General features: G+C 39.4%; 5 protein-coding genes across 11 annotated transcripts in view; 3 read left to right on the forward strand and 2 right to left on the reverse strand.

The window, feature by feature from the left end:
* The window catches only part of XIAP (X-linked inhibitor of apoptosis), a 17,213-nt gene extending 4,021 nt beyond the window's left edge, over positions 1-13,192 (forward strand). For 3 of the 4 annotated variants that reach the window (XM_018914349.3, XM_018914352.3, XM_050974554.1), the window contains exons 3-8: positions 4,248-5,150; positions 6,872-6,971; positions 8,036-8,114; positions 8,709-8,742; positions 9,967-10,191; positions 11,703-13,192. In XM_018914349.3, the coding sequence (XP_018769894.3) occupies positions 4,280-5,150; positions 6,872-6,971; positions 8,036-8,114; positions 8,709-8,742; positions 9,967-10,191; positions 11,703-11,896 (1,503 nt within the window). In that variant the 5' untranslated portion in view covers positions 4,248-4,279 and the 3' untranslated portion in view covers positions 11,897-13,192. The remainder of the gene's footprint in view (positions 1-4,247; positions 5,151-6,871; positions 6,972-8,035; positions 8,115-8,708; positions 8,743-9,966; positions 10,192-11,702) is intronic. The other variant, XM_009090358.4, reaches the window with a different exon arrangement.
* An 8,985-nt stretch (positions 13,193-22,177) lies between these two features.
* Positions 22,178-25,457, reverse strand: LOC127059628 (collagen alpha-1(I) chain-like). Its single transcript, XM_050974584.1, has 3 exons — positions 24,877-25,457; positions 23,900-24,161; positions 22,178-23,821 (listed from the first exon to the last, which is right to left on the reverse strand). The coding sequence occupies exons 1-3, from the start codon at positions 25,455-25,457 to the stop codon at positions 22,178-22,180; spliced, it is 2,487 nt and encodes an 828-aa protein (XP_050830541.1).
* On the forward strand, positions 22,650-93,861 carry STAG2 (stromal antigen 2). Of its 4 annotated transcripts, none has more exons than XM_030228767.2 (34): positions 22,650-22,813; positions 56,924-57,068; positions 57,674-57,752; positions 58,861-59,022; positions 61,801-61,897; positions 63,133-63,209; positions 64,769-64,973; positions 67,225-67,376; positions 68,603-68,676; positions 68,792-68,915; positions 69,951-70,049; positions 70,145-70,224; positions 70,755-70,862; positions 71,706-71,817; positions 72,378-72,495; positions 73,196-73,299; positions 74,172-74,264; positions 74,459-74,548; positions 75,617-75,820; positions 77,348-77,418; positions 77,767-77,854; positions 77,957-78,037; positions 80,007-80,099; positions 82,426-82,600; positions 83,054-83,193; positions 84,305-84,406; positions 86,053-86,201; positions 86,745-86,873; positions 87,218-87,423; positions 87,822-88,011; positions 88,127-88,210; positions 88,998-89,124; positions 89,451-89,528; positions 91,945-93,861. In XM_030228767.2, the coding sequence occupies exons 2-34, from the start codon at positions 57,025-57,027 to the stop codon at positions 91,966-91,968; spliced, it is 3,759 nt and encodes a 1,252-aa protein (XP_030084627.1). In that variant the 5' UTR covers positions 22,650-22,813; positions 56,924-57,024; the 3' UTR covers positions 91,969-93,861. The 4 variants fall into 4 exon arrangements, with proteins under 4 accessions (XP_030084627.1, XP_030084626.1, XP_030084625.1 ...); XM_030228766.2 differs by lacking the exon at positions 91,945-93,861 and adding an exon at positions 90,072-90,483 and having other exon boundaries at positions 88,097-88,210; XM_030228765.2 differs by having other exon boundaries at positions 22,651-22,813; positions 88,097-88,210.
* A 42,981-nt stretch (positions 93,862-136,842) lies between these two features.
* Positions 136,843-150,682, forward strand: SH2D1A (SH2 domain containing 1A). Its single transcript, XM_009090351.4, has 5 exons — positions 136,843-137,131; positions 137,533-137,799; positions 147,007-147,070; positions 149,410-149,545; positions 149,905-150,682. Exons 2-5 carry the CDS (start codon positions 137,663-137,665, stop codon positions 149,943-149,945), a joined length of 378 nt encoding a protein of 125 aa, XP_009088599.3. The 5' UTR covers positions 136,843-137,131; positions 137,533-137,662; the 3' UTR covers positions 149,946-150,682.
* A 3,203-nt stretch (positions 150,683-153,885) lies between these two features.
* Positions 153,886-455,133, reverse strand: TENM1 (teneurin transmembrane protein 1). Its single transcript, XM_050974517.1, has 31 exons — positions 455,047-455,133; positions 381,192-381,470; positions 356,934-357,194; positions 308,771-309,011; positions 296,419-296,657; positions 286,408-286,560; positions 281,111-281,310; positions 279,493-279,703; positions 276,627-276,728; positions 275,384-275,578; positions 272,292-272,492; positions 253,257-253,442; positions 249,781-249,927; positions 238,451-238,667; positions 231,478-231,597; positions 229,453-229,714; positions 226,665-226,932; positions 220,865-221,008; positions 216,006-216,255; positions 215,106-215,126; positions 211,486-211,718; positions 201,677-201,831; positions 183,625-183,991; positions 181,345-181,855; positions 176,117-176,289; positions 173,611-173,846; positions 167,386-167,682; positions 162,899-163,286; positions 160,977-162,197; positions 160,341-160,483; positions 153,886-158,952 (listed from the first exon to the last, which is right to left on the reverse strand). Exons 2-31 carry the CDS (start codon positions 381,406-381,408, stop codon positions 158,194-158,196), a joined length of 8,118 nt encoding a protein of 2,705 aa, XP_050830474.1. The 5' UTR covers positions 381,409-381,470; positions 455,047-455,133; the 3' UTR covers positions 153,886-158,193.
* Between the last annotated feature and the right edge of the window lie 121,583 nt (positions 455,134-576,716).

Raw genomic sequence — 576,716 nt, forward strand, 5'->3', positions numbered from 1 at the left:
ATGGGAGGCTAAGTAGGACCTGTTGGAAGAACAGACAAATAAAGCTGAGCCGATAGGGTTATGTAAGCTTTGGCACTGAATCAGGAGGCATTCTGTAGATACACACCCTCTTTCTAAAATAAATCAAAAATATCTAAACAGAACTTTTTTTTAAAAAATGGCTCTTGACAATTAGATATAAATACACTGAAAATTTCAAACACTGTTTAAATATATCATGTTTGTGGTAATTTTAATCTTTATAAGTAGGTTTTCAGTTAGCAGCATGTACCTTCCTTGATCTAATTGCAGCTGAGCAAGCAGAAACTGAAGTTCATTGAAGTGACATATGCATAATCTGTGTGTCAGCTGGTGCAGTATGTTCTGTTTGATATTTACTTGGTGCACTACTCACATTTCAAAATTCAGTCAACAGTAAATACTAGCATGTACCCTTTGGTCAGGAACATGAGGCTGTGCAAGTAGATTTCTGACTTGGAGGTTACTGCCCTGCTAGTCATGTAAATGAATTAAAAATAACTCCTTATAATGCCAGTCTACTTTGGGGTTAAGGATGGAAATAATCACATCTAGTGAAATATACTTAAAAGGGAAAAGTGAGTTTTGTACATTTCCTTTGAAGCTTTTCAAATCTAGGTAATATGATCATGTTGTATTTTTGCAAAAAATCAATACCTCTCAGTATTTTCAAAGGTGAATTAAACATGTTTATTTTTCAGATCCATAATGTACAATTTTGCATTTTGAATAAGTTAACATTTTTGCTATATATTTTTGTCTCTACTTTTTCTTCTGAAATGTAATCAGTAGGCTATATTGATTGCTAATTCAGGTTGAAAGAGGGTGGTGTCTTGTGGCAAATAGCCTTCAGATGTTTAAAATCAGGATTAAGCTTGGCTTAGCTTCTGGAAGCCTTTCAGGCTAAAATAGACTTGTTTACTCACTGTATAAAAATATATTTAATGCTTCAATAATAGTTGAAATATATAAGTTTTATAAGAGACGATGATCTTTAACATTTCTGGAACTTCTTCCTTTAATTCACATGTGGTTAATTAAAACCTATGCAAAATGACTTTGTTAACTTCAGTATGCATAGAGTATACTCTGACCTCATGTTGGCTACTGGTATATATTGTAAAGTCTTGTGTGCCCATCTTAGGTGGCAGATTTTTGTGAGTTTATGTTTCTTAGCTGTAAACTATTAAAAAATTTACCCTCATTCATTTTTCTGCTACAGTTAATATCTGTCTGAGTGCTGTTATGGTGCCAGATATTGTTCTAGATCATTATTCCAACTAACTGGAGTTAGGCAGCTGCTAAAAAACATGTGCACAAGTAGTCTTCCTAAGCTAGCTGTAATTTTACACTTTGAGTAGTTGCTTTTAACAGTTGTTTGAAATAGAAATAATTGAACATGATACTTTATTTAAAGTAGTGCTAATGTTGTATATGAAACAGTACTTACACAGGCAATGAGTTTGCCTCAATGTTTGATAAAGATGTTTCTCATAGATGAAACTATAGTGAAATGTAAACCAGCCATGTTTCAAGGGGCTGTTGTAAGGGAAAGCTTCACGGTGTAGCTGGAACATTGTCAAACCTTGCCTCCTCCAGGGAGGGACTGGCCCTGCTTCTGTCATTGCAGGAGTTAGATGAGGCTTTTAGAATGATACTTGAACGTTTCTGCTCATTAAATTATGTTGATATAATGTGAAAAAGCTAGTTCATATTAAAGAACCGATCTGTTGTGATTGTACCTTGTGTGTCAGTTCTTATTGCTCTATTGGTATGTGCTTTTCATACTGTTTTGATTGTGAGGATTGACTCCAGAGAATCCAAATGTGGCAAATATTTTCATTATCACCATGGGGAAGACATAATTTCTTTTTTATTCACCATGTTAACAGAAGGATTTTTGAAGTATTCATGGCATTGTAGAAAAAACTAATGTATGTAAAACAAAAAATTAAAATGTAAAAAATTTAATAGGAAGATTTTTTTCACAGTTTCAGAACTCATTTCTATACAAATACAATAGAAATAGAGGTATACTGCTATTCATACAACAAAAGCCATATATGTTTGTTTTGGTTTTTTCAATGGACAGTTTGAGAAGCAGTCTTTGAAGGATGTGAGGTAGGCTTTGTGTTCTGGTAGAAAGTCTTTCAGGTACACAGATAAGGAAATTACTGTACAGCTAACTGGTTTTGAGTAATACCAATTCCTTCATGAATGCACTGTAGTAGTGATAGATGCTTAAGGTCACAAGATCTTTACAGGAACAGTTCTAGAGGCTTTAATGTAAGGTTTTATAAAGAACTAAACATTAGCAATAAACATAAAAGCTTTTAAGATTTCATTATTAAAAAAACAATTGTTTTCAATATATGTATGTATATAAAAAATACATGTTTTATGGCAACTTTCATATTACAAAATGTAATTACTGGTTTGGGTTTCTTTGCCCTTCAAAGTCGAAACAAACATATAGGTCAGATATGGAGGTCAGTCGATGCAATTTATTCAGATGCTATTTCTGAATTTGCTAAGCTAAAACAGAAAGCCACAGTATAATTTGTAGTGTTATTACATTAGTCATGAGCTGACAGACAGAAGGAATTAAGGCTGGTGCTCAGTGGTGTGTCCATTATTACATGAAGCACCCATGCCAGGTGTCTGACCTCACATTTTCTTCACCTGCTCATCGCCTAATTATCTTTGTCATCTTGGCAGAGGATGAAGCAATCCTGCAATACATAGGCATTTTAATTTCCTGCTCCCCTTTCTGAACCCTAAAAAAGGTTTTGTAGAAGCTAAATGTGGTGGTATAGAAGTAATCATTGTAGCATCTGCATTGATGTTACAGAATGCATAATTGATATTAATGCAGGTCTTGACGAAGCTATATTTTTGTGTGCTGATGTACCTTATACAGACTGGAAATAGATATATTTCAGGATTCTTACAGAAAATGGAGAAGAATGCTTGTTCAGTTAGGTACATACTCTATTCTTCCTTACATGCCTTTCTTTTTGCTAATTGCTGAACTATTACTGCTTTATGCTAAGAAGTTTATTTGGGCAGTCTCATAGTTTAATTTACCACTTCTAAGATGTGTATCAGCAATAGCCAAGACTTTTAAAGTTAATAGTATCACTGCACTTGTCTGGACAAGAGATGAATGACAGTAAAGTGCTTTGACTTCATCCATGTTGGGATGAAGGTGATGATTGTCAATTTGTGGTTCTTGCACAGGACCTTCTGTAGCCAAGTTGCTTTGTTTCATCCTCAGCAAAGATGGGGCTTGTTTGAGTGCTCTTAGCAGCCTTCTGGCACAGAAGGGACTTGAGGCAGAACTGGCAGTTGATACTCACCCTGGAAAAGTATAGGCAGGGGTAGGAATGTGTGACAAGTGCTAAGAAGAATGACATTCCTTCACGTAGGGAAGGGAGGAAAAGTTGAGGTGATGGCAGAGGCACAGGAATTTTTCTAGAGGGTGTAGGCAGAGTGTGGAAAAGTGGAAGCAGGATAATGGACATGAACACTAGTGCTGGGTATTCCCAACACACTGATTTTTAAAGCAATGCCCAGCACTTTGGTCAGTGAAATATCTGATAGTTTATTTCACAAGATATTTTGCTAAAATATAAATTGAGGTGTGTCTTTGCAATATAAGTAAAAAGGCTTTTTTCTTTTTTATGTGGTTTTACCAGTTGCTGCCCACCTGTAATGGGCAGGGATGTCATGGCCTTCATATGAGGATAATATATAGTTGTGTTTGAGAATTGAGCTCTAAAATCTTGCAACAATGGTCTGGCTCAGATCATTATTTGAAATTTAGTAACTTTGTATTTCAGGTTCAGAAGCCTTTTGGCAGGATCTTGGCCAGAACTTTTATTAAAGTGTTTTGTTGATTTCATTCTCGCAATCTTTCTTAAGAAGTAGCATATACTTTTGAAGCTATAAACCTGTGTGCTCTCCAGGTAAATGTTTATAGGCCTCTAAGATATCTTGATATTTCTGCTTTTCTTTACAAATTTTTTGTTATTCTGATTTTAATACCTTGGTGTTTGCTTCTATGTGGCAGGTAATGCAGGCAAGGGTGAAACGGGCGAGAAGAGGAGGAGTTGTTATTTTAATACATAAAGAATGATACTTGAATTTAGCCAGCTTCCAGGGTTGTATATGGGTATGATCTATCCTCTGCTCTGTCTGGGAAATTAAAACATATATTCTTTGTTTAGGAAACCTACAGGAGAGCCCTGCTTATGAAGAGATGACGTGTCATGTCCCCCAGAGCTCGGAAGCCTGTGCCTCTGCGGACGCTGACGGTGTCCAGGAATGGGCTCGGGAACGTGAGCGACAGGGAACTTTTCTTGGATTTCCACAGGACTGTCCCGTTTCTGTGCTGGCTCTAGCACAAGCTGGCTTTGTTTATACTGGAGAAGGTGACAAAGTGAAGTGCTTCAGTTGCCATACAACTGTTGAAGGATGGGTGCCTGGGGATTCTGCAGTTGAGAGACACAAACAGCTTGCCCCCAACTGCAAGTTTATTACTGAATCTGCTTTTTTGGAAAGCGACATGGATCCTGTTACCCAGAACTACCAGAATAGAACTGAAAATGGTACCAGCAATTCAGCCCTCCCATGTGCTCTGGATGACCCTGATGTGGAGGCAGATTACCTTTTGAGAACTAGGCAGGTTGTGGATATGTCAGATAGTTTATATCCTAAAAATCCTGCTATGTGCAGTGAAGAAACAAGATTAAAGTCTTTTCACAGCTGGCCCCTCAATGGCCAACTGACACCACAGGAATTAGCTAATGCTGGATTTTATTATACAGGTGTTGGTGACCAAGTGGCATGTTTTTGTTGTGGTGGAAAATTGAAGAACTGGGAACCTGGTGACAGAGCTTGGTCAGAACACAAGAGGCATTTTCCCAAATGCCTGTTTGTTCTGGGCCGGGATGTAGGAAATGTTTCAAGTGAATCTATTCCTTCTGAGCTTGGTATAAGTGGTCTGAACAATGCACAGCACCCAAGGAACCCCTCTATGGCAAAATATGGAAAACGTTTGCAAACATTTTTATCTTGGATATATCCTGTTGACAAGGAGCAACTTGCAGAAGCTGGGTTCTATAGCATAGGTAAGCCAGACCTTGAAATGACTAATACCTTTAACAAAAAAATTGTACATGAGGAAGTGTCTTGTTACAGAAAGAAACCCAATTTAATTTTTTTTTTAATGGAACAATGTGAGAAATGGATTTGTAGAGAAGAAATAACTGGCTTCTGATTGTGATAGCATGAATTATAACGTTGGTATTGTCTCACCCTTCTCATGAGACTGAAAATGGAATAAAAGTTTTTAAAACGCCTCTCAGTTGCCCCATCTCTGGGTCAGAAAAGGGCATTGCCTGACAAAACAATTTGCCAGAATCTCTTTACTCTATAATCTACTTTCAGTTCTTACGTAAAATTGCATACATTGTATCAAGTTTATTTACTAGCAAAGCGTGGACTTGATCATAAATTTATTCTTGGCAGTAAAACAACCAAGTAGTTTTTTTGCCTGTTAAACCTTTATAATACATCTTTCACAATGACAAATAATTGAGTTAATAATTTTTAAGAAACAAAGTGTTGTCCTCCAGACCTTAGGTGTAAGGAATGGGCCTGTGGCCTGAACAAAAGCCTGTGAACAAGACAATCCAGAATCCAGGTTGTGCCATTGTGCCTAGTTAATGTGAGTTTGCATAATCATGGCATGAGGACACCCAAAACCAGCAAATACCACTACTGCCTACTTTATGAAGACAGTGGTGCCAGTGGAAGAGCTTTTACTCTTAGACATGTAGTGTTTGATTTGGATAAGACACCATCTCTGTGCATTGGTTTCTAAATTACATGGAATTGCACAGTACCATTAAAGACCTTTGAAATTCCACAGTAATTTGAAATATTGAGAGATACTGTACGGGTGCAAAGTACTGCTCTTACTCAGTCACAAGGAAAAGGGGATTATCTGGGGTAATTTCTTGCTCTCATCTTAACTGACTTGTCTCTTAGTAAGTCTCAGAACTTTATAGTATAATTATGTTTATTTTACTTGTGGCCATAAATAAAATTTTTGCCATATTCCATTATAGGTTTAAGTTGGGCAATATTTGTACCCACTAGAACTATTTTATTGATTTCTCCTTTGGGTTCATGAAAGGATCAAAAGATCTGTATGGTGGAGTTGCACTAACTGGGCACCAGCTTATCAGACTGAGGGCTCTTCAGGTGACTTCTGTGAAATCTGTTCCCTGTAGCCTGAGAAGAATTTAACTCTATGTGGAAACACTATCCATAACTCCTCTCATTCCGATAAAAGCAATATTAAAGCAGTTTCTGGGCCAGTCTTGGATCACAGTAGGCACAGTGCTAGAACAGAGAGGATGTAGTTCTCAGCTGGTTTTGCTATTGCTGGTTAGGGCCTGTTGATCTTAATGGGAAATGGAGGTCCACAAAGCCATGTAAACATCTCTCATTCTTTGTGGCAGACATCTTCAGGCCTTGTTTACCATTGGATTGAGCTCCATGATAACAGAGTGTTTTCAGCTTTTGTTTTTTTATCTGTATAATTACTTACTAAAATAAAATTCAGGAAACTTGCTTCTCTTATTTTGTATTCCTTTAAGCTGAGTTCTCACCTGAACATTTGTTTCAAATCATGTTTGTTGTCCTCTGTTAAAAGGGAGTTATTTTCAATTAAAATTGTAAATCATTGAAAGAAATACTTATTTTCTTAATGTAACATTGTAGTTGAAAACTTGGTATTATGCCTGCACAAAGTATGCAACTTTATTCTTGTGTGTTTCCTCAGGTAATGGTGATCATGTTGTGTGTTTCCACTGTGGTGGAGGATTGCAGGAATGGAAGGAAAATGAAGACCCTTGGGACCAACATGCCAAATGGTTTCCTGGGTAAGGTACCCCTTAGGGCTTGCTTGGTGTGTGTCTGAGTCTTATTTACAGTATATTGTGTTTTAATGACAGAGCATACTAATAAAGGCTTGAGAAGGTTGATTACGGTTTAATACTGTTTAGATTTATGCAAATAATTTTGTCTTATTTGTAGCGTCATTAAAGGGAAGATATCTGTGTCTGTATGTTTGCTTTGTCAGCAAGAATTGTGTGGTTTTGTCAATATGTATCTGAGGGTTTTTGCTTGTTATCAAAGTGCTACATTGTAATGGTTGTTTTAATAGATTTGTATATGTAAAAGTTTGTAACTTATACAAGATACAAAATGACTAAACAGCTGCCATGGAGCAAACAAACCTGAAGTGGGTTAGTGGCAAGGAATATAAAACAAAGTTCTCTCTAATTTGAAAGGATTAAAGATTTCAGACACTAGTAATAGTAGTAGTAGTAGTAGCAGCAGCAGCAGAAGTAGTTTTTGAAAGACTGCCAAGATTGTCTAAATTCTGTTTTGAGGTTTTGCACATCAGCCTCAGTGGCAGGGTGTCAGTCTCACAGCAGCTGTCTGTTCCTGAAGGTGAAGTGACTGCTGGAGCTGGAGAACTCTTGCCAAGGAGTTATGGCATTCCCTAAGTCTTCTGGTAGGGAAGAGCTCTGCCCAGTGGCTAAGGCTGGCTGGAAAATCATGAAAGAAAGCATGGAAGGCACCTGTTTCACCAGTGACTGTTTGCTTTGATTGTGAAAGACTAAAAGAACCAGCTTTTTAACATAATGTTTGTTTTTAATTTTAGTGAGCCTTTATATTTACAGATCTGTCATGAGCTGTCATGGCCAACAACTATTAAGCTTTCTTTTTCACCAAAAATGTGGGAAAGATAAGTACTGCTTAAGTGTTTAAGATGTTCTTAGAAATATTACAGTGACATCACAGATGTTGACTAAACATTTAGAGATTTTAAAAGCAGGCAATCTGTATGATGTAGAAAATTTATCAAAGCTTTCATAGTTATGTAACAAATTTTTGCTGCTAATGCAGTTTTATTAAATCTAAATATTCTTATTTTTAGGTGCAGATTTGTGAGCAATGAAAAGGGGATAGAATTTATTAATAACGTTCACTTAAAAGATGGATGTAGGGATTCAACAGTAAGTTTCTTGCTTGTTAATAATTTTGTTAAAATAGAAAAAATAAACATAATTTTTAAATGAAGTTACCTTTTAATTATATGCCTATCATTTAATCCACCTGGTGCTACTTTCAGTGGCAGAAAGTGAAAGAATTGCAGTGTGTTTTGGCTCTGTCAATCAGAGTGTAGCCATCTCCCAGTTCTCCATAGCCTGGGTTATGGGTCACAGCCAGGGCACCTTGTTGGATATTGGATACTGAACAGGTGCCATTTGTTGTATAGCCTGGGAACCTAATGTTGATGACGAATAATAGCAGATACATTTTCTTTTCTTGTTGGTGGAACATTGTTAAGCTTGTGTTTAATCACTAAAATGTAAAACTGATAATGTTTTAGAATTCTTTTGTAGACTAAGAATTGTGTACATATGGTTATTGCAGAGATGGGTTAAAATTATAAGAAAATACTGATCATGTTGTTCAGAGCAGATTAAATAGCTTAAGTCATTAAAGTAACTTGAGATCAAATAGCTATTTTTTTATTTTGTAACTGTATGTATTTCCATCTACTTTCTCCAGAATTGTAATTTTGTTTCTTTATATTTCACTTTTAGACAGAAGCTGCTGAAGGGACAATAATTCCTAAAGGTATGTGTTTAAAACAAACAGCTTCCCCCTATTTTGGAATGTCCATATTTGAATGTATAGTGACAGGAATGGTTAATTTTAAAAATAACCCTATTACATTTCAAAATAAAGTACTACATGCAAAATGTTGGATGATACTCTTCCATTACTTCATTGCTTCTAAAGAACTGCAGAGTGTATTTTATTTCTCTTAGAGGAAATATATTTACAATTTGGTAAATATTGTAAGGATTGTGAACCATGGAAGAAGTTTGTATAGGACTGAGTCTTACAGCTAGTGAGTGTGCATCGAGTATGGAATTAGTAGTGCTGTGGGATGAATGCTAAATACTCAACAGAAACAGCCCTTCTTCACAGGGCAGGAAGAGTTGGTCTGTCCAGTGGCAAGGACCAGGAAGCTGAGCAGGCTGAAGTAGTTTATTATGTCTTCCAGAATTACACATTCCTGCAATGCTTTTCACAAATACCAAGCATTAAAAAGACAAAACAGCCAAAGGGGTAGGAGGAGGCCAGTCAAGCAGCTTCATCCCAGGGAATGGAGCTATTGATAGTAAGAGTGGCTACACAAAACCTGCTTAGAAATCTCTCCCATACTGCTCATTTATGAGAGTTAAAACAAAAGAACCTTTAAAAAAAAAAGTTTTTTTTTTAAAAATTAAAAATTCAAAAATTTTGCTAGTTGAACAATGTTGATAAGTAAAAGGAAGGGGAAGGTCCAATAGGCTGAATAATGGTTTCCCCAAGTAGTGTTGTGTCTTGCCATGGATAGACCTGCTTGCTTGTGGATGGTGCTGTGTTTTGGTTTTATAAATTCAAATTACATGTATGAAGTATTTTTCCTTCTCAGAACTGAATTAAAATTGACGTCATGTTACTTATCCATTGTGTCTTTTTGGATGAATGTCATTTAATATTCAGCTACAAAATTTGTAGTGGTAGTTATATGAGACATGTTATTTAATTTGAAGTAGTTGATTTTAACAGCAAATTTAGGAGGATTTCTATAATATAAATAGATGAGGAGAGACTGGGAAAGCTAGGATAGAAAAAACCTCAAATCTGCAGTCTTTACAATTAGCAAAATTCTCAAATTGGAAATATGGTTCCTTTGATTACATATTTGTTTGCAAATATGTGTCTTAGAGTACTGTAGTCAATACTGTCAGATCATCAGATTCATCCTTCTTAAAGTGTTTTTGTTTTGTTTTTAATTTCTTGTTTTAGATGGTCTCTTACAGAATCCTTTGGTACAAAGTGCCATAGCCATGGGTTTCAGTTTGTCTGAGATTAGGAACACCATGGAAAAGAGATTGCAGATGACTGGAGAAAGTCACACATCTGTTGAGGATCTGGTAGCAGACTTAAGTGCTCATAAAGAAAATACAAGGGATGAAGAACCAAATGAAATCCCAGTTGAGCAAGATGAGCTTATTCAGTTACAAAACCTCTGTGTGTACTTTCATATCAGTTCTTTAGTCTGTGAAATATTTTTTAATGTTAACTGTTTATTCTACCCTCTGATCCTAGTCTTACCTATGGTAAATTTACAGTTTTGTAAATTAAAGAGATTTGGTTTGAGACATTAAAAAAAAAACAAAAACCAAAAACAAACAAAAAAAACAAAAAAAAAAAAAAAAAAAAAACAAAACAAACAAAAAAAAAACCCAAAAAAAAAAAAAACACCACCAAACCTGAACAAACAGTGTGTTGAAATATTTGAGTGTAGCAGCATTTATAAATATCATCTCTAAAATAAGTAGTATTGGTATCCCACAGGTGTGTAACAGTGACAGTCTAGTGTCACTTCTGGGAAAGGTTGTATGTACTAACAAAAAAACCCAAAATTGTTGTGGCAATTATATTTAAAAATAAAAGCAAGAATATAGTTATGAGATGAACTACAGATGTGACAAAGTGAAATAGACTCAGGGACACGCTGTCCTATTCGGTGTATTCCATGTGAAAAAGTCACAGTGGGGGGCATTTATTTACAGTATGTCATTTTGCTTGGGGCAGAAGTATTTCTATTCTTGGCCAATAAGAACAAGTGTGCATCTAAATGATGTTTCTATTCAGTTATTTATGTTGCACCTTTGCTGGGACGTGCAAGTCATGCTCAGAAAGCCCTTGTGATGCACTCTGCAGACAGACCAAATGCAGGAGTTCTGATTCAGGAGACTTGTAGTTTAAGACAGGCATATGGGTGAATTCGTAGGGAGGGCAAAGACCACCTGCTTGGCTTGATAAGCTGAGATCTTACCAACCCACTCTTTTCAGTAAGATTTTTAATAGGGCATTGTGGGGGAAGAGGAACTTGCAGTGCAACTGGACCTTATTTTGGTGGTTGGCTGTGCAGAGCTTCCCCCAAGTGGCAGGGGAAGGTGTCTGAATTTTGTATTTTCAAATGGGGCATATTGGAGTAATAAAGAGCTCATGTATAATGCCAGATTGACTCTTTCTGTGTTACAGATTTTAAGCTTTTTTAAGTATAGGCATTTTGAAAATGGGGCAGGGAAGGAAGTCACATCCTCATTTTCTCATTGGGAAAACTCAGAAAAAGAAATAAAATCCAAATGACTTAAACAGTAACAACAAGCCTTTCTTTCACCTTTTGCTCAAATTTTGGGGAAATTTTGTCAGAGAGAGGTCTGTGAAAAGAATGGTTCCTGATTGAAATATGCATATCCTAAATTCTATAGGTATTTCAAGCTCTTACCAATACAAATAGATGTACTCCCTGCTTGCATTGGCCTGGGAGATGTAATGGGATAGAAGGGGAAATAAAAAAGAGGATTCCATGCTGCAGCTGGGATTCCTCTCTTGTAGTTCTTCTTGGTTCTTTTTAAGTAAATCATATGAAGAACACCTTGTCCTTGTGTGTAAAGAGAAAAAAAACAAAAAAAGAGAGATTCAATGGTAGTAAGTATGTTAACTTCTTTTTATGTGTCTTTTTTCCTTAGACCTCAGTACTGAAGAGAAGTTAAGACGTTTGCAGGAAGAAAAGCTCTGTAAAATCTGTATGGCTAAGGATGTGTCAGTTGTCTTCATTCCCTGTGGTCACCTAGTTGCCTGTAAGGAATGTGCTCAGTTACTTAATGAATGCCCTCTGTGTCGTACAGATATTATGAAAATACAGGAAATTTTTTTGTATTAGTGAAATACACAGCACTATGGATGCAAATGTTTCCTGTTTTATTACTTTAAAAATGTGTAACATAATGTAAAAAATGCAATTCGTTCCAGACTGTAACCATATGGCAGGGCATATAGATTTTTCTGCTGTCAAACTCTACACATTTTAACACTTTACAAATTATTTTCCTAAAGTGGATTTTTTGTATGTAAAAAGCAATATGTATGAAAGGCAAATATGTATATTTTGTAACTTCAGTTCATAGATATGTGAGAGCCCAAGTAATGTAAACCTTTATTTATGTGATCATTCACTTCACTTTGGTAGGACTCTGTATGACTGAAGTTTGTGCAAATAGAGTTTGTACAAAGAGCCTGTCCCTATATCAAATTTGTAAATAAGTTAATTCAAAATATAATTGTATACATGTATATTATACCTGAGATTTTAGCTTTTTAAAAATATTAGGTAGGATTGAAAATAATCTCTTTTGTTCTGTGACCTTGGTTGTAACATAATTCAGACAATACACATAAACCTGCTGATGTAACCTTATGGTTAACGTTTTAGGTTTATCTGTTTTAATTTAATTCCTGTCTCCCTATCTGTTTTTCTGGTTCAGATGTATAAATTACCTTCAGTAATCTGGTTTTGGACATCAGTTTTTTACAAAGTTCCATATTTATATAAAATGTACATTAATTTTATTGATTAAAAGGGAACTCTAGAAATTAAGGAGATTTTGTGTACCCTTTGCCCTTTGTGAGAGGAGGCTCATTTTAAATTTACCCCTTACACAAAAAGATGTTCAGTTTGACTTTTTCTTGTTTGGTTTGCACTGCTTCATAACTTACATTTTCATAGGAGAAGATTAAACTTTATCTCCTAGAAAATGCTTTTTTTAAATTCACTAGCAGTGTTAGAAATCTTTCATTTTTGTTCATGTCAGATTGCAGCATTTAAATTTAAAAGTTAAGAACTATTCTAATGAGAACCACCTTAAAATATTTAAAATATTTCTTCCTGGACTGATCCCCCCAATTCTGATTTTGAAAGTATGACAGCTTTGTATTTAAGTACAGCTGGTTTATGATCACTGCTTGATTATGTCACTTCCTTATTTTGTGGAACTACTGATATGTTCTGTGTATATATTTTTGAGTCTAAACACTAAGGTTTAGAATATAGAATATACAGAACATAGTTTTTCATGTTATTAAAGTTTTGAATACACAGAAATATATTATCTACCTTTTCTATTTTTTTAAATCTCTGCTGTGTAATGGAATGAATATTTAAAATAAAGTGCAACCCAGATGTTCCTTGTTCAGTGTATTTGATTCTCACATTAAAAAAAATAGCAGAATGCTTTCTGTTGCTTTTTGTTTGTAATTAAACTTATTAATTTAACCTGAGTGTTATTAAGGATAATGAATATATTTTAATCTGAGAGAAATAAAATCTATTGTTTCTATAAAGTTTGTTAATTACAAATCTAACACTAGTTTTGCTATTTTTTATGGTTGAATTTGGTCTTGGGAATAGATGATGACTAGAAATTCATGAAGAATTCAGTTTTGTTTTGCCTTTCTGTGCCTTCGTGAGGAGTTTAACGTTTCAGGTAATTCATGCATACAGGGATTTTTGGGACAGATATGGACTGGTAATCCTGACAGCCTTGTTCCTAGCTGCCATTCTTCCCTACAGGGAGGGTCTTCTGTCCATATCAAGGGGAATGGAAGGGGGTTGCTAGCGTTGAGCTGCTGTGCCTTGCCAGAAATAGCTTGTTTAGTTAAGGCTGCACCCCGTGTGCTGCTGACTTGTTCAAGCAGATGGTTGGTTACCTAAGCTTGACCTGAGTCATGTGAGAGAGGCTGGATCAGCTGGATCCAACTCACAGGCTGCAGAACCTGGCAGGCAGCTCAAAGTCCTGTCTGCAAAAGAGCTGGACCAAATTTAGCTTAAACTGTTGCAAAACTAAATCTCAGCAAGGAGGTGATTTGGGGTGTAAATGTAGTATGTAAATTGTCTGAGAAAAGCTGGGAAGTAGGTCACACACAGAACCTTCTTCACTGCAATGGAGAGCAAACACATTGTCCTACATTGCATGATTGCTTCATGGCAAAGCTTGTTAACTTTTAAAAGGTTTATATTTTTAGATACATATCCCTTACTGCAACTTTTTTCATTAATATTATAAAAGATACAGCTATGTAGCAATTCAAATTGTAATCACTTAGGGACATTAAAGGATTAAAAGCCTTTTAGTGAGATGTCAAAATAAAAATGACAAACTCTGTAGGTTTAGGGTTTTTTTTTAAAAAGCTATAATCGAAGTTCTATTCAGACTAAATGTGAAAAAATAATTAGCATAGTCATCAAATTCTGACAGCTTGAATTAGGAAGACTGTTTTTCAATTTATTCAGATTTTTAGTATCTTAAAGAAACAGAAGAAATTCCATGGCCTCTATTACTGGGCTGTGTGTTTAAAGAGACAGAAATGAAGAATGCAAATAAATGGAGTGGAAGCACAGGAGCTTTGAAAAGGAAGTTAGTAGCAGGACACAGATGCCCTGGAAGTTGATTGTTATGAGTTTCCTGGGAGCTGTGCAATATGTTCAAGGATCCGTATTCAGTAACTTTCTTCTGGTGGCTTCTGTATACTATCTTTCTTTGATGTTACTTCTAGTAGGTGATCTACTTGCTGCTCTGGTACATGAGAGATTTACAAGGGTTTTCAGTAAGGTCCTGGAAATGTGTTGCTTAGAAAGCACGGGAAGTGCATGGCTTATTTATAAACAGAAGGCTAAAATAAGGAAACCCAAAGAGTCAATGTTTTTGTTATGTGTGGAGCTTTTTCTCGCTGCCTTGAAACGTGGGGTCTGAAACACACAGACTCACTCAGCTGATTGCAGCAGCTTCTGCCTCTACAGCTTGGAGCTGTCTGGACTTTTTTAAAATTTGTTTTGAGACTTGATCTTAGGCTCATAATACAATAAAACCTTCTTAAATTATTATAGCTTGGGGATTCGTTGTTGGTTCGTTGGTAGGGTTTTTTGTTTTTGTTTTTTAATTAGAGTATTTAAATATTCATTTTAACATTGTCTGGTTAGTTTAGTTTTGACCACAGTTCTTTAGTGGAATTTTTTGTAAGCTGTATGTACAATCTGAAGCTACAGGACAAATAGTTTGTTGAAGTTTTCAAAGTGTTGCTGTTAATCACCATGGGTTTTAAAGTTACCTTTTCTATTTGTTTTTATTGTAATTAACAGAAATGTAAATACAATGGGTGGTTGGAATTGAGTTATCACTGGCTGGAGGTTAATGCAGGCACTGGAATATGGTGTTCATGTGAAACCAAGCTGAAGTGGTGTTCTGTAGGATGGAGCATTGCCAGGGCCACTGACCTTTGCTGCTGTGGTCTTCAGGAGCTGCTTGGAAGAGAATCTGCCTTACAAGGTGTGCAAGTTCAAGCACCTGATGTGTGAAGGTCAGCTCTCCATAGAGCAAAGAAGGAGCTGGAGGTTTTTCTGGCTTTTGCAGTGTTTTCCTGCAGCAGTGGGGATCTGAACAGTGAGTTGTTACACGATGCTCTTTGTTACCCTCTGTGTTGTGCACAACTAACTCCTGTCAGCAAGGCCAGATGCAGAGAAGGCTGGATAGGTGCTTCCAGTGCTGCCACTGAGCTTTCTCCTGTTGGTCTTGTGCTGGATTGGCCTCGTGGCTCATGGAGGGTGCTGGTCCTCTTCTCCTCAGGGTCAGATGGGAAGAGCCAGTCTACCCACATGCACCTCACTTCCTCATGGAGCTGAAGTATGAGTGAATACTCTCCCTCCTACCAGTTTTTTGTGTGGTTTATATGGATGAAGTTTTACTGAGTAGCTTGAAAACTTGATCAAGGAAATCTTTCCTCCCCCCTGCTCCTGCCATGACTTCATACTGATTCAGGCTGTTGAAAGTACCTCCTCATCTTGGCAAATGCCACTGTGTCATGTCACTGTGTCACGTCACTTCAAGAGCTCTACCGATGCTGCTGTACAGCAATTAATGTGCTGTAATTATAATGTGGCTTTCTGTGAGAAGGCAAAATGGCTTGTGATGATAAACAGCCTGTGTTGAAATTCAGATTATATCTTCAATTTTTTCTTAACCATGAATTCCTGTTAAGCAATAATGACAACATTACAGTAAATCTATTAAGTGTTAACTCAGAGAACATGGCTCTGTAACTAACTTTCCAAGAAACTTGCTGTTTCCTAGAACAGGAAAGAAGATGGTATATATTCATTTATGAATGATTTGGATAAACAAATCCCCAAGAAAAATCTGGGACAAAATGGTATTAATTATATTGTGAGTATGTAATATTTAAAGCTGATCAAAAACTATTTGGTTGCCTTTAGATAATTACTAATTTACAGTTTTATAGCCTGGATAGCTATTGTGTTAGCTAAGATAAATTTCTTGATAAGTAATAATTGCTAGAAATGTATTGGAGAGATACTGGAATTAGTTTTGCTCTCAGATGGAAAAATGGTGCTTACTATCAGAAAATGAAAAACACATTTACAGAGTCCCACTGTGAAAACATGTAGAAGAATCATTACAATAATTGCTGAAAAACCAGGTTTACTGTAAGTGCATATGGTCACCTTCAAATTTTGGGAAGTAAATTATTATAACCTTCAAAGATTACCAAGACAGCATTTAAATCTATTCATGTTTTTTAAAATTCAATTTATATGTCTTTTTGATTTTATATTGTTAGATCTTGCTATAAAACTCTTGACACAATTTCTCTTAGGTAACTTAATTTTGCAGTGTATGATGAGAGTCATCACTTAAGCCAAACAGTTCATCTTCTGAATACAAGCTTTTCCAAACTGGGTGTCAAGCCACAGGCATCTTTTCCTCAGAAGCTCCTGAGTCCAGGACTGGCTTTACCTCCCTGTCCTGCATAACTGACCCATGTGATGTTACTGGAGTCAGTATGGGAGCTCTGTCTGCAGGGTGCAAGCACCAGAAAAGTCACTCTTGCTTCAAATGGGTGTTTTGCAAAACAGATGTACCAAAAATAACAATTAGACATCTGCATCACAATTTAGGACTTTTATAACTTTGTCAACAGCTGCTTTCCTAAAGGTCTAACAGGCAATTTCTTTTAGGAAGATCCATGTTCCAGGTTGAAAGCTTCACTTCTGCTAGGCCCACAGTTGGAACCAGAGGTACAGGGAAGGGAGAAGTGGGAACTCCCTGGGGGACTGGGAGTGGGACTTGCTGTGCTCAGTGTTTATGGTGAGCATCCCAGGTGTGCCCTTTGCCACAGAGGGGAAAACACTTCCTTCACAGCTGCTGGCACTTTGCAGGACTGCTACTGTCACACTCGAGAAAGTTACAGTCTAAAAGAAGTATTTTTATCTTAACGGTTTTGAACATCTGTGCAACTCCCCAACATGTCATAAACTGTTGTTTTCCTTGCTACTTGTTATGCTTTGTGCCATTAACAAAAACCTTCAATCTCAGCTAATGACACCATGACACTTTGCTTTGCTTCCACCACCGTGTCAGAGTTGAGGCAACAGAAAAGGCCTTGAGCCCCAGACACTGGCAGTAGGAGAGTGACTTGTGAGAAACACAGTCTGAAAGAAACCTTGAAGTTGGTTGATGGTGAAAACTAAACCAAAGGAAACTTGTGGTAGGGACAGACATATATAGAAGATCTTGGGAATGTGGTAGGTCAGCCCCAGAAAACTGTACAAGTTGATCTGAAAGAGTTAATCTGTTCCTTGACCTTATCTGTCAGTAACAACCCCCCATTGCCTAGACTTCCCCTTTAGGGCCCTAAGTTCCAGCCTCAGTAATCTGTGGTGAAAAGATCAAGGTACATCATCCAAATCTTGTGTTTGCCTGCACATACAGAGGATTGCTGTCCCATATATTTGATAGGGGATTTTCTTCAGAGCTTAAACACAAAACTGTTTGACTTTGTTGCTCATAATTGTTTTGCTCTATGATCCTGGGCAGAAGTTGAGCTGAATAATGTTGTTTCTGTCTCACTTCCACTCTAATTTCACCTAACCACAAGCCAGCCTCTTTTCTCCCCTTTTTTAGGCAAGCCCTGGCTCCATGTCAGAGTCTCTGGAGAGAGGTCTGGAGCCCCATGAGCTCTGACCAGCTGAGAACTGCTTTGTGCTCCTAATGGGTTAGGTGCCCTACACGTCTGTATGATGCAGTATGATATAGTTTCACTGGGGTTTAGCTGTTTCTCAGCTAAAGCTGCTTCCCTTGCTTGGCATCAGTTGTGCTGTTTGGGCTACTTGACTTTATTTCAGTTCTTGGCAGCTTCCTATCCCAGCCCTTTTTCTGTCACACACTCTGTTCTTTCCTGCCTTTAAGGGGGCCTTGCCACTTACCTGGCTTATCCAGTTTGAAACATGTTTCTCTGGTTCCTGTGCTTCCTCCTCAGACTTTGTCACTGATGCTGTCACAGCCTGACTCGTAAAATGGACCTCGATTCATGGTCCCTCTGCCTGGACTTAGCTACAGAAGACAAAACGTCTTGCCTGTCTTCAAAAACTTCCCTACATGTGGAAACTGGAGCACATTGTATCCTGAATCCAAGAGAGGTGGCCTGATTGGTAACACTTGCTCCTGTACCTAGGGTGAGGTGATGCCTCAAGTGAAAGTGACTTGTCCTTACTGCAGCCAGGGGAAGGGCTTTTCACTATTTCCTACCAAAAACTGCTGTGGCCTTTACAGCAGTTTGCTGATGGAACTTTAGAAGCCAACTCAGGGATTTTTCTCTCAAAGAATAAGATATAGAAAGAGTACCTCACTCAAACAGAGGAGTCAGGGCTTTGGGTAACCAGTGGCACAGGGGGCTGAGTAAAGCTGCTGCTCATAATGCAAATGGCAGGAAGGCATCTGCAACTTAGTGTGATTCTATTCATTTTTAGAGCTGATGATGAAGGGGAGTTAAAATTTCCTTCCTTTGTAGTGGTATGGGACAACCTGTGATTCTGTGCTCCTTCAGAGAAGAGCAAACAGAAACTTGCTGAATCAAAGAAAATACAGAGTTGGGTGTTCTGAAAAGACCTGGTGAGAAATAGGGGCACACAAGGGAGACTTACATAAATGGAAAAAGGAAGAAATTATTCAGAAAGCATGGAAAGACCTAAGGAGCTACTGATGTACAATCTCCTGCAAATTATGGGAAAGTAACCCATTTTTTGGTCTTTATTTTTGTTTCTTATGTAATAGCTCATCTTCAAAAGGATTTAGAGCAGATTTCCCTGGAGTGACTAAGCCAGATTCAAAAATCTGGGAAAATATTTGACTGGGAAGACTGCTTTTTCCCTCTGTACCATCTCAACAGACAAAAGTATGGTCATGGCTTATTCGATACAGGCCATCAAAGCTACCACCTCACCTTGGGACAAATCCAGTATACAAATTCTGGTTTCTTTTTCCAATTCTCAATAGAAAAGTCTTTAAATAAATAAATAAATGATTGTAGGTGGTGGTGTGTTGTTGGTGGGGTTTTGTTGCTGTAGTTTGTTATTTTGGGGTTTTGTTGTTTGTTTTTGATTGGTTGTTTTGTTTTGTTTGTTTGGGTTTTTTAAACGAGGAAATGGAACTGCAGAGGGGCTTCCTATTCTTCAGGAGAAAGAAAAGGAAGAAGCATGAAAAGAAAAGGAAGCAGCATGAGCATGAATCTCCTGCCTGGGAAAATGAATCAGCTATCTGGCAGCTTGAGTTTATTCTGATCATCTCTCATGGTGAACCTCTGGCCATTAATTCAGACACAGAATTGGTATCTGCCCTCTCCCTGCTCAGTTTCCTGTGTCACTGATCATGAAGCTCTCTTTGGATCAAGCATAATAACAGTGCCTGTAAAGTCTTTGTTAAATCCTCTCTAAATTGGGCTCAATATCAGAAATGGTGGAATTTGAAGCACCTAAAGCGTAGCTTTTTTGAAAAAGGTGACGTAGTCCTGTGAAATACCTTCTCCTAGTTTTTCACAGAACTTCTTTTCTATCAGATAAAAATCCTTTCTAGACAGGTCAGAATTTAAAATATCTCTTTTTCTTTACAGTGCTTAGATAGCACTTATTTTTCTTTTATATTTTTCATTGCATTGGAAAGAGTACTAGTATGCTAAAACTATACAGAAACTTCAGGATGGTCTTGGTTTTTTTCCCAAAGTCTGAACTGATGGTAGAAGCCCACTCTGGACTGCTAGCTTAGAAAGAAGTGATGGGCTTGCAGAGGAACTGCTTTTATCATCTTCCCTGCTGTACCAACTGGAAGGCTCAGTCCCAGAAGCACAAGCTCTTGATGAGGAAAATGCAGGAGTCAGGCTCTTCAGAGAGCCAGTCTGGCCCCCTTAAAGGAGGAATCCTCACAGGGCTCAGTTGACTTAAGAAGTTCCTGATTTCTGGTCACTGGAGCAGAGCAGAAACTTTCCTAGCCTCACCACAGGGCTCAGCACCTTCACCTGTGCTGACTTCAGTGCTCTGCAGCTGTACTGGAGCAGCTCAGAGAAATGATCTGGGCTGGGGGGGTGGGAATCAAACCTTAGAGAAAAAATGTCCCTCTCCCCTTCTCCGATGAGGCAACAGCTTTGCTAAGACAGGGCTGAGCAAACAGCTGAATGAATCAACTGGGAGAGAGGAAATTGAACTGCAGAGTGTGAAATCCTCTTAGACAGGCTCTGTGACCAGGGCTGTGTAGGGCTGCTGCACCTGGAGCCTGGTCTCTAAAGCACTTCCATGTTTTGGCTCAAGCAGAAAAAAGCAAATTCTGTCCTGTGAGTCAGGGCACCCAGAAGTGTTATGGATCTGGGCTTCCAAGGCCTGAGTCAGCTTTGGGAATGGGCTGAGCTCTGCCATGGTATTGTCAGCACTTGCACACTCATTCCTTCAAAACCACACCTTAGAAACTATGTCATGTTCGCTTCACGTTAGCTGCACATTTACCTAAAACCTCTCAGCTGGGAGCCCGAGTGTGAACTGCAGTGCTTTTGGAATAGAACAAAATCCACGTGCTGTACATGTATTTCTTGTTCAGCTGACTGGAACTGCCTTGTGTTCCTGCCAGCTCCTGCAGTAAACTGCTATAGTCTTGCAAAGTTTTGGACTGGAGTTTTAATATGAGTTATCCCTATTGGATCTTAAGCAGAAGACACACTACTGGAATTCTGTGTGCAGGGAAAATGTTGTAGTTTAGAAGCTGACTTTGTATAGGAAAGGCACGAAAGGATCCAGCTCCTTTCCATGTATTCCTAAATGTTGTTTTATAACAATATAGATATTTTTTAAGGCTTGCATTAAGTGTGGTGGGCTTTTTTAAATACACAATTCTTCCACATTTTCCAGACACTATCAGATTAACATTAAAGATCATCAGCAGCACCTGTAGCTGTAATTGAAACCATGAACCTGGTTGTATGATTGGGCATTCAGGATGCTATTTTAAAGTGTTCCCTACAAGGCACTCTTTCTGCTTTGTTTTTTTTTTTTTGTTTCCCCTGACTTTGACAGAAGGTGCAGAACTATTCTGAAATATGTATTCAAGCTACAGAACATAATTTATTTTTGTAAGCCTGTCTCATGTACCGACAGATTGTATCTAGAATTCCTAGGTGTCATCAACTTATATTACACGTTTTCGGTTTTTTTAAAATTTTATTTTAAACACAGCTAATCTGATCACGGTTTCCATTGTAAGCCTTATTTTCTCTGCGGGATGCCTCATCTTAGTTTTGAAAAGACTGGAGCTGGTGGATACTCCTCTCTTAAATACCCTGCCTTTGTTAGGCAGGTGAGCCGAGTAACTCGGTTTATCGACTGTTTAGTTATGCTAACGCTGTCCCCAAAACTGTAAGTAGATAAACACGAGAGGGTGATTAGACCCTAATTACCAGGACAAAACTATTATTGTGCTGACTGATCTAAATATAATCGTACGTGGAAGTATTCAGCATGAGCAATGCACTTAGCATTACACAATACAGTGAAAAAAAAAAAAAAAAAGAAAGGCTTCAAAAATTGCATATCTGGTTACTTTAAGAATTCTGTACTGCTTTTATGGATATCTTTAGGTTCATATAATCCTCACGCACAGAGAAAAAAGGAATGCCACAAACGCTCGTTGAACTGGGAGCACACTGGGCGATGGGCAGAGGCAGAACGCGTTTCTGGAGAACGCTCCCGACCATCGGTGCCAGCAGCCTTGGCTGCTGTGCGCGCCCTGCAGTCCCCAAGATAAGGCACCCGGCACCCGTGAGGGCAACCGCGCGTTTATCTCCCGGGCCACGGGCTCCCTCCGGCACGGCTCCGCTTCCCGGCGGCACAGAGCGAGCAGAACCCTGCGGCATAAGCTCCACGGAGCACTTTCGTGCGGCCCAGCTTTGCCTCGGCCGGACAATTATATCCAAGTACTGCAGGGCTGCGCCTGCAGAGCCGGGGCCGGGGTGTGGCGGGGTGCGTCCCGCGGGCTGGCCCCGCGTCCGAGCGGCCGCTCCTTTTTAGGCCGCGCCGGGCCCCGCTGCCGATCCCAGCGCGGGCCCGCCCCGCCGCAGCTGCGCGCCCGCCCCGCGCATGCGCCGCACCTTGTTTACCCCGCTCGGCACGGCGCTGCCGCGGGCGGCCGGCAGGTGTCGCCCCACGCCCAGGAGAGCGGGCCCCGCTGGGCGGCCGCCAGGTGGCGCCTGCGCCCTCCATTCGCCCGCGAGCCGCCGAGCAGCGAACACCCCAAACAATCCCCAGCGCCGCCGCCAAATTAAATAACCCCGACCCGCCCGCGCCCCGCGCCCCCTCCGCGCCCATAGCCCGGCACAGGCCGGGACGGGCGCGCAGCCGGCGAGCCGCGCCGGGAATACGGGAGCGGAGCTGCGCGCCGGGGCCTCCTCGCTGCCTACGCCGACACTGGGCAAGGTAAGTTAGAAAATGGCGGCGAAGCTTCTGGAAGTTTGGCGGGGGGACACGGGATCGCGGTGCGCGGCGGCGATGAGAGGCCGGGCCGGGGCCCGCGGCGCCCGGGCCCGCACGGGGCGCCAGGCCGGCTGGCCGCGGGGACTGCGCGCAGCCAAGATGGAGGACGGCGGGGCCGAGCCGCGAAAACACTCCAGCCCCCCGCTTCCCCACCCCCCGTTCCCGGCGCGCCGCGGCGGGGAGGGGGGAGGCGAGCGGAGCGCGAGTGAGAGAGCGAGAGGGCGCCGAAAACGGCCCCCCTGCCCCCCCCCGGCCCCCTTCCTCCTCCCCAGAGCCGGCCGCGGGCAGGCCGGGCCCGGCGCTCGGCGAGCTAAAATGGAGAACCGCCTTTTCCTCCTCCTCCTCCCCCCTTCTGCCGAGCCGAGCAGGGGCTGCCGGCAAGATGGAGGACTCGGGCATTGTGTGCGTGGGGTGTGTGTGCGGGCGAGCCGGGCCGGGCCGGGCCGGGCCGCTCGGGTGGGCAAGCCAGGGGAATGGGGTCGGGGCCCGAGCCGCGCTCGGGAGGAGCGCTGGGCCGCGCAGAGAAAATGGTGGGGCGGCTGCCTGTGCCCCGGGGTCGAATGTCGGGGGAGGCCGCGGGCCGGGGACTCGCACCCCTGACAGCGCTCCCTTCCCCCTGCTCCCCACTGTCCAGCAGCCGAGTTCTTCCTTCCAGCCCGCTGCCGGCGGGTTCCCCGCGCAGGGAAGTGCCGAGGGATCGGGGTTTGTCTCCTCAGTCTCTCTTCCCAGAGCTGGGGAACTCTGGCCGCCCTTCCCCGGGATTGCATAGGAGGGCTGGCGGAAGCGGGGCTCCTTCGGCCCAAGTGAGGACGTAGGTAGGGACTGACCTGCACCTTCCCCCCCCGCCTCCATTCGCTGCCCCCCCGCCCCGGCGCCCAGCTCGGCGAAGGCCTTTGTGGGTCGAGTTTTCCCCTCCGAGTGACTTTGGCCGAGCTCCTCGGCTGCTGTCCGCTAAGAGGAAGAGTTGTGGCAGTTTCCGTTCGGCTTCCTTTATTTTTTTTTTTTTGTAAAGAAAGGGCGCTTGCCAACTTGTGCCGGGGACGCCCGATGCCGGGAGCCGCGTGTTGCTGGAACCCCGCTGGGCTCTCGCCGGCCCCGGTGGGGGAGGGGGGCAGGAGGAGGAGGAGGAGGAAGGAGAATGCTTCTTACTGGGGGGTTTTGGCGCCACTTTTGTTTTAGATAGTGCTCCTCTGCCCCCTCCTCCTCGGCACGCACTGAACTGAGCTGAACCCTGCCCAGGTAGGAAACGAGAGCTTTCCTGGTGTTTCTCTTTTCTGGGCGCTTATTTTCTCTACACGGATAAAAAAAGAAAAATAGATAGATAGATAGATAGATAGATAGATAGATAGATAGATAGATAGATAGATAGATAGATAGATATACGTGCATATATGTATATATAGTTGCTGCGGTTAGGGACGAAGGGATAGAATAGTGAACGGCCGCAGATGGCTGGGCTGGGAGGCCCTGTTTTCCGGGAATTCCTCTCCCTACCCGAGCGCATCCCTTGGTGCTGGGCGTGCTGGCCTTGGGGGCCCGCACCGCTGTGCTCCCGGCCGCGCTGCCTCCATGCCTTCCTCTGTTCTGGTAGCGTTGTATAATCCGTCTACCCCGTGGAAATCCGGGACCCACCGACCTCAATTTTTTTTTTCCCCACCCTCTCTCCTCGCCCCCGCGAGCGGGCGTGGAAGCGATCGGGCTCCTCTGTCGCTGCTTTTATTTATTTATTATACTGCCCGGGCCCGGCTCTGCTTTCTTGTGTTCCCACGGGATGCGGCGTTAGGAGGTGACACAAAGTTTCAATCCCCGCCGAGTCCGGTGTTCTAGTTACTGAGGGGGAGTGTGTGGTTGGTTGTTTAGTTTGGTATTGGATTTTCCCTTTTTTTGTTGTTTGTTTGGGGTTTTTTCCGTTTGTTTTATTTTTTTAATTACTTTTTGGCAGCCCGGGTAGCGCTGCTGCCCTCCCGCCTGCCCTGCCCGCGCTCGAAAGCTCTCCCGAGCCACACCCTGGCGTGTCCGGTCTCCCGAGGCGCCTCAGCCGCCGTTGTGACCCCGCGTTTTCCCTGCGCGCCCCGGGGCCGCCGCCCGGCGCGGTTGCGGGGGGGGCCGTGCCGGCGCGGCCCGGGCGGGCGGGCGGTTGCCGAAGTGCGTCACGGCGGCCCCGCCGGGCCTGCTCGCCGCGCCTCGGGCCGCGCCCGCCGCCCATTGGCCACCGCCGCGCGGGAGGCGGCCGCTTCCTCCGGGCCCGGCCGGGCCCCTCCGCTCGGCTCGGGGCGAGCGCGGTCGGCGCTGCTCGGGCTCCGCTCCCCATCCCGTTTGCGCGGCTCGCCGGGCTGCTGGGAGGGAACGGAGGAAACGCCTTTTGGATCGCTTGTCTGGAAGCCGTTGCACGACCTCTTCCGTGCTCTCTGGGAGTTTTGTTTAATCTTGTGTTAAATGACCGAGAATGAGGGTTCCTAGAGTTTCCTACGGCGAGGTGTTGTTCTCCAAGCATAAGTCTCCCTGTAAACTCTTGGCAGTTCCGTCTCGATTTGTGATTGATTACTTCTTTCGTTAGCCATTCGGAAAAACAACTTCTGTTTTTCATAGTCTCTTTTCTTTAAATCACTAGTCTATTTATTATTATTCCTGAAGTATTTATCTGGTGTTGAACTCTCCCAAGACTTACCCATGTGCAGGCTGGCTGAGTGTGTGCAGAAAAATAAATACCACGAGTGATTGTGCAATTGACCATCATTAATCTCTGTCATCTTGGTATCACTTGTTCATTATCCTCAACTCATAATTTTGTGGCTCTGTCTTCCTGGTGATCAGTCACAAACTCAGTACTACAGATCTGGTATAGGGTTCTTTATTGGGTAACATAGTTTGTTTTCTTTTATGGCACAATAACAGTTTCATTGCTAAATGAAACAGGGTGTGAGAAATACATTGCTTTTAGAATAAACATGAATATTTTTTGCTGCTGAAAGCCCTGGAGGTCAATGGGCTGGAATCCCCACACTGTTTTGCTTAATCAAAGACTAAAAAAGCTTCGAAGTTATACAAAGGACAAAAATATTGATTGAATCTCATCTCTGACAAATAGATCTTGCTGTGTAACTCATATGGCTCAGGTTGATCCTTCTTGACAAAACCAGTGACATTGTGTTGTCTGCAGGTGGGTTTTGTGCAACCTGTGACATGAACCCCTGACCCCTGAATTTCTGTTGCTGTTGTTTGTATTAAGTTAGCTGTGGTAAACTTGGTTGGCTGTTGTATAAGCCCAAAAAACCCACAGGCATGGAACTGGGAGATAGGAAAAACTTTAATTTTTCTGTGATGCTTTCTAGCCTTCAGATAACTTCCAAGTTATGTACTTAGGCCAGAGTTATGCTTTTGGAGTTTTTTCACACATTTACCATTTCAAGAAGATAATGCCAAATAAAGTCAGTAACCAATGAAAGGATTTGTTAAACTTGTATTTAAGAAGTTAAGGTAAAACTTATGTACAGCTCTCATCTTTTAGATATAAAGTCTTGATGTTTTGCACCTGAAAACAAATTGAGTTAGTATAAATCAAGGATTCTATGATATTTGATTATATCTTTAAAAAACTGGGTTCTGTGTTTGTTCTGAAATGACAAAAATTGCTATTTCATAGCTTACTAAAATACTTAGTTTAAAAATGCATTATGTTACTTGAATAGCATTCACTTTATAAATTGGAGTATTCAGTTAGCTGGTTGGTAATCTAACTCAAATTCCATAAATATATTACATTTGAACTTTACATGTTCAAGTCTTTCAACATTTGGATTGAAATAATTTCCACTTGGAAGGAGTGTAAATAGAATTGTCAGTTAAATACTCTCTAGGTTTATTTTGTCTTAGTATAACTTACCAATAGCAACTAAATTATAAAAAATAAAGTAATGTAGACAGATTCTCTTGAATATTACATGCTACTGCAGTCTCCTGTAGAAAATAGCTGCAGGCAACAAACCACTTGAAAGTTCCTGCTCTTGGTGGTGGGAGCAACCGTGTTAGACTTAACTAAGTCATGAAATAATGCTGGCACATCAAAGCTTTATGAACTTTTTAAAATTAGATTGCTCTTTGTCACTTATGGCTCAAATTTAGAATGATTCCAGAATCCTCGTTTGTCATTTTCATTTGTGGTCTTACTGTCTCAGTTGTTTTGCTGCAGGCAAATATTTTAGGAGAGATGAGCTTTTCTGAGATTTGTGTGCCAGTAAAAACAGGTTGTATGTTTTACAGAAACCTGAAATACTTCACTTGCTCATTTTCACCAAATGAATCCTGGAAAATAAGCAAATATTTCTGCCTGTTACTTGTGCTTGTTGGTTGTGGTACTGGAATTCTGTGTTTTCTCAGATGAGACAAGAGACAAGGTTTCCAACTTAGTGTGATCTCTGCCTACAGTGGCCATTTCTTCTCTGATTTGAAAACTTAGAAGAATATTGTAGGTGTGAATTTCCAAAATGGTACTGTTGGGTTTTGGTGGTGGATGTTGTTTTGTTTTGTGTTGTTTGTTTGTTTGTTCCTCCTTTTTCCTCTTTTCTTTTTTTCGATGTGCGTAATTAAGAAAACATACTATATAGAGGAATATGTTCTCGATTTGGTCTCTTGTCAGCAAGATGTGAGAATTTCCAAGAGCATCATCTGGTTCAGTACTTGTTTTGTCATGGAAAGAAGTGATTGATAGCAGCCAGCAACATACCAGTTTAATAGTCTTAAATAAAAGCTTTGCTCTCTTTCTCAGTATCACTTAAAACATTCATATTCTGAAAGCTTCATCTTATATATATATGAGGATCATTGACAAAGAAGAAGAGAGTGATAATCTAGTCCTTGGGAAACAGAGGTGAGCGGGAAATTGGAGTTTTAGGTTGGAAAAAAGCTTGCACACAGCAAATATATGGAGGAATGGAAAGAGCTTTTTTCCATCTGCATCACAAAAACTTTAATGGTGGCATAGCCAATATCTGTGGTTTAGATTCAGTGCCGTCCAGCGTTTTAGGTGAACTCCTCTTTAAACTCAGAGGCTAAGTACAAATGGCAGTTCCTCAAGGTCCCATAGTTCCTGGGTCGTTGGCACCGGTAGTCGTGCCGTGTGGGCTGCTCTGGGCCTCCTTTTGCCTCCTGCCGCTGCCGTCCTTTGGCTCCGCACAGAGGTGGAGCGGAATGGGGCTGCGGGCGGGTGAGACGCCTGGTTCGGAGGGGCAGCCCCTCCCGGCCGGCCGGGGCGCGGGGCGTGCCGAGCTCCCGGTGGGTGCGCGCGGTGCCTGCAGCGGCCGCCCCCGGTCCCCAGGGGGCGCCCCGGCGGCGGGGCCGCGGCTGCGCGGGCGGCGGGGCCCGCGCGGGGATGGCGCGCGGGGATGGCGCGCAGGGAGCCGGCAGGAGCGCCTTCGGTCCCCTCGGCAGTGTCACATCTGCGGAACTGCAGCTCTTGGGCGAGCGTTTATTCCGTCTAAAAGGCTGCTTTGAAGAGTAAACCAGCTAAGCTCTTCCATTCAGTGGACAGGTTTCGTGTTTGGAGATTAGTACAGTGACTTCAGTTGGCTTTTTATATTAGAAAAAAAATCTGCTTTCAAAAAGTTCTGCGTCCTTGTAGTTTGAGGGTAATAAGTCTTGGGATCTGATGTGACTTTTGATAAGGTCGAATATTTACTTAAGAATGCTATAGCAAAAACTCATTTTGAGAGTACAAGTTTAAAACTGTAGTTTTAGTCCTATGCTGTTTTAACTAGAATTTATTTTCCTTAAATATTCTCATTTTGAAGTTTATAAAAATCTGGTAAAGTTGGAAAATAGTTTTTTGTGAGAATAAATACAAAGTTAGGGAAATCTCTAAAGGTGACCCTCATTTAGGTCATCTCAAACAATTGTAGGACTGGTGTTGGTTTGTTGTAGTTGGGAAACATGTATCAAGAAGGATGTTTCAGTGTTCAAGGGGTATCAACACATAAACTGTGTTCTTTTTTTTCTTGATCCTGTCAGTTTGATGGGTGAGATCACTGAAACTAGACCAGAATCCTAGATTTGATGGGTTATGCCATTCCATTATTTCACAGAAAGCTTAATCAGTTTTTAGTATCTCTGTATTTCCAAGTTTTCCACTGTTTAATTTTCCTAGATCTGTGAAATCTTGGGTAGAGGGAAAGGGAAACCTTTCACAAACATTTTCTGAGATCTGGCACCTGATTTTGGAGATAGGAATGTTGGAAAATTTGATCCCCTAGGGGTACCCCTGTGGCTTTCATGCGGCACCTGGCTTTTCCTAGCCTTTACTGGCTACAGATTTCCATGGAGAAGTCCTGGACTAGTCTCTGTTTAAACTTGTTTATACCAATTTGAGTCAGAAATGAAGGACATGTAGGACCATACTTGTGTGCAGCTACCTCTTGTGTTATTAAAGGAAAATAAATCAGTGGTCTGATAGCTGCTTTGTCCAGGTATATGCTACGTTGTTGTCTATTCTGCACTTTTTTTGATTGTGTAGCTAGCTATGATTTCTGCCTTTGGAAGGCTTATTTTTGTAAAAGAATATGATCAGAAGAGGGAGTAGATGTAAGAAGATTGGCGTATATAGCAGGGTAGTTTGTGATCTGTGATTGAGAAGCTGATCACAATACCTACCCAAAAAAGTATCTGAGAACATGTGTTGGTTGGTTTTGGGTTTTTTGTGAAATTTTTTTCTGGTAGGTAGGTGAATGGTTTATTTTCTTATGGCTCTGAATTTAGTGGCTTACTAGTCCTGCCCTTGCACAACCTTTTCTGCATTTTACTTTTCTATGCTTTATTTCAATAAATGTTAGTTATTATATTAGAGCAAGGGAATATGGGTGACACTAGAAATCATTTTGTTTTCTGCTTCTGTATAGCTCTAGAGAGGAAAGTATTTTTGCATCTGTTCCCATTGTTCAAGGGTTGATAGAACAAGCTGATGACTTCTGCTTGTGTTCTGAAAAAGGTCTCAAATGGTGCCTGTTGCCATATAAAGAGTCTCTCTGCAGGGGTTTAGATTGATAAGAATTATAGCTGAAATTTCAGGGTTTCCTATTAACAAAATAATGAATCTGAATATACTGACATTTCAGAAAAGACGAAACATTCCTGAAACTACTTACTATTTTAAAAAGTAACAGCTTAGGTATGCATATTTTATTTAGTTGTGGTTGCATTCCAAATTTGGCTTTGGAGTTTCTGCAAAGGTTTGGTGAAATGCTGCCTAGCTTGTGGCCTGTGGGTGATGGGGAGGACACCTGAGCCCACCTGCAGGCTCCCCTCGGGTTTCTCCCTGCTGCAGTGGTACCTCAGTTCCAGTGAGTGCAGGCACTCTGTGGTGAACACTCCCCTGATGCTTCCTGGGAGGGTGTGTGCTCTACTTGGTGAGGTCACACAGCAAAGAGGAATTAATGCAGTTATTTTCCTATTGCTTAGGCCATGTGAACTGACTGCAAAGAGATGGGCATTGTTGATGGGGAGGTCATGTTACAGTTCTTGGTTATGGCTGAATGGAAGTTTTTTACTGAACGTAGCATTTCGGCCTCAGTTTTAAGACCTTCCTGGCAGCATCATATCTGGGGAAAAGAAAATTTACTTCTACTTTATTTACAAATAAAAGTAAGCTGTTCAAGCTAAGGCTTTTTTAGTCTTTCATGCTATTACTTACCTGTTATTCCTTTATTCCTTTTCATAGAACTTTTGGTTCATCTTTCAATAAGGATCAACTGAAAATTTGGACCATATCAAGTCTTAGTAAGCAGATAATAAGCAAGTGATATAATTGTTTGTGGGTTTTTTTTTTTTTTTTTTTTTTTTGGTCAGAGTGTAATTTTCCAGCAAGGAGATTTCATTTTAAGTAGAGTGTGTATGGAGTGAGGGTGTGAATATTGGAGGTCTTATTTTTTCATCTGTTATTTTTATTAATGTACTGTGGGTACTTGAATGTATAGATTACTGAAGTTACAAAAATCCCCAATGTAAGTCATAAATGTGAGGAACACAGCTTCGTATTTAATGTGTGCATTTGAGGTGTCTGGTTTTCTGACTGACCAACAGGAGTCCTGGAATAAGACATTTTTTATGATTATGGATGTAGTGGTGAACTAATTTAATTTGGGTAAGATGTCAGTGCATCCTGACCACTGGCCATTTCACTTCGGATTTTCTTAGAAACAGAGGACTGATTATTATGGTGTTTTTTCCAAGGAAGGAAACTGGGAAGGCTTGATCAAGCCTTTTTTTTCAAAGCAAGAATGACCAGTGGCTGCAGTCCATATATCATGTGGCAGAGCCGTGCTTGTGTCAGGGAAATAGAGAAGAGAGTTGATATATTTTGATTTAGGGTAAAGAATACCATTTTAATATATTTGAACAGGAAAGATATCATATTAATAATTTGAGATTAATAACATAAGAATTTGTAAAATCTGGCTGTTTTGTACTATTTAGGGATGGGAAAAGTATTCTTGCAGGGAAGTTCCAGTTTGGTGTGTGGCTATATACTATTTTTGTTATTTCTTATGTACCTGTTTGGACAACTCTATCCAAAATACTTTCTTTTAACACCACACGAACTAAAGTTTTGCATAATGAATGCACAGTTGCTTCCTAGAAGTAATGCCGCCATGAAAAAATTGTGTTCTTGGTCACAGAATTGCTTAGGTGGGAAAGGACCCCTGGAGGTCTGATCCAGCCTTCTCCTTAAATCTTGTCCTGTAAGGCCACTTGTCAAGTTTTGAATGTCTCAGAGGATGAAGTTTCCTCAGTGTCTCTGGCAATCTCTTAGGCTATTCCTATGGGAAGTTCCTTCTTTATTTCAGATTTTAAAGTTATCTTAAATTCCTGAGAAGATTCATGTTTTTCACCCCCAGTATATGTTTAGAAAGTATCCTTTGATGTGGGAGGCTTGGAACTATAATGTCCCAGTTTAGAGCTGGTGATGGTTTTTTGCTGGGAATTTTAGAAAAAGAGTCAGGTAAATGGCTACTGAATGGCTTTTTGGTACCTACTTTTCCCTCTTGTTCCACGTGCTATTTATCCTTCTTTTCTCTGTGTTCAGGCTTCACTTACCGTGTCTGACAAAGTCTTGCAAATCAAACTTCCTTTCCTAAGTATTTACCTGTTCACTTAAGTGCCATTCATACACTAATCAAAATGATTCTTCTTGCAGTTTTCATATTTAAGCAGTGATATTTTTATTCCCTCTCATAAGTATTATTTCTAGAGATCTACAGTTCATTTGAAACTATGGTAACCAGAAAGGAAAGATGCACAAGTATCTCTCTTGGATCTGTGGCATGGGTCTGTTGTTACTTGCCTAATAAACAATTGGCTAAAGAAAAGGTGAAACTGGCTTTTGCATGTTGATTTACCAAATGTAGAAATGTTTTAACAAGGCAAATGCTTCAATAACACTGGAAAATGTTAGGGTTTTCTTCCCCACTCAGTTACATTTATTTTCAATATTCTGTGTTTAAGCTGTTCTTGTTTTATTAAATGTGCTTCCCTTCAACTAGTTTTGATAAGTTCTGTTTTCAAAACTGATATATATTAGTATTTGATTAATTTAAAAATGTTTATCAATTAAAAGGTATTGCTGATGCAGTGACATATATATTATATTACCACTCTGCTATGAAACAAACCAGATTTTGTACACAGAGGAGCTGTGGCTTGACAGTTGAAATATAATAAAAAAAATCAGCTTTTAGGAATTTTATTTGTATTGCTGCATTGCATTGTCTGTGTTATACTGCTCAATTTCTATTTGGCAAAACAGTGATTTTATTAAAATTAGCTTAGAGCGTCAGAGCAGTACTTATTGCTAAACAGAAATTTTCAAAGGTGACAAGACAGAGTGTTTATATCAATATGATATAAAAATGTCAAAAACATTTTGAGACACTTTCATTTCAATAGCATTGGATAGAAGAAAATACAAAAAGTCATCCTCTTCATGTACAGTAGGTTACTCATTAAGATTCTTCCTATTCACCCCCAAACGCAGTAACAATCTTTGGAAAATTGAATTCCCAAGGGTTTTCCTTTTTGTGCCAAGAGGCTGTAAATTGCAAAGCATACCTTGCATTCAAAACTGGTTAGAGAAGTTTTGTTTACAAGAGAGGATTTATGCATTATTGCATAAGCCTACAGATGGGTTTAGTCTTCCCTGCTCTCCAGTGAAGGGAAGCATGGAAACATTCAAATGGTTCTTTTGGATGCAAGATTGATTCAATGTTCCTGGGAACTTGGGCATGAAGAAACTTACTGAAGTTTTTCAGTTCCTTTTCAATAAGCATTATTGGTTAGTGTGTAAGGAGTTAAGCATCCTAGGAGATGAAATGGGATTACTGTGATAAAGGAAAATATAGCAAGAAAGATAGGAAAGGTGGGAATGTGGAAGAAAATGGGGATGAATACTAGAGCCATTTCAAAAGTACTTTGAGTGTCCAGTTCTGTCATCTTCTCTTTTTATTCTGTTGTGGAATATGTTGGCATTGAGTTATTAGATATATACAGTACAAGTAAATGCTTTAATGTAAAATCTTAGTCTTAGAATACATTGCCTTGCCAGATGTGGAAAGGTGCAACTGTTTGTTTTGAATGTTTAATTTTTGAATTCCAACTATCAAACATTAAAGGCTTTTTGAATGGGATTTAGAGGGGAGAACTCAAACTGGCAATCTGTTGAAAACAATTTTTTCTGGGAGGGTAGTTGGTGGAGAGACTAGTTACTTCACTGATGTGACAGAGCAGAATTGAGCAGTAATGTAACTAAGTAATTTTTCAACATAACTTCATGTGCAGAGTTTCCTCTCTCATTCATAATATTCTTCCTTCCATACTTGTTCACTTCAGGCTACTGAAGATGAGCCTTCCCATTCACAGGGCAGTTCCAAGAGTAGGTGCTGCTGCTGGGGTGGTTCTGTCTCTGTGTCCTGATCACATGCTCTATTATTAGCCTTGTGCCTCTGTTTTATGGCCACTTGAACCCTACAGGAAAAGTATTTTTCTGTGGGTTAAATTCCTCTAAAGTCAAATGTGTCCTGCTTTTGCATGAAAGAGGATTTTGGAGCTTTTGGCCTGTAAGAATACAGAAATACTCAGTATTTCAGTAGTTGAAGTGTTTCGTCAGTTACCTTGCTCAGCAGTAGTAGCAATGTCTTCTGTTACTGTAGAGCCAGGAAAAGGAAACTTTATTCCTGCTGTCATCACTTTTCTACCTGGTCTTACTCATAAAAACCGTCAGGCTGGCATGCCAGTTCCAAAAGTAGCCCTCTAATCTCTGCAGTGATCTCCATTTTATCTTTTTTTTCTTCCCCTGAAATGTTGCAAAGTCTGTCATAGATCAATTAGAGCTCCACAAGGAAATTCAGGACTGTGGTTGATTTACATTAATTTATGCAGGCAGGAGGACGGTGTAGATTTTTCTCTGGTTTCAGTCTGTGTGCTGGTTAGAAGTTGTGCAGGTGTTACTGGGAATAAGATGGAAGGGGTAAGAGAAGATTTTTCTTGCATCTTTGGCATGGTTAATCAGATGTTGTTGTAAAAACCCTGCTAGACCTCCTCCTTCAGCTGGATGCTTCCCAGCCTGCTGTGGTTAGATCTTATTATGAGCCTTTGCACTCTTGAGTTTTCTGTGGTTCCTGGAAGCTGCAGTGCCAGTTCTATACATGAGGTCTGGCTTTGGCCTGTTTACAGAGGATGGACCATGCTATGCAATGATCTGCAGTCCCATCCCTCCTAGCTTTGGAGATTTTTGGGGCGTCCTGAGGCTACAGGTCTTATCTCTAAGAGTACCTGATAATTAAATCAGACATACCCTTTTTTAATCTTATAAAGTATTAATATTGTCCTTCAGAGATATTAAGAAATGCCTGAACATGCCATGTGCCTCTCCTCTTTACTTCACTTTTGGCACAATTTAGACCATTTTGTTTTCTTCCACTCTTGGAAGAAAGCTTGTAGAGTGTTTTTTGCAACATGGGATCCTAGCTAAAAAGGTACTGGCTTTTTTTACATGTTTGGGAAGAACTTTGCTCTTGAATGATCAGAAGCTATTACATTGTGATTTATTGCCTAATTCCTTGCCATTTTAGATTTTAAATCTGGAAAAACTAGTCTGCTCTAGACACTGATGTATTGAAAATAAGATTCTATAAGAAAATCAAACTGACACCTACATTGTAGGCTGACTTTGCTTTGTGAAGTTGTAATCTGATCGGGAATACTAGGCAACAAGAAAGTCATATTTACAAGATGTTTGGAGTTCTGCAGATCATTTCAGGTTGTACAGAGGATTATAGATATGTGGGTTGTTCAGCATGTGTTTATATAAGCTGTGTTGGAACAGGAGTTTCTTTTTTGGTGTTGGAATTTGTAGCAGGCAGTGGGCATTGCTTCTCCCCAGTTTTGCAGGTGCTCCTTAGAAGGACTGTTGTGAATATAGCTGCAATTGCCTGAGCTCTCTGTTTCTCCTTATTGCTGTTGAAATGTTTCTGTGGGACTTCCCTGCTTGGAAGCATGCCAGAATGAGTGTGTGGGAAGACTTAATACTGGCTACTTACATAGCATTTTGTATGTTCAAACTCTTCTGCAAATATTAACTAATCTTTATTTAATGTTTGAGCCTAATTTCTGTCAGTATGAATCAATAACAGGCAGTTATGACCCCTATTTTTTTGATGTCAAAAGAACAAAATAATAGTAAGAATAATCTTTATCATCTCATTAACATACCATTTTTTGTCACTGTACCCTTCTGGTTTCACGTGGTGTAGAAAAAAGTTACTAATGGAGTGCAGTGCTGCTCTTCAGGAGGTCTCTGCATTGTAGGATGCTGACTGTGGGAAGGAATCACATTGTGTTCATTTTGTGTGTGGTATTGCAAACTTTTCTGTGTTGCTTTTTGTTTCTGCAGTATTAAGGTTTATTTCTTTCAGTCTGGGGAGCTGTAGCATATTCATAACATGTAATGCTGTGAGAATAATGTTCATTCTGAGCTTGCTGCTTAAGAGCTGTCATTCATCTAAAAATGTATCGTTAGGTTGAAAATTCCTGTAAAAGTTACTTAGGTTTACACCCTACTTGTGTTTTGGCATTGTAAATGCCAGTTTTCAGTTAAGTGGTATTTATTAAATGGAACTGCTATGACAAATTCATTAAGCTGTTAGTGTTTTAATTACTGTAAGGTTCTTGCAGCACCAAACCTAAAGTTGCTGGGGATGTTTTTATAAGAGTCCCATATTTACTTTAAAAATTACTGTCACATTGTTTTTTGTTGATGCTGTTGATCAGCTCTCTAAATGACTACTGTGTTGTAGGGATGTATTTTGCTGTAGCAGTGTATAAAATATCAGCATATGGATTTATAATTAATAAAAATGTCCCTTCTGAGTGGCAGTTTTTGCAGATAGTTTGTTTTACATTATATTAGCCAGATTTTCTACAGCTTCTTATTATTTTGAAGAGATAATAAAATAGTTTTCTTCATGTAATTTACAACTGTAGTTTGCATGAAATGATAAATGTGTGTCTTTGCAATTTGGATTGGTTATGTTTTCATGTTAAGCATCCTTTTAAAATGTGGCCTCAGTTCTGGCTTAAGTGTTAAGATTTTGTCATTCCAGCTTTTGTTTTGTGAGTTAAACATGAAAGAGGTTTATGCAGTGAATTGCATGCTAGAAACAGCATGGATTAATAGGATGAAGTATTGAGGTCAGGGTCCTTAGTCCAGGTGTGGTAGTGTGCTAAACCAGCTCCTTTTCTGCACCCAACTGGCCTGGACACTCTTCCATTGTATTGGGTTCCATCTTGGAGACACTCAGTGAAGTGGTGGATTTGGTTTATTGGTCTTAAACTTTTAACAGAGAATTGAAAGAGAAATTCCCTAAATTAGTGTAAATTTTCTTTTCATTTGTTTTCATTTGTAATGGCATTATTTGTAGAAACTATACAGATCAATTAAGAAAATAATTAGAATTCGAGCTAGTTCTCATTACATACCCTTGGAGTATTGAACTACTCAGTGGTGAGTGCTGTCTGTGTTGGAATAAAGTTAGTCCTGGCTTTGCATGGACAAATGGTAGATTCTGATCATATCTGATGTGTTGAAGTAACTTTTATAATAGTAATGGATTGTAGAACCTAGATGAGACCACTCTCGGTTGTACTTGGTAAAATGAGATAGTGGTTCATTTTTCTGCAGGAATTAAATAATTTTCTATTTCTGTCATATTTCTGCTGCTTTCATTGGCATTTTATGTAGGCTTTAGGCAAAGGTGATCAAGTATCGGCTTATCAGAACATTGAATTTATTCAGACAGCACAAACCAGAGTGAGTTAAGAATTTTCATTACAGCATGTGGGGCCAGGCTTTTCTGTTTCATAGCTGGCTAGGTAACACTTGGTACAGGCACTTGGGTGTTGTACTAAATATTCCTCATAGTGCCATAGCCAGAGAGAGTAGGCTGGATTTGGAGCAGTATATGGCAACTTCTAAAGCAGTTGTAGCTAAAACAGTACAGACATCTCTGTTTGCTTTTGATGGAATTGGACAGTTGATTATGTCTGCCATAGTGTCTCACTGACTTTCAAAAGAGCTGTTTTGCACCAGCCACAGGACTCTTTTGTTGAGTAAGCTCAGCTTATTAAACTGTTGGGAAGCTAATTAATTTGAAAAGAAATTAATAGATTGTTGCTCAACAAAGATTATGACAAGTGCCCTTGACTATGAAGTATAGCCAGAAGTAATTGCAAGAAGGGGGCAGTGGGACAACTCTTTTTCCACTAGCAACCCATCTCTTTTATTGTATTATCAAGCTACTATGTTATTGCTTGTAGTTTTGTTCATTATTTAGCAAAAAGAGGACAGTTAATGCAATCTCTTCAAATGTTGGTATAAATGTTGAATCACTTAGTTGATAAGAGAAAGGAATAACAGAATAAAATTTGAAATAACTAGATTTTGGCCAAATTGTTACTGTTCAACAGCTTCCTTTTGTGCATGTCAGTGGCAAGTTGAAAAGGTGTAGAAAAGACTCTTTGGTGGCTTAATTTTGGAGTGAGATGGTTTTTGTTCAGGAAATGCTGTGCGGTAGCTTGGAACAGGCTGAGTGCTGGTCCCCTAAGTGCTGTTGCTTGTGGACTGTGTATGTTGACACTATAGGTGGGCATACCTGTTGTATCTCCTTGTATTGCATCATGGGGTACAGCATGAAATTCATAAGTTGTATTATTGTTGAACTTCCTAATAACTGTGAAGTATTACTAGACTACTAAACTGCTCTTCATTGAGAGCTTAATTAAAATAAAGACAAAAGATACTACAGAAAAGCCCAATTTTACATAGTGAATACTAATTTTACTTAATAAATACGGAATTATGTGGGAGGTAAATAGAGTCCATTTCATAATGGCAGAATATTAATGTTCTGATCATAATTTGGTAGCAGTTACTTTCCTGAAGTGATTCTTTAACCATGCCATTTTAATTTTTCCTCCTGCTCTCTCATTCCTGCCCCCAGATATTTAGATTTATGATTAGCATCTGTCATTTAACACTGTTAACTCCTCTGTCTTCTGGAATTCTCTGCAAGACACGGTAGTGCTGCCCTATTTAATTGCATTAATTTTTTTTTCTTGCATTGATGTTTGCTAATTCATCTTGTGAGGTAAATGGTCTTTGGAGTAACAAGTAGGAAGGGGGAGTTGTCAGTAATGGAGATGTAGGCTAATGGGTCCACATCAACCACAACCACTGTGGCATAAGAAACTCTACCAGGACCTTTTAAAAAAATCTGCTAAACCAGAGGAAGTGTAAGGGGCACCTTGGGGTTTTAGGGACCTGTTCATTGCTATGGAAGTAGACTTGATCACTTAATACCAGTTAGAGCAAAAGGCTGGGAAGGGAGAAATAAACTATTTTCCCTGATTTGGTCACTCATAATTCTATAGCTAGAGTGCAGTTTCCTTTCCTGTGCAGTGTTACAAAGGCTTTTTAGAATTATTAAAAAAAAAAAACCAAAATTTTTTGGCTTCTGTAGATAAGCCTACCTGTAAGATTGTGAAGGGCCACAATCTTCTTAGTCATGAATTCATGTTCATGAAGCAGTCCTTGAACTTAAATTTCATTTTGTTCTTATTGATGGAGAGGGTAAAAAGCAAACACTTTTAAAGCAACAGCTTTAGTTGAAATTATTTATTACTTTGCAATGAAAAGTACAGGATTGTACTCATTAATAAATGTTTGTAAGAAATTTTCTGGTCATAACAGTCTCCTTTTATTTTTTTTTTTTAAGTGCATACTGCTTCTAATCTAACTTGGGTGTATAATATTGTGTGCTACATAAACTGGGCTGTGAAAACCCAAGCTTAGAAAAGTGTTTGTTGGAGCCACAAATGAACAGGCAAGCAGGTGGATTGCTGAGCTCTTGAGGGAAGTGGGGTTGTTAGCATTAAGTCAGATGGGCACTGCAAAACTACGGGAAGAATTTAAATGGCAGATGTGAGCTTTGTGGTCTTGCTCTTTCCTTTATATGATCTTAGTGATGGAAGCTTGAAATTGAGGTGAGCTATAACATTTCAGTTGTTTAACTTTGGGGTAGCCTAAAACCCCCAAGTAGACTGACCGTAGTGGAGAGTCATGCAGCTCCTTATGCTTTGGCCAACCATGTTTAACTTTGTACAATGTACCTTGCTTAAAAGGACCATTGTAAAACTCGCATCCTGCTAAAAAATCCTCCAGTTTCTTGTCTGTAGCATTTATACTGCACTGGTGTCCAGCTGTGGAGGAAAAAAAATTGCATGCATTGGGTGCTTAGTGCTTTTTCACATAACAGAATAAAGCCTGTGAGATTCAGGAGGTAGCCACTAGAAAATTCCATAGTATTTTTTACAATTTTGTGCCTTAAATTAAAAATTAAAAATCTCGTCTTACAGCATTTATTAAGAACACTCCTGTTAATCTTTAGACTTTTCAGGGAGCAATACAAGATTGCCTTGTCTGAAGGGTAACTGTTATGTTAATGGCCTGTTTTAAGGACTGAGCTTATATAGTTAAAAAGCTGCCTTTTAAAAAGATAATGGTTACATATTTGCAAATATTTATGGGGGGCAATATTTTTGAATTTATACACTTTGTGTAAGTGGATTTCACTGACGATCATTCTCCTTGTGGCATTAGAACCACCAGTGAATCAGCTGATAGGTTACTGCCTGGGTTTGTAATTGGACTGCCCATATTCCATGCAATTGTAGGATTTTTAATTTGGGAATTGCAGAAGCCTTCCAGGAGTTCATAGCAGTTGTCACAGGTGAAAATGAGACTTAAAATTTTTGTGACAATGCCTGGTTCTTGATTTTCTTCTGATCAGTAAGAGATCATAAAGGTGCCTGTGATACAAGGATGGATAAATATGCATGCAAGTGTGAGTGCTGTCTGTATGCTAATGTTCAAGAAGGTTTTGAAGAACTAGATATCATCTGTTACAATGTCTTTTTTTCTTGCTCCTCACATGAAAATACAGTCAGCACTGAAGCAGCCATAGCAAAAAAAAAAAAAAAATTGTCTAGTAGTAGTGCTGGTTTGATATTTGTGGCTTTGAGCTGAGAAGGTAACCAAGTCATGTGGTTGTTCACTTTTTGTTCTCTCCCTGGCAGTCGGGGGGCATTGCTACCTGGGTGTGCATCCGTGTTATTGATGCTGCTTCAATCAACCACAAGCAGTTTCAAGAGAACATCTTGAAGACATATTGTTTCCTTGGGGATTTACTGCATTTGCAGCCTCACACCTCTGATCCTGCTGCTTACAGAATATGATTATCAGCCATTAGGGCTGAATATTTAAACATGGTCACTGCAAAGTACTTCCCTTCTCATCTCTGATTTTTTTTTTTTTTTTTATTCATCATTAAAGATCTCTCTCCAGTCTGTTTAGTTTTTGTGGACTTTTTCCATGTGATCATGTGATGTTTCTCCTGTATTCATTGTTCCAGTATGAGTTCTGTCTACTTCTTAATCTTGCTGACAGACATGCTGATAGATTTTTACAAAATGAATTTCTATACAAAATGCATTTTCTTCATTTTCCTGAGGAAGATAAAAGTTCTTTTTTCTAGTCACCAGTTAAGCTGTGCATGCTTTTATATTGTTTCTCCCCCCCTGACCCCCTGTTAGCCCTGTGTGCTCCAGAAAAGAAAAAAAATCACATAAATTGTTTAGGTTTTGCCATCATGTTGCCTATATGAGAACGGCTGAGAAGTAGTATGTCATTGCACATTAGAGACTGTGTGATATAGAGAACATCAAATGGTATTTTTACCTGGACAGTTTAAATTTTGTTTGTTTGTTTTGTTTTGTTTGTTCCAGCACACAATATGGTCATGCTTAGTTTACATTACACTATTGTGTGGGAGATGCACATGTTTTAAATCATGTAATTTATTAGTAAATAATAAATAAGATTTATTTAGTGTGTTATTTTAATGTAGATTTTGGGAATAGTAAGTATTAACACTTGTATTTTATCTTTTAATTTCAAAATAGAGAATTGTCATAGTGCATGTATCCTGATGTGTTAATTGGTGAGAGATGTGGTTTAAATAGCAGCCAGGGCACTTCTTTGTCTTCTCTCCCCTGCAAATATTAGCTGCCGTTGTGAACAAGAACATTGTTTTGGTGAAGGGGAAACATTTAATAGCATAATTTTATGTCAGTGCTTGAGGGTTGTAGATACTGCAGTCCAGCAAGTACTTGGAGATTCCTTGAGCTGGAAATTGCTGCATGTGTTGCTCCAAGGTTGTACCTTGTGAAGTGAAATGCTTGATGACGTAAAGTGAATTGCTTGATGAGCACTTTGTTTTCTTCAGAGTTATTGGAGGACATGAAAATATTTTGGTATCTGCTTCTGGAAATAGTGTTGGACAATTGTCTTTTCCTCTGCAAGTTGACGTTTTTCCTTCTGTTTAAATTAAGGGTATTAATTCTTGGGAGAGCCAGGTTGTTGATATTGTTAAAATTTTCAATTTATACTGTGCAGTGCTTAACATATCAATTAAAGCAACTTAAATTTTCTTCATTAAATGTTCTTTTTAGGGGCTTTAGGGGACTGTGATTGCCGTTCTAAAATGTGTATATTCAGGTTGGGTTGTAATGCAGAATACAACCCAATGTATTGGGTTGTAAATGATGTGATGTAAAGAATGATTAAATTTTCCTTGCAGCAGAATGTATCCTGGTAGTCTGTAATAATTACACAATTATTTTGCTTGGAAGGAAGAGATGTGTATTTGTGTATGGTACAGAGAGTCCTGAGGACATTCTGTTGGGCCTAAAAGGGTAAGGTATCCTTTGTGGATTGGATTTTTTGTAGTCATAAAATGCCAGAATTATTTGCTTAATTATGTCCTAGGTGTGAAGAGTTTTATGCATTTGTTTGTGAGAAAGCTGTGTGAACAACAGTTTTGATGGAGTACTATTTTTAGGTATTGCTACAAGAGTGAAAAGGCTTATTTAGAGCTTGTCACTGGTGGGATGTTTACTGTGTGTAAATTCAGTACTAATATTTGGTATCTAAATTTTAACACTTGCTATGCTGTCTTGTTTTTATTAACATACATGGATGTTAATTAGAGTTAATTGCCTTGGAGACCTATGCAGATTTCTGTAAATTGAATGATATCTCTGGGTCTTGCAAAAGCTTTTTTTCTCAGATGGTGTTTATGTGCTGCGATTTTCTTTTGCTGTTCAACAGCTGTGACTTCCCCATTCTCCTGCCTTAGTCTTTCAACTACTCCAGGTGTGTCCTTAGAACTTTTCTTACCAGTAAGCTAAGTTCAGGAGGAGCTAATTGCTGCTTGTTTGGGGCCATCATCAGTCTTCTCTGACCTTTTTAGAGGTTCGGTGCTGCTGTCTGACTCCCTTTCTGCTGGACTGTTGTTCTTACCTTTGTTCCTTCCCTGCAGCTAAGACTTGCACAAGAGGAATTTTATACTTTGTGGCCTAGCAGGTCTGTCTTGCTATGATCAGCTGCAATAAGTGCTTACATACCTTTCTGGTGGTTTTTTCCCTTCTGCCTTGTTTTCTTAGTGTACTGTGTATTACACCAGGATCTGCAGTTCTGGGATAGTTTTGCACTTAGCATACCGAGTCTTAAGTTAATTCACATAGTAATAAAATTTATGTTCTGTAATTAATTTTTTTGGCAGGCATCTGTTTCACAGTAATGAATTGGTAGCAGTTCCTAAAATGTCTGTTGACTGTCTAGAGAATTGTAGGAAAGTTGGCATTTAAAAATGTTTCTCATATCTGAAAGAAGTGGGCAGCTTTGTCTTAACCCATCTTTTCTCAGAAAAAGTTCAAAAACTTCCAACTGAAATCACTCTATCTAAATTTTAACAAACAGTACGTTGTTTTTCTCTTGGTCTCTGAATTTAAAGGATGGTCACTTTCCCTTAATCTCAAAACCACCCTGAAATAAAAAAATCATATACTAAGGATAGAGATAGTAGTTGTGTTTCTTGGGGAAAAAAAAAAACACACATAAAAAACCCAAACCTAAAATCTGCCAAAGAAAAGCCCAGTTTAACATTGTGTTATCTATTATCACTATTAACTGCAACACTCAACAGCAGCTGAAAACTGTGGCTCTGATTCTAGGTTCACTTTAGGTTGCTTGCAAGACTAAATTTGTATCATTTAATGATCTAGGATTTTCATACCCTAGGGCAAGATTATAGTAAGTGGAGGTCAAGCTGAACAACCGCCAACCTGATTTACACTCGGATAAAAATGTTCTTGTCTAACAATTAGATTGAATGATATTACCTCTTCTTAACTTCTGCTGGAAATTGTTTTATACTGTTTCAAGACCAAGGCAGTCAGATGCCAAGAAAGCATCCTCTGCATGGAATATTAGTCTTGTCTTTCAAGGTCATGGAATCACAGAGGATCCAGGTATATGCATCAATGGCCCGAGGCACCTGCATTGGGGGGTGGGGGGGAGGGAATAGGAAACTTACTGCAAACAGAATGTGATTTATATACATAAACTCTTAATGTTATGTCCATGTGAAAGCAACAGTCAATGATGCTGAAATACGGAGAAGGAAATCCTTGGAAAGATGTAACTTTTGGTTATTGACATTTGAGTCTTCCCAGACGTACCTGCTAAGTGTTTTTCTGTAAGGTTTATACAGTTACTTGTCCAGAGCAGGCGATTGACCAGTAACTGATATTTTGACACTCGTGTAATAGATCATGACCAAAACAATGAGAGTTTTTAAATATATGTTAGGTGAGCAATTAAACCGTGCTCTGAAACATTAGAAGTGATTACATGTAGCTAATTTGGGCAACCTAAAGGAGAGATGGTAAACACATTTCAGTTGGAGCATTGTGCTACTGTAACTAAACATTGTGTAGCTACTTTGTCAGGTGATACTAACTTCCAGTTGACTGCCTGTATAGGAATTCCATTTCTGTTGAAACAAGATATACTTGTAATCCTGATTAGTGGTACAACAGCATGAGAATCCTACACTGCTGATTTATTGCCACAGCAGTTCTAAACAGCAAGTGACTTTTTGAGTAAGAACACAAAGTTGGCAGTTTGCATTAGTAATGTAAAGAGATTAGTGTAGTGTAATAGTAGAACAAGCTCATTGTTCATCCAGTGTTTTTGAAATTGGTGCCTGGGGCATTAAAATGACTTGAAAAAATTTGCTGCTTGATGATACTGAAGCATATTAGGTTATTTTCTGTATAAAGGTATTTAAACATGCATGAATCCTAATCCAGTTACCTAATTTTGAATATCTTCCCTTTTCCCATAATGTATAGCCCAACCCTGTGTTGACAAACTGCATGTAATTAAGTTTTCTTTTGTAAGCAAATCATGGTTTCAGGAGCTGTGAAATTGTCGTAAGTAGTAAATGATTTCGCAGAATCTTACCTGGTTAAAAAGTTATTTGCCATTGGGTGTTATGATTTGATGTAACAATCCTGAGTGGTGATCACAGATTTCTGGTAGAAGTAATTGGAGAACCAAATCTGTTAGACATGACTAAGAGCAGAGCCTGCTGAGTTCAACACAGGAATAAAAAATAATTATATAATTGATGGTAACTAATTAAGTCAAAGAAACCCTGATCTTGAGTAGGTATCTAGGAGAACTGAATAACTTGATATGAGGGATTCAACAAGATTGAAATTCTATTTCAGAAAATTAAATATGTGTTTAGAGAAAATGTATTGACTTATTTCAGCATTGCATCAGTGCACAACATAAAATGGAGTAGAAAGATCAAAGCACTCTGCAAGAGGTATTACCTATTTTAAATAATCCCTCTTCTGCCCACCTGTTCAAAATACTTGGAATTTTAATTTTCTGAGAAATGTCAGAGAATGAGAGTTTAAAAACTCAATATGTAACAGTGTGTTGTGTTCTCAGTTGCTGAGTTACCTGTTTCTGATTTGAGTGTGGGGAGGTGGGGAGCAGGTATCTGGTACAAAACAGAGAAACCTATGCTAGGAGTAGGAATGCAGATAATTGCAAAACTACAGCAATTGTTGAGGAAGACATGGTGAGAGATACAGCACTTGCATTCTGGGCATTCTTGTTCTAATAATTAGAGGTAATAGCAAACTGATAAGGCAAATATTATCATAAACTAAAAACCACAAGAAGATGACACAGTTCAAAGAATAAATTAAAAGCAGAAACTATGGTGAATAAAGTATCTTTCCCTGCAGTTGTTGGACAACTATAGATTTGTTAGTTTTCCTCTGGTGACTTTCTCTGTGGCAGTTGACTTTTCCATCCCTCTGTCAGAGGTTACCTCCCATGCCATGGAAATCAGCAGGATGGATTTGTCAGCTCTTCAATCTTCTCTGTTTGCAAGTTCAGAATATTAGCTTTAATTGTCACTGCAGTTGAGTTGCCATTAATAGATCTGACTGTATGCCAGAGCACATGAAATGGTTTCATTAGTTTTTTTGAGTTGGGTTGGTGGGGTTTTTTGTTTTTTGGTGGTTTTTGTTTTGTTTTGTTTTTCCTTCTTTTTCAGTGGAATGGTAATTATCAGTCCAGTAAAGTTCTCCCCCCAAGCTCCTCCCCAAAAGCATCCTGTTAAGCATATTAGGAAAGGTTGGTCAGCAGTAATTGTGTCTGAATTTGCCACACAAAATCACGATTATGAAACTGCTGTACAAGCTTAGCTGTAGCTGATGTAAATTCAGTCAACACTGCAATGTAACCTTATTCTATCTTTTGTGCATACTTACCAATTAACATTTAGTGGGCAGAAATGGTTTTTGGTATTCTCTATGGTGAAGGAACTGGTAAAATATGATGGCTAAAAAAGGATGTTCTTGTGTGTGACATCAGCTAAAAACAACTGCTGGATTTCTTTCCTTATGCCCAAGATGGCATTTTTGTCTCAGCTGGAAGGAAGAAAAAAGAAAGCAATATTTAGCATGCGAGCCTTGTTCCATGTGCTGGAGGTAAGGGGATTGGTACCTCCAGGTGCTGCAAAAATGCTGCAGGTTTCAGGCACCTCCAGGAGCGTGGGGCAGTTGGGAATGGAGCTCGCTGGTGCTATAGGGTACACCCTGTTCCAGAATGCCTCTCTTGGAGTGGGGGAAGGGGGAGAAATCAAGAAATCATAGCACATGTAGCTTGTTTAAGAGACATCTGGCACTACTGCTCCTTTTTTTTTTTTTTTTTTTTTTTTTTTTTTTTTTTTTTTAAGAAAATACAGGAAAAAGGCTGAAAGTAAGTACCTTATCACAACAGCTTCTACTGTGTTGCTGAGTTGGTAAGTCTGATAGTTGTAGTTTTAATGTTTTCATTGTATTGAACATTGCTCAAATAAAATATTTACTACAAATTGGTGGTACTTGCTTAATGTCATCAGTGAATTTTCAACATAATAGAAATTTAGCTGTAGGGTATAACTATCTTTTGAAAGAGGAGGGAGCTCCTAGCTTTATTTACATGATGAATTTATTCAAAAGCAAACATGTAGGGGTATAGCTTTATGGATATTTTTTTTCTTTTAAGATTAAATGAAGAAACCAAAGGTTTAATTTCGATTGATTTAACTAGCTCTACTTGTTAAGTATTTTAGGTCTGTGTAGAATGGATGCTCCTGTGTAAAGGATAGTCCTGCACAGTAATAGAGGCACTTATGATGGAAATAACTCCAAAAGGAAAAATTTTACTACCCTTTTCCTCAGAATGTTTTACACACATCAAGACTTGCTCAATATTTGTCAGCTTACTTGGGAAAATGAGATTGCTCTCTAAAAAAACTGGGTTTAGTACTCTTTTTCATGTTAGCTTGCATCAAACAGGCCTGGATTGTTAGAGCACTCCCAGCTGGCTTAATTTTTTACCTGCCCCAAGTAAGCAATTACAGACTTGAAGTGCCAATATTTTTGCAATGTTCTTAAGACATATGCAGGTGGCCAGGCTGCTTTCCTCTGGATGTTCAGTGAATGTCAGTAGTTAGCTCTAGGTATCCATACATGAAGCTTCAGTGCCAGTCATCTCTCTCACAAAATTATTTTAAGAGGACTCTGTTTTAGGATGAATAAAGGAAAAGGAGAGAGTTGTGTTTAGACTTAATGGTGATAATATATATATTTTTTTTTGTCCAGTAATTAATTAATTAATGGGTTATGAAAATTTTTCATTGTGGATGTATTCAGTTCTCTAAATTGTATGCAGGAAAGCCTATACATCACAACTGCTGTTTTGTAAAAAATTGGTATTCAGTACTGCAGATCTCTGAACAAACCAATTGGGTTTTTAGCCCAAATGTTATGAGGGAGAACAAGAACAAAATGTTGGGTATTAAAAATGTTTAAGCTATGACTGAGGATGTATGGAGCACAGATGTTCTGAGGTTGGCAGAGATGCTGAGATAAGTTTTTAATGAAAAATAACAAGGTTTTTATCTTTATTTCTTCTGTTTTAGAAGCAAAGCCAACTCTTTCATACATGTGTAGTTTGCTTGAATTTTATTTTGTAAGGATGATTATTTAGTTTGATTGTTGAAAGAACCATAATCCACTTATGAAAGGCTTAGGTTTTAGCTTCATACTGCTTGGTTTGGATGTGGCACAATTTTTTTTTTTTTTTCTTAAGTACTCCTTTTTGTTTTTGGTGGCATAGATTTTCATTTGGGCCAGGGAAGGATGGACATGGATGGCAAGGTAATGGCAGTCTTTGGAGCTGCCCTTTGAATTAGTTTTCCAGTGCTGCTGTGAGACTCTGGGTGCAGTGGTGAGATGGGGCGGGTGGGAGAGCACCCAGCGCTGGGTGCAGAGCAGCCCTGGCCCTGCAGGGGCCCAGGGCAATGATGGCCTTGCTGTAGCCCAGGCCTGGTAGAACAAAAAGCTGGGCTGGTTGGGCAGAACAAAATTATAGTGAATGAAGTATCCTCTGCACCATTTTAAAATTTTTTGTTGGTGTTATTGTTGTTTTTTTTTTTAAATTAAAGGTCCAGGTAAGACTAACACCATTTGACTTGTGTCTATATTCTTTTCTGTTTATTTCTGTGGTGAATTTAGTATCTTTTAGTTACTGGCTGGGGCCAGTTCAAACATTTTGAATGGTGTAAAGCTTCAGCTAATAAACTGGTGAATCTGAGCTGACCAAACAGAACAGAGTTTGTCTTTTTGCCTACTGATCTTGGAAGGCTTGGGATCAACATGCAGGGGAGTACAGGGGGCTCTGCAAAGGACTATCCCAAGTGTGCTGTGACCTGGGCTGATACCAGCTGACTGGGAGATGAGCTTGAGTGATTTTACTTCCCACTCTTCAGTAGTTTTATTTTATAGCGTTTTCCCTTATTTCAGCCATCTAATACTGACTGTATCTTAGCAGCTGAAGCTATTGCAGTGTGCTCTTGTATAGTCCCTCCTCCAGAATTTTTAATCAAATGCAGTTGTTCTTAAAAATGCCCAAAGTTTTGGGCACAAACCCCTAGTGACCTGGACTTTTTTAAGAGGAAAATCTATATATATGGTAGGAGGGAAAGCAGTAGGGCTCCACTAAGTGAGGCAAGTTGCAGGCTTGTATTGATCAGTAGCAGAACAAAAACCAGAACTTGCTAGATGGGGAATGCCTTGTCAGTTGGAAAACCCTGCTTCCACTGTGTGTACTGAAGTAATTCCTTGCTGTTGGCTGTACATTTGAACAATGCTAATTCTGCTCAAGGATTTGCTGTGGAGCAGCTTACCTGCTTGCTGTGGACTATGCTTGGCTTCATCCCTAGCTTCTACAAGAGCAAAGATTTTGAGGAGATGTGCAAAGTACATTTTTGAAAAATCAGTATGTGAAGAGGCATATTGTTCTATTCTGTAGTTTAGTTTGGAAATTTATGGCGTTTAGGCAGCTGGAGGGTGTGCTTGCCTTGTATCATAAATGAACCAGTACTCCTTTTTTGACTTAAGTAGGCATATGTGGCTTTTCCCCCCATTTTCCCCCCCGATTTATTTATTTTTTTCAAGTCTTAGTTGTTATCTGACTTGGCTTTTATTCTTCCTAAGAGCCCAATTTTCCACACAGTCAGACTACAACATCTGGAAGCAATCTCTTCTTTGGCAAGGAAAGATGTGACAAACACAATGAGGTGTAACTTCTACTTTTGTTATCTTACCTTTGCGTTTTTTAAGACATCCAAACCCAAACCATTTAAAAGATATATGAGAATTTCAGGTGCATTTTAACAAAACTTGGGAATATTGTTGGGCAGGATCATTGCAGAGTAACACAGATATTTTCCCCTTTAATAAGCATAATAATTGCAATTACTGTACAGTTCAATAATCTTTCAGATATTGTAATGCATGTATTGAGTGTTTTAAAGCCACATTTTACTGGACACTGTGAATTACTACTTGCCACTATAAAAACCTCATAGGACTCAAGCAGTAACAGTGTACTTATGTTTCAAAATAGCGTTTAACTTCATTAAAGATATGGATGTTGTTAATGGTACTTTAATGAGCAATCCTATGACTGTGAAGCACTCACTGTAGCAAGGTCTTTTCCTTCTGTAATAGTTGTTCCCCATATTTAATAAAACTAGCAAAAATCAAAAAGTACTTTTAATGAGAAGAGGATTATTTAGTGGTGTAGTTGAGATTCACAGATTTATTTGGGTGGCACAAAGGTCCTTGTATATTATTCACTTTTCAAGTCTCTAAAATTGGGGTAAAGTCTCCAAGTTTTTCACTTTGAGTTTTAGCCTGACTTCTTTCATATGCCATTTAAATTTGTTTTTTCTTTAATTCTTCCTTCTTCCCCTCAATAAAGCCTGTTTAAGATTTTGCTTTCATAGCATTGAACTGTGAAAACAAATTTTGCTTTGTATTGACCAGTGTGTGCATTACCTCTGGGGCCTGTGTTTCCATGTTCTTGGCTGTTTCCTGGCTGGTTCTGGGGGTCCTCACATGCTCTCAGCTGCCTTCTGGCTGAGGGGTGGTGTGAGGTGGATGGTTCTGTAGGTACGGGTGCTGTCTGCTGTGTAATGAAAATGGAGGAAATGCATGTGGAAAAGGAGTAGGGAGAATGCTTTGAGGGGACAGCTGAGCCTGGGCAGGTGCCTGATGAACTCAGAGACAGTAGGTGCTGTCACAGGTGCTGTGTGTGTCCCAGGCGTGTGCTAATCTGCAGGGCTGCTCCTCCCTTGGCAGTGTGTGAGTGGGAGCCAGTGGGCAGTTGGGGTCTTGGTGCCTGCTCAGCCCCACAGAACTGCAGGCTTTTGGCAGTGGCTCCTCCCAAGAGAAGGGTGGGAATCCTGGCAGGAGCCATGCAGGGCCTGCAGTTTGCCATGTTGGTATAGGATGTCCTGTGTCACAGCAGAGCTCTGCTGCTGATGGTGATGCTCTGACCCTGGCAAAGCTCCTCACTAGCTGCGTTGTGAGGGTAGAGTTCAGCTGCCCATGCTGCATCCAGTGACTTGTGTGGCTGCAGGAGGAGTCGATTCAGTTGGTTGATCCAATGGAGGGCTGATCATGGGGGAAGGAAATGGTTTTGGTTTTATAATTTGCTTGCTGCTGGTCTGCCTGAGTGCCAGAATGAGCAGAAACTTTCCTGTGTGTTTTGAGAGAGGAAAGGAAAACCTACTGCTTGCAGTAGCCCACGGCATTGGAAAAGCATGTTCTGAGATGGCTCTTTCCCACTTATTCAGCAGACTTGTTGTATGAACTAAAGAGCAAATGCTATAAAAAATTAATAAAGAGCAGGCCAGGGGAAAAATTTTAGTGATGGCATAAAATCAACAACCATCATAACATGGCTTTTTAAAATTTTTTGAAAGATGGAGGGATGTATAGTCCCAAGTGGTGTGGAGGGGGTGTAACAGCTGGAATTTTAGGGACAAAAATGTAAAGAAAGAGACTGAAAAGATAAGAGCTGTGTGAATTCAGTCATTTAGGTTCTTTGTTGGCATGTTAACTGTTCAGTGGCTTTGGCACAGTGGACTGGTGCTGTGTATATTGACCATGTCTCTCTTGGTAAGCAAGGAAGAGTGTAGATTGATGGTCTCTAGTTCAGGTCTTTCTGTAAAGGAATTGCAAGTCTCATTTGTTAAGCAAACAGAGCAGAAATAACCACACAGATAAAGGTATTAATTGCATTATTGTTTTGTTTACTCTTGATTGCACTATCTTAATATGATCAAAACTGCTGATATGGTTATAACTAATATTAAAGTACACTTACATTACAGAATTACACTTCAAGTATGTTTTCTGTATTTTACTCAAATTGCGGAATTGCTTCAAAGCTTGTTGGCAGCTGACATACTAGGTTGTGTACTATTAGTAGAAATAACACACTCTTGAGGTCTGTAGAGAATGTCATGCACTTGCTCAAAATCTTGCTTAAAAGTCCACTTACAGCAATAGAAGCAAAAGGCATATGAAGGACCAGATTTGTCTCTTTTTTTTTTTTCTTTTTCCCCTGAATAACTAACCCCTTTTTATCAAACAAAAGGTTAGGCACATTCTAGTTTATCAGAAAAAGGGGTGAGGGATATAATGTAGTTGATATTGTCTTTCTCTTCTAAAATAGTTGAGGGAAAATACTGGATGTATTTCTGATCTTTTATTTAAATTTTACCTGACTAGCATTTTAACTGTTGTTGCTGCATAATTGGTCCTGAATCATCAGTGTCTCTCATTCATGGATAGGTAAATAATTCAGAGATGAACTTCAGCCATACTCTTCAGCATCATAGTTTGAGAAGTTTTAATTTTCTGAATTGAGGTTCTTGATTTTACAGGTGATTAATTGAATTACAGAGGAAAAAGTCAATACATCCCTGAGCAGCCTATTCTGCATAACCCAATCTTTGTCCTAGCCATGTAGCCATTTTTTAAAATTTGCATCTTTGCCTTCCCAACAAAATGATAAATGTCTTACTGATTTGCATTATAAAATTTCTAGGTGATAGGTGCCAAGGATCTGACAGCAACCAAAATAAACAGCCTGTGTAGAGAGCACTCCTCAACCAAAACCCATCTACCTGAAACCTTGCAGTGAGCTTGATCGATAACACTGGAGTTAATGCATTTACACAAGTGTATAAAACACAAATGTTTGGGACTGTTTTTGTGATTGTTTATATGTGTGTGTGTATACATATATAATTAGGTATATTCTTAGAGCAAACACTGCTCACTGAATTGCATTAATAGATCTGTGCATGTAATAGGAATTGTGGGAGGACAGGTAGCCCTCAGCAACTGCTGATGACAGCCTGTGTGTTGTTGTGTGAGTTGTGCTGGTGAGTTCTGTCCACTTTTGGCAGAGTCAACATTTGACCAGTGTATTTGAGTTAATCACAACCATAGCTAAATATTCATGTAATAGGGATAAATAGCCTTTAAGGTTTAAATCTGTTTTTCAGTGAATATGCTTTTGGAGTCTTGACAGTGTTTCGTGCTTGCCTCTTGCTTTTAACAGTCAAATTCTTTTAAGTAGGAACCCCTCCTACATTTATAGTTGGAAGCATGATGTATGATTACTATTGCTGGTCTGCTCCTGTTGTTCCAGTAGGTTTTTTAGTTCAGTAATGTTTTGTTAGCAAAGTTTTAAATAGCAAGGTACAATAAAGGGATACGTTATTTCTGCTTTTATAATGTTATCTGAAATCCTTCTGCTTGTTTTGAAAGCCAAGTACTGAGGCTAGTCATACTGCAGTAGCTGTATGCATTTTTGTCTTTTTAAGAGTCATTGGAGTCAAACACCTATGTGCCTTTATTTTAAAAAGATGAAGAGATCCTCTGGTGTCATAACAATCTAAATACAAATCTAAAGGAAATGTGCTACAATATTATTGCAATTTTAGGAATCTGTTATGAAGTTTATTGCAGAGAAATAACTAGGTCAACCTCTGGATGACCTGTCTTTTGGAGTTTCTTCAGTTAGCTTTAGGCTAGAGCTCCACCTTGTGATCCTTCAGCAGGATACATTTTCTTTTTATAGTTAATAATTTAATTATGATTTCGCAAAGTTCAATGCCTTTTAAAGTTTTCACAGGCTTGAGAGATTTCAGTATCTGCTTGGGAAAATTAAAGTTGGAATTCTGTGAACATGCCAAAAAAGAAACTCAGGAACTAATTTTTATGGTACTGTTTAGTTTATAGAGTTAACTTCCTAGAGTTCTTAAAACAGTTTGTTTATTAGAACTCATTGAAAAATAATGTAGACTTGCACTGTTTGGAATGACATCTGCAAGAATTCCACTTCTTTCTTTTCAGATTTCAGTGTGTTATATGAACTTTATATATTTAAAAAGTTTTGGTTGGAAAATCATTTGTATAAGAATCTTTCCTTATTGACTTCCTGAACCACATGTTTTGAATGAGTCATCCGGTGTGGGCATGAAGACGTGGCTGGCAGTAAGCTTGAATTCCCAGAAGGTGTTTAATGAGATGAAGGATCTTGGGGAATGACCAGTGTCACTCTTCTCCCATACCAGAACAAGAGAACATGACATAAATTTGGAAAGTAATAAATTCAAGGCAAGAATATGCCTTTTTGTAGTATGGAATTTGGCTGTGGGAGTTCTTGGATGGAAGACCCTCCATTGACTATTGAGTTCAAAAACTATTTGGAAATACTAGTGGGAAAAATAAGGTGTTGTGAAGGATAGGGACAACCTCTCTGGCCAGCAAAATCCATAGATTATTTCTGGATGCTAGGAAGGCATTCAGGGAAACTTTGCTATAAAGAAAATAGTGTTCTTCCTTGGGCAGCTTCTCTTGGCCACTGCCAGAGAGGGCTTACTGGGCTGGGTTGACCCTGCTGGCTGAGCATTCTGGATGTGTGTAAATCCTCTAAGATTATTCTGTAGTAGGACAAATGCGAGGGGGTTTTTGGTCATTGCTGGAACTTAAGCTTGACGCCTGAGATCTGTTACACTCTTGTACACCATTGCCAGGTGTTCCTCTCTAGCTTCTTTTTCCAGAATACCAGTATATAGTTGCACTTCTGAGGGCTAAGTTTGTTTTTCCTTCAAGAAAAACAAAAAATATGAATCTCAGTAGTTAATGCTTCAGCATCAGGCAAGAACTTGATATGTCTGTTCTGTTCCAGGAGGTGATTCTGACATGCTGTGTTTTCTCTGATGTTTTGTGGTCTGTACTAAGATGAACAGTTCTGACAAGAAGTTCAAGTTGCTGTAAATGGCAGACAGCTTTTGTTACTGATTTATTTGGCTTGTTTGATGTAGAGAATAAGTACTCTAATAATTTGCCCATTCTTTTTCATGGTTTTGGGGTTTTTTCTTTAATTTCTGTAATTATAAGAATTTATTTAGATTTTTGCAAAATTTTGTAGGATGGTATGTTTGGGTTTCATATAAGGAGCCAATTTGCTTGTAAGGATCCAGATTGTCACTTTAGTAGATGTCTTGCCTCTTAACATTGAAAAATGTAAACTAGAAGGAATCAAATACCAGCACATTGATAGACAGGTTGAACTTGAAACTGGTGGTTTTTGAAGTTTGCATCTCTGCTTTGCACTGGGACTGAATCGCAATCATGCCTCAAAAAGAACTTGTGTAGATGTTTCTTTCTTCTTCATTTTTATTTTTTCTGTTCCCCCTCTTCCTGTACAGCTGAGCAGGTGCCAACCCTGATGACCAAGTCATTAAAGTGTGTCCTTTTTTCCAAGTTTGAGTTGCCGATTGAAATAAAAGTAAATATTAAGAGATAAATATGCAAAGGATGCAAAGGAATTCCAAAGTGTAAAGCTTTTCGATATGTTATCTTCTGAGCAGGGCATTTCACAGATGGCCTAGATGGTATACTAGCACCTTGCCACCAAAGAAGGGAATTATACCCTTCCCACCCCTGCTGGTGGCTATGCAGTCTTGTGTTTCCCTTGCCTTGACTCTGGAAATCTGCTGTTGAACCAGTTTAACTTGAGAATCTCAGGGAAAAATACTTGAGTTGTATTTTGCCCATTTTAGTGGGGACTTTATTTGTGTGATACTGAATTGGCAGAGGCTACAATGGTGAGTGGCTGGGCAGTGGTTGCTACAGAGAGTGTGAATGGAGTGCATTGGTCATGTGCCCATGTGGTGCCTTTAGAGAAGGGAGGAATGCAGCGGCAGAGGGTGCTGCCATTCTGCAGCATGGTTTTTCTTGAATTTTTTTACCTTCTGCTGTGTTTTGGATGGAGTATGCTTTTGTAGTTGCAGACTGTCTTGAGACTGATCATCTTGAACCTCCTTGCCTTTGCCACTGTTTATTTCCACTGTGGTTCTCTACTTTAATGTAATTACGTAAAATGTGAAGAAAGAGAACTTATAAGTTCAGAGTTTATGGTTTCTCTCATCTCTCTAAATCTGGAAGCTACAGTGGCCCCTAGCATTCAGAATAAGCACTTGCAGGAGAAAACCTGTCCAGCCTCTCTGCCACACACTCAGTTGAAATGCAGTCTCTGGAGCAGAGCTACCAGACTTAGGGCAACATGTGCTTAGCATGCCAAAACTAAATCTTTCCCTCAAATACCTAATCACTCCAGAAAGCTATAGAGTCAGCAGTCTGACTCTGAAGGTCTTTCTCCTCGGTATTCTGTCTTTAAAATACATGAATGTCATACTGTGTAAAAGTTGACCTGGGGAGCCAAGTGACACAGAAAACTTAGTGGATGTCTAAAATTTGCTTTTGAAGTATCCAGGGAGATACTGGATACTGGATATTTTTTCCCCACTGATAACAGGAAAAATAAGAGAAAAACCTAAATTTATTATAATGAACGGTAGTATAATGAAGTTTAAAACAAGTATTTCACCATCTTTAGTTTTCTTGCTAAAACAATTGTGTTTCCAGTGTTTTCCTTTGTACTATGTGGATAGTATGTATTATCTTCCTTGATACTCATAAGAGTCTTGTCAAATGCTTCAAATGTTAAACCTGTTGTAAGACTGGTTTATCAACTCTGGAAGACACAGAGTTGTGAAGCAGCTGGTTATAGCAACTTGTTGTAAGAAATTATATTTATGGAAAATTATATGGAAGTTGGCAAGTTGGAGGTGCAAAGTTGCTATATATAATATCTTGAAGTATACACATATTGTGCTTCAAGTTCAACATCAAGTCTGGTTTTGGTTTGGTCAAATAGAACTAGAATTACCCTAGTGTGGTCAGTTCTGGGCTCTGCTACTTAGAGGTGTTAATGAAAACCATTCCAGTTTGCTTATCCTAATCAGAAAATGTGGGGTAGTTGGTGGTTTTTTTGTTTGGTTGGTTGGGTTTTTTGGGGTTGGCTATTTTTTTATTGTTACATTTTGTTTGGTTGAGCTTTTTACAGTATTTCTGTATTATTATCTTTCTGCAATACTTTTACCATTTGTGGAGTCACTTTGTAGTACGATCATGAGAGGACTCAAAATCTTTAAAAGAGGAAAAAGCTTGGTTGGAAACAGGATTGTGCAATTTATATCTTCTGTGTTTGCAACTCTATCCTTCCATATGTAGAATAATTTTGACTGTATTTTTTGATTTATTTCATTCTAGAAGTTGTCTGCTACAAAGGAAGAAAGAAAAGTAAGCTTGCACTTCAGACTGCTTTTTGAGTATCTTTCTAATACAGTGGTGTTCCAGAAGATGATAAAGAAATGATAGCAGCTCCAGAAATACCAACTGATTTTACTCTCCTTCAGTAAGTGTTTGAAAAATTTGTTGTTATGTTTGTAAATGTATTGTGTCTTTTTTGTGTTACGGTTTACTTTCTCTTCGAAACAAGGAAGCATAATAAAGGATGGTGTTCTATTTTTATTTTCCATTGAGATGTTGGTAAAAGCATTTTAAATTTTTTTATTGAGTATTAGTTCATCAGTAACTTAAATAAGTTTTTAATTTTTTTTTTTAACTCTGGGTTTAAATCAAGTAGTTGAAATATTTGCCCTTAACTGGGGTGAATCACTTAATATTTAAAATATGTAATTCCAAATGCTTTAGTGAAAGCCAAATCATTGGCTTCCCCCAGGCATCAGTTCCTTGGTGCTTTTGACATAATTTTACTAAGGCTTTTGTCTTCCCACAATTTTAAAGAAACTGACATTTGAGTTTCCAAGATTTAGAATTAGGTACAAATTACACTCTTGGATAGAGAAGTAAAGTGATTATTTTAAGCAGACCAAAATAATCCAGTTCATCCCCTTTGGTGTTGACTTCCTAGACTGAGAGCATACTGTGATTTTATATAGTATATTTAAGAATGTTTCTGATGAAATGTGTGAATGGTTTGTCTCTTTATCCTTGCAGGGAGTCTGAAACACACTTCTCTTCTGATACAGACTTTGAGGATATTGAAGGAAAAAACCAAAAACAAGGCAAAGGCAAAGTATGTTCACTCTTGAGGGATACTGAAACATTTCCACTGTTATAAATTGAAGAGTTTAGCACTTTCTTTGAAGTTGAATGAGCAAGAAGGAATATTGTCTGAAAATGCAAGTGTTCTGTGACGAGAGTTCATATTTGTATTTGTATGGAAGTGTTTCATCTTGACTGTTCCTGTGATATTTTCTTAGTGCTCTGAAGGCATAAGGGAGGCAGGGGAGGAGAGGATAAGCTTTGGTTTGATCAGTCTCTTGGCATATTTTCCATCCTATACTTAAATTCATCACGTATTCTGTGTCTTTTAGTTTGAAAAGTGAGCAGAACGATAATTCAGTTAAAAGTTTTTTTAACACGTTGCAGACAGGAGGTTACAGTCTTGGAGTGGGCGGTCTAAACCCAGTTCCCAGCCCTTCTCTCCCTTCCAGGGACAGTTGTCCTCCCCATGTGCCTTTCACAGGCTTCACAGCCACCACGTGTGGCTCCTTCCCTGCCGTGCTGGCCTGGGCTCTGACCCCTCACTGGGCACTCCTTGAGCCAGTGCAGAGCACCTGGTTGTGGAGAGGTGGTGATGGATTTTATACAGTGGTCATGTAATTTGTACTTAATGTTCTTTCTGCTTTCTGTGAGTCATATTTGATTTGGGAAATCACGAACCACCTGTCTGCTCTTCCTCCCCCCCCACTTGCCAGCTTATTTAAATGAAAAAACAAAAGGATAATGAATTGCAGAGGAGACTTTGTGATGTGTTAAGGAAATTGCCTCAGCTGTTTAAAAGGAAATATGTATAATCTGTTTTACTAGTTAAACACGACAAAGATCTGTGTTATACACTCACTAATCACATTTTTTTAGTTGCTTAAAGATTTTAAATGAGGGAAGAAGGAACCTGTAGAGTTCTTGCTGGTCTTTGTATCACTCAGGATCAGCTGTTCCCAACTTTTGAATTTTTATTTTATATATGCATATACATACACACACAGATACACTGACATTTAAAAAATAGGGTTGCTGAAAATCAAAGGCCTTGCCTGTATTTGTCATGGTATGGGTAGTGATTTCTTTTTTTAATACTTCATGATAATTAAATAAAACCTCTTGTGTGTGATTTGCAGACCTGTAAAAAAGGAAAAAAAGGACCAGCAGAGAAGGGAAAAAGTGGCAACGGAGGAGGGAAACCTGGTGGTCCAAATCGGATGAATGGACATCACCAACAGAATGGTGTGGAAAACATGATGCTCTTTGAAGTAGTTAAAATGGGCAAGAGTGCTATGCAGGTAAGACCTGGGATAGCTTTTTGGCTTGGATGTAGATACAGTTTAAATATAACAATATTTTCTTCTACATGCAGTTTAATCAAATGAAGTCTAAAGTAGTTTTCTTCCTTCAATTTTCTGGTTTTACTTATATATAAGAATCAAAATAAAGTGGTTTTGCTTTGTTGATGTTTGAATGAATTGATTTTTCATTTCTAAATGTTATTCACGAATAATCTCATATGAAATTAATAAATTCATACTACAATTCAAAATAAGTTTTTAGTATCCTGAATGAAGAAAGGTTATTTTAGATTGCATAGCTTTCAAGTCCTCCTTGTGTGGTGGTAACTAAATACAAATGTGGTTTAGACTTATTGTTGTCATAGAACTTAAGAAGAATCTGCAGTTTTTACATGCATCCAGAGCTTAGTTTATCTGAAAATAAATAAATCTGTTGCTTCTTTTCTCTCCTTCAAAGTAAAATCACTGGCTAAAACTTCCAGGCTCCTCTTTAAATTTCCTGACCCAAATTCCAGCCAATTACAGTGTAGCAATGTACTCTGGCCAAGTCAACTTAGGGTAGATTTAACCCCTTCAAGTATCTACATTAGGTACTCCCCCCCCGCACTGCATTTACTAACTGGATGGAAGTCAGACTATTAAGAAATACAGCACTGTCTTTGCTAGGTTTTTTTTTTTAATTCATATAGGTCACTGAAGTGTTTGCTTGGCTGTGAGTCTCCCAGTCGAGATAGGGTTAAAGTGTAATAAGTGTAAGCCTGTCAGCCATGAAGCTTTGCTGCTGACTCACTCATGTGACTCCTGGCTGTGTGGAAGAAAGACTATCTTTAGGACTGGAAATCTGGAGTTTGCAGCTCCTGTAATACACATGCAGAAAGCTGGGTTGCTGTGCAGTTCTCTCAAGGTTTACAGCCTCCTGCATTACAGCTGGGAACAAGAGCAAATTACTTGGATGTATTTGCACAGGGAAATTTTGATTCTCTCATCATTGGTTTTGTTCTATTTCAAAGCAGATGGAAAAGCAATATTTCTCTAACTGTTGCTCTGTGTGCAACTTGTTCAGCCAGTAATCAGTAATTGTATCTTCATGAATTTTTAACTGTTTAAAATTACATACAGTCAAAATATTTTGCTTTCCAAGGGTAAAATGGACCTTTGCCAGGTCTGACTACTCTGTTGAAATGGGAAATTGATACCTGAATCTTTGTCAATATTTTAAAACTAGGAAGAAAAAAAATTCTCAAATTATTTTTAAACTAAAGTCCATTTTTAAACTAAAGTCCATTTCAGCAGTCAGAGAACAAAGCTTTCTCCATGACCTTCAGAGTTTGTTTATCTGGGAAAATTTTGGTAATAATTTTAAGTTAACTATTTTATTTTAAATTCTATTCTGTACCTTCTGGATTAGTTGACAAGCTGCTGTTAAGTCATAGGTTGGACTCAATGACCTCAAAGGTCTTTTCCAACCTAATCCGTTCTCTGATCCTGTGAATTAATGTCTGTTCCTTGGCAAAAAGAGGTGGTTCATTCACTCACACAAAACGTTTCATGAAACAGCTGTTTTGCTGGTACTCCTTTAAATTGAATAGATTCTGAACACAGAAATAATGAAAATATTTGTTCCATTCCTATCATTCTTCAGTTCTTGCATGGTGGCCTTCTTTAGAAGCCAAATTTGTTTTTTCCATATTTCATTCTTTCCTTCAAGTCAGCCCACTCAGGTCCAGTTCGTAGGTTCTTTCCCTACTGGAAAGAGCATGACAGTTTCACTTTGAGTTTTTCATTTGTTTTGTTGTGCTGACTACAGTAGTGCATCACACTATAAACAAACTGAGATTCAGGGAAGAGGGATTTAGCTGTATCTCTGTTCAGAAGTTTTTCTTGATGGCTATGTTTTATTTGTCCTCAGCAGTATTGGCTGTGAGAGTAAGCACTGAGAATACAGACAGGAAGCCTTGGAGATGGTGCATAGTCCAGCTGTCTTTTGAAATTCTGAATTATTCCATCATTTAGGGAAGGGTACTAACATATTAAAAAAAGTCAAACATGAAAACTTGATACTACAGCGAGTCCCTTGTACCTGTGTTAATAAAATTGTGTGTCTGTGTTTTAAGACCTTGGCAGTAGATGGTTTGTACTCTACAAATGGATGGTTAAAACATAATTGCATGTAAATTTTGTTTTCTCAAAATGATTATCACAGGTTTAATTGCTTCACATTAAGGTCTTTTAATAAAACGTGCTGGTTCTTCTTTGGCTTAGTGACTACAGAGTAATTAATATCCATGGAGTGTAGGGCAGTGCTGTTCATCCTGTTGTGGCAAATGTGGATGAAGCAAAGTTCATCCAAGGGACACATGTTTTGGAGAATATAGACAGTTGTAGCTGTTGGAATTGAATGCACAAACAATATCTTCAGAGAAATATCGGTGTGGCAGAGTAGGGGAGGGTGTAAATAAAAGACCTGATTCTGTAAAAGACCCCAATTATTTTTTGCATTCTTCCTCCAAAAATGTTACTGTAGAAGGATACGGTATTTCTGTGCTTTATGTTCAGGTGTCAGTTTTGTACTGGTATATGTTTATAGAATAAAGTGAGTTCTTGAGAACATACAGCAGTAAAAGAACATTTAAGCATTTAGTTCTGTAGTAATCAAAAAAGAGAGTTCAAGTTATTTAAAGAGATGAAGAAGAATCCCTTACTTGAAAGCAGTTAAGTAACAATGTCGTCAATTTATGAAAACTGAGCAGTGCCTTTTTATTTATTTTCTTTCAGTCTGTAGTGGATGACTGGATAGAGTCATACAAACATGACCGAGATATAGCACTTCTTGATCTCATTAACTTCTTTATTCAGTGTTCAGGCTGCAAAGGTAAGAAACTGAATTGGTTACTCATCCATTTAAGTAATATTACAGCATGATTCTCAATCTTTGCTTTCATACTGCTGAGGCTGTAAGAGCGCTTCATCCCCAGAGCTAGTTTACATTTTCAGGTCCCTGGAGTTAAACAAGTATTTCTGAATGTGGGAGCAGGAGTTTTAGAAATCTTATACTGCCGTTTAAAGTGTTGAGTAAGCCTTTTGTATTTACAGCAGATAGAAATCACTACTTAACATGTGCTTCCTCTTCCTTTGTTCCTGCTCTTATTTCAGAAAATCATCTTTCCTAACACTGATAGTGTTGGGATTCTAATTTGGATGTACCTATGTTTTATCATTGATTAAGATTGCCTCATAGCTTTTGTAGACATGCTTATTTCAAAAGATACTATGGACAGCTTTGTGGTAGCCTGTCTACAGTAAGATTGTGTTTCCATTTTTTTTTTTCTTTATTTTTTGGTTTTTCTTTCCTCATTTCTGCATCCTCCATTCTTTTACCTCTAACCTCCTCTTGAAGAGAAAGTAGCTTGCCTTGCAGTGTCGCTATGCTTGATAGAGGAAGTCTGGATGTAATTTGTTCTGCTCAAGTGTTTCTCTGTCCTGATAAACTTTTAACGAGTGTAAATCACAAGAAAGCTAACAGTGTTCCTCAGAGGTTATCTGCACTTTAAAGAGTAGTGACCTTTTGATTTTTGTTACAAGATAAAGCTGCAGAATCTTTTAATGATTTTTGTGATGATCCTTGTCATGAATTTTGCAGTAAACTTTGGGAGGTCTAACAATTTGAGGCCGAGACAAATAGAAATTTCATGAAAGCATTCTGTTTATTATAGTGCAGAAGATAATAAATAGCAATACAGCTGTTAAAAATTGTCTTGCAGTATTTAGAATCCTGAGTCCCAAAAGGTCACTTCAGATGGTGTAGTGCTCATGGTACAGATGTCTGACACAAGTACCTTTGAGTTCTGATTGAGTGAATGAGTTAATTCTAGATGGGTGTGCACATGCACATGAACATGCTTCTTAAACCCCACATAAATAAATGGTGTTAAGTATTTGTTTTACATGAATGCTAGAAGAAAAAAAGTGAAATTTAATAAAAATATACATGTGTATTCAGTAGGTTAGGTACAAAAGGGTAATTTTGACATTGTAGCAGGAGGCATGTCATCTGCCATCTACAGCTTTCATACTAACAATGCTAATGACCTAATATCTAAATTGTAGGAGTTGTTACAGCAGAGATGTTCCGACATATGCAGAATTCTGAAATAATCCGGAAAATGACTGAAGAATTTGATGAGGTAATTTAATGAAGTGCTGGTTATTTATTCATTTTTTTCTTTTTACCTGTCCTAATTTTGCTGGATCACATTAATTTTAAGATATTTATTTCAAGAATATGGAGTTACAAAAATTACAGGACTTTTATGAATGAAAATGGTAAACTCTTATTTCACTGAATTTAAAAGACTAGGAAGTAAAGCTCTGCATATATGCAGCTTATTTTATTAATGGTTTGAGAAATCAATATTGACTTTCAGTTTTTATATAGTGGGAACTCCTACTTGGGTGGCACTGTGGGGGATGCCTCCCTATCTTGCTGTTTATATAAGGCCTTAAATTGTGTCTTTAAATGGTCGCTAAAATTATTTCTATGCATTCATTAATCTACAGTTTATGGGGATTTAAATTTGATTATTTTCCAGTTGAAGACTAGTGCTTTTCCTTTTATGGGGATTATGGGGTTTTTTCCCTTTAAATTGTCATTTTTCTGTTCCACAGACTGTTGGGGTAAATCAGATGTATTGGGGCTTTTTTCTGGTGGGTGGTGGGGTTCTTTTTGTTTTGTTTGTTTTTTGTAGTTTTTATTTTGGTTTGTTTGGCTTTTTTGTTTGTTTGTTTCATTTGGCTTTCATTTGTTTTTGATTTTCCTGGGTTTGAGTGGTGTTCCTTTCATCCTGTGTTCAGAGAACATAAATGTAGCTTTAAAACCTCCTCCCCAAATTTGTCTAGTACAGACACAATTCTCTTCACTGCCACCCCTCCAATAATTAAAGAAAATCCATAACTTTAACTGAGGAGAAAATGTAATATCCTTTTCTTTAAAGGAATTTTAGTGTTGCTTAAAACTACCTCAATGCATAAATAGATTTGATTACTTTAAGGTAATATTGTGTGAAATTTATAAAGCCACACCTGGGACTGTTGGTACATGGGTTTTTTTATCACTATGTCATGCTCACTCTTTCTTGTAATAGAATTCTAATGAGCAGCTCTCAGATTTCTAATCCCTTTTCATGGATGCTTTCTTTATTTTTCAACCTGTTTTGTTGTTCAGCCTCTTAAAGAAACCGTTCAGAGTGGCACTGACACAAATGATTCTTTATTTCTCCCTGTCATTTTACTGTTATTTGTAAGGGCTCCCATATCAGGAGAAGGCACACATTTGTTATATTTGAGGTGTTGAAGTAGGTAATTTTGACTTCAGGAAGTTTCAGTCTGTAATGTAAGCATTTCCCTGTAAACTTCCTTATGATCCTTACCTGTTCCTAAACTTGTCACCTTTTCGTGTGATGATTCTAGTGTAACAAAGCAGATTTGTAAGGCAAATAATCTTTTCCTTTTATTTTGTGTCAAACAGAAAAGAAGAACTAGTAGTTAGAATGTTGTCTTTGTGTTATAACAAGCCTCAGCTGCAAAGTATATTCATATTTATGGAATCACATTCTTCTGATGTATCATTTTTAATGCCTCTGAGATTTTGACTTTAAGTTGCACATATCTCTTCTTAATCTTTATTTAATGAAATAACTTTTAAAGTGTTTGAAAGAGTTTCCTGTTTCCTTTTCTGTTTTAATAGGATAGTGGAGATTATCCACTAACTATGGCTGGCCCCCAGTGGAAAAAGTTCAAATCCAGTTTTTGTGAGTTCATTGGAGTGCTCGTCCGACAGTGTCAGTATAGCATCATCTATGATGAGTATATGATGGATACTGTCATTTCCCTGCTCACGGGGCTCTCAGACTCACAAGTCAGAGCCTTTCGGCACACTAGCACACTGGCAGGTCAGTGAATTCTATTAATTTGGGTATTATTATTAATTATATTTATTTGGATATTGCTTACATTTAATTTAATTGTGTTGCATGGGGCAGAATTACTCTGATTGAACTTCTTGATATTCAGCATTCAACTTGTGTTTTATTTTGTGATACTGTTTTCTTCTTATGCAGCTTGTTTTGGGACAGCTTTTTGTCTTGGATTTTTGCTACTGAAAACATAGCACTACTTTAAAGTATTCTAGCTCTCTGGTATTGAATTTTTGTTACCTTTAGTAGAAAAGTAAATGAAACTTTTCAGTTGATTCTACTAGATTGTCTTTGATCCTAAATAAGGTATAGGTGTCTTTTAATCTCAAATGCAGTTGAACCTGTTCACGCTCTGCAATAAGTCAAACAGAAGGTGTAGTTTATGTTGGATGCAGTTTTTACTACAGATTTAAATTGTGCGAAATATTGAGGTTATGGCACCATGTAAAGTAGCATTTCCAGTCTTTACATTAGAAATAATTTAAAATAATTTTTTCATCAGTAATACAGTCTCTAAATTTCTTTGTTTTATGTAATTGACCTTTTAAATATTTTTTCCCCAATGCATTAAATTGTGAAGAAATCCTTTATGAGTTAAGTATAGAATGTTTCAAAGAAACATATTTGTGTGGACAAACGATGAGCTTCTTGGATAAGGGAGTCCTAAACTTGCACTGATTTACTGAGGAATGATTGTGAGTGGCCTTGTGTGGCTGTCAGCTTATGTGAGGTTATGGCAACAATTTTACTTTGAACGAGGTAAAATTAGGCTGAGTGTGAAACTGAGGTTTTGCCACACTGGAAGTAATTACTGTTAGCTTTCCTTGACCTGGCTGATTTACAGCTGGCTTCAGTCCTGTTATGTCAGTCCTTCTGTATCCTTGAGAGCCCTCTTGAATTTACATTAGCACACTGCACATGGGGCTGCTGATGTGTGACTTCTACCAGCCAGAGCATTTCTTATGGACAGAGGAACAAAACTTTTTATTTAAGGAGAGTTTACAGATTCTGCTGTATTATCAATTTTGACTGTTGTACTATATGACTTAATACAAATTCTATTCTAGGTCTTAAAAAGCAAGTTATTACCTTTGAGGTTTTTTTTTTGAATTGGAGTTGTGCCTGAATAAAAGTTGCAGAAATTGCCTTGTTGCATGTTTGTTTCTGTCAAAATATGTTTTTATAAGCCATGTGTTTTCATTTGTTCGCATCAGCAGTCAGTTCTGTTGCTTTGTGTGTTCATCTGAGTTTTACTGTTTGTATTGTTGAAGATTGTATTTTATATGGCAAAGAGTGCCAGCAGAATCCTTGTATCCATATTTAGTGGTACTTCTGTTAATTTCAGCTTCTGTGATTAACTCAGACTTGCTCTTTAATCTTGGAGATCACAGTGTGAGATGATATTTCAATATAACTGCATGTCTTTAAGCCTTTCTCATTAGCTTTATGCTGGTGATACATGCACAAGAATTTTCTGTGTCTGCTCTGCCAGTGCAAGCCCTTTTATGCCTTGTTACAGAAGCTCCCAAGGCAAGCAAGTATACAGTTGGTCACCTTCTAGTTTCTGAAAAAGAGGTATTTGCACTCTTTTAAAGAGGATTGATCTAAAAATAAAAGGACACAAATTCCCATGCAAGTGTGTTTTATATTTTACTTTTCTGGCTTGTAATTGGCTAATGTGCTTTCTCTGCTTCTGCTAATAAATGAATCTTTGGAAAACCTGCACCTTTTTAAAATTAAATTGAGAAAAAAAGACTGGTGTGAAGTGGTGGTGTTGGTTGTCTAAGACATTTCCTTTTGAAGAAAGAAGGTTCTTGTATATTTAAGACTGAATGGTGTCAGTCTAACTGACTGATAACAATTCTTCTAGTATTTCTTGGGCTAAGTTTGTTAATCTTACAGTCTACCTTCATTTTGGGAAGGAAATATATCCTGTATCTCTCAATTAAATACTAATAATGTACATATAATAAGAATAATGCTTACAGCGTTAAAGAAGTGACAAAAAAAGAACAGAATAGCAATATTGCATCTATTATCTTGATAAATAATGATGCAGTGCTTGGTAAAACATTGCATAAGTTTGTGTATCAAAAAAATTGCACTAAATATATTTTCATAGATGCAGAAAGGGTTGACCAGAAGAGGTGTCAAGATTTTTCTTTTAAGTTTTCTTAGATCAAGTAACCTTTTAAATAATCCTTATTCTTTTCACTTATTTTTGTAGCCATGAAACTGATGACTGCTTTAGTGAATGTGGCATTAAATCTAAGTATTAACATGGACAACACACAGCGGCAGTATGAAGCAGAACGAAATAAAATAATTGGGAAACGAGCTAATGATAGGCTGGAACTCTTACTGCAGAAGAGAAAGGAGGTTAGTGCAACTAAGTGTTCATAAATATAAATGTTCATAAATGGCCACTAATAATTAATCTTGTTCTGTAACTGGGTTTGTAGTTATCTGTCTCTCTAGCTCTTCAGGTTGTTCATGTTTAATGATTAAAAAACTTTGCACGGTGCTTCTTACTGTCTGGCTTTCTATAAAAAGAAGTGAATGTAGAGTCTTAAAAATAGCCGTGTTGAAGAGAGGTTAGTGAGAGAGACTGCAATCAGTAATAGATACAATTTTATTGTATTTCTTGAGGAGTTTCCTACACTGAGCTCAAATATAACAAAAATTAACACACATTGGCAGGTTTTGGCTTCTAGAGAAGGTCTCCATGATCTTATAGCAAAATACTGCTTTTATAATGTCAGTAGTGATCTCAGCAGAAAATGTATTTAAAGGCTATAGATAAGGCTTTTTTCATGTACAGAAAGCACTATCAAAGTTGAAAATGCAGTCTACTTCTGTTTTCTTTCTTTTGTGTAAGAGAGACTTGCTGATTCATTGCTGACAATGTTGTCTTGTTGAAAGCCCTAATTTAATCAGGTTTCAGTTTTTACTTTTGGGGCAATAGGTGGTTTGGTTTTTGTTTTTTGGTCTTTTTTGGGTGGTGGTGGTGATGTTTGTTTTCTTTTAGGTTTTTGTTTTTTAGACATTAGGAATAACTTCTTCATGATCAAAGGAAATCTCACCTTTGCTCTTCAGCATTTGTTCTGTTACCTGTTAAGGGCTTTTTTTCCTGACATTTGAGACAAACTAACAAGTTTGCCTTCTGATCATTTCCCAAAGATCTTGCAGTTGGAGACTGATCTCTTAACAGCCCATTCAATGTAATTTTGTTAGATATGTGTGCAGGGCCTGTCCTAGTGTGAGTAATACATAGATATGTAAAAAAGCAATGATGTTACTAGAAAATTAAATCAGGTTTTCTTACAAATTAAGAAAGACCTTTCAGAAACACAAGAAATCTCTGTTACACTTGAAGAACAGTTTTCCAGTGACCAGAATTACTAAAATTTGTATGGTGTGGTAGATACAATTTCTTAAATAATAGCTTATTGTACTGCGGAACAGATCTGTGAATATTTCTGAATCTGTGAAAGGATTTAATGGTCACACTTGTAAATGTTAACTTAGTTTGTCTAGCATCAGCATCATCTGATCTGACTGTAAAAGTGTTGCTCACTGCTTATGTACTCTCTACATTCTTTCAGCTTCAAGAAAATCAGGATGAAATAGAAAACATGATGAATGCAATATTTAAAGGTGTTTTTGTGCATAGATATCGGTAAGTTTCTCTCAGTAAGTAGTGTGCAAGCATCATTAATTCATTCTAGAAGCTTGGGGCAGGTTATTTCTAATTATTCATCTCTTTGAACTTCCTGCCCCATTTCTCTCCACAGAGATGCAATTGCTGAAATAAGAGCCATCTGCATTGAGGAGATTGGAATATGGATGAAAATGTACAGTGATGCCTTCCTCAATGACAGCTACTTAAAATACGTGGGGTGGACTATGCATGACAAGGTAAACTGCACAGAGCAAAAGGAGCAGAGCCAAGAAGCAGAACTCCTTGGTTTTAGTTATTGATCTTTCCAGACTAGGTTTGGATCTCTTAACTGTTTGAATTGATCACCTCTTTCTTTATCACTCAGAAGTACTGGCATTTCAAAATGCATATAAGCCAGACTTGAATGTTTTTAGAGAGTACATGTAGATTTTTTTAAAAGAAACTGTTATTTGCAGGCAAATGGTCTTTTCTGTTTATTTATTGCTGATGCAAACTTGTAGTTCATCATGCTTAGCTACTTCAAAGTAACACATCATCCCTATAGCCTGGCAGTGCTCTTGTTTTGCCAAGTTACGAAACTCTAGAATTCTCATCTAGCTGCAGAAATTATGGGAAAAGCCCCCTTTTGTGTTGGTTAGTGCCTTAAGCTGTTATTAACCAACTACCACCTAGAGACTATTCTCTGCTTGGAGTGGTCAGTATGGTTTACAAATACTCCCTGACTCATTACTGAGTCAGCACATTGCCTCAGTTCTTGCATCAGAAACTTCAAGCTGTTGAATGTTAGGTGAAAGAACTGAGGGATGCTCAGTCTTGCTGTGCTGTTCATGGGCTTGGTGTAAAAATCCAGTAATGTCTGGCAGTGGAGTGAAGTCATCTTTACCTTAGAACATGTTCTCTGCTGAAGCAGATCTTTCAAGAGGGATATTTCTCTCATTATCTACTTAGTAATTTTGATTGAACAAGGAATGGTCATCAATGATAGAAATATCTTGAGTGTTTAGAAAGAATGAAACAGATGTATTTTGATTTATGGAGATGGTAACCGCAGGAAGACCTTTGGGGGTTTTGTTAGTTTTTGTTGCTTCACTGCCTTGTTACAAGGTTATATTCTTATGTCATTAACGTGATTATTGGTACTGTATTGTGACAGCATTTAATCTTTGTTTTTGAATTAATTCTCACTGTGAAAGAAACTTGCCCTGTATGACATGAAGATCACATCGGTATCCTATATTTGACTTCTAATTCAGTTCTTAATTTTATTTTAGCAAGGAGAAGTAAGACTCAAATGCCTAACTGCTTTGCAAGGGCTTTACTATAATAAGGAGCTTAATTCCAAATTGGAACTCTTCACCAGTCGGTTCAAGGTTAGTGTTACTTCTTACTTTGAGTATATATGATTTTTTTTAAAGTTGCATTTCACTTCTTTTCTCTTCTGAAATATTTTCTTTTGTGTTCTTAGGATAGAATTGTGTCTATGACTCTTGACAAAGAATATGACGTTGCAGTCCAAGCAATAAAATTACTCACTCTTGTTTTACAGTAAGTACATATATATTTCCTCATCTGACATACAACAAATACAAAAATTTAAGTGTTGGCCTTGTGGGTGAGGCCAGTAGCATGACACTTCAGATAATCTGAAGGTTAAAGAAATGACTGTGCATTTTACACTCAAAGAAAATGGAATTCCAGAAGTAATCTGTCTAGAACAGTGTTACTGCTTATCTCCCACAGTTCAGTAGTGTAAGGGCTAGGGACTTTGAATTCAGCCTTGTAGTTAAAACCTACATGGAATGGTTGAAATGGAGAACATGGAATATATTGAACGTTACACAGTAGTTTAACTCTTGAGCATAACCTTCTAGCAACAGCTCATACTTCATCAGTGTGTTTTATTCAGGAAGACTTTGGAACTAAGATTGGAGTTTTAGGATGATAAATTGAAGGAAAAGGTTTAGGTTCTCATTCATTTCCATCTCCCTCATTAGAGTTCATACTTTGTTGACTCAGCCTTTTTGGTTTTTTCTTTCTTTCTTTCTTTCTTTCCCTCTTCCCATCCCTACCCCTAGGAGTAGTGAAGAAGTTCTGACTGCAGAAGACTGTGAAAATGTCTACCACCTGGTTTATTCAGCTCATCGGCCAGTAGCAGTTGCCGCAGGGGAATTTCTTTATAAAAAGTAAGACGGAGAAATTACAGTTAACTTCTTGGTCCTGTAGATTTGTGTGTATTCAGATGATGATTCTTATTAGATTTAATCAAGAAAATGAAAAAATCATAAAGTGGCCTTAAGAAAGAAGAGACAATGTAACATTACTGTATTTTCTGAACTGCTGTAGTTTTTCTAAATGGGAAATAGAAGTTTGGAAGGCTGCACTTTGAACGCTTGTTCCTTCAGGGAATATAATAAAAATGCTCCTATGTCTTCTCCTTTCCCATTCTTCCTGTGAAACGTCTTAAAATGCTTATGTAGTTTGGGTCCTAAAACTTGGGCTTGCATCATGAGTGTTTTCCCATTTGTAGTTCCTCCCCTGTGCCTGCCTCCTCCCCATTGTCCCATATGACCATTTCACAAAATATTTTTCATTTTAAAAATCCACTAAAAATCCAGCATGTCAAGTGTGTAGGAGAACAAATTAGAGTTTCCATCTAATATTTTTCCGACCTCCTTCCAATATTTCTTAGCTGCTTTAAAGTTTCCTGTAGGGAGGTTCAGAAAATAGCATTTGCTGAGGAGGAGCATAGGACCTCAAGCACCTGCAGTTATCACTGATGTTTGTAAAGCATTTTGTTGTAATTGTACATCCCACTGGAAACAGTCAGCGGCATATTAACTCAGCATATATAAAATGCATATATGGAATTGTTCAAATGATACTTGTCCCAAATTACTTCCTTTCAAAGTAAAATATGGAACGAAGCAGCAAGGTATTTAGTGTATAAAAACCCAGTATCTTGATGTGAATTGACTGTGGGGAAGACAATGAAGAAGAAACTTGTCAAGAAATAATTTTTCTTTCAGGCTTTTCAGCCGCAGAGATGCTGAAGATGATGGAATACTTAAAAGGAGGGGAAGACAAAGTCCAAATGCAAATCTTGTGAAGACATTAGTGTTTTTCTTTTTGGAAAGTGAAGTAAGTTGGGTTTCAGGGATGTCCTTGTTTTTGCTGTGTGGGGACAGTTTTGTGTTGTTCTAATTTTTGTCTGTTAAATTTTGTTGTTGTATTTTTTCCCACTCGTTGGTAAATAACCATGAATCTGTCCTGGTTTTCCTGTTGTTTGAGCAACCTGGGGATCAAAAGACTGTTTTGTATGGTGGTGTTTGTTTGAAGGATCTGTCAGTACAGAGTATTGAGACAGGCTCTGAGCGCTCCTCTGACAAACATGTGTAAGCATAAAGAAATTGTGAATTGTTAGATTTAAAAGGGGAGAGAGAAAAAAGCAAAAAACCCCACAATGCCTATCCATCTATCCCCAAGTTCCAACAGGTCTTGTAGCACTCCTTGTAGCTGTTGGTCTAGATTCATCTTTTTAAGTAAATTGGGGAAGAAAAATCTTCTGTTTAACCAGAGAGCTTGCAAAACTTGCTCTGTATTCTTGCCACAGGCAGGAGCCAAGCACGAGAAATACTCTGTATTCTAGTTTTGTAATAATCTTCATAGCTGATAAAGTACTTAATCTGTTCTTATTTTAGTTGCATGAACATGCTGCTTATCTTGTGGACAGCATGTGGGACTGTGCAACAGACCTCTTGAAGGACTGGGAATGTATGAACAGTCTTCTGCTGGAGGAGCCTCTCAATGGAGAAGAGCGTAAGAGATTTTTGTAGATCTTTTTTTGTATTGCTCTGCAGTTTTTGTTAGGCTTGAAATAAGGAAAAAAATGTTTACATCTATTTTCTGTGTTTCCATGACTACAAGAAGTCACTAGTACCAATTATGAAATGTGAGGAAGTGTAGAAAGAGCTCACTACCTGGTATGGAGGTGTTACACAAGAGCAATGGTTAGAAGAAAAGAGAAGGAATTAGCATGCAGTGTTGCCTTGGTGTTCCACAAGGTCAGGCTGCACTTTTAGCATAGAGAAACTAAGTTACTTGTGAAACTGGTTAATTTATTGTTAAAACTACTGTAAGGAAAGATACCATAATTTCTTTGACAGTAGACCCAAACAAAACCCCTGGTATAATTCTGTAATTCATAGGTCTTAGTAAATGGACCTCTGAAAAATAGAAAGAAATTAAAAGAGTTGTAAAACGTAGTGTTTATTCCATCTTGTCCTGTGACCCATCCAGTGGTATTCCCTCAATTTTTCTGGTGTTGTTTTTTAAGGTACTTACTTTCTATATCCCCTCTCTCACCGCTATCTCTGGAAATGAGAGCTGTTGGTCTACATGTCTGTCTTTTTGCCTTAAACAAAAAAGCTGGAAAAACCCCCAAAAACCCCAAGGTATCTCAATCCTTGTGGAAAATGAAAAATGAGTTGTGTGTTAACATCTGTTTCTTAAATTTCAGCTTTAACAGACAGGCAGGAAAGCGCACTGATTGAAATCATGCTCTGTACAATTCGGCAAGCGGCTGAATGTCATCCTCCAGTGGGAAGAGGAACGGGGAAAAGGGTAGGAAACAAAAAACTTCTCCTCTAGAGATGTGGGGATGGCTCAGTGGGGCCACTGTGGGAAGAAGAAACAGACTGTAGGCTGTTGCTGCTGAAGGGACTGAGATGGGAGATTCAGCTTTGGTCTCCACATCTGACTACCCTGGCTAGTTTGCTTTTTCTGGACTTGGGCATGTGCTTGCTACTGTTCAAACTACTGCATTTGTTTGTACTATTAAAGATAATAAAAATTGATTTTGTAAACAGTGTTGATTTGAAGGGAAGACTAGAATCAATGTTTGGGAAAAGCTAAAACTATTTTCAGTGGGAAAGAACAAAATGAGGGAAAGGAAAATACACCACATAGTCTCTTGAAAGAAGGCCAGTCCACCAGTTGGCTTTGCTGTGATGGTATGGAGTTTAGACAGCCTCTTCTGTGGCAACATTAAGCAGTTTTCTCTCAAGAGTGGTGCATATTTTGGTAAGAAGCCCATTTAAGAACAGGTTGAAAGTTTGTATGAAAATAGGATTGACAAGTTAATTGAGTAAATATTGTTAAAGATTGTAAGCTGAAGGGGTCCCCATTCTTACATTATCATTTTGGTCATGGTATTTTTGTTGCAGGAAGGGTAAACCTTTTGTTCTAGGTTATCACTTCTGTTTTCAAGATAATCTTAATAGTGTTAGGACTGACTTTTAATTGCATTTTTTGAATGATGAATGTTGGTTTTTTCCTTTTTTTTTTTTCCTTAATTGCGCATTTTCCTCCTGCTTTACATTGATCTATTACAGTCATTTTAGAGCTCCAGGTACCTAACCATCATTTCATTAACAATAACGAAATTTTGCACCAGAACTTTTAGCTGTAAAATCCTCACAATACCAATATTTTAGGTGCTGACAGCAAAGGAAAAGAAAACCCAGTTGGATGACAGGACAAAAATCACTGAGCTTTTTGCAGTGGCACTTCCTCAGTTGCTAGCAAAGGTGGGTTTAATTCTGTTTCTTGCTGATGGATGGTTGTTGAAATGTTTACAAGTATATTTCTGTAATTAATGATACAGCCTGCCATGAGTTTTATAATTTTTCTTACTAATCTTTGTTTATATTTACTTGTTCTATAATGAAGTATATTGTCCAAGACTTTATCAACTAAACTTTTTTCCTTGCCAATTTTACAGTATTCTGTAGATGCAGAAAAAGTCACCAACTTACTGCAGTTGCCACAATACTTTGATTTGGAAATTTATACAACGGGGCGATTAGAAAAGGTACAGTAACATCCACACATAAACATGACAGGAAAAGTCCCAGAATTTAGACTTTGTCACTGGAATTTCAATCACCATTTTAGGAGTGGTTTTTTTTGTGTAAAGGAGATTTTATTTATTGTAACCCTTACTGATGGTGTGACTTCAATTTCAGAGTTGTGACTGGCTGCTCTTCTTAGAGATACTGAAAATATGAGTCTTCTGAGGCCTGTCTGGCCAGCTTTAGCAGAAAGTCTTCCAGTTAAATGAACTTTAATTGAGAACATTTATTGCTGGGTTATGGTCATATTTGTGATAGCTGTCTGACAGATAAAGCTTGTAGAAACAGCTCAGTAAGTTCTCTTTTTCTGTCACTGAAACTAGAAAACCACCATCATCATTGCATGAAAAAGAGGAAGGATACCAGATCACAAATTATGTAGTTACTGCTCTCATTTTATCTGCTGTGATGATGAAGTTGAAGCTGTTCTCATCTGTGTCTCCTTCTCAGATGTGCTACTGCACTGTGAAGGAAGTAACTGGAAATATTAGAGTCAAAAAGTGATGAAGTGTGTAGTTGACAGCACAGCCAGCAGTGCTTGAGCAGCAGTGAGCATCTCAGGTCGAGGGGAGGAATATATGAGCAGCTGAAGTTGGCTTTAGTTGGTGGACAGTAGAGTGTTATGAAACTAAAACTTTAATTATAAAGCTTTTAAGGCACAAATAAATATGCATAAATGTTTATGTGAGTGGGAGGTAAATACTTCTGTGTTGTTCAGTTGTCATTGCAAATTCAAGTGTTAGATAAGACCATACCAACAATAGCAAACTTTTAATTACTTCTGTGATTTGATCTTTGACAAGCTCCAACTTAATTTTCAGTAAATAAACTTAATTTATCAGAAGCTTCACTGATTTTCTAGAACTTGTTTGTGTTCTGTATCATAGTTACAAAAGTAATAAACAGAACTTACCTTTTAATATTCTTAAAGGTTTATTAAAAATGCCTGTGTATATTTGCATGTGTGTGTGTATATATATATGAAAATAAAAATACATCTTTTCTTCTTTGGCTTGTCTTCCTTGTAGCATTTGGATGCCTTACTGCGACAAATTCGGGATATTGTGGAGAAGCACACAGATATAGATGTTTTGGAAGCCTGTTCAAAAACCTACCATGCTCTCTGTAATGAAGAATTCACAATCTTTAACAGGGTTGACATTGCAAGAAGTCAGTTAATAGATGAATTGGCAGACAAGTTTAATCGACTGCTTGAGGACTTCCTGCAAGAGGTATTTTAATGTGCAAAATCACCTTTTCCTGCCCTTGTAAATATTTTCAGTATTTTTTTCTGTCTTTCTCTGCAAGTCAGAGCTAGGGATGGGAGCTTCCCTCTGGTTTTCAAAACTCTTGAGTCAAGTGCAATAATACAACAGTGATAGCTGCTGTGACAGTTTGAACACTGACTGTTCTTGTAGTGAGTCTTTAATTTTGGTCTCCTTTTGACAAGAGTCCTTTGGGAATTTGAGATAAGTTTCAGATAAACAATTAAATACATAAACTTTTACTCTTAGCTTTTGAGGCTTACAGTTTTAGAGTTGTAGTATTGTAATTCCCCAAGGATTCTCCTCAGATGTACTACTGTTGCTAGTCTTGGCTGTGGTTGCATGTTGCTGTTGTTAAATATCAAAATCTCTAGAAAACACTCCCCCACCCTTCCTGAATGCAAGCAGATGCAGTTAGTAAATCAAAAATAACTTTGTTCCCACACTGTGTTGATCTGAGAAGTGAGAATCTTCTGATAGAGTATTTAACTTCACTATGTGGGATCTCTTGACATTCAGACAAAATTTGTTTCTCCTTTTCATCTGTGGTGAGCAGCATAGGAAGTGTCTTTTTGACAGCTTCATTCTTAACATTTCTTAGATGCATGTAGTTTATCAAGCTCTCCTTTTTTCTCTTGCTTTTTGTTGTGAATTAGAATTCCATTCTAGAAATCCTAAGCAAGAAATGTGCCCATTTGTTTCCCTTTGTGATGAAAAGAAAGAATGAGAGGTAGAATAAGGAAATGAGATGTCAGAAGTTGGCTTAGAGGAAAAAGGCAAATACTCTGATGGAAGTGTTGAAATCCTTAGTTCTTTGATAGGTTGAGCAACTATGGAATAGTAAAACTTGCATTATCTCTGCTAGACTAAGGAGGAGTTTCTTGAGCTCAGATAGTTTATCTTATGTACAAATAGATACTTTTTTGCCCCTTTGATTTTACTCTTTTTTCATTAAATGCGATTTTGTCAGAACTTACGGGAAGATTAGAGCAAACCATTCCCTTACCTCCCTCAAAGACTTTTTTCTGTGATTAAAGTAAGACTGAAGTACTGACCTGTGGCCCATCTAGTCCAGTGTCTTTTGTCTGACAGTGGCCTCTGCTGGATTCTTCAGAGAAAATAGAAGCACCTACATTATACATTGTATTTTGCTAGCCTAGGCTTTTCCCATTTCTTCTCCCTTCTCCTTCCTCCCCGCCCCCCTCCCCCTCTCTCTTCTTCAGCTGCTATTTTATAGAATCCTAGAATTGTCAAGGTTGGAAAAGACATTTAACATCATTGACTCCATCTCTAGATATGAACACCTGGCTGCCCTGTCTCTCTAACTCTCCTGAAAGCATACGTGACATGATAAATCATTTATCAATAATTTAGAATCAGGTCTGCACCCTCTCCTGCCCCCAGTTTGGGGGTGTGGGGGTTTGGTTTTACTAACTTCCCCAGTTCACTGAGACTACACTGCTTGAGATATCTCACTATATGATTATTAAATAGGGGGAGGAACCTGATGAAGATGATGCATATCAGGTCTTGTCAACACTGAAGAGAATCACTGCTTTTCACAAGTAAGTGGCTTCTGCGCATGTCTGTCAGGGTTTGTGGTGGGGGAAATTGTTTTTAATTCAGTATCAGGGTTTGTGATGAGGGGGCTGTTTGTTTTAAATATGATGCATTGTGCCTTTTAATGCAACTTCATGGGATTGTTTTGTTTTTTTTTTTTATTTTGTGTGTGTGTGTTGGTTTGGGTGGGGAGGTATTCAGTGGCTGGGGTTTTTCAACATTAATTTAAAAATTTAATTAATTATTTAATTAATTATTTTTGACCAGTTAAGCTTTTAGTAGTCATTAACCTCAAATTGTAGAAAAAAGTATTAGTTAAATAATACTTTTTGTTTCATTTCTAATGCTTCCAGTGCTCATGACCTATCAAGATGGGACTTGTTTGGCTGCAACTACAAGCTATTGAAAACTGGCATTGAAAATGGAGACATGCCAGAACAGGTCTGTAGTTAAAATGTATTCTTTAGACACAACAACAAATACCTTTTGTTGCTGTCTTTTATTGTCTTTGTCATCTAATGCTTTCTTTCCTTTTGATTTCAGATTGTAATTCATGCACTGCAGTGTACTCATTATGTAATCCTTTGGCAGCTAGCAAAAGTTACTGAAAGCAGTTCCACAAAGGTATGCCTTGTTCCAGTTGTATTAGTAAATAAACATTTGTACATAGTGCAGTGTCATCAAGTGGGAACTGTGATGGAATAATTAAAACTAGGAGTGTTCTTTATATTGATACCTACCTAAAACTGCTTTTTAAATAAGTTCTTCTGAATTAATAGTTTTAGTGGTCACATTATTTACTTCTACAAACCTAGTACTTCCTTTAATTGCTTTTATTATTTAAATGTCAGTATTAGGTTTAATGTGACTGAATTTTAAAATAATAGTAAATCAACATCATACCTATCAGCCACAGTACCAGTGCCAAGAAGGAGTAGAATGGAAGTTACCAAGCACAATATAGTTAGTCTTACTACTCTTAGGTAGTGGGTTTGGATTTGTTTGGAAACCTTGAAATATCAGTGACAAGTCAGTGAGATCTAAGAATTTGTATTATCATAGTATTCTTATTGCTCGGTATGTCACAATCCTGCTTTACCCTTCATCAGTCTTTTAAGTCTGTTGTTAAATAAAGATGTGAAAAGATGAAGTTAATCTTTTTCAGGGAATGATGAGAGGCCGTGTTCTGGTTCTATGTATAGTAATCTTGAAGGGCAAAGCTCTGGCAGATGTCATCTTTCCAATTTCACTTCTTGCAAAATCTTAGAGAAAGGATTAAGGTTTCCTATATCCAGCATTGCTTGAAGAGGTTGATTAGGTGGTTCACTGTGTGAATTGTCAAATGGAAAAAGGCTTTTTTCAAAAGACCTCTCTAGTTTAGAATGGAGTTTGTAAGTGCTGAAATATTTTAATTATTTATCAAAAATTAAAAAATGTAATCCCTGTAATCAAACATACTTTTTCTGCAGTTCCTGTGAGAAGAGTACCTTTTTACTAGAAGTCTATGCTGGAGTTGCACTTCATTATTGGAGTTACTGTTAAAACACCTTTCTTTATGCCAGAGGGAAGGCAAGGAAATTCTTCAGGCTTTTTAAACACTTTGATTATCATGCCTATAATTAATACAAGAAAAAAAAGTTACGACTGTCACAGTTTACTAGGGAGAAAACAAAGGGAACTCATGACATTAATAGTGTATGAGTAATTAATAATCCATTATTACAATACTCTTATTTTAATGTGAGGATACATACATTTTTCCTTTAATTTTTAAAATTTATTTTAGGATGTTGTAGTTTGAGCTTCTGGTAGATGCAGGAGTGGAAAATCATGCTATGTAACTTGTACTAATGATCTTATAACAGAGAACAGCTGTATCAGATTACTGTGGTTTTCCCCTATCCATTGAGACTTCTTTAGTCCAGTGAGTAATATAGTCTGAAGGTGTTATAGATGAATATGAACTTCACCACTGGCTGATTAATTTACCCATCTGTGTTTTAATGGTTTTTAACATTTCCAACCCTAAATACCTGATAAAAAGTGGCTGCACAGATTGTTGAGAGGTGGTGTAGTTGTGTGAAGGATTTGGAGGTTTTGTTACCTTATTCCTTAAAGGGTAAACAGCAGTCTTGAGGTTTTTGTAACTGTGATAAAAGCTTTATCACAAGCCTAATGGCAGCAGATGAGCTAAATACTGACAATTAGTTTAGAAATAAAGATTAACGTAGCTGTTTGCAGCAAAATGTAATTTGCAATACTTTCAGCAGGAATGAAAAGACTCTAATAGAAAAGTGGTCCCTTATTGAGACTTTCTGCTTTTATATAACAGGTTTTTTAGTTACTACTTTTTGTAATAAAATAACATGATTTTTATCCCAACTGCCGTATCTTCTGTGCTACACAAAATGACAAAATTAAGGAAATTGCTACTTGCTAATTTTATTTGTAATAGTGATTTTTAAAAATAATATAGTGGACTTGAATGTTACCACTAAGGTCTGTGGTGGAATGCTCTGTGGAAGTGAATGCACTGTATGGGACTATAAAATTGGAAAAGCAAAACTGTTACATGAAGTTATTCTTTTTAAAGGAGGATCTTCTACGTCTCAAGAAGCAGATGAGAGTGTTCTGTCAAATCTGTCAACACTACCTGACCAATGTAAATACTGCTGTTAAGGAACAGGTTAGTGGCTTTTGTTACTTAGAGTCTTCTCATACTGTACTTTCAGTGCAGCTGAAAAAGTTCCTCTTGCTAATATTTTTGGCACTTAGTGGGAACGTGATGTCCTGGCTGTTCAGGCTGAGTGCCCTTTGAGTGTCAGTGCACAGGTGCTTGTATGCTTGTCCTCCTCATGTACATAGGATTTCAGAATCCATTTAAACTTCTTTCTTTTGAGTAATTTTAGGCAGCATAATGTTTTATGCAAAGGAGCTTTTTGTTACTTTGAGTAACCACTCTGCAGGTGCACTGTGGAAACCTCTGGGTGTAAGGTGAGTGAGAGTTCCATTTCAAACCTCTTGCTTACCATGTGCTAATGACCCACATCTCCTGTGGAGCTGTGGGTTCATAGCCTCAAAACTGGCTAAGGACAGCAATTTAAAAGGTTTTTTTTAGTTCTGTCTTAGAATGCATGCAGGTGCAGCTTCTCTTCTCCTTCTCTGTTGCTTCATAACACATTATATTCCTCAGTTTTACAGAGTCCCAAGAATTTGGGCATCTCAAAAACAGGAGGAAAAAATGACTACTTTAGATGAGTGTGTATATGTTTATACATGCACAAAGTATTCACTGTAACATAGGAGAGTTTATTGTTGGGAAATGGGAATTTTTGGAGTCACCTTTAGGAACACTCTCACACTGCTCTGTTGGTAATAGTGTTGTTCAGAGATGCTGAAGCAATTGCTTGAAAGCCTCAGCAATGATGCATTGCTTGATGAGCAGTTTTATAGTTAGTCCCTCATACAGTTGCCCTTTGTGGGGAGAGTTTTAGCTCCTAAATGTTTCAGTTCCTGAGTAAGGAATGTGTGACAGTTCAGGCAGGAGACAGAAGTCCTGACTTTTTTGAAATGCTGGCATGAAGGTTTTGGGGGTAGTCCTTAGTTTTTGCTTCAGTTTCAAAAAGAATTGAGGCATTGGGAAACACTTGTCCTGAGTTCTGAGAAAAGCAGAGTTTAAAAAAAAAAAAAAAATTGAACTGTAGGGGCTGAGTCTCTTCAATCTGTGGGCAAATAGTTCTTTGTCCAGGACACTCATAGGATTTTGAGGTTCCAGTGAAGAGCACAGGTTACTGATAGCAGCAGAATTAATTCTAAGTAAATGCCTTTAACAATCTTTAAAATGCCAAGAGGAAAGAAAATGAAGTATGTCTCTACAGGGGAAGGACCAAATTATCTTCTAGGTAGACTGCTTAATTAAAGACATAGAAAGCCAGGAGCCTTTTTGCTGCTGAAGATAATAATAACCTGGTTAAAGTGGAAAATCTGGTCCACTGAGTCGCACAGCTGCAGCTTTTGAAACTCTTGCTAGAACAAGAATATTCCTGGAGCTTAATAGGCATGTTCTGTGTCAGAGAGCTGTCTAGTGTAATAGTCACAAGGTGTAGGGTGTGAATGTGCTAGTAACAAAAATTACTGAAGCTCTGAGTAGGTCTCTCTAAGAGGCTGTATGACTCTCAGATTCTGGTAAACACTAGAAACTGGAGCTGCCTAGTTACACAGGGTACCTGTCACACAGGTACAGTGTTCCACTTCCCTTCTCTAATCTCATGAAAGGACACAAAGGACTTCAGAGGAGCACATGTATTTTTTGTGACCAGGAATTAGTAATACTCACTTAGAGGAGTTAGAGAACAGACCTGTTCATGGAAGTACTTGGGAGATTAGAGCCAAAGAGAAGGTGCAGCACTAAGCAGTTTCTTGCCTTGGTCTGCTGGTTTGAAGAATGTCAGTCTCTGTGTCAGGTACTAAGACATTTGAACCTTCTGGATCAGTGGAGTACAGACATTTAAATCTCATATCAGATGTACAAGTTAGCCAGCAAAAGAAAAGGTTGGTTGCACTTTTGCATTTTTGGACATTAGGGTTTAAAGGGATTGAATAATCTCAGCTGTGACATGTTAAACAAACATGATTGAAACATTTTTAAGAAAAGTTAGCAAAAAGGAGATTGTACTATGGTCAGAGTCCACAAAGTTCTCTAGTGACCGAATGAAGTATCCATCAGGGAGAATTTGGGAGTTTCAGGCTTCTCATGTTTTAGTCTTGGAATATTTTCACATATAATTTGGCATCATCTGAGCAATATTTTTATTTGGAGACCTAGTCTTGATACAGGAACCTGCTGTGTGAAGCTATGCATATTTTGACTTTGGTTACCCTTTGTAGTTGTGTAGGACTTCAGTGGCCTGTGTATACTGTTGAGATCTTGAGTATTTTGTCAAGTGCAAATACATTATTCCAAACAAAATCCACTTTCCAAACAAGTATTTATTAAGGTTTCTTTTTAACAGGCTTTCACAATTCTGTGTGATGTGTTGATGATCTTCAGCCATCAGATTATGACAGGAGGACGTGACATGTTGGAGCCACTTGTTTACACTCCTGATTCTTCCTTGCAATCTGAACTACTCAGTTTTATTTTAGATCATGTCTTCATTGATCAGGATGATGATAATAATAGTGCAGGTTTGTACAAAACTTAAATTTCCTTTTTATTTTTTGTTTTCTAGCTAATATTTTTGTTTCTTTGTGCATTTCTGGGTTTTTGTGGTGCTGGTATTTTGTTGTTGGTTTTTTCCTTGTTTGCCTGGTTATTTTTTTGTTTTAATTTTGTTTTGTCATTGAGAGGTGTGTGTGTGCACAAAAGGTAAGTGTGGCTTTTAAATGGCAGCAGCTGGTTAAAGGATTTTCTGTATTGGGAATGTGTAGGATGATTGCAATAAAGGTTTGGTTTAATAGGCTCAAATATTTATCTCTGTATCAGGCTAACAGACATGTCAGTGGACAGTGAAGTGCATTGCCATCAGAACTGAGATCTGATTTTCTGAATCATGACCACTAGCCCATATTAGATTTATATATAAATATTTAAATATAGTCTTTAAACTTGACAGTTTTCCTGTTCTGAACTCTTTCTAGATGGACAGCAGGATGATGAAGCCAGCAAAATTGAAGCATTGCACAAAAGAAGAAACCTGCTTGCAGCTTTCTGTAAGCTCATTGTGTATACTGTGGTGGAAATGAACACAGCCGCAGATATTTTCAAGCAATATATGAAGGTAAATTTGAAGCTTAGTAGTGCTACTTCATAAAACTACTAGAATACAGTAGTTGGGGAATTTTTACCTATTACTTGTTTTTTTAGCTTGCAAGATAACAGGTTCAAAATGGGAAGAATTCAAAATTTAAGAGTTGCAGGCCCTTTTTTTGTATGTAGGGGGGAAAATTACCGAGATGAGATTTATAGTTCGTGTTGTGTGGGTAGAGGGGACCAAGAAGGGAAACTAATTATTTTAATGTTGTTTTTACTGGTTTTATTTTCTTATTCTGATTGATGGTGTGTTTTTAATTCACTTATTAGTTTGGTCGGCCTTTTGAGAATGTACTTCCCAAAATCAACTCCATAATGTCTAGTCTCATCCAATAGTTTAGTTTAAACTTTGTAGAAGAGAAGTAAAATTTGAGTCCACTCTCCCAATTAGCTTTATATTTGTTTCAATCTTACTTAAATATGAAAACCTCTCCTGGCTCATGGGATTCCCAGCTGCACACTAATAAGAGTTCTCATTTTGTGAACATGATAAAGCTTTGCTCCTTGGTGATTACCTTAAAATCTTAAAATTTCGGCAGCCTGCTTTTATCTGTCTTGAGTGCCCTACATATATTTTGATTCTCTGAAGAATTAATTGGGTCTTTCTTAAACCTGGACAGACAGCTGGCTTTGTTGGACAGATTATGCCTATGATGCTGTCTGTAAGTGCATCCTTTCAGCAAAGAAAATAAAACTTCCCACCAGAGTTCCAGGAGTTGGTAAAAAGATTAGATTCTAATTCTGTACCCTGGAGGGGTGAACACATGTCATTAACAAATATGGCACGGCCTTGAAGATAAATAGGTCATTCTGCCTCTAAAGTAATACTCACTGCAAGAATGAAAAGTGGGTTTATTCTGTTTGCATTTAGGGTTTTTTTTATTTATTATTCTGGAGGTGGTTTAGGGTGTAATTTTGATGTAAACATGAACATGTTGGGGTTTTTCCACTTTAGATATGTTTGATTTTTCTTTTTAAAAGAGCATATCCTAGATTTTGTTTTCAGAAGAATTCAGTAGTTGCAATGTTTTCAACTAACATTGGCAGTTAACCTTTTTTTGTTTGTTTGTTTTTCCTAGTATTACAACGACTATGGTGATATTATTAAAGAAACAATGAGTAAAACAAGACAGATAGACAAAATCCAGTGTGCTAAAACACTTATTCTTAGTTTGCAGCAGGTAAGAGTTTGCAATATTTTTATGCATGAAATTCCATACTGTAGATGATGTCCTGTTGTTTAGTAACTAGTTTGAGATATTGATGATGGAATTTTTATGGGCGGTAGGGATAAGTAGGTCTAAACTGAAACACATTTTCTGAAACTATGTGAAAAACTGCCAGAAGTCTTCTTATACCAAATATTGTACCACAAAAGATGCAGGAGAAGTCAGTAAATACAAAATGAATGTAACTCTATGAAACCTTCATAACTCTAAAACAATAGTTTAAGTATTCAGATATATGTTGTGAAATGGCCAGTTTACTTGTTTGTGAACAGATAAATACTTCCTGCCTGTGTGGTAGGTGGTTTGGGGTTTTTTTATGGGAGTTTTGTTCTGCTTTCGGTGTGTTATTTTGGTTTTGGGTTTTTTAAACTATTCTGAGAATTAATTTGAAGTTCTAGTTATTTCTTAATGTTTAGTAGAGACTTCATTAAAGAATGTTTTATTGTCAAATGTGTACTCTCTTCAGTAAAGTTTGTCTGGAAACTTGATGAATTCAGTTAAAGTTAGCATTTGATTAATCTGCTCGCATAAACCATCTGCATGGATTTTATTCACAGGCTCAGAACAGCAGAGACATATATCTCCAAAACACTGTAATCCAGCATAGATCACTGCTATTTTATGAAAGGAAAATCTACCCAAATATATTTTCTCTATCTCTGTTTTTTTGACTAAAGGTTATAAAGCTGCATAGGGACTGTGGGTCTGGATATTGAGCCTGGTGGAGGCCAAACAGGAATAGTCCTTATTAAAGTAAGGACTGGTTTATCAGTATGGATATTGCCAAAACAAGGGAGGATGAAGCTTTCCTTTTGATAGCAGCATGGCTCTTAAGTAGCTGGTGGAACTGCAGTGTAAAATATGTAACTAAGCACTCTTTGTTTCATTCTTTGTGATACGAAAGAGTGAAGGGTGTGTTAGACAAAATTAAGAAAATAGAAAAAATTATTATTGAAGTGAAATTACAGTTGAATTCAATAGGATTGAGAAAGGATTGATCAGAGAAAAGACTGAACTTCAGAGTATTAGGCTTTGACAACTATTGATAAGTACTTAAAAATCTCAGTGACAGAATTTCTGGTGTCCTTGGCAGTTTCCCTGAACATGTTTCCATTTTAGAGTTTCTTCTTTATACTTGTATTTTGAGAAGTTAAAAAAAAAAAAAAAAAAAAAAAAGGGTTGAAGGATTGGGAACTAGTAGTTAGAAGTATTTTAGTAAAGACCAGGTAAGGATCACCCCATTTATCTCTTCTTTGTTGGTGTATGTAATTAGGGAATCCTACTAATTTTTTGTATTCTCAACTTTAGAACACCTTGGTTTAGTGAAGCACTGAAATCTGTCATCCACTGTATCTACAGTGTGATGAGTACTTGGACAGTGCATTTCAGAGTTATCTCTGGGGTGCAAAATCTTCAAGAGTAGCTTTGACTTCACTGTCCAAAATGTCCATGTTTGTCTCTTGATGTTGTCAGACTAGGAGTGGGGGGAAAGTAGCTGTGAAACATACTTTTAAACTGAAACTCACCTCTGTGTGTATTGGTCCAAAGTTTGGCATAATCTTTTAATACACAAAAATTTCCCTTTTTATTCCATGCAGCTCTTCAATGAAATGATTCAAGAAAATGGTTATAATTTTGACAGATCATCACCAACATTCAGTGGCATAAAGGAACTTGCTCGACGTTTTGCTTTAACATTTGGATTGGATCAGTTGAAAACAAGAGAAGCTATTGCTATGTTACACAAGTAATTGTGTGCTTTGTATTATTACTTCCATTTCTGTAAAAACTTCTTCACTAACATAAGATAATCTTTTTAGTCTTTGAAAATGAGTTTGTTAATACTAAGTGCCTCAGCCCTAGAGATGATATAGCCCAAATATTAATTAGGGGGTGACTGCAGTTTTGTCTCTGACTATAACCTAAATGTTTAATGTTGTTGGTGTTCTCCAGCATCATTGTATAAGCGTATAAATTATGGCAGTGTCAATGGTATAATGAAAAAGCCTTTTTAATGTCTGATCCATAACAATAAGAACAGATCCACATCATTGTCAGTGGCGATCATGTTGGCCTCATGCAGAAAACCTGCAATGCAAGGTAGAAATTCCATGACACAAAGAGTGTGTCCAGATTAAAATAATAACTGGTGTTCACCTTTTTTGCTGGAATATGGAAACATCAAATTACTGCTTTCTTGACATAAAGGAAAGGGGTTTGGTTTGGTAGCTCACAGTGCTTTGAACTTCTGTTTGTTCTTTTTCTGATGTGATTTTTTGTTTGTTCTTAGGGATGGCATAGAATTTGCTTTTAAGGAGCCTAATCCACAAGGTGAGAGCCACCCACCATTAAATTTGGCATTTCTTGATATTCTCAGTGAGTTCTCCTCGAAACTTCTCAGACAAGACAAAAGAACAGTGTAAGTATTTTCTTAATATTCTTAGTATTTGTAATGATAACCACAAAAGATGTGCATCAGAATAAATATTTGTGTGTTGTATTAATCTAAAATGGAATCTTTGTCACATCAAGGTAAGTTTACACTTAATGTAGTCAAGTATACTCACGGAAGGTAAATTATGTTTATTGTTATTTTTCCTTTTATGGTGGATAAACAGAAATTGTCTTCCAGATTTGCTGTTGTCAGGCCTTTGTGTTAACTGGATGGAAACATTGGCTGATAATTTCAGTAGTTACTTATCTTGACACGGTAACATTTTGTTACAGATTTCTGCATCTCTGTATTTCTTGTTTCATTTAAAGGTATGTTTACTTGGAGAAGTTCATGACGTTTCAGATGTCTCTACGAAGAGAAGATGTGTGGCTTCCTCTCATGTCCTACCGAAACTCTTTATTAGCCGGTGGGGATGATGACACCATGTCAGTGATCAGCGGAATCAGTAGTCGAGGATCTACAGTAAGAAATAAGAAGACAAAGCCAGCAACAGGCAAGCGGAAAGTACCTGAAGGTAGAGCTTCTCTCATCTTAAAATTTGCTAGAATAGATGCTCATATAAACTGCACACATTGTTCCATATTTTTTAGTGTGATTGTATCGGTATGCCTTTATGTATTTTTTCAGAACAGGTAGCCTCTGATCATGTATGTGTCTTAGTGGGGAAAGTATTCATTTGATTCACAAAAGAAGATAAGGGCATTAAACAGCATTGAGTCATACAATAGAAAAGTATAGAAATGCTCCAGCGAGTGATTATAAATCCAGGCACTTTGAGGTACATGTAAGACTTTGTAGCAAAAAGTAAAGCAATTGATTCTCTGTATCATGCATTTAATTCGTGTTTCAGCATTCGCTTTTAGACTAGTTTGAAAAAAACTTCACAGATGTTCTTCCTGTGTTTGCTTCCAGCTGAAGAAAGCAGCAGTAGTGACAGTATGTGGCTGAACAGGGAGCAGTCAATGCACACACCAGTCATGATGCAGACACCTCAGCTCACCTCCACGATAATGAGGGAGCCTAAGAGATTGCGACCCGACGAGAACTACATGGGTGTCTATCCTATGCAGCCCGAGCACCACCAACCGCCGCTCGACTACAAGTACGTACACCAGTAGGTCTGCTTTGTGTTAGTGTCCAAACACAAAACCAGTACATGTTTAAAATAGAATAATGGTCTTTTTAAGCACGCAAGTAACGTGGATGTTGGCTCAAAGGCAACAGGAAGAAGCCGCGCGACAACAACAGGAGAGGGCAGCGATGAACTACGTCAAGCTGAGAAGCAACTTGCAACACGCCATGTGAGTGGAGTGAAATGCTTCTTCCCTGGGTCAGGGAGGGGAGGGTTTATAAATGCAGTGGTAACACCTGTATCTTTTAAGAGGGATACATCTTCTGAGTTTGAAAGTTCTCTGCTTTCTTAAGGACAGTGTGGTTCTGCAGAAGAAAATTGCACATTACAAACAAAAACCATGGGCATATGTATTGAGGAGCTTTACATCTTCCCCCTACTTTTGATTGTTTTATTTCCAGTACTTCATGTAACATTGTTTAAATGGTGGCTTTTTTTAAATACAGTGACGCCAATTAGTATAATTAGAATGACTCCTTAGTTTTCTCATAAGATATGATGTTTCATGTAGAATTTATGAGGAGAGAGGATGAAGGACTATGTGGGAGTATTTGTAGTGGTTTTACACATCCACTTCATTTCAAAGGGATTCTTCCTGGCCTTATCATAAGGCAGAAACAATTTTTCTTTAAGTGGCAAAACTTAAGCTCTCTCTCACTTGAGCATAAATTAGGTATGGAGGAGATCTGCTTACCAGTTCTCACACCATCTCAGAATCCCCATTTAGCAATGTACCAGTTGTCTGAACTGACCTTTGTTAGGCATTGTCTCATGATCTCGTAGTATCTTCTGGTTAAATACCAGCTTTCTTTAGTAGTAGTTGTGCATTCATTTCATTACTTCATTTCTGTTTTATGTAATGGAATCATCATTTGTTAGGAGTCTCTTACTGTGCATTAGCTTTTTAAGTAGAAGTTAACTGATTTAGTGCTAAACAGTATTGCTTTTCATTTCAGTCGACGTGGCACAAGTCTAATGGAAGATGATGAAGAGCCAATTGTTGAAGATGTGATGATGTCATCAGAAGGGCGGATTGAAGATCTTAATGAAGGCATGGATTTTGACACCATGGACATAGACCTAGTAAGAAATTTACTTCTCTTTTAGTGGTCTTGGGATTTGCATTTCTGCTTTTAAAGTAAGATATTTGAATTAAATTTTCTTTCTAATAAAAGAAAAATCATTCTGGTTGCTTTCTGCATTGGTAAAGGGCTGTGCTGTTGCCTGTATACAAGAGCCATCCGCTCCAGTTGCCTTACTGAAACAAGAACACTTCCTGTCCTAACTAATAACATTTATCCCTTGTGAATTTCTTCCCCTTGAGAGTTCAGCTTTGCTGACTACAGTGTAAAACCTCTATTTTTCTGGTGAAATTGCACTTAACCTGTTTGTTTGTTTGCTTTCTAAAGCCACCATCAAAGAACAGGAGAGAACGAACGGAACTAAAACCAGATTTCTTTGACCCCGCTTCAATCATGGATGAATCGGTAGGTTCACTTACATAAGGGGAAAGTAATGTAAATCAGTCTTAAGGTTGCCATACTCCCTTACTTCAGATTTTAAATGGAAAGAATGCATTCTTCAGGTTGTCATTGTTAGCTTATTTTGACAGACTGGTACAGTAATTCAGCTCCATACATTCTAGGATAGTCAGTGTTCCTTGCAATTTTATGGGATTTTTGTTCTTAATATCTGTATCTAGCTATGTAAAAGTTAAAAGCCTATGATTCTGAGCAGAAAACACATTTGTTATGGAAAAGACTGTAGCAGAGGCTGATAGCAAAGAGCATTAGAAAAATGAAGAAATGTGCATACACAGTATTAAAGGCAAGTTTTCTGTTGTGCTGAGCTTAGTTCAGTGACTCTGGTGTCATTACCAAATGTCAGCATTAGATGGTTTGCATTTTGTGGGTTTTTTTTTTTTAATTGGCATATTTACTTTTGTGCATAAGTAAGATAATGGAGAAAATAAGAGATAATACAGATATCTGTTTATAGAGATGAGAGGTATTTTTTCTTTCCATATAAAGTTTTAGGTCCAAAACATCCGAAGTCTGTAGTTTCTGCTTGCAGTTGCCCTTTTATCCGACTTGATAAATCTGCAGTCTCTAATCTCTTTTAAAAATCTGCATGAGGGATTCCTTCTGTCTTGAACCACTTGTAAAGTATGCAGCCATTTTTGACCTTGGGTAGCTGGTACAAAATTACACTGGAAATAACAAGCTGCAGCAAGCCAGCAGAGGACAGTACAACAAGGCTTCATGGGAATCTTGGACAGCTTGGTGGAATTTGGAAGATGGTTATGTATTTTTTTACAGTATTGTTGCAGCGTGAACCTGTTCTTGCTTATGGGAGAAGTCCTAAATACTGTTTTAATTGCAAATCCATATATTTTGTACCACTAGGGCTTTGCTTTAGTAATAATGAATCAGTTAGGCTGTGCGTCTGGCTGTTGTGTGTTCTTTACCTGAATTAACACCAAGAAAATATCTCGCCTGTTCTCTGACATTCTGTTTTACAATCGTTCTTTCCCTCCTCTTCTCGATTTTTCCTGGACTGATCTGTGAAGTACCAGTCACTTTTTAGTCTGACAATGCTGAAACCTTGGCCTTCTTCAGGTTGCATTTAATTGATTGGAGGACCCTTTTAGCTCTCCATCTCTAGCACTAGCTGTGGCCGCTGGAACGGGCTGAGGTTCCCGCCTGTGCCGGGCGCAGTGCGCGGGAGCGGCCGCGCGGGGGCAGCCGCCGGCAGCGCAGGGAGCGCGGGCGGGGCCGCTCCTCTGCGGAGCGGAGACACAGGCCAGGGCTAACGCGGCAAGCCAGAGCTCAGCATCATCGCATTAATGCAAAGAGTTCTCAGAGTAAAGTTAATTTGCTTTATTCATGTAATTTATTCAGAGGTCCCTTATTCTTGGAGCTGTTGCACTTGTTTTTAATAGGCGTAGACATTATAAAGCTGTTTAATTTATTGAGATGCACATGGTTTATGACTAGACTTCTAGTCGGATGTGCCCAGTTACTGCTGGCCCCAGAGGCAGTTCTGTCTGTGTGCTCTGTTATAGGAGGCACCCAAAGTGAATTTAGTTCAAAGAACAGTAAAAATTGGTTTGTAAACAGATAAATATGAACAGCATTGTTAAGGTTCAGGAATATTTGGTCTGTTTTGGCTCTTGCTGGTTTTATAAAGTCTTACAAAAGCTAGGGCAGCCACAAAATCTGAATATTCTGGGGTGGTTTTTTTTTGGCACATCAGTGGTCATACATACTTCCATTGACAGAAAGCTGTATAGCTTGTTCTCACATGGGAAGTGGAAACTGATTTTTTTTTTCTTTCCCTAGTTACACAGTCTCCTGAAGTACAGTTGCTTGATTTTACCTGATGATTGTTTAATTTTTCACTGTCTTCCTGACAGAGTGAATACATTTCCTAGGAAATGTTAAATTTGTGTCCTGGTTGGCTGATGTGGGATGGCCTGTGGTTTCTGTGATCACAGTCACAGCAGCAGCCAGTGTCTGGAGGGTTTTGTCCCAGGTTTAGTAGCTGGTAATAACACATTTGATTTCAGGTTAGTGCCAATAGAATGTCAAAGAAGTCTGAGTTAGGCACCTAACTAAAAGTTTTTCTGCAATTATTACCTAAAATAATTAAAACACAGGCTTTATTCCTATTGGATCTAGTTAATTTCAAGTGCGAGAAAAATATTTCTAATGAATGAGGAGCCCTTTTCATATTATTATCTAAATCAGGAGTGTGGTTAATCTGGTTTGAAAGAAAAATAAACTTAATAATGCCTTAACATATCTTGAAGTGTCTTAATCTTAAAATATATACTAATTGTTTTGTTATTTGTTAAATGTGTATTAGACTACAAATTGACACCATTTCTAACTTTTTTTTTAGGTTCTTGGGGTGTCAATGTTTTAATACCAGAGCAGCAAATAAATCAGTGGTGAAGTCATTTTCTAAGTGGAAGAGGAAGTTTTTCAATACAAAATTGTGGTAGATACAGTGAAATTCTGAACAGATTTTTCTCTAAGGAGAATGACATGCTTTCAAGATCAAGTGCATTGAAGGGGCAGTTTTGTTTGCCTGAAAGAAAAAAAGAAATGTAAAGGACAAGTAAACAATTGAGGATAAGCTACACTTTTTGTTGGGAAAAAAATTCAATATTTTATTTATGTGCTGTCAGTTTATTTCTGGATCATAAGAAGTATTCCCTCTGAGTTTTAATCTTAACAGTCTGAGAGGTGTTTGGTACAGATTTGAGCCCCTCTCTTTACATTTGCTGGCTATACTAAATAATCATGAGCTCTGCTGGATTGCTGTTCATGTCCATGAGCTGTAATAGTAGATGGATTGGTTTTCTCGCAGTGTAGAACGAACCAGAAGAGTTGTCAGTATTTTCAATTAAATGCAAACTTCAGCAACAGAAGGTTTGTATCAATTAATCATGGAAAAAAATACATAAAGCAGAATTTTAACCGCTTTTTCATCTAAACCACACTTTTTATTCCAAAAGCTTCATGTTAGCCTTCTCAGAAAGGTCCATAAGCTATAAGCTACCAGAACGTAACAGATTTCACTCTTGCTTGCCCATTACCAACCCTGAAAGTTTGCTTGTCCTTTAAGAAAAATGTAATGTTGTGAAATTCCTTCCAGTAGTGCCACTGTATTTTGTCTCCAAATAAAAGAAGCTTATTGTAGTATGTTTGCAGAAAAATTCTAAACAAAAATTATACAGCTTATTAGAGTGTGGGAATAGGGATCTAAATTTTAAATAAAATTATATATATATATAAATTGGTGCTGATTTTATAATTGCGCAGTTTGTTTAGTTTTTTCTTACTTTTAAATTCCAACTTAAAATTATGAGGTTTCAGAAATATATTGAAAGTTTAACAATGTTTAAAAATAGAAGAGCATGAGAATTCATGCTTTAAAAATGATTTTTAAATTTGTATTTTATATTGTTTTATCTATCTGTCTTTGCAAGCAGTCTTCAGGTTAAAGATACTTCTAACAGGTTACAGTACATTTCCTCTATATGTAAATTAGATTGGATAATAGAAACTCATAAACAACCCATAATATTCTTTGAAAGCTAAGCTTTAAATTTCATTTTGTGTCCATTCACAAATAAATTAAATTTGGTCTAAAACAGAAAGTGGATCTATGCCATTTTGACATTGACTCATTTTGCAAGGCTTAGGCAGCTAGACATCATTTTAAAGGAAATATTAACTTATATTACATATGTATATTTTTTGTCAGTTGTCTCTCAGTTCTTGAGGTATATTATTTTAATCATTCCATGCCTTAATACGCTTGCAATACAAGAATCTCCCCAAATGGGTGAATACAAAAAGGCTTCCTGTTTTTAGACTCAGAAATTAAACATTCGGCTGTGGTAGCCAAAAACCATAGATTATCTAAAGGATCATGATAAAATATAATTATTTTACTAGGTCATGGGGTAACAACAAAATGAAAACTAGATCTGCCTAACTCATTTTACATAAATAAATACTCTCATGTCTAAAAGTACTGCCTATATTGTTTTCCACACCACTGCATTTAATAGAACTGCTGAGAGGACTGTATATATGATTTTAAACTTAAGTTGATTTTTCTTACTCTTGAAGGAGTGTTTCTTTGTGAAAGCAGTTCTTACAGCTTTGTTTTCAACCAGCTAAAAATGTTTTATATATTTACCTTAACCTGTTGTCCTCCACATTCTATTGTCCTAATTGTACTGTTTTCTGATTTGTATTTATGTCTTGAGACAGTAACTTTTTGAATAAAAATAAACCTACAGTATGTTGTATGTTTGATCTTTTTAAATTGGGGTTATGGGAGGACAGTGAAGAAAGGGGTATGAGTAATGCAAATGTTATGTTTATAGAAATCAAAATCTTTTTCCATGTCTTTTAAGTGTTTGTCTCAGAGTTGGGATAATGTATGAAAAACTGCACTGTTTTATATTTGTAATAAATTGTACAAGTTTTTAAAATGTGAATAAAGCACTAATTGGGTAATAATTTAAAGCAGAAAAGTTAATGCAATCATGATTGTTTTAAATATGCTTTAATTTGAGATAAACTTGTTAAAAGAATTAGTGTAAATACAGAGTGAGCTTTTGAAGAGGTTAGTACCTGCAAATAAAATTTTTAAAATTTGTATAGAACTTTTACATGCCAAGAAAGCAGTGGTTAATTATTTTTGTGTTACGTTTTTTAAAGGTGTATTAATAACCTTTCTGTTGGTTTCTTTTTCCTAATAACTATTATCTGATTTTACTCAGAATGCTTTTGATTCTGACATTGGAGATGCTGTACATAGTCCAATGGAAATACCATTAAATGTGTATGCTACTTTTCATTCCATAAATTGATCATGCACCTGGTAAGCATTTTGAGCTTAACTGGCCAGACAGCAAGGGAATAAGGGGAAAACCCTAAACACCCCCTCCCATTCCCCTCTCCTCAACTACTGAGCACCTCTAGCTGGGAATTGAAAACTCCTTTCTGGTACAAGACTTTTTAAAGCAGTAATTTTAAGATCGTAGAGAAAGAAAAGTTTTAATCCATGCTAATGTAACCTTAAGAGTTTTGGGTAGGTTTTCATTTTAGTTATTATTATTGCTGATGTTCATTATTCCTGTCTCTAAATCCTGCTGTAAGTTCAATAGTATCTTGTGGAAAATTGTTTTAGTAAGTTCTAAGTTTATAATGCAAGAAAAATACCTTCACTATACAATGTAAAGTCTGTTCTAGTTAAACTGCTTTGGTTCAAAAGCCTGTAAATGAAAGAAATTGGAGTTTTGAAGAGAGAGATGAAAAAAATGTAGAAAAAAGCAAACTATAGAGAAAGTAAAGCGTGTCCTCTTGTTTACTAGGGGGGCCACAGGGAAGGTATTGACACAGAATGAATTTCAAAGGAATAGTTTCCACATATTCTGTAAAAAGTATTTCTTGATATTAAACAACCAAAGACAATATGTAAGACGTTAGTGATGGCTGTTGTTTGTTTGTTTGGTTTTTTCTCCTTTGGATGGTGTGATGTTGATTCCTGTAGCATGTTAGAGATCATAAATCTCCATCTTTATTCTCAATATAACTAAGAAAACACCTATTTAAAATCTGCCCCTCTGTTTCCCCCCTAATTTACCCATACACTTGTCCTTGTGTGGGATTTCAGGACAGCAATACAATTAACTTCCTTCACATACTGGATTTTTTGAGCTGCTTTGATTCACAACAATGCTTTGCTACTTTTTTACCTATAGATTTTATTGTTATTATAATTATAGCCTGATTAATATCAAGGACTTGTTAATTCTTTGAAGCATTTGTCAAAATTGTGAATTTGTGCTTCAGAATTCTTTTGACAAAACACAATTTGATTCTTTAAAAATATTTTCATTCCTACTTAACTGCTTTAATTTAATGTTCTTCAACTAATTTGTGATGCTGAAATGTAGCTTATGCCATTGCCTCATTTTTCATAATCCTCTGCAATTTCTTGGACTAAGATTCTTTAATTTCACTTCCAAAAGTGATCATATTTTTGATGGAGGTGGATGATGACACATACTTGGAAAACAAGGTAATTCAGGACAATACTGCTCTATAAAAATTCTGTTTTAAAAGTAACAATTCCCTGTGAATTGTGCCTGTCATTTTCCTCTGCTGTCGTTCTCTCCTGTATCCCTTCTTCATGTTGCTGTTCTTTCTTTAATCTATTTCTTTGATTAAATATCAATTTTCATATTTCTTAAAAGTTTTTACCAGTTAGATTTGGTACAGCTGTTGCAAATGGTGCCTTCCAGCTAGAGATTCAGTTGCTGCTTTTTGTTGTGGTTTTTTTTAGCTGCTGCCAGGTTTTATGGATGTAAATCATAGTGGCAGTACAGTGGGAAGAAGCTATAATTGTGCCCAGAAAAATGATCCAAAGCATGTTAAAGTGGCTGGGTGGCTGCCTGACAGAAAATGTCCCTGTCCTTCAGAGAATGTGTGTACAGTTCCATAATGTCATCATGCTTCCCAAACCTGACTGTGTAATTTCTGCTGAGCTTTTCTCAGCAGTTTTTTGATTGGAAAATAAGAGGAAAAGTCATCATGTTTTGTGTATATTAACTTTTTGTCGAAGAAAAAACTGCAGTTACCAGCTTTAAAAGTGGAAGTTGTGTTCAGCTGATAACAGCTTGAATTCTGCACTTTCAGAAAAGCTATTTAAAAGAACCTAATAAAATAAAATATAAAGGTAATAAAACCTCTGGAGGCCGAGAACATCTCAAATTAGGAAGGAGAGATGTGAAGCTGGTAGTTACTTGGTGAAAGCATTCAAGTAATACAGCAGGACCTGGGAAAATGGATTAATGAGCTTGCAGACAGTTCCCTGTTTGTTCAGGTGGGTAATGGCAGGTGGGAGATCCATGCACACAGCAGCAGCTTGTTCCCAGTCTGGTGGGCTGTGGGTACAGCTGGAATGATCCCTCAGAAATTTAGCTGGGATGATCTCCTTGTGCTCATCTGGCCCTTCTCTAGAATGCTCAGTCAGTGCCTTTACCCTTAGGCTTTTGTCCCTAAATCCCCTGTTCTGTCTGTAGGGCCTGGCTGTGGGACATTGGTGTGAGCCCTGTGCTGTGGTTCCTGCAGCTCCTGGGAGGGCTGGGCTGGCTCAGGGATTCAGCACCCCTCTGATCCCAAGCTGCCCAGCACTGGGGTTTCCATGCTGGAGAGCTGCAGCCCCCATGTCCTGGCAGGAGCTCCACATGACACCTGTTTGCCAGGCCATATTGCCATCAGGGCAGTTGGCTGCTGCTTTGTGAACAGCAGTTAAACCACAGCTCTTGAGCAACAAATGCACCCATCTCTTATTATTTTAACACACTCTTTTCACAGGCTTAAATTCTGTTTTCTTCTTTTCAAACTGCTGCACTCCACCAAAAGCAAAAAGCAAACCACATCCACTTGTTTTTCATATCATGCACAAAAGCACTAAAGATGTGGCGTATCTTATATTTAGCCTGCTCTTTATTGTTCATCTTAAAGCACTGAGCTGTCTTTTACACAACTGTTCTTACGTATCAACTGACAAAAGCTGTCTTTCCATTATTTCTGTTGCCAGTTTATAATCTTCTGAATCTTGAAAAGCAGATTTCTTGGGGTGTCTTTTTTTCAACTGAATTCTTCCATTACAGACAAGAATCAAAGTGCTCTGATACCTAGCGTGGATTAGGGAAGTGGCATTGTCAGTGAAAACAGTATCTTGTCAGTTCCATCCTGTTTGAGGGACTGATGGTGTTACAGTTTAAGGGCTTATTGTGTAAATGTTTGTAACTGGAGAAATCTACAGATTTGGGCTATCAGTCCTTTTCCTTGTTAGGGACCCTTTTATTCTTGCTCATATCAATAGCTTGTGTGTGGTGAAAGTAGCTTGTTGAAGTGCTGTGAAGTAAAAGAAGCACATGTTCTATTTAAAGCTGCTTTCATTACAAATTCTCTCTTTTATTTATTTTTTTAACCTTGCAATGCTTCATCTTCTATTTCAGACTGACTTTTAACTGCACAGTTAAAACTCACTTGGGTTGGATTTGTAGATCTGACAGAAAGAAAGGGTGCCCTGTAGAGCAGAGAGGCTGCCAATGATGCAATATCAGCTGTTTGTGTTGGCTTTTCCTGGGAATTGTGTCGAGTTAGCCAAAGAGAAATAGGCTGTTTGTGTTTGTTCTGGCACACTGCTGATTTGTCTCAGATTGTGACAGAGCTACAGATTTTGTGGATTTAGACAGTTTAGAAGCATTTTCTCTCCACATGCTGTTTCTGTAGTTAACAGTATTCAATACAGGCCACTTGATCCATTAGTAAAGTTCAAAATATATCTATGTCTTTTAGTTTTTTCTTAGTCCCTACTCACAAGGAAAGTCAAATTTCTTCTTTTTGAATTTGATTTGCTGTTCATCTCTCATTCATTTATAAGAAATGAATCATGTGTGGAGTGTTCCATGGAGCCAAACCACAGCACTCAGTGATGTATAATCAGAACTGGTAACTTGGCAGGGTGAGTCTTGTGGGTGGGTAACGACTGCTGTTGTACCAGCCACAAACATTCACACAATGACAGCTCCAGATCTCCTTCACACTGGCATAACTCACATCTGGAGAGCAAAGATGCTCTGACCAGTTGCCATGTTGGGCCCTGGCTGACAGCCTGGCCACCCTGTGGTTCCTCCTCAGGCTCTGCCTCCTGCATGGTATCAGACATGTGGGGTGCCCATCTTCTCTGAAATGGCAGTTAATTATTATTAATTATCATTCCTATTATCACCGAGCTGTCAGCTGCCTTCCCAGTCCTGTAACCCTGGGTCAGCCACCTTATGACTCCCCCAATTTAATTTTAAATTGCTTAATGTGGTCAGCCTGAGCCAGGAAATGCAGTCGTCTCACCTGCCTGCAGAGTGAGATAATTAATTTTTTTTCAGCAAAATGTTAGAAATAAGCCAACTTGATTTTGAGTCGAGGCTCTCAGGGTGTTGTGGTCTAGGAATAAAAGTACAGATCTGATGCATCAGCACACCCTTGATCCCTGAGTTGGTGGGGAAGAGGAGTGGGGACCCTCTTTCACCTGTGTGACATTGAATGAGAGGATTATTTTCTGAATTTCAGAACAATGGTTCTTGTGATGAGGGACTTTTCCCACACAATTTTAAGGTGAAGGAGGGTGCATATTACAGGAATTTGGACTGAATGAGCCATGTCTTGGCTCAGGTACACACCATTAAATAAACTGTTCGTTGGACAGCTGGTGATAAACAGCGCTGTTTTCAAAGGACAAGTCTGGCAATTACACAATGTAAAGCTCAAGTTAGTAGTACAGGCAGCCCAAATCAGTACATTTTATAAGGGATGCCTTGCAGCTTTTGCAAAGTCAAGTAATTAATTCTGTAATTCTAGAACCATAGCATTTAGGGAGAAAGTTCCCTGCATTTGTATGAGTCAGCTCTGGGTAGGTAATTTCTGGTAACTTATTAATTGAATTTGGCCTCTTTGATTTGTCCAGACAGTGGGTGTTCTTTGCATTATTTCTGTTTCTGATATTACTATCTTTGGTAGAGATTCAGGGTTTGTTTTTTTTTTCTGTCACTGTTCCAAAATACAGGAAGTTTTTCTACTTATCTTTGGTCCTTAATCATTGTATTTTTTAATAGATATAATTTTTGGACAACCAAGGCTTTTTAATGCTATTTCAATATAGTTCTTGACACCTAACAGATTACCAAGTGAAGATAACCTTCATACTGGCAGAAAACTTGGGACTTCTATCACAGCTCCTAGTCTCCAACCAGAAGAAGAAATAGCAACCAGATTGAGGAAAAGTTGCAGGTAATTTTTTATGGCATCCAAATGTTGTAAAAGCAACAAAATGTTTGTTACTGTATCCAAACCAGACATAATTTTTAGTGAGATTGTAGAGTTGTAGGATGGGAAAGGGGTTCTGTGCCTGTCCCAGTGCAGCCCCCTGTGCCTCAATTCCTGTCTCCATCACTTGCCCCAGCCAGGAGGAGCCTGACCCCCAGTGATGGGGCTGCCCCATGTCCAGCTGGCACAGCTTGGTCCCTGCTCTCTCCCAGCCTTCTTGGGGCTGGATTTGACCTGGCATCCTGCCATGCCTGGTTCACAGCTGTCTTCCTTCTGGAATAAGGTCTCTTGGAGGGCTGGGGATCTCCCCCCCCCCTTTTTTATTCCTCTATCACTGTTCCTGCAGATCTTCACAAACTGCATCTCTACAAGAACACACAAATAAGCAGAACTGGTTTTGTTACTTTGCAGTAACAAAAAAATCAATCCTTTTTTTTCAGAGCAGAGAAACCACAGCAGGGTGAAAATAAACACGGTTAACAAAACTTTCATAAAGAATAGTAGTGATGACGAGAGCAACCTTCTTAAAGAATACTTCCAGGGGTGTTGTGGTGAGAGCAGGGCTGAGGATTAATTCTCCACTGTGTTTTGTGTCTGGGGACTTCACCCCTCCCCTCTGTCACTGGGCCCTGGGAGCTGTGCCAGGACACTGGGAAGGGCTGTGGGTGCACAGGTCCCTGGAGCCTCTTTGCAGTTTGAAGGGCTGAGTGCTGTTCTGCCTGAGAGCAGCTCTGCAGGGTGCTCCAGCCTCCCCTCTGCAGGGGTGAGGGTTTACATCTGCATTAATGAACAAAATGGAAGTAGTTCAGGAGTCAGCAGGAATTAATTTATCAAAATGGGCTGAGTTCTTTGTCTTACAAAAATATTAATATGGAAGAAAAATATTAAATTACAGGAGCCTCTGAAATGAAGGACCTGACAGAGTAGAAAAATAAACCAGGAGATTCTAGCAAGGTTTCAATTTTCAGAGAAATTTAAGAGCTGATTGTACTTTTCAGTAGGGTCAGGATGTGCTTTACAGATGCTCTGGTTTAGATGTGTAATTGAAAATAGGTTTTAAGTGCTGGGATGTTGGTGTGGTGAGGATGGCTGTACCTCTCCCAGGAGCGGGGCTGGGTGAGTGATGCTGGGCTCCCTGGAGAAGGCTTCACCATTCTTCACTTGCCAGAAATTTGGGGAGGAGAGAATACTTTTTGTTCAGGCCTAAGTGCAGTGTAGATGTAGCTAAATTTACACTAGCACCCAGAATAGCCCAGAAGTGGATGTCGTGGTGCTTTGTGCTGCACAGATACTCTTCTATCACCTGTGTGGGTCCTGCAGTAGCTTGAGAGATGTGTGTTTGACCCCTGCAACAGCAGGGTTGTCTCCCTGGTGGTCTAGGGATGCATGGCCAGCAGAAGGGCTCCCTTAAGAGACTCCAGTTCCAGTATAAATTCCATATTCTCACTATGATGCCTCTGGGGAACTATCTGGGCTTGTTTCAAATCCACACTTCATTATGGATCAGTGGGGATGAATGCTGGGTGAGCTGGTTGTTCCATTTCCATCCCAGGGGCTGCTCCCTTTTCTCCTGTAGGTCCCTTCTCAAGAGAATAATTAAAATGAAAGTCCTCACCACGTGGTAATGGTCTCTAGCTGGGGCCTTATGAAGATGTTCTCTCTGAATCATCAGCAAAAAAAGATGTGTTTAAGCGTCTTCTGGATTGTGTTCTCTGCTGATATGTCTTACCATGTCCTCTCAGTGGCCCTCCAGCTAAAAAGAAAAATAAATTAAAAAGTCTTTAGTATGTTCAGCAGAAATTTGGGATGGCAGTTCCACAGAAGCCAGTCATTCAACTTTACATATTTTCCCTGCATTTTCTTTTTCTTTTAGTCTGTCTTCTGAATGAATTTGTCACGGTGGCAGAGTTTTTCAGTCTGGGAAATACTGATTATTTCCCCCTTTTGTGGCTGCCTGACCTAGGTGTAGGACAGATATCTGGCAGTGGTGTCTGGGAGCACCCACCTTGGCCTTGGGAGCCACAGACCCTGTGGATACCAGTAAAGCATAAAAGCAGTAACATGGGAAAGTACAGGGCTACTGCCAGGTAGCTGATGGTAGAGGATATACAGCAATGTCATTTCATTAATAGCCATTAATTTCATCAGTTCTTTTCAGCCTTGGGTATGAAATTGGCAGCCTGACCAGAGTGCTGTCCTTGACCTTTTATTGTCTTAAACATTTCTTCTCAAATTGTTCCAATTTCTTGACTTGTTCAACATTTGCACAATTGTCAAAAATGTTCTTGGCATAGGAAAAGAAAAAGAACCCCGCAATTTTTATTTAAAGTTTGAGTAGTTTTCAACTAGACTTTGACTAAGTATTCAGCTCCTGTGTGGATGTCAGGGCTGAGGTAATGCCAACTCCTGCACTAATTAGGACTAATCAGTGTCATTTAAAAAGGAATTTAGGATCTATCAAACTTGATATGCTTTCCATTAAATAATGAATGTTTCTGTCTCCACCCTCTCTATGGTAGTTGAAGTCTCCTTGGCTCTGTAGAGGGGTTTGTTTTAAGCCAGACTAAAATATTGCAGGTTCTTTTTTCCATCAGTGAGGCATTGTTTGAGTGATAAAATAAATGCTAGAGAAAGTGGGAGCAAAACCCTCTTCTTTCTTGAGGAAATGACCACACCACCTGGGATGACTTGGTTTTCTTTGCCTCCCTTTTGTGCTTTGTGTAACTGGATCCATTTTATTGCATCTCTTCATTGCCACTGTGCAGAGCATTATGGCCATGGAGCTGAGCTGGGGGCTTTGTGCTTCTCAGCAAGGAGGGGCTCTGGGCTGGGGAGCCCTGGAGGAGAGGCAGCAGTTCACTGGAGATGGACTGGGAGTGGCTGCTGAGCTGGGGCAGCGTGGCATGGGTGCCTTCCATCAGCAGGAGAGCCTCAGGTGGGAGGGTTTGAAACTGCTCCTGATTGCCCTCCTGGGAGCTGCAGGACAGTGTCCCCCCCTCGGAGGGCTCATGCTGGAGGTGCTTTGCAGAGGTGACTTCTCAACACCCCATGACATCAAATTCTTTGTGTGGAGCAGGGCTGTTCCCCCCAGCAGCACAGTGAAGGTTCTGCAGTGCTCTGGGTGCAGCAGAGATGGAGGGGGGTTTGAACTGTAACAAACACTTCTGTAACACTTCCTGGGCTGTTGGTGGGGCTGTACATCCTGTGTTGTCCTGTCTCAAGCTGTGTCTGGGTGGGAAGTGTGGATGTGAACAGCCAGAGACTCTGGGGACAGGGTGGGGTGCTGGCTCAGCAGGTGCTCAATTCCACAGTGAATTTTAGCAAAAACCTGATCCTCTCACTGGGACTGCTGGACAGAAGGCTGAGCTGTGGGAATGGCCAAGCTGTCTGATGGACACACATCTTCTCCAGTGCCAGGTTGGTGTCCAGATTTTCTCAAATCATTGCAGTATCTTTCAATAATGGTGAAGTCTGATTCCCTGCAACACTGTTGGAGGCCACATGGAGCCTCCCATCCAAATGGTCATTTCCTATAATTTCCTTCATTCTATCACAAGAGACCACCTTCTGCAACTTTTAAAAGTTCATGTGCAAATTAAAATCAGAATTCCACTTGAAAAGTTTCTACATACATCCAAGTAGCACAGCAGAAGACAGAAGCTGAAATTTCAGAGTATTAGGGCACATCCCTACAAAGAGCATCACACAGTGGTACTGAGGCTCTCCATAGGCAGGAGGAGATGCTACAGTCCTCTCACTGCCTTCCCAACTTCTGGGAGCCCACCTAGCTCAGAGGCAGGGTGTGCAGAGCTGCACAGCCTTGGGACAGCAGGGCAGGAAATGCCTTGGGGGAAGATGGGCAGTACCAGTTGGCTCCCTTCATTTAGGAGCCTTGGGACCCCCTTCTGCTGTTGCTGTGCCACACGGCGGAGCTCTGAGTTTGTCTTCCAGCCATACATGAGGAGAGCTATGGGTTCTACAGGGCATGCACCCAAAACCCAGGGTGAGAGAGAGGAGCTGTGACATCCTGGGGCGAGCTGAGGGCTGGCCTGTGCAGGTGGGATGGGCTGGAGTAATTGAGTTTTGGGGGACAGACTGAGAGGGGATAAGAGGAATGGGAATCAAATGATATGTAGGTTAGGAAATTAAAAAATATTGTAAGAGAGGGAAAACCAGGGAAATTTGTTAATACCAGTCAAGCTGGTTATTTGTTGGTTAGGTGGACCCACGCATGTCCTGGGAAAAGAAGCCATTAAGGAAAATGGACCTGCCAGAAGTGGAGAGAGATGTGATTGATGAGGAAGCTGCTGGTGCTGCTCTAAAAACCTGGGCTTTGAAGGAAACTTAAGTGTTGGGTGGAAAATCTGAAGTCACTAAAATGGAAAGGAAGTTGGGAAGCCACAGAAGGCAGAAAGCTCTGCATGAACCTGCTCGGTGATGCTGAGTTGGCAGAAGCCCTGCTCAGGTAGGTGAGGCAGGAAAGGCAGCTCCTTCCTGCACAGAATGGGCCCCTGTGGCAGGACAGCTTCCCCTGGCAGTGGGCTCTAATGCTCCTCACCCTTGGTCTCCTGCAGCTTTTTGAATCTTGTTCATCCCAAAATCGTGTCTGCAGCAGATGAATGAGAGACCCTGACTCGCTTCTTGTAGGTCTTGGATCAAACCCCAGGGGGTGAGAGAAAAACAGCTCCAAGGCCTGTGCTGGGCTCTGGCTCCTCTCCAGACCCCCAGCTCTGTGTGATCCACAGAGGAACACTCAGCCTTTCTCCATGCTGGAGAGGGCTTTGCTGGTGCTGCAGGATCTATGGGTACAGCCCCTCCTGTAAGGGAGCAGGTTCACTTGGAGTCCCTGTGCTCACAGAGCCATTCCAGGGAGGTCTCCAGGGGGTCCCTGGGCACTCTCATGGGGCAGTGGTTGCAGATGGCTCCAATTCCACAAGCACTCAGCTGTGGGCAAGAGCTGAGACCTGGGTGGAAACAAGAGCTCGTGGATTTCCAGTGTGCTGGGCAGCAGTGCCCTCCCTTTAGAGAAGTAAGTGAATGATTTAAAAACTGATTTAGTCAAACACCTCCAGTCCCTAGGTCAGGTCTCTCCAGCTGGGCACAATAGTGTTTCCTGTCCCTGACAGCCTCCAGCTCTGCCCCTGCTGGCTGAATGGCCATGAGTGCTGGACCCTGCTCCCTGTATGCCACAGGATTATTTAGGTTGGCAAAGATCTCTAAGATCATTTTGGGGTTTGACACTGGCCAAACACCAGGCATCCACAACAGCCACTCACTTGCCCTCCCCTCACAGCTGGGCAGAGGAAAGGGAAAAAATATTAAGTAAGGGTTCATAAATTGGTACAAGGACTGTGAGAAAAACACTCCAAGAGCAAAACAGGCTCAGCTTAGAGGTGCAAAGTGAATTTATTACTAACAAAATCAGAGGAGGATAATGAGAAGTAAAATAAGCCCTTAGAACACCTTTTCTTCTCCCAACCCCTCCCTCCTTCCCACTGACAGTGCAGGGGGACAGGGCTTGGGGGTTTGGTCAGCACATCCTGGTTTTCCACTGGAGCCTGGGTGTGAATACTCCCACCATCTTGGCATAGGACCCTGCTGGCTGGAGAGGAAGCCCACTGTATTCTGGGCTTGTGACAGAAGTCTGCAAAGGTTTTGTGACCTTTCTTCGTGGTTCAGGAAGGGGAAAGAAAAGAAAGTGGATTTTTTTTTTTTTTTTTTAATGCTTTATTCTTGCTCTGGGGTTCTGCAGCCTTTCAGGCACCTGAGTAAATGTTTGTTCTGATGAATGCTCACTCTGCATTGCTGTGGTCAGACTGAAGTGGTTTGTGCTGGGTCACTGATGAAAAATAGATATTTGCATTTCTGTTCCAAACTGTGTTCAAAGCAGCAGGCGTGAGCGATGGCACTCAGTGAGTGATTGCCTTGCATTGCTTGGCCTGTGACTCCTGCCTGTCTCCTGCTTTGATGCCAGATCTCCAAAAGGGCCCAGAACTCACCTGGGGATGGCTTTTAAACGTGCATCATCTAATTCAAGTACAAAGCAGATGAAGTCTTACAGATGTGATCAGTCACTCAGGTGCTGAAGTTAAAGCACTATCTCTCTGTAAATCCCAACACCTGTTAATCTTCAATCAGAGCTTCTGGCTGCTGTGTTTTCCCCCAGTTTATTTATTTTTAATATCTAGCTACTAGTGTGGCAGCACTTCACTCTTTAGTGCCAGGGGGAAAGCCTGTGCAGCCTTGCTGGCAAGAATGTCTGGGGAACCCAATGTGATTTGTGTGTGTGCAGGAGAATGACAGAATTGAAGTGTAAATAAGGGGTTGGGCTGTGTAAATCTGTGCTGCAGGAGGAGCTGCTTGGTGGTAAATCCCTGTGTCCCAGAGGGAGGAGGCAGCAGGAGCGTGTCTGGATGAGGAAGGAAGCAGTGAGCACACGACTCTCCCCCTGTCCCAGGTGAGACCTTGGCCCTTTGCAGCTGTGGGGTTTGTGCTGCCCCCATGGTGATCCCGGGGTGCTCCAGGACATGCTCCATGGCTGTGCTTGGTGCCCCTGGGACAGGGAAGGAAGGTTTCAGCAGGCTGGGGTTAGTGAGTTAACCCTGGATGGGGCCCAGAGCAATGGGCAGCACTGCTGGCACAGTCCTGTAGTCCCCTGAGATGGACTTTGTTTCCTGGCGCTGAAATTGCCCCCAGGAGCCCTGCAGTAGGAGCCCCTCTCCCCAGGAAAAGCACCTAAACCTCCTTGCAGCTCCCACTGAGCAGGCACTGGGTGGAAGGGTGGGCTCCTGCCCACCCCCAGCTCCCTCAATGGCTGTGTCTGGGGAGAAAGTTTTTAATCCAGAAGGAATTTTGCTTAGGGAAGAAAGGAGGCCAGCTGCAAAGAGGAGAGGTGAGGTGCTGGGCAGAGGTTTGGCCTCTGCCTCTGAGGGTGGTTTCCAGACAAAAGGTGTATTTATAGAACAGTCCAGAAATAGCAGTGTGATCTGTCTGTAAGACATCTGGGGGGGGCTCAGCCATTTAAAATATTTTAGGTGCAGAGCAACATCAGCTGCCATCAAAGCTTGCATGGAAGAGCAAGAAGTGTCTGGGAGCAGTGGCAGCAGCAGCTCTGAGCCTCTGCCCAGAACTGCACACCAGCTCTGCTGTATTTGCAGGCACTGAAGTCTAATATTAGGTCCTTTAACTTATTTATGTTTGGAGTGCAAGTATGATGGAGAGAAAAACAGTTAAACTTCTCTTAATCCCTTTATTTGTTCCCCCTCCTGCTCAAGCCTGGCTTTCCCAAGGCAGCTGCAGCTCAGCCCTTTCCTTCTCTCCTTCCACAGAAGGGGACAGAGGAAGGCAAGTCCCACACCCAGATGGAAAAAAAAAAAATCCAAAGTCTCTTTTGTTTATTTGTTAATGGTTTATGTGTGAAATGAAAATCCCCCCATCACCACCTCCTACCTGGTGTAACCAGCTTTTCCTTCTGGCAATGCCTGCTGCTGCTCTGCAAGGAACAGAGATGTTCTGCCCTGTCAAAGTGTGGCAAATGCAACCATCTTTCAGCAGTTTGGTGTTTCAGGGGCTGGAGGTTTTGCCCCATTGCATTTGTTGTGTTTCACAGGCTCACAGGAGAGGCAAATGCCAGAAATCAGAACCGAGCTATAAAACTCATTTAAAAATTATGAATAAGTAATAGTGACTAAATAATCCTGACCTAGAAGCAAGCTGTGCCCATCTCAGCCTGGGCACATCCCTCTGTTCCGAGCCAGACAAAGCAGGATTACTGGGCTGCATCCCAGGACAGAGCCAGCCTGACCCCTCCCTGTCTGACCGAGTGGAGTCACTCTTGGCATTCCAGGGATGCTCCAGCGAGGCAGTGAGGCAGGGCTGTGGGAGTGCCAGAGCTTCCATCTGCCTCTGATCACACCAGCAGGTGGGCTGAGATGGGAGGCTCCAACAGCAAGTCAGGGTGGTATTTCAGACAGCAACCTCACCCTATTTCCACCTCCATGTCCCCAGGCTGCTGGAAGTGTCCCGGGCTGTGTGTGGCTCTGCCTGTGGTGGCTGTGCCCCCTCCTTCCTTCTCCATGGAGCTCCCCTGCACGGGGTCAGTCATGGCCAAGGCTTTAGTTCAGCTCTAACAGGGCTTTGAGCTGGGCTTGTGCCTCTGTCTGGAAGGCAGAAATCCAGACATGGATCTTCCTGTGCCCCAGCTCCTTTTTCCCAGCTTTTGGCCTGGGTCAAGCAAGGCCACTGGGCCAGGGGTGGGAGCTCAGCCAGACTCAAGGCTGAGCCAGGGCTCCATTGTAAAGCCTCCATTGTGTCCCCTCATCTCCTCTTTAACGTTTATCCCCAGACTGCAGAGGCTGGAAATATTTCCAATCAATAAAATAGTTTGATGAGACCAATCAATAAAACACTATAAAAAGCAGTTAAAAATGGAGGAGAGACCCACTGGCTGTAAAGCACCAGTGCTCTGTGCAGGCTCTCCAGACACAGAGCAGGAACTGCTGGTGGTTTCCAAAATCCACCTTTCCTATGGGGTGAGGAAGAGGAGCAGCTGCTGGGATGGGCTCTGATGGCACAGTGGGGCACCCAGGCTCTCCTCTCAGACCCACACCCACTGGCAAAAGTTCCTGGTCACGGGTCTACAACAGATTGTGGAGAGGCTGACGGTCCCCAAAGCATCCCTGTGCTTCAGCACCTTCCTGCTGGTGGTGGCTGAGTGCACCTGAGGGGCTGCTTGGACATGAGGAAGGGATGCTGGGGTGTCAGGGCAGCAGCAGGGAGTGTGCTGCCAGCTGAGTCTGTGCTGGGGCCAGGCAGCAGGGCCAGCCTGGTGCCACTGTGAGCACTGAGAGCTGCAGCTAACCCAGGTGGTGTTCCATGACAAAAGCAGGAGGCTATTCAGGATCTGGCTGACCTTTCCATCCTTTTAATCTGGAGGAAGTGGTAAAGAAAACCTCAGAGGCCCAAAGCAGGGAAGATCAGAGTGCTTTGCAGAGCCTGTGTGATCACTAAAGCCACATACATTGTTTTTCTTTTGTTTAACTAAAGCCCAGGAAATGTAAACTGTGATGGTTCTGCAGGAGGAAGCTGTACCACAGATCACTTCCTTGGCAAAGGCAATTGCAGGTATTTATGTGGTTTTTGTGTAGTCTGCAGCTGTCAGTGTGACCACTGGGCACTGGCTGTCCCTGTGCCCTTCTCACACTGGACACCTGTGGTGCCAAGGAACAGGCACACCAAGGTTAAACCCCACAATGCTGTCTGCTCTTGGAGGATGGAGAGAATTTAATTCAGCAGCTCACAGCCAGGCACCACACAAGCCAGGGGGAGAGCTGGGTGAGAAGGGCTGAGGGAGAGAGATGGGAAGCTGAGGCTGTGGATTTGCAGGTGCTGGAATGGCAAATGGACAGGTTAAACAGAAAACCAAGCAGCTGCTGTGCTGTGCCTCAGCCTGGTGCTGAGGGCACCACAGTGAGCAGCAGCTTGGCTGGGGAGCCACTGACTGCACCCTCTGTGGTGTCCTGGGGCAGTCCAGCTCAGGAACTGCTGACTCCAGAGCAGCTCCCACACATCCCTCATTGTGTCAGCCACTTCTGCTGTGACTGATTTACCCAGGGACCAAATTTTGTCCAGCAAACCATCTGAACTTTGTGGAAGACTGATTCTTTCTTCCCTGTGGGGGTGGTGGGGCCCTGGCACAGGTTGCTCAGAGAAGCTGTGGCTGCCCAATCCCTGGAAGTGTTCCAGTTGGATGGGACCCTGAGGAACCTGGTCTGAAGGAAGACACCCCTGCCCATAGCAGGGGTTTGGAACAGGATGATGTCTGAAGTCTGTGATTCTATGGTAAGAACTGGGGCTGAGTTCTCCCAGGTGGGGTCACTTTTGTTATTAAGAAGTGCAGCAGCTGCTGCCCTTGTGAGACAAGCAGGGTTGGGCTGTGGGCTATCAGGAGTGGAGGAGATGGCTTCTCTGTCTTCCTTTATTCCCAGGGTCTTGTGCCAGGTGCCCAGAGCTGCTCAGACAGCAGCAGAGAGCCTGCAGAAGGCAGAACTGGAGCCAGCCTTTATTTCTGTGGGAATCACTGAGGTCTCTTGGCAGTGGAATGCCTCACCTTGCTCAGTGCTCCCAGTGGATTAAAGCTCCTGGTGTTAGCTGTGTATTTATGTTACCCTGGCAGAGCTAGCAGTGCTTGGCTCTATGGGAGCATTGTAAATCTGAGCCTTTCCCTGTCATCCACTCTCGTCTTGATTTTAGAGCACTTGGTGGTACCTGGAGTATTTAACAGCACCTGGCTCTGACTAATGGTTACAGAAGCATATAAGATAGAAAGATTAGCAGCTCAGCTGTCTGATTAATATGTAAATGTACCCAGATATGTGTGAGGGCTCTTAATGAAGTAGCTCACACTTCTGCCTCTGTATATCAAAGGTGATTGATGGGAAAGTACTTCAGGTGCCTGCTGGAAAGTGTAAAAGTTGTTTTTGCCTTCAAAAAATATCTGTAGACCTCGGGCTGAGATCTCCTAAGGGAGGAAAACCAACCCAGGCTGAGTTTAATCTCAACTAATCCAAATTGTTGGCCATGCTCCTGCAGTATCTGTAAATTCTCAGATAGGAATAATCCATCAGGATCTTGTATAACAATCCACACGGTGTCTTAAATAAACCTTCCCTTTGGCTGTAGCCTGCAGCTGACACCTCCTATAAATTATTGGATGATACTTTATGTGAAAGGCTGGAGGCTGAACTGAATGCTGTGGTGAAGGCAGGAGGCCCCAGCCCCATGGAAGAGGCTCCTGTGCTGCTGCTTCCACCCGGCTCACGTCACATCACAGCCCCAGCCCCAGAGCGACCCAGGGCAGCTGCGTGGATCAGGGGGATCAAATGAAAATCCTAAGGCATCAGTGGATTTGTGGAATGCAGGGGTTTCCCTGCTGGACAAGGAACACCCCCTGAGCTCTCAGCCCTGCACCCAGGGCAGGGGCTGTCACTCTCGGGGTGTCCCTGTCACCACTCTGTGCCCCTGGTGGGTTCCCTGAGATCACTGTCCTGACTCATGTCGGGCTTTCATCCAGCCCCTACAAACCACTGTGTACATTTCAAGATCACTCTGCAAAATAAAGCCCATTCTGCTGAAACTGGTGGTGGAGTGGAAATTTTGCAGTGGCAGTAAAAGCCGGGGTGATGCAGCGGGCGGAGCAGAGCGTGGTGCCTGCTGCTCGCTGCTGAGATCTCTCACAGATAAGGTGTGTTACAGCACCTGGCTGTCAGAGGAGTACAAAACATTCAAACCCTGTCACAGCTCTCTTTTGCTGCCTCTTTCTCACTCCTGCAGGTATCTGGGGGGCTCAGAGCACACACAGCTTCCACCTCCTCTCCAGGCTGTGGGGGAGCCCAGCCTGTCCCCCTGGAGTGAGCCCAGCAGGGCTGGGACCTGTCTCGTGTTGCTCTCCCTCACCTCAGGGTGTCTCAGAGCTGGCTGAGGCTGCAATTGCTTTGTCTAAAATTTTCCATGCCTCTAGCCAGGCTTTTTTTGGTGCAGATTTTAAATAGAGAAGGGATTGAAGCAGTGTGAAGTTTCCTTACAAAAGGTATTTGCTGATGTTCTCTCTGTGAGCAGAAATGTCATCACAGTCAGTGAGCAGGGGAAGAGGGAGTGAGTGACAGGGCAGAAAGGCAGCAGGTTGCAGTGCCACCAGCAACCACACAACCATGGCCACACACTTGCCATTCCCTGGTTTCAGCTCTGGGCAGGAGCATTTGGGACACAGGTCCCGTTCAGCACTCTTGCAGGAGAGCCCTGCAGAAGGTGTGAGGGCAGCAGGGTGACCCCTGACCCAGCCAGGGCAGGGCTGGCAGGGTGGGTGCCAGCCCCTGGCCACCATCTGGGCATTTCTCCATAAATAAACTCTTCTGCTGGCTCTGAAGGGTTTTTTCCTACCATCACATTTATTGGCAATCATTCACATAATTTTTCCCCTAGCTGCAGCAACCTGGGTGCACAGTCTGGCATTTTTAAGTGTAGCTTCTTATTTCCTTCCAGTTCCTCTGATGCAGGAGAATCCCCTCCCTGGAAGCACTGGCTCAGATAATGGTTTATTGTATTCCTGATGACAAATTGGTTTATGATAATTATTAGGCTGATGTTTAAAGCTTTCAGTGTAAATCAGTGCAATTAAAAAGAAAATAATACTCCATGATTCATACTGATAAAGATATTTGTCGATGGCTAATGTTTCACAAGAAAGTTTTCTATGAGGATTGTTCAGTCCCTGTGACACCAATGTCTGGGACTGTAACTGGGACTGTTTTCCCTCTGTTTCATGGGTCCCCAGCACCACCTGAAGTGCTGAGGGGCTGAGAGTTCCCTCTCCTCATTCTTCATGACAGCAGAAAGAGTTGGTGACTTCAGCATCTTGTTCCAGACTTCCATGATCCTTCTGCTGTGAGTTCCAAATCAATGACATTTGGTTGTGCTCCCTGGGAGTTGGGCTGTTCTTCAGCTGGAAGATATGTCAGAGGCTGAATTCACAATTTATGGCTTTAACACCTTCATGTAGGCATCTCCATGCCTACTATAGCAAGACTGTATTACAAAGGCTGCAGAGAAGACCACCACACCCTGAACAGGCCTTCTGGCTGAGGCCATGGACTGCCTGCTGATGGAGATAAGAAAGGAAACTCAGGTCTAAGGAGAAAAGAACACCTTCACAGAGGGATCAAACTTAGCACCTTTGGGGTGGAGACCTTGCTTTCCCTCTTTCCCTCTTTTGCTATTAAGTATATCAATATTTGACACCAACATCTAACCTCATTTAGCTTTAATGACATTTTTGGGTGTATTTTGAACCTTTCTGGGTCCAATTAATTTTATCCACAGAGGCTTAGCTTCCTTTAGTCTTCTTGTGTTAAACCTGTTCGTAACAAGATATTTAAGGGTACACAAAGTACAGAAGGGTCAAAAAGCTTTGATCTCCCAGGCAGACTGGGTGAAAACACAGGGAAATATCCAGCCCTCCTTTGACAGACTGAGGAAGGGGACTGGTCCATCACTCCCTCACACGATGAGCCACTGTCTGTAGCAGGTGGGAGACAGCCAGAGTGGGCTTTCATTCCTGCCCGAGCTGCCTTTGTGCCACCCCTCCCATTTTTGGGGCTGTCCCTCGCTGTCAGGCTCTGGGCTCCCCTGCCCTCTCCCACTCAGCCCCCAGCAGCAGCAGCAGGAGCTTCACTGGGCTGAGGGGAAGGACCATGGCTGGTGGGCTCAGGCTGTCCTGGAAGATTGGCAGTCTGGGTTCTGACTTTTGTGACAAAGTTATTAATAGATTTTTTACCCAATGGCTGTTTGGTGGGTTTGAAAAGTAAATATTCTCAGCGGAGAGTGAAATTTAGGAACTGCAGAAAATTGGGTCACTCCAGGGTCACTCCTGTACAAAATAATATTGTAGCTCACAGACCTAGTATATATCTATATGTACACATATATTTATATATATTAAAATATGTATATCATATATATTCACTTTGCTGTCATGCAGCCGGTCACTCATATATTAATAATTACTAACAAGACAGATCTGAGATCTGGGTGGAGAATATCCAAAGTTTCTGCTGATCAGTTCTGTTTTAAGGCTTCAAATCCTTTGATTCTACATTATAAAAACAGACCTAAAATTATTCCAGAGGCATCCAGTATTTCAAAGCCACGTTTCTCAGTGTGACAGTGCTTTAAAATTTGGCCGCTCTGCAGAGTCAGCCTGTGTACCTTGCTAAGGGACAGTGTCTCAGCACTGCAGAGTCCCAAAGCGACATCACGATGAGCTCAGCTTCACCCAGTAATTTGCATTCAGCTGTTTACAGCTCTATCTGGGTCTTTTGTGATAGATTTTTTTTCTTTTCCAATTCTAAACCAGTTGAAAGCCTTTTAATGGCAGTAAGCGTACAGCTGATCTGCCGTTTTCAAGTTGTAATTTCTGTTGTCTCACAGCAGCTTTAATTCCAGCCCCGAGGCAGGAGAAGGGCTCAGGGCAGCCAGGCTGATGAGCAGGAATGGATCTGAGCTGTTCAGTTCGGAGCAGCCAGCACAGGACCTGCAGGGAGCCCGAGCACCAGACAGCCCTGGGGCATGGCCAGCCCTGGCCCCTGCCCAGCGCCCCCCGAGCGGGGGAACCTCTGGGTGGGCAGGGCAGGAGGGCACCTGGAGAGGAGTGGGTGGGCAGGGCAGGAGGGCACCTGGAGAGGAGTAGGTGGGCAGGGCAGGAGGGCACCTGGAGAGGTTTAGGTGGGCAGGGCAGGAGGGCACCTGGAGAGGAGTGGGTGGGCAGGGCAGGAGGGCACCTGGAGAGGTTTAGGTGGGCAGGGCAGGAGAGCAGCTGGAGAGGTTTAAGTGGGCAGGGCAGGAGGGCACCTGGAGAGGGGTGGGTGGGCAGGGCAGGAGGGCACCTGGAGAGGAGTGGGTGGGCAGGGCAGGAGGGCACCTGGAGAGAAGTAGGTGGGCAGGGCAGGAGAGCAGCAGGAGAGGGCTGGGTGGGCAGGGCAGGAGGGCACCTGGAGAGGGCTGGGTGGGCAGGGCGGGAGGGCAGCAGGAGAGGGCTGGGTGGGCAGGGCAGGAGAGCAGCTGAGGCTCCGAGCCCCCACCAGCACTCTCAGGTGCAGATTTGCCATATCAACCTCTAGGCACAAACTCCATCACTTTTGAACTGGGTTTCACCCTGAGTGCAGCCTTGTTCTGGGGATCCTAAAGATTGTGTGTAGCATTGTGTAGAGTAAGAGAGAAAAACCCCAATTTTCAAACTCAAATTTCCCTTTTTGTGGGAGAGCATTGATTGTTTTTGTGCTACAAATTGCTTTTTGTTTTTAGGAAGAGTTTCTGACAGCCCTGCTTGCTCAAAACCATCTGGGACCACGAAGTTGTCACTCGTGGAGGGAGGATGACTGACTATAAACTCTCTGTGACTCCTAAAACCAGAGAAAAATTGTCAAGAAAGGCGCATTGCCATGAAACTGGCAAAGGTCTTTCAGGTGTTTTCAAGGGCAGCAGTGAAGCTGTACACAATGTGGCAGGGACATGAACCATCACACAATGTGTGTGTGTGTCAGAAGAGGTGTGCTGTGGTTTTCTTTGCCTTTTCCACTTCCTTTGTCCCTGGCCTTGCAAGTGGGACAAATGCTTCTCAAATGCTTCTGGGACAAATGCAAGTGGGACAAATTCTTCTGGGAGACTCTGGGGGAAGGGAAAGAAAAGACTAGGAAAGAAAGAGGCAGATAAAACGGGAAGCAGCAGGACGTGATGGATATATTTGCATATCATTTTGCATTCATGAGAACAATCATAACCCACTTATAGAATGATGACATCAAGCAAATGACAGATCAGCAAATCACTGTTAAGGCCTTTCATTTTGTTTCCAAAATAAGTTCTCTGCAGTTATTTTCCTTTTTAATCTAGGTCCATCCAATCTCTTTACTGGGATTTATGGACTGAAATTTGGGATAGCTTTGTTTTATCTGTCAGGTCAAAAATCAGACAAATAAACACAGCCTTGTTAAGTGGGACTGGAAACTGTGGGGTAAGGGATAATGATGAGAAATGTGCCTGAATGGGGGATGGGAGCATGGCCAGGCATTGGCAGCAGCATGGGGTGGGGCCAGTCTTTAATTATCCAGTTTAATCACACTGAGCCCGTGGCCCTGGGGGAAACCAGTCCCTGAACTCTTCTTTTCAAATATTTCCCTGCCTAGTTCTGGTTCCAAAACTTTTCTATATCTGAGAAAATGGGGCATCCTTTTATTATGAGAAGGAAAATTATACAAGAAGAGCTCAATAATTTCCAGAATTTATTGGGAAGAAAAGGCATTTATTTTGTCAGGTACCAGCTGAGCCCTGCAAAAAAGATCTTTTGCTAATGCAGAAAAGCCACTGATAATGCAGAAAAGGCACTTGATCCTTGCAGAAACGTTCAATAAATGTGTCATGTTTGGGGAAAACCACTTTCAGCTGTGGCCATACTGCAGGATGGAGTGTCCCACAGTGACCCTGAGTGAGCAGCACAGCACAGGCCACCAGTGGTCACTGGTACTGGCCACACAGCACAGCACAGGCCACCAGTGGTCACTGGTACTGGCCACACAGCTCTCAGAAGTGGTTGTAATGATTGTCAGTGGTGCTTGGGCCATCACAGATGGGCAGCAGTGAAAGCAAGCCTGGAAACCAGCTGAGGACAGCCCAGCTTAACACCAGACCTAGGTGTGGAACAGCACATGGAGGGTATGGCTGATGAAGGATGGGCACCTATTCCAAGTTATTCCATTCACTGCAGGGTTACAGAAAAGAACTTCATATCTTTTTAATGAGATTGCAAATTAGACTGCTAAAGGTAATAATGTTGCTGTAATTTTCAGAGATATTTGATTCTTCAAAACTGTTGATTAAGGAATTAGAATGATATAAAATTAATGTAGTACAAACTGAGTGTATTTCAAGGCAAGCCTCACAACACAGCTGCAAGCAGGGGAGCAAGGGAGCTTGTGTCTGCCAAGCTCTGGTGGGGCTCAGGTCTTGCTCTGTCACAGTTTAACACTTCTATCTGTGGTTTTGGGGAGAAAATGAAACAGTCACAGATGACATGAAATGAGAAGAAAGGTGAAGAATGAGGTAGAAAGTCAGGGAGGCCGAACATTTGGGCTTTCTAGCTTGGCACAAATAAAGAGTGTTGATTTGTTTGTTTTTAATAAGGTCAAGCATCAAGGCCTGCATCCTGGAAGTCAGGAGCCAGGCTGTGTGTTCAGGACAGGAACTGCTGCCCAGACAAGCAGGGAGCCAGAGAACAACTGAGAGATTATGGAGAATTAAAGCTCCTTTTTCCAGCACTGTATCTTGAAGCTCCTTTTTCCAGCACTGTATCTTGATTGTGGTGGGATAGAGGGAGGAATTTCAGCACTGGTAAGGAGACACTCTTGTTTTTGTGTTGGCTGGCACATGAAGATTTCTGAGATGGAATCTAGCAGGGTCTGAGACAGGGCTGGTGCAGGGGGCCTTTCTGACCTGATAATCTCTGAACTGAGCTGCATGGTTGAAATAATGCCTGGCGTGGGTGGGTGGAATATGTGCCACCTCAGCCCAGATGTGCCTTGTCCTCCTGGAGCCTCTTGCTGGAGCCAGGGGCTCACTCCCACCTCCTTGCTGAGGCTTTGTGTGCTCTGGACACACTGATGAGTACAGACACAGGGAAAGAGGCATTCAGGTGATACATTTTACACTTCCCCTTTGCTGCTGCCTTTTGCTCCTCTGTAGCTGCTTGGTGAGAGCCAGCTGTAGCCTTCAAGCTTTAGAAATATTTAAAAATCATCCCCTTTGCTCAGGGGAAAGGTGGCATAGCAAACAACTGCCACGTTCCCCGAGAGATCAATAACAGCCTGCAGGAAGCTAAATCGTCCTTTATTAATCTGATGAATTAGCCTGATACAGGGAGGAAGAGATCAACAGCATGGAAAATAAATGCATGCCCTGAGGCAAAGCTTGTCAGCTATGGAAATAGAAGTGTCTTTCGTTTTATCCATAACAAATAATGTTGAAAGTTAGGCTGGAAGACCAAAGTGACTTCTGAGATTTGTTAGTGCAATGTGGAAAGAGAAACTCACTTCTCTTTGAAAAGCAATTACACAATCACGCAGAGACAAGCAGTTTCCCTGCTGTGCTGCTGGATTAGAAAGCCTGAATATCTTCCTCCTTACACTTCAAGAGGGACTGATTCAGCCAAGTGCTTAGGTATATGTTTCAGCTCCAGAGTCATTCCAGGGAGCTCAGCTTTAGCCTTGAAGAATCAGGATCTAGGGAAAAAGACAAAATGAAATGGCATCAAATTTTATCTTCTGTTGAAGAAGGTAAAAGAGAGTTTTCATAATAAGAAACAAAGATCAGCACCCCTGACCAACTACCCTGGAGAGGCAGCCCTGGCCCTGGGTTTTCCCCTTGCCCCTATGGGAACAAGCTGCACACAGCCAAGTATCATTGCAATTTTCTCTCTGAAAATAGCATGATTCAGCCATTCCTTAGAAAATGTGATCAGGTTTTTGAAAGTCTCCACACTACCTTTGGTTGCATTGATTTGACCAAATCAGGGCTGGCTATTTTGAGTTTTCAAAGATTATTCAATTTCCCAGTATGGAGAGACTTCTGCTGTGACTTAGGGATATGGTTTGGTGGTGGACTTGTCAGTGTGGGTTAATGGTTGGACCCAATGATCTTTGGGTCCTTCCCAACCTAAATGATTCAATGACTTTATGATTTGTGCCTGTTTTCCTTCAGGGGCATGGTGCAGCATCACCCAACCATGCTCTGCCTGGGCCAGAGGAACCTGAACCCAGCAGCTCTGCAGAACTGGGGCAGGTTCTTGTGGCTGCTGGAGAGTTTCCTGCAGGTGCAGGAGCTTTTGAAGACCTGCTCATTTCCCAGTAAAACAAGCGTGAATGCTCATTCCGGAGCCAGGATGGTTGACATGTCACCTCTCATATCACACAGTGTTTTTGCAAGAGTGAGAATTTCAATGTTCATTTCAAAAGTCCACAATTCCTACTTAAACTGTCAGAAACTGCTTGAAGAAATTTCAAGTCAGGTTTAGGATTTGAGGGCAAATGGCTGTACATGTCAATGTGAATTGATAGACATGGCTCTAAAGTTGACATTGGGGGTGGTTTTTTGAAGGTGTGCTGTAGTAACTCTGGAAGGTCTCCAAGGAGAGACCACAAGGATCTTGGTGTATTTTCTTGGTGTAGAGTTAAGGGCTATATTTTCCCCACCAAACTGAATCAAAACCAAAAATACACTGAGGTGTCTAATTCAATCTTCACAACTTACTATTATTTTTTATAAGATAGAGAATTCAACTATACAAATAGTCCTTTACAGTTATTGGGTTCGTGCAAGCCACAAGGTGTTGCCAAAAAGCAAGAGGGGAATTCTGCAGGTGCAAAATCCAATTAAAAAGATAAACTACCTCCAGTGTCACTGCTTTGCTCATTTCCCATCCCTATGGGCAAATATGAATTTTTTCTGAACCTTTAATCTACAACACTGAATAAAGTTATGTAAATCTGGTGCAATGAAGAAGCTTTTAAGCTGTGGTAGGTATATCATGGTCCTCTCCCATTCTGTGAAATTGCTTTACAGCCAGGCCATAATCACAATGACAGACATGCTTGATTGAGTTTTGTCTCTCTGTTAATCTATGGAATAATTTTCAGGTGCAAATGAAGAGCTGTGTGTATCTGGGAAACTGGGGATGCACTGAAAAATAATCCTTTTAATACTGAGCATGGAGATTCCCTTGTGCTATTATAGGAGTGCATTTTAGGATTAGAGTCTTTGGAAGCTTCTCGTTATAACAGTAATTTATTTTTAGTGGTTTTTCCCCATAAAGTAATATTAGATATTAAAGAGCACATATTTCAGGTGATAGTGAAAAACTGAAGATTTAGGCAAGGTACTGTGAACACAAATGCATGAGAGATGGTGAAGATGACTCATTTCTCTAATGCACAGGGTGAAAGCTTAACTGAAAGGGTGAAAAGATGAGAGGCAGGGCACAAGGGGTGTTTTATTGTCAAATCCTGAGAAATGTCATTTCAGACTCTCAGGGGAATTCTGCCTGGGCTCTCCTGTTATAACTACAATTTGTTGTACGTGAAAGAAACCAGTGATGAGGGGAGGGGTGGTCTTTGGCAGTGGGATAAGGAGATGCTCCAGGCAGGGTGGACTTGCAATGGAATTGGTACCAAGGTAGCCAGGAAGGCTGGCTGTGCCCTTTCCTGGTAAGGATGAGCCAAGGAGAGCTACATCAAAGTGGGGGAATGTTACCTTGAGTCTACAATAACAGACTAGGTGGCACTCACCAGATCCCAAAGCAATGCATGAGGTTTAATCCACCTGGTGAAGACTGGAAGGGCTTTTCTCCTCTTTTTTTGCACAAGGGGATGCACACTGCTGCTGGAACCTTGTGTAGCCACACAAGCAGTCATCCTGTGCAGCCCTGGAGGGTTCACATTGCCACTGGAAAAGGAGATAAAAGCTCTTCTCATCTACATAGCTCCTCTCAGATATCAAGATGATTAAGCACACATATTTGTAAAAGGTGCCCCAGCATCTCTTATTATTGATGGCAGGGATGACTGGCAGCTGTGAGTCAAAGTGAAAAATCAAAAGACAAGGTGAGGCAGTGGAGAGATCACAACTCCCAGTCACCAGGGCTGTGCCATGGCTCTTGCTGAAGGACTGCTTCCCACCCAGAATGAAGGACCATGACAACAACCAGGTTGTGGATGGGGCAAAGAGGTCCTGGTTGCTCCTTGTCTAATCATTGTCATATGAGCTGTCCCCCTCTCCTGAGAAGGCTGTCCCTGGACAGGTGACAGTGTGGAGCAGGAGGCTGAAGCAAGGAGGGAGTCACTGGAGGGGACTTGGTCCTCCTTGTGCAGACCTGCTTGATTTTCCCGTTTCCCTTGGAGAAAGAAGAGGAAGAGCAGACCGAGTGAAACAAAGAGTTCCTTGACATATTGACTCATTTCCATGCCCAAACCTGTGTCCTCAGGCTCCCAGCTGACTCCCCTCACCTGCATTCAGTTAGGTGGGGAACCTAATGGGATGGTGAATACTGGGAGATCTGATCATATTTCTGTGAAAATCAGTGGCAAGCCTTCCCTGATGCCAGACCAGGCTTCTCTGAGGGAAATGCTTCTTGTGAACTAGGAAAGTTGGTGGGAGAAAAAACCCCAACTTAAAAATCCTTTGCGGTTATCAGCATTTAAAGTTAGCCATTCAGGGACATTTATCCAATGTAAGTGGAAAATTGTAACCTTTGCTGACAGCAGGAGGTGGCAGAGTGCTCCGGGTCCCGTGGGCTTGGACCCAGAGGGAGGTTTGTTCTTAGGTCTCATGTTGACTAAGTTCTCCTCTCTCATTCAGAAAGGGCAGCATTACTGTAAGGAGGGATATTGAGACAATCGTTGTCTTGGGCCCTTCAGAAGAATTGCCACATTTTACATTAAGGGCAACCTTCCTCACATAGCACATCTCTGCAATTAATTGTCTTGACACATGATTAGTACCTAGGGGCAAGGGCGGATCGTTCTGTTGATTGGGCAGGGATGCGTTATTAATTGGGTAAACTGGCTTATAGTCAAAGGACACAAACCAGTGGCTGCAGCTGCTGTCACCATGGATATTTGAAAGAGCACTGGAGATTTGTGTCAGGGCAATGCTCCTTTGCCATCCCAATATGATTAAGATTCTCCTGCTGCAACTGCTAAGAAATTAGTCTTTAAACCTGATCCCCTGCAACACCAGGTCAGCTGGTATTTACCGTGCTGCATCCTCTTAATTTCTCTTGTTTGTTTTCCCTCATTGCCCAGACATGGAATGTGGCAGACAGAAGAATGCAGGCAGCATCTCCCCAGCTGGCAGGGAGCAGTGTGGGGTTTTGTACTTAAAAAAGGAACTAACTGACCATGACTCATTCTGAAATGACGTGACGTCCATTTTAGAGTTTTAATACCATTTTTTCTGTCAAGAAGTCATTTTGAAAGGAAATAAGTTCATGAAGGATGTTACAAAATTTAGCAGAAGCAAATGTCAAAAAACTCAAAAATAATAATAATGATCATATAGTGTAATTTCTTCTCTCTGCATCCCATGTAGCTGAAGCAATTTTATAGCTGTTGTTACACTGTGCAGGATCTCCTCATAGTATTAATTGCCAGATGAGATAATACAGTTCAGGCCTTACATACTTCACTAAAATGACTCCTCAAGTTTTTCACTGCTGATTGCACACTGTTCATACCAATGAGGATGCTTTGGAGAGCAGATCTGGACTTACAGGAGGCAGCCACAGATGAGTAGGAATGGGGGCTCCTTCCACAGGTAAACTTGTACAGGAGAAGCTGCGAGTTGGAGGCCAAAGGAAAGTCCAGCAAAGGTGGGGGGAACATGTGAGATGTGATGAAGGTGGAACCAAATATCAAGGGTTTTTTTCAGGTTAATGCAAATAGCTGTGAGTTGTGCATTGCAACACCAGCAGCATCTCTGCTGGCAGGAGGCCGTTCCGTGCGCTGCATTTTATTCGTGTTTGTTCTCTTTGTTTCCAGCTCTGTGAGCTCTGAGGGGAGCAGTTGGTGCTTGCAGGCTTTCAGTACCTCTCCCACGAGCAGCTCCCATTCTCATTTCTAAACCTGTCCAGCATCCCTGCAGCTGGTGGCAGTGCCAGGTCTCTGGTGGTGCCCAGGGTGGGGAGGACACTCCTGCTCTCAGCCTTGGGGTGACCCTCCTGCCCCCAAGTCCTGCCCAGGTGCGTGACAAACTGCCTGCCTGTGTGCAGCTTCACACAATGCTGCCAGAATTCCTCATCTTGACAGCATCACCCTCTGCTCTCATTACTTTAGAAACAGAAATTGTCCATACCAACTTTTAAGAGTGACACCTGAAGGGAAATGCATGTTATGTTACACACTGTTATTAAGTGCCTCAGGCACCAGCAATCTTTTTTCCTGCCAGCATTGATTCATTAAGCAGCATACGGAAGTACAACAGTGACTGGTATTAGTTTATATCTCCCTTGCTAGCCAGACTCTAATTTGTCTTATTCATTTTTATTCCCAGTGTTTTGCATTGTTGTAATGAAGAACAAATAGCACAGGAGGAAAAGCATCTTCAGAGCTGTTGCTTTTTGGCTTGTGCATTTCTACTAGGCCCAAGTGGTTCATTGATAGGACTTTTATATATCGCAAATTCAAACAGAAAGACTTCTTGGTCTAAAAATTGTCTTGATTTAAATGGGATTTCAAATTGAGAATACATTTCTCAAGTTTAAGCACATTCAAGAGTTGCAGGCATTGTACCTGGTGCTGTACAGAGGTGTCCAGGGCCCTGGAAAGCTTATGTAGAAGCACAGGTGTGGTGGTGTTTGCAGGGGTCCCAGGGCGGGGGAAGAGATGAGAATCTTGACTCCATGTTTCAGAAGGCTGATTTATTATTTTATGATATATATTATATGAAAAGAAAATTATATATTAAAACTATACTAAAAGAAGAGGAGAAAGGATTTCATCAGGCTAGCAAGGAATAGAAAGCAATGAAAAACAAAAGCTCGTGACTCTCAGAGAGTCCGAGCCAGCTGACTGTGATTGGCCATTAATTAGAAACAACCAACATGGACCAATCAAAGATGCACCTGTTACATTCCACAGCAGCTGATAATCATTGTTTACATTTAGTTTCTGAGGCCTCTCAGCTTCCCAGGAGAAAAAATCCTAGCAAAAGGCTTTTTCATAAAATATGTCTGTGACACATAGGGAGGAGATGTAGATAAACCAGATAAAGACAACAGCCAAAAAAAGGCATAATGAGAAATGTTGAACATTGTACACTCTCTCCACAGGAGAAAACCTCTCAAACATCAAGAGCAGCCCAGTTTGGCTCAGCTGGAGCACGGTGGGCTGCACCAAGCTCCTGGGCTGCACCAGGCTCCTGAGCTGCCTCGAGCAGGACCTGCTAAAGGCTGCGGTTCCTTGGTTTTCACGGGGCCATGCAACACTTCACATTTACAGTTGACCACCTTTGTGTCAAACCTCATGGAAACAGAATTAAAAATAAACTAAGGCACTTGAGGTACCGAGCGAGGCGGGGGACTGCTCAGGGTATGTGGTGGAGACGGACTGGCACCCCAGAGCACAGGAAGGCTGAACAGCCAAAATGCTGCCTGGCCCTAGGTGGATTTTTACACCTTTCTGGACATTTTTCTCAGCCAGTTGTGCAGAATTTTCTTTGTTTCTGCCTTCTCCTCTCTGTTACACCTGTGGTGATTGAGCAGGAGGAGAAGTGACAAAAAGCTCATCCAAGCAGGAGCCCCAGTGCCTCAACCCTGCACACCTCCCACAGCATGAACACTTTCACAAACGCCTTTTTTATTTTAAAGCCACGTCCTGGGAAGCCCCGGGTTTGTTGCTGGGCTCTGTGGTGCTGCCCCAGGGCTCTCAGTGCCCTGTGCCAAGAGTGGCTGGGTGGTGGCAATGGCCCCTCTGCCCTCAGGGCTTGGACCCCATAACATTTCTTTCCTTGTCCTGTCAGAAATGACCCCCCTGCTCTCCATCTGCTCACATCCTGAATTTTTAAGTGTCTTCAGAGAGTAATGACTTCAGAGCAGCTCCTGAAAAGAACCCTGAGATTAACACTGTAACAGCAGTAGAAGTCATGCACTAACCTCTAATAAAGTTTAAGTGCCCTGTTAACCAAATACTTCATGTCTCAATTCAATTTAAACCCTAATATGAAATATTTGTTTTTTTGACGTGGACAAAAAATGTTTTCAACTGATGATGCAATTTGAAATTAATTTTTAAATTATTATATTAAGGTACACTAATGACAATGAAAAGATGTGTGGGTGCCTGGGGCAAGACCAGAGCAGACACATTCTTCAATATGAATTAATTTCTGTTATCACCTAATATGTAATCACACATCATGTGTTTTATTTGTTTTATTATTATTTATTATAATTTGCATGATATTAATATTTATTATTGTTCTGGCCCTCAGAAGAATCCCAGGGCTCTGGGGAGCAAAACAAGTTCTGTCAAACTCCTCATGTTCCAGCTGCAATGGGAGGGTGTGATCATATTGCTCCATGTAGGCAGAGGTGAGCCCTGCATCTGAATTTAAAGCATCACTGAAACAAAAACAGAGAGACAGTTCTGAGGACAGGTCAGAGCTTCTTGCAGTGACTCTGGTGCTCTGGGTGTGGACAACCTCCTGTTTTATTTATTTTTGTTGTAGGCAGTAATTTTGTGAGAGGCTTTCTAGGCAAAGCAAAGGTTGAACTTTTGAAGCAAATGCACACAGCATGACCTTTATGTCTCTTAGCCACTGTCAGGCTTCACTGAGTGCTCTGCACCCTGACATTCAGTAGGGCAATAAAGAAATGAAAAGTCCTTATGTAACCTTTATAAAAATAGTTGAAATGATAGTTTAATTTTTAATCTCCCACTATGGTGTTAAAATAAGCTCAATAAACTTCGGTGGTAAATTACATTCAGAAGGAATTAAATTTAAATAACATTATGGTTATGGTAGTCAGCAAATTATGTCCTAAACTGCTGCTTCAAGAAAAGAAAGACACATTTAGGGTGGGATTGTTGACCTTACCAATTTTTGGATAATACTTGGGCCACTATTAATTTTTTGGTAGTTGATCTGGAACCTGAGTTGCTTTTGTCTGGCACATGCTGCCAGGCAATCAAGAGGTTATTGTAGATTAGCACCTCTCAGCAGCCAGGCCAGATGAGTCTTGTGTATTTGAGATGCAGCATTGTGTTTCATCATCTTTAGAAAAGACCTGCACAAAAAATAGGATCAAAAAACCTGTTTGAAGTGAAGAAGAAGAGATTAAACAGAATCATGTTTTAAACAAGGTTATAAAGTTGTTTGATAGTGGAAATAATTTATTGGCCTTCATTTAAAGTGACATAGTTGCAGGGTGATCACTGCAGATCAGGCTATAAAATCAGGCTGAGCCTGTGGCTCTGAAGTACCTGTTGGAAAGTGCCATAGGCTCACCTATATGAACACGTGCTGGAAACAAGTGCTGTGTGATGACTGAAGCCTGTGTGTGAGATAAAAGTTAAGCAGAACTGTATGTACAAGACTGTGTCTCGCCTCTTACGTGGAAGGATCTGAAACTATTTCTCAAACACATATTTCTCAGAATTTTTTTACCTAAAATGCTCTCCTTTTGCAGTCTGTGGTGATACAGCAATCTTTTTCCATTTCCCTGGATGAAATTTTGAACTCTGTTCTGTCTAACTGCACTAAACATACTCAGGAAGGTAAGGGACATGTGCCCAGCACTGGTTTTGTTGGATATTAATTCATGAGAGATATCACTGTTCTACTTGTTCTCTTGCAAAATTAAACCCTCTCCCATGTACCAGCCTTTAATTGCTGGTAGTGCTTAGCTAGAGCTTGGAGAGGAACAATAAAATAATTTTTTTAGATAGGTAGGACGAGAGAAAACAACGGTTCCCGAGCTGTGCTCACTCTCTCCTGCCTCTGTCTGCTCAGCCTGGCTGCCTCTCTCCCAGTGGGACATGTGGCCTGTCAGGGGGCAGCACCAGGGAAGATGAACGCAGTGAAAAAATGCAGTATTGCCACCAGTTCAGACGGACCAGGAGCTATTATTGGAGGACTGACTTTATTTCTTACAGCTGTTGGGAGGTTTCTGTTCCTTTGAAGCTGAGGAGAGCACAGAGAAGGTGTGGGAGGTGATGTTCAGTGCAGGGAACAGGGACAGAGGAAAAGCAGTTTGCACTACCAGGAAAAATGTGCTGAAGGGAAGGAAACAAATCTTGCCTGTATGTGATAAAAAGATTGATACACATTATAGACTAGTGGGGGCTATTTTCTGGAGAAATGGTGATCTCTGCTAGCAAGTGAGTGGGATTGCAGTGCTAAAGACTCATTGCATTGCTCCCAATGCTGCTCTAGGCTTAGGTAATTTCACACTTTCTCACTTTCTCTATGAAGAAATAATCTGCTGAATGAGTTTTACTGTATAATTTTCAATGAATATAATTTAAATAGGTTTCAGTAAAACAGCTCTTTACCCCTTGAAGGAAACTGAGAAGTAGGAGGTCAAAAATTAGTGATCTAGTTTCATGTTATTAGATTTTCCCTAATCAAGGCAGGAGCAAATATACTGCATTAATAGAGCACCAACTGTGTAGAACAAATGGATTATGATTTTTTTTAATGGTGTTGCTATAAATACTTTGTCCCTACCTAGATTTGCCATTGGAAATAAAGTATGACATTTTAGCACATGTAAAGAAAGCACATAACCATATCTGCATAAGCTTTTAACTTTTTGTGACTGATTAGGAATATGGGGACTTTTAAAAAAGTCTTGGTTCTTTCTTCTTGAAAGTTAAGGCAGATAAGTGTGTTCCAGATGTTAATTGGAGTTTCAAACCTATGGTTATATTGTTGCTAGCTGGAATTTAATCAAACTGTGGGCATTTATATATCCTTATGAATTAAAGATGTGGCTTGTTGCAGGGGGTAAAACTGATAAGAAAGAAATGGGCTAAAAATGTGACTCTCCATTAAATTATCTGACCTCAAATATCTGGGAGTTAAGAGAAACATTTCCACTGGGTTATAGTCAGGACATGGCTTAGGAAAGGAAAAAGCATATTTTGTTTTTATTCAGTGACTGTCCCCTGTTTCTATGAAATGCAGCATGTTATCTAGAATTTACTCATTTCTTGTCATTTATTAGTTTTTCCTTTTTGTCACTCAGTATTTGCTCAGTAGTTTTTCAGTTAAAGTATGTACATGTTATCATAGAATATAGAAGTCAGGTTTACTTTGCTGAAATTTTTGTAAAAACAGAGGAGATTTTGTAGAAGTTATGAAAATGGAATGCCCTAAATTCTGCCAGGTTTATTCTATTGTCTCTTAGGAATTTTAGGTGAAAATATTTCAGGAAGAATAGTAAAGAAAGTGTTTCAACAACACAAGAAGGAAAGTATTTTATGAAGTATTTATGTAAAAAACTAATTAAATGAAACTAAAATCAGAATTGTATTTTACTTTAAAGTTTGCAATACAGTATCTGGGCAGGGGAAAACCCCTTCATATTTGGTGAGAAGCTCTCTAAGGTAGGAAAATAATTCAGGTCAGAGATTTCTGCCTGCTTTATCTGTCAAACAAGAGCAGGAAATTGAAGTCTAACACCTACATTTAGCAGCACAGAATGATGTGCCTTCTACAGCCCACAGGGCTGGCTCTGTTTCCGCACCTGGCACCAGTGTGGTCCCTGAGGGTCCCATTGCCCCTGGATTGCCCCAGACCAGCGGGCTGGGGTCTCCCTGGAGGGCTGGAGTCTCTCAGGGCAGGTCATTACAGCCTGGCACTCGAAGTTGTTCCTGAGCACATTCATTCTTCTGAATGCAAAGCCCTGATGGTTTTTTTTGGACAACTCTGAACGTGCTTATGAATAGTTCATAGTAAAAGCTTCCACGGAGAATATATAAAGCAATTAAATCTTAATGGCCTGATGTTTACATTTTTGGAACTACAGGTTGGAAAGCCTGAGTGCAAATTGTTCCGACACAGCTAATGTTTTTGCTGTGAGGGGATTTGTGATAAGCACTGGGCAAAAAGAATGTATCTAAACAATCTAGTCTCTCCTTTTTCCATACACATTTTCTTTGTACCTTTAGAAGTGAGGGTTTTCAGTGGTATTTTAGTGACAGTTCCCTCAGCAAAATGCCTGTCAGTTCCTGCAGATTTAAGGTCCCAGGGAGAGGGCAACGTAGGCTCACCCAGGCAGGGAGTCAGGATGAAAATGCTGTCCCCAAACACCATCAGGGTACTTAGACACCATTCTCATGCCAGCCATGATGACTACATACAAATAAAACAGGACTCAAACACTAAAAGTACTTTACAGTTGCTTTTAAGGAGCCAGTCCTGCAGGGGCAGCAGCCTCAGGGGAGATTTCTACCCAGGCTGGGACTTGGCACCCGCCTACATAGACCTGCTACCAGCCTTTCATGGGTATGTTATGCCAAGTCAAGCAATAGGTTTCAGCTCCAAATAAAACTTCCCCTTTCACATGAAGGAGGATGATATTTTTGGTGCTTTTAGCTTTTTCTGCTCCCTACTGGCCTTTGCTATCTCAAATTTTGTTTGAGGCCAAGAGATACATCAAGGGAGGCAAAGGTGAGGCTTTGACATGGAGGGCTCAGCCGTGCCTGGGACAAGGCTTCCCAGCCAGCAGGGCTGCCAAGGCATGCCAGCCAAGGGGAAGGGCTTCCTGCAGGCCCTTGCACAAAAGTGCTGGCTCTCAGAGGGGACCCTGAGAGTCTGGTACAGACTGAAAGCAGTGACCCAGAGACATGTGGATCCTCTGCATCACCCAGACTTCATCTGCTTAGCTTCTAACCTTTGAAAAACCCTCATCTGCCTCAGGGAATGGCCTTAAATACACAGAGCTGTGACAGTGATACAAGGAGTAAGAGTCTCTTGTGGCCTGTAAATGTTGTTGTCTCAGCCAGCTCAATTTCTTTTGCTCTTTTCTCTCAATGTATTTGAGTCTGCAATCAATAGGGAAATTAAAAGGACGAGGGTTTAGTCCACCCACAGACTTTCACTGCCCTGCCTGGGGATGCCAGATCTGCAGTGTTCTGCTAATCTGTGCTCGAATGCTGGGTAGTTCTTGCCTAGAAATTGCTGCTCTCCAAAAAACCCCACGCTTCCTGTTGTCTGTCAAGGGAAGTTTCACTGGCTCATGCTCTCAGTAGAAGCAGGGCAGCTCTGCTGTTGATTTCAATCAGAATGGGATTGGAACTACTGTCATCTTAGTATCTGTGTAGGTTATGTGCATATGGTATTGCCTGACACTGAGTCCAGTGCAAGGTTTCTGGCTTGGGCTGAAGCAAAATAACTCTACTGCAGTCTTTCCTCTTTCAGTGAGGAAAGATAACATTTAATGAGGGCATTTTTCAGGATCTGCCAGAAAAATAAAAGAAATTTAAGACACATGGCTATTTTAATATGCATAAGCTCCACATGCATGTGTATGTGTATACATGAACACATCAGTTCTGGGTTTTTTGGGTTTGGGTTTTTTTGTACAGAAATGTATTTTTTCTTATTGCTGAAGTCTGTGATGTAGGCCAGAAAAGTAAGCTGTGCCCAAAATACTAAGGCAAAACTTTCCAAGAACTATTTGTATAACCAGAATATGTTTGTGTTTTTTCCCTTATTGAGACTGTGTCTGATTTGGTGACAGCCCGGTGTGTGAAGCAAGCATGCCACGGCTATTGGGTGGTATCTACATAAAATACTCAGTGCAAGTATGTGTGTGTATTTCTCTGTGCTGAGACCAATAGAATATCACCACAGTAGCTTTTGAAAAAGTCATGAAATGAAAAATCGCAATGCAATGAGGGAATACCTGCTGGGCTGTACTGAACTGTCAGTTCAAACAGTTTAAACTTGGTTAATAAACAACCAAAATCTTAACACCTCCCATCCACATATTTTCCCTTTGTGCTATTACAGGTAGACTTATGATTGGAATCTCAAAATATTAGAAACTCTAGCTGGAACAGAAATGTGCACAGAGCATTTTTTTTTTTTTTTTTTTGCCATGAGTAATGCTTGGTTTCAGAGGAAGCGGTTTGTGCATCACCACAAATTGATAGTATGGGATGATGAGGTGAGAATCATCATAACAGAAACCTGGATTATACCATAAACTGCTCCCATTGGGATCAACTGGTACATTCTAAATCTGTAGTTATGAACCTTCAGCACAGTGTCATTTGCCTCAACCCACAGCAGGGTACTGGGGAGGAGAGACTTCATTACAGGCTAGAAGTTCCCAACAGGAAAGCAAGTCAGGATGTGCAGTCAGGGCAGAAGAGACTCCTCTGCTCCTTGTGTCTGGGCACTGTTGAAATAGATACCAGGTAAAATAAAAATACACAGAAGGACTGCAAAAACAGCTTTGCCTTGTCAATTTTCAGAGTGCACCAAAGCTTATTAGATAAAACCAAAACAAAATACTTGAGAGGTGACTTGATGCCAGGGAATAAACACTTACACAGGGGAAAAAATAGTGGGCGTCAAAGAGCTTTCTGACTTAGCTCTGAAAAGCGTAATGAGATCCAGTGGACAGAGTCTGGAGCCAGACACATTCAAATTGGAAACATGACCTACATTTTTAATGGTGAGTGTGCTTAGCCATTGGAACAAAGTACTCACAAAGTGGTGGATTCTCTCCTCTTGATGGCCTCAAATCAAGACTAGGTGCCTTACTGGGAGATAAGCTTTAGTCAAAAATAGTTATGCTTTAGTCAAACACATGTTACAGGGCTCGATATAGAGGTAATTGGGAAAATGTAATGGTCTGTGGCATCCAGGAGGTCAGTCCAGATGGTATAATGATCCCTTCTGGCCTCAAACTCAATGAATCTCAGAATGAATATAAATGCTATCATCTGGATCTGCATTTGAAATAATTGCAGGCAGAGATTAGACACGCAATTGCATATGGTTGAGAACTGATAAAAGTTTCCTCCCCTCCAGAAAAAAGGCCCTTATATATGCCTAATTACATGGTGCTGTTGTAATTCAGGTAAATATCTATTAGAAACTCAGATGCCATGTTAGCAAATTAACTTTAACTTCTGTGTGTGTGTGGTGTGGAGATCTAGTTTCTAAAGCTGAATATTCAACTGCAGACTTGCTTGCACAGGAATGTATCCAGGAAGAGCTCCTGTTTGGACTTCTGCTTCACCCTGAGAGTACCCTGATGTGATTTAGCCCTGTCAACTTTGAAGTTGGTTTAGCTAAATCATAAAGACATGGAGGTTCTGGGCTTCAAAGCAGCTGGGTGCCTAATGCTGATGAGTGCCTGCACATTGCTGAATTTTACGGGAAAGAGTTGTTGAAAGAGTAATAGCAATAGCAAAAACTGAAAAGGTTCAAGCTTCTCTGAGTAGATTTTCTTATGCTGATATTATCACAAACAGCATCTCTGCTTATCAATGCACATGCACCTGCAAAGTAGCTTGCTCTTGCATGGCTTCTGCAGAAAGAAGATATAAGAAATATTAACTGGCAAAAGAAACCGCATTAAAACACTGATGACTTTTAATATGAATTTCACCTATATTATGCAGCTTTCAATTTTAGTGTTATCTCACTCACAAAGCATACAAAACAACTACACAGGTAAGCAGTGAGGCAGAGGAAATAATATTGCTAAAGTTCAGTGAAACGTCGTCATTTATGGTATTGTGTGCATTTACCTGTGCTCAGAAGACAAATGTTGATGAGTTTCATTCATAAAGGTCATAACCTTTTGCATTCTCAGTTCCTCTCCACAATGAGTTCTGACCTATGGCACCAAACACCTAATTTCCAGGTGATAAGAAAGTTTGTTTTTTCAAGTTCTCAGCAGCATAAGGAAATTCTTACAATAGCTAATGTGAACCTTGAAGACTGAATATTCTGAGGTAATGAGGTTTTTCCCATGGCTATAAATTAAATTTAAAGGGGCAAAAGCCTGGATCTTTAACCACTCTCACAACTACCATGCTCACCATTAAATCATGTCCTCAAGTTCCGTGTCCACACATTTTTTGAACACTTCTAGGGATAGTGACTCCACCACTTCCCTGGGGAGTCTGTTCCAGTGCTTTACCATGCTTTCCAAGTAAAAAACTTCTCCTAATATCTAATTTAGTTCTCCTCTGGTGCAGCTTGAGGCCATTCCTCTCATCCTGTCACTTGTTACTGGGGGAAGAGACTGACCCTTACCTTCCATGACCCTCCTTTTGAGGAGCTGTAAGAGAGCAAGAGGGTCCCCTCCTTTCCTCCAGGCTAAACACAGGTTGGCCTTTCTCAATATGAACAATGTGTGTGTCCCAGAATATAATGGCCCTACATCCAAACCCTATTTATTATAACCAGCCTCCATTTCTGCCCCCTTTTTCCCAAGCAGCACACATAGAATATGATGACTAACATGGAGGCTGTATAAATACATGCTTACATGCTCACTGAATTTTAAGCCACAAATTCTTTGTATTCTCCTTCTGCACTGATGACCAGAACCTTGCAACTAATTACACATTTGCTAATTGTAGCCTGCTTTTCTCAACCTCTTTCATTTCAGCTCAAAAAGGAAATATGATAATGGTGACTCAGCAGATACTCTAAAATAACCAATGTTTTGCTGAATCTCAGCATTATTTTCTTATGTGAATAGAGAAAATCTCTCTGCAGATACTATTCTATACTATTCTGAATATTTTTTCAGATTACACTAAAAATGAAAGTGACATGGAATAGTGAAAATCATATTTAAAGTTAGCTGTGTTTTAATGTGGCATTTTACCAATTAGATATTATGTCAAAAACTTTACAAAAGCTCCTGATTTTGAAGGTGCTTTTTCTGTACTTCTACAGGCATGGCATTTATGGTAACACTGTTGTATCAGCAAAACTACCAGTGCAGGTATTTTGCTTTTTGTCTTGCTTTATAGCCCTTTATACAAGGCCTTCCTATAATGGTGCTGCAGTAGCATTAATTTCATAAAGGTCTCAAAGGTCATTCTTATTTTCAGTCAAATAACAATAACTGAGAATTTTAATGATGCTCTTGCATTAGTGTTATAATATTCAGAATTGTTATAAAATTCAACAATGTATGAAAATGTCATTGCTAGGGATGAATGAAGCAGCTCCTTTGAAAATTAAAATCAGCCCAAATCTTTCAAAAGATGTTAAAAAAAATCAGGTAATTTCATTTTCTCTCTCCCTTCTGCCACTTCTCAGGTACTTCTACAAGTTCCGGCACCTGAAATATCATCATAATTGATTTTTCTAGACAAAGGAAGTGCTTACAGTTAATTATCTAAACTTAAGTACAGCATTTGGTACAGTGCCATGTGGGAAATTATTACCTACAAGGGGAAGTAAAGACAGAAATCAAAAAGTGAATAAGAATGTGAGAGTAGGAGGAGATCAGTACTGAGGGAAGGTAGTAAGGCTTCTCAAACATCAGTCTTGGGCCTAGTAATATTTAACATTTTTAATTAATGATGATCCCATAAAAAAATAAGTGTGTGCTAATGGAATTTACCAGTGGCATAAGGGAGGCAGGCACTGTCACTGCAAAGACAAATAACACCCTCATTCAGGAAGAACTGAGTGACCTTCAGAGTAGGATAAATTAGACAAAATTCAGAAAGGTTTGACTGCCAGTTCATGCATCTGGGTTTTGTTAATCAGGTTTCTACTATCCCTGATTGCTCAGAGGTAAGAAAATACCAAGGAAGGGAAAACATAGGCCATACAAATCTGGGTATTTTTGCCAGGGTAATGAAACACCTGTAATGGTGTATGAGACAAGTGTTAGAAAATCAGCCAGGATGGTGCACACTATTCACAAATTATTTGCTTCAGTTTTGGGAAACTGTGGAAAAAGATGATTAGGGTGACCATGGAAAGGAGAGCCTGCAGTGCAGAGGAATTTGGCAAAACAAATGCTGAGGGAGGCCTCTATAAATACCACATGGGCATAAGCTCTAGGAAGAGAAAACATCTATTTAAACTGGAGGACAACATTGGCACAAGAACAAATGAGCATAAATTGGTCATGAATAAATTTAGGATAGGAACTGGAAGCAGGTTTCCAAACAACAGAATAGCAATGTTCTGCAATTGCTTTCCAGTGAGAACAGTGGAAACAACAACAACAAATCCCAAGCTACTTTTAAGATGGACTTAAATGAGTTTCTGAAGGGAATTATATGATGTGTTTGGCTAAGATAGCAGAGAAGTGGACTTGATGACCCAAGAGGTCTATGCAGTCCTATCTGTCTGAGCCTGTTTTTCATGACCAAATATTTCAGAGCACTTCCTTTCCTTCATGTATTTTTTAGATAAATTTTTTATAGGATTCTGCAGGGATTGCTAGCTGGACTGATTTAGGAAAGGAACAAAACAGTGGTGTCCAAAATATGCTGAATACTCTCCAAAGAAAACATGACAAGTTTGCACTGTCATACAGGGCAGTGCTTGGGTGCTTAAAGAAATCACCATTTTCTGTGGAAGGTGATGGGGACAGGAGCAGCATCCCTTTGAGCCTCAATTCTCTCTCATTTCCCTATGTTCCCAACCTGCTCCTCTATTTTGCCTTCTCAGCCCCATGTCACAGAAGCAGCAGTGTGAAATGGGATGGCAAACAATGCCTTAGATCTGCAAGATTAAATGGATGAAAGCTGGAGCAGTCGGTGTGAGTGTGACTGGATGCCAAACTGCATCCAGGGGCTTGTTTGGGGGCATTCCTCCAGCCTTGCTAGTGTGGTACAGAGCTGTGTTAGCATGTCATGGTTTATCTTCTTTCAGCCCAAGAAGCCCCTATATCCTTTGGTTTAGTTTATCCTGCTTGGTGCTGTTATGGTCTGGTTTTACAGTTATTAGAAAAGCCTCTGCCCGAATTAAGGTGCAAATGAGACCATAGGCCAAGGTCAATAGTATGGGACAGAGACAGAATAAAAAACAATATCACCACTCCATGGATCCCAACGATGTTCCGTTGATCCTCTCCAGCTGGTCTTCTTGGTGGTGAGGGTCCCCTGAAAAGCACAGAATCCAATGGAATAATATATGCTCAAGCCAGGTGGGAATGCCCAGGTACCTCACCCAGTGGGGTGGGGGGCAGTTTGGTGGTGTCTTGCAACAGACTCTGGATCTGTTCCATCACTTTGTGTCACCTGCAATGCTGTGGTGCAAAGCCTCAGGAAGGAGTCTGGGGAGCACTTTGGGGGGTCTTTGATGGATTATGACACCCTCTCAGCTGCCTCCCACGTGGATGTCCCATGCATGTGGCCTGTGGGGTTGGGGATTTCACAGCTGGGCCTATTTGTGTAAGGAAGGATGGATGTTCAGTGCCTCTGATCAGAGGTTACACCACACACAAAAAACCTCCTCCCCCCATCCTCAGTTGTGGGAAGGGCTGTGTAAACCTGGCCTCTGTAGGCTGTGGTCTTCCCCATCCCAAACATGGCCAGAGGTAATTCTCAGCACAGCTGCTGGGCTTGGATTTCTTGTGGATGCATCCTTCTCCCTCAGCCTGAGATAACTGAACAATAGTGTCCTCTTTATCTTATCTATGTGGCTTAACTCAGGGTCCAAAGTTCCAGTCAGGCATCTTCAGGGGGGGTGGAAGTAGCTTCTTTATACAGTTCTGACATTGTTGCTTCTTTATACAGTTTTTGCTGTAATGGGCAAAACTCCTTCATAACAATGTTTAAGGCATGAACCATTTCAGTTCCTGACAGGTGCCTCAGTGTTCCTGTCCCTTGTTCCCAAACACAGCATTTGTGTGATTTCTTAATAGCTGCAATTCCCCTAGTCAGTGAGGCTGTAAAGGGATTTGCATGGAAGCCTGGGGTTGAGATTCAGTATCTGGACTTTTATAGATTCTTAACCAGACTAGCAAAGTTGTGTGTTTACAGCTGTTTTACAGTAATGGATGCTTCTTCATCCTAGTGCTGGAGAATGTAGGTTGGCTGGGTAAGGTGCTGACTCCACGTTAGGAGAGGATCCCACAGTGAAAACTTTTATGATTTTTTAGTTGAAATCTGATGACTGGGACAATGAAATCTGCAGAATTAAATGATTCTGGCTGGTTTTCCTCTCCAGTTAATTACACACATACTTTTTCTGAAATCAGCTATTAATATTGAGAATAGATTAAGAAATGGGAAAGTTAGATGAAATCCCCAAGAGCACAGGTAGTTTGGAAAATGAGAAGAAACAGGCAGCAGCTTTACAGCTTGTTGCTGTCCACATTAATCAGATTTGCAGTAGGCAGCAGCTACTTTATGTGCAAATACTTTAACAACTGGTTTAAAAAACCTAGCAGGATGTCTGAGTCCCCAGGTTCACGTAAAGGGGATAATGAATACCTGCATAATGAGATAGAAAGGCCATAAACTCGGTGGTGGGAGTTTTCAGTCTCTCTTCAGCTGAGGTTTCTGCAGCTTTCTCAGCCTCTCAGTGCCAGCCAAGGAGGCAGTCACTTGCCAGGGTCTCCCTGTGGGGAAAGAGGCTCTTGGCCTCCAAATGCTGCAGCTTTGCCATCAGTGACTTTGTGCAGTGCCCCATATATGAGCTGGCCCTGTGACTCTCACAGCAGAAATTCTCATCCCTCAAAAGGAAAAATTAAAGCTAGTTTGAAAAAAATATTTCCAAGGAAAAACTATATTGAAGACCAAAATGTAAAGACATACACTGTGAAATGGTTGAGAAAAAACACTTAGATTGACTGAAGATTAAAAAGAGCAGCTATTATTTTTGCTATTTTTTAATTTCATTTCTGTTCCTGAACTGTGTATCTTCAAAGCTATTTTTTTATCTATCCTTAACTTCAACAAGGACACAGCATCTGTGAGCAGCTGGATGAGATTATTTAATTCTGTCCTGTCCTGCTAGTAAACTCAATTTAAAAGCAATCAATCATAACCACAACCCATACTTATTGCTATATTTTACTGACTTCTTGCTCACGTACCCAGGTGTGGGAAGGTGGCTCTTTGAGAGAGGGTGGCAGCCTCATGCCAGGGATGAATTTAGCCCTGAGCTTGCTGCAGCCCCATGCTGGCCATAACTGCAGAAACTGCTCAGTTTTTCCATGGGTGGAAATATTTGTGGGGCACATTAAAGTACATTGACAGCTTGTTTGCAAACAGCTGTGCATGTGCATGTGGGGGCATTTAATTGACAAATATACTGAGGAACTGTCTTCAGCCACAGCAGGTGAAGAGAAACGGCTCTTTCAGACGTGGCTCAGGATTTTGGATGCCAGCTCACACCCCGCATGAAGGCAGCATCGGCAGCGATGGCATCCAGGAAGATGTGAGCCTTGTATGTGCCAAGGCTGTTGTCTTGTAATGACCACCCCGACATTAACAGTGATTAAACAGCACCAAAGGCTTTGAGAACAACCCCTGGTGAGGTGAATCAGCCGGGGCTGTGTCTGTGGCACTGGAGCAGCTGGTGTGGAGCAGGCGCTGTGCTTGCACCTGCAGCCTGAGGTGAGTGCTCTGGTGGGACAGGTAGGTCAGCTGACCTCCTCTAGTCTCGTCCCTGGGGATTTTAAAAACAAGAGGTTTAAAAAAATTCCCTTCTTGGAGTAATAATCCCCTTGGGTTAACAGCAGAAGAGGGGAGTGCCTGGCACAGCCGCTGACAGCCGTGCCCGGGCCCTGCCCTCCCTGTCGCAGCCAGGGCAGCCGCTGCCCCCCCGGCCATCCTGTGCCTCAGTGCCATTCCTGCTGAGCAGGAGCCACATGGCCGAGAGCCGATGTGAAATGACACCTCTGCAGGAGAGCTGTGAGGGTGCGAAGATGTTATAGCCTACGTAAAAGGAAGACAGAAAGGGGCATAGGAAAAAAAACCCACAAAAATGCTGTGTTCGTTCCTCACTCTTCCCTCAGTGCTGTCTCACCCAGTGCAGAGGCTTCAGAAGTGTGAACACATCCTGTTTACATCTGCCACCAAGACGGGAGGCTGAGGGAGCACACGGCTGAGGCACGGGAGAGCAGCTGCAGCGGGACGGGCCCTGGCATGGACACACTGCCCGTCTACCACGGGGCCATCACCCGAGAGGCTGGGGAGAAGCTGCTGCTGGCGGCGGGCACGGACGGCAGCTACCTGCTGAGGGACAGCGAGACCATCCCGGGGGTCTACTGCCTCTGCGTGCTGTGAGAGCGGGCCGGGAGCGCGGGGCTGGCCAGGCTAGGAGTGGGCCGGGAGTGCGGGGCTGGTCGGGGCAGGAGCGGGCTGGGACTGCGGAGCTGGCCAGGCTAGGAGCGGGCCGGGAGCGCGGGGCTGGCTGGGCCAGGAGCGGGCCGGCAGTGCGGGGCTGGCCAGACTAGGAGTGGGCCGGGAGCGCAGGACCGCCAGGGCTGCTCAGGCGGCAGCTGACTGCCGACAGTCCCCTCCACAATACGGGGTGTCCTCGCAACAAAATATGTTCTAGTGTTAGCATCCTCTTAGGTGAGTGAGGCTTATGGCTCCTTCACCTTGACTTAAAATAGAGGGGTGCAGTAAGTGGTGAGGGGTCCCTTGCAAAGCAAAGAGGAGCAGGTTTTGCCTTGCAGAGCCCACGCTTCCCACAGACAAAAAGCCATAAAGAGAAAGCAGGCAGCTTTCTCTTTATGGCTTGGGAAGGATAAGCAAGGTGCCATGGAGAAATGCCAGGCGCCTTGGCTCAGGGTGATGTGTACTGCCTCTTTGTGCTGGATAACCCTCTTGCTTTCTGTCTGTGTTCTTCTGCTTCCCTAGTGCGCTCATGGGTGTGCTCAGCAGCATCCCCAGTGACCCTGTCATTGGGAAAGGTAACACTGAGCGCTGCCATCCACAATGTGCCTTTGTTCAGGATGCTCTCAGTCCCACAAGCTTGTGGCTTGTCCTCCAGGCCATGAGGCTTGGAGCAAACTGCCTGTAATGCACATGGAATACTGATGGTAACAAACCATCAATAATGTTTCATCAAATGGGGTGGAAAGGAGACATCTGATGGGATGGTCTGTCAGAGAGAGTAAAGGTTCCCCTGGGAGAGCTAGGGGACTTTCTATTCATAGGACCTCATTTTAATGAGGAAACTTAATTACCCTACTGTTGGCAAAATTCTTGGAAGTCCTGGTGATACTGTACCGTTGCATCAGAACAAAGATAACACTTGTGCCATACTTTAGACCCTTTTAAGTCCAGCATGAAATCAGCTAACAGAAGGAACTCAGGTACTTGGCAAAAAAACACAAGGGGAAGAAGGGACCTAAGTCCAGTTTTCCGCAAATCCCTTGAATACATTTCTGACAATATGTAATTAAGCCATGGCTGAGCATCATTATCTTCCTGTTATAGACCAGTAAATGGAGACATGCAAGATGGTTATAGACAATCCAAAAATACACAATACACTTCTCAGGGAAGGTCTTTGTGGCAGAGGATGTATTTTTTCTTCTCTCATGAAATCAGGTGAACCAAGTTAGGTGTTCCTGCTAACAAAAACCTTAACAGCCAGCTGAAAAATGGGAAATAAGAAGCATCTTGAGTTAAATGAAAATGGAAGAGACATACCAAGAGGTAAGGAGTGCTATGACTCCTGTGATGGGAATAGGCAATAAAAGCAGAATCTCTTTAAAATAACTATCAGAGGAAATGGGGATATACCACCCTTACACTCAGAAGTCATTCAGTGCAGGTGAAACACTAAGGCATTAGAGAAAGGGTCAGGAAGAGTGTTACAATGCTGAATAAGACAGAGAATACTAGAATGAGTCCACCATTAGTCTAAATCAGGATGTAGGTATGTAACAAGGTCTTTCAGTTGTACACTGTCAGCTGGGATTTTTTGTATATTGGTAGTAATTTATGCCCTTTGAAAGAAATTTCATTAATGAAATAAAATATAGAAAATGAAAATAGGAAGAAATTAAAGATTTTCTAGCTGTGAAGCTCTGCAATCTTTGGAGGAAAAGATACTTCAGTAAGAAACAGAGCAAATTGCTTCTAAAATTATGGGCCATTCATGTTTCCATGGTATGTTGCATTGAAACATATGTATGAAAAACAAAAGGGTGAAAGCAAAAAACCAAAAATTAATGGTGAGTGTTCTGCAAGCTCAGAACATAGATCCTTAATAGTTGTTCTATAAAGGAAATTTGAAGTAGCATCCTGGATAAATCCAGATAAAATTTAAATGAAAAATGTTGAGTATGAACTGATACAGAAAGAAAGGTGGCTGAAAAATGGTAGCATTAAGCCTTGGTTGCAATACTTCTTAATAGTCAATTCAAATAGTTACGTAAGAAATAGCAGACAGGGTAAACAGCATGTCACACACTAACTGTGGAGACAGTTTTTATACCAGGAAAGTATCCCACTCTGAGATAGCATTGACAGTTTGGAGAAATGTGGGCTATAAACTAGAGAAGTGCTTTGACAGGCAAAATTTGCCAAAGCAGAGCATTTTAGTGGAGAGTCTGGAGGAGAAGGAAAGGAAGGCATGAGAGATGGAGAAATGTATTAGGTGGAGAATGCTCAGCCTGGCTTTGGCAGAAGAAGCCAATGGGCATAACCTGTCCAAATTCCAGTCTGAACATCATGGGCAGAGGTGGAAGAGGTGACAAACATGTATGTGCAGGGCAGCTCTGGTAAAAACTGAGGGAAGTGTGCAGTTGCTGTTTTCATTCTGTAAGAAAAAGAAAATTAAAGAGTAAGTATTTTTCTGCTTTTAAAAATATTTCATTCTAAATAAATAATGGAAATGATTAGGAATAACAAAGTCATTTAGCAGTTTACATTATGGTTCAAAATCCATGCCGAAGATCGCTATAAGAATATATAGACATATGAAGATCAGACAAAGGATGAATTTACTAGAAGTAATGAAATGATCTTTGAAACATAGGAAATAAAGCTGGTCAGCCATTTGATATACTGCAATAAGTATCAGAGCTAAAAAATATTTTTCATGTTTCCAATGAAAATTTCTACCAGGAGTGTATATGTTTTATGCTGCTGGTAGTGTTTCTATTGTCCTTAGAAAACAAAAAGAGAAAAATAGTCTAGTTTTCCAAAATCAAGACATGTTCAATCTGTCTTCTTTTCCCTCTCCCTCCACTTCCCTGGGGAAGTAAAACAAACCAAAACAAACATAAAGTCCTGCAGCTTCCTGGTTCTAACCCTTTTTAGGGTTCCTTTTCCCATCACAGGGGAATTACAAGGCAGAGTTCTGATAAAGAGAAAAGAAATATTTATCAAAATAGCAATTAAGCATATATTTGGATGACAGTGGTGTCATCTACTTGAATTCACATTAGTGGTTGCTCTGCACTTCCAGCTCCAGGTACTGTAATTGTCAAGCCCTGTGATTTCACTGCACTGCTTATGCTCAATGTCTCCTTTTCCTAAGAAACTGCATAAATTTGTAATGCCACGATCACCACCACATCCTCCCCCTCGAGCACCTCCAAAAAGCCCTGACATATTTTGGCAGGCTTTGAGCCTCTTAAGGCACACAATGAAGACTGCAGTGTTCATGGTCAGGCTCATTCACCTTTTGCTTTTCCAATTAAAAAGCAGAGCCCTGACCTTTAAAAAGGAGAAGAGTCAAAGACTTCATGAATCCCTTGTGACTGACGCTGATTTTACAGGGCAAGCATAAAAGAGACAGGTAGTAGCATAAAACCTGACCTATAGAGGTGGGTAACTGCAGCAGGCAGGACCCTGTTGGAGCATTCATCTAGAAAACTCTCTGCTTTCTCTCTTCTTTGTTTCTCCTGAGCTACTGATTTATCTGCCTTGAATGCCACTTTCCACTTTCTGAAGCTGGGATGTGCACATGGTGTGCCTGAAAACCTTCAAAGTGACAATGAATATTTTCTTAGTGTGACTGCAGCAAAGCACAAAGGACCCACTTTCAAAAATATTTTAAGACTACAATTAAACTATGCATGGAAGAGTAGGAATGTTTTGATTTGCAATTGTATGCTCTGAGGCTCTTGCAAACAGAGGTGCTGATTTCAGATTTTGGAAAAGATTTTAATACCAGATGCTCCTGGGTCTTCATTGTATGAATATCATTATTGAATTGATAATACCTACTTTAAGGATGTTGTGAATATGTCAACAGACGTACACAATCCTTTCCTGGTAGTTTTTAGAGTTGCACTAAAAAGCAAGATTTTTGCTGTTCCTGAGAACTGGTCTAGAAGAAATGCATATGCTTTATAAAACATACACGTTTTACCCATAAACAAGTTAGACACTACACACAGTACACCAGGGCTTTAATATCAAGCCTGATTGTTCCAGGGAGCTTTCTTTACTGGTTTGGTTTCCTCTCTGCTCAATGCCCCGTTTGACATTTTTAGCACACTCAGAAATCCTCTGTGCTCACAGCTCCTAATGAAGTCAAGAGGGGACACGGGGCACACTAATTGTGACTACTTTGAGGAGCAGCCTCTTCAGCCCTGCCTGAAAAATGTATAAAGAAGATACCTGAGAGTGCCAGAAGCCCCTTGTTCCTTTACAGATATATGAGCACAGATGCAGAAGCAAGCAGCTCAGGCCTGAATTGGTAAAGATAAAGCATTTGTAGTTTGGGTTTTAAAATTCACATGCTTGAAAATACTGAGAATGTTAGTAGTTGTTTCAGATCTGTAAGTAAGACAAACACGACGTGCTTGTCAAACTGTATGTTCAGGTGATTTGTTTGAAACCAGCCGTTTGTGTACTGTGCTACATTAAATTTGTGGAGAATAATCAAAAGCTGGAATTGAAAGCTGTTCAGAGCTCTTGAAGCAGCAGTAATGGAAACAGGGATAGGCTGCAGTCCTATCAGATTTTACGTGTACTATTTTTTCTGTCACTGTAGCCACGGTGCACAAGTTCAAGGCAACGTGCTGAAACTTTCTGATGAGACAGATACATCAGTGTACAGTACAAAGGTGTAATACAGGATCACAAGCCAGCTTCTGCTTAGCATTTCCCTTGTTTCCTGTGTATTCGTTTTGATAGACATGGCAGAATAATTGCATTTTTTTGTAACACTGCACATAATCATCATCGTCATTTAAGACGTAATTTGAAACAAAAGAAGAAACCCCTCAGTGTTGCTGTTGCAAATATCACATGCTGTTTTCAGCTTTGAAAAAAGTCTTCTGTACCACAATGGTAAATTTTATTGAGGTGAGTATTTCAGGTGCCTGCTAACCAGAGTGAGTGTTGTCTTTGCTGAGCATAACTTGGCTAATGACCTTCACATATTCCAGTGATTTTTCTTGGAAATGTAGACAGCCTGAATAATGGAATTGATGAAACTTAGTGGGTGGCTAAGTTATTGGCCTGCCATAAGGTAATATCCTTCTGTTTAGCATCTCAGATTTGAATAAATTCTTACTTAATTTCTGAATTTCAAGAAATTCCTCTTTGAGGTATTCCTTTTGGCTGAAATGTGGCAAAGTTATAAGAAACTGACTCTGGGCAGTCTAATGCTCAGAACCAGTGTTTGTAGGCTACACCATGGTCTGGTTCTTAAACTGTTGTAAAGTGAAATCCCAAGGTAAGGCCAGGTTGTAAATGTACCAGGTAAGAAGAGGTGATTGACATAACACAATGGCATCTGAAGAGAAAGATACGCACAGAGGAAGAAATTGATGTAATTTATTTCTGACATGGCTTTCCCTTGTCTCTCTGTCTTTCTACCTTTTAATGTGTTCAATTTTGGGCTCAGAAATGAATAAAAATTAGTTTAATAAAATCTCCCAACTGAGATGCAAAGTGTTTGGAAATGATTTTAAAGTATACCATGCAGCTGAAATGTCATCATTAATTTTAATCTGCAGCATGCGTGTAATGTCCTCGGGCTGTTTCAATGGTGCAGAAGATTGTAATCATTCACCTGTTAATGTAAATGCAGCTTTAACAGGTCTGATCACAGCTAGAAAGGAGGAATGGAGAGGACAGGTAGACAGATGGTGTTTCAGTATGTCATCTGTGAACGATGCCTTGGTAACTCTTTGAGAGAAATTATCTGGCTATAAAGAATAAAAAAAAGCCTATAGAAAAAAGTCTATGTAAAGTATTCTTGTAATAGCAACTTTTTCTAGGTTTTTCTTTGACAAAGTTTTCCAAGGGAAAGTATTGAAACAGAGCTTGTGGTAGTGCAGTACCCAGCTGGTATAACATATCTTTCCCTGTGGAGACAAAAGAAAAGCGTGATGTCACAAAAATGTCATTAGTAGTGACCAAAACACTCTTTCATAAGTGCTCTCTGGTATTGTCCTTACAGCAATGGTTCTTTTCTGCTTCCCCTCACCAGCATTTTGGGGTTTTTGCCTATGATCAAAAAATTATAGAGCCTCATTCATCAAGATATTAATTCATGATTGTTCCTGTCCCCTGACAGGAGAGAGGAGCTTTAATGTTGTGAGTGAGGCTGTGTCTGTCCTTGGGGACAGGTGAAGGAATGGGGGAGCCCCTCAATGAATCTTTACCTGGGTGTCATGAACTGGTGCTCTTCCAAGATGTGCTGGTACTGAGAGTGCTCCCTGAGCTTGCACCACATACAGGAACATTGTGTCTCTCTAGGAGCTTTTTTTTCTGCCCTGAAGAGAGTAAAATGTAGAAAATTGAGCTGTCCTCTCATGTTAGCTGGAGTATTTCTCATTTTCTGAGACTTAAGCTTCAGTAAATGAACTTTTTCACCTGCTTTTTTCCAGTGTTACATGCTTTACTCTTTAGAAGGTAATGTCCTCTGCAATCTCAATTTTAATTTGTGTATTTAATTTTTCTTTCAAGAAAAACACCTTGATCTTCCTTCAGCCCACACTGATCTTTGTTCATGTGAGGTAGATTAAATCATGAAAATCTTTCTCATGGGAGGCTTTTGCCTGTGTAGCAGTAAACTTCACCCAAAATCATATCACTTGTAAATTGAAGGTAAAAAACTCTTTGAAGTGGTAATGAAGTAAGTTCCTGCTGCATGACATAAAGTTTTGATAAGATCACATTCATTGGGAGAGTACTTATCAGAAGAGCTGTAATTCATTTCGTGGGGACCAAGGTCCCAATGGAAAGTAGTTCAATGGGAAGATCTAGCCGTTCATCCTCTTAACAAAATGCACCTTGCTTCCTTTGTGCATTGCCTTTGAAGAGGCAGATGTGGATGTCCAGGTCATCTCCCATTTACAAAGTGTCTTGCTTTCCTGGTGGCTTCAGAGCCGATAACAGATGATAATGTTGTGTTTTTCAACTTAAGCACAGAAAAATCCCTCAGACCTTTCAGTCTTTCCTTCTCTGGGAAAAACATGAACATTTGCCAGGAAAGTGGAGGGCTCTCACTTGTCCCTCAAGAGGCTGTGATAACAATGTCATTCTCTTCCCATTCTCCACACTGTGCTCAAGGCATCCATCTTCTCAAATTCTTGTTCCTTTTTCAGAACCTCGTGGGCTTTTAGTCTGAACTATCCTTTGTGCTTTCCCTGTGCTCAGCTGAAATATATTACAGTGTGATATTTTGAAAAATGCAGGATAGCTGCATTGTGTCTCACCATACTTCAGTACTGAATATTATTTTATCTGACCTCTATTTTTCGATTCATTCTGCTTAGAAAACCTTTCTGGTTTAGTGCTGAGTGTCAACAGACAGCTCAGAGTCAGAACAGCACCACAGCCCCTCAACCTCTTCAACTCATGCAATCTCTTATGTAGAGAAAACAATGAAAGAAGCAACACATAGTGGCTTTCCAGATAACCATGCTGTTTGTGGGAAAATCAGATTTTAAGGGGACTGAATCAGTTGGGAAAACATTTCTTTTGGGAAAGCCAAGAATCACGCAGGTGTAGTAGAATCATAGAATCATAAAATTGCTTGGATTGGAAGGGACTTTAAACATCCCTAGTTCATCTAATCATCTAGTTCCAACTTGCCCTGACGTGGGCAGGGATGCCTCCCACTAGACCAGGTTGCTCATATCTTTATGCACAATGTAGTATTGAAAATAGAAGTCAAGAGAATGAGTTTTAGATGTGTAGAATCATACTGGTGGATTTGAGACTTGAAAAAAATCACTGTGTAAAAGGTTAAATACCCACTTCAAAGAGATGGAACAAAATGCCAGGACCTCTCTGATATTTTCAAGTATATTATGGCCAGTAAAATCCACATTTCAGTAACCATGCATTGGCTGGTGTTCTACATATTTAGGTGCAGCAAAGCTCCTTGTGATTTAAAAAAAACCTCCTCCTGCAGGCACAGCAGGTTGTTCATGTCTCTTCCCAAGGTCCAAATCCCTGGACTGCAGTTTGCTGGGGAAAAAAGAGAGGGAAACCAGTGATGGCTGTTTCCCTCCTTGGGTTTCCATGAAATGAGCCTGGCCAGCTGCTTTTCCTGTCTGTCTGGTGGCATACAGAAAGTCAGGGAAAAGGCTCTCTTGGTAGACATGAAGAGGTGGATGAAGCTGTGGTGGATTGTGAGGCTGTATCAGGCACATTCCCGTACTTGAGGAGAGGAGGGCAGTGTCTCAGCTGTGCACAGGGAGCTTGTCCCTGCAGCAGCCCAGATGGGAGAGAATGGCTTTGTGTCCTTCACCTCGGTGTCTAATCACAGTGGGACTCAAATGATGGGGGCAGAGCTCACAAATCACCTCAGGCATTTTGCTCCCACTTTTCTGGGTTGTAGCAGAGTGCCAGCTCTTAATAACTTCCTTCTAGGGCAAATTATACCAGCCACCACTTTGCAAAGGTTGCTGTAATGACTTTTAAACAGGAATTTGACACAGATCATGAGTAATTGCAATCATATGATGTCTGTGTCACTGATGGTTTCTCATATTTTGAAGTAACTGCTATAATGCCATGCATAACTGGAAAGAAATACAGTATATTTCTGCTTTCTTAAAAATAAGAATTGATGGTCAAATAGGGAATGGTCCTTTAAATTCTGCTGTGTAGTCATGTAAATCTATGTAGTGTGAAATAAAAGCATAGAATCATAGAGTATGCTGATTTAGAAGGGACCCATTGGGATCATTGAGTCCAACTCCTGGCACAGCACAGGACACCCAAGACTCACACCATGTGCCTGAGAGCATAGTCCATAGCTGCTTGAACTCGATACAGTCTTTCTTATCTGATACCATCTAAACTAATGTTGTACCCATGGAGCTCCTATTAATTGATTCTGAGTTAAATTTTTGGATATTAGTGTAGTAATCTACCATGTAAATCATTCACTGCATCTAGCCGGTGGGATTTTTAGCTACCTAGAGCCTTTAGATGTGAATTTATTTTTAAGGAAAAGTTGCAAATGAGATAACTCTCATATAACAGTGCAGTTCTTGTGAAAACTGTCAGGAGAAATTAATAATAAATATCTGGGTTTTTTTTTTCCCCCACAGGCATCAGGGTTATGTTTATACCTACAGAGTCTCCCAGACAGAAACTGGATCCTGGAGTGCTGAGGTGTGTACTTCTCCTTTCCCTTCTGAAAATTTCTACATCCTGTTTGATATAGATTATAGATTTAATGAAATATATTCAAATTATTCATGTTTCTGCCTAGTCTGATTTTCACTGATGGTAATCGATCTAGAGTGCATCCATCAGTAAGATGTCTTGGTGCCACTTCTGACAGTCTAGAACTCATAAATTAATTCTCTGTCTCATTTCAGCTGTTGCATAATGCAATAGTGCATCATTTTGCATCATTTTAAATGGCAAAAATATTGTGGTTTTATAATTTGACAAGCACAATCTGTTTCCTTCTATCCTATGTACCATCAGTGTCAGAATACTTAAGAAATAATTTTCGATGTACAGTGTTTTAATTCATCAATCCAGATTAATTCATCCTTAGTGCAAAATATAGCCAAAATTTGATACGAAATATATTTTCACCCATCTGACAAGAAACTGGTAATTTGGGTGCAGAAAAACATTACTCGTAATACAGACAACATTTAGGTTGATGAAGTTGGGATGTTAATCTCTATTTATTTTATGTTTTTTTTTTCCTTTGAATGTACTCTGTGTATTAATTCATAATTAGCTCTCTGTTTGTATGTTAATGAACATTTATTTCAAATATGATACAATTTCTAGATAGGCATAATTCCTTGGCCCTTGCTGTAGTAGAAGTGATTCTGAAACACAAAACTGATTCTTGGGTTACTCTGAACAGATCAGGGGCTGGAAATGACTGACATTACTGTGGAGTAGATAATTATCCATGTGACCCTTGGGAATAGTGCCCAGTAATTCTTTCTATAAGACATCAGGAGGTTGGTGTAAGAGTTAGGATTTGTTGTGCCCAAGACAGAAGTTTTTCAGGACAGGGTGAGGGTGACAGTGCACCCATCATGCCAGGGTAAGCACTGGCATCTGTGGAAAGATTCCAGGACTCCAAGGACCTCCACCTGTGGAGGGTAATTCCCTGACTGAGGCTGCAGCCTCCTTTGGCCCCAGATGACATCAGCATCTGCAGTGAGGTTTTTCTGGTGCTGTATAGATCTGCTACAATGTCTGGCCTGTGACCTCCACTGGCACTCTGTGTATGGCTTTTGGTCTTTCCCTGGCTGTATCTTAGGCAAACCTTACCTGAATTTCACATCAGATGTGTGCTGAAGGCCCAGGCTTCTCTGTACACCCTCTGCAGGAGAAGATCCCAGCTACAGATCCATGATGCCAACCCTTCCCTTAAGGAACAGAAGCCTTTAAGTAAATGTTGCTAAGACCATGCTGGCTTCAGCTGTTAGACACAGCAGCCTAGGTCCAACTGTTCCCCACAGAGTGTGCCTGCAAGGCAAAACTGACTCCAGAGGCAGCTGGTCCTTTCCGGCTTCTGCTTCCTTCCCTGTGGCTGGTTAATCTGAGCAGGCTCAGGTCACACCCATCTTTCAAGGATGAGGTAGGGAATTTAAACCAGTGCTGTGAAATCCCAGCCAGAGTGAAAATTCCAGCTGGTGCCAGGGAGGCTGGATTTAGCTCACAGCTGCTGGGTGAGAGCAGTGTCCCTTGTGGGACTATGCTGGCAAGACCTGTGCTTGTCCTCCCTTGACTTTGGTAAAGAGGAGTTATCACGAGAATGCCCTAAGGATTTAACACAAATGTTGAGTTTTTGATTAAAAGTTTTATTTAATATTGCTTGAAAAATTGCTAATACAGAGATATAGAAAGACTCTCACTTTTAATAAATAGGTAACATTTGGCTGCTGTCTTTGTACAAGAAGTAGACAGGAATACTCAATGAACACATAAGCCAACATTGAATACTCCAAGAAGGGTTTGCAAAGAGGCTGCGTCCTTGCTGGAATTTAGTGCTGTGAGGACTCCCTCTCTGTAGTAAGCCCAGGTTGCTCTCTAGGTTTTCTCCCTGGTGTTTCTAGGATGGAACTATCTTGCTGATACAGGCTAGAAGGTTATTGGTAAGGTGATTAAATCACTGGCTGCATTAAGTCAGGGTCAGAAGTAGCAAAGGGTCACTTGTAAGTCTGTCTAATTTGTGTGGCAGGTGAGTGTGGGTAATTAGTGTGGGTTGCTCTTGTAGTGATTAAGAAATTGTCCCTTTTCCACCTTTCTATCACCATGCTGCTGGGAACTGCTCAGAGTAGGAAGACTGGGATGCCTCGGGGAAAGCAGAGGGCAGTGTGCCTCATTGACTCACCTGGAACTGGCACATCATGGGGTTCACATCCGTGGCTGGCTCCTTCCCTGGGAGCTGGGTGCATTTCTGAGGACGAGGCCTGTGTGCCAGCACAGGGTACCCTGCACTCCTTCTCACCTCTCCCCCTCTGGCTTTGCAGACAGCGCCTGGGGTCCACCGGAGGCTCTTTCGGAAAGTGCACAACCTCATTTCAGCCTTCCAGAAACCCAACCAAGGCATTGTAACACCCCTGCAGAACCCAGTTGTCAACCACATGAAAGCCAACTACTCCCCAGGTACTGGTGGGGGGAAGGAACCTTGGCTGCAGCTGAGCACAGCCCTTCATGGTGGCAGGGATAGAGGGCTTAGACTTACTTGTATATTTGACCTGAGCTAGCCAGCAGAGTGACATTGCCAAAAATGTGCCCTAACTTTGCTATCCTGTAATTTGAAATGCTGTCACTCAGGTGCTCATTACAGACAGGGCCTGTCAATGTGATAAGAAAATGGATTTTGAATATGTATTCCTGAGTGCTAGGGCAGCAGTGGCTGCCTTCCCTCACCACCACCGTTGCCCATGAAAGTATGAGCCTTCTGGACTGTCCATTTTCTTACAGTGTTCATCTGTTCAAATATTTGTGATTATTTCTCTTAGGGAGGAATGAAGGCTATGACTTCCACCTGCAGCCATCATGAGGATGTCTCCCCAAGTGTGACATAACCACATCTTCCAGCATCTCCTCTAATCTATGCTTTAAAACAGAATGATTTATATGATAGTAAATACAACTCTGTGAGTTTTCTTGTAACATTTGCAGAAATGTGTATTTCAAAGAATTTATTGCTTAAGATGTAGAAGTTTAGATTTCAGAGTACTTTGAACTTAGGGTGGGATATTTTTTGTTTTTGTTTTTCCCAAGAGAGGATAAAAAAGCATGAACTGCTAAATCCTTTATGTCTTTTTTTCCCCCTTTGTACTGTCAAGTAAAAATATTTTTCCCTTCCAGATCAGTTCTTAATTAATAATTAGTTATTAATTTTACATTGCTTAACTTTAGATCCTGCTTTGCTTTGTTCTGGTTGGCATTTATGCAGAATTGGGCAAGTCCCCTTTTATAACCTTAGGAGAATTGTTTACATTAAAGTGTCCTTGCCTTGGATGGGCTGTGTGTTTGTCATTCATACAGTTCCTAAAGATATTCCAGATGTGATACCATGAGGATCCCCATGAACTGATTTCCCATCAAAGCAGTTGCTCTGCCCTCTAACAAAATCCATAGTTTTCACCAATGCCCAAGAACATAAGTAATGCATAGAGTAACCAAGAACACCCAATGAAGTGGAAAGCCTTGTTCTTTGTTTTTAGGTGTTCCCTGTACTTGAAACAAGCCATCCTTGCATACAAGTTAAAAAATAAATTATTTTGCAGCTTTTCTTTTCCTCTCTGTGTTTTTCCACGATGCTGCTGGGCTCCTGGGGAGACTTTTAAATCTAGAGGACTCATCAGCTGTGCAGGGCTAGGTGAGGCTACTGGAGAAGTCAGGGGATGTGCCTTTTGCACTTGGGCTGGAACAAGTGTGATGGCACTGGGCTAATGGACTGGCAGACAGTAGGAAACACTTTTGAACACTTTTTGTTTGGGTGTCCTATGGCCCCCTTGTTTGAGAAGATAGGGCTGTGTTTGGGGAGATAGGGCTGTGTTTGGGGAAATAGGGCTGTGTTGCACTGCTGTCCACAGTCCAGACTACCTCTAGGTGGGTTTTTGCCAGGTTGGTTTGTGTGAGTTCCTGTGGTCTCTGGGAGGGACCCTGGCTAGGGCCCGGCCTTGTTTGTGTGCAAGGGGGATGTATCTGGTCCAGATGGCTGGTTTGTGCTACCAATGGCCGTATACTTCAACAAAAAGAAATGGTCCTGACTACCAAAAGAATGTGAGTCTCACATGCTCCCTTCCCAAGCAGAAGACTAACAGCGATTACAAATGGTCTACAAAAATACATGTAATTATAGAAAAACAACCCTTAAACATTGTATAGGGTTGCTCTGGTTATGTTTTATGCCTATACTTGTCTCTTCTGCAGATCTTGGAAAGCTAAAAATATTTCCTAAGAGAGAAAGAGGCTTTTTTCAGAAATACCAGGCTACAGACTGAGGGAGAACATAACTGACTGAATTTCACCAGACACTGTCACCTGCAGTTTGGTGGCACAGCAAAAGGTCCCACACCTGCCTTGTTTTCACCTCACTAAAGGCAAGTTGGATGTGAACAATGACAGAACTAAGTGGGCTGCAAGTCCATGATTCAGCAAGGTGGATGCTCCAGGTAACATTTGATAAGGCTGAACCTTTTTACCCGCTCTGAATATGTGAGTGAGACAGTGTAAACAATAAAGGGTTTTCTATGAAGCTCAGGTTTCTTGTAAACCAGCAATAGGAATAAGTGCAGTGAATGAACAGCCCCGTCTTAACAGGGACTAGTGGGCAACAATGTTGCAAAGTTGTGGTTGAGGCATTTTCAGTTCATTACTCAGTTTCTGTCTAATTGAAGGCTAAATTTCATCTGCAGTGAACTGTCCCATCATATTTTACACTGCATGTACATGTGTTGCTCTGTGCCTTTTTTGTATGTGTACTTGTTGGCTGAAATTAGTCCTACCTCAGTACAGTGCCATACAGTGGCATACAGTGCCATACAGATCCAGCATGATTTTCTCTTTAGTAAAATATTTAAAAGCTGGGTTTTTTTATCATTACATAACTCACAAATGTACTGGCTGGTTTGCTGTCACTTGTGCACATTGAAGCTTTCCCTTCTCCTCCCTGCCTTAAAGGTTTCCCAGCCTGCTGCGAGCCTGCGGCATCTGGTCCCTGGCAGTTCCTCTCCAGCTTTGCAAACCATGCTTCCCCAGAGCCTGCTGAGCTGCTGGGTGCTGGCAATGTGTGTGTGCAGTCCCAGCCTTCCCAGGGAGCTCTTCTGCTTTCCAAATGCTGGGTCCAAACCCCTCGTTCACCTGGCCTCTCCTGGGAGCAGGAACAGGTGTGCCTGGAAGTCATCCCTGGCAGACGATTGCACAGTGTAGGGATGCATGCAGTGGGAAGAACTTTGCCCAGGGGCTGTTTCCTATTGAACTGTCCTATCTTGACTCGAGGCTGAGGCTGCCTGTGGAAAACCTGCAGCACACAAGCAGCAGCTGCTCACCCGCTTCGCGTGCAGTGAGCTGAGGATAACTGGTTTGACTGTGGTTGACTCTAGAAGTGCATTGTTCTTCTGAAAAATACATAAAATAGGCCAGAAGATGCCATTTCTGTTTAAAGCTCAGAATGTCGTTTCAGTTACTGGTGTAAATTATTAAGACAGAGGCTTGTATTGTTTCTTTTGGTTACCCAAGGGTCTGGAATTGCTATAGGCTTAAACAAGGTGGAAACAGAGAAAAGCTGGTGGTGCCTGTGAGACAAGAAGTAGATGCTTGGTAATGGGAACAGTAATTTGGAAATTATATTGATTTCCTACAATGACTTAGGTGTCAAGAGCTACAGATCCTTTTAGAGAGCAGCAGCTGCATTTTGCTGGTATGACTTCCCACATGATGTCAGTATCTCCTGCTGCTTCCCTCCCACCACCTCCTTCAGGCTGCAGCCCCACTGGGCACAGCCCCTCGCTGTTCCCTGTTCCCCTGCCATCCCTCCCACTCCTGTCCCCTCGCTGCCACAGCCCCAGCTCTGCAAGTGGCTTTGTAGCTCACCGTGGTGCCCCTGTTCTGGCCCCCTCCCAGCAGAGGCAATGCTGCTCCTCTGCAGCAGCTGAGGCTCCCTCAGCTCTGGCTTTGCCTTCACTAAGCCCTCCCCTGTCCCTGCCTATGGCTGTGACAGCCCTCCTGCAGCACTCAATCAATACAATATCCCAGGCTGGTTTTCTTCCCTTTTCTACTGGAGCACCCACCCCTCTGGAATCACTTCCTTCTCACCCACCCAGCACAGCCTCAGCCCTCCTGCTTGGTTCTTACCCAGCCCAGCTGCTCCATGGTTTTTCACCATGTAACCCTTTATTTAGCCTTATGCATTCCTTGTGCACCTCCATTCATGTGCTCCTTCTCTCTGCTGCATGTATTGAGGTTTTCATGTTTTATTTTCCTGGGCACATACTTTTGATAACACAGAATCATTCATCATCATCTATTTGAGGCAGCTCTAAAGAACATGCAGATACTTAAATTTTGCTACTCACTGCCAGCAACATTGACTTCACTCACACTGATATCAGGAGTGCAAAGGCATTTAGCAGAATGTTTTTTCTCTCTCACATTTGCTTTGATGAAATAGAATAACCTTTACACAGAAACTGGCTGGGATTTCACCTGCAGTGAAACCTGCAAAGTTATAAGCATGAACTTTGATTAATCAGAATTAAAATTAAATCTTGCTAAGCAACATCCTGCCCTCAACTTTTGAGTCAATCAATATTGGCTGAAGTCCTCATTTAGCTCTCTGGAAGTACCTTTTACTGATATGACCAGAATATCTAAAATACTGATGTAAACAAAGACAACATCACATGCCATAAGTTTGCACCTTTATTTTTTAAAAATGAAATAGTCAAAGTACTTTCTTTTTCAAATATCGACACATAATATATTAACTTTCAATATTTACAGTGTGTTGCTGGGATGTTCTTGTAGAAAATGCATGCTTCTGGTCTGAAACCCAGAGCAAAATGCATCAGACCATTTAACTGCAGCCATATAACATAAACCTGTACAGTATCCAGTCACTATTTCAGCACAGGAGTTAGAGCAGGAATAAAAAAATTGGGATCTATTGTTTCCTAGCAACGAGGCTGAGGCCATTATAACACAATTTCTGTAAGATCAGAACCTCTAACTGGTGTTAGACAGAAAGTGAAGATCTTGGCATACATTGTAAACATTTTTTACTGTTGATGAGAAAGCTAAAAAGGAACATTACTTTGACATATATTGTATGCTATGCTTCTCGTTCTTGTTTATTGACACTTCTGCCAGAAGAGTATGAAGATTTTAATGTTTTATCATGGTTCATACAAGTAAAATACTGTCAAGGACACAATCTGATATACTAACATTTATTAAAAGGCTAAAGTCCACCACGAGATCTAAGGAAAAACTGGAAATTGTCAAACACGTTTCCTTAGACAAATAATGGCAGGTGACAAATGCCCAGACAAATCCACAGCGAGTCCAACTCCACCATTCCCAGTTTCTGCCTGGAAGTGATTCCTCTGGCAGTCAGGGTGCTTTCAACTTGGTAACGTTTTGTATCAAGGAGAGGTTTCATAGCAGCCAGCGTTTGATGGAAAATCCCCTGGGGCTGTTGGTGCAGCCTGAGCCGGGTGTCACCCGAGTGTCACCGCGCCGGATCAGCCGCACCCGGCGAACGCCCGGACACACGGACACCCCCGGGCACTGCCTGTCTCCTTTGGCTCGACTGAACCTTGAGCTTCTCTGCCTTAAACCACTTTCCCTTCTGGAACAGCACCTTGGCTTCCAACAGCGCCCATGGCTCACCTTGGAGGAGCTGCTGCCCCTGGCCTAGCCCTGGGGGCTCCGTGGGGTGCAGGGTGGGACCCCAGAGCACGGCCAGGGCACGAGGCCACCTCTTGCCCAGTGCCCGGCTGAAGGATCAAACCAGAGAGCTCAAAGCAAAGAGCCAAGGTGTGTATACCCACTTGCACACTGACCAGTTCATATATATTTATTTGGCTATGTTCTACATAGATATCTATATATATATATTTATAACTTTGAAATGTTCTAGATTTACTAAATAAATATGAAAGCAAAGGAAATGTTACTTCTACACACTGTTTGTTTGGCGGTCATAAAAAATATAGCATGTATTTCTCATGGTAGGTACTTTGCTACAGGATAGTGTGCAATAGTGGGTTTTATTTATTTTTATTTTATACTTTATTTTCATAATTTTATTTTATTTCTCCCTCTTTCAGAGCCTTGTTTGCAGTTCGGAATGCTAGCATCAAATTATCTGATCTAAGTAACAGTAAAATTTCCATGCTATTTGTTTTTCTTTTTTCTCAATTGGGTCTCTAGGTTATAGTGCAAAATACAAAATTAAAAAGAAAAGAAAAGGAGAACTATATAAAAAAAAACCCAAACCCACTGAGAAATTGCTCTAACTACTCAGGAAAAAAAATGGAGACTGAAATATTCCCTGCCTCCATCTGAGGTTGTTCATGAACAAGATGGTCCAAAGCTATTTGTTCATGTAGTTCTCACAAATCACTGCTGGCTGGCCCATGTGGAGCTGTGATATGACTTCAATCTCCCATGCTTGCTCTTTCAGCAATAACTTGTTTCTTGAGCACTGTCATCTCAACACAACATTTATATTTAGTTTCCTAAATTTAAGAAACTTATAACGAAGGCATTTTTTTTGCTTTTGTAACTGGGCCGTGTAATGTCATGTGAGTCTTAATGAAACCATATTCTCATGAGAAATATTGTTCAAAATGCACCTTAGACGGCACCCAGGAAATGGGAAAATGCCAAATCTACTTTCAAAGACAAACTTTTAACACATTTAACTCTTTGACCTTTTGGCATAACATGAGAACAACAGTAATCAAGGCAGTATTAAAAACCACAGCTGTAGGTAATACAAAGTGCATTTCCTGCATATAATACAAATATAACTTTAAGAAACTAAAGGCACAAGCTAACTAAATATGTATTACATACTAGAAATGCACCGTTCAAGGTAACTCTAATAGCTCCAAATATTTGTTTATAATGGATTTTTAAAGCAGTTTGAAAATGATCCTCATCAGTGAATTGCAAAAAAGTATAATTGCTTAAAATATAAGTAAAATAGACTCTAATATTGACATCTTGGATCAGTGATAAAATACATCATCACATTTATGAATGCACTCTCTATATACAATTCATAAATTATTCTTCCATTGATTAAAAGTGTATTAGAGGCTCAAGGATTTGAAGGTCCATTTTTAGGCTGGTGTGGAGGTATTCAAATTCTCTGTGATTTGATGGAAAATTACAGAAATCTGAGCCGTCAAACTTGGATGTTGCCAGCTCCCTGTTCTGTACACTAGTTAATGATGAGCCTGATCACAATGTGTATGTGCAGATTTTGGTCCACAGGTCCCCCTGGCTGGGGAGAGAGGAGGATTTCAGGGGCCAGGCTCCCACTCAGCCTGATCCTGCACCCCCAAAGCTGCGCTGGCTCCCAGGGGAGCAAAAGGAATCTGGGAAGAGACAGTAATGGGCTGAGGCTGAGATCTGAGCTCAAACCCCGGGAGGGGCTCAGATCTCAGGTGCCAATTCAGGCTCATCTCTAACTTGGGTACAGTCTGCTCCACTTGCCCAAAAACAAAGGAAAAAAGAAAACTGGGGAGGAAAAAAGACAGAAAGATAAAGAATGCACTTTGTTGGCTTCTGTAAATATGAGCAGAAATTGTTTCAATACATTTACTATGTTTGTTCTGAAAGAAATGTGCAATAACTTCACTGTTACGGATACACAGGCTCTTTAACAAGACTTCTAGATCCCTCTGGAAAGCTGCTTGCCCATCTTCCCCTCCCTGTGTGCCCGGCCCACCTCCTGAAAAATCAGGTATTTAAAAATGACAAGCTGGAGGAAGGATCACCTACTCTGCTATGAAGTAACTGTGCCAGTAGTGCATGTTACCTTGGGAAATAAAAATTTCTGTCCATGCAATCTAATGCTTTTCTATGTGCTCTAGATATTGAGCTGAAAAGTGAAGAGTCATCCCCGAAATGTTCTATGTTTATCAACATATTTATTATCCACACTTGGGTTCATCAACTCCCAACCCACCAATGTTCAGACTTGAAAAAATGAGTACTACAACAGGATTATTAATCTGAGATAAAAAGAATGTGATGTCTAAACCCAACAACACTGCACCTTCCAAATCTGTGTGAAGACAGGTCCTGGCCCAGTGACTACGGACAGGACTGATGATGCACAGTCTGCCACTGCTCTGTGAGGGCTCCCAGCTGGGGTGTTCCCAAAGCACTGGGTTAAAGCCTAGCCTGGAGCACACATGCCAAGGGAGACTCTCCTGAAGACTGCAGTGCTCACTAAGCCCGCTTTAGCCACCCCATCTCTGGCTGAAGCCTGGCCAGCACGGTGCCACCAAGCAGACTGGCAGCTCTGTGTGTTCTGCCAGACCCCAGGATATCCCAGTGCCAAGCAAAACCCTGGGAGAGAGGCCTGACGTGCACGGGTGGACACAATGTGATGTTCAGCATGGAGCAGCTGGCAGGTGGCCATGGCCGAGCAAAGGCCATAGGAACATCCTTGTACGTACTGAATCCAACCCAAGTCAGATTTCCCAGGTTAGAAAATCCCTTAGCATTTACCTGTGAGGAATATGTGTGGGGTTGGTGAGCAGCTGCGAAGTTTCCGTACACAGTCTGGTTTCTGTATGAAATCCCTTGAATTTACGGGAGATCTCACTGGGATAAAAGACACCCAGTAAATAAGGGTTGCAGAATCAGGCTCTGTAACCATTTAAATAACTGGTGAATTATTAAATCAACAACAACAAAAAACTTGTGTTTCTTTAGGAGAAGGCAGAGCACGTGGCGCTCGCCCCTACCCCGCAGGGCTGTGCGGTGTCACCCTGGGCACCTCGCGCGCAGGTCGCGCCGCTCGGCTCGCAGGAACTCTGCTTCTGAAATTTTTGAATACTGCCACACAAGAACTAAAAATTGTCACTGTCATCTCTCAAAGAGTTAAACAAACGATATTAAAATACCATCTTCTGTCACATTTAAAGGCAGTTGGATATGTTTTTTCCTCTATATTTATATATACAGAGTTCTGATCTAGAAAAACCAATACAATAAACCATTTTACGTTTAAAAACAGGCAGTCTTTGGTGACGCAAAGGCAGAGATTTTCTTTGTTACCTTCTGCCTATTTCACTCTGTCTCATGAAGTGAATATTATTGGCACTGTCAGAAAGTTCGAGATACTGCTCCACAGATAAAACAAAATATCCATCGTAGCCTTGTACCCGCCCAGTGCTTAAAAGCTGCTGTTTCTCTCCATCTGTCCATGCCCGAATTCCTTCTTCCCCCTCCTGCAGCCGCCTCTGCTCCTTAGTCCAGGCCTGAGCCACGGCTCGCTGCCTGGCTACCTCCAGGACATGGTTCTTCTCCTCTTCCACCGTGGTTCCGTAGCGCACGTTGAAGCAGAGCGCGCCGTGCTGGAGCTGGATGTCGGCAAAGCGTCTAGTCCTGCCGTTGATCACCGACGTCATCTGCGACACCGTCACGTTGACGCCGTTCTCCAGGATGCGGCGGCCACCGGTGCTGCCAATCAGGGCCAAATCTTCTTCCAAAGAGCCCAGCTTGATGAAGTAATGGGTGTCCCGGCCCTCAATGGTGAAATGCAGATTCTCCAGATAATGAGCGTTGTTGAGGATGGCAGCAATGCGCCGGCTGTCCTCGTTAGCCACCCCAATAATGTCAGCTGTCACTATACCGTCCTTTATAGCGAATTTGATACCTTTTCCAAATACTGAAGGAACAGCTGCAAATCTCAGTTGCTTCACTCCTTCAGAACACTTGCCATCACTATACCTGGGTGTCATAGGAAGTTGGTCCAAGGATATGAAGTTCCGGAGTTGCTTTTGTAGCTCACATTGAATACCAAGGATAGTCTGGAAAAGAAAACATCAGTCAAGTTTGCAGGCAAGGTACCTCACCCTACTCATCTCTTAATTGCTTAGAATGGCTCTTCAATTTGTTTGGAAAGTATTGTGCACACCTACAGAACCTGGACATATGCACAGGCTTTTTAATTGCTTATGGTAGTGCTTTCTATCTCTTGGATTCCTTAATTTCTAGGAAACAAATGCAAACATATTTATCACTAATGCTATTTTTGTATTTGTTCTTTTTATTTTTCCTCCCCCTTGAACTGTTACTTTAATGGCTGTTTTTTCAGCCCTTAGCAGTTCAGGGAAACCTGAATTCAAAGCTATGCCCTTTCATGTGTCTCTGCTTAGTCTCTGTGTGTTTAATTACATCTTCTGTAGAACTGTGGTAATGACTTTTATAGCCCATTCTTTAAGGAAAGAGGTTGTGAAGGTCTTGAGATACTAGAACAATAGGCCAGTATATCACATCTGTCGATCTTGCTCCCCACAGAGGCTAGAAGAAACCTCACTCCAAGCCCCTCTTTGTCTTTTAACACTATCACTACATCTTTTGTGTGCCTTGGAAAAGCTTAACATCTCAGTGATAATTTTCCATGGACATGCTCCACATCTGGCACGAGCTCTGACCCTCCAGCCTTCTGCACTTGGTGAATGGCAACTGTCTTAAATGCTGGGAACATGAATATGAGCTCTCAAATGCTCTCTGCATCTCTTTCCTGACTACAACAGAGGAAAGGCATCTTTACAAAATCATGTTTCTTTGTTAACAGATGCTCATATGCAAAATGTGAATGCCTGCTCAGAATATCGGCAGTTGGTCCTGTTGCAGTCACATTGATTGCTGGACTCTGATAGCTGCTGTCTGGCTCTTTGTTACTGAAAACAAGCCCTGGAGTAAGGCTAAGATTTACAGACCCCTTACAAATCCATAGCAGCATTTCTGTTTCCTGCAATAATTATGCAGAGCTACTGACTTGTAAAGCTGTTTATACCCCCAGTGATTTTCCAGTGCTTGTGGCATCTTTGCTAACAAAGATGAAAATCTGCTGTTCTGGTTTTTTAATTCCACAAGATTTTCTGTGTTTTTTTTCAATATTCACAACAAATACTTTTACCCTTTTGTGTATTCTGTGCCTCAAATTTGGATATTTTCTCTATAAATAGCTGCAGATTTTCTTCACTGTGTTGCTAAAAGCTTCTCCTTGAACCTCTCCTTCACTATGATGCCAGTACATAATTGACAACATTAAAATTTCTAGCACTCTTAAACAATTTGCTTTGCCTATTACGTTAAAAGATATAGTCACAATATTTCCTTGGTATCCAATATTTTCTATTAAAACACCTTAATTTAGCATTAAAAGCAGCTGAGGAGAATGTTTGCTAACCTTTCCAGGATCCCACTCCTGGGTTTTTGTTTGAAGCTGTAGAAGTTCGTATGTTGTCCCCAAAGCTTCTATCTCTGGTTTTGGGAATCCAGGCAGCACGTTGTGCAACTGGAAACCAAACAGCTCTAGCCAACTTCCAATGTCTACAAAACAAGAAAAGGATGCTGGCAAAAAGGCTCATAAATCCTAGAAAAAGTGAGGGCAGTCTGCAGAAATTCCAGCTATGCAAAAATAATGATTTCACATCAATTTATGTTTCCTGCACTAGCTACAGCATTTATTGTAGCAAAGAAATTATTTGGTTACAAAGCATAGCTATTCTCAAATCAATAGTGTTCCTTCTATCTATTTGTAATAGAAAAAATTCAAATTAAGCTGCTTCCATTCTTCCCCTTATTTTAGCAATGAGAAAAGCAACAGAAGCAGCTATTAATTATTTTCTTGGTTACCATAAATGTTAGAGAAAACAGATCAAGCTCAGTAAGATGCAATCTATTAAATAAATTACTTGAATAGATTTAAGATTAGAGACTTTTTGTATGCAAAAGATTTCCAGAATGTTGAATCCATACCGCAATTCAAGAGGAAGTTTTATTTTTGCTAGAGACATTTTCATGAGAGACAGGATACTTTTACCTGTTGTATACTTAGCAACGTCTTGGATTTTGCCAACTGGGTAATTATTTTCAAACGAGTAGAGATTAAATGGTTGTGGGACAGCATTCAGGTGCTTCCATATACGGTGATTTGGTGTCGTCCACCGACCAGCAATGACGTCATAGTCCCGCTGCCCCAGATGAACTAGTTTAGTAAGAGGATCATAGAGTCCTCCATGAAAACCAATGATAACCTCAAAATCTGGATTAGTGTCCTGATAGATCTCTCCATAAGGGGTGTACAAAATTTCTTTTATGACTTGGCCTCGACTGCTAAACACAGCTAGAGGCGTCCCAGTGTTATCACAAGCAACATAATATTCTTCTCCACTGCTTAATTCCATTGCAATGAGATGACCTTGCAGATCATAATATAGGGATGTTATTTCTGAGCTAGTATGATTGTACAAGTGAGTAACTCTTATTGGGTTGGAGAGGTCAGCATAAAAGAACTGTAAGTGTTGTCCTAGGCTTGATTTGCTTGCAACTCGTCTTCCAAGACCATCATAACAGTATTGCACAGTCCAGCCAGACACTTTGTTATAGGCTTTGTTCAGCAAACCATTAGAGTTGTACTCAAAGATCTCATTGCCTCTTTGCCTGAGAAAACCATCTTCGTCCATTTTATATTGAATTTCCCCAAGCCTGGTAATGCGATCTCTCAAGTCGTATCTCAGAGGAGTGAGGCGCGCGCTGTTCCCGTGGCTCAGCAAGTTGATGTTGCCATTAAGGTCGTAGCTGTAGCGCCACTGGGTTTTATCATTCACAGACACAGTCTGGAGCTGACCATCAGCATCATATTCGTAAAAATACCTCGTTATATTGGCATCTACACCCACACGTATGTCACAGATCACCATGCGACCCATGTTATCATACTGGATGGTCATCCAGTAAGCAATAGACTTGAGAATTTCATACTGCACTTCTATCACCTGACCATTGGCACTGAAGATTTTGGTATGCTTCATCACAGTGGTGGTTATCACTTGGTTTAAATCGTAATTAATGACACTGAATTTTCCAAATTGTTCAGTCCTGCCAGAAACATCAACATAACGGTACAGGTCTATGGGAAGGGGCGTCTCGTTGATCATGGCCTGCATGCTCGTGACACGGAAGTTGTTATAGCTGTAGTCAAACCTGGCATTTACGAGCCCTTCCTCACTAAACCTGAAGATCTGGCGACCAATAAGTGGACCTGTCCAAAACAAACACAGGAAAGAGGAAACCCAAGAAAAAGAATTAATTATGCCCCTGGTTTACCCTACAGATCTAGGACAGACAGGATATGACCTCAGGTATGCCCTTTAGCCTTACTACTACTTAGCTGTCTCAGAAAATACCATTAACCAAGAATATGTTCTCTCACAAACCTTCATTAATGCTTGCTTTACAAATTATTTATATCTTATTAATATTTTTTAAAATTAATGCTGCTTTATTCATAATTATGATTTCTATTTACTTACAAGATAATTCTAAACTAAATTAATTTCACATGGTGATTCCCTTCCTCATGTAAGCAGTCCTTTTGAACTTATGTTATATTACGGTGTAAACAGGGAAATTGAAAATACAAACAATAAACCAACTTGATTTAGTATTTAGCAAATATCTGCACAGAGGAATAAAACCAACAAAACATCCTAAGAGCTATTCCATACCAAGTAATAAAAAGAAAACTGTATTTCAAGTGGGACAGCTATATTCACCTATGGACACAGACAGAGAGATATACACACATTTTTCTAGTGAAACATAAAATAAAAGAACTTGTAGACATAAAAATAATGGAATTTCATGCCAGGTAAGGGCAAGATCAGGGTGTTGCAAACAAAGAATGAGCGCCACATTTTAAGAAGCCAAAAACTTTAGCAAAGCAGTCACAGTTAGACAAACCTGTCTGCCTGTATCTGATGGTGCAGATGAACCCATCGTGCATTAAATGTATTGTTTTAATAACCCCAGAAGACTCCTCGTAGGTGAAGGTGACTTGTGTGGTGTCGTAGAGGATCTCGGAGAGCCGGGACTGTTTGGTGTACTTGTAGAGGACCCTGCGGCCCGTGCCGGGGTACAGGGTCTGCAGCAGCCGCCCGTCCCTGGCCAGGTCCTGGACGAAGGCGGCGCCGCTGTCCGGAGGGGTGTAGATGTTGCGGTAGTAGCCCACGGACAGCATGGTCTGCAGGGCGTGGCGCACCATGCTGGGCATCGTCACCGACTGCAGCGACTCCGACTGGTCGTACTCGAAGATGTAGCGCCGCTGGCTGTGCAGCAGGAGCATCACCGACTGCAACCAAACAGCAATGGCACGGTCAGGGGGCACCCAGCAATGGCTCAAGCTACTGAGCACCTGGAGCCTATGGAAATGCTGAAACAACCACTCACTCCTGTAGTTTGCTCTTATTTGTACAATTCCGAGTGAAGCTTTCAGCTCTAGGAGAGCTGGCCAGCAAGGTGGTACTAAACAGGAGGAGAAGCACAGTAAGTCTAGAGGTAAGGGCCTCTGAACTGGAAGGCAGATGTGGCTCTCAGTAGCATTTCAGCCTCATGCTGACTTGCTATGTTGCTTTGAAATATTTAGGGCATCCTCTCAGGAAGCAAAAACAGAGGGAACATCTTCCTCACACACAGGCAGAGCATCTGCACTGGCAGATGTGTCTAGAGGAGCTGGAAAGGGGAAATTTTGTGCATGTACAAGGTGTTTAGCTTTTATTGGCATTCCGTTTATCTCCAGCACAGACCTAGCCCTTTTCCTGTATATCTTCTTTTAAATACACATGGCCCCAGAGTTCATAATATCTCCATGCCTACAGATGGATGAAAATACTCTGCAGATTCTTTGGTGTGACTACTTCTATTGCTTATTTTAATGTTTACAAAGAATATAATTTCTGTACAGGTACTTGGTATTTGCCCTGTGTTGGTTAATTGTGGCTGATTAATGAAATCTTGTTTGCTTATCTGGCAGATGAATGTGCAAGCACAGCAGATTTTTTTCTATTGATAATTAAAGTTTGGGTTCTGTATGCCTTCTCACCCACCATGGAAATTCACAGTGTCCCAGAGCACAGGCTGGCTGGTGAACAGTCACTGTTGAAACAAAGGTATTAAAAACACAGATTGAAAACGTATGGGGAGCTCTGTCACCTTTGCCCAGCTGTAGCAAGTGGCTTGGCTGGACCAGAGCACTGCACATTCCTTGCCTTGTCTGAGTTGTGCTGGAACACCAAGCTCTTAACCCACAGCTCAAACCTACCAGGCACGTAAGCAAATTTGTCAGGCTTCTGCAGGACTGAGACATCATACAAAACAAAGCCTTACATGGAACAGCATGACTACTTTGTCATAGACTATTGGGGAAAGAAATCAGAAAAACAGGATCTTTCTAAGCTCAAAAATCTTCTCTGGGAAGGAAACACCTTTAAGATCAGCCCTGCAGTGTGTTAAGTAACACTGGCCCTGAGCCACTTTTCTCTGACAAATACACCAACTGCCCATTCAAAGGGCCAGAGATAGGCTCAGCCTTGGCCATCCTCTCTGCAACCCCAGCCCCCTGCCTGCCCAAGATGTGTCTCTTCCTGCCCCTGGCAGAAGACATCTGTCACCTGTACAGCAGCCAGAGAGCCCCAACATATGGCACTCCAGCTCACCCTCTGCCAACTGGTGACGGCAGACCTTCACACCGAGCCTTTTCTGATCGCTTTATTGCTGCTCCACCAACCCTTTCCAACATGCACCGTGTTTATTTTGTTTCCACCTTCAGTCAAGAGTCTCCAGTCTGCAGTAAACCACTGGCTGAACTCTCTCCTAGCACTGCTGAGACGCCTCTCTCTATATACTGCTCCCGTGCCTGTTTTTAAGCTGGCTGCTATTGACAGAGTATGAATAACAATATCAGAAACATCCCCAATATAACTTTAGTGCCCCTGTGTACCATTTTTACAGCACTTTGTAAAAGTGCTTTGGCTTTTTCACTATTGTCCAGGATAATAAAAAGATAGACAGTACAAGGGCTGGAGACAGAGTATCCTCTCAAGCGTATTAGAGGATACCATAAAGAGAAAAAAAAAATTAATTCCCAATTCATCCTAATAACATTACAGTAGATTTTTCAACTCTGCACAAATTGGGTTCTAATTGTTTTAAAGGATTTCAGAGGGTAGCTCATAAAACATCCAAAAATCTGTCATTTTATTAAAGCAACCAGAGCCTGGTCAACCACATAGTGATTGATGCCGTATGGTGGATCAGGACAAACAGCCAGTGGCCAATTACTGGGAGCTCTGCTGGGAACAGACAAATGCTGAACATCACCACTAGATGTCATTTCTGTCCAACAGACACACACAGACACTCATCTGGTTTGTCTGCCAGATTTTGAAAGCGAGTTTGGAGTATTTGCGAGATTTTATAACGGTTTGAACTAATTGAGGAAAGTGATCAAACAAGAGGAACTGAATCTCATCAGTAAGAATTATTTACAATGCTAATGTCGTAATGCTTTTAAAAATCTTATATATTTGAGCTAATTTTGTAAGGCACAGAGATTTTTGAAGGTGTACAATTAACTCATCTAGTGATAAAAATGAAGAATTAAATAACTGTGAATTGAAAGCGACCTATATAATTGATTTTTTTTTTTTAATGTAAGGAATTATTGGGTCTTACAAGGCTTCAGAAAACCTTTAGCAATCATTACATAATTAACACATTGAGTTATTGACTTTAATGGAGCCACAAAGTTATATTTCAATGTCTAATTCTGACAGTTCCTCATGGGTTTCTTTGGCACAAGAAACTACAGCCACGGAAGTACATTAAATAGCTGGGAGATTATTGTCCATGGTGTGAATGACTTCCCATAATTTTAATGACAAGTCACAGCATTACCAAAGCTGCTACCTGAACCAGTAAGCTTTTGCCACTGCTTCTACAAGATCAGGATTTGGCCTTTTGTGTAGAATTCTAGAATGACAGTGTTAAGTTATATGACTTTATTTATAAGCTCATCATAAACTAAGAACAAACAAAGTGGTTTGGAAAGATAAGAAGCATACATCTTCCCAAAATTACAGTCCATTAGGTCCAAAGAAAAAAACAAGAGATTCCTCCAAAAGGAATCTCACATTGCCCAAATATTTGAAAGCTGTAGGAAATGCCGTTTACTTGTAATTTGCTAAAGAGCATACAGACAAAAAAAGCCCTGACAAATTTATCTGGAACAAACTTCTGAAGCTCCTGGGGTTTGCCAATCTTGTTAACACATGCAAGAACCACACTGCATGCAGACAAGGAGGAATCACATTTCTATGCATTTTCCAGTCTTGATCATTTTTTTTCACTGGGTTAGGTATAAGTTTTTTGAGGATCTTAAATACATTCAAAATAAGTACAGCACAGTTTATCTTAAAAGTACACATCTGGAACTCTTTAATATACAAGTAACTTCAAAGTCACTGGATTTCCTGTGTGGATTTCCTTCTATCAGTGTTACCTCTTCTGCCCCACACCCCCCATAGCCTTCTCCTGTGCTTTACAGGTTCAGAGAAAATGTTCTGCTAACTCTGAATATATGGGACAGTCCAAGATGTTGCTATTTAAAAAACTTTGAATATGAGCTTGCACTGAGTTCTGAAAGCTTTAAAAATAGAGACTGCCTTTCTGGGTTTGAAAGACAAGACCAAACAAGATGTTACTACAGATGAAGATGGTCCTCCTTGGTTTGTACAATATTTATCTCCACATTTTGTGACCATTGCCTCTAGGCATACATGGAACTTAAAATATTCAGGGAATTTAGATGCAAAGTCACCACAAAAGCAGAGCAATAACTCATTTCATATCAGTATTTCCCCCCAAAATGGCCCCCATAAATACTGCAGTAAACTTTCTCCTCACAGGATCAATCCCTTGTTTAAAATACAGCACTGAATAGGTAAGCTTGTGCTCATGGGTTCCTAATTTTGGCTTGAAAGAACTGTTTGTGGGCAGAAAAAAGTTCTCTTTCAGGACTGTTATCTTTCTAACTGTTATCCAGAGTAGCAACATGATTTTCAGCAGTTAGGGTGTCCGTTGTTCACTTGAACTTGGACTGAGACTGGAAAGTTGTTTTGAGCTACCAATTAAACAAACCTGAGGTGCTGATAACTTTCTTCAGAACTAAACTGTGTCAGGTTTGAGCAGGTGACAGGTAGGTCTGAGCATATCCTGGGACATTTTTATCTAGTTATGCATTTCTATGCATTTTCCGTTTTAAAAGCCTTAAATACTCCTGCAAGAGGCGGCATTATAAACAAATACAATATAGTAAATAAATATAATAAATCCTTTTTTTTTTTTTTTTTTTTTTTTGCCTTGGTACAAACCCCCCTTTTAAAATAATTTACCTTTTCTAGATATGTGTAACTCCATATTTTACCATCTGCCCACGTTCTGGAGACGATGTTCCCACTTGCATCATACTCCATCTTCTCAGTCCAGGTTCCTCTTTGGATGTAGGTGACCAATCCAGAGTGGGAATAAGTGATATTGACCTCGTTGTACTTGCTGATGGGGGACCATAAAATGGGGCGTCCTGTCTGGTCGTACATGATTCGAAGAGTGAATTTCCGATGGTCATCATAAATCTTCCCCGTTCTGGTTACGTGGTCAAAGTCAATGGAGAGCAGGTTTCTGTTGTGGGTCTGAACACAGAGGTACAATATGGTGAGAACACAAGGCATCCTAAGTACAGCCAGCACAGACAGGTCTGTGTCAGCCCTAATCAAAGGGAGCAATGCTTTAACTTTGGGCCTTCCTGAAGACAAGAAAAGAGAAAAGATTCAGATGAGAAACAGAAAAATTGTTCCTTGCACTCAGTGCTAGTCTGTTTGGCATTGCAGGATGTTTCCAGGTGATAAATCCTCACCTCTGTTCTCAGCTTTTCCTGGATTTTTCTTCTTTCTTCTCAGCTGTGGATTAAATTCTTGATTACAGCCAAAGATGTGTAGTTAAATCCACAAACTAAGAAAGATCAACTTTCTCCCATCCTCTCTTGAGCTCTGTTAGCACTGACAGGTCAGCTGGTGCTCTGGGACAGCCCTTACAGCCCAGGTCACATCCTGGTGCTGCACACAGCTCCTGCAGACCCTGCTCACCAGTGTCCTCATGCTTCCTCACAAAGCCACCTCCCTCCCAGACTCCTGAGAGCCAGCAGCAGCCATGCCTGGTACTGGCCATGCTCCTTGCTGCTGCTCTCACACATCTGGGAGCAGCAGCTTGCTGTGTCTGACAGGTGGAACACAGCCCAGTGCTCAGTTTGAAATCAAGTTCAGAACTGAGTCAGATTCATGAAGACAAAATACACTTACCCACTGCTATCATCATCTTTACAGGATGGCATCTTTAAATCATTCAGTCACTGGGAAGTCTCTATTAAACACCATTTAAATCAGATATATAATTTAAGGAACCATAAAATATTGTTCATTGACATGTCTTTTTCAGATCAATGCTCAATGTGCTTGTTGCATTAATTCACCACATTTTATCTGATCACTCTGTTCCCATGAATAACTTCCTTACAGCACAGACAATGCAGGTGCCAGCACAGAGGGGGGCTCAGTGCTTGCTCCTCTCTGAGACCTGGAGGCACAGCCATGCAGTAAAGGGTTAATAAACCCTGGTAAATAATTCAAGATGTGATTAGAATGAACATTTCTTTTTCGTTCCTCTTTCTGTTTTTAGATACAAAATAATCTGAGAATCTAGACAAGCAGGTGTTCTTTCTTCAACTACCATTTCTGGAGTTATATACACACACACAAGTCTAACTTTAATAGTGTTCCTTTACAATAGCTGTAAAATACCTATATACCCCTGTAGACTGCTGTAACTATTACAATTTATGCTCTAATGATAGTTAAGGAGCCCAAGTAAAATGTGATGCTCAGTTCAACTACATTTGCTTGTATACAGACTGATGGCTTAGGTTTAATATATTTTTTAGCAAACTTCTTAAAATTGTGAAAAAAAATGCTCTTGGTGGAAAAACAACTGAAAAGCAGGCAGGAGGTGTACCCTGTGTCTTATTCATTTATGTTCCATGTACATGTTTAATGTTTTTATTGCTATTACTATCATTGTAGAATGCAGTTAGGAGAAAGAAGAGCCTTGAAAACAAATTGCTTGCAATCTGAATTTCAGAGACTATTCAAAAAATAAGAATGAAAACCAAACAGAGGCAGAATTAGCAGTGAAGTGGAAAGCAGAAGTAATTGAAAACTCACAGAGTTAAAATAAGGTTAAAATACTTTCCTTATATTGCACATTTTATGTCTCATTTGTTTACTTTCTTCTATTAAAGTGAAGTTTAACACCCTTCTCAAAGCAAGACAGGATCATAAATGGGTAGGAGGACTCATCTCAATGTTGCTATTGACAAGCTGATTTCAAATCCCAGTGGCTTCATGAGATGACTCCTTCAGATACATAAACCATAGCAAGGAGCCCCCTGAGAGAGGCTGGAACTTGTGTTCTGCCATGAGCCAGGGAAAACTGGTTTCTGAAAGCAATGCCAGGTAGGAATACCGGCTAATGAAAATAGGGAGAAAATTCAGCTGACTTCAGAAATGTCAGAAGTACATAAAAAGATATATTTATTCTTTATTTTTTAAACATTTGTTGACTCTACTTCCATTAGTTTTTAGCTAGAAATTTTGCAGTGTAAATATCACATAAATGTGCACTTGTTTTGATTTAATTTCCACCCTGCCTGATATGTAAGTCAGATGAGATAATTGCATTCTTTCCTTGTCTGTGTTTTGATTTGAGCCAATGCAAACTCATACACCCTGGCAGAGGACTTGGTCCCATCTTTAGAATTTGCTGTAAGACTGGTAAATAAAGGGAGATCATTTGCTAAGTGCAATAATGAACATGGCTGTCAAAGCCTGTGTCTGCAGGACTTTTGAACTGAGGCCAGTGAGTTACTTTTGTTGTTGTTATTAAAAAAAAAAAAAAAGAAAAAAGAAAAAAAAATTAAGACTGGCCAAGCATTCAATTTTCAATTTTGTAGACATCCAGTTATAAAGCCTGGACTGCATCCAATGCCACGTTCCTCAAGTTATGCAAAAGTCAGGAGGGAGCAGAGCTGCATTCTAATCAGTGTATTACTATGCATCATGCTCATCAGATTTAATAGCAGTCTTTGCTTCATTTTTAGAAGTCAATTAAAATAGCAGTTCAATTGATAAAAAAGAAGTCTTGCTAGATTAAGATTGATGCTAAAATGCCTGATTGTTCATAGATTTATTATTAATATAAAATGCATACATGCCCACAGACTGTTTTATATATGTTCAGGAAGTGCTGGGGCAAGCAGTTCTTCACTTGAAGGAAACTTGTGGTTAATTTCTGTTTCCCACATTGATTGAGACCGTGAGATAAAGTGAGATGACTGTTCCAGCATTTCAGTTAACTTACTTCTGTCCCATCTCCAGAGCAGGGAGTTCACGCCATGCAGAAATCCAGCCTTTTAAAACCCAGTATTTCCAGCATTTTTCAGAACAGGCTAACAGTGGCCTCTTTCCAAAACTGGAAATAACACTAATAGAGTCACATGCTTTCAAGATGGTTGCTAATTGCTATTAGAATTAAAAAAGTTAGGACCAGGCAGATAAGGAAAAGCTTTATTCTCTTTCTTCTATTCAAGTAGGTCATCCTTTATCTCATCCCCAGCTACCTGCCTTCTAATTTATACCTTTTAGCAGTCAAAGCCATTTGTTTCACTGATGGTATCAGGACTGATTTCTAAGTAACATCTTTATACCTCATTTCTATGCTATTTTTTTTCTCTCTTAGAAAACTCTTCCATTGTGCTGTTTTTTTTCTTTAACTGAGGGCTCCTGCAAGTCTGTTCATTTCCACTGAGAACTGCTCCAGTCCCCAGAGCTTTTCTTTACATGCATTTTCAGTTCTTTCTGTCCTACATTGCAAGCTTTCTAACACACTTCCTATTGTGCCAGGCATGGCATATTAAGTGTTTAAATACTTTATTTTAAAAATATAACTCACTAAAAGTTTTCAGAAGATCTGTCCAGAATCTCATCCAGCATAATGACTTTCAATGACACTATTTTTTTTCCCAGCAGTACTCAAGGATCTGTCCACAGCAAGCCCTAAATCCATTTCATTATTTGCTATACTGTTTCAAAGACACTATGGGATGGTACTTTTGTTCCTGCTGCGCTGCATTTCCTATAATCACCAAGAAAAGAGAGCTGTCTCTGGGTACATTCCTTTGCTCTACTGTTCCAGCTCCTTCCATCTCCACTGACTCTCCATTCCACCAGCACACCATGCAGGCATCTCAGTGCTAAAGATGAACTCCAGGATCCAGGTATTTCTGCTATTCTCCAAAGTCCTTGTTCATGGTCTCGCCAGCCTCAGCAGACCCTCTGTCCCTTTTCTCCTGTGCCTATTTACATGGTGTCTCCTTTGTGCAGAATACAATTGGACTTGATGATCTTAGAGGTCTTTTCAAACATAAATGATTCTATGATTCTAACATTTCTCCTCCTTTTCACTCTAAAATCCTCCTTTTAGAGGAACCTGTGCTATGCCAGCAGGTTCCCTGACAGCTCTCAGAACAACAGTCCTAGAGCTCAGCACAGCCAAGGGAGTCAGGACAGCCAGGACTGCAATACAGGCAGCTGGCTTGTCCTTCTGAGCAGGCAGGGACAATTCCCAAGTCCTCTTGATCTTGGGTAGGTGTAAAAAGACACAGCTTACAGAAATAAGAATGCAATGTTCAAGGGCTGTGTGGTTGGTGTATACTTTTAGAAGGACAAAGAGTAAAAGGCATCAGCACACTGATATTATTCTTATGCTTGTCTTTCACCTTCCATTCTCTCTCTGGATGGAAGAGAAGGGGGAGGAGGAGGAATACAGGAGTGGTTTTGTCCACCAACAGCTTAATCCAAAGGCAGGTCAATCAGCTGACCTCTGGATACCTTCAGTATTTCAATCTTTCAATTAATATCTTATGCCTCAGCCAGGATGCATTTAATCCTGACCAATTTGTGAATTTCCTTTTTTTTGTTTTTTGCCAGGCAGTGTTAAAGATCACATAGAAACAAGTGAAAATGCAAAAGAAACTGCAGTCAATTTCAACAATAGAAAATACAAACTGCATAATGGAGAAACTCTGCAAGATGAAGTAGTTGTATTAAACAGAATTGTGATGAACACCCAGAGCCTGGCAATGTAAGCAGAATAGATGACTGACTACATCCTTTCTGTTTACCATCTTTTTACATTAGATTCTTGTAGAAAAACGTGCCATACTGTTATTTAAGCACAAAGTCACACAGAAAGTCTCCAGTTGAAGAGGCAGCACGAGCCAAGCAAGCCACAGCTTGGATCCTGCCATCTTCACATGTTTGTCACAGTGCTAAGTTCAGCTACCTCCCCAGACAGGGCTATGAGGCCTCACACTAATTTAGAGAGGAAGGAGGCAGGAGGTGGGCAAGAGGAACTAAAAGAAGCTTTTGCCTGCTTGCAAGATCCTAAAAAGTAACTGTGACTGTCAAATCTGAACAATGCCCATTCAAACAGGGGTTTTACAGACAGTACCCAGTCTGGCCAGATCTTCCAAGTCTTGCATTTTTGATTGAGCAGTTCAAAACCAAACAGATGGCACACTTAAAAAAAATTCTATAGTATCTCATAATCAAAATGAGATGGTTTTGATTTTGGTGGTTTTGACAATCCAGGGATTTTAATAACCATCTCTATATTTTCAGAGCTAACAGGTGTACCTTCAGACATAATTCCTATCCAGAAAGGTTAGTCAATAACACAATATTTTTTAGGAAAAAATTCCCAGTTGTACTATTGGTACAGGCATTTTAAGTGGTATTCATGTGAAAACCAGAACGGATTTAATAAAAAACCTGTTTAGCAAAGTAGCAATCTCTTTGAGCCATGGTGTTATGTAATTAAATGCTAAATGTTGACCATCTGTCATTGTACTCACAGGTAAAAATAAACCAAAGATGCAATGTTAAAGCAAGTCTTTCTTGGAGCTGTGGTGTAACCCAGCCAGAGGGAGTTGGGGGTTTCAGAGCATGTGGCAGAGGGCAGAATTAATACACAGCCTGTCTGGATACACAGGGAGGCTCTACAACACTCTTGAGTCCAAGGAAAGACACCCAAAGTGTGTCCTGCAAGAGCCTCTGCCCCGGGCAGCAGCTGGCACCCCTCAGCTCTCCCAGAAGAAAAAGGGTTGATAGATCTGAGAGATGCAAAATGTGGCTCCAACTTTGCTGTGGTGCCAGAGTAACTATGCACTGTCCTTTGCTCACAGCTTCTTACAAAGCCATAATTAAGTTCTTAGTTGAAAAAGAATGGGAAGAAAAGAACTAATTATGTCTTGAGGTCAAATCTTACAATCAAAATCAAACAGAGATCAAACATCCCTGAGACTGTCGGAGGAGTTTGGTTTTGAAATTCATGGCTGGGGCCCACCACTGATACAAAATTTTCATTCTTATGAAGTGTAACATTTCAACATGATTTTACTTCCACGACTTTCAAAGGGAACGCTGCACTTACACAAGAGGAAGCCTTACCCTTAGCCTTCTCTCAAATGTAGAGATATTGCCTTTGGTCTGCTCCCTCCTTTGCCTCCATTCGATGAGATTTGAGTTATGCTCCCCAGGAAGGGAGATATTGCACTTCCCTAGCGTGGGGCTGACAACCCCTGCTAGAATGTGAGGTTCCGTGTTCAGCGTGATTTCCATCCCGCTGGCGAAGGTGACTCGCAGCGACCCATCCGGGCTGATCCGGTAGATGTTCTGTGTGTTGTCTGTCAGAAAACAATAACAATCAGGGAACAGACAGAAGTGCACATCTCCAGATTTAGAAACCAATTTTTAGGCACAACAGGGCTCAGTTTGTAACCCAGGGAGGTTACAGACAGCTGAGCCCCAAGCACAGTGTCAGCTGTGCAAGCTGTAACCTCCAGGCCTTCCCAAGTCTGAAGAACTTTTTATTACATTTGGCCTGATGATTGCCACTGTGAAGGTTTCCTGCAGCAGGAATAAAGAACTTTTGCTTTTAGCTTAAAGGTATGTAAAACCATAAGGTGAGTACTGACCACTGATACTGTGATGATCTTAGCATATTGCAGATCCCAACAGGAAAATGTACTGCTTGAACAACTGCAAGAGTATCTGAGGTCAAACAAGAAAGCTGGTTCCCATATATCCAGGATGACAGCCAGTCTCCCATTCTGTCCCTTTTCCCTGTGTCACTGTACAAAAGGCTCATCCCTCTTCCCCATCAGCAGCAGGACCCTGGGCTGAGGCACAGGGATGATGAGCCACAAGGCTGAAGCTTGGTGCAAGAGACCAACTGGGAAGTGACTGTGGCCAGAAAAATGAATGGATCAGCAGTGGTGGCACAGTGAGCAGCTCCAGAGGCTCAGGGCTGTGCCACAGAGGGCTGTTAAGGGAGCTGGGGTGACCCAGCACAGCCTCCCTCTGCTCCCCAAAACTACCAGAAATGTGTGGAGGGTCCAGAGCAGGTCTCCACTGAGAGTATATGAAGGCAGCAACACTGGAGCTCCTTTCCCTTGCCTGGGCAGTGTAATTCCTCCTCTGCAGGCAGAGCTGTGGCACACTGGCATCTGCTCAGGCTGGGATATGGAGGTTCCTGCAGCTCAGCTGCCAGGGGGAGCTCCAACACGAGCCTGAGTTTAGTGCTTACATACAAAACAAGTTTTACCCTTACAGTGAGACTGAACTCACTCCAGATAGGGAGTACCCAAAGCATCATTTTTTTTTAAGCCAGTCCACATGGAAGTAACTGAACTGGTCCAGCTCTTGAGATGTGAATACAAGAATAATAGTAAGGTATGCCAGAAAGTACAGATAACTGGATATAAGGATACCTCACCTGACTAGCTGCTCACAGGGTGCTTAGTGCACCCTGTGAGTTTTTCAGAGATAGGTAAACATGTAAATTATATGAATTTATGAGACAAATACAATATTAACTAGAGCTGTTAATTTCTGGCACTGCCTGTTGTGTGCAAGTGCTTTCCTGAGACAGACTTTGATAATTTAACAACTTTGAAGAGTTTCAGATTTAAGGACAGACAGATCAGGCAGCAGACAGTGCAGAGAGCAGATGGAGTCACTTGGACAAAGCTTAGCAGGAGACAGAACAATATAATTATTTCTATTTATGCAGTGCTGTCTCTACCACACAATAGTAAAGAGGAATGCATGGGTATCTTGTGAGGTGAGTTCTTCCTGGCTTCTTCTTATAGATCGAAACTTGAGAGAAAGAACTTCTGTGATGTGCTCAGTTACAAAGCTTTTCTATAGCAGACCTGGAAAGACATCAGAGACCTATTTCCCAGCACCTACTCTCTCAAAGCCTGAACAATACACTGACAACAAAAAAAACCAACAAGGACAAAAGATCTCAGATCAATTAAACTATGTAAGCCCAGAACTCTGGTGATAAAACTGCAAAATCTGCTGGAGGACACTGGCACACTTCTATTGGGCAGAAAGCAGGGTTTTTGAGATATATGATATTACCAGGGAAATACTGTGGTGTCTACAGGGGTTGAGTCAAAATCTAATCCCTGAGGTAGCCACGAGCAGAGGTGGGCCACGTTCTCCCCCTTCCTGCAAGTGCTGTCACCAGGTCACAGAGCTACCAGAAAGAATACACAGTATTGGCCAAAGAAGGCATTTCAGTGCTAAAATGTCAGTGGAACCTGTCATTCTTCTGGGAAGTATTTCTTAGAATAACAAAGTTCAGTGTTTTACAGGTTAGTGCAAGTCCTCCAAATACTGAGGCAGAAAGTAGCATGTAAAGCCTGGAGACATCAGACATTTCAACAATTAGGTTCTATCCATGGAATTCTTCTAGGAGAGGAAGAATTCACTTGTGACTTGTTTCTAACTGGCAGCCCAACAGAATTGTAGCTGCTGGTGCTGAAACAAGGAAGATACAAACAAACTAGCTCTAATGTGTTTTTTTTTTTTTTTTCTGGCTGACAGTGAAGAATGCAGCAATGTCTAGTGATTAGGAAAGAAATAACAGAAATGCTTTTATTACCTTGTTTTAAAGTATATATTGTAGAGGTAGCTGAGAAGTTTGTGGCTGTGATCACATTCTCCCTGTTTGAAGTATCAAGTTCCACTCGTGTCAGTTTTTCAACATCGCTGTGGAAGCTGCTGACTTCCCCTGTCGGGAAGGTTGCATTGGTCAGGTGGCCATCAGAGTCATACCTGCAAAATGATGTTAAAGAGCCATCAAAATACACCCCTGTTGTCATGCAGGTACTCCTAAGAGCAGAAATAATAGTGAAAGAAGTAGGAAGCGCTGTCAACAGTGTGCAGTAAGTAAAAAGGCAAGAATTGGTCCACTTAGTCACTCAAAATGCATTCAGTACCTAGTCTGAATTCCTGCTTGGGTTCTTTTTCAGTGGTGCTGGATCAGATACAAGTGGGAATGCTATGAGAGGCTACCTAGCTCACTCAGCCTCCGCAGAGGTTTCTGTGCTGCTCACGGCTGGCTGGGGCTAACCCCAGAGGGCTGCGATGCAGGAGCAAGGCCACTGGAGGTCACTCGGTGGCCAGGCATCCAACTCACCCCTGAAACGGCATTTTCCTACCCATAAGATTAAATAAAACCAGTTCTTACCTTCTGCAACACTTAAAAGCTGCCTTTTGTCACTGATGTGTGAAGCACATAATATGAGTGGTGAATGCAAAAAGGGGACCTAAAGCGTAACAACAGTGATAAAATTCGATTGAAATCTGCAGGAAATAAGTTGCCTACATGGCTTTTGCTCTTGTGTTTTGTTTCCCATGGGTCTACTTAAATCAGCAGGAGCTTCTCTCCTAGAATCTAGAGCACTACATTTCAGTTCACCTCAACTTCATCAGTGCTAAAGAAATTCTTGTAGCTCAAGGTACTTGATTGTGAATCAGGCCATGTTACCAAAAAGTCAATAATTAATTCCAGAGCTCTGGAACAGCATTTCTAACAGGTCATTTCAGTTCTATCAACATATTTCTTCTTTCTCATGGTTCACACAGAAACCAGCACAGAGCATTGCTTGGTGCTTGATATGGTTTCATAATAATGTTTCACATCTTAAAAATCTTATTGATGCTGACATGTTTTTATTCACCTAAGACAACTCACTGATATTGCAGAGTATTTGCATGAGCAAAACCAACTCATCTTCATAAAATAGAAACTTATTGTGCAGGTATGAAAGCATAATTAAGTTTTCATGTTTTATTAGCTGTCTCCTCTCACAGACCAAACCAGTACATCAGCTGGCAAACTGCACTGCTGCCAATGAAGCTCTTCCCATTCACATCAGCAAATGATCTGGCTTTGTTCTTCCCTTTCAGGTATTGGCATAATTTACCTAGGATCTTTAGGTGCCCCTAATTAGTCAGACAAAATCTATATGTCACAAGAAGTATTGGTGAAAAAATATCAGGATTTTTTTGTCTTCCCTCCAATTAAAAAAAAAAAAAAAAAATAGAGTTGCTATTCTTTTTCAAACAAACACTAGAGAATGAACTAGTGACCATCTTGTGGTTTTTTGACAAATAAGTTAAAATTAATCAAAAGTTAAATTAAAAATAATCTCTCTCATTTTCACCTCTCACTGCCCTTATATATATTGTGTGACTTATTTACATTCTCCCCTTATGCTGGTTCTGTGCCTGGGTGCCACAGGCAGGGACTAAAATTGACTCAGATCACTACTTTTCATCATTAGAAAACTCCACGAACATCAGACAGTTATATTTCATTTACTGCTTGATCAAACAGGTGTGACAGCCTGGTAGGTTATTTGGATTTGCTACTGCACCACACAAAATCCCCCAAACTGCATTTTTAAAGTGCAAATACAGCTGGTTTATTGCAATGTATTTATGTTCAAGACATGGGATCCATCTTCACTAAGGATCCAGTTTGGCTGCTGATAGTGCAGCTGCTGAAATACAAAACTCCCTGCCTAGCTGAAAATGGGATAAACTGCTCCTGGCTGGCTGGCCAGAGAGGTGCTGACTGATAATGAGACCCAGCACATGCCAGAGGTCTCTCTGGTCCCACTGACTTCAAGGAGGACATGCAGAACGGTGTCTCAGTATTGATTCCACACCATGATCATCTCAAGGGGTTTTTTTCCCTTCCAGATTGCTCCAAGAAACTCAGCCCTCTGAGGACAGGTTCTGTCACCTTCCACATGATGAACAGCAGCACACTGGGACTCAGCTCCTGCAATGTCCTACCCCTACTAATAGGGGTGGAATCATGACATATTTCTTAATGTTAATTTGGGGCTCAGTTATGCCACTGTTAATCATGTCAGTGACCATTTAATCATGCAAATAATTGCATTGATTTCAGTACTCACATGAGGAAGTGCTCACTAGTATTTGAAATGCACACATGGGGATATTGCTTCACAACCCATTTGCATTTCTATGTGTAGCACAGTTAAGAGTTATATCATTTCAAAGGGAAAGCAGTCTAATTAATTTTTTCAGAGAGAGTTGTTTCTTGCAGGTGTTTTCTTGTCCTTGATTTAATAGAGGACCAGTGCTTCCCCTCCCCTTTTACAGCTTTAATGACACAATATTAAAAGAAATCTAGATGACTTAAAATTGTACATTAGCTATAATTGTATGCAAGAGCTCTTTCAGCACTTCAATTCCATCAGATTAGAGTAGATGGATGACAAGTACTTTTGTAGGTGGTTTTCTACCTCTTCATAATTTCCCTCTGCGAGTGAATCTGACATAAAGGTAGATGTTCTGAGCAGGTCATTATCTTTGCTCATATTCCCAAGTATGTGTGATATGTGTTGTTAAACTAACTCGTCCCTATTTCAGCTTGGCAGTGCCACGGGTTGAACTTTTGGATGTGAATGCAAATCTAGTTTAAGCACCGAAGATGATTTCAAACAATTTGAAAGTTGCTCTTAGTTCCACTGCTACATTCTCATAGTGCTCACAAGCAATTCATATAAACCCTTCAAAAAATTCTAATTTTGAATCTGAAATTGGCTGTCAGTACAGAATGTGACTCCCTGGAAAACAGTACCTGGGTAAAAGATAACCAAGGCCATCACAGCCCATGACCTGTTCATGGCAGCAGGTGAGCAGCATCTCCTGAAAGCACAACAATTCAGCACAGAGGTGATTACAGCCCACTGTCTCTCTGACTGGAGAGGATCAAGTGACATTCTGCATTTTAGTCATTGAGGAATTTGTATTATGAAAATGACTTAATATATTGGATTGGATAGAAATATTAATGACTTGATTTTATTTAATTGAGATTATTTAATTTTGTTGCTGTTTTTGTAATGCTAAAGTTGTAATTCTGTTAATTTTCCCTGACTGATGTAGGCTGGCAGGAGTGTGTGGCCATGCAAAGCCTGGACAACTCAAAGCACTGGTGAGGACAGTGCTACCCAGACTGTAGTTAAAGCTGGGAAAGTATGTCAAACTGTTTAATTCAGCAAAATTTCTTTGTGTTAATCATAGACATCATATAAATCCTCCCAAGGCACAGGTATTTAATGAATAAACCTATACTACATACTGCAAGAGGCACCTGCAAGCAGGTAAAGTCCTTTAAAGGATCTTCCAGCACTTGAGCCCTACTTTAAAAGGAGGAACAAGCAATAGTATAGCAAGAGCAATAGTGTGAAATGGTTTATGCTCAATGTCAGTGGGACAGAGTAAGAATGCCAGGACTGAAAGGCACATGACTAAAAATAATCTGCTCTCCCATGCTCTAACAATCAAGGCCCTGCTACAAGGCCTGCTGTTCAGCATTTTAATAGACAAGGCTTGGAGTTACTGTAAAGGCTCTTTCAAAGTGTCATTGGTCCCTGCTCTGGACTGACATCATCATCAAGTGGGGATAAAAATGCCCAACTCTCAGCACTGAAATTATTAAAAAGAAGCATACATACATTTACAGCCAGTTCTGTTTATAAAAGGGGACTCTGATCAGTGTTTGAACAGCACCAGGGTACCAGAGAGCTTGTGTTGTTGCAAGAGAGTTGAAATTTCCATCAACAGATGTTTGGTAATGATAACTGAACCAGGAAGATCCTGTATGCTTTTGTTTTCCCAGGCACAGTAAAAAAGGCCCTCTCTAATGGCTTATACTTATGCCCACCCTATTAATTTAGTCTTTGGCAGAATAATAAAGAACAGGATGAAGAAATATCCTGTTGAATAAAAACCCTCACACACTAGGCGGCATTTTTGCTGCTTTTATTCTACTTTCATTTCAAGAAATTATTATTCTAAAAACCTGTAATGACAGGGACTCAACTGCCTCTCCAGGTGACTCAGGCAGTAACTCACATTTTATCAATGTGGTTTTTGTTCCAATCTCACCTAGATGGGTTTCATTTTAGTTTTTGACCACAAACTCCTATGCTCCACAGAAAATAGGCACTATTAGCCTCCTTAAGGACTCTGAACTAGGGACAGGATTTCCATCCAGCCCTTGTTGCATGCTCAAACAGGGATTATTACAATTAATTACAAATAATGAGAAATCCTGATACAAGGCACCTCTTTATAAATCAAAAATGAACTTTCTCTTGGGTTGTTCTTTTTCTGGGACCAGACTGGGATGTCCTGACTCCATCTTTAATTATCTTGTCTTGCTTTTTAGAAGTTCTGTCAATGGTCTTGTTTATGAAGCCTTTCCTACTCCCCTTACATACAGCCTTTTTGCTATTACATATCCTTTTGCTATTATTAAATATCTTCCTCCCCTGCTGGTAGAGACAAGCTCACTCTTGTCTTTGGATATTCCTTCCTCTGAGATTCTCAATTTCCTTTGCAACACCCCATTCTCTGATGAGTATGCTAATTTTCCACTTTTTGCCTTCTGCAGGAATTTTGCAAATTCCTGATTCATATCACAACTTGCCTGTACCACTTAAGCTACCAAAAAAAAAAATAATTCTCATGCTTTCATTTAAAGAAACAGATTCATAACAAGAAAGTGCAAATGAAGTGTAATTTCAGGCAATTTCTGCTGCACTTAACAGGCACTGTGCACAGAGATTTTACATATGACAGGTTTAGGCACCTAAGAAACAGCAGTGCTTCATTTTAAAAGCTTGTGCAGCAGCACTGCTTGTCCTGTCTCACACAGTGTTAGTAGCAGGGTGTCTTTTTAAATGGCTAGAACTGTCTAAGAAAGTTTTAGTGCTCATATACAAGTTTCAGTGCTCATAAAACAGGGCTCCTTGCACCAGGCATTTAACGCCGTGGACTTACTCATACACAGTCGTCCATCCGTTCTCATCGCTCTTGGTTGCTAAAAGCCCCGTGTTCCCAGGGTATGTCATCAGGGCCAGGTTGTAGCCTTGGGCATAGACCCTTTTGAGAACCCCATTGCTGCTTATGGTGAGCCAGTAGACCTGGCCCCCCGGCACCACCACCCAGAGGGGCAGCCCGCTGGTGTCCCTGCGGATGTGCACCGAGTTCCCGTTGCTGCTGGTGATGGTGGCCACGTCCCCGTCGCCGCTGTAGGAGAAGTTGTAGATGTAGTCCCTGGTGATGAGGTTGAGCGTGTGCAGGTGGGTGCCGTTGATGGTGAACTGGTAGAGCTCCTGGTCGGCGGGCGAGGCGATCTCGTACAGGCTGGAGTCGCTGAGGTGAGCCCTGTTGCGGCTCACGGCGCGGATGCGCACGTTGCCCAGGTCTGCCACGTACAGCGTGCCGTCGGGAGACACCGCCAGGGAGGAGGGGGCTTTCAGCTTGGCATCTTTGGCATACCCACCGTCACCTGCAGGAGAAAGGGTAATTTTAGCAATCTCTAATGCCCTTGTTAAGCTGATCCTCTAAGCCTGACACGCTGCTTCTCTGCAGTATCATTTACAGGTCAATAAAACAATATCCTCTTCCAACTAATTAAATCCCTATTATCTAAGGTTGGTGCAATTCTAAATTAGTCTCAGTGAAGACAACAGGAATATAAATTATCTAATTCACAGCATTTCTGCTGAGTCCCAAACCCTGCTGTTCGGGAAAGCTTTACTGCAGAATTGTGAAAGAAAAGACCGTGATACCTGAAGTTTCATTCCCTACTTACTGTCTGTTGGCATGTTGTTAAACTAGAATTGTGTTGTAAACAAAAAGAAAATAAAACTCAGTAATTCAGCTAAAATGACACTGAAAGAAAGATTAGTTTATACTTATTAAAAACTCAACACTGCAGGAAAACCAAATCAGAACAGTAGCAAAAAAGTGCCTTGAGAAACAATCCCTTTCAATATCTCTTGACAATTTACTTGATTTGTGTCACTTAAGGTTTCAAAAGGATTTTTCCATTATCATGGTCTGTATGTGTTTACATGAGCAGGATTTCCTGTAAATAGCAAGAAAGCATATTAAACCTCACTCTTAAGGAAAACCACATTACTGTGTGTATTGCTCTACTTCTCCTGACTGAGACATGAAATTCCTGAACTGTTTGAGCACACCCTATGCTTCCCTGGAAATGGAAAAATCAGTGGAACTTTCTGTCAAGCTGACCCTGCCTTTCACCAAAGCAGGCTGGCACAATCATTATATTTGCCACAGTTTTTTTCATTTTTCAGCACTGAGAGTAGTTTTCCTCAATAGGAATCCTCTCCAGGATTCTGTTCCTCACAGGTCTCCTGCAGCCACCACTAAAGCTGGCAGCACTTGGCAATGCACAGGAGCCTTTGATCATCATCACAATGCTGGGTCAGTAACCCACCTTCTGTGGAAGACCATTTGCATTTTTTCCTCTCTGTTCTTGACATACTTAATGTTTTCTTGTCAGTAATTAACCTTTTACTTGAAATGAGAGGCTTAAGAGTTATGATGACATTATTATGGAGCTGAACATGGCGGTTCTTAGAGATGACAAGATGGCACCATACTGCATCCCTCTGTATGGGAATGCTGCCCGTTGTCCCATTATGTTTTTATGAAAGAAAAGAGCCAGACTTTGTTTTGGTGCATGCAGGGGAGAGTGGCTGTGGTGCTGAGAATGTCCAGCAGTGCACTGCAGGGCTGGAACTAACTCCAGTTTAAAACACACAAGAAAAAGGAATTCTGCACACGTTTGCACCATTTTTCTGGTGGTGCAATATGACACGAGTGATGAGAAGGCATAAGCTGGTGTTTTGCAGTTGATATGAAACCCCTTGGTACTTGTCTTGCTGAGCAGGGCTGCCTGTTCCAGTAGCATTTAGGTACAATTTGGTACCACCTTCCACAGGGGCAAATGTAGCTTTGAGAAATGACACAGCAAGGCAGACCTGGAAGTAATTCTGAAGAGTGTTTAATCACTGTATCAAAAGAGAAAAAGCTAGGACCATCCTGAAGTTCCTCCAGTGGCAACGGAAGACTCACATCTCAGAAATGAACGGATTAAATTCCTGAAGATCTGCTGATAAGGTTTTGGGCTTTCCAAGGAAACTCAATCACTGCTTGTCTCTCCCTCCCCTTGTTACTTTGCTGAACTGCAGCTTTATCAGAGAACCCCAACAGATGACAGACAGGAAATAAAAAGCATCTCCTTACCTGAAAAGCAATCACAATTAGGATCAATCTTGCAGTCACAATCTGACGGGGCTCCAGCAATGAGGGAGATTTCCCCGTTGGTGGTGACCTGCTGGATGCGGTTGATTTTCCTCTCGTCGGTCTCGGCGATGTAGAGGACGCCGCTGTGGGACACGGCGATGGCCCTGGCGGACTCCAGGGTGGAGTGGATGGCCACCTTGCTCACCAGGAAATGGTCGATGCCGGGCACCTGGCAGTGGATGGGGCGCCCCGCGATGATCCGCACGCGCCGGCTCTCGGAGATCTGCAGGACGATGTTGTTGTCCAGGACATACAGGGAGTTGTCCAGAGGGTTCACTGTCAGGTCTGTTGGCCACTCCAACCTCACCTGGGAAATACATTAAGGGGAGAGCAGGGAAAAAAGGGAAGAAGAATGCTTAGGGCAGTTTTATTTAACCATCTCTGATCACAGCATCAAGAGGCCTGGCAGATTTTCTCAGCACTGATTCTCCAGTACCTTTAATTAGGTTTGGAACAAATTTCAACAAGCATACTCTTTTCTGAGGTCCCACTCCAGTGTGGAACAAAATTTGATTTGAAAAGTAATTTAGCACCTTCTGAGAGGTATTTGCACAAGTCCATTAAAGCGGGAACTTTATTACACCTATGCAGTCAAGCAAATAAAAACACACACTTCAAGTCATGCCACATCAGCCAGAAAATTTTTTAGGTCTGAATGTTATTGTTTCAAGGTTGCAGTCAATGCTTGCAGAGCAGAGAACAGAGAGAGGTTGTCAATGTCGTAACACTTTAATTGCCTGTTAGCACAAAAGGAAAATGACACACCAGAAGAGTAGGACACATTTCCGTGTTATTTACTAAGCAAGAAATGCTTGTAAGACTTATCTGCCACAAGAAATACAAGCTTAATTCTTTGTAGCAAAATAATACACCAATATTTCTTACTTTGTATGATAATACAGCCAAGCTTAATTATTTATAATGATTTTGCTTTGTGAATTCATTATTTCAGTCATGGACTAAGTACATTTGTCATACTTAAGGGTAGCTTTTTGCCTTTCTCCGTGCAGGTGAGAGTGCTGACCAAAGGAAGTTTCAAACCAAGCTGGAGGAAATAGCTGAAGAATAACCTCACTCATCTGATACCTTTTGCACTGTGATCTGGAGGAATTAAACATGCTTCAAATTAAAAGTGGGGCTCCCTGTCAACCTGAAAGGCAACCAGCACACAGGCTGCTGATTACAGCATGTGCTGGCCAGAGCTTCAAACCCCTTCTGCTGAGAAAGGCATTGCAGGATTGCTGAACTGGGAAACAACAACAGAGCAGGCTGGTCCCTCTCCCCAGCTCATGCCAGTGGAGGATTTGGACTCCAGGTTGTCTCTGGAAAGGTCAGAAAACAACTGAGCCCCTGAGATTGCAAGAGATCATATTTAAGTCTGTCTCAGGATGCTTTGCTTGTTATCCTTCATGAAGAGATGGCTGCTTTTATCTGAGTGGAATTTTTCTGGTCTAAATATTTCAATCATCAGAAGACAATAATTACCAGCCTAAAATGTAACTGCTTTATATGCTTTATCTGTCAGAGAAGCTTTTACTATTTCACTTATTCTCACTTTGATGCTGGTTTTGCTCATTTTTCCACGGTGCTAATTAAAAGCATTATGAATGCAGAGACTGCTGATGCTACCACAATGCTCAGCACTGAGGAATGCCATATGCTGGAGTGTGTGGCCATCACTGCCCACCTGCCTGCCTGGGGTCAGCTCAGCTACCAGGCTGGAGGCCAAGTCTCTCCCTTTCTCAAGCAGCAGTATTTCCTGAATAATCTCATTTCCAGAAGTGCACTGCTGGTTTGGAAAGTGATGCTTTAATAATGTGAGGGCACTGTGGCTGCTGTGCCTCATCCTGTGTGGGTACCACACCATTCAAAGGCTCACAGAGCAATCCCATTCCTGCTTGTGCCCAGGCCTTTTGACCAGGCATCATAACTGGCACTAAGACTAATGCTCTTGGGCTCAAGATTTCTTCTGAACCAGGTGGTGGATGCTTCCAAATGATGCTAAATGTGGTGAAGCAGTTGGAAACAGATTCCTCCCATAGCAGTGCTAATTTCTGTGCACGTGTGACTGCCTGGGTTCCACCCACTGCTCTGAGCCTGGTTTGCACACCACTGTCAGCTCTTGCTTCAGCTGAGAGCTCACTGGGACACCAAATAAAACTCTCCACTTAACAGAAAAATCTCTACATGGCTTTCTCCAAGAAGTTTGGAAAAAAACCCATTTGCAATGCACCTTTTAATGCAGAATAATTGCTTTTTCTACCAAAGTAGATGGATTAGTCTTAATGGCAAATAGACACCTTCAACTTTAGGGCCTCCACAGATGGCATTGCTGTAAAAATAATCTTTGATTATCTGCAACTAGATTATTCACAATTAAAAATCTGGTACAAAACCATCTATTTTACCATAATGACCTTGCCTAGCACCTGCCATGTTTTGATAGCTGGTTTTCTTTTTTGGACCAGCTACACTGCCTTCACGCAGCAAATAATGAGACTTCCTCCCACTGTGAAGGTATGTCTGGTGTCCTGCAGATAAACAGGGACTGGTTTGGGCCTAGAAAACTTTTTCTCTGGTTTATTTGAGGCAGATTTGGTTTACTGAAATAGAAGAAACTCTTATGCAGCTGCACATTTCACTCAAAGCAATGTGCCTAAAGCTTAACAGCTGTTAACTGCAAGCATATTTGCTTTCATACTGCTCACATCTGTAAAAATAGCTGCAGTGAGGTAAAAATAAATAAAATTTTAGTTGGAAACATCCAAACAATTTTTGTTACTACACCAGAACTGCTGCCCAGCTCTCTGCTCTGCAAAGCTAACTGAAGGTTATTCCTGCAGCTTCCCTGCTGCAGTTTAAAGCAGTCATGGATGCATCCATGGTTAAATTTCATCTGAAATACTGAAGGTAGCAAACACCTATCTGGAGACTGCAGCATAAAAACCAGCTGCTGCACACTGCAAGCTTATGCTGGTGAAACCGGAGGGGGAAAAAAGGTGAAATAGCCCAATTAAAATCAAACATACACAATAACACAAAGCACTGAGCAATCCTAATCTGAACAAGAATTTCAGAGATTTAGAAGAAATCTGCACTGTTCTTGTCAGGATTAGCCTTCAGGACATCTTAAAGTGGTGTAAGGTGGGATTGCTGCTGTCCCACTCCCTCCCTTCTCCCAGTGCAGTCCCCAGCAGCAAGGCCAGTTTATGTCTTCCTACAGAGAGCAGGCTCAGGACAGTCTGCTGGTAAAAAACTAATCACCTAAATCAGCTTAAGCTGAAGTGTAACTGCACCCTCAGGTTCCCTGTTACCTTGAAAAGTCACTGGTTGTTTACTTCTCGTTAAAGCAAGCTGCCCTCTGGCAGCTCCTGTGACCAAACCATCAGTTGTGCTTCACTCAAAGGTAATAAACATATTACAGAGAAGCACCTCGATTTCCATCTGATACCACTGTGCCTACTGCAAAGTTTTTCCAGACAAAACCTCAGTTAGAGTTAGAATAGTAAATCAGTTAATATAACTTTACATTTGGAGCAGTACTTCTCAAGTCTGTGTAATAAAGTCCTTTTCCAAATATGTATATATTTTTTGTAACTCAAAATTGGGCCAATTCCAAGCATTTTTTCTTATATTCAGTGGGACTCTTTTTTTATTAGAGCACTGACCAGAAATGGCATTGCTGATTATCCCATTATAAACAACCAGCCAGGGTTTGTTTATTCATCACAGACTGAAATTTTCAGGTGACAGTTCTGGCTTGGTTCAGGGGAGACTGAGTATATGCAATAGAAATCACTGACAAAACAAGTGAACCCTTGAGCAATGAGACTTTTTGCATGTAAGTATTAACATGTCAGCTTTTCTGGGAATTCAGCATTTAACTTTTAGCACAAAGACTCCAGCTACATCTAATAATGCATCTCTGGTTTGAGAAGTGCAAAATTAACACCCACCAGTCTGGCTTTCTAATGCATTTTTTCATGTCAAGTGTTCTGGAAAACACAAAGTGCACTGAGGTGGCTTTAGTTTCAATGAATTTTCACTGGGAGATCTCACCATGGGCTGCAGCACAGGCTGCAAAGGAATCTCTGCTCCAGCACCTGGAGCATCTCCTCCTCCTTCTTCACTGACCTGGGTGGCTGCAGAGCTGTTCCTCTCACATATTCCCACTCCCCTCTCTTGAGGAGGTTTTTTCTCCTTCTTAGACACATTATCCCCGAGGTGTTACCCCTGCTGCTAATGCCTTGGATCCACTGGGCATGGGGGCTTCTCACAGAAACCATCCCTGGGGCCCCCCTGCTAAAGCAAACCTTGCCACACAAACCCACTCCATCCCCCACAGAAAAGCCTGACAACTCAATTAAATAGCACCAGTTTTTTGCCCAATGGCCCTGCTAGGAGTCCACACATATACTCAACCATACATGCCTGTAGATGTACACATATCCATGGGTTAGTTTGTGAAGAACACTGCTTCCCTTTTGGTTTTGGACATAAGGATAAAACTTCCTGCACATTTTGCATGATGTTTGATGGCTGAGCCATTTTTGGTACTGTTTTAAACAAATCATATCAAACAATTTATACTGTTCATCTCAAAGTAAGACAAGCAAAGAGTGAAAAATTCATCCTTGTCTGCAAACGCCAGTTTCAAGAGCTTAACTGTTTGGTTGTGGGGGTAAATTTCACTGGGATAAGTTTCATTTATCATGGATTGAAAGAAGCTGCATAAATCCCTAGAAAGGCTTCACCATTGCTTTGATTCCTTGCCATGCATTGCTTGTTTATTTTGATTCAATTTCATGTAACAGCATGAAATTCATGCCAAAATTTTCCTGATAGTCCTGACTGATGGATTACTTCCTATCTGTGCTACTCAGCTTCAAGCACTTCTGTTTATGCTAGCTCTGCCTTCAGCTCTATGATATGCACTTGCAGACCTGCTCATGGCCTCTTCTGCATTTCTCTTTTGCTGCTAACTTCCTTTTTAAATTTCCTTCTATTTAAGAGTCATAGAATATCCTGACAGGGATGGGGCTGCATGTATCGAGTCCAACTCCTGACTCTGCAGAGCACAGCCCCAAAAATCAGACCATGTGCCTGAGGACATTATCCAAACACTCCTTGAACTCTCTCAGGCTTGGTGCTGTAACACTTCCCTGTTCTAGAGCCTGACCACCCTCTGGGTGAAGAACCTTTCCCTGATATCCAACCTCCCTCTCTCCTGACACAGCTTCATGCCATTCCCATGGGTCCTACTGATACTCACTCCAGATGTTGCTTCCAAACCCTTTTACTCACCACAATGTCCTTCTAAATAACATTTTTCTCTCTTCCTGCCTCAACCCTTCTTTCTCCTTCCTCCTGGGAGAGAAGTGGCTCCAAGGAAGGACTCCCACAGGCAGGCCATTAGGAGTGAGCTGGTAGTTTACAAGCTGAAGGAGACTGGTTCTGCTTCCCTGAACTCTTCACAGGATGTCTCACTACATATATTTCTCTCTATTTTTTTCCCACTGACAATCATAGATATTTTTTTCATCATTTTTCTGTTAGTTTGCTCTCACTCTGGGCTCTTCCTTTTGTTGACACTGACACTGTCAGCTCCCCTCATCAGCTTTGCTCTTTTCTTAATGGCACACAGAACACAATTTGGGTCCTGTGGTTTGACACTGGGGAACCCTTCCCTGTGCTGGCATTACAGCCTCATCCCACGCTGGAGGAGCCTTTGTGCCTCCTGCTTCTCATGCTGCATAGCATAAAATCCAGAATTTTACAGCTCAGCTGTAGCTATCCCTGCCCTAAACTTCACATATGTTGCTCTCTGCACTCACTGGTTCCCAGTGAAAAACCCAAATAAATGAGTTTTACAGCCTAATGGCTGCTGTTTTCTACCCTGGGCTGGGACAGCAGCTGTGGCACATTTAAAGATGCACCTCAGAGGTCTGAGGCCACCAGTTCTCCAGGATTTTGGCTCAGAGAATCTCCCTGCCAACCTGCTTTTGCTGTCAATTATTTCCAGCTGATGAGGGACCTGCTGCAGGAGTGTGAAGGAAAAGCACCACTTCAACAGTTTTCACTGCCTGTCTTTGCTTGCCACAAGACCTGCTGTGCTCTCATTTCCCAGCTCTCTTCTTGTTTCATAATTTCTTGTTATTTTTTACTGCTTCACAACTTCAAGGCTGTATCTGGGGTCTGGTAAATCGACAGGAAAAGTTGATTTCTATGGGGACAGTTTTCAAATCGTCCTCATTTAACAATGGAGGGAATATTATCCAGTGTCACATAAGTACACTGACTATAAAAATCAATGGGACTTAGATTGCTAAGCCATTTAAGTCTGCTTAAACATGGTACCCATGGTTTACACAGGCTATGAAAGGAACACTTTGTTCAATGCCCAGAAGGAATTTATGAAGTATTCAGAACAGACTGGTACCTCAGAGAGGAGGAATCTCAGACTCTTCAATTAAAATATCTCAAAATAGACCATGAATTTGAATCTAACCCAAACATGTCTCCAGTGCTGGAGTGGGAATAGATGTCCTCCAAACCTGCTGCTGCAGGTAATTTGCACAGCCAAAAGGAGGGAATGGGACCAGGTGGAAATCTAGCTAATAACAGGACTGGCTCCACTCTGCCTCACTTTGTAACTCACAGTTCCAGGTCCTGGGGCTTGTCAGACAAGATGGCACAAAATGGGCTTGCATAAATCTCGAGTTTTGGCTTCATCTCTCTGTTCTGGGCTCAGAAGTTCTGGATACAGAAAGCCAGTGTGCTGCCAATGCAGATAAGGGAAAGGAGTATCTGGAAAAGCTTTAATTGAGACAGTAATTAAGAGCTGTTTGAGAACAGTGAGGGGCTGGAGCTAGCATGTTATTGTGTCTTTTGTTTCCAATAACTGCTGAGGGTCATAAAAGCAACTGGCCTGAAAACTGAGAGGATGAAAGGATACATCAAATGAAATTTCCAAAACTGAAAAAGGCAAACCCCCTGCCTTTCAGCAACACCAGCCACTGTGAATATAGCACCTAAATACTCACTCTTTCCTGAATTCTGAATGAAACTCATAATGAAAATTTAAATTAAATTCTTGGACTAAAAGCTTCCTGCAGATTTGTGCCCAGGAAACTGCTTGCCTCTGCAGGATCTTGACCTCTGAAAGCAGCTCTGCTTCTCAGGGCAGAGCTCCTTTAACTCCAGGGATGGGCAGAAAGCTCCTTTAACTCTAGGGATGGACTGGGGGAAGAGAAGGATGAGGAGCTGCTGCCAGGAGGTTTCCAGTTGAAATGTGGGAGCCAAAACTGCTCCTCAGCCAGCTCAGGACTGTGAAACACATTCCCACAAGGATCAGAACAAATGCCAACTCCACAGCTTTCACAAGAAAATACAAACTCACTTCTGTGATTTAAGCCTTCCCTTAAGAGTTAAACTTACAAATACAACTTCTGCAAGGGAAAGAAAACAGGATGGGAAAAATAACTATCCTGAAATTCATCTTATGGCAGGGCATCTCCTATAGCAAATTCCTACCACGTTATGCAATTCAGCAGTAATAGCTTTTTAAAACCCATTGTAAGAGTGAACTAATTATTGACTAAATTTTAGCAGAGAGTTACACCAAAACAGCTACAGAAAAGTTTCATGATTATCTTTAAATTATACATTTTTTCCTCATAGATATAAAAATGGTAGGCAGAAAAACCAACAGAAGCAATTTGAGTTGTTACTTTTACAGAAATTAGCACCAAGATCAATTGTTATCACCAGATGATTTTCTGCAACTAATCTTTCACAAGTATTTACACAATAGGTCTCTCCACTGAGGAAAATGAACACAAACAAACTAGCTGTGGTGCTGAACAGAAAGCAAACACATACTGCTGTAAGACTTCAAAGAGCTAACAGAAAAAAAAAGGCACCTTGCATTTTGCAGAACAAACAAGACAACAGCATTCTGTGCAGCAACCCTTCAGTGTGAGCTTTTGTATTGATTAAATGCAAGAAAATGCACTGGAGAATGTTTGACTGAGTCTGAGACTGTAAGCAGGCACTCTGCTTTAAATTTCTGTCAGTTCAGGGCTTTGGTTACTGCTGTGATGCATATTTGGATATGCAAGTCAGACTGTGCCAGAACAGCTTACAAGGATAACGTTTAGGACTGAAGTTTTTTAAGCAAAATTCAGTAACTACCACTTGACTGAATAACATATCTCAAGCCTGTGGTAGATTAACTTGGACAGAGAAGGAGAGGCATTCTCTTTTCTTGCCTTCCAAAAAGGCTCTAGAAAAGAGATTTTAAAAGTGCACCTGAATATAGTTTCACAATGGGCTCCTAATCAGATCAACAAATAGTTTTTGATTTTCAGTCACTGAGTTCTAGAACGACATAGCATGGCTTCAGGCCTAGAAAGGCTCAAAGGGCTCCACAGAAAAAGCTCTAAAAGGCTTCCAGACTACTCTGGGAGAAAGATCCAGTGGCTCTCTAGCCATGCTCCAGAAGCCATGGGTTCCCCTATTCCCCTGCTCCATAACCTGCAGAAAGGCTGCATACCTTAAGAACTCCTAGATGCCTTCAGAATGACCCTCAACATCTCTAAATATTTGGATCTCAGGCTTCCAGCAGCTTCTAGACCCAGAATGCTAAAGGAATCCCTAGCAAGTGCTAGGTCTAGAAATGTCCTTTTAAAATCTCTTCCTTATTCCTTCAAACCAAATACAAAAAAAAATGAAGCAAATAGCATAAATCCTTCGGGCTGACTGAAAGCATAGAAAAAAAACTCACAATGAAATTAGTTCTTTAGGACTAGACTACTTATACAAGTTTCAACCATTTGAACTCTTCTGATTCCCTAAATTTTTGGCACACCTTTTCTGAGCCACCCAACACACTTATAGCTTACAGTTACAATAGCAAAAATCACATTGTTTTTATTGTCACTATTGATATGGACAAGAATTTTAATTCTGAAGTGGCAAGAAAAAAGGAATAAAAATGCAGTATATATGGATGGAGGACCTAAAAGGTTTTACATCCTATCATGACTTTGCCTGGTTCTCACTGGAGACAACTCCACACTGTTCAGTTTCCCATTTTGCTTTGAGCAGTTGATTGAATGGCTATTGAGTGATGTTCAGACATTTATGATTTCCTGCAATGTGACCTACATTGCTAAACTTTGTAAATTTATTCTCCAAGGCAGTGTATCATTTTGCATGCCACACTCATCCCAAAGGAAGCTATCAGCAGGAGATGAGGCCCAGTTTATAAAAGCTGAATGTCCTTCAGACATTTTTAACTAATTTGTTTGTAAATGTGCTATTGTCAGAGTAACATACTGTATAAAACATCTATCATTCTGTTTGCAGCTCTCTGTGACCTGAACTCCATCATGCACAGCTTTAACAACACCCTCTGTGTGGCACACTACAAATGGGTAGAACCCTTTTCTGTCCTGACATTTGCCATTTTTTTCCTCCCCTGACACAGTGTCTTTTCATTATTTTTTCCTTGGCGCAGCCAATGGAAGAAAAGATGCTGCAGCAAACATGGTATCATGGAGAGGTGAAATCAGGCATTCTTAGCTGTCACTGCCCAGGCTGCAGCTCCTGCCATGGTACTTACTCTGACCAAGCCAATGCAAGAGTTTCTATCCCTGCAGTGTGTGACATCTCTGCAGGACAGACAACCTCTGGTGCCTGCTGCTCTCAAACTCCAGACTTGTGACAACCCATTTGCTTGTCACTCCCCTGGCCCCCTCTCTAAAAAATATCTGTGCAACATTTCCAAATGGCCAAACCAGAATTCAGCATGCAATCTGAAAGGTTTGGAACAGAGACAGTAAAGACAGCTCCACACAGAGCTCAGTCATTATTGTTATAACACAAAAAACCTGTTACATCTGTGGGAGGTCCTTTGGCCCATAAATATGTGAAGGACTGCTTGGTGAGAGGAGGACAGCAACATGCACACAGTTCTAGTCCTGACAATCTTAAAAAACATGGCATATGTAGGAATTGCCTCCATCAAAATAGCTGTTTCTTAAATCACAGGCAAACCTTGCTGGTGGATGGGGATGAACCACTGGGTTAAAACAAAGGAGGGACATTGCCTGCTTGGCTTGGCTCTGCATGTTCCCTTCAACACCCACATTCTCTTCTCAGCAGACTGACTTGGGGCCTGGAGCCCAGGAGGGCAGGGACCAGCTTTCACTATCTGATGGTTATGGCAGCTCTGCAGTGTAGGGAGAAACCACATACCCCTGCATGTATACAGACATATATATGCATATATAGACAATAGATTAGGTGTCAGTATCTCCTTCATGCTTACATTTTGTCCATTATGTCTCTGTGACAGATGAAAAAAAGGCAGATGTAGTAACCAATGTATCTCAACACATTGCAGACTCCCACCAGTCTGACAAAGTTGTACTGAACATTTTCTGCAGTGGAATTCAACACAGCAGAGATAATAATTTTCTGCCAAAAATAACTGATCCACTTTACTCCATCATACTGAAACCATATTTAGATAAGAGAGATAATCAAAGGCTACTTGCACACATGGAATAAAAGGTGGAGCTTTGAGAGAAGTTGGTTACTCATGAAAGCCTGACAGGAGAGCCCAAAATAAGACAGGTTTCTCATCTGGGAACCCATTCCCCAGATGGCTTGGACAGAGTCAGGAGTTTGTGGAGCTGGGCTGTGTGACACAGGGGGGTGGGTGAGCTGGAGCAAGTCTGGGGGTGGCAAGGCAGCTGGGATGAGCTGGTGGAGGGTGATGTGCAATGGCAGGCAGCCTTTGGTGAGTGTGGAGGTTTCTTCTAGTTGGAAGGATGATCTGAGAGCACCTGGACTCAGGGCTGAGCTGCTTCCTTCTCACCAGGCATTCAATTCTTACAGAAGATTTTTCCTTCTTGCAGTTGCTTATTAGAAACAAATTTTTGAAAAAATAATTTAAACCTGTGTCTGTGTATCAGGAAGTAAGAGGGAGGTCGTGAGCAGAGGTCTCCTTCACTTCCCCATCAGGTGTCTAACACTGCCTCAACTGTCAGAGGAAAGGATGCAAGCACTGGAAGAGTTCATTAAAATGTACATAGTCTTTTAGTCATAATGGATTATTTATGGCAGAAAATTGAAATAAATTGCTGTTTTGCAGGTGCTCAATACAAACAGAATATTTGGGCTTTAAGGGAGAAATTGCAGTATGAATTCATCGGATGCTATCTTGTGTCTATAACTAATTTAAAATTCAGTGATAGAATAATTTGATTGGAATATAAATTAGTTCTGATGAAACCAGCCTGCCTTCTGTCTGATATTCAAAAAATGACATCGTACATCTCCAAGTTTGATTTATGAGCTCTCAGACTTTTTTTCACCTGGGGTTCTCATCCTATGAGCCTCTTTTCTCTCAGCTTCTGTTGAAGAGAGGCTACTTAGCTGATCCTGTACCCCTGGGAAAAGATATTTGCCCTAATACCTGAAGATCCTTTTTTAAAAAGGCTTTCAGCTTGGTTTTGCTTCGAAGTATGGATGCTAGTGACTGCTTGCTCCTGCATATGATATTATGGCTGGAATGATTTTGTATAGACTTACAGTTTCTGACGAGTAACTCTTAATTAATTGGAGGGACACCTCATTTTTGAAAAGGTTTGAAAATTCCTCAGTGAAGACCTGTTCTGGTCTATTTCTCAGAAGCACATACTTTCTTGTGAGATACAGCTGCTCCTTACTGCACACTCACCTCTCACTACCCTTTCAATTAAGCTTGGTGAAGTCCTGCTTCCACTGAAGTCAGTGGCAAAACAGTTGCTGACTTTGCTGGGGCCATGACTTCCACTCCAGCAAAGCCAGAGAAGAAAGAACATGAAATTAAGCAGTAGAGTAAAAAGAACCAGAGAACAGAAGACTTTATTTTGGAAAAAAAAAATAACAGCCTTGTGGGCTCCTTCTTCCAGCAAGACCCAGAAAAAATAACAGAGTTCTTTTCTAAAAAGAAAAAAGCTCTGAAAGTCTTCTGTAAGGGAAGACCACAAGTAAAATAAAAGGGTCTGTAAATTATTATTTCTGCTTTGTGTGCCTTTGTTCAGGAACTTGGAATATTTATGCTGCATTAATTACTCACAGCTAGAATAATGTATCAAAAGACCCAGGTAGAGAACTAAAAGGAAAGGAAGAACAGGAGCAGTTCTGCAATACTTTGCTACAGTGAAAACACAGTTGTCCCTTTCTGATGGCACAATGAGAATATTGTGCATCTAATATTAAAAGATGCCTTTTCTTCTTCCTGCTTTTCCGAGAATACAGCTAATAATGTCAGGTATGTAGAGAAATACCTAAAGGAATAGTGTGTGTTCTGACCCACAATACTAATTAATATAATCTTCCCAGTTGCTCTGCAATATTCTACTCTTAACCTGGATTAGAAGTACTTCAGCCTAGAATCAATTTGGCTTTGTGCTGGCAGCTCGCTTCCCCTGCTCTCACCCGGTCATCAGATCATATTTTTGTCTTTCACATTTTTCTTTCCTTCCTCCAAACGTACCCACTGAAAGTTCTGTTCAGGCTGTGCTTGCTCCGATGAGCAGACTCTCATTGCTGCTTTCAAGCGAGGTCACCATGTCCTGGGAGCTTTTTGTTCTGCTCAAAAGGCTTCCACAATGCCACTGAAGCATATTGTGCCTGTGCAGATGCTGCTGGGGAGCGCCTGCAGCACTTGTGACTGCGGGAGCAATGTCAGCGTTTGCATTTTTCAGATATAGAATACATTTTCGAGCAATTCTGCTCATCTTCATTCCTGCTTCCCAGCAGTCTGTCTCTCGCTTCACTATTTCAAGTAGGTCATCAACAGCATCCCTTATTACCCTCTCCCCTCTTCCCATCATTCAAAGCAGGCTGTCCAGGACACAACATTCCTGCCACGCATGGGGCCCCTTTAAACCCTGTTCTAGAATTCTGCCTTTTAATTTGACCTGTGCAAGCAAATTGCCTACGTAAGTAACACTGTCACATTTTTATAAGGGAGCAAAACATTTTGCAGTGTCACTGAAGTTTATGTGAGGCAACACAATATGGATGGTTCCCTCACGTGGAGAAGTGCTGAACAAAGGCTGATGAAGTGCAAATGTCAAGAAAAAGTCTTCAAACCAGACCTTTCATTTTGGAGCACGGCACTGACAGTTATTAACACCATCAATCAGGTCGGAGCTATTGCTTTGGCACAGACTCGTGCCTGGTGGGACTGACACAAGCACGAGAACAAGACCATGGTTACGGGCAAAGAAAAAGCTCTTGGGATTCATTTTCTGTTGACTTGCAAATGTTTGGACTCTGTATTTGCAGTGACTGTGCTCGAGATGGGTTTAAACAGCTCCCAAATAATACCTGCAGCCACTCACACTGATATAAATGACTTGTGGTTTGGAGCAGTGGAAATTCAGCCCACATATTTCTCATGGGAGGAAAGATACAGGATGAAATTGCAAGATGGTAGAAATATCTGCTAATTCTCTCCTCAGCTTTCACTGTAGCATTGGAGGCAGAACAGCACAGCTTATCACTCAAGATGAGCTGTAGTGTTTTTACTTTCCCACAAAAACTCCCACAACGTCAATATAACTTCCAAGAACACTGGATCTGATGAAGTCTGGTTTCCTAAGGACTTCTGTCGCATGGCTGACTGGCTTGGGAGTTTAATAAGATCCAAGCGCGAAATGAAGTTTTCCTGTGAATGGGGCATTTATTACATCCTGAGTAGAATCTCTGTAGTTTAATAAAAGAAAGCTTATGCTGCAATATTTCCTTTTGAAAGGGTACTTTAGGTTTCTGTCCTCCAGCTGGATTAATATTTTTATGGAACATGTAGGAATTTAATTGCTTTGAAGGTGGGTGTTTCTCTACAAATTTGTTTGAAATTGGCCCAAGCTTTTAATTTACTGTGAGGAGGAGAATACTGACAGACACAGACAGACAGACACATACCCCACACAATGTGCTCTCAGCTGCTATCAATAAACTAGCTAAAAAATATCAGTGTACCCTGAGGATGTGCAAACACAAAGAGAGTGTGTACATGTGAGATAAAAAACAATCTAGAGAGGCCTCTGGTCTAGACAAGGATCCAGCCCAAAGCCATCAGGCAGTGAAACTGAATGATGATCCCATCTCTTTTCTTTCTCTCTCCATCCAAGTCCCTTCCCTTGGCACTCCTGCTGTGGCTCATGACCATGTAGGTGTCTGCTGAGCTCCTGGCACCAACAGTGAGTGTTGAGCACATCCACATAGACATTCACATGCATGGCTCTGAAGAGCCATTTTTTTTGGGTTTGCTCTAATAACTAATGGAAGAACACTGAAATGATCTGTGCAGAGAAGAAAAGTCACACAAGTTCTGAACAGGATGAAACAGTACTGAGAATGCTGGCGTACCATACAAACAGTTCAACTGAGTGTCCCTTTCCTTCTAAATTCAGATTAAAAGCCCCCCAGTGAAGTATGAGATCAAAGGAATTAGAGCTTGGTCATTTATTTGCCACAACCTATAATCTATTCAGCCCCATCTGTCCTTTCTTCCCCTGGTTATGAATGCAGAATATTATGCTTAAGAAGGAGAAGGTGGTAAATAAACACATAATGATTACCAAGAATAATACCATGAAAACTGATATTGGAGCAAATGATTAAACCCTTTCATAATCAACTCATTTATTAAAGTGAATGCCTTAAAGCTAAAGCTTGTCATTTATGGTGATGTTTGCAATAGACAGTTACTCTACACATTTACTCCAAGAGTACATTTTTGTACTTCAGTAAATTAAGAAATACTGATTTTGGGCAAGTTGTTGGTTTTACTGTCAGAACAAATTTAGCTTTGAGAAATGATTTTATTAACCTATTTCGTAAGTCTCTCTAAATACACAATTTGTGAGCAACCCACATTCTCTTGATTTAAATGCCATTTGTAACTTAGCCAAAAACTAATTTAAGTGGAGATGGGCCAAATGCATTTTTCATTTATGTTTATGCCACTCTGGAATAAACTCAGCAGTCTTGCAAGGATATACACTTGTTTCTAAGTGACAATATCATTCTGTTATTCTCATTGATGTAATTCCAGATTAACATGCTTGACTTCAGGGGGGTGTGATTATTTCACAGGCTCTTCTGGTTATCAGCAACAGTTTTAAAAGAAGATGACTGAGCAAATTTGATACAGTTACTTTTCAGAACATGCATTCTCGGTATTTATTTCATGTCTATGATTTACTGTGTATGTGAAATACCTCAAAGGTGTGGATTTTGTGAAAAATTTCTATAAAGAGATTTACTTAAACCCCCTCAAAACAAATCCTCCAAACAAGAAATGCTTTGAAAAGCTTCATGTTGCAGTGTCCACATTTGACCTCACTTACCAGTGATAAATGTACAGAAAATTATATAGTATTGCTACCCTAAGAAAATGAGACTAGCCACTTTTTAGGGACAGGTTTATAAGCCATAATTTATTACGATTTTTAGAATATTTACTGTCATGAATTCACAATTTAATTGAAGACTATCTCAATTTAGGGGTAAGGTCATTTTTTAGTTTCCCAGAATACTGACAAAATTGAAAACTTTTGCAAAATGTGCAGCCATATTTTCTTGTAGCATGGAAACACCTGAAGTGCTCATGAAAAGAAAAAAGAAAAAGGGTTTATTCCTGCTTCTATGAAAAGGAGACTGCACCCCAGATGAATGAAGAATGATTTGCTCTATGACATCTTTTTTCTTACCTACGACTTTGTAGAAGCCCATCCTCCATGGCACTGAACTATGTTGCAGGGTGAGCTAAATGAAACTGGTTTCTTGCAAGTAGCCAACCTATGAAGAACTAGGATTTTAGGGCTACTTAAATCTGCTTTACAAATTTAGCACATTTGATTTCAGCTCCAAACGTTTACTTTTAAAATTCAGTTTTAATTTAACAAATAAATAATTTTATTTCTAATTTTGCCAGACACCCTGCTGAGACTTATTTGCTACCGGGTAAGCTGCATTTTTCAAAAGGAAATGGAAACAATTACAACTCCCTATTTGAGATGCAGTGAGACATTCTCTTACTGAGCAAAATCAGCAAAAATTTGAACACAAATACACAGCACATGTTACAAGAGGCAAATAAAGCAATTATTAGTACAGCCTGAGAGTGCAGATCCAGAAGGAGAAGGCAGGGAGCAGACGCTGCCCCTGGCACCCTTCCCTGACCTCAGAGATACCTGATCTGCTTAGGGGTGCCCCAGGCAGTTGTTAGATGCATCCAGGCAGTGAGTGCATGTGCTGCAGGCAGCTGTGGGCTCCAGGAAGCTCAGCTCCTGCCAGCTGGTGGGCAGCAGTGCAGCAGGAATGCTGCTGCCTGCCAGCTGCTGCTCAGCACCTGCAGGACAGGCTGGCCTCAAGGCCAGGGGCCAGAGCAAGAGCCAAGGTGCCCAGAAGCTGTTTAATCTTAAAACCATTACCAGGCTAATTTAAGTTTGGGTTTAGCACAACTAAGCCAGTTGACCCTGTACTGCTTTATATGGAATAATTACACATCAACTGGACCCAAGAGAATACAAAGGCCTGTCTGTCTTAGAACAGGGAGGCTGAGGGTTCTCTCCCCACATTTGCAAACACATAGAGTCCACTGAAACGCTGCACAAATAAAAGACAAAAATTTCAGCTCAACAAGAGGCAGTTCTTTCTGTTGGGTGTGGCAGAGCACTGGAACACCTGCCAGGGAGGACGTGGAGTCTCCCTCTCTGGGGACATCCAAACCCCCTGAATGCATTCCTGTGTCACCTGCCCCAGGTGACCCTGCCTTGGCAGTGGGGTTGGATTGGGTGATCTCCAGAGGTCACTTCCAACCATAAGAATTCTGTGATTTGGTGAAATGTGAAAGGGAACACAAACACTTCTTCCTGTTCTGATTCTAGTGAAAAAACCCCTCAGTACTTCTGCGACAGCAGCATTAGGTCCCTTTATTTGACCCCACTAACCAAAATATTGACCCCACGTTCTTCAGGTATGTGAATGAAAGACCACAGTCATTTGTTATTACTCCAAATCTACTTAGAAGCAAGCAACAAACTCTTACCATTGTAATGCATTGAATTTTAACTGTGATTCTCCAGTTGTGAAGGACAGAGGAAAGGGCAGGGAGAAAATGAAATGAAAAATTAACCTGATCCTGGTTATTAGCTGACACAGTCCATAATAGCTTAGTATGTCACTTGAATGCCTCAAGATTTTTTCAAGTACAGCTTCTCCCCTGTTTTGAAGCTGATTAATTCAATTATTTCTTGGCAAAGGCCAAGTCCTTCCTTGTGCTGTCTGTAGGTATTGCTCACTGACTAGCCAAGAGTACCATTTATGTTTCTCCATGATTATCCATACTTCTTTATTAGCATAAACTAGAGATGTGATAAGTTCTTTTATTTCTTTTACTATTCCTTATTTTTGCACTTGACATAAGAACTGAAAAGCATTTTGAGAAATGGAAATGCAATAGCTTTACCACAATATTGCTGCTGTGTAATTACTTATTCTAATGCTCCTCCATGACTTAGAAAAGATTTAGATGTAAACAGACTATCTATTTTTTTCCATTTACTAGTTCAAGCAAATCAGTCTGAATGCTGGACTAAAGGAAAGCACTTTAAACTTCTGATTACCTTCTTAAAAGATCAGAGTAGCAAGCAACTTTTTAAAGCAGTTTGTATTCTTTACATAAGAATGTATATGTATTCTCTATATATTCACAGGCCATCTCCTGGGAAAATAATCAGGTGTGGTTTTGTATTTATACACCTTAAAATAACCATGTGAGTGGAAGAACTACTCCATACTGTGCCATTCAAATTATCTGACTCATCCAGCATATTCCATACACAATCTTGGTACAAGCCAGTAAGTGATCTGTCTCTACAATGTGTATCAAAGTGACAACACATGAAAACGAGGTGTCTACCTGAGTGATGTCCATCCCAGAGTCACAGCTCAGTGGCTGGGTTGATGTGAGGCCATTTGAACCTATGATCGTTGTGATCACACCATTCTCATCAATTTTCCGTATCATTGTACCATCAACGAAGTAAATAAATCCGTGCTTATCTACAGTGATACCTGGATGAAGAGGAAGGGTAAAAGGAGTGTTAGTGCTGGCATTATCTTGATTTAAAAGTATCAGCTTAAAATGCTTCCTCTCTTCTTAGACTAAAAAAATCTGCTGATTTAAAAAAGTATAATTTTTTACCCCCACCCATTACTATTTGAGGCTTATACAAACTGTATGTGGAAAGTTCATACCCATCTATCAGATTAGCTTTGACTCAAAGAGAAAGAGGGAACATGTGAGGATGAAACAAAACAAAACAGCAGAGGCTTTGCTTTTAATGTAATTTTACATACACAGAACAAGGCTCTTCAACAACTTAATGTCTATCATGAAGTGGGCAATATTAGCTTTTCTAAAACGTTATCTTACTGTTGATTTGTTTCATTTTCATTTCACTTTCTTCATTCTTAAGCACAGACAATTTTTAAATTGCTGTAGTCTCTGAATGATGAGAGTGGCTGAGCTAGAAAGAACCCACAGGAGGCCAAACAGACCTGTTCTGACAGGGGCTGTACATAGAAGTGGTGCAGACCAGGTCTGCTCAGCAGGCAGAAGGAGCAGCTGTGCTGCAGGATGGATCCCAGTGCAGTGCTGCCCAAAATGATGGTCCTGCACTGGAACCAGGCTCAGGACAGTTGTGGTCACCAGCTGGGGCAGTTCTCCCACTCCTGGATCTGCAACAGCTCCTGCAGCACTGCACTGCAAGAGGGATGGAACTCCAATGCCAGGGATGGAACTCCAGTGCCAGGGCTCTGCACAGCAAAGGTCATGGTCCTCTGCATTTCAGTGGGGAAACTGAGGAATGGAAGGTTTGCTGCCTCCCACCACCTTATGCCACAACTCATGCCCAGCCCTGCTCTGCCCCAGTCTAACAGCTCCCCTGCAGTTCTTCCTGCATTCAATTGGAACTGTAAGTAAGATCTTATTTCCCTCAAATATTGAAAATATAACTAGAAGAGCACTTCTATTCATGGTAGACTTGTGAAATCCTTTCTACCAAAACCGCTCAATTTCTTGCTTTAAACTACTTCCGAATTTCCCATTTAAAGTTGCATAACTTTGCAATTACAGCAGCTGCTGTGCACAGCCAAGCTATTTTAATAATGAATTTATGTTCTGCTACACAGAAACGAAAGGCAGAGGACTTGAACAGATGGTCTGGACAGTGGCTTATGTGGTTCTTGATTTTTGTCCCCTGCATTTAGCACAACTGAAGGCTGCATGTCTTTTAAGTTTACAAAATACTTGTCTGCAGGCCAGTTTAGGATCCCATACAGCAATTCCACATGCCACTAAAAAAGAAAAATAGCCTCAAACTGAATTTCCTCAGCTTCTAACCCCAACTCCTTATACTTAAGGGTTTTTAATATACAGGAGCAGTTACAACTGGAAGAAAGGGAGATTAAGCAGTCTGGGTGGAAAAAGCAAGACCAGAAAACCCTGATGCAGAACATGCATCTCCCACAGGGCTGGGAAGAGGGGGTAATGGTGTTTCCAAGCCCCTAAACATATCTTTACCTGGCAGCTGGCAATGCCTGGGGAATGAGTTTGAGTAGCACACGTAACTGAGTGTAATATGTTTTCTCTTGCAGAGTTAACACCCGGGGCAGGCTCCCAGGACAAACTGCCCATGATGGTTCTGCGGTGCCTCTTCACCACAGGTGATGTTCAGGCACCTTGCAAAGGTCTGAGGGTATGATCACAACATTCTGAGGGTATCATCCATTAAAAATCCAAAAGCCACAGCAGGTACCTTTAGTGTGAAACACTCCCTACTGCGTCCAGTTCTCGGGTCATCAGCACAGTGTTGGGAGTCGAAACTAATTCTTTAAATTACCAATGCAATGTATGCATCTGGCTGTGAACTGCCCTCAGAGGAGGGTATTCACCATCCTGTCACCTCCTCCATCCAGGACAAAAAGTGCCCATGGACTGCTAAGTGCCCAAGGTACAGGGCTAGGCTACATTTCCTCATTATGTGAGATGGCTGAAGGTTTTGCAGGACAGATATCACCCAGGGAACTGAAATCATCTGGTGGGGGCTGGATGGGTCAGCTGGGTAAAACTGGAAGGTTATAAAAAGGCTGTAAGAGGAGCAGACAGTCTCAGAGCCTGACTCCCTGCCAGCCTGCGAGCTCATAAATCGTGACTCCTTGGTACTGGCTCCCTTAGAGGATCTTCAGTCTTTAATTAGAAAGTAACTGTACCTTTGGAAACTCCAGAATGATTGGCAAGCTCCTGGCTGTCATCTGCTCCTGAGAAGTCCAAACCTAAAAGGCTGAAGGTGAGCTGAGGTAAAGAGTGAGCCTGAGAAGCAGAGAGGTTTGCTTTGGTGTTGGGGTGACATGTGCATTCCAGCTTTGGGAAGGGAAGGGCCCTTGTAGCTCTGTCTCACTGATCCTGCCTCACGTAGTGACATTAGATGGGCTCTGATTTCCTTTCCAGCATGCTTCACAAGCTGAATGAGAAACCTGCTGTGGGTGGGAAGGGCAGCAATGGGCTGGGGCTGAGCCTGCCTTGCAGAGGGGAGGTGCTGCACGGTGAGCGAGGAGCTTTGCCTCTCAGCTGGATCAGATCCACAGCACAGACAAGGCAAGGCCAGGATCTGTCACCAGGGCAAGTGCATCTTCTGTTTTGCGCAATTTGCCTGAGAACAGATGGCTGTGTTGGCTGCAAACCATCCATTATATAAAAATCAAAAATTATGCTGCAATGAAATAAAGCTACTCAGCTGTGTTGTTGAATGGATTTCAAACACTGACTATATAAGAAAATCAAGGATCCTTTAATGTTTCTGGTGTTTCTAGCCCTCCAGCCACTGCAGAAATACAGCCTGCCTGCAAGGGAAGGACATATGCCCATGCAATGGCATAAATAAGCCCATATCTTCAGTATTTGCACTAAATTCCTGGTACTTCCTAATAAGCCAGTTTCTTCAAGTACCAGTGGCTGTTCAGCAAAGATCTACTGCTTCCAGAGCTTATGACTCTACAGTAAAACAACACAACTTTACCTACTTGAAAAAATTACTTATGCATTTAAGTCTTGTTGACAAATACCCTACATAAAGCATCCACTGGAAAACAATACAGATTGGTGGCTAAACTGTCCCAATTTATTCATTAGAGTTGGATTCATTAATGCTCCTGTCACATTTTACATGATGCTACATATAATCTGTACTCCAAGAGCTTATTTTAATCTTTTTCTGACGTACAGTGTAATGCAGAATCAAATCACACACAGCACAGCAATTGTGCTTTAATCACCAAGGAACTGGGGGAGGAAACATGCACATGCTGAGGGTAATGAATTGCACTTGAGTGCAAGTGGGAGCACTGCTCAACCCTTGAGTGAGGAAGAAAGGTAATTTTTTTTTTTCCCAGAGAAGGAGACGTACTTTGTATCAGGCTCTGGGTCTGATTCTGATTTCCTTTTTTTAAGGATCTTTTACACTAAATTCTATGCCCAAATGATGATGTCTTTGGGCACTAAAGGGACCTATGATCTATTGCACGTATGACAGACTTACCCTGCTTACATCCAGATTGCTCATTAAAAACTGATGGCTGGGTAAAGACAAAATAAATCTGTGCCAGGATTTAGTCTCATTGTTTGACTCAGAGCTGAGTATCAGTCTTGCTGAGTGAGATGCTCATGCTGCAGGACTGGTTTTGGTCATATTTTAGTCCTGGGAATGTCCTACATAGGGCTGAATTTTGTACCTGAATGTGAAACAGTAGTTTTTATGAAGATCTATCTCCAGTGGATTTACATGTAGACATTTTGGAGCAATATTTATAACACTCAGAGGTCTTTTAATCAGTACCATTTGAATTCTGTTAACTAACATTAAAAATTAACTGGCAGTAATGCTGTCAAATGTGGTGACCAAGTATTATTACTAGAAAGACTATGCAGAAAGTTTTCCTTCTTATAACTGTTTTTTCCAGCAAAGAATAATTAGTACAGGAGCTGGGTACACCCATGATAAACACAGAGGGATGCCTATAACCTCTCCTGTTATTTGCACTCCAGACTAGTTTTGGTTAAAGGGTTATTTCCCTTGACAGCTCTGCCGTAGGGCACATACATACACCATTATAAATGCAAATAGCACTCAGAAAGCAAACTGACTGCTTTTTGTGTAGTCATATCACATTTATCATGTGTATAAATTCAAAATACATATGATCATGCAGTCTAGAAATTTTGGCATTTCAGGAGTTAACCTTATAGTGGTAAAAATATGGATTAAAAGAAATATAGTAAATACCCTATTAAGACATTTTCTTTTTTACCCTGTATCATTTCCCACACTTGCACTCTAAGAGAAGCTTTTTTTGGGAACAAATCCTTTTCAAACATGTCAATAAAGAGTAGCTAGAATTATATGTGGCCCACTTCTAGAAATTCTACTTTACGCTTTTTGCTCAGCTGAAAAGTTACAAATGAGCATTCTATATTGAAAACTTCTAATTAAACTTCTGAAGAATTTTTAAAACAACATCTACAGCTACTAGTGAGGATGGATAAAAGAGAATGCCACCTTCTGCTGAAGAACAACTGTATTTAGAAGGAACTTGTGATTCTCATAAAACTTTTAATAGGAAGAAGTGAATCAAATTGGTTAATTACCATTTTATGGTGCTAAAAGGGCAAATTGCATGCCATCCATTTCTAAACTTCTAAATGTCTTCGGTGCTTTTAATTAAAGCTGCCATCCAGGAACTAAAGCAATTTTATGCAATTAGTTATTTATAGGTTACCATAATACACCACTCAAAATATGATTCAAGTGATTTGCAGTCTGTTGCCTTGTGATCTTTGTCATCCTTACTTCCTTACTGTCTCATCACTAGCTGCAAAATATTCAGTAGTTCTTTGTCAGTTGGAACACGACTTCAGTACTTGCACTTGAGTGCTGTTCTCTTTAGAGGCAGATCAGTAGACTTGGAGCAAACAGCGTTTTTAACTCCTGACTGTGAATGAAAATGTTCAGCTTCCAGCCTGAGACATGATGACTGGGGTCATCCTGCTGACATGGGTGAATAGAAAAGTGAATGATTTATGAATTCAGATGAATGTTGGATGAAATTTAGGAAAACACCTGCTATCCAAAAAGTTTACAATGTTCTGCAAGTTTCCCATACTTTGGAAATCATAGGTGTCTAAGGCTACTGAAAAGAAAAATAAGGAATAAATTTAAATGAATAAAAAAAGGCATGTGATTGGTGGGGTTTTTGCTGATTTTATGATGCATATATAACAATGACTTGAGGCTGAAAATTACTCTGGCTTGTCTATTTCTAACTTTATATACTGCTAACGAAAAATCTCACCCCATTCTACTTTCCTTTTTGAATTCTATGGAAAGGTTAAAAAGGTCTTAGGAATTTACAGAATAGCAAAGATTGCTGGAAAAATAGCATTAATCATTACCTTTGGCAAGTGTGTCTGTTGTCACAAAAGGCTGTAATAGGAATTTGGTTGTGCATCCTACTGAAAGTAAAAGGAATCTTCCAGCTGAACAGGAGCAGCCCCAAATGGGCTACTGCCACTTGACAAGAGCAAAGGTTTAGTTTGAGCAGCTCTTACAACTTCATTTCCTTCAGAATGTATTGCTAAGGATGAGGGGCAACAAGACTGATTATTTCAGGATGCAAGCTACTAGGATGAACACATCTTCCAAACCATGCTTTTTTAAAGCAATATCTCCTTAGTAAAGTAATTGCAAGCAAAATAGATAAAACTGCACTGCAGAACTGATTTTTTAGTTATGCTTCATTTGTGTTTTTATCTCATGGCCATTGGTCTGAGTGAAAGAGTTCTTTGCTACAGCTGTGGATAAGGTATTTTTGTGCACTGGATTTAGAACTTACTCCAACCTTCTCCATTGCCCTGGTGCTTTCTTTGAGGTCACTGCACCTGCAGTGAGGTCACTGCAGTGCATCCAAGTACTCTGCACTCAGTGGGCAGTCAGATTCCTCGAGGCACTGACATGGCTTGCACAGACAGGGTGTGCACCTAGTTCCAGACACTGCTCTGAACCCAGGAATAAAAAAGCAGACACTGCAGGATCTCAAATGTTTACATCTCTAAATTTAGTCCTTGGGTCTCCAAAAGGTGTAAATCACCCTGATGTTTAGGGTGCCATCACTGGAGCACCTACTGTTTTCACAGAAGTCACACAGCTTGCATTTCCAGCAGAGCTGTCCTGTGTGAGTGCTGCTCACAGACACAAGGCAATGGAAATCAGATGTTAATGGACACTTTTCTCACCCTGCTGCCTGGCAGAGACTGGAGCTCAGCAAGAATGTGGCAACCTGATTGTCTCAAACTCTCCCTGCCTCTGTCAATTATGCTTAGAAAGTCAAATCTATTTACAGGTCTAAAGCCCACTGATTTCAGAAGGGCAGGGTAGGTAAGTGTTTAATGGTGTTGATTCAAGAATTGTCTTTGCACAAGTCCCAGGTATTTCCACTCATTTTAGTGCCTCTCCCTGCTCCAATACTTGATGACTAATCTAGTTAAAATCAGAAGATGATCCTCAAGTACCTTATCATAAACACTAATCAGATTGTTTAAAAGATATAAAAAAAATCTCCAAACCCACCAAATGGAATTCCCCACCCCAAAATTAAAATTTGTTACTTGGTAAAGTTCAAGTGATTAATATCTTGTGTAGTTACTTCTTCATCTTCAATATCTTCTTGTGTAATAAATGTGTTCAGCTTGTCACAGATCTTATTTTATGTCCCCACCTTGTATCATTTCACATTCTGCTTAAGTACTTGGTCATCTATTACATGACTCATTAGTCTGAGATCTCTACAGAATTAAAGAAAGTTGCAGTAAAAATAATATATTGAAGTTCAAATTTCAACTACATCAGCCATGCATGTTTAAAAGCATCTTTCAAAGTCAGCTCAACATACAATAGTGCAAGATGAATTTTCACTAAGCCCCATCTCCAGTCCTTCACAGAGAATTGGGAACAGACTGAACAAAGCTCCATGTGTTTGCTACCTGTAAAATGAAACTGGTGGAAAGATGAAATCAGAATTGATTATTGTTTGTTATTTCATTGTATTTTCCTGTCTGGCATTTAATTCCTGGTCACTAGGTAAAGGCAGTCTTGCCAAATAAAGATAATGAGAAAATAAACATAGATGAAAGAAATAATGGAATAACAGTGTAGGACTCCTCTAAACCTCCCTGCATGTTCAAGGAACTAGAAAAATGGGTATGAGTTCAGAAAAGTTAAAGCACTTTTCAAAGCAACTTTCATCCAGAAAAGTAAGTAAGAAAGAAAAATTTGAATTTCCACCTATTAACATAGCTTTGAGGATGTTCCCAAACAGGATCAAGTTTCACAAGTGTTACTCAGTAGGTATTTCATATCAATTTTGCAAATGGAAAAACAGATAACCTCTCTAGATAACCTCTTATATGCTTACACAAGCAGCTAATAGCAAAAATTAGAGTCCAACTTTTAAGATATAACTAACCAAGGTCAAAAAACCCCTAAATGGAGTCCCTTTTTACATACTATCTTTCTATCAAGTAAGGGGGAAAATAATTTTTCATTTATAATGGGAAAAAGGAATACTCAGGACAAAAACAAAAAAGGCAAGCAAAGTTAAAAAGCTTGCAATATTCCTGTATTAGCTTAAGAAATAAATACAAATGATTCCCTTTATAATGCCAGTGATTATATTTAATAACTTGGCAATTACTCTGTCTGGGGCTATTGTTGCACTGTAAAAATCTCAGAGGTATAAACCCAGAAACAATTCATTTATTTCTGTGGTCAAATGCTATATTTCACTGTGTGTCTGTGTGTCCAAGGATTTTTAAAGGTGGTTAAGAAGCTTTTGTCAAAACTTCCTGCTTCCTACAGAAAACAGTGTTATTTATACTGTTTGAATGTAATTTCAATAGAAATATGACATCTTGTAACTTGACAGAGATTTCAAGAACAAGGAAAATAAGTGATCCAAAAGAATCTCTAAAACTGCAAAGGATGGGAGACACCTCTGTTTGTTAATAAAGATCCATGGGTACCAGGCAAACACTTCCTTTACCTTCCAGGGTTATTCACTCTTACAGTTCAGGGGAAAACAAGGACCTGTAGCTACTTGGCTGTCACAGTGCTACACTGATCCCACTGCTGGGGACCACGAGCTGATGCTGCATTTTGTTAGGGCCTGCACAAAAAGGGCATGTGGCTGTCCAGACTTGAGATTAAAATGAAAAACCTAACAAACTGGATCATTTAAAACTGATGTTATTTAGAGGAGATGCATAATCTAAAGCACCTGGGAGTCATTGCCTGCATTTGCCAACAAAAGAGTCATTGTCTGCTCACAATTTCTTTTCAATAATTGCTGGCTGCCTGAGAACTCCTGACTTGTGCTTTTATTCCTCCTCATTTCTTTATGACTAGAACCTTCTATTAAGGAAGTAAGTATGAGCAACTTTAAAGTAAACAGTGTATCACAACATTTTCATCAACATATTTCCCCGTTGAGAAAATAAGATGGAACAACTGATTGTATTGTAATTGGATATCATCAATTGAAATAAAACATTGATCACCTTCACAGAATCACACTTTCCTGATAAAGGATCTGAAAACCTTTGTTTCCTACTATTTTTAGAAGTGATTCATTACCTTAATTAGCTGCCTGAGATTAACATTTATTTGTACTTACCTCACACTTACCTTCTATCATTAAAGACATACTAAAGTCACTCTATAATTACAATGTGTCTCTTGCTAAACCTTAAAGCAGGATTATTTGCCTGTCTTAGAGGTATTTCTGCCTGGATGTACATTCTAATTTCCTACTGATGTACAGCCTTGCTCTGTGAGCTCAGGAAAGAGAATCAAAGCCCTTCCTTGGAGGCAGCGCAGCCCAGCCCACGCAGGGCTCAGCCTGGGAGCTGCTGAGCACCCTTTGTTCCAGGGATTGCCCTGGGAGCTGAGGGTGATCAGCTGCTTTAGAGCACCAAATCCACAGACTTTATCACAGTTCTAGTGCACACTGCAAGGGGATTAATTGTGGCTTTGGTGGGGATTCGAGGCTCCACACGCATTTTGCCCGTGACAGTACTGGATGTACTCTGGCAGGGAGGCTGCAGTAAAATGCTTATTTCATGTGCAGCAGGGGAGATGCTCATCTTTTGCAAAGTGTGTTAATAAGAAAGGACAAACTAAAGTTCCAAATAAACTCGATTTTGCTGGCTGATTTGAACAGCCCTGACTTACAGTGTATGAGTAAGCTCTGTTAACATTACAACACTCATCTGATGCATAGCATCTAAAAAATGGACTTTGAAACCATATAATTTGCTTAAGAGTTACATATAATTAAATGTTGCCACCTTGCAATTGAGAGGTAATGAAAGAGGAGTGTTGTCATGCAGGGAAGAGTAATCAGAGGATTCTAGCTGGAGCCTGCTGCCCATGCTGATCTCTCATAAAGGACTGGCTGTACTGCAGACATGAGTGAGCCTCATCAAGTGATTTGGCTTAACAGTTGGTTAAATCATTGCCACAGACACATTTTTGTACATCCACTTGCATCTGAGTTCCTAAACAATGACAGGAACACAGGTGACCAACCCTGAATCCCCCAGATCCAGACTTTTCTTACCTCTTGGGCTGTTGAGAGAGGCCTCGGCTGCCTTTCCCCCGTCCCCACAGTGACTCTGGTCGAAAGGCAGGCACTGATCACCTGTTCCTGCCACCACGTCTGCATTTTTGGCCAGATCCTTTGTTTCAGTGAGAGACTTGGCTTTGTAGACTTTCCTGGTGTTGGTATCTGATAAGTAAAGGGATTCTGACACTGGATCAACAGCCAGGTAATATTTATGGGCAGGACTTGTGCTGAAACAGAAGAGAAGAGCATCAAAGTCAACTTGTTTTCTTAGTACATCTCTGTGGCAGCACAACAATTGTACTCTACTATCTGAAGACATCAGCTCAGAGATCTGAAGAGGACAGAGGTGTAAGAGAGAGCAGCTCAAAGCATCACCAGTGTCCTGCTACAGAGCCTGACCAGTGAGTTTTGGGTCAGGGAGCTGGGCAGTTGGTCTGCCCATCAGTACCAAACCACTCAGGATGAAGCGAACTGGAGTGCCTTCAGCTTAGTTGTAATTATTACTACCAGAAGCAAGATCATTTTTCTATATCTGATACCTCCTAGTACTCTCGGCACTGAAAACAAATCTATGAGTTGCAGCAAAGTGAATCACAGGCTGTTCTGGATGGGCACAAATACCCACTCTTGGTTATTTTTATCTGTTTCTAAACCTTAGGAAATATGAAGGTGTGAAATATGGTGCCTTAATTCATGCAGACTCTATTGTCAGGAGCAAGGCAGAAGGCCAAGTACTGTCAGTGCAACCAGGGATGAATTAATGCACCATAATTCATGCACTGTCACTGCCTTATTGAGATTATAAAATGTTATTTAAAAAAATATTTACATATGTTAATTAAATGGTGGGGATCATAAATTCTAATCTGAAAACCGAGCTGCATCTTATTATCTAGTAAGACTAAGTTTCTTTTTCAGTGCAAAGTTAATTTCCAGTTAGAAGAAGTTTTTTAAGCACATGGCACACCATGTCCTGAGCCTGCAGTGGGGCCTAACTAAAAATCCAGACAGAGGGCCTTTAAATCACATATTTGGTTACTGACATGGTGGGAGAGAGGCACAGGCTGAGAGCTTAGGTGCTCAGAGAATATTTTTAACAACTACTGTGTTCCTCTAAGGGGGAGAAGGAGGTTTCTGAAAAGTGGCTGGGTTCTATATGCCCAGTTAGATTAAAGAAATTGCAAAAAATATCCCCCCCTTCTTATTTTTTTAGGAGCTATTTTATCAATATTGGTACAATTAACTAATACTTAAGATTGCTGCAACAAAGTTGTGAAGTGAGTTCCTCCTCTCACCTGGGCCAGTTCTGTTTGTGGTGGGTTTGACAATGCTCAGTGATATTCCCAGAGCTGGGGAGCAGATGTGAAACCCAGTCCTAGGAACCACAGGGAATGAGAGGGCAGTGGTATGATCAAAGATGAGTAAGAGGATGAGCTAAAAGCAACTAATGTCAAGGTATCACCACTATAAAATTTGTTTGTTGAAAATTTCAAGACTCATTTTTGCTCTCTGGATTGAGGTCAGGAGTGACTGGTCAGCCAAATGATGACTTTTATTTACAACATTTCTATGAAAAAAGTTGCAAGGAGAATTCTAGATTTTAAATAAACATGTTGTTCAGTATGCAGAAACTGCAGAGAACCAGGGGTCATTCTATATTCTCCTTGTAGACACATTTTCTGTCATCCTTGTCGTTAGAGTTAATAGACCAGCTGTTAGAAAACTCTTCATGTTTATGCTTAAAGCCTTGCATACTAAAATGCTTAAAGAGTACTAGTAAGAAATGGAACACAATTAGAAAAACATGCTACTTTTGCAGAAGATTGTAATCAGATATAAATCTGAGTTGATTTAAATTAGCATTTTGAAAACTATATGAAGTAAGGAGGATTTAAAATTAATCTTTGCAGTACTGTTCTCTACTAAATTTTTCTCTGTACTTTCCTCGAAGTTTAGTTTCAATTTTTAACCATTAAAAAGCTTTCCTATAGCTTATTAAAATCATGATGACAAGAAAAACAAATGGGATAAGGTGTTTGTAAACACCAAAAATAAGATCAGTGGCATTTTCTGTTTGCTGGTTGCCAAACTCTCCCTTTTTACATAGTATTGTCTTTTTTACATGGTAAAATGAACTCTTGGAGGCTAAAAGTTGTGTGGAGGAGCTGGATTTTGAAGCCTTTTCCTGCCCGGACTGTCAGGAACCATCTTTTACCTGCTGCTTCTACATGTTTCTTTGAGCATTCTATAACTTTTCACCATGACTATGACCTTGACAGCCTCAAGAGAATGGCACACAGTGGGATTGTTGGGTACTCCCCTATGACCTCAAAGACTACATTAACTTCAAGTGATTTCCTTTTATTTTCTACAAAATTTGCTTGGACAGAACAGTGACAGAGACATTATTATTGTAATTAATAGGGCTGGAGTACTTGAATATTGTCATAATTAATTAAGTTTAAAGATCATCTCAAGAAACTAGTACTAGTGAACAGCTATTAAAAAGAAAAAAGATCTACTTTATGAAAGAAACCTCTAAATGTAAAAGCTGATTTTTGTTTCTAATGCATTATAGAGAAATTTAGTTTACAAACACACTGCTCAGTTTAAAGCAAGTGGAAACAACCCTTCAGTTAAAAAATGGAACCCTGTACTTACCAACTAGGAATCATTCTTCCTTTTAAAGTTTTAATTGTAAAATATATGAGATGTGACATAATCTGGTAAATAATTTATAGTATTCAATAGCAGTCCTGTGGCTAAAGTGAGCAATTCCAACCAATACTCTCCTGCTGTAAATACAGCTCAGTCCACACTCTGCTCCCTACTATGCCACACAGTTACTGTTTTATACTCTACTATGCTGGTTTATTTATCTCATTTAAGTAGTGGAATGCTAAAAAGTTTATTTCTAAGGAGACAGAGTGCCTTGCTGCCTCTTTCTAGCATGCAACATCACTTCTGCAGCTGGACTGCTGGAACCAACTCCCTCCCCGTCTGTCGCACAAGCTGAATGTGCAATGCTGGTTCCTTTAAAGAAATCCCCAAATTGCAATGCTGAAACTCCAGCTGCAAAGGGGGAAAGCCACTTGCTTTGTCTTTAGCTGGAGCAGCAAGGACTGAGCTCTGACACAGCACCTTCAGTTCTGGGCTCTGCTGTGCACTCTGTAACTGGCAGGTTTTAAAGCTCATGGTACCCCAAACCTCTGAAGCACAGTCACTAAAGCACAGTGTGCTTCTGTAGCCTTTTAAACAATTTTTTTAGTAGCTAAAGCTCCTGTTTCCTTGGATGGCTATATCTGTGATCAGTCAAACACCATGTGAAATGGGTATGACAGCTATGAAATGTACACTCATGTTCAGGTTTAAACCTGTCCATCTCTTCTTGGTGATCAGCAAACTGATTTTTAGAGGGAGACTTTACTCCTTTAACTAGAACAAATCCAACTTTCTGAACTATAAAGAAAAGTGAAGTTGATTAACATTTGTATTTATTGTCAGTTATATTTATTAAATTCAGAGTGTTTCTCTATATCCTGACTTTTAAAAGGACTTTTGAAAGATTGTCTCCTTGAAGGTGGTTCACATACCAGTTATTACATTTTACTTACCTGTGTCTTGTGTCTCTATTCCTGGAAAGGCAGATAGGTTCAGGTTTAAAAGGAAAGAGAAAGACAAGGAATGTTAGTCCCTGACAACTGTGCTCTTTGCCTGACTGCTCACAGACATGCATCCCACTAACAAAATACTGTTTATCCTCTTACTTGGTATTTCTTTCTCTCAAAATGTTTCCTGTTTGAGGAAACTGCCCATGCATTGCCAAGTTAATTCTGAACAATCAGCACAAAGAATCATCACCAGCAATGTTAGCCAGGTGGATGTTAAATAAGAGAAATATATTAAGGTCCAAAATCTTTCCTGCCCTCCCCTGTGTCCCTCAAAGAGAAAGGGAGGCTGGGGTGATAATTACAGGGAGTCATTAAGGGCAGCCCAGGCTCAGCCTGTGGCATGTCTGTGATGCCAGGTTTGCTCCTGCCTGCTTAAACTGAGCCCCATCCTCTGCTCAAGAGAGGATTAATTGCATTAATTGTAAACATGGTAAGTCTATAGGCCCAGAGCTGTGACTTGACACAATACCCTGCATGTTTGCTGTGGAATTATGCAGCTTTCTTCAAAACTATGCATCATGGGATATTTTAACCACTGGAGAAAATGTATGGAAAACCTCACAGAAAGAAAAATCAGCTTTATTAATTCTGTAATTTGAAGAAATTCATTATGCAAGACCTATTTTACAGGCCACTTAAAACATCCTGTTTAACTGATGACTACAAGTAGGTGTTAAGTTTTCTGGTAAGCTGGTTTGATAGTTGATGGCACACAAGGCCACAAAGGAACTACATGTGGCTATTTCATCAAGTCCCAAGGGATCAAAGCTCACCCTAGTTTTCACAGGCATATCACAGCCAGGATTAGGCACACTGGTCAGGGAAAGCCAACTATTTTTTTACCTTAATTCTAAAATACCAATGGAATTTCCAGAGGGGAAGATCCGTCTGACATAATTGAAATCCCCAATATAGACACTCCCATCAGGCCCAGAAGCAAGTGCAACTGGGGCAAAGAGTTTGCTGTTGAGGGCAAGCCCATTGCAGTTGGAGCAAGAGACACTCCTCTGGTGCCCATTGCCCATCACAGTGGAGATGACTGGAGGCTGCTGGGAAATGAACATGTTTTCCCCATTTCCTTTGTGCACGATTCCTAAAGGGAGGGGAGGGAAGAAAACAGAAACAAAATAAATAAATGTGTGGCATTGAAACTATTCTGCAGTCTTGGATTACAAAATCCTCTAGAAAACCAGATTACTAAAATAGCAACAAATATCTGATATTTTAAAGACTGTCATAGGGTTCCACTAATCTTTTCCAATTTTGTTCATCCCAAGCTTCACTGTCACCATTTTGTTCAGCAGTGGCTAGTGGCTATTTTAAAGCCAATATCAGGAGGAAAACTCATGGTTGGTTAATGCTCTAACAAATTGACTGCTAATTGCAGTGCTATCTGATTTCTTGGGGATTACTGCTTTAATATTCATTTTATTCATAAATTTTTATTAGGTAGCAGAGGAATTTCTTAGGCAGTTTGAATATTTAATTAAAGGAGATTAATAGCAGGAGCACTATGCATTTTTCACAAAAGAGCACCGAGTGGCAGTACAAAATCAATATTCAAATTCAACTGTGAGTCCTTCATGGTATATAAAAATGGTGCCAAGTGCAGCAAAGCCAAGTTAAGAGTCAAGGAGCAATTGTGAAGCACCAGTGAGCATCTTCCCAGCAATATCCTACCTTCTGCCATAAAGGCTAGAACAGTTTATTCTAGCACTGCTCTGCAGCATACACTGTTTAAAGTCTTCCCAATTCCTAGGCTGGTGATACCAGAACTAGTACAAAGATGTATTTTCTCAAGCTGACAGCTACAGTGCTTATTTTAAGTAACAATGTGGTAATATATTTAAGAAGTATCTTTGAAATGACATGTTATTGCAAGAATTTGGCTACTGCAAACAGAAGATAGGTACTCTTCTAGATCCTAGTCCAAAATTTCTTATTTCCCTTGAAAGGCCCAGTGCTTCATCAGAACATTGGCTCTATTAAAGGAACAAACCCAAGGGAATTTACTTTCTGGAGGACTCGTGCTGGGAAATGAGAATATTCTAGACACTGCAGGAAGTACATGTTGAGACATGTCTGAGTTTTCCCAAAGTGCAGAAAATGTATTTATGTATCGTCTCTACCAGCTTCTATTTAAACTGTTTTTTGTGACTTTCAGATAAATCTGAAGATAAAATTCACCTTGGAAATTACTGAATGTTGCCACAGCTATTTTGAAGGGAATTATATTTTAAAAAAATAATTTATGAACAACAGAGGACAGAATGCACAGATTTCTTTCAAAGATGGCTTAAAAAAAAGCATCCTGGAAATATTCCAGTAAAATAAATGGCAATATTCTCTCTTATGCAGTGGATAAAAATACTATGAAATGAAGATGCTGCCCTTTGTCTGAAATTACAATGTTAAGGTAATCTTTCAACATCCTCTTGCAAATGCCACTAAATAATTAGGGCTCCAGAGAATATGTTTTGCTGTCAATAAATCTAAGTGTGTGCTTAATATCAGGCTTCCAAGCTGCTGCTTTAATTTCATTGATGCTCTGTTGCACTGGGGTTGAAATCACCTTAAAGCATAGAGTCCCTCTAAAACTACTCCTCCTTGCCCCACATAAATAAAAATGGAATCAGTCCACTTTCCCATTAAAAAAAAATATTAATTCAAATAACACCCTGAAAAATTGGTTAATAGCACATTGATTTGTATTCATGAGATACAGGTGTCTTTAAAAGACCTCAGTGTGGGAACTGATATTTATGGTATCTGTTTTCTTCTTGATTATGAGAAATGCCCCGATGATCTTCCAAACTGACAAAAACCTTGGCACCAGAAAGCACTAAACTCTAATCATGTCACAAATCAGAAGTGATCAAACCTCCAAATTGGTGAGGAAAAGAAAGTGGGAAAAGAGCAGAGGAGTATAGCTGAGAACAGGATGCGACTCTTTGTAAACTTAACAGCCAGACTGATGCAAAACTGCATACATTTAAAAAAACTCAGCTTCCAGGGACAGCCACATTGGAACAACATTTGATATTTCACAACAATTCTGCTGGAATCAGGCAGATTTTTTTTTTCTTTCTTTTTGTAAATCCTTACATCTGGCAGTAGAACACAGTTTTCACTTGCTAAGGTTTCTGCATGTCAATACATGTACCTCCACATTACTATGAATTGCAAGTCTGTAAAACTGCATCTATTTCTTGTAATTCAGTTTATTTTGTAACTTCTCAAAAATGAGCAGGCTTCCTGGGGAGGGAATGAAGAGTATCTACCCTGGCTCTGAGCAGGAATGTTATGCACAGTAGCAGACCTGCTGGGCAACCAGGATTAACAGCTGAAGTTAGATATAAGCTCTTCAGGACTGGTAAATCAAGCAAAGTGCTTCTACTTTTAGTTTGAAAATAAAATTGCAATTTGCAGTAGAGAATGTTATATTCCAATGATGTTTCTGTAGTTAATCCAGTGGCAGTGTTTCAAAATCATAAAAGTTTCATCCCTCTAAAAAGAGCAGTTCTTCATACATACAGAGGAGATGCTTTAATTAAAAAGTGAAAAATCTTAATAATATTCATACTCAAGCAGGCTACTCAATGCTTTTCATATCTGTCATGGAGGCATGGAGATAAGTCTAAAATACATAATTCTAGTTTGAATCATACTCTTGTCCTTATTTAAAGCCCATGTTATATATCTGAAATGGAAGTGCAGTTCACTTGTTTCTAGGTAAGACCAGAGAGCACTTGTTATTTTTATCCTTTTGGTTACCACAGTTCATTATTTTGTTTTGTTGCTCTAATATGAACCTACAGGCTGCTCTGGTAGGTGTGCACCAGCTTTGTTATAGTAATTGTTTTCCTGCCCTTAGCTGCTTTTCTAGCTGTAGTACAAGAGCCAGGTGTGGGTGCCCAAAGCCTGTAATAGTCCTGAGGAACCCCTGACCCCTGAGCCTGGCCTTTGCCACCTTGCTGGAGATGCTCTGACATGCAAACTGCAAACAGAAGAGACCCTGGCTTTCAAGTCAGATGTCCTTATGCCCTCTCCTTCCCTCCTGTGTCTGCAGGTGATGGGTAAAGGTGTTTGGCAGCTTTTCCTGCCTTCAGCCTTGATGGTGTCCAGCACAGCAGGAACAGGTGAGGAAGAGGAGCAGGTGCAGGAGCTGCACATTCCCCATCCAGGCAGTGGGCACAGCCCAGCTGATCTGAGAGGAGGAGGCTTGGGGCTAACAGCTCAGGGCTCTCTGGCATTGTCAGCCACACAGCTGAGCTGGGGACAGGAAGCAATTTGTCACCACACTCCCTGTGCTCAGGAGAGCAATGGCTAAGCCCAGCTTGGATTATAATTGTGTACTTTACAAAATCTCAGAACATGTTGGTGCCTACAGGGTGAACTGTAGCAGTAACCACTGCAGTTATCAGATAGTCATATAAATTAGAGTTACTGCCAGCAATTTAGTCTTGAAATTAAACTATGCAAGTGGTAAATTGGCACTAAGGAGCAGACTATGGGACTCACAGTTGGGGGCTCAGCTGACTGAGGTCAGATTTCTCTTTGTTAAATGTCAATAGCTGGCATTTAAAAGAGACAATCTATACAAACCAATAAGACAGGGAATGAAAGAACTGCTGTTTAAAATGTCAAACTATTTTAAATCAAAACAGAAATCCAGATAATTTACAAACTAAATCTGACCTTTTGTATTTGGAATATTTATACTGTAGCTGTGCATTCAGCAACAGAACTTGTAAAACTTGAGAGCCATACATCTGTGCATGCATCTTCATCAACAGAAATTTGCAGATGGGAATAGATTTTATTGGACTGACTCTCAGCTGGAGCAAATTGAGAGAACTTTCCTGAATCCAATACTCTGTTGACTTGTAAGTGCTAAAATATGACCTCAAGTTTCTCTTCTCCTGGACAAGATATCAATTTATTGGCACAACCATATATAGTTACCATAACTTATCTACAAGGATTATTTTAATAATTTAGTCTCCCTAGCTGCTGATCATAGATGGTAATAGAGGAAAAGAAACCTCCCCAGGTGTAAAATAAAAGCACTGGGAAAAAAATATTCAAGCCTCCATGCCTGAAGAATATCTCTGCAGGGTTAATGTTATGACACCAAATGGATTTACAGTGTTTTTTACTAATGCTTTGAAATGTGTTGGATTGCTTGTACTGAGGAGTGACTTACTGTGCTTCTCCACAGAATGGGCAGCCACAAAAACTGCACAGTGGGCTGGCAGTGTGGGATTGGAAGTGCTGCTCTGTGATCAAGCAGGGTTTGTCTGCCTGGGGCTGTGTTGCTACGAACTGGTGGCAGTCAGAGGATGAATCAGGGGGGTAGACACTTCTCTGGGAATGTAACACACTACAGACTGACCTGAAATGTGGCACTTCTATACCAGCTGGGTGAGAATGAACCCAAATTAGTTTGCCCTTTTCCCATCTGAATGACCACAATGTGTTAACAATTGCAAGAGTCAGTGATATTAATGTCTAAACCCTGGGAGCCAGAACATTCAAAATATCCTTTCAGATGGCATTTACAGTTCAGCTCTCAATACATGAGGGTGCACATTCAAAGAGGATTACACATTAGGAAGTGTAACACTTAAAACCTGAACAATTAATTCCTTTAAAATTTGTATTCTCCTTCTGCGTGGGCAGTTAATAAAGGAGGGACTTACCACTTTGTGGATTTAATACATGGTGTTTGTTTATGGACCAGCCTCCCAGATTTGAAGCATCCATTTCAAAGCCTTGAAGGATTACTGTTCTCTTCTCCCACAGAATAAAATCAGGACATGTTTCATATTCATATCCCACCGACACTGCAAACAAATAATTAAAGATCTCTCAGTCTACCTTTTCCTCTGTGAACTGCTAGGCACTTTTCCATTCCAGGTTTTGATACTCATCTGTCAAGTAATGAAGCCACTAATTTTCCTCTGTCTGATTGCTATTGTATGGTATTTTTTGAAAAAAGGGTTTTAAGAGATTATTATGTTATTACAGCTAGAGTTACTACTGCTTCAAAGCAGAAAATAATCTGTGGTATCAGTTATGGATTTCATAAGATTATAAATCTCCTCCAATGACTCCTGACTTGATTGTTTATTGCATTTCTGCTAATTACCTGAATAACAGCTTAAATAGAAAAGAATCCATGCTAAAACAAATTGGTTTTCATTTGTTTGCAGACAATAAAAATTATAGTTAGGCAGAAATGGATTGACAAGCTGAACATTTCCAGAATTACACATTTATCTTACCAGGCTTGCATATTACCAAAATACCCAATAAAACATCTTGAATTTCCCTAATGATGGTGGGTCTTGGGAACTAAAATTGATTAAAATCCTTTTCCTTTGGTTTCCATAAAACAAAACAAACATTCAAAATTTTTGAAATCTGTAACATAACAAACTATCAAAAAAATTATTTATGCCTAACTTTACTAGATTTCAGTGAAACCCATTAATAAAGGAAGAATAATTTTTTGACACCAAATTCCATAGTTTGTTTGACCTAGGAAATACTGAAATAGTTCAACCTTTCCAAAATAGAAATGTTTAAAAAAAGATTTTAAGATACAAAATGAAAAAAAATTAAACATTTAAAATAGTTTCTTTTCACTTTTTCTATGCAACAGCTTTATGTATACTTTACTTAAACCATAAATAGTTTTAATACCACCTAAATTCCATTACTGTATACAATCAGAATATTTTGACCAGCTCTAACAGGGAACACTTCTCTTGGTAAGATAAATGTTTTATGGCAAACTGAAAGCTGTTCCTTGCAGCAACAGATCTAGAGCTCCTTCACCACTTTAGCAGAAAGAACCTGATTTTGCAGCTGAACTCTCACTTGCAAAAAACACATTTTCTTAAGTACTGTAAATATGGTACATTTCAAACATTACAGGTTTCAGTTTGAGGGTCCAGCAGCCACTTTGTCCAATTCCTCTGTTACAGGAGCTCTTACAACCAGCACCAGCAAAGCTTCTGGGTGCCACGCTGAGCTGAGAGCCCCAGAAAGGGCAGGGAACTTCCAGAGCAGCCACATCCTGTGCTGGCATGAGTCAGAAGGGTTCAGTAACTGAGCACACCATTTTCCAGGTGTTAATGCAGACAGAAGACAAAGGGCAGATTTTTCCTCTGAAGCAACCTCACATCTGCCACCTACACATTAAAATCTTTCCTCCAGTCATGGGTTTAACATGTTCACTCCCAGGTCAGCTGTGTGTGCCCTTCAACACAGCCCCTCAGCCTGGCTCAGGGACCCTCAGGGACCCACAGGACCGTGCTGGGAGCTGGGCTAGGGAGGCACAACCACTCACAGAGCCTGGAATCTGGGCCCATGGATCCACTGGGGCAACTCTACCAGGGCTGGAGCTACCTCTGTAAACCTCAGTGTTCCCTGCCTACAGCTGATGTTTCTGAGCTGGCAAATACTCTCCAGGGGTCATACCACCCCCTTTCTTAGTTCACTGTTCCCTGCTCTCTGTGCACAGCTGTCATTTTGTCCTCTCTCATCAGTGAGAGACACATGGACCACACTCACTTTGTGTGTGTCTCCAACCAGGTTTCTATGTGAATTTACCCATATTTATCAAAGACACCTATGCTCTGTGCTCCAAAAATAAATATTTATGTGATCTTAGAGCAGGGTTTCCTGATCCATCTAACTGGAAGTCCTGGTGTTACACCCATGAAAACTTCCTATCAGTCATTTTGCATGCAAAGTAATCAAGGCAGAGCATAACACTGGTAAAGTCACTAGAATGATTACAGTGCCACATGAGAAGTATTTTGTTAGGCACAGGTTTTGAGAAAGTCAAGTTTGTAAGTGAAATTAAAATCTTGGTCGGCTTACCCTCATTGTGGTGTGTTACTTTCTGATCCAATTAGTTTACAGCACTTTTTTGGGGTGACTGAGATTTCACTGTATAAATGTGAACTTGAGCAACTAAAGCTTTAGATTTTAGGAGTCAGCAAGTAATGTTCTTTGTAGTCTCAAAATGGACTTCAAAATATCTACTGATCATCTGCATCACAACCCAATTTTTTTCATACAACTATTAAGAATAATCAGTGCCAGACCTACAGCTTAAGGGTTTAAGACATAGAAGACACAATTAACCAGGACAGTAACCTCAATTTCAACCTCCCCTGAAATATCTGTACTTCTCTGCATCCATCTTCTTTGAACAATGAACAGAATGTACTCAAGCACAGCAGCAGGTAGGGCTGCTGGAGAGCTCATGTGTCACGATATGACACAAAATGATGACACAGACACTGCTGCTCTCGAGGGGAACAAAAAAGAGCACCTTTATTTTCTGACTCCAACATTTATAGTTTTCCGAAGGTGACAGTGGATTGGAGGGTGACAGTGCCACCTCTCCAATGCCACTGGACAGACCAAGGGTCCATCAATTCTCTCCACCTCCATGAAAGAATGCAAAACATAGGTTATTTACAGAATTGTGTGTGAGAAAGTTTGTTGAGAGAATATAAACATCAGAAGGCTTACAAAGTTTTACAAAATCAGGGTGACACTCATGGATGCCCAACCCCAGGAGAGTCCATCCCTGCAGAGCCCTCAGGGCTGCTGTGTGGGATGCAGGGATTTGCATGAATCTGTATGGAGTTCACAGGAGCATTTACTGAGGATTGGACTGAAATCCTTTTCCTGTGTCAGATCACAAGGGGACACAGATTTTACCCCCAAACTTTTGTGTGTCAACATTCACATGATGCTTGTTTATTCAGAACAAAAAATGCTGCTTTGTCATCTCAGTTGTTACTCTGACAAAAAGGCCTCTTGTGAGGAGCTTGGGGACTGGACACATGCCAGCAAACATTTCTCCATCAAGCTTAAACACAACCATTTGCATGTGGAAATAAGCTCAGAAAGTCTTGTTTTCTGTAACTGGTTATGTAATCAGTGCTGTCAATAACCCCAAAGAAAAATATAGATGTTTATAGTATTTTGAAAACCAAAAGCAGATGGTTATGATACTGAGTTCTAGGACTTCAACCTGCTCCAACTTAATTTAATTAAAATGAAAACTGAACAGAATGCATTATTAAATATTGGTAATATACTGGCAGAAGAAATTATTTTGACAAAAATTCATATAATGCATGCAGATAAAGGTCCCTGAGTAACTACAGTGTGTCAAATTAAATAAAGCTTTATTGGAATCTAACAAAGCATGCGAGTAATGCACTTAAAATATCAAAAATTTTGCTTCTATTTTGAAAGAAGCATAATTAACCTAACTTTAAGGAAAAGAAAAAAAATTAAGCACCAATTAAATAATTTAATAGTTGTTACCCAGCACTATTGTGCAAGCTTTATTCATATTTAAACACATGAAGCTCATCTATTCTTAATTTGAGCTACTAACTGCAGTATCTTTTCATGAGATGCTATGTATTTGAATTAAAATGTTTTAAAGTCTGGATATGTACTGGACTTCCCAATCATGAGAGGACTCTTAGATGATGCAGTGGGAGCAGTGCAGTCAACTGCTCCCTCTCAAACATGAGACAGTGCCAGCCTCTGGACACAGGGCACACGTGGCTGTGCTGAGGAAAGCCCCAGGTGGCACCTGTGACCACCTGGCCCTGCCTGATCACCCATGGCAATGCCAAAGGGCAAGCTGGAATATTTTGTTATTTCTGGATTTGCACAAATATGTGCTAACAACTCACCTGATACCTTCCCTCGCTGCAAAACCCAAAGGAACTGGTATCAGCAATGGACAAGGCTGGATCTGCCCCCTGACAGGGTCTCTTGTATCTCAAGAGGCTGAGAAGGCACTGCTGCTCCTTGCCACAAACCCACCTGGGATGTTCAGAACCTTGGGGGCAGTGCCAGCACCTGACTGACCCCAGGAAAAAGTTGGGGGGATCAGTCTTCTGCAGATGTGAGCCAGAAGGGAAAGTTCAGTTTCACACAGGAGAGATGATGCAGCAGTTCTGCACATCTTGCACCCAAGGGTGGAGTTTGGACTCCTTTAGGCCCATGCAGTGTGTGAGCTACAGCTGGAATGAGAAGACCTGAGCTTCTGCATGAGCATTTATAGCAGATCAGGAAACTAATGAAGCCAAAAATGTATCACTTATTCCTTGGTTGCTTCAGTTTTCAGCTGAATTTGTTCCTGATCTGGCTCATTTGATGAGCAGATGAATGTGAGAGGTGGCCCATGGGTGAGGAGAGAAGGTGGGGCTGTCCCTGCAGGCAGCAGCTCGTGCTGTGTGGGGTCAAGGAGACAGCAGGACCACAGCTCTGGGAAAGCCTTCATCTGACCTTTTCCTTAGCAGATTGCACTGTAGCAATCACACTGCACAGCCTGGTCTCATCATGGACATCCCTGTCTGTCTATGCCTGCATCATTCTCAGGGAAGAAATGCCAAGGAAAATGCTAAAAAATGCTCCTTTTCCCCACTGCCTCCCCACAGAGCCACGTCCCAGACCACCTGTCTGGGAGCACACAGCAACACTGTCACACAGCAGAGCTGCACCCCGGGAGCTGCAGAGCCTGGCTGGCACCTTTTGCCTCTGCAAGGCCACTCTGCCTGCACGGACACCACAACAGGTCCTGAAGGAAGCTCCTGGCTGTCCCTCAGAACAGCATTTTCATTTGTGGAATCAAGGGTATTCCTTGAGAGGGTGCACAGCTCTGTCACCCCTGCTACTCTTGCCTGACAGCCTGATCTGCCAGTGCTGCTGCTTATTATTGCCCTAAAAAAAGGCAAACAGAACTGCTACCAAAGTGAATGGGGTTGATTCACAATACTAAGCTTTGCTTGTAAAGTAATTTTAATACAAAGCATCTATTAGTCCATTAAACAACATAACATCAAATTAAATTAAAAAATAGAAAGCCCTTAAAAAAAATCATGAAATTAATGAAAAAAAATGCTGGCTAAATTAAATGTATTTGCAGAGACAGCACTTTTGTAGCAATTCTCAGAATAGCCCGTGCTGCTTGCTAAACAAAGCCAATAAAACAGGATGATTTTTGGATAAACATCTTTAAAGAACAAATCAATTAATTTTAACTATTGGGGACATGAAATGTAGTAGGAAAAGAAGCCTAAAGTTAGAATTTTGCAAACCCTAAGCGGAAATGACATTTTAAATGTCACAGCCAAAAAATGACAGAAACAATGACACACCAAAGGTCATATTCAGAGTAACATTCAAAAACAGAGACAGCTGAATATAATGCCATTAGTACATAACCATTCTCTGAGGGAAAAAGGAATTTTCAAATTGATTAAATTAGAAAGATGACATTGGAAGAACAAGAAAATAAATGTTCTTGGGAAATCATACAAGTCACTTCAGTGACTTTAGCTAAAGAGGCATTTGATTTAAAAGAATGTAGGAGCAACTACAAAATTTATCTGCCATATTTTTCTAGCTTGATGTGAGTGCTTCTGCTTACATCAAGGTGATTCTACATACCCATTGCCTCAGCCAGACCAGAAACCTTCTGTCCATATATATCTGTCTTATTCCAGGCAAACGTGTACACCAAATTGGCTGCAGCAGGAAACCATTTCTGAAGGAGACGACCTTCAACAGCAACAATCAGATGGACTTTGGCCATTCCAGAGGGGATGGTTGTGTGTGTCAAAATAATGCGCAGCAAAGTTTTATACCCCGGTGTCCGACTGCTGAGATAGCTGAGCTTCACAAAACTTGAAGGGATTGCGATTTCCTCTTGGACCACCTTGGAAAAAAACACATCATTGTGTTTTTTATAGCCAAGAAAAACGCAAAATTGTAACAGTAAGACCAGCTAATTATTCTATGTTTCACAATTATGATGTGAACACAGCACCACTGAAACAACTGGGTTTATTTCAGCAATGCAGTAGCCAGGCACACGAGGAAATGGCCAACATCTGACACTGCTTGGTCAGCCTACTGGATGGCAGGCTGTCTGTCTGATAAAGAACCTCTTCCTCTGATGCTTTTCTCTCCTGGGGAGCAAACATTACATCTGTGCACATATCTTACATAGAAGCTGTACAGCTTTACCTTGTCTTTATTACTTGGTTTACTTAAGAAGCGCTCTTAACTGGAATACAGTAAACATTTTGTAAACATGCACACACCTTCTATCATATACATTGTAATGTTAAGATACTACCCTGCTTTGGAGACAATAACTTTAACTTGGGGAGTGTTAAGAAAGGAAAAAAACCTTCCTGCTAAACCATCTGTGCAGTTAGGCCAAGCTCCAGCAAGAAGCAGGCACGAAGTACAAAGGAGCAGCATTAGGAACCCAGCAAGATAACTGGGGACACACAGCAGCGAGGATGAAACAGCCTCAGCAAGAGTCATCTTGCTCACAGGTGAGTCCCCAGGGAGTGCAAGAGCACTCACATCCCAGGGCCCTGCTGTCAGTGCTGCTGTCTGAACCACCTGGATTAAAGCAAGCTCGGATATGCCCACGGCGGGGTGGTAGCAATTCCCACTGCAGTGGAGATGGGCCCTCAGCTACCAGGAGGACTGCAAAGGCTCTGAGCTTGTTAGGTGAACAAAGAAATTTGGCCTTGACCTTTTGAATGATGTGGGCCTTGGAGCTACTAAAAGGGATTTAGCTGCTGAGGGAAAAGAGCTGTTCTGGGACAGACTGTGAGGAAGAACAGGCAGGAGACAAGAACAACTTCTTGGGGGGGGCTACCACAGTCACTCAAAAGCCACCTGAAAACTGGACTGTGCTGAACAAGGTTAATGACGTCAGTGCATTCCTGTACTAATGAATAAACCTGTCACAATGTTAAATTCATCATGCTTGGAAAAAGACAAACTGTTTTGTTTATATTTTCCAGTTGTTATATTTTCCTTATTTAACAATAGATTACTTCGCTTTCAACCAATTTTATTTACACACTGCAACAGTATCACTGTCACAGCATTGCTGCAGTACAGCTGGAGGCCAGCCAGCACTTGTCAGTTCAACATATGAAATGTAGTGTTGCCAGGGAAATCCTGCTCCCTTTATTGTTCCTGATTTGCAGTGTTCCCCTTCTTTCCTGCTGACATCCCAGCTGCCCTCTCTGTCATACATCTGACATTCCTTTTCATTTTTTAATCAAAAAGTAGAAAGAAATATTAATGCATTAATACATGCTAATGTATCTCTGTCTCCTATTACTCTCAGTTAATTTTTGCTCAATTCCCAGAAGCATACAATGAAACTCAACACTGAGAAACCTAAATGACAAAAAAAAAAAAAAAAAAGAAAGAAAGAACTGGGGAGTGGTTTCTGAGTAGACTCCATCTTTGAGTACCCCACTGCTCAAAGAAGACCAAGGCACACCTCATGTGAAGCACTGTGACCCAGTTATGTTAATTTATGTTCATTAGTTTCACTTAGTACATTCTGAGAAGCAATGCTATGGCCACCAACTGGATGAAGCATGGTAACAGTTATGGAGGTGTTTAGACATAATTCAGTTCAAGCAGAGGTGTCTCACATACAGAATGAAGGAGCAACACTTTTATGAGGCTACAGGTACCCTCCAAAGTATCTTCCAGGCTTGCTTGGTGAAATTAAAAGAGAACCCAGAAGAGGTCATATCATTTAAAATCTAACTGCTCAAACAACATACTAAAAATCAAGGGCATTAATATGACCTGAGCTGTGTTTTGTTGTGTGCTTGACTCTCACAATGTCTTTTAAGTCCCAAGTAAAACAACAGTTAATTACAAGGTTAATTAGAAATTACTTTAAACACTTAAGGGAGAGTCAAGAAAAAATACATTGAAATTAAAAAAGAAGTCCTAAAAATCATGTTAAAATTGCTCTCTACCTTGGTAATAAGTAATTAAAGTAATAAAACCCGAGAATCTGACATAAAGCTGTGAATGGATGAAACACCCCTAGGAATGCTCAAAGCATCATGTCTCACACTGATATTTGGGAAGCTGTACTGCTCATCTCTAACTAGGAATGGTTTTGTGCTTCACTACCAACAAATCAGGATTTCAATAATAATTCATGTTAGCATTCCCCACTTTCTTCTACTTGAAGGTAAGAAATAAAGCACTTTTAAATATTAAAAAGTAAAGAAAGAACAAAGACAAAAGAATGTTGTTGAACAGTGCCAGACAGATGCCCATTGGTGCTATTCTGCCAGGTGAATGACATTACAGCAGTCACTGGCTCACTGTCTTTGAAGATTGTCTAAACCTGGTTCTGCAACAGAACAAACTGTTAATTTAAAAGTATTTTCATTACCTGCAGTTCTGGAATAACAGTTCCTCTTTCAGGACAGGACCCTCCAAATGCTGTCAAGGGGGAAGGGAGTACAATTGGATTTGGACTGATAAAACTACTGATGTCACACGATGGTGCGTCCGACTCTGTTCTTTGCATTACAACTTTGTCTACAATGATAAATCTATTCCAAGGCAACCAAAGTGTTCTTTTTTCAGATATGAAAGGAGATCTGTCAAAAACTAGAGTGACAGAGATTCCTCCAACAGCCACAAGGTCAAAACTGGAAAAGAGAAAACAAATAGTTTTATTTCTTTTTGGTTTTTTTTTTCATCACATTACCACACCTTTCAATGTGTCACAAAACCTTTACATTCTTTATTACAGCTCTTAATTTAGTGTGTGAAATCATTCCAGTGTACATTCCTTGCATCACCTTGGTATCCACAAAGAAGCTTTACCTGTGTGTGCTTTCTCCCTGTATGCATTAACACCAAGGCACAGAATTTCACTGTTACTTGGCTCTCTCCCCTCTATTTATCTACTAGCATCAATATCAACAAGCCATCTGTAACAGAAGTGGCAACCCAGTTGCTTTGGTTTACATGAAAAGACATTGCTATCCCAGAATCAGGATGCCACTCATCATCTATGCAGGAAGAGCATCCAGAATAAGGCTTAAAGCCTGTTAGGCCTTAGCTCTATTAACATAACCCTTTCCCTTCTTCTAAAAGCAGCAGGAGGAAAAGGTTGAGTACACTGAGCATATGACCTCCCTGCACAGGATATGAAATTTTGGGGAAGATGGTGATTAATTGCACTGAGAACTGAGTCAGCTCCTGAACACAAGGAGGGTGATCCTCTGGGAGCTCACTGTGAAGAACCTTTGGCACACCCGGGCTGCAAAACAGTGGGACATAGAAGGTATGATGTACAGTCTCAATTTCCAGAGTTTCTGACACCCACAGTCAGGCAACACAAGGTAATATGTAAATAGCTACTTCACTCTCTGTATTACTGAATGCATCTATTATGGAGGTTTTTGATGGTAACAAACTGTGATAAGAAGTCAGACTTAATTATGCATATCTCATCACATTTCCCAAATGACACCGATTACATTCACAGCAAAATACAGGTAGCATATTTTAATGCAACAACTTTATCCAGGCTAGCGTAAGGAGAAATGATAATTACTAACTTTCAGTAGTGTGATTTGAAAGTCAATAAACCCAGGTGAAATAAATATGCAAGCTCCTTACTTGTATAAATTGGCAAAGCCAAACAAAGAAAATAATTGTGGAAACAGTGACAAATTGCACCACTTCTTCCCTGCTGGAAGACAGCTTCAGATTTCTTGTAATTCACAACTGAGCCAAGGAAGATGAAGTCTTAAACTGCCCTTAAGAGCTTAATTGAAGTTCAGGAGCAAGTCATGACCCTATTGCAAATGGATGGACAGCCCTGGAGTGCAATATAGAATATATTGAAACCTCACCTGCTTTGAGAACTGAACTCAGACCTGGAAGGGTGGGGAAGAAGGGGAAGCCAGGGCTGGTTATGGAACAGCAACTTAACCATCTGTCTTTGGAAAAGTCTGCTCCCACTTTTCCTTGTATGCCTCAGGTGATCAACTAGAAGATTTGACTTCACTGACACCTCAATAAACTACTTGGATGAATCACACATAACATTAACAACAAAAAATGCAGGAAGATGGGATATTTCCTGGAAAACCTGACTTGTGAAAATATTGCAATGTCAAGAAGGTACTGTTACAGCAGACCTGGCACATTTTGACTCCAAGAGTTTGAATGTTACTGTAATTTTGTTGCAGTTCAGGTTTCCTTGCTTCTCTTTCTCTTTGGTCCCTTCACTACAAAGAGCTCCAACCAACTGTGCTCCCAGAGCAGGTGGCCAGATGCCATCCTCCAGCCACACTGTGAACTGGGATGCCTTTGGAAATTCTGCACATGAATCGAAGCTGGCAGATGGCCTTAACCACACAAACCTAAACCAGTGGAGGATAACACATGAAAGCCTGACCTTCCATCCTGTCGACTGATGGTGTACCCATACTCATTGTGGTGCAGGAAACTGACGTTCACTCCAACCAAAGGTGTTCCGTCGACTGCTACAACCTGGCCTCGGATGACACACGCCCGTCTGCAACAGGAAGAGTAGAAGGCAGCAAGTTACAAACATGGGGAGTGTGAGAGGGCCATTGATTTCAGAAACTGGGCTTTGGTCCCAGACAGACAGAACCACTCTGATATCAGGGACTGCTGATTTTTGGAAGACAAGTCATACAAGCCCAGAAGATTGATTTGAAAAAGCATTCCCTTGTGAGGACGACACACAGACTCTCATGAACTGTTGGTTTAGGGAGAATATGTTCATGTTTCCTCCCATATTTTAGGGTACTATTTGCTCTGCCACTGAATGGCACTGCAAAGGTTTCACTGATAGTGTGATTTAGCTTGCTGCAGCTCTGGGGAGGGATGGTTTGTGAAAGGAGAGAAGGAAACCTCATTCTCTGCTGCTCAGTATAGGGCACTGCTGTCTATGAGAGAAAAGCTGAACTAATGTGATAAGGCAGCAGTGAGATACACGGGCTTCACCGAACTTCAGAAAGTTATAAGGTAAATGCACAGGGTGCCTAATCAAGTGTAATATACATTCTTCTCAATCCCCCACCACGTGTGATGCTCTTCTGAATTCCCTCTGGGATGCACTGGACTTGCACCCACTTTCTACTTTATCCTCACATTCCAGTGAAGAGGGTGGAATATGGCAGCAGAAGACATCAAAGTCAATGGACAGGAAAGTGAACTCATTACTAAGTGTGTCTAATCAGAGGCTAACAGGATCACAGAGTCATGGAAAATGAGAGCTGAAAGGACATACAAGACTTTATCTTGTCCATGCCTTTGCCTCGGGTTAGATCAACTACGCCTACATCAGTCCAGACAGATGCTTGTCTAACTCTATAAGCTCACCAAGTTACCCATTCCAATGCCTCTGCACGAGTGCTCTACTCATGGTAAGTTCTTCCTACTGTCCAATTTGAACTTCCACTGTTGTCCTTTCAGACCATTGCTTTCACATTAGTCACAGAAATGGTGAAGAAATTATTCTTTTTCTTAGCTTTAGCCTTTTACCTATCTGAATAAAGAAACATACAGGAATCAGATCTCCTAAGGATGAGAAGAAAGACATAAAATATCCTTATGATGTAGATGACAACCCAGTGGGATTTTCTAGGGGCTTACACATCTACATTGCATGGAAATTCCTCCCAGTATTTTTGCCCTGGGCTGTCAGCTACACCACACCTCCACTGGCTGAATCAACCCAGATCTTTGAAACTCATGATACTACTGCAGCTATTTCCTGGAACTGCAGTTTGAGATAATGACGTGAACAGTGTAAGGAGAAGTCTTTTGGTAACATTAAGACTTTTAGGGTCAAAACCAATGCAATACTTATGAAGTGAACTGGCATTAATTACTCAATATAAATGACAAGCATAAATTTAGGCATTGTTATGTTTCTTTCTCAACTTGAGAATTTGTGGCAAACCTCAACAGACACATCCACTGTACAGTGAATATGTGATCTAAAGGAAAAAACTTAATAGCTCCTCAGACAAAAATTATGTAGGAGTCTACATATGAATTTTAAAAATATACCTAGAGAGATTAATTGACCATGATCCAATGAAATCATATGCAGAAACTGGAGAACATAAATTTCTGAAAACTTTGACATGCTTCTTAAGATCCCATTCTCCCAAGCCACTAACAGGACGCTGATTTATCACCATGATATCATCAAACCCATCTGACTATGACCTGAGAAAACACAACTGGTAAAAATTAACCTCTTTGCCACTCCAGCATTCACCACAGCTGCTAATAAGAATTCCATGCTCCCAGGCCATGAAAAGATGCTGATAAATCCTAGAGGAATGGGAGATGCTGCATTACTGCTAATATGCAAAACAAGAGTTCTGATTTATCACCTGTTTTGTTTCCTACATGAAGTAAATGGGTTGTGGCCCTATTTGAGGCCCAAAATCTGCTGCTCCACTGAAGGCAACTGAGCTCCTGTTTGTCTCAACAGACTGACTCAAAAGAACAGCCAGATCCAATTACTCTGATTTCTTAGAGCAGAAAATACTTGTTTATATTATTTTCCTGTATTTCTAACATCAGCAGATGCACATTTTATTTTCTAATACCTTTATAAATGCACTCCATATATTTACAACACAGGTGTGAGAGTGAGACCCCTGGGAGCAATCACTTTTAACTGCATTATTCTTGCACTCCTGTTTGTTCATTCCACACAGACCTGTCTTCTGACACTACTCTGTCCTCATATTTTATCCAGCACACAGATCTGTACGATAAAAGCTCATCAGAATCTCCATCCATGGTCTTTCTTTCCTTTACTCATCCACTTTACTTCCCATTATTCATAAATAATATTAAGAGACTTATCTTTCAACATGCTCCTTTTTTATTCATCATATTTTACAAGCCACGCATATTTAGGCTATGTGATAAAGACACATAAACCTCATTATTCTACATTTATCTGTACTGAATTGTCTTTCTAATCTCTTAGATTTTAAATGTCCTAAGCCTGCCTCTGTGCTCCTGCATTTGTCCTTATTATTTAATGTCTCTTTATGACCTACTCTGAGTTGAAGAGTCTTCTCTGGCCTCTTTTTGAATTACCAGAACCTACTAAATCTTTGACTAAGCATTTGAACAGAATTAGCTTTAATTCTGGCATTTACTGCAGCTATGAAAACATTTTTCAGTTACTTCACGACCAGCACGAGTCTCCAAGGCTCAGGAGGCAACCAAGAGCCCCAGCTTGCAGCCAGTTCTGCCCTGTTTGCAGTGCCCTGGCAGCTCACAGAGCAGACCCCATGTCCCAGGCATGCTGGCAGGCAGGTTCCCTGCAGCTCTGCTGCTCAGAGAACACCTCACTCAGTCCTGCCCTTGCAGAGCTTTTAGAGCCTGTTCCCTGCAGTGATGTCCCTTCACAGCCAGCTGCCACTTCACACTGCCTTGCTTCAACATCCATCCTCCTCCCAGATGAGCTGGAGGCCTTGCTACCACTCACTGCTTCTCTTCATTTGAGCAGAGAAACCTCTAAAGATCATGATGTCTCCTCAATGCACTGTACTTTCTGCCTCTAAGACTTAGTCCACACTCCTGTGACTGCCCTGCTTTGCTTTCTCACGGGGGTAACTCGTACTATCTGTCCAAGAGCCACCTATTTGTGATGATTGCATAAGCTCAGACCTAAGGCTTTCCAAGTTGTTTTAACTTGAAAGTCAGTGCAAAGATGTCTTTTCTAATTTGGTGAAGCTGGGCAAGAACATGCCCCTGATAAGCTGCCTTAGTGTTTTCAAATGCATTAAAAGTGTTCCCAGTCCCCTGGCAAGCTGTACTAAATCTGCAACTCCAGAGGGAGCAGTTGGCTTTTTGAGAGAAAGCTGAGATTCCCACGGGCCTAAAAGAAGTAGGATTCCTCTGTCAATGCTTCATGGGTCATTCCACGAGCAACTGAGGAACTCACTACTCTGTGGATCTCAGGTCTCTGCTGTCAGGCAGTTTGTCTGATATCTCTAATTTAAAATATGAACAGAAGTTTAAATTTCAGATGTATTCTTTCAGTACTTGTAAAGCATTTTATTTTTTTACCACCATTCTGCCTTGCTGCTATTTACCTGCTATTTTTTTCGTGTTAAGTTTCCAATAAGCACCTCAGGCTGAGCCATTAGGCTCAGATATGGAACTCTGTCAAGCAGCTTGTGAATTTGCAAGTGTCACATTACCAGAAGATGTCATTTACTGTATTACATTTCTGATTAAAATCTTCAGTGAGAGAAATGAAGCTGAAGACTAGTGAGGTACCTTCGTTTTTCCTGCTGACAATGTTGCTGTAAGCATCATTTGAAGGGTAATTAATTCAGTACCATACACTGGACCCTTTTTGTGGGCAATTTGCAGTGAGTCAAATAGCTTGCCAGCAGCATGCATTAAAACAACAACAACAAAAAAACCTCAGCAAAGAAACAACCTAAAAACCTTCCTGAGAAGTTGACAAAAACATTATAATCTGCTATGCCCTGCTACATGCAGTAGGTTTAAACCATATCTGATGTAAGCAAGTACATTTCCATTTACCCAGAATGTCTCTAATCTGCCTTTCAGCATGCCACAGTTTAAGTGGGAGTTTGTAAAAACCCAATGCATATGACACAGCTTTGACATAACAAAAAATAAAATGTTTTCCAAACATGTTGCCCCTTACCATTATTTTCGGTGCAATATTTAGCCATGGCTCTTGCAACATCCTGACTGTACTGTATGAGCCAAATGATGAAATATTAGACCTAAGCTAAAGTCCAAGATGCAAATGTAGAGGGACAGATGTCTCAGCAGCTGTCAGAACAACTAGTTTTACTATTTCAGACTATTTGGAAAATTCCAGGATATGGCAGAGACCAAACACTTCCAGTATGAAGGAGAGAGATAATCTTCAGCATTTTTGATAACTTTCCAAGATCTCATCAACATCATTTTGTCTCTAGTGAGATTCATGCAAACATCACCCATACCAGAGCTCCACTGACCTGTGGTGCAGTAAAACACTGCACAATGTCATTTGAATCACAAGACTGAAAACACTGGGTAGATGTCTCTTCCTTAATGCTCCTAATGGCCTCAGAGATTTCTTGTAAAGGGAAATGAAGAAAAAAAAAAAAAGGCAGATAGGGCTTTGCAAAATTGGAGTACTAGTGGGAATGGATGGCAGTGCTCTGAAATAAATACATAAATACATGCCACTGTTCCATCCAATCCTTCCCACATCTCATGCTGTACCACCAATGCTATAAAATCAGAGCCATTGCAGGCAGCCATGAGTTAATATCATCTGCCCAGACAGAACCTTTTCAGCAATAGCCCAAAGGAGATGAAAGCCCTGCAAGCATTCTTTCCAGATAAGCTGGGTCACAGATTTCTGATGTTTTTTACTGTAGCAGCAGTTGTCTTTCTATATTTTTTTCAGTAATCTTAATTCCCAGGAGAAGAACCGACACAAGATGACAGTCAGATTGGCAATGTCAGAGGAAGATTTCTGAACAGAAGCACCACAGTTTAGCTATTGCCTCTCCCAGAGACCCTGCTTATCTCTCATCCTTGAGTAAAATTCTGGCAGTTTTTAATAACATTTGACTTCTGGATGAACAATATTTCAACAGCCTGGAAGAACTCAAGGATCAAGCAAAGTGTGGACTGAGGAACCCTTTGGGGTGCCCAGTCCATTGCAGATTACTGCTGACAAACCTCAGGAAATGCTGCACAGCACGAGTCTCCAGGCACTGCCCTGACTCCAAAGATGCAGCCACCCCCATCTGAATCCCAATGATCTTCTCAAAAGAACTATGAATTTGTCTACAGTGGGATGAAATGGTATCTGGGGTGTCAGGATACACCAATGCCAGCAGAGTCCTACTCCTCAGTGGCAGGAAGTCAGAAGCCATGGTGAGGGTGGGCTGCTGCTTGCACATGGGACTTCACTGCTCTTCACTCTTCAAAGGCATGACAGGGAAGAGGGTAGAGAAATCAAATACTCAGAAACAGCTTTTAAATCCAAGTTAAATCCCATCAATGATAGCTTTAAAAGATCAATTCCTTATATCTATAAAAGCACGTTGATGGGATTATGTACAATCTGGCTGCTAACATTTGCAGTGCCACAGAACACTGCACAGGCAACTGAGCACTCACCTCCTCTCTGGAAACTCCCCACTGTGAGGCATTTTGATGAGGAAAATTTTTCAGTGGTGACTTTTGGTTTAAACTGCACAAAGAGCCAGCCTAGGACCCTGCCCCAAGTACAGTGGCCTCATTCATAAGTGCAACACTCCAAGAGACCCACCAGTGCCAAGTGGGTGCTCCTCATAAAGTTCATCTTCATGGCCTATTGTTCTACATATTTATAACATGCTGTTGCATTATTGATAGTGATTAAATGTTTAGGTATTTCAGATCAATAATGACTGTTTACAAATTTACTTTATTAAAAATTAATGCTGAAGAGAAAAGTGCACTGAATTTGTGTGCAGGATTGTGTTGAGGTTGTAAACTAAGTGCCGTGTAGAGTGAAAATAAAAAATTCTTATGTGCTTATTACTGGAACATGGTTTATCTAATGCACAGGCCTGGTTGACAGGGTAATAGTCAGGTGATGTGGAAGATTTGTGGATCTCTTTGTCAGCATGTAAGTTATAGCTTCCCAAGTGAACTGCAGCATAAAAACTTATGTGCCCCCTATTTCAAATGTTCAAGAAAATATGTGTTACCAGGTTTTCTGAGCAACTAAGTGCCCTTTTCCTACTGCACAGCCCCTTCCTGTTAAAGGGCAAAGCCAATCTCACAAACACTCAGGGATCACTCTATTCTTTGCAGGATAACCTGCAGCACAAACCAGTACACTCCACACTGCTTTATCAAGGTGTGGCAAAACCAAGGAAGATGTCTAGATTATATGTAAGTGACACACATTAAAGTCATTGCATTGTAAACACCAATCAAAGTGTACTGGGCAAAAAGGTGACTGAAAACAGCAGATGTGAATCCAACTTCTCCTTCTGCATCCTGCCATTATGTATGCACAGTGGGAAGGGCTGAACTTCTTCTGCAGATTTTACAAGTATGAGATAACTTACCTTCCACAACAGTCACTCTTGTGAATAGGAGCAGAAGAGTGTGTTGGTGGGACACTTCCACCAAGCAGACAGGCAGCAACAATAATCTGATAACCAACATTCTCAGCTGTTGGGACTTTAAAGTTTGCTGTCCTCCTAAGTATTTGATGAGCACTGGGAAAAAATTTTCAGCTATCCAGGTATCTCCATTTTTTCCTGGTTAAATAATTTAATTTAAGTTCTCAATATTCATAAAAGTCTTTAATTTAAAAGAAGACTCACCTGCTCTCAAAGGAGACATCTCCTGGGATTACATGAGTGCTTTCCTTCCCAATAAGGAACCTGATTCGATCATAGAAGAGCCTTGGAGGATGCTGAGTGAAGGGTGGCTGGCTGTGCTGGATAAGGTCAAGGGGATCAGGTGAACCCTGGCAGAGAGGACTTGAGAAACAATTGCTTTGCTGACAACAGTCAGGGTCTACACAGTCTGTCAAGCCATCTAAAATGGAAAGAATGGAAACTTCAGGAAATTGAGCAGTTCTGAGAATAAAGCAGCACATTTATTATCAGAGAGCACACGAGGGATTTAATCAATGTGAAAGCATGCTGATTATGACAGCCACATTCAATAAAGCATGCTTAGTCCAGGAGGGTTATTTGTCTCAATCATTAACACGGCACCACCTCACCAAATCCTCACTCAGTGAGAAAACAGAACCTATAACTAAGTGAAAAGGGAAGAGCAGGACAGTGTTCCCTGCAGACCAGGTAGAAGAAAGTCACTACACTTCACCTGCCAGTGCAATGTGACCCACCCTGTGCAGCTGCTCCCTCTAACAGCACTTCATTGTCAGCATTGCCTGGTCACCCCTGGTGGGACATGCACTCACTAACCAGTCCCCACAAATGAGCTCTGAAATTTTCCAAATTCCCCCAGGTGTCCCCACTGCAGTAAAAAAATGTATTTTTTATAGTTGTCCAGCTTCTGGTTTAAGCCCTATAATAGTTTTACAAGTGGTTTAGGATATTTATTTTTCATTTATTGATTGCAATACCAGAATGATCCAGAAAGGGCATGATTGTAACTACACTCCTGCAGCTGATACATGAATACACACCTAGATTCAGGCTCTATCCCAGTGACCAGACACTTACAGTCCTCTCTACAGATGTTTGCACCATGGAAGCAAATTTGGAAAGTGAAAATAAAGCTACCTCTCCTCTGTCCATTTTCAAGTGTGAAAAATAGAAGAAATATAAGATTTTTTTTCCCCGAAATGTACATTTCTTCATGAACAAACTTGCAGCAACATTTGTGGGTGAAATTACGTTACTTAAATATCTAAAGCTTATGATGAAAATTGAAACACTGATGTGCACCTAAATAAAACTTAAAATTGGGCTATTGACATTTGTTTCTATCAGCAGCTTAGATGTCCAAATTGGCTAAATTACACACTCAATCAGAAACAGATTTAATAGGAGATGGTAAAATATCCAACAATCTTCTTCAGCATCCACTTTATGACTTAGCAGCTGTGTTGCTTGCATTTAAAGCATGATAAAGGTGTTTTATCCTTCAAGAAAGACACAGGTTGGTCTGAATAAATGCAGAGTCATCACATCACTGTATGGATCTCCCTTGTGTTGAAATTGGAATGCTATAGGATCAACATACTGTCAGACATTTTCACTTCATGTTTTGACTTTCTATGTTCTGTTTGTATCAACACTTTCAAGTCCATCAAACTGCACCTCCTCTGGGCACACTGCACCTCAGGGGTGCTCTTGGAGGGAGCAGAGGAGCTCCTGCAGTTTTGTTGTTGACTTTAATGGGTGCAAGACCAATCCTCAGCCAAGCCTTCTGCTCTCTCAACAGAGCTCTGTGTGAATGCTCAGTAAATGGCAGCATAAAATATTCACTTTGAAAAGAAAGCAAAAGCCCTTCTACAGAACAAACACATATAATGAAATGGGCTTTTCTGGCATGTGAAAATCCTTGTCTGACCTTGAGCAAGATAACTGCTTGGCTAAGCAAAAAAAAAAAAATTAAAAAATATATCCTCTGCAACTGGGAAATCAGAGCAGGCTAGTTTTTGTGAAGATGAGCCAAGGGCAACTGTAGATAGCTAGCAACAATAATCTAGGACCCTCAGCTCCAGCAGAGCTGGCATGGCTACAGGTCAGTGTGTGCTTCCTACATTCCCCAAATGCTGGAGACAACAGGCCTTTGCCAGCAGCAGGAGAATAACTTTACAGGGCAATGTTGAGTTTATTGACTTTGAGTGTAGAAGTCACTTTATATTCAGGAAAGCCTAGGAAGCAACTGAAATCTGCTACAAGTCAGGAAACTGAAACAATAAGGGGCCTCCAGTCTAAACAAAAGCTCATGGGAAGGGATGGAGGAGTTCACAACATGAACCAGAGTAGTTTTCAGTGTGTTCTGATGGAAAAAAAAAATGTTTTGGGTTGAAAATTGAAGAGCATGCTTGGAACTGCAAGGGAAAAAACCCGTTTCATTTATTTTTTGTCCAAGGAATGAAGCTCTCTATATTCTTAATAGGGATTGAAAAGCATCAAGTTACAGATGCTTCTCAGCAGATCATCCAAGAGTACAAATATTAAAGAATTCTACAAGATCTGAAAATGTCATAAAGACATTGAAATTTCTTGCTGTGGTTTATAGTAGTGGCTCTGCCAGGGGAAGGGTTAAGGAAGTGACAAGTCTTGTTTGAGGAGTCAACAGATTTTTTGGAAGATGCCAATTTCTACAAGCTCACCACTGTCTGCCTGAGAAACTCGACAAACTTTGGTCTAGCAGATTTTGTGCTAGTCAGAAAAAAGGAGCACTTATTTCAGAATATCAGTATCCATATCCATGGGGAAGCTATTTTGGAGTAATTTATTCCCCACTAGCAATTCTGATTAATTTCTTCCTTGTCAACAAGCCATTAAATGTGGGAACTGAGCTGACCTGATTCTCTCATTTAAATAAGAAACAAAAGTGAAAGGTCTCAGAAATATTAGAACATGAAGGTCTGCCTAGGAAAGAAATAGCTACAAAAATAACACTTAACTATTTTGCTTTTTCTAATAGAGTCCTCATTTTCCTCTGCTTCAGTCAAGAGCTTACATACCTGGTGACCACAGTGCATTCAGGCTGGACACAAAGAGAAACCAAGGAAAGGGAAAGCAGTTTTCCACCTTCCAGTCAGACTCAATTTTCCTCTTTTCTTTGCAGTTTACTTGCCAGCAACATGACTGCCTTATAAACTCTTCCAGGTTGTGCTAATGGAGTTATTCTGGTTTGAATTACTTGCACCTGGTTTCATTTGCCTCTCCAGCCTCCCAGGGCTACAACAGGGAGGGTTTCCCATTAGGAGGGTGTGAAGTCCCAGAGCACAGCTGAACAAGTCATTTTGAGAGTGGTGTGTGTCCTAAGAGCACTACAAATGTATGAAATGCTGCATTCAGCAGGAACAGCTTACAGGCAACAAAGGCTACAAAGTCATCAGAGAAAGAAACTGCTCCCAAAATATCAGTATTAATGCAAAGGAGCAGTGGTCTAGGTCACACACCATCATTCATGGGCTCCTTTCCCCTCTCATGGTGGTTTTTTTTAAAAATATTTTGAGTGATCAGATGGGAATTTATTTCAATCTTCTCATAACCAGGCAGAATGAAAGAGAAGACACATGTTAGGCTCAGAGAAGATGCTTCATGGGCAGGAGGTGCAGAAGCAGCAGCTTCTCTGTGCACCATTACAATCATGTACTTGGCCCAGATTCCTGTGTATTTTAGGATAATTAACTACAATTATCTGAATAAAGAAATTCCAGCTTTTCTCCAAACAATCAACCAAAATTTAGAAGAGAAACTGACTTGCATAGAACTGAAAAATATTTTTATCATTTTGTGAAGAAGAAAAATAATAAAACACCTGTTTCAGGGCAAACAGGGAACTCCTAAGCCAAAACAAAACCTTTGTTCCACTTCAGGCTCATTGAAGACATTGGTTTTAAATTAAACAATTTAAAAGAAAAAAAGAAAAGTAAGAAAATCCAAATCTAAGACCTCAAAAGAAAACTCCCATAATTTAGCACAATATCCATCAAAATGAGCCAGGCAAACCAAGGTGGTACAGAATCACAAGCTACATATGGAGGGAGGTTGTGATAATGCAAATTGTATTAATAAGTGCCCATGAGGATAAAATGTTCAACAAGCCAATCCTATTTGAAATGAGATTTTTAATCCAGGAGAATAACCCAGAAAAAAAAAGGCATATAAATTGTGTTTATAAACTATATTGTCAAATTCATTCACTTGAAAATGCTACAAATACATTAGTCAGTTCTCAACCAGTGGTCACAATTTTAGTTAAATTTCTGTATCAGGAACCAACTATTAAAAAGCTCACTGTGTTAGCAAATCAGCAGGGTTTCTTTTAAATCTCAGGAGACAACAGCCAGGAGTATGAACAAACTACTACAAACAGCAAACACTGTAATTCATACAGCAGGAGATCCCTGTACACTGGAGTTTTTACTGTCAATTACCCCAAAGAGCATCACAGCATAGGTGCAGACTAAAATGTATTACAGATGTGTAAATGGTTTTGGTTTGCTATTAGCATTTTAAAATTTATTTTATACGAAAGACAGGCACATTCATAGTGCACTACAGACTTATATAATAAAGTGATTTACATTTTGATGTGTCTGAGATTATGGCTTCCCATCCTCCAGGTACCTTCTCTTGTATGCAAGGATAATGATGAACTGGGATTTTTGTTTTGAAAGTGAATTAGAAAATTAAAAGATGTTTAATATTACTGCTAAAACAGAATTTACAAAGATCAACTTCAAGACAGAAAGCATTTCATAGTACTCTTCAATAATTTAAACAACCTCAAAGAGAAGGCAGAGCATGCCAAAACAAGTTCCTCTGTTTTCAGTCACAGCACTCCCATCTGCATTGCAATAGATCACAGAACTAGGACAAGATTTTCCCATTCCTTTGCTGGGGAATAGATTTTTTTCAGGAAGCCTTCTATAAGGAATGATATTAATATTTACTGGGTCAGGATTGTGTGTCAATGGAATCACACAAAGTTTTCCATCAAACAAAATACATTTCCTTGCTTATACATTTTTATATATATATATATATTCCTTCTTCTATATGAAGGAAGGGATGTCACAAGTGTTGTGAAATTACTTCCTCAGCTATGCTTCTGCTGCAGTCATAGAAGGCTCATGTTGTGCTTGGAACAGCACATTTTCTGACATACACACTGAGCAGCAATCTCTCTTCTACAGGCATGGTCACCTTCAGCAGCCATAAAAATTGGCAATGGACCTGTGGCTATGGACCTACCTCTCCACTGGCTACCTTCCAGCAATATATATCTCTCTACTTTCTATGTCTGGAAAAATGCTGCACAGTGAGGGCATTTCGTATGTTTTGCATTTGAACTTTCCATGTGCTGCAGAATACTCGTGTTAAGTTATCATTAAAATAAAATAAAGTAAGAGTTGGAAACAAAAAAGGCATTTTGTCAGCTCTAAGTTGATTGCAAGAACATTGAACAAGTCATATATTCTGTGCCTGATACAAACACCTGTCACCTACTTTTCAAATCCCAGCATCTCTATTCTTCTCATCCACCCTTGTGTGCTTGCAATTCATGAGCACAAATATGGCAATATCAGAATAACTCACGTTCCTGAAAATGGATCTGTGTCCACAATTGGTACAAATTGTCTGGGTACAATTTCAGGAGCACCCAAGGACTGTAAAGGGGCACTGGTAAGGGGACAGAGGACAAAGTGGTGCACACCAGCAGTGGTGGCCTCCCCACCTCACCAACTTACACAGCAGCTTCTTTTCTATTAAACAACTGAGACACTTTATTAACTGGCTATGAAAATGAAAAATTCAATCAGACTCTACCTCCCATGTTGCTGATGTTAGTTTTTTTAATAAACCATCCACTATCATTAAGTTCTGGTGAGGAAAACACGGCTAGTTAGCAATAAAACTTCCAATTGCTCTTCTGCTGAAAAGTTCATTCAATGAGCAGAGCTCTCATCCTTTCAATCTTTTTTCACACATGCAGAAGATGTACTGAAATTAACTACCTGGTTAATGTAAATGAATAGATTTGAAGTTTTCTGGTCATGTCCAACCCAGAATACTACAAGAAGTGGTGTAGATGCTTATATGTCCATGAACACGTATGCAGACATGCTCACAAACACATCCCAGTGAGGTACTTGCTCAGTGACACGAAAGTCTAACCTCTAGATTAGATATGTTGGGCTTAGTTTTGGGCAGCACGATATAAAGCCATTAGAAAATGTGCCAAGCCATTAGGAGATGTCCAAAGCAGAGCTATGAAGATGGTGAAAGCCCTCTAGGGGAAGCCCTAAGAGGAACATCAGAGGTCACTTGGCTTGTTCCTGGAGGAGACTGAGGAAGACATTGTGGTCTTCAACATCTGCAGAGGGACAGGCACTGATCTCTCCTCTCTGGTGACCAGTGACAGGACTTGGGGGAACACCACGAAGCTGTGTCAGGAGAGGTTTAGGTTGGATATTAGGAAAAGTTTCTTCACCCAGAAGGTGGTAGGGCACTGGAACAGGCTCTCCTGGAAAGCCATCACAGCACAACACCTGACAGAGTTCACCAAGTGTTTGGATGACACTCTCAGATACATGGTGTAATTTTTGGGGCTGTTCTGTGCAGGGTCAGGAGCCACACCTGGATGATTCTTGGGGGTCTTGTTCAACTCAGGGTATTCTATAATTCTGTAAGTACCAATGACTTTCATTTTCGCTGCTGCAGAGCTACCCAGAGGGATGTGAGTGTGTCAGTGCACTCCTGCTCTGTCTACACTGATCCCAGTGAGTGCAAGCCAGAGATGGAGCTGTGAGATCTGTGTTCAGAACATTTTCACAGAAAGTAAAAAATGGGATTTAAGTGTCTCCTTAAATATTGCCTGTGCTGACTTTATTCACCACGGGCTCAGTTCAGTCTAATTAGTGTTGCCAGGAATCTAAGCAAACGAAATCAAAGAGTAACTTCAGAAGAGATGAAGCAGCAGCAGCAGCAACTGTCAAGAGTCTCTAATGCTTATTCATATGCATTAATTCAAAGTGCCCAAATTTTATCCATAATACATAGCAGGCAGCAGACAGTGAGGCTGTTAACTGGGAACGCTGGTGTTTATATAAGGGAACCCATCAGTGCAGCTATGGAAAGGCTGTGAGTGTTTTAGCCAGGGAGTACCAGCAGTGTTTGGCCTTCCACACTCGGGACAATACGAATTTATCAGGGTTTTCAGAAACTCTGAGTATCCCTAGAGAGTCCTCGCTGCTCAGCAACAATGAAAACCATTCCCATCAGTATTATTTATATTGGGTAATAATAGCATATTACTTATATATGGACTCAATATCTCTGTGATGGATGGGTTATTAAAACGCCAGTGGACGGGTCAGAAATACATCAATATTTTAGCAGCACTGGTTATCAACCCAAGGCTATGCTGAGTCATATATTTCCTTGTGCTTGGAAAAGCTTGGAGAATGCTACAATAACTGTCTGAAGTGACTGAAGGCATATTTGGAAAAGAATTCAAAGCTTGTAGTAAACTGCATTTTCCTTAAAAACAAACAGGCAAGATTGATTCATAAAAGACAAATGATAAAAGGAGAGGCAGGCAAATTTAAAAGAGAGATCTGTATCAAATAAACTAATGGGAGTGACAGGCTGCAACATTCAGCTTGAGACAAAGATCTGTTTGTGCAGCAGCTGGGTAAATATATATCCAAAAACCAGGCAAATTGTAGCTTGGCTACAACAGAGTGGGGTGTGACCCATGAGTGCCCCGTGTGTCCCACACCTCAGCAGTGTGTTCTGCCTCCTGCCCCAAGACACAGAGATCTTCTGGAGCTACTGGAGCTTCTGATGAATCTAAATTAGTGTCAGGACAAGAGGAAATGACCTGCTCAGATGAGCTGAATGGCTCATCTTATAAACTGAAATCCAGTCAGTTGTGACAGTGAAAGGAGGAAGATCAGGAATGGGGAATCACACTGAGGGAAGCCACAGTGAGGGAAAGGCCCCAGTGCAAAGGACACCTGCTTGACTCCTTGGCATTTTTTAATGGACATCACACTGCTAACAGACTGCAGAAGCACTCCATGAGAGCAAGTGCAAACCATGCCATGGTGCATCTGTTATAATGCTAAGACCTTTCCACTGATATTTGTAGTGATATTTGAACAGGTAAACATGCCCTTAAGCCTGTGAGCAGGAAAAAGCTAACAGAGAGTTATGAGCTGGAATGGGAAAGGCAGCTCTGGAACAGCCAGGGAACAAGTGCAGCAAATCCTAACGGGGCTCTAAAAGAACCTGCACTTTCCCTGCCCCCAGGAATTGTTCCACATGTGTTTTATCTTACCACCAGCAGTAACTGCACTGAGGGTGCTTCCGAGGCTGCAGGACCAGGATGCCTGTGAATATGCTTATTCCAGCTGTTCTTTATACAATTATATCAGTCCTTAAAAATGAATTCAAGACTTTCTCCCTCCTAAGGCTTTTGTTCTGTTAATACAGGGTAAACAACAACACCAACTCTTCCTCATGCCAATTAAATGACATTATTGAATCCTTATGGTTGGGACTAACCTGCTTTTTTTAGCCGTGTCTCTGAATGTAGTTTTGAATTATAAAAATCTCAGGTTTTCCACCCCTGAAAGTACCATGTGACAAATTACTTGAAAAAATAATTTGCAACTACACAAAATTATCTTTTTTCTTAAGTCCTAAAATTAGAGTTTGTTTGAAATGATAATTGCTGAACTTCACTACAGCATTGTTCTTTGGTGGTGACCTCCTCCTCATGAACTTGAAGCCCAACAGGACTGAGATATAAATGTTTGACTTAAACACAAATGGAATGATTAAGACCTTTGCTAGGTGAGAATTCCATGATCTGGCCTATAAAAGGGCACTTAATTATCTCTTGGGCTACATGTCACTGACTATGTCACATCCTAAGGCCTTAGGAATCTACCACCTGTCAGCTGTGTTTAACTCACCTGACTGCAAGCTTTTAACTCACCTGAGCTGCAGGTGAAAATGCTCATAATTTGCATTCTGATGACCCTCCTCCAGGTGTGTAGCTTGATGGATGAAAACTGACTATGCCACCATAATATTCCCATAGTCTAAGGCTCAATCTCCCAGCAAACATGACTTAAGAGGTAATGTCACACTTCCTTCCCAAATCCTGATTTTCCTGTTGTGTTGGTATACAAACCCTGAAACACACAGCTTCTGATTTCATCTAACACTGGTGTAACTCCAGTGACTTTAGGGGAATTTTTCTATATCATACTTATGCCAAATCAGGTCCTACAAACTTCATATGTATACATATAAAAAGAGAAGTGGTTATAATATGTAGATATAATTTTCTTTTCTTATAGGAAATTGTGAAGAAAACTTAATTACATTTAGCCCATCTGTAGTAGTCAGATTAATTAAATATTTCTCTCTGCACTTATCTCTAATTTTAATGTCAACAGAGCTGTCCTAGTCCATGTTATGTTCCCATTAAAAAAGGGAAAAGAAAATTGCTTTTAAAACCTGCAGTGAAATGATGTGAAGTGTCTGCCTTAAACTGGCATATTCAAGGAGATTTAGAGTTAAAAGTGCCAACTCTCCCAATAACTCAGTGTTAGTGCAGAATATAAAGCACCCAAAATCACAGTTCAGGGCAGTTTCCACAGAGGCAGCTCCCAGAGTGCATCAGAAAATGCTTTCCATACCCTCCAGGCTGGCCAGGGTTTCAGTGGGCAGATCTGAGTGCAGTGAGTCAGTGGCTCGGGCAGGGGGGAGAGCAGTGACAGATGGCAGAGCACAGGGGGCAGGGACACCAGCTGTGGGACCTTGTGTGACAGGGACACCCTCCAGTGCAGGAGAGCACAGACAGTGGGCAGAGACAGGGCTCTTGGACCTCTTGGAAATAAAGTGGAAAAGGAAGGATATGAGAGGAATAAGGCGGTTTTGAATAGGGTTCAGAAATGAGGAAGCCTTTGCCAAAGGACAGCAGGGTCTTAGAGCCCACAGGATACAAAATCAGAAGGTCTCAAAATATATCTGTAAATGAGGAATCATCACTGAGTCAGAATGTTTCTATTGAGGTCCCACAGTGACCTCAGTTCTTGGACCTACATCAAGCTTAATTTATCAATGACCTAGAAGAAAACAATCATCATAGCAAGGTTTGCCCCTACAGTCGAGTGCAAGATCTCATCCAGGACACTGATATGGTCTTTAGGTGTGAAACAATAAGATAATATGTATTTTAATACATCTCAGTATACAATCTAAGGAAAAAAAAATTAACCATGTTTGGGGCTGATCTTATAATCATAATCAACTGTATATATAATCAACTGTATGGGTTGGAAGGGACCTTAAAGATCACCCTGTTCCAAGCCCCTGCCATGGAGAGGGACATCTTGCACTGCTGCAGGTTTTTCAAAGCCTTGTAAAACCTGGCCTTGAATCCACTCTGCTGCACAGCTCTGAGGATGGGACAAGCACACAGTAAAGGATGGTAGCAGGTGAAGGAGAGAAAAGCAATAGTCCTTGACCATTGAGTAAATGAGTATTCCTCAAACAGACAGCAAAAATAATTAACTCTGAGAGAAAACAGTCGGGAATATTGTGGCTTCCCTCCCACTGGCAAGTTTGAAATAGAGCTGGATGTTTTTCCTTTAAAAAAAAAAAAGAGCTCCAATTCTTGTATTAGAACAAACTGTTGGAAAGGAAGCAGAGACCAATGTATGAAAGAACTATGTTTTCCCCAGCAAAACTAAAACCTTATGCAACCTTAGAATGAAACCAAGATCACAGAGAACTGAGGGGAGCACCTAGAGCCAAATGCCCTTGCTCAACTGATAAAAAGGAGCAAATTATTATTTCAGTACAGGGCTCTGCTCACAGTACTTTCCAAAATCTCTTCTGCACACTTTCTACACTAGTTTCTTCAACAGTCCTTCAAAAATAGGTCCAGATGATTGCAAGAATTGTGGTGTGTCACAGTAGAAATATTAAGAGAGACTAATGTTAAAAGAAACTGCAAATGTGGATTTATGCATGCAACTATATTAAATTAATAACAACAGAAGACTAACTGGATGCATTTTGACAGGCACAGAGGTTTCTTTCATTTGGGTGTCACTTGGCTGGTTTTTCTGGAAGACTGACAGAATTATGAGGAAGAGTGGAAAGGAGATACAGGAAATTACTTATTACACTTTTGTTTTGTTTTGCTTTTTATGAGTGAAAAAAAGCAAGTGCTGGGATGGTAAATATGGCCACAGATATTTTCTGCCTTCAGTAGCATCCAGCTCAAGGGTCTGTTTCCTCACTGTATTACTTCAGATGAGGTCAATGGAAAAACTGTCTTGAGCAAATAGAAAAACATTGACATTTTGTGATAGAAAAGAAAGCATACACCAAAACTATGGATTTAAATGGCAGTCAAGGATGTGACAGATAAACAGAGACACATGAATTATGTATCATACCTCCATCATTGTCCAGGTTATCTGCACACACCATTTCCATGACAACGTTACATCCCGAGCCACTCCAGCCCACTTGACAAACACAGTGCCACCCATTCTGATCAAGAGTGCACCTCCCATTTCCATAACAGAGTCCTGGGCAACCATCTAAAAAAGAAAGTATGGAAAAACAACCTTCATGAAGGGATATTTTCTCTTATTTTGCAGTTGCACTTATTCATCAACATCCCTACTTCTAGCACGATACTTGCTGCCTTCAAATGATCACAGCTTGGGAGCCACTTACATTTCTGGCCAAATATGGAAAAATCCTCAACTTTGTCCTTCCCTTTGCTTGCCCAAAAGTAGTTTCTCAGTGAGGAATAAGGATTTTTTTAGTGTTTAATATTTTGTGCACAGGAGTAAAGTGAGTAAATTCATGCTATCAAGTTCTGAAGTCATGTCCAGCTCTTTCTCTACTGAAAAATTAACTATAGTTCACTAACAATATCACACACATAGTCAAGATTTGTATCAAAGATACACATGGAAAATATTGTCTAAATGACAAACTGGCATCTGTGGACAGAATCCTACACATTGCAGGGAGTCGAAGTGACCTTTTTACCCTGTTCATAAATACTCATCTGACTGAGAAAAAGCCAGTTTGATTTATGCTGCAACACACTCTTCCCACAGAAGGCAACTGAGGGAGCACTGCCCTCCTGTTCCACTTTCTTCCTTTAGAGCTGATTCCAGCAGGACCAACACATGCCCCTTGGTGGTGCTGATCCTAGATTAAAACTGGACCAAGGGCTGTATAGCATCCTCTCAATTATAGACCTTCAAGCTCTGAATCAATAGTAATTTGGACATTCACATCTCGATTTCTTGTCTGTAAGAATGAGAGAGGAATGGTCTCCTGCATGTGTACACTCATGTCCATCTGCTTGCATAGTGCAGTGCCAGCTCAGACATTTCTCAGATCCTCACCATGCCACACACAGAGCCAAAGGACAATGGATAAAGCTCAGCAGTAAGAATGACAGAGTGAGTGGCATCACTTCTAAGCTGGCTCCTTTCTTTTTGCCAGCATGGACATAGAGGGTTTGAAGGCCCCTTTGCACCTGATACTGACCATCAACATGTAGATGTTACCAGAGAGAGGGCTTTTTTGAGGAGGAGAGAAGAATCAGTGCCTGACAGCCCCAAGATGCTCCAAATGCAGTCTGGAGGAGCCAGTTGGAGAATCTGGTCTGTCAGGCTGTGATTCACAGCCCCACATGCAGCACATTTCCAGGTAACTTTACATGAGACACATGACCTCCCTCCTTCTCACCCTTGGCACAGTTTATCAACCAGATCTGCAAACAGAGGGATCAGAGAGTCTGACTCTCTTGCTCAGAAAAACTGGAGATGGGTGGCACCATTTTCTCACATGGAGTTTTGGAAGATGCTACTCCAAAACAACATGAATTTGGCAACCACCAAAGATACTATAAAAGCCTCTTTCACGGAGTTGGGGAAAAGGGCAGGATGTGAAAGCTCTTTTGCATAATGTGGACGTTTTTCTATTTTCAATCACTATCCTGCTAAGTTAATTAATTTCTTGTACATGATTATATTTTGCTACTGTTATGGTTACCTCCTAAGTCTATAAATGCAATAAAATGGATGCTTATGTGCTTTTATTATTATCTAATTCCAAAGAAATAAAACAAGAAATGGAAAATAAGCACTGAGATATTTCTGAACTCTTGGTTAGTTTGGTGTTTCAGTGAGCAGCATTTTTGGGAGGGGCTGTGCCCCACTGGTGTGGGCCAGGCACAGGGACTGCTGTCACCCTGGAAGGTTCTAGCACTGACATGAGCGAGCAGGACCTGCGGCGAGGCACGGGAATCCAACCAACAGCACCAGACACAAAGCCACATCAAACTTAACTCTTGTATCAAATGATGTGAAGAGAACTAGATCACAACTGGCACAGCTTTGGAAAACAAGAGCACTGCTCTAGCAAAAGAACCTTACTTCACACATAAATGACAAAAGAATACTTTTTTACTTCTCACGGGAGACAGTATCAACACAAGCTTTTTAGCAAGTCTCCAGCTTGGCATCACTTTGGATGGTAAACAAGAGCAAAAAATGGATTTACCTAACACAGCACATCAGATGGCCCTGTAAAACATGCTTACATTGGTACAACTTTGCAAATGAGTTGAACACATTACTTATTAAAAACTTCACTTTCTGCTGTAAGTCTCTGTGTGCGCATGTATATCTATACATATTTCCATAAACAGATAAATAGTGCCATCTATTCTGGGAAGCTAGCAGTACAGAAGCTCAGACAAAATGAGTAACAGAAAACACTCCATTCCCAATACTTTTGTATATTTTCATTATTTTTTTGGAATGCTGATATGAAAAACTTACCTTGAACAGCATCTAAGTAGTGAGCTTTAAAAAGAAAAGAACAGAACTGAGATGGATCAAACTTCTGTACTAAATGAAAATACATTTGCTTATGGCTTGACACCTGGGGGTTAGATATAAAATGTCCCTCTTCCTGCAGGCAGATCTATTCCTGCTGCTGTGACCAGAGCATTGTGTCTGTGATCGCTCTCCATTTGATGACAAGTGTGCAGGGACCACCACACCTGGCACTGCCTACAAGGTGAACAGCAGGTCTTTTTATCTTTTTAAGTATTTTGGTCCTTCTCTGGATTTGCTCTAAACAATCTTCAGAAAAATCAGGCTGTTCCTCCATCACAAACCTAATTCTTGATTTAGTGAATTCTAGAGCCAGGGAAGGAATTACCTTAAAATGCTCCAGATAAAGATAGCACGTTATAGATTTTTTTTTTTCAAGAAGCAAATGTGAGACCTTATGCTGCTCATTTCTTAAAATTAGATAATAATCTCACTTTGGGACATCCTAGGGAGAAACACTCTTAGACTTTGCAAAAAACTGTTGAATTTCATTAAAAATATAACTATTACATTTTTATAGTAGACTAATGACTTCTAAAAAGATCTGAAAGCTTTACCTTATTAGGAATATTGTTACCAGTCAGCTCTAGGAAAAAAACCATTAGCAGTAAGTAAAATATGTAAATCCTCAGACAGAAAGGCAAGAGATTTAATGCAAGAATTATGTATGGTAAATAATAGCTTTGTTTCCTCACATCTTCTACTTTTTAAACATTTTTTTCCTTCCTGACTACAAAATTCATGTACGAACACATCCCAAAGATATGTTAGGACTGAGCTATCTTTCCTTTCTGTGTTTTTTTTAAATTAATGTTATTTCCTCTACACAGAAAGCTGTGCCACGTTGCTATTCTGTGGGACAGAGTGCAGAGGCACCTTTTTTACACCTGCCTGGGTTCCGAGTCTGTTTTTCCAAACAGATTTCAATGAGAATGATGTCCATCTGTGTAGGACTGGATTAAGATTTAATGCATGTCATTTCTTGAGGTACAAAAGCCCCTTACCAATGGTGCAGTGGTCCCCTTCCCATCCTGGGCTGCACTCACACTTGCCGTCCTTGCACTGCCCGTGCTCGGCACAGTGGGAGTGGCAGGTCCGCTCCTCGCAGGTGGGTCCCACCCAGCCCTCCTCACACTGGCAAATCCCTCTGGAGCAGACTCCGTGGCTGCCACAGTCCAGGGTACACAGCTCTGCACAGGAAAACAAAAGCACAACACGTGGAACAGCACTTCCATACTGCAAACAGACTTTGCATCCACTCACTTCTCTATGAATATCACTCATCAGCTGGATCAAACATGGGATTTTATCACTCAGTACTGACCTTGTACAATCTGGCTGCCTCCTTTAGCAGTTGCTTGTCAGATCATTTATTTATTTGGGGTAGGGACTGCCAATGATGGCTTTGCAGAGGGTAGAGTAATAGTTCTGAAGCAGACAATGAACTGAAAAGTCTGTATCTTTTGACTAATTCTTCTTAGACTCAATTCGAAAATCTCTTACAAACTCAAATACTGTGAGCTGAATTAAAGGATAAAGTAGGACATAAAATACATATAAGCAAACCAATATTTTAGATATTGAAATGTTTGTAGTGATGACAAAATGGCCTTTACTTGTAGGACAGAGAGCCACCAGAAAAGGAGTAGGAGATGAGGCAAGCACCTCACTCTGACAGCAGCATCCAACAGTACACGACCTACAGGCCACTCAGATCCCCCCAGTTCTAAAATGGCTTTTGAGGATTCAGACTTTTTTCTCCTTCCTGACCTTCATGAGTTAACTGCTAAGAAACCAGGAAAGCTGTTTCAAATGATACCTCCTGCATTGGCCTTGGATGATTTCTCTCCCTGGCCACTGTAGAGCAGCCCTGATTGTGAAGTGGTATGGAAGTCCTGAATTGTTTCAATACCTCACCATATGCTAATTGCAATTCTGCTCCTATGTATAGTAAAGTTGTTCTGTGAAAAGAATGGTTTCATTGTAGAAAGGTTCAATGTAGTTTGAATTTATTTAGAATAATGACTGTAAAGACACAGAATTTGCTTGTTATCCTGTAATTAACCTGCTACAGAAATGTCTCCTCCTTCCTCTCAGAAAGCAGCTGATAGCATTTTAAGTATAAGCCAAACACTCATGTCTACTCCCATTCCAAATGTCAATGCTACATATTTAGTTGAGGCAGGATTTTTCCCTTGACAGATTTTAAACAATGATCATTTAGATCTTGGAACTATTGTATATAAACATCCTTAAAAGCATTTGTAGTGACAAATGCTGTCACTTACATACCAAGAAAAGTTTTTAAAGTTTAAATTGAAATCTTATCTTCCAATCATTTTAACACAAAGGAAAAAGCAGCACAGAACTAGAACAGCACAGTGACATCAGAAACATGCTGGGCTCTGTCTTGAGTGAGAGCTCAGCCCTTATTTTTGGTAATAGCCAGGGTGACAGCACAGTGCACAATCAAAAGGATGGGTGAGTGACAAACTGCAAGAGCATTGTCCAACTCAAATTCAGAAGCAGAAGGCATGATAAAGAACATCACACAAAATTCAGTAAAAGCAACTGCAAAGTACTGTCCTTAGGAAGTCAAAATCAGCTATAGAAAAAATAATTAATTTTAATATTCAGACAGGGAGTTGCGTTATACTGGAGTACAAGATAACAATAATTATCTGATTATGTGATTCTATGATATTCCTGAAAAACAATATGCAAGACAAGAAAAGAGACTGCTCTATTATATTCAAATGAAAAACTGTGCTGAGTCTGGGGCATTACACTTTAGAAAGTCTTGATTGCTGCCTGCTGATCATATATTCATCTACTGCTTCAGGCCTTGGACTGCCTGCCTGCAGGTACTGGAAAGGATTTCTTCCCCCTTGCTGCATAATTTGTCTTGGCTCTTTTGTTTTGTTACTTGTTTGTTCCTTGGAAACCTGGGAGATTGCTTGGAGGACTATAGGAAGACCTGCTTTCTTATTCCATTGGTACTGAAGATGTCCAAATACTTGCTCCAATGTTTAGGAAGTAAATTGATCCCACCAGATCACAAAAGCATCACTCCCAAGCAGACTGGCAGAGGATCACTGGTTTTATTTGAACCTATTGTTCCAGCTTGGGCATTGGCCTATTCCTAAAATTAAATCTAGCAAATACATTAATAATTTAGGTTGCTAGAGGGATGTGTTTGATCTCCCCTGATCTCCCTCTAGTTTACTAAAATTATTGCTTTTGATATTTTACTTCAAGTGGAAAAGATTGTTACGAGGATATGAAGAAATATTGTGTAGTTTACAATAAACTGAGGTAAGAGGAGCTGATGGTCCTTTTGACCCTCTGGATTGACATTCTACTTCAGAGACTTTTGCAGCTTTGGGGCTGGCTTAGTTCAACTGATTCCAAAACCTCAGGGAAGACTGAAGGCATTGGAATACAGAGATGGCACTGGCTGAAGTGGGGAAACCAAGCAATACCCAGAGCTTCTGACCCTGTCAGCAGTGCTAGCAGCTCCTGCCACTTCTCTGTCTGCAAACAGCCTCAAGAACCAGCTGTGGAAAACCCTGAACACATTCCCACACATGGCATGCATGGCTGCACCCCCGTCTGTCTACCCCACAGAATCTAATCATGACAAACTCATCTTCCAAACAAACTAAAGATTTAACAGCATGGAGCTGAAGGCAGTGGAGGCACATTCCTACCACAGGGACAAGGATAGATCTTGCACACATTTCCCTTTTAAAACCAAACAATTAAACAGATCTTAAAGTGTTAGAAAGTTTTCCACCGTTTTCCCTACACATGGAATAAAATTTTTAAACAGAACTTAAGGGCCTAATCTTTAATAAAGCAGAGATACTAGATTACCTACCTTATAAAAAATATACCCTAGGTCAGTACATACAGTCTTCACTCATGAGGCTTTTTTTTGCTCTATTTTCCAACACAAGAACATAGTTGAAATTAACTTACCTAGTTATTGCACTTCCTTCTAAAAGATGATTTTTTCCCCAAAATATTGAGTCTAATTGTTCTTTAATGAAAACCAAATCCAATTTTGTGAGCACCATTTATAATGAAATGAGATTTCTTAGTTTGGACCAGACATTTTCCTCAGCTACCCTAGCTGACCTGCAGTTCAGCCAATTCACACTTTGTCATCACTGAGGCAACCTTGAGACTTGCATTCTTTTTGGTGATTTCATAAGCCTTCAGAAGTGCTGTTTACCATGATAATGTATTCTTCTGCCAAGCAAATCCAAGATTTTCCACAGACTTCTCATGCAAAGCAAGGGAAATCAAGCCTAACGTCATCCTATTAATGCTGTGGTAGAACATGCAGCTTTAATCCACAGCTAATTCAAACAACTAAGATCAAAAAAAAAAGGATTATCAGTTCAGGTTGTCCTGCTTTTAAATGTAAAATTATTTCTTAACTCCTCCTGCAGATAAACAAGCTCAGAAATCTTTGTGTAGCAGGGATCCACATTAGCATTTGTGTTTGTATTGAGGGTTTCTGCCAGAGACTGGACAAAATGAGGCACTCCAGTGAGTGCTCAGGGACCAACTGCACTGGGAAACTACACAGCAACTTGAACCAGGTAAATAGCTTCAAACAGAGTTGATGTGGCAAAAATTCACACAGAAGTGAAGATGGACAGCAAGTCAGACATGATGCAACTGTTCAGCTCACTGGAGCATCTTCCTCCTTCCAAAGCAGTTGGTCCTAGAGGACACAGAGGCACCACAAAATGCAGCAGAGCCAGCACAGTGGAAGGGCTTTGAGCTGTGGGTCAGTGCAAGCAGCTGAGACAGCCAAAAAGGTCTTCTCTGATTGAAACAGCTAGTCCACTCCTCCTCCTCCTCTCCATTCATCCTGTGGCTCTGTAATCCCTGCCTAGTGCTTAGCATGGGAATCTGGTGAGATGATTCAGATCATGGAACTGTCAGATAATTATTCAGTTTATTTTCCTGGATTAATACCTGCCAGCTAGCTGAGCTAAATCAGCCCAAGGAGAGATCAAAGCAGCCATACAGGCAGGACAAGGGAGGAGATGCAAATCCCAGCCTGGACAGAGACTGTCCTGCTGAGGAGCCACAAGCTGTGCCATCATCTGACTGCAAAGGACAAGAGCAAAGAGATGACTTCTGCAAGGTAACAAGGGAGGCAGGTGTCAAGAGGAACAGTTTGGATTAGTTGACTCAGGGATATTGCATCACAAGCCTCTACTTGTGCTGTTCCATTAATTGCCATTCACTCTTACCATGTACAGTGCCACGCTCACAATACCTTAGCTCTTTGACCATGTTGGTGGTGAGGCTTACACAAACCCATCTCTCCCTGCCACTCCTCTGTGTCACAGTTTAGTGGGACATACACCTGCCTGCCTGAGCTCTGGGCACACCTTGTGCCCAAGCTGGTCTGTGGCTGAGACCCACTCCTCAGCACATGGGAATTTTCAGCGTTCCCAGGACACCGAGTCACCCAAATTCACAGCAATTCATGGCCCTCTGTCAGTTTTTGTACCTGTACACTTTGACATCCAAACATGGTTCTCTAAATGTAGGCCTGGAAGGTAAATTTTGGTTTTGCAAAAAGCCCAGCCATGCAGAGTCACTGTGAGCAGAGTGCTGGCAGAGTGCCGGGGGATGGCCTCAGCTGACCCCAGCAGCTTCCCGCAGACTTTCATCAAATGCAGTTTGCACCAAATCTAAAATTCCAAGTCCTCAGACTCACACCAAGTAATGAAGAAGAGACTCAAAAAATGTTCAATTCAGTCTAGAATTCTTACTGACATGTCCTTAATTCTGAATGCTTATTAATTTCTTGGAAAAAGGCAAATGTGAGCTGTGAACCATTATTTGTACATATTCTTGAGGAGGAGACAAATAGTTGATCATTCCTGAGCTAATCTAAAAAGCATTAAAAATTCACTCCACACTCTTCATTTTAATTACCTAAGTCAACAATGAGTTCTTTCAAATGTGTTTTATAATAAGTTCCTACTTATGTGTTATGAAAAGGGAAATTAAAGCTAAATATTTTATAATTTGTAATGGTAGAGAAGATTTTAATGTTAATTCAACATGTGTCAGAAATAACTCCTAGAAAATCATGCTAAGAATACAAAACTATATGTAAACAAAAGTGGCCAAATACTACGAAACACTCATTATACTTTTGTTCAGTGGTGAGTCTTGTTCTACAGATAGCCTAAACTTTCAGTATTATATTAATAATTTTGCTATCCATTTTTTAATAAGTGGTGTTCCATAAAGATTAGAAATTAATCTACCCTGACTTTCACCCAATAAGCTTAACTGCTAGAGGCAGCAAAAAAAAAAATCACCTATCTAGCCCTAATAAAGAAGTTTTTTTAATATAAATACACATTACATTTAATAAGTTTGTATGATAATTTCAACAATGTCCCTGAGCTTTTTAAATTACCTTCCTGCTGTGTCCTGGAGACAACACTGTTCTGGCTTTTATTTTCAGCAACTGACTTTATTAATATAATTTTTTACACCACAAGAAAGTTCAAAAATGTAAAGTTTTAGGTGTTTCAAAAGCATTTGAGCTTTTTTTTTTCTTTAACACCTAATGGAAATTTGTTCCTCTTAAAGAAGGTTACCTAGGAATGCACAGTAGAGCTTTCCTGCAGACATCAAGCTGTACATATCTGTACTAGAAGAGATGTTATTTCTATGGTACAGCTTATCTTATTTTCCCAATTCACATAAACTTTGGCAATCTGGATGTTAACTGCAGCTGGTCTTGGCTTTCCCAGCAGTGTCACAGAACATTAGTTAGGTCTGTAAATTCTTAGTCAGCCACAGCTATGCCAACAAACCATCCCTGGAAGCGTTCAGGGCCAGGCTGGATGGGGCTTGGAGCATCCTGGTCTTGCAGAAGATGCCTTTGCCCATGGCAGGGGAGTTGGAATTGGATCACCTTTAAGATCCCTTCTAACCCAAACCATTCTGTTACCTGGGATCAAGCAAGGGACAGCTTTTTTAGGGGAGACACAGCAGTACTACATGGGTTATGCCCGAGTCCAGTGGGACCAGCTCTTCAAACTTGAGATGGAAATCAAAGGGATTTGCAAATGTCCTCAAAACATTAATGCTCAAGTCTTCCTCTGTCAGCTGCCAGGTTTAGTGAACGTGCTCCCTTTGGAAAACTGAAATCAGCTTCCAGTGTGGAGAGGCAGCAATGTGCACTGTCTATCTCTTCCCTATCCTCCACACCACTGAGGAACATGTGATGGGAACTTGCCACAGAAGTTCATGTGAAATTTAGTACCATAAGAAATAAATCAATAGGACAGATTATCCCCAAATGACTGATCTATTTTAACATAAATTTATAAAGAATAGAGCTGCAAAAGACTTCAGGATCATCTATTATCATTTCAAATTGAATCATACCTGGCATCCCTGAAAAGCTCCCAGCAACAGAGAGCAGGACAATTCTGTGACAGGCAATTCATACCACTATCAGACCATCTTCACAAATATTCTCTCAATCTGAGTTTCTCTTGCTGCAATACTCCTTAGCCTTCTCTTCATGCATTGCATGCTAATATCTGACACTGAAATATATTAAAGGTCACCTCACAACACCACAACAATCTAATACAGTTGTGGGAATAAATTCAAAGCAACTCTTTCTGCAAAACTATTGCATTGAATTTATTATCATATATCTCACCAAAATAATTTTCACAGTAATTTCCAAAGATTCTGTCCTTGCCCAAAGTGGGATATAGTGGCCCATCCCAACAAGACTCAAAGAGTGAGATTCATCTCACCTGACCTGAAACATTTGTCTGAAATACTTTTCTATTACAGTCTGTTATCAGACTGGAATGCTTAAATTTATTCAGCTATTGATATTTATCCTTTCTGACACTGTCACGAAGCAAGACTGTAGCATGCATATAAATCTGTTAAGCCAAAGAAGAATTATTTGGAAAAAATCCTAAGGAAAAAGCAAGTCCAACTCTAAATTGCATCTGCCCTCATTTCTGGCTCTGAACGATGTTAGGGAGGTTCATAACATATTCCAGCTATTTACAGTTTTCCATGAATTACACAAACATGGACATGCCTTAGCCCCTCAAATACCTTTTTTTCTTGTGTCTTCTTGATGTCTTCTAATACTTAAATTCATATTAAGTACTCTCTTTCCTGCATGATTACATGACTGATTACTTGTTTCTATTTTCTCTTCAGTAGATTGTTGGGTTTTGTTATGAAATGAATTAGTGATTCCAGAAAATAAGCTTTTGTGTGGTCTCACTAGCACATAAAAAGAACCAAAACAGCACAGCTGAAATCTGAGTAAAGGACAGGCACAGGCACTCTTTATCTTTTGCTCAGTATTATCTCAGGAGCTGGTCTATCAGGAGGCAAAGAGGCATTTCAGGAGGATGGATCTTCCTCAGAGAGACAAGAATTGCAGAAAATAGCTACTGAATAGGCAGTAAATTCAGAAATTAAATGGGGGGGGATCTAAACTTCACACAGCCCTGACTATTATTTGGGGTACATCAGACATGATTATTGCACAGCTATCAACTCTATCTACCAAAGGCAAAACTTCTTCATTCCCCAAACTTCACTTTAAACCTTCCTACTGTAAGTTCTATGTAGAAAACCTTTCTGGTGTCTTGCCTTGCAGTTACCTAACTACCTTTCTTATCTTCTTACCACAGGCCACAACATATAAAATAAACCTACTGGAACTAAAATGCCATATCCTCACTGTTTGTTACTCACAATGTTTCACTATCCATAAAGTGGTGGTTTTAATTGGTTTCTGGAAATAATCCTACCATCATCTCATTGAACTTATTCTTGATGCATTAGGTAGTCTATAAATAACTCTTCTGGCCTCCAGTAGGAAGGCTGCCATTAGCACTACCATGTATCACAAAATATATGAATGAAATTGCATTTTAAAACCCCTTTAAGGTAGTTTCTGATAATGCTACATCTATTTACAAGTATCTTTTTGAAACTGGAAGCCTCAATTTGCTTGAAAATTTATTTGTGTAGAAGAGTAATCAGTGGACAGACAGAAAGGTCTAGAGGGCAAATACAACAGAGGCTGGGGAAATGACAGAGCAACTTTTTCCTCTTCTGAGATCTTTTATCACACTTTTTTCACCCAGCTTTATTTTTCATCTGATGAAGATTTTCTTCCTGATCCAAATCCAATTTATATATATATAAAACCTCACTATATATCGATTTTGCTGGGGTTCAAAATGGTATTTTTACAGTACAAAAATTTAATCAATACAGCCTGAAGAAGCTGGACTGGTAATGGTAAACATACGAAGAGATATTTCATTTCAGGCAGCCAGAGCACTGAAAATTGATACCACTGAAAAGGATTCCTCATTTGGCACTGGGAACATCTCTGTTTACCCAGCCACAGCACTGATGTAAAGGAGAACACAACTATGCTGGGCTTGCCACACAAGAGACTTCAGCTGCAGAACTTGTCTCTTTTTTAGAGATGATGCAGGTTGGCAGGTTGGACGAGGCCAGTGTGGGCAAGGTTTAAAATAAATGAGCAGAAGTGTAACTTAATAGCAAGGAAGATTAGACTGACACAAGGGCAAGGAGAAGCACAAAGAAATCTGACCAGGACATTTTGTTGCCCAAGTAAATGTGGAGTTTCCTTGTCAAATTTGGTCCTGTTTTATAATTTGTCTTCACTGTTTCATTTCAAGTTGTACTTGTAGCATGGCAGTGAGATGTCAGTCATCACTGGAGACTTATACTCTGACTAACAAGCTCTGAAATCCTCTGCAACACCCCAAGAACCACAAGAGGAAGTGCTGTGCAACGTCTACCTTGTTGAATATTTGGTTTGATCAGGAAACTGCTATGAAAGCAGTCCAGAACAATCTGTCATGGGCTGTAATGAGCGAGATGAAAGCAACGCCTTTGCTCACTCACTCACAGAGGGGGAATGCAATTCACAGCTCTTGGACTGAAAAGCCAGTTGTGCAGGAAAAATGGGAAACCTGTTGAGCAAGTGACAGACCACAAGATTCAGGGAAGGCATGAGGCCTGTGATAACCATGAGGAACGTGGAGAACAACCATGCCTTTGTGGGGGAAAGGGAAATAGGCAAAGAGATGGCTCTGTAGGTTCATACAATATAGCTGTCTCACAGGTACAGCATGAACTAATAGAACATCAATAGAAAATAAAGACTTTGAGACACCTATTTTCAGCAGAAGTTCACCAGATTGTCTGAAGGGATCAGGATATGTCCATAGAAGCAATAAAACTTCTGTGGTACACAGAGGGATGATTATTAACACTGATTCAGGCTCTGCTCAGAATATAAAGATTTCCACAATTATTTAAATACTAAGTTTGATTAGTGATATCCAGTAAAAAAAGTAATTATTTATTTAAGCACTACTTGCAACAAGTAGGCACCATCTTTAATTCACTGGCTGACAGGATGACCTTTGGATATGAGTCCACTCCCAAAAACTGTGCTGGTCTGTGCTCTGAATGTTGGACGTACTTGCTGACTTCAGTAATAAACATATGTTTTACTTATCCGATTTTGAAAGAGCTAAATATGCTGAGAAGGCTGGCATTGGCATTACTTCTCAAAGTATTAGAGGAACAGCAATTCAGATTCAGCTGTGCAAAAGCAATGGCAGCCCAAAAGTGCCAGAGATGCCATTGTTGCCCATATCAGACCCAGAGCTGGCACTCAGAAGGAAAGGGCATAATGATCTGCAGAACACACATCTATGCAGTGGGACTGAATGCTTTTAAAAGTGATTTTTATCTTATTTTTTTACTGAAGATTCAGTCTACATGGACAGATAAAAACCATGTTAACCTTGGAAAAGAGAAGCTTCAGGCTGACCTAGGTGTGGCCTCTCAGTACCTGAAGGGAGCAAAGAGGAGGGAGAGGAACAGTGGACAAAGGCATGTAGTGATAGGGCACAGGGAAATGGCTAAAACCTGAAAGAGAGCAGGTTTAGATTAGGTATTAGGAACAAACTCTTAACTCTGGGGGTGGTGAGTCACAGACACAGGCTGTCCAGAGAAGCGTGGGTGCCTCATCCCTGGAAGTGTTGAGTGCTTATCAGGTTGGATGTGGCTCTGAGCAACCTGATCTAGTGGAAGATGTCCCTGTTCACAGCAGGGAAGTTGGATGGTATCTTTAAACCCAAGTCATTCTGTGATTCAATGAAAGAGTGAATCAACTAAAATAAGGCTCTGTGTGTTCCCAACAATCAATCTGTATTACAGGAAAAACTATTGTGAGAAATCAAAAGTCATTACTAGCTTCTTAGTAACATCTCAGGTTCACAGGCAAAAGCAGATGAAGAAGCCGGCCTTGCTTCCTCCCATTTTAGCACAAATAAACAATTCCTTGGACAAACTCAGCAGTGAGGCACAATGAGCTCTTGCACAAAGCCAAGGAGTGCAGCCTCAATTAGCACAAGTTCCTCAGCACTCAGCATCTGCCCATGAACAGTGTGTCCAGGCAGGGAGCAAACGTCCCTGAGCTCACAGCTGAGCCTGGGCAGGTGAGTGCAGCCACAAACAGCTCCCAGTAAATAAACCATAACTTCCTCTGTGCCAGCAGCACAAACAGAAATAGCTGCATCTGGCAGCTGCTCTCTGCCTGACTGCTGCCAGACCAAAGGTGCAGCTCATGACTTGCATTTTTTCTGTGGAGCCTGGTACCAGCTCCTCAGAGCTGGCAGAGGCACCACCAGGCTGGCCACCCTTCCTCAGGGCATTTTTGAATTCAGCACTTGGGGGACCAGAGCAGGAGTTAGCAATCATGTGTCATAGGAACAATCAGCTCTCTGAGCTCCATCAGAAAATGATTTTGGACCCCAAAGCGATAGACACTATTTTAACAATCTGTTTATAAAATGGCCAAGGCTTCCTGGACTGAAGAATGACACACCTGAATGTACACTGTAGCTAAAATACACAAGGAGTTTTTGCACCATTACCATTAAAATGTTGTTGGATAATTATTATAAATTTAATTTTATTTAAACATATTTAAGCAAATGTCCTTAAGGAGGGCAGTGACTGGGAAATCCTTGCATGTCTACAGATATTACCCTTGCAACAAAACACACAACCAAAACCCTTAGAAATGCATTATGTAGGGTAGTTCTAATGGGTTTGACTTCTACCAATAGCAATTGCCTATTTTCAGGAGAAGTTAAAATTCACAGACTCTGCTGCATAAATATGTTGAGATGATAGCTATTTTTGTACAACACTTACCATGACAACAAAAAATATTATAAATATCTGCCTTTTAGGGACTGATGCAGCACATTTTGCACAATAGTTGCTCTGAAATTCACTGAAGGACAAAACCTCTAGTTCTATTGCTCTTTTGTACCCTTGCTCTTACAATTCCCATTTGTGCTTTTTCAGCTGTGAGGAAACAGAAGGTCACTCTAACACAAGAGCCCTCCTTTAAAGCATGGAGGTATGGATAATTTGCGAGAGTTTCATCTTTGGATTCAGCTTGGCAGATTTCAAGTGGAAGATTTCCTATGTCACTCCTGTTCTGTTGTTCATATGGGCTACTTTTCTCCCTCCACTGCAGCATCCACCAGCAGAATTCTCCCACAGCTCCTCTACTTCAGAGCCCTCTTTTCCAAAGGGTTATTGTGGAGTACAAGCCTTCCAAAGTCAGAATATCCATCTTGACATTTTCTTAAACACACACTGTTGATGAAAGACCTTTCCATCCTATATCCTGTCAGTTGTTTCAGCATGGTTCTCCACCCCTGCTCAGTACATTGAGTTCTGTGGAGGTGATAAGGTTGAGATGTAAAAGAGGGATGCAGGCATTTAATTATAAATATACACCCTTAAACCCTTGCTTACCCTAATTCAAAGGTCCTTGAACCACTTCAGCACCTCAGTTGCCACTAAAATCCCGCTCACTTGCCAGGTTTTGCTACTAGATAATGACAGCAGCTTTATGTTAAGAGCTCATTTTGCAGTCTGCAGGACCTTGCACCAGTGTTGCCCAAGGATCCTAAGGAGCATCACTCCCCTGGGGCTGGCCTAGCACAGAGCACACTGAGGGGGACATTCCTGACAGGATGGGCTCCCTGAGGAGGCACAAAGACATGCAGACAGAGAGGAAAGGCTCTGCCAGCCTCCAGGGTGGAGGGTAAACCGAGCCATTCTGCCATCACCAGAGCAATTTGGGTATCTCCCTCCTGGGTAAGCCAAGAATTGCTGAGATAGAAGCTTCCAAAACTGGGTCTGTGGATTCCACCCTGTGGAAAAAGTAATAGCTTGCTGTGGATTAGACTAGGATTTACAAAAGCTGACTTAACTAAATTGCATTTACATTGGAATGAGGAATATTTCCATTAATTGCTGAATGAGGTGCAGACAGCAATAGATTAAGAATCCTAATTTTCAGGAAGAAAAAGGAAAGGAAAGGGCCATTATTTTTGGCATATCTGCAAAATAAGCAGCAAGCAGTTGAAAAACACCCCATGTTTCCTCATTGTATATCTCATACCCTTGACTTTATCCTATTTCTTAAATCAATAAATTACTACATCAGGTATTTTTGGTTCCCTGTGGACTGATTTAAACATAAAGGATAATTAATTTTTATTAGAGTGCTTCTTCTCTGCCTTAAATGTCTCATGTTTTAAATTCTGCAGCAACACATATTAAGTGTTCCAATCTTTAACTGGTATGTTTTTAATAGAAACCTTGCTCACCAGATACATTTTTGCAAACTCTTGCAACTCTACAGGAGATACAAATCAAACTAGTCACACATTGTTTTTTTCTCTTCAATGAAATATACAGTAGTAGGGGAGAGTCTTTCTACAATGTCAGACAATGTACAGCAGGGGAACTTCAATCATCCTTTTAATTAGCAGAGCAGTAACAGGCAAAGCTCCTCACAAATTACAGAAAGAGGACAGTTAGATGAAATTAAGCAAGTCCATCATTTCTTAAGAACAAAACAGCGAAGGACGTTTCCAGTATAATTAAAAAGTTCTTGAGATTTGTCTGAAACAGGGAGCAGAGTGGCAGCACCAATGTGCAACTGAGCAGTCTACAGAAAATGCAGGACATTACATCATGGACTGAGGAAATTTCAAGGCTATTTTCACTACAAGCTCTTTGTAGTGAACATCCTTGTCCTTGGAAATCAGAATGACTGACACCCACACATTGCAATTCCCTAAACCTGAAGAGTTTCTGATTACTATGAAATGGGTTCACCTAATTATTTTTTCAAGCTGCAGTTTTTGATGTTTAATTTTGAAACCTATTTGAGATGTCTTGAACTATATTAATATACTTTATTATGCCTTAATTTCTTTTTGAAGTACTTTACTGTAAAAAAGGCAGACTTCTAATGATTTTTAAATTACTCCACTCTGCACATATCAATTTACAACAATTACAACATTTTGCATTTTTCAAAGCACTTCAGTTTCAAAGACGTTTTTTGCTTCACAAGATATCGAAGGAAGAGGCTGCTGATTCATTTTTACCCTTTGTAAAATTACCACCAATCTTGCTAGGAGAGCTTAACCAAAAATAGATATGCTAAATATATACCATCCCCATATAATCATTTTAGGATGAATGTTTTTGTGACTAAGAACTGCCAGTATTCTTTTCCCAATCATAATTACATTGCTTCAGTGATATAAATGGATTCAGCAGAATTATGACAAATGTCCTGGAGTAAGGGGACAGAAACTGGCCTACTTTGTCTGAATAGAGTCTAAGGAAATGAATGCAGGACAGCATGTCAGAGGCATCAGCTCTGTCACAGATTTCTCAGTCCATAGTATTTTAGGCACAGTGCTGCAATTAATTAGTGACTCAGGGCTGGATTCTCACCTAAAACACACTGGGACTGCACTGTTGGTATCACTGCAGCTACACTAATTTATGCAAGGCTCTGCCCCCCTGAACAACTCTGTCATCCATTTTCTCTTGATTTCTCTCCCTTAATCTCAAGGCTCCATGTTAAAGGCGTCAATCTGAGAACAGAAGATGAGGTTTTTTGTTCAGTTGATGCTGCACCTTCAATTAGCCAGAGCTTGCCTTCTACCTGACAGGAGCAGTCAGCACTCACGAGCTTGATTTTCTCTTTCTGAAAAGCACTGCCTAGACACCTCAAGGGGAGATGACTCATTAACATCAAGGCATTTTGGGTGACAGCCTATAAATAAAGCAACAAAGATCCATAGACAGTAAGTAGAAAGATAACTATACTGAAGTCCTGGTGATATTAAAATAGTGCAATATCAGTCTTCCATCCTACTGTCTGTGTCATTTGTCAGCAGACAGCACCCCTACTGCCCAGGTCAGCTGAGATGTATGCTGAAGGTCTGACTGAGAGTGGATTTTCACATAACAGGGTTCAGCACGGAGTAAAGATGCTGAGACTCTGAAACACTCCAAGGATGACCTTTTTCAGTACAGGTGATTTTCACAAAACATATTATATAATCAGTCTGACTTGGAACAAAGAATGAAATTTCTGTTCTCCACATCTCGTAGAGGCAGGGGAAGACTAAATGAGAAATGGAACTCAGTCTCTCCTGCATTTCTCTTGGGCACATCTACTGTCAGATGGCTAAATTGGTAATGGTAAATGTCTTCAAGCACTTGGTGTGACTTGCCAAAGGATGACCAAACTAGAAAAAAACCCCTAAAATTAAATGAGCAAAGTGATAAACAAGATAGCAATGAAATAATTCCAAACCAGAATGTGTTCATTTGTGTTGTGAGCATTATCATGGATTTTTAATTTTCAGTGTTTTATATCAGAGAAGCATTTGTTTTTTCACAGGCTAATTATTAGAGAGATGAATTCACATTTCTTTTTTTTTAGCATGAGCTAAAGCCATTCCAATGCTTAACCTGTTTGCTCTATGGTTGGTGTTACTGTTGGGAACATCTTGGACAATGTAGAGCTGTAGCAGAGCTGGTGCTGTTTCTTTTTGTCTTGGAAACACTTTGAGAATCAAAATGGTGAAAGACAGCTCTTCTCAGAGATGTCTGTGGATCTCTGCCTGAGATCAGCTTAGCTTGACCCTGATGCCTGTGCCTCTCTTGAGACAAAATGGACCTAACTCCCCTTAATCCTTGCACAGTCCAAAGAATACTGGCAGGACATATGAATGTTCAAGGTACAGCAAGTAAAACAACCAAAACCATAAAGTTCCTGTCGAAGAAGATGCTGGATCTCTGTGTATTTCAGCATGGACCACACCACAGGTAAAGGAGTAAGCAACATCTGCCCAGGCCAGTAGGAATGGAAGAGTCAACCACATTACTTGAATAATGACTGCAGGCTTGGGATCCTTGCAACTGGAATTATTACAGCTGTGTCCCAGGTACAGCACTCGAAAGAACTCTGCTGGAATAATTCTGTGGCTTCTCTACAAATTTCTGACACTGATATAATTTTGAAGCAGTGAAAGCCACAGCTTGTTTTTGACCTCCAGCATTAAGGCCAGTTGGCAAACTGGCACAACAGACTAATCCATCTCCCTCATGGTAAATACATGTCAGTCTATACCCATACAGAACAGTTAGAACACTTTGATCTTGTCCATATAATGAACCAAAGACAGACAGAAGGTACTTTTAAAATTTCTTCTCCTGATCACATATGGCTGTCGAAAAGACACAAAAACGTTTTGATTGGTATAGCTAAAAACCTGCCAGAATCTTTCCAGGGTGAAGTTCAGCTGATGCTGCCTAAAGAAGGCAGAAGACTCAGAGGCATATTACCTGTGTGCTTGTAGTGAGCTGATAGGAAGAGCCTTTACAAAGATGCTCATAAACTGCAAGGCAAAGCTGAAATGAAAACCACGTCATCTCTGGGAGAGGAAAATTGAAATCTGAGCTAACAAATGAAAATTACTTTTCATGGAAGTTCAATATTGTGGGGTAGAAAGAGGCAAAATATATCTGAAACAGATATCCACCTAAGGATATTGAAAGGAGAGATCTTAGCAAAGTTGAACAAAAAGCCAGCCTAAGTTGTGTCTTACAAGTAGTACAAGGATTAGCAATACTAAGTGTTTGAAAAACTTTCAAGCCATATTGAACTGCTTTTATTGAGAACCAATTTAAACACAATGAAAACATATCCTCACACCTGCTTTGGAGTTCTGCCAGAGGATTTTCTGGCCCCCAAGGGATGGCAATTGTCTGGCAATAACTTTAAAATAGAAGGAATATCTGGAGGTGTGCAGTGATACTGGGTTCAGGCCACAAGTCAGAGCAGAGATCAGGCTGGACACTGGAAAGGACTTCAAATAATTTGAGTCTTTCACCTCACAGAAAGAAACATGATTGCAAGACTTTGCACCTATTCAAACTAGGAGTGGAAGGTGCACTTCCTAGCAGAGAGGGCCAGACACAATTGAAACAATTTATCTGGGAAATGGTAGACTACCCTTCATTTTCTGTCTCTGTGTGAAATGTCACTTTCAAAAACTGAACAGAAACTATGACTGTCAAGCAAAAACTGAAGGATGATTGTTATTTTTTGGTAATGTTCTTCAGAAAATCAAACAACATGAACAACATGGTCTTTTTCAGCCTGAAAAAACCCATGAATGATTTCAGAGCTCAGGCTGGGCCTCCAAACATTGGCAATTCTTAAGGATATGCATGAGTCACAGTTACCCTTCATCTCTCTTCTTCTACCCATACTGATTGCTGCCTTTCCCCAGTCTGCCACTTTTAAAATGGAAGTTTATATTGTTTGAAGAGCTAGAGATGGGTAGGTAGGGGAAGGTATCACAGGGTTGGCTCATCCCTCTTCAGGTTGGGCCACACTGTATCAGGACCAATATACTCAAAAACATTCCAGAACCTTTGCTCTTTCTCCCTTTTTAAGTCTGCAAAGATATACTAACCTCTATATTAAAAACCCCATGAAACTAAATATAATGTATCCCTGTGTTTTGAAAGTATTTGGAATTTGCTGGGGAACACAGAAATCCTCAAGGCAAGACCCTATATTCTTCAAGGTGCTATAGAAGGCAAATTTTCACAGCACTGGGAATGATGTGGTACAGAGATGGCAAAGTGCAAGGGTTTGAGGCAGGCTGAGAGACTGCTGGCTTCCCAGCTGCAAAGCTCTGCTGTTGTCTGACTCCAGACAAGCAGTCTGTGCTTTACCCATTTCATCCTCTTCACTGCACAGAACCTCCCAACTTTCTCCATTCCCATGTCACAACTCCTTTGTTGTGACCTTGTTACTCCTCTCACGTTTCCCTACTAAATTCATTTATGTTTTCCTTACTCTCTAAAATCAAGAGAGTAAGGAAAACATAAATGAATTTAGTAGGGAAATAAATTTTCAACATGCACAGCAATCACTGATCCTAGGAAGAGCATCTCAGGCACAAATGAACATCTATACTTCAGTCTAACACTCAGCATATTGCCAAGAGCATCCTGAATCTAGTCTAACACCTAAGAAGAAACATCTATTTGAAAGGACAAGTCTGAAGCATCTGGCTATGCTGCCTGTTGGTAGTTGGAAAAGCATCCTTTGATAACTCGGGATACACTAGGGGTGAAGAGAGGTATTTTCTCTACTGGAGGAGGTAAAGAGGTTCCCTTCCAAAAATGTTCAAAACAGCATTGGAGGTTATTTATTAGCCTTTTGATTCCTTACTTAATATCTAACTGCCCCATGCAGGCGACACAGCAGACCCATCTGAGACTAACATTGCTTTTTGAGCTACAAAACATTGTATTAAAACAGAATTAGTTTGCAATATTTTTGAGTAAAAGATTAGTACACATAGCTAACACCTCTCTTAATTATTTGCTTCATTAATGGAAATACTACTATAATGCTAGGCTTCAGAGAGTATATTTAATTTATAATAAAATATAGGATAAAATTGCAAGCAACTAGGCTTTTGCTGAAAACCAATAAAAAGTCAATTCTTATCAAAGGAGGTGCCATATCTGACAGTGTCAGACTAAAATTGCATGCATTAATTTTGGAGTGTAGAATGAATGCAAGGTCCTTGTAACAAACACTGAAAATTATTAGCAGGTCAATATTTTGTTGCTAAAAAATTCATCATGTAGAGGAGCATTTTATAAGTCCCTACTTAAAGACCACAATCACACACTTTGAAGATCTGTGCAGAAATTTATACTGTTCCAAGTGCTCTTCTGAATGATGATTGCAAAGAAAAATTGGTGACTTGGACTACTGGCTGTATTCCACAGTATTCAGCAGATCTGTCACTTGCATCTGTTCTCTACGGGGATGTGCTACTCATCATCTGAGATTCTGGCTCTGTGGGCTCTACAGGGGAAAAAATAGTGGTACATACATTGGTAATGACATGCTCCATTACAGAGCAAAATGTGCAGAGTGCATTTATTTCAAGGAAATGAATTGTAAATGTATAAAGCACGCTGGAAATACATTTCAACTCTTAATCCAGTTTAGGGGGATCAAACCTTGATGGTCCTCTGAGAAGGAAGAGAGTTTTTATCCCAGCATGAGAGAATTATAGTCTTTTTTGTTTAAAGACTTTTTTCTTGACAGAGCTTACTCATCAGTCATTGTATTTGCAATTTTTTTTTAACATCTTCCCAATCTCTCTTGGAACAGTGGATTCCCTGATTGCATGAGCCTGACAGGTGCTCAGCAGCTCAGGTGAGAGTCACATTTGCCCCCAGTGCATGCCAGGAGGCATCTGCCCTCTTGCAGGACTACTCTGTTCTCTGTGTCACGCCACCAGACAGAAACATTCTTGTCACAGAAAAAACACATTTCATATCCTTGGCAACTGAAAGCCAGCTGCTGACAAGCCCATGAAATGCCATGCCACAGTACTCATGGTTCATCCCTACCTTGCTTTTTGAATTCCTATTAGCACAGCAACAGCAACCACTCTCTGCCTCCAGCAGAAAGCACAGGCACTGTTGATAAAGCCAAGTGTCCATCCTACCTGTGGAGCAGTCTGGTCCTGTCCACTGTGGCTCACAGCTGCAGAGTCCTGTGTCCAGCAGGAAGGTGCCATGGCCCGAGCACTGCTCCTGGCACACGGGCAGGGCAGTCTCACAGTTGACCCCTCCCCAGCCCGTGGAGCAGTGACATTCCCCTTGCACGCACACGCCGTGCCCCGAGCACATGGGATCCAGGCAGTCCTCTGGAAAGCAGGGAACAATCAACTTAGAGCACAAAACTCACACCTTTACAGTTAGTTACAGTGACATACATCAGGGATTTAGATTTATTTGATGATTGTTTTTTTTTTTTTGTGGAAATACCCAACAGAAACAATGTTAACAAACACAAGGAAAAAAGAGTCTGTTAACATCTGTGTAAAAGGCTAAGTCAAAAACAAGGGAAAGAGCAAGCACATAGACTGTTAGAGGCCATATGAATCTCTTCTCTTGGATTTTGTCTTATTTTAAAGCACAGATTCCCAGGACAGATCTATTGCTATGAGTTGGTGAGGTCTGTGCTTCAGTAGCAGGGCTGGGAAACAGCTGGAGCAATTAATAGTTAATTCTGTAATTATGCTTTGTATTTCCATTTGGGTATTAGTGCACTGTGTTTTATTTACATCTGGGAAAATTAAGAATTATTCTTTAACTTTCCTGTGAAAAGCTTTCTCTATAGCTGAAAATTTGCTACAAAAAAAGGTTACCCATAAGACTGAGTAGTGAATCTCTGACTCAATGCTTGCTATAAAAAAAAAAAAAATCCCATACAGATAAAATATATGTACTGGGCAATTGCAGGTAATGAACAGCTTCATAAAAGTCATAATGTACTGATGAACAATTTGCAAACAAAGAACTAAATTTGTTCTCAATTTGGATTAAACTATTCCTAGTGAAAAATTCAGCAGCTCTGTAGAGGAATTTAAATCAGCTGGTTAGTGCTGTATGAGCAGCATATTCTTTCACAAAGCCCCAGCACTGCTTTAACAAGACAGGTTTTAAGCAGGAAGCAGCCAGCCTTCCCTGGAGGCTGCAGGACTGTGGAGCTGAAGGATCTGTGGGCTCTGAGTATGAGAAACAATTAGCCAGAAGCCTCTTGATGTTATATCGTGCTTCAGACTGATGTTAGAGACTCTGTGAAAGTTCTGCTAGGTATTTCTCAAGAATCAGCACAAGTACTGCTTCAATAATTTAACTGTAAACTTAACAAACAGTATCCTGTGTTACAGGAATGAAGAGATGTTTTCTGCTCCAGGAAGGGAAGGCTAAATACTTCAGACATAGAAATCAAGAGCCTCCAGTTTATAGGACCTTTCAATCTAAAAATAAAGAAGCAAAGCTTTATCTTTTGAACTGTTTTGCCACCAATTCAACATTTTATTTCAGGATTTGTTCTGTACCTTTTTAAGCCTTCCAGGCTTGTGCACAGTGTAATTCTGAGAGAGGGAATCAGTGTTTCTGGACCATGCACATCTTGCTAAGCATAGGACAAAAATACACAGCAATTTTCCCTCATCCTGAGACAGCTCTTTATTTTGCTGATATTTTAAAATTAATAGAGTGATTCCATTTTAGGAATGATAATCTGGCAGGACAAATTCAAGGGACCCCCATAACAATGCATACATGGAGCTACTGGTGCTCCCTGGATAGTACATCTGCTGCTGTGTCTGTTAACAGCACTGCTCTAGGATTAAATCTTGTTTACATACAATAAAATAATCTTAATTCCTTACAGAATTCCCTAACTACTGCACAAGCTATGTTTTACAATACAAACTGAACAGTCGTATCAAGGACACACTGTTACAATAAAACCCCACTGTACTTGGTTACACAGGTTTGTTTCATCCACCATATTTCAGTATTTCTACATAATTACACCTTATTTTATAATTTAAATAAGTTTCTTACTTTAAAAATCTCATCTCAGTTTCAATAGCTGTCTGAGTACACTTATGTCATTTTTTTCCCCAAACCATTTTGCAGGATCTCATTATGGCAAGAGACAAAGCAACTAAAAACAGCAGTCAGCCTCTCAGCAGCCACAGGCTTGTTCAGCATCATGGCCTCACTGAGGAAATCTGTGTATTACTTGCTTTTTCCCATTTGGGTTTTCTTGGTTTCTGAAACTACCAACAATTGACTATGTCAGAAGCATTCTCTTGATCCTCCCTTTAAAAACCATTCCAGGTATGTCAAATCTATCAAATTCATCCTGGACATTTTTCTGACTAGAGAATTCAAGCAACATAAAATGCCTCCTGTGTGTGCTACTCAAAAGAATTACTGAAAATCTCTATAGCAGGACACACAAAGTATGCTGTCAGGAGCTCCAGGCTAAGGGGACTAGTGAAAAATCATCAAATCAGGGAAAGCAAGAGGAAGAGTTCTGCTTTCTGGAGCTATGCACAAGGGAAAAAAGTCACAGCCGATGAGCAATCTCAGACATGCTGAGGGAAACAATAACTGCTTCTGTTTATAGATGAGGGCAGAGACACATCAGTACCATAACCAGCAAAAACACAATACCTTCTTCTCACAGAATTTCCCACTTTTTGTTAGCCAACCCTTAAAGGATGCCAGTTTAGTACTGTGAGCAAAGGCTCCCAGTAAAAATGACATATGACAACAGAATTACACAATATGTTCTGGTGAAATAACCTGTTTGCTGCCCCTTCAGCTTTATATTGTCAGAAAAATCTAAGATGTAACAGAATGAAAAGGGGAAAAGTTGATTACAGTTGTCTGATTGCTTTGGAGAACTACCACATCATGTTTTGTTTAAATGATCTTCTGACTGCCTTACCCTGAGCTTTTGGCAAAATAAAAATAAATAATTTTATCTTTTCAAATGAAAATGTGAACTTTATGTGATCAGTTCACAGGACTGTTACCAAGACCTCCACCTTTGAGAAACTTCTATCTTAACATTACTTTCCATGAGACAGTAAAGGTAGTTTTGAGCAAAATAGTTCTGCTTCACTGAAAGCTGATCACATCCCTGTGAGTTTTTACCTGCCTTAAACCAGGTGGAAATTAAAGACAAAAATCAAACCCCCCTGACTACAGAGAAGGAAATGTCACAAACCTTCCTCACAAATCTCTCCTTTGTATCCAGGGACACAGATGCAGACCCCCATGATGCAGGTACCATGGCCAAAGCAGGTTGGATCAATACACTGCTCTTCTGGAACATCACACTCCGGACCTTTCCAGCCATTTCGACACACACAGTGACCTTTCTCATATTCTCCATTTCCACTGCACAGCACTGGACAGGAATCTGAAGAAGGCAGATTGACCTTTTTAATGTATTTACATACTTACATAGATTAACATTTATTGCATTTATCGTTCTGTAAAATTGCTTTTCCACTCCAGCTCCTCAAGTCTTCATTTGGTTCAAGGGCTGTTACAGACTGAAATCTTTGAACTAGGCAGTGCAGCAGTAATACAATGTCCTTGTCTCCTCAGTCTACCTCTCTTGTACACCTTCATTTTGACCAGAAATGGGATATCTCAGAAGATAAAACCACCTCTCCCCTTGATTGGCCTCTGCAGAAAATTTGCAGGGGTGCCTGATTTTCAGTAAGATTAATATTTATCTCCTGTGAACTGAAGCAAGATCCTTCCTTTTTTCTTCTAAGAAGCCTTAATATCATTGAGATTGTAGCCATTTCTGATCTGTATGTAAACCATCAATATGGAAGCTTACTTTTACAATCCAGTATAAATTTCTGAGCCAACTGAGTCTTAAAAAAATAAACCCTACATTTGAGGAGACATTGGGAAATGATGAGAACTTCTGGACATCACATACAGTGGATAATGGATAATACTGACAGAAATATCTGAAACAGAACTAAGCTTACTTAACATGCTTTTTTGCCTTAATGCTGGAAAACTGTCTCTAAGCTGCTTTAGGTTTCTTATCTGCACCCTATTCAAGTTAAGACTACAGAAGCATTTGATTTACTTGATTTACTTCACTTTCTCCAAAGTGAAACTATTTGTCACTTTTAAGTAACAGAAAACATTATGCTATGCTAACCACCTATTAAAAAATGCATTTTACAATTACAGACAGGATGCAAAGGTGGATGGAGGAACCCATTAAATCTGAAAGTTGGGGAGGGAGAAGTGGTTGATCCGTGTTAACTCAAGTACAGCATAAAGAAACTTTCCACATGTGTGCTTGCACTGTATCTGCCATCTGGCTGGAAAAAGGAATTTAATCTCCTTTAATCACTTTGAATCTTTGCAAGCCCAGCAGTCACACACCATAATCATGATCCCTGTCATGCACCACGGGTCAGTTAATATGAGATTACCTTTTGCACAATCAGGACCAAGGAATCCTGGGAAGCAGTGGCAGTGGCCTGAGATACATTCTCCATTCCCATTGCAATTAGTAGAGCAGTCATCCAGGATTTCTGTTTATTCAGGCAATTGTGCACAAAGAAAAACATAAATTGGTTGAATTTGAAATGAATGGAATCTTCACCTCACTCTGCAGGACACATCTCAACATACAAATAGGTGCAGAACCAGTAAAAAGCCCATTTTCATTCATAGGGAGCATAAAACAAAACTCCTGTTCAAGCAACTTACAAATATTTATTAGATTTCTTCTTGACAGCTTTGAGATAACAGGTGCATCATTTATATTACAACAAAAAGCTTTTAAAGTAAGTGTTCATGTAAAATTTACCACCATTAAAAGCACTGCAGGAACCTGAGTATTTGCTGAAAAATGTCCACCTTAAACACTTTCTTTTCTTGCTGAAGTAATTTGTTTGAAACCTGTTTATAGAGTAAATTGCCTTCTATTGTGTTCATTTGAACCATGTGAATTGAATCCCCTGGAGAAGGGCAGGATTTCCACTTCTATACAATCAGATAAACAAAAAAAAATAATCTTTTGTACAGTGATGAAATTCAATCTGATAAAGAACTAAGAACTAGATTTGAAGGGAAAAAACCCCACCTTCAGCTCTGATTTAAACTTGCCCATGTTTTATCTCACATCTTTGGATAATAAGCTACTTAACCTCACACATCTGAGGACAGGCTCCTATCTGTACATGGATTAGCTGGTTCCAATTTACACAGGTATTTCCTACAGGAATGCAGTGGATTCACTGATTTCGATGGATTTTCCATAAAGAATATGAAGTAGATTGAAGCTAAGAGGATCCTGTGTGGAGCAGGTCACTGTCAGACCAGCTCCAGGACCGAGGGGCTCTGCAGCCCATGCAGGTGCTGGATGGGAGAGAGGCTCTGGAGCCAGAGGAGCTGGGACTCTCAGTGGCCACCTCCACTAAGAGATGAGGGGAAGTACCTCTGGCTATAGGAAAATGGGAAACTTGACACCTTTCCCACAAAATAATTGAGGAGAACGAAGAAAAATCAGATATACAATTAATAAAAATAACTGATATAAGGGTATTTCGACCATAATTATGGGCACTTAGATAAGGATTAGTTCCTCTTGAAAACTCCTATAGTTATATGAATTCATTCTTTCCAGGATATCAGTTTATACTAAAAAACAGACATTTGATATGCATCTGTTTACCAGATATCCACAACCTGTACACAGATGTCTGTTTCAAAGTTAAAAAAACAAGAAGAAACAATCAAGTTATGATTCACATGAGGACCTAGATGTATATCCTCTAGATATATAGGTAGATTTTTTTTTGTGTGTGTGGAAAAGAAGAAACAATCAAGTTATGATACACAGGAGAAAACCAGGAGAAGATGATACACAGGTTATGAAAACACAATTGCTGGCAGTATGCTCAAATGCACAAGTATATCCTTGCAGCAGCATGAACAGACTTTTTCCCAAAAATATCTTGCATTTTGAAGATGAAGCACAAGGATTCCTGCCTGCACTGTGGCTCACACACTTCCCCCTTTCCTAGTCTCTTCTGCTAATTGGCCACAGAAGGGATGGACAACAACTTTGTTACCACATGCAACATGAATTAAAGTCTGGCAATTAATTTCATTTTTGGGGTGGGGGGTGTGGGGGAAGGGGAGGAGTAAAAGTTCTGCTACTAAATGAAATATTATTTAAACCATCCTGTATAAACCCTGCTGTCTTACAATAAAAATAAACAAGGGCTCAGGAATTTGGACATTGGGCTGGGCTGGAGTTTGGACAGGTTTTATGGTCTGTGTAGAGCACCTGCAAAGATGCTTCATAAACTGCTTGACTCAGATGCAATTGAATAATGGCATATTTTCTTGCAGAAGGTCAACTTTTTTGAACAGAGCAAATATGAAATTTTACACCAGAACCAGTCACTAAAACTCTATGTCAATTTCTAATTTTTTTGCTTCAAGGCAAGTCCTTCAGAATGTGGATATTTGAATCATACTGTCCTGCTCTGCAAGGTGTTTACCACACAGTAAAAATAGCATCCACTTGCTCTCAAGAGCAGATGGCACGTCCATTACTAGTAAAGACATCTTGCTCAACATATGGTAGAGCAGGTTAACTAAAGGGTATAGTGGTTAAAGTCTTGCAGCAAACTGAGACTGTCATAAATACAACACTTCACCTAAATTTAAGTTCCAAAAAAGCCCTATGTGTGAGGACTGCTCACTCCAACACCTACATCTGCAAACACTTGCCCAGCTATACATGTTAAAAAGGCAGGAGGAATCTCACATGCAACCAGGACACTGCCTCCTGGATTTGTCCTCTGTATTCCAAACAAAATGGTGCATTTGAGTAACTGCATAAAAAAACCAGCATCCATCCATCAAACAACACTCACAAACAAATCCACAAAAGACTTTCTAAATTACAGCTGACTAAAATACTGGAAATAAAGACTTAAAGCCTGGATAATTTTTGTAGGATTTATGGCCCACATGAGTAGAGAGGGCAGATATAATCTCTTTTACTTGGACAAAGATAACACCAGAAATCATTCAAGCAATTTAAGCTATCATATAAAAATCTTAACACATGAAAGCTTCACACTTAATTTGATAACATCCATCTTTAATATACAAATATTGCTATTTGTCTAACATTGGCTTAACACGATGTTGCTCCACTGAGGTTAATTAAACTAAGCTGAAATAAAACATATTTAAGAGAATACTTAAGAGGAACTGGAATACATAAAAATAATCTTTGCAATGTAATAATCATAATTATGTAGTGATTTTTCTTACCAATAGCTGTAGTTAGTACAAACACTTGCTCTACTTTCTTTCCATCGTTGTAGAATGCCATATGCCAAGCTCCTTGATCCATGTACTCAATGAAACCTGTCTCTTGCAGGGAAGTCAAGATCAGGTTCCTGGGAGCTTGCTGAGGCTCCTCTGAGGTTTTTGGTTCCTGTTTAATTAACTGTTTTCCATCCATCAGTTTTACAAAATCAAACTGAAATAATAATGAGCAAAAATTAACCACCTAGCAAATATTCATTAATCTACTCTGCATGTCTCCTTCAAACATGAATTAACAGTTGAAATCTTAAGAGGAATTGCCTAAGTATTCACCAAGGCAGACAGCAATTGCATAACATAGTCAGTTTGGCTTAAGTTTACATCCAAAAAGCATCATTGTAGTTCAGAAATGTGGCATCAAAACTGGCAGAGCTGTTTGCTATGGCAGGGTAAAATCAGACTTGCTGCACTAGATACAGCAGATTCAGTCAAAAAATTACATCTCTTCAATGGGAATAATTCCAAAATTCTCAAGGTGTAGTGCCTGTGCAGATATCCATCTCAAATGCCAAGAGCAGTTTAAAAATCTGTAGTTCTTTACCAGATTTTTAAATCCTTAATTCCCCGCTTGATATCACTATCAGATATCAAAACCTCAGTATACTTTTTCTTTACATTTAATTTTAGAAATGCAAATAAGTATATAATTTTTTTACAGGAAAGTTGTTAATACCAGCTGGATGCTGACAACTTCAATGTCTGTTAACCTCAAAGCACCAGAGATTTCTATGAATTCCTGTTCAAGAAATACATAGATTTCTCTAGGTTTTTTAGGCATTCTGATTTTCAGTAAAGTTCATTGTCAGCTCAACAGAAGATCCAGTTTCAATTAAAGCCAGTGACAGCTGAAAGTGCTTATTTCTAATATCAAAACTCTAGTAGAAATTTTTTGAGGTTAGAGTAGATGATCTCCAGTGGTCTATTAAAGACAATTTTTCCATGATTCCATGTATGTTTATCACACTCTGTGGAGTGTGATCCTGCTATAAAGAAAGATGAAAAATTTACTATCCATAAAAATGACAGCTTCTTATGCCAAATACATTAGGCCTAAACAAAAGGTTGAATGTGACCAGCAATATTGCATGTGACTGCTCAGCTAAATCTTCTCTTCCAAAATCCCCAGGAGTAAGCACTCAAAAATAATTTTGATCTTAGAAACCAGAGACAGTTTTCTTCTTTTCTATTAACTCTTTAGACTGACTATACATTCTATTTGTTTTAAGGGAATAATAAAAAAATTAAAGCATTTTCAAGTGAACTGGAATTTCACTCCTTGCACAGAAGCCACTGGATCTATGCAGCAGGACAGCGTGTACCTGCTCAGCCCCCCAGACAGTCACATCCCTGAGGTCACAGCTGCTGACCTGTCTGGTATGACACTGTGCTCTGAGAGAGCATGGTCTGAGCTATTGCCAGAGCTCAGCAAAAGAAAAGCATAACCAGACTGGTTACAGCCAGTGCTTTCCTCCCTGTCTGCTTTGAAAGCATGTTGTGAACACTCCTGTCCACTGCAGATTGAAAATCTAAGTATGCTAGAACAAGGATCACTTCCAATTACCTGGGTGTGAGTAGGTGGGATGTTTCTTCTGCCATAAATTCCCAGCAGAGAATCCTTTGCCAGGGAAATGTTGAACTTCAGGTACACAGGGTGATGTATGGTAATTTGGAAGCGCCAGAATAAACCAGGTGGGATGGTCTGCATAACTTGTGCTCCAATCTCCACTTCTCCTGTGTCTATGGCCCGGCCCTTCTGAAACACTGATTTTCCAGAAACAAACAGTCAGTTGAGTATTTACAGTGGGTGAAGAGAGAAGGTTACAAGGTATAAACATGCCTTAGATATATTGGAATATACAAAAATCAACTTCTAACACTGATAACTGCATTTTTTATTCAACAAGATGGAAAACACAAACATATATGAACAACATATTTCCAACAAGTGTCATAGTTTATTTTTTGTCATGATTTTTGCTGATTATGAACACTTTACTGATTATGAAAAGGTGGAACTGCTGCTGAGTAAACCACGGTCCTTGCCCATCAACTATGCAACCAAAACACATTTAACTGCAACTACACAGAGCGAGGACAGTGGGAAATTCTCCCTCTGGCACAGATTTCAGACTGCTCCTGAAGGGGCATTGCAGAAGCTACACAAATGGTCCCCGGTGAGGACAGCAAATCCATCAAACCTGGTAGCTCAGAGCCCCTGTCCAAGGCTCGGATTGCTATTAATCACCATTCCTAATGGTTTTATTATGGCAGGGTTAATCTAGTCCTGAGGAAGTAAAGAACATCTGTTCTGGCTTGGTCTTCATGAAAGCATCATAGGGGCATGAAGACAGGGAAAGGCACTCTGAAGATAAAACTGGCATAATTTCATAATGCTGAACAATAAATTTGTAGGCATCTACAATGTGTACCTTCACACATATGTGCGAGTGCTGAAACACACAGGGAAATGGAATGTATAAGGAAGACTTTGCCAAACTAAGTTGGAGCTGGCTTGCTTTGCTGGCTTATATCACCATCTTTATGTTTTTTACTGCCTGTGATCAGCACTGTGACACGCTGCAAATCCTGACCCAATCCTGCTAACATTTGAGCTAATTCCACTGAAAGGTTTGTAAAACTCTCTTGACATTTCCATACTCTGAACTAAAGTAAAAGCAGGAGAGTGTGTGGCATTAGAGGACAAGTCAAGAAAAGGTTGAATTCAGCAGCCATACCCCTCTATGTTTCATTTCATTCCAGAATCACAATGAAAAATAACCAGGAGCAAAGTGACTGGAGCCTCATCTTTTACAATACATGGATATAAATATCTAAACCAACATAATGCACGTGAAATTTTATAAATCACCCCTGGAAATGAAAACAGCAGTAGCAAAGCCAGGGCCAGCTTTTGCCTGAGTGTGTTAATAACAAAGCCCCTCTGTGGGACCTTACACAGGCTTTAACTAGCGTAGGAAGTACTTAGCATTCTTAATGAATAGAGATTTAATTTACAAGGCAGGAGCAATTCTCAGGGCACCAGATCTTCCAGCTTTACAGCTGCTTTGTGTCATCAAACCCACAGCAAGAATGAGGGACTAACTTATAACACCTCACCATGTAAATACATCTATTTTTGGACTAGCAACTTGTAATATAGTACTCTAAAAATACACCACTTAGTTTTTGAGTTAAAATATTTCCAAATTGCTACTTGAACAGTGTTCAAGGTGAGACTACTTCTGCCCAATTTGCTTCACGGAAAAAAATTTGAATGCTGAGTTTTGAAAAGAGAATTAAACTTTCTCTGTTGTAAAATGAAAGTGGATCCCCTTCTACCCAAACCCATAAAAGATCCTACTTGGCCTATGTAAATTTAAAAACCTTCTCCCCTATTTCCAATACTCTAGAGATATTAAATCTTAATGATTCTTTGCAAGCAATTACCCTGGGTTAAGTAAAACACTATGGTACTTGTTGAGTATATTGACATATGGTAATTAATATGATTCAATTACAAGACAGCAGAGCACTAAGTAAAAAGCCAAGGATACAGTAGAATTTTTGAAGTTAAAGACATTACTGGTCAGTGTTCAAGGTCTTTAACACACAGTAACTACTTGTATTTTGGAGTAAGAAGATCTGTTTCCTTGTTGAAAAGAAAAAGTGTTATGTTGTCAGTCTGGGTGAATTCTCACTAATTGATATTATCAAATTATGCTGAATATCATATTAGTGTTGTGATGTACCTTGGGAGTCTTTCCACATTTGGCTGAAAACACCTTTGCTTTAGCAATAATTTAATATAAGCTTAAAAAAACCCAGATGCACATCTATGTGCAAATATCTCATCCCTTGGGAAAGAAGTGCAGGCTGCTGTTCACAACGCCACCAGGAAAACACACATACTATCTGCCCCTACTGATAGGATGCAGTTGCACAATCCCCACCTTTCAAAGGCTAATTTTTCAGACACCCACGGAGCATGCAAAGGCCTTTGTAGGAGTCATGTCTGAAATGCATATTTTCATCTTCACTGCACCACTCTGCTTTCTTTACAGAAAAATAATTTAGCTTTGTTTCTGTGTTTAGTTGAACTAAGCAGGTATTTGGCTGTACAAAAAAGGCACCTGAAAACACACTCCTCACAGACTATGCTTGTGTTCTTTCTTGCTCTTTCTTGAAAAAGTCCAAAATAAGCTTTTAAAGTTACAACACTGCAATACAATTCTGCCCTTGTAGTAAAAACATTTTTGTTGTATGACAAAGTATCGTTTAATTATCTATATTCAATTCCTTGTACAGCTCCCAATCCTGCCAACTGGGGTATTAATTCTCCCCTATGCTTTCTAAGCACAGTTTCCTCAGAAGTCTAAAACAGAAGATGGATTCCTCATCACAGCTTTCTCTTGGCTTCTAGAAAGAAAAACTCTGAACAGTGTGGCGCCAATTACCTCCACAAGAATATACCCATATGCTTATTACTACTGATCCTGAAACAATCAATTTCCTTGTACTCCCCTGATAAATACCAGCATCAATAGGATATCTGACTTTTTAATCACATTACTACATATTAAAATGTTAACTCATAGCTGTAGGTCAGCATGTTATAAGGCGACTTCTTGAAGAAATCTGACTTCCTGGTTTAAAAACTTGATTTTCATTAAAAGATTAGTTTAAAATATATCCTTTCAAAGTCTGGAAAAGCATTCTGTGCTGCTGCATTGAGCTGGGAAAATGTGAGGTCACCAGTATCTGACAGAAGCTATTTATTCCTGTGAAATTACATCAGAGGCTTCAACTTTACAGGCAAAGCATCAACTTTCTGTGGTATCCTGCTGTAGGGAAAGGAGTTGCCTGTTTCCAACTCCTCCTTTTCATCACTTCTAGATGGAGAATTTGGAGGACTGGGAATAAAATTACTGATATATTTTAAAAGTGATGGAGAGAAAGAAAATGAGCAAAGACTAGCCAGAGTAACACTATGCATGTACTAATTCCATGTGATTTTTCTTGTAAGGGTCTACTCCTTGCTATCTTCAACTCTGGATTACATGTTACCCCCAAAATGTGAAAGGGGAGTGCAGATCTATTCCTGACTGACCCTGAAACTGCTGGGTAAGCCCTGGGTGAAATGGCTGTGCTATCACAGGACTCTGTTCTTTAGTGCTGTGGGCGAGTTGTGCAGCTGCACTAAAAACTGGGATTCCCAGGGGCAAGGCAGGTGGTTTGCATTTTCACCTACTACACTGAGTCTTTATTGACTTGCATATTCTTTTCTCTATTCCAACCATCTAACTTCGAAGATTTCTGATGTTTTTGATGTTTTTCTACACATCCTTCTTTGGAAGCCAAGTGCATTGGAAAAGCTTTTATTAAATCTGTAATACATTGACAAAATGATTTAATGCAGTTGAGGAGAACTATTTTGAGATATTTTCCATGGTGCACCAAGACAAAAATACAAAAGTGTATAAAACATTTTCTACAACTCATTACAAATCCATTCTAAGGGATGAAATAATGGAAAACAACATCATTGTCCCCTTACATGTATTTCTACTGTTCATTTCTCTAATTTGATCTCTATCCAGTTGTGCCACACTGATTTGCAAGATTATTGATGTGTGCTGCAATCTTCCTCCTGGAGGGACTGGTACAACAATGTTCCACTTTGTTGCCTATTTTCAGCCATGTATCTTAGCCAGAACACACAAAATCAGATCCCTGCTCTGCTCTAAAATTTGAAAGCTCTGTAAGTCTCCTATCACTGCAGAGCTACCAGTACAATTTTACTTTTCTCCTAACAACTGGAAAGATTAGTTTCATATTCCAGTCCCTTTCACTTTGATCTGATCTGCTTTATCCACCTTTCTGTGCACCATAAAAAGAAATGGGAAGGCCATTTGCTTTTTATGGTCAGAAAGCATTGTCATGATGGCTGATGGGTAGCACGGGCCAGAGCATGTGACTAGTACTGGAGCAGGTGATCAAACAACAAAAACATCAAATAACAGGACTTAAGAGGAAGGAACTGCACATCTCAGACAGATCCTTCTGTCTGTTTCACACCCTGGCTGCACGGCCCACTCCTTTCCTATCCTGGCTCAGGCACTTCAAGAGGTCTGGATCAGCCACTTCCTTGGCAGAAGATGATTTGTGCTCTTTAACAAAGCCATTTTCTGCTGCCATGAAGGACTGATTTGGGTTGTGCAGGTGACAATCCCTGCAGTGGGCACAGGGACACAGCGAGCTGCAGAGGGAGGTGGGAGGGCAGAGCAGGGCTGTGCCCCTGGCAGCAGGGGGCTGCCACACTGGCTCAGGCATTTTGTGAAGCTGTCTGTGGGAGATTGCTGGGAGCTGATTCACTGGGACTGGCTCAGCTGGGACGTGACAGGACACTGAACTTTAGCTTACACCTTCAAGAACTGGCTGCCTTCAAAAGCATTACGATTTCTACTCCTCTGCACATTCTGACCTGTCAATACAAAGAGGTTCCCTTTGCCTGGGACTGACTTTGGTCTGCAAGACAGACACAGTGCCAAGCCCTCTGCACAAGAGGGAACGAGGCAAATATGGTCCCTCCCTCCTTGTCCTAAGACAGAATCCAAACACTCTCATCTCTTCCCTCGCTGTGCTACTGAACCTTCCTTTTCTACTGGGCTGGGTGATAACTTCAGCGAGAGTTCTGCTAAAGGAACCTATCTGGTTATGGGCTTTTCACACCTGCTTTAAAATTATACTAAAGAAGATAGAACCTGAACTCAGAATACTGTAAAAATGTAGAAAATACAGGACCTGAAGAGCAGTAATGTTTAACTACTCACCATCTGCCTCCTTCTCATTTACACATACCTTTTTTTTCCGTTTTATCTGAAGCTTTTCCTCCGATGGGTGAGTAAGTAGTATCCATGGATTCTGTTCCTTTATTTCCTTTGCTAACTCCATTTTCATAGAGCTGCCCTTCCACAGGCTGTAGCTGCCAGGTTAAACCAAACAAGTGTACTGCTGCAAAAAAATGAAGACCAATTAATTGGTGTCTAAACTACAGCACCTTCAGTGAGACTACGAAAGAATGCTATGACCCAGTTTCTGCAAAGTCAAGTATTACTTTATTCTGTTACTAATAAATCAGAATTTCAAGGGGGCTAATGAGCAATTTACCATTTTACCTTAAAACTCAATGTTTAATTAGTTTCCACACTTTCTTCTGGAGCTCAGCCAGGTCAGGGTGATGAATTTCTGCAGCAATTAATGGAATTACTTGCACTTAAAAGGATAACAGTTGAATAAATTCAATGTTGTGTGATAGATTCTAATGCTATATCAGTGTTGTCCCTCAGCTTTTGACTGTTAAAGATCTCAGATTTTGTTGACAAAAACAATGACATCTCACATTTCCAATCCAGTTTGAAGTGAAACTGTGCCCACTGCACTCTGAAACCCTTTCTCTTAGGTTAAACATTACCAAAAACTTACTCTTACTTACTGGTTACTTACTTAACCAGACTTACTCTAGAACTGCACTGCAGATAAAAAGCTGGCTCTACATCTAAAATATATGCAATTATTTAACAACACAAATTAACAGAAATATAGTTGTTATTTATATATATGTACAAGGAAAATGACTAAATAATCCTTTTGAGAAGTTATAAAATATCTTTATTGCCGTATGCAGGGGCTGCCTACTCTACTCTGCCTGCAGAGCCATTCATGTTTTCTGCTTTCCCTTCTTTCTTTTTGATCTGAGGCCCTGAAGGATGGTTGGAGAAAAACAGCAACAGAGGATCTTATTTTAGTATAACATGACAGTACTGCAGTTAGTCTAGACAATTACTTGGGTCTTAGTGAGAAGGGCAAATTATTCCAAGGAAGAGGTTGCCTTAGCATTGAAGCAGCTCAGCAGGGAGGACTGATGACCCATTAAAATATGGATTGAGCATGATCCCCACCGAGGAGCTGAAATTGTCACATGAAGAGCAAAGCCTGAGCAGCAGCTCTTTAGCCACATGCAGCAATTTGCACTGAGCAGGATCTGCCCACAGTGGGAGCCTAAAAGGCAATATATTTCCTCTTCCTGAACCATGTAGGAACCTCAGAGACTCCCAGGAGAAATAAGTGTGATCTAGAATAGGTCTTGCATTAAGAAAGTACATGGTTTTATTCTGCACTTGTACACACTTCAAGGAAAATATCTCAATACAACCAGAAAACTTGGAGTTCATTCCCCATGCGTTTGGTCACAGGTCTCCCTTGCACACTGAAAAGTTAAATTCTAAAAATTCAACAAAATCCCAAGCCTTGAATGGATTCCTGTCAAGGGCTTGGGAGCACTACCACAAGAATGCAAAGCTGCCAGACTACAGTAGTTAATTCCAGATGTGTGCACTCCAGGATCACCCAACTACAGACACGTGATCCAAATCAAGCAAATGAGAGCATTACTACTGAATTAGTGAGGTGACAGTATTTGAGAGAAATTTACTGCATCTCAAACCACTGACTCACCATCAGATCTGGACTCTGGAGACTGGGCAGCACATACCCACCCCCCAGAAGAAGTATTAGAAGTGTACTTCTAAGCTTGCTGGTGTCAGTGGTGAGATCTCAAGCCTGGATTGCTTATTATTCTATGGTCTTGAAATCACCAAGGGACCATGGTAATACTTTGAATAGGGTCTTGCAGTCAGATCACACAGTTTAGGTCTGAGTTTGGAGATTCTTAATGTGAGACAGATCACTGCCATGTACAACAAAAAGCAGCCTTGACATCTCTAGAGTAAGTGCTCTTGCTCCTGGCTTGAGCTTCTGGACGTTATTATTATTTAAAGAGTTATTAACAACAAAAGGGAACAGTTCAGTGAGACTGATAGCTAATGAATGCACATTTCATTTACACTAATGTAAATAATTACATAAGCACTTGAAACAGATCACTGGAAGCAAATCACAACTGCCCACATCAATAATAAGCTTTTAGTGGTTATGGAATCCTGAATATGATATTGTTTCTTTCTTACACTATTCCCATTGTTGTTGTCATTCAATTCCTAGGACAGCATTTGCACATGCTGCAGAGGGTAGGTCACAAAGCCAGGGCTGAACACGTGCTGCACCTTTTCCTTGGTGCATGCCTTGGCCACATCACACACTCTGCTCACATTATCATCCACTCAACGATTCCAGTCCTTTACTGGCTTTGTCTTCCCTCAGGCTGGGGAAGTGCTGTTGTTTTTATAGCTTGTGCCAAAGCTTGGCAAGCTGCAAAATGATCTGTATCTCCATTTGACAGTCAGCTTCCTCCTTGGAAACACCAAGTGCGTGGCAGAGAGGATGGGCTCTGCCAGCTGGGATGGCTCATCCCCGGGAGCTGACACGGGGCACTGGACTGGGCTACACAACTGAGGGTGGTACAGCAAAGCACAGGGCTGTGAAAATAGGATCTGTGTGAACTGATCTGAATGACTTCTAACACTGCAGAAACCCAGTTACCTTGCAATACTAAAACCCTTCCAATTTTAATTACATTAATTGTAGCTATTGAGGAGCTACCTTCAGATCCAGGTGACACTCTGGGACTAACCAGACCACAAACACCAGTGAAGGCATTGATTCCTAGAGATACTTTTTTCAGAAATTAACTATAGACATTTATTTAGCAGACACAGAGCCCTCCCTAACCTCTTAATTTCTGTGATACTTTTCTTTTACCCAGGGTATACAAAATTCCTATGGAGCTTTTTTCCTACAGCATATGTACAGCATGTTTTAAATACACAGTTATTTCACCAAATAAGATTACAGAAAACTTTCAAATCTCCATCTCTCAAATCTCTTTAGAAATAAGTAGGCATGTACAGAATTTCATTAAAAAGCTCAAAAGAACTTCTCTTTTGAGTTATTTGCCCTTTGATTTTTTTCTAGTGGATTTCTGGCTTTTACAAAAGGGGCACAGAAAATGCTGTGCAATTCAAGTGTGGGCCACAATGTCACTTCCCCAGCATAAATCCATTTGCAAGGTTCTCAGCTGTATTTCCCAGGTGTAATGCCCAGGTGTAAGCTCCTATTCCACAAAACAAATAGGAGATGATACCATTACTCTGTCTAACTTAGTACTGGGCTGGGTAAGAAGGAGGGAATTCACTTTCTGATCAATGTCTCTGCCCTTTCCTCCAAGCTCAACCTTCTGAAGACCTTGACTGCAACACCCTTGAGGACTGACTAAGAGGGTGAAACCCACCATTAGGGCTAAGGATGCCTTAGATGATGCAGTTCAGCTTCACACAGAACAGCCCTTGAAGTTTGATGACCACACTTACATTACAGAAGAAGCAAAAGCTACCCTGGCTCTCCCTATCTGGCATTCCAAAAAATTTCTGCAATCACATACCCTGTACTTTGCAGCACCTAAAACACTTTAGGTGTGTAAAGTCACTGCTGAGCTGCTACAGTTCCAGGCAATACCCAGGGCCAGGAGGCAAATGGAGATGAAACAGCTTGTTAGCTGGCATGATTGCAAAATTCACACTCCTGTTAGGAGGGGCTGTGGTGAGTCAGCAGGAGCATCAGACCCTAACTTCCATCAGCTGGCCTAACCAAACCTCTCCTCTGACAGCTGAGTGCAATATTCTCCCTGCTGGGAGGAACTGCACTCATCTGAAAAAATATTCTTTCTTGGCTTGCTTGAACATCCAGTATAATCCCCTGTAAATAATTACATGATTACTTTGCTCTGTGCAATCTATGAGCTGCACGTTGCCATGCCCAGAGTTGTACATTGCTGTCACTGAGGTGATCTGGAGGCAAAATTAATCTGAAGGCAAAATTTGATCCTCTTTACATAATGTGGGGAGATAGGGCTTACATGATGGATACAATCATAGCTGTATTTCATTTATATTTTATTAGATAGCCTTTTTTAATTCAAAGTTTCTGATAAAATTCTAACACAAAAGTTGATGCAGATTTTTTTTTTTTTTAACAGGCACTATGAATGTTATGGCAAAAGCTAAATTTGGAGGAGTCTGTGGTCAGTGGATTTGAAGAGACTGGAGGATGCCACAGGATTATGATGAATCTAAATTTTTTCCTCAGCCATGCTGCCCTGGCCAGGCCACACAGTGGAGCTGTGCAGGGGAATTTTAAATGACCTCTCTCCCTCAAGCACAGAAGATCCTAGTCATAGTACAGAGCTTTTCTTAGCTAAATTACTATGCTTCTTAGGCAAAAAGATAATTATTAGGTATAAAACAGATCTCTTGCAGAAAAAGAAATATTAAAGGCCTACATCATCTAACCTTTCAATAAATTTCTTTCATGGAATCTCTCAGTAAAGAGATGAAAAGTGAGTGTAACTTTATGCTGCCTAAAGGATTTTCCCCACTCAGAGGCAGGTTTCTGTTGCTTCACATTACTGCTGTAACTGCAACCAGTAGGGCCATGCTCAGAACAAAAGCTTGGGTCTTTAGCTCTGAAGTAACTGACCAGATCACTTATTTTGTTCAACATTTAAACAAAAAAACCCTGACAGTTCCAGACTGACTACTTCAGTCCCCACAATTCTACTGCATGCTCAGGTAAATATCCATAAAAATACAAGCAATTTTTTCAGAACTCACTTTGTAAACTGGATTAACCTGCCATCTGCTAGGAAGCCAATGATCTAATTTAATTTATTCTTATCTACCTTCTGTGTAAGCACAGCTTGTCAACTCCGGTGCTACATGTTTGGCAGAATGTGAATAAGAGCCTTGGCTCCAGTGCAAAAGAGACACTCAGTAGTGAGGAGACATCAAAAAAGTCCTGTGCAATAAGTACTTACTACCTGCAAGATGAACTTCAAAGGACAAAAAATCCTGCAAATGTGAAGCCCCTCCAAATTGCTGACCTCAACTAAAGGCCTCTGTTTAGCTTTCTCTGCTTTTTTACAGAATCTCAGTAGATCATCCCCCTGAAGCCCAGACTTCAGAAGAGCTGTTCTAGAATGTATATCAGCAGCTGACTACTCCTTCTGCACCTGCTCTAAGTGCCAGAAAATTATTTGTTTCTGTAACTGCTAGCAGGTCCTGTTTATAAAACTGGATTTCACTTTGGCATAAGGCCACAGATGCATCAGTGTCTCAGTTCCAGTAAAGGTGAATTAATGAGAAAACTACCTGGACACAAGAGCCAGAATCTAAGTTTTGATCATGACCTTTAGAAGAGGTGATTTTCTGTGAGCTCATTTTACAAATAAAATACTATTTCATTCTGCTCTAAACAGATTTAATAATTTGAGACTTTAAATATTTGATTCAGTCTTCAGATTATTTTTTAAAATCCATAATAAAGTGCTAAATTGTTTTGATTATGTATGGCATTTAATGAAATAAGGACTTCTTCCACATGTTTGTTAAAGCCATCTTAACTCTCAGCACTCTCCTCTTTCTCAAGAAGTCTTATCTTTATACCTAATATATTTTTATACCTGAAAATACAAATATACCCCCCTGTCCAGCAATCCTCCTAGAGGAGGAGGTGAAATGTTGGTTTCATTTTTCATTACCGAGTCATATTTTATACTTAGGAACAAACAAAACCTAGTCTTGGGCGATAGTAAATGTTTCTGAATGCTTAGAGATTTGTGACAGTATCAAGCTCCTCAGTAACCCAGGAGAGCAGACACTACCACAATTCCCAGCTGAGAGACCCTGATGAATCTGGCTCAGTGAGAGTTCCCCCAGTGAGGAGTTCAATGGCATTTCAGGGTTATGCATCTGTATCTCAACATTTGCATAACCCTGAAATGCCTAGCACTGGTTGCTAGACCATTATATTCTTCAGTGTACAGCAGTATATTCCCCCCTTCATCCCTCTCTGCATAATTCCTTTTTTTCTACTGTTAAACATTGTCTAAAGAGATGCAACCAATGTTATAAATCTATGCACTGAGATACATTTGTCCTTAAAATTTGGTCTGGCCTTTCCCAATGTTGAAACCATCACTCCTCTGGCTTGTACATGGAGTGAGAAATGACAGGTCACAGTGTCAGGCAGCAGAGAGGCTTTAATTTCCTTACCCTTCATGTGAATATAATTTAAGACCCACCTCCAGTTCCTACTCATAAATAGTGATAATATCATGAAGGATAGGGACGACTTCATACTCATACCTGAGAATTCATTTGTATATAAAATAGTCATTTCACAGTCAGGGATGGTTAAATCCAAGAACATGAGATGCAATTTTCAGAGGCACTGAACATTTGCATCACCTGCTGAAATCAATAGGAACAGTAGGAGCCCTGCACCTTTGATCAATAGGACCAGTGATTTGCAAGTCCAAAATCAGCTGCTGACAAAATGGTAAAGTATCATGGAAGAAAAATCCTACTCACTAATGGGCTAAAAATAACTACTAAATGAGCAGCCACAGCACCCATTCTATTGGGCTTAAAGGAAATGACTTGGTGTTGCAAAAAAACAAAAGAAATTCTGTATTTCTTATTCTACCCTCTGTATTTGCCTTTGATTTTTTGGCAAGACTCTCAGGCAGAGCAGGAACTGCTGGTGGAGCTGCTGCAGCCCCCAGGCATTGGTGAGAGGCACCAACATCACCTCTCTGAGGTGTGTCCCAACTGCTCACCTGCCTCACTGCCCACCTGTGGGCAAAGTGAACAACCTTGCCCCAGATTTATGTGATTTACATTTCTCAACTCATAGGAAAACAGAAAAATGAAAAATAAAAATATGTAGGACTTTTTCCATAGAAAGTAATTCAACACATTTACAATTACATCTCCAACAGTCTGAAGACCAAACATGCACTTTATGAAATAAGGTTTTTTTGGAGTAACTATTATGACTTTAGAACCTATTCACAGAGATTACTCCTGTTGAAGTGAAAATATGTGTTTTTCTTGATAAACTGAACATTTTCAATAAATCTGCTGTTACACAACCATCAACAGTGTTCGATAATTTCCTTTCAGTCCATATAATAGTCAAATTTATTTCAGAAAGGCCAAATACTAAACACAGCCATTACAGGCCAAAAGAGGATTAATGGAGAAACAGTAGTTTTTTTAACTGAGTAGTAGTTCAAAGGAGAGAAAACACAGAAGAATTACATGTTCTTATGTAAAAGCTTTGCTACGGAGTCTCACTGATAAGAGGGAAAGGATGAAAAATAAAATAACAAAATAATTTTGCTAGTTTACCTTTTGGTTGAAAAGAAATCACAGCTTTAAGCACTCTGGCACAGGCCTCAGTTCATTACAAATGTAAGAGTCACCTGTAAATTCTGATGTGGAATAAGATTCATGTCTCTAAGACTTTGGAGATGTTCTGACTTCAGAGATTTGGGCGTTGTTTTAAAAGTAATGCGTAACTTAAGCACTAAATGGCAATGAAAAATACTTGAAAAAGAACATTTAAGTTCTTAGATAAGGAGAAGAAAAAAATGTTAAATTTTGATCAACACTCATTTGGCCTGAAATTATAGTTCATGGTAAGTTAATGCAGGCTATGCCAAAAAATACAACGATGAAAACAATTTTGCCTTTTAGAAGTCTCCCTTATTTTATTTTTCCAATAACAACTGCTGAGCTGATCACAGGTTAAGTCTGGTCCTGAAATTAAAATGAGTTTTGTTTTACAATGTCGGCCCATGTCTGTTGTGATTGCTGAGACACAACTTCCTCTGACTTGAAGAAAACCTGGTGGAGTGAGGGATCAGAATCATGGTGAGCAAAGAGAAAACTCTTGGGGGAGTGAATTTTAACTTCAGTGTTGCATACAGTCTGAGTTCTTGAATTCAACTACTCATTTAAAACATGCACATTTAAATTTTTGATGTGAAAAGATATGCAAATATGCAAACCTACAGAGCCAGTGAACTCTGGAAGCAGTTTATATGCTATGATTCAAACCCAGCAAAAGGGAAAGAACTAAGGTATCTGAGTCATAACAAGAGACCATAAACTTAAATATTTAACCAACCAGAGATGGGCAGAGGGAATATTCGCTTGGAATAAGCTAAGCAAGACTACCTGCAGCTCAAACATTCCTGGGAAAAACAAGAGCAAATAATGGCATCCTGAAAATTTTTCTGAATTAGAACTCCTGGTTCAAACATTTATATTTTTTCCATAGAAAACATAAATAGAAATGGTAATAATTTATAAAATGCAACAAAATCTCCATTTTACCTGCTTCTGCCTAACTAAAGAAAAGATGCTACACCCTTGTGTTACCAAGATATGACAAACAGACACCTCTAGAGGAGAGTCCCACAGAGCTCTTTAATTCATGGTGACAAGGAGTGCTTCCAGCCTTCTCAGGCTGATGACATACAGCAGAGTATCCCTAGAAAGTTACAGAAATTTCAGTGGCAGACTTGAAATCTAAACAGGGATGAAAGCGGCAGTGCTTCAATCCAGATAAAATCTAAATGGTGTGGGTGGGATAAAATGTGCAGCAAACAGATGAGGCTGCAGAAATGATACAGCCTGTCCTAACCGAGGGCATATGCTCACCAGCTGTTATGTAAATCTGCAATTAATGGAGCTTACAAGATCCTCAGGTGCTTTCAAATCATCATGCACCAGAAATGCTCAAATCTGCTTTCCCATATGCATTAGGTGAGGATGCTAGGAAAAAATCCCTCCTGATGAGCATCTTGCTGACAATCACCAGAACTTTGTCACTATGGGACCAAAGAAAGCCTCAGTGGGAAACAAGAAATTATTGAAATTTTAATAATTTTCACTATAGGTACAGTTATTCAGAGAGTATAGAAAATCAGTGGCCATTTATCAGTTTGGAGGTATCTGTACTTGTATTTCTGTCAAGTTTTACCAAGTATAAAGTGCACTCTTTCAGGCAAACCTGGAATTATTCCCATTCAAGCTACAGGGTATCAGGAATACTCTGGCTCCTGCCACCTGTGAGCTGCCATGTAAAACAACAGTCTAAGAGTGTGTGAGATAGCAAAAACAAATTAGATTTCCCTTTGTTTACAGAAGGCACAGTCACATTCTTAAATTCTACACACAGAATGTTCTTTAATATTTTCAATTCAGATTGAAAACCCAACGCAATAATTAAAGTTCAAGTTAAATGTTATGTAGGAAACCAGAAAATTGCTCTCCTATGTATGCTGGCAACCATATTGACTTCAAGCAACCTCTAATACACCTGTCCTCAAAAAAAAAAAAAAAACCCAAACCAAACCAAATAAACCCCAAACCTGAGGAAGCCCTTTCTAGCTACTCTGAGAAATCTGTCCAATGTATTTTACTAACAAAATGGCAAAGTTGCTACTATGTAACCCATTTTTAAAACATAAATTCAATAAAGGGATAACAAAATCTATCTTAGACAACACGGTATAAAATTATTTCAGAGCTAGTTGTCATTCTAGCAAATGATATAACAATTAGGAGGAAAATCATGTAAGATTTAAATGGTGATGAGACTGAAGAAATTAACTAAGGGTAGCAAGGCAAAACACAATTAAACATTACCAGTCTTTCCAAATAATTCTTTAAGAGAACCAATGTTGTAAGGCATAATATGGAAATCAAACGTTTAAGAAAATATTGCAGCAATTAAAATCAGCAGGAGTCCTCTGCCAGTATAAACATGTAATCTTAAATAATCTTTCTTTCTCTGTTAGGCAGCATCAAGGTTAACAGAGCAGAAAGCTAATGAGAATTCTATGTTCAACCTTTAGCCAATCCAGTGTTTTGTCTGCCAGGATTTAAAAAGCACCAATGGCAAATATTCCTGGTAAAAGATGATTTGTATTAGTGCAAAGCAAGCAAGATGACAGAGCAGAGGAGGTGAGAGAATGACCCAGCAGAGGAAAGGAGCAGCGCTTACCGATGACATAGGTGAGCAACAGTGCCAGGGTCACTGTGATAGCAGTGGCACTCAGAGCTGTGCACTTCCAGTTGCAACACCTGTAAGGTTTGTTAAAAGTGAAGGCAGGCCTGGAAAAGGTACTTCTAGGAAGAGGCCTAGGAGGTGGAGAGTAAACAGTATTGGATGTTAAGGGATAGTTCTGACTGGCTGCGCTGAAGATAGCTGAAGACCCAGATCCATGTTTAAACAGGAAATGCCTACAAAGAGAAGACAAAGAATGATGTTGTAAGAACACTTGGTGATGTAAAAAAGCAAAAGGAACTATATTAGCACTGTATAGTATATACTGCATATAACCACAGAAAATATCCAAGACAGGAAAATATGTATTTGAATACCCTCTGCAAGTTTTTTAACCACACCACGACATGTCCAGCAATGTTTTAGTGAAACAACACACCATAAGTAAATTCTAAGCAATTTCCCCGTGTTTCAGAGTAATGCTGAGGGAAGGTTGTTTAGAGTACTGGGATCCTCCAAGGTGAGCAGCCCATGTGCCTTGACACAGGTGTGACAGAGACATGAGACCTGCTGCCAGCAGTATTCCCTCCATCCACACCTAACTGGTTGATTCACCTGGAATACCCCAAAAATGCTAAAGCCAGTGCCACTGTGAGCATTTATTTTTTACCATGGAATATAGGAAATTTAAAAAAAAGTAACCAGTCACCTGATTTACAAGGATAATTCATTCTGAAGAACTGTAGTTACTCTATAGGTGAGCACAATTGCTTTACTGTTCTTAATTGAGCAATTTTGAGAGTGGTTTTTATTCAAATGCTTTTGCCTACTGCGGTGATTCTCAAACATACTAAGAAAGAATTCATTTGGAGACCTATTTCAGCATATTCACAGGACTGATTGCCTTCAAGAAAAACAGTGAAGACTTATATTAGCACAAAAAATAAGGTACAAAAATGTGCCTTGCAGAACAGGCCCTGTGCAGAAGTATAGAGCAGTTTTTTATAGGAGGAAGGATGCTTTTTCAGGACTGGCAAGGGCTCTCCAAGGGAATTTAAGAAAGGTTATTTAATGTTAAACAATAAATTACTGTGATGTGTGCTCAGAAATTGTGGCAAAAAGGGCTAGTTTAGGGCTGACCATAACAACCACAAATTCTTTTGGAAAGACCAGCTTCCTTTGGTCCTTCTTGCCTTTGTTTTATCTAAAGGGAGCAAGCTTCTTCAGTGCCCTCTTTTCTGACAGGTGCACCTCTAAAACTCATACCACAGCATGCACCCAAAGGAGTTTAGAGCACCTTGGTGCTCCTTTGTCTCAAGCTGAGAAAGCAAGTGACATGGTCCAGAATCTTCCCAATGACAAATGGGTCTTTATGCCTTCAGCAAGGCACAAGATGAGGTTCTGAATGCATAAATGGAGCAACCAATCCATGCTGGGAGAATTTCTTTGACGAACACACAGCAGGATGCATGCAGGATCAAACACTCAAGAGTATGAAACATTGTTATACTGTGACATTTGACTTTAAGAATATTGTAAATACATGTTCCTGAAATGGTAATTGCTAAAATGGTGTAATAAGTATGGTATTATGTATTTCTATTATAAGATTTTAAACGAAAGGTTACGGTTTTCAAAATGCCAGATTATAGAAAATAAAAAGGTATTACAGAGCAGTTTTATCTTTTAAAGGGCCCTTTAGTTACATAAAAAAGAAGGCAAATGAGAATAAAGGTTAGCTTGCCTTGTAGTTTACAGGGCTTGTGTATCAGGAGTCTTATGACTAAACCCCAAGAATGAAATTTGAGTATTAGTTACTTCTGCTTCATGAATATTATCCAAACAAGCTGCACTCAGACAAAACTGGACATCTGACTCTGACTGAGTACAGCACCCTGGCAGTGCATCAGACAATACTTTCTAGTTTTCCTTCCCAATGACTTCCACAGCTGTAAATGCACACATTTGAAAGATGGCATTGCTCTCCACATTGTAATGTTACCTCATTTTACTTCAAAAATTATAAACTCATATACAGTAAAATAATAAATTCAAATGAAGTAATATAACTGTTTACAGGACTACATCAACCTGCTTCCTTCCTATCAGGCCATGAGAGCACAGTTGGTTATTTTGGATTCAATGATTTGCTGTCACACATGAAAGCTTCTGCAAGTATGAGAGGTTTTTCTCAGTCAGCATGGCACAAGATACAGTCACTTAGACTTCTGGGAGGAAAAAATGTCGTGGCAAAATTCCTATTGATACTCATGGAAATAGAAGCAGAATCACCACATAAAATAAGACCTGTTATTAGATACAAGCACATACATATGAGAAGAATGTATGCATATACACATACACACATATATATATATATACAAATACTACAAATATAAAAAGTCAATTGTTCTTTGCATGCTTTACTTGTTCAAGACATAATGATAAAAACCTACTTATTTGATAACTTATCATTTAAATTTTTTGGAAATTACAGCAAAAAGATCTGATATTGGCAGTATTGATTGTTTTTTACAGTGCATAGCTCAAAGGCATCAGAGGTAAAGGGAAGGAAATACTGAACAGAAAATTGTTATTATTACAGCTCTAACACCTGCAATCAATAGCCAGGAATAATTTCATACTCTTGCACAGGAATTTATAACAAGGGCTTGATGATATAGTGTTAGTGTGCAGAGGCACTTCTCTGTTAGCAGCAGAGTGCACAGAACCTGGATCCAGATCACTCTCTTTTGGACAGATGAGTCCATTCACACAGAGGAGAATTTACATTGCTCTGATTTGTAATAAAACTGAGATTCTGAAGCAATGGTACACTGAAACTGAGCTACCAGTGAAATAATGCTGAGAAAATGTTTTAAAAACCCAATTGTTTACAACTTCAATTTTTGGGAGTGTATATTGAGTACCCAAAGACATTTCTGTAGAATTTGAAAAACACTGGTGGCACAAAGACAAATTTCCAAAGCCAGACTGTGACTATGTTCTCATAAACTCAGATGACTCCTCATCTGTCTGAGCACACCACGGTTCCCCAAGGAGTCAGGACATGCTAAACTGTTGCTATCAATTCTATAAAATCAGGCTCTCTTTCTAAAGAGCAAAATAATAAAACCTGCAGTTCAAAAGTTTAGATTTGACTGCAGCCTGATGTGTGCTTTAATATTTGATCTAAGAGAAAAGCTAAAGCCTGTGGTGGTTTTTTTTTTTTTGTAAACTGAGAACACAAGAAAAATCAGTGAATTTATAAGGCTGATTGATAACACCACTCCTTCCAAGTGGAGAAAACCTAAATGTTCACAAAAACATCAAAAACAGCCATAAAGAAGATGATAATATTCTCTTAAAAAAATGAAATATAGGACATAATCCGTAAGGCATTTGTTGGTGAAATGAAAGTCACTTCATATGATTACACTGATAACTCCAATACATAAATAAATACTAAAGGCTCAGAAATAACTTCACATATAGAAGAGGCAGCTGGAAAGCATTCCCTCTTCAAGGTAACCACAATGTCTGTTTGGCTGGTCATCCATCTGTTCATCTCTACAAATATAAGACTTTTGAACTCTGAAGCCTCTCAAGAGCAGTCAAACAAAGCAGAAAGATCCTACCAGGACCAAAGCCCTGCCCAGCAGCAAGGGGAGCAGCAAAGCCCTGCTGAGGTTCCTTTGCTGCAGGAGCTCTCTGCCCCCCTGCCCAGCCCAGCCTGGGGAGGGAAGTGAGCCATGGCTCCACCTGCCACTGACCAAAGGGGAAGGGACTCACTGGGAAGCTCAGCTGGCACAAGGTCTGCAGTCAGAGCTGTCAGTCCTGCTGGTGGCAGAACCCTGCAGCTCACCCAAGTGCTCTTGTTTAACCTCTCAAGGAATGGCAGAGAACTCCAAGAGAACACAGTTCAGACAAATGATGAATTCCTAGCTAGGAGAAGGTTAGAGAAAACTTCATTTCTTTACACGCCTCTCCATCAGGATATTTCTTTGTGTACTTTTGGCTCCTTATCTGGGACAGCAATTAAAGTCTTATAAAAGCTTGAAGCAACATCCCAACTGAATTCATGTGGCAATAACATAATACTATTACCAGAAAGCAGATTAACCCCACACAGAATTCTATAATTAAATTCTGAGAAAATATTTTTACATCCTGATACTGTAGAAATGTCCCTCGACTTTGTCAAGGGCTTGGTAGCACTTCTGTAACTTTTTATGCATTAACTCCCTGCCAAGCATCTGTAGGCCCAGACCTTCATTTGTTCCTATAACACACTTTCCTTCCACTTCCATTAAAAATCATGAGTTTGCAAGAAGACAAAATGAAGAACAACAGCAGACTTGAAAGGGAGCCAACAGCTAAGTTAGAAACACAAACCTTGCTATACCTTGGCTGAAAAATTAGTCTGCATTTCTCCTGGATAAACCAAGTAGGAATATATTTGCACCTGCATATGTTTCACATTCAAGAAGTAGTTACCTAAAGCATTAAAAATTGCTGCAAATCTATGTGATAAAAAAACTAAGAAGACTTCATTTCAATCATTTAAGTTGATCCATTCCTATTCAACTACATTTTATAGCTGCATATAATGTATGAAATTGTATATCTATACTGATATTTAATTGAAATAATTCCTTTAGATGTCAACAGAAGTGCAAAGGAAATTTTTAAGAGGCATAGCAGATGAACCAGAAAAAGGATTGTGTTTTTTGGCATAGCCAGAAAATATATAGAGATGGTAGCCAAAAGGGATTTGGAACTGATACAGTTTCCCATTTACTTTGGCAAACACTGAAAAGAAGACATTGGTACCAGCCCTTTTTAAGTCACTTAATATTTCCTGTGACAGTAGCAAGAAGCAGAAATTCACTTTCTCCTGGTTTTCCATCCATTCCATTCTGTACTCAAAGCAGGAGGGGAAAGAAGAGGACACTTCTCAACTTATATAATAATCAGAAAATATTTTTTTTTTATAAATCTCCCATATGGCTCTCAACAAACTATACAGTGTAAAAGCAAGGCAACTATTATATTTATATATAAAAACCAAGCCACTCACTTGATCACAAAGATATACAACTATACCCTCATCTTGAAAAACAGCCCAGGAAAACTGTATCTGAATATAAGACATGACTCATAATTATAGACAGAACTGACCTAGAATTTTATAGCCTTTGCTTCACCTTTTTGTGTACAAGAACTATGGGAACAAAATGATCATGGGTGAAAACAAAAATTGCCATGAAAACTACTTCTCTAATTTATTTTATAATTGTATTTTCCCATGATTTCCAGACAAATCTTTGGGAATAGAACCACTTTGTTAAAATTTCCTCTTTGAGCTGGACTTGCTTTTTGAATCTTTCCCCTAGAATTGCTTCCCTTTACTCACTCATGTTTTCTTTCCATGGCATCTGAAAACTGAGCAGTGTGACCCTGGATGTGAAAGGATGTAAAAGGAATCTGAGTCCCTCTCTTTTTGCTCCAGTTCTGAACAATGTGTGATTCTGGCTCACTTGTCTGCTGTTGCTGGAGGTAAGCTAGGCCTGCTAACCAGGTGACTAAACTTCCAAGTCTGGCAGAAATCTGGGATAATCATTATATAAATATAGGATGGTGCCAAAATCAATCAAGAACAGCTTCTTTAATGGAACTGTTATCCAAAATACAACTGCTTTCTGGTTTAATTTGCTATTTAATAAAAAAATAAAACAAAAATTACCACACTGAGGACATAAATTACTCTTGCATATACCAGTATGGGCTTTACTACTCTGATGCATGGTGATATCTCTACATTAATTCAGTAATCTTCAAAAGTGCTTTTCTGTGGCTTAAAATTTGCTATAGCACTCCAACTCAAACAGCAGATGAGTAAAACAACCAATGCACACAAAAATTTGTGATGTAAGGAAGGAAAAATCTCATGGCTAGCTCTATTTTTTATTCCTCAAGAAATGTTAATATTATGTTGTGGAAAATATGAAAACCAGTAGTTACAAGAATAATATTTGCAGAGTACTTTGAAATCATGATTCAAGAAAGATAAAAATCCCAATATTGTAATTTTATTGCCTATATTCTAAGGTTGGAAGCATGACTTAAAGAAAGGAATGAGTAACTGAAGTAGCTGCCCCTCAGTTCTCTTTGTCATCAATTTCCTTCTGTGAATATTCATGCATATTCTGACTTTTGTTCCCAGCATTTCAGTCTGCTTCCAAGTACCTACACTCACATGCATGTGGTCTAATCCAAGCTCTACAGCTACTGTGACAAAAAGGACAAAATTTACCTGACAAGAGATGTATCACATTAACTACATAAATACAATTTAGTCTTTGAAACCAGCTCACCTAGAAATAGCTAGCCAGAAAATAGTAACATTACACATACATATCTGATTTTCTTTTGGAAATGAAAAGGTAGAATTGTTTTCATGTCTCTGACCACATCTCACAACCTAGACCCTTTGTATTGACCTGTATTTATTGTTCCCTTTCAAAATTTAGATTCTATTTCTGGTTTTGTAAAAGGAAACTCTTATTTCATAGAAAGCTAAAAGGCTGCTTGCTCATTGGTGGCCACAAAATCACAGCCAAGCTTTACATTTAGTTATAACTTTATATACCATCACATTATTGAAAATAATGAGCAAGGAGTATCTGCAGCGTGATTGTCCAAGTCACTACACTTAGTATAAAAAAACATAAAAAAACTTTACACAAATATATCCCACTATTCCAGGGAAGCCCACACCAGAGCTTCTCACAAACAAAAAATACAATGGAGTGCATGAACAATTTAAACTGCCCTGCTGTCCTTAGTGACTGCATCTCAAACTACTCAAGGCAGGACCCTCAAGTGCCATTGCTGCTGACATGAGAGCTGTACTTCATTGTAGCTGACAAATGTTCTATTTGTATTTCCATAAAAGACAGCTTCCTTCTCCCATTATTAAATTTAAGGTCATATTTACAACTTTTATTTTCAGTTCATGGTCATATTGATAGTCTTCAATTTATCTTTTGGAATTCAGAAGACAAATATTTTCAGATCTTTTCTGCTGTGCAGTGAAAACACATGGGACTCAGAATGAATTTAAAACCCTTGCAGTGTGTCTCTTTTTAACATAGTCAGCCTCTGTATGTGTTGATTTATTGTTTAATTAGGTAGAAAATGAGAAAATACAAGAGAAATGTCATAATAGCAAATCCTGACCACTATAATTTGAAGAAAAGATCGTAAAGGAAGCCCTGTCCTGCATTTATTCTTGGAAGAGCCCCAAATCTGGTCATTTAACAGAGGAGCAGGCTGCACTGGCAAGAGAGTTCCCAGGGAACTGCACTGCCCAAGTAGAAAGTGTCTCCTGTTTGGTGGCTCATGATCACCTGTCTGCCTCGGGAGCTGTCAGAGCTGCTCTGTTTGCTATGGAAACCTTGAACTGGGAAAAAACTCAAGGCACAAAAAAGTGTTTTCTGAGTCTCTGCACTGGAGGCAAGATTCACAAGAGCCACAAGATGTTCAAATGCTAAGACCAAGAAAAAAGATCAAACCTTCCAAGAGCTCACACTGAACTGAGTGTGAATTTCTAGATGCATTTTTATTTCATTATTTTTCTTTTAAAATTACTCCAGCTTACACAGAAAGGCCTTTGAAATCACAGATGCCTCTATATTCCTTACATATACAGGCATCTGTGATTTCAAAGGCCTCCTGAAGAAGCCATTTCATGTACTTCCTGAAGAGAAAAAAAAAATTACAAGGTTGACTTAAAAAGATAAACCATAGTACAGAATTACACCAAACAAAAATATAACCAAGTTATTTTCAGGCAAACAAATAGAGCTAATCATACCTGTACACCTTAAATAATTATGTAACACAGAAAGGAATGATTCCATCTATATGATGATTCAAATGCACTTCTTGAACTTCAATACTTTCAAAGTTTTCAAGTGTTTAAGACATAATCAAACTTTAGGGCTCTGAAATGTTGCTGAATTGTAACTAAAAATAATAACTGCCTTGAACCCCAAATACTCCTCTTATTATTCTAGTACTTCAAAGTTTTATATAAATTAATGGTAATTGAATCTCAGGTTTATGGTCTGGTACCTCACTGTCCCCTTAGAGGAGCTATTACCATGGTGATAAGATTGCTTAAATTAAGCTGTCTTTTTCCACAGCACTTGGCTCATTGCCAGTGCAGTGAAGGGAGATTTCAGCCCATTCAGCACAGCATTAACCTTACTGCCAGCACTGCTAAATGGCCTAGAGGAACTAGGAAGAAATCTGATTTAAAAAAGGAAGGAACAAACAAATATCTTAAATACTGACGCACAAAACAGGACTAAAAACTCCACTTTGAAAAAAAAATCAAAATTAGCTAAATTTTGAGATTTAGGCATAAAACTTAAAAATTCTAATGCTTTGGTAATCTATGTCAAAACTTAACTCAAAATAAATGTGACCAATGGTTTATCCATGACAGATCAGTAACAGACTACAAGGAGGATAAGAAAAATGTCAGGTAAAAATCCCTACTTAACATCTAGATTTTACTTCTACTTTGGGGATTTCACTGAAGTGGGAAAATAAATAGCAAACAGCAGGAAAAAAAACCCCAAAGTAAGAAAGCAAGATATGAAAACAAATACTGAGTTAACTAGTAGGGCATGGTGAAAATGAAAACCATTCCTTTGAGTTATCAGGGCTTAATACTTACTCCATAAAAAGTAGTAAGCTATGTTCAGATGGGGCTGTCAGAGATAATGACAATGTATTACACTGTAAATCACAAGATTTGAAGCATTAGAGCAAAGTATCTATGAAGCCTGATAAAACAATTATTTTAGTGGAAAGGAAGGGAATAGGCAATAAGTTGCAAGTACTTTATTCTGGGGGAGAGGGAAAAAATCAATTTTTGTGAGAGCCCAGTAACATTATCCTAAAAAAGGAGAATCAATGTTTCCTGTGTTTTTATGTGGTGTGACAGATCCTTGCAGACATTTTCTGGCAATACATAAAAATTATTTCTTTGTGTGACAACGAAATCACTGCATGTTCATAAGTAATTTTAATAATGGCTCTGTTTATTTTTCCCAAGCCATGTGGGCATGCACGGATGGAGGATGCATTTGCATCTCTGGGCACATTACAGTGCTGAAGGCTGCAGCACAGCCACCACTTTGAGCTGCTACACCTCCCACAGGTACAGCTCTTCTCCAATTCCCTCAGCAGCAGGTGTTCCAAAACACGTCCTCTGGAGTCCCAAAGCTGTTCTTAATTCTTATTTTTATTTGGGTTGCTTATAATCAGAATAACTGCCAGAGTTAGGGAATTGGCTTTGGCAACAACACACAGACAGACTTTAATTTTAGCTTTTAGTGTGAACTTGAACAAGTAATTTCATCTTTCCAAGTCAGTCTCATCATTAAACAGTTGCATTAGTAAGCTAGGTCTTGACAAAACTGCTTTGCAGATTGGGGTATGTAACACCTCTAGATGAAGCACAAACCAAAATTCCTGATTTGCCCTTTTCTATAAAAATGCAACCAAATTTTACTGTACAAGAAAACTTTCAAACACATATACCACAGTATGTGTCTTCACTGCAGCCCTTTGCCATCTAATCTAGGGTTGCACACTCTAATTATATAAGAGTACATGTTTAATCTGAGTATTGCAAACATTTTCAGAACTAGAGAATTTTCTTTTACATAAATATGACTCATTATGAGCAGACTCATAAACTTGCTTCATTTCTGTCTGTCCAGAGTGAACAAGTTTTACAGTCACATGATTAGATCTAGGAAATCTTTTTCTGTCTGAAAATTCTTTAATATTCCATGGCAGTAGATACAACATCAAACACATGTTCTGTTTATGGATTAACAGGGGATACAGTCTGAAGAAAAGCTGAACATGTGTACTCTGATTTTTGCCTACTTGTTACAGTAGGGAATACATTACTGTCTAAGTCTTCTTTTTGATTGCAAATGTTCCAAATTTAACAACAACAACAAAAAAATCTGCTTAGCTATATTAGGTATGTAGATATTAGCTAGATTTGATATTACTAAAGATTTGGCACAGAAACATATAGTTGAAATGTTTCTCTTTATTTTGTAGGATTATTTTCAATGGGCAGCTAAACATTAATGGAGAAGGAAAGCAAGGGAATCCAGATTTTAGGCCAAAGCACCAGTTCAATTCTAGCAGAATCATTCCCTGGTAAAGGAAGGATAAACAAGCTGCAAACCTTTCATTTTCTCTAGGGCTGTACAGTGCACTGTAGACTTCTGGGAAGTGGTGATCACAAATGTTTCTTATTGCAGTGTTCCCCTGCTATAGCACTTGTCTGCACACAAACTGCAGATATATCCTGGCAAACAGACTCACAGGTTTTCCTTTTGGATCACTCAGCCTTTCAGCCAGCTTCATGAGAGGCTCTAGGAGTGACCAGTGGGGGCATGAAATCAGCTGAAACAACCACGGAAAGGTCCGAACATGGAAAATTCCCAGGCTCTGTGAATAACCAACACGTAGCCCAAAGGATGTTTTCCAGTCTGAATTCCTACTTCACTGCACAGCCCTTTATACAATTATAGATATAGCTACATATCTCTGTTTTTGTCCTTTCAGAGAAGCTTCAAATTTGCAAAAATTAGTATGAAACAAAAAAATTTAAACTGAACTCAAAAGAAACATAAATTGCAAAGTATTGTCCTCAGTGAAGTCTGATGGAAATGTCATGAATGGGGATGCAGAGCCTCAAAAAGATCTACTTGACTTTTAATTGAAGAGAACCAAAAATTCACGGGACAGAACACCCAGAGATCACCTTTCTTGCAGAATAAAGTATAGATAGATATATAAGCTTGTTGCACCACAAACAGAGAGATTTATCTTTATAAAGACTGTGTAAGCAGAAGCTTCTAGCTCCAGATGGATCAGCTGAACTAAAGTGTTGTTTATGTTCACTTTTGCAGAAAAGTTTCCATCCTCCTTGACTCTTTTTGAGATTTGTCCTTAAGACAAATAAGGAAAGTTTTATTTCAGAATGAATCGACATGTTCTTCAATACCAACTTAAAAGCAGAACTAAAACTTGACACTTCTGATGAGCAGCAGTCAAGTTTAAAGACACATATTAAGATTAATTTTTGTAATAAAATAAAACCAACCTTGTTGTAAAAGAACAAAATCTAGGTTTCAGTGATTAATTGTGCTAACTGGGCCTCAGACACATGTGTTAAAAATCCCCCAAACATTTCTGTGCATAATACTTTGTTTTCTGAATGCAATTAGGTGCATGTCAGAAATTTATCTGCTTCATCAGACACAACTTTCACAAACTCTTGCCCTTTACGTGCTTTAAAATGGCAAAACCCAAAGGAAACCCAAGTAAAAACCTCCTGGTGCTCTGTTGACAACGAAGAGGAAGAAGACCGAAAATTAAGATCTTGTTTTAAAAATCAAGTCAGCAAACACAGCTGTAGTTGAAAGCAATCAAGTCAGCTAATTTGATAGCTAATCAGGAACAGGTGAAAAAAAAAGCTTTTTATAGCCAAAAAGTCAGAGATTATGCAGAGGTTTGGGTATTGAAAAGTAAGGTGCCCGAATACAGAATGTGCTTGCTCTCAATTGTTTTTCAGAGTAGATTATTTGTGTAAATTGTGAATGATCCTGAATTTGAACCCTCCCTTTCCAGCTCCCAAAAGTAAGTCTTACCATACCCAATATCTGCCTTGGTATCATTTCTCTACTGCCAAATGATTATAAAATTATATTTAACTATATATGCAAAAAAGTATTAAATACATATTGAGGAAAATATTATTTTAGTATTATTTCTGGTCTTTTCTTATCCACAGAAAAGCTACAGCCTGACTAGATGATCTCCAAAGGTCCCTTCAAACCCCAACCATTCCTGACTTGGCGTTACTCCAGAAGTGCCAAAGTACACTGACTGAACCAAACTTCTATTTGCTGGTTACAAAATGGTCCTGGAAGAATGTGGGAGGGCAAGACAAACCCAGAAGCCCAAATCCCAACCACACACAACCACAAAATGCCAGTGTAACCTACACACGTTAAAGGAATCACTACTGTCCGAGACTTTGCATTATGTGCTTTTCTGAGTATTTCTGACCTAGATGAATCAAGCAAAAACCACCTCATGTGGCCACTTGAGATGGGCTCAGAGCGAAACACACTGGCATGTCCTGAGGGACAGACTTGTACCTGCCCATCACCAGCCCGTGTCCATCTCAGCCTCCTCCCCATCGCGCTCCTCTCCCCTCCGCGCACAGCCGCGGTCATACCTGGTTTCCAGCGGGATGTTGCTGTTCAGGACCCAGCTGTTATGCAGGTGCACCGAGTCCTGTGTGCTGGTGGGGGGCGTGGGGGCAGCAGGGCTGGGCTGGCTGCGGGTGGTCATGGATCTCCTCTGCAGCGAGTCGGCCGAGGGAGGCGGCTTCCTGGCACACGTGCAGGCGTGCGGCGGCGGAGGCGGCGGCGGCAGCGGTCGGAAGGTGAACTGGTTGTGAGGGCTGCCAGGCATGTCTGAAACAGCAAGGAGAAGACAACCAAACACAGAGAGGGTTATTATTTTAGAGAGATTGAGACTGTCTTTAGGTGTTGTTTTGCAGTTGGTGGTTCATTTATGTTCATCTGGATTTCAAAAGGAAAGGGGAGAATGAAGTCTTAAACTGAAGGAGGGCAGGTTGACTTGAGGTAACAAAGATTTAGGAAGTAAATCTTTGTTGTAAGGGTGGTGAGGCACTGGAACAGGTTGCCCAGAGAAGCTGCAGCTGACCCCTTCCTGGAAGAGTTCCAGGCCAGGTAGGACAGGGCTTGGAGCAACCTGGTCTAGTTAAAGGTGCCCACAATACAAGGCTGAAACTGGTCCCTTCCAACCCAAACCACTCTGTGATCCTGTGGTACAGTTATTATTGGGAATAAAGTATTGTACTTAACAATTTTCTTTACCCTGTTTCCTGTAAACGTTGCTGCAATATCTGAAGTCATTTAAAATATAACAGTCTATTGAAACAGAAACTATCAGATATAGACACACCCTACAGCACTGCAATTCAACAACAGCAAAACAAAAAGAGAACCAAAAAGAAACCCCAAAAAACAACCAAAAAGAAAAAAAAGAAGGTGTTATAACATTCACTAAATTTGTCAGGATTTCTTGGGGATGAAGTTAAAGAACATATAAATTGACACTGAATGGCATCACAGATACCAACTGATTACAGAAGGTATAATTCTCATTTAAAACGTTTATGAAAGAAATAGACAGTATAAAAATTAGTCTTGCACTTCAACTGGAGAGAGAAAATGACTGAATAAGTCCTACCCCCTAACAAACATCTTTCCTAAAATATTGTTAACACATTTCTGAAGCCTGTTACTGCATTAGTTAAATGAGAGGTGAGAAAAGGTCTCTGAAGCACTAACCATCCAGACACCCACAGAAAAGGTTTTATGGCAACTGAAGGCAGATGAGCTGGCAGGGAGCTCACAGCCACTGGGCCAGTTTGAGAAGGAGACAGAGCTCCTGTGGTGGGCAGCCAAGGCCCTGCTCCCTGTGCTGCCACTGCCCTGTGGGACCCTCAGGCTGGCTCCCAGTACCCCAAAGGGATGCTGTACCTGCACAGGCTCCTGTCCTGTGCTAACAAATGCTGGCACACAGCTCAAGGGGGCTCAGCCTGAGCCACTGAGCTTCAGCCCTCCTGAAAGGACAACGAAGACACAAACATGGTGAAATGGTACTTTCAAGGAGCAACAAAACCTTGTTTTCTCTGCTTTTTCAAAGTATCCAAAGAATCTCACTACAGCCAGATACACAGCTATGGACAATAACAAACACTTTTTAGAAGATAGTGGTAAAAATTGCTGCCAGATTGAGTAATCTGTGAACTTGTTAACCTGAAACTCCTCCAGCTACTTCACCTCAGTATCTAATGAGGCTTTATCCCGTTTCTGTACTCACCCTCACTCTCCCTTTTACCTTAGCAGATGTCCAGTTAAATTTGCAGAAATCCAGCTGGAGCAAAGCTCTGATGAACCTGCAAAAACTCCCTGCAAGGAGCTGTTGTTGTCCCTTGAAAACATGTACTTTCTTTATATTATGACATGATGTGTCTTCAAGGCGAAAGATGAAAGTGTATTCCCTCCTTTCCTGGAATGGCTTGTGGAAATAAAAGCACCTTTTCCTCTGTGACAGTCCCAATTTACCCCAGCTGGAGAAACAAGGTTGTTTAGTGCTCCACATAAGCTTTTCAATGCTGTGGTAAGCAAAGCTGTCACAGATTTGGCCCAGGCTTAATCCTTTTAATTTCATTGATCTTTTATCAAGGCAGCATTCTTACAGTTGCACTAAGGTTTATGCTGTAATATTCGTTTGCATACACCAGAAAAGCAGTTCTAAGCATATTAGAAAATTGGAGACCTCAGTAAATTAAATCACCAGAGTCAACAATCCAGGGCTCCAAAATAATCTGCTAAGGTACTTTCATATAATAATTAATCTAGGTAAATCCTGTATCCTGCTATTTTAGAATTGAAAGCTACCCAGATTTTGCACATATTTGATGTCCAGCATCCTTATGTATTTGATCAATTACACTTCCTTACTTAAGGTATCAACTGTAAATCCACTCTGCAGAAAATCTGCAGGATTATTAAACAACCTATAATTTGCATGACAAGCCATTTCAATGGTTGAGCCACTGTCCTGATAGAAAAAATGCTGATTTTTGCCAGGACACACAGTGAGACTCTACAAGGTACATCAAGAGCTGTGCACTAAATGCCAAGCAACCAAGGTGACTGCTTCTCTAGGTATTTGGGAAAAAACCTGTATAATCTATATGGCAACACAACTTTAGTTCCCTTCTTCCCCTTTTATCTATATTCTATCTATATATTTTAAATATATATATAGAAGTACACTTTATAAATATTTTTCTATATTATATTCTTTCCCCTTTTATCCTGTCCCTATCCCATCAATGGCACACAATTGTCTGACAGTTCAGTTTGCTCCATCCAATAGATTGATTCTGCTTTTGAACCATAAACTCTCTCTGGCTCGTAGGGTACCTTCCATCTCCCAGTGCAATTTATCACAATACATCAACACATCAGATTTCCTGGGGGGATTCCTTTTTAATTATCACACTTGTCACCCTTTCATCTAGCTACTGGCATCACAAAAAACCTCACACTGGAGCCTGATTATTTTGGTGATTTAAAAAGTCTTCATCAGACCCTCATTTCAGTGAAGCACCGCAAACTCATTAGGCTGAGAATCAGCCCTAGTTTCCAATTAGTTTTTACATACTTTCTTATTTGGCAGAGTTGGTTTTATTTTGCTTGAAACTAAGTCTATAGCTCATTATTTTTATAACACAAAAAATATTGCTTGGGATATAAAGCAGCATTAATTCTCAACGTGCACTCTTAGGATGCTTCAGGACTCAAACCAACAGCAGACTATGTAAAATAACTTACTGCAAAATATTTTAAATACCTAAAAGGGGATATTATGCAAGATATTTTGTCTAAAGCCAACAAATTTCCAAAATGTATGAGACTGATATAGGAATTGGCTTACCTAATGCTATCTGTAACAACTGCTGCTTTTATTTTAATGGCTGCTAATAATGCTCATATTTTATAATTCTTGTACATCAAAACATTTATATATAATATGCAAAGACAGACTTACTTGTTTTCACTGTCTTCATTGATGTGATAGAAATTTCCATCCATCTAAAAATGTTGCTATACAACATGATTTCAGCTCAAACTTTACACTTAGAAAAATTTGCTTCAAATCAGATTTCTACCTGAGGACTAACCAAGCCAGAAATTGTTCTCTTGATCTTCATCATTGGCCTCCTCATCTGCATTTAGCTCATTTTTTTACAGACAAAAGAGGCTGTTTAAAAATTTCTAAATTCTTTCCCCTGAGAAGTAATTTTTTTTAAAATAGTCCTCTCCTTTCAGCAGAGCACATCTAAAACTGAGAAGTTTCCTGAAAAGATCCAGACAACATTCTGGTGATTTCTTTTACTCCAACTTGCACATTCCCCATCCACTTCACAAACTCAACTCAAAGTTCTTTCTACCTGCTGTTTTTTAAAAATATATATTGATTTTTAGGGTTTTTGCTTTCACTATGCAATTATAAGAATAACACAGGAAGTGTAAATTTGATTAGCTCTTGTGTTTTGAGGCACTTTGCAAACTTCATGCACTCACACCAACAGAAACTGCAGAGGAGATGGCAGCTGGAAACAAGAAAATCTTGCCTTGAAATTCTGCTAGCTTGAAGGAGTTCTACTTTCTCTCTTTCCTTTGAAATTTGAAGAAAGGAGTTATTTTTATCCTCTGAATATTTCTTCTAACATAAACTCATTTTCCTTAAGAGTCAGGCTAAAATGCCTTTGTAATCATAAACATGTAGCTAAATTGCTTTACAGAGTGGCAAAAATGAAATAAACAGCTTAATCAACTAGTTAGCACATAATTTAAAGTTAGTTTTTAAAATTAGCCAAGCCTTGGCAGAACTATTTTCCTAACAGTTCTGAAATAGACTTCCCTATACTTTTTGGATCCATATAAAAGACAGGGTAATTGAACTGTTTTATCATTTACTGACAAGGCTACAATAGCCTGGATTGTTATTAGGTGAAGTATATCAGAGAGAGTATACTAAAATGTAATGAACCATAAAAGGTTTGCATCTAACCTGTAGTGCTTTTGAAATATTTTAATTTTTTCAGTTCCTGAATTTATTGTTTCTTCATATGTTTGGAATTTTTTAAAAATTTATTGGATGTGTCTCAGTAGAGTGTGAATTAGCTGGCAATCCATTATTTAATGAACGAAGCAGCAGCATATGTTCAGGGAGCTTAATTCAGTTTATTTATTTAAAAGTTCTGTGGGTATGCTACTGCTCAATTACAAACCACTCTGTGATTACTTTTTAAGCATGCTTAGAAATATAGAATGGTTTGGACTGGAAGGGACCTTAAAGATCATCTGGTTTCAAGTCCTCTGATGTGGACAGGGACACATTCCACACTCCCAGGCTGCTCCAAGCCCCTTCCAGCCTGGCCTTGGGCACTGCCAGGGATCCAGGGGCAGCCCCAGCTGCTCTGGGCACCTGTGCCAGGGCCTCACCACCCTCACAGGGAAGAACTTCTTCCTAATATCTGGTGTAAGTCTGCTCTCTGTCAGTTTAAATCCATTCCTCCTATCACTGCATGCCCTTGGAACAAGTCCCTCTGATGCTCTTATGTACTTTATGTACTGGAAAGCTCTGTAAGGTCTCTGTGTTCTGCACAGGAGCAGTAAGGACTGCTTAGGATGGCAGCACTTCCTTTTCTTAATGTTTTTACTTTAAAAGCTAAACTTGTCCTGTAAGACCTAAGTAACTGTATGTTATAAGCTCCTACTGGATCTCATTCTAGGAAGCTTTACAAAAATGTAATTACCCAGTTTTGAACACCAGAGGAAAAAGGAATGATGGGACCACCACCAGTACATGTTTCTTTAAAACACTCTTATTTTTACAGAGGTGCACATTTTATAGTTCTTTAACTCTGATTAATAAAGTCTCTATTAGTACAGCACTAAACTTGCCTAAAGTTCCTAATGGAGTCCATATTTATTTAGGCAGGCTAACATGAGCCTGGGATTTTCCCATATTTCAATCTACACTTTTGATTCATTTCCAAGAAACAAATGCTGCCTACTTGTCTACTAGAAAATCTTCACAAGTCAAATAGCATAAGTGGACTTTATCACCTGCATATGATATCAACTGTGAATGCCTTAAAACCCTTAGCAACAGTGAGCATAAGGAATTTCCATCATCAAGACTTCTGCAATTGCCAGTAATTTTCCATTATCATTGCACATCAGGATCGTAACACTGCTGAGCTCCATTTCTGGTAAAACTTCCACTACTGGCATGACAAAAGTGAAAAAATACTAGAGGTCTCAGAGTTTTCAAAAATAAAATCTAAGTGTCTTGAAAGGGTCTCTGCAGACAACTGTTTCTTGACTCAGCTGCAGAGAGATGTGGGAGAATTTTATCAGGCAAAAGAATGGAGGTTAGAACTCACTAGAGAAGGAAAGGCAGTGATTTCTCCTTAGGGAACTATCACACAGCCACCTTTTCCAACTTTCTGGATGGGATGCATTTAATAATATTCTGTCTTTCAGGACTCAAAATATTCCGGCATCTCTTGTCTTTGTACTGTATACTTGTCAGTTTTACTTTGCACAATTCTTGAAATAAGACTGATCTACTTGTTTTTTAAGGCGTGCGTGGGGGAATGTTTCTGCTTTTTCTGATGATAGAACTGTTACTACACTCAAGCCAAAAGAAGGGCTTCTGGGCCCAATGCTAGCTCTTTTTTCTCTGCAGCTGTATCAGCTGGTTTATTGAAAGATACTGCCTTTCCTGACAAACTTTGCCTCACTTTAGAGGCACTTATATATGTACAGCATTAGAGCTACAAGAGCACTACTCCTCCTTAATTAACTCCATCACTCAGTGTTTTAACTTGGGAGCCTGATTGCTGAAGTAGAATAATTTTGGTCATAAACATTGCACTCTAAAATGTCCCTCTCTGTGTTGTAGTTTGTACCTGAAACGAGTTTCAGGCTATAATGCTGTGTACTGTGGCTGAGATGCAAGGTTTAAATGTTATCACACAGAAGCACCTGACAATATAAACATGCCAATGTGTGTTCATATAAAATTAACATTGCCAGAGGGGAATGAAGAGCAACAGTTCCTGAGGTGCTTTTATTCTACTGAACTGCCTGAATTACAGCTTTGTTCTATGGTACTTCTTCACATAGCTGCTAAATACTAATGTGCTCTATATGTGAAAAACATTCCATTTATGTGAAATGCTCACATTTATGTCAATTAATTTGAAAAATTTGCAATGAAACTACTACTCACTCCCTTCCCTCTCCTTCATTGCAGGTGGTACATCTGCCAGATTTTAATACCCATCCAGCTGAGACAGGAATCTCTTAAATCACCACGGTCTGTGCCAACACAAGACAGGCCCCTTGGAGGCTGAGTCAGAGAGGTCAAGGACGAAATGTGAAGGGAGAAGAAAAGCAGCACTCCAGCTCTGATGGAGTCTGAGGGAACAGCCTAAACAAGCAGCTCAGGCTTCCAGTGGTTTGTTTAGCAGATCAAGCAGCTGCTGGTACAATTAACATCACACAGCATTCAAAGGACAGAGTGAAGACTGACAGCTCCCAGGCAGCTTAAAGGTGCTATTTTCAGGGGAATGTGTAATTCCTGCCATTACTTAAAAGTGGTGGGTTCAGTCAATATCACGAGTTGTAACTTCTCTCAGTGGGAACTCACAGGGGATAGTACAATCACTATTCTAAAACTCTGAACAAAGTGGGAGAGATTATAGCTTACAGAGTAAGCCTATCATCTAGGTTTGCAAAAGACAAGTAGCCTGGCAGAAAATTTTTGATGACCTTAGAGGTGAACAGATTTTGATTAAAGAGCAGTTTATGATTGGTAAAATAGGTTGCAAGCAGTCATGGCTGTAAAAATTAATGCTTCTGAAGTTATTGATGGTTTTGGTGGTGAAAAATATTCAAGCTTTGGCCCTTGTGTTATTAAATTCATTAGCTGTGAGGGCTTTCTGAAAGGGATCTATGGGTAATGGAATTAGCAACTATAAATCATATTGAAATACCCTGTGTATTCAGCCCAATAGGTCAGTGGAAATATCATGAATACAGACATATTAAACCACTCTGTCACCACCCTGCCTGCCTCTTACCTGCTTCATCTGTGTTCCTGTTATTTTGCAACATTTTCAGGAAAAAAAAGACTGCTTGAGGACATGCCCTGTTACAGACCCAAATAACATAAAGCCCTGCAGCATTTGAGCTTGCTGCCCTGTCAGGGCTGAGGGGAAGACTCTTCCCTTTTAGTAATTGCCTCCTTTGGGAGGGGGACAGTGACACCAGTTCACCAAAGTACAGAATCATTCTCTTCAGCTTAAAGCCCAGGCTGTCTAAATTACACTCTATTAGTTAAAGGATATAACTAATATAGTGAAGAATTAGCTGATTGACTAGTCCTGCCTTTTATCCCTGGAGGAAGTTGACAAGTTCTTGTCCCTCTCAATGCACAAATAAAACAAATACTTCTACAAAAAGATCTATACCTGCATTGATGTTTGCTAACATTTTATTTAGGAATGCTGACACTTCTCCTATAGTCCTGAGGTGGCTGGGAGGAGAAACAATGGAACATGTGTAACTGATGGTAAACAGCAAATCCATTATTTTTCAAAAAGCCAAAGTTCTGTAGGGAAAGACAAAATACCACAGAAACAGGTAATGAAATGCCTGAAAATGAATATGAGATGGGGCCACAGCCTTCAAAGCAGTCTCTCTAAAGCACACTTGGGCACTTTGAAACAAGCATTTGCATTTTCTGAAATACCAATATGCTTCAACCTCCCCACTAAACTGGGGATTATGCCCTGATTCCACAGAATCATTCAACACTTTTAACTCCTCTCTCATGTCTGTTGTGAGGAGCCCTGCACTCTCTTAACCATCTGCAGTTCTGAGCAGAGCATCTATCAAGCACCAACAAGGCCACTGCTGCAGAAGCAGATTCAGCTGGTTAACTTCAGCCTGGAAGGTTCAACAAGCATCTCCTGCTCATCCGGCTCAGCTTGCAAAGGAATCCAGTGCAACTCCAAATTAACAAAGATTACATTATTTGACAGCATCAACAGGCTATAAAAGTTCTTTGTGGCAGTATCCTCAGTTCACCTCACCAGACATTTCTTTGTGTTTCGCCCAAAGCTTATCTATATACAGTTATTTAAACTCATTGTAAATAAGACACACATTTTTGAATATTACTAGAAATTACATCTATAAAATACTGAATAAAACCTTCAAAACAAATGCATAAAGAAGTATCAAGGGAAAAATACTTTTTCATATGAATCTACCCAACAAAGTATTTTAATGAGCGCAGATCTATTAAGAGAATTCTCAGGACACCGTAATTATTATTCATTTTCTAGAATTGTTTCACCATGAAGCTTTATGCTACTATGGGGACTTTAATGTTTATGTTTTGTGACGGCTGCGTTGACTATTAAAAAGCAATTTGGCTGACATTTTAAGTCTTTTGTTGCCAGTTTTAATTGGATTGTTCACCAAGCATCAACTCCCCCGTTAACTGCAAAAATTACAGGCCGACGTCAGTTTATAGTAATGACTGTTTAATGATTTTCTGCTTTCAGGATGCCAGCTTCATACGGATGCACGCATGATTAGCTTCATATCAAGACCTGTAATTAAATAATTGAAACCTCAACAAAAGAAAACATCAAACGGGAAGACATCCTTAATAAAGACTCCAAGATTTATCAAAACGCTCATTCCAAATAAAAAAGATATTAATATTTTGAGGTCAGACAGTGCAAGAGTTGGTGCTAAGGCAAAAACTTCTCTCACCCTTTTCTACAGAAAAAATTCACCTTTAACTCATTCAAAGTCTGAGAGCTTGATGCAGTAAATACTTGCACACCATTCTGAAACCTAACTCCAAATTATTCAGAACTCATTATTAGCTATTTTTGTTTACTTTCCAGACTAGGCGAAGCTGCTTTCATAATAATAATTATAAGATATAAAAATAATTATACCTCAACTGAAACTTACAGTACTTACAAGCAAAGAAAAACAAGCCCACTAACTTCTCAGTAATTCAGGTTCTTGACAGAAAACAGATTATTAGTCTTTGTTCACTCTGGATCCTATGCCAAACTCCCACATGTTTCAGAATTTCAAACCGAGAAAAAACGGCTTTTAGAAGAAAACTCTTTGAAAGTGTGAAATATCCATGAAAATAAAGCCAGAACAAAGACTCACAAAGCAGGGCCAGCACTGCACAGGCAGCGAGAGCCTCCTCACAGTGCCCAGAGAATTTCACACCTGATGGCCACCCGACATGGCTGGAAACTTCCTCTAGGCAGCTCAGCATTGGAATTTTGGAAAGAACTTGGCATTTCACACATTTTTATAGTTACAAAGTCCAGGGAGAAAAATTACTGACAGAAGGCTTTCAACTGTCTTAATCACAGCAGGGCACATTTTCACTAGAAAACTTGGGGTGTGGTTCCTCTTGAAACTTGAGGCCATATATTTATGGATTCCGATTAATTTTACACCTCCAAGGTCAAACATCAGACTTTGTGTTACACAGCTGGTATTCAGGCAAATTTCAGCAATTTATAGCAACTTCAAAGAACTCAGGTTAATCTGTTTCAGGCTTGACTTTTATAGACTACAGTCACCTAGTAGAAAATATTAACCTACTGTAAAGTCAATAGGGTTTTAAGGCTGCTTCGTTTTTATGTACAAAAAGCTGTATGCCTCACAGAATCATTCATTCTCCTTTTATTGCCAGGATGATGGCTTAAAATCTGTTGTGACCAAACACCTGAGCAGAGGGCTTTATTTGAAAGATTTAGGGGTAAATTTAGGGCCCATCTCTTTTTCCAGTTACAACAGCATGATATGGGATTTACTCCATTGATTTCAATTGTGCTATTCTGCCTTGGTTTGCTAGCTGTAACCACAGAAGAAAAAAGCCCAACTTTGAGAGGGTGTATCTACTTTTAATATGCTTAGAAACAGAAAATTTGCCACTTCAAAATATCAGCTGTGCAACACTGTACAGTTCTATTCCAGGAACAGGGTTATTGTATTTGTAATTTGGAAAGGAGTGAAGCACTGAACCAGTAAAATACAGGTTGGCACAAACGTACTTCAGTTCCTAAAATAAGAAGGCCCAGCAGAGGAATGTGAATGGACCATACATCAGCAGATGAAAACTGACACTGGCAAAGGCAAGGTACCTCAAATTGATTGCTGAGATCGAAATTAACTCCAAGTCCTCAGAAAATGGCCCTGGGTATATCTGCAAACAGCTCAATGAAAATTTCTTTTCTATGTACAGGTTGAGTAAAAGAATGTAGCAGAATGGAAAATAAAGTAAAATGGGCAGAAAGTAAAAAGGCAAGTAGTGTTAAATCCTCACATACACATCTTGTAGAATGATTTGTTCTACGCTTGACATGGTTTTTCAGAAAAAAATTGGTGAAAATAGAAGGGATTTAACAAACAGATCAGTAGATTAGTGATGTTGCACTAATCAGATTATGTCATCTAAAGGGAAGGAAAATACAAATGATAGAGAAACACCATCATGATCTCAGGTACACAACTATTTATACTCACAATAAAAGCACAGTATCAGTAAATGAAACTGTTAGGACAGAAATTTAAACCTAATAATAAGGAGTACTCTGGAGTGGGTTTTGTTTGTTTTAACAACAAATTTAACCTAGAAACTTATTGCTACTAACTGTCATTGGGAGGAGAAGGTTGCAAATATTTTATGTGTAGAATTTTATACAGATAATTATTACCCACATAGAGTAAGCAGGCAGTATACACACAAATCTCAGTGTATTTAACTTTAAACCCTACATATGAAAAACAGGTACATGTGAGTACATATGTAACATCCATGTAAATATTTTACACAGAGAGAAAGTCTCCACTGAATTTCCACCCAATGGAAAGAACAGAAGTTAGGTTGATATTTCCTCAGTTTATTTACAAAACTAAATTTTTGTAATCTTCATGGATTTAATTTTAGAACATTATTAAAATAGCATGGAGCAAAACTGCACTCACCGACTGCTTCCTGCTCCAGCCAGAGAACCTCATCCAAATTCCAGAAATTGGTGAATTTCTTTCTATGTGATCAGGTCATCACTAGTTTAGTCAGAAGACATTTAGGGAAAACAAGGAGCGTGTAATTTACTCAGCCAACTGGTGATCAAGTTTAAGGAAATCCCTTCTGATGGCTGAAAAGAAATGAATGGATCTGCCTTGAAGTCATGTGCCACCAGGACTACAAAAGTTAAAAGCTAAAGAAAAATAGTTCATTTACAGATCTCAGAGTAAGCTGGGAACTGGCACTTGAACAGCATTTTGAAACTTAGCATATGACTTACTGTACTGAACAGAATAGCTTCCTTCTAATCCCCATACTGATGCTTAAATTCTAATTTTGATTTCTCCATGCAGTCTTTTGAAATACATGACTCTTAGCAATAACCTCCAACAGATTTTGTGAGCAGTACAAATGGGACTCCTGCTCCTCAAGCTGAATGCTGCAATAAACAAAACACCCTATGCCAAACTCATAGCACTGAGGAACAGAATAACCAAGGAAACTAGGATAGAACTAGTTCTGTTCATTGCACTGTGCTCTATCCACCTGCCTTCCCTTACTATGGAATATCCAGACAATGTAAACAAAGCATATGTACCAGGGAAGTGAAGGAAGTGGCTGGGAATAATATGTGCAACAGTTGCCTTTTACCAAAGAGGATTGAAAAAATGGATGAAGCTCTGTAGGCAGTTTCAGCTTATAAAATTTCAAAATGTTCTTTTAAAAGTAATTATTAGAGCTGAGTTGCAGCATTCAGCTAAAATGGAACTTTTCAGAATTTCATGTTAAGTAGAAATGAAGAAAGAAACAAAAAAATCATACAGATTAAAAAGGAGAGGGCTGCTCAAACATAGCTTTCCTCTTCCTCCACTTGGTCTTTTACAATCTTATATTGAAGAACAAGCAACACACCATATATCTATCAAAATGAAGCATACCCTACTACAGAAAAAAACACAGGGCTGAAAAATGTTCGAGTAAACATGTCAGTGAATTGGTTCCAGCTGAAAAAGGAAGAACTGAGTATAAGACACAATCTAAGCCAGCTGTAAGGCAGTTCACAGTCCAAATTCAGATGAAAATTGTGCCTAACATAGGAGGGAACATCAGATGGCTGCAGAGACACTTCCAGGCTAGTTTACAGCCTGCAGTGATCTTGAAAGATCTAATTCTGTCCTGTTGATTAGACAGGAAAAAAGAGGGAAGGGAAGGGAAGGATCTGTCACCAGCTCAGCTCAGCTCTGCATGTGCCAGCACCCAGACTCGCTCTGTGAGCTGCAAACACCGGCGCTGGTCCCAAAGAGCCTGTGCAGGAAGAACATCTGCTGAGCTAAAATTCATCTCCTGGGAGCATCTTTGCCATTTGATAGCACTGTATGATTTTATTGCTACATCATCTGTATAAAAACACTGCTGCACACACGTGACAGCACAGCTAATGCAAAAAGGTTTAGTTCGTGAGACCGAACCAAATGACAGAAACTGTAGCTGACATTTATGGTATTGATCGAGCTCCAACATTAATACAAAGTAAATGGTTTGGGAAGTTTATTCATCTACTGATTAGTGATTCATCCCCTTCCAGATGATCCCTGAGGATGACAGCATTGTCTATGTTTGCATTCATCTTCATTGTGAAGCATTTGCTTCATTTCACATGCTGTAAAGGCAGCACTAAAATTATCGTGGTTTAACTATACAAAACCAAACACGTCATCCTGCTTTCAAAATGACTATTTCCCTACAGAAAACCCCTTGCAATCCCATAGCAACAGCAAAGACCTCCATGTCTCCTCATAAAAGCCTCCCCACAGGCACTAGTCAAAGACAAAGCTGCTCTATTAGGCTGTATTATTAACAGAATCATTGAATGGCTGCTATTAAAGTGAATGACATTGTCCACATTATCACTGAATATGCAAAATCACCTGGAAAATTTCCAGAACACATTTTTTGAGTTATAAGAACATTATGAATCTGAAATGCCACAGATTCCAAGAAGGACTGCAAGAAGTTACTATTGGAAGTACACAGAGAGCACAAGAACGAGTGGTTCTTATGTGTACCAAAAATAGGTGGCAAGCTCCTACCATTAAAGTCAATGATGCTCCCCACCCAAAAGCAGGAATGGAAAAGCATAAACCAAGTGAGACACTTGCTTATTTTCCTTTCACATAAGCCAGGTGAATGCAAGGGAACTGCCAAGTGCACTCTCTTGATGGACATAGTAGCACATTCCTTCTCTCTCACAGTCTCTGCTGATGATTCCACTGGTGCAATGAAGCCCTTTATTTTCTGTCCCAAGTTCTTACTGTCAAGCAAAACTGAGCAATGAATGGGGATCCAGTTCAGCTGAGAGCAGTATTTGATTTAATATTCCTATAACACTTTGAACATAAAAATGCACTATAGAAGTGCTAAGTCTTATTAAGCCTGGCACTAGTGAATGTAGGGTGACAAGTTTCCTGAGACTTGACAGTATGGCTCAGCAGACTCCAATGCATACAGGCACAACCAGGCAGTGCAGAGAACACTTAAGGGTAGAAAGCAGAGGAAACACGACTCCCCATAAATCTAGAAAGGCAATCTTTATAGCTTTCATCTGAGCATGGGAGGCTCAGCTTTGATTATTTATATGCAGGGAAGTGGCTTACAAGAGATTAGAGAGAGTGAGGAAGGGAGAAGACTAATTGTGTACCAGGTATGAAGGTATCATTTGCAACCCTCTTCCTCACCATTATCTGACTTTCCAGGTGAGTATCTTGACAAGTGCCTTTCCTGTGTGAGTCTCTTGCTCTGATGAGGAGCTTCCCCTGGAAACAGAGATCTCTTCTTTAGGGAAATGTCACTGGCATTGACACATCTCCTGAAATGTCTGGGTTTCAGCACACGTTCAAAGAAATGAGATTTCACATTTTAGAGCTTTACCATAGAGATACAGGCAACACTTAGTGCAAGGCAGAAGGCAGGGAGGCAGATTCTCTGTCAGGGACTGCACTCTGAAGTCAGGGAGCTGTTCAGAGGAGGCACAAGGGCTCCTGCACAGCGCTGGGCTGGTGCCTGGGGCAGTGTGACTGCCCTGACCAACGTGTCACCAATGCTCTGGTCATTTACTCCTTTACCTGCCAAGCCAAGTAAACAAAACATAGCCTAAATATAGCCAGTGGGGGCTTCTGGTTGATTGCAGTAGGAACTAAGGAAAACTCTGTTCATAACTTCAGTCCATTTGAATAACCAATTCACCTTTTTTTTTTTAATCTACAAGAGAATGACTGTGGATTCTGAATATATGCACATACCCCTGATGCTATATAAACAGTCTGATTCTGCTCTATAGGCCAATAAAAGACAAGATACCTGGTAATCTGCCTCTTTGTGAAGCAGTACTTCTCATCTCACACAGGAGATAAGAGACAGCATGGAAAGCTGAAAGGACAGCACTTTATCCCTTTGTTTGAAAATCTTCAATAGACAGCATTTAAAAAAAATAAAATGAGTTCATTCACATGCAGCAAGAAAGAAAAAGGTGCCTAGTCCAGGCTGGGCACAGTGACCTGCCCTAGTTTGTCACTTTAAACAAAGGCATAAAAGCAAATGATAAATTTCCATTTTGTTACACAATATTTCATTAGGGAGCTAATTAAACAAGCTCTACTCAAACACAGCATATAAACAATTTTATACTGGAAGGAGAGCATTTCTCAGAAGATATTAACTGATAGTGCTAATATAAATGATTTAATATTTTTTCTTTTCTCAACAGTTAGGAACAAAAAGCTTTTTTCCCCATTACCTCATCCCAAGTAGTTTTGCAAATCAAGCCCATGTTCGCATTCATGCTGTCACTGATAATGGATCTTGTGTCAAATAAGAAGAGAGTAAAGGACCTGATAATAAGTGCAATTATAAAACATCAAAAATGGTAGATCAAAGTAGATTTCCTTTATTCCACTGTGTACAGTCACTTCAGAGCTTTTCAATGTTCCTGTCAGGCGGTCCTGACAGGATGTATTAATTTTCTCCATTATCCTAGCAACAAGTATGGCACACTTCAGAAAGCAGCTGACAAATGCAGCTTCTCATTATTACTCTGTCTTACTTTTATTCATTTTGTTTATAAAAACACTTTTAAAATCCCCCTCTCCTGAGATTCTCAGGCATGATGATAGCCATCAAATGGCTGATAACCTTGTGATAAACAAAATTCAGGGACAAAGTCTCAAGCCTTCCAATACTGATGCTTCAAAAAAAGGACTAAAATTTAAAGCCTCCAAAAATTTAAATTCTACAGAGCTGATGTTAGATAAGCTTGAAAACTTTACCTAAATATTGATTTTTAATTAATTTTGGAAGACTGTCAATTTTCTGCATATTTACTAAATTCTGGATGAGAATTTATGGTGTAGATTGCCAATTTAACATAGAAATTGCCTCTGGAAAAAAAAAAATTGCTCAGGAGTTAAGCAAACTAGCTCAGCTTCATCCTTCCTGCCTCAGCCCCATGGGTACCATGACTCAACTCCTGGTGTGGCTGCTCAGGTTTATCACTTCAACAATAGTCAGAAGCTTCTGAAATGAAATGTGCATGAGAAGAAAATAGTTCTACAGCATTTTCCCACAGGAAGAAATTAGGAGACAGGCTTTGAGCTGGTGGTCTCTTCAATAAGCTCTGCTAACACTTCCCAACATTCAGGCTTGTGGGTGTGTTTGCTTTTGAGCTGATCACAAAATGCTGCAGCTGGTATTGCCAATATACAAAGGAACACAGACTCCAACACTAAGAAAGCAAAATACAGATCAAGCAAACTGCACAATATAAACAACTGCACGCAAAATTAAGTCCTGAAGCAATACCTTGTCATATAAAATTGCACATCCTTGCTGAAGCGAGTAAACCGTGACAATTAGCACTAAGTGAGAAGATAATAATCACACAAACCCCTAAAACCTATTATATCTGACATGCAGGATTTCATAGGATAAAATCTACTCCAAGCATGCATGCTAATGTGAAGTGCCGTGTTCAAAAAGTATACAATGTTATCCTGAATTTAGAGTATACTTGAGTAGTATTGACTTTCATGACTAGTTTGAAAAATAAATCTAAATTCATTAATTCAATTGACTATGACATGGCCCTGCAAAGTTGGAAATAAACTGAGGAACTACACCATGCTGCCATCACAAAGAATATCTGTCTTAGATACCAGGATAAAAGCGGATGCAGCAGTTTCATCCCCTATCATAAGAATATTACGGCAATGATGCGTAGAAGTGATTTACATCTTCATTATTTCTAGGCTGCAAGAATTGCTATTGCAAGTACTTTTCAGAGTCATTTGCTAACATTTAAGCAAGTTATGATTAATGCAATTTGAGTAGAATACATATTGGACAGATAGATTATAGCCCTGCTGACACTGTATGTACAATAATTAGTGCTGTGACAACAGCTAATTATTTATAATTTTAAAGCTTAAGGATTTTATCCATAAATATTGTGGTTGAAGTTAATAGATTGGTTCTTTCCATAGCCAAAACAAGGTGACAGAAATTATGCATTAAACAATGAACGATTTCTTATCAATATTTAAAACTAATGGAATGCCGATCAATAACATCCCTAGACATTTAAAGCACTGCTGCAAATTATTACTGCCAAAATTAGTATATAAAGCACCCACATCTCATCCCACTTGCTGTGCAACACAATGAAACTTATTACAAGACAATTGAAAACATAGAAACTACCTCCTTAAAATTCAAAATATCTAAGATATCAGTATGAAACACTGCTCTAGCTGTATCAAAGACCATCTGTCTGTGTAAGAACTGGAGTGAAAAAACAGATCCTCAGATGGAATCCAAAGGAATTTCTTTATTGATTACAATATTGCTGCTCTAGAAGAGCATACCCAAATTGTCCAGGCTGCAGTCAGCTGCAGGAGCTGACTTACCTGCTAAAGGCCAAAGCACTGCTCTGTACAGAATGAACACAAACACCTAAGGATTCAGGTATCAGAATGCCAAGGAAACTGTGAGGACTTGTGAATGAGCACGTGGTCTTTTTCAGAGTGGAAGTTCTGATTTTGAAACATTCCAGCAAGTTTGAAACTTTAGGAAAAGAGATTTGAAAGACCTTAAGATGATGTGGTGGGATGGGGGAAGGAAAAAATGTGTTTTGCTGACACATTAACATGATGCCCTACTTGCAGCAATCCCGAATGGGCAGTGAAGGACCTATTCCAAAATAGATGGCACTTTTCAGGTACCTGTGCCCCAGGTATAATTTGGGAGGGGAGAATAGCACTGAAGTGATTGCTGCAAGTATTAGTGCCCACTTTTCCTGCCCCTGCAAACTCCATTAATCAATGAGCATTTGATTTGTGCACAAACAATAGCTCCTGGCAGTAGCAGTGCACAGCAAGAGCAGGCAGCCCACCACAGGGCTGAGAGGAGGGCCTGAGCTGCTGCCAAACTGCATGGTCAGATCCAATATTCCAATGATCAAATCAATGAGGCACTGAACACCATATAGAGATGCAAACAATAATTATGACTGAATTGTACAGAAGTAATGACTAAAGCTCCAAAAAACAAGGTACAGCTCTAAATTATGAAATTTTCTTAAGCCTTTTAATCCATTTCCCTGTGAGTGCCTTTAGGCCCAATGGAAATAATTTCATGCTTTCCCATGACTGAGGAACACTGTTTTCCTTTAAACAAAAGCTGAAATCCTCACATCACCCTGTCAGCACGGCCTCCCAACACGCTCTCAGGGAAGCAGGCAAAGCTGGAAAAAGCTGGGCTGGCAGAACCTTGGGTGTGCTCATTGTTCTCTGGGATTGGAGCAGCATACTGATTTTCTTTCAGTTCTTCCAATTTTCCAGCATTACAAAGCATTAATAATTGATGTTTCATTGATTTGATTATTTTCTTTAGAAAGCTGTCCAGTTCCTCCACAGCTCAGAGCTGCACAATGCTCTCAGAGGCATTCACATTTATCAGTATTTCTCTGACTCACTCAATATCAGTTTATTAGCCTTAATTTGTACCTTTGTGTTTAACATCAAGGAAGTTGCTTTTTGATTGACTCTGAAGAAACAACCCTTAAAAACAGAAACTGAAACAAAAGCTTTCCCAGCAGAACAATTTTTAAAACTTAATGATACTTGAACAAACTTCTTGGTTTCATTACTTGGGTAGCAACTGCTCAGTGCAGCAAAGAAGCAGTTTCTAACAGAAGACTCATATCCCCAGCTCCTTTAAGTGCTTTTGGTATCAGATTAAATATTAATACAAAACAAACTGTACTGTTCAACTATTTTTTTACATTACTATTCTGTGAAGGATCCCACGATGAAGCAGATATAAGACTGATGTCAATATTAAATGTACTTAGCTTTTCTTTAAAGTCAATGTGTCAATTTACACAAACAGAAAGGTACTCATCTTCCAGCACCTGGGATTTTCGTGAACATCTGCATCTCAGAATCATCATGAGATGAAAGAACTGGCCAGAAATGCACTGAGGTTGAATTACATTAAGAACAGAAGAACCCAAGAAAGCAGTGAGACAATTATGCCTCCCTGTTAGTTTATTAAGAGATCTGACAAGGCAGAAGAACAAATCTTAATTTCTAGGTACATCGAAAAAGAGAGAAAACAGTACAAAAGAATCACATTTCACTTGTCACTACATTCCTGCCCCAAACATGTATAAATGCAAATAGCACTACAAATTCTGTTTTATTCAGAATTCACCATATTTTGTCTCAGACAGAATGATGAAGAACCAGCTTTTTTTTTTTTTTTTTCAGATACTTAAAACATGCTCTCAACAGCATGCACTTGAAGAGGCAGCAAGATTTCCTAGTGGAAAGTGAGACATGACACTCAACCCCAACAATTGCTGGGGAAGAGCTCTCTGCCAATGGAAGGGGGTTATCAAAGAACTCAGATCTATGAGGGACTCCAGGATCACTGCACAAGCTCAGGCTTCTGTGGAAATGCAGTCCAAGTAGAGTACCTGACATAAATTTTAGGCCCACTAATTAGGGTATAATTAATATCAGCTTGCCTTGAGCTCAAATGGAAGCATGCAGAAGTAGCATGTAACCAACACCAGTAACAGCTCCACACCAAACACAAGCATTTTATTAACACACGTGAGCAATACAACCAGAAAGACAGAAACTATGGCTGATGCTCAGGTGTCAGAGGAAAACACGTCATCAGCACCCAAGTAACAAAATTTACCAGGTAAAGGAGGGTATATGGACTAGGTATTGCAAACTGACAGGACATCCCAGCAAGAAGTGTGTCATTCCTGAATAAATCCAGTAAAGTTTCATTCTGAAATCTCAGACTGGATGGTCAGATTTACCATTCTTCTAAAAACCATCCCACAGCAGCCACCTGGTGCATTTATGTTCACACATGTTCAACAGCAGCTGAGAGCACCCCAGCTTCCCTGGGATCTGTGCAGTTTGCAGTAGACCTTATGTCCTTCAGATGTATAATAAAATAGAGAATTAAGTGATTAAGTGCAATCTGACCCAAGTTCCTCTTTCTGCATTATCACCCAGAGTCTCTTCTCTTCACACATCTAACCTCTTGATGCAAATGTCAGCTTGAAGCCCTACTGTAAGCAAGACTGAAAAGAAGAACAGATGCCTACAAAAATGAAGCAAAAGCAGGAAACCACAAAAAAGTAAGGGTGACAAATTGTGTTCCTGCAGGTTTTATTGTTTCTTTTAAAATCATAATTGGCCCTAATTGCACTACTTAAATGTTAATGCACAACACCTGGCCTCAGCTGGATAGAATGAGGCTCTCACCTCATTGACAAGGAATTAAAATACAGTCTCTCAAAGCTAGGCTTGCCAAATATAAGGCACCAATAATTAGGACAATGTGAAAGCAATCTAATTTAGTCACAAAAATTCAACATGTGCAAAGCTACTGAACATTCATTTTGAATTATTAATGAATTAGACTGAAAATAAGTCCAAAACACACAGATACGGGAGAAAAAACAATACCAAAAGGCAAAGCTTGATGAAAGAACTTGTCTTTTGACTTAAAAGAGGAAAGTGAAACTCCCCCACAAAAAAAAACCAAAAACAAAAAACAAACCCAAACCAGCCAAAAAAAACCCCAATAAACAAAAGAGAAAAGTTCAGTTAGCTTGTGGACAGGATAAAAAAAGTCCCTGGCTCTTCTAGCTGGATGGGTGATCTGCTGTATTATCCTTATAATAAAAGTTCACTTAGTGCTGCCCTGACAAAGGTAAGTACTCACAGAAAACTTTATCAGTCAGAATAAACCAATGATAATGAAGCTCAAAATGCCAACCCAGCTTCTAATCAAGAGTGTCTTTCCTTCTTCCTACAGAGCTGCCCTGGACCAAGTGAAAACCACAATGCCTCTTTTGTTTAATCCCTGAGCCATTTCCAGTACAACTGCTCTTAACAACGACCCCAGCTAATTCACTTTTATCTCTTTTAAACACTTGGTATTTCAGCAAAATTACCAGGGCTACACAAGCACTGCTCCTGAAAGCACTCAATTATTGCTGCTAACCAGCACATCTCCAGCATTCAGTTCAGAACTCTCAGACTTCAGCATCTTGCAACCTGAACACAAAGAAAGTCAGACACTGATGTGTGCCTTATCCAAGTCCAGTGCACACCAACATTCTCCATCTAACATTCACTACAGCACAGCCTGAAGGATTCAGCTGAGCTTTTCTAGATCATACAAAACAATCTTGAGATATGATCTAGTGAACTCTGACTCTTCAGGCTATTCATTCAGATTTCCTAATAATTCTAACTGGATTTTTGCAGTAAGTATGTTCAGGAAATATTTATTTGAGATTTAATTTTTAGTTCTGCTTTGTTTCAGAATCTTAGTAATATCCTCTTGAACAGAAACACAACATAATTAGCTGTTTGTTGCTAATTTAATGTTGTTTGAGGAGATATTGCTCAACTACTGGGTTTATTTTAATGTTCTAATTAGAAAGTTCCTAAACATTATTATAGATCAAATTAGTATTGTCCTACATGGTATTTCTCAGAAAAATTTTGCAGAAAAGCTAAATCTGTTGAATGTGGTGTCTGCTAAGAACAAACCACACCAAACTTCTATTACAGACACACAGGGATCATTTATATGTCAGAAAATAAATTTGCATATAATGAAACAGCTCATGCAATTAAAGCACGTTCAGAATAATGACATTTAATTTCTTTTTAATAATGTAAAAAAGGAATAAAATTTTGTATGACCTCAGTTTTGCTGAAGTCAAAAATATTATACAAATTTAGCCTATTAACCAGAAAAAGGCCACTGAATTCCCTATGCATGGTTTTCCCAAGGACACTGATGAGTTCAGTCCAACTGTGGAGCTGCACCTCTCTGCAATGAAGTGACAGAGGATTTATGCTCTCAGAACAGTGTCAGCAAACACCTGGGATACAGCAGGCTGAGCCACGACCTCCTCTGTGCACACCCCAGAGCTCCACTGGCCCTTGCATCCCTCTCAACTTCCTCCTGTGGCGTGAACTGATGTCAAAATCAGCTCTGTTTCCTCTCCACGAAACAAACCCATCCCAGCTCATGCCAATCAAACCTGTTCACTGAACCATGAAATAATCTTTACACCAGTAATTTAAAGATAGGAAAGTAACTTCAACACCATTGCCATTTAACACAATAAAACATTCAGTGTTCATGTGCATAAAGACATATTTCAGGATCTCTTTGTATACAACTTTTCCCTCCAGTTATGTTATTCCATTTGTCCCACTACTGAGTACTTGCTAGAAAAGACCAAAAAAACAAACCTGATTTGTCCAGACAGACACAGTCAGTTCTAGGACATGTGGATAGGAAAGAAGTACAGAAACACTGGATGATGACAGGGGACAATAGAAATCACCTATCATGTTGTGAGAAGCAAAAAATGCTCATCCCTAAATCTATTTCTGAGTCCAAGTCCAGCACCAAACTGTGTACAAGGGAGTGTCCATACTAAACACATATAAACACCATGCTGTGCATGCAACAATTCAATTGTTGACAAACCCCTGCTTTTAAACCTGCCTTGATTTTTAGTAACAGTAGTGAGAAACACCAGCAGAAGATGTGAAATGTGATCCTTATGAAATTCAGAGCGCCATCCATGCACCAAGGAAAAAATCAACTTTATGAGAGTTCAGGAAGAAAAATCTAAATCTGCAGCAGAATGTAAGAGGCATTCCTAAAGGTGTGTTTTTCCCACTATAATTTAGGTCTGGGGGAAATGATTTAATGTGAGATGAGAGGCTATACTTTATATAATATCTAATTGACACAGAAAAAATAGTTATTTTTGTGGAAAATCAATAGAGAAAGACAAATCTGAAAATAAATAGTGATTTAAGCACTCAAGAGTGTGAAACAGAATGACAAAACATTCATTACAGTTAAGGCTGACATTCTGTAACAAATGACTTTGTAACTCACATCTGACAATCCCGATTTTATAGGAGAGAATTCATTTATAGGAACAATTAGAAGAGTTAAAAGATTTAGTATTTGAATTAAATTTCTCACTTTTTGTCAATTTAAGTTATGGCTCTCTTATTTATTTCTATTTTAAAAATCACAACTCATTTTGAAGAATTCTTTTGGTGAAAGCTAAAATCGTATTGTACTTATGGTTACTAAAATATTGATTTCAAACATAGATCAGCAAATACAAGTGCTGATGGAACTTTTCCCAAAGGAAACCAGAGCTTGCAATGGCCTTTACATCAACTTAAATCAGACAATCAGAAAACTACAATTTTAATACTGAAGTAACTTTTCAAAAAACTGGTTAGAACCTATCTGTTTTCTTTCACTGTGAAGAAAATAGTTTATTAGAAATTCTCTTCATCTCCCTCCTCTCCATAAAAACCAGAACTTGCTGGCAGTTGTTTTATACCCTGAAGCACCTCTATTTTTTCCCAAGTGATATTTGACTGAGGAAGTCAGTTCCATTGCTTTAAATCTGATGGCAATTTTTCTCATTCATGTTAATTAAAGTGGATTTACATTTGGAAAAGAAAACAATGGTCTTTGCCTTCTTTATATGAGAATCTTCTAATATCATAAAGAAAATACAACTCAACTGAAACCATCAAATATGTGTCCTAAACTCTGCAAGAACTGATGGAACAAGGAAAAAGATCCTACATAGGAAGAGTGTCTAGATAAAAGCTTATCTTGTAATATTAAAAATAAAAAATCCCAAACACAGGTTCTTGCTTTAGCTCTTTGGAGGATTATGATTCTAGAAGTCCAGATTTTGAAGAAAACTATATTCAGTTAATAACATTATGGTGATTTAACTCTGCTTGTTGTCATCCTGAAGCCTACTACTTCCTGTGAATGCAAATCTTTAATATGTTAGGTTAGAACTGAGAAATAAGGGCTATCAACCAGTAAACAACCAGTACACCTATTATACTGTCATCTAAGCCACACTGCATGGGCAAGATTCTTCATTTTGAAGAGCCCAAATTTCCCTCTTGTGATATGTTAGTCATTGATGTTTTTACAGTTGTAGCTTTAATTACCCTTTCTCTCACTTCAGAGATTCAGGAAATAAAGCTTGCACAGTAAATATCATGAGATATCCTTGTCTGACATTTCAAGCTGACTTTTGAATTTAATATGCATTTTTTCAATCATGTTTATTAATTAGGTTGGAGGTAGCTTTCCTGTTATTAATATGAATTTCTTTGCCATAGCCCAATACTTCGGAGGTACCTAGGTATGGAACGAGACACACCTGGATGAGAGATGGTTTCAGGCTTCTACAGGAGGATGATTTGCATTTGAGAGCTGTCACCTTCTGTGGAGGTAAGGGAAGAGCTGGCAGTGCTCCAAGCACATCTGGAGAACTTGTCTCAGCTCTCCTCACTCCCTCACGTGCTCGGGGAGCACAGAGGAAACGCTTCATACACCCCCTCTCCATCCTCTTCCCCAAACCCCAAAACAAAACAGGCATGAGGAAATTAAATAAAGCAGCTCTGGATAATTGAATCAGTTATCACAGAAACTCAACAGCTGACAGGAATGTTGAGGGGATGATCTGGCTGGGGAGATCACACCAATCCCAGCAACACTGCCCTGGGAAGTTGATTTCAAGACTGTCTTTCATAAGAATCAAGTTTTTTCCTGATTACTATTCAAGGTAAACTGGAGGCTGAAGCTGCTCCTCCCAAATGTCCTAGTTTACATGGAAAAAAACCCAGCAAAGCAGAAGAAAAACACACTTTAATGAACACAGATGGAGAGATAAGGAAATGTCTTCTATATTCAGATTTTCTGCTGTACTCAAGGGTATGAAGAACATCTCTTATGTGCCTTGACAAACTGTTAGATATATTTCTAGTTAGTCAAACTATTAGGAAAAAAATTCATCTAAGAAGTTGTTAGGAATCAATTCTATCACATCTTTGGATTAGATGGTACAGAAGAAAATGAGATTTCACAACCCAGTAACAGAACTACAAAGCCTAATGGGAAAGATTTTCCTGTATTGTCTGTTGTTGTGGATTTAAAAGATCAGCATGCACAAACACACAGAAGAAAATGATGCAAATGTCAATTTGTAAAGCTCCAGCTCTGCTCACTGAGCCTAAGTACTAAGTGAGATCCAATGGCATCACCACCAGCAGGGGGGAGAGCTCCTGCTCAGGAGGCACCAGCTGTGGCATTTGGTGACTCTTGGAAGGAAAATAAAGTAGAAAAATAAAGATATGAAAACCAGCTGTAGGGTTGAACTCCCAAGAGTACTCTTGATAAGATCACTGAGGCCTCTCTCTCTCCACTGAGATCAGAAATATCTTTGCAAAGGAAAATGGTTGTTTTACAAATATATTGCTGAAACAACGGCACAGGGAACAACTCACTCAGCAGAATCTGCAATTCTTTTATCATCAGTTTAACTGAGAACAAAATCACAGGACATTTATATGTATTCTCAGAGAAAAGAGAGCAATTTTTCCCCAACTGACCTTTTAAAACAATTCTGCAGAATTGAGACCTTATGATACCTAAGCTTGAGGATCCCTCCTGGCAGGGAAAGGTCAGAGGCAGTTCCCACCTTCCTGTGTGTCCAGAAACCATCTCAGGGCTACTGGGGAAACTGGTCCTATACAACCAACCTCCACCAGCCATAGCAGGAATGTGGGGGAGGAGAAAGGAAGAGAACATCAATGAAATAACCACTGAGCATAAAACATGAAGAAAAGCGAGTTGATCTCTTCTTTTACAGTCAGGAAAACTAAACTTACATGAAAATAAACATGAAAAATAAGACTGAAATGATGGGCAAGGACCAACTTACATGAAGAGCTTGAGCCATATTAGGTTAGATCTTGCCTCTATACCTCTCAAAACCCAAAAGGAATCAAAAAAATAAGCTGATCTGAGAAATGATAAAATAGCAGTGTAAAGAAGCTTTTTGTAGGGTAAAAAGAAGTTAGTAATTAAGAAGCACATCAGGCCAGAAGGTGCTGCATGAGCTTCAGACCCTCCCTCTGACTCACAGGGTATTACCATGAACAGAAAACCATCACATGGGAAAAGGGAAGGAAAGACTAATGTTGCAAAATTGAGCTTGCAGCCTATTATAATTGGAAAAATCTATTGAGAGTCAGCCTTTCCTGTGATGCAAGAGTTTATAATTTCATTAGCTGTGCTAGAACACAAATAAATTGAGATATTAATCAAAACAATTAAATGGAAGACAAAACTTGTTGAAAACAAAGTCTAGTGGGCTTTCCAAATGTGATTTTACAAGCACATATTGTTACAAATGGGTTTTTTTTTAATTCCCTGCCAAGTTTTCATTATCCATCAGCAGGTCTTCACTGATCACATGTCAATTAATAAACCTGCAGACAAGCTGGATACTGCAAAATAATTTAATGTGTGAGAGAAAGGTTGGAGAAACCACAATTCTGCTTGACCTCCTCTGGTCACTTGACCTGGCTTGGCCCCCTGTACAACTGCATTATGAACTAGCTCAGGGCTCTGCTCTGAGAATTAAAAGAGAAAAGGAACTGGTTTTTTGTACAGGTCAGTTCTGATCTGGAGCAGAAGCAGGGTCACCAGGCTATCCCAGAGATGGCAGGCTGGGGTGCTCAGGGTGATCTGTGGTCTAAGTGCATTTTAGGAGTGACAAAAGAACAGCTTCAGGGTAACACAGCAGTGTCCTTCTCACCCCTGCAGAGCTTCCAGCCCAAGGCCTCAAACTCACAGGAACTGACTTCTAATCATTTCCACAGTACTCAAAATGGAATTTAAAAAATAGAAACTGAAGCAAAACCATACAAGTCAGCTGGCACATACCTATGCATTTAGTTTTTCAACCTCAGACTGTGTTTACAAAAAAAAAAAAAAAAAAGCAAGAAAAGAAAGTTAATTTAATTGAGCTATGGACTGTGGAATACAGGCTGACTGAATTGGAACCATGAAGAGTTCCAATCCAGGAACAGCTGGAACCACAAAGGGTTCACACTCAAGGGCAGTTGTACATTCTTCTCCTGTTGTCTCTTCTCTACTACCCCATTCCCAATGCAAATACTGGAGGAAGGAAATTAGGAGGACCTATCCTTTCCTCCTAGCAGTATAGTCACTAAAGTCAACCCCAGCTTTGAGTATGTGCTGGGAAGACAGGGACTCTTGTGGGAAAATGGTTTCAGAAAGCAAGTATTTTAAAACAACACTTCTTTTTATTTAATCATCTCACTGTGTATTTTTGTCATTCTGGGCAAACAGCCAGTAAAGGGAAGAAAAAAACCTCCTGCAATCCATGAAACAAGAGAACACATGAAAATCATAATGTTATGATTCAGCCATCTTTTCTACCTTCCACAAACACAATACATTGTACTTTGAGTTTGAAATAGGCTCTGTTTCTTATTACAGAAAGAATAAACTTTGCAGACATCACGAAAGGCACCTCAGGGTGTGCCCAGCTTGCTCCCTGTGCTCTGCTCAGGGCTGGCCTGGCTGGACTCACAGCCAGGGCACCCACTGTGGCTTCTGACAGAAAACCTCAGGGCTGATTATGAGCACTTAAATGCCAGGATCCCTTATTAACCATTTCACTGCAGCATTGTGCTAAAGCAAAAGGGAGCTAATGCACTTTCTAATGCAGCAAGACGTTCTTGCATCCTGACCTGTTATCCATTTGGAAAGAGGCCCTGTGAGAAGCAGGTCAATACTATATTTCTCTCTTTTTGGCAGCATTTTTAAATACTCTTGTGGGTACTGTAGCAGGTGTCAGCTCAGGGAAACTGCTGCTTAAGTAGGTTGTTTGATGGGACTGCATTCACTGCTGCATGGAATAAAAACATTTCCTACATGTTTTATCCATGGAAAAGAATAAATCACTTCAATAGCTTATTTAGGATTCAAAGTCCACAGCATGAGAGTATGTTGTTTCCTACAACATTTTCAGGACCTCATTACTCTTTTTTGAGGCTGGTTTCCACCAGCTTCACAAACTCCCTCTATTTCCCCCCTCGTTCTTCTTTCCACCACAATTTATTTCTGGGTGATCCCCATCTCCCTCTCAGCTTTAATGTGCATCTCTATTTCATTGTACATCACCCTTCTGTCCCTGTTTACTCTGTACCTTCTCACAACTCATCACCACAGCTCATGGTGCATGAGGACACTGCACCACGCCAGTGAAAAGTCTATTTCTGATCTGGAGGAGGCACCTGCACACAACTGAGCTGCTTGGGGTTACCCACAGCCACCCAAGGCAGAGCTGAGGACACTCCTCCACTTCTGGGCCAAGGCTTTCAAGCCACATGATACAGAACTGATCAATTTCTGGATTATTTAAAAGAGTTCAGTAGGACATCGTTACAATTTCTGAAATAACAATTTAGTAACAGGAGAATATCTTATTTTCTAAAGCTTCTCCATGAAGATAGATGTTTTTCCTACACACAAAACCAGAGTAGTAGTATTAAAAACTAGTATCCAAGTGATGAAAGATTTTTCTACTCCTTAATTAACATAAGACCAGTATAAGGATGTTAATATCCCTGAGTTGAAGAGTTTTCCTTCTAATAAATTAAGCTTTTCAATGATTATATTTTACTAATTAAAAGAAGTTGAATCTGGTTTATAAACATATGGTTCTTAGTGAAAACCATCAGATTTTCTCAAGTTCAATATCTTCTTCCTTCTTAACCTGGAAGTCAGTCTGCCCCCCAAGCCAAGCAGTCAATGACTGTCCCCTGCAAGTGTTAAAAAAGCAAGAATTTCCAGCCCCAGTGGATCATAACAGATTATAAAACTGCTTCTATGACTGGACTAGAATACTGAGCTTCTTTTACTTTAATGCCATAGGAAAAAACCTCAAGTAGAGGAAGGTTGCAGAAATTCTGCTGCTATTTATGGATTTTTTCCCCCTCTGTTAGTTTCACTGGCACAGACTCCTAAAACTAGTACTGGTGGTGTAGAGAGGCTTGCTGGTAGCCTCATCTGCCCCTCTCTGGCATTATTAATACATCATGTGTGACCTCTAGGAAGGCCTCAAAGTGATGGGAAGACTCCCCAGGAGACCCTCTAGAGGAACAGCACACTGAGCACTTCTTGGAATGCATCTCTTACAAAGTATTTCAGCAGCCTGAAAAACAGAGGAAAAAAGTATAAACTGAAAGGATTTAAGGGCCACCATAAAGCTGTTAGCTCAGACAGCTGGGAAGGGTGGAAGGAAAGCACTACATCTGCTAAGTTTGAGTTTCATATTCCAGAAGAACACAAAGATGCAAAGAAACCACACTTTGGTCTGTGTTCAGAAACTACATTCCTCTTGGGAAAACTGTCAGGAAACCTTTTAAAACCACTGATGAACACAATGTAGGTGTGAAATAGGAGAATCTCTCTTATCTGAAAAGTGTGGCAGAGGAAGTGAGTGGATTTAGGGTTGATAGAAGGTCCTAGATCAAAATACAAAGAGAAGGTATTTCCTTTCTCAAAGCATGGAGATGGAGAAAAAAACAACAGGAGAAAAAATTCCTCCACAGTCTCCCTTTCCAGAGGAGGAAATGTGGCAGTGGGTCTCTTACACCACTCAGACCACAGCTGTGTGCCAAGGCACTGCAGAACAGCTGAGGTGAACCCCAGCTAAGCCTTTAGAAGAACACTAAAATCTGCAGAGGCAAAACTATTTGCTCCTTACAGATCTGTTTGTAGCTTTTAGTAACCACAAAACACAGAGAATGTGGGATTTTCACTTTCTAAGAGCCTAACTCAACCAATAAAACTGAAGATCAAGGAGGTTTTCTCCATTTGTCTGGTCACTAAGTGGCAGCACATGCTTAATTTCATAAATAATTCAAGATAATAGGAAGTATTAACTTTAAAGTAATTATTAGCAAAAATAGTGCTTTCTATAAGAAGCCTAACCAGCAGCACAAACAAATACTTGTACTCTTGGGAATAATTACATTTATACTCATGAAATGAATATTTTTCAAGGACATCAGTGTAGATAAGCACAGGTTAGGGTATAGCATTTCTTGCAGCTTACATATGATGCTGCATGGAAAAATGTATTTGGCTCAATCACAGTTTCAGAAAGGAACTAGGGTGAGACATGCTGTGACAGAACTACACATAAATCCAGACATATTAGCAATAGAAATTAAAATATAGACTTTTGAATTCATTTATATCACTCTTTTTAGTGCTCCTAAATGAAGTTGATTCTACCAGGAATGGATTTTTTGTTTGTCCCCAACTGTTAGGACAGGTTCCCTGGAATCCTGCACCTCTCAAACCATCAAATATGCATCAGAACAAATGACAGCAATCCAAACTAACCATTCATACTCCCTGGCTGGATTAGGTGTGTCATCCACACCCATTATTAAAACAAAATTCTTCAGCAAACTCTGGATAATGTTTCATTCAGAAGCTAGGTGACACTGGGCAGGATTTGTCTCAACTCTCCAGCAGAGCAGGTGAATTACTTGGAATACAATCATGCTGACTATTTGGTGAATGTGTTTAGGCTTCTGGAATATTGCAAGAATGAGACACTAATGTAAAACACTGCAATATGACTGTTCACTGGCTGTTTTTTAAACTGAAATTATAGCATGATAATCACTACACAGCTGAAAATCAGGAAACAACCATCACAGTACCTGTAAATTAAAAAACCCTCAGGCCACACATCACATCTTTCACAGAGCTGAGCTCTGTATGTGTGCTTACATATATTTTTAATGCTCTCAATCAATCGTTATGTACTGTATGCAGAAATTACATTAACCAGTGTGTGGATTCACAAAGCAAGACTACAACAGGCTCTGGATGTCATGGAGAACAAGGGTAGGGAGCAGATCACTAACCTAATGTTACAGAACTTCAGAAATTGAATTAATTTTGAAAGCACGATCTTCAGGGAAAAGTTGTAGGAAGCTGGTTTATCATTTAAACTATTTGTTTAATCTTCTTAATTCCTCACTGCAATATGACATTTGGTTGTCTTTTTCTGAAATTTTAACCATTTGGAATGAGCCTCTCATACCAGGTGCCTACCTCGCCGTGCTTTTAAAACAAAACCACACTGACATATAACTTGAATTCTGGACCTTGTTAAAAAAATTCCAGGCCAAGGGTCATTGTTTGCTATGCCTTAAGGCTCATAGGGCAGTCATGAAGTGTAATGCTCCAGTGTGAGATAATAAAATGCCTTTAGTACATTTCTTTGCATCAGTAGATGCAGCAGTCACAAAAGAAGAGTAGCACACAACTGCAATAGATAATGAAAGGGAAGGCAGCCTTTTCCACACACCAAATTGTAAATGTATTTAAAAACACTGATCTTTTGCAGTAAAGTTAATATACTGTTTTATATTCAAATATAAGTCAAATTTCTCTGGTTCTCAATGAACAGTGCCAGCTCCTGATTTACATTTGTTTCAAAGCAATTTAAATTTTTCCAATGGTCTCAAAATAGCCACATTTCAGCCCACAGATAAGGAAATCACTGTTAACATTATTCCAAAGAAAATCTGTAAGGTTTAGACAAGCAGAATTCTCCTCACAATAACTCTGAGTTAAGGATTGCCTCAAACCAGTTGCAGGGCTTTGCACTCGGTCTTGTCCAATTTCATGAGGTTTGTGCACTCACCTGTCCAGCCTATCAAGGTCCCTCTGCATGGCATCCCTTCCCTCCATCACTGCCCACACCCCACAGCTCGGGGTCACTGGCAAACCTGCTGAGGGTGATCCCACTGCTCACGTCACAACAGAGATGTTAAACTGCACTGGTTCCATTTCTGACCCCAGGAATGTCACTCACTCCTCACTGGCTTCCCCTGGGCATGGAGATGTTGACAGCAACTCTCCAAGTCCACCCACCCACCCAAGTGGTCCTTCTATCAAATCCATGGCTCTCCAGTTTGGAGACAAGGATGTCACAAGGACAACATCAAATGCTTTGCCCATTTCCACGCGGATGGTATCAGCTGCTCCTCCCTTATCCACCAACACTGTAACCTTGTCATGAAAGGCCACCAGATTTTTCAGACATGATTTGCCCTTAGTGAAGCGATGCTAGCTACCACAAATCACCTTCTTTTCTGACATGTGTCTTAGCATAGTTTCCAGAAGGATTTGCTCCCTGATCTCGTCCAGCATCAAAGGGAAACTGACCAGCCAGGTCTCACCTCAATTTCCATGTCAAGCATTTGGCAAGATGTACAGGCAATGCTCAAGAGATACACCATATCCCCAGTTCAAAATTTGCCATAGGAAGTATTCAGCAAAGCCTGCTTCTAACAGAGGAGATGAAATATAATTACAGGTGAGATACACTGCACTGACAGGCACTTTGCAGATCAGCCACTCAAAATGCAAACTGGATTAATTAGCAGTGTCCACTCTTAATAAAGAGACCTGGGAACCAAAAGATGAGATCTGTCTGTACCCATCAAAAGACTACAAACCAACTACTGTCTCCAGCTGAGGCAGAAAAGCCAATGCACTGGAACAGATGAAAAACTGTAAAACAAACAGACCTTGCTACACCTGGAATCTGAAGTGCAAACTGCACAGGAGACAAAGAAGCTGTGATTAACACCTTGTCGGGGAGGGCAGCAATGCAGTAGGATAATAAAGGGAAAGTTCTCATTTAATCTTGGCACAGTTTGATTAGATGCACATTTCTTTAATTTCTTTCCTTAAATCTTAATAAACATTGGCCTGTTTGGGTTACCATAGATAGATCTCTTGACCTGTACTCTACCTAAAATCCCCCTTATTTAATGACTAACTGATTATTGCACAAGTCCTTCTGTGATGTGTAGGCATTATTATTTTACAATTGGATCCCACCAGCTCATTCCCAGATGTATCATCTTCAGATCAATAAGCTTCCTGCATAAACAAGAAATTGAATGGCCTTTGTCCTTATTAGCTAATAGAAAATTAATTTTTTAGTGTTAATTTTTGGGTTTGGGCCAGTTGCCAAATGTTATGGGCAGCTGTTACATTTACAGACAATACACACAAGTCAGAGATGGAAAGATCTATTGGGTTATTTCCTTTGACTACAAAATGATGAAGAACAGCAATCAATAATCACATGCTTGTCACGTCCTCTGTAGTATATAATCAGATGTGTTGGCTGGTTTTAAACAACTGCAGCCACAAAATCTCTACCACTTCATTTATTGCTTCATACTACTCTAAAACAAACAAGTTGGAAAAAAAATTAATAGTCAGTAGAAACATATAATCTTTACAGAAGCAAAGACAGAGCCAATGCACCCGTCCAGTCTGATCACCTTCTCAGCCAGAACAAGTTTCAGCCAGTGACCCTCACATTAACCCTCACAGCACAAGGGCTCCAAGCACTAAGCACGGTTCCTTGGCAAATTATTCCCATGTTGAATGACTCCACTGTTTAGAAGCTGTCTCTGATTTCATATTTAAGCTCCTCAGACTGGCAGTGGCAGCTCCAGAGCCAGCCCTGCTGGGTCTGTGCCTGCCAGCAGACGGTTCTGTCCTGTCCTGCTGCGTGTTCTGCACCGCTCCTGGTGACAACCGCAGCACCCACACAGCCCCTCCCTCCCTGCACCCCGACTGGCTTCAATCATCTGAGTAACTCAGACTTTCTCTACAGATCCAGGCCTTTAAAAAACCCTTTCCTTGAATAACAAGTCCCACAGACACAACTGCATTTTGTGCTGCTCTGAGACTCTTTGACTTTATACATCCCAGGTGTTGAAATGCTCAGAAGTGACTCCATCTGAGAAGTGTTAATGACAGCTGCTATACTTCATAGTTCCTTGACAAGACACGTGTGCACATACAGCCCAAAGTAGCATTTGACTTGTTGACTCCATTTATCTCATTTACTGGCCCTTAAGGCCCCTTTCAGCATTACTGCTTTCCAAAGTAGCTCCTAGTAAATATTTTATTTTTGGTTACTATCCCACACATTGAATTTCATTCAATTTGCTGTGTATCCTTCTGGATCTTTGAAATGTTCCATCTTGTCTTGTGTGTCAGGGATGATGCTTTAATGTCTGCAGTTTAAATATCAGATAAGAATCATATTTCTACCATTTCATGACAATTTCTCATAAATATTTTTATGTCCCTAACACTGTGGCATGTTATCGTCCCCACATTTCAGATATTAAAAGCCCAGGCAATTAAATTTTTAATACTGTAATAAACATCTATTTTTTTTTATAATTTAAAATTTGAAAATACTATATTTAAGTATATTTGGTAATTAATGCTTCAAAACATAGCCAACAGCAATAATGTAGCAAGTACCCCTTTTAATAGTCTCTTTCATTCCCCTGTTTCAACTGCTACTACCCCATGCTACAAAATACAATATAGGAAACAAAGGATTCAATAAATTAAAAATACAAAAACCAATTATCCTTGACATAATAAAATCTTTTTTCTGCAGAAACTAAACAGTTATGCAAAGCCTGATCTGATACCACCTGAAAAACAGATAAGAATAATAAAGAAGCTCTTCCCAGTTAATAACAAAATTCTTTACTGAAGAGCTTTATGCATATTACATGAGGCTTAGAATGAACCTGTGGAAGATAAGAGAAAATAATCAATGGATATATAAGTATATATACACCATTTGGGCTCTTCAGAGGACTGGCTCATCTTTTACCTGTATCTGTATAATGTAAAGTAACCTAAGTCTTGATTTTGGTGAGAATCTATTAGCTTTCTTCTAATGCAAATAATAAAAATCACTGTCTGGATGCATTGTTTGGGAGATGAGAAAACAGCCAGCTGATAAGGCTAACAAAGTTAACCAAGTCTTTGGTTATGTCCTGTCTCTATGACACTGTGTTATTCTGATTTGGCTTACTTTTTGCATTTTTCCTATTATTTCATTAACTGATAAAACTTCATTGCATATACTGAACACAGGTTAGCATTTCTAGTAATACTAGACAACCTGCAAGAAGAGGCAAGCTGGTGTAATGAACACAGAGTATTTCCAAATGCTTTAAATACCACCCAGCAGAATGGGAGTAACTATGGCTTCCTCTATACTTACACAACAGTTTGTCATATTTCACTCTCTGAAATACTAGCTCAATCAAACCAGGTTTTCTACTTCTTGGATATTTTCTTTTAGGATGACTATAAATTTCAGTCACAGTTACCAGTTTATCACAGAAGTGAGGTGACCCAGAAGCATGTCTCTAGCTAATCCCCTGGGTGCCCTCACATTAGCAGAACAAGCTACATTCGAGAGAAAAGTCAAGAAACTAATTCAAAGATGAGGAGTTAAGAAATGCCACTGAATTTGGTAGGTATTTATAATCAACCAGGTTAGATGAGCAGAAGGTTATTTCCTTTTCTGCTAGTCTTAAGGAAATAAAAAGGCCAATAAGGGAAAACACCCAACAAATCAACATTGAAATATTTATCATCTGTTTTCAGATCATTACCTCTATGTAGAGGAAATATTTTTAGAAGTAATTAAAACAAACAAACAAACAGTGAGCCTGTAAGAAAGACCTACTTGTGGTAGAGAATTGTCCCTGTTTGTCTTCCCTCCTGTTCTGGTGACTCACTGTAGGCACCCAAAGAAGGGCCCACATTTGAAATTACCATCACAAGCTGCTGGGCAGAAGCCAGTTGAAGAACTCCTCCAAATACAATTATTATTCATATGAAAAGGAGGAAATGCTTGACTGCCTTGTCAGCTGCTTTTAGGGATGTTTGCTTTTCTTGTATTTGCACATTGATCAATACATGAAACCAAGAGAAGAAATTCTCTCAGCTGAGGAATTTTGCAACATTTTTCAAATTAATTGGAATTAGGATGTATTAGTTGTGCAAATCAATCCAAATGCCAACAACAAATGTCCAGAGATAAACAAATTCCACACTTGTTACCTGCTTACCTTTTAAATTTGTTTCAGTGATGGATTTAAGCACTCAGACTTATGAGGTCAAACTGTCTCAGCTGCTGCAAGAAGCAGCTGTATTGAGGCAGAGCAGGTGTGCATTTACCACCTACCACAATAAGCAATGCAGCCACCTCCAAACTTGCATCCTAGAAGAGGCTGACAAGCACTCTACAAGATCTTTCACTCTATCCCAGGAGTATTAGAAAGTCCTCTAGTTCTCTAGGAATAACTGCTTGGCGAAATTGTACATGTATTTTAAAATTCATTTGACACTTTGGGTTTCCACTTCCTCAGTTGACTAAGCTGGTTTTTCAGCTTTATCAGAGTATCACCAGTCAAGGACTTCACTAACACCATCACTGAAATATGTTGGTGTTCTCAAAGGACATAAGGAATCTTTAAGACAGGCAAGCAACCCGAGAACATCACAGCAGGAAGGAGAGAAAGGAGGATGGAAAGCTTCTGCCGTGTATTTTTTGGCTGCTATGTTGTACACCTGAGCTAGACAACTACACTCCAAAGAGTACTCAATGCTGTTTTCCTTTCTCTTCCACGGGCACATAAAACTTCAAATTCCATCATCACATGCTGAAAGGGCAGCAACAAGAGGGAGAGCTGAGCAGGAGACTGGGGGTGGGTTTCTGTGACACAGAAAACTTCCGGCAAAGATTATCACTGAAACATGATAATCAGAGCTGGCCAAGCCAAGAGTCAAACATCTCCACTTTGTGGACTGCCCTTCCTGCTCTCCAGCTGGCTGAGGCTCTGCTTCCACATTCTGACTCCTAAATTTCCCCTGTGGGAGCCCAGAACCTGAGCTCTGCCAGCTGTCCAGAGCCCACATCCACCTACATGAGTCCATGCACAGCAACTATTTTTTTTTCATGACTGCACAAATCTGGAGCTTTGGAAGAAAATAATCTGAAACCATTAGAAAATGGCAACTCACTGCCATTGCTCTTACCAGAAGTTTCTTTCCATAAAGTGGCCATGATTCAGTATCTCAAGAGCTCTTACTGAGCCCAAAAGAGAAACTTAACTGAAACTGCAGGATTTGATTCAGCTTTCTGCAAAACCTGAAGGGACATGCAATTTTTTTTTTCCTTTTTCCCAAACAGAAGGTAGTCAATAATTCAGTCTAAACTGTTATAGAAGCAATGAATGAAAAGAGAAATTCTACACAGATTTATGCAAAAACTCAGTTGTTTTAGACTCTACTTATTATGGCTATTTACCATTAATAAGTACTGTATGAGTTGCAAAGCAATTGCAAATAAATGTGTTTATTTTATTGCATGTACAGCTGTGGCATTGTTTTTGCCATTTTTAGCCACCAAGCAATGTATAAGATAGCTAGAAGAAAGTTTAAAAAATTCCACTAGAGTAGGCTGGTGAAGTACAGAAAATGCTTTCTATTTGATTTTGTATTAAAAAGAAATTGGATATCACAAGTCTAAAATGGTGATGCCAGAAAGATATTTTGAGAGAAATCACAGAAGACTGCCTTCAGAGAAAAGACGTCAACAAAAATGAGTGACTGAAATAATGTGGAGTACTTCAGACATGGACAAGAGGTACTAGGGATCAGAAATGAATTATTATGCTCTAAAATGATCCAATAAAAATCGAACTGTAGTGCAGTAATCAGAAAATGTATTGGAAAAGAGATAGGTTATAAAAAGAAAAAGGAGCTTTCAAGTACTGTAGGCTATTAGCTACTACTGAGAAATCTGGATTCAGGAGATTGTATTTCTAAAAAAATATGCACACAACCAAACATAGCTGAATTTGCTGCTCAATAGGTAGTGAGCTACAAAAATTAAAAAGATAGATTGGAGACAGAATCACAGGCTAAAATAAAAATAATCAATGCAACCATCAATAGGAGTTTTGAAATGAACACTGTACTGGCTGAACACACAACCACGCAGGCTTCAGGAAGAATGACTCAATTATGTTTTTCCCCACAGGCAAAGATATAAAAGATAGTTGTAGACACATTGAGCACATCAGAGAAAAGCATTTGGGCAGTGCCCCTTGTTGCAGAGGAAGAACTGCAATTCCCAAGGGTGAATAATTAGGGACACCCTGGAAGAAATCCATGTGGGCTCTGATGCCTTTTCAGAGCAGCCCTGGCTCCTGCAGCCCTGTGCTCACCTTCACAAATGCTCACCAGCATGTGCTGCCCACAAACCCACACAAAATGGGAGGGAAGGTCTTCCTTTATCAAAGCCATGGAGAAGCACTGGAACAACTCAGCTGGGAGAGAGGAGGGCTGAGGATTTTTGAAAAGACACAACGTGAAGTCTTATTTCTAGTCATATATGCTTCCTTATCAATCTATATGAATATCATCTTCCTTATAAAAGGAAATTACAGAATATTCTGGGAAACTTTTTTGGCCTCAACAAAAATTTACAAGTACATAAAAAATAAATTTGGAGATTTTTCCCTTCACCAGGAGCTTTATCAGCTTTTTACAGCAAAAGTTCCACCCCCATCTGTGATCAGCAGCAAAACCTAAACCTCTCCATGGTAATCAAAAGGTGCAAGCATCCACAAGTTGTTTTGTCATAGAGAAAATCACTGAGAAGTCTCTAGTGCTGAGCTGTAAATCCTGCATCACTCATCAGGTCCCACTGACAGTGCACAGCTCACAAGCAGCTCTTACTCAACAATTCAAGGAGATTCAAGTAAGATTCAATTGCAGCAAATTACAAAGGATACTTTCTGATTGCGTAACTGGAGGTATGTTTATACCAAATTATGCAGAAAAACAAATTCCAAGCATGCATTATGACCCTGCCACATCTGCCACAGTAAAATACTTGCTCTAAAAGACCTTAGCTTGACTGGGCAATAACAAAGTTTGCTGTCTCAAAAGCACTGTTTGGGGGAAAATTAATAGAATAGAATGCTCTCAAACCCAAAGCTCCACTTGACACTGATGCTGAACAAAGCAATGAGAAGGGCAGACAAGTCTGAACAACACTTACCATGCCTTTGGCACATATAAAAGGTGTGTATCAATTCATAACATACATTTACTCAAAAATAATTGTAGGCGGAGAGGGGAAAAGTTTAAAAGCTACATTGAAAGATGAGAGTAAAACCCTTTCAATTAAACAGGAGGGAGAAGTGGTAGGAACCATAATTAATACACAGTCTAGAAATATCAATAACTTTTGTCACTTTGTTGATGTGCTTTTGAGATCTTTTCACAAAGTTTCCAGCAATAGAGCTGAACAACCCTGACCTGATGTCCTTGCAGGTATTTCCTCCCACATGGATATCTTTCAGGATTTGTGGTTTCATGGAATAGAATCCCATCCCCAGCTCCCCCTGTGGATCCCCAAGGCAAAGGAACATGGTTACTTCACAACAGGTGGGTTGTGGTGCCCAGGGGCTGCCCCTCTGTGCTGCCACAGCAGCTCCTGGCCAGCAGCTCACCATCAGAAGCTGACATCTGCTGCTCAGCTGAAAGCCAGAGCTGGGAACATGGTCAACAATCCACATTGCAAACCATCTGGGGTAGAAATTTAAGACAAAGAAAAAAACCACTGGCAATATAATTATCATCAGAATATGTGAATCTGATTAAAATATTACTCAAAAACATCTGTAAGGGAAAAGAAGCAGCCTGCAGGAATTATTCAGGGCTCCTGAGCCCATATTCTACAAGAGCTAATTGTACACATTTCCTCTTATGCTCATGTTACAAAGTATAGAGTGAGGGTATAGAGCTAGAGAAGATTAAATAAACAAAATTAATATGGAAAATGCTGAATTTTATTTTGTAAACCATTTATATAAATGCAAGTTGAAACAAGCAGCTTTCAAATCGGCTTTATTCTGAAAAATCAACTCCAATTTCATATACAGCTTCTCATTCTTAATCTTTTTCTATTGCAGAAATTAGAAATCAGCTAACACATTTAGTCTAGGTTTCACTTTCAGAAGACTGCAGCCATGGGCCACTGTGTTTCTCCCAGATGAAGCAATCACTATGTTTCTTCCAGATGAAAGCTACTCACTACTATTAATACTCCCCTTTTGTGAGAGAGGGATATGCTAATATTCCTAACCCTGAATAATACAGATTTATGCTGATCTTCATCTTCGTCCCAAACCCAAGAGGAAATGAAATACTAACAAATTTGAAAATACAAGATAATACTTTCTCATGTAATTTAAACCACAATGAATTAAATGGGTAAAAATTAAAAAAGGTTGGAAAGGAAGAATGAGCAACCTTTCTCACCCATAAGACAGCAATAAATTCTTAGATCTCACATCATCAAGAAAAAATAATATTTACATTAAACCTTGCTACATTTTAAAATGGTAATTTGTCAGTATTTATCACTTCTGTATCCATCCTGCACTCACTGGCTGGGTCCCTTCTTTTCATTTCATTTATGGCATTACAGTTTGGGCAAGTCAGGGGAAGGCCATACTCAGAGGGCTGGAGCTAAGGAGACAGGATTGGGCTGGAGAAGAGAAGGTTCTGGGGGGATCTCAGAGCACCTCCCAGTACCTGAGAGGGCTACAGGACAGATGGAGAGGGCATGGAAGGGTAGGACAAGAGGGAATGGCTTTAAATTGACAGAGGATGGGTTTAGAGGAGATATTGGGAAGGATTATCTCCCTGAGGGTGGGGAGGCCCTGGCATGGGGTACCCAGAGAAGCTGTGGCTGCCCCTGGATTCCTGGCAGTGCCCAAGGCCAGGCTGGACAGGGCTGGGAGCATCCTGGGAGAGTGGAAGGTGTCCTTGCCCATGGCAGGGCTGGAACAAGATTATCTTCATGGTCACCTCCAACCCCAACCACTCTGTGATGTGGCAGCTGTAACTCACTTTGCTCATTTGTAACTCATTCTGGGGATGAAAAAAGCTCCACTTCTTTTTGTTATTTAAAACCATGCTGTCTGCAAGTATAAGGAACCAAATGAGAGTAACTTGATCTCATTTATCCAGCAGCCTTAAATGTAATCTTCCATGATCAGAGTTCACAAGTTTTTCCTTAGCCTTATTTTCCACTAATGATATTCAACTTTCAGCTTTAAGCAGAACATCCAAAATTCTGATGAAAAACAGGTTCCAATTGGTAGAAACATCTACATTTTAAGACATTTAAGGAAAACTGATTATATTTCAAAATAACTACAAAACTAAACTAAATAGTTCCAAAGGACATACATACAAAATATGACACTAGGTTGTTTCTGTAAATCAGATTGCTGATCTTCTAAAGCATTTAAAAAATTAACCAAAAGAGATAAGAAATAACCAACTGTAAACTTAATAAAACAACAAAAAGAAAACATCAGGATAGACAGGCTGACTGTTTAGAATGGAACTGTTCCCAGCCACACACTTGTCCAGAGATGTCCTCCTGTAAAATTCACAGTAAATACTCAACAACAGAAAAAGTATTTTGTTCAGTGTTTGCCTGGTCTCATAAATACTGTGAAATGAGAAGTCAGACAATCCTCACCCTTCTGCACTGCAGCACCCTGACAGAAAGCAGACACTTGTCTCTCTACCCCATCTCAGTTTTCCCCCCAGTGGCAGCCTAAATAAACTGAGGTCCCAAGAACTGCAGAATCACTGTGAACTATTTCTGGAGACAATTTTCCTTTGCATTCATACCCAGAATACTGAGAAAATAAAAAGGATTTAAATGAAAGGAGAGATAATTTATATTGCTGCTGGCTCCTCAAGGCACATCCACTATACTGTATCACACAAGGGAGGAAAGCCAAGAGATTTTTTCCTGAGCTCTAATGCCAATTGACTGATTTCTGGAACAAAAATCAGACTTGACTCTTCTCCTCAGGTTTTCCTCCCTCCCCTCCTCCTCCCCATGAAAGAAAAAAAAAAGATTCAGGGAAAAAGATTTTATACAACCTTGTGCAAATGGACTGATAATTTTTACTATGCTGTGGGAAAAGATCATTTAGATTCTGGAATATAGAAAGTATTTCTGCTACATTCTAAACACTGTTTCATTATCCTTAATGTAAGATACTAAATATTGATATTTGTCTTTAAATTAGTGTTCATTGTGCTTAAAAGAGAGCCACAAAAAAGGGAATATTTTAATACCGTGTAATGATTTTAATAGACCACACGAAAATTGTAAAGATTAAAATAGCAGACAGGCAGATGCAATGCCCTTGTTAGTCAGAAAAAGTAATAAAGATGGTAATTTTAACAGGCAGAATTTCCCCCACAATACTGACAAAAAAGTCATTAGCTGAATTTCCATACATAAACAATTTCAGAAATGGCCTAAAAACTGGGGGCACAAGCTCAAGACTTGCATGATATTGCAGCTGAGGTGATGCTGCAGTGCTTTCAGAAGCATCTCACACTTATCCAAAGCCATTTGGATAACTTACATGCTGCCTTTGTGACAGTAACATTTCCAGAGGAACCACTCTAAGGTCAACAAAAGCATCTTACACTCTGAACAACTGCAGCAGAGCAGCTCCCCTGCCAGTGAATGTGCCAATGCTCTCCAGAAGACATTGCTGTGTTACTGCAGGGGCTCACATCCCTCCTTTCACACCCAGGAGCTGCCTTAGAAACAACAGCAGAAGCAACCAACATAAACACCATGTAAACACTAAAAGATCAAAAAATCCTTCACAACAAAAGAACAGAGGTCTTCTATTAAGGGAAGGTAAGTGACCCTTTTCTGTCAAATATCTGAAAGTATCATAAATCAAATATCTGACAGCTATAGCAGTCTACAGAAGGAATTTCACCATGAGGGCTTTTGCATTTTATTGATGAAGCTGCCTTAATCTATCAGGTGCCCTAAACAATCTGATAGGCAGGAGTGTACAAAGAGAATGGAATCTGTGCCACAACAAAAAGGCAAAATAAAGCATACAAGGAGCAAAGAGAAACATATTAAATGACACAGAGGGAATGGGATTAAGACCAATATTTACCTTTATATTTTCAAAGCTACTTACACATATTTAACCTAATGGGTCTACTTGCAAATTAGTAATTCAATTTCCTAATTGCACCACTGTAAATAGAAAGTGACAGGACAGGAGCTAATGGATATACTTCAGCCATCATTATTAGAAACACAATCCAGCAGAGAGAGGCAGCCACATGCCCACTTCTCAGAGCATGTATTGCTATTGTAATGTAGCTGTTGGTAATAATTTCCTGGAGAAATGAGAAAGCCAGAGATCAGCTTAATGCCTGAGTTGTTTACAAAATAACAGTAAATAACAGCAACATTAATCACAATGCTGTCACCTTCTTACATTAAACACAAGACTTTTATGAAGAGCCAAATCCAAGCCTAATTTAAACAGGTGTGAATTCACAGTAGGTCTATTGTCACACACCATAAATTAAATCAGAGCCTTGTCCTTAGCTAAATCCTCCCCATGCCTGCATAGCTACAGCACTCACAGAGCTGTGCTTCTCCTACAGCATCAGCCATTGCAGCATTTCCTTTATTAATTAATTATCTTTATCCCTCTAACAGATACTGTTCAGATAGTGAATATGAAATGCAAAGAGCTGAGGTGACTTGTCCAAAACTCACCCATCTGCCCAGGAATCAAAATGAAAAATCCCCAGAGATTTAGGGACAGTCAAAAGCTCTGTTAAATGGATCACTGCTCCCAGGCTATAAAACAAATACTTAGATGAATTACACAAGAATAACCTTACATGTTTCTAGCTCATTAAACTTAGCTTTGATCTGTAACCTACTAAATTCTCTACTACATCTACTTATTAATATATGGCTAACACCATTACCCCATCTTTGCAGCCTGCTGTTTAAGATGTTTGTTATTATTAGAAGCATTGTTTCAGATAAATCTGATACCATACACTCATGGTAAGAAGAAATTTTCCTGACACTTTATGGTGGGCAAAAAGGAAAAATTACATATTTCCATAGTTGTTTTTCCCCCCCTCTTGATTTACTTTTAACAAGACAAGTATGTTATTAAAAAAAGTCCCCATACCAGATCTCACAAGCACTCTAATGCTACATTGCATGACCAGTGGTATTGCAGCCTGTACTAAAACCTTAATTTCTTGCCTGCAAATCTCAAAGAAGTCATTTTGAACTACAGCTAATACCCAGTTGTCATAAAATAATTCAGCCAAAGAAATTGAGCAGAAATGTGGATCCCAGATGAATCTGCATTTCACACTACACTCCTCCAGCACTGGGAATCCTGTACTCTCCTACTGGTTGTCACTATGGTGTAGGGAAAGAGTAACTAATTGCATAAAAACATGGAAGCAGATGTCAGGAATGAGCCAAACAAGTCAGACTTAAAGTACATCAAAGCAATCTGAAAAAATAAAAGAGGTTAAGAATTGTGTTATTGTAGGAATGGCTGAAGTTCCACACTAGCTCTCAGCTGAGATGTAGCAGCTGAAAGTAAAAGAGTTGATGGCTCTGCAGATGTGCTAAATGTGGCTCAAAATGGATTAAAGCATGGCATAAATGCACTTGGGGTCAAATTCATCATGTCACAGCTGCACAGACATCCTGTAAAGGACAACATAAGAATTGAATGAATAACAATGAGGAAGGTTATATGGACACAAAATGGACTGTGGGCTGGTTTTAATTCACTACCTAGTGTGGGAGGCAGATCTGTGTCAAGCCATGTAATTTTAGGGATATATCTGGAGATCATGCTTTCTGTAGATCAGGTTTGTATTCTCTTCTTGACCACATACTCCAGAAAAATAAACAAAGAAACAAATTTGCCAGCTCAGTAATCAGGCAGACAAAAGCACTGAGTTTGATGTTCTGACACACTGCAGTGACAGATACCATTGCACCAGTGAACTGAGGGCAAGTGCAGTCTTCAATGGAATAAAGGAACTATTTTTGATATGGTTATTCTATGGTGTTGCTGTCTGTAATTTACATTCACATACCGTAGAGTAACACTGTGTTTAAATGGAGCTATTTATACTATACCAGAGATAAGCAATGATCCCCAAGAACTTGGTCATCCATTTTGTGCAGTCAATATGTATTTGCTTAGCCCAGGCAAAGCTGAAGGCAGTCTGTGCCCTAATAGGCTATTATTAGTTGCCATTAACTTGACAACAATAAATGGGAATGCTGGTGTTTCATACAATCTGTTTAACGCTGCCAAAACAACCAGAGTGTATTTTAACAGTGATTATGACAGAGTTGGTGTGTCTACTAAGGAAAACAATCCTTAAATAAATTCTCAAATTGGGCTACCCACAATGAATAGAGAAGTTTATATCCTGTGCCAGGGAACTTCAAGCTAGAGCTTAGAAGGGATAGGAGAATATCAAGAAATAGCTAAATAGAAGAAAATTTTACAAAGCATATTAGCTCCCGATCAATGTAAAGCAAAAAACGGCCTTGAAAACACACTCACTGTCCCAGTATTACCACAAAATTAACTGTCCCAGTATTACCACAAAAAAGACCTGTTCTGCATTTGTAGCAAAAAATTGTGTTCATAGAGGAAGAAAAAAAATAAACCCAAACCCAAAACCCTACTGGCCCTTTCAAAATATGGACAACAATAACGTTTTCTCAAATCATGCAACAATAATACCGCTCTCATTAATTTTACTCCAGTTCAAAATAGCTGCATTCACATACCATTGGGTCAACCCCTCAAAATCCAGAATTCCTAAATACTTTTATAGAAATTAGGAAGTATAATTGAAACTAATATTTCATGTACTTCCAGCAACAGATCTTCTGCACTGTCCCATTTTCACACCAGAGTAGTTACTGGCAGGCACAAAAAAAAATACATTTCCATGGCAGAAACTGACAAGGATAAATGCAGCACTCGTGGCTCTCTGATAAAGCCCCTGGCACACAGGACTGCATAGAAACAGGAAGATGTGCCATCTGTGACATAATTTAAGTAGAGATTTATGAACTTCTGTATTCAAAGAGTGCTTTGTTGCCGAGTTCCAGCCCAGATGAAAAACACACTGCTCTCTGGACCAGGAATCTGGGCTATGAACTTACCTGTGAAATAACAGATAATATAAACAAGTATAGCTGCAGTGTTCAAATGTATTCAGACCTCAACTTTCAAGACTGTAATTATTACAATGACTCAAGACCACAGGAAGCACTGATACCTGTGTAGTTGGCCCTGCCTGGAGACATCTGAAGAGTTCAAGTGAACCTGTGCTCTCAGTTTCTCTCTCTTCCAACTTGCTCTTGCCCTCACTTTCCTCTCCCAATTATTTAGTTAAAGCTGGTACTCAAGCACCACAAACACAAATCCCTGATTTAAAAATTGTTATAAGGCTTACAAGAAATGAAATATTAAAGCCTCATGCAAAAAGACTACATCAGTTTAAATAGATTAAAATCCTTCTCAGAGACAAACCTTTAGAGGAAAGCATTCTTTGGTGGGGAAGCACAATGTTATGTGTCCCTATCTTAACAACATTTAACCCATGGTTCTTGCTACATCTGTGCAAGATGATGAAGGTGCACTACTAACAGTGATTTTCCTCTACAGAAGATTACTTATTTAGTGGTACATGTACTACTAAGCAAAATATCAACACCCAGCTGCACCACAGCACTCCAGACTGAAATACAGAACTTGCTTACATGCCTAATTTGCTTTTCATACTTCTGCTTCACAGCACCCTACAAAAGAAATGTGTATTTTTTACTGTGAATGGCCCAAGTATGCACATTCCTTTTCAATCATTTTCACAGTTAAGGGCTGACCAATACCAGGCAGACCAGACTCAATTCCTTCAGCCACCACCTAAAGCCCAGTGTCTCCAGGAAAACACAACCACACTCCCCCCTCAAGCCCAAACAAAACCTCTCTATGCAACAAACTCTTCACAGAGGATGGATCCCACAGAAGCAGGAAGCTGGAAGACAGGCAGCCATGGCACACTGGAAACAGAGTGGCATCTAAAAATTAACTGATTCCACCAACACAATAAAATGTGGTAGCCCAGAATGCTTAATCCTCAAAGGAATATTTCATTAGAAACAAGCTGTGCACTAAAATCTCTTTTTTAACCTCAACCAGATAATGTAATGTTTTTGAGCCCTATATAGGACATTTTCATTGGTATTGGCAGACATCCAGGTGAAATTATATAATTATGAGCTTCATGTTTGATAAATTCCAACATGCAAGTATAGAAATGCCATTTTTACTGAATCAGTTGTATTAACCTTATGACTATAGAGGCACTAAAATATGTCGTTGTCAACACTGAAGTGTCAATATTTAATGACATCTAGACCTGCCATAACATTCAGCTATTAAACACAGAAATTAAAATATCAGCTAAGCTTGTTGATCTTAAGCATGATAAATTTGTTTACTTGCTATACTTCGTAAGGAAGCAGAGTAAATTTTAATCAGTTTTAATGCAGAGATAAAAAAATACTAATTCCTCATGTTACTTAAATACACATTTTTTCCTTCTGTGACACACTAAATTGTAGGAAAAGCAAATGACAAAAAATCCTGAATGAGAATGAATATTTAGAAAACACAGATACACAAAAAACAAGCCCACTCTCTATATTCAGAGAAATACAGAACTGAGACATGACAGAGACCTGTTCAGCCTGTCCTACTGATAAAGGCACATCTTCAGGTGTAGCATAAGATCAGAGGTAAAGAGAGAATTCAGGACTGTAGGTTTTCTTTCTCTGGCTGAAAAGCCTTAAAGCTATGCCCAGAAGCCACAAGAGCAACTGTATGCAAAATGGGATATAAATGTACATATACAGGTATATTTAAGAACCTAATTCATAGGCCACCAAATTCAAATGATAAATATCTTATGACATAAAAATGAAAAATGTGGGGAAGTGATTAGTCTTTAGAAAAATCATGTTTTAACAAAATCACCGTTTCTTTTTTTTTTTGTCTTATTTTCTGTCTAAACTATAAATACACACAGCAAACAACCCCTTAATCTTACATACAGTACAGAGATCTAGGAAGGAAGGGGGAAAAGAGAAAGAAAATAAAAGAGAAAAAAAGAAAAAAGGAAAATAAGAGAAGTAGGAAAAGAAAGTTTTGAATAAATTACTCCTACTATTGAGTACATTTCTTTTCCACTATTGAGATGCATTTCTTTATTACCATTCTCCCCATCAGACTTCCTCTCATGGTCAGTGTCAGTGAGGGACAGTGCAGAGTTTGCCCGGCTGGACAAGCAGGAGCTGTGCTCGGATTTGATGCCCCTCATCCACATCCTCAGGGCGTGGTCCGGGGATGCTCCTCCTTCTGTCTCAGTGTCCACATCCGAGCCCACCTCCAGAGGGTAACTGTGCTCAGCTACTCCATGGAGGTCAGTCTGATAGCCAGAGCACAGGATATGGGGAGTCTCACAGAATTCCATGTCTGGAAAAAACAAAAGTTCAGAAAAAAATGTAGCAGTGAAAAGCAATACAACTTTGATTTTCTTTTGGAGAATTTGTTTTGAGAATTAACATTGTTCACACTATTAGAAGACTTTTTTTTTTTTGTCAGTGACTCACTCTGCTATCTAATCTACTCTAAAGGTAATACAACTAGAAGAATATATAATAAAATATATAGTGCTGCACTGTAATTGTGCCTTTTTGTCTGACAGAAATATGCATTATAGCTCAAACACGTGCACATCCACACACTGATAGCTGCACATCAATTTACAATTGAAGTGAGCATCTGCAAACACAGACACTCACGTTTTGCCAGGAAGGCAACAGCTCTAAATTAATCTCAGTATGTTTTTATCCTAGGAAAAGTGTAGTAAATTTCCCAATAGAGAACTTAAAAAAGAACATTTAAAGTATTTGGTTTATTGTGGAAGATAAATAAAGGGTACTTACCAGTGGCTTGCTCTTTGAGAGTGCTGTCCTTGCATATTCACACCAGTGGGTTTGGGTTCTCCAGTGCTGGTGGCCTACAGGAACCTCCTAGAAGAGCAGTGACTACTAGGACTGTACCAGGGCCATCTCATGACACCAAGCCATCTGAGATTTGAGAGCTGTACAGTGCTACAAGTTATTCTTCCTGAACACCGCAGCTGCTGGGCAGCAGAAATCCAAGGACAAACAGAAGGTGGACAGGACCCATCATGTGAATATGCAGAGGAAACATTCTCGAAGAACTACAGGTAAGTAACACACACCAGCAAATTGCAACTCCCCTTTGAGGTAGCCTCTGCATATTCTCACTTGTGAGAATCCAATTACAAATGCAACTCACAGGGACTATGACAGGGAGTTCTAATTAAATAAGGATTACAGAACTGCACTTCCTAATTGAACATCAGACCTGGGATGCCATCTTGAGAGACTAAATACAATATCAAATATGCATACAGTATTTCAGTTTCTAGAAAAGAAACATTAGAGACAAGAGTCATTGTTCAAGACTAAGGACAAATACTCTTTTCTACTGTCATCCTAACCAAAGCTTTAATCTGCCAAACTAATCCACTTACCAGCTAGTGAGAGGAATGATTCTGATTTTAATCACTCTCTCTGAAATAACAAAAAAACCTAGTATTTTCTTCAAGGTATCAACCAAAACCTACAAACCAAATGCTAAGATAGAAATTGAACCACCTGAAAAGTATAATTCACCTGTCTTTATACATCTTTCTTTTGCCATCCAAAAATTCCTGAAGGTCTTGGCTTTGAGCTCAGGGAATGGCAACCTCATCTGTGGAGGGCAAGGGAAGAAGGCAGGCAGCAAACAGAAAAGCATGGCCACGGCCTCACTGTCCCACAGGAGTCATGGAAGGTCACCCTGTCTTGCCTGGTGTTGCTGCATCCCAGCAGCACCAGGCACCACTGCTCCTGCTCCCTCTGGAGCAACAAGACAGGTGTGGGATGATCCCAAGTGCTCCATCACCACTCTGGTCTTTTCCTCTTGTTCATAGGAGGAGGATGTGGTCTCAGCCCTATCCTTGAGAAGCTGAGATGAGCCTTCACAAGCCCTGTCCTCCAAGTCTGTCAAATGCACTGAGGCTGACTCCAAAGTTTGATGGAGATGGCTAAGAGAAAACACCCAAAACACCTGGATCAGTCGTGTAGGGAATATCTGGCATTTGAACTTTGTCTGCCTTACAACAGGTGTGATTTCAAGAAACACCATCTGATCCTTCTTCCCCTTTAAAAGAGATCTTTGCTTATTTTCACCATCTGAGGAACTTCCCCATAATTAAAAATCTTCCTATAACTTCAAGAACCACCTCAGCTGGTGCCAGGTCCTCAGGGGACAAGGATGCTGGCTTTTTTTTTTTTTTTTTTACATGGCTGTCCCTCCAGGCAGATGTCTGCCATTAGCAGCCTGGAGCCCATCTTCTCCCTGTTTGCATTTGCATATGCCACAGGGAAAACTCATCCCAGTAAATCCCACAAAATGCTAATTAGATTACACATTTCTAAGAAGGACAGAATTTACCCTTCAGTCTATATGTTAATTCCTTTTTTTTTTCTTTTTTTTTTTTTTACAAAAGAGACTTTTCATACTCTAACTCATGTTCAACTCAAGTTTAACACAATCTATTGCCTTAATAGTCTATTTCTTAAGTATACAAGCCTTTGCAGGATTTTATCTCCCATGGGATGAATTTTCTGAAAAGCTTTTACTATGGCAGAAGTGGCTGCTTTTAGTCTGCATATCTAACCTTTTTACCTAAAATACTACAGATTTCCACAAGGAGATAAAGCTCAAGTAGATTTATGATAGATTCAGTATTATCACAAAGACATGGTCACAAGAGAAATGAGAGAACATTAATACAAAATTCAAGGTTTTGCATGAACAGAGGACAGAGGAGAAACAGTGGCAGTTATGAAGATGGTGAAAGGATTTTCAGCTCTGGACCCTCATGGAGCCTGCTGTAACACAACCATTAAAAAAAAAGTACTTTATGTCACACTGATACTAATTAGTTTTTTCAAAAAGTAATGCAAGAAAAAATATAAAATATATAATGAGCAATAAAAGGAAAGACAGCTCATTAAAAACATAATTTCAATTAACAGACCCCTTTCTTTCTAAGTCTAAATACAATCTTCTATTAAGAAGAAGATAAGCAGTTAAAGAGAAGTTGGACAGTGGTGCCTGTGCTAGTTAAGGCTGGTATGAGAACTGGGCAGCTGATCAGGCAGTTCTAACACAGCCCAGCTTTGCTCACAAACCAAGTTACTGAAAATGCCAGGTGACTCATGAAGGGCTCATTTACAGTGGCATCAATTTAGCCACCAGAACAGCTCAAACCTAAGTTAGGATTTTCATGCAGGTACAAAACACTTATCCCAGTGCATCCTCCACTGTATGGTCAGGAGTAACTGTGTGCCAGCTACTCTCCTGGCACTTCTTTTAGTTTTTCTGGCACAGTTAAAAAAAAAAATAAAATTACCCTAGTGAAAGACCACAGAGGCCCTTCTTTCCAATCTAGTAATTCTGCAAGCTTGGACTTGCAGGACTTGTGGAATCTCCTCACTGTTGCCATTTGCCAAGAACTCTGCTAAGTTCTATCAACTGACCATGAGTATAAATAAATATTTGTTTCAATAAATATATGTTTAAAATACAGAAAAAATTATCCAAACAAAGAAGCTAGAAGAAACATAAAACCAGAGTCAAAAAAGAGATGGAGATTAAGAACTTTCCTTTCCAGTCCTATTCCCTTATGGAAAAATATTTTGTATTAATACCAGAATGACAAATAATTTAAATTACTTAATTGACCTATGTGTTCAATTAGAGAAAGAGCTTACAGAAAAATATAAATTATTTATAAATTGAAATAGTTTGATATCTTGCAATTAGGTGCCTTTTATGAACCCCATCATATAATTAAGCAATTGCAATTTATTGATTGTAAAAGACTTTAAACATCACTGATTCACAAACTAATTTTATTCTTGGTATGAGGTGGTTCTTACTCTGAGAATGCTCCCTTCTCAAACACACACAAAATCAATTCTCTGGATGAAAAAAATACAAATTAATCTTTTGGCAAATATGAAATTATAAAAGAGACTAAGTAGCTCAAAGGCAAGGAGAAAATATCAGTCTTGGAAATTTAAATCCATGATACTGATTTTGGCCTAGTGCTCTCTTTCAGACTGAGTTTTTGAAAACACTGGAAATCCCAGAGTCTGGGGAGGAGAACAAGGAAGGAACTCCAGAAAGGCAAATAATACACATTCACATGAACAGGGTCATGTTTATACTTGTGCCTGAGGGAGTACATTGGGAATGCAAGGGAAAAATATCCCAAACATGCACTTTTGTTTGTGGTTTGGGATTTTAGTGTTACACCTCAACTGGGTGTGTATTTTTGCACACTGAACTTAGTCCAGGGCTTTAAACTGCAGGTGCATTATGTGTGCTGCAAAACAAGCAGAAAGGCAGGGCAGCTACTCATGGTGTAAGAGACTCAGAGACACTGGCAGGGAGGGAAGGAAGGAGTGAGGAAAAAATAGAAGTCAAATGGGGAAAGCGAAGTTTGCCTTCATTTTGGGAAGCAATACATATGCATTCTCCTAAATGAGAAATTTTGAGGGCTGTTGAGCACTCTGCTAAATTTCATGTGTTCAACAGCCCTTAAAATTTCTCATTTCTCACCTGAGGACTGTGGTTTACTGGCTGGCTGCTGGACTTGAGAATTAAATGTGCAGAGATCTTAAGCTGCTTCATAAAGGCATTTGTGAAACACAACCTGCTACATATATTCTGGAATGCTTTTGTGTAAATACTTCTCATTTAGTCAAAGATCTTACTTCTTTCCATGTTGAGAACATACCACATCTTTTTTAGGACAATATAATTCAATGAAATTAAGCTCCAGTAACCATCTGTACAAAAATCACTGAGGAAGAAGCCAAAAATAAATTAATTTTCAAAAACATATTACACTATTAATTTGTTTTAGAAATCTCATGTTTATCAGCAATTACATTATTGCCACAGCCTGGAACTGTTTCTCAGCTGCATATATTTTAATAAATAAAATTGATATACATATTACACATAAATAACAACCATGTAAAATATACCATTTGAATTTTTTTACTTTGATAGCAAATGCACTGTATTGCACATTTTATTTTGCTGTATTTCAACTTTTCCTTGCATTCCCTTATTTATGTAGCTTACTTTCTTACATTAACCTCAAGTTACCAGCAGAGATGAGAGAAAGTTCAAAAATATCAGCTCTAACAACTAAAGGAGGAATAAAAGAGGAATCAGAGTCTGTTACAACACTAAGGAGGGAAATTTGCAGGTTAGGCAGCTAAGGGATTAGGAGAAGAGGCTGCACTTTCAGGAAGCTCTTTGGCTTGTGAAATTTATAAGGAAGAAAAAGTCTTTATTCTTCAGGTCCTTCCCTAGAGGTACCAGAGGATGAGGTTCCAACCCATGCCTCATGGCAAATATCTTGCTAGTCTCTTCTTCAGACTAATTCTTCAAGCTTAAAGAAAGAGCACAGAGATAGACTGAACCTCTTAAAACATCCTCATGGAGTTCTCAGATATTAATTTCTATTTTTACTACTACTGAAATCAACATAAATAAGGAATTTTTACACAGAAATCATCCTGATCCTATGGGGGCACAGATGAACTCTCTCTGTCCCCAGAAGCAGGATATTCTTTTGGAGATCACTTGGAATTCTTCATGCTAGAGATTTTGTTTTTCAAGAGTTTCTCAACTAACAAGAAGCCAGAGGAGGCATCTTTGGAGCTACAGTGTGGATGCAGCAGGTCTCACTTTAATTTAGGAAGAAACACTCTCAGTACAATATTGGTTAGAAATATCATCCTTGAAGTTCAAATACATCTGAATTATTGCTGGCTACAGCCTTTCCTACTCCAAAGTGCAGCTTTATGAGGTAAAATACTTCCATTCACAGGATTGTGTTAAACAGAAATTTCTACTGCAGGTACTCATAAATATCTCTCCTTTAATGAATTTTAGAGTTATAAAACCAGGAAAAATGCCAGGAATTAGCATTTAACCTAAATTTTAGATAAAGGAAACTAACTTTTTCTCAAATAATGACCACACTAACTCTACCCTACTAAAGACGATAAAAAAAAAATACAGTTATCACAGATGAGAAAGAACCTCAATATCATTTGTGCAGATAAATTGAATTCTTCTAGTATTAAAGTTGAAATAGAGTTTGGAAAAGCTTGTCTTACAACAGATTCATGTTTAATTTAATTCTCCATATGCAATAATCTATTAAGAAGTTAAGAATTTTCAAGAAAAAAATATTTTCTGCTTCCAAAAACTCTGTCATAAGAGAAAAGCATTCCAATTTTCTTTCAAGTATTGTAAAGGTTCCTTGGCTCAATAATAATTTTTCTATTACAAGTTTTGGCATTTACATTTGTGTTTGAGGGAAGCAATAGACAATGAATCCTTTTTTTCTTGTGATTAAATTTTCAAAATTAAACCTAGCCATAACTAAAACTTTCATAAAGGGCACTAGAACTAAGAATCAAACTATCTCAAGCAGATGAACTAACTTTCCCTTTGAAAAAGCTGCATATGAACAGTTTTCCTCCAGATGAAGCAGGGGGTGTGAAGCAGTGGGGTACTGCACTGCTACCTCCCATCCAGGGCATCCCCAGCTCTCACCAGGCAAAGCTGTGCTGGGATTGTCTCTTGTCTTCATCTCTGTGCACACTTCAGGCAGGAAAGGCTGACAACATTAGTAGAGGGCAAACAGAGCACCCACATTCTTCAACGTGAAATTACCCTCAGATTGTGGCTCTAGCCCTACAAACTTGAATTCAACTCTGCCAGGCTTTTCTGGTAGTAATTTCTAAAACCAGTTAAATTTAAACCAAAATCCCTTTCCTTCAAACCTCAGTCTTAGATGTCCGTGACAGGTAAGCATGACAGCTACTCACTTCCAAAAAAAAAAAAAAGAGACAAAGATATGAAAATAATTTCAATCAACAGTTTTGATTCTGGTTTATAAAATACATTTAAAATACACTGTTTATTTCCCAAAATATTGAAATTTGTTTTAAAAATTGCAGTTGAACTAGTACCTTTAGATAATGAGCACCAAAATCTTTTTAAGATAAAAGATGTGCAAAGCAGGTATCTTTATAAATTTCACTGACTTAGTTTTAGAAGGCTACACATGCAAAAATCCAGAACTCTAAACTCTGATTAAATTTCCAGGGCTGTAAATCCAGAAGTTAATTCTATGCAGCCAATGGGCTAGGGTAGCACTCAGGCTTTAGGTCATTGTGACTGTCTCAGAGAAAGCATCTGGCAAGTGCAGAACTTTGTGATGGTGGAAAGACTTTTAGAGAGCTGCTATCAACACCCATTCACCAGAAATCTCCTTTACTGCTGGGACATTCAGCAGACCTGAGGCACTCAGATCACAGACAATGCTCAAAAAGAATCATCAGAGTAACTCAGCTCCTCACCTTAACTTTCACCAGAAACTACAAAGCTCTAATATCATTTTAAAGTAGCTTAAGAGAGTATCAAGGGTACTACTTAGCCATCTTCCTTTGAAGTGACATGAATGGAAGGCAGGCAGCAAAGGGAGCCAGGCTGGAGAAGAGGAAGGTGGTTTTGATGCCCTGAGCCAGTTTCAGTGAGTGATCAGTGAATGAGTAATTTCAGCACAAGTGAGCAAAAGGCTTCAGCAACACTGCACTGACCAAGCCCCATTTCTTCACACTCCAGCTAACTGTTAAAAAAGCTGGAAATTAGGAAAAAGTATTTGCAAGGGAGAAGGTATCAGTGAGAGGTCTAAGCACGAAGAGGCCAAATCCCAAAAAGGAAGGGGTGCCAGCCCCCAGCAGCAGCTTGTGTAGTGAGAACAGGAACCAGAGAACAGCACTTGCACACAAGGAGCAGCAGCTGCTGTCACTGTGCTGCCATGCCAGAAACAAGGAGCAAGAAGGAAACAAGGAAAACAGGAGCAACACCCTGCCCTGGGCACAAGGAGATGTGCCCAGCAGGAGGCTCTCACCCTCCATGTCCAATTCCAGCCTGACATATCCCATTCTGCAGGTTCCCAGAGTTGCCGGTGTGCTGGCACAGCAAGCAGACACAAACATTCTGCCAGCCAACCTCCTCAGGTCTTGGGGATCAACCCCTCAAATGCTGCCCATCCTGAAAGTACATCTGATACCCTTCCCAAGCACCCAGCTAAAATGACTGTCTAATGAAGCCCAAATGTGGAATCTACATACATTGAATTCTTGGTGGGATGTCTAACAACCCACAGAACACTACAAGTAACTTTATAATTTTTTCCTCTTTAAATAACTGAAACTGGAACCAGTTTTAGCAGTCAACAGCACATCCCCAGCTCAAGGAAGGGCCAAATTAGATCAGTGTGCCCAGGGCTCTTCATGAAGAGAATCAGAATCCTACAGAGCAATGACTGCTGGCCACACTACCAGAGTATGAAGCATTTAAAAACTCTCTCTTAGGTGAGGCTTTCAAGAAAGACTAGGTTATGCCTCAAAAACAATACTGGAAATCCAGCTTTGTTCTGGGATTTTGAAAATCCAATCCATGAATCTATTTTTCACTGTTAAAATATTTCATTTTCTCCACAAATTTACTAAGAGCTTTTTAGTATGTAATCACTTTTTCCACTGAAAAAAACCAAGTCAGACTGCAATATGCCCCCTAATAAAACCAAGGGCAACTAAGCAAAGTTTGATTCTGCCCTGTGTTCGATTAGGGGTGCAAGTCTGTGCACTTCTTTTCCCTCTTTTTTTCCAGACTACCCAAAAAATTACATATGAAGGGCATGAACTTAATTTATTAACATATACTATGAAAGCAGTGTATTCTTTAATTTAAATTTAACTGCTAAGTAACATTCAGACAAAGAAATTCACCCTTCAGATTAATGTTGGAAGAAGAAAGAGAAAGCAGAAGCATGTGCAGAAGCTCCCCAGCACTTCCATTCACATCCAATTAGATCCTGCTGTCAATCTGCCATCAGGGAGAGCACATGGAAGACAACTTGGCACGGCCGTTCCATTTGATCAGCCGACTGGGGACACGGCCTGCCACTCAAACAGCCCCTCTTCCCCCAGATCTCTGAGGGGTTTGTCATCAAATGTTCCATCTGATCAAGAGATGGGAGATTTAACTGCCTTCACATAATTCTGACCACTTTTGCTCCCTCCTTTCCTCAAGTGTTCGGTTTACCAAAGAAATTTCAATAACAGCAGTTCAGACTTAAAGGGCAGCTCTGCTGCAGTTTAATATTTGAACAATTGAAGGAAAATCATTGGGTTTGCATGTTGCATTTTTACATGTACAATCACAGCAACCTTCATTCAACTGTTTTAACTAATTTTCTTACAAGACCTTTATTAGATTTTCTGATATTTCCAGACATTCATTCTTCTACACTGTATTTCTAAAAGCAGTTATACAAGTTATAAAGACTATTACATTCTGTATCTGCAACTGCAAAACATAAAAGCATTGGGGTTTATATCACCAAAATGCATCAAAGAAACTCAGATGAAGGTGGTAGCACCATTCCAGCTGTGTATCCCCAGAAAATAATTTTAGGGTAATCTTGCATCACTATCACACATCATTATTAATTAAGTTCAATGAATACTTCTTAAAACACATACTATCCTAAAATGCTCATCATGATTACCAAGGAAAGGTGAGAATTGGAGACACTTTTTTCAGCATGATAGTTCCCAAGCATACAATGTGGTATCTACAAGATTTTACATCTCGAGATTTGATGTAGAGCTCCCAAAGAGGGAAGTGCCACCATCATTCCAGTCCTGCACTAAAGGGAAGTAAGCATCAGCAAATTCCAAAGATGACCAGATCAAAAGACCTCTTTATATTGTCATGAAGTTTGAACAAGAATGAGATGCCAAGATCTGGCATCAAAACTTATTCAAACTTTGGGAAGACAGTCACAACATGGTGAAATGACTCCAGTATCATTAGGAGCAGTTGGCTACAATTTTTACAGCTCCAGACCTCTTTAGTTTCCCTGCCCTTTCTTAATGAGAGCTGTAATTGTTTAAAATACAAAATCACTCCTAAATGGCACTCATTTTCACTGACTTTGAAACCTCCAGCCTGAGATTTAACCACATGGTGTTTTAATCTTTCACAAAGACACAGCCATACAATTGACACCTGGGAAATGACAAGGCACTGACTGATATTGAAATGTGATTTCTGCTATTACAATTAGCAAGCAGGCACCTGCTCTTTCTAATGCAAATCACAGGTAGTGCTGACTATCCACAACTAAAACTAAATCCCCTCCATCATCAAATAAATAAATACATATACATTGATAATGCATAGAAAGATGCTTGGGAGGCTGACTACCTAACATGAGAGAGCTCAAAGTTGTTACCACCTTTGATAGACAAATCCTGGAAAAGAAAATCACAGAAAGAAATAATTTGTATCTTAACAGATTGAAAGCCACAGGAAAAATTGCCTACAGTACTGCACTGCCCATAAAAAATTAGGCATTAGGCATTTTAGCATCTGCCTTTAGGATATTTTATTTGTGGAACAGAAGCTGCACACTGGTGACTCTCTTGATAGCTAACATACCTTGGGTTCCACAGCTGTGAGCTCTCAATTCTTGGCTCTGCAAAGGTGCTCGTTCAACAACGCTGAGGAAGAGTCAAAGTTAAGAGCCTGCACTGCAGCTGAGACTAACCCAAAGAAAATAAATCAAACCCAAATGGCACTAAGACATTAACCTACAGTGCCTCTGTAAACTCTGCCGTGCCCTGAAGGAAAGCTTGCCCTGGGCTGATAAGCAGAGCTCCCACTCTATATTGCCAGAAATACTTTGTGCCTCGTTATTCCAATATTCACACAGTTGGAGGTGAACTAATTGAGGCAGTGGAGACAGTAACACAGAAGGCACTTAAAATGTAATTAAGCCATGATCAGAAAAGGGACACATAAGGGAGAAAGCACTGAAAACAGAGACTCCAGAGAAAACACCAGATTCAAACAAAAATGAGAGCAATTGTGTATTAAACCACGTTTAACGACATTAATATGTACTGCTAAAAGAATCTGTGCAGAATTCCAGCATTAAGGGCACAGATAATCAGGAAAAACCACAATATATAAATTTGGTTTAGGGAACCTTCATGTACTTTAATATATGCCAAGGAGACAGGTGTTTTGAGAGGAAGATGGCCCCACCCTCACCTGAGCAATTCTCCATCTCCTGGAGATCTAAGAAAAGGAATGCTATAGGAACATTCAGTGTCTCAATTCTTTTGGTTTTATTCTGTAAAAACATAGTTAACTCTACTGCTGGCTGTTCTGGAAGGACTGCAGCAGCCACTGGTTCCTCTACTGAAAAACCCAGCTCACACATGCACTCACTATATTAAGGAGGGGGAAAAAAAAGCCCCCAAAAGACTTAAAACATGCAACTATGAACTTCACAATTTTAACACAAAGAGCATAGTATCTTTGTAATAAACACTGTATTTTAGAGATACTTAGTGACAGTCTGCAGAACAGTCTATTTTCCCTTCAGTTTAACTATTTTACAGGGAAAAGACATATCAAAAAAATCCCAGGCTAATATCCAGTTATGCAAGGATTTTTTTTCAGATCAAGATAAAAGGAACCTTTGTAAAAAGATTTCTTCTAAGAGACAGCTCTATGTGCTAACCACACCTAAAACCCCTTTTTCATTGTTTTTCCCTATTAAATTTGTTTCATGCAAATACACTGAGTGAAGAGTCTTCACAAAAACCAGCTCCCCATAGAATGTACAAGGCACGCGTGGATTTTGCCTTTTTTCCCATTTTCTCCATTTAGTATTGTCTCATTTCCCTACCAGCTGCTTCACCATTTCCTGAGCTGCACCATCTCGTGCTGTGTCCAATATTAGACACAGCAGTGACAGAGCAAATGGGAAATAAACAGCACAGCTGATCAGGACAACTGGCAAAGGATGCAAGCAGCACATCCAGAAGTGGTTATAAGTGAAAAAGCCCCAAAACATTTGGTTGTAGGAGCTTAAACTATTGATCTTTAAAAACACAGCAAGATCCTCACTGACTTGACTCTAATCAGCCAGAGAGAGCTCTGGGAATGCAGCCTGAGTCCTTTTCCAAAGGCACATGAACTGAGCACTGAAGTAGGAGCAGGCATTTTTCAGTGCTGGCACTCCCAGTGGAGGGAGAAGGAGGGAAAGATGGGCTTGAACTCAGAGGGTCTGAAGATGAGGGTACCTCAAATCTAAGCAGGATGAGCAGTGACCTGCCATGTAGCTAAAGAGACAGCGAATACAGGACAAAGAACTATTTTTGCCAAGCTAATAAAAAGTGTTTGTTTGCACTATCTTGTCAGCAACATACACATTCAGAAGAGTATTTACACCCCTCAGCTGTCCCCTTCCCACATCTCCCTGCTTTTCTTCAATTCAAAATGAGGAATCAGTGGACAGCTGCTGGGACAGACACCTGAACACTGAGTGAGAAGCAGCCTGTCAGATGCTCTCCTAATGAACAACTGAAGAGACACTGGCCAGAAAATGTTACAAGCCAGCATTTTCCTGTTTAATACAGCTGTCTTCTTGCTTAGACTAGCTTGCTGAAATGATAATGGACAAATTTGTTGAACACGTTTTGAGGCTAATTTAAAAAAATAATGATGCAAACACTGTAAAATTGTGCTTCATGTTGTCAAAGACATCAAGTTTGTAAACGCCTCATTTGCAAACAATCTGTTGCTGAACTCTAACCAGTTCAGACACTTACTGATCTCTCACCACTACAATTGCAGCTATTTAGCACTTTTATTCATTTTAATAATAAGGATAGCAATAGTACTTAGAGCATAGGAAGAAAACAGTATTTCTGTGTATTTTTATCATTTTGTAAAACTTATTAGCCATTAAAATCTATTTTACGCATATAAGTCTCCCAAAAAGATCATAAAATTAAACTGAAATACTGGTACTTGTTAGCAACATTATTCCACTCAATTGACAGTTGAGATAAAGCCATTACTACATCCAATTTAAGGACTGAGATTTCTTTTAGTAACAACAGTCTTGGAGATAAACTTAAAAATCCTGGAATATAATGTCTGAACTCAATTGATCACATTGGGTATCTAAACTGGAGCACCAAGGCAGAGCAAACGAGCCCCTTGTTTGTGGCACTGTGCTGGTAGCTCAGGTGAGGGACCTGGGGGAGCACATGCAAAGGTAAGTGGCAGGTGCCTCTATTTTCTTAAAGCCCTGCATAAAGGAAGAGTTTTCTAACCCTTATGATGGTCATTTGACCCAGATCTGATAGCACAGATGATGGAGCATTATTAAAGCATGAGGAATCATAAGCTCTGTGCTGGCAAGGCAGAGACAGCAATGATGGGTTGCGTGAGAAGTTTGGGCTGTGTGAGTGGAGCTGTTCAGGGATGACAATAATCACCTGTGAAATGAATATTCATCACATGGGTGAATTCAAGGCTGAATAATATTTCACTGGAGAGTTGGGATAATGTTAGGCAGAATTTGGCCAAAGCCGACACAGCTCACTTTGCAGCGAGGTCTGGTGCAGCTGGATGACACACAGATGGGTGCCAGGAATTCATCAACTGGAGACACAGCCTGCAGCAGGCAGGGCTACCCCCTGTTATAGTTTGTAAATACTAGCTGAAAATTAGCTAAATAGCTTTTTTATTCCTGAATGTATGCCCACCTCTATGCCAAGAAATACATTACTACTGTTATTTCTGCAAGCAGTTAATAGCATTGAGCTATCCAATGCCAGCCCTTTCCTCCACACCTCCAAAATCTCTGTCAGAGAACACCCTCCTTTTTTAGAGCAATAAAATTTTTCAGAGGCAACCATTTCTAAAGGTACAGTCAGTCTCTGCCAATTTCTTTGTGAGCAGCACAAGCCTCCAGCCAGCTGAACACCTGGCAACTGCCCCAAAAGCACAACAGCTACTACAGAGGGATTGAAGTAGAACACCTTTAATTTTTAATGTTTTCCTTCTTTATTTAATAGATGTTATCAGACTGAGGAAAACAAACCAATCAACCAGCCAACCCAAACACCCAAAATACCCCAAAGATAACGTGTGCCAAAAGTCCTCAAATCCTACCAATGAAGAAGGAAAAGTGTGGGGAGGAGCCAAGAGATAACTTTAAAAACAATGAAATCTTCAATAGTCTGATCCAGCAGCTAGGGCATAAAGATGCACAAATGATTCTGTAAGTAAGGCTTTTCCTTTTAATTGTCTGAAAGCAGATTAGTTTCCTAAGCATACAATAAAAGCAAACTATTGGCATCCATCCCTGAACACCAACACTCTACAGATCAATAGCCAACAATTCAACAATTAACTACAAACTTTTAAGTAATTGCTGCTACAGTATCAGCTTAAACTCACACCTATAGGCATAATTCTCACTGTTACCAGGAAGAATCATACCCCCAGAATCAACAGCTCAATTCCTCCCTTGAGAATCTATATGCAAACCAAACCAACCAAATAAATACTACAAATATTTCCTTTCCAAAGCCACTAATGACACACTTCTGACAAAACACTACTCAAGGTTATGTATTGACACATGCACAATACATAATTTGTAATGTACTCCTTTGCTGTTAAAGAAGAAATGTTATTTTGTGATTTACAGAAGTATGTCTAGTAAAGGCAAAGGGCTATTTTCATATAGAATTAGTATTAAAAACAGGCACATAGTTTTTCATACTTTTATCCATAAAGAGACATACAAAGTCAATTTTCTCCTGTATCTTCACAGCAAAATTCTACAGAAAAGCAAGTCTTCATCCAAAGACCACAGCAAAATACAAAACTGCGTGTCAGATAGTTTGTCCTAGGACTAAAACAACAAACCTATAAAAATTAATGGATTCATTTATTAAGGAATTAAATTATTAGGAAATTAATTTTTAAAATCAATAAAAACCCCAAAGTATCCGTGAAAATGCCTCAAGCTAAGTTTAAATGTTGGGGAAGCAATGCCAACTGTCATCAGCATATCAGAACAGCAGCCTGGCATAAGGCATCTGTGAGTAAGGACGTTTAAATTCCTGGGCTCAGCTTTGGCTTTACCTGCAGAAACAGCAAAAAGCTCCAAGTCCTGCCTGTGCTACCTGGGCAGGTGCAGGGCACATTGTGTCCTTCATCACAGACACGAGTACAGGGAGTTCTGACATTCAACCACACTGTGCTCAAGGACATCATGCAAACAGATACGCCAGTCACTTTGTTTTTTTACTTTTTTCACTAGAAATCACTAAGTATTATTGAATATAGAACTGGCTCAGAAAATTTGGATACACAGGAGTAGAAACAAAATATATTTAAAACAACCAAAATATTCTTTATATGGTTGCAGGCACAATGGGAGGAGGAATGCTGTTGATGCAGCTGGGACCTGTGTTTTCATTGCTATTCTTACACTGAGTAACTGACCTGATGATCATCCAAGATATGCTCACATAAATGAAGATTTATCTAGGAAGAACAGGCAGCTATTTCCCTTTTTTCCTTTCTCAATTAAAATGCAAGGATTTTTTTCATACCATGCCCTTCTCTTCATGAATTCTGTATTTCCTTTCAGAGAGTGTAAAAGACAAATGAATTTCATCATCCGTTCCCAAGTACAAAATGAGAAAAGGAACATTCAAGCAAGAGGAAATAACTAATACATTTTGCAAGCAACAAAGGTGAATACCTCCAGGGGCAACTATTAGTCAACATTTCTAATACTTATCTATTTATACTATTAGCAATTGACCCCAATCACAATAAACAACCCCAAATTTGTTCAAAGTTCACAAGCATGTGCACACACACTACTGATTTCTGCCTTTCCCTTAATGTTCTGCATCTCCATGTATACAAAAAAATCTCCCAAGACATTTTCTGGCTGTTTTTCTGGACTAAGCAGTGTAAGATTGCTTCTTAAAGTAATGCAAGTAGAACTTGTCAACACCATAGTCAATACTACAAAAATGCCTAGTAATAACAGTAGTACTAACAAATAACTGGTAGCAACAAATATGAAAACACCAACAGAAAAAATGGAAGGAAGACACTGGGGAGAAATTATAAAAACAATTCCTGTCTCTACCTGAATATAATAATTAATTTTATTACTTAGTTCCTTTGCAAGGAAACATGGACACAGTTCACACTGCACTTCAGTGTTCAAAAAGTGCCAACAGCAGGAGGTCCAGATTCCTCTCCCTTCCCAGGTGGGCAGGAAGGGTGTTTTTGGCACTTCAGTCTCAAAGACAGACTGGTCTCATTTCCACAGGCCAGGGGCAGCACAACCTGATGCTGATCTTGAGCTAAGAACAGCTTTCCCTACAGCCCTCCCTGGTGTGTAAAGCAAAGGGAACACTCCTGGCTCACAGGATTGGGCTTTCCTTGGCACTTCACAAACCAAGTGTGGAGCAAAGCACCTCACATTGATAGACAATGGCAACACTGAAGCCAGCTTGTCAGATACTGCTGTCTTCAGTTTTGAGAAAGATAAGGATTTCTATAATAGCCAGGTTCTGAGTACAATATTTTGACAGTCCAGTTGCTAATGTTCTTTCTTACACATGAAACTTTTGTAAAGGTCATCAATTCCAGGATATTAATACTGAATAAAGCATAGGTTTTTTTACAAAACTTATCTTTTACATCTGATTAGTCACAGTGCTAATATTATAATTTGAATTTGCTGGCTTCCAATAATCTCCTGGTGACTCTCACAGCAACTGTTTATATTTTGGTATATGACTTTCCTATATTTTTCCTGGGGTTAGAGCTGGATGTGACTATATCAATGTTACTCAGTATTCACATGTTTTGTTATGTAACTGGTGCTTGGGGGGTAGGGGGCAGTGATTGCTGGTGTTAAACATTACATTATTCCTTCCATGTTGTTTCAGCCATCTGAGCTAAAGATACTTCATCCATTTGCAAAACCCTTCCCACAGAGTGACAGCAGGATTTTAAACAGTGTCCAATAAAACTGGAACTTTGAAAGGGCAACCTTAGATTTTAAATCAAATTCAGAATTTATTTCACAAAGACCTAAGTTCAGAAGAATTTGAGCCTCTTTCTCAAAAGAAAAACTAATTCAAGCTCTAAATTGGTTAGGGTACACCCACTCTACTGCTTATCTAGATATGCAGCAGTGTCATCGACTCGCTGAGCTACTTCTTGACAGTTCTTTACTTTGAGACATACAAAACCTTCTGACAGATACATAAATGAGAAACCCTGGGAAGAAATGTTATTTTGTTTCAGCATCTGCTCTACAAATGAAGATAAGCAAAGCAGATTTCTAGTTCCAGAAAATGACAGCTCTTCTTTGTTTCAAAGAGAGTGACATGAAAGACACAGCGAGAGAATGAACACTAAACCAGACTGTGGGGCAGGGGCAGAGCCGTGTGCTGGTGCCCCTGCTCTGACACCCACGTCCTCACCCTGCCTTGATGCTTGCCCCTCTTTTGATTTAACTCTTGACATCTTCTTGGACACTCCTAAATGTTACAGGAAGAGGCTCTATTAATGTAACAAGGACATTTAACATAAACTTCCAGGTTTTGACAAATAGAACTCCAAAACATTAACTCAAAAGTTTAAGCCTCTCCTGTAGATATTCCATCAGTATTTGGCACAGGTTACTGTAAAGGTTGCCACCTCTCATCGAAGCATAGAATGGTTTGGGCTGGAAGCACCTTGAATGTCATATAGCTCCAGCCCCCTGCCACAGGCTGGGATGGCACTCACCACATCAGGTGGCCTCAATCACTTCCATGGATGAGTCCTCCACAAACACCTTGGTTCCTGTTACACTGGCTGCATTACTCTGCCCTTCTGATTTTTACTTTAATGATTTCTGGCATTTGACACCATGAAAAACTGGTGATTCACAGAAGAGAATGGAAATTCAGATAGTTTGTAACTCTGCACTGACAAATGGATTGTTAAACTTGTGTAACATTTGGAGAATGCTTTTTTTTTATTCTTCAGACGAGATTTGTTAGCAGGGGATTGGAAATGCACACTGATCCTTCACTAGGTTATTTCCTCTCTCTGTAGGTTTTTTTCCTCACTTTTCCCCCCTCTCTTGGATATTCACTTTTTAAATCAGAAGAATTACTTCAGAGAATGAAACTATTTTTGATCATATGAGGCATTTTTTTCACTGAGATGATGGCAGCTGAGACAGGATCGGAAGCAGTGTTACAGGAACGGTGACAGAAGGTTACAAGCTTTTGTAACACCTTTGTGATCTAGGAAGGGAGCACCCACTTCAGCCTCATGGGGAAAAGCGTCTGCACATTCTGTTCACTCATGTATTTTGATTTGATGAAGGCAAGGAAAAGTATTCCCCCTGTGAGATTTCAAATGAAGGTACAAACACAGAGTTTTCTCACCCCAGTTTTTCCTGGGAGAGAAATTTCCAATTACTTGGCAAATCAAGACAGAATGTCTGGAGGGGGTCTAAACCTAAGTGCTGCTTTTCCTTTCCTTAGCGTTTGCAGATACTCCCCACAGAGCAGAAGGCTGCAGTCCAGGAAACCACAGGGAACTGCTCATGGCACTGTTTTTCTCCAGGAGACAGCAACACAGCACACCAGGAACCCCTATTTGTGCAAGGGAATACAGGAGGAGACAATGCATTAAAGCTTTAGGAGTGTGGAGTCTTTTACTTTGCCTTGTATGTAATTTTTTTTTGGACACCATGAAGCTCATAAACACTCAGAGCAGATGGTGTAACATGCAGCAACAGGAGATGGAGCTTATTAGCTGTCGCTTCCTTCCGCTAGTCCACAGCCCAGAAATCTGAAGGACCTTTAAATCACCCTCTGCTGAGCTGAGTCCCTCTCAGGAAACAGTACAAGGGATAAACTGTGTGCCCTCACACAGAAATCACTTCATTATGCTTCAAGGCTGCTCTAAAGCACACAGGTACAGAACATGCTTCAGTTCTCAGATTTTCTAAAATTAGCTAAAAAACCCCCCCACATTAAAAGTCTAAGCATCTGGCATTTGTAAAAAAAAAAAAGAAAAACAAGATCCTAATAATACAAAATATCTCAACTGTTTTTACACTAACACAGTCTAGTAATAGCATTTTACCAGAAGTCTATTTTTTAGAAAATTTTCTTCACTAAATCAGAATTTCAAGGAAAGTGCTTGCAAAAAAAAAAAAAAAAAGGTTTCATTTGTAATCAGCCTGTTCATAACATCCTCTTATAGTACCCAGGAATGCTTCATCCCACTGTCCTACAAACACCTTCCACAGCAGCTTAAGGCAAGGCTCTGAATAAACGACGCAGCTTAAAGGACGAAAAAAATGCCTTCCTTCCTTCATTAACCAATGAATATCACAAAGAAAACACAGGGAACAAGAGAAGTAACTACACCTAGATGAAGAGTTCCAAACTATCATATTTCTAAAAGGCTGCATAGCAGTAGTTCTCTTAAGAACATTTTTTTGACATTCTTTTTCCTGTCCTTCTCAAAACTAATGATCTCCCTTTCAGCTACCAACATAAAAATATGCATTTCACCATGTGCTGTTTACATGTCAATAAACAGCCAATGAAATATATTTTATTTTGATTGTCTTTATCACATGAGTACTAAACAGCTCCCAAATATCTAACTGGCAGGTGGAGTGGCAGTGAACTGTGCCACCCTGTTCCAGTGGCCACCAGGTTACCACTGGAGCTCTTAACAGCAAGAGATTTGGGTGCCCCCTTCACTTACTGCTCTTTGTGGAAGTTCATGAGCACAGACTCCTAAATTCACCCACATAAGTGCTCCAAATCTCTATCAAAACAATGAAAAATCACTCTGCTGGCATTGGTTTCCTCTGGGAGAGCTCCCAAGGCCAGAGAGTTTTGGTTTGTCAGTTTGTTATTCTAGTGTTATCCATAGCAGATTAAGGGGAGAACCTAACAAAGGCTTTTTTTACCTTTAGACACCATTTAAAAATAAGAGACTTGTAACTAAAAGCCCATTCTACATATAGCCCAGATTCAACTCTCCATGGCCTGGGAGAGACACAAAGCAGATCTGCTGTCCTGAATGGATTTACATAATTCTGGGATCAGAGTAGAATATGGTTATTACATAAAAAGCTTTTGCTGCTTCACAGTTGACAAAACACCACCATGACATTTTCCTGACAGGACAATTTCCTAGCAGTGCTTGTCAGCATGCCTTTTATTTATGTCTAGGATGACCAGCAAACTGGTTTTGACTGGTCATCTGATGTTAAGAGTTACATGTGTTTAAATCTTCCTTCCTAGTAAGCTGAAAATTGCTGAACTTTAATGCACAGCAAAACAGACTTCCTATTCTTGCGCTTCAGAAGGAGTTTTTCCCTCCTAGGGAACAAAAGTGCTTTTCAGCACTGAAACATTTCTGTTGCCTCTGTATCCTCACTGTTGCTGGGATGTATCAGAGGGCAGAAAGAGGAACTGGAGGCAACAGCAGAAAGCTAAAAAAGAGAGGATGAGACAGAAGTGGCCTTAGGCTGCAGGGCTCTCTCAGACTGTGACCCAGGACTCTCTGTGAAGTCAGTGGAGTTCATTTGATGAAGACTTTGAACATTTAGCTGGATCTGTTTAGCTATTACTCCTGAAGATAATTTCACATGTGCTTTTCAGAAAACATTAATCATGTCACCAGTCTGGAGCTTTTGTCCACAAAAATGGTTCCTTTACATTTTAATGGGCTAAAAGCAGAATAGGCCAATTCTTTGTGAGGCACTCTGTCATTTCCTACAATGCTAGCAATGCTGATTTCCTCACACGGCTTTACCAGAAATTATTTGCTGTTGGATTCTCCTGTGAGGAATAACTCCATTTTGCCTTGCCCATAATGCAGTTCAATACACTTATCTTGCCAGGAAATGAACATTTGTCTAACTAGAAATTTACTGCCATATGCTCATATTGTTAACAATCAATAAAGTTTATCATGCCAATGACTCGATCCCAGATGATTATCCTATCAGGAATTCATTCCTCTAAACTAGTGTTTTCTTACAAATCTATAATTAACCTAAAAGCCAGAAAGCTTTTCTGTACTGCCAGTATTTGTAGAGTACAGCTCCTTTCATATTTGCTTTGGTGGAAGCAGAGAAAGCTGTGGGAGAAAACAGTTCTAATTATGTAAACATGTCACAAATAAGCTCGAGATGCAATCTACGTATGGTGCATCTACAAGAACTTTCTTTCCTCACAGCCAGGTCCATCAATGATTTTCCTAGAAGAGCAACATTTCTGACAATTTCTGCCAATTCTATTCCATCATCTTCAAGGACAAAACAGTATGTTTACCAATTCTTCCAAGAATAAATTTACTCTGTTTGCCAGTATCTCCAAACTATATGATATTGGGTCTGCCAGGAATTTACTTTATAAGATGATCTTGCCAGGATGAGATATTGCAGGTTTACATATCTTCAGACAAGCAGGATTCTGAACCTTTCAGTTACTAAGAGAATACATTTTCAGAAAGACACATGTGTTTAGCCCAATTCTTCAGGAGTCAGTGATGCTTTGCAAGGAGATTTTTGTATCTGCTCACATTGAGTTGTTAGGCCAGAAAAACTTAGTTGGGCTTTAAACAGTTTTTTGTGTGTGTGGTTAAAAATTCTGATGAGGTATTTTAGAAGAGAATGGATTTAAAAAAAAGAAAAACCATTTACAGTTTTATGGATTCATCCAGATTGACAGTTCAAACCTGAACTTTCTTCCTGGTGTTGACTGAGTAACTACCAAGAACCACCAGGAACTTCCAGGTCCCACACTGTGAAACCTGGGATCTTTTTGGAAATACTTTGATTGCACTAGAACTGAAATCCTACCTGCCTGAAGTCTGAAATTTTACACTCAGCTTTACAAACTTTTGCTCTTTGAATTTGGAGTACCACCAGTTTTATATTTCAGATCTGAGCTACTTGCCAGGCCAAATATTTAGGTTCAATTTGCTGCAGAGAAAAAGCATGATTTAAGTGACTAGAAAGATGTCAGGATGAATTCCTGAGAAGCCAAATGGATATATCAGCAGTGCAATTACAATATCAAACATTCCAAACTGAATTCATGACATAAGACAAGAGAAAACTATGATAGTACAGGTTCAACCTAATCTTTACAAATCAGTGCACGTGAATATGATTTTTAAAAAGTTTTGAGGTGAAAAACACAGTATTAAATAACAATATACTGACCTACACAACTCAGGGAACAGGTAAGGAAATATTCAAGAGCTGCACTGCATATTGGCAAAGTACCCTTAGAAGCTTAAGGAATTTTTCTAGAAATGTGGACATCAAGCCTCATCCTGCAGTCTGAAGCAGTAAAAGACTGGTATTTTTCTTTTTGGACTAAAGACAATGTTTGAAAAATAAAAGATCTGAAAATTCACATAGTATCTCATAAAAATCAATTTGAATGGAAATATCTCGGGGCATGCAGCTTCAATAAAATAATCATACAACATGAGTGCAAAATACTTCCTGGTCTGCACATGCACATAACTGCTTCCTTACAGCTCACTCCTGAATAACTGAGCTAAGTTCATGCCTGACAACTTCTTACAGAAATGCACACTAATTTGGCTATTTCTCCAAAATTATTAATGTGATTGCTTTCAGAGGCAATGTTCTGGAAGACTAAGTTCAGCATGACACAGAGGCTGGTTTCTGATGCCTGGTAGTGACTGCAGCCTTTCAGACGTGGCCCAGCCAGGGATGCTGCAGCTGACAGGAATATCAATAGCAGCACAGCACTGCACACCCAGGTCCATGCTGAGGTTTGGCTCCCACAGGTTCAAGCAGCAAGGGAGCTGCTCTAAGGAGATCTACAGGAATGTTTACACCACCCAGAGGTACAACAATACAGCCATATCTCAGTTAATTAAACTCTCATAGCGTGTTCAAAATAAGGTCACAACCAACAAACGCATCTGTTTTCTAAACAATCCTCTGTTGAAATAGATGTTTATGACTTTTTCTTCCCAAAAACAGCAGTTTGGTAATTCTTTGGAGGGAATATATGAACACAGATGGAGGCAGCCAAGTATTATTACTCCCATGAATTTCAGGTACCTTCAGACAACACCAGTAATATGGGTGTAACTTGAAGAAGAATATTTGCAGTGAAAAACAAAAATGCTGCAATTGCTTTGTAGCACAGCTGTTCCAAATTTCACATTAATTTACACATCACAGAGAAAACAAATTTTCCATCTTCAAAAAGCCTATTTTTCATTTTCTTGTAGGAAAACATAATGACTTTTATCTTCAGAAAATTGAAGAAGGTTTTTCTGAGTGAGCAGCAAGGGCTTTGGGGGCAGGGTGTGGGTGTGATGTGGCTTGTTTGACGATTTTGGGTTTGTTTGTTTGTTCTTAAATAAGTAAGCTTTAGCTGAGAAGTAGTGGCCACACTTTAATGTCATTTAATCACCTCCTTGAAGAGCAGGGAGTGACTGGCCCCAGGACCCTGCTGCTGTTACCTTGAAGGGGACAGGACTCTCATTGCTTCTGACACACTGATTCCTAACAATATTCTCCCTGTCCCACCATCTACCTGGACTGGGGACAGAGCTGAAAGCAGCAGCCAAGCCCCTTCTGTGCTCACTGTGTACAAAAAGCAGCACGTCGGTTTACAGAGTCTGTCAGGAAATGCTGCAGTAAATTCTGCTCATTCCTTCCATTTCTTCAGTCTTAGTCTTTAGCTTCTGTCTCTAATCAAAGAGAAGCTTTTCCTAACTTCAGTTCAACTATCATCATTGTTCAAATATTTGTCCTAACCATGCAGAAGGCTAAAACCGAAACTTAACTCTTGGGTTTTTCCCTTACAATACACTAATTAACTTCAGTTTTTAAATTACTCGATTATTTATATGATTAGAAATGTTAAGAGAATTGTTGTATCTGAATTAATTCACAGGCTTTACAGGCACATGCAGAGATAGCCTGCAGCCTCAATGTTGATTTTATAGCAAAATGCACCCAACATAGGCAAAGGCAGTAAATAATTAATCACTCAATGTTACTAAGAAGAGTAGCTCCTACTCAAGAAAATATTTGTCTGTAGCTAGCACGTGATGGTTTCTAGAATACCAGTCAGTCCATCCTGCTAAAAAACCACCTCATCTTCAATTAAAAAAAAAAAATCCTAAATTTCTGATATTACAGTGTGATTAAAACTAGGTATAACCTGGGTTGATACTATTACAAAATGTTGATACTACTACAAAATGTTTGCTCAACTCCTGATAGTGTTTTAGAGTGCATAATCAGGAAGTAATAATCATAATTAGTAAATAAAATAAATTATTTACCTTGTGTGGACTGGTCAATGGCTTTTCTTTTTCTGCTATGACTGTTATAGTTAAGTCTTAGCTCTTGACTATATTCATTCAGAGTTTCTCTGGAGTCATAAGATTGCCTTTGCTTTCCACCATCTTCGCTTTCATCTGAAGAACTTGTGTAGGTTAGATCCACCTCATGTTTAACTTTTGACAGTGGCTGGTAGGGTTTGCAGTCCATCTGCTCCATCTCTGATTAAATAGGCTCAAAGTCATGAAAACAAGCAACTGGAATGCCTTAAGGAAACAGTCCTAGAAAAAAACAACAACAATAATTCATTTCAGACATACTATATACTTTCGGGTCAAAAAGGTCCATTTTTTTGTTTCTATAAACCAATGAAATTTCATTAATATCACTATAATCCAAGAAATAAATTGAACATTCCATATTTTACTGTTTGGGCTTTTAAAAACAGAATTAAAATAACAGCTGCTTGAAGGAAGAAATACGAAACCAAATCTTCAGCACTGTCCTGTAAGACCAAGCAATAACTGTATCTTATATATAAAATATATTACAACAACTTATATTTGATTTCAAAGATAGAACAGTTAATATTTCTCTAAAGGTATGCATATTCGTTTTAAGTGAAAATAACATTTTATGTCTTTTAAAATGTGCAATCTAAGAAGCACAAAGTTCACTCTTTATAAGTATTCTCCCATGACTTACATTACATCTAATCAAGAATAAGATACTTCAGATGTTAGAAAACCACCACATATTTTAAAAAAGGAAAGCATACCACATTGTTACTCCAGAAGAGCATGCAATGCTTCAGAAAACACCATTTTTTTTTAAGATTTTAAGAACATTTCAACAGGAAGAAGCTTCTACCCTGTACTACGACCCCTTTCCTTCCCTTCCATCTCCCATCTGAATTTCTGCCCACACAGGGGCTACCAACCCTCAATGGAAGTTTCCAAACTGCATCTTGAGTTTCATTTCTGTATTGTGATGCTCAAATCCAAAATCCTTAAGATCATGTGCACTGCAGCTCCAAGTGCAACTGGGGCACTTGTCCTGTCCCCTTGCCTTCACTAAACTGTTTCCACCACTAAATTTAAGACAAACTCTACAATGAAATAACAGGGATTATGGCACAGCTTGTGCAGCAGCAAGGCTCACCAACCCAAACTGTTCAGTTTGGTCGTTTTTGCTGTTTTCTTTTCAGATTAGCAGATATTAACGACCTAGAAGAACAAATGTAACAAAAAAAGGTGCCTGTAAGCATTATTTCTACAAGACAAAAAGACCCCCATGGAAATTCAAAGAGATTTTGTTTAATTAGAAAGCAATTTATCACAGCTTCTTCATGATTTTAAGGTCAGCAGTAGATGGAAATAAGTTTATTTGTTTATTTGCTCTGTTTGATACCGACCCATTTCCCATCTGCCACAAGGACTTTAACCCCACATACTGCCAGCTACAGGCATAAAAACAGAATCTCCAAAAGCAAAGCAGAAAAAGTGAAAACACACAAAAGGTAAAAACCCCACGGAAATACTTCTGAGAGAGCTAAAGAGATGGGCAACTCCTGAAACTGTCGGGATGTTTGAGACACACCTGGTGGTACTGCACAGTGCTCCAGAACTCCATCTCCTGCTTCTGTGTCCTTCCTATACTTTTGAAAGGATCAATTTCCTGAGCAGGAGTGGAAAACATTACACATGATGTGAAGAGGGAATAAGGCTGCTAACATTGTAACAGACAAATAAAATCCAGACTCTCAGAACCCTTGCAGGGAAGAAGCGAGACAGACCATTACAGAAGTAACACTGTGCAGTGCATGCCTTGCTTTCTTTTCTTTCTCCAGGTTTCAGGAGGTTATCTGGGGAAAGAGGTTGAAGGCACGTCTTTGCTTGAAACACTGAAGCTCAGGGAGTCATGTCCAGCCCTTGAACCTGACGTGGAACAGCCCTTCAGAAAATAATGGCACCTGGATAAAGAACCATATATCAAAAAAAAAAAAGAAAAAAACCCAAAAAACCAAAAAAGCCAAAAAAAACCCTAAACAAAAAGCAACTCCTATCTCCTACTCAAAGTGGGCTTGAAAGCACCTAAGTCAATAAAAAACTCTTCAAGAGAGAGACAGAATTAAAGCTACGAACCAAGGAGCTGCCAGACAGCAAGGCCAGCTGAGAGCACATCATGGAGCTGCAGCCCTGAACAGGGACTTGTGCACTGGGTTGACTGTACTGTACCCAGCTGGTGATAAGATGCCTCTGTACAAGTTCCTACTAAGTAATACTTGCTTCTCCAAAGCTATTTGCTTAAATAATTTACTGTTATTTCCCAAGATTGCCTATTATTGCCAAAGTTCAGTGCTTGTTCTGTGAGTTGCTTTAATTGCCACAGAAGAATGCAAAGGGGCCCTGACTTGCAAGCAGAGTTGGCTTAAAAGATGAACTGAGGACTCTGTAGAAATGGTTACTGACAGGAAAAAGCCTTCCAATATATCCTGTCTGACAGAATAAATGGAGACAAAGCTGCAGAAGCCAGAGGAAAACAAGGAGAAATTAAGGGCCTCTATTAAGAAGATGCAGTAGAGAAGAAATAAATTTTGCCAGGAAGGCAACAAGTGTAAGCAGCCTCGGACACAAGCACTGCATCCTGCTTTCAAAAGTGCAAAACCATCCATCTGACAAATTTGGCTCATTACTCAAACAAACAAAAAAAAAAAAAACCAAAACAAACCCCACAAAACCAAACCACAGTAGATCCCCCTAAAAGATGCTGTGCATCTATTTTGTGGAAAGATTCAAGTAATTTTGTTTAGAACAAGTAATAAAAAAATTATTAGGATGCACGGAGACCTGTAAAACTTCAGTTGCAGTAAACAACTACTTAAGGAAGATTTATTTGTATTTTTTTAAAACAAGGTATAATAATCAAAGTCTTTAGTTTGTGAAGACTGTTTATAACAGGAATATATTGAATGATGTTAACCAAGGCAGCAGAGAGATGAAATGATATAATGTAAGCAATTAATATTAATAACATATTCCATGTATTCTCTTTCACTGTGGTACTTTCACTGTGCTGCCTTCTTAAGTAAAGAATGTGCATTTTCTCAATTGTAAACTAATGAAACATGTCCTTAAAAGGTATAATTTCCTTATGCCTTGTTACATAAGGACAAAGATGATTAAAATATATGATCAGCTTCTGAATACCCTAACAGCCCACTGCCCCTGCTCAGGGATGCTACTGCTGCCACTGCTGCATGTGCCCACATTTGCAGCAGCAGGGGGCAAGGCTCTGGCACCCGTGTCGGCCACTGCTCAGCTTTCCCCACTGCAGTTCTGACCCCGAGCCACAGCAGCACCAGGCTGGAATCCCCATCATCTTCAGTGAGGTCTGCACAGCCCAGGAAGACCCAGAATGAAGTTTTATACACTTTGTGGTGGGAGGGTAGGGACACAGATGTAATGCAGACACATCCCAACTCACCTACTCATTCACCACCTGAAGGAAGAAACCCTCCAGCCCACCTGCCCCATGCCAAGCCCTCTGTACCACAGCCACTGAAACTCAGCAGCACTAAGGGCTCACACAAGGACCAAAGACACAGCACCAGAGCGTGGAATGGCACTGGAAACTTTGGCTTCCTTCCACACAGGAACCAAGCTTGTGCTTCCTTTATTTTTGCTCAGGGCATTAGTATCTCATAAGCCCACAGACACCTGGGCCTGACATGAGAGCAGGTGATAAATAACTTTGAAGAAGTGGAAAAATACTTCAGAACATTTTTCATCAAAAAATGTTTTTATGCATCAGAAACACATATTTAAAAGAGATCAAATATTCAAGCTTTTCTAAGAGATCCAGTTAAATTTAACAAATGATGGTATGGTACATTAACCTGAATTTAAACACTGGCAACCCAATAATTGAACTTTATTTAGTGTTGTGCTTGGAAAAATACAATAAAGTAAGCAACTCAAAGTGCTGAAATAGGGCAGGAGTATGAAGAATATTGCCTGGATGTTAACACAGGCTGCTTCAAATAACTGGCCCTCAAGTAACTAAACAGAACACCCAGCCAATCAATATCAAGTTGACCTTGTCAGCAAAATGATGAAGTCTCATAAAAGCTTACAGTTCCTGTAAGTGACCTTCCTCTAAGTGTCTAATGCTCTCCTCCTCACAAGTAGCACTTCTTTGCCCTTTCCATCATCGTTCTGTTATTGAAAGGTTTCACAAAAAATGTAATAAAAACACAACAAAATATTACACGTTCATTATATACATATAAAAATATGTATTTAGGCACTGAATAGCAGGTAATTCTGAACCATATTTTAAAACAGATATCAGATGCATCTTACAGTCAATTTTGTAGAAGAATGAACAACTAATAACTGAATTTGACAGTGAAATACCTTTGCAAGAAGTTCTATTTGATAGGAAAATACCACTCCTGAAGTAATGGAACTAACACAGATATATGTAGGGTTTTTAAGTATGATTTGTGCAACCCTCTAAGTGCACCTTGTACATGTCACTTGAAACTATTTTCCCCTTTCACTTATATCAAGACCCTCTCCCCTCAGCCCCCTACCTCCCTGTTGTGCTCAGATCAGCCTTCCTGCTCCAGAGCTCAGTAAGGTCAGGGTAAGTGCTTGTGAGAAAGGCTGGGCTGAGGCTGTTTGCAGTGCCCATCCGAGGGTACTTGAGAACCAAACTCACCCTGTGCATTTGCACTGCACAGAGGCTCTGCACTCCAGTGCAGCGGCGCCCCAGAGATCACGTTACTGTAATAGTGCTTTCTATAAATTCTTAATAGGCTGCTCTGATAGGGTGCCCATTTAATGAACAAATTTCTGTAGTGATTACCCACCATCAGCCCCATCAAATCACCAGTGGCATACCCAGTTGGTTTCCAGTAAGTCCAGAATTATTTAGAGAGGTCAGGTTACGGCTGCTAATGAGTATCATGTAGCTGAACAGGGTCCTCCAGGAGTGCATAAGATCAAAAACATGAAAAAGTGTAACCTTTGTTGGCCTCAGCTAATCATTATGTTTAATACTCAGATATTCCAGACTATTTAGAATTAAAATGTAATTGCAATTATAATGCTAAAATATAACCAGGGAACTGTGCTCTCTCTCTCCTATATTTCTTTCCTTTCAACACACACCCTTATCTGAAAGCTACCGTTTGCTTATTGCCTTTTCAGCCCAGTAGTTTCTGAAAATGAACTGCTAAGCAGCAATATCAGCTCTGGACTGCTGAAGGCAAAAATAACAGCACCTTTATTCTGCAGGTCTTTCTGAAATACACAACTGTAAAATATGAAAGGCAAAACAGAGCAAACACTCTTGACTTAAACCTTTGAGACATGCAATACCAAGAAGAAAAGTAAAAAGTCCGACCTTGTACATACCTTCAAAAAATTACCCCTCAAATATTTGTCTAGAGATTATAAACAAAGAAATCCCTTTAAATTCAGTCCTACAGAACAGAGCAAGGAAGATACCAGCTAAAGGAGCTGAGCAGCATTAGAGGAGGAAGCAATTATGTTTCTATGTGATACACCGAATTAGGTATTGTGAAGAAATACAGAAAATCTGCCCAAGTCTGGAGGATGGAAGCAGATAATAGTTTTCAATGGAAGGAAAAAATCTCATAGTAAAATCAAGAAAAGAATTCAATCCTTAGAAGATTGATTGAAGAAACAGAACTGAAAAAAAAACCAACCAAACAAAACCTACCAAAATTGATATGAACATTTTCTGTGGTTCATGGAGCATTAACACATCAAAAGATGTTTGAAACTTACATAAGGATATTTGGATCAGTAGGTACAACATGTCCAGTGCTCATCAGGGAACGAGTGAGATTGCAAAAGGTTGAGACATTGTGTTATTCCTGCAGGTGGACTACATAGCACCTCTTAAGAAGAACAGATGCACAGATAAAAGATGACAACCTCAGAATGTTTTTTCACATATCTTTCTAAATCAGATATGTAGATGCAAAGCACAGTTTTCAGGGCCATGCTATGGGTTTAACACAGCATGGCCCCTAAAGAATGTACTCTTTTAACTTTTGGATGGATTACACTGGCTCATACGTTTACATGTCATTGTGATAGATGCAAGCAGAATAAGGTTCATTTTCACATTTAATGATCTTCATTTCAAATTAGTCAAAGTCTAATTTAATTCTAGTAATTCAAAGTGTTGTCCATTACATCTCAAGTTTCAGAGAGCAAACACTGCAGAATAAAATTGTGAAGAAAGTCAGGTTGTTGCAGTATTTTGTGGCATATGGCAAGACTGAAAGTGATCTTAAAAACATACGTTATGTCAGCTACTCGACTGTGCTACAGAAGTCTTGCCCAACACGTGCCCTTCACTTTACTTGGAGAACTGCCACTGACTGTAAGAATCACACAAGTCTCTAATGTTTTCTTCTGGAAACTCATCATCTGATGTTCCTGAGATTCAAGGACAAAAGCTCAAGTTGTACTTCTGTGGTACAAAGTACATTCAGGATGATATATCCTGGACAGGTTCAGGTACCTCTGGAGCACAAAGTCTTTCTGAAGAGCTGTACTTTAGGAAATAGAATTCCTCATTATATTGCAGAATAACTCCTAGTGTGAACACTTTTTCATTTAAAAAATGGAAACACTGAACAGTCTCCTACCATCTCAGCACTTCAACTAAGAATGCTAAATGTCACCGACATGTTTTATGAAAAATCTTTTCCTTAGTATTTCTCCCCTCCTGAAGAAACTGAGAGGCCTCAGGAACAAACTGTAAACAATTCTTATCTGCTGCTGTGGAATGCAACAGGGGGAATCTGTGATTGGCCTCATCAGGCTGTTTCCAATTAAGAGCCTATCACAGTTCACCTGGCCGGCCAGTCTCGGTCTGAGAAGACCTTTGTTTTCACATTCCTTTTCTATTCTTAGCTTAGCATTGTAGTGAAATCCTTTCCTCTATTCTTTTAGTATAGTTTTAATATATTATCTATCATATAATAATAAATCAAGCCTTCTGATACATGGAGTCAACTTTCTCATCTCTTCCCTCATCCTGGAACCCCTGAGAACGAGACAACAGCTAAAGAACATGAAAAAGTCTGGGCTTAAGTAAACTAGCCAAGTGCTTAATATCTACAGATTTGATCCATAATGCATGGTCAAGTCCCTTAGTGCCTTTTCAACTTAATTCCTAACTTTATGGTAGGGACAGTACAGGGAAGGAGAGGAAGGAAATCTGGCCTATATGAGAGTGTAGTTGGAGACGACAGGAACAGTTATTTCAATACAGATCTCCCAGAACTGTTTTTTCCTCCAAGGTGGAAGTGTGGTCAGAGCTGTAAATTTCTTAGTAAAGACATTTTTAGAAGATAATAGAACTGAAGAAAAGGAATGTTCCCCCTCACATTCAAGAATGCCTGGGACAGTTAAGCTCCCTTGGGCCGTACAGGTAATTTCCAATACACCCCAGGCATTCCTTATACTAAACACATCCATGTGAAGTGCTGTGTTGAAATGCTTGCCAGTGGAAGCTCAGCTTGTTCTCCACTGGTGTAATTACTGCTCTGTTGACAAGAGCATATTTTTGCATTGTAAGGACCTAAAATTAGAATACTCCACTTAGTAGTTGAGTTCTGTGAAAATACAGTTGAATGTTGGTGTCTTCTGAACTGAAGAGGCAAATACTATCAAAATATTTATATCTATACCTTTAGGTGTGCAAATACACATATCTACATTGCTCTAATTTATTTAACAATAGTACAACAGTAAGGTGCACATGCACTTGTGCATATGCAGGTAGGAAAAACGGAATGCTTGTTTCATCTAGGAGTAGCTTTGGAAGGCACACTGTTTTAAAACACACTGGTGCTTGGCAAGTAACATTTGTATGTGATAAGAAAATGGAATGTGCTTTTGTTATTTTTTGATAATGCAAATTGGCATAGCCATCAAATTGAGATAATTATTGTCTCTTTTCCAACTGTGTGCCTAATTAAGAAGGCCCAGTAAGGCTTAATTAGGAAAAAAGCAATTGTTAAAATCAGGTTTAGCTGCTCAGAGATTAGAAAAATTGAAAATTACATGTTCTGTATAGATAGTATTAATTTTTTGAGGTACCAATTTAAATTTTGTATCACAATAAGCTCAGCAAATGAGAATAATTTACAACACATGGATACCATGGAACATCTAAACCATAATTCAATTATTAGATTTCCACTGATACCAGGATGCCTTGGCAATGGTGTTTAAACATTCAGCTGACAATTTTCTCTTCATGTTCGCTTCCCCTGTTTTTAATTAGAATAAGGTAAGTCTTCTTTAAGCAAACTAGACATTTACCAGAGTATTTATGGACTACTAAAGCATATGAACAAGTCTCATTATTGTCATATTTGATGAGACAAGAGATTTCATCAGTTGACACCACAATAAACAAATTTCCCTGGTAGATTTTTTCCCCCCCGGGCATTAGGAGTTGTTGTGGTAGATCAATTTTCATTTCCCTTTCCAAAATAAAAAAAAAAAACAAAAAAACCAACCTACTAAAAATCTCTGAAACAAAATGCTGACACCAGGTCCCCTACTCCAGGTGAAGTTTCTTAACAGAACACATTATCTTAAATATTATCAGCATCTCTTTAGCACTGTCCACTTCTCAGATTTGATGTGGCTTGTTCATATTAAGATTCATCTTTTTGTGCCAATTTACTTTTTGCTACATTCTAGGATTTCTAGAAGCAGCAACTTGTTTTATTTCCAGCAGAGGCTCACAACATTGGTGCACTTACAGAAGGCATAAGAACTATAGCTTAATGTCTTGCAAGATTCTCAATTAAGTCACCACAGCAGTGTGAAGATCTTTTATGAAACCACCACTATTTACTGCACACAGAAAGTGAACTTCTCAGTCTTTTCCAAAACAGTTTTCTTAACTTCTGTTCTTCTAACTCTGGGAAGAAATACCATCAAGCATTATGCAGTTCTGACATCACCCACTAAGTTAAAACTTGAAAAGCTTTTCAAGCATTTCAAGTACTTTTTGCAGGAAGACCTGACTACTGCCTGACCACAGGACCAGCATCTGCTTCACCTTCATCTGAAGCATCACTCAGGTTGCTATTTGTGTGAGTGACACCATCATGCCTGAGAAGTGATCTTTCTGTTCCTTTTCTTCTTGCTTTGATGTCTGTCAAAGTATTCAGTGTCTTCAAGTGCCATTGTTCTGACAAGCAGACCCTCCCAGTAGACTTGTACTATATCCTGTGACTCCCAGAACTGCTATTATTTGAGCTGGTGTCAGATTGATTTTCTTTCTGTTCATGATAGTGCTATGATCTTGCAGAGTTGAAATTACTGCTGATTTATTCCTTGATGCAACCCCTTGAGAACTGGCTTGTATCAGCATGTCACCTATGAAAAGGTACATTTGAATCCTTTGAGATCTTTCTCGTGGAACCTTTGTTCTCATTTCAATAGAGAATCCTTTGTAATGAATGTTTGCTAGAAATTTCTCCTGCAAGTACCAAGAGTCTTCTGTAGTGCAAACTGGAAGTTCATTATGCATCCATCCACTGTCACCAGTCTGTGAAGCCTTCTTGGCAGAGATTATTTTAAGCTGTCCACCCAAAACGTCACATTTTTTGCAAATTGATTTTATCATTTTCTTTAGTACTCTAGGAAGAAAACGCAGGTGGGGCTGGCACTGAAGAATGGGGATATTTCCCAGCTGTACTCCCAAAGGCTCAGCTACATATGGGAATGCAACAGACTACAAATACAAACATGCCTCTAGAGTGCTTGTGGAAGAATACTGCCTGTTATAGCCTGGCTTTCTTTTAGTTAGACTTTAGAACAGCACAGATAATTACTGTTTAAGCATTGTTCACATTTTTTACATATTGTGCCTATTAGAGTCACAGCTTTTGCACTCTCATCACAAGCAGCATCTTGATTACATCTTTACAAGCTATTTTTCAAAAAATTAAGGAAATAGTGTCTTCTGTAGAAATAACAAACAGGGAGGCACTGATCTTACATTTAAACAAGTCTAACATGGTAAACTGCAGTTGAAATAATCTTCCTGCTCTTACCATCAGTCTCTGAAATACAATTTTTTTTTAAACTGTTGGCAGACTGTTTACCCATGCCTTCTTTCAGTCCAAGTCCTTCTGGTACAGATACTGTCCTTTCTCCTGCTTTAGGCTGCTCTATCCCCAAAATCCTTTTCAAGAAGGACTGAAGCAGCCACTTTCTTTTTGGAAACTGTTATTCTGCAATAACCAGTTCCAGTTCAAAAGAAAATGGGACTTTGCTGAAACTTCTTCCCATTAAGCAAGAAGAGAGGTGTGTAAAAATCAAGCATGCTTCTGTTTGAGTGTTGGCAGGAAGAGGAATCTTCAGAAAAAAATCAATAGCCTCTGAACCCCAGTGACTGCCAAGGGAAAACAGTGTGACTACAACCACACCATGGGTGGTTGTAGTCTGGAAAAACTGGAAAAATTAAATCATGCTACACTTCTGTTTTCCAATTAATTGCTCAAAATTCAACTACTTAAGCTCTTCTACATCAAATACATTACTACCACTATGACCACCCTACTTGGCAAGAAAAATCCTTAGCACCTGTACAATGACTCCTTTTAGCTCAGCTTCCTTTCTTCAGCTGAGAAGTCACAGCAAGGGGAGAGAAGGATGAGACTCGTGTCTGTTCCTTTTATATATGTATACACACACAGGAACAAGTATCTTCTATACTAGCTGCATTAAAAAAAAAAAATAGAATCATTATCCTTGTGGATAACAATTTTGCCCCTGCTAATTCTATTTACATTGGGAGCACTGTAGTGTACATTTAATGTGAAACTGTGTTTCTCTCATGAGCAAAGAAAATGTCACTTTCTTTCCCAAAGCACCAAAAGACTCCTTTTACTGTCACAGAACACAATTATATGTAAGAGCTCTGCTGTCTCTTTCCAGCCAACAAGGCAGGAAAATGACCTTTCTTTAACCTATGGATGAATTGCATTATGTTTGGTTCAGTGAGTATCCTTTTTTATATTCTCCCACATCAAATACATCCACACACTGAGGTTATGAAATGGGCAACTACCTTTCACATTTGCCAGTGATTTCATTTTTCCCCAAAATTTGCTTTCAGTTGTGGAGGGGTGTTAACTCTCATCTCCCATTTCATATCCTAGTTTGCAACATTTGTAAATACCTCCAAACACTCAAAGCTGCAAGGGCACTCTGCCAGCAGAATCTGGTTATTGGCTGCTGCATTTTGCCCAATGACACAATCATGTAAAAGGTCAGGAAGAACTCTGCCACCCACACTCACTGTGTGCCACTCTGTGACCCCGTGCAGAACGACAATGCCCCGAAACAGTCCCCATCTTTCTTCCCCATTCTGTGAAGCAACCTACATTTCTGGTCTGTTTACATTTATAGGCAGGTTGGCAATGAAAGGAGAGACATTCCCAGGACAGGTATCTCAACTGTGCTGTGGTTTATATGCAAAAGGTGCTGGGGGGGAGCAGAAAAATGCAGCTGTGACATTAATAAAGCAAGCCAGTGCTGATCTGCACAAGAGAGCAAGTCAGCAGGGGAGGATTTGTGAACATAATGCTGAGTGATAAATATCATTCTGGGGAAAATTGTGCCATAGAGCTTCACAGAGTATTTAGGATATTTTTAAAATTAAGAAAGTTTAGAGACAAAACCATAAAAATACATTACTTACACACATAACTCATAAGGCAAGCAGCCACCTAAATAAGCTCCCCTAGAAAACAACTGGCATCACTGCTGATCTGGAGGCAATTCTAAATACACATTTCAGGGCTTTTAGGTGTAGAGGAGCTCCAAGGTTCAGCAATTTGTTATATGACAAGGTTTATGTCAACTGTTATCAAAGATGATGCTCATTAATATAAATGCTCTTGTTCTTCTTATATAAGAAGAAAAGTTGTGTAGCCTAAGGATACCTTCCTAAATGTTACCATTTTACCAGCATTCTGTTGTAAATGGAGACATGCACCAGAGACAGGCTGGAAACAGACATTAACCTTGTGAAGATCATCGTTCTCTTAAAAGCTTATGTCTGATTTTCTGCTATTACGTTACACTGGAAATGGGAAGTACCCAACGCTTAAAACAAAATGAAACAATCATTTCTTGTTCTATGGTAAAGAAATCTCCGTATACAGTCAAAGAACAGTTTAAGATTTTTTTGGAATTCACTGTAAAGTAAGGATAGGATCTCCATAAAAAAAGACATTTCTCAACGTCTGCACTAATTCCTCTGAAGCAGACCAAATAAAACACAGCTGCATGTCTACCTACAGCAGCCTGTGAAATTAAGGAATGGAAGTGCACTGTTCAAGATGAAACAAATTAAAAAAAAACCCAGCTAACCAACGAACCTCAAGAAAAAACCACAACCAAACCAAATGAAAAACAACCCCCAACCCCATCTAAATTACTGAAATTACTGTAGCTGCACAGTGTGATCCTCTTCGTACAAGAACAAGTCTGCAGATACTCCCAGAGCATAAGTTCTGGCACAATCACTTATTAAGCACTCGGCTCTTGAGTGGTGGCATTTGTCTGTGGTTTTTACAAACACAGATCAAACTTCCGGCTTCAAAAATACTGCAAGTAGAAGAATTTTAAACTATGCAAATTGTTTTACCTCCTAGAAAAATCAGAAATTCCTTACAGGGACAGAATCTACTTATTTTTACATCATATCCTTATAAAGTTCCAAGGAACTCAAATCTGTAGTCTAAACTACAAACACTAGTAGGAAAATTTGATAAAAAAACTAACAAAAGGCCTATTCCTCATTTCAGCTCCAACAATTCCCAAACATTATTAATAGACTTTCAGCTGTTTTCACCAGGACTGAAGACCTAATCACAGTTAAATAAAAATGCAACTCCTGTTCCTACTCCTACGCCTAATTCTTACAACATCCAACCTTGAATTACACGTGGTGATGCTGCTGCCAGACAACCAAGGATAGAAATGAAGTGGCTCTGGTTCATGCACTGTTCTATGGGAGCTTTTCTGAGAACAGCAGAATCTGCTCACAGGGTGACAGCCCAGCTGGAGCACTCGACAGGGGAAACAGTCATCAGTGGCTTCAGCTGAGCTATATTAGCTGATCCTTTCCCATTTTAGAGAATGGGTCATTGAAAGAAAACAGTGAACTTTTTACTGGAAATTGCTGATTAGTTGGATGAAGGAAAAAAATTAGACTAGGAGAAAAGAGAATGAGTTTCAGTTTTATTTCTGCAGTTAATAGAATATTAAAAAAAAGAAAGCTAAACCCAACCAAAAAAGTTAAGTTATTGGCACACCAAGTTTTACGTAACCAATATTGTTGCCCACTAATTCAATAACACCACTCAATTCCTTTACATAAATTTAAGGATGACCACACACAGAGAACTGGACCAAGAATTCCAAGGCTCACCAGAACCATCTGCAGGTATTACTGCATTCAAAACCATGATGGCCAGTGGCTTATCTCTGACAGAACACAGAAGTATTTATACTTTGATTTCCCCCAGCTTAATTAAGACTTTTTCAAAAATCTGCTTTGCCTTTACTTCCTAACACATTTATTATTCTTCAACACCTTTATTTCAATTGATCTCCAAGGTCAGATCCATAGCCCAGGCATTTTTTTGTTATTCAAAAGCCAGCTCTCAACAGCACAGCCATGTGCGTGACTTGCTGTGAAATCTTCTCGTTTAACACCTAAAACTGCAGAGATCAAGGCACGGTTTCCCTTTAGCCCTTGTGAAGTTTTTTTTTGTCAAGTGAAGTACCAGGAGTTTTGTAAGATCGTGTAAATTACCAAGGTCTTTTGTTCTTTAAAATGACAGTCCTAAATCTTCTGCTTAAATACAGAGCCTAGGAAGCTGGTAGGGCTTCACAACACTGCAACACCAGTACCCAGCAAAACCAAGAAAAGAACAAATAAACTAGTTTCTACTTTAGTGGGGAACAAGACAAATTTTTATACGTGACAGGGAAAACACAAATTGCAGCTGCACTAACCAGACACCACCCTGTAGGAATGTGAATGCTGTTGTAGTTTTCTAATTTACTTTGGAAAAATTAGCTCATTAAGACTGAAAAACTGAAAAGTTACAGAATTAAGGTCATCCTCAACATTATCCTCTTAAACATTTTAATGTGAATTCTGAGCAAATAGAGTGAAACTGCTGGAGCTGCAATCCTCACCACTTCATTGACTTTTAAAATTAGAAATACTTTTCTGATTTTTAAAAATTTTCTGGGGTGGGAACACATTCTTCTAAATCTGAATTACTTCTGAAAATTTACATGCATTCCTCTAAAACTCGATGGGAGCTGCACTGACACACAGTAGCATAAATGAGTTTAAACTTCATGGATTTAGCATTGTAATCTGGTGATTTCTGCTCTGCAGTTCAAATAAGAAAACCATTACACTGGGAGAAACAATGACAAAAAAGTCCTATTAGCAGCTTGAGACGGTCCATTTTACAAGCACAGATTTTTGAGGGTAAACTACTTCAATAACTTGGCTTTAAGTCAACTTAAACTGTATTACAGTCCAGAAGTAATTCAGATAACAAACTATTAGGTGAGTTTGGAAATAAAGATCCTCCTTTATCCATTCAGCAGAATGAAAGTAAGAGACAAGTGAATACTGCAGTCAAAGTGCATGGCACACAAAATGTTAAACAGTGATTTAAGTATTCATTACTTTCTCTCAGTAACATTCAAATATTGGTGCACACTGATCACAAATTCATGAGTGGACCAAAACACCAGGTAAACTTATCCCCCTGATGAGTTTAAACAGAAAAGAAAACATGGGAAATTGAATTCTTATTTCATAAATATCTTGGCTGAATTTGGAATGTAATCAACATTATCATATTTACTGAAAGTTAAAGACTTAAATTAATGAGTACCATGTGTTTATCTACCAAATTTCAACTTGCTAATCTAGTCTGATCATCATTTTCCAAGTCAAATGGTTATGAGAAATGCTCAATGAATGTTTAATAATGATCAAATGACTTTTTACAGCAAAACAAACAACCCAAACTTAACACAGAATACATTTTCAGTAGCACATGAAAGTAGCAGACAGATCTGCCAGAGATACTTATTTTCATAATAAAAAGTAAGCTATTAGGATAAATGTGTGCATTTCCTGCAATGACAGGATAAAAAAGCAACAACATTTAGTGATCTGTGTGGCTGAACTGAAAAATATTAGTTTGGATTTTAGCTAATGGATACTAATACTCAAAAAAGTTAAAAGGCAATAATAAACGTATTTCTGGAAAGTTATCTGAAACATGAAACATTCATGTAAAAAGTGAAGCATTCTGCCCAAGAGAAGTATCCTGCTCAGAAAAAATGGATTGAGAAAAAAACCTGAGTAATGATAGCAAAATATGAAGAAATTTCACTGCAAATTCCCACTGACAGGGTCAGCAATGTGGGGATATTGGTACTGCACAGGTCTGTATTTTTTCTAAAAACATTAACTGAAGAAATAAAGAACAGTATTCCTGACTGTCAGATTTTTCAGTTCAGTATCCCAACCTTTATATTCCCAACCCATTAAAGATATTTCTGATTAAGCCACATTAAGCAGTGAACTCCACAGTTGGTTTAGATTTTGTAATTCAGAGTTCTTTTAGCAGGATTAGGTTGATCCAGCAGAGATGCACAGATTCCTCAGAAGTTAAGGTCTCCTGGATTTAAAATAAATAAATGAAGGACTCCAAGTTAATAATCAGAAAACCCTAATCAGATTAAGGTTGTGAACTCTGGACTACCACAGTGTTTTGCAGCAGCTTGGTGCGCTTAATCCACAAATAGATAACTCAATACAAAGCATTTCTATAAAATATTTCCTAGCAAGACACTAAACCTATCCTTTTGGCAAAGGAAACAAACATCTCTGCTACAGCTAGTATGATATTTAACCAAGATCTTTAAGCGAGCTATCAAGGCTGCATTGAAAAATAACATTAGTACCCATCAAAAAATTCTTCCCATATTACCTATTCTTTGAATTACCTTTTATGTAACATTTTCAAGAAAATATTCAATGTATTTCAAGAAAACATGCCTTCTCCTTTATCTATCCTGAGAGTAATGTGACTAAATAGCACAGAGCCATTTCAAACCACCATTTCATTAGAAGTGGCTTGGTTCACATCAAGGATGATGTAACTGCCTTATTAGCAAAGGTCATCCTCATAGTCCAATATTATTTGGTACATTTTACATGTCAGTTAAGCTTGGATGAACACATACAATTAACAGATTGAACAAGTTGTGCAGATGTTTCCTATCAACTCCTGACAAATGAGAGATAGGTAAGGACATATTCTTCTCAACTACAAGGAGAAATTAAAAGTCTGACATGGAATTCAACTTAGTTTGCAGCTAAGAAAGTGCACTTTCCTTTCCCAAATAATAAGCCATTAATACTTGGCATTTGCTGTAAAGTTTCAGAGCCACCTAAACAGTCCAAACTGATGTATCTATCTAGTTTACAATAAACAGATCCCTGAATTTTCAAGTATGAATCTTTTCTAAGATCATGATTCCTGTTTGGCTTTCTATCCCTCTGAATAATCTTCTCTGATTTTCCTGCTGCTTTACTCCATGTGCAGCTTAATATGCAGTGTCTTCTTGTTTACTCCCAGCCAAACTGAAGGTTTCGAACATGGGATAATGCTCCAAATTAGCCCTCAAAGTCTGTAATAGAGGGTGATTTCTATTACTCCTCCATCTGAATCATTGCATTTAAGGTTGGAAAAAGCTCTCAGATCATCCAGTCCATCCATTAAACCAAAACTAACATAATAAACCCTAAACCATGTCCCCAAATGCCACATCTACACATTTTTTGAACATGTCTAAGGACTGTGATTCCATAATTTCCCTGGGCTGCCTATTTCAATGACTGACTATCATTTCAGTTAGGAATGTTTCCTAATATCTGATTTAAACCTTCACTGGTGCCACTTCAGGCCTCTTGTCCCATTACTTATTGCTTGGGTGAAGAAACCCAACTCCATCTGGCTCCACGCTCCTGTCAGGCAGCTGTGGAGAGCAATGAAGTTCTCTCTGAGCCTGCTTTTCTCCAGGCTGAGTCCCTGCAGTCTCCTCAGCTGCTCCTCCTCAGACTTGTGCTCCAGACCAGTGTTTTTCTCTGGACACTGAAGGAAAAAATGGACAGAACTCTTCTGCAGTGGTCCCGAGATTTCCCTCAGCCCTCTGCAGAACAGCACTCTCTGCCAAGACATCCCAGGCTGGATTAATTTGCAGCAAAGCAATATGCAGGAAATTAAACTGTGTTTGTCATGGAAGATAAAACATGCTCATCCATTTTACTGCACACCTCCATAATATGAGAGTTTATCCAAGAGCTAATACTGATAAATACTGAAAAGAAGCCTAATTTGGAACAAATATTGATGGCTTGAAAGAATGACACAACTGAACACCTGTATATGTGACTTTATGGCTATGCAAACAGTATTTCATTAGTCAATGTTTTTCCCCAACTATAAAGCAGCATTCACATTTATCCATTAGTTTTTCATGGAAATACTCTGAATGTATATTGGACAACTCCTAATTCATGTTCACGTGTCTTCTAAGACAAGAACAAACCCATTTTTCTTCAGAACAAAACAGTTGTCTAAACAAAAAACTGTAAACTAGACAGCTTTTTATTCTCCAATAATACTCATATTTCATGACAAGTAACAAATTTAACGCCAATGAGCATATATTTCATTTCTAAAGTCTATCACCTCTCCAGTACAATCAATAAGGAGCTCCTTGATTTTGAGCATATTTTTGGTAAACATTTTAAGCAGTTGTAAATAAAGAATTATTGCCTTAATTTTCCACTGTTCATTCTATCCCCATGAAAATTAGAGATGAATTTGAAACGTGCAGACCAGACACACTCACTCCTTCCTTCAAAGAACTGCCACTGACAATGGGATCATACATCTAAGTCACACAAAAGCATCAGCAGCTTTAGATTCCTTTGATAACATTTATCCTTTGTTGGTTTCTGAACAGCACCCATTACTTTATAACACCATGGTATTATCAAAGTCTATAAGGCCTATTCTACCACAAATAATACACACTGTTCATGACAGTCTCATCAGAAGGAAGAGACCTTCCCTGTGTTTGGCAAAATATATTATAAACATCTACATGAAGTTTAAATTTCGATCAATAGGTGGCAACACTGTTATGTGTAACATACGAAGCACATGTTAATTTACGTGCATGTGCCCAGACAATTTCTGTACCCCTCCAGCACATTTTGCCCATATTGCTTCATTCTGTTTCAGATGTTAACTGACACCATTTTCCAACAACATATAACCAATTTACTTTGTGTGCTTTTTATAGAACAGATGTATGGATTATCAGGATATTTAAAATTATTTTAGTAATTCTCCCTGACAGACTGCAAACTGTGCTAGTTGGATTAGGAGGCTGATGCCTACATTTGGTAGCAATATCATCAATACGATACCATGGTTGCTCCTTGGGGACCAAAAGATTTTTCAGGAAAACTGAGGAGTTGCTTTTGCTCCTTGTGAGGCCCACATGGCTGCCAGGGCACTTAGGGAATTTTAGGGGTGTTGAAACTTTTTCTTGTCTGCCATCACAAACTAATTTTATACTGCAATGCGCATCAGAAAAATTCCAATTGTTTGAGCATGAAACTTCAAACATGGTGATCTGTTTGGTGTGTCTTATGTTGAGTCTCACATCCTGAACATGTTGGACATGTGCAGAGGGAAAAAGGATTCTGGTTGGTGAATTAGTACTTCACAGAAGCTCCTGAGCTACTGCCAGGGCATGAGATTCACCCGAGGTCAGAGGAGCTGCCACACATGATGAGAAACAGAATCTGCCCCTCCTGCCCCATCCTGAGCCACAGCCATGAGCAGGTGTCCCCTGGCAGATCCCACTGTGCTCACCAGTCAGTGAAACCAGAGCTCTGTTACAGCTGAGGTATTTTCACACCAGCTCAAAGCACAATGGAATAATTAATTCACTTTCCAAATAGGTTTTTGTAAGCTTCTATCTCACCGAGAAAGAACAGCTCTGGAAGGCCTAGTGCTACCAAACCTGCATTTCTATATACACTGTTAGTCTACAGAGAAAAGCTAAACCTTCAAAGAGGCAGGATTACACAATGAGATAGCAGCACAAAACACACAGATAGACTTTTGTTATTTTCTGAAGTACATTCATCTCCATTTTCAGCAGAAGCTTTTTTTTTACTAAAGAAAAATCTAGCTGTGTATTCCTAACTGATAAGAAATGAATTTGGGTGTCAATGCAACAGGAAAGCTGTAGGAATTTTGATAAAAGCTCTTTCTGGTGGGGGAAAAAAAGGCATCAAAAAGGTTATGTTGAACAATATTTCTGGTACCATGGTTACAGCTGCCCAGAGAAGGCTTCCTGTGTTACTGCTCTTTGGATGTTCCATCAATTTTCAGTTTAACAGCAAAGTCACATGCTGGGTAGGGTTCAGATATCATAAAAGCAATTCACAGATCACTTGGATAACATTCAAAGTGATATCATAATTTAAACTATTTCAAGTGTTTTGAGGAGAGTTAAAATCAATCAGGACTAATATTTACAAATTGCACAAACTCTTTTATAAATCTATGCACATAAACACTGTTGTGTCTGAATACACACATGTAGACAGTTACTCCTATGGGAAGCACCATCTTTGCAGTGCCACCCAACTTCCATGGGAATAGCAGTGTTATTCTAAGAGAATATGAACAAACAAACTGAATATGTTTTTACTGATAGCACAACGTAACCATCTCCAGGTTAAACAAACTGAACTCAAAATATGCATATGTACATGTGGCAGCAATAGTTAGATGTAAAACAGCAGTCATTACTTATCTTGTCAGTTATATTTCCAGCTGGTGGGAAATATTTGGTTTATTGAAAAAAAACAAGCACTTTCAAATTCAAATTTTTTCCTCCCTCTCTCTGCTTTCTACTTATTCACTTGTATTTTAAACAAGGCTATACATGATGCACATCCTGAGATGGCAGCATTTCAATAACAGTAAATCAGGCTGCTGTGCTTACTGAAGTTATTTTCATGTTTGCAGATGATGAAAAATGATGTCTCTAGGACTGCAATCCACACTACTTTGTGAAGGCAAACACATAGCCTTGGTACTGCAGCAAGCTTTGGGAAAATACATTTGTCATAGGGAAACCATGGGATTTCTTGCAGTCAGAAAGGCTGCAAAATTCCTCCTATTCCTCGTGGAATCAATTCAGATTTATACAGTTTTAGGCTGGCCATTTGTTTATTTACTGCCTCCTGGGCAAAACACTGTGCCAGGAATCAGTATGCAGGATGAGACTCATGTTCATTTTCCTCACATAGACATATTTGTGTTCTACTCATCTATCTCACCCTCACAGTATAGGCAGATCAACATATCTATTTACACCTTCCCAGAGAGCTGTTAGTGGTGATTTATGAAAAACATGCAGTAACTACTTATTAAGGTAACCCTAACAGGTTTATCATTCATAAAAGCCTACTAAATTCACCATATGTTTGGAACTATTTACCCCATCCTCTCTGTTTAAGTTCTTCCCTGCAGAGTAATAATTATCATAAGCCAGTGTTAAAAAAAAAAGTAGAAAAAAGATTGCCAGTATCTATGCAGAAAAGCTCAAAATGTAATTCATCATCATAGATCAAATAAAAATACTCCTATAGACAAAATCTTCACAGAGAATGAACCACATGCATGTGCTGACAGTAATCTGCTCATTAGTTTACAGAAGAACCTGAAGTTTAAGCGTGCTAGAAACCTACACAAAGTCTCAAATGCTAGCTGTTGCTTTCTAGCTTTTAGTTATCTGAAAATGTACAAAATATTGTATCATTAGACAGCTCTTTACAGACAATCTCCCTGAAGATACTTGTGAGAGTTCTTCTAGAAACAAAAACGGCAGTAATTTACACTCAAAAACAACAACAAAAAAAAAGGCAGCAAAGCTCAGTGGATTGAGCTTTTTTATTTTTTCCAGAGTGCTCTAGGAACTGATCAGATGTGCTGTGTCTCCATTTCTGCAGGTTGCCCACACAATCTGGGGGGGAGAAGATGGGCAAAGCAACTCTGTGAGTCTGCTGCTGATTTTATAGACATAATAGTTGTTTGGTAGTTGAGAAATACAGAAATCTCTAACAGAATTTGGCATATCAAATATCCTTGGAGGGGAAAATCCTGATTTGCATTGCCATTTTTAGGCTGACTTAATGAAGAGAAAAATGGAAAAATTTCTTCAAAAATATCTTATTATGAAGTACAGAAGAAACACATTCCCCAACGGGAAGCCCTGGCAAAACAATTCTAGTTAATACATCTTGGCCCCACTGAAAAATGTAAAATCTGTTTTCCTCCAAAAGCCTTGCCATACACCTCAGAAATGCTTCATCCTTCACTGATGCACAGCCATCTCTGACTGGAAAGGCAGTTTTACTTAACAGTGGGTAAAAACATCTCCCTCCTTTTAAAGTCAAGAGGAAGGACAACACACCCACTAAGTTAAGTTAGTTTATACTAAATATATTAGTGTTGCAAAAACCACAAAATGTTTTCTGAATGCTTCTAACAAAGAGTGTGACAATGATCATGTAAAACACACAGAAGTCCTAAAAATATGCATATAACACTCATATGTGTATGTGCAAGGGCAGGCTCAGAGAACAGGTCTGGAAATAGAACATTAATTATCATACCTTGAACAGAAATAGCAGTGTGAAGTATAATCATCCTAAAATAACACATCCTGGGGGGTGGGGGGAGGATCAGAATTACTCTATAAAAATGGGTATATCTTGCAACAGCACACAGTATTTCCAGTGCTAACTCCAGTATGAGTTCCATACAAAAATGCCATCAACAATGCTGCTATAGTAACTCTGGAGTTAAAGGATGTGGCAGCTCAGATTTTGCAGAGCCAAATCTCTTGAGGGGAAGGGGGAGCAGGCGGTGTTGAAAAAAAAGAAGGAAGCAGTATTTCTGTGCAGTTTCTAATATGCTGAAGTGATTCCATGCTGACATAACTGACTTGCCCTCTTAGTCCTTTTCAATTTGATTAGGATAGCAAGGTCTGCTTTTACACAGTGTTTAGAAATAATCACAGCTAGAGTTCATTTGATGCACCTTGCATGCCAGATTGTCAAAGGCACTAAAAGTTTAATTGACAATAAAGATAATATCATTGCCTTACATTTATATGGCCCCTTTCACACAGAAGGATCCCAGAGGCACAGTTGACTTCCAGGTACCACCGGACTGGAAATGTGATTGCTGTTTGCTGCCATAGAGCAAAAGAGCTACAACAGAGCACACAAAATGAAATCACCACCCATAAGTTCAGAATTCTCCTCTTATTCACTCTCCCCACCCAGACAAGCCTTGTTCCTAGTTAACAACCAGCTTGATTTAGACAAGCAAAAGCAAGATTTAACATTCACCCATTTTTACTCTCCATTCATTCTCATTGATGACTGGAAGAGAATCCAGGTTTGAAAGATGCTCCAGCCCTGCCTCACCATAATTTGGTCATTCAGGGTCTCTGAAGCACACATACTGAGATGAAGAGATTTTCAGGCACCAGAGTGACAACCTGCCCTGGGTTTCACAGGACCTGGGTGAATTAAGGGCTGCCCCTGAGGTCTCAGCATTGTGGTTTCTGGAGAGGATGGCAGAGCCACAGCACCTCAATTCCCTCCCAGCTCAACCTGTCCTTGTGCAGTGGAGAGCTGCAGCTGAACTCCACTGATTACAAAGAATTTGAAAAAGCTTCTCAAAAGCACAGAACCTCTCCACATACAAAAAAAAGTGCAAAATCATCTGAACACGATCAATCTGTCTTTAAGCTGATGGAAGAGTAATGACTGCCTTGTCTCTCATGGCTGAAATGATCACTGCCTCAAACAGACAGGAGCAGGGGCAAACTCTCTCTCCCTTGTTCTTCAGGACAAACTGAAAATTGAGGCTATCAAGGTATTCTGGGTGTTTCTAACTAGAGCCTGACAGCAGGCTGCCATTCAGAAAGCCCCAGTGCAGCCACAGCCTGATGACCAGCTACTCTCCCAGACCCTAGTAAAGTCAAGATTCTGCTCAAGGCATGAAGAAAGAAATAGCCCCAACAACAGTGATGCACAACTCTCTCCAGTGATGAATAGTAAGCAGACATCTGTGCCCATCCTCCTAGACTTGCCTACAGCATTTAGCATTGTGGATCAGAGAGATGGCAAGGATCCAAAGAACTGTACTGAAGTCATTTAAGTCCTTTTTGAAGGCACACACAAAGTAGGGATGCAAAAGGCAATCTCAGCAGTGCAAACCTCTCCTCAGAGGACTGACAAACACACAGCCTCTCCATTTGTATTCACAACAATACAGACTCAAGCAACAACACACAAATGCCATTGAAGCCAAAGTGGTGCTTATCTCATGTAAGCATAAAGACATCCCAACCCCCAATTTTGTAATATTTAGCAGAAATCAAAACTAGAGACTGAATCTGAACCCAGGCTTAGGCAAAGATGAAACACTGAAGAAAATGCAAACGTCAGCTCTACAACTGAGAGCAAATTTCAGCCACAGGCATTGATGCTTGGCCACAACCATTCACAATTTCTGTATCCATCATGATTCCTTATTACCAGTGGGGACTGGTTTTAAAAGAATGTTTCTAGTTCTCTTAGTCTCATCACTTAGCAACATAGTATAATTTCTATAAATCACTAAAGCCAGTCTAATTTCAGACAGGGTAGGAAACCTTCCAGGAAGAGCACCAGAAAAATCAGCACCTATTAAATTAGGCATCAAACAATTTAATTTTAACTCTCAGTTTCCTGATTTGAAGAAGCAGTTACTTTTCTAAGCTCATGATCTTGGCCTCTGTCATTAAGAGCACAAAGACGACAAGGAGCACACTCCTTTTTTCCCCACATTTGGAGAACAGTGTAACAAAATACATAAGAATATTCTTATATAGTTTTAAAAACGTTCATTAAGATTGACCCCACATTTCACCCCACATCTCTAGCTGCTAAGTCAGCTTATTTTCCCAAAGGATGCAAAAAGGAAAATGTAATCTTTCACCTGCAGTTAAAATATCAAATAGTGTATTTCAGATGAAGGAACAAATGACCAATTTGTTGGTCTTTAAGCTCTTTCAGTTCCTTAATCTATCAAGGCTACAACAGAAACTAAGTTACCTTTTTTAAAAAACTGAAATATCATACAAACCAGACCCATTTCATTCACAGAATTAGCTTCAACACAGATAAAAAATTCCTACAGACATAATTCTCTCACCTTCCTTTTCTATAATTATAAAATCTGTTTCAATTCAGTTACTGTGGATGCTAAACATAAACCCAGATACTGACTCCATTTTTAGTGGACACACACTCAACTTTAGACCTACATGTTTCTTGCTGACATTAAAATATATCTTCATCTTGCATTTTCTCCTTGAGTATTTCTGAAAGGACTTGTTACCTCCATGTATTTCCGAAAAAAAAACCACAACTCAAAACTTTATTATTAAGATAAAAGCAACATATGAATGTATTTGCTGGCTTATGCTCACAAGGGCAGATGTTTTTGGTAACAGAAATACTTTTATGGACATAGTACACATTACATTTTGAGGAGAGGGAAGCTGTCAGTATATTCAGATTAATATCACTGTAGACAAATGCCAGGCAATTCATTCATTGCATCATACACACAACTGGGATCTAAAACAAATTCATTAACTCAAGAGGAAAACCTCACTAGTACCCTGGACAATTTAATGAATGTGTCACTGCTCTCATAACCCTACACTAGAAAACAAAACTATTAAGCTGCATTAAAAAATTGGAATACAAAGGGTATCATTAAATATGCTGAGTGATGTGGCATGCAACTAAAACTAAGCCTTCTCCTGTAATACTATAGTTAATCTGTTTATAGTGGAAGTAATAGTCTCAAAAATGGGCAATTAAAATTATTACTAAAACAAATACCCTTCAGGTTTTGAATGCCATGTGGATGTCTCATCTGGTACAATCAAGTGGGGATTCTTATTTATTGATCTACTGGACTATTAATCATTACAAGCTGATTCGCTTCTCCATTGAGCCATAAACTTGACCCAAGACTCCCAAAAAGCAAATAACAAGTTAAATGGAAGTTTAGACTATACATCTAACAGATGATCCAGGTCTGAATTTCAGAGCTCATACTTGTCTCTTTTGCAAACCAAGATACAGAATGTGAATCCCATACTTACTCTCATTTAGAGCATCTATAAAGAACAAAGTAAATGAAATATCTCTTGGGATCTTCAGCAAAAAAAGTTGAAAGGCTCGGCTTCAGCTTAGAAGTCTGTTATCACATGTGCTGTGTTATATATAAACACTGAATGCTTTGGCAAATTCATTTTCCTGTGATGAATTATGTATGAACTGCTTTAACCCCCCTCTCCCCCTTGCTAAGGGCAGCCAGCACGGTGCTCTCAGACTGAGCAGTCACTGAGCTCATCCCTGGGTTGAAGTCACACTTGCAGCTGAATTTGTCACATCACTGCACACGAGCACCTCCATGGGTTGTGTTTTGTTTTCAGTGAGCAAAATGCCTGATAGTAAAATTCTCAGCAACAATGACTACTAATATTACCTCCTTTGCTATTAATCCTTTTCATAAAGCTTCTCTGATCTATTACAAATGTAAATCCTCATTAAGATCCACATATATATACTTTTTTTCTTTCTGTGTATATTACCACAAGGGAAACTCTAAGTCATTTCTCTCTCACAGATCCTTTAAGAGCCTGTGGCCACTGCTGATCTGTATTAATTGCTACTGAAAATTCAAAATCTGCATCTTCAAAACAGGCCAGAATAGCTCTCTTCATCATTATGTCAACTGCAGTAACATTTTACCATAGAAACCCTGAGCACGGTGAAGATGAAGCCTTCTGTGAGTTCAGAGTACAAAATTATTTCTGGTGAATTACAGTTACAAAACAATTTAGGGCTCTTTCCTTAAGACAGTAATTTCAATAAGCACTTCACTCCTTTCAGTTTCTTCTAAGTATATCTGAATCCACCACACTTTGTCAATCTAGAATATAAAAACTTTTCTTTGTATTGTTAAGGTATTAGGCTTACCATTTCCCTTCTCTGAATCAGCCTTTCCAGTAAAGATCATTGAAATTTCCCCAAACCTGCACATTCAAAAACAACAGACATACCCAAGTACTGAGTTCACTGGGATTAAAGAAAACAAGAACAAACATACAAGAATGAAAGAAATAAAAGAATCTCTAAAATCTCATACATTTAATGTGTAACATTCAGGCAAGCACATAAAGCTAGCTTTTAGGGTTCAAATAAGAATACACTTAAGTGCATGTTGCAGATTTTAATAGAAACTGGATTGCCAAAGAAGCTTATCATATATAAGAGCCCCAAGCAGGAAGTGCTTGATTACATTGTTTTACATTTACTCATGGTTTTTAAGCCATGAGATACATTGCATAGAATAGAACCTACAGTAAGATGTGGTTAAAAAAGAAAAATCACCCCTAGAGCTGCATAATTAGAAAGTTTGACCAATAATTTAAAAGAATTTTCTGTTCAAGTTCAAAAAGGAAGATGAAAGATTAGGATACACAGCTATGAAAAGTTCAAAAGCAAGGTCAATGGCGAGGTTTAGAAGCTGTTCGTAGCTGCACATCAAACCTTGCTTAGCCTCTCAAGTCCATATTTTCCAAAGAGAAACAAAACCCTAAAATCTTCCCCTTCTTACTGCACCAGTAAATAAAGACACATGCCAGCTCCAGGTGCACAGTGCAAGCATCCGCAGCGATTTGAAGATGATGGTGCACATCAATAATGTATTTAAGACACAAGCCAGAGAGAAATCAATGGCTTAGATGCAATTCTGAGAGCAGATTGCAACAGCCATGCTCATCTTTGAGTTGCAGAGGGGTCTCACATAAAGCATATAAATGTGGTATCTCAGTGTTGAGGGCTCATGGTAAATGCAAAAAAAAAAAAAAACCAAAAATTCTGCTTTGTAAGTGGTACAAAGGTTCTGAGAAGGTAGCTTGGTAGGTGGCATCTGTATCTTCATCTCAACATTTTATGGACACAGAACAGCTACTATTCCAAAAGAAGAAAACCTAAAAAAAAAAATTTATTGTTATTTTGTAGTCATTGTCAAGTTTGCAGAAAAAAAAAAACCAGTCTGAACCCATTTATCATTATTTTATATCAGTTCAAGGAGCTCTCTCAAACTCTTGAGTTATACATCATCTGTGTCCTACAGAGAATTCAGGTGGCAATAAGCAAAGAAAACAAACAACAAACAAATGAACAACCTTATTCGGGGATCTGAAAGACTCTGGAAATAACACTGTATATCAACAAAAGAATGTTATTGTAAAAAAACCCAACAAAATCAACACTCTGAGAACCCTTTATTCACTGAAAACAAAGTCCTCTTTAAAGCACTCTGTACTTCACACAGCTTCATCTAGAAATGCATATGGCATTTTCGGGTTTTTCCTCTACCTCTTCAACCCCAGGATTCCAATCCTGGTTAGTGAGGGACAGTTCCATTTCAGCTGCTTTGATCTCTCAGAAGCAGGGCCAGTCTCACCCCTGACCACTCAGTACTGCTCACTTAAGAGCATCAACTCACACCCAGCAGCCTCCACTCTTAACTGCAAAGTACAAATTAGCAATGAAGTACTAATTAGCCACAATGACTAAGTGAGCTCCTTCATTCACTCTCTTCCTTTATTCTCCTGGCATAAGACACTCACAATTGGATATAAAATAATATTGCAACATGTGAGCCTCTGCCCCAGTCCATACACACAACACCAAGGGCCCAGCACCCTTCAGGGTGTGTCCATCAAGTGCCTCCCCACCGAGGGTGCTGCTTTCCCAAGCTCATTCAGGGATCCATATCCTGAAAAGAGTTTTGATCTGCTCCACCTTCACGTGAATTTCCACATTTGTTTAGCTGCCACATTCTCTTGGTTTGTACCAGCAATATGAAACCTCTATGACTGCACAAAGCTAGTATGCACTTTAGACTTCTTCCTTCCCCACTCCACTCCCAAAACCTAAGCAAAATTAGAAAACTGATTTAAAAATCAATGTAGTTTTGAGCTATTAAGTAGCCTTTAGCCATTATTTTTCAGAGAGAAAATAGAAGAAGACTGTGGAAGTCAGTTGCTGAAAAGTCAGGTGGTATTTGGTTCTCTCACCAATGTTCCTCTCCTCCTTCCTCCAAAAATGTCTTTCTAAAAGAACGCAGGCCTTTTTTTACACATACATGTCATCTCATGCCTCTATAGCAAACCCAGTAATGCATTCAGGATAACACATGAATATCTGTTGTAGAAATCTTGAGACTTTTCCATTAGAAGAACCCCAGAGGTGTTCCAGCCCCTAGAGCTTGGATATAACATCCCCTGGAACACTTAGCAGCCTCCAGCCTGTTTTTACTGACAATTTCCCTTCTGCCCAGGTTAGCTGTCTGGGCTGCTAAATGAGATCACTAGCTCAGCTGCTTTCTTACAGCTTTAGTACTGTTTGCATGGCAATGAGATTGCAAAGATAAAAATACGGATCTCATTTCCAATCTCCTTTTGGTAAGGCCATAATACTGTATGCATTAGAGAGTAACAACCCTCCTAATGCTGTGTTAAACTGCAAACCAAACAGAAACCCTTCCACTCAAAATCCACATCCTGATCTCTTCCAAAAATAATAACAGAATTCTGGTCTGTACAAGGCTACAGAAGGAAGTTTTACATGATCAAGCAAAAGAAAGGCAATCAGGTCATCTGTTCCCAGCACCAGGACAATCCCTCTGTGTGGGCTTGGAAAAGCTCTTCCGTATTTCCATCAACTGAACAAAAGATTTTTCGTACTTCTGCAGTGAGGCTGCATCACTTCATCCACCATTTACAGCTTCTGGATGCTGGAATTGTAAGATACCTAGAGTGGCCATTAAAGAAACCCAAAAAGTGGGGTTTGGAAAGGGCAGGTGCAATCCAACACAAAGCTCAGGCAGTCACTTGCTCTTGTGACAGCTCACATAAAATATTCTGGGGATATTTAAACTGCACTAAGAACTCTGTAAATATGCTAAGCTACCTCCAAATCTTAAGAGTAAATGTTGTCCCTATATAAATTGCCAATACTGTCAATTCATTTGTTTACTGACATCTTGAATTTAATATAACAATCACCTTGACCCCCTGCTGCCAATTACAATGGTAATAATTATATAACTAATATTTCTCTTGCTCCCTTTTCAGAAAATAATTTAGGCTAAAATTCTACAATAGGGAACAATTCTTCAAGTGACTTTTAACACAAAACATCCACAAATAATTTCCCTTGACTTTCTGGTAATTCACTTATTTAACACAAGTGAAGAGTTTGGATCAACTTCCCAGTTTTCTCTTTAGCTGGCTGTACAAAATCTTACCAACAGAAAACTCCAACTCTAATGTCTCTGGCAGAAATAGAGGCAGTTGTGTTAGCATCATTCTCCTTTTGGAGTTTGACTTCTACTACATTCCCAAAATGGGTCTCCTCCCTGCACTTTAGAAGGCTGATACCCACACACCAGTGAATTGTGACAATGGAGGGAAGGGTGTTAGCTGGGCAGACAAGAAAGACTTAATTGAATAAAACACAGAGAAAATACATGTCTCATACAATGAAGTAATTTTTCTTAATGTTTTAAATAAATGCTGCTTTTCATTCCTCCCAAACCACATTTATAGTATAATTATATGATTGCTGGGGGTTTTATACAGCTGAATTATAGGGTGTCTCTTCCACATTTAGTTTGTGAAAGAGTCTCTCCGCTCCCCTTCGTATCTCTCTAACCACCGACAAGGATACTCTCAAGGCATTCTATAATTCAATTACAGCTATCCTCTGAGAAACATATAATTTTACAGAAAGATTTAGGCCATCATGTATCCCCTTTCTTCCCTCTTATGAAAGCATTTGTCTAAAGTCTGGTATTAAATTTAAGAAGGTCTGAAACAATCTTAACCCAATAGTTTTCAAGAGTGCCATTTGACAGTTGTCAGGCTGGCACAACCCCCGAGCTCCCATTTAAACTCGAGTGCTCCATGGGCTAAGGATGTGCTGCACACAAACCACCACACAGGGAGTGTCTGATGGGCTGTGGGTGTAAATACATCCATGATGCATGTCCCCACCTCAGATTCAGTGCAGCTAAACTGGACAGAAACAGACAAAGATTCAACTCAGGTCAACTGTAACACCACATTCTTAGCTGCTGTACTGGATGTCATACGCTAATGAGAAAGCAAAACACAAATGTCTGAGCTAATTAATAAACAGCAGTATAGTATCAAAAATGCTTCCCCATCACACAGATCTTTCCAGCCACATTGGTTTGTAACAATCAGAAAGTCTTGTATATGTTTCTTCTCCTAAAGGAGTGATATCACACTGATAGCAGAGAAAATCTGAAGAAAGACTGAATGGATAATTCCCTCTCAGTTCAATTTCTCACACTCTTCACAGCACAGGAAAACCTAACTAGTGCAAGCAACTGCCTCAAACAAGCTCCAGATGTCCTGAATTTGTATTCTAACAGAACAACCATAACTCTGCAAATAGCAGCCCTATGATCCCTGCACAACTCAACTGAAGACGTAGATGGAAAATGGGTTCAGATTTGCACTCCTGAACAGATTTAATTTCCATTATTTATACTCAGTTAATTCTATCACTCAGATGAAATTCAGTTTCTTACAGCTTCTAAAACAGTTTAAAACCCACTGTAGGGACTTCAAAAAATTAATTCATTTAAATAAAGCTTATTTTACTGTAAAAAAAATCTAGTCCCATTTTTTCTAAAAATCAAATATTTATTATACAACATATATTTACTATTATCCTGTGTGGAACAAAATATTGTAAGAGTAATACAAAATTTTAAACTTGATTTTCAGCTTGCTTAAATATAATCACATGGAACACTGAGTAAATTGTAAAGAAAAATAATGCAAGTATCTCATAAATGGAGACAATTGTGAGAGGAAGAAAAAATAGTAAGAAATCTGCTCACAGTTCTGAAATGCTTTGACACCAGTGAGTTTAATCTCCTGACCAGAGACAGAGGAGTTTGCTCACCCTGGTGTAAGTAGGGCTTTCCAGTGTCAGACTGCTCGTGCTAGGGATCTGAATTGTTTTTACAAGGCTACCAGCAACAGCTCTTCCAAATGCCCGAGCTCAAAGAGAAACGAGCTTTTTTCATCAGGAACTCTACTATCTTGAGGCATTTAGTCATGTCTAAAAAACCAGAGATGTGGAAGCAACAATGCTTGTTGTAGCTAACTTGTGGAACACAACAATGAACCTAGCACTGAATTCCAAACCCAAAGAAATAACAGAGTCTTCCTGACAACATTCTCTTGGTCAAGTATTTTCTGTTCAAGGAATCTGAAGTTACTGTAACCATGAGGCAGGAAAGCAAGAATTTTCACTGTTAATACATACTATTTTATTTATACATAACAAAAAATCCCTTTGTGTATTTAAGTCATCACTTGTTATTTTTCACATGTCACCTGAAATGGATTCTGAAAGTATCCCTGGAGCACACAACTCCAGCTGTACCATGTAAGGAAAACAGACCTCGTGTGTTTTCAACTTTACTTGAATTTATTATAGTGCTTTTGAAATTTGCAGCCTCAAAGCTATCTCTGACTCATCTCTTTCTTCAGCAAAATCAAAACAAGCCATCAGAATAACTCAACTGCACCATGGCCGTTATATTCTATTTCCTAGGTTTTCAAGCATGACTGGATGGCAGCCAGTGCCCAGTGCTGATTTTTGTAAGGATAACCACAAGCTACCTAGGGAAAGGAAGAAAGTTGCTGGTTGACATATCATATTTCATCTATCATAATTTGTCAGCTAAACCCAAGAAGGGTTTCTAAAAAGAGACTCTCAACAGCCCTTCAAGAATTTTGTTTTTCAGATAATGCTCACAGTTGACAAAAACTTTAAAACTCCTTCAGATTCCTGATGAAATTAAGCAGATGTCCTGAGTTATTTCACAATTATTGTTACATGGAACGAGCAGTTCTCAAATGGTGATACAAATGACACGGCAGTAACACTAAACTGACACTGAAAAATAGAGCTGAATTTAATTACCTTCATTTTGCAAAGCAGACTGAAGCACCATAATTTTTACCACACAACCTGATTGTTGCTACAGAACAATCTAAAGATTAAGCATATTTTTAAAAAACCGTTATTTGTGTAAATTCAACAATTACAGCATCCAAGGTAACTAAAAAATGGTGACCTGAATCAAACTAATTCCAACAGAAATACACCTGAAATCCATGATTCTAACAAAGATAACTGAAACCTCTGCCAAACAAGAAAACAAATATCTGCAAATTCTAATTTAAAGGGACTAAGAGATACTTCATGAGATTCACATAGGTAAACAAGTGTAAACCATTGCAGAGGCTGTTTGCAATGCCCAGCTACTGATGCACTAAGGATTGTCAAAAAGGGATCAAGAAGCTTTTGGTGAGGAAAAAGTCAATATTATACTTAATATTCTAAGTATATACCTACAGACCAAGACTGTTGGCAATATTTTATATTCCACTTAAAATGGACGGCTGCTGTTGATAGGAAAATTTTGGTGATATGTAGTTTTGGTATCACTTTCCACCAATCTCATAAAAACATGAAAGGGTCCATCATACAGCAATCTGAGCTGCAGTTTCAGCTACACAGAAATAATGTTTACTTCTGTAATGAAGGCTGTCCTACTCAGTTTGACTGGAAATACATTTTCATTTGGCCTCTTTCATTTAAGAAAAGCTGTGCGATACCCACCCCTCTAGCTTGGGGCTTGAACAGCTTGTTCAGCTCTGCTCAGGCATTAACTGCCCACGTGACCTTGCACAAACCACTTTTCAATGTGCAGGGCTGAGATAATAGCACTCTTCTACATCGTAAGAGTATTTGGTGGATAAGGATGTTAAGGAGAGCAAATTGCAGGGAAGGCACAACTGTAACTTTGCAGAGAGAAAGATACATCTCTACTTACTCCACAATCCATTATCAAAGTCAGGTGTGGCAGAAACAGGCAGAAGATTGGTGAGAATTACTGATTTTCTTGGATATTCAGGTGCCTTACAGCCGTAGTAACTACTTTAATTTTATTAAGATATTGTGCTGATTCCTTTGTAGAAATCAAATTGTGGGTGCCTTGAAACCTGACAAAACCAAGCACTAAAAAGGAGGCAGACTATTCCAGTTGGGTCTTGGCTTCTTCCTTTCTCAATTTACCACCCTTAGCACGTGCCTTTATTGGTCTCAGTGTTTCTGGGACTCATTTGTTTACTCCAGATTCAACATCCCTGTACACATAACTGAAGCTGCCTACAGAAAAACCAACACAAAACAACCCCCAGATTTTGCCCAGAATTAAAAGGCAGTAGCAGTAACACAGAAATGATTTATCTTTGCAACTGGTCAGAGCTGGCAGCCAGCAAACATGTCAGGCCTACTGAGTAATTCCCACGTGATACAGGAAAACACAAAAAAATCCCAGCCAAACAAACAAAAAAACCCCGAACCAAAGAAACTAGAGCTCCTGGTCTACCACCCAATAACAGAAAATAAGAAGCAGTATCCTAGATTTTCCTGGGAAAGGGAAGTATCTCTGCATTCATGGAGATTGGGGTTGTTTTCAGTTTGTGATGACAACAGGCACCAGGGGATTCTGTCATTAATCTGCCTCCAGCTGTGGTGCTGGAGAGCACTCGACACATACAACTGAACTTAGCATTTAATTTCCTTTCACCTACATGGCAGGGTCAGGGGAGTGCTGGGCATTTTTCCTGCATTTCAGTCCTCCAGCTCTGTGCCTCAGTGCAGCTAATTGGGAATTCTAGTGGGTGACCACTTAATCAGCACCTTACAGAGCCCCAGACTCATCTCTCTGAATATGAATGCAGTGAGTTTCATGAAAGACCTCTTCCTTAAAGATAAAAATCTATTTGAGAATAATGTAGAAGATGTCAAAGTCATTTGCTACTGGCCCCCATGACATGGGGAAAGGTTAGCTTGGATATTGTTGGCAAGCTGTCTGAACTCTACTGTTAGGTGCAAGGACTCAATCTTTTGCCATTGCCAGAAAGAACCACACACTAAGACAGGGAACCAAGTGGGATGGAGGGAAGAGATTAGTACAATGAGAAAAAAATAGTAATGGGATAAATAATAACACTGCGGGGCTTTAAAGACAAAAAGATCGCTGGAAAGAAAATACCATATCAGATTTGTTTTTAATAAGAAAGTGAGTTGCTGCCAGAAAGCCCTGAAGAGGAAAACTACTAAATCTTCTTGACACTGATCCTTGGAAGACAGTGGAATAATACATTTTAATACAGTGTTGAATTTTAACAAACAGCAAAGGCCTTATTAAAATGTTAAGTAAAGAAACAAAAAATTATCAAGATTTTTGAATCTGTGAATTCCTTGTAACTATAACAATAACAGGGAAGTAAAATACATTTACTCTACTACTTTTTTTATTGTCATATCAGAAAGTGTCCTGATAGTTAATGAATAATCAACAAAAAAGTATAAACATGCTTAGATTACTGTTGTGACAATTTATATCTGGGGTAAGCCAAACAAAACAGGAATCCTCTCCTTACTATCTATAATATGTCTTCAAAAGATGAAAATAATAGCTTTGTTTTCATACAAAGTCAATCTTTTTCAAGGGAAAATTTCTTAGATGTTAAAGATCTTCTATGAATATCATAGTGGCATCTTTGCAGCAGAACAAAAAAAAAAAAAAGAGAAGTAGTATATTATATTCCTTCTAAAATTCCTCTTATTAAGTTTTTCTACAGCTTCCAGGTGCAGTCAAAACCTAAGGAAAAGTTACAACTTTTCTTCTATAGTTGGCATGTTGTTAACACAGAACTCTGAATGGCAAGGATGTTACTGGCTGCTGTGCCAAGTCCTGTTCACAAACCTTCAGCTTTCCAGTGACTCAAAAGAAGATAATAGCTCATTGTAAGTGTGTAATATCTGCAAATACAGACAGAATATTGTCCCATAAAATTAATTATTAGCTTACCTTGATTAGGTTGAAAGATGCAGAATGGGCTATTAATAAACTGAAACAAAAGCACTTAGAAAATAAAAGTTACCCAGTCACAATATCTGAATTGAGTTTTACTCAAAGATAACTAGAAATCTCAGTAGTATTGTGTATGGTTTGCCACAGCTACATAAATTTTTATTATGGTGCCAGTATAAAAATGGGAAAAAATTTGCAATTTACTTTCTGACAAGTAGGTGGTCTTTGAACAAGACTACAAAGTCATCTTCAAATAAAACGAACAGCAAGGAAGCAAGCCTCAAAACAGTAGATCAATTGCTTTCATTAAACACATACCAGAACTCTTTCAAAGATTCATTTGTTTTAGACAATTAGCTGATGATAAAAGAGTTTTCCAGATCTTTTAAGGAGTACATAAAAGGCTAAAAAACTCTCAAAGTACAGTAAACATCCCTGTTGTGTCCCCCAGCCCTCATCCAGCTGAAAGCTGTGGCAAGCCCTGCTGTGTCTGGTCTGTGGCAATGCTGGCACACTCTACTCTAATAAAAGGAAAACTTTCTACACCTGACAAGCCTCCTGAATTCTTTTCCATAGTCCCAGAGGTTGATCATGTCAACCTGCAATAGTTAGGTGAATCTAGGTGGAGATATTTGAGAAAACTGTAACTGCTTTTCACACAACAGTTAGAGAAAATAAACACAAAACGGTCCAGCTTAGAATCTAGAGGCACAAAGTAAGATGAAAATGTAGGTCTTAATCAGACAAGGACTTACATGAAGACACTGCTTTTACCATTCAATAAAATATTCATGAAAGTCCAGTACAAAGCTGCATTTACAGAAAAGCATAACTCCAGCTTTAAATGTAAAGGTGTTAAAAGAAGAACTGGGCAGGATTTTGGTTAAACACAATCTTGGCTTTTCAATTACTTTGGAAATGCTCTGTTGTTTAATAAGCAAACTACAATGTTTTACCCCTTAATAGCAGCAGCTGAATTAACTGGCTGAAGCCTGGCTGGGGGATTGATTTTTCATTAATTTATTTCACTTATTAACATACAAACACTGTTGGCCTTGTAAACTTTCCTTCAATCTTTTTGGACTCTTCAGACACACCCAACTAAGATGCAGGCCCCCATCAGAGGATTTCTTCAAGTTAAAAGCATAGCCTTCACCAACAGGATTGTCTTTGAGCCCATTTCTACCCTTGGTCTGCATTTACTCCCCCTTTTAAGTTTTTGAACAAATGTTGACATTCTCAGACTGCACAGCAGTCAGATGACTAATTCCTAAATCTTGTGTTCTTATTAACTGCCTCAGTAAGGGGAAGGGAGCCAGGCTGAGATATATCCTTATCAGCAAATGCTGCTTCCCATCATCATTTTCACACCCATCTTAATACCCATACATTCCTAAAACAAGGAAAATTCTTAAGATCCTTCTCCCCAAAAACCAGCTATGTTACATTTTTCAATGCAGTGTTTTGATTAAAGTACACACAGTTACAAAAGCACAACTAATTCAGTGCACTCAGGATGTATAACATTTTTTGACTGCTAAGGCCACATGGACAAAGACAACATGGCCTTTCAGCTCTAGCGCAGCAGCTCAAATTTAACTCAAGTGTCTGGTATGAGCTAAAGGATAAAAAAGCAATGACACTGCAGTCTAGATGATCTTTCTTTCATTCAGAGCACTGTTGTTTAATCAGTATACAGCAAAGTCAAGACACTGACTGAGTAGTTTTATCCAAATTCTTAACTTTCAATGAACAAATGGGCTCTAATTTGAAGCACAGGCATCCATGGAACATAGAAGGGTGGTAATCTGATTCTGATGAAAGAAACCCAAAGGTTAACTCCCTGGGCAGAGGGCTGTACACAGCACTAAGTGAGAGGTGAATGGAGCAAACAGGACCCAGCTCCTCAAACAGGCCAGCCCTGGGACAGAGTGGCCAAAGCCACAGGAATTCAAGGACAGCACTGCTACAGAGCAGCAGCTGCCAGCCTCCTTGCATCTGCACTGTGATTAGGACACAGGATTAAGATATTTGGATTTAGATATTTTAGATATTTATGGATTTTGATATTTGCAAGAAATACTCCAACACAAATGACTAGGGGTGATATATTTAGTATTTGTTATTTTTTACCAAAATCACTGCGTTTAACTGAAAATAACTGCATTTAAATTTTATGGAATAAGAAAGAATCCTACAGCAAAACAATCATGTAGCCAGAGGATTTTGGTTTACAAACTAATCAAAACACCTACTTCAGACATTTAACCAGCTTGTCACTAATAAAAAAATACATCCTGCAGAAGAGTTGTCAAAAATTTACAGAACAATTCCCAGAACAATTTTTAATATATAAATCAGCAATAATTGAAAAAAATAAAGGAAATAGTTAGAACCCAATGAAAAAAATACAACACTCAAAAAATTCTGTTTTTAAGGGTCCCTGTGGAGGTCCAACTTCCACGACGCACAAAGCAGGTAGAACTTTAACAGTAGGCAAGGTTCCCTGCAGCTCTATCCAGCCAAATTCTGACATTCCTAGGACCCCACAGCCTCCCCAAGCAATGCACTCCCAGGTCCATACCAACTTCATCACTAAGAATTCACTGTCCTGTTTTCCTAACAAGCATCTCCCTGCATTCCCTTCTGCCTGCTGCCTCTCATCCCTGGGCACCTCTGAGGGTAGCCTGGCTCCTGCAGCTCATCATCCATGGACATGCAGGAGGCTCAAGAGCAGGAGAAGGATGAACTCAGCCCTTCCATCACTCCTTCCCTACGAGGTCACTCTCCCCCAGCCCCTGTTCAGCCCACTGAAGCACTTCAGAGTGAGGAAGACCTTGAGTGGGAGTGTTTCAAAGCCATTTGGTATTGACTTCACAATGCTCCCACTACTATGCTAACATCAAATGCTTATGCAAATTTCAGCCTACCAACCTTCCTAGCTGAAAATACTATCAATAATTAAGCTGACCAAAAATACTCTTTTCCCCTATTTCCCATAATGGAGGTAGCATCTGTTGTCTATTAACCCTTAGTTTTTAAGTAAAAATGAAGTTCTTCCTGTTCTGTGATTCCTGGCAGGCTGAATATTTATAGCCCATCTGAATGATTTTCTTTCAGTTTTTACTGGGAGTGAAAGCAGTAAAGTATTTTTACAGGAAAGTATTTTTATTTGTCCTTAATGCACTATGTTTGGTATGTACTGAGACATGACCCTTCTCCTGAGAAAAAGGGTCAAAATCATTGCATATCACAGCATCCTTGCACCAGATTTTTTGCCTAATAGAAGGTACACACAAGGTGTATATTTGTAGGTTTATATATAAGTACAAGTAATTTCACATGCATTCCATAGATAGATACCTGCTCTCTCCTCCCAGATGGTACCTTCAGACTACTAATCTTTTGTAGAAAAACACAAAATAAATTAATCAGCATAAATCAAACCAAGTAAGAAAATTCTTTAGAAGGACTGACTAATCTTTAGTCAAATCCTCATAAAATATCTCACCACATCTCCAGAAGCAAAAGAAACTGATCATACTGAGGATTATTTTCAGTAAGCAGAAGCATTGCCCTGGTATTAGACACTTTCTCAAACTGGCTGTGACCATCACTGGGAAGGGTCCTGGTGGACCCAAAGCGAATCCTACAGGCCTATCCAGTCTGCATTATTTTCAGAGGTCACCAGTGAGGCTTAGAGCATGTACTTAAAGAACATTTTCTTTAGTCACTGCTAAAATGTTTAGTTATTACATTTTAGCTACATTTCAACACATACTTTAAAAAAATCTAGTGACTGAAGTTTAATTATTTTTAATGAAACTACTGATTACTAATTTTAAGGTTAAGAAAATAGTTAGTATCTGGAAACAGCAAAATGGCATTCAGTAACTGGGAAAACCAGTAGAAAGTCCTAAAGAACTTACTTTAGCATTTCAAACTGTGTATAGTATCAGTGTACACTGCATCCCAAAAGCTCCTGTACATGCACTCTACAACAAAGAAAATAATTTTTGCTTTTTTTTGCTGCAGTAAGATAAATATATACCCAGTAGTACAATCCAACTACTATTCATTCTTCCACAACCTCTTCAACTCTTATTTGAATTTGGGCTTGAAAAATACTATCTTTATTTTGCACGTCCATTAACGTTTTTGGGGAGGCAGACGGGTCTTCAGCAGATTTCAAAAAAATTGGTCCAAACAATGGTAATCCACAGCTACAAATGCAGCAGTCCTTAAAGGCAGTATACTTAATAAGTGACATTGATTAGAAGCTCTATATGTTCCTGCTGGGGTTTAGACACGTGACAAAATGCTTCCCTGTGAAATCACACTGGCTGATGGAGCAGTCGGAACCAGATGATGTGTTCAAGCTGATGTTTCTTTGAATTTCAGCAGAGGAGGAGTTCCCATTCACATCTTATACCACTTCCAACTGAAATATATTCAAAGAACTTCTTTGCTCCATTTCTCACCATCAATTTGGCAAGTTGAATAGTAAACCCCACAGCACCATATGGTAGCAGACAGCTGAGAGATAAACGTGTTGTGTAATGTCAATCCTAATGAGTGATAGAAATAAAACTCAAAGAGCTAAATATCTGGCTCAAGCAGCAAAAACTCAGTTAAGGATAAAAGCCTATTGTACAGCCAGTGCCAACTATTTCCAAACTGTAATACTGTAACTCACAGATGTGTGGTACCACTTTTGTTCCTCACAGCAGCTTAAGAAATATGCATTCTCCCAAACTCTCAGTGAAGAGCTCAGCAATGCCAAGAGCTATGCACCTAAGAGCTCAATGCTGCTGGAAAAGAAAGGGAATGTAAACACATGCTTCTTTCTCCATTTGAGTACAGAGATTAATGGAAGAGAGGAGAACCTATTTTCACACTAATTCAGTGCAGCTTATTGCATATGTAAAATTCAGCTTGAAAAAGCAGACAGCAGAAAACACTTTGTGTTTGAGGAAATGCAGGTTTCAAGATGTCTCAAGCATTTTAGCTATATTTCTTTTCAACATCAGATACACTACTGACAATCCCAGACACAGTTTCAGTCCTAGACACACAGCAAGCAAATCTGTTCTCCCTCCTACTCCCTTCACCCCTTTAAAAGATAATCCTATAGTTCAATCTTTCCCACTAATATAAGAGACTCAGATATGGTAACACCTTCAAAGTTCTGATTTTTCAAACTTTTTTCCTAGCCTCCTTCTTCTTTTAGAATACACCTTAAAATGAGAGAAAATTAAGTCCCCACCAAGAGTGGTTGTTATTGAAACCCATCTGTATAGGCCTAGAGTTGTAAAAGCATCACAACCTGAGACGTTATTGGGTAGAAAAAAAGGTACAGAATATTCTATAGGAAAAAATTCTCTTGCAATGTACAAGACAAGTATACATACAGGAACAAATATTGAGGAAACCAAGCCTCCTGAACAGTCCCCAAGCTGGTCGCATTGCAGGGTGCATTACCTGCATTCCCCAAAGAAATCAATCCTGGCTTCTGTGTGCCCCTGCATTTAGCTGGCAATAACAATGAGACAGTCTTAAGTCCATTTTCTTGCACCCCAAATCCTGTGTTCAATTCATAACAGGTGGATGCTGGAGCAGGTGTAGAGAAAGGCAGAGGAGCTGGGGAAGGGTCTGGAGCACAATTCTAATGAGGAGCAGCTGGGAGTGTTTAGCCTGGAGAAAAAAAAAGACTCAGGAGCAACTTTACTGTTCTCTACAACTCTCTAAAAGGACATTGTAGCCAGGTTGGCCTCTTCTCACAAGCAACTAGCCATACAATGAGGGAAATGGCCTCAAGCCATGCCAAGGGAGTATCAGGGTGGGTATCAGGAAAAATTTCTTCAGCAAAAGTGTGGTAAGGCACTAGAGCAAGCTCCCCAGAGAGGTGGCTGAGTCACCATCCCTGGAAGTGTTTGAGAAACAAGTACACTTCATCATCTTGAAGTATCTTTTCACACCTTAATGATCCTATCTACCACTGCCTCCTGCTGCCCTCTGCCCTGCTAACAGGCCCTACACTGCCCCAAACAGACTACTTCTACAGAAAGCTGAAACAAAAGGTCTCTGGCTTTTCTCCCTGAACTACACACAGGTGTTTTATACAGGTTTTCACAACTAATAATACTTTTAATCTGGCACTGTTTCTTTTTAGAACAAAATCAAAGTTGATGTACAACAAATACAGCTGCCCCACACTTTTATCCTCTTGGCACATATGCTACCTATTACTACATTATGTTAGCCTTATATTAACAACATTTCGTTATTAAACATGCAAAAGGAAAACTAAGAATTCGTATCTGTTTCCCTTCCAATATTTGGTTCCACCTCCTGAATTTTAGAAAGACTCTATAATGAGACTTCCCCTATTTAAAATATTGTAGTTATACTGCAAATGTGCAGATCTATTTAGATTGCCATCACCCCGCAAAGAAAGCAACCACAACACTGAGCTCACAAATGCAGAGGAGGTTACAGATCTAAGCTCTAGTACTCAGGCCATTTCAATTTCAGTCTGTCAAGTACCAAAAAGTTTTCTACATGGCTTACTCTACAAAGCTTTACTACTCTTCTATTAGCTCTTAATTGAAATTGAAACATGGGAAACTTCAATTGCCATTTAATGTAGTAAGAGACATTCACTGAAATGATGCAATCCTGGGTAAAAGGCAGTGTCAGAGCAGTCTGGAGTGACTGGTGTTAAACATTCCCGAGATACCAAAAATGCTTATACACAAGCACCTGAGGATAATGAACTTGGCAGAATTGTGGATTACCCTTCTGATGAGTAAATAGGACAAAGGTGATCCAAACACTTCACCAGACAGAGATAAAGCTTGGCAAAGGCTGATCTGTGCATAAATTCTGTCTTCCTCTAGGTTGCAAACAAGGAAGTAGGCCACAGAAATTGCAGAAGAGGAATGTTAACCAGTTTATATTTGATAAGGGAAAGAAAGTGAGAGTTGGGAGAGATGTTGAAGTGACGAGGCAGAAATCTAGTTTTTACAGACCAATTTTCAGTGGTTATGTAAGGAATGTGTTTAGGAAAGACTAAAAGCAAATGGACACCACAGTCAAGAAGGACAGAACAAGATTAAGAGATTTAACTCTTCTGTCAGAGGAGTGATGTTATCTGAAAATGTAATCACAAAAAGCCCACTCACTTGGCCAGTTTAGGTCAATCATAAGCCATAGAAGTGGGCCAGCTGCAGTGGCGAGCCTGAGCTATCAAACCCTGCCAGAGTCCTTCAGGCAGAAAGCAACTGCAGACAGAAACAATGGCTGAGCTCTTAGTGCCAAGGCTGTACAAAGAGAAGTGGGCAAGACAGCAGCGCTAGAAATACAGGAGCAACAGTCAAAATTCATCTCTAAAGGAAGAGGAGGAAAGATAAGCAAGAAAGGATTAGAGACAAGCAAATGATCCAGGAGATGTTTGATTCAGGAAAGTCCAAGGAGAAAAGGATTTTAGGAACAGAACATGGTATGAAATATTAAAAGCATGCAAGGGCTTTCAGAGGATAAATGGATTTTGTTCTGACCTTTTCTTTGGTATTATTTCCTAAGCAAAACAGAAGTCATACAGCAACCCACCCCAGCTACTGTCACTGGACCTGAACAAGCTACGAGAACGCTTGGTAATCAAGACTTACCTTTAGCATCCCCATATGTCACAAAAAGTCACTGAGGCCTTCACAGCAAAATTTCTACCAGTAATTCTCTACTTCTCAGAAACTGTTACTAGAATTCAGAAAAAGAAGCTCAAGAATATTTTACATTAGTACTTACGCTAAAGCACAAACATCCTTTTCATTTGAGCACCAACATGAAAAATCAGCAACTGACAGGATAGAGGCTCCCAAACACAACAGAACATGGGCTTCACTGGCCCTCTGCAAAAGGAAGTATTCAGCAGAAATTTCACACATCAATGACAGTTACATATTTTAACCTTTATAGGTTATTTTTACACAAGGAGAAATTAAGAACAACATTGCCAATTAAAATCTGAGGATTGGTATGTCTGTTTTAAGACAGTAGAAAGCTAGTCATAAACTCTTAACTTCATTGCTTGAGCTGAATTTTCTGAGAATGATATGCAAGCAGATAGTTTCTTTTCACTTTTTCAGAAAATAAGGTATAATTACTATTTGCTGAAATTGGATTATTTTTCATCTAAATATTCTCTTCTAGAATAGGAACACAAAGTACAGAATGCCTAATGCAATACTCACTTAAAGATCTAATTGTCCAACCAGTGTGTCAGAAGTGACTTGACTTTTAAGGGCAAGAAGATGCTGAACCTGATCCAAGTTTGTTAATTAATAGCCTCCCTAGATAAATTCTTTTTTACTGTTGTACTTGATTAGTAAATCTCTCTGCTTCAAGGCAACAGATGGCTTCAATTCCCCCCAAACCAAAGAGTCCATAACTCTCCATACTACAACAATCTAAATTTAGTTAGATGCTTAAATATTAGTGTTATTTTTAATTGAGTAATGACACAGCCATGGATAGATGAAAAATTCACTCCTCAAATTCTCTGGACAGTTACAAGTTCAGAAAATTATTGCTATATTCCTGTTTAGTAAATCCTTGATCAGCACTAGGAACATTAAAAAAACCCAAACAAACAACAAAGCACCAAATCCTTGACAGTAAATCTGAAACCACTATGAGAAAAATGATGAATCACACCCTTCTGTGTCAAGATTGTCAGTTAAACATTCTGTGTTATAAGATAATCAAAACACAGTACACACTGAGAAGATTTCAGTTCTGTCTCTCCAATAGTTCCTTCCACCTTTAAGCTCCCCCCCAAGAGCAGGGGAGAGCCTTTCCGATTACCACTTAAATAAAGCCCACAGTAACCCTTCTCTTTCAGTGACCATACACACAAAGACTCCAAACACAAACACCACTTATTTCCTCCTATTTCTACGGCATCATGACCTAAGGGCCACCAAAGTCAGCAGAAACCTTTTAATTGATTTGAAAATGTGTCCTCTGACTCTGGCCTTGCAAAGATCCACACAGAAAGATCCTTGCTTCAGTGATCCCACCACTCTTCGTAGAAGCAGGACTACTACAATACAGTGGCTGGCTCTTTGTAGCAGTTTTGGATTTTACACCATTCCAGTTACTGAAAATGCTGTGGAGTTTCTTTACCAAACTGCACTAACACCCATAAAATGATAAATTGAAACTTCTGATTAGCGTGTCAATGTGTGTACCGGAATCTTGGAGAAAAACAAATGGTCTGTTGTCAGACACAAAATGAACATTCTGAGTAGGTCTTGCCTAGCCATTTATTAATGCTCTTACAGTAACATTTTCAACACATACTGTTAAAATAAATATTTTAAATTTCACCCCAATTATGTTCATTTTCTTCCTCTGGAGTCCATTGTATCTTGTGTTTAATATCTCCTGCTTTGAAATGTTTTCAAAACACTGAGATTGAAAAATTTGAGATAACTTCATTTTTCAGTACACCATGGCTTGTCACTGCATTCTGCTTTCTACAAAATCAAGTCAAATATAAGAGAACTCATCAACAACTCTAATACAATAACTTTTGGTGGGGTTTTTTTAACTTAAAAACTTTAATCCATTCTTAAGAGCCTGTTCTATTTAGAACTTAAAAGAAAGAATGTCAAACCTCAGGGAAATAGAATTCAATTAATATGTATGTGTCCACTGGTGCTGGGGGAGAAGCTGATCTACATGTGGAAACCACAACACAGAATTCTCCATTGGTTTACATAAGAAAAACAGCTTTCGTCTGCTGAAATAGTCAATATAAGAATAGAAAACTTTTAATCTGAATTTTAATTAGAAATAGGTCAAGGAAATGCTCTTCCCTCTTCCCCCCTATGATCCCCAATTTTCCTAGCACAAATTTCATTGCTCTGAAAAGCATGGTGTAAAGCAAATCTAAAAATAAAACTATTAATGTACTTTTGGCACTGCTATCAAGAAGAGTGACAGTTTTCTGTCAGATTTGCAAAACACACACATAAACAGAATGAAATTTAAGAAACCTTGATTAAAGCAGTTATTCAGAATTATCTGCTTGACTCTTAAATAAAATAATAATTTGCATAGAGCACTACCTGACTCTCTATATGTAGTGATTTCCTTCCCAGGAGCTCTTGGAAGGCAGAAGGGTGGAGATGTCCTAGATATGAAGGCTCCCCCATCAGACACACAGACACAGAAGTCTCACAGGCACCCGATTTCACTGCATTGCTACAAGTGGGACAGCAATGAGACACTTCATTTTCAAGACAAACCCAAGTACAGCAAGAAGCAATCCCAGTTGAATATCATACTCCTGCCCGCCTCAAACTGAGCTGAAAGCAAGTCGAATATTAAAGGCACCCTGGCACATTGAAGAAGAGTTGAGAAGTCATGTTTCTTGTAAGAAAAAAAAAAACAAACATTGCAGCAGCAGGAAGGAAAAGTGCCCAGTCCTGCAGGCTCGACCTCAGAGCTGTCAAAGACTAACCACTGTATATCAAAGAATGATTCTCTGTACTATTCATACTATGTACGTCAAGTTACTTACGATAGGCGCATTTAGGTTTTGACCTCATTCAGAGGACTATCAGAACCCTCTGGTCTACAGTGTTTGCTACTTAGAGCTGTATTTCAATTCAGAAGCCAGTAAAGTAGCTTAAGCCAATGAAAGGACCTAATTATTAAATAACAACTTATCTGTATATTAGACATCTGAATTATCAGCTCTTTGTAGGTTATTGCTACAGCATAGTCACAGTTGAGACAGCCACAATACACAGAGTGTCACCACACAATTTCAGAAGGCTTTAAGCACTCACCCAGAGTAACACCTTACCTCCTCAGAAGGCTTCAGGCACCTGCCCATACAGCGCAACACCAGCTCACTTTAGAAGGGTGCAAGCATCTGCCCTTCTTGTTCTTTAGCCCAGCCTTTTATACCCCTCCTGTTGATGCCCTGCACCCGCGTGCCCCTCACTGTTGATGCCCTGCACCCGTGTGCCCTCTGTTCCCTTTGGGGGTTGGTCAGTGCCCCTGGGCACTCCATGGCTCCTTGTATCAATGCTGCTCACCTGCTGCTCACAGCTGTGCCCACTGGGGATGGGGCTCAGCCCCACTCCCAAGTACCACAAACTGTGCCTACAGGTTCTTGTAAAATAGACACTCAAAAGCACCAACAGGATTTACTTAAGTCAATTATTAAGTATAATAAAGTTTGTAATTGGAATGGTTCAGCCTGGAAAAGAGGCTTCAGGGTGACATAACTGTGGCCTTCCAGTCCTTAAAGGAAGCCCACAAGAAAGGCGGAAAGGAACTTTGGACAAGGGGGAATAGCTTCAAACTGAGAGCTGGTTTAAAGTAGATTTTAGGAAGAAATTCTTTGGTGGGAGGGTGGTAAGGAAATGAAACAGGGTGCCTGAAGAAGTGGTGGATGTCCCTGGAAGTGTTCAAGGCTAGGCTGGATGGGGCCTTGAGCAACCTGGTCTGGTGCAAGGTGTCCCTGTCCATGGCAGGGGGGGTTGAAACTAGCTGATCTTTAAGGTCCCTTCCAACCCAAGCCACTTTGTGATTCTATGGATTCAGAGGAAAACTAGATCTAGTTAGTGACATTATTTCTCACTTCACTTTCTTTTGCTCACACATTTAAAACATATTAAAACTTAGTTTTTGATTTTGTGCCTGTATGGTCAGTTTTCCCAGATAAATACTGCATACAAAAGTAGTTTGTGTGGAATAACAACAGAATATCGTAGTTATCTTGCCATTTATTTGGAAGCACATTATTACAGGAAGACTCCTCCTTTGTTGAATTTAATTGTCTATGAAGATCCTGCCATTTGAGTCTGTCTTCTGGAACATGCATTTCATCATTATTTTTTAGCCTTGTTACATCAATCACCACAACTGCTACAGAAGATTTCTGGGCTGTGAAGTGATAATTTGTTCCAGCGATATTAATGAGGCAAGCATTGGTCTTGAGGGAGGTGACAGCCCACTGCTGCACAGACAGCAGCAGACTAACGTGTTCTACTGTACATTGTTTGAAACGTATCACTGGAGCATTCCAAATATTATTACCTACACTTAGGGTATTTTTGCCACCCACACTACAAATTACCCATTGAGTAATATAACATCCCTCCTCGCAGTGCACTGTCACTTCAGGAAGAAACACCAGTCCTGGGTGGTTTGGAGATTCTGGGGATGACACCATGGAACCAGGGAGAAACAAGCCAAAAAAAAAAGGGAAGATTAGTTGATGCTGTAACAGCATTCCCAGTATACTGCTGCAGGAAGCAGTACATCTGGAAACAACAGATGGTCTGTGTTTAAATGGGAGGGAATAGAGGATTTTAATACCATACATCTCTAATTCAGTTCTACAAGTTTGATTTCTACGTTTTCTCAGATTATGGAGTGTTACAGGATCTGTATGACAGGCTTTACCCATATTACTGTTACTATCAACATGGCCAGCTCAAGCCCTAATGTTGTACTATCTTTATCTGTGAACTCTGACTTAGCCATATGTGCACTTTCAGAAAAGCAGACTTGGTCTTTAAAAAAAAAAAGCTTACACCGGAAATTATATCAACTAAAACACTATTTGTTACAAGACAGATGTTCTATCACCCTGAATAATTCACAATCACCTATTCAGGCTTTTGCACTCATTTTATGACATACTTTGTACAGGTACACATGGTTTTACTGAGTATTTTTTAACTTACAAGAAAAAAATGACAGAGAATACAGGAATTTTTTTCCATATATCCTTTCCACATAAATGTCTCAAGCTCTTAACAGATTTATACATAGAGCTACTTACAGGCATCCAAAAGAATAATCCTAGCCCTGCATGATTTACATTTACACATTTTAACTCAAAGGAGTGGAGGAAAGAGGATATGGCCATCTGTGGATAACAGCTAGTGCTACCAGCTCCCCCAGTTCCTAATGCCAGATTGAACCATTTGTGACTGGTGCATAGGCAATGGCTGGCTAAGAGCTGGAAGACAAGCTTCTAGAAAAAAAGACCACATACATTTTTTTTAAAAAGAAGGCACAATTATCTTCCTGGTGATTAATCTCCAGCAGAAATACAAGATGGTGAAGATGAATGAAGTGAAAATATTCTAAGAACTTTAAATTTTATATTATTTTCAACAGCATGTGTTCCAAGTATTGCAATTTTAAGCCTGAGACATCCTAAAAAAAATTTTACAGGTATGTTATGCTGATCTATACACTTAGAAATGTAAAAGGATCCTTACAGGTGTCCAAAATTGGAAATTTGTTCAAGAATAATTAGCCCTTATGCCTTTGTAATATAGAGGTCAGCATCTGTTTGAAGTAGGATTTGACATCAGTTGAAGCATATGGATAGGAATCCAAACTCTTTTTCTCATTAAAAATACACCATTTAATTTGGCTCAGTTCAGGACGATTAGCAATATGTGCTCGAAGAGAAGCTTACAACTGGCACAGGGAAAGTTGGCTTGGGCAGAAGACCACGGGCAGAAGAGAATCCAGAAGCTTGTAAAGATGGCCTGCATACACTATGCCAGTCCCTTGTTAATGCTATTAGCTCTTCATTTTCATAAGCACTCAGATAGAGTAAAAACATTCAGTCAACAAGAAACACAGTAACAGTTATATATATAAATAAATCAAATGCCATCTCCTTAAAATACCCAGAGACCTGTCTTCAAGCTTTCTAGAAATAACAAACTTCTAAAACTAAGACACACCCTGAGGTTATTTACTCCTAACCATTATTAAAATTTATTAGACAAAATATACATTTAATGAAGAAAGACATAATTCTCCAATTTGTGATTTATGCAATCAAAAAAGTTTAAGGCTTACACAGTTATTGGACTGTAAGGTTCAAAGAATGTTACAATGCAATAAGTATTTTGGAAAAGAGATTTTAAAGCAAGTCCTAGCACTTTCCAATCTCTGTCCTAGAAATTAAAAAAGAAACAAACAAACAAACAAACCAACCCAGAAATAGATCCAAACTGAAAAAGTACATCTGTCATGTTAACATTCTCCTCTCTAGATCTTCTATATATGCACAGAAATTGCTGCACAGAATGATAATCCATCATTTTGTACTGACATACAGAAGGTGCTGGATCCAACATTTGAAAAATAATTTGCTGTTTAATATACATGTTTTCAAAGTTACTCTGAAACCTACTACTGAAACCTCAAATGGTACCAAATGTAGCAAACTCATAAAAGCAGATCTAGCACATTTGGATAGGTATCTTTTTTCTTCCCCCCTGCCCCAGAGAATTACAGAAAAAAATATAAAAAGAAAATAAATTGATTTTTTCCACAGTAAAATGGACCATTAAAAAAAATTGTGAGAAACTCCCTGTAACTTTACATTTTACTTCCTGTAATTTAACTGAGGTTATCAGGAAGACTGAAAATTCACTGGCTTAAAGTGAACTGACTTTGAGACTGAATTTAGAGCAAACTGCTCAAAAGAATGCAAGAAACTGACTTCATCTCACCTCCTTGCACGCTCCCATTTTCTGTGCTTAATATTTTGAAATCTCACTATAAATACACAACACCAAGCCAACAAAGAGAGTACACTCATGCCTCCTCCTACCACACCTTTATTTTTTGTCCATCCACTGTTTACCAGCCGGATCATCTGATGGGTCAACCAAAGATCTTCAGAAGTGCTGTGACTCTGCCATGACATAGTGACAGCTCATTTGCTCACAGCTCTCCCTGCTTTTACTCAGTCACTTTACAGAAGGTGACTGAGAAATTACTTTTCACACTCCACACCTGTATTTCTAGCAATAATGCTGGCATAACAGCACACAAATTTTCTCTCCGGGGTCCCAGGAGTAATAGTTTACTTGTGCTTCAATTTTAGTTTGTTTTAGTAGGACTTCCCTCAAAACCCTTGCCTTGTTGCTCTTCATAAAAACCCTTTCTTGTTTCAGGGGCACAGTGTTATGACATAAAAATGCAAACATTCTCACTGCCTTCCTCTTCTTCTTACTAAGAATAAGTAGAAACAGGGTGGACCTCAGTGCACCTTCATATTTACTATTAATGCATTCACACAGAAGTCACACAAAAAATTTACCTTTATTATAAATTATGCTTTTTGTTAAAAGGCTCATTAATTGTGCTTTAATACAGACTCGTCTTCATCTATTGGGATAACAAATGGTATTTTGGGAAAAAAGAGCTTTGCACTAAAGCTTGTTTCTGGGTAATTTAAAACCCCATGACAGCCTTTGACTGTCAGACTGAAAAGGAGAATAAGCTAACCAGACATCTCTTCCTTCTTAACAGGACTGACTGCTCTAATCAAATATGTGGAAGAAGAAAGAAAAAGAGGCGCTTATTTTCCTCCCTTGGATTCCTCATCTGGGAGAGAATACAATTACCAAACAGTTTCAAGAATATCAAAGTAAAGCCTAAATCTTCAGCTGCATAATACAGTGATTTTCAAAGGGTATTCTTTATTGATGTGCTGAATGTAACAGTACTAATGTGTACTTAGAGCAGCACTCTGATGTACCTTTATTCTGAAGGAACAATAAAGCAACTGGCATGGCCATCCAACTTGGAATTTTCATCTACATAATGCTAAGAACTTTGCAACTTCTAAGCAGGTGCTGATTAAAAACAAAACAAAGCCCAACCTATTTACCAGCCCAAACTATTTACCAAACCCACAAAAATCCCAAACCAAAACACAATTCCCCCCCCAAATCAGGCCTATTATTTTTCAAGATACCTTCATGACACAACTGCTTCCAAAATTTAATGCATCGAAATGATGATAAATGACATTTATAAAGATCAAGTTACTTAACATGATATAAGAAAGAAACACACAATTTTTAAAAGAACTGCTGCTGTTACAGAGACCCAAACAATGACAGTATTAGGAGACAGCCCACATGTATTCACTGAGTGGTGTCCTGGAATAGGCCCCCTGTAAAACACATAAAGCACATTTAAAGATTCCAATATTCATAACTACAACTCTCCCATTGTTTTCCAAAATGGCATATTTGTAAGACTGTCTAAAATAGAAGTATACTAGGTAGAACATGTGTTACACTAATTTTTCTATCCTATAAAGCCCAAACAGATGACTGAATTAATCAATACACGGTCACTGAAACCTGTTTCAACTGCTGGAACTGTACAAATGAACAATAAAAAAAAAAAAAAAATTGAAATTAATCAATATGGTCATGTAAAAAAGCAAAAAAAAAAAAGAAAAAAGAAAAAAATCATTGGAGATGATTGTGGAGAAACACATACAGGCATTCTCAAAAGAAAAAAAAAAATCACACATAGCCAAACTCAAGTTTTCCAGTAATTGCTTTGTCCAGCCCAGAAAATAAATCTAATCACAAATTAATAAGTTTAGTAGTAATACTTGAATAGACTAATTAAATCTATACAAAGTGCTTTTCTGTTAACTATATCTCAGAGTTAAATATTCCAAGTCTCACTTAGCACAGGCATACTGTTGTGTGCAGAGGAACCCTATTCCTTTCATATACAGGAATCTCAAAATTATACTAAGTGAATATCTTTAAGAAACTTTTTTGGACAAGTCACCAATTTTCAAAACTACCCTCAGCATCATGCACAATTATGACCATTGTTCCCACCCAAAGACCAAATGCTAAGGTCTAACATATCACAGCCTTACCTCCTTCCAAAGCAGCTACTTACTGAGAACTGCAGGTAAGGACAGACTCAACTGATTGTTTCCTCTTTGCACTATTTAAGATTTGTTTAAAAGAAAACTGATATATTTTCACAATATGCAACTTCCTAATGCATATTCACGTTTTGACTCCCCTAAGCACTCTAGATTATTAGGTTATAATTCATCTATAATTCATTACACAAGCTCATACTCACCCAATACTTTTTAATTAGATACAATATTAATACACCCCATCTTCTTTGTCTTTATGAACAATACTGATAAACTGAAGCAATGACTGATGTCTTTTTATGTCTGAAAGCAGAAAGAAATTAGAATTTTCCATCCATTTTATTGTAAGAGAGAAAAATAATGCAGAAGCCGTACTAAGTATGCATGCTTTCACAAGTCAGGAAATGCAGGCTCAATTTAAATTACACGTGAATTCTGTAATTGAAGAAAGATCTAATCCTGGCCACATAAATTTTCTGCTTAAAGGGAAGGGATGGGTGATGGAAAGGAAGCTGCAGCACCTGTCTCTATGAAAAAAAGAAGAGTGTTCCTTGTAGAAAAGTCTTGTAATATATTTAAAACTTCATGTGGGAGCCAGAGCACTGCCTTGCAATCTGAAAGAAATCACCACTTCTATGGAAATGCAAAATACTAAACTTGCACATCTTTTAATCATCTGGTCTTAAAATAGAAGACTTGAATTTACTGGTTGATGACTTAATTTAATCTATAGATGCAAATAAAGAGAAAGAGATTGCATTAGTCCAAGACAAAACAAATGCTGTGGGTAAACTCCCACAGGCAGCCCAGCCCCTGCACAGCCGATCCCACAGCCTCCTCCTGTGGGATGAAGAAGAGAATTGGAAGGGTAAAGGCGTGAAAATGCGTGGGCTGAGACGAAGACAGTTTAATATGCAAAACAAATGCTGTGTGCACAAGCAAGGCAAAACAAGGAATTCATTCCCCATGTCCCAAGGGTGGGCAGGTGTTCAGCATCCCCAGGACAGCAGGGCTCCAGTGGGGTGAGGAGCAGGAAAGCGTTTGGCACCGTGCAAGCGTGACTCAGCAAAAGCATCTGTGTGTGATCAACACTGTTTGCATCCCAGAACATAGCCCCAAGCCAGCTACTCTTACAAAAGTAGCCAAAAAGCAGTAAAACAAATCACATTTTTAATATGAAGGGTCGCAAGTAAAGTCAGTTTCATATCAAGAATTGAGAAATAATTCCATTTTAACTCTGATAGGTTGGAAACTTTTGACTTAACTGAATAGTCAAAAAAAACCCATGGTTTTGCATCTCAGAACTTCCAGCTAACAAAGCGGTGTAGATAAAAGAAAGGAAACATCTGGAAGGACCTGGAATACCTACTCCTCTGCAGGGACGGAGCAGCAGCAGCAGCACTGCCTGCAGAGTTCCAGCATCCTGCCTGTTAGTTCCTCTTGCAAGAATTAGGACTGTTTCATGTCCTGTCTCCACACAAAGATTTCTCCCTATGTTTCAACCAGTATTTAAAGTTCTCGTTTAACATCTCTTTTTGTAACTAGAGGCAGCAACTCAGAAAATATGGGAAGTTTAGAAACTGGAAATCAAAAGTTCAATTTTAACCACTTCCAAATCTTAACACAGGCGTCAACTTTTTTTAATAGTCACAACAGTTTAAATAGCTGATGCACAACAACAATATGACATAAGAAAACATGCTGATTTTTTTAACAGAAAAAGTTCTTTAATCCAAGAATACAGGAAAATAACTCTGCTTTGAACAATTCCCTTTCTTTTTCTCTTCTTACTACAACAGAATATTACACACACCCTCTTATAATCACTACAAAAACTTTAACATGAATATTCTTTTCCTAAAGACAAATAATTCACCCACAGAAGTTTTTTAGAGCATAGTTTTAGGACATTTACTTAATGAAAAGACTGTTACAATTCTCTTATATTGGAATAAATCAGCTGAGACTCCATTTTCTTCATGCAGGAAAAGCCGAATCTTTATTGCATAGGTCATATTTTATAGGATTATCAGAGGCCCTGTGTCAGATCTCATTGGTAGACGAGACATTCACACTTAGTTCATTGGTTGGTATATGGTAATTTGCACATCTATCAAACTTCTGTAAATTTTTAGTTAGTTTACATTTTTTTTCTAGTGATTCTCATGAGACAGATCTTATTGTTTATGCAGGTGCTGGTTGTTTTTCAACCAAGAACAGGTTGTTGTGTTAACAAACCTTTCATACCTAAGACTGTTTTTGCACGGGAACTTGCAAATTACTTAGCTGCACTTAGAAGAAATGACAGGCTAGTTATTAGTTTAACAGAGCAGCCCTGATTTTATGAGGCCTTTCTTTTATAATTCTTCTACCTGTCTACAACAATCTTATGCTGCAGTAAGTATCCATTAAAGCTTTACACACCACAACCCAACAAAGATTTTGATCATATCCTCACATTGCAGAGCAGGAGATTTGGTACAATAGGACATCTAAAAGAATGCAAAGGAACTACTGCTGTACATTGCCTTCAGCAGCAGCCAGTTTTACCAAAACCTCAAATGTTTGGAGACAAACATTTACACCAAAGCCCAGCCAGCGCACGTGAAGGAGTCAAAATCAACTCCCATCTTCATGTGCAGCCATTTCCTCTACCATGAACAAAGCCAGCGAAGCTCCTGTGGAACTTAAGATGAACAAATACAGCACCTGTATTTGTACATTATTGCTTGTACATACAAATACCTGCTGTATTTGTATGTACAAGCAATAATGACTTGCTCTTCTCCATTCCAGACCACCAGGGATCTGCCTGGCTATATGGTAAAGCTACATCAAGACAATAAAGCATTAGCTATAAGATGACTACAGCATTTTTCAATTCACAACTATGAGTCAATCAGAATACTAACCTGGAGGAAATAAACACATCTTTAGTAGAAAAAAATTGCAGATTTATTTTTATTATACTTACCAAAACATTAAAATAAATAAATATTTTCTCTTCCAGATACAACACACCTACTTAAAAGAATGGGAAATTATAATTTTGTTAGTCCTAGCTTTATCTTAGCTAGCATATGTGTAACAAGTATAAATAGTTTTATAGACATTTTCCTTCTCAAACCTCTATGTGATCACTATTTCTGAAAAACTACTTTAATTAACTTCATCCTCTGATGAAATCTACCAGGTACTACTCTTTATTAATAAACATCTTAATCATGGACTAGTACAAGCATAAGAAACAAGAAGAACATTGCCACCTAGCTGTTTCAGCAGTGCCCATAAAGGATGGCATGTTCAGCTTACACCTCTCAAAAACTACAGGGAAAATCAGTCCATATAAAAAATGTAGAAAGGGATGCCTAAAATCATGGGGCAAGGCTAAGTTTCTGTCACTTTTATTTTATGAGCTCTAAAAGAAGGTGGTCACAAAGCACATGAATTGAAAGACTGGTATTTTCTAGGCAAATGTAAGAAATGCCACAGCAGAAGGGCATCCTGCCCTGCCTCACAATGCAGCAAGAGCAAAGGACAGCATCACAGAACTGGCACATCATCTGCTCGGCAGCTGTGTGTTCCAGCTCCGCAGCCTCGAGCTCATGCCTTCCAAAAGCATTTGGTAGTTTCTCTGAAGCTCTTCAACCTGATACAATAAATTTAGGGAGCTAAAGTAGTACTTTAGTAGTACTGAGTAAACAGAAAAGGGGACTGAGCTTCTGTATAGCTGCAGTGCTTCAGATGGTGATTTGATCTCCCCATGGATGAACTTTATCACCTTCTTTCTAGATTAATGCCATTTTTTGAAGAATGAAACTATGCTATGTCTTGTTAGAAAGTAATGTGTGACATGACAAAATGTCCAATTTTCACAATGCAGATAAAAACTGTCAATTTACCTGGAACTACTATGAATTATATTCATCTGATATAGATATGCCAAATAACTAGTTACATATATTAATTGATAATTATATAGAGACTCTCAGAGATAAACCCCCAGAAATTAATTTAAGACAAAGCATAAGCAAAGGAAAAAGCTTTACACTGCCCAAAGAACAGCACTAGTTAGAGTAAAAAAGCACACACCAGAGTGTCACTAGTGTCACATCATTGTCTTTTGAAGATTAAACATGTACAAAGAACTTCAAAACCAATAAAAATTAAAGACACTCAGTAAAACTATGTTAATCACTTATGCAAGCTCCTTAAAAAAAAATTTCTTCTCCTTAACAATTCTTGATTAAGAAGATTTTACATCTTCACCAATGGAAATTATACAAACTGCCATTAGTACTTAGAAGAATTAACTGCAAATATTATTTTTATGATGACACAACCTCTGCAGAGCTTAGCTTGCACAATAGACAGAAAATGAACATATCATCTCATCCCTGTACAAATTTTAGTCAGTCTTTTCCCATGAGCATTTAAATTTTGCATTCAGAGGTTTATTATTCATATTGGCCACCCGATACTTCTCGTGTGCTTATCAGGTATTAAATGAGGGTATAATTTATGCAAATAATTGGAAACCAGCATGAGCTCCTTACTCCATCACTCCCAGTCCTTCCTTATCTCTGTCCCATAATTATAAGATTACAGAGTGAAATTTGCTTAAAATTATTCAAAGGTTTCAAGCTGAAATTATTCTATCAGATGTCCAGAGGCAGATACAAGATAAAGCTGACCAGGGTTCTGGAGGAAATGGAGTGTTTCACACCTACCCCTTCTCTTTGGCCAGCCTGTGAGCACACATTCCAACCAGCCACAGAAACTGCTGTCACATCTGGCAAGTCAGAGCCAAGGCAGATAAAGAACAAAAGAGCAAGGATACCCTGGAGACTGCTGGAAGAAACTCGGACTGCTCCAGGGTATTTTCATGATGAATAAAAGATCATAGAAAGAAGATCTGGCACCTCAGATGTAACAGTGGATAAGACACAATCTGCAGGAAATCACCTTTATTTCTTTTGTCTTTAGAGAACAAAAAATAAAAATGGTTAACCTGCATTTAGCCCTTCTGTGTCTAGACCTGAACCTACAAAAAGGTAAGCAAGTGTTCTCTTAGCACAGTACACAGCATTTACCCTCAGAAGAAGAAAGTGCCAACCCATTTTGAAAGGATACTGGAAAAATAATACATGGCAAAGTTTCCATGTACAATATGCTTTTGAACAAACATATATATACACACATACATATGTAATAAACAGATTATAGTCAACTAAAAGCAAAACACTAATGGTTTAAACTTCTTTTCAATGATTCCTTTCGACACGAAGGAAACAGATGGTTGTTAAACAAAATCTGACAAACTACCACACAATTGCCACTGAATTATCAATTATGTTTATTATATCTTTAAGGCCATCCAGGAAGGATGCTCCCCTGACTCTTAATTTCTCTAGGCCACGTGCCCCTGTTTCTTACTTTTACAACCATGTCAAGGTGGGTGAGTCTAAAGGAAAGGAAAAAATTTCACAGCCTTTAATAAAAGAAACAAAATGTATTTTTGTGTTTCAGTCAATTGCCATCAGTACCTATATGGTACCTATATACTGATTTTTCCTGATTTGAACACTAAAAATAATATTCTATGTTCATAGCATCATATTCATGTATCACAATAAAGAAAAAAAACCCAAATTATTGCACTGTTCAAGCTTTTCCAGAAGAATGTCCAAGAGAAATAACAGAAATTTTCTTGTGAATTTTTTTTTTCTGGAAACACTGAATTAATAATAAATCCTTTCTTTACTCCAGCAGATAAAATAATTATGTCCTAACAAATTTGTTTACCTGGATAACAGTTCTATTTAGATCCCTCATAATCATCTGGTTCATAGTTACTTGAATCAGTATTTTAGATTTGCTGTGATGGTCTTGCTTAATCTGTTCTTACAGGTTTTGCTGACTCACATTTTCAAGCATTCTGAAAAGTTTGTCTAGTTTGCACAGTCCAGCTGTAGGTGACAGGTAGAAGAAAATTTCTACATTGTGTAAGAAAATAGGATGGCCTTATATTTAAGAATGGTTCTTACAGATGCATTTCAGCTATTTCATACTAACACTAGCAGGGCTTCACAGAAATTAGGGTGCTGCATCAAAAGCAACTATTGCTTCTTCACAGGGCTTTGGACACCTGCAGATCTAAGAGGTACCACAGCTTCAGGCCAGAAACCAAGGCTCACCTCAAGTCACACTATGATCCACTACACCAAAGGAGGGAGAAGGAAACTGCATTTTCACTTCAGTATCTCTGTTTTCCACAGACACCATGGGCACTCCAAACTTCCCACATGGCTGCAGGCAAGAGGTCACACAACTGCCAAAGAAACCATTTATCAGCTGATCAACAGACTGACCTGGCAATGTCCCCATCTATGATACAACTGCAATAGTGGTCCTACAGATGAGCCAGGCAAACAAGGAAAACAGCCCAAGACTTACACAAGAGTCAGAAGAGCGTGCCGTCAGATGGCAAAATAATAAATTATTTTGCCATGTGAAGGCACGTGGGTTTCAAACATGCCCCCTATTGTCCATTCTGGGTGTCTGATAATCAATAGTGAAGAAAAGGCACTTTTTTCACTGCTGATCCCTGGGTATCATACTCAAACCAGAACACTATTGAATTGATTGGGTAATATATTATTGAATTTCAAAAAAGAAAGGCTGGAAATTAGGATTGTGTGTGATTATGTTTTTCAATGAAATGGTGGAGAAAATAATTTCTTCAAGGTTTGCAACTTCTGGTTCATTTTCCTTTCATTTCAACTCTCAAGACTTACCACTGGTCTTGGAATACCAAGTGGCATCACAAACTTAAATGAAAAGCCCTTATGGACAAAGCAGCTTCTCAGGCTCAATGGAGGACAGGATTTAGACTCCCTGTTTGGGAAGTTATCTACAAAATAAAGCAATTACCAGGTCTTCACTCCAATTATTGAGAGGTGATACAGGTTTCATGAGTCTCTTTTCTACATAAACTTTGGCTGTGATACTGCTTCTCAAGACTTACTTAGAAACTAAAACAAAAGCTGAAACCTAATGCAGAGGAAGCAGACAAGTTTTTAGTGCACAGTCCTGAAATACTGAACATTTTATGGCAGGTAATACTGGTTTTTTGTTGTTTCTATTAATGAGATATTCCTACCCCAAAAGAAAAAGAGGAATTCAGGGGAGACAAATACTCATCAATTACTCTTACACTGTCACTCTAAGGACAGCTGCAGATATTGACAAAGGAAAAGGTATTTTATATGGCACCTGTTTTGTCAGGAGGGAGTTGGGGGATGAGGGGTGGAAAGTGACCTTTGAGTACAATTCATTGGATAGACAAACACTTGAAAGGCTTCAAGGCACCACATGTATACAAGTCTGCATGCACAAAGTCTGTCTACTCTTAGAAAAACAAAACTGTTAAATTTAGGATTTGCAAATAATTACAGGAAACCTGCAAGTGTTTTGATCTGTGGCAGGATTTTATTTACATCTATACAGCTTCAAAGAGCTGTCTCAGCTTCCTCTGAACTAATGTCCAACTGCCTGGTTTGGTTTGGGCATCTCTTGCTTTTTTTCCCCTTTAACTCTGCCTTAAGAATTTTTAAACACATAAAACATGTTTAAGCATAGCTGTCACAATATTTTCCTCTCAAAAAGCAAACAGTTCTAAATCTCTCTCTAAAACTACCAGAGTATTAGGGTCTTATGCAGCACCATATTTACAACTTCTCAGTCAGTTCTTTTTTTAAAGATAAAGTTGATACCGTATAACTTAGCTCCACCATTCAAGACTGAATTTCCATATTAGGATGTTTCACTTAGCCAATAGTCTTAGGAAATCAGTATCTTAGGAAAATGCATTTTGGAGAATTTGTTTCTCCTCAGACCAAAGAACCCAAATATTTTCCCTGACTCTAAGATGAGAATGTAATTGGCATTGCACTCTACTACTGGTACATAGTATCAGACTGAGCAGTAATCCAAAACCTTAACATCTGACAGGTACACAAAGAAAACAGGAATTATTGTATGAATTTTAATACCTATGTTCACAAAACACCACATAAAATTCCCCAATGTTTGCAGTATAGGTTAAAAAAAACCCCAGCAAAACCAAATGTTGGGACGAAAAGTGAGGCTTATCACGAAGTTATGAGAATTGATGAAACAAAAATTGAAACAAACATCAAGTATGAAAAAAAGTATGAGAAATGTTTTTGTAGAAAAAAGGGCATAATTGCTTAGACAAAACTGAAACAAATATGAGCTAAGAGATGATTATAAGCAAACAAGCAGAAGGCTGACAAGGACGTGGGCCATTGTGACTTCCATAATGTAAAATTAAAAGCTGATAAAGACTGAGAATACCTTTTACAGTTCTGTAGGAGGGCTTTTACTAATTGGAAGGCAGCTACTGTCTGCCCCCAGTCTGCCAGAAAACAGAACCAAATATTTACTACTTTACTGACATTTTAACAAATTTAAAAGATGACAAACGTGTTGTATTTGTGTTCATACATTTTAATTCTAACATGCAAATAGAAACAAATGTTTAAGATGTACATAAATTTTTTTTTCAGCCTAAAAAGAGTCTGTTAAGTTAATTTTTTTCCCACTGGAATCAGGAAATAGGAATGAAAGCTCATATGAAGAAGACTGTTTTGCAAAAACTTCCACCTTTAGAGTTGTAAAGAGAGATTCAAAATGGACTATGGACTAGATGACCTCCACTTAAAAAATTAAAATAGGAGATGTGGGAGGAGGAAAATAAAAACTCTGTACTTCCACATCATCCAAATATCTACTATTGAATCGCTATAACTTAAACAACAAATACAGTTGGAGAAAAGAAAGTCATAGGAAACAGATTCAACCTGAGGGAGAATGACAATTCCTAAATTCTTGATTATTTGCTGTGGAGAAGAGTATGCACACTCCCTGAAGATACACTGTCCATGGCAGCTGCCTTCCATCCTACCAGGCTACCAGAACTACAGTGCTGTTCTCTGCACACTAGAGTGCACAAACTTGGCTTTTTTTCCTAGAAGTGAAGTTGCCCACTGCTCACAAGCTCAAGCTGATTTCCAAAACAACAATTCGTTTCTCTGGAGTGTGTAGGAAGATCTAACAAACATATAATTAAAAAACTCAGTGTAGATTGAATGAAGAAATGGTTGATGTGTTGGTCTTAACCATCTTTTGTGCTAGTTTGTCTACACCCCATTTTAGAAGGATACCAGGCACATACCTTGGCTAACATTTGAGAGAGAGTTCAAAACTAAAGTCTCTAGATTTCATTGCATGTTTACTGACTTACAGTTAGTGGTTCTTAGTCATACTATAACTCAAGAAAACCCAAAATATACTATCAGAAGTGAGGCATCCAGTAAAAGGTGTCATTAGCTACTCTTACACACTATTCCTAGTGACCTCCAAACTGTACAATGCAAAAGACTGCCCAAATTACAAAGCCAAGCATAAGGCAAGTAAAACTTCAGTTTTACCATGGAGCTTAGAGCACAAGTGATGCAAAAATATCAGCCTGATTCAAAAAGAGAGTACAAATTCATCATTGTTGGGTGGTACATTTCTTTTAAAGTGGAATATTATGACAACTGAAAATAAAGTCTCTATCCATTTCCAAATGATGCTGAAAAATCACTTCAGCTGTTATGCCGTTATAAAAGCAACATATCAATCATTTCCCAGTAATACTGCACTTGATTCAGTACCAATGCCAGCTATATGACTCCCCTTAAGTACATCCAAGTACTCACAGTTTCACTTTATGATCACTAATTTTCACTATTTATTAGCAGCATATTCAGTTTGTGATACTAAGACCTGCTGTTTCTCCCAGGAAAGCTAGCACTCCATGGCTGAAAGCTACAAATACTTACTTTTCCCTCTTATCCAAACCTGAAAAATTTATCAGCATTTTTAAATGTAGGAATAATAGCTCAAAAGTCCATTGCCTCAAGAACTACACAGATAAGACTTACCTTTAAATTTCATTCAAAAAATACCTTTAAACTCCACTCATTCATCTTACCATTGCAAATTGTGGCTTCAATTCCATTAGACAAGTTGAAGAAAAGGTAAAATTGTTGTGCAAAAACCAAACTCAAAGCTTGGATTGTTTTAAAGATTCAGAACAACTTGTTGCAAAGTTTCTTTCATCATGCTACGAACACCTTTTACTATGGAAGCAATTTTTATCTGATATCCTTTGAAATTGTTTCATATATATGACTGCAAAGGAGGAATTAACTGATTTTAATTAATTTCTTTTTCAGTGAAATAAAATTCCAGCAAGTCCACAGTATTGAGCAATCAAATGGACAACTGTCATCTTAAATACCATTCATTACAAAGCACTAATTTCTAGGAGAATTATGTTCTTTAGCTAATGCTATCCATCCTTAGATTCATAATTTGAATGAATGATCATTTATTTAGAGGCACATTGTCCAAATATAGGAATGTGTACTCTACAACTATGCCTTTGCTCAGATCAGAGGTACACTAACAGCTGGACCTGTACACTAAACTGAACCTTCCTGTGTCTGGCCACCATCTCTACCATCAATGAAGAGTATCCAGGTCAAAAAACCATTCCTTGTTTATGGGTTTCTTAGAGAACTGCAGTCCAGAAGCATGACACTGAACTAGAACATCCATTTTTTTGATCTGGTATAGAAAACCCTATGTCTGACCCCCATATTATCCTATTACTCATGCAAAATTTTTAAACTTCTTGTCCATAGTAAAGAACTTCATCTAAGCTGCTCAGGGAATGTCAAGAGAAAGATTTAGAAGAGGTATCTTTAGTCTTTTAGTCATAACTAAGAAAACACAGAAGTGGATGCATACTTGGCATTGCAGATCTCTGATTCTAAAAATAATTCCCCACCCACCCACAATCTTCTTGGAGAAGTTTACAAGTTGACCCAAGAGTTTAAAATTGCTACAGAGCATTTATGTTTTTCTAAAATTCTCTTTATAAAGAAAGCCTCCATGTAATAGAAAAACCATGGAGAGAGTATAGATTTAGGTCAGCTTTGCTGCTTTGAAACCTACAAGGGTAAGACCACAAGCAGGACACAACTGCCTATATTTGAATTTGCAACAGGCACTTGGTACTTTACAGTCCTGCTTCAGAAACTGTTCTGCTAAAAAATCTGACACCTGACTATTTAGAGCTATCTTACTCTGCCACTGCTGGCTATCCACCTTAGAGATCCTAAGGGATCTTCCCAAACACCACTGATGGCTGTGTGGAAGGAGGGAAGAACTGGAGAGGATAAAAAGGCACCCAAGAGGGGAGAACATTCCTGCACTGGAGAGAGGGCAATGCACCATCAGAGATGACTGGAACAGATCTCTCAGACTTCTAAGACCAAGCAGCAGAATCAGATAAAACAGAGCTGCTTTATTTCCCCATTAACTGTATACCAGAAGGGGAAAAGTAAATTTGGATATCATCTGGGAATCCTCAGAAACTGTACATAATAAATTACACTGCAGGGAGTGTCATCTACAGATTGCCCAAAACAGACAAATTATTTCAGCAAGCAGGAAACAACAAATCTTTATTTCTACTAATTCTGTTATCATTGCCCCTTAGGCCTATACAGCTCATCTACTGTCCAATTTTAGCTGTGTGCTTCCCCAGAAAGATAATCTTTCTGAAACAGTGTCCTTTCCTGCCCTTCTTTTTCTTTAAATATGCAAATCTCATCCCATGCAAGAAAAAGCATTGAAACATTTAAAAGGGCTAAAATACTCAGTCCTGCAAATGATAGATTTTTCTAATGAGCACTACTTAGCAGAGAGCTCAATTTGAAATGCTATGGTAGAGAAAGTTTGTTTTCCCATTAGTAATGAACTGTGCCTTTGTACTCAAATGGAACAAGATGCTCAGCTCCCAGGATAATCATCAGAAGAGCTCGTTTTATTCTGCAGACAAAGTAGATACCATACTTAAGGTTTTGTCCCTAGGAGCTGAAACCATAACAGAAGACCAGTTTTGTTAACAGTTTAAGGAAATAACCTTTTAAAAGTTTCCATAATACAACATTATGACCTAAAGCAATTTTGATCCAAGTTTCCTGTGGTCATAATCACCTTCATGGTACATATAGTTGTTTTCTCATCTATTAAGAGCCTTGTAATTCCACAGCCCTTTTATGTTGGAACACTAAATCAGCTTTGGAGGGAAATTTTTGCACCAATGCAAACAACTTCTGTTAATAGGCAAAATGCTATTTAAGCCTTCTAGTGCCTACAGACAACAGGCAACAGGCATCAGAAAACATTTCTGACCCCCAGGCAAAACATCAGGGAAAAACCAAAACAACAACTATGAGGTTTTTTTCTTAATTACAATGAGATGTCTGCAAATTCAGGGTATAACAGCCTTAAACTGATCTCACTCATCCTCAGTACAGGAAATTAATACTAAAGTTGTTTCTGCATATCAGTTAATAGTAAATAGACATTTACTGGAAGGATTTTTGAAAAGTGCCTCATTTCTACTTCTAATTTATTTCAAAACTTTGTCATTTATTTCCATTAATACATTATCCAAACAATAATCCAGAAAGTTGGTTCCAGATTCATCATCCTCCTTCACTTCTCTCATTCTCATCACAAGAAATCTGAGGAGGGGGTCACAGTTCATTGAAAATAAGCAAAACCATGCATACACCAAAACATTCCATCTCCCCTCACAAATCACAGCAGCCTCAGTGGTCAGTGTGAAGATGGGTCAGAGAACTGTAGAATTCCCAAACTGGAAGAGACCTACAGGGATCATGGAAGTCCAGCTCCTGGCCCTGCACGGGGACACCCCAGTGATCACAGCCTGGGTCTCAGGACACCGTGCCAACTGCTCCTTCCTGAACTCTGGCAGACTTGGTGCTGTGACCTGGGGAGCCTGCTCCAGGGCACAGCTCCATGGCATTAAGGTGTCCAACACACCTTTACAGTTTTCACTCTAATGGGACCCAACAAAGACCCTCGGGAAATCTCAGCCCTTGTTCTACAGAAAACAACCTGAGCCACAGAGCACACAGCTGAGCCATCAGCACCCTTTCTTTTCAGCCCAAGACAACTTTCTTTTCTGGGAGAAAACTGGAAATATTTTTCTAACTACCTCCCAAATCTATTAGGAATGCTGTTTTTGTTTTTTTTTTTTTTTTTTTTTTTTTTTTTTACAAAATACCTAAAAAGCATGTAGACATACAGATATACTTATGATAATCCAGTAACAAAAGAAGAAAAAAACCCCAAAACCCTACACTTTACCTTTTCTCCTCAAGTTTCTTACCATTTCTCAGAATGAAACAGTTGGCTTAAAACCTTCAAGAAATGGTGACACCTAAATGCAAGTGGAAAATTTAAAACAAAACAACTCCACCTAAAGAAGAGAACAGAGAAGCACAACTCCAAGCTGGAGCAGTTCACTGTTAATTTATCAATGGATATCATAATTCAATGCTACTTCTAGAAAAGCTGTGAAATTAAGGCTTTTACTGACCCTGTTGCCACGAATCTTCCCATGAGATTTGACATAAACAGAAAATAAACCAGAAGTTAATTATACAGAACCCCGTGGTAGTCTAACACAAGCTCAGAGGTAGAGGAAGCACATGTACATGTCACTACAAATATTTACACAAGAAGTGCAGTGTTTGATTACATCAGTCAAGGCAAATTTAGAATAGTTCAGATTTGCCAAAAGCATTTTGCTAACAATTGGTATCAGTGGCATGAGTCTTCCCGTGGCAGCCTACCTGGAACATGACAGCAAATGGGGAACACCCCTGGCCTTTTCTACTGCTCTGGTCACACAGCTTCCTTCTCCTGCTCCACCTCACCTCACCTCCTTGCTCTGCACCCTTTTCAAATCACCTTCAGATACTCAGTTTTGCTTGGTCCTAGAGGAGCAGCTGGTTTCCTTCTCTTACAATTTATTTCTCACCTATCCTTTCTGCCCAAATCTTTCCTAAATGATGCCCAACATTTCTCTGGTATCATTCCATCACACTGAAAGAAGCAGGTAGAGCTCTCTGTGGAGAGACACTGAACAGCAGCACTCTACTAAGAGCCATTTCCCTTTGATTTCATTCCATGGTTTTTACTCCCATCTCCTACTTCCCTTGGTATTTTCAAATTAGCTTATTAATTCTGAGGAGAAAGGGTGACTGTAGATTTGTATTGTAACATTGAATAGAAGAGTGATTGTTGATTGAGGTTTTTCCTTTTAAGGATGTAGGCAGTTTGGGTTACTTTTTAGATAGAGGCAGATCTCCTCCAGAAAAGTATAACTATTTTCATACACAGAAAAGTGCTGATATAAATACAATGAAAAAAAAAAAACCCCAAAATCTAGAAAACATTCAGTTTCATTTGGAAATAAAGACAACTACTAAGGGCGCCCTGGTACTATAACCATGCCCTTTCACACAAAATATTGGGCTCTCAATAGCTGTATTTTATTTAGAAGTACATCTTTAATATTCTTCCAGTGAAATATTTTAAATGAATATGGTGCTTATGTTAGCAGACTATTTTGATGCACTTACTTTGCATTTGTGACTTAATCTGCAGCCCTACACTTATCCCTTAGGTGTGGCAATCCCCACTGTTAAAAAGGCAGAGCAAAACAAAAAAGCTGAACACACTATTTAAGCAATCTATTTCAAACAGATGTCAGAGACACATTTTATTATTTTTAGATCAGACCATTGATCAGCAAGATGATGAGCAAAGAAAAAGATCTGCTAACCTAAAATGTGTGACTCCTATTTACTCTCCAAGTTCAATCAATAAGGTAAAACATAACTAAAATATGAAGAGCCATGGTTTGATTTACTGCTGCTTCTCAAGTTCTGGTGTGAAATCCACCATCACATGCTAGAACTGTTTATACTTCACTCACTATCACTTTGTCATTATATAAATATACATTACTTATGCAAAATTGGTTCCAGATTTTCAAGCTCAGACGAAGGTGCTGGACTTTCCTGGCTGACTGACCCAGCTGAGCTCTTGGTGCTTATCCTCAGACATTGGCTGTAAACACCCTGCATGCTGACCACAGCTGCTATGATGGAATAAGAGCTTGCAAACCCTTGCTCACAGCTTCTGTTAAGAACTGGTACACACTGGAAAGATTTCATGCCCTTTAGCTATCTACAAACAAAAGCACACGTGAAGAAGGAACAGAAATACACATTTCTCTTGTGTCATTCCTGTATTTGACTTTGAGTAATTTCTTTTAAAAATGAGAGCTTGTCTCCATCTGATAACAAGGTAGACAGTACACTTAGCACCCAGCACGCTGATGTTTACTGAAATGTCAAAGGTTACTCATTAAGCATGGGACAGGAATGACTAACACTTCCAGGGCTCCATTTGTGTTGGTTTGATGATTTATGGCACGGCAGTAGTGAGCAATGATAAAACACAATATAATTGTATGCCTGCAAAAAGTTCTGAACATAGAAAACCTAAGACAGGTTTTTAAATCACAAGTAACATAAACACCTACGATCCAGCAGTCATATTCTGAGACTTAGGAAATAAATGTAACTTTTAATTTTTGATTATTCTTATTAATTTGAGCATATGGTCTACATTCAGTGTAACAGCATGTATGTGTATATATATATATATATATATATATACATATACACACACACAAGGTGACTTCCAGCATCTCTCAATTTCCATACATCTGCCATTTCTACATACAGTTACAAGTCTGAAAGCACAAAAGGTGATATGGCAAATATCTAACAGAACTCCAAAGTGGCTCCATTCAATACCCAATCACACAAACTCAAGAAATCCAACATGTAGGTTCCATATTCAGCAGAGGAGAATACACAAGTCTTCAACATCTCAGTTCTCCAAAATAAATCCCATCCTCACTGCCAGCTGATGAATCTGTTACATTAAATTTTGACTCTTCATCAGTTCAAGAGAAAAGGGAAACATGCTGAGTTCAATACAGAAGCTTCAACATCAAGCCACAGAAGAGACAAAGCTTTAGCGCTGGCAGGAAGTGAACTGCTTCTGAAAGCTTGAAAAGAAAAGAGCTTCCTTTTCTTTCAGACTAACTGGAACTTTACCAGAGAAGCTTTGAAATTACCAGTTACTTACTGACAGATAATCAGAATCCAGCTAGACTGGCAACAAGAGCACTCAACTCACATGCCCAAACTGTGGAAAGGGCAGGTAGAGGCAAACATCCTTGGCTCAAGAAAATAAGGGAAAGAAGCACCAAAACTTACTCCATGTAAGTAAATAAAGATTACTCAGCAACATGAGAAATGCCTCATCTCCTTGCACACCAGAATGCTCTTCACAAAGTCATCTGTCTTTTTTCCCCCTTAGGGACTTTCTATGGAGATTAATTTTTATGCCTCGTTTCATTATTATTCAGGAAACTGCTTTAGATTTTGTGTTCAAATATAATACCAACAGTTAAGTTAGAAATTGCAGTTTTAGGATGCATTTCCTCCACCATTTTAGGACTCATTTCAACTTTTAAAACACCTTGAAATTACTCTGAATGCAGAAGTTACAAGTAAAGGAGTTTTCATCCTCTGGATGGTATTTTTTTCCTGACATTCAATTAACCCTGTATCACTGATATTAATATTTCAATTTCCACTAAAGTTGTATTTCTGGTGTTTTCTCGTTGCTCAAACAGGTTTTTAAATTTATTAAGGGTACATTAAGGTAAAACCAATGGCATTTAATATAGTGAATTAAATGAACAGGCAACACCTCCAAGCTATTAAAAAAAAGTAGAGAGCCATCTAAATTACTTCTCCTGTCAAGTATAAATACTAGTGACATTACTGTGTTGCATAATGCTAACTACAGCTATAATTTATACACAAGATACGCACGTTATAGTGCACCAAATTTCAAGATGTATGAAGGCTTTCAAGCAAATAAACAGGAAACACTTAAACATCAACAAATAAAAAAAGAGTTTTTCTCAAGTTAGATAGCAATGGCAGACTTTAGCTTCATCCACATGAACTGATTTTTAAGCCTACCAGTAAAGACTTTTTTTTTAGGAATTAATATTTATGTGGTTTCAGCCATAGGCAAAGATGGATGAGGACTGAAATCTGCTCATTTAAGTGTAGTCTCCTCATTATGAAATGCAACAGAAGAGTCCCAAGAACAGGCTTATCAAAATGCCAAGATAAGAATGTAACTAATATTTCCTTTTTACTAAAGCAGCATCAAAATCTTACTTTCCATCCAACAGAAGTACCATTTAACATAATTTCCCTCTTATTTTACTCATAGAGATCAACTGACACATAGCACATTTCTGTCTCTTTCTTCATTAATTGTTTGATTCACAGAAAGCAGAACAAGGCCGAGATACATGTTGGATAATCATTTTGGAGGAGACAACTAACACTGGCAGTTCTATCATAGTCTAAAATCTACAGCTACAGCTGTACTACAGAATAATTCTGTGCATCTGTAATAGCTCAAATATTACTGTGCTGTGTCCTTGGTCAAGAAACCACAAGAAGTCAGTCAGTAAAATGGCAAGCTGAGGGAGGGACAAGTCTACCTTTAACTGATTTTAATAAAGTTTGAAGTACTTATCAGTACTTCAGCAAAATGCTCAATCTTTTAAAAGAAGTATCTACCTGGTAAAATAATGATGATGCTCTTGGTGAGCATCACTGAGAAACCAGGGAGATGCAAAATCCCTCAGTGATGCAGTGCTGGTCTGGCAGATCTATGGAAAGGTTGATAGGCTGGTAGCTGGCTGGTCTATCTGCCACCACAGGTGAGAGATTTGCACGCTTCCTAAAGTTAGATACAGAGCTTTGTGTTCTCTAGTGGGATTCTGACTTTGTCAGCAGTTACAAACCAGCATCGTAGAGAAACGGAGCTGGTGATGAACAGAAGGTTGGATAACCACCTGTAACTTATCCTTATCAATAGAGTGTAAGGCTAAATCAACCTCTACAGGAGAGCAACAGAATCACTTTAACACGTGTCCACCTAGGATTCCACACAACCTTACATCATAAAAATCAGAAACTTTTTGTAACCATGGTATTTTTTCTGAACCAAAACCTTCACAAGTCTTAGCTTCAATGTGGTTTTCCCAAGCACAGCACCCATTTGAAGTTGTGAGACAAGAATGATTTTTATTCATTCATTGGAAAGGACTGTAGTCAAATACTGACATCAACAACAGGGACTTAACAGGATAAGGGGTAATGGTTTCCAGCTGAAGGCGAGTCAATTTAGATTAAGGAAGATGTTTTTATAGTATAGGTGATGAGACACTAGTACAGGCTGCCCAGAGAGGTGGTAGAGGCCCTATCCTTGGAAACATTCAAGGTCAGGTTGGAAAGGGCTCAGAGCAACCTGATCTACTTGAAGATATTCCTGCTGATCGCAGGAGAGTTGGACTGGATGACCTTTAAAGATCCCTTCCAACCCAAACTATTCTATGACTCTATGAAATTCTCCTTACTCTTTTAATACTGTGATATTTATTGGTAATTTCTGCATGGGTTTTAGAAACTTAAGTTGTCGTCAACTTGTGTATGTAATGCATAAAAATCTTGGGAAATCTAAAGTTGGTATACTGGGATTATAACCAAATTTTAAAGGTGAGCAAAGGACAGGTGACAAAGCAAACACTGTATTTCCTTTCCTTAACTCATATAAAGGCTGCATAAGTATTACAGTACTTCATGCACCTACCACTTTAAAATACTAAAGAAGCCAAACAGATTAGTGACTACAATACATGAAGTTGCTTCCACCAACAATTACCAAACTACAGTTTGACTTGATCCTATTTTCACAACTTTGAAGGCAAAAAATTTTGGACCTCAATCAGGTCTGGGCCTTTAGAGAAAGAGCAAAACTGTATTGTCTGTCTGGTCTCACAAAAGTTATCATTAACTCAGTTGTGCTGAACTGTCAAATGTAATCAACAGGCACATCTAAATGAACAAGTAGCAGAAAAGAAAACAGAAACACATGAATTTCAGACATAGTTCCATCACCAGTTTATATATGGACTCTAAAACATTTCAAAATCTAGTCCCATACAGCCATTGTGAGATACGGGCAGTCATTGTGACAGAAGCAAAGACAGGATACATCCTTCTCTCAGTCTGGAAAATGGGAACAAAAAATATTCCTGACCAAATGAAGAGGGCTGTGCTCCCACATTCAAAGCCCTGAGATTGTGATAAATTAAGCAGCATTATTCTTCTTACATTTTTCAGATTAAGATCATTTAAAAATTAAATGCATACCGTTTAGACCTCATGAATCACATTGAAATAATGTCCTGTCTGCTCCAATTAACATCAACACCAATCCTCTAAATTTCCTATCTCAATGGAAAGAAGGAAGTATACATCTACCTGTTCCTAAGCCATTACTGCAGAGCAGAACGTTGCACACCTCCATATGAGACTACAGGCACACGTGTGAGCAACCAGGTAATTTTTTCAGTTTTCAAAACTACCATTTTAACTATGATACCACATCAAAGGAGTAATAGATTTCCTTTGCCACAGTTTTCCTCAGATGACACTGCTTTTATAGAACTCTGAAAACATTTCAATGGCTTTTTTACACATAAGCCATCAATACAATATGTTCACTTACTTCCACATCTGACTACACAAAGTGTTGAGAGTAGTAATTTGCATTACCATTTTCTTAAAAGCTGCCTTTAATAAAAATTCTCTCGTTTGCTATTTATACACATCATTTAAATACTTAAAATTTGGCAACTGAAAGGAACTGTTCTCTTTAAAATAAAGGATTTTTTTTCAGTATTTGAAATATAAATTTCTTGGGATCTTATTTGGTTTAGATTGAGGTTTTTTAAAGATCAGATATTCAGAGAAAAATTCTATTGGATATGTGTTATTTTGAAAACTTCAAACCATTATTTGAAACAAAACCGTGATTAAAAAAACAAACAAACAAAAAAGCACACCAGAAACGACAATAAAAATCACACAAGAGAGAGGTTCCTAAAATCCCCAGCAGTTTAGAGATTTGAGTTCTTAAAACAAACCAGCAAGGCAAAATCCCCAAGACACACACTTATATTAAAACTACAGAATCAACTTCTGATGAATTTATGTTATCAATATGACATCTATAAGGACAGCAGGCTAATGAGAAGACTGCATTTTGTCTACGAAAAAGTGTTTTGAGATTAATCCGCAGCATTAAGGGTCATGTAAAAAAGAAGCTTTGAAAAGAAACTATGGACAAGGAAGAAGAAAAGCTATTGGGCTGTGTCTCACCTTCTGATGCACAGCTCTTCCCCTACTACAGTTTATCTTGCTATCTGTGATTCACAAAGTGCTCACTACAACACCAGCAATTCCATACGTCAAATATCAAACTGCTTTACGTAAAGCTTCACAATTAACAGGTAAAATCCAGGCACTAGGAGTGGTGGGCGTTTGTTACTGCAAAACCTTTTGGAGACACAGAAGATGCCTGAGATGCTTGCCCCACCACACGGACAGTTGGTATTTATTTCCACAGTCAGTGTATCTGACTCGTTAATTATCAGGGAAGCATCAGCACAATCAAGATGGGTATCTACAACCTTTGAATATTGGGAAAACAATCAATAAAAGACTATCACTAGGATAGTTAGTTACTACACAGCCTAAAGAGGGAGCATATATTTAAGCCAAATAAAGGGGAAGGCGAGGACTTCTTGGCATAGATTTCAGTATTAAAAGACGTAAAGCGCGGATCTGCTAAGGTAAACGTGTTGCCATTCAGCACGGTAAGAGCATACCGTCAATACTACAGAGGCAGGCTCCTCACTATGTACCACAATCATATCCAGAGCTGGTCTAAGCATACACCAAGCTTAAACCGTCAGTCACGAGCTACAGCCGTAAGGTAGTTTAGAGAAAAAACAGCTGGAAGCAGCAGAGCAGTGTAGCGCCTGTACGTACACACGCCTTGACTAAAAGAGATTACCAGATCCCACAATCGGTGGCAGGAGAATACACGTTTAGCAGATTACGCCTGTGAGACATCAGGCTGCTCCATCCTCCAGCTGGGAGCGAGCGCGGTCCCGGTGCCCCGGCGGAGCCACCTCACCCTGCGCGCACCAGAGATGCGGCTTTTCATGTGAGCGGCCCGGGCGCTCCCGCACCGCCAGCGCGGAGCCGGAGCCCGGCCCCCGGCAGCGCCCCGCCTTCCGCCGCACCCCGCGGAGAGCCGCGCACCCGCGCCGCCGCCCCGCTCCGCCTCGGGCACGGGGAGCCGCTGCCGCCCGGGGCGATGGCACCGCGCCCGGGCGGTCAGAGCGCCGCTCCGCGCCGACACACCGCGCTCGGCAACCGCGGGCGAAGGAGCCCCCCTGCAGGCGCGCGGGGCGCCGGGGCTCAGCCCGCACCGCCCCGGAGCCCGGCAGCCGCCCGCCGGCACCGCCGCCCGCGCAGCGAACACGGAGCCGCACGTACACACCCAGTGCCATCCAAAAAACCCCTCCGGAAGAGCCCGGCGGCTCCCACGCCCGCGGGGCAAGGCTCCGCCGGCGGCGCCCGGCGCTCCCCTAGCCGCCTCGGCTCGGACGCCGCTGCCCCCCGCGAAACGCGAAGTTCGGGCGCCCGCGGCTCCGCTCCCGCCTCCCCGGCAAACTTACCGAGCGCGGGCACCGGCTGAACTTTCAGCAGCGCTCCGGCTCAGCCCCGCCGACGGCTTCGCCCATCGCCTCTAGGTGCGGTGCCCGCGCCCCGCTCCCCGGCGGCTGCGGCGCGGGCCAATATAAATCCACATCGCCGCTGCCGGCGGCTCCCCCGCAGCCCGCCCTGGCCCCTCCGGGGGGATGCGCCGGCTGCTGCTGCCGCGGCTCGCCCCGCAGCTGCCCGCGGCGGGCGCTGGGAGCCGAGGCGTGAAGGGATGCGGAGCCGGCGCGGCGCAGCCCCGCCGCTGCTGCCGCCGCCGCTGCTCTCCGGCGGGTGTAGTGTCAGCGGCGCCGCTCGCTCTCAGGGTGGGATTTTTCTCTTTTTTTTTTTTTTTCCTCTTTTTTTTTTCCCCTTTTCGGCTCCTCCGCTGTTAATGAGCATGCCCGGGAGAGCTGCGCAGGCGCCTTGCCCGCCGCCGCGCCTCGAGCCGCCTCGCGCCGACCTCGGCGGGCGAGGGCTGAGGGGGCGCGAGCGGCGGCGGGGCTGCCCCGCAGCGGGCGGCAGGGAGGGAAGGAGGGAATGAGGGGGCGCGGGCCGGGGGAGGGACCGGGCGGCGGCGGCTGAGGCGGCCCCGCCCGTGCCCGTGCAGGATTTGGGCAGAGTTCGGCAAGTCTGCGGCCAGGTGAGGCGGCTGCGCTCGCCCGAGGGAGGGATGCTGCCCCGGCTCCGCGGGGATTCGCCGCTCGTCCCGGGGAAAGGGAGCAAAGAACGCCCCAGCGGCGGGCCTGTGCCTTGGGATGTAGCGTGGAACACCTAAGTAATTTACCTTGCTCGGGAAATCAGACCGATAGTGCAATCAAGGCTTGGCAGAGGGACGCTGATTTATACAAGGTGCTTCAGCGGCTTTCCTTTCGCGATCTGAGTTCATTAAAGTGGGGATCTCCGGTGGCCACCTCAATTAACAGTCCCTGGTTTTAGTGGAGGGGAACTTCAGCTGGTGATTATCTCTATAATTTCATCATTTCTACACGGTTTATACTCAAGAAGGCATACAAGGAATAAAGGTTATTACCACCTGCTCTTTTCAGAACAGCTAATTCTGCAGTTGCACTTATTCGTAAAAATTTTGTGCTGAAGAAATGCAAGGAATTGGAAAAAGTGTGCCTCTGATGCTGGACCTGGCTCATCAGTCTGTCTCCATCCTGGTCTATGTTCACATGGATACTGCATACACATATCTATTAATTCCTAAAAATCACTGAGGTTATTTATGTCATTTAGCTTGTGCATTCAGTCCCAGGAAAACATTTTGAAAAAGCATGCAATTCACTATTGCTGTTACTTCTTTGTAAGTTTTGTAAGTTTTTTGTAAGTTTCTGCACAGACCACCCAAAGTGGAGTCCTTTTGTTTACTTTGTACTGTGCCCCAGAACGTACTTCATTCAGACAGTTAGTTTATGGTGTTTACATAAGTATTTGGGGAAAATAACAACTTCAAGGTATCTATATATCTTGGAATGTGTAAATAAAAAATAAAAAATTAGGTACAATCATCTGTTATTCTATACATTATTTTCATAGGAAGCCCATAAAAGCCAGAAGTAACCAAATGTATTTCTCATGAATCTTGAAGTTACTCAACAATCTTCATTCACTATTTCTAAAAGTAATTATTTTAAGCCAAAACAGTCCTCTCAAATTTCTGTGATTTAGTCCTGGTAGATGGAGTAATTCTTCAGCAGTATAGATCAGTCTGAGTTCTTCTGAGCCTAAAGAAATAAAAATTTCCTTCCCAGTAGACATGGTTGTTTTGGTTTCTTCTCTCTCTGGACAGACTTTAACATTTGTTTTTCATTAATACAAAAATTAGATACCATGGACTGAACATGAATATAACTCAAAACCAAAGAAAGAAAAAGGTCTTGAACAAAGTCACCATGTTAGTCCCAGAAACATAAAACAAGATAGAATCCATCTGGATTCCAGGTTTTAAGATAGTACCACAGTCAAGTAAATATTGTCTGCTGTGGGCAGACAAGGAACACAAATTAATTGTAATTATTCTTCTTGGAATCCTATGGAATTGCCTGTTGTAGTCATTAACATACAGTAGTCAGAAAAAGATGGTAGCCTCATTAAGGGAAGGCATAAAAAGACAACCATTGGAGGAGGATGTTCAATTCTACCTCTGTCTCTTCAGCCACTGCTGAGGAAAATGAAACAAAGTGGATCAACTCAGCAGTGGAAAATTGTTGCCAGGTTTCATGTGGAGTGTCTGATGTATATGTATATATATATGTGGTAATTTCAGATACCCTTGGATGTTCCCTAGTGAGTTAGAGAAACTTAAAAGTTCTGCTTGGAGAACCATGTAGATACTGTGTATTATTCCATGAGAAAGATGCAGGAGAAAGTGTGAAATTTCAGGTGTGTTACATGCAAGCTCCAACAGAAATAGGAGCAGATCCCAGTGGGGATCCCATGGGATAATTAGATTGGGACAATAAGAGTTAAGGGGAAATGCTCCAGTAGAGGAAACAGATTTAGACAGAGAGCTTTCCAAGAATCAGGATGAATATTTTTATACCTGGAAACAAGAGTCCTTAAGCACATCAAACCTAAATGCATCTAGAAAAAAGAATTCTGACCCTCAGATTTCACAGCAAGCATGCCAAACTAATTTAAAAGAAAGCAACACGTAAAATATTGCTAGAAATGCTGGTGCCAAATGGAGTTTTCTTACACAGGTAGGTTTATATAGCATTACAGCTCTCTGCAGTGGAGACTTCCTCTGTATTAGCAGGGGATGGTATCTCCAGTGCACAGGTGCAGCACTCACCATTGCAGCTCTGGTGCTCAGGACTGGCTTGACACCTTCTGGCTGACTGAAGTTCAGATGAGCCTCCTGAGTGAGTCATTGTCTCTACCTGGTGAGTTATGCTGAAGCACTCTTTTAAATTATTTTCCTCCTGTGGGAATAAAGATCATTGACTGCATTGCAACAATCTGGCTTGAGACCTGAGACACAGCTGCTAGTCTCACAGCTGAAGAGGAGCTTTTCAATCCACCTGGGGTAGGATATCACCAAAGTTCTGTCAGTCTGTGCTTCTGAGATGCTCAGAGTTCCTCTTTGTGCCTCTATTGTTTCAATCAGATGAATTCCTAAAAAACTTCTCTGAAATTCTGGGGAATTTTCCCAGTTTATACTAAACTGCTTTCCTGATGACTGTGAGACATAAGACTTCCCTAAATAGTTGAAGTGGTTGTTTGATTTGCCATTTGTGGAAATTACTCCTTCTTACAGTTAACAGGCTTCAAAACACTGAGGCAAGAGGTCAGCCACATCCCAATGCTAAATACACAAAATACAAGTTTCAACTTCATAGAATCACAGAATAGTTTGTGTTGGAAGGGACCTTTAAAGACCATTTCATTCCAGCCTCCTGCCATGTGCAGGGTCACCTTTCACTAGACCAGGTTGTTCAGAGCTCCATCCAGTCTGACCTTGAGTACTGCAGGGATGGGGCATTCACAGCCCCCCCAGGCAAGCTGTGCCAGTGCTTCACCACCCTCACAGCAAAGAAGGTCTTCCTAATACCTCATCTAAACCCACCAAGGCAGCCTGAAGCCATTCCCCCCTTGTCCTGTCACTCCATGTCCTTGTAAAAAGTTTCTATTACAGCTCTCTTATTGCCCTGTCAGGTAGTGGAAAGACTTAGTTTCTTTCTAGCTTTTCAACAGAAAAAGAGAAACCTATTTCAGAAAGGTAATAGAATATTTACAGTGAGTCCCTTAATACAGCTGGTAAACTACCCAAATATAAAGGGCATTGAGATCCCAGCTGTCTGGCAGAAAGTGACAGAAGGGACTGAGTAGCACTAATAACAGAGCCCTGCCCCTTTTGGAACAGGGAGAAAAATTAAAAGGACATTAGAGACATTGTCAGCCTCTAATAGGACACTGTTGAGGCAGATCCTGTGGTGTACATCAACATGGGATCCCAACCATACCACACAAGGCTGCATTTATTTTTAAAACAGGTTTATACTTGATAAAACTAATGAGACTGCTCCATCATGCAGAGTTTGCACAGTGGGTTTGGAAAATTTCCATTTTTTAAAATGATACCTTACATCAGTCTGATAGAAGTGCATGAGGTATGGATGTAAAACATGATCAAAACAGAACTTGAACTGTCCCCGATGCAAATTCTCTGTAATGATGCACAATCTGAAGGGTAAACAAGAATCAGGATCACTTTTTTAACATGCCATGTCATTATATGTTTTTCTAGTTATGTATGTACTGAAAATTGATACATTGCACTAAAGTGACATACAGGAACACAGTCTTGCACTTAGTCTGGGAACAATCAAAGTTTTAAAAGATGAGAATGGTGCTCCACAGCTCACTTTCACCTATTGGAAATTTTTAATTTCTGGACCAAAAGAAGGAGTCAGAAAGTAGGGACAGTCAGTTGATATTCTGTTTCATTCTCAGATGGAAAACCTGACTTTTGTGAAGCTAGGCTAAATATACTGAGGCGTTGAAAACTGGCTATGAAATTGCTCTCCCATATTATTACCAGTTCTTGAACAGGTTTTGCCCCAGAATTTCTGCTAGAAACTGTACTTCATATAGTAGAGCTAAAAGAGAAGTATCTTCAATTTCTGATGGGATATTTCTTTCCAGAAACTGTACTCCCAGAACCAAGTGGATAGAGAGAAGTGGATTTTTTTGAAAAAGAAATGAAAACTGATGCATTTTCATAGTCAAGTTGGTGGAAAAAAGTACCAGAAATAGATTTGTTTACAGAACAGTTTCTACCGTGCAAAAGACTGAAGGAAGCAGCACTGCCTTATAGGATGTTTACAGGCTATGAAAAAGGAATCCAAACATGATACTGACTCTCTCAAGGCTCTCCATCACTACATGACACCGGTCTCCTTTGTTCCCTTTTTAAATTTTCAAAGAAAAGAATAGGTTTTACAGTGTCATGTCTCACATTCAGAAAGAACTCCTGTAAATAACTGCAAACATTCTCAAAAAATTCACCTCAAAGCTATCTTGTTCCAAGATACCTACTGAAAAAATCTGGCAGTAGTTGGGCTGTTCATGTGCTGCGGCTGCTGTCTGAGCCATCGACCAAAAATGCAAGCAAGTTTCCTGATAAATTCTCATGTACTTGGATATATCGATTATTCTAAACTTACAATAGCTAAAATTATGCATCTGTCTCACAAATATGGCTCCTTCGTTAGCGAGCCATGGGGAGAAGAGGGAAGCGCTGCGGTTCCGATGCCGGGGAGGCGTGTTCCTGGCTGATTTTCCCATCCCATGAACACAAGGTGGTGCTGATGCTCCTGGCACCGGGGCTGATTCGCCACTTCCCAGGAAGCCCGGCTTGGCTGGTGGCCATGCGTAGTTGCAGTACCAGCCATCTCATTTGCCTTAAGTTAATTATAAGAACTATTATCTATTAAGATTTAAAAAAATTGTTTAAAATTGAACTATTTGGGTTTTCTTTTTTTGATAAACTGGGGGGGAAAAAAATCAATTTCCAACTGACGTAGAGAACTTTTTTCTTCATTATTTTGGTTTGAACTCCAGAAGCCTCCAAACAGACCAGTTGGATCTCCCAGCTTCCCTGCAAGACCCAAATAAAAATGAATTCTAGGTCATGAATAAAAAGGCAAAAAAGATGCGAGAACATCCTTATATTTTCAGATCTTAATAAAAATTGAGAAAACCCATAAATTCACATGAAGGAAACATGCAAAATGTATAAATAAGTATACTGCCAGGTAATTGAAAGGAGCTGGAGTTATGAAAAGATTAGTTTAAATGCTTTGCTGCCTTTAGAGGGAACTTCTTTGGTACTGCAGAAAGCTGCACCTAAACGAGAAGATTTGAGAAACCTTTTACTAAGAAAGATGACTATTAAAAAACATTGTTGAAAAATATTCAATTGAAATGTGTATTCTGGAATGTGAATGCATGCTAAAAGAGGTTTGAGTGTATCCACTTGCCCATTAGGGTGGAACTAAGGTAAAGCACTTCTGAAGAGAGAGTAAGCTTCCATAAAACAGGGATCGTTTCTTTCCCAAATGAAATAATAAACTTCTCATTGCATTGAAAGCTGACACTGGAGAAGATAAGGAACATAAAAAACAAAGGCATGCTTAATAGAGTATTTTGGATACATTGTTTCATCAGTCTCCTGGTTACCTTCCAGTTTATTGTATAAATAGGAAATCCTAATCAGGATCTGTTTTCAAATATATTTTATAAAGACATAAAGTCTTTTCTTCCATATTTCTCTTCCAGGTTCATCTGATAAAGAAATATTATCATGTTAGGGAGAATTCACAGTTCAGTGCAATATTTTTGAGGCAAGTGAACATACTTTAGGAAGGATAATCTACCCAGCCTTTTCCTGTTCCCTTCTATTACATAATAATCCCCTGTGTTCCTGCTGCTTTTCTTCTTTCTTGTATTTCTGCTGATCTCTGTTGCTTATGTATTTACTTTCCCCTTAGGAGAGTATACAAAAACAAGACCTAAATATCTTAATCTCTTCAGCTTAATTAGACATGAAAGTAACTCTGGCCTCATTAAGAAATGTCCTGAAGCAACAGGTAGAATGGAATAAGATGAGTTTGAAATCTGATCCTGAGATCAGCTTGTCAGACAGTCCTAGTTATTAAAGAAGCCTGGGAAACAGCTCCTGTAGAGGAAAACTAAATGCTTAGTATAAGTCTCAGTGGAAGAGATGACTAATTAGGGATAATTATACACAGATTTCTTGCATTAAAAGTGCTTTAAAACATAAACATTCAAATTTTACTTAGACTCCCAAGTGCTTCCTAGGAGGCAAGCTTGCAAAAAAATGTCTTTTAAATTATGTCAAATGCTTTTAAACCAAATGGTTTTTAAGAGGCATCTCACTGACAACTGTGATGCCTTGAATTTTCTTGTTCACCTTCACTTTTGTAAGAAACTGCAATAATATTTATGGCCTTGGCTAGTATCGTAATTGTCCTATAACAAAGGTCATTGAGAGTCGTGCTGGACTAATACTGTTCTCTAGCAACTTCAAATATTATACCCAAAATTCACTTGATAGGAAGACAACAAACTTCAGAACTGAGGCTGAAACTGTCCGAAAATTGATAAGTAACATAAAAAAGGATGCTGGGCTAAAAGATATGTTATCTATGAGATAAAACCAAACAAAATCAGAACAGAAATTCAACCCAAACGAAACAAACCAAATGACCCAAAGCTTAGGATACAACCCATTAGCAAATTTTTGGACTACTTATTGGAAATTATGAAGGTTGGTGTAGAAGATTGTCAGATCATCTCTTAACATCACTTACACTGGAGCAAATAGAGAATTTCTAAGTTTTACAAGGGAATTCCATTTTTTTGTTTGGCTTTGTATTTGTTAGCAAAATCTCTCAAATGACTCCCACAAAAACTACAAGTTGAAGCTGATGGATGTGGGTTTTTTTTGAGGAAGTAAATTAAGACTTATTTCACACAAACTCTTCTGAGGCTTGCATTGTTATCATGCAGGTGTTCAGGAAAATCTATATATATTTCTTTATTCAAGATTCATTGAGAAGTTTTTAATATTTTAAAATATTGTTAATTCATATGATTGCTTTTGGAAAAACAGGAACACAGCAATCAACTATTCATCCATCCACATGGATACCTGTCAGATTCTTTATCTTCTATTGATGTCAGAAGAACATTTAATGCCTTTATTAACAGCCTGAACAGTAGGCAAGAGTGTACACTTGGTGAGTTTGTGAATAATACCAGGTGGAGAGGGGTGGTCCCTGCACAGCCCTGGGCTCACAGGACCCTGAGGAAGTTCAGTCAGGGTCAGACAAAGTCCTGCATGTGAGTGCAGAGTCACGAGCCTGTGCAGTGCAGAGGAGAGGCAGGACTGCAGGGGCACCTGGGAGTCCTGAGGAACAAACTGAACAAGAATTAGCAAAATATCCCTGAAAGACAGCAGGCCAGGCTGCATCCAGCAGGTGGTGAAGCCATGCTGTGCCTCTCTGCAGGATGTCTGAGTCCACACCTGACAGATGGTTTAGAGCTCCCCTAGTACAAGACAGACAGAAACTTTCTGGAGTGAGCTCAGCAGGATGGGACAGGAAAAAAGGCAACAGGCACACATGAGAAATTACAACTAGATGTTATGAGAAATGTTTTCACCATGGAAATACTAGAACATGTTGCTTGGAGGTGTCTTATCTTTGGGAATATTCAAACTTGAAAGGTCCAGGCTCCCAGTGGGAGTAAGATCAAAAATTTCTTGAGATCCCTTCCAGCTTATTTTTTAGTTCTATGATCAATCACTTTTTTCATTACACCAGAAGAAAACAGGATAAAAATACTTTCATATAAAGCATTCACAATCACTCTATTTATGACGAACTATTCCTTTTAATTTATTCAACCCATTGTTCCAACAAGAGAATAGTCCTGAATAGCCACAAAAAACACAAACATTTTTTCATCAGTTGAACTTAGAAAAGTGAGGTTGATATCATCATTGTCCTTCCAGCTCTTACTGTCTTCTAGTTATGGTCATTGTTATTAGCATATATTGAAAGAGATTCATGATTCTAGTGGGTAAAGAGTTAGATTATGCAGCTGGTCATAACAAATACTGAGTGTTTAATCACTGTGAAAAGTTTTAAAAGGAGCCATTCTTCAAGTATAAAAATCTCAGGTTTTATAACTAGAATTGTTGCCTCACTACTAACCATGTCAATAGTTTGAAGGAAGAGCACATGTACAAGCTAAATATTCTCACTATTAATATTTTTTTCACTTGCTTACCATCAGAACATTCTGTCAGTGGTGATGGGGATAGAGAGTCAATGACAGCAGAGTGTGGACACCCATGATCATACAAAATACTCTGCAATGAAAATAAGCACTGCAGGTGGCTATAAAAATGTCAGGAAAAGGCAATGAATTTGTAAGATTTGTCTTGCCAGTAAAAAGTGAAATAAGTAGAATAATGTGTCCACATTTGTTCTATAACTGGATTTTTTTTAAGCAGAAAAGAATCTTTTTAGAAGCAGTCTTCCAGTCAAAATGGAATTGGACAGGAATTATTTATCAGACAGACTGTAATAATCTGTAACTGGAGGGTGTCTGAGTCTTACAGTGCTACAGCAAGCACACAGACAATTACAGAAATATTCTGATAATTATTAATGAAATTTGAGGGTGCCAGTTGCAGAAGGCTGGATCCCACATTCTGTAGCACATTTTTAACTAAAAGTTATGGCATGAAAATGTTAGTATTCAAGGCTGCTTGCTCTTCTCTGCTAATTTACATTTATATTCTTAATGTCTAGATTGAGCCTAGGGAAATTTAAAACTCTATTTCATTAATACTAACTTTTACAGAAATCCCAATATGCACAGAAGTTCCTAGATGGCAGGGCTAGTTAGATGAGAATGCAGAAGCTAAATGTAATTGCTGGGTGGTTATGATAGTTAAATATGTACTGTCAGTTTTGACTTTTGAAATCCCTATAGATATCAACCTACTGTTCTAAAAAATATGAACTAACAGAACAAGTAATTAAAATATCTTAAAAACAAGCATTTTGAGTTTACACACTTTCTACAGTTATGTTTGAAAGGGTTACAGCACAGCAACATTGTGTTTGGTTTTTCACAAGTTCCTGTGAAGAATTGCATAGTTTGATCTTTTTTCAGCTTCTGAATGGATGGCAAATTCCAAATACATGTGCAGCCATTTTAAGAGTCCAGACTGGGTCGTGTTCTGGCAGGCTTTTGTGAAGTGCAGCAGTTTTACAATGCTAATGCAGCATTAATGGGCACCCATTTACTGGCTTTCATCAGCTCTGAGCAGAAGGTTCTGATGCAACTTCTTTAAAAATAACCCATTTCGAGATCTGGGTGCAGAAATCTTGGTCACCTGCAGAAATCTTTGCATAGATGTATATATTTGTGTATACGTGTGTATACACAAAAATATATAGATATATATGTGCACACACTTGTGCTTGGGCAACTATGGGCTCAGGAGGAATAAGACTTGATAATTTTGTTACATAGAGATTTAGTGCCTTAGGTCTACCTACAATTTCTGCTGGGTACATTACTCCATACCTGAAGTTCTGAGCTGCCTCAATCCTTTGGAAGCTCTGTAATTCATCTTCATAAAAAAAAAAAAAAAAGGCAAAAAACAAAAAAGAGCATATTTTCTTTAAGTGACCACAGAATTCTGTTTGTATCCATCTTGCACAGGTAAAACTGCACCAGTATGAGACAGCAGAGAATCAGATGGAGAAGAAATAAATTAAAGGTGATTATGAAATATGCATGGGGCATTTATGAAAAACCATATTTTCTGCAAGGTAATCTCTTATGGAATTTATAGTACAGTATATCACCTAAGAGAGAAACTGGAGGAAAGGTTAATAGCTGGACTAATTATAAATCCTGATATATATAATTCAGCCTCCTAAACAGCATCACACCCTCACACTTTAAATAAGAAGCTATAAGGGAAATACTCTTTTGGAACCTATTGGTCTTTTCTGTAATATTTATTCATAAACCAGCATTCAATTCATTATTTACAAGTTTCTGACACCCATCTCATTTGTTTGATATCTAATTTTTATCAGTAGTACTTTGTAGACAAGCAAGTACTTCAGGAAAGCAGAATGCATTGTAAATCTGCAATAGCCTTTGGGAAAATGTATTGAGTATGTAAACCTGACTAAATAACACATGGGGATATAGGACAGTAAGTTAAACTTACAGCTTTGCTATACTTGAAGTAAATTGTAATGTTTCTGTTATTCATCCTAAGTGCAAAATCTTTAATTTGAACTTTCACTGTGCAGCAATGGATCAGAAACACCATCATTCTCATGGGAATGAGAACAAAAGCAGAGAGTTCCCTCATTCTTCTTTCACCTAAGGCTGCTTTATGTTGTTTGTGTATTGGATGGGAAGAGGAGAATCAGTTTCAAACAATCTAACAATATTTGGTATAAAAAAACTAATGACTGGATGAAAAGTCTATTTATAAATGAGTGAATGATGTGCAGTTCAGTTGTTTGCAAACTGATCAACCCACATATGTGTTTAGCTTTATAGATAGATAGATAGATAGATAGATAGATAGATAGATAGATAGATAGATAGAAAGATAGATAGAAAGATACACACACACACATATATATATATATATATACAGACATAATAGGGAGCCCTAACTCAGTATGGAAATATTATTACAAATCCTGTGGTCTACTGATGGGATGTACACATAGTATAGCAGCTCCCAGAGCTTTGAATTTTAGAATTTGGAGAAATGGAGCCTTAAGCCTATATACAATTTAAAAGAAACTAATATTTGGCTGTGGAAATGCATAGGAAAGGTTTCTGGTGTGAAAATAAATGAGATATGTCAATCTTAGTAGAAAAATGTAGAAATACTATGAGTCATGAGTAGAAATAATAATGAAATATAGGCAGAGTTGAAAGATAAATGGAAAACTGCAGTAATGCTTCCTAACACTGTGCTTTGCCATGCAACATAGCTGAATAGTATTTATCTCACCGAATTTTCACAGCTGAAGATAATATTTTGCAGATTTAAATGAATTGTGTTTTTTTTCCTTTTTAAAGATCTCACATTACTATAAATGTCACAATTCTCAGTTGTTTGATAATTTTACATATTTGTCAGAAAAAGGTAACTTTTTTTTTCAGAGACCTCATCAGAGGTAATTATTCTTTTGCTGGATAACCTATCAAATGCAGGAACAGCTTCTGTTCCATAAAACTCTCCGTGGTCATGGAGAGCAAAGAATTACAGACATTTATTTTTTCTCAAAACTAATAAAAGTGACAACTAGCCAAGCCTCTCAGTAACTGCAACTAAATGTGATGGCTTTCAGACTTCTGGATTCACTGCTGACATTCTCCCTGAATCCTATTCCCTCATCCTTGCTGGAGATAAAAAGCAGGAGGACCAGAACTGATGGAATGCAAACTGCAAGGGTCAAAGGAGTTACTGCAGCCAGTGGTGCTGGAATCAATCTTGGCTGAGGGGAAATAGGAAAAAGTCTGAGCTCCCTTGGAGCTCCTGCTTCCTCACTGACTGATGATGTGGGAGTAATGCAAAAAATAAGTAAAGAGTCCTCTGTCACTGTTTCAGAATCACTGACTTAGGAATCAAGCACTGTTAGATCTATGCAAATTAGGTCCTGCTCCCAGTTTGGCAACTGAACTGTATTTTTATATCAGACCTTATTTTTTCTTCTGTTAGAACAGCACTTACACAAAGAACATTAGTCTCTCTTAATGAAAAGTATGTCATGGGAATGTGAAAAATCCCTACTGTTATTGTGTGGAAGAACAGAAGAGAAAAATGTAATTACTTTACAAGTGTAGAAAATACCTTTTGATATTTAGCTGCGTGAAGATATGTACATAATGTTTACTGCACAGACTCTTTTGAACCAATACACTATTCTTTTTAAAAGAAATTGTTAATAATCTATTTTCAAGAAATTTAAATTTTTACTTTCAAATGTGACCCAAAAAACCCCTTCAAAAGCCCATCAAAAAAACCTAAACTTTGCTCCAGTTGATAATCTCACACAGGCCTCCTATAAACACAAGCATTAAATCTTTATCTCATTACCTCTTTCCTTGTTAGAGGCTAAATGATACTTCTTTCCATTGTAAGAGGAATGAAGAGCATGCATTTTCTGAGCTGCTGAAGCTTGTTATTGAAATTAAGCTTTATGACACTGCTGTTTTCCATACTTGGACCCAGTCTATTGGATTTGTTTGGCTGCATCCAGAAATAAGAAGGGCAAATGTCAATGCATTTTGAAAAGTAAAAGCAAGGAACAGGTTGTTAAATGGGCTGAGTTAAGCAATCTCCTAGAAAAGGACAGCTACTAATAAAAGTAGTATTGCTTGTCCTAATGTGCTCCTGTTTCTGTGATAGTACAGTCCACACTCAACTATGTCATTTCCTTTTACATTTGATACCTTTGCATCTTTGTGGTTTTCAGTAAGATTGATTCCTTTAAAAAGGCTGGATGGCAAGGAACATCTCAGCCCCTTCACTCATCCTTACATAAAAGAATGTATATTTCAGTGTTTATGAAGTGGTGAGAAAGTACTGCTTCTAGTTTCCAAAGAATTCTTGTCAATTTTCCTTTCCTCATGCTATAAACCATATTGATGTGAATGCCTTCTGAAGTTACTCAGTCAAAAAAGTAATTCATTTCAGTAGAATGATTTCTGAGACACATCACTGCCCTGTAGACTTTCATCGTAGTCATTTCTTCACATGAAAAATGAGTACATTTCTAAACTGCAATTTTAAATATTGAATAAGGCTACTGATATCAATAAGTTTGATTATTCGAGACATGAGCTTACAAAGTGTTGAACACTATTATTATCAAGTACAAAGCAAGAGTGTGCAGCCTTTTCAATGTAGCTGCAGCACTTTGGAGGATGAACCCTAAAGAAAGAGAATTAACAGTTTATAAGAAATTAATTTAGAGAGATGGAAGCCAAGATCTGGCCCTTTAGATTATTTAGCTATCTTAATTTAGAAAGATAATTTATAATAAAAATGCATTCAAGCAATGATCAATAATTTTTATCATTTTAGCCTTGTATGACATGTATTTCATAGTGTTCATATTCCCTTGGATCAAGGTGTTGGCAGCTCTGGATATTTAACACTTCATTAACACACAGAATTAGCGTGTAATAACAGGTTATACTGACAACAATATGCACTTTGCAATTTGACAACATTCATTTAGAATTAGTAACAGAGGCTGAGCTAGGAAGCAATTCTATTATAAATTGGATGGCAGAGAAAACCAGATTTTTTTTGTACTTTATTAATAACTTAATGTACATATGTTAAGGTCCTGAGGAGCTTCTATGCCACATTCATATTTTCACACACTGCTATGGAAGTAGAAGACAAAGGAAATTAGACATATTAAACCCTAGTCGCCTCTGCAGTTTGTCTGTATTTTACTGTGCTAATTCTAGGGGAAAGAAAAAAAGGTTATCTCTGTATCCCATCAGTTTTCCAGTCAAGTTTCTTTCTTAGAAGTCAAATGAAATTCTGATGAGGAATGGGCACATATTTATCTTTCTGCTGTATATGTATCATCTTGGAGCATATTAATGTTTTAACTAAAAAATGTCATTTTTTTGAGCAGTTTGATAAATAGAAAATGCACTTGTTTTGAATAAGAATTTCTGTTCTCTAATATGTGCTTTGATTCTTACAGCTCTTTATCTGCTCCTTTATTTCAGCAGAGGTTTCTTCTTTAAGGAGTTCACACTGTGGATGTTTTGCCCAGGGTGTTCTGATTCATCTGATTCTGGCTTTCCTATTCAGATAGTTGTCACAATTTCAAAATTTATTTTCTTTTCATCAAGAGCTTTCTCTTTCCATGGGTATAATTTTATTTACTTTTCCCTTTTCTTTTGTCCTTTCTGGTTCTTTTTGATACCTCAGTAAAAGGAAGCAGCACTTTATTTAATGCTGTTGTCAAGCATTGCTGAATATATTACTACAGTGGGAATTATTCTGCTTTCATGAAACACTAGAGGAATTGTACTCATACAAATTCTGTTAAGCCAGTGGAATAACTTGATTGAATGACAGAAAACAATATCCTCTCATTTCACTAATCTAGAACCTACAAATATGATAGCAACACATCCACAAGCACTGAGCCTTGTTTGCAGGTGAATAGATAAAGGCCAGTAGAGAGCAGGGAAATCTCAGAAAACCTCATCTGACATTGTTTGCCTGGGCTGGTTTATGCTTTAGGGGAGTTTCTTCAATTTGTGTATCTGAGAAAGAAAGACAATGAGAAATGCTTCCTTAAGTAACACTGGGGCATTTTATATCTTGCCACTGTGATTCCAGATTACCCCATTTTACTGGATTTTTTTTTTAAATGTTGCCTGTATATCAGAGTCAAAATTAAGATCAACATAAAATCTCATAATCTAGTCAAAGACTGTCAAGTAAGAAAATGACATAATTTATTGGTTTTTTATAATACCAATGTTTTGATATTATATCACCAATTTTATCTTCCCTTAAGGAACACTGTATAGAAGGAAGTACTTTGTAATTAAAAATTTTAAGATAGCATCTGGATGTGACTGTTACTAAGGCTTTTACTTTGAAAGGAGACTGCAGAACTGCCAATGAAGGCCTAAGTTTTGAGAAGAGAATATACAAACATCTTTAAATGTTGGATTTTCATCCTCTGAGTTTCTGTATTTTGCCTAGAATTCTGGCCTTTGTGTTGGTACTCAGCTATGAATTACCTGTAATTTACAAGAAATCATCCAAAATTGCAATTGCATTTTTGATCCAATCTCTAAAATAAAATTTAGTTCAGTTTCTTCAGTTTTTGTTGGTCTGACTGGGAGAAACGCAGCAGGAAAATTATTTTTATCACTGTAATATGTACAGGAACCAGAATCACTGAGTAAGCAAACATCAAATTTGTAATGACCTGGATACACTCCTAGGTTGATAAACGGTGCATAATAAATTGTACAGCTCACCAAAACAGTGGTGGCTTTTTAAGTGAAATTCTTGCATGTATCAAAGTTTCCCTTTAGATTTTGAACAAAGGTTTGCCTTGCAGTCTGCAGTCCTCTTGAAAAATAATGCTGATCTGCAGTATCCTCAGAACAGATACGTTTAACCTGTGTCTCACTCGTGCTGTGAGTAGTGCTACTGCCACCAAAGAGCTTCAGTAGCTCTGTCAAGTTCTCTGCCAGTCTGAGTCATATTTACTCCATCTTTTCAAAGGGTTTCTCTGATACGATAGAAAAAAGCAAAGGCATAATAAGCAAGGAAAATTTGACACTGGCAGCTATCTGTTGAAGAGTATAGGTTGTATTATTCTTTAATGTTCTACAGACATTAATCTGCTTATTCCAGGATTTCCCACTATTCTCTGAGAGCCATTGAAAGAAGATGTCTTTACAAGTTATTAAAACCCATTTCCATGAGACTCTCAATAGTGTGTGTGTTTAGGTATTTAGTCTAGATCAGAATAGGAAATCAGTATGAAAAAAAAGGAGTCTCCTCCTTCCTAAGGGTGAACGTCGTTTCTCCTCTTTGATCGTGAGAACATGTTTCAGTTTATGGTTGGGAGACAGGCTCATTTTCTTCTAGTACTGATAGAAGCTATCCATCTCTGCTCTGGGAGCCACACATCTGCACCTTCAGACAGAATGTTCTGTCAATTGGTTAAGGCAGCTGTGATGGAAATTTTTATCCAGAGGACATTTCAAATACAGAGCAGCAGCCCCATGCTGACATCAGACATAAGTGCAGCTGAAGCCATGCAGCTGGCAGAAACAGTGTGCCTCCCCACTACCTCTAGCCACCAGCTCCAGTAACAACATCCTGTCCATAAAAGCTGCTTCTCAGGGCTGAAATGGACTGCCTTTACATTCCTTTCTACTCTGTGCTAGACAAATAACTGACTCTTAAATTAAATAGTTAAGATTGTACCAGGTAAAGAAAATTAGTAAGTCTTGGTGCTGGTCTTCAGCTATGGTCAAATAAACATAAACTTCACTGCATGTGCCCCATCTGGCCATGGCCAATTATATCCCGCAATGCTTGGTGATGAATATATCCACATTATTCATACCTGGTGATGAATATATCCACATTATTAATACCTGGTGATGAATATATCCATATTATTAATACCATAGTAACTTAAGAGAAGGCTTCATTAGCAGCTCTGAGAAGGAGGTAAGGATATGGAAGGGGACAGCAAGAATCTTTATCCAGTTTTTAATATAATGGCACTTGAAGGTCATGGCATGGTAGCACTGAGAAAACTCCAATGCCATGTCTGCTCCTCAAGCAAGCAGATCTTTTGGTGCTGTGAATATAGACTCTCTCACGGCACTAAAATTTTAGATTACTATATCATCTGAGATATGCTTCAATCTATAAATATAAATAAGTCCTTTAGCCTGATATAGCAGCAATGAATATTGAGAAGTGAATATCTTTCCATTACTATACTCAGTTTATTCCTTTTTGTTATCTAAGAATTCTGATCTGTATGCCTTTTTTTACTGAGTGGATGTAATCCAGTATTCACAGCATATTGATAAGTCTAATTTTAAAATCTATTTGTTACATTTACTTCTCTCCCCCTCGCCCCCAAATTTGTCATCCTCATGGAAAATATAGCACTGCAACCCTGAGTTAAAAGATGAACATATTGAATAGTTGTTTTGCAGCAATATATTTGCACAGCATTTTCTGTGGCTGGCCTCTGAGTCACCCCAAATTAAGGCCCCATTTTTGCTGTGTAATGAGCAGAGTAGAAGAGTATCTTGGGACTGAAGACAATCTCAAGCAAACCCTACAGGTATGAGATGTGCAGCTAACTTGCCATTTGATGCCTTGCTTTGCATTTATTGTTTGAGAGAAATGGATCTCCATGGAGAGAGATGAAAATCCCATGAGTGACATGATCAGGACATGTACAGTGGAATCTCCTGCAATCTCCTCCCCCTCCACTCCCACCTCTCTCCTATCCCAGCACCCCAGGTGTGGCAGAAGCCTTTTACAAGTCCCTGCTGTGGAAGCAGGATGATATTGTGACACACAGGGAAGCCCCAGCTGCAGCACACACCAGGCCATGCCCTCAGCCCCTGCTGCAGCCTCTCCCCAGCTGCTCTCAGTCTGTCCTTCCATCCACCAGATGACATTCCAGGGACTGTATTTCAATGCACCATTCAATGGCTAGTATGCTTGCTTTAACCATTGTGGAAATGCAGGATTTGGTCACTACTGTTCATGAGATTCCAACATTACAATACTGAAAATGTCAGCTGTACAGAAAATCTTATACAGAGAAAATGAGTGACTTGACAAGTTTTCAAAGTACTTGAAAAACCATGATTCTACTAGCCCTTAATCTGTATATAATTTTTTCTAGAAGCATTCAGATTTTGCTGATATCAGAAGCTGATATCAAGATCATAAGGTGAAGTGCATCCAATGCCAGGAAAATTGCTGCAAAAGGGACTGATCTAAAGGATCTATCACAAAGGAAAAAAATAGTTTCTTTTTTTTATATATTGTTCAAATACAGAATGCTTTTTAAAAGAAACTTATTTCAAGTCCAGCTCACTAAAAAATCTCAGATAGGATATCAAGACTTAACTCTTATTTATTCCTTTTTTATTCAGCTATACCTCAACACCATTTTATTTTATCCTTAGCTGACTGAAATCTTTGTGTATTTCTCTAAACTCCATCTCTATACTGAAAGTCTCACGTCTGTTTTCAGGTTTTCAAGCTTGCTGCTAATGGAGACTTTTTCTGGACATTCTGTACAGCATTTTCCATTTTAGTGGTAATGCTATTGACCTAAGAGTTTCCATCATGCACTAAAAATTATTACAGGTATAGATCTCTATTTCTTTGTAAAGATCCATAATACTCTGTGCCAAAAAATTCTCAAAGTCATGAAAAAAATTATACAGTTGTGTTCCTATACCAAAACAGAGAGTCCTTCTAGAAGTGCAAAAGTAACACAAGGTATTAGAAATCTTATTAAAATATTACTGAAGTATTAGTGCACGACTTTAAATAGACTGTGAGTAGCTATTTCAGGAAGTAACTAGGGGATATTTTTAGATATTTAGCCTTCTAAGCTGGAGCTTTAAGTACTTATATCACATAAAGTTAATATTCTTGTACTGTAAAATCTCTTAATAATAAAATAAAAACTAGATGCAAAATTCTGAATGCAAATTTTGGTGCCACTTGAGAATGAATACAGGATATACATCTGCTTTATTTGAACCCAGATGTAGTAGTAAAACTTCTCAAAATTTGGATTGTAGTAATATCAATTAAGTTTCAATGGATTCAGAACCAAAATGTGGATTTCTTCATGGAGTTCTGCCATAGAGATATTTAGGGCCAAAACCACAGCTGGAATGTGCCTATTGTTAGCTCTAAGGATCCCACAAAGGTTTATGGGATTCACAGCAGTGAATCACATTGGAATCAGCAGATGCCAGAGGTTCATTATTTCATTGCAATAAACCTACTAATCTTTCCACAGATCATATCTCAAAATATGAAAAAAACGAGTAGAAACACAGATTTACCAACTTTTTACATTGGAAGATCATTCATAGAGATCTAATTCAGCTCTGAGTGTCTCAGCTTAACTTTGAATGACCCGGTTTTGGCCAGATGTGTCACAGCTTCAATGTTGTTTAAATGTGGGGTGTTTTGTGTGGGAATATTAGCAAAGCCCTTGCTGCTTTAGATAAGCAGATGACATTCCATTCCTCCTCGTTTCCCTCATTAAAGCAAAGAAGCTGAATATTAATGAGTGTGGAGAATTATGTTGTCATGCATGTTAGTCTAGAAAATATAAATTCATCTCATAAAAAAGTCAAAGGATCAAAGAAGGTTTTTACTGTTAATTGGAAACAAAGTGTCAACGGTGTCCTGATTTAAAGGGCACTCAAGGAGGATAAGGGAGGGGTGGGACTTTTTCTTTTCCAAAAAGGAAACACAATTAGGGTAGAAGAGGAGTTATTAGTATTTTTTTAGTAAAATCCTTTTCGTTGCCTGTGTTATTAAATGCAGCATTCTTGATATTCAAAGTAATATTAAAAACAAAAAATATATTCTTGCAAACATAATGCATTCAGCATTAATAAAAGTAATTTTATTATAGCCAAGAGCACTTTGCTTTTAAATCTACACATTCAGTGCAGCTAGTATGTTTTCATTGTTCTCTTGGTAAGTAAGCTCAGAAATAGCACATTTAGCTTGTGGCTAATTAATAGAAAATAACAGAGGATAACCTCCATACTTTGCATTCTTGTGCTCAGCCCTAATTGCAGCAGCAAAAATTGAGCCTGTGCTTCTTTAGCAAGCCTAGAAATGCTGGATTTCTTGCACACACACATGCAAACAGCAGAGCAATAGAATGAGGGAACAATTCTATGTTAATGTTTTTAATTAAATATGCAACGTGTAAACTCTAAGGGACAGACCTCTCACGTTTCTGATGAGACAACCTCTATACCTTTACAAAACATAAGGTCATTACTCAGTTTACTCAAACATTTCTTAGTTACAGAATTCTTCAAATACAACTTACAAAAGGCTCTTATTCTTTACTGCAGCAACAGTAGATGGTAATCCTTATTTTCATATGAACAGAGATTTGATGAAAAAAGTGAAAACCTATTGTTTATATTAGCCCTGAAACACAGTGCTAAAGTCAAGTGGATATTGACAAACCTATCTGAAACCTTCCTGGTCTTTTTATATGATCTCAAATGTAAATGACTTTAAAATGTTATAAAGTCATATCGTTTGGTCAGTCAATTAAAATGCTCCAATATGTATTTATTTGCATGGCAAAATCCAAACAAAACTATTTAGTAGTCTCCTCCACATCCCTCAGCTGAAATACTCTGAGAATAAATTAATACCATTTCTCAGTTCTTGATTTTACTAGAATACCTGTTAATAACATCAGGATTTCATTAACCTGAAATAGAATAGAATAAAGACAGAAAAATAGCATAAAAGTATGATACTGCAAATCATTACTGCTTAGAACAGAGTCATGTAAACTTTTTTTTCAGTAGTAATGGAATTTACATGATTACAAGTGCAGTGGTATCATTAAAATTTCAACATTTGCCACCTTTTGTCATTGTAATTCTGCATATATTCAGGGGCAGTGAATTTGGAGGTCTTAAAGCATCTGTTACTTCTATATAAGTTGCAAATTTTATTTCATTATAAAATAATTTGAATGTTCTGCTGATAGGATTGTTCTGCTGCCTGAGCTTGCTGCTGTGACTTTTCTTTGAACACAGACCCTCTGGGGCAATGTCACCCCAACAGGCTATTCCACTGCTATTGTTCAAAACCAGGACAGTTGTTTTTAATTTTAAAGTTTCAACTCCATTCCATTAAACTTGCAAAACGGCAAGTCAGTGAAAAAAGTCCCTTCTTAAAGACATGAATGCACGGGGAATATTTTAGGACATATATGAATAATCACTCCTTCATCTCCAGGTAAGCTGTAGACAGGAGTTAATTGCTCAGCTCTCAGAAACAGGACTTTTTTGTGCATGCTTGGGTGGGGAATAGCCCTGTGCCTGTAAAGCAATTCAGCAAGGGTCATTAATTCCAGCATGACATGAAGCAAAATCTAATGTGCTTTCAGATTGATGGGAAATTAATCATTTTTTCTTGTCACACTTGAGACACAGAATCTTGGAATCATTTAGGTTGGAAAAGGCCCTTAAGATCACCAAGTCCATAAGAAAACCACAGCCAAACCCAAATTGGAGAGCTTAGGGAATCCATGCTGAGGAGCAGAAGCTTTTAAAAGGTTTCACTCCTGGATCAAGAGCTGTGGGGTCACAGTCAGGGGGAGGCAGGGTGGGGCAGGGGCTGGGCAAGGGCAAAGCCAGGGAGACACAGCTGCTCAAACTCCAGCCTTCCTGCACTGACAGCCTGCCCTGTCCTGCAAGAGACAGGAGCACCAGCTTTCTGCTTGGACTGCCATGTGTCCTGCACTTGCATCCTGGCTTAGGGCTGGATGGTAACCAAGGCTGCAGCACTGATGCCTAGTCATGGTAGGACAAGCAAATGCTCTGACTTCTCCAGGAGGACCCTGATACCTCTTTCCAAGAGCACCAGCCTAGCTACTGTCCTCTGATGAAAGGATTTTCAAAGTTTAGACTTCAAATTATGCTTTTCTATTCAGCTCCAAGCAAAAGATTAACAAAAAAAAAAAAGATAATTTTTAACTGAACAAGAATGTTACATTAACTTCTTCAGTCACTGCTTTCATCTGTTTGCTTAGATTTAAATATATAATTAATAAGATCAGTGTAGTTAGAAATGTAAAAGATCTTTTTAGATCACCTCGTCCATCTTTGCCAGCACAGCATGATTTTCATCTCTGTGTTTGTTCTGAAACCTTGATAATCTGTAAGTCAGGTAGGGGTAATAAACTGAGTGCTTAGCAGAAATGTGACTTGCAGATGATGATCATAAGCCAAGGAAAGGTAACACAGCACTACACATTAAATGTATGGATTTGTTTTATCCATCACAAAATGGCTCTTGGTGTTGAGTGAAGTACCACACAAGTACACCTCCAGTCATGGGGGTGATATGTTTTGACTATAACACCCTGCATAGAATGGTGTTCACTACTTGAATTTTGCTAGGAAAACTAATTCATGATGGTGGCACTGAGAGCAGAATCATTCTGTCAGGAAATTGGTTTAAAGATATAACCCAGAGCTTCCCAACACAGGTAATTTGCTGTAGAAACACAAGACAGGAGATATGTCCACAAGCACACACTAGAGGGCTGTTTGTGGAGGGACTTAGTAACACTGGGAGCTTCTCCAACCCAGTGTGCTACCTGTCTGTCATGTGCTCAAATCACTTAAAGTGAATATAGGAATATTTAAAATATTATAAGGACTTCTTTTTTTAATGTAGGAATACCCAAATCTGCTGCTGAACCACAAAAAAATCAATGCCTGTGATGCAGGTGAAGAAGACAACAGCCCTGGATATGCTGAGAGCTGCCCCTTAGACAGAAGTGAACCAGAACAAATAGCTATGACTTGCAAAAAATCAAAACTGCTTTCAAACAACTCTTAGCATAGCCTTCTTCAAAGGACTGAGGAAAACCTAAATCTTTTTTAATAATTTAGTTTTAAATGTTTTTGTGTGTATATGTATATGCACATGAAAGTACATTTACATGTAAATGACTTATTATGAAGGGAACATTCAGTTTGGAACCAAATGTTAATAGACTGGTTTTTTTAAGTCTGAAAAAATGCCTTGGAGCTTTCCACACTTTCTTAATGCAGCAAAGTCTTAAGAACTTAATGAGAACAATTAAAACATCAATACTGTCAATAATTGTACTTCAGAGCATTTTCACAGAGACCTCTGATTACTGAGGTTGTCTGCAGTCTGAAAGAGTGACAAATTCTAGAGTGAGGAAGAGCAGAAAATGCTATCTAGAAAAACCTGCTGGGACAACATAACCTTTGTTGAACATCTACTTAAAATTCAGACAACCCAACCACTAAAACCTCTACCTTAAAGAAATTAAAGGAAGGGGCACCTTTTGCAGCATCCAAAATCCCCTTGCCAGAGCCAGCTGTCTCTAGGCTCTAGCCAGCTGTCAAAGGCTCTAGCTGCAGATTTTCAGCTTTTATCTATCTTTTTTTTAAACAAACAACTCCCCAGTTCTCTGTGGAGTACTCTAATTAATGAAAGCTCATGCATTTATTCTGCATAGTATATAAACCTGCTCACAAAACAAAGCAGAACAAGGTTCATCACATCACTCTCAGTCTGCATTTTCCATCACTGGGAAGCAGGAAGGGTAAGATCAGGTGACAGATTCAGGGCATGGGACTGACAGTCAAGGAGGGGAATGGGGGCCCAAAGAGCTTGTGCAGTTTCTGTCCTTGGAGGTTTTCAAGACCCCTCAATAAAAATCCCTGAGCTGCCTGGCTGAACCTTGACCTTTCTCAGCAGGAAGGTGGAGAGTGTGTGAGCTCCTGAGCTCTCTCAACATGATCCTGCCCACCATCCCTTCACTTTGTCTCCATGTTCAGACTGGTTTTAAAACAGGAACTACCCATGCAACAGAGAATAATTAAGATGAGTGATAAGTAGACTCAGTTATCAAGGTTTAATACAACTCAGATGTTGCCTGAATACCCTCTTGAACAGCTTTGATCACCCTCCTGTTTCTAGGAGTCTCTTCACTTTATGATTATAAAGTCAGTCAAGATGAAACACACCCCATGAATGCCATGTATATTCATTTTTCCTGTACTCTAACCCAGTTGATGGATCAACAAAGACACAGTTTACTTTCATGACAGATACCTGCTAATTTTGTTCTGCCTCATGGAAACATGCAGCTAATCTGAATGCACTGCAGTGATTTCTTTTCTTGTTTTATCATGTCAGACACCTCTCTCCTATTAATTCAGAACATCAAAATCTATGCCAGTATGCAAGGGACTCAGAAGTACTCCACTACTTATTTTATGTGTAAATCCACCATTTGAGGGTAAACCAAACAACCAGAGCACAAAGACTCTATGATTCAGAATTGGCATGCAGAAATAATCAGGTTTGTAATCAGGATTATGACCAGATATTTTAAAGATTTTTTTTAAGAAATGTAAGGATATTAAATTTCCTCCAATGAATCTTACACAAGTACTAGTGCAATCTCATTTATTTTAAGTTTATGCTATCATTTTCCTTTTAGTTTATGAAGAAGGAAGCATTTGAGAATATTCATTTTCTTCTCTACCAGTCTTTATTTGATTTATTAGTATATTAGATTTATCAGCATCAGTTAGTCTAACTTAGGGAACAATCTGAGGCACTACATAATGAATGCAACAATGAATTCCTGTTTAAAGAGTGAAAAATTTCCCTTCTGAAAATATGCCTCATCCCCATTGACAAACTGTATCTAAACTTAGATAGCCCATCAAAAAGGCTAAATTCCTAAAGGCAGTGAAATAGTTTTCCCTCCACTTCCTTCAGCACTAATGTATACATGATGAAAGGAAAGGATGGGGTCCATAACAACACAAGGCTTCATTTAATAGAAACAGCAACAAAAACTATGCAGTGCATGTTGGAATTTGAAGAACATATTTAGCTTAACATAGCTTAGAAGTGAAAAGTTTCAGGTGTTCTGAAACTTGCTGACTGCATCTGTTGAGAATCCCAACTCTTACAATGCCCAAACTCTCTGCCCTGGGGGCAGGACAAACATCTTACAGAAAATTTCTCTCCTCTTTAGTCTATTAATGTGAAATTACACTTTGCAGCCTGTCTACCTGAACTGGGGCAAGGGGACAGGAACAGAGGGAGGAGAAGGAGAACATTGCCTTCATGTCAACTAATTGTTTTCTCTCAAGGTCCTTGCAGTAACAGAAATAATTGCTGAGTCTCATGAAATTCAGGAACTCCTCCAAGTAACAGTTTATCCCTGGCCTCACAGCAATGCTTGGGAAGCTCAGGTCCCAACTCCCCTGAAAGCTCATGCACAGCTTCAACCAAACACCAAACTGAGCCACAGTTACACTGTGAAATCCCATGGGATGCTCACACCAGGATGGAAAGGCTGCAGAGTTACTCAGAGGTGGTCTCTGCATTTCCTGTTTCTGAACGAGACTTTCTGACACCCAATCCAAAACTGAAACCTATTTTACAAAGGGTGAAGTTCCAGTTAAAATATGTAAATAGGAAATTTCTGTTTAAAATGGCCTCAACTGTGACATGTGAGTTGTGATGCAAAAAGCAGTTACAGCTTTTGCTAATTAAATTAGATAACAATTTTCCAGTTTGTGTGGTACAGTCAGAATATGCTTATTACCTCTGAGTAGCTAACTAGGCTTGAACTAGACAATACATTTGAAAAAATGTAAAAGCTTTAGCAAGAATATTTGTTTGATAATTTTAACCTTCATGAAAATACATATATCCATTAATAGGCACAGATTGTCTTGTGTACAAGAAATGTACCTACAATATACATACCTACAAAAACCCCGTGTGTACAAAATATATATACAGTGCATTCAATGTGTTGTATATAACATATGGATGACATATCTCACAAGAATTAGAAAGACTTGTTAAAGGCTTAAATCATGTTGCCCTTGTATAGAGAGTGATCCAGCTGAAACTGGGATACTGATGTGACCTGTCCCTGTGGCAGGTCACATCAAAATACTTTTATTGGAAGAGTTCCTCCAGACCTTTCATTTTGAGCACTCATACGACATTGACTCAAGAGCAGAAAAGATACCAGAGGGCAGCAAAGCCAGGTACGAGATGATCAGCCTGGAAAGATGGACTCTAAAACTTTCTGAACCAGAGGCTGTACCCAAGTTTTCTCCAGGAGTGTACTGGGAGAGCTGTTCTGTAGACTGGAGGATGTCAGTGATGGGTAAAGGATGTGAGCAGTGGGATGAACGTGGCCTTGAGCACAGGCTCAAACCTGGTCCTCCACCACTGTGACAAATGTACCTTGTGAAGGTGTTCCTGTGAAAATATTTTGCAGTCTGTGCATGTACAGACTTATTACTGATGTTCTTGGGACTCCAAAGGGCCCCAGGATTTGACAATGTTTATAAGAAAAATAAGGTTTAACGAGGAAGGTATCTGTTTCTGACAAGAAAATGATGGATAGAGCCCCTTTATTCACACTGACAGAAATATCTTTGTTGATGAGCCTTGTGTTTTGCAGAGGAGAAGGAATGGTGAGTACCTAGCTTTATATATGTGAGTTGAAATATTGCATTTTACACGTGAATGTATAATTTCATAGATTATGAGTTTTGTCTAATGACTGGCTGCAAAACTGATATTTCAGGGTTTAGCACTTCAATGATTTATGGTCTTGTCAGCAAAGTTTCAATATGTTCTGTGTGTGCAGATGTTTCTGCAGTTGTGACATGCTATAAAAATCACAATGGTCAATTGCCCTCCAGTGCTTTTCATGACAAGTCTGTGGCAGAAAAGTCAAGGGATTGTGTAGTGGAGCTGCTATGACTAGAAGGGATAGTTTAGTCATTAATTTGTGATTTCTTATTGTTACCAATGCTTGCAGCCCCCTATGCTTCCAAAGGTGTCAAGAAAAGAAAGATTAATTGAAATAAAAAAGACAGAAAATTCAACTCAAACATTGCAACAATAACACCTTTTGTATTTACAGACCCGATTTCCTGATATCTAAATTTGATCCAGTAGCTAAATAGAAACAAACTTAGAGACAAATCCCCCTCATGTCTCTTCAAAATAATTTTCTCCTAACTGGAAAAATTGACTCAAAAAACCCCAATCAGGACTGGTTGGAATAAGTGGATTTTGTTATGAAGTATGGCACTTACAGTAACGTGTTGCTCTCCAACTGGTTTGGGGTCCATCAGGGTGTGGAAGAAGCAGCATCTACAGCAGTGCTGCTAAATACAGGAATATCTGTATAATCTTTTGACACACATTTCTAACAGACCTGAATAAATTAAAACTTCAAAGCACCCTCTATTCTCAGAAGCAGCACTCACTAGATCCCAAGACTCCTGACAGCTAAAGATCTGGTCCTTGGTTTTTGTTTGTTTTAATGTTTATTTTTATCCTTCTGTTTCATTCATATAATTTTCAAAATTGTGTTCACTACCTACAATTTTGATTTGCTGGGAATAGTTTTGTCTCATCCTAGGCATGTGAAAGAACAGGGAACAGTGATACTGCATTGTTGTGTGGCAGATCAGGGGTGATATCACCTTGGTAGCTTCTTGGAAATTTGCATCATTTATTCTGCCTTCCTTCCAACTGCTTCTCAGTCAGCCACCGGTTTCATGTTTTGTTTGACAGACTTATTTTCAGTCTAGCTGAGGTCATTGAATTGCAAAGGCAACTAATGAGTAGGAGCACTACAACACTCCCACAGAGACAGCCTCTTCCAGCTGGGTGCCTTGTGCCACACAAAGCCCTCACCCAACTCTACCAGATTTCTTCAGCTACACTGATGTATCAGAACAATGCACTGCTTAAAGAAAGCTCTTCTTTCATAAATGTGAAGTAAACAAAACTAAATTGTAAAAGTTGAGATTTATTCTTAGACAATGTTTGGCAAATGAACTCAATGTACATCTAAAATTGGCGTGTCTGCTACAGGGTGTTGTTAGGTAGCTCCTAAGAAGCAAACAAAACAAACCAAGAATTGAGCAGTTTTCCCCCACTGCTGAAATGAATGATTTATCCAATGGAGCAATATTAAAAGGACATTCACACACATACACACACGCAAAGGAGAGAAAGGAAAAAGAAAAAAAGACATAAAAAGAGCTGAGTTTCATCATGATCCTAATATGTACCCCTCCTCTTCCACAGCATGGAGCCATCAGAATGTCTGACTTAAAGCCCTCCCCATTTCTCTGGGACCCTGCATGCCTGTCCATAAAGCTCAGACAGGCTGAAGGTCATGTGAGAAATCAGCTCTTTATTTCTAGATTGAGAAATTCAATGACTCTGGGATATTTAAGCCTGGATATCTCTGGCCCTTCCAGCTTTGTCATTAGCTGCCTACATTACCAGAGGCTTTCACTACTACTACAGCTACTACTGCTAATCAGTCTGGCTTAAGAAATAGTTTTAGGAACTTGTTATTTAAGAACTTTGTTAGAGTGAAGCAAAACCACAAAGTAACTTCTCTGATGTTTACTCTCCTAAACAGTCAACATCTGACTTCATAATTTATCTTTTATAATAAAAAAATCAACAAATTCAGCTTAAATTTAGCTGTGAAAAATAGACAAGCCTTTAAAAAATTACTATGAGTAGGCAAACACATGGCAACAGATTTTAGCTCAACTAGAATATGAACAAACTCCCATATGGTTGCATGAGCAATCATGACCAAAACAAGACTATATATCTTGTAAAAGGAATAACAAACAACTCTGTTTTGACAAAAAAACCCTTCACTGCTTTATTTGCATGGAAAAAATAACTGTTTTTCTGAAAGTTTAACTACAGGAATTTCTGGATAACTAAACACAAAATGTCCTTTACCAAGCTGATTCCAGAAGTAACAGATGCTCATAAACAGCATATATTCTTCTTTCTGTAGAAAAAATGTCATTAAAACTGCATAACAAAAAATATATTTATGAATTTCAGTCTGTGCAGATACAAAAAATATTCCGAAGTCAGAATTCAGAGAAAATAAACTGGGCAGTAGGTGAAAAAGGGCATAAATCAACATATATCCAGACATGCTCACAGAAAAAGGGTATTCAGTATTCCCATGGAAGTGCAGACAGTGAGTATATGCAGCCTCTACTTGCAGGGTAACTTTCTGGGTCCTCTGCAGTAGCACTGCAGGGCTGGGAAGTTCAGGGCTCCAGAGCAATAAACTCAGAGCAGAATATCTGCTTCCCTGCCAAAGGTTTCATTTTCTGTACAGCCCTAGAGACAATATCTTCATATCTTGTACACAAAAAGGAGATAGGATGGCTCACTGGCCATTAGAGAAAAGTTAGTCTTTTACCTAGGAGCTCTTTACAGATTTCAGTTCAGCTGCACTGAGGCTCTAACATTAAGCTTATTGCACTGCAAATTACAGGAAAAAGATCTTTTTTTTTCCCTTTTGAAATGAATGTTAACTATTCTTATTTAGACATTACAGCAAACACCACTATAATACTAAATAAACAAAACAAGAGTGCTTTTATATTCTGTGATTCTGTGTGATATCCTGACCTCATTAAGAGAATTCTCAGCAATTTCGATATATTTTCCTGACAAACTTCTCCACCATTTGCCAGGTGGCATGTCTGACATCAAAATCTCTTTCCAAACAGTCTGCTGTTCCTAATGCAGTAGAAATTCAAATAATTTGTTCTGCAGAAACAGGCTGAATCAAGATGCAGACAAAGTGCAACCCCTATACTTGTTCAATGTTAATTGCACTTCTGTCTAGTTCAGTACTGGACATCTGTCTCAAAGGCATCAGAGGATGTCAGTTGTAAGGAATAACATAATCCTGACTAAAGATGTATTTAAACCAACAGCCTGAGCCACTGTGTCAATCTCTTACCTCTCACAAACATCACATATAATCCATCTCCCTTTACAGCATCAGGTGAGTTCACAGAACAATCAAAAAATGCTAAATTGATTAAAAATTACCTCCCAATATGTTCTTACATTCATTGAGATGTTAACAAGAGCTGGCTCCACACTTTTAATGTGCTGTGGTGTTCTTATACTGCAGGAGACACTGTAGAGAATTTCTAAAGTAAATAGAAAATAATTTTCCTAAATTGCACTGGAATATGCCAAATATTTGTGAATTCAGTATAAGGAACTTCATACCCTCACTGGATAATGGTAACAACATGGTAACAACTGCCAGTATTTGGAGGTTTATGGTTCCAAATTTCAAAGGACTTTGCAGGAAATAAATATCAGCATCCCCAGCCAAGGCACAAAGAAGTCCCTTGAGACCTGGTGCAATGTTTGGTCCATTTCCTTCCATGGATGCCACTGAAGAACAACTAGATAAGGAACAACAGAGCTCTCCTTCCAAGGAGAGAGACAGTGTGGATGGTGTGCACTGGAAAGAAAGCTTTGGTAAGGCCAGAGGTCTCTTGGTGCACATGATGTTCCACTGCAGAGCTCTGTGGGAGCTGCTGAGCTGAGCAGTGCCTGCACAGGCAGTGAGCATTCCAGTCCTCCCAAATGTCAGTGCTCTCCCCATGGAGCACTTTGCTGATACTGCACAGCGTGGTCATGCCAGGGAAAGAACCAAAACACTCTCAGATTTTGCCCAAACTCTCTCCACATCCTACAAACTCCATTTAAACTGCTGGCAATGATTATTAAGGTCAAGAAGTTATCCACACAGAGAATTTGTGCAAACCATGAAGGGCACGTAGAAAAGTGGCTTCAGAACCTCCATAGAAACCCCTCCTTTAATCTGTGTAGCCAGCACCTTTTGGAGTTGAAAACAGGAAGCTTACATGCAGTAGCTTTTTAATTTGGGACTAATTGCACACTGTCAAGTTATGCTTTCCTCTCCTACCCTTTTTAAATACTATCAAGGTCATTTACAACACCAATTTTAATTATGTAGAGAATACCTACAAGATATATTTTTGCAAGATTTATTTTTTTTTCTTTACACCTGCCACAAACTGCTGTATATTAAACATGATTTAGACAAATTGGGCTGCTTGCCAGTAATGAGCTGAAAAGAACATCTGGACACATGTAACACATGCAAATTCACCTCTAGCAAATCAGTCTGGTGCTGGTGAATCTTAGTTTGTTTCTAACTATTTTTTGATTTGTGGCCAATCACTCTTGACCTCTAAAAAGGACTGAAACCTTTCTAGACTTGTATCTTTTTAGACCTACACTTCTTGTTTACTCTGTAACATCAGATTTGATGCAGGCTTTCACTACAGAAAAAATGTATAGATAGTCCCATGTAGATCTTCTATAGACAAAGATATTCATGGTTCACAATATAAACATCTACAAGATGTTTCTAAGTCAGTAGAGATATTTAATTTTAGAAGCTTTTCTAATAGAAGACTTAATTTTCTGGAGTTCTTTGTTCCCTTTGGAAGTCACAATGGGTCTGACAAAGTGGCCAGATTCATCCTCACACTGGCTGTCCTGAGGCCAGCGGTGTCAGACTGAAGTTTGCATTGAAGTCTGAAGTTGCTTCAGGCTAATTCCATTGGGATTCCACATTAGAGAAATAAGAGAGGCTTTGATCAATGATTATTGCCTTTAAGAGATACCATTTGTGGGATCCCCACACAGAGGACTATGCTTAAAAGGACTGGGCAACAATTCTCCAGATCATTTCATTTTCTTTAAAAAAGACAAGTTTCTAGTTGCCAAAGAGCTGACACACCTGACTTCTGCTCTGAGTGATGCCCTCCTGGAATGCCATTCATTTCAATAACCCTTAAAGCAGACACTAAAGCTGATTTAAATATCAACATGGATATGCATTTTGCTGTGCTTACACAACCCTCCAGGCTAAAGAATGAATGTGAAGTTTCATTGCTTTAAATGGATGATGTATCTATAAGCTTGGGGATTTCTAGAGCTTAGTAGGATAAGCACACCTAAAACAATGTGAAATATCTTAAATGTGTCCATGGTTCTCCATTGTAGATTTAATTCTGCAAGAAACACACAAGAATTTATACTCTTCCAGACATACCTTAAAATACCTTGAAATTCCAGCACCTCACCAGACAATGGTATCTACCAGTGTTCACTATTTTAACTTCTTTTAAGACATTTTCTAATTAGTGAGAAATGAGGCATGTGCCTTCCACATGCCAATACAGCTAACACAGACCATGGGGAGGTGATCATTTCCTAGCAGGATTTACAACATGACTGCAAATTTTCCAGGTCAAAAGTGGAAAAATTGCTTCTCTGTTTAACCAGAACAAAAATAAGTTTGCCCTCCTGGTTATTCTGTAAAGCAGCAGGACAAAGCAGCAAATTTGTGACATGCTAAAAATTGAGAGCAATTGTTATACCAGTAGCATTTCCCTCACTATAGTAATAGTGAGAGTGGAAAATTGACACTGTAAGTCACAGAAACAATTACTGTCTGATACTGGAAAAGTTCAGATCTGTTCTTATGTTCCTTATCTTAAGGCTAAACAGTCACATAAAACTGGATTTTTAAATTTTTTTTTTTAGAGCATGAAAATTGAGGAAACCAAAATAGTTTGGCTGGTTTATGTTTCTTTGAAAATGCAAATTTTCTGCCTTACATAGTATAAGTTACTAGAAAGATGAAATGAGAGGTTAGCCAAAGAAACAAGCTTTGGAAAGCTTCTCACAGCATGCAATAGGCTGCCAAAGTGCATTCTTGATATCAGTAATGTGTATCAGTTGGAGGTAATTTTTTCCCCTGTTCATTTTCTCTCCACTTCCCAAGAGACTATTTCAGAGATTACTGTATAATTATAATCAACAGTTATTTTATGAGGCCGACAAGACCTCCCTGAACTAAATGACTTTTCCCTTTTAGTCACAAGACTTTCTATAGCACTAGTAATTTCTTTAAGTGGTCAATCATACAAATTCAAAAAATGAATAGCAATCTTTATTGATACTGGGTTCAGCTTCTCTATCCAGTGATGAATAAATCTTACACTATACATTTTTTATGTGCGGTTACTTCTATTTTTCTTAATTTTTCTATCTGAAAAGAAAAGTTTGATAGTAAGAGATTTTGACTAGGACTGTAGCTGTATCTAAAAAATATTTATTTATAAAGCATTGGTGTCTTTTGTTGCTTCTGTGATCATTTTTTCTTCTTTCTCATTATTTCCCTTATCATTGGAAGGCTGAGGTGCAATTCACTGCTATGGAATGGCCAAGTGGAAGGAATATTTTCAGTCATTTAGAACAAATCAGAGTAGTTAAAATAAGCACTAACAAGGGAGGACTCACTTGCAGCCTGAATTTCCTTTTACAATAGTTCACATTTTTCTGCTTTGAACCTGTGACAGAATATAATAAGGAAAGACTAAAATAGAGAAATGATACTTTGAGTATTGCAAAGAAAGATGTCATTTACAATGGTAATCACAAGTGTATGTTATATCCTATTGAACATACCTGGTTTTTTACATGGTTTACAAGTTCCACAGATAGTGATTAAGCTTTATAAACCTCACAAGAAGTTAGTAATTCCCAACAGGAAACACATTAAAACTATGATATTTTTATTTCCCACTCAGGGGAAGAATCTCTGCTCTAAATATGAGACAAAATATACCAAACAGTCATAGGAAAAATGAGACCAAAAAAGTAGGTGATGGGTTTAGAATGGCAGGAGCAAAGCACTGACAAGGTTTTTTTTGGAACAGCAGAGGAGAGGCAGGGGCCGAGGCAGAATAACAGCATGGCTGGGCAGAGGTTTGCAGCCAAAGCCAGCACCAAGGCAAGCACGGGGCTGGGCAGGCAAAAGTTGGCATCTTGTAGCTGATTAACTGAGATAGAAAGGAAGATAAAGTTTTAAATCTGATGAGGAAGATCCAAATAAAAAGGACCCAGGATGTTAAGGAGTGACAGAGTCAGAGCCAGGGGTTGGGATGAGGAAGGAGCTCTGGAGCAGGTGGTGGGTCAGCTGCAATTCCATCATGGCTAAACAAGAACGGTGCCGCTGAAAGAGGGAAAATCAGATTCCATTCCTGAATGAGGCATTTGCAACAGCACTTGTTCTACTGTTAGATAGAAGGTGAATGGAGAAACAACGAGTTCTCTGGGCAGTTCTAGAGCAGAATTACATCGGAGCAAGTGAAGAAAAAGCTGTACCCCTGCTCTCAGAGCAACCCAGGACTAGAATCCAGCTCTTCCTCCTGCTGCCCCTGTCTCTGTGGGAGCCCTGAGGCAAGGCTCATTTCCCAGCTGCACACCTCTTGCTGCCTGTTTTCTTTGCTTTAAATAAATACATACAGGCATGCTGTACAGTTGCAGTCCCCCCTGATGAAGGGACAGCTTCTTCAATTTAATATACTTAAGAATCCCTAAATTTGACACCCATACTTTAATGAACATAGATGTTAAAAAAAAAAATAAATAAAAAGAAGGTTTGGAAAAGGCAGTTAGAAGAAGTCATTAGGAGAAGTCAATGAGCTAGGTAAGAGCAGGGTGTTACTTACAGCCCTTTCTCCATACAAGCACAGCAGAGCTGCTGAGATTTGCTCATAAGGTGAGCATTCCTTCCAAGCTTCTACCATTATATCTAATTAAGAAACACTTCTTTTTAAATTAAAAGATTCCCATGGTCACATTATTCACCTTCTTTAGTTTGTTCTGTACACAAAAAAGCTGTTGGACTGGAAACATCATTTACTTAAAAAAACCCTACACCCCACAAGGTGTGTGTTAAAGTGAGATAACACATGCCCCACTGGCCTTAAAATGATCCATAAAAGGACTATCTTACAATAGCACACTCTTGGAAATGTCTTATTGTGATAATGAAATGGCACCAAAGTTCATTTGGTTACAGAAAAGCTGTGTTCATCCACATACTATGAATATTTTTACACAATTTCAAGCAAACCCAACCAAACACAACCTTCCAGTTATTCTGAAGTATAGCAGAGAAATACACACTGAATTATTTAATATATTAACTCTGAAATGTAATAACATGTGACAGTTATCAGATGCATTCTTTATCTCTATGCTTCTCAGCATCACAAGATTGTAGAAGGAGGTTCATTGCTCTGTAATTCTCAGTAAATTCTGGACAGGATGCTGCCATTCCTTCTGTATCAATGATACTGTTAATACTGTGGAAGGCAGAAAGTAAATCAGAATTTATTTTAAGGTCCATTCCTTCCCCCAGATTTTATATTTCTGCCATTATTACTGAATTTTTTTCTACTGGAAAATTACCAACATTAGAGATACTAAATATTCTTATCATGTGTAGTGCCCTGTAATTAATATTTACAGACAACCAAAATATATTTGCTGCCTGGACAGTCGTAACTAAGACACTTGGAAAGCAATGAATTGCTGCAAGACAGGAAGAAGGGATGACATTTATGATCCTGCAGGTTTTCAGCCACAATCAGAGTACATATCAAGGGCACTTGAACTCACAGCAAGGCTGGAGCCTGTCGTTAAGGGCTTGACTCCCATTTCTGCCAGCAGAAGGGCACTGTTTAAACACAGCAGCAGAATCAAAAGGCCTCTCACATAATTCTCCTTTTCCATTCTTTAGCTGGTGGCTAACATAGAGACCAACTCTCCAGTCCCATTCTGTCACTGTGGCCACAGGTTATTCCTAAGTCTTTGTTTCAGCTCCACAGCGAATTAGGAAAAAAATGTTTTTTAGTTTTGTAAAATGTTCTGCTCTCAATGAAATGGCAGAAATGAAAGTGATTAAATTGTTCTACCTATGCAGTAAAATTTTTTAAACTACTTTAAACACCCTAAAAAGGCCATCTACATCTTCATCCTTCAAAAAGCAGAAAGACTGATAAGAAAACCAGAAAACTAGGTCAGAAGAAAAAAAATATTTCCAAGCCTATTTCAGTGTTATATTTGAAATTGAGGTAAGAAATAGTGAATAATGGCTAGGAATTTTCTTTCTGAAATTATGTTTTGTCTCCTCACTGTCTTTGTATATGACATAGATAGTCATCAGGGATAATGTTAGTTCTTTATTTTAACTGTGGGTATTAAGATAATGGAAGAAATTGGCCAGTCAGTTATGAAATATTATAGCAATAAAAGTCTTTGGTGGAAGATGAATCTTCTTCAAAATAGTATGAGGGTGTCAATAAATGAAGAGTAATGTGAAGATCACTTATATTTATTGAGACTGTAGCATTTATCAAAGTCATCAGCATTTAATTTGAGTTAATATACATGCTAGCTTTTTATTTCTTCTCTACTAGTTTTTCATAGGATAAAGGGTTAACCTTACTGGCTTTTAACTTTCTTTGGCTTTTATATTAACTATTTTTGGCTTTTGTCTTCCATCTTTAATTAAATGTGCATTTGGGTCACACCTGTAGCATTCCTCTGGTGGGACAGCTGGGCTGCTCTTTAAATGCATTAGTACTTCCCACAGTGGAGCTGCATCTTAACAAACCCCCTCTGGTGTCTTAGAGGCATTGTAAGTAAAAATCTAGGAATTTTGGTATCTGAAGTCAGTAAAACCACTTTTTCTGCATTTTTTTATAAATCATTGCTTTATGTTTATGAATTATATGATAACCATATTAGAGAAATGATTCCATTTGCGATTGGAACAGAATGGATCCAGGCATGAATCTGAAGGCTCTTTGAGCTTGGAAATAAATCTAAATATCTTGGATATCCCAAGCACTCCCTGATATCTCAGGACCCGTGGCAGAAAGGAGAGGAGAGCAGCAGGACCTGAAACCATCTCACACACGAGGCCCCCTTCTCTTTCAGGGAAAGAAGGAACTATTAGAAAAATAGGAACTCACACGCTTGCAGTTGTTGGCATTTATCTTTTAGCACCATGCAGAGCTGCACTGTGGGTTCCAGCTGTATCCAGTGGGCAGCAGACACCTGCTCACCCTTTTTTCCTTGAGGCTCTCAGGAGCCAGGCGTCCAAGGGCAGCTGCAGCAGCCCTGGGCCATCTCTCTGCACTCCCTGTGGCTGACGTTATGCGGTGTGACAAGGACACATCCAGCTCTGCCAGGGCCAAGGGATGGAGGCAATAAGGCCCACCCAGGAAATCTGGGAAGAACACTCTGTGGTCATTCTGGCTGTGACAGCTATCCTCTTTCCTAGTGCTCCTCTGGCAATACTGACCTGGGACTGGAAAAAACTCTTTGTGAAAAGGAATTACAGAAAGATGAGTCAAGGCTGCGTTTTACGGGAACCCGCAGCCCTACAGGGACACTCATGTTATTGATTTTTCCCATTGATAGATTCCTCTTCCAAATGCAAAAGAGCAATCCTGCATTAATGTCTGAATGCAGATTTCATGAGACTCCCTAACCAGCTGCTCATGAAATAGTAAAGCCATTCTTGAGTAAGGGAAATGGTGAATCTAGTGGTTGTTTTAACTGCTGTCCAATGCCTCAACAAAAGGTACCTGCACGATACGACGTAGGACAATTTTTTACTGCAGTTCATATTTCAGGCCTGAATTTGTAGTAGTTGAAGCATAATTCCTACAAAATCCTCAGATGCACTGTATGTTGTAAATTCCTACTACACTGTAAACAGGATGTGTTGTTTACAGCTTTAGATCCACTAAATATTTGTGGATTTGCTTCCTCAGCTATAGCAGGAACTTACTGGTGATAACTCCCTGCCTTGTTCAATAACTTCCAGTAATTATCACGAAGAAAATGCAATAAATTTATGTAATAGACTGCCCCTTTGCTATAATATACAATGAGAAGCAATCAATGCTCCTTACAATGAGGAGAAGAAATACAACTGTGTTTTATTTTATAGCTTTAGAAATGCAGCTTTGGAAACCACCAGAGGGAGTAGAGGGAAACTCCAGTGGTCAAATTCCAGCCCTGCCAAAGACAGCCCAGGGCTGGCATTTACAAAGCAGCAGCACAACAGTGCACTCAGTACTTTTTAGGAGACTATTTGATTTGCTCACCCATCCAGCAAATGCAGCATCCCCAGGAACTGATGCTCTTATTTCACATGCTTAGAAAGAGGGAAGAAACATGAATCTTGTAAATAACCCTCAAACTTAGCCTTTGGCAAAATAATTGTGAAAAAGGCAGTGCAGAAAGAGGATAGCAAAATATCTGCTCCTGCTGCTAATAACAATCTTGGAAAACAAGATAGCTGTATTTAATAATTGTGGGTTCAATATATAGTTTTACTGTAACTTAAATCAAAGGGCATTTCTGAGACCATCCTTGTTATGCTTTAAGTATAATTACACGCTATATATATTGGAAAGCAAATGAAAGCCTTTTTCTGGTGATTTGTTATATGTTTCTTTTTTGCCTCTGGCTTAGTGAAGGCCAGGCCTCTGAAGAGTTTCAAGTATAATGCACAGTGAATATAAAACAGTCCATTAATTGGGATAATAGGTCCTGGCATGTAATTGCATTGCTAAGGTACTATGGATAGCTGCTGAGTGAAATGGTATTTATTCAAGGTTGTTAGTCATCCATGGGTAACTTTATTTGTCCACTGGTGCTTAAATAAATGCATCATCCATCAGTAAGAATACTTATGAAAAAATTTATTGCAAAAATCATTATCACGTCTCAAATTATGAAAGGAAACAATATACAAAAATTGCTGAGCAGTGGTACAATAAAGCCATGCCATGACACGTTTTTCTTGCTTTTCTGCCAGTGGACAGTAAACTATGGTTGCAAAATCAAGGCTAAATGGCAAGTTTACATGCTGACCATATTTACCCTTGCCACTGAATATAATAGCTGTCTTTAAAAAAATCTAATAATTCATTCTTAAAGTGCTATAGAAGTTATCTAATCTAAATAGGAGAAATACATTCAATAATGATGCAGCACCAACTGCAAAATATTTTAAAATACCAGGGTGTTTAAGCTACACATTGAGATATGGCAGCAGCTTTTGTTCTCAACATTGTTTTGCTGATACTCTGCAATGATCAGTAATCCCTGAGAAAACAGTGAAGAACAGATTACAGACACAATAGTAAGACACAAGAATTTCTTGATTTTGGACAGTCTTAAATAAAGCTCAAATAAGACAGAAAAGACCTACAAAGAATTCCCATTGTTAGTGGCAACAGCTCAGCTGAAAACACCTTTGTATCTCATGTGGATAAAGAAATTCTTAGGGATCTGGTTTTCAGATAGAGTGCAGCCACATCCTCTTTTCTCTTCAGCTACATATGCAAACACTCATTATTATGACAATCCTACCCTCAAGATCTTATCTCATCATGCATTCCTGCTGAATAGAACTGAAATAATACATAGCATACAAGGGATAGCGGTATGCAAACAACATTTGAAAGAAAATACATACATTAATTGGCATCATGGTGCCTGCAGCTGCAGCAAATGTAATTTGTATCTGTAGTTTCTTAGTAATTTTAGCACAGCCTGAATGGTGTGCTTTGCATGGTAGGTTTACAAACTTTTTCAGCGGTCACTCCCAGGTTTTTGGATAGATATAAAGACAAAACAACCTCTTTTGAGCTCAGAAGTTTTTTGCCATTCCCAGCAATAAATCACAAGTCAGCTTTGGCCAGGTTTGATTTCCAGCCCTCCCACCGTGGTGGCCAGTGGGCACCTCCCCACCTGCATGGGAGGCTGGACCAGCATCTCAGCAAAGCCATGCTGTTTTTCAAGTGTCAAAATTTGTCAAAGCCACCCGTCCCATGGGATACAAAGGCTGGCAAATGGAACAGATTGATGAGAAACACGCCCACTTTAGAACAGCCCACATTTTATCAACACAAGAAACAGTGGTCGCAGAGCAGTAACTCCTCCCGTCCTAATGCACATCAAATTTCACAGGAGACAGGGAAAATTCCACCCAACTCACAGAAGGGGTTATTAGCTACATCTAAGTATAAAGCTGATCAGTGAAGCCTGATCCTGCAAACACATATGCATGCCATTAATTTCAGATATACGGGGTGTTGCAGCAATCCCAGAGAGGTAACTCATGCATTAAATTAACCACATCTATATTATGGGGATTAGAAAGATCAGCACTGTCTTTTCCTTGGGATTCACTTCTGGGGACTTCTGGAAGGTGCCAAAGACTCGGTGTCAAGTTTGGAAATGTCAAATAACATAATATGATTGAAGAGTAAGTAAGAGGAAAACCCCCTCCAGTCCTGCCTCAAAGACTCTCTGTCGTCAAAGGAGGATTTACAGCTTTTCCTCCAAGTTCAATGCTCTAAACAGGGGCTCTCACTCTCTCTGGATATCACTTTATTTCCACCTCTCTAGACCATATATTCCCAAATTTATCAACTTCACTGAATGTACTCCTTTTATTCCTTGATAATTCTACAAGTTAATGACCAAAAATGGGGAAATTCATCCTAATGGTTATTCTTTATGAACTGGTTTATAAAACAAGATCAATTTTGTATTAGAAGTCCATTTGGATGCATTAGCCTATATTGCTGCTACACAATGAAGTAAGCAGTTAACACTGCATCTGTCAATAGCTTGCATTGAACATTTTTTCCTGACTGTTACCTAATTCAATACCAAGTTCAACTACACATAGCTTGTGTACTACACCGACCCAGGAGCATCACTTAACACTTAAATCTATTACATTTAAGTTTTCACCCCCTTGTCTGTCCATTTAATTTATCAGAAATTATCCTGTAAAGCAATTGCAACCATCTGCCATTTAAACCATCTTTTTACTTTAGTACCACCTGAAATATTTATTACCTTACATGTTTTAAACTGAATCAATAATTAAATTATTGAAGAGAAATGATTGCAACAAAGAAAGCAAAAGAATTCTAGTCTTCAACAATCCACCAATAAGAACTTCTCATTCCCTGCTGCTCTGGGTACTTATCAGTATTAAAATCTTGAGCAACCAATCCCTATTCAGATAGCCCATACAGGAATCTGTGGCATAAAATTTTGGTAAAAAGAAAGAGCTGGCATAGAGAAATACTAAATCTGCCATTTTCTCTTCTGCCAGTCACTTATAAGATGGTAATCTTGTTTGTTTAACATGACTCACCTTTCAGAAATCCTCACTTACTCATGTCCTTTAAGTTATAATTTTCTGTGTCTGTCCTTTTGGCAACCATGAATTAGAATTCTCTACCAACTGACTGAAAATATTTTGCTTAACAGGACTCTAATTTTCAACCTTTCATGTATGCTGTCATTTTAAAAACAGTGACTGAATTCACAGCTTTCAGTCTCCTGAAGACTTTTGTATTAAATATGCATTAAAATAATAATGGCATCAACAATTTATTTTCACTGTCACATATTAAGATATGCATGGTACCTTCTTGTAGTTCAAGTAATTTTTGCTTGCCCGTACAATTGCTTACTAGCACTTCTTCAAATATTTGATGTAATATTTTCTATACTGGCAAGGTTTTAAAAAATCTTAAAATACCCTCAAAGCCCTCTCTGCAACTTTCCCCCCATGACATAAGAGAGCAGGGTAAAGGCAACAATTATTAAGACAAGTATAATTATTAAAATTTGGGTCAGTCTCTGAAACATGACATGTTTCTTGCACATGCTGCACCAGGCTAAAAGGCTGTGCCTCCTGCCTGGAAATAAGGGGAAGAACTGAGAACACCTGTAGCAGGTGTTTTTCAGTAGCAGAGTACTCTTCCAGCACCTAAAAATGCTGCTGAAGGACTCTGACACATCCAGTTTGCATTCATTCATGCCAGGTTTTAAGCACTTTATCAAACACTGGCACTAACCTCCTCTCCCCTCCCTGTGCTTAACCCTTGGTTTTATTTACAAAGATGAATCATGTGCTTCTGTCTTCATTTTACCAGGCTAAATCAGTAGGTCCTATTATATAACACTCTTTAATTTCTTCTCATATGATAGATTCACTCTTCATTTAATCATCATAATTGCACCTCTTTCCATCTGTTCTCATTTAAGTTCATTTTTCTTGAACAAGGATGACCAGATTGTACCTACCTCTCAAAATAAGATTAATGCCTTCAGTGATTCTCATTCTTCATTATTTCTTCACAAGATCCTAATGCATTTTACTTTTTTAAAAAGTGTGTTGCATAGATTACAGAATAACCTGAGTAATTCACCATAAATAACAGAAGATCTCCCAATATTTAATATCAAGCCCCACTCCTAAAACTTTTTACTTGGATTTTGAATTTAATACAAGATGTCTTTGATGTAATCACATATCAGTGTTATACTTGGCACCAGGTAACACCTGAATTTCAAATCTTATGTGTTTTACAATGTTCAGCAAAACTTATCTCATTTTAGATTGTTTCATTGTCCCCATCAAATATCCTCAGCTGGAAGAGACCCACAAGCCTCATTGAATCTCCTTTTAAAACCATGAAGTTTGAAATCTACCATGAAAGACAAGGAAAAAATGGCCTTCATAGCTGAATGTGGGGTCATTCTCTCTCTCTTCTGTCCCTTCCATTCTCAATAGTTTTCTCCACTTTCGCCCTGATGTCCTGAAACAGAACTCTCAGAAAACTAAAATCAAAGCAATAAGTTTCTGTTACTGCTCCTGCACTCAGAGAGATTTCATCAAGACAGACACCAAGTCAAAGGTAGTTACATGTGCTTTTTTCTCTCCCTTATTGTGACTTTTTTCAAACTAATTAGTAACACTACCCATATGATCAATGTGGTAGTGAGGAGCTCTCATTAGAAAATTGTTGATATTTAAAACATACATGGGAGAAAGAAAAATACATGTTAGAATCTTTATTTCCATTGTTAAATGAGCGACTTATTTACAGCAAATTTTCAGGAAAAAGTTATTGAAAAGCCAAGCCCAGATGTGAAGGCCTTAAAATAGTGAAATTATAAAAGAAAATCATAATTATGAAAGCCAACTCTATTTTAGAGAGGGGGCAAAAGATCTGTTTAGAGCACCACTAAATACATTACGTTTTTTGAGGACTCTTCAGAAGTGCATCCACATAATAAAAAATGATTAAATTCCCTATAGGATATAACACCCATATCTTAAAATCTCAGCACTTTTATTATTTGCCATTTACATTTATAGTAAGAAAATACTGGAAGATGACAAACTGATATCAGGCCCTATTGTGTGGAAGTGTAGCTCATTATGGTCCTCTCCCTCTGAAGAATTTCCTATTTAGCCTAAAACAGAGCAAGAAAAAATGAAACTGGGTGTTAAAAATGGTTGCTTAAAACCACTAGAAGACTGACCAATCATACCATGAAGGTACTCAACTTTGTCATCTCTGGAATGGAATAGTATAAAGCAATTAAATTTATATTTTCTCCCTATTTTTACTGCAATAAAGAACATACTGATCACACATTACTAAACCTGTAATATTGTTGCATGCTAGAAGGAAAATTTATTACAATATAATAAAGAGTGCCTAATAAAAAAATATCCCTGAAAAAACACTCATAGCATCTGCTCAGCAAATCCTGGCTCCAGCTTTGGGGCTGCAGGATCTCCTGGCTCTTCTGTAATTTACATAAACACAAAACACATAAAACTCTCCCAAGAAAAATGCTTGAGCAATGGACATTAGTAATCACAAAAGTAGAAAGAGCTGAAGCAAAAGCCAGTGATACTTTCAATCAGGAGGAGAATTCTCATTCATTTGTATATAATTTTCACACTTACTGTCCTACAACAGGGATCAGAAAAACAAAAAGTGATTTTACACTACCAAAAAGTGAAGCCTGACAAGGAAAGAACTCAGGTGAAACCGTTTTCTCCAGCATTTCATTAATAAATGTAGTCCTTGAATTTGAATATATGACATTACCCCCATCTCCTGATTTTCACATTTGCTAATTTTAACAGTTTTGCATATCCACACAGGTAAACAAGTAGCTCAGAATCTCTATGTTCTTTTAAGACATTAAAATTCAGCTAAGTAATGCCATAAAAACTAATCCTACACCTTACAGTAACCTCTTAAAGATGTTATTGCCTTCCCTACCTCTACCCTGGTCCAACTTTCAAAATACAGCTCTTTAAGTACAATGTGAATAATTCAACTTAGCATTTCCTAGTATAAAGTGGAAGTCTGGCTATTAGTATAGAAAACCACCTGCAGAACACAAAAAGTACCTATTTCTGAATGTAGAAACCATACCTTTGTGAGGCTTCTCAAACTACAATTCATTTTGGTCACAGGGAATCAGGACCAGATTCTCCTCCTTCTGCTTGTGCATGGAGCCAACAACAGAGATCTGGTATGCAGAACAGGGAGCTGCTTCTGCTACAATGAATACAGATAAATGTAAAGGAACCTCAGCTGGCTTTGCTCAGGCACTTCTCCTCACTTAATGATGATGTGCAGTAATTCAGCACAGCTGAACTCTCCAGGAAGTCTGGAAGCTCTGCCACAGAACACTTCCCCAAACACAAAATAATTTTGGTGAGTTTGGGCTTGACTTCTGTCATGCTGTAATATTTTTTTTCCTATGAGTTTGTTGGATGCATAAGCTATAATGGACTTAGATTGCTTGGGTAGATGTGGAATACTAAGAGGCAGGATCTCTCATTTCAAACAAAATTTACTCTATTTGACAAGACAGCAAAATAATTTCACTGAAAAAAAAAATCCTAGTGAAGGGAACTATTTTAGTTTAATAAATCCATCACACATCAATAGAATTAGCATACACACATCATCCTGTATAAACATCTCTATCAAGTGATGTAATGTGTGACACATTACAGACTTCTAAACACATTTTTTGAGTTGAACATCAGTGTGGTTGAGTGGCAGTGTACAGTTTTAGATGTATCTGTACATGCATGAGCTACAAGCCCAGGACTCTGCATGCAACAGAGCAGACTAACATGTCTGCAGGGGATATAAACTGCCTCTGGGGATCAATGTTATCTCAGACTTTTCCTTGGCTGATGAGTAGAGTCTGAGAAGGCCACACTGAAGTGCCTCTGACCCAGAGTTGCCCACTGGCAGCCAACAGCTCCAAGAGGAGTGGTTTGGCTGGAAGGTAAAATGCTCACCCCTCCTAATCCCCAGACTGGCCAAGTGCCCACTCTGTCACTCTGTCACTCCCTTTCCACTGGGACAGGGGAGAGACTGAGACAGAGAATGACCAGCAGGGTGAGATAAGGCAGTGTTATTGCAGCAAAAAGAAAGAAACAAGTGGAGATGTGCATGCAAGAGCTGAAGAGGAAGAAGCTCAGTCTGTGCTTCCCATCAAGAGCGATGTCCAGACACCTCCTGGGCAGCAGGAATCAGCATGGTAATGGTTCCTCTGCAAGGCCAAGGCTGGAAACTCACTGGAATGAAACTCACTGACAGCCCCTGTCCTCCTCTCTCCCTTAGCTTGGATATCTGAGCTAACATCACAGGGTGTGCAACAGCCCTTTGGATAACTTGGGTCAGCTGCTCTGGTTGTGCCCTCCTGGGACCTTGCCCAGTGCCATCCCCTCTGGTGGGGGAGGAATGTCACAGGGCAGCACTGCTGAGCAGCAGCCAGACCCTGCTGTGCCACCAGCACCCATCCAGCTGCCCCTGCAAAGCACTGTGAGGGCTGTGAACTCTGCCTCAGCCAGAGCCCATACACCTGACCTAAGGTCACAGAAATCTCTCAATATCACACTGCCAGAATCCCAGGTTGGAAGGGACCTCAAGGAGCATCTGTTCCACCCTTTCTTGGCAAAACCATGGCCTAGGCAAGGTGGCCCAGCAGCCCATTCAGCTAAATCACAAAAGTGTCCAATAGCAGGGAAAGGCAAGAAAAGATATGGAGTGAAAAGCAATGTATCAGACAATGGAGAGCACTGGTCCCTCAGATTTATTATTGGACTTTGGCAGGGGTTGGGGTTTGGTGTGTTATTAACACTGATTTCTAGGCTTTGATGCTGCCTGCAAAGATGCCTATTTTCTCAGGATACATAATTATAATAGCATTAAAAAATAATAGAGAGTGTACTTGATCCTGCTTTAAACATCAGGAGAAAGCCTAGTTTATACAGAGCAGGAGCCTGTAAAGAAATTAGTGTTAAGCTTATTTTTAGTAGCAATATTAGCAGTCTTTGGAAAGTTTTTCCTCTGATTTTAACAGTTCATAAGCATTAAACTTCATAAGCATTCTAGAAATCAAAACCCAAGTTTATTCAATTAAACTCTACACATAAGGAAATTTCCATCAGCTGCTGCCAGCATGAATTTAGATTGGCAGCAGAATAAATGCAGTATTTCAGGTGCTGGCAGGCAGCTCTTTGTACACATGAGGGCAAGCAGCACACTGAAAAATATTTCAGGTTTCACTACTAGATTTGAGTGAAAGCCAAGTAGCTGAGGGAATCTGTTACAGGTGATTGGGCCCAGTGCAGTTCAGGAGAAGTCAGTGACACGGGCACTGCTCAGCCTCTCCAGCAGCAGCTGTGATGAGGACAGGTAACAGGAAGGTTTGTTTTCTATAGGACACAAAAATAGCATGTTGCCCTGCCCTTTCATACAAGGTGAGAGAAGCTCACAATAGGTTATTGGTTTAAAGAAAAAAAAAGAAAAAGAGAAATGTTTGTTTCTTTGAACTTTTGGAACGCTTAAAAAAATGACATGAGAGCATGGCAAGTTAGAGGCTTAAAATCAGATTCTGGAATGTGACCTATGAACTCCCACTAACTCAAAGTACATGGTATATTTTTATAAGATCTCATAATTAGGTCTGTGAACTTACATGTGAGGTCCTTCCACTGAGTTATGCCTCCCTGGCCCCAGGCTCTGACATTTCACAGTGTGAAATGATGCTTGACAATGGTGCTGTCTTGGCTTGACAGGTGTAATAGCAGAGCTGAGCAAACCATAACCCCACACTGTGCAAACCTTTCCTGTGCATTTGGGGCTGTGTTATCTACTCCACTAAAGCACAGAATGTTTGTGCCAACCTCAGTGATTATTCACCAGCAACTTTGCTCTTTCCTTGCATGTCAGCAGACACTTCTGGAAAAGTCAGAGTAGCAATCTGAGCTCAGTGGTGTAATCACTGTACTGCTCCTTGCCATAATACATTCTGTGTTCTTTTCAGAGTAGGTGTAGAATTTACATTTAAACAAATTGTTAGCAAAAATTGTGTCAGTTTTATTGCAGATTGTCTTTCACATGATTATGAAAGCATTCATTCAATCTGGTTTTTATCCAAAGACTTGTCTGATAACTTTTTGTGAGAATATAAATACATCTAAGGTATTTAATCTCATATTAGTCAAACAAGTAACAAGGAATTAACACTATTGCATGGACAGGGAGCCAAACTAGCACTAATTAGGGTCCAGGCTCCCACAGAAAACCATCAGCATGGTAGTGACCTAAACTCAGTCCTGCTAAGTCCCAGCCTAATGCACTGACCACAGTTTCACCTTCTGGACAGCAGAATAATGAAAAGGCATTAGAAAAAAAGCAACATAAAATGTTTTGCAAAGTTCTTCCACATTGTATTTTGAAGAAGGAGGTGGTTCACTACTTTTCCTATAAACTTTGACATTTTCTTCAGTTATGGGCACTATTATAATTTAAAGAGTGTGTCACTTTCGCTCACTCTGACTTTGCCACAGGAAAAATCACTAGAAAGTGCTAAGAAAGCTTCAAGGTTAAATTATTTAATTTTCCTGGCCAGAAGGACTTCAGCACCTCTTGTGCACAGCCCACTGAGTGAAGCTATGAAGGAGCTGGAGAACCATCTCCCCTCCTTGCCACTCTGTGCAAGGTGTGCACTGCTCGGTGCACTGCTCTCCTGGCTCCACAGACTGCTGGTCTTTGAGATGGGGATCACCAAACCAACATCACCCCACACATGCAGGAGCTGCCTTTCTCTGCCTTTCTGAGCAGCTGCCAGGAAAGCAGGACCAGGTCAGCCTGTGGGGCACTTGAGCAGCTCAGAGACAAGGAGCAGCCAATGGCCACAGGAGCTGACTGTGCAAGGCAGCAGAAGCTGCCTGTGACAGCACAAAGAAAAGCTGCTGAGCCACATGCTTCCTTTTCACATTTAGCACATCACTAAAAAGCATTGCAGAAGCTTTTCAAGGACTCACCATCTCACCAAGTATGGATGGATTTTCACAGAAAAACCAAAACATCAATTCCTTCCTCTTGCCTAATTTGAAGCCTCTGCTTTTTAAAATGCAAATCAAAGTGGAGATTTTCCCTTCCATTTCAAAATCTATTTGAATTTGGCTTGACAGTTTTCTACTCTTTCATAGAATAAAAATGAGTCATTTGCCTGTATGGCAAGTTTGTTTTGGTTATTGCTGCTCTTAAGATAACTTGTTTTTGTTCTTTTCATGCAGCCAGTCTGTCAAAATTAAGACATCATTTTGCTGGTTTTATTAATGCAAATATTTCTTGGAGAAAATGCAGACACAGCAAACAAGAAACCTTTCCACAGCATTTGTGACAGGCTGCTTTCACAACACATTTTTGAGAAAATTTAGACCAAAACCTTTAAGAAAAAGCCTTTCATTTATGGAAAGGCATATTTATGAAAGCATAGACAGTCAAAGAAGATTATATCAAGTGTACATCTATTAAGGATAAAGAAAATATGCCTATAAATACATTGAGAAATTAATTAAGATAGCAAGACAAAGGGACAGGATGCAATGTCTGCCTGCCTTTGAAATCAAATACTTGCCATAGGTGTGATTGAAATGGAAAAGAGATGTAGGGAAAAAGTATCCAAGAAAAATTAACAAGTATATAAATAGATACTAGGTAACTGAATAGATATAGATATAGATATAGAACATCTCCTGGGATGGGGAAAAAATTTAACCCAAAAGATACAATTTTCTTGATTTGAGATAGTAAAATAATTCTCAGTGGTTTTGTTTTGTATCTGTATTAACTCATGCAATTTAGAAACACAGCTAAAAGGGAACAGTTATTTGAACAGAACAATGCTGTTTGTTTCCACTTCATATTACAGCATGCTTGCTTTGTCTGTAGGGAAAACATTGAAGAGTCCAACTTTCTTCAAGGTTTGGGAAGATGATCAAACAATAAACAAGTATTCTTCTAGCACTCTAGAAGCTTTCAAACTTTACTAGAAGCTTTTCAAACCTTTGGACAACATCAATATTTAATGTATAAAATGGGTAAATGTTAGGGATCGAAGATAAGAAGAGGTTATGTTGTTTGCTAAAGACCCCACAGTATTTTGAAAGAAAGCCTAAGCTTAAATTTTTTATTTTCCTGGGCCCATGGTTTGTTGGGGGATTTTTTGTGTGAGTTTTTTCATTCTTTTAAAATTATTATTTGCATATTTTAAATTAATTTCATATTTTAATTTTTGGGGTGAGTCCCCCAATCTTCTCTTGGACTTTAATGCAAATGAACCATAGAGGTATTTGCAAAGACATTTTCTACTGGACATCAATCTGAGACTGTTGAATCTCACTCCCCCCCTGCCCTGTACCAACCTTTAATATAAATCTCATGGATCATCCCTTTCAGTGTAAACCTGAACCTCCTCATTCTTCTCCTGTCTTTTCTTCCCTTTTCCTGTCTTCCATTTAAAGCCCAGGACTGATAATTGAAAATACTGTGCATTCCTTTCCCCATTCTTTCCATACCAACATATTTATACTCATCTGCACTCCATTTTCTTCCATCATCATCATCATCACTGCATTCTTTTATCCTGCTATACCTAAGTACTTTGAGGTTAATCTAAGTCCTATTACAGTAAATGGATGCCTTGCCATTAACTTTGATGGAGGGAAAATTAGCCTCTAACCTCTACTCTGTTTAGTTCTTTCAAGAAGGAATTCAATTCTTAACTGTCTATTCCTTATTTATATAGCTATTACATACATATGGTGCATTCCCCCCATTTCCTTTCCAAATGCTTTCCTGGTTTCTTTCTCCATATTACACATTTTTTTCTAATTTATATTTTTAATGTTTCCAAAGGTGTATCAAAACCACCTAAACACGTTCATTCCACAGCTGTTCATTTCTCTGTGGGCAAATATGGACACAGAGAAACTTCTCTGCAAGACAGCTCTATTTACTTCTAGGGAATTGCACAGGTACAACCAAGGGCAACATTTTAGGCTTTAAGAGAGCTGGAAAACACAGTAGAGTAGTTTACAGTAAATACAGAATGCTAAGATACAACATTGCAGTAGAGCTTCCCTCTCTCTCATTGTCTGTATCCCTAGCAATTAATATCACAGCTGTCAGATGGAATTGACCTGGATAAATCATTTCCCCCAATCAATAATCACAGCAGCACGTTTGTGCTGCTCCTCTCTGTCATTGTATCTTACAAACTCCTTTTAGCAGCTCCTTCAGGGAAAGCCTCTGGAGTGTGCCAAAGGCATCGGGGCTCCTCTTGCTGATGGGCAGCACTGACTGCAGTGGGCTGGATTCTCAGCTGTAAAGTCACTGCAGTGCCTCTTTGGAAGGTCTGGCACTGCACGTGTTGTCAACACACTAGCAGAGTAAAAAGAAGCTAAAAACAATAAAACAAAAGAGGATATTGCAATAGAGTCTGATAAGAATTTGAATATATTTGTCAGTTGTAGGGGAGCAATGCTGACCACTGAGTAAAACTGGATGCAATCAAATCATATTAGGAATATCCAAAAATGCACCAAAATAAGATGGAATGTTTTAGTGTTGCTTTCTTAGTGTACTACTGGCATTTCAGAGAATTTACACAATAGTTATTCACTGTACTGAACCTGTCATTTGTGATGTAGTGTCTGCATGGAGATTGGCATTAAACAGTTAAACCAGAGTGAGCTGCTGGGTGAGCTGGTGAACAAAGTAAGGTGAAGGAGAAAAGACAGCTTGGCTTTACCTCCTTGATCAGTGAGTACTTTTGCAAATACACAGCTGAAGGAGCCAGGACACAAAAACTTGAGCATCATAAACAACTCCAACTGATCCACTAGGAAAGGGAGCTAGTCCTGTGTAATCGTGCCTAAAGTGATCTGCAGATGGCCCTCTGCAGCTGGAAGTCCTTGCTTTCAGTCTTCAACTACATATCACTTCCTTGGAAAATTAGTAGCTGTAGAATCATCCATCTCTTTCTGTTGAACAGGTCTATTTATAATTACAAATTCATGGCCTTTTCTGGATGAAATATTCATGTAAACTCAACTGCCAAACTGCACTTATGGCATAGTAAACTGCAAAACATTATCATATTAAAAGCAATTCAGCAACGTGCTTCATGCCAACATAATAAAAATGTCATTTTAAATATTGTTTAGGAGCACTAGATTATTTTTCAATGTAGAATCCCAAAATGCATTTAGGACACAGTATATCTTGAGAAAATGAAATCAAAGTATGAGGCAAAGCCTTGAACACAAGCAATTTCCAGGAACTAGAAATTGTTTTATTTAGTGAAGATTGTTCTTCCCAATGCTTTTCTAAGACCTGCTTTATATGTTCTACTCTTTTGGATATTAGGCAAACTTACAACTAGTCATTAAAGATATGAAATAAATAAAGATGACTGAATAATATTTAGGTAGCACTTGAAATGGTTATGATAATATTTGCAAATGTATATGAATGTATGTATACTGACTTCAAAGATTTGTGAAGAGCATAGAAATCTTAGAACTGATGATTAAACAAACTGAGAAATCATTCAGCATTTCTAATTGAAGTAGTAATATGTAAAAATAAAGGAATCTGTATGTAAGAGAAAAGATAACATTATACCCTTGTAAAAAGTCCCTCTGAAGCCCTTTTAGGTACTGGAAGGTGCTCTAAGGTCTCACTGGAGCCTTCTCCTCTCCAAGCTGAACAATTTCAATTCTCTTGGCTTTTGGCATAGGAAAGGTGACTCAGATGACAAAGCTCAGAAGGAACAGATTATATATCTTCCTATTCTCAGCTGCACTACTAATTGTTAATGACAACAACCTGAAATCAGCCATTCTGAAAATAAGGATTAAACTGGCAGACTGGATACTGAAAAAAATGGGCTCTAACTCATAGGTAAGAAAGGGTTATCCTGTTGTTAAAAAATAGGAGAATTTTGAACTGATCAAATCATTTCTCCTCCACTAAAATAATTTTTAAAAAAACCATCCAGATTAAAGGAAATATTTCTGACTCTGTTTAACAAAAGGAAAACCAATTCAAATAAACGTAAATCACAATTTATAATAGGAAAATAAAAATGGTCACCCTGGGACTTACCTTACTTAGTAGCTACTGGATATGGTCCCAGTTTCTGCTTTATTAAATATTTAAATATTGTGTACAGCATAGAACAGTGGGGAATGAAAGCAACTCGATGAGAATCACTGTGTATTCTCAAGGAACAGTCTGTATCCAGACACTCCTATGAGGCTGCTGTGAGAACTTGGATATTCTTTGGCAAAAAAGAAATGGAATCAGCCCTTCACCTCCAGGCTAAGCAAATCCTGAGTTCTGCAGCAAAACATGCTGCTTCTGTCAATACTCCCTGTTCACACCACACAGCCCACCTAAATAACCCTTTCAGCCACATGTACTGTGCTATTTACTTTCCTTTCTTTGTCACCCTAATTTTGATGTTTAATGTGTCCCTCCAAAACCAAATAATGCATTTTTTTATCACTGAAGGATGAGTGACATCCTTGGAGCTTGCAGAGTGTCATGCAGATACTAACAAAGCTGAAGCTAGTTTTGTGAATCTTCATGAACTGTTCTCTTTAACAGAAAGAAAAATCTATTGGATAGTTGGAGAAAGAGGAAAAGAAGAAAAATATCCTCTTTTCTCAATTACTCCATTTTTTTTTATTCTGCTAGTAATGTGAAGTGGTATCTAGGGGGAAATAAACCCAAGAAAGTAGAGGAAACAACAAAATTATTGACTGTGTCCAAGAAGCTCATTACAGGAAGGTATTCTGCTCCTAGACTCCAGCAGTTCTGTACCCATTTTTAAAAATATTTTTCTTTCAAATCTGGCAAGAGCTCTACTTCCTGCTTTTTGGTAGTAAGGCACATCTTTGTCCCCAGGAAAGTCTTTCCTGCCCAGGGTGGTGTGAATGCCCTGCAACGTGTGCTGCAATGTGTGAGATTTGCAATAGTCTAATGTTATTTTCTAGAATTGCTTTGTTTCAAAAGGTTTTATCTGTAGGAATTTTGTTTTAAAATGTTCAAGTTATTAATCTCTAGCAGGTAATTTCTGTATGGGAAGAACTGGAGATGGATGACAGAAAATCTTCATTTTTAATAGCACACCTCCCTAATTTATGAAAAGCTAGTAACTACATCTTCTCCTTTTTTCTAAAGAAAAAGATACTAATGCTGGAGTGAGACATCGCTACTGAAATTTTACTTATAAAAAATGGTATTGTCTACACTAATATTCTGTAAAGAAACCACTTTAGAGTTTAATTACTTTAAATTATTTACTGGCCTCATAGCATTCAGTAACACACTTTAACTTTCTCTGCAGCAATCACTGAAATTGCTGTAGAGAGGTTCCTTGACAGCAGAAAGGGCTTATCCCAGCTCTGAAATAGCTCCAAGGGTTCCACCTATTGCAGAGTGCTGCAGAATTTCTTGGAGACAAATGTGGTGCCAGATGTAGACACTTCTGTGGGTACTGACTGAATGCCTTCCCAGGTACTCCAACAACATTGCTGTGCTTAATCAATAGAGAGAGTTTATATTGGCCATAAAACCACAGAGCATGATCTTCTAACTAGAGCCACATGATGTGTTTACTACCAAACCTGAAAACTATATTTATTCTCTGTACTCCACATTATGGAGAGGAGGAATGACTCACAATTACTGTTAGACATCTGAACCATTTCATTTTAACTGTGGAATATACTCAGTGGGTAGCAGTGTCAGTGTATAAAGGAAGGAGGGGGTATAACCAGGCTGGGTTAATGCATACTGCAAAGTATTTACATGTGTGTGTGTTTGCCAATAGTACTATTCAATTTTTTTTTTAAATTATGAATCCATGGAGATTCAAAATTTTCAAAAGATTTTCCACTCTAAACACAGAACAGCATTTTATCTCTAAAAATCTCAGACCAGATAACAGTGATTAAACTACCAGTCAGATGAGAAGCAAAGTAACAAAAGTTTGGGATCTCATTGAAATGTATCAATTTCTTTTTCATGTTGTCACACATTGACTGCATAGCTTTGAACCCAGGAACAAGGCACTTGTCCAGCCCTGACCCCAGGGGCAGACTGGGGCTGAGGGATGGGTGTGTGCTGCTGTCATGGTCACAGCACCCCTTTGCCTCCCTCCCTGGCCGCCTGGCAGAGGAGCTGCCTCTGCTGACAGCCCTGGTTACACCACTGATGGTCAGCATCACAGGGTGTTGCCTCCAAGCTGCTCTGATTCAGAGTTTTTTATGAAAATGACACGATTCTCAAAGCAAGCAAAAAGCCTAGGTCCTCATTAACTTGTTAAGGAGACAAATATGGCTTTTCTTAGGCCATAATGTGTGAAGCTTCTCACACTTTGAGCTCTGGAAAGGGAACTTTGAAGATGATGCACTTTCACTTGGAAGGGTTCAGAAGAACTCAAGAGAAAACAATGGATTTTACTTTGTGTTTCATATAATTTTGAAGAATACACAAAGACCAAAGCCTAAAGAAGTCAACGTAGAAACTGTTGCTCACTTCATCAGGTTTTCAACCAGGTCTCAATAATATTTTTAAAAAATGTCACATCACATTCCATTAAATAAATCCAATAAAACTCCATTATTAAAAGTACAGCCTCTCAAATAAAGTGATGAAATTATTTCCTTTTTCCTAATCAGTACTCATCATTTTGGAAAGGGTGCTAATATTTTCTTTGAGTTTATTAACATTAGTATGAATCCAAGGACCTGAATATGCTTTAGAGCACTCACTAGAGGTTCTTGGAGATTGTGTTAATAAGAAATGTTTCCAACCCATCTTAGAAACAAACTTATGTGCTTGCTGCAGACATGACCAAAATAAAATGCCTACAACTGTTGAAACTTCTGGCTGGTAAATATGTAATTCCTGTGCTGTTTTCTGTACAAACCCATGTTATTGTAAAAACCACCACATCTCCTGTCTCTAAATTTGGCCTCAAAAGGTAGAAATGCACACAAATGCCCACAGGGTGCCAATGAAGGTAAAGCCAGTGGCTGGTTCCTTCAGGGACTTTAACATCAATGCTATTTCTTTTCTTGCTCTCTTGGGTCTTCAGTTGAGGGTTTGTTTTTTTGACTTTACAAAAATAAATACTGCAGCTCTAGATTCCTATTCACCAGAGTATTTTGGCAAATAAGCCTTTGAAACTCATCAGGCTCCTGACTTCCCCCAGAGAGCTCCCATTTACCTGGGGCCTGGCTGCATGATGCAGACTAAGTCTAACATAATGATAAGAATAAATCTAAATAGCACCTTCCAAACCACCAGACCTTTGGGAAATTCACACTTTCCACTTGTGTGAAAAAGCCAACAGACTGATTTGATAAAATGCTGCTTTACTGATAATGCCAGTGAGTTGTTGAGTTCTCTTTCCAGACGTGACTCACAAGAGAAAGTCACTTTTCTATGTGCAGACTGAATATCACACTCCCCTCTGTTGTTACTGCATGACTGTAATAGACTCATAACAGCAAGAAAACTGTATCTTTCTGCTCCAAGTTCATGTGTTGCTAATTTTAGAGTTTTGCTTTGGGATTTTTTCCTTCTGTTTTTTTTTTTTCCCATACATGAGAAGAAAATCTGATGCCAGTGATGATGCTGGAGTTGCTCTATTGCCTAGTTAGGCCTTGTAGGACTTGCATATCATCCAGTCAAATTGCTCTCTTAAAAAGTTTGCTGCTATACAAGATAATAGAAAGAGCTGAAATAGTAGGGAGCAGAGATAATTAAGAGCATATGAAATTATTATGGGTCCCACAAGGAAACAACCTGCAGCAATCACTAAAATGTTAGAAATGGGCACCCAGAATTAGGAAACATCATGCTACTGTCACATACCCAGTTCAGATCACAGTCTTCATGTGATAAAACCCCACATTATTTCTGAAAAAAACTACCATTAATCAGTGCATGAGATGCAAATAAATCACTCTGCTGACACCTATTCAATATTATCAGTCCTACCCCCACTCTTTACTGTATGGTAGTGTGCCTTGTTTATTGTACACTATTTAAACCCTGACTGGACAAAATGATTAATTTCTTCAGAGCCTTTCTGTGTCACTCATCAGACATCAGTTCCTGCACCACACATTCATACCAACCATCTGAGATAAGTGCATATTGATGTTCCTTTGCAGAGAGAGCAGATGCAATGCCAGAAATCCCCACTCTGATTTAGAGCTATATTGTGCTTTACATGTCCAGGGCAGAAGAGCTGCTCCATTTGCAGCTGTGAAGTCTCAGCACTGGTGTGTGTTGTTCCCAAGTCCCATCTCCAGGGTGTTCACAGCTCAGGGAAACCCTTACCAAGTGTGGGTTCAGTAACCAGCACGGAATCACTGTGTGCCAGGAGCATGCAGAAAAACAATTCTCCAGGTCACTAAGCATGAGGACAGCTTTCTTTATTCCTGCAACACCCTGCCTCATTCACTCAATCCCATCCAGAAAGAAATGAGGTGGGATTGAAACATTTTTCTCTCTACAGAAGTTGCAAGGCCACCAACTGCTGGGGAAGTTTGGAATGACCACCCCAACTTTCCCTTGTCCTGCTCTGCCCTGAGCATCCCTGCAGGCAGAGAGCAGCCCTTCCTGCTTTAACTCAGAATGTATTTTCTTTTTTAATCCTTAAAAATAAAAAATATCCTCCTTAATTCTTCTATTACATGCCACCTTCTTCAATGCCATTTACTTCCTCACTAGGGTTCCATGGGTGCCAGGGCTGAAAACTTCCTCATGGAAGTTCTGAAAAAGGATCCAGAACTTCCCCAAATGTTTTCAGATATTTACTGACAACTGAAGAACGGCAGGATTCAGTTATTTCCTCTGCTCTGCTTGGGGGCTGGGGAGGATCCAGGAGGGAGAGTTTCCCTGCTCATGTGCTCTGACTCTCTCCTGGCAAAACCTACACAATCAAAAGTTTCAGATGCAGGAAAAGTCTTGTTTAGCTCCAGGGCTGGATCATACCCACTGTGAATAAAACTTCTACAAAGTTTGCTGCACAAATGAAACCTGAGAAAACCAAACTGAGCAGACAGTTGAAAAGTGGATTTAGTTTTCAGAATTTTATATTAAATATTCAGAAATAATACTCTGGATACAAAAGCTACTCTTCCTCTTACCTACTTCTAGGAATATCTGTGGATTGTATTATGAGGTGTCAGATCATCTTTTAGTTGAGCAAACCAATGTGTTTTCCTCTTGTTTCATTCATCATCTTACAAAAATTACACTGAAGTGGATATTTAAACTCATATTTATCAATAATTAAATGGCTTCAGGGAGACTTGAACTAAAAATAAAACGTTAAGTCCAATTTGAAAATTCAGTTTAAGGAAAACAGGGAAGTATTAAAAAAATCTAAAAAGTGACAAAATGACAAAATCTGACTTAGCAAAGTGCTGAATATTTCACTATTCTGATGTCCTCCACACAGAACTGATGTGGATGATACCATAACACCACAGGAGGATCGACATACATATAAAAGCATGTGAACTTGGCTTCCAAAACAGCTGGTAAAATAAGAGAGAGGAAAGGATAAATTTCAGATTAGTTTGTTATTAAAAAACCCAATGTAACCTATCTCTTCTCATCCCCTAAATAAACATTTATATATTTGTATAATTTCGTTAATAGAGGTTTTTTTTAATTTTATTTTGTGTGTTTGTTTGTTTTTCCTTTTAAACAGAGCTTAAAGTTGAGCAAATATTATTCAGGGACAATTTTGGTTAAATTGATCTTGGGCTAAAGGAATGAACTGGCAGATTCTTGAAACTGCTGCCAGGTCTAATCCCCTGAGATGAGGAGCCAGGGACAGCTGTAACTTGATGCACCTTATCAATCATAAAATAAAATTCTGTGCAGAGTGAGCACTGCTTCTCAGCACAGTCCTTCTGGCACTGTAAGGTATTTAAATGCAATGTGATCCTCACTGTTAAAGATTCATCAACTTTTCCAATGAAAGGGCAGGGAAGTCTGGGAATCTCTTACTCCTCAAACCTACTGCTTATAATATAGCTGGTATTCCCACTGCAGGCATCATTACCATGATACAAAGCACTAAGTGTTTGAAGAACTGAGGTTTCAATCAGTCTCCATATGCCCAAATAAAGGGTAGATGAAAAGCACAAGAAAATATATTCTGAGTCTCAAAACAAGCAGTAAACAATGGATTTTATACAAAGACTTCTGTGCTGGAGAGGAAACTCACTCATTCTTTTTTATAATTCCACACATTTCCTCCCACATTTCACATTTCTTGTTGACACAAAGCATAGTATTGTTTTATCTCCTTGTCTCCCCGTTCTGTTATGATATAAAGCCTTCCCTACCTGAGTAATATCAGCTCAATCTATCACTCCAGCCTAATGTTCTCATCAGAGCCAGGCAGCCTTGCTCCATTTCTCCTCTACAACTCCTGCCAACCCCCCTGCAGGGCTGGGCTGGGCACTGGGGAGGGTCCAGCCCTGCAGTCTGACACACAGGGGTGCAGGCTCTGCAGCTCCACTCAGGGGCCACTGATCTCACAGTGACCTCCCCTGCTCACTTCCCTCTCACATTCCTTACTGACTTTACCTGTCAGCTATTTCTTACTCTGCCTCCATAACCAATTCATTTAGGGGAGCCCAGCTTTAGGTACCTGTATATCCAGAACCAACAAAAGCTCTGTGGAAAGTCCAAAACCATTCAAGTATATGTTTCAATTTATTTCAATTTATAGCTGTGGTTTACCCCATAAATTCACAATGATAGCAAATGCTGGCTCATCTATTTCCACTTCTGGGAAACTGAAATGAATTTGCATGCACACATAGATTACAGAGCAAGGAAATGTGTGTCTAATTAACATCAACAAATGGCTAATTATGAACAATAAACAGTGGATGAAGAGCACCAGTCTGCAAAAGAGGCATGGAGGATGCCAATTTGATCATAGAAATCTTTGATCACATATTTCAGGGCAACTAACACCAACAGGAGCAGGGTAACTATTGGCTGCAAGGTTTTCTCAGGTCTGTAGTTTTTCTTTCTGACAGGAGCATCTCATCCCAGCCCCACATCTCACAATGGAAGCAGAAACAAGGAAAAAATAGATGCACAGAAAGTTCATCTATTAATATCAGACTTCTCATGCATTAATTATAGGTATATGTTCAATCCCTTCTTGTTAAATGAGAAACATGACAAGAAGCACCAGAAAAATTTAGTGTCCCAGATGTGCTAGACTGTCTGGTGGCAGTGCATTGCAGAAGGCACTGTCTATTCCTCAAATTAAAAATGATACTTGCAGTACTCTAAGGCAACCACCAAACATTTTCAGAGATCTGTAGAAATCTTGCCCTTATGCTATTGATCCTGTCCTTATTGCTAATTCTTAAACTGTTTCAAAAATGTTGCAGGGAAGAATTGGCACATGGTCTTGAAGGTGGGTGGATGAAAGGTTCCAGGCAAACATGACACAGGAGCCAAAATTCAGAGGTCAAAATCATAAACTCTTTGGTGAAGAATGTCTATTCATCCAGTCCTATTGAATATATCCTTAAGGGCCAATTTAAACAAAGTACAGCAAAGACTATTTCAGCCCAGGATGCCAAAACATTGCTGTTCTCCCATGTTCATGGTTTTGTTTAACCCAAAGTTGGGCTTACACCCCTGCCACTGGAGCATTACTGCTTTTTACATGCAGCATTTAGTGAAAAAGTAGAAAATCCCCTTTGGCAGCAGCCACTAGCAATCTATGTTAAGTATCATTAAATTGCAGAGCCCTCTGACTAGGTTTTAAATGGAGACAGACTTAAATGAACTTGCTGCTGCTCCTAGAAAGTATTCCACAGCAATTCTTGAGCAAGCACAGAGAACTCGAGCTGCAGCCACACAATCCACTGAGCAGAGCTCCTCCTTCCTGAGCAGCAAATGGATATGCAGCCTGTGTCTCTCCAAGGAATTCTCATCTGCAATTTAATACTCTGAGTACCCTGGGAACCTGTGTGTTATTAGACAGTAGTTACTGCAATGTTTAAATTAATTCCTGGAACAGCACAGGTTCCTGTGAGTGTAATTACATGCACGTGGTGGTGTTTGGATCAATGACTCCCACACCTGTCCACACCACTGCTGCAAATATCAAAAAGATTATTAAAAGGCAAACATCTTACCTGCTCCCAACAACACACCACAACAGCATTTTCCCTTCCCTCTCCTCCACTCCAGCTGATGCTCTCAAAGACATATCCTGGCAGTTACCAGCCACAAATAAGCTCTGAAGGCTCTGCTGGGGTCTAACAACAAGCCCTAATCCTGCCTGGCATCCTGTGATAAATAAGTTGTTAGAAGCTGCTAGAAGCTGGATCAATGCAAAGAAACATCACCCCAACGAAATATGCAGAGAAATTTTGCAAAGCAGGAAGATGCTGAGAGAGAAATGGCATTGTCAGAGCGTTAACAGCATCCAAGCAGCTGTGCCTGGTCCTTGGCAATCCCAGTGCAATGTCAATAGAGTTACTCCAAACCTTTCAAAGTCTCTCAGCACTGCAAAAATAACTATGAATACTACCATCTAAAAATACTGCAGTAATTCATCCTCATTCCCCTCCCCACACCCACTCTGGGCTGTTGCATTTACACTCTGTTTGCATTTTACCATTTAGGGCAGCAGCTGAACATTTGCAATGAGATGTTAACAACTCTGTGCTCACAGGGTACTTATCTGTCTTGGCATCATCAATTGTACAGCTCAATTACTTAAAAGAATGACAATTTTCAGCTCCTATTTGGACTGTACAGCACACTATAAGTAGGAATCCTACAGATTTGTCTTCCCCTGTCCAATCCCTGAATCATGTCACAAAGCACAAATGACACAGTTATCTTGGATTTGCTGGATTTGTTCTGGGTGGTGGTGGACCAAAAAAAGTAAAGATGAAGGTAAATATTCACTTAGAACAGCTGTGAACTGAAATGCAGGGCTCTGAGTCCTTTTGAAATAAGAAGCAGTCATGGTCAAGTGATTGCATAAATGAAGTGAAGATTGAATGGTATGAAAATCACTGAGATTTTTTTTTTCACTCCTGGCTTCCAAGTTTGGCAAGGAAATAAAAAAGCTGAAGAAAAAAAGTAAAATGTGAGATCGAAAGTTTTTTCATCAAAATATTCATATTTTTTTAAGATCTCATGCAATTTTTTATTAATATGGATTTCAAAATCCATCCACTTTCAGGTCTTTGCTTGATAACTGGAACATTTTAAAGAACTATGATTTACACTAAAAATATTCTGCACAGCTCTAACCAGAATACTCATGAGCTCTCCTCTGTGGCAGCTACTCCCTCTACAGCTTTTGGCAAGTGACTTAGGATGAAACTTTGTCTGGTAAAGTCAGAGGGTATTTGAGTGCTGCTTTAAATGAGGCCAACATTTCATAATCTGATCATTCCCATCCACAGTAAGGCAATCAGGCATGCCTGAAGAGCAAGAACTTGTAACATCATTTATAATTGACATATAAAATCATATTCTAAAATGCAACATTTTCAGTCCTAAACTGTATTTGCTCTAGTAAATAGATACTTCATGATCATCAGAGATCACCAGTATTGTTTTTTCTTAATTACATTTGCAAGTAATTAATGCCATTGCTGCCTTCATGGATTTGGAGTATTCCCTAAATGTTCCTGTACTGAGCAAAAGGGGAATACAGTGATAACGTAATCTAATTGCAATGTCAAACTGTAAAGATCTTTAATAGCAGCCACTCCAGAGCACTTTTAATTTTCTGTCTGCTTCATGAGCATTAAATAATTATTTCTCACATTACCCATGTGAGTGGGTTGCAGCACTCCTGTCTGTAGGCTGGTACTGGAATGCTGAGCACTGGATGCCTGGGAGGTGTTTCAGACACAGCCAGTGCTGCAGAGGAGGGCTGGGGTTGCTGATGGCATCTCCCTAGCAGCACCCATGGACATTTGTACATGGTCTGGAATCAGGTTTCTGCAGGCAGAGAAACTCTGAATGAAGAGATTTTCCAATCAGCAGATGAAACCTTGGGAAATCATGGGATGCCATCTGCTTTACTCCACATTTTAGCACCTCATGTTCTAAATAACTGCTTTCAAATGCATGTTTTAGAATGTTATCTCTAGGAGCCAAATTATGGTCAAAGTTGAGGCCAGAAGAAGAAAGAAATGTAAGGACTTAGGTGAAACAGTTGTCACTATCTGAAGAAGGAGAAGCCTTCTTGCAGGTGTTACTTGTGGGAATGTACAATAATCTTTCACAAGGCAATAACAATTTTATTAGCAAAAGGAGCTCGGTGAGACCGCCCACTTTCTCTTGGAGCTAAAAACTTCCTCAGACACATACTGCCATGAGGGCTGCAGAATTATTTGCTCTGATGAGGGCAGATTCACAGGCTGTCACTGCTGTCCTGAATCTAAACAAAAATCTGGCTCCAGCAGCTCTGCTCGTGTGTGAGAAGGTGAGGAACTCACATAAAGGATTATCCCCAGAAATTGTTTTCCACACAACTCAAATTTTCCTCAGAAGATATGCTGATAAACTATTTTATAAATTGCTTAAAGCTTACATTGGTAAAATCCAAATCAAGAGTGGGGAGATGGTTAATGGAATTGGAGAAAGTTTTTAATTCAAGTCAATAGTCTTTGAATTCTTACAATGTTTAAGTCAAATCTATTTTATGGCCTCAAACTTTTGCTTTTTTAAAATGTTACAGACAGTCTAACATTTACTTCAGAGTACTCTGTTTCTGTTCATGAAAGGAAATTTTGTTTATATCACCTGGACAGAAACCTAGTGAGCCTAGGCAGGTGGAACTTAAATTTTTTTTCTGTCTTTCAGATAACCACTCGAGTCATCTTTCAATGGAATCTGCCCTATTAGGTTCAGACAGAAATAAATTAATCATGTTTTGAGGGTAAGTCAAAAAACCTCCAAACAAAGTAAGATTTACTATATGTTCTAGTCCTATCAAAGGGAGAGGCTTGGAAAAGGAGTTGGAGAAACTTGTTATTAAGAGGTTAATGTGTCTGTCAGATCCTAAATCATAGTGCCAGCAGACTCAATGAAATGACAAATTGGACTATAAAGAAGCACACAAGCAATCACTCTTTAAGCTAAGTATTGAAGGACCAGTTTTCATTGTTTCTTCAGTGTTTCTGTAGACCTGAATGATTCCATGCAAACTCTGAATCACCTATCAGAGTTTAACAAAAGACAAATTTCTTTCTCAACCTTTTTAATGCCTGTCTGAGGCAGCTGCCAGAGCTCTGACACTCACCAGCCATTTTAGCTCTCCACCATATTTTTATTTCCAACTAATCACCATTAAGTATGTAGAAGATTCTTTTTTAATGAAATTATGTCAGACCAGGAGGAATGAGAGAGGAAGGAGTCCACAAAATTCCAGAGTAAATAATTCTTGGTTAAAATACAAAAAAATTTTCTCATTTATGTGAGATGCATGGGGTCTATCTGTATGAAACATTATGCAATGGGAATCCTTTATGCATATATAAATTTTTTTAGGTCTTCTTCCTCTTCCATTTTTCTGCTATTATTGTAGAATGGGCAGGATATTCAAAAATACCAACACAGCAAGATTAGGCAAAGTAACCTTATTACTGAAAACTGTTTGACAAAGAGTAATAAAAAATTACTCATAACTTTAATATTTTTGAAATCTTTTGGGCTCATTCAGGCCACCTGTATAACACCATCTCCTTCCTCATTTTTGCCCAATAAGAAAAAAAGAATCTCTTGAAAAACAAATCCCTTCTAATCTCTCATTCAGCTTCCATCAGAATTCCACTGACCACTGCCCTCCACTTGTCCTTCCACTTTGGGACCTCTCATGTGCTGGAATTCTGTCCTTCTCCTGTGCTGGCTTTTCCCTGCTCCCAGTTCTGTTCCTTTTTTCTGTGCTTTTCTCCTTAATGTTGTTGAGTCCTCCCTGATTCCACAAGGTTTTGCTAATTACCAGGCACAGAATTCCTATGAGGCTGAATGACAATGCCTGATGGACAGGTAAAATTAAAGAGAGAAAGCCTAATTAGCTGGATTGGGCCCCAGCAGGATTCAGGACCAGAGGTGCTATTAGGGCACAGGAATCCCTTGGCAGAGTTCCTCTCTCCAAAAGGGGAGCAGGCAGGTGAGGCTGTGTCACCTGTGGCTCTGGGGGGGCAGTTTGACCAACACCCCCTCCACAAAGCTGTATTCTGAGCAATTTATGATTTCCACAGTAAAAAAAAAAATCAATATGAAAACATTCTTATATTCATTCTTACATTGCATGATCACATTCCATATCTATGACTCTTCAATAGAAGGACTGGTGGAGCACTTGTAAACATGGATTTTCAATGCCAAGCCCAAAGGACTAAAAATCACAGTGGGGATGTTGGGTTAAGGAGACACAGAGATTCCTGTGTGAAGGGCAGTTTCTTGGAATAAATTTATCTTGCATGGAAGTACCCTGGATTTGCTATAGAAGAGCAAAGCAGAAGCCAAGCATGGCTCATTTCCCCAAGGGAAGGGCAGACCCAGGGGATATCCAGTGCCACCCCAAGGAGCTCCCCCACAGAAACCTTTCTGCTGCTTTGCCACTGCTCCCTGGCTGCAGGGAGGGCAAACTGAGCAGCACTGACCTCAGCGAGCCCAGAAGATTCTGGGATGGACTGAAACACTCCTTACAGCATGTAAAAGGCTAAATTTAATAACTGCAGAGCATGTATAGAAAATAACCAACCCAAAACATTATTAAATTTTACCTGCAGCATGATATTGGTCAAGTTATGATTCTTAATAGTTATTTCCCTCATATTTGGGAGACATAGAGAGAAAAGACACACTAAATCTATCATAATCTCAAGAGCATGAGAAACAAGATGGCCATTGCTTGCACCTTCATTTCAAATGCCCCATTAAATGGCTGATTTGGGAGCAAAACTCATAATTTCATAAGGGTAATTGGATACACTTTCTTCTGTTGCAAGCAAATTACCCCCTGGCACAAGAATTTTAAAATCTTTGGCAGCAGACCTCCTGAAACCCATCTGTGTTGGAAATTACTTTTTTGCTTTTGGGTATACTATATTTACATATTTTGTTTTATTTCTCAATATTTAATCTAGAGAGAAAAGAGACTCTTAGGACTCACACTGAAACTTCTCAACAGGTTTTAAAAATTGTAGGTGTCCAGTAAAACTGGCCATACTAATACAGCAACATGTCAAACTGGAACCAAATTGCCTTCTGTTAGACAGCCAAACATTCATTTTAAGCACACCTATTTTTAAATATCTCTATTTTACAGCAAGAGTAAGAATTTGCTACAAATGCAAATTGATGACTACCTTATCAAATCCTTGCAACCTCCCTAAACTTTCCTTTGATGAATAAAATCTGTCATGCTGGGTCTCCAGCAGTATGGAATCCCTGTTGTTACCACACATTCTCTTCATTTAATAGAAATAATTTATGAAATACTTTGACAACCAAAGCTCTGGACAGCTTGAGCACAGAATTATCCCTCCCTCCCAATGTAAAACTTTGGTGATCCTACCCCGTCCTCAGCAAAAGCAAGAGAGGAATAGATGGTAAATCCTAAGGTACACCTGTATTAACTTAGCTGGGATGAATCAACTTGCTTGGTTTGCTCCTGCTAATATTCCTCTTGCTTATGTGGAGTTACTGAAATAGGAAGAGTAAGTGACATATTCACCCACTGCAAATGTGGTTTTTAAGACTGTATTTAACCATGTGGATTTTTTGGGGAAAAAAAAGAGTGCAAATTCTTTAAATATAAAAGGGCAGTTTTCTAAATAAATAGCATAAATGCCTAAAGGATTTTCCACCATGAATTGTCCTAGGTCGTCCATACTTCTCAACCAGAAACATGTCAGTATAAAGAAAAAGTTCCTCATATTGAGTGGTATGGACACAAAAGAGAAACACTCAGTATAAAAGCTTGCCCTCTCTTGTGGGAAATAATCACTTCTAAGACCCCAACCACTTTGAGAACTTAAAGTATTCAAGGTCTTCAAGGCTGCAATCTGTGAAAAACACAAGCTGTTTAAAAACCCCCTGGAAGTCAAATGTGCAAAGATGATTTACAGACACACCACTCTAAAACTGTAAGTGGAAAAAGCAAATGCAACATTTCAAAGGACATGTGTGGCAAAAATTAAGAACTTCAGGGTATAAAGATGAGGTTTGTAACAAATTATTTTCTGGTGCAGCATCTGACAGTCTACTACCAAAGAAAAGGTACCCAGGTAGCTGAGCTACCATTCTGCTTGCAAATTTCTCCATTCTGCATTATTTAGGATGTTATTCCTACATACCCTGCAAGAGTGTCCATGGTCAGGGACAAAAGTAAACGTCCTTAAAGGACACAGGCACAAGTTACTCATTGTTACAGACACAATAGGACAGAAGAATACAAACTATTATAAATGAAAAAAAAAAAAGCCTGAAAAAGAACTTCCAGCTGTGAAATACATGAGCACTGTGAAGTTGGCTATTCCTGTCTGCACTGACTGGCCACGATTCTGCTGCCTAAATGCTTCTTATCAGCCAAAAATTGCATGAGCCTCCCCAAGCAGACACAGACAGAGGTACCTGCTAGGACTCACATGGACAGGAGAGAATATTCAGAGTTTTTAGGAACATTTTCCCCACTCTGTGGCATTACTGAAGCGTGATAAAATTCCACACTGAAGTTTTGACCAAAAAATATGAAAGGCACTGATCCAATTGACCCTGGGGAAGGCAGAGGGCAGTGTCTGCAGATGATAAAACACTCCACACAAGCTTGACAGCAGGGACACCAGGGCTTGTACCAATACCTGCCTGGGACAGCCAGACTCAGGAAGATGATAGAAATGGCTCTTTTTCTTATCTTCAAACCTTTCTTGCTGTCCTCATTATTTCCCAGTGGGTAATTAAAGCACTTGCTTTCAGCTCAGGCATTTTCTTCCACACTCCACAGGATGGGAGGTAAAGGGGGTGCTGTCACTTGGAGGTGTCAGAGCCAAAGGAATGTTGGGTGCTGCCTGCAAGGACAGACAGATCTGGGCTTGGAACCTGTGCCAGCCACCAACCTGTGCCCTCAGCAGAGTGCCACGGGGCAGAGCTCCAGGCTGCGATCACCATCAGGTGGTAGAATGAGTTTTTCACACCAATTTCTCTTGCTATTTTCATTTGTACTGGATATATTTTAATTTCCCTAATTTTCCAGATTCTGGGTGGGGTGCCAATATTTCAGTCTTTCATATGTCAAGTCTCTGGCAGTCCTACTCCAAACTTTAACCCCTGTTTTGCCAACAGTGAGCACTAAGTGCACATGAGAGGGTGACACTGAACATCATTTCCATCTGTAACACTTTGTCAGAGTCACACTGCAAGGAGCTGCTTTGGCCATTCAAGGTGGAACAACCTTCAGGACAGTGAAGAAGAAAATGGAAGCAAACTCCAGAGCTATTTGGGCTGGACACCTCAGTGGCACCTGAGGACACAACATGAGCAAACCCAGAGGGGGGAGAGAGAATCCTTCCCCCTTGTCAAAGCACTGGTAGATCAGAAAAGGAAAAATAATTTCTGTCTGCATCTGGAAAAAAAGCTGGAACCTGATTCAAAGCAGGAAATACTGCTAATCTCTATAATGCAATCAAATTATCTGCTACAAAATAGGACATCAACTGCACTGAGAGCACACGTGCTGGGATTTGGATAGGGAAGAACAGCTCCTCATTCAGGATGGCCAGGCAATGCATTCACAAGTTTTTCTGTCCAAAGGGATCATTATGATCATCTGCTGGTTTTGCAGAAAACAGGCCATAGGATTTTGTTGAGTATTTTCCATATTACCCCCTGGGACATGAAAGCTAAACATAAAAGAAATAATACTGATTTAAAAATATCTTTCTAGCTATAAAACTGAAAAAAACCTAAAAAATACATTCAGAACAAATTAATAGACTCAGAAAAGGATTGATTACATAACCAAAAGCCCTAATTTACACAGAGTTGACAAATAAAAGTAGGAAACGATATTGAGGAAAATCAAGCCATATTCCAAGTCATATAATGTAGCATTATTGCACTGTATTAGTATTTTTTAACAAAGTAAACAGGTTGGACTTCCTACTTCTCAGGGTAAGGAAAGAAGGAAGGAATATTAAAGTGAATCTATCTCCACTTGGAGCCAAAAGAATGAAGAATGGGTTTCCATGCTGCTGTTATGTTGTGAATATTGGAAGAGCACAGGCAAATTCCTATTTTCCAAGAGGAATTTCAAAAGATGCAGAAGTTCAGACACTTCTGTTTTATGAATGTGATGTCCAAAAGCTAAAGGGGGTTTTATATAAATCTTAAACAAATATATGTACAAGACAACAAACCAGATGGGTGATGAGAAAGGAAAGCAAATTTTCCTCTAAAAGAATAGCTGCATGTTATGCATATTTTAAATAATCTAGCAATTCATTTGCATTTTCATAGCATTTATACTCACAGCATAAGCCCCAAAAATAAAATGGAAGGAAATTACTCTACCTGCAGCTTTTTACAACATTTCCTCATGAAAAAGATTAGGCTTTTACTAATTCTACAGCAATTTAACAATCCCATCATCCTGCTTCTTTCAAACACAAGAAACCCATTTGTTTGCTTTTGCTGTATTGAGTATTTCTAAAGAGGGGCAGTGTACAGTCTGTCAGTAATAAAATTATTAGATAATATTCTTGAATTTTAAATTTATGAAAAAGAAACATTGAGGTTTTGGCTAATCTTCAGTGAAAAAGAGATAGGACAGCTTTTGTGAAATAAACCACCTAATCAGATTAGCTTTAGAGCCATGATTACTGTACTTCACATCCAAACAAATGCCAAAGAATAATTTAATTGATGTAGTAGTTAAGCTAAAAATGCAGAATCGACAGAATATTGAAGTTCTTTGATCTTTTGTAGGTGTTCAATGTACTCTCAATGCTGCTTGATGAGTGACAACAATTCACAATGTTTTAAAAATAAACCTCTATGCACAGGGGGCTTTTTTGGCTTTAAGATTCTGCTTTTATTGTATAACTGGTACTTTGAAGATATTTTTTTCTTCATATTAAACAACATATTTTATTCTTATCTTTGAATGCAGAATTAGGAGCTAAAATAGGTTTCTGAAAGGGGGACAAAGTTGACTCAGATCCTTTTTCAAGAAGATATAAAAAATATAGTCAGCAAGGTAAGTTTCTCATTTACTTTCCTTTTCAGAGCTGATAAAAAGTGACAAAAGTCAATTTGGGTTCATTCTTGTAGAATCTAAGTACATTTTTCTGAATGTCATGTTCAGACAGGCCTGCCTTCAAATTTGTATCCCATTTCCTATTCATCCTGTCAGCATAGAAAAAGGTTGTGTGAAACAGGAAGGGACATGACAAATTGGGAATAAGCCTCCCTGCCATTTCCCACCACCACCCCTGCTTCCTCTTGACACCTTATAAAAAACCCTAATATTTTCGAAGAAATACATTCTAATTCTAAGGTAGTCCAGAATAAAGATGGACAGGAGGATTTACTCTCTCTCAGAAAATTTTAACAACAACAAAAAAATTTAACAAAGCAACTTATTTTTTCCAACTGGAAGGATTTTTAACTTCCAGCCAAGCTTCTCCTGTCACTTTCTGCTGGTACTGGATCAAACTGCTCAAAGTTTGTTTCTTTAAATTGCAAAACCATGATTCATTCCATTGGCAACTTCTGGTCTGCAGCTGACACAGGGTTGGTTATTTTGGGTCTCCCTCACAGCGTTTCAGAGACTGGGAGCAGGAAGCTCCAGTCAGCACAAAACTGGGCTTGGCTCACCAAAGTCTGCATCAGGACAATTCCTGCAGGGCAACGAGGGGCAGAGCATTCAGCCAAGCTAAAATCCCACCTGCAAGCAGCTGGGCAGGTTGGGAAGAGAATGGAGAGGGACTGTATGCCACAGCCTCTTTGTTATTTATTCATGCTTTGAATTTTCCCCTTTAGGAATTTCTGATATGAAACAATTCTGTTGGTGCTGCACTGCTGAAATGTGGTGATCAATTGAAATAGAAGAGAATGGACTGGGCCATGCCCTCTCAACAAGACTGAAGTGGAACAGATTTTAGTGAAAAGCCTTGAATGTCCTTCAGGGAAAGGGAGAGGAATTAATATTTTCAGAAAGCATGGTTTTTTGCCTTTATTTTTATATTTAATAATGCTGTTCCACCCCTCCACCCCCCAAAAAATCCAACAACTATTAAAAAATTTGAGCTTTTAGTTATTTCTAGAGAGAAAACAGCAAAAACCAACCAACCACCTGCACTCTGAGATTCCAAATGTAAGTTACATGCATGCAATTATAATTCTCATAACATTTAAGATCACAATGCAGCCTTGGTATTTAAAAATCACTTGGTGCATCTTTATTATTTTTTAAAAGTTTTGGGATGCTAGAACTTAATTTAACATGGTTTCACTCCAGGTCTGTTTAGGTTTTTTAGTCAATACTGACAGTGGCTTTAACAGGTCAATTTCTGCTTTGTAAATACTTGGGCAGCAAAAATTCAGGATTGCAGCACATCAGATTGCCAACTGGGGGCAGGGAGGGAAGTGATTCCAAGATTTTACTGCTTTTAAGTTTGCATGACTTTATTCTATTTTTCCACATCCAAGGGAAGAGGTAAAAGACATCTAGGATGGGATTTGCTCAAAAAAAGACACCTTGAACAGCCAATAATTCTGCAGCCAGTTGTACCAACTAACCTCCCATCTCTCTGCCCAGCACACCCCTCTCAGCTGAGCAGATTCTCTCAGCTCCTCTTCTTTCTCTTGGTCCTACTGCATTATCCCCCAGGCCTTTCTGCCTCCTCCCTCTCCTCCCACAGGTCACCACCTTCCTGCCCACCATCCCTCCCAGCCAGATGGAAATCTCCTTGTGGTACCTCCATTCACCCCCTCCACTCTGTTCTCTGCTCAGGATGAGAGCTCTCACAGGTGTGCACATCCCTGGCTAACAGGGACAGGAGGGCTCTCCTAGCAAACCCAGCCAGCATTTTCCTTTGCTCATCTCTTCAGGATGTGCAGGTGTCAGGAGTGTTTCTCTCAAAAAATCACAATCCAAATAATCAGATCCTGGTTCCTGCATGTTCTGAGGCTGCTTTCATTTTGGCTTTATGTTGAAACACCATTTTCCTAGACTCCCTCAACCACTCTGTGAAGGAATGTATTATTTAAAGTTCCTAGTGCAGTGTCATGCCATTTTAAGTCAGCATGACTGTTTTCTGCTCATATAATTTTCATATTTATCATATTTTCTTGGGTTTTGGCCTTCTTAGTATTTGTGCCAGAGCACCAAAATAACTTTTGGTTTAAAGTTCAAGCTAGGACAAAACCTCAGACTCTGGCAAACTGCACAAGGGGCACTGGTGGATATAGAGCCAGTAGAGCAGTGGTTCTGCTCAAATGTTAGCAACAGAAACAATCTCTCTCCAAGATGAAGTGCTGTCACACGGCCTTGTCAGTGATCTTATGAGGAATTTGTGAAACACCCTGGTCCTGAGCGTGCCACGGTGACTAAATTGCTCCCAAATCACGTAGGATTTACATAACTGAGTGTCTCTGCTCTCACACAGGCAGCACCAGACCTACTTACTAACACATGAAAAATGCATTCTCAGACTTGGCACATGGCTCCTGCAGCTGCCAAATACACCCCCTGTGAGACAGGAGCAGGCTGCTGAGGAGGAGATCATTTCCAGCACTGCCAGCGACAGGAAGAAGAATGGGAATACTGTTTATCTTGTTAGAGATTTTCTGATCATATTAGTGATTTCATCATGCTGCTCCTAGAGACCAAACCTTTAAAAATGGCACAGAGCTAAAAATGCCCTGTGAAGATTGCTGCTATCAATCAGACTCACACCATATTAACAGCCCAGGAATTAAACAATGCCATGGAAATACAAACGCTCCTTGCAGTTGGTGTCTGGTGCCCTTTTGCACTGATATTCACACAGGTGAACCTGTCTCCATCCCATAATTTATCCCAGTGCCTGGTTTCTGGCATGCCCACATTTCACCACAGGCTTTTGTGCTTTCAGGCAAGGCCTGAAAAACAAGATGATGGAGTTACTGAAGGGGAGAACTTCAGAGCAATAAGTGTAGCTCAGCCATGATCAGAAATAGCCCAAATTCTTTTAAATGCACCAAAGGCTTCCAGCTGGATAATTAAAAAAAGTAAATTTCAAAACTTCTGGTGGAATAGGAATATCTACACTGCATGTTATTTTACTCTTTAGACCCAAAAAATAACTGGGAGAAAACTCTTCCAGGAGAGAAAGTGGGCTGAGGACTGTGAGTGTACTGTAACTGTACTTCAAAATACTTTAGAAGCATCTGAGCCAACCACTCCTCTGTCACACTTAATTTCACTCACAGTAACTCCAATAAGGATGAATCCCAGGCTCATTTTCCATTATCTTATTTTGCTTCATCAATGTCACAGTTTCTGCTGCTTCTCTGACATCTCTCTCTATGATAAGCACTGGTGTAATTTTTCATGTTGTGGCCTCATTTTATTTTTCTGTTGTTCTTTACAATTATGAATATTAGGGATCCTACCAGGATACTGGTGCTTTGGCCTTATTCTCAGTCTCCCAAGCCTGGCATTCTGTCTCTGCTGTGCTGTGCCTTAACTATACCGACAGCAACACATCTCTCATGGCAATGCTATATCACAACCACAAATCCCTGATTCTGCTATGATGCACATCACTCTTCTCTGCACTCTCAACACAAGAGGTGCCCTTAGAGCTTCCCTTGTCTGAGCAATTAATGTCCCATGGTGCTGCCAAATTATCCAGGAACTCAACTCTGCATCTGAAGCAGAAATAGAAGTAGTGTCTGATGTGCTCTTGGTTCCAAAAAAGTCTAAGGTAAATGAAACACCAAAGCAACAGAGGTGAAAGAAAAGCAAAGAAGTGATGCCACAGATGCTCTGATGTCATGAGTGATTGCAGTATTTTGGAAATACTACTCATGCTAATATATACACAACATACGTGGAGGCTGAAATAACTAAATGGTGATGATGATGATTGATGGACATGCTTACCTGGACATGGTTTATCTTTGCCCCTAAAGGATTCTACAACACTGCAAATATCTAAGGGCTGTGTGAAAATATATAGAGGACTATGTAAATATTTAATGGATAAAAGCCATCTTACTGAAGTTAAACTTTATGAGAACAATAGAAAAACCTCTTGATAGATGTTTTTGACAGGCTGAGCTATTGAAGACACTCAGTAAACATCTCAAAAAAACCAGCCACATGATCACCAACTTGTAAGAATAATATCCCAGGAGAGCTGTATCACTGGTGATGTAATCCATTAAAATAAATATGTTTAATTGTACAGAACAGGTAAATAACTATTTCTTAAGCATTTAATGTAGGACGAGATCTTGGCAATTTATGTTGTATAATTTACAGAACAGATTTTTTACTGTATTACATTTCAGTCCTCAGTTCCTCAACATGGAAGTTGTTACCTTCCAGCCCATAAAAATTCAACAGGATTTTTCAGAAAAACATCCATCCTTGGCACTCTTCAAAGAGGTGCTTTTTTTTTTTTTACAAGCAGAATTAAAAATTCCATTTTTTCAGTTACTAAAGGAGATATCACAGTGACTTGTTCTTTTTCATACTGGTGACTTTAGTTGTCAGATGGATACACTGCCCTTATGTTTATAATTTAACTATGTATATTCATAATTTTGTAGAGAGGATACACAAGAGCCAAATAGCTATTTATGAATATGCAAATACACTTTTTAGTGGTGTTATACCAATTTCAAAGATACATATGATCATGAAAGTAACAACAATTACTTGACATACAAGATGAAGTTAAAATAGGGACACCATATGTCAATGTGATATTCAGTGCATCAGGCAGTACTGAAGCTACCTAAATATCAGAATACAACAATATCCCAGAGTGCAAAATGAGAAACAGGAATGGCAACTGCTGAGCTAGAGAATGGGTTTGAAAATTTGGATTTGTACACGTATCTGGCCATCAGGCTCCCTTTCACAGAAAGCACACTGGATATCTCAGCATCACAAATCCCTGCTTCCACACAGTGCAAACCTGATTGCCACTTTTGGCTATGTAGAGTTCAGAAACCTCTGGGAAATCTTCATTACCACCTTTCAATGACACCTTAGCAATTGGAAGCAGTGGAGAGAGAGCTGAATGCTCCAGCTTGAAAAGTAAAGCAGATTTATGTCCTGCTTTGTGTTTGCACCTTGGCAAAAATGAAAATAGACTTATGTAGCCAATCCTTAAAAACTCCTTGATTTTCATTACAGAGACCTTGATAAAGAGAATTCCTTACTAATGCAATGGTGTTGCAGGATCCAATAGTGTCTTTTTCTCCTTTAGACACTTTAAAAAAGAATTTCTTGATTTCATTGTGGCTATTTTTTTATTTTTCCTTTATTTCATGCACAGGAAGCAAATACAATAATCTTGGGGAAAAAAAGGCTGGCATCAAATTGTGCATTCTTTATATAATTTTAGAAGGAAAATAGTTAACATTTTATCCTCATGACTTGCAAATGAAAGAAAATAATAATGCCTAGCAAAAGACATTAGAAGAGCACATTTACCATGAATCATACTGCCCTTGAAGGTGCAGCTTAAAAAAGCAGAGAAATAGATTTGACACCACTTGGACTTGCAGCTCGGACATGCTGCATTAAACTGTTCAAAATTAATTTAATCTGAGCATGGAGAATAATAGCCTCTCAGTTCAAGGCTTCTGATAGCAGTAATTTGCACTCCAAAGTACTTCCAAAGGGAAAGAAAAATGAAGGGCGACTCTCCAAAAGTGAGTGAGCAAATGGATTCACTAAAGGAAAACCTCTTGATCACACTGAGAAAGAGCATCCAGGAGAACCACATATTCTACATCATTTGTGGCTTAGGAAATTTTTTCTTCAGCTGCTTGCTGCTACAAGGAGAGCTACTGTTCTTCCTGGACTGAGGATGGGCTAAGGAGCAAGAGCAATAAGCTCCAGGCTTGCTTAGAGCTCTTGCATTTTAGCTCAAAAGCTGTGAGATCCACTTGCAAACCAGGGAAGTTGGACTTGCATAGTGAGAAATCCTCTGGTCACACTTGCAAAGGCAACTGTAGACTAATTGCACACAGGGTATTGGCAACTCCCCTTGCTTTATCAGCACAGGACCAAGATCTAACTGTAATAAAGTGTTAACACTCCAGCCATTAAAAAGTACCTTATCAACTCAAACCACTTTTATATTTCATCAAAGCCATATACTCTTCACTTACACATTCATACCTTTGAATTCCACTTGCCATACCTGCAGCAAAAATCTTTGGCAGCAGTTTCCTCTCTTGCTGAGCTCTTAGGAGGCCGTGTGATCTCACTGAGACACAGTGTGCTGCTCTGGGACACAGGGCAGCACACACTGATTCTCTGCTTTGCCTTAGAAGGTGTGGTTGGTGTTTTAGAAGGTGTAGAAGATTTTAGAAGATGTAGTTGGTGTTTTACAGCACCATCAACTCAACAAAAACCACTCAGGCTGCAACATGACACCTGGATGGGGACACCTCACTGCCTTCAAAAATCCCATGAGGACAGAGATACCCAACACAGGGACTGCAGGGCTGTGCTCCACTGTCAGAGTCTGGCCTTCGTGGTGGCTTCTGCAGCCCAAAATGAGTGTCTTGAAGTATTCTTCAAGAATGAGGCAAAGCCTGAACTGTTTCAAGTCTAGGGAAGACTGTGGGGACAATCACAGGGGTCAAGAGCTGATTATCAACTGTGTGAAGGTGAATGCTGTATCCATAATGGATAGATGAAGAACAAAGGGATAGGTGTTGCTGTAAAATCTGGATTTGGTAAATGATTTGGAATGTCTGGAAGACTCATTTTAGTTTTAAATGAAAAGGTGGGAGGGACAGGGGGACGTGTGTACATTCCCTAATGTGTGTGCACATGCCCCCACACAGACACTTCTTTTAAAAGTCCGGTCTTGTTAGGAGCTGAATCCTGTGGATGGGCAGCACAAGGCAAACTGACTGCTTAAGTAAATAGCAATTATTAATATCCTTTCTAGGCAGAGAAGTATGAGAATACACTGACTATATGCACTACACTGCAATGCACTGACAGGATTAAAGAACAATAAATTCAATGAAAAATAAATTCGTAAACCAACAGCAGCTCTTGACTTTACACCTTTTTGATTTAAATATTTTGTCTAATTTTTCTCTGTCTTTTCTGTTTTTTAGGAATTACAAAATCTCTACTTTTCTGAATGAACCTATTGGCTGTGAGAAAGTCCTAGGTAGAGATACAAAGAAAAAGTTTCATCAGACAGCAGAAGAGTAAATAATGTATTACTATTCAAATTTCAGTTCGAATCCTACAGTTGTGTTACTTTTGCAAATTTACAACAAAGAAAGGCAAACGGTCTTTTTGAATTCTCTGGTGCTACTTTATTTCTTCTGAATAATTTACCTGCCACTGTTTGTTCTAAAATATTTCAAAGAAAACTGGTTGTGCCATAATTCTAAACCAAAAAAAATAGAAAAGTGCTTTTAGGATGAATTAAAAAGTTAAAATAAGTTGAAAGCCTTCAGGATATTGTAACACATATGCTCCTGATATAAACAGCATTGCCAAATATTGGCACTTAAAAGGCCAGAGCTACTGTAGACATGATGCTTCTGGTACCTGTCACCAAATCAAAACTGGGGGATAAACTGTGAATTTACATTGTCTCTATGCAAATTACTCTTTGAAGAAAATGTAGGTTGCAAGTGTTTGAGGCTCATCCTTTTATATCCAACAGCTTCCTTGAACCACCCGATTCTCTAATGCTCTCAGCTAAGAAAAGGGAAGGGTATCTCAGCTTGCTCTTTCCAGCACACAGCCATTTAGTTGCTAAGTTAATTTATCTAATTTCATTTGAAGTGCAATGGTATTTAACCCTTGACTTGGCAGATGAATTAACATAGCAATATTGAGAGACTTATGGGAAAACCACCCTGCAAGTTAGCAAGTAATTGATGTGAGAAAACATAATAAAGTACATTATCCCACATTTTAGTTCCTTAAGCATATTAGCAACAGAGAATTACATTGAGAAAATAATGGCTGGTCAACATTTGGCTCATTTATGTCTTTCAAAACTCCAGCACTGCATCCACTGTTTTTTAAAAGAGTGCTGGTTTTGGCTTCACAGGAGCTGGTATGGGGCTGTGGTTTGGATTTTTCATGACAACTGTGTTGATAATTCAGAGGTGCTCTGTTATCACTGAGCAGTGCTTACCCAGAGCCAAGGACTTTTCTGCTCCTCACCCCAGCAGTGAGGAGTTTGGGGGTAGATGAGGAGCTGGGAGGGGACACAGCCAGGACAGCTGATCCCACCTGACCCAAAGAATATCCCAGACCATATGGCCTCATGCTCAGCAATAAAGCTAGAGGAGGAGGAGGAGGAGGAAGGGGGGGCATTTGGAGTGATGGTGTTTGTCTCCCAAGTCACTGTTATGTGGGGTGGAGCCCCGCTGTCCTGGGGATGCAGAACACCTGCCTGCCCTGGGAAGTGGGGAATGAATTCCTTGGTTGGCTTTGCTTGTATGATTTTTGCTTTACTTGTTAATCTGTCTTTATCTCAACAAATGAGTTTCCTCACTCTTACCCTCCAGTTCTCTCACTGATCCCAGCAGTGGGAGGTGAGTGAGGGCTGAGTGACCAGCTGGGGTTAAACCATGACAGCCAGGGAGGAGCACCTAATCACCTTTGCTTCAAATCACTGTTCAAGAGTAAAACTGGATGCCTATCATAAGAATTACTTCATAATGAAACTCAATTTAGGCCAGGAATATACCTTTCAAGAAATTAACAATGCAATAATATCAACTTTCAATATCTAATCAAATTTTTCATATCAGGAACAACAAGCGAAATGGTAATTGATACCAACCCTATTTTTATTTTGAAATGAGGAATGAGTTTTTAGAGTTTGGAATATCTCTAAATTTAAGAAAAAGTTACAACTCTTGGTTTTATATTATTCTATAATTTACATAGATTTCAAATATTTACAGTTCTCAGAAATAAAAATAAATAAAACAATTACTAGATGTGACACTAATTTTGTTAGGCCATGAAGTTTCATGACCCAAGTACATTTGAAAACTAAAAGCTTTATCACCTTTGTCAAGAATTAAATGGAATAAAAGCATTTTTCCTAAACATTATATCTTTGCTTTAAAAGATAAGTACAAGCAATTAACCTGTTCAATGACTTCTGACTGCACATCCAGCTAAGGAGCCTCCTCATGGCCTGATATCACTGAATCACCTTTTAAAAATAACTTGGACCCACAGTTCAGACAAAGTTTATGCAATCAGGAGATTAACGATGTTTGTTGCTGTGAGATATTAAGGTCTTTCCCTGGGAAAGTGAGATTACATCTAAAAGTTTTGTATGTTTGTTCTGGAGTCCCCAGCTTTGCTCTAAACCATGGTGGAAGGGCTGTGCATCTTGTCTGAGCCACAGCAGAGGGAGGTGAGCTGTGGCCCTTCCTCCCTCTCTGTCCCTCCCATGGCAGAGGCTCAGCCAAGGGCATTTGGGCATGAATTCCTGGCCCTGGGCTCCTGAAAGCCTTTTTGTTGCATGGCAGGAAGGGGCCAAATATTTTCATAAAACAAAATTTGAAGCCTCAGTTTTGTAAATTCTTAACAAAATCGTTTTCCTAAAATGAAGAAATATTGATTGAATTTCATTATCAGATAGAGAACTATCAGCCACACAGAAAACTTTAAAAAAGCTAGATTATTATCCCTAAAAATGTTTGGTTTTTTTTTTTTTGTTTCCTTCTTTGTATAGGGGAAAAGTATTCTGATGGCTGAAAATGTTTATAGACATTTCTGTTCTAAGGATAACATGGAGAAAATGAAGATGCCCACAATAATGATAATTCAGAATAGGAAACCATCTTTGTGAAGTACCTCTGGTATGGCAAGTAAAGCTTTCTGTGCTCACGAGCTCACTAACAAGAGAATTCACAGAAATTTAAAAAGTTTATGATCCATTAAAAGGAAACATCTGTGCAAAATGAATGCAGAAACTTGCAGTTACATCCCTCTAGTGGGAGAAAACACCAGATCACAAAGATACTACTCACCCAAGACCAGGCAGAACTACTTTCCTTTCTGGTGATTCCACCCAATCTACAGAGCACTGAGTACTTCCACATCCAGCAGGGATAACCAGTTTCACTGATGTGCTCTCCAAGCAGAGAGAGGAGTGTGTGCAAGAGAGAACACAGGAGCTGGGGTGAGAATGAAAAATTACTTTTGGTCCAGCATTATACAGAAATGTAGACAACCCCAAACCACTGAGGCCCAGTCAGGCTTGTCTATGCACCTATATCTAACCATGCCACAATTTCATAGCTGACAGAGGACAGATTAGTTGAGGTTTTTCCAGCCCCTGGAAGTATTTCTCCTTTTTGAAATGTCAGTTATCACAAACTACAAATATAAAAATAACTGAAAATAATGCAAAGTACTGCTGGATAAGAAACAAGCTATTATTCTTCAACTCAGCAATATTAGTGGTTGCATTCAATGATCCAACAACCCTAATGATTCTGTGGTTATTGATTCATGGGAAATCAATTGAAAACTTCTCAACACCACCAGAGACCCTGTAATTAAAGAAAAACCACTTGAGGGTTGCACTGGCTGTGTGCAGCTCATTTCTGACCATGTGTGGATGCATTTTGTGGTAAAAGTACCATCAGTACAGGGGTTGTGAATCACCCTGGGGTTCCTCTTCAAAACTTCTGTGGATACTGAGAGAACGTGGTGAGGGGACAACATAGGGGGATTTGTTACAGAGATGAAATGTTTTAAAGGCAGAGAGAAGCTGGGAGGTCATTTTTGCATCTCAGAATCACCAGCAACAGGACAAGGAGCAGTGAGAGTTTAGGAAACCCATTGATACCTCCACATCACTTACAAGTAGGGAGAATCTGCAGAACAGATTTGTTGCTAACATAGTACCTGCAAAAGTGTTTGGCCCTTCCAAGTAAAACAAATGAATTTTGCCTTCTGAAATGACACAGCAGATACAGCCTGCCTTGCTAGACCAACAATTACAGCATCAGTGCTGTGGACTACTTGAGAAACTAAACTAACAGGTAGGGAAAAACAACTCATAATATCATAGCAAGAGAATAATGCCACTTCTGCAGAATGTCTCAGTTTAGAAGATAAATGAACAGAACCAAAAACATGAACTATGAAAAATATTCAACAAGCAGATGGTGTGAGAATAATTTGAGAAGCTGATATCCAGTTAAAAACACTGCCTAATGACTGACAGCATTAGGGATTGGTGGCATTTGTTATCTAAGTGGCTGCACTGTGTGTGGTGGAAGACCAGCTGCACTGTGGAATTACAGAAGAGAAGCAAAATGAAAAGAAGCAGAAGCAATTATTGCAAAGACAAATTAGAGCAGAAAAGTGGAAACATGGAATTGAAATGAAAGTATGGCAATCAAGCAAAAGTAGTAGGGAAAGTGAAATGAAAATATTTTGTTTCCAAACAATTAATTACAAAACTAATTTAGGATCTTTATCAACCATATCTGAAGTCTACTGGATATGGATCACAAACTCATATTGCTATTATTATTGTGTTAGCCACCATCCTTTTATTAACTCAATTACTTTATATCACACTTTGTTCACACACTTACCTATAATTAAGCACCTCTCTTATGCTTCATCTTTTTAACAGTCCCAATCACCTTGAAAATGCTGCAGGGTGGAATACTGACATGCCTCTCAGCACAGATTATCAGAAACAAGTTAAGAACATCAAATTAACTGTGACTGATTTTAAGAAGGCTCCTTCAAGAGCATCTCTGCTCTTGACATCATTCCAAGCCTGGTTAAGTTCTGACAGTGTACTTTTACCTTGCAGCATATCTGGCAAACCTTGTTAATCTTTCTAGGGGCATGTATGTCACCAGATTGGTGATAGCACATGAACTGCATTTTAAGAAGCCAAATGTCATCTCTCTAGAGGCCTCTTAGCACTTTTGAAAATGCTGATGGACAATCTAGTCCTTCCACGATGCCCTGTCTTGCCCTCTCAAAATGATTAGCTCCTAGAAAGCTCAGAGAACTCAATCTCACAAAATATCTGTTCAGAAACTCTCCCAGCTGTCCAAATATTCATGGACTCTTTGTCAGAATATTCAACAGGGCTTCTGCAGAAAAGTCTTTTGCTTTACCCTTTTTGCCAAAGAAATACTCTATAAAATACTGCCACAGTAATGACCAGTAGTGACTTGTATAAAACAGCAGGTTTCACTGGAGCTATCCTCCACCTTTTTGGGTTTATTTCCATCTTGATTCAGCAAAAATTAACATAGTAAATATCTCTCATGGACATTCAGATTTATTATTGTTATAACATTTTTCCTTGCAACTATAATGAAGATTGATTTAATCTCTACAGCATTAGCCTCTTGCCAACTGAATACTGTCTTGCTCTCATAAATCAGAAACAAAATTCTTTATGATGATGCTGTTTACCATTCAACTTTCTAAAATATTGAGTTTCATAAAACACAATTTGTAGATTTATAGTTAAATGATTTACACTAAAGAATCAAAGATGATAGGGGAAAGACTGCAAATACTTCCTCACTTCTTAGCAAGTTAAGAGCATCTGTATCAACATCTCTAATGGGTTAAATATTTTATCTTCTCAGGTGCAGGTGAATTAAATGTCATTTTTCTCATTGGGGTCATGTGGTATCAATTTCACCTACACGTGAGCATGCACTCATCAATGTGGTGCTAAGGACCGCAATCCTCCCACCCTCTCCCAAAGCATCCGGGGCAGGAGGAGCAGCCCCACACCACGGTGAGTTACACAGCTGTTACACACTCCCTGGGCAGGAGGAGCAGCCCCACTCCATGGTGATTACACAGCTGTTACACACTCCCAGGGCAGGAGGAGCAGCCCCACACCCTGGTGAGTTACACAGCTGTTACACACTCCCTGGGCAGGAGGAGCAGCTCCACAGTGAGTTACACAGCTGTTACACACTCCCTGGGCAGGAGGAGCAGCTCCACAGTGAGTTACACGGCTGTTACACACTCCCTGGGCAGGAGGAGCAGCCCCACACCCTGGTGAGTTACACAGCTGTTACACACTCCCAGGGCAGGAGGAGCAGCTCCACAGTGAGTTACACAGCTGTTACACACTCCCTGGGCAGGAGGAGCAGCTCCATGGTGAGTTACACAGCTGTTACACACTCCCAGGGCAGGAGGAGCACAGTGAGTGTGGCTGTCACACACCACAGCTGCCCAGGTGCACTGCAAGCCCCTGCTCTGCCCTTTCCTTTTCTTTCCTGTCCATCTAAGGGACACACATGGGTCTGCATAGGCATTAAGGGAAAGAGTCAATTTTTTGTTTCAAATGTGTCTCTCCCTGCAGGGATCATTAAATGCTTGAATTCATTGCTGAAATGGAAGGCTATCAAGTTTCCTCGGACTCAGATCATCATTAAAACTCTTTTCAACTGTTTTAATTACTCTTCCCCAGCTGAACTTCAACCACATGGAAAAGCCCCATCTACTTCAGTCTATTCTACTTTTTCAGGGCCTGGAGAGTAAAGGCCAGCCAGTGTATTCTCATTGACAGAACAGGCTGAACACAGCACACCCAAGGATAAAGCATTAGACGTAATAATGCAGCTGTTTGGCTTTCATCCAAATGTTCCCAAACTATCTTTAGAACTTTAGAACTGAAATTCACTGGTAAAGAGTTAAGTAATTCTACAAAGCTGGCATATGATTTATGGCATATGCATGATATGGCATATGCAAAATACAGGAATCTGCATATGGCAGTATTTTGAGATCACTAACTGAAAAAAAGGTTGGAAAGCACAGGGAAAGAAAAAGAATGCAAGCAGTGTGGTTATTACTGCAGCATATTAATTAGATTATGATGACTTTTCAGACCATTAAATGAAAAGCTGATTATGTTGTCATACTGTGTCTTTAATGAAAGACCTAATTGCAAAATTGCCTGGTATTTATTTTGATTTTTATATAATTGACATTTTAAAAACACAAGGTATAATTATGTATTGGGCAGAGGTTTATACCTTAGCAAATATATAAAGTGAGTGTTGTACTGCTGTCATGTGATTCAAGGCAAATCTATTAAGTTAAAATGGTTATATAAAAAATAAGGTAAAATACATTAAAAAACTATTGGACAATTTTACAGAGGAATGCATGTCTCACAGAATGTGAAAAAAATACTTTTTCCAGTCTGGAATTTTGTGTAGAGACCCCTCTTTAGCTCAGCTGCCTTTTGCTGCACTCATTGTTCCTCTGCTCTTCTTCAAAGACACAATATGTTGCATTAAATACTAGCATAATGTACATTGGCATCTATTAATACACCTGTCAGACAAAAGGGGCTCCTTTTTCTCAAGGAGCAGAGAGGACAAATTCCATATGGGGAAGAGTTTCTGTGCCTTCTAGAATTGACATGTCCTTAAAAATTGGCCAAAGTCCTTAAAAATTGACTAAAAATAAAAATTAATCTGGGTCCGAGATTAAATCTTGTAATTTTTCCTGATATCACAGTTACCTTAAATTTCAAGTTAGAAGACCCTCTTGTATCCCCATATAATTTTGAAAGATAGAAATGAAAACATTTCTCAGCTTAATTCCTTGTATTTCTGAAGTGTTTCTAAATCTATCCTTTCACAGATCAACTGAAATACCTGTAAAAATATTCCAGATTCAAATATATCCTGCCTATGACATATGGTCTCTACCTGAGAAAGATCAAAAGCTACACAGTGAAAGTGAATCGTGAAAGCTTCACTTTAAAGAATAATTTTTCATTTGCTAGCTTGAGATTATTTTAAGTTCTTGGTATGATTCCAATACTTTCAGGATACTTGTCAACAGCATGGATACACATATGCAAGTTAGATTAGATACCAGGAGCTGTGAAGATGCAGCAAGAGCAGCCCTGAACATAACAGGAACCTCGAGTACCTCCTGAAGCAGCCTGGGGCTGATCATCCTGTCACCTTCTCATTGTGACCAAAACAAAATAGATTACAGCTTGGTTCTGTCAACTTAGTCACGCAGCAAGCAGAATTTGAGTAGGGGTGGGAGCTTAACCACCCTACCTTTTAGAGAATTTTTAGGGTATTTTTCTTCCTGTTCTATGTATTTTGTTATTCCACTATCAATTGATAAGTGTGGCAGTTGGCTAAATCTGACTCATGTATGGAGCAAGTTCCACGTGGTAATGTGGAATTCCAGCCTTGGCTGGCACAGGAGCAGTCTCTGAGTGGGGTGAGGTGAGTACAGCTCACAGGTGGATTCTGTGACCCCCCAGGAGCCCTCTGTGGCCACTCATAGCTGGATTCAGTGGCCAGGGTACCCCCTGCATCAGCCCTGTGTGGCACGAGGTGCTGTGTGTGCACATCTGCCCACCCGACTGCTCTGCTGTGCACATCTGCCCACCTCTGCACTGCTTGCACACAGCTGAACTCAACCCACTCCAGAATTTTGCTGCTGCAATGCCTGTGTTTGGCAGGAAGGCTGTGAAGCACTGTTATCTGGTAGGTGCACAGTGGATGCCTGGACCGGTAAACTCAAAGTATTCTTCACAAGAAATATGTCTTTAATTCTTCTGTTGCAACTGTGACCTGGCATGTGCACACTAACCCAGCTTTAAACAGCTGGATACAGAACAGCTGGATACAGAACAGCACTGTGTGTGGGGATGGCAGCATACTGGGTCCCTGCATTTTGCTGCCCCATGGCATTGTTGCAAGGATATTCATGTGAATATGAAGCATATTAAAAAATTATATGGAAATGTCAAACTGGCAAGAACAGCTCCAGAAAAGCATAAATCATGAAGACTGATAGAAGACAAAGCAATAGATTGCACCTGCAGCAAATGTCCCCTGACTTTTTTCCAGCTGGCATTCAATCCATATGATGATTTTCCTGAAGCAGCTGAGGAACTGCTCTTTATTTTGCTGATAATATATATAATTCCAATACCTTCTATATCTTTATAGCACTGTTAGTGCTTCGTTAAGATATAGAAGGTATTGGAATCAGGAAGCCTGTGATTATTAATGATGCATGTGGATGCAGAATCATGTTCAGATATAAACTTAGCTTCTATTGACTACACTCAGGATACTTTACCAGCATGGATTCTGATATTTATGATGAATGCTGATTTTTAGTATGCACCCTAACACATTTGTTTACAGCCCAAAGTCTGGAACAAAACACTTAGATATTTATAACTGTATATTGAAATGATGCCAGTGGTGAGGGCTGATTTTGGCTGGATGCCAGTGCCCACCAAGGCCACTCCACTGCTCTCCTCCTCAGCTGGAAATTTCAAACATCTTACTTGTCTTCTCAAAGGAGATATTTCTCTGATCTTTAGGATGGTTCTTAATTACTTGGTCTGATTGGAAGTAAGTGTTATTCCACATCTTTAGAGATTTTTGCAAGCTATCTCAAACTTCACATAAATTTTCATTTCCTTTCAAATCTTTTTTGTACTTTGCAGTGTAGAGTAAAGAACAACATTAGCAGTTAGATCAAAACTTTGGAAATAGAATAGTTTCAAAAATCAAAATAACTTCATGCAATTACCAGCTATTTTCTCATCTAAACAGTCAGCTGGGTCCACACTGGAGTCAATGACATTTGGCATTTGAGAAAAGCATGGAGCAAAGTGTTATAAAAGGTGAAGGTATGTCCCTTGGAATGTTATTGTAGTGCTATTCAAATTCTGCCAGTCAGCCACATTCATTTGTCTTCAGTTCAATGCTGGTTTTCCCTCATTCAAACCAGAATTAATATTTAATTGCCCTGTCATTTTTTCCCAGTTTTTGAACCTGTTTATATTTTGTACATGTACTTTTTGAACTCTAAACAGTTATTTACATAATATATATTTTTTGTTATTATGGTGCATTTATGCCTCTATTAAATCTGTGAAACTGTACAATGCCTGATCTGAAAAATGATATGCAAGCACAAGACCTTGCACTGTTCCAGTCAGTAAACAGAATTCATATAGAAAAATATCAGATTATTGCCCATCTAATCATGCTCAGAAATCCACAAATTCAAAACAACAGCCCACTGATTTTGTCCTGTCTCTTTGATATTTAAAAGTTATTGGTAAAATTCATCCAACACAAGAGAAATCCCAAATTTTAATATACTGACCTATATGTATACGTTTAAATAAGTAATTAAATAAATACATTTTAAAAATGGAATATATTATGTTTTGTGTGTTTTTTCCTCAATGCATCTAGGAATTTGAGGGGTCATATTACTTCATTCAGAGGGCACTCCAATACCTCAGACTGGCACTGTGCCTATGACTGAGCTCGTTATACATTTATTCCTGATCTAACTCTATTGATGAGGAAGGACTTTGTGAATTTACCCCGATGCTCTGTGGGCTGTTAAAACGTGCCTGCCCAAGGACAGCAGCTTCAGGGATAAAATCCTGCTTGTCCTTCCCTCATCTTCTCTGTCAAAGGAACCAAGCTAAACGTGCCACCAGCACTCAGTGTGTCAGCCCTGGGGCTGACCTGCTATTTCTTGTGTGGCTATTTCCTTCACAGTTTGGAAATCTGAAAGAATATGAAAATTGTCAAGTACACAGTTTCAGAAGCAGACTGAGGAGAAAGGAATAAAATCAGTACATGATTCAGCTTTACTATAGGAAGCTAAAAATGCATTTGCAGCAATTAATCTCCAGAAAGAGCTGTAAAATAAATTCATAAAATAGTGGAGCAGAAGGCCATTGGTTGTGGAATTAATAGAATTATTTACTTTATTCTCTTCTGATAAAAGCTAAGCATTTTTCAAGCCTTTAAAAAGAGGAACATTGCACATAAATTTGAACTGCTTGGAGACCAGTTTTGAAAAGTTTGGGTTTTTTTGTTTTTTGACTATTTTCCCTGACACAATGGAACAACCAGCTGTCAATCTATGCTATTTAGCATTTTATCTATGCTTTATATCCCAAAGATCTATATAAAGTTCTTTGGGAAAACAAAGCATGCCCAGATACCATCTTTAAATTCTATCTACAGGCCTGCAAAAGTATTTTTAGACACGAAGCACATCTTTATTCCTGGAAGCATTAGCACCTTCTTGACCATTCTCATTAATTGGGCCCAAACTCTGCAACACAATTTCAGGTATGCACTTTGACTTGTGAGCAGGTTCATGCTGGCTCCAGCTAAGTCGACATAATTATCCCTCAAATTAGTCAATCATTTTGCATTCAGCCTGCCATACTCTATGAAGTCCTGACTATTTAATAAAAAATTAAATGTGCATGTGAATATGAAGCATATTAAAGAATTATATGTAAATGTCAAACTGGCAAGAACAGCTCCAGAAAAGCATAAATCATGAAGACTGATAGAAGACAAAGCAATAGATTACACCTGCAGCAAATGTCCCCTGACTTTTTTCCAGTTGGCATTCAACCCCTAGGATTTTCCTGAAGCAGCTAAGGAACTGCTCTTTATTTTGCTGATCAGATAATATGTATAATTCCACTACCTTCTATATCTTAATGAAGCACTGTTAGTCATAAACTACACAATGAATACATTTTTTATGATGAACACATTAAAAATTTAGATACAATTGATAAGTACTGCAGATTTTAAGCAGAAAGTTCTGTTTGGCTGTTGAAGTACACTGAGTAAAATAGGATGCTTAATGCAAACCCAAGGATTAGCTAAGAACTCAATATGAAAACTCCCTGTTTTCATGTAAGGAAATATAGAAGGTCCCTACTGACTCATTCTTTTTCTGGACAAGATGTCCTCAATGGAGAAGGGGAAAATGCATATGGGGTGTTGAAAATTTCAGGGCATCCCCCTGAAAGTGAAGAGAAAATGTTCACATTTAGGGGGCACCATCAAGATACAGCTCATGGTGAAGAACATCCAGAAAGAGGTCGAGTGAAAAGTGTCTTTTCTGTAATTTTGGTCTCCTGTGGCTCTGACTCATGAGCTCAGGTTGTGTTTCAGTGGATTGTTGATCCAGCAATCTTCAAACAATTTCTGGCATTTGTATTTCAAGAGGGCTATCTTACTGCCTGCTTGTGTGGATGGACATTTTCCTTTGTAGTCCTGTTGTCAGGAATTTTTGATGTAGAAATAAACAGAAATACAGGCTCTGTAGGAAGCCTGTGAAGCAATGAAAGGACTTAAAATAACCAGTGAAATGAAAGTTGTACATGTGGCCTCACCTTATTTATTGCTGAACTTCTGCCCACATAATTCTTGCAAGGAGCTGTTTTATTGCAATTCTCTCTCAGAATCCCTAATTTCTACTTTCACATTTAAACCAATAGTCTAAAATATATCCACTTGGCAAATATTGTGATATGCAGTTCAAGAGACACTTGACTTTTAATCAGATGGGGATATGTTATTTTCTCTTTAAGTGCCTACCCAATCTGCTGCTGAATTTGGTATCCTTTTTATTCATGGTATTTATAAATATTTGTTGAACCCAGATAAACTTATCCCTTCCCTCATCCTCATAAAACACTCCAAGAAAATCCTAGGTTTTAATGATTTCTTGAGCAGAGTAACAAATAGCCTGTGACTAGGCTTCTGTATACAGAAGTTCTTTTTCAAACTGTGCTGACATGAAGTGAATATAAACTAGAAATAACCAATTTTAAAACCTCCACTGCGGTTTGTTCTTTGACAGTTGACAGAAAGACTGAAAAATTAGTATTTTGGTAAAACCTTTATTTGTTTAAGATGCCTCTTAGCCAAAGAGACTGTCTGTACAAAAGGATTAACCTATTGACAATGACTTTCTAAATCCAAACTCATTGAATAGCAAGTACTGAATGTGTTTACCTTCCTAATGCACTCACAATTCACAATGAAGCAGGCTTTCTTGAAAAGGTCAGAATGTATGAAGACCTGAATTTCAATAGGAAAACATTAAAAAAAATAGAGCTATATAGAAATGAGTTTATTTCATACAAGAATTGGTAGGATTAGGTACATTTTGGCAACTGAAGTGAATAAAACTATTAAAAAAAAGGATTTAAAAAGACTGCCTTTGCAGATCTTTTGGGTTTACCTGCTGCACATTCAATTGCCTGTGTCTGAAACACAACATCCAATCATTTCTCCATTAATCTACTATACATGGACTTGCTAATCCTAAATCACTCCATGCCCACCCCAGCTGTGTGTCCCCTCTGGGCAGAGAGGTTTAAGCATGTGAAATGAACAATTATAACTTATTTCAGTTTTCTTCTGAGGAACAGTTTCACCATGTGAGGCAACTACACTTGCAGGGTCATTTTCTAAGCTGGTTCTGAGCTGACTTCTCTAAAAAACTGTTTAATATATTTTGCAAAGTAAATTGGAACAAGTTGATTTTTCACCACAAGGCATTCTGAAGAGATAATTATTAAGATAGATCACTTGTCATACACTGAAACATTTTTTTTAGATAAGACTGCAAAAGAAGCACTTTAGATTAAGCAAACATCAGTATTTTGCAGACAACACAATGTGAGTACTATATATATGAAAGGGAGCATTTTTATAGAAAACATTAAAAAAAGTGATAGAATGAAACCAGAATCTTATGTCTAGAAGAATAAAATATTCACCACATTACAAAAATGCAAGTGTCCAGTAAGGATTTTGGCTACATTTACTATAGCCCTTAAATTACACACTGAGTTCAAAAAATATGTTTTAAATGTTGCCCAGGTACCCCACATTCAAGTGCTTATATAAACTGGGAAATCATGCTTTAAAGCAATTCCTGAGCACTTGAATCAATTTGGGGCTTGTGAAAACCTTTCCTCAAACCTGTATTCCTTCAGGCAGCATTTTCTTTTCTCAAAATTGCCAACCTTTCACTAGTTACAGAATACAAGTGCCAGGATATTCAGGTCTTGACCTGCACCATCACAGCTGGATTATAAATTCTGAACAACTCAAAAATAACTCAACCCATTCACTATTTTAAGGTGCTAATAATTATGACCACTAGGGATGCTTCAAGCATCCAAAACTGTGAGGGATAGGAGTCCCTAAATGGAAGGGGCTGGGGGTGAGTCAGTCCTGGAAGAATTTAATGACTTGCACTGTTGAAAGAGGCCCTTTCTAACAAACAAAACTAACAGCTGCAGACTGTTTGGTTAGTTTGGATGGCCTCATCTCAGAGTACTGCCAGCATTTCCCACTGCAGGTGAATATGGGTGGCAGGTTTGCTCTCTCTCCTTGGCCAGGAGATTCTGTTTCTGATGAATGAAGTCATGACCTTGGCCACACAAACTTCCTTGTGTGCCAAAGCATAGCAAAGAAATGTTAAGAGTTTTTGCTATGGGAACCCCCCAGTGCTACAGTCTTGTTTAAGACAGACTATAGGAAACACAAAATCTTTTTGCTGTACCTAAAAAGTTATTTTTTAGCTTTTTTGTGTTTGTTTTGTTTATTTGTTTGCTTTGGATTTTTTTTTTTTTTTATTTCTTGGGGGGGGTGTGGAGAGGGAAATTGTTTATTTTTTTTTTATTTTTAAAGATTTTTAGGATCTACTTCTTCCCTCAAGATCTTAAATTTAAGGAATTTAAAAAGCAGCATATAAGCTTCAACCTGCTGGCAATTATTTTGGGGTGTTATTTGCAGAGTAGGACTTTCTACAGTACAAATAAATCTCACTTAGAGCTTTTAGACAGAGCTTTTTTCAAGGTACCCTAAACAGAAAATGCTCATGACAACCAGAGGTCACAACATCAGTGAAGTCTCATCAGCACCTATTACAAGTGGAAGGTAAAATTCAGAGATCCTCTGGCCCACATTCCTATGCATGAGTGACCAAAGATGTTTCTACTGAATGTGCCTACATTGCTGGTGTTAAGATGATAGAGTAAACATGACAGAAACACTAATTATTGTGTTACCAAAGGTCCTTCAACTTGACAAAGATAAGTGGTTGAAAAGAACCTGGACACAAAAGCATCATTATTGTCTTACTAAATATGCATCATAGTCCCCAAAGAGATAAGAATGCTAATGAGAGAAAAGCAAGAATAAAAAATGGTGAAGATTATTCCACTTACAGGAATACAGTAATGAAATATGATGTTGCAGATGACCTCATTAAAATTGAAGCAGTGTTCTGTTAAAATAATAATTCAATATTTTTAGAGAGGAGCTTGAAATGAAGCTTGTGTGTCTCTGCATGTAACTACATGCACAGAAAAGGACACTTACCTGCTCTAAGTACACAGCTAACCACAGGCTTGTCCTCAAGATATGAAACATCAAATAAGTTGGGAAAAAGAGCTCAAATAATAATGTTATGTAGAACTCATAGGTTTTTTTTGTAGGATACAAACATGGATCTCTATATATAAAGTGGGTACTGTGCAGAACAAGCTCTGAAATGAAAACTACTTAAATAATCAGACTGAAGCAGCCTGATCTTCAGAAATGTGATTTGGAAGACAAAAGCTAGAGATTTAGGAAATGACTACTGCAGTGCTAATACATGGGAGCAGCAGTAGATCACTGAGAATATTTCAACCCAAGCATGACTTTCCATTAATACCAGCTGAGACAAAGAGAGAAATTTAATATACAGTAATGTCAATAGAAGGAACAGATGTAAAACCCATTCCTAGCCACAAAGCACAGATGACAATGTAATCAACCCATGCAATACATGTTTGAGAGCATTGCATCAATTTCCTTTATCATTTGAATGGAGACTCACATCCAGTTAGAAATTCTTAAAACCCTTCCAAAGTTCTGTATATTGGAAAGGATGACTATTGGGGGAAACTGTGATGATAATTTCTCGTGTGTTGCCATGCACAGAAACACTTTTTTCTGTTATTCTTTTTCTGTTATTCTTCTTTTCTCCACAACTTTCAGGTACAATATTGATCATTTAAGTCAGTTTTTAGCATTAGCTAGAATTATCAGACAAAATGGAAATATCTATAGTTCTTTTAACTGCATAGCAATTGACTTGTGCCTAATAGTGTATTGCAGGGAAAAAAACCCATAGATTAATTTATGTAGGGACAGCTCTGTATTTGCAAGTAGTTTTACTGATATCAAGAAAGGCCTGTTTGTATTTCAAAGTCTAAGTCACTAGGAACTGTGCCTAAAATTTAAAACTAAGTTAAAAGTGAAATCTGTCTCGATTATTATGCTCTTCTTACATGACAAATTACTTTAAAAAAATAGCCAATGAATAACATATTAAAAAAAATGGTTCAGTAATGCAGCTTTGGGGAAAAAATGTCTCGTTTTTTTAAACTGGTATCTAAAAAATCCTTAATCAAATCTTTCCATTGCAAAAATTCACCATAATGCTGAAACTCCATGACATTTAAAGTCAGTAAACAAACTATGAAAACAAAGCATCTGGACTATACTTTAAATGTTAGACATAATCTAATTTCACTTAGGATAAAACCTTTTGAAATTACAATGTGTGTTCATGTACATGTTTAATTGCCCTCTGGTTATTACAGTGATTTTATATTCAAGGTAGCTTCGTATTAATTTGGATCTTAGAATTGTTTCTATATGTTGTTGCTACATCAAAATAATAAAAAAAAGTTTTCCTTTAGAACCATTGTAATCAATTAGGAAAATATCTTCTCTGCCTGTCAGAGGACACATGTTTTTCAGTAGTTATGGGAACAGAGAGTAGGATCAGAATAACATCACAAAATAAAGAAAGCATTATGTTAGGGTATGTATTTTCTTCTTTCCTTTGTGTATTTAAAACACTTTAAGTATGACTATTGCCACGTGACTTTGTGTTACTATTTCCACTCTAACAAATCTTACTCTGTCAGGGTTTTGTTTATTTATGAGGAGCCAAAGAGAAGTGTGGGGTGAACATGCAGTGTCTGACCATTGGGAGCTCTAAGTGCTCATGCAGCAGAGCTGCTCTGAACAGCCCATCAGCTGCAAGTGTTCTTTCTCCTTGGCTCTCCTGATATGGTTCAGTATAATTTCCCCTTGAATTTGCTCTTCTGTTGTGGAAAGATCAGTTAAAGCAGTGTTGGAATGTCAGAGCTGAAGTTTGTACTAGATGTTAGCAGTCACATGGCAATCAGCCATTCTCCAGTGAGCACATATTGTCCTCTGTCACATGTAACCCTCTGTGCTCCCACCTTCATGAAATCTCAAGTGTGATGAGGCAAAGAGCAAACAAAACCATCAGGGAATACTTCAGTGCAAAGGCTTCTCTTAACTTCTAAAGTCCCACGTGTTTAACCTCTATGCTAAAAACTCCAACCCCCTCACAATAAATTGTGCTTCTTTGTTTTATACAGGGAGGGCTTAAGGAAGTCAATGTTTTTTCTGTGTGTGTTCCACAGAAATACAGCAAATCAAAATAAGAGAGAAGTGTGATTAGGAATACCAGGTTTTAAATTAGGGCATTGGCACAACAGGCATGTCAGAAACTCAGTATAAGGAAAATAATGAGCTGAAAGCCCTGGTATCAACAAGCATTATATAGAAATAAGACAGTAAATCACTGCTGGAGAAATGCCCTGTGTTAAAGAAGGCTGAAAAAATAGGTTACCTGCATTAAGGATTCAAATTCCAAACATAAATAGAAAGATTAGTATTGGACCTATAATAGTGACAACTTGACCAGATGCAAGTGTCTGTGAAATGCTGAGGCAGATTAAACTGCAAGGGCAGAAATCAGAGCAGGACTGGAGACTTCAATTATGTTTAGACAGATTAGGTAAATGTCACCGTGTTCTCACATCAAATTTGTTTTTATAAAGGGCACAATTTTAGCAGAGAGAAGTATCAGGATTTTCTACCCAAAACAGTGCACGTGCTCTTTGCTGTCCTTGCCTCTCAGTGTCCCCTTTCCTCACACCTTTGGCTCTTGGAAATTGAGCTTTTTCAGACTCCTGCTGAATCCTGCTGCAGAGGAAAGGTGCACTGCACAGACAAAAAATACAATCACAAATGAAAAACTGCTGTAATTGTACTGTGACATAGGAAAAGGAGATGACATCCAAGGAAAGTTTGTCTTGAAGACATGGAAATAACTCAAGCAGTTCTTTGGGTGGGGTTTGGAAACAGCCAGCCACTGAAATTTGGCTTCATGCTGAGATGGAAGCCCTGTGCTGGCAATGTTGGATATTATTGTCACCTCAGGTCTGAGTTTACACATGGACAGGAGCAAAACAGCATACAGCTTGGCTAGTGGGAGAAGGAGATCTAAAACTAGCTGATCTTAGTTCCTGAGGATGCTAGGGGAATATTATGTTATAGATGAGGTGCACCTTTGTTCACTCCACTGAAAATAAGCCATGCTGTTTGACATTCATGATTCTGCTTTAAGTACAAAGAATTTGTTACAAATAAGATATAAATCATAAGCTGCCTTGGTTTATTTTATCTAATTCTTTACACATATATAAATCACATTGTAAAACTGAGGTGTCATTTCCTTTCTCCAACCCTAACTAAATCTTATCTTTGTGTAAATAAACATCTGCTCCTTAAGACACAGCTAGAAAACAACCCACATTTACTACAGGCTAACAGGATTAAAAAGTATTGCAACATTATTTTGCTTTTGTTTTATTTGCTTCTGCAACATCTAGGTCTGAAAATACTGAATTTTCACTGTGACTTAGATTACAACTAATATGTTTCTTCAGATTGTAGGAACCATGGAAAGAACCAATGTACAACAAATCATAGCTTTTTATATGTAGCATGTTTAAGGTAGCTACTCCCTTTAAAAGAATAACCTCCAATGTGATCTGATTACAGAGATTTAAACTATCAGGAACTCAGGGACACAAGTTAAATTCCAGCTGAGCAAAAGCACCTGACTGCAGTCCAGCTGCCTGAACCAGGAACACACCAAAGTGCACATCTGCAGGTGAATGTGCTTTGTGCTCACACCTGTTTATCTTACTGCAGTTGTTTTCTAGTGGAATGAAATGCTTCCATTTTATGGTTTTATTTTCTGCTAGGACTTTGCTAAGATGTGGAGCTGGCATTCATCACCTCAGTAATGTCAAGAAAAGAAAGAGGAAAACTGAGAATAAATGGAAAATGTCCAAGTATTTCAGACAGGGTTTCTGAAAGATTAATGAAACTCCACTTAAAAAAAAATACTATAGAAGTGGCCAAAATTAAGTAGGAATACTGCAGCTATAAATTTGAAATATTTGACTGACCAATAAATATTTCTTATATGACTGTGGTAAAATGTCAGTGGTGTTTGCATCCAGTATAGGTCATAGAACTTTGTAGAAGGCTCCATTATGGGCAATGATACTCCAAAGCCAAACTCCTAAACAAGAGTCATAGATAAGCTGGAGGGGCTGCATGAGACCTGATAAGAGAAGCAGTCCTTTAGAGATTATGATGACAGACAGAAGTAAAAAATTTCCAAGAGAGAAGAGAACAGAAATTCAGACAGATTTTAAAGTCCTTAATCATGAGCAAAGTACAAACTCTTGTAAAGTGATACTTCTGTTTGAATGAAGGTGATTGTAAATCACTGTAAAAATCCAAAGATATATCTAGCAGTTACATTTCAAAATGCTACAGAAATTGTTTCAAGGCTTCCAAACTCAAGATCAAGCAAGATATTAGTACAGTTTGAAGGTTCCATGCAACAAGAGAAAACAATGCTGCTTCTTCTGTTACAACACATTTTCTGACCATTTGGGATAGGAGGGCACATAAAAGAAAACCAGAAACTGCTCATAATTCTCCACATTGTCATGCATATGCAGCAAACTAGCTCCTTGGTCTGTTCTTTATTTCCCTTTTCCCTGGACAGAATGCAGACCATGCTGCTTTCCAAACACAGCAGTATTGCAGGACAGACAGAAAATAATAATTGTTATCCCCTGCTTTGAAGAGATGGGACTTTAACCCAATATGCAAGGGGCTGATTCAACTGAATGTGAGATTTTCTTTATTGTATCCAGAAAATGTACTTGCTTATTTTGAGGACAGGTCAAAATTGTTTGAATTCCCTCTAGGGGCAGTGGAATTTTTAATGCTATGTCCAGGAATAAAAAATGAAGATAGACCTTGAAATATTATTTTTCCCTCTGCATTTCAGATGGTAAGAGTAAGCAGCACTAGGGTTGAGTTTAGACATCTTTTACAAAGAGCTGGTCAATACCAGAGCAGACCTCTGAGAGAGTGTTTATTTTGATAAGAAACAAAATAACTGAAAAATTCCTATCTTTTGTCTAAATCAAGAAGGCAGATAAGTAATCAGCTTTTAAAATAATATGTAAAGTTGTTCATCTCTCTAAAACAGTTTTCTATGGTTTGTCTTGGGCTTTAGTGCATTTAACACATTTCTTCAAGTAGAAATAGCAGTATCTTTAAAGATTTCTTTCATTTAAATTTCTAAACACCTAATGAAAAAGGTAGGGTGCTTGTTTATCCAATAGCTGGATTTATTCAGTCTGAAAATAGCTCTATTTTTCTTTTTTACTCCTTATGTTATTGACAGTAAGAAACACAAAGCACTTCATACAGCTTTTCTCACTCCACTTAAGGATATAATTTCTACTTATGGCCTCAAGTCTTGCTGTGATAATTTTGCACTTCTTAGTATACCAAAATATTTGAAATTAAGTGTCATCACTAAGAATACAGCATTTTGTAGCAGAAATTAAAGGTCTCTTTTGATGTTCTTTCATAGCCATTGCCTTTTAATAGAGCCTTTACTTATAAGCTACATAGCAAAAACCTAGACCACAACATATTAAATTAACACCATCTACAAGTTGTCTCTAACAGGGACAGGATGGAAAGATATTTCTTTTTCTGTGAACATGGAAGCATTGCTGTGTTTCATTCCAGGTTCAAGTGACATAAATGCTAAGTTTCACAATTATTGAAAGCATTTCTTGGGTGAGTAGTAGAAGTACAATGTAGTTGTCATGCTCTAGGAGCTTGCTCTTTTCCTACCTCTCATTTACTCTCAAGAGGAGTTCAGAGAGCAGAGTATAACTGCTGCATGAAAACAGTTTTTGTCCTAGTGGTGTTTTAAACAAAATCTATGAAACAAACACCTCATCACCCCACCTGAGAAGATCTCTCAAAAAAAAATTTACATTAGAAGCCAAAAATGGAGATTTGCAGCACACTTCTCATTGGCAGCACAGAGCTGGCACCACTGAAGGATTTGCAAGTGCAATTCCAAAGACAAAGCTGAAGAATCCTCATTCCACACAGTGTAACTATTAATACTAGCCAGTTATTCCAGTGATAGTCACCACCCTAAAAGTCAACCATTAAAAGATTTTATGCTTTGATACAAATCACAATGGGGAAATGAATTTAAAGAGGATGTTGATAGGAATTTCCTTAAGGCTGCTACATCAAATGAAAGAGCAAACAAAGTGCTGTAAGCCATCATTCAGTTACCACCAGGAATACAACATCCTGCAGCATGTCCAGTGACCTTGGCAGGCTGTGGTGAAATCATGGTGTAAAAAATATACAGCTGGCAATCTTGCCTGGGACATCCTGAACACATGGAACCTACAGATTAAATAGTTCTTCTGTAGCAAACTGTATTTTTTGGCAGGCTCTTTTGCACGATTTTTTGTGAAATGTGTCTAAATTGGGATGACTTTTTTGCTTTCCAAATTGTTCTTAGACACAGCAGAGCACAGCACACCTTCTGGGCTTGCTGTACACATTGTGTAAGCCATCCAAGCGTAACCTGAAGGGATTTGCAGCTACTTCACATCCTTTATCTCCATCCACAAGCCACTAAGACAACTGTCCAGTCTGAGGGAAAACAGACCACATGATGTGAGGGCAGAATATGTCTCAAGTGATTAGAGAAGAATAAAAAATTCTTGAAGCCTACACAACATAACAACAATGCCTCCTTCTATTTCCTGTCTTCCATGCCAAAACATCAAAATCCCAAACTGAACAAAGAGAGTTTTATTTTAAAACTCATGAAAAAATTCTGCTAGCAGCCAAGCACTTAAAACCTGAACATTCAAGGGAATAGCTGTTTTCTGCCTAATCCTGACCAACATATCCACATGAGCTTGAAACAGTGATTAATGGACAGAACCTTATTAATTTTATGAAAATAGCAGATTCTTAAGGGAACTGTGTAGATCTCCCAAATCTGTTACTGGAGCCAATATTCCAAAGGTCAGAAACCAGCTTGATGGCACTCCCAAAGCCATTCCAGCCCAACAATACTGCTGCTCATCCTTGTTCAAAATGCTGGAACCCTGAGTGATTTCCCATGCAGAAATTAAAGGAAGAGATTTTAGTAGAAAACACAGCAGGCAGATGAGTCACAGAGGAACAGATAGGCACAGGAGCTGTGCTAGGATAAAAGAAAGGCTCCATTAAAAATCTTTTTTGAGGTAGTTTAAATGATGAGAAACCTACACCAGGTATTAGACTTTTAAGTTAGAAGTGATCAAAATCATGGGAAGTGCTGTAAATAGAAACACAAGGAATCATGTCCACATTTTCAAAGAGTAGGATTATACATGCTTCAGTAAAAGGACTTTCAGCATGGGGATATTCTTTTGATGGGTATAAATTTATTTTATATTTTGCAATGGACAGTACTGCACTAGGTAACATAGATATTAAATTGTTTTTGTCATGTCATCCACTACATTTACCTTGTTTTTTCTGTTTCTACTGCATTTCAGCAGCCTGTAGAAAGGCAGAGCAGAGGAAAATACAACCTGAGCTTTTTCAATGCTTTCCACATTGCTTCCAAATACAATTTAAGCAGAGGATTTCAATCCCTATGGCTTTAAACATCTGTACCCCTTGGACCTTGGTGACCACACGTTCCCTCGTGTTTACACAATTCCTTTCACATATCAAAAATGATATGTGATATGATGTGCTTAAAGCTGAGATTGCCTGAAGCAATGTATTTTTGGGAAGGAGTTTTTAACTTTGTTATTTACTTTTCTTTCTTTACAGGTTTGCCAGAAAGTGTCTCTACTTTTTTTTCCCAAGCTGCAGATCTGGAGGTAAGCATGAAAATAAGCAAGACAGAGCAGGATCTGGGGATGCTACAAAGGTTTGGTGCTGTTTGGTCCCAACCTATATCTATTATGTAGGTGTTTAATGTGTGCTAAATTTTGTTAATAAGGTACATTTCAAAGCAATGGACTACTCTAAATTATGTTTTAGGTGAAAAAAATTGAAGTGTAAAATGCATTTTTGTTATTTCCCACTTGACATGAAGGATTAACAACTGATAGATGCTAAACCTCTACTCACTCATTTGCAATGCCACAGCAAGGATTCCAGCTGCTGAGCTGTGTAGGTATCAAGAAACTCAGGTCCTGGCCTCCAGGCAGGAAACCTCTGGACCCTTCCCAATTCACCCAAAGACAGTGCTTTTAAAGGATTATTCTTATGAAGACAAGGCCCCTACTGAGAAGTCCCTTTCACCAATTAAATCACTAGAATCACTTAAGAGTACACAAAAGAGATTTCTGTAAGAGGAAAATGGAACTTATATCTCACAGCAGGAGTGGTAAATCTCAGAAACAATAAAATTGAACTGGTAGGAATAGGTCATTCATTCACAGCCACAATGCACTAGGCCCAGGAAACTGCAGGAGATACATTATTTTCTATAGTTTAACAGAAATGCAACCAGAATGAAACAGCATTTACAGCATTTACTTTTTGGCATGGGCTCTTTGTGAACACAGCAGTTACTGTACTGTGCAATACAGTTTACATCCCTATCATCATTACATCCTAGGTTTCAAAAGTTTTCATTTCAGTTGTTGAAATAAATATTGCCTTAAAGGCCAGGACACCAACATAACACCTTAATTTATAAGACTGAGAATAAAAGGATTATTTGATTTTGCATGATTTACAGCTAAGTGAGATTCTCCTTACACCAGCTAGAGTACCGAAAACTAAAAGAAATGGAACTCTAAGTTAAAAGAAAGTTGAGATTTTAAACTTGCCAAATAATTAGCATGGTCAGAAAAAATGAATTATATATTAATTCTGAGTACATTCCCTTTCTTATTATGAAGTAGCTAGAAAGATTAAACATAGTAACTTTGAGAAAATATAAAGCTGTTCTGACAGTCATCTCAACATAAAAAGGCTTTATTATGGTGGCAGAAAAAGCATTCTTTTATTTGACAAAAAATTTCATTACACAGATTTTTTTATAAATGTTCTAATTTCTTTAGCATGGCAATATGATGTCCTATATGCTTTGGCAGACTATTGTATTATTTATTATTAAATTTGCAAAGGGTATTATTAAAAAAGGAGTTTAAATTCACAGCTTCTGGTAAACAGAAAGTAAACTCAAGATGAAAATTCAGTGAGCCTTTGAATTATGCACAGAGGCTTTCAGTGCATTGCTTGGTAATTGTAAAATCTGTGGAAGTGACCATAAATAAGTAAACTCCACAGCTCTCCTAATGCCTTTTCTACAGAGCACAAATAACTACTGCCTTCCTATCTGTTGAAATAATTTAGGAATCAGAACAATCAGTGGGAGCAGTATTGGTAACACCAGAGTTTTAAAGGGCTTCCTCATTTCAGGTATCCATTTATACCTGTTGCAGGACTAATTTGTCTGCAGTGTACTGATAAAAGCTGACATTCATTAAAAAGTTGGTCAAAGGAAAGAAAACATTTACAACAGTATTTCACAGTTTTCATCATCATCATATTTTTATTATAGGCTGGTTAAAACTTCTAATGAAGACCTTGATTAGCCAAGGCTTATAATTCAGATTGGTTATATATTACAATTTTGCAATGCTTTCAACCAAAAGTTTTGCACAGGACTAAAACAATCCTTCCTGACTTGCTCTCTAAAATCTGAAAATTCATTTCAGAAGTTACTCTTGTACAAGTGCTTCAAGTTTCTAGCCTGAGAGTTCACTGAGACTGAAAGCTTGTGACATTCACAGACTTCCATGTTTTAGACACGGCAGTCTAAGAGTAGCTCATTATCTGCTTGCACAGTTCAGCCTGTCCAATCTTCCTTCCTTACAACATTTACCCTAGGACTGACATTTATCTGGGAAAGATTTTTGGTTTTAGTGCAAGAATTGCATGGAAAGGGACAGTGGCTGAGTTTTCCTGCTAATTCATGCTTTGCTCTATTTTTGCAGCTAAATGAGAGCCCCAGTGATCAGGCAGGGAGTGTGGGCACAGCCCAGGGCTGCTCTAAGGGAAGCAATTATCAGTGCCTGCTGCATTGAAGAATTTCCAGGCTGCATTGTCCATAGCACAGTAACAGAAGACTTCATCTTGAAACCATGCTGTAGATACAATTCCTTCATGAAAAGATAACATGGTGTTTACAGAACAGCTGGAAAGTGGTGACACAGTGATGTAAAAATCATGGTTATTATATAGTGCACAGAATTTAAGTAATTTTGGTTTGAAATTAAAATAATAACACTGAGTACTGGAAACTTCAGTAGAGATTGTGTCTAATGTTCATGTTAGAAACAGGAAAGCCAGATTTTATTCAGCTAAAAGTCAATTTTCACAGTGGCTGCTCACTTATATAATGTACAATTAGGAAGTATTATCTGGATCTTTCCTCTTGTTCTTTAAGGAGATCAGATGAACAAAATCCATTTTGTCTGGTCTCTTGCAAAGCTACCACATTTATTCAGAGCAAACAAGAAATGAGATTTGCAGACACTTCCAGCTCTGTGAAGGTACATTTTAAAGTTTCCAGGGCCTTGTGGACATTCAGGAATGCAATTTGTGCTATGAGAAATCTTAAGAAAGGCAGAAATATTTCCTGATCTATTGAAGAGCTGGAAGTTACTTTTGGCAAAAATCCTAGAACTACTCTTACTGCTGCTTTGTTAGAAAAAGATATTTAAGAGAGGAGCAGGAGAGAATGAAGCTCTAACTCATCAAGCCAAACACAGAGCAAGCTGGAAGGCAAAGCTCAGGTCAAAAGCCTGAGAGGAATGGAAGCCATGGCTGAAATGAAGAATGTCCATCAGGAGACTCAGCCCTGCTTTTAGGTCCCATGATGGAAGGAGAGAACTCTTACATGGGGTCATATGGGGGACACTTTAAGGAAAGACTGCATTAAGTCTGGATGTGAAAAAATCTGTTTCCCTTTAATGCATCAGCTGCAGTAATGGTAGAAATGTTTGCAACCTAAAGTACTTTTAGTCCCTCTCAGACTCCACAAAGGGTAATACAGTGGAAAACCAAGGGTGTCTCAGAGCAATCCTCTGTGCCACACTTCCAGGGAGAGCTTTTAAAAGGGGTGAGTGGGACTTTTTTAAAATGCATGTACCAAATTGGAAGCAAACCTTGGATCCAAGGAATGGAACATGGATTGCACCTTTCTTTGGAAACCTGGAAAGGTTTGCAGCCTGGTTTTTCCACAGGATGTTCAGGAGACTAGCAAAGCTGGGGGGTGTTATTGCTAGACTGACAATTGCAGTTCTGGGATCAGAGCTGGCTTGGCTCTGAAATGACATTTAAACTGTATCTCCAGTGGTTTCTAGCCCATGCAAACACAAACTGAGAATCCCTAAATCCACAAAATGTAACAATTTACCTGCATTCTCCACATCCCTGAATAGACTCAAATGTAGTGCCCATGTCTTGTCACCTTAATAACTCGATAGATGACAGAGAAAATATTTTATTATTTTTCTATCTTTCTTTGGAAAGGCAGAATTAAAATCCAGTATTCTAATCTCTGAAAGTAATTAAACTGATATGCATAGAATTCCTAAAATGTATCCTAAACTTTAAGCAACATAATGATTGTATGATAGTTTACTACTAACATCAATCAGGATCATTTCTAAGTGATTTAGAAAATGCTTACTCTTTCTATAATGTGGATGTGAGGAAGAAAAGCCCCATGTCTTGATTTATGTTCATTTTCTAGACCAAAGTATGGAGTTCATTAATCTTGCATTTAAGGTAATTTTAGCAATGATTAACAAGAATAAAACTCTATATTTTTATGCCAATAACCTCAATACAGTTAAACCAGTGAAATGACAAAAATATATGACAAAAGAAAAAAAGGAAAAAATATATGACAATATTTTATTTGGACTAAAATATTGTCTAGAAGTCAATTTTTTTAAACTGAGATATCTAGATTTAATTTATGGCATTGAAAGATATGGCACAACAGATCAAACTAGTCTAGCATGTCTTTCTACTTTCACTTCCAAACATATGAGTGAATGGCAAAACGACTAAAGGTAAAAATTTTCACCATAAAACTGAATTAAAATTCTGAATTTAAAAAAAAAATCTTCTAGTTGCTGTATTTAGCAATACTTTTAAAAAGCATATTGAATCTTTTGTTTGTGCTCATGAGAAGCATATAAATAGAATTACAGATACCTTATCTACTAATTTTGTGAAAACTGAATAGAACAAGAATTGTACATTGCTCTTACACACAATCCAACCAATGCTGCCATCCCTTCTGAGCAGCAGATGCAAAAACCCCTTCAAGAAAATATTGTGTCTAAAAATACATTGCAAAGCTCTTGCCACTGAAACATGTGACTTACACTCTATTAGTGGCAGCATTAGGACCAGCATGTTATTTGCTGACCTGGATAGAACATTTCTGCACAGCTAAACACCTGCTGTGGCCACCTCTCCTTTCTTGGTAAATTTCTACCCATCATCCAGCCAGTGTGAATTGCTCTCAGTGCATTAATAAACAATATTTGTTGGGAGGAGACCCTTCAATTTAAAGACAAAATTCACATTCTAATCTGAGACTTTGTATGAATTTATAAGAATAGAAGCCTAATATATGCAAGATCACTTTCTCACAGTAGACATTAAAACTATCAACCTTAGCTGACAGTTCTCAAAAAAGGTTATAGCTTGAGAAATTGGCAAAGAAATTCACAGAAGGGATTAGAATATAGCTGGAAATAAGGAACTCACTTTAAGAAAATTCTAAATTGATTACAGAGCATGCACAAACAAGTCACTTGATAAATTATTTACTGTTTAACTGCAAAACATTGAATAAGACTGTGTCTATATGTATTGAATAATAAGCTACATGACACTTCTGCCGTTATTTAATTGATAAAATGAGCACTCAGGAAATGATCAATCTTTTCATGTCAAAGTGCTCAGAGTAAGTGATGGTGATGATGACAAAGATGACAGATATTTTTCTCCCTTTCTCCCAAGTGTTTGTTTGACAATACCAGCATCCCCCAGATTTATGAAGTATGACATCATTAAAATCTCAATATTTCATCATAAATACTTCAATTTAGAATAGATTCAAAAATTGTTCATGTCTTTCCACTGAGGGACTCAGATATAAATGGCACTGAAATTAATATACGAACTTCACCAAAGGTTTCCTGGCAGGGAGAGGCATTCTGGCATCAATGGGGCAATGCCTCAAGCATTAAGCTCAAAAGCTGCTTAAAAAAATTCTCCCTTACTCAACTGCTGATGGGCCATGGTCTCCAGCCCCCTTGAGTCTGGGCTCTGATCATCTGTGCTTAGCAAGATGGGAGCTCACAGTCAGCAGATCAGATTTTGGAGCAGTTCCTCATTAGAATAACCCTGTCTAGAGCACATGACCACCTTTTAATCAACATTATTTTGCAGCTTGCAGGGACTTGCTGAGAAAACACTCAAAGATGTAAGACTTGGTGCAGATATTTCGCCTGCAGCTCTGGAACATTTTTACTGTGCTAAAAAACAACATTAACTTAAAAAAATAATAGCAGCAACAAAGAAAAAAAAAAAACAAACCACCAAAAAACCCCAAAACCCCACAAAAACAAAGAAACAGACAGAAATATCACATCTTCCCTGAGGCAGAACAAACAAGACTCTGTCCTCTAGGTGGGCACTCAAGAGATGGAAACCAGTCTGGAGCATCCGTGCTCCAAGAAATGAATCCTCTATTTTTAAATTGGCCAGTGACTGTCCTAAAGTTTCCCTCTTGCTCTGAGCTGGGAAATGAGAGAGGGCCCAGGGTCCCAGCTTGCTGTGACATCCAGAGAGCTCTCCTCTGCCCCAAGCTCTGGGCCATGCCTTACATGGCCTGACCTGGCCAGAAGCTGGGCCAAAGAATACCTGCTCCTGAGTCAATTATTTGGAAGCAGAACTGGTGATGTGAGAGTTCCTGTGATACTGTTAACTGTGTGGAGAATGGAAGTGTTTGCAGCATCTGTAAAACTGATGGATTGTTTCTCATAGAGCCAGCAGTTCTACAGCAAATCTGGCTTTTATGGGCAGGAAAGCAGCAAGGTCAAACAGCTGTGAAGGGTAGGCTGGAAACACAGCTGACTTCCAGGGGAATAATCCATGCCCTGGAACTTACTAGTTGTTTCTTAGAAATGAGACCAGATGTGAATATATATATATATATATAAAATCATCCATTCTTTTTGAACAACTTCATGTGCCTCAGATGAACAGAAAAGCTCAGAAAAATATTGCAAAGTTTTTGATGCAGCAGAGATAAATTCTTTTCAATAGGATATTACAACCTAAAATACATGCTCAGATCTTCCCACATGTACAAAGAATACTGAGAGTGTCTGTGTTACCACTGCTAAATCTCAGAAATTACAAAATCCAAAGAAGGAACTGTGTTTATTTGTTTGTCTACTCAAGCATGGAGTAATTACAATGCAAGAAAAAGCAAAAGTCATTTGAATTTTACTTTTTATTCTCATCCTTCTATGCTCTCAGTTCATATTTCTGTCATTGAATTGGCAAGGAAAAAGGCAAGTAAGCCTTCTCAGAGGATGTATTTATCCATAGTATAGAAAGTATCTTAAGGTATTGAAAAATTCACTGGCAAAATTGTCTGACAAAATATAACTTTTGATTTTGAAATTACATCGAATAACATTCTATCAGATGTTGTAAAGAGCTGAGATATTGTGAAAATCACGAGTTTATGATACAATCTAGTCTAAGCCAGTGTTTGGTTCTGGTTGCAGCTTGTCATCACAGAGGAAACACTGACTATAAACCACAGGTCCCTTGCCAGGCTAGGAAAGGTGGCTTGGCTTTGGCTATTGCCCAAACAAAGAGCCATAATTCAAGTGCTAGAAAATTATGTTTTAGGTAAATATAAAACTAGATAATTATTACAGATCTCTGTTTAATTCCTGGCTTTGTTTGTCTTCCTGTGTGACCTTCAATGAGGCATTTAATCTCTTTCTGTATAAAACTGTAAATAGTTATCTGAGAAGGACTATGGGATACCAGAAGGCATATAAACAGCTAGCAGCAAAAAAGTGACATAAATTATGCATCTGTTTTATGAAAAGCTTGTCCAATTGAGTAAATAGAGCTTTTCAGTCTGAATTATAGTGTGTGAGCAATATTCTCTTTATAATGAATTAATTTTATTCACTAAATGCATTACGTTACTCAAACACCAGGAAAATGGTGTCAACCATACCTTCCATCATGTATGATGGAATTACACTCCCTCTTAATAAAATCAGAGCTTTGATACTATTCCTAGCATCTTTTTAATATGTCTCTTCAAGGTAGAGTGTTACCAGACCTCATACTCTGACCAAAAAATGTGCTAAAATGGAGCTCTAAGTCTACTTAAACCCCAATTTTACATTCATCCCTTGAATAACCCTGCTCCACTTAGTCCATACTGGCAGGGCAGTGTGGCCTCCTCTCAGGACACTCAAGGTGTGAAGTCCTCCCACAGCTTGTGCTCTGTGAGCACTCAGGACACTTTGGTGTGGAAAGCAGAAATTAAAAAGCTGATTATAAACACACCACATAGCAGAAGAGCAGTGCAATGACAGTAAAGTATTTTCCCCTCATTAAAATGGATACAATTATTTTCAAAATCATTTATGTCTAATAGGTTGCCTTGCTATTTAAAGAATCTTAACTCTGCCATGATGTCATGAAAATAAATTCATAGAACTTCTCTCCTATCTCATTTAGCAACGAGATGCAAATGTAACTAATGTTTCCCTGAAAATTGAGAAAAATATAAGTACAGAGCCTAATCAACATCAGTAATGTTATGTTGGCAATCACTCACTATTAGTCTGAAATTACTTCAGCAAAATAAACAACCACCTTTTTCAGTTTGCAGTGCAGTTTAAGAGAACTTTCCAACTGAGAAACACTTGAGCTAAGAGGTGATGAAAACCAGATGCAGATTTTACCTTCTTCCCACACATATTCCCAGGCCAGATCCCTGCATAGGCTCAGTTCAAGAAATTTATGAAAGCACCTTCAGTGAGTTGAGTTCCTAAATCAAAAAGTTGTGATTTACCCCCCTATATAATCATGGTTTTATATGCATATATGTGATAGATTGTTTCTGAATACAAAACAGTTTTAGAAAGTTAAGTAAAAGCAGAAGTATAAACAAGAAAAGTTCTATTTTGCTGCAGAATAAGATATCAAATACTTCAATGAGCATCTTAGATGCAACAAAAGTCTCACAGATCAGAGACAAAAATTCCCACTGCTTACATTTCTGTTACAGATAACCTAAATGAAACAATTTCTTATCTGCTAAGAAATTCCCTCTTCCAAGCCAAAGTAATACTGCATAGCAATAATCATTAGCATATAAGAATGAAGAAAATAAGAAGGCAGATATATAAAATATAATTTATCTCACTGCAAATCTGATATCAAACATTAGCAGAACATCCCAATTATCGCTTCACTTTCTCTGAAGCTCTTTTAAATAGAATAAATATTTATATTGATAGTCCTTGATGATTGGCAATACTCCTGTATCCCACAAAAATCCCCAAACACCAAAACAACAAATGGAAAGCATGGAGGCTTTGTTGAGGATGTTCTAAAATGCAAGTAAATTATTTACAGAGCCCTGTGCATGCTGACCTTGAATATTTCCAGGGGTGGGACATTCACCACCTCTCTGGGCATCCTGTGCCAGTGTTAATCATTCTTTTATTGTATTGGTGATGTGGCACCTATTTACCAGCCAGCTTCAGTCTAAAGCTGAAGGCTGGGGATCCCCACCCCTGTGCTCCCAGACTCCTGCTGCTCAGGAGGGCAGGAGGAGCTCAAGGGCCATTTCTGGGGAACTGACTGAGAGCCCCTGCAAGGTTTTTGCCAGACTGGGCAGTGCAGTTCTTCCTAAAAAAAGTAAAGTCAGATTCCTACACCAGAATCCTGAAAGGCTTCTTCAACCTACACAGTTCATTTTCATCCAGGCAGTTTCAGTGGATGGACATCACTGTCTTCAGCTGCCATGTATCAACATCAGCCATCCACATTTTAAACTAATTCAGAAGTTTATCTCCTTGTTTCTATCACGTACAAGTCTGTCTATAAATTTTTTCTACAAAGTACAAAACAGCATACAAAAATAATTCACAACACTCAAAGCAACCTCAAAGAGTTTTGAGGTAAAGCCACAAGACCTTTTTTATATGAGATCCTGAAATGAGGTGAGAATTCAGAACTTCCTGCCACTATCAGAGTCATTACTGCCAAACTGGGATCACTGAGTCACTTGGTTCAGAGAGAACCTTCTGATGGATAGAAAACTCAATGCATTTAAGATTTAGTTTTCAATAAAAAATAAAATTTGTGGTGTATGATATTTTTCCCAATAAACAGAATAGTTTAGTACTACTACAGTACAACATTTTTGCAGATGAAATATTATTCAAAATGCATTGCTTGCAATGAAACCCTAACTAGTGAAAAACAAATGCTTGAAAGACACAGACAGACAGATCAATGTTTGAAAGTCTTGTTACTGCTATATTTCCCACACCACTTGAACAGGAAGCTGCTCAAAACTTCACAGCTGCACTTCTTACCTGCCAGCAAGTGTTCATTCTCTTGTTTTGCTACAACTTTCATGCCTCTGATTTCACTCAAGTTCATCCTTCTTTGCACTTGAGTCCTGTCAACTGCTGTGCTCCAGGTTCAAGTTTCAGTCAAAGCATGAATGATCCTAAGGTTTGGTCAGGATTTTAAACTTCCCTGTGCCATAGGAGACATGTAATTCAAAAAGGAGCCTTTCTGCATTTAATGATATTTGGATTATATGGAATTTTGGATGCCAGATAACATATAAATCACAAACCACATCTTGTTTTGAAACAAGGTTGAGATAGGTAGGAAGTTCATAAACAGAGCACTTTCTCTGTGGCTTTCTGCCAGTTCTGTAGTGCTGTTAAGAAGTACAAGAACACCAAGAAATCATGATCCAACCAGTGTTTAAGGATCTGTCTTTGCTTGCAAGGGTTTTTGAGTTCAGCTTCTCAACCAGCTTTAAACACATATCACAGTTTAAAAAAATCAGGAGTACAAACTCTGGTGGAAGCTTTTTCTCAAGTAATCAATTTAAGAATCTTGAGATAGTCTGAAGAGCTTTCACTGCTGACAGAGAGCTGTGTAGTTCCTGGCAAATCCTACACTGAAAAATGCACTAAAAACAGAAAGTAGACTCAGCACCTCCATGTGCAGGGTCAGGAAGTCTCCCTGCCCTCACTGAGAGGTCTCTGCTGGCAGCTGAAGAAACCCCAAAGAATTAAGTACTCACAGTACCAGATTTACTTAATTATAGATGCACATTAATAGACTACCCATACTTTGGCTAAAAAGTGAAGATTTAATTCTCTGAGTGGAGGAGAGGCAGAAAAATCTAATCCAAGTGCTTTTATTTATCAGTTTAATAGAACTGTGGCTTGTGAAATAAAAAACATTTGTCATCAAAGTAGCTGCCGTGTTATCTTTGTGACAGACCATTTCAGACATACAATGGTAATATCTGTGTCCTCATTCCCTGAATTAGGATCATCAATTCCTTAGCTACTGCCTAGAGTTCTTTCGAGAGTAGAAGGTTTTATTTTCCCATTACAATTTTACACCATTTTTAGGGGCACAAAGCACATGTTTTAAATCTGGGATGTTTGTCTCAGATTCCATTTCAAACTTTGTTTTAAAATGCTGACCAAGTGTCCCATGATAAAGATCACAACTTTAAGTCAAAATTAGACAGGGGACTCTGAGAAGAGGTCAGTGTTGTAAGGAATGAGTGAACATATCTTCTAATATTAAAAGAAAATGAAAATTAAGAGAAGAAGTGATGACCCTTTGAAAGTTTCAGACTTCTATGGAAAGAAAACAAATCTAGCATCCAGTACAGGGTATTACAAGAGGGTGCAAGTGCTCAGTAAACTTCAAAAGGGTAAACAGAACCCCAATGATAAAGAATTTACCCACCATATTCAGATTTTAACTCAGGAATGTGTATGGCAGGAGCTAGGATCAATCCAAGTTTCCAACCAAACTGTTAATCTCCCTGACATATTTGGCCACATCCTAGTGTTTTCTCCCCCTCAGGTTTAGCCTTAATTTCTGACTGTTTTCACTCTAAGGTTTTTTCAGGGCATCACTGCAGGATGTGGCTGTACCAACCAGAGCTCTCCCTCAGACCTGCTCGAGCTCTTGTGTTCTGGGGATTGTTCTTGTTGTGCTTGAGTTTTTGTTTGGTTTCTGTAGCATATTTCTGACCCACCAGATTCTAAAGAATTGTTATCTTTCATGCAGTTAAGAAGGCTCTGTCATGTGTCACCTGAGCCCTAAGATCATGACAAAGATAATATTTTTTTTAAAAACAATACATGGAAAAGTTACAGTATTTTCAGGATCAGGTACTGAATTTTCCCCACCTAATCAGTAGCTGCAGTAGAGATGATATCAAAATATGTGAAGCTGAGGAAAAAAAAACCTAAAGATTTCCAAGAAGTGACTGAGACTGCTGAGATATTTGCAGATATATAAGCGGGAAAACCCCCTCCTTTCTAGAATTAAAAATACTTTGATTTCTTTAAAAAAATAAACAGAAAATGAAAGAACTTGTGGCTGCAGCAAAGCAGTTGTGCTTTCTGTAGTTAGAGCAATAAAAAGGAAATGTACGTAATTTTAGTTTGCATAATCATTATAGCTGACCATTCAAGCATAAAAGTGGATTTTCTGCTGGAGCAACAGTTTTAGTTTCTGTTTTTCATCATAAAACTAATTAAAAGTAGAGACAGGTTGAACTGTTAAGAAAAAAACGTTGGGTGTATTTGAATCCTGGCTTAGCCATTAAGGCAGTGTATCACCAAACAGTATTCACTTTTCTTGAGTATAAGTTATGCCTCAGAAAAAGCTCCAAAATTTAGCTGAAATAATTTCACTGGCTCAGTATCACCAAAATTATCCCAAAATATGTTTTTTCCCCCACTATGACTTTCTAAAAATTTCCTTTTTTCTCTTGCAGTTGATGAAAGGCAACATTCCAATGTTGATTTTCAGGGTTGATTCAATTACTGAAAAAGCCATAGAAAGAGTTTGAGACAATTTTATGAAATGTGTGCATACCTCCTCTTAAAAGCTTGCTCTGAAATTCAGCTGTGTCACAGCCCCATTTCAGCACACAGAAAACTAATGGAAAAATTGCCCGATATAGAAACACAAGCTTGAACTCTGGGTAGCCAAAATGTTTTAAGATCTAATCCAACAAGCTTTCTACTTATTTACTCAGACATGTGGGTGTAACTTGAAGCATTTTCAGGAGGAAAAAATAAATGGAAGAGACAGTAGGTGCAGCAGATAAGGCATACCAAAACTCAGGAGAGATTTTAACAGGAAGATAATGGATGGCTGTTAAGAACAGTTACCAAAGAGTTGACAGAATGCAGACCTGGAGGCCAGGAGATGGGCTAATGGGGCAGAATTCTGCAATGCACATTTCTAGAACTTCATATCTGAAAAGCAGAGCACACAACACACCCCAACCCACACACATTTAGAATCCTTCAGGCTTCAGGGGCCAGCTGAATGTCCCCAGCACACACAGACACAAGCAAGGGTGTAATTTGCATGTTTAGCACCTGGAGTGCAGGTGTTACCTCCTGGCACCTGCCCAGCTCCACTGCTGGGACAAGGCTGGGCACACCTGAGCTCTGAACCTCCACCGGTCACAACTGCCTGAAAAGATCTTTGGAAGAGAGTTGGAACAATATTTTCCTGAAAACTCGTGCCATTATTTTCAGATTGTACACTGGGATCATGCAAACACTGAATCTTCACTTTATGGGAAGCAAATGATTTCAATAAACCCTCCACCTCCTAAATGCTACAGTTGTCCTTTGGCAAACTCCTGTCCAAGTTCTAATTAAAGAATGTGTCTCAAAAGTTGACCTTCTGTTCTGCTTAAAAATACTGGGTTTTTTTTGTTGTTTGTTTTGTTGGTTTTTTTTTTAAATTCCAGATTTGAAAACCATAGCCAATTATTTAGTCATAGTACTCTATGCAAATGTTCCAGAAGCTGGATGTTAATTTGACATTTGTAATGTATTATTTCTGGTGTTCAAGTCACACAGTCAGTCTGTAATAATCAGACAAATACTGTGTTATCTACTATAGAATTAAAAGTTCAAGTACATTTCTCCTAAATGGTTGTGCTGAAGTAAAATAATTTAAATTCTGAAGAAATACCTGTCATAATCCAAATCTAAATCTTAGTAACAACTAGTTTCATGACTAAAACTGCTTAAAAGGCAGGATTTAATTTTTAATAAACCTGTCTATAGGTACTTTTGGTTGCATATTCAAAACTTACTGGCATTTTAATAGCTTTATTTGTCATTGTTACAGGTTGTTGCTATACACTTACTACAAAGATAAATGCTTTTTTTCATAGATCATCAAAAAAAGTTACTTAGATTACAACAACATAGCAACTACAATTGTGGAATCAAGCAATAATTTTTTCCACTTAGTATATTGTTTGTTATGCACAGGATCAGCTAGCAACTTAGAGATGCACATTTTAATGAACAATCATCACATGCCAAGCAGATTAAGAGAAGGATAAAGCACTGATTAGAACTGAGAAATAAAAACAAATATAGAAATGAAAAGCTGGAATTTTACAGCTCAGAAGAAGAAAAGAAAGATTCAGGAAATATGGCAAACTGCACATGACTGAGGAGAATCAAATTGATTGCCCCAATTACTTTTATGCAAAATTATCTTTTCAGTACAGAGTATGCCCATTAATTTTTACTAATGAAATTAAGCTTTCTCAATTATCTGTATTTATACAACTGTTATGCTTGGTGCAGATCAATAATGGTCACACAGCAGTGAACATTATTAAAGTCCTTGAATATCTGGCCAGAGCTTTCCTGTAAATCTCCAGCACAGTCCAAGCAGACAGACAGTAAATGGAAATATAAACTGAAAGGGAAGAAAAGGAAACATTACTGCTTTGTAACATAACACTAACTCAGGACTGTTGTGTGAGATGATCTGCAGTGCTTTTAGAAGGCTGAATGGACAGATAACACTTTTAGCCATGCAGAGTCAAACAACAGCAGCTCAGGCTTTAAACCTGCAGGAGGAACACCCCTGGGCCAGGATGGGATCCTGCAGCAGGATTATTCTTCCACCTGGATCAGCACAGTGACATGCTTGAGCAGGAGGTGACAGATAGGACACATCCATGGTCTGATTCACTACTGCTGAATTCTCTGCTCTTTCTTATGCCAGAGCATCCAGAACATGAAAATTTTGGTGGGAATGGAAATTTGGAGTTTACTCTGAAATTTTGCTGTTACACTATATACACCAAAATATATTAGGAAAAATATATCTGTAATTTTATTTGTTCTATAGCCATATTTTTCATACTCATGTCAGTCATTCCTTGAGGTACATGCACAACAAAGGTCTGTCCTATATCTCATTAAATAAACAGACATTTGTATCCAGTAATATTGTACATGGCAGATGAAACTGGAGGCCAGTTTAGAACCTCCAGGCATTTAGTCTGCCAGTTCAATACAAAACTAACTTTGTTAACTCAAGTTAGAAAATATCTAACAGATTATTATAGTCCTTCTAGCAGAAATTGAATTTATAGTTGTGGGAGAGTGAAAGCTGAGGCCTTGTGTGGACCAGTAAAGACCAGTGCTCACAGACATTACTGGAACTGATCATGTTCCATCACTTGTAAGAGAAGCATCTCTACTACATCTAATGATTAAATTCAAAGGACTTTTAAACAAATGCATTACTAGCTAGAAATTTTATTTTTAACTCCTGTAGCAGAGTCTCAATGAAAATGAAAATGAATATTTTAATTTAAGCTCCGATCCAATTTAGAAAGTGATTGCTTGATAAATTCTTCTGGTTGTCTAAGCCTATCACACTTGGTACAGAAATAGTATTAACAGAATCTTTGTAAACTTTTTTCTATTTTTAGCTTTTTCAGCTTTTAATATATAAATTAAGCTAAAAATCTTGCAGACACCACACAGTTAATCCCCACTGCCCGTAGCAGATTTAGTCCATGAAACAACTGTCTGAAACCATTTCAAGAGTCTCACTAAAGGTGTGCTTACTCTGTTAAATATTTCCATGTCCCATTACCACATGTCATGCTGCTTGTAATTCTTGTCACTGATCTTCCCTTCACCTTCCCTCCCCACTTCCACCTGGGCTGCAGCACCCAAACTAAAGGCTGATTTAATGAAAGGACTTAAAGGGATGTGTTCTACTGTCACTGCATGGACAGTTCTGAATGTCCAGTTTTGAAAGTCCTTTCAGGATATTTTAGATTGCTTCTGTTTGGACAAGAAGCTCGAGTCTTGATTTGGGCACTGTAGGGTATAATTAGCACTCTATTAGAGCCCTAATGTTAGCACACTTTCTCTTTAATCCAAATTCCCTGCCTCATTCCAGCTGGCACACCAGCCAAAGGAACTCTCTTGTCATGTAGTTTTCAAGGTCATATTGCAACCTCTTGGTTTTGCTGCCAAGATTTCTTACTACTTATTTCTATATTTAGCTTTTCCTTAGCTTAAAGTCTTTTGTATAAGCTTCTTGATACAACAGTTAGCATTCAAGTGCCACAATTTCCTGATCTATATTGCTCAACTTTGGCTTCAGTCTAAATATCCCACTGCTCTCCTGGCTGTCAGTAAAGGAGTTTGTTTTACTTTTCAGCCTGAACAAATAACAGCCATTGTTTTCAGCAGCTTCACTGACCCTTCATGACTCAACTCATACTAATATTTATATATATATATGTGTGTATATGCATTTATACATATATATGCACACAGATGTATGGATATACATTCACACATATGTGTAATCTCTTTTACAGGAGAGGTATAAAATTTCCTGTTGGTGGCCAAATCTTCACTGTGCTCAGGTTTTTGAGTACCTAACAATTCACTGCTGTGAAATAGTTTCTGAGAAATTCTGAGTCTGCCTGGTTCCTCTGTGGTTTGCCAGCTCCAGGAGTGTCAGCCAGCCAGTGCAAAGAGACAGAATGTCTCCAGCCAGCCTGTAAATGCCATCTCCAGAATAAGGACTTTGCCAAGTTAAAAAGAGATGACAGAATCCCATTAGGTTCCTAATGACCATTTCTTTCCCCTGCTGAGGTGCAGGAGCTCTCTCTAAACCTCCTTGCCCAGCCCAGCTTGGACTGAAGTGCTTCTAGCACAGCTGTCTTCACCTCCCAGGTACTGCAGAAATTAGTGTGCTTGTAACAATCATGTATAGTTTGCATCTTTTATGTGCCAAGTGCTAGTGAAAGATGGGAGACTGAAAGTTAGAAAAGTTAAATCAAGCAAGATTATTTCCTATCTATTCTTACCCTGACAAAAGTTGAAAATAAATTTTCACAACTTTTTGATTTTTTTCTGAATTCTCCTGAGCAGGTATTTTACTCCCTATTGAAAGCAGGATCTGCTACTTGCTCCCTTTCTTTTTTTTTTTTTTTTGCAGTTTGGGGCTGTTCAGATGCCTGTGTTTGTCTGGACTGGACCTTCATGTGTGGGCCAAGCAGAGCCTTGTCCTTGGGTGTGGCAGCTCCAAGCCTCACAGATATTTCTAATGAAACACTGCACAGTGGAGCCACATCTTCAAAAGCACCTATCAACAGTTAGTGACATGAAATATGAATGTGTCTCTTTATTATGACATTTAATGACTGCCAAAGTTGTGATGTGACAATTGCTAAGTCTGGCTCCCTTCCTGTCCTTGTTCAGTAAAAAAGAAATATCTGTGTAAAAAAGGCTCATAAATGTGTGGATGACCAACAGATACTGAGTGATAAGAGAGAAATAAGTATTATTTCACAGTAAAATATGCATTGTGCTGGATATAGTGTTCTCCAAGAAGCTGTTAGTGCTCTAATTGAGTGCTGAAAATGAAAAATAGACTCTCTAGTTCAGATGAGAAAAAGAACTTTCCTCTTCCAGCTCATTGCAAATACCTCTGTCTACAAAGTAAAGCAGGTCCCTCATGAGACAGATGCCCATTAGTATTGCAGGCAAGGCTAACTTATTTCAAAATGTATAAAAGACACAGCAGTTGATAAAATACTCTGTCTTCAAGGAACAAAGTTAAAAGCTTTTGTGCTTTAGCAAAGCACACAGATTTTAAGGAAACAAATGAGTTACAAATCACCTCTTTAGAAGGTGGAAGTTCAATCCCTCTCATTTCAGTTCTTTATTCTTAAAAATAAACCAGAAAAACTTATATACAGCCTGGGAGTGGCAGGAAGAATTGTGCTTTTGGTTAAGTCATGGGAAGTTCCATATCTCTCCAGTGAGAACTGAATCATATTATCACACATAAATTCATTGATAACTGAAGTCAAACCACCACAGCCACTCTGGAGCTACCTCCTTAGCTCCTGCTTCTGTATGGAATAAAGAGAGTGGTTGGTCCAGCTTTGTTTTCCCCCTCCTTCCTCTCTTCCAAATACTTGTGGACTGCCTTGCCTTCCCCTGCAGGTCTGGCCTGAGCTGTGTTTAAGTCAACAAGGACATTTCCACAGCCCTCAGATCACCTTGGATGAGCCTGCAGAACTCCAGCTGCACATGATGGCAAACAGAGCAAAGCCTGAAATCATCTCTGCAAATCTGGGGGGCTCAGGAGGATCCAATGCAGAAAAAGAGGCTTTGGGATTCCAGCACCACAACTCCTTCCAGTGAAAACAGTTTGGAAATTAAATTAAAGCTGGCAAGCTCTGTGAAAAATGAGTAGCTAAAACTGGCCAATCTACTAAGTTAAAAGTGAAACAGGCACACTTTTGCTCTCACTGCTCCTCCAGAGATCAAGCCAACTTCTCTTGAACTATTTATTGTTCTGCATTATAATTTACAATATGAGCTTCACCAACATTCCAAAATAAGGATTAAAAAAAATCCTTTCAGTGCCTTTTTAATGAAATAAATGTTTCCCAGAAACACTAAAAATCATGGAAACTATGTTGCACTGAACTCTGTATCTGCAATACCTACTGGTCAAGAGAAAAATACCCTCTATACAACCCTCACTCACAATGAAATTTAACTTTATATTTAACATCCCTCTGCTTCCTCATTTGAAAATATTTTCACACCATTTTGTCAGTGCAATCTCTGCTGTTTTACAGAACCATTATCTACCACTAGCAATGAGATAAACCACTGCTTCTGAGTTGCAGTCCAATAATATTTTACATATAAAAGAGAAATACAGCTGAAAAAACAGGGCTACATTGAAATGTATGCAGCAGGTACAACATCCCAGCTGGAAACTGGATTTGATGCTGAGTACCAGAGATGGACTATTTCCTGTGGGTATCACAGGAAAAGAGAGCAGCAGTTGAAACAACACTTGCAGTAACACATTATGTGAACTTCATTTATCTATTCAATGAAGAGGAAATCTACTTAAGCCACAGTGCCAAGATATGCTATTTCTTTTGCCTGAAATGCATTTTTCACATTGCCATACTCCTAATGGAAAATGCGTTGTAAGCAACCAACAATGTATTTGATCTCCCAGCACACTTAACTCAGGCAGTGAAGATTTTAACCAAAGTTTCTGTTGCTTTAGGAGTGGAGAAGGTTTATCTCTTTTTTTTTTTCTCCTTCAAACTTCATGGCCACTTTAAAAATGGTGTATTCAAAGGGTGTTAAAAATAGCTACACACATCATAGTTGTCTGTCAGCAGCACTGACTGGTTTGGACTAGGACAGAGTTAATTTTCCTGCTGGCAGCTGGCCCAGGGCAGTGTTTCAGGTTCAGTGTGACGCTGGTGACACACTGGTGCTTTAGCTGCTGCTCTGTGGTGCTCACTCAGTCAAGGACTTCCAGCCTCATGCTCTCAGGGAGTGGATACACAGCAGAGAGCAGAGGCCATGGCCAGCTGACCCAAAGTGCCCAAAGGATATTGCACAGCACAGAAAGCCTGCCTAGCTCCTGCACTGGGGGGAGTTGGACAGCAGGGGCTGAGGATGGGATAGCATGAGGATGAGGATGGCATTGGTCAGTGGGTTGTGAGAAACTGTACTGGACATAAATTCCTTTCCTTGGGTTTTATTTCTCTCTTTCCCTTAAAAAAATTGCTATAATTGTTACCATTATATTTTACTTCAATTATTGCACTTTGGATATCTTAACACAGGTTTTACCTTTTGCTGGTTCTCCTCCCTGGCCCACAGCAGGGGGGTTGTGTCAGACAGCAGCTGAGCAGTGCTTAGTTGCTGGCTGGGGCTAAATGATGCCAAGGCACATAAAGGAATATAAAATCCAGCTGCATTCCATGGAGCACATCTGGCAGCAGCAGTGGTGGCCAGTAGTAGCAGAGGGCTACTTTGTGCACCTCTTCATTTGCACCCTCACATTTCAGCAAAGGTCAAGAAGGCCATTTTCTGAATTCAGCTGGGAAGAAAACTGTTTCCAATTTGCTGTGACCATAACTGTGTGAAGGAAGCCCCCAGCATTTCTGTGCACAGCTTCTGCAGCTGCTGACTGCTGAGGAACAGGGATCTGGGAAAGATCCAAAACACAGCTCTCCACTGTCACACCACACCAGAAGGAAGAGCTCAACAGGTGTCTTTACCTTACTGGGACCTGAAAGTTCTGGCTAAATATTATTGTGTATAGCAGTATTTCTCAAGTTAACAAGAAATAAGATGGTATTTAAAATTCTATCATCAAAGTTCTCGAGTTTTGCTGTCAATATTGTTGCACCTGTAAACAACAGATTTGAACTAGACTCTGACCACCTGAGACTGCAGGCATGTCCTCTCAAGTGACATAAAATACAGGATGCACAAAGCTGTCTGATTGTGCCCTATACAAATCATTAGCAAATTGCATTAATGTAACATATTGAGCAGAATGAGCCATAATTCCCTAACTTGTAATCACTGAATCATGTCAGGTCAGATGCATGTTGTGTGATGATACAGACCATCAACAGCTACACTGCTTTCTTTTCATGCAAACACAAAGGCAGGTGAATAATATTTGCATTTTCTGAATTTAGCAGTCTGTTTCCTACACATTCGAAATCAGAGTACAAGAGCTTGTGCAAGAGATGTCTTTTTTGATGGGAAAGAACAAATGACAAATTGAGAGCTGATTTATATATAGAGGGTAAAGCATTCTGAAATCTCCTGTGAGGAAAAGGTGTACTGTATACTATATTTATTTCTCATATTTACTACCTACTTAACAGACTCTTAAAAGACACACAGCTTTAAAAGGCCACTCTTCTGCTATGACAGCACTCCAGTTTACACTCACTGGTGATTTTCCTAGAACAAGAAAACTTTCCTGGTACTATTATAGTAAAAAAAAATAATGGAAAATAGCTCCATGTTTTGGTGTTTAGCTCCATTGTTGTTATCAAGCAGTAGTCACAAATCTCTATGGCCTTCAAAGTTCACTTGTACTTCACATTTCCCTTCTAATCAAGAGGTTCAGGTGATCCAAGTATCAGACATAAATTTTCGAAGTGTGCCCATTTCAGACATGCTGCCCAATTCACAGTAAAGTGCTTTATTTTCAGTGTGGATGGCTGTGGTTTTTGATTGCATGGAGTGCTATGAAATCAGTTTTTGTGATTTGTGACGAGCACAGACAATCAAACACAACTTTTACATCATTACCCTGCATAAGAGCATATGTTCACTCTAACATTCCAGAGCTGGAGGAAAGGCCAACAAAAAGAAAAACAATGTTTGACTGTTTCCTCACCCCATTTATCTGGAATAGATAAAGGAGCTATAAAGGAGCTCCAGCAGTACAGCACATTTAACTCTTGCTGCTGAAATTCTAAAGCACAAAAGGCAAATATTGGAACAGTCAGAAAAACGTGGGGCTCTTTTTCCAGTACAGCCTATACCCCAAACCAATGCAAAACACAGAGTGGAAAATAGTTAGGAATATCTATTAAGTTTATATGCAAATTTTTTGGTGTGTATTCTACTGTAGTAAAAAGCCTGGCTTCACTTAGGCAAAAAACCACTTCTATGTGAATCTTTTAACAAGAAACTCCAGTAGGGTCTCTGTAGTTTTGCAGTGGGAGGGGGGATTGTTATATAACTGCCTGGAATACTGCAGACTTCCTAGTTAACTGTATTTAATAATATATTAATTGCATTTGGCTTTAGACAACAGAGAAAAATGCATGGTTACTATGTAGGGATGGAATATATTTTCACCTCTGCCATACAGATGATCTTCTCCTCTATTATGTTGTGGTTATGGATCTTTTACTCAATGTTATGGTTACCATGGACAGTGGATATGATTTTTGACAAGCACATCTTGACACAGGATACACAGATTTTTATCAGGCTAAGAATATATACAGGCATTTTCTAAATCAATACAGTACTTTATCTTTTAGCCAAAACTCTTTATTAGCTTGGGCAAGGGACTTCTTTAAATTATGTCCTCAGTCTATTATTCATTATTTGATACACAAGGGAGGATAGGTATTTTTTTCAGAAACAAAGGCATACTAGCTTCTTGGTATCAAATAAAGGTATTTACAAAATACATTTTTAAAAATAAAAATCTTGCCATCTATAACTTATCAAAAAATCCTTCAATCAAATGATGAACATAATTTTCAAGAATTAAAGCTTGAAAAGACAACCAAGAAGCTAACTCAGATGGATGCAGCTTAAAATGTAGATTAAAAATTGCTATGAAATATGCTGACCATACCATGTTCCTCCAGTGATAGAGGTTCACCTGACCAACAGTCTGTGTGCCTTGAGAATTTGGTTTGGATGTCTGAAGATAACAAACCACGTTGCTAAGGTAACAAGTGTTGGGTTGTTTGGGTTTTTTCTTGGAAGAATAAACAGGCATGTAAAACCAGCATAAAATAGACAAGTAATATCTTGATGCCTGAGGGCTTTCCTGCTTTATATATGGCACTTTGCAGAGATGCTTGACATTCATCTTTCACAGCTGATTACTCATTTCCTCATTTAGAGACTCCATTAGAAACCATTTGTGTAAAATGGAGAAATAACTAAAGCTTCAGAAGGAAGAGCAAGCTGGGCTGTGCAGGCAGTGCTGCAGCCCT

The sequence above is a fragment of the Serinus canaria genome, chromosome 4A (genome assembly GCF_022539315.1).
Source record: "Serinus canaria isolate serCan28SL12 chromosome 4A, serCan2020, whole genome shotgun sequence".
Taxonomy (NCBI): Eukaryota; Metazoa; Chordata; class Aves; order Passeriformes; family Fringillidae; genus Serinus; species Serinus canaria.

Coding starts and splice junctions, on each gene's coding strand:
- STAG2 (XM_030228765.2), top strand. CDS start 57,025: ATGATAGCAGCTCCAGAAATACCAACTGATTTTACTCTCCTTCA. Junction 71,818..72,377: donor TTTTCTTTTTGGAAAGTGAA/GTAAGTTGGGTT, acceptor TTCTTATTTTAG/TTGCATGAACATGCTGCTTA. Junction 74,265..74,458: donor TTCCTCAGTTGCTAGCAAAG/GTGGGTTTAATT, acceptor CCAATTTTACAG/TATTCTGTAGATGCAGAAAA.
- SH2D1A (XM_009090351.4), top strand. CDS start 137,663: ATGGACACACTGCCCGTCTACCACGGGGCCATCACCCGAGAGGCTGGG. Junction 147,071..149,409: donor CTGGATCCTGGAGTGCTGAG/GTGTGTACTTCT, acceptor CTGGCTTTGCAG/ACAGCGCCTGGGGTCCACCG. Junction 149,546..149,904: donor GAAAGCCAACTACTCCCCAG/GTACTGGTGGGG, acceptor TATTTCTCTTAG/GGAGGAATGAAGGCTATGAC.
- LOC127059628 (XM_050974584.1), bottom strand. CDS start 25,457: ATGAAAAACAGAAGTTGTTTTTCCGAATGGCTAACGAAAGAAGTAATC. Junction 24,162..24,876: donor GGGAGACCGGACACGCCAGG/GTGTGGCTCGGG, acceptor TTATCCGTGTAG/AGAAAATAAGCGCCCAGAAA. Junction 23,822..23,899: donor ATCGGGCGTCCCCGGCACAA/GTTGGCAAGCGC, acceptor TCTTCCTCTTAG/CGGACAGCAGCCGAGGAGCT.
- TENM1 (XM_050974517.1), bottom strand. CDS start 381,408: ATGGAGCAGATGGACTGCAAACCCTACCAGCCACTGTCAAAAGTTAAA. Junction 173,847..176,116: donor AATATATACTTTAAAACAAG/GTAATAAAAGCA, acceptor GTTTTCTGACAG/ACAACACACAGAACATCTAC. Junction 158,953..160,340: donor AGGAGTGGGATCCTGGAAAG/GTTAGCAAACAT, acceptor TTTCTTTTCCAG/ACTATCCTTGGTATTCAATG.